General features: G+C 40.8%; 25 protein-coding genes and 2 long non-coding RNA genes across 47 annotated transcripts in view; 11 read left to right on the top strand and 16 right to left on the bottom strand.

Annotated features, from left to right (window-relative positions):
* Positions 1–2,909, top strand: part of LOC127375793 (uncharacterized) — a 5,957-nt gene extending 3,048 nt beyond the window's left edge. The window contains exons 2-4 of one of the 2 annotated variants that reach the window (XR_007887406.1): positions 2,035–2,125; positions 2,626–2,682; positions 2,815–2,909. This is a non-coding gene — a long non-coding RNA (uncharacterized LOC127375793). Of the gene's footprint in view, positions 1–2,012; positions 2,126–2,625; positions 2,683–2,814 lie in introns of both variants that reach the window. The other variant, XR_007887403.1, reaches the window with a different exon arrangement.
* Positions 2,910–9,291: 6,382 nt separating this feature from the next.
* Positions 9,292–22,805, bottom strand: sfrp5 (secreted frizzled-related protein 5). Its single transcript, XM_051422033.1, has 3 exons — positions 21,754–22,805; positions 14,426–14,503; positions 9,292–10,931 (listed from the first exon to the last, which is right to left on the bottom strand). The coding sequence occupies exons 1-3, from the start codon at positions 22,310–22,312 to the stop codon at positions 10,603–10,605; spliced, it is 966 nt and encodes a 321-aa protein (XP_051277993.1). The 5' UTR covers positions 22,313–22,805; the 3' UTR covers positions 9,292–10,602.
* Positions 22,806–44,223: 21,418 nt separating this feature from the next.
* Positions 44,224–62,283, top strand: golga7bb (golgin A7 family, member Bb). The gene is made up of 5 exons (XM_051377872.1): positions 44,224–44,344; positions 50,107–50,232; positions 51,164–51,316; positions 56,441–56,542; positions 57,932–62,283. The coding sequence occupies exons 1-5, from the start codon at positions 44,333–44,335 to the stop codon at positions 58,016–58,018; spliced, it is 480 nt and encodes a 159-aa protein (XP_051233832.1). The 5' UTR covers positions 44,224–44,332; the 3' UTR covers positions 58,019–62,283.
* Positions 62,284–69,817: 7,534 nt separating this feature from the next.
* LOC127351198 (uncharacterized) lies at positions 69,818–80,266 on the top strand. Its single transcript, XR_007880810.1, has 3 exons — positions 69,818–69,881; positions 73,790–73,924; positions 80,192–80,266. It is a non-coding gene; the product is annotated as an uncharacterized LOC127351198 (long non-coding RNA).
* On the bottom strand, positions 71,574–93,666 carry crtac1b (cartilage acidic protein 1b). 3 transcript variants are annotated; one of them, XM_051378476.1, is made up of 15 exons: positions 93,366–93,666; positions 90,078–90,268; positions 86,526–86,722; positions 86,007–86,143; positions 82,803–82,959; positions 80,433–80,567; positions 80,165–80,307; positions 77,584–77,720; positions 76,165–76,247; positions 75,786–75,886; positions 75,523–75,691; positions 73,776–73,921; positions 72,979–73,021; positions 72,733–72,876; positions 71,574–72,452 (listed from the first exon to the last, which is right to left on the bottom strand). In XM_051378476.1, the coding sequence occupies exons 2-15, from the start codon at positions 90,260–90,262 to the stop codon at positions 72,325–72,327; spliced, it is 1,905 nt and encodes a 634-aa protein (XP_051234436.1). In that variant the 5' UTR covers positions 90,263–90,268; positions 93,366–93,666; the 3' UTR covers positions 71,574–72,324. The 3 variants fall into 3 exon arrangements, with proteins under 3 accessions (XP_051234436.1, XP_051234445.1, XP_051234455.1); XM_051378485.1 differs by having other exon boundaries at positions 93,517–93,666; XM_051378495.1 differs by lacking the exon at positions 72,733–72,876.
* Positions 93,667–105,282: 11,616 nt separating this feature from the next.
* Positions 105,283–130,237, bottom strand: loxl4 (lysyl oxidase-like 4). The gene is made up of 15 exons (XM_051377554.1): positions 130,163–130,237; positions 128,651–128,985; positions 126,896–127,194; positions 126,595–126,809; positions 119,340–119,378; positions 118,798–119,011; positions 118,535–118,712; positions 113,510–113,664; positions 113,255–113,422; positions 112,636–112,798; positions 112,307–112,550; positions 111,152–111,267; positions 110,695–110,831; positions 108,211–108,322; positions 105,283–108,115 (listed from the first exon to the last, which is right to left on the bottom strand). Exons 2-15 carry the CDS (start codon positions 128,961–128,963, stop codon positions 108,045–108,047), a joined length of 2,424 nt encoding a protein of 807 aa, XP_051233514.1. The 5' UTR covers positions 128,964–128,985; positions 130,163–130,237; the 3' UTR covers positions 105,283–108,044.
* A 2,964-nt stretch (positions 130,238–133,201) lies between these two features.
* On the bottom strand, positions 133,202–143,111 carry zgc:123010 (uncharacterized protein LOC641500 homolog). Of its 2 annotated transcripts, none has more exons than XM_051426648.1 (16): positions 142,916–143,111; positions 140,006–140,088; positions 139,764–139,844; positions 139,575–139,631; positions 139,275–139,493; positions 138,964–139,077; positions 138,348–138,393; positions 138,056–138,149; positions 137,807–137,948; positions 137,580–137,684; positions 137,303–137,396; positions 137,111–137,144; positions 136,344–136,421; positions 136,065–136,167; positions 135,849–135,970; positions 133,202–135,705 (listed from the first exon to the last, which is right to left on the bottom strand). In XM_051426648.1, exons 1-16 carry the CDS (start codon positions 142,971–142,973, stop codon positions 135,570–135,572), a joined length of 1,566 nt encoding a protein of 521 aa, XP_051282608.1. In that variant the 5' UTR covers positions 142,974–143,111; the 3' UTR covers positions 133,202–135,569. The 2 variants fall into 2 exon arrangements, with proteins under 2 accessions (XP_051282608.1, XP_051282616.1); XM_051426656.1 differs by having other exon boundaries at positions 138,056–138,146; positions 142,916–143,110.
* An 832-nt stretch (positions 143,112–143,943) lies between these two features.
* On the bottom strand, positions 143,944–150,785 carry pyroxd2 (pyridine nucleotide-disulphide oxidoreductase domain 2). The gene is made up of 16 exons (XM_051426639.1): positions 150,621–150,785; positions 150,206–150,225; positions 149,868–149,961; positions 149,458–149,531; positions 149,194–149,349; positions 148,841–148,994; positions 148,642–148,703; positions 148,460–148,557; positions 148,235–148,376; positions 147,987–148,121; positions 147,833–147,905; positions 146,820–146,973; positions 146,020–146,171; positions 145,354–145,460; positions 144,852–144,972; positions 143,944–144,598 (listed from the first exon to the last, which is right to left on the bottom strand). The coding sequence occupies exons 1-16, from the start codon at positions 150,742–150,744 to the stop codon at positions 144,528–144,530; spliced, it is 1,737 nt and encodes a 578-aa protein (XP_051282599.1). The 5' UTR covers positions 150,745–150,785; the 3' UTR covers positions 143,944–144,527.
* Positions 150,786–153,703: 2,918 nt separating this feature from the next.
* slc25a28 (solute carrier family 25 member 28) lies at positions 153,704–160,536 on the top strand. The gene is made up of 4 exons (XM_051426669.1): positions 153,704–154,232; positions 156,797–157,025; positions 157,941–157,997; positions 158,455–160,536. Exons 1-4 carry the CDS (start codon positions 153,888–153,890, stop codon positions 159,018–159,020), a joined length of 1,197 nt encoding a protein of 398 aa, XP_051282629.1. The 5' UTR covers positions 153,704–153,887; the 3' UTR covers positions 159,021–160,536.
* Positions 160,537–174,722: 14,186 nt separating this feature from the next.
* nkx3.3 (NK3 homeobox 3) lies at positions 174,723–177,306 on the bottom strand. The gene is made up of 2 exons (XM_051426735.1): positions 176,819–177,306; positions 174,723–176,150 (listed from the first exon to the last, which is right to left on the bottom strand). The coding sequence occupies exons 1-2, from the start codon at positions 177,084–177,086 to the stop codon at positions 175,624–175,626; spliced, it is 795 nt and encodes a 264-aa protein (XP_051282695.1). The 5' UTR covers positions 177,087–177,306; the 3' UTR covers positions 174,723–175,623.
* A 2,614-nt stretch (positions 177,307–179,920) lies between these two features.
* nkx2.3 (NK2 homeobox 3) lies at positions 179,921–184,948 on the bottom strand. Of its 2 annotated transcripts, XM_051426719.1 has the most exons (3): positions 184,234–184,948; positions 182,560–183,152; positions 179,921–181,470 (listed from the first exon to the last, which is right to left on the bottom strand). In XM_051426719.1, exons 2-3 carry the CDS (start codon positions 182,948–182,950, stop codon positions 180,827–180,829), a joined length of 1,035 nt encoding a protein of 344 aa, XP_051282679.1. In that variant the 5' UTR covers positions 182,951–183,152; positions 184,234–184,948; the 3' UTR covers positions 179,921–180,826. The 2 variants fall into 2 exon arrangements, with proteins under 2 accessions (XP_051282679.1, XP_051282668.1); XM_051426708.1 differs by lacking the exon at positions 184,234–184,948 and having other exon boundaries at positions 182,560–183,923.
* A 6,574-nt stretch (positions 184,949–191,522) lies between these two features.
* Positions 191,523–196,885, top strand: got1 (glutamic-oxaloacetic transaminase 1, soluble). Its single transcript, XM_051426694.1, has 9 exons — positions 191,523–191,739; positions 192,803–192,984; positions 193,071–193,194; positions 193,505–193,617; positions 193,716–193,820; positions 193,988–194,138; positions 194,486–194,651; positions 194,746–194,888; positions 195,635–196,885. Exons 1-9 carry the CDS (start codon positions 191,631–191,633, stop codon positions 195,772–195,774), a joined length of 1,233 nt encoding a protein of 410 aa, XP_051282654.1. The 5' UTR covers positions 191,523–191,630; the 3' UTR covers positions 195,775–196,885.
* Positions 196,886–197,025: 140 nt separating this feature from the next.
* LOC127378103 (metal transporter CNNM1) lies at positions 197,026–212,370 on the bottom strand. The gene is made up of 10 exons (XM_051426674.1): positions 210,843–212,370; positions 207,158–207,301; positions 205,866–206,006; positions 205,510–205,679; positions 205,182–205,281; positions 203,534–203,679; positions 202,809–203,052; positions 200,248–200,352; positions 199,878–199,979; positions 197,026–199,489 (listed from the first exon to the last, which is right to left on the bottom strand). Exons 1-10 carry the CDS (start codon positions 212,302–212,304, stop codon positions 199,410–199,412), a joined length of 2,694 nt encoding a protein of 897 aa, XP_051282634.1. The 5' UTR covers positions 212,305–212,370; the 3' UTR covers positions 197,026–199,409.
* Positions 212,312–271,649, top strand: hpse2 (heparanase 2). Its single transcript, XM_051426681.1, has 13 exons — positions 212,312–212,381; positions 216,624–216,947; positions 219,054–219,208; positions 220,136–220,297; positions 247,952–248,125; positions 249,566–249,737; positions 253,905–253,952; positions 260,019–260,112; positions 260,859–260,965; positions 261,221–261,335; positions 264,597–264,742; positions 266,926–267,072; positions 269,625–271,649. Exons 1-13 carry the CDS (start codon positions 212,332–212,334, stop codon positions 269,785–269,787), a joined length of 1,857 nt encoding a protein of 618 aa, XP_051282641.1. The 5' UTR covers positions 212,312–212,331; the 3' UTR covers positions 269,788–271,649.
* Positions 271,650–275,775: 4,126 nt separating this feature from the next.
* On the top strand, positions 275,776–283,684 carry hps1 (HPS1 biogenesis of lysosomal organelles complex 3 subunit 1). 3 transcript variants are annotated; one of them, XM_051421334.1, is made up of 18 exons: positions 275,781–276,042; positions 277,365–277,558; positions 277,665–277,799; positions 278,284–278,426; positions 278,512–278,620; positions 279,398–279,558; positions 279,686–279,788; positions 279,894–279,978; positions 280,078–280,133; positions 280,227–280,394; positions 280,538–280,717; positions 280,993–281,069; positions 281,163–281,300; positions 281,510–281,575; positions 281,761–281,905; positions 282,643–282,756; positions 282,878–282,960; positions 283,041–283,684. In XM_051421334.1, exons 2-18 carry the CDS (start codon positions 277,373–277,375, stop codon positions 283,204–283,206), a joined length of 2,115 nt encoding a protein of 704 aa, XP_051277294.1. In that variant the 5' UTR covers positions 275,781–276,042; positions 277,365–277,372; the 3' UTR covers positions 283,207–283,684. The 3 variants fall into 3 exon arrangements, with proteins under 3 accessions (XP_051277313.1, XP_051277294.1, XP_051277303.1); XM_051421343.1 differs by having other exon boundaries at positions 275,782–276,042; positions 283,044–283,684; XM_051421353.1 differs by lacking the exons at positions 282,878–282,960; positions 283,041–283,684 and having other exon boundaries at positions 275,776–276,042; positions 281,163–281,295.
* Positions 283,685–286,535, bottom strand: st3gal7 (ST3 beta-galactoside alpha-2,3-sialyltransferase 7). Of its 2 annotated transcripts, none has more exons than XM_051421483.1 (8): positions 286,393–286,535; positions 286,048–286,213; positions 285,827–285,953; positions 285,406–285,743; positions 285,104–285,290; positions 284,814–284,954; positions 284,291–284,440; positions 283,685–284,191 (listed from the first exon to the last, which is right to left on the bottom strand). In XM_051421483.1, exons 2-8 carry the CDS (start codon positions 286,194–286,196, stop codon positions 284,105–284,107), a joined length of 1,179 nt encoding a protein of 392 aa, XP_051277443.1. In that variant the 5' UTR covers positions 286,197–286,213; positions 286,393–286,535; the 3' UTR covers positions 283,685–284,104. The 2 variants fall into 2 exon arrangements, with proteins under 2 accessions (XP_051277443.1, XP_051277452.1); XM_051421492.1 differs by having other exon boundaries at positions 286,048–286,209; positions 286,393–286,508.
* Positions 286,536–287,222: 687 nt separating this feature from the next.
* On the top strand, positions 287,223–290,433 carry ankrd2 (ankyrin repeat domain 2 (stretch responsive muscle)). Its single transcript, XM_051421501.1, has 9 exons — positions 287,223–287,270; positions 287,387–287,465; positions 288,185–288,313; positions 288,459–288,566; positions 288,643–288,741; positions 288,867–288,965; positions 289,131–289,229; positions 289,306–289,404; positions 290,080–290,433. The coding sequence occupies exons 2-9, from the start codon at positions 287,397–287,399 to the stop codon at positions 290,209–290,211; spliced, it is 834 nt and encodes a 277-aa protein (XP_051277461.1). The 5' UTR covers positions 287,223–287,270; positions 287,387–287,396; the 3' UTR covers positions 290,212–290,433.
* A 1,136-nt stretch (positions 290,434–291,569) lies between these two features.
* On the bottom strand, positions 291,570–297,438 carry morn4 (MORN repeat containing 4). Its single transcript, XM_051421615.1, has 5 exons — positions 297,330–297,438; positions 296,121–296,194; positions 294,554–294,668; positions 294,354–294,463; positions 291,570–294,259 (listed from the first exon to the last, which is right to left on the bottom strand). Exons 2-5 carry the CDS (start codon positions 296,185–296,187, stop codon positions 294,111–294,113), a joined length of 441 nt encoding a protein of 146 aa, XP_051277575.1. The 5' UTR covers positions 296,188–296,194; positions 297,330–297,438; the 3' UTR covers positions 291,570–294,110.
* Positions 297,439–300,739: 3,301 nt separating this feature from the next.
* LOC127375340 (ligand-dependent corepressor) lies at positions 300,740–325,112 on the top strand. 2 transcript variants are annotated; one of them, XM_051421324.1, is made up of 7 exons: positions 300,740–300,883; positions 310,593–310,658; positions 311,603–311,682; positions 312,528–312,660; positions 312,931–313,251; positions 313,377–313,473; positions 322,505–325,112. In XM_051421324.1, the coding sequence occupies exons 1-7, from the start codon at positions 300,787–300,789 to the stop codon at positions 325,104–325,106; spliced, it is 3,396 nt and encodes a 1,131-aa protein (XP_051277284.1). In that variant the 5' UTR covers positions 300,740–300,786; the 3' UTR covers positions 325,107–325,112. The 2 variants fall into 2 exon arrangements, with proteins under 2 accessions (XP_051277284.1, XP_051277285.1); XM_051421325.1 differs by lacking the exon at positions 322,505–325,112 and adding an exon at positions 315,434–322,304.
* wu:fc17b08 (nucleolar protein dao-5) lies at positions 325,112–329,225 on the top strand. The gene has a single exon (XM_051421365.1). The coding sequence runs from the start codon at positions 325,315–325,317 to the stop codon at positions 327,295–327,297; it is 1,983 nt and encodes a 660-aa protein (XP_051277325.1). The 5' UTR covers positions 325,112–325,314; the 3' UTR covers positions 327,298–329,225.
* Positions 329,226–330,886: 1,661 nt separating this feature from the next.
* On the bottom strand, positions 330,887–418,723 carry slit1a (slit homolog 1a (Drosophila)). Of its 6 annotated transcripts, XM_051421299.1 has the most exons (38): positions 418,706–418,723; positions 417,865–418,480; positions 406,969–407,040; positions 404,525–404,596; positions 402,968–403,039; positions 369,621–369,692; positions 368,709–368,780; positions 367,336–367,407; positions 366,380–366,543; positions 361,768–361,915; positions 357,143–357,214; positions 354,382–354,453; positions 354,199–354,270; positions 353,788–353,931; positions 352,324–352,487; positions 351,287–351,310; positions 348,191–348,335; positions 347,962–348,036; positions 347,739–347,882; positions 347,490–347,633; positions 347,234–347,400; positions 346,330–346,462; positions 344,890–344,958; positions 344,725–344,796; positions 344,546–344,617; positions 340,641–340,712; positions 339,284–339,447; positions 339,073–339,197; positions 338,880–338,977; positions 338,643–338,782; positions 337,799–337,892; positions 337,530–337,667; positions 337,188–337,416; positions 336,946–337,076; positions 336,635–336,828; positions 335,362–335,650; positions 334,372–334,583; positions 330,887–334,289 (listed from the first exon to the last, which is right to left on the bottom strand). In XM_051421299.1, exons 2-38 carry the CDS (start codon positions 418,083–418,085, stop codon positions 334,051–334,053), a joined length of 4,659 nt encoding a protein of 1,552 aa, XP_051277259.1. In that variant the 5' UTR covers positions 418,086–418,480; positions 418,706–418,723; the 3' UTR covers positions 330,887–334,050. The 6 variants fall into 6 exon arrangements, with proteins under 6 accessions (XP_051277259.1, XP_051277254.1, XP_051277271.1 ...); XM_051421294.1 differs by lacking the exon at positions 418,706–418,723 and having other exon boundaries at positions 417,865–418,538; XM_051421311.1 differs by lacking the exon at positions 418,706–418,723 and having other exon boundaries at positions 336,674–336,828; positions 417,865–418,538.
* A 3,548-nt stretch (positions 418,724–422,271) lies between these two features.
* On the bottom strand, positions 422,272–429,570 carry LOC127375479 (rho GTPase-activating protein 19-like). Its single transcript, XM_051421380.1, has 11 exons — positions 429,479–429,570; positions 428,916–429,169; positions 427,985–428,065; positions 427,234–427,443; positions 426,895–427,121; positions 426,671–426,757; positions 425,337–425,402; positions 424,702–424,923; positions 424,522–424,611; positions 424,138–424,250; positions 422,272–423,700 (listed from the first exon to the last, which is right to left on the bottom strand). Exons 1-10 carry the CDS (start codon positions 429,523–429,525, stop codon positions 424,164–424,166), a joined length of 1,371 nt encoding a protein of 456 aa, XP_051277340.1. The 5' UTR covers positions 429,526–429,570; the 3' UTR covers positions 422,272–423,700; positions 424,138–424,163.
* A 455-nt stretch (positions 429,571–430,025) lies between these two features.
* On the bottom strand, positions 430,026–435,093 carry LOC127375483 (pyrokinin-1 receptor-like). Its single transcript, XM_051421394.1, has 7 exons — positions 434,995–435,093; positions 434,171–434,330; positions 433,962–434,058; positions 432,950–433,155; positions 432,260–432,481; positions 432,003–432,180; positions 430,026–431,853 (listed from the first exon to the last, which is right to left on the bottom strand). The coding sequence occupies exons 2-7, from the start codon at positions 434,318–434,320 to the stop codon at positions 431,405–431,407; spliced, it is 1,302 nt and encodes a 433-aa protein (XP_051277354.1). The 5' UTR covers positions 434,321–434,330; positions 434,995–435,093; the 3' UTR covers positions 430,026–431,404.
* A 548-nt stretch (positions 435,094–435,641) lies between these two features.
* abcc2 (ATP-binding cassette, sub-family C (CFTR/MRP), member 2) lies at positions 435,642–459,338 on the bottom strand. The gene is made up of 32 exons (XM_051421284.1): positions 458,743–459,338; positions 454,687–454,860; positions 453,947–454,093; positions 452,790–452,930; positions 452,468–452,590; positions 452,280–452,335; positions 451,948–452,191; positions 451,658–451,839; positions 450,750–450,927; positions 450,092–450,346; positions 449,278–449,343; positions 448,814–448,951; positions 448,574–448,720; positions 448,407–448,491; positions 448,228–448,294; positions 447,975–448,101; positions 447,234–447,410; positions 446,453–446,620; positions 445,992–446,175; positions 444,617–444,761; positions 444,336–444,438; positions 444,016–444,235; positions 441,245–441,399; positions 440,653–440,808; positions 440,262–440,461; positions 440,030–440,156; positions 439,805–439,906; positions 439,471–439,614; positions 438,199–438,357; positions 437,949–438,115; positions 437,191–437,385; positions 435,642–435,953 (listed from the first exon to the last, which is right to left on the bottom strand). The coding sequence occupies exons 1-32, from the start codon at positions 458,785–458,787 to the stop codon at positions 435,824–435,826; spliced, it is 4,707 nt and encodes a 1,568-aa protein (XP_051277244.1). The 5' UTR covers positions 458,788–459,338; the 3' UTR covers positions 435,642–435,823.
* A 2,963-nt stretch (positions 459,339–462,301) lies between these two features.
* On the bottom strand, positions 462,302–467,051 carry cutc (cutC copper transporter homolog (E. coli)). Its single transcript, XM_051421589.1, has 9 exons — positions 466,891–467,051; positions 466,706–466,784; positions 466,395–466,454; positions 466,079–466,288; positions 464,040–464,075; positions 463,413–463,546; positions 463,290–463,317; positions 463,091–463,196; positions 462,302–462,988 (listed from the first exon to the last, which is right to left on the bottom strand). The coding sequence occupies exons 2-9, from the start codon at positions 466,773–466,775 to the stop codon at positions 462,877–462,879; spliced, it is 756 nt and encodes a 251-aa protein (XP_051277549.1). The 5' UTR covers positions 466,776–466,784; positions 466,891–467,051; the 3' UTR covers positions 462,302–462,876.
* Positions 467,052–467,315: 264 nt separating this feature from the next.
* Positions 467,316–471,521, top strand: LOC127375523 (cytochrome c oxidase assembly protein COX15 homolog). The gene is made up of 9 exons (XM_051421469.1): positions 467,316–467,528; positions 468,224–468,411; positions 468,501–468,623; positions 469,133–469,319; positions 469,481–469,648; positions 469,789–469,870; positions 470,153–470,307; positions 470,438–470,551; positions 470,635–471,521. The coding sequence occupies exons 1-9, from the start codon at positions 467,454–467,456 to the stop codon at positions 470,764–470,766; spliced, it is 1,224 nt and encodes a 407-aa protein (XP_051277429.1). The 5' UTR covers positions 467,316–467,453; the 3' UTR covers positions 470,767–471,521.
* A 1-nt stretch (position 471,522) lies between these two features.
* Positions 471,523–564,738, bottom strand: LOC127375554 (Kv channel-interacting protein 2-like). 7 transcript variants are annotated; one of them, XM_051421516.1, is made up of 9 exons: positions 564,418–564,738; positions 477,191–477,293; positions 476,086–476,206; positions 475,819–475,888; positions 475,326–475,396; positions 475,008–475,115; positions 474,336–474,440; positions 474,109–474,171; positions 471,523–473,727 (listed from the first exon to the last, which is right to left on the bottom strand). In XM_051421516.1, the coding sequence occupies exons 1-9, from the start codon at positions 564,488–564,490 to the stop codon at positions 473,680–473,682; spliced, it is 762 nt and encodes a 253-aa protein (XP_051277476.1). In that variant the 5' UTR covers positions 564,491–564,738; the 3' UTR covers positions 471,523–473,679. The 7 variants fall into 7 exon arrangements, with proteins under 7 accessions (XP_051277476.1, XP_051277534.1, XP_051277523.1 ...); XM_051421574.1 differs by lacking the exon at positions 477,191–477,293 and having other exon boundaries at positions 476,086–476,210; XM_051421563.1 differs by lacking the exons at positions 477,191–477,293; positions 564,418–564,738 and adding an exon at positions 520,890–521,227 and having other exon boundaries at positions 476,086–476,210.
* Positions 564,739–576,716: the final 11,978 nt, after the last annotated feature.

Raw genomic sequence — 576,716 nt, 5'->3', positions numbered from 1 at the left:
TTCTGTCTATTCCTACAAAGAAATATGGTTGCAAATAATAATTGTCATTATCGATTAATCTGTTCATTATGTTTTTAAGAATTTGATTCTAAAAATGTCAAAAAATGACAGCATGACGGTCACAATTTTCCAGGACCAAAGGTGAATTCTTCAAACTGTATCTTTTGTCCTACAGCTCTGAAGAGATCAAACTCAGAATGATACAGAGAAAAACAATGAATTCTCACATATGAGAAGAGACTTTGGAGCATTTTTGCTCAAGTAATAATGATTTAGCAAAATGGTTGATTTGTTTAATGTGATATGGTATTTTGCGTGTTTTGTTAATTATGTTTCACTGTATTAGAGCTGAAAAGATTAGCAGATTAATCAACAACAGATTTATTGGCAACTGTTTCATCATCAATTAATCCTCTCAGTCCTTTTTAAGCTAAATGTTTGCAGTTTCAATTTCTCACACTTTGTTCTGTTTTTTAAGTTGATTCACTTTGGGTTTTGGACTGTTAGTCACACAAAACAAGCAATTCAGAGATGTCACTTTAGGGCTCTGGGAAACGATCTGCATTTTCATACATGTCATAGACTAATCAATTTCAATCAATCAGGAAAACAGTGTAGTCGATAATGAAGATACAGTAACTGCACTGCACTATATATCACCTGAAAGAGCAAATTTGTGTCAAGCAGATCTGACAGGAGCACAGCATGACATCAGTATTCGCTACCAAGATGCTCTTACTTTCACTTAAACCACCTGTTTTGAATTGTATGTCTTAGATTTCCCTGTGGTCGGACAGATGATGTTTTGACATCCCAGGGGTACTCACCGGACCAAGACCACACAACCCTCACATCCCACACTATAGAACAACACAACTCTTCTGATGAAACATTTTCCATTGAAACATGCTTTCTCCTCTTGCCCAAGCACTCCGCTATGCCAAACATGTGCTGCTCTTTTGAAATGTTGGATCATTAATGTCCATAAACACTTCAAACGCTGAAGAGCGATCGCTCTGAAGCTGGCTTGGTGGAGCCGCATTTGGTGGGGTTATTGTTTTAGGCAACGGGGGAAAGTACAGACCGTTTTTTTGGGCGAGTAATCTGCTCATGGAAAGGAATCAGATAATTAAGCCTGTGCAGTCTGTATTCACACCAAGGACAAATACCAGTGGGGAACATTTAAGGACTTCGGTTATAGCAGATTTGTATAAATATTTATTGCAGTAAGCTTTATTGAAAATTTTGACTTTCTACTATAGTTAAATTCAGAGCGTCATTTGCAGACCTCCTACGTCTTCACTATAGATATGTTACTTACACCAAATCATTGAATTCTCATTCATTTCCCTTGTTTTGACAACCTGAAAGACAGAAGTAATCCCATCATTTCAGCCTCTGTGCCAACACAAGAATAATATTTTTCAAGTGGTTGCTAATTGAATGCTGTAGATGTATCCAGCTGTGAGGAGTATCTTCAGTCTTGTAGTTGCAGGACAAATGTGTGTTTTGTTATCTCAGTGGCATATGTGATGCTATTCTGGGATTTATTATAAGCAAGTCCTGGTCGAGGAGATGCAATGAGGTGCAGAAAGGGGTCAGTGATACTGAAACAATGAACGAAACTATTTTCCGAGAATGAGTAAAGTACGAGCAATGGATTGTCATCAAGGCAAAGAATAGTTTAGAAAAAGATGAGAAGAGCGAGAGGTCTGTTGGCCTGAGGCTAAAGACGTATAGGGGATTGAAAGGCAAAAACAGGAAAAGTAGAGCTTTAAGACTGCTTCAATAATGCCTAACAAAGCTAGATAAGATGAAACCACTTGTGATGTTAAAATGCTATATAGTACTTAAACGATAAGTGGATCAATTGATCAGGTGCTCAACAGAGGAACAATTTAAGGTCCAGTGTGTAACATTTAGGATCTGTTGGCAGAAATAAAATATTCATAGGCATGTTTTCATTGGTGTATAATCACCTGAATATAAGAATTGTTGTGTTTTTGTCTCAGAATGAGCTGTTTTTATCTACAGAGAGAGCAGGTCCTCTTCCTTGGAGGCCGTCATGTTTAACTGCCATGTTTCTACAGTAGCCCAGAATGGACAAACCAATCACTGGCTCTAGGTAAGGCATTTAACGGTTTTCTCAATTTTCACAGCCACCATAGTTTCTCATACACCTTTAGAAGGCTGAGCTGTGTACAAGTGGTTGCAATCTTCAACTTCTTTCACTTCTTTAACCACCTTCAACCACTAAATGCTACTGAATCCTACACACTGGTCATTTAAGAATAACAACTAGAAACCTTGTAGCTGTGTCGGCGTGCTGATATATCACATATGTTCTCAAAATTCAGAAGCAAGTAGTTTTTCAGCCATCTTTCAGTTCAAGCAGGGGTCAACAGCAATTGGCTGTGCTGCCTGAAATTTGAACTTTGGTGATAATGTGAACACACCCAGATTCTTACTTACTTCTCTAAATGTGACTACTCTAGACAGAAAAAGAGAGCCTTTTATCACAAGATTACTTATTAGTTAATTGCAAAGTTCCTTCAAATCAGATACAAAAGATTATTTCTTGCTTTTTTCATTTATTTTGATTTTAAAAATTGACTTCTCTTTCAGCTTCCTTCCTCTGAGCTATACCCTCATCAGTTTTTGCCAGCACACATTTCAGTTTTGGTAAGTCTTGGACTACAACGCACCACACAAGCCTACCAACAGTAAGAATAGATCCAACAAACATGTTTGCCAGTTCATCTAGAGTTCTTAAGGAGACCATAGTCTTTTGTTTTCTGCTTTTGTTCACTGCAGGTAAATCTACATTCACCATTGGTCCTGATTGCATCAAATATATCCTAACCAACAGATTCACCTCAATAAAAATCTGAGTGAAAATCTTTAAAGACCCTAAACAGTGGCTCTGTATGTCTTTTAAGAACCAATTGTGTGGTTTGTAAGAACCCTTGATGGCAAAGCTGAACAATGGCAGGGACTATTTCCACCTAACAATAGCCGAATGCCACCCAAACACACACTCCCTGAGCCACACAGATTATCCTGGTCTGTGTGAAAAGAGACTGACAAGTAGGAGATTGGAGATTATGTCAATTAGTGGCTACTGTCCCACCTGACGAGACCGCCTTGTCTCTCAGGGTCTGATGGGGTCGGAGGTCACGACCTGACTGCCAAAACATGGAGGCTGCTAACCCCCAACCACAGAGGTGGGCTTTAACTCTGTGCACAGTTTTATCAGCCTGCATGCCACACACACACAAATTCTAACACACTAACACACTTTCACCTCCTTCTGACCTTCCCCTCATCCCTGCCTGACCTTGACCTCTGCTGTTGTGTGTGTGTGACAGAAAGAGAAAGCGGGAGGTCAACAGGTCTCCAGGGGAACAGATTTATTTATTGGCTGATGCTTGTCTTTCCAAACGGGTGTAAATCTCCATGCCAGCCAAGTGTTTGTTCATGCACGTGGGTGTGTGAAGAGTATGAACTTTTGTTTCCGCTTATATGTTTGGGCCAATATTTGTTTTGTCTGTGCTTTTGCATCCTGGCACGCGTCTGTGTAAATACTTGTGGATGCGTTTTTGGCTGCACCTATGAGTATGTGTATATCCTCTTTGATGTCTCTGTGTGCAAGGGTGTGTGTGTGTGTGTGTGTGTGTGTGTGTGTGTGTGTGTGTGTGTGTGTGTGTGTGTGTGTGTGTGTGTGTGTGTGCTTTCCATCCAGCTGTAAATCTCCAGACTGACATGTTGGTTCAGTAGGGAAACAGCAGGTTTGGGACACACTGATGGCCTTCACAGATGGCTTCAGGACCCTGCCCATGGGAGGCCTTCTACTCCACCTATTAATTTATTCATTTTCCACTGCAGAGGAGACACTGAGGCCAGTGTGATTGTTTCCGAGAGCTTAAATCCCTTCAGAGCAGCTTGGGTGTTTTCTTATGCAGTCCCTTCTCCCCCCTCGTTCTTTCCCTTAGCCTCTTCTGTCCCCCTTGCTGTCTTTTCCCCAGGTTAGTGTTGGTGTGTGTGTGTGTGTGTGTGTGTGTGTGTGTGTGTGTGTGTGTGTGTGTGTGTGTGTGTGTGTGTGTGTGTGTGTGTGTGTGTGTGTGTGTGTCTCCAACCTTCTCACCCCAGTGCAACAGGCCAGCCTGACAGGCTTTGGATGTCATTGTCACAGAATCGTTGTGTGACTGAGTCAGTGTGGGACACAGATGAGGAAAGGCTACACTTTGACTGTCACTTATAACTCCCTTCACACTTTCGCCACTTCATGCGTCTTTGCCGGGTGGGAGAGCTGTCTAATCCCATAAAAGTGTAGATGCAGCCAAGAGGCATTAGAGTGGGAATGTAACTTGATTGCTCTAACCCTTGCTCATACTCCAACCTTTGCCAGTCATCCACATGTTTGTTTAGAATGATGGAATGTATTCTTATTTAATTTAATTTATACCAAACAGCTTCATGTGCGTTACCACCACCCTCCTGGAGTTGAGCCTACCCAGATTTGTATCTACAACAAGAAAAGCAAGACAGACACAATCAGATTAGTGATCTGGAGTGATAATAAAGGTGCATATCTGTGGCTAAATGTAAACAAGTGTATTAAATTGCACTTTGATTTTATCTTGATATGAGACAAGTTTAAATGTGAACACACGCTCATGAACACCTTGCTGTAATGACTACACTAGTTGTGAAATATACAGTCATTTTCCAATATGCCATTTGGTTTGAAGACTGTCACATAATTAATTCATAGACTGAATGCTTTCCATTTGGCTCACGTCTCGTCCTCTCATCTCAGCGGGGATACAGTGGAGAGATGCGAGGAAGATGGAGGAATTGTTGAGGTATTTGTTCACTCCAGCATCACTTTGAGGAGACAGAAACTGTCAAATGTGCAGAAGTCAACTATCAACTTTGCAGAAATAAGTAATAGTTTTAAATAAACACTTGGGGGTGATGACTACTGCTCCAATACTAAAATGATAGCTACATTGAGGTGTCAGGGTGTCACAGAATGTAACTAGTACAATAACACAAAAAGAGCTGAAGGGACATAAAAACTTTTTTGGCATTAGATACGCCTGTACACCTGTAGAGCGAGGACGGGAGCAATCATAATTAGCAGAAATCACTCACTCACTCGGACATTCCCCAGTCTGAAATAATTTAAGATGTAAAATGGCACATTAGTGTGAATGTGAGGGTGTCACAGAGAACAGAAAATTATCCCTCTGGCTCTGAAGAGCAGTGATTTCATATTCCACATGCATTGTAAAATGGTTCTGACTCCACGTTGCAGTGGTTTAGAAATGACATTACTGAAACAATCCTGCTTTATCATTCATATTCATCATGACTGAGAAAATTACTCTGGCTTTTTAGCTCGAGCAAGTATGCATGTAAATGAGAACAATGTTGTGGAAAGCAGCCTTTCTCGCTGTATGTGTGTGTGTGTGTGTGGGTGTGTGTGGGTGTGTGGGTGTGTGTGTGTGTGTGTGGTTGTGTGTGGTTGTGTGTGTGTGCCACATGTAGAACGTTTCTCTGACTTTATTATAGGGAGAAAATGATTCCCTGGCTTGCTCTAGGCCCTTTAAAGGGAGTCTACACGACACACTTATGCACATCAACAAACACAGACACAGACACACACACACACACACACACACACACACACACACACACACACACACACAACGAAACACAACATCTTTAATGCATTTTACTGAGCAAGGCAGGCCAAGGCTCAGAGCCAGTACAGTCCTCCTGTCCGTGTGCTGCTGTTTCCACCCTCTCTCACTCTCTTCTTCTAAATGAATGTACAACTCTCTCTGTCCTCCCTTCCTGCAGACAGGTGGTCTAGTGGTTCAGACCAGAAGGATGTCTGGCTTACAGTCTAATGCTGTTTTAATGGTACCTTATGTGGTGGGTAGAGAGAGGCATGCTGCAACTAATAGAAATTCTTCTGACTCTCCAGTATGTTATATAATGGTCTCTTTCTGTTGAGGTAGACTAGTCAAATCTGATTAACGTGTGTATGAGCATGTGTGTGTGTTTGTGTGCTCACTGGTGTGCAAGTGCAGTCATGTGTGCATTAATGTTTTAGTTAAAGAAGATAAAAAATAGGCCTGATAAAGTAACGTTATCTAGGAAGTAGTAAAATTATCTTTTTGAAGCTCCCTTTTTTCTATAAATGAACAAGTAACAATTTCAGCCTTTTTACTTGTTTAAAGAAAAATGTAATTTGCTGCCAAAGCAACACCTTGTCCAAAGACTATGAAGTTCAAAACATCAGCAGTAAATGCCTGCTTTTTTTTTTGTCAGTTGCCCAGAATCAAAGAGCGAGGGCTTCCTTCCAGACTCACAGTCTTTCTGTAATTCTTTCTCCACCCATTCCGAAAACTAGTTACAAAATCTAATATTGAATACTGGATCACTGGATATTTGTTCTTTCATTGTTCATAAGTCAAATAAAACATTAATTGATAAAGAAAGAAATAACTGGAAGCATATTACAATATAATAATAGAGTTTACACACATTCAAGTTTGATGAGCTAATTTTAAATGAACTTCATCACATGGAGATGGAAAACATTCTCTAATACTGAAAAAAGGGGTTGGAAGTCGATCACGCCCATCTCTCTGGGTTTAATTAAAATAAATTATGGGAAACATGGAAAATCACTAACCTAAGTTGAACAAGTAGGTGGGTAAGGGGATGTATGTTAAATGCTGCAGTAGGCAACGATTGAGCATACACAATGCAAAACCTTCTGCATCTCATTTTCTTTGCTCGTATTATTCGAGTTAAGCCCTTCCCAATGCGGCAGCAGAGGGAGCCGGTTGTCCTGTGAAAACTCATCCCTCGTAGGGCTCACTCCACGGTGAGAGAATCGCCAAGCCCCAGGGCCCCTCTTGCCACAACTCGCCATTTAAGAAATGCCCCTCCAGCCGTTTGTAACCCCAGGGTAGTGTGCCCCAGACTTCAGAGGTAGCTGTGATGATGCCATCTAACAGACAAGAAGCTATTACACCCCCCCCAAAAAAAAAGATTCCCCATTGTTTGTCTTCATGTCTCTTTGTCACTCATCGATACGAGCACCATGGCATCAAACTTTTGTACTGTACGGCATTGTAGGCAAAGGAGATGCTCCTCCTGAAGCTACACGCTGAAGATATTGTGCTTGACAGAGTGGGAGCATGTGCAGAGGAGGGTGGCACTGCAGAGTGCACACGAGCAGTGATTGACGCTGTGTTAGAGACTTCCCATGTTTGTCATTGGTTGTATTCATTGCCATTAGGAGCAAAAAAAAAAATATTTGAGTTTTTCCACAGATTATCTGTCACATGTTCTACTGTCAGGATACAGAGACAGTTTCAGCAAATATGCCGAAAAAGTTAATTCTACAAAAGTTACCGAACCTTTAGGATAAATATTTTCTATGTGAGTTACCATTAAGATTGACAGCCAGAAAGACAGCCCATATTCAACTGTGAAAAAGGTGCTGCTTATCAGCGCACTGCAATAAAAATGTGGCCATTATTGTACATTGTGTGTGTGTGTGTGTGTGTGTGTGTGTGTGTGTGTGTGTGTGTGTGTGTGTGTGTGTGTTGTATGTGTGTGTGTGCGTGCCCTTTCTGCACTACCTTTCTGTAACCAATCAGTGTTATAGTGCATGTGTGTTTGATGGAACTGTTTTTTTTTTTTTTTTTTTTTTTTATCGAGGTCTCATTGGAGGGAAGTGAGACAATGGAAGTCTGTACTCATATTTTCCCACCATGTGTGTCTTTTGAGTGTATGTGTGTGTTTCTTTGTGTGTCGCTGGTCCCTCATCAGGCCCTTATTAACTACGTACACTAAGTGACCTTTGAGGAGGTGCTGATGGTTGTCTGTGGGACCCAGCCAAGTTTCTCCTGTCTCCTTTTTCACCCTCCCTCTCTCTGTTTTATGAAAGCTGCTCATCTTTTCCTTCTAAAGCAGTAGACATGTAATCTACTAGCTCAGCTGTGAAGGAGAGGGTCTACACTTTCCAACAAAGGCTTCTCCACCTGTGTGGAATTTTCAGCTTGGTGTTTATCGTGTTTGATCACTCACAGAGAATTTGCTGGTTTTGAAGTCTCCCATAAAGGCAGTCCTGTCCAACACGTTCCTACCCATTATCCCTGACCCCTCCTGCTTCTGTCATTCCACAGTCTGGAGACTGGAGTGTGCACTATCTCCACAATCAACTGGAAATAGGTCATCACTCTACTGGCGTTCATGCTTCGAACAGTCTCCAAATGTCTCCACATTTCGGGGAATATGGGCGGAAGACAATAAGCATTGTACAGTGTCACAATTGATCCATCTTGCATTTTGGAGAACAAAGATGCCAAATTCTTTTTACTGCAGTGAATTAGTTATGTGTGCGTCCGGAGTGATTAAGCTCTGGATGGTTTTGATAAAGTTGGTCGGTTACACTGCAGCCTGCTGTCCGTCTGCGTCACCCTTTTACTCTTTAACATTAAATACTGGTGGTTTTGTAGCCCAGGCTTTGTGCAAAGCAACGAGCCCAGTGTGAATCTGGAAGATTTTGGCATTGCACAGAGCGTAATTAAGGTTTCAGACAATGTGCACTGTTACAATCCTCTATGTACCCTCATGTTTTTGGAGAATCTGCAACTTAGATCAGGTCCATGTATTGCTTTGCTCCATTTGATTTTCCACTTAAAGCTTACAAGGAGCTTTCGTTTTGTGTTGATTCTGGCGGCCCCTTTGGACAAAAGCAGGAGTGTTGCCACAGCTTCATTTCATTGATTTCAAAGGGATCTGACCAAATCCAACCCGGTGGCAGGCATTAATAATAAAAGAAATAGCCAATCTTCTTGGTCTTGTCTGTTTATGTAGATTATATAGAAGTGCATTAACAAGTTTAAAAACTCCTTGTGGTAAATTTAAATATCAGTGGTAGAAATCTTTCAAATAAATTAAATGGTATTATTAAAATTGTATTTACTAATCATTAGATCAATGTAAAAAAAAGATTGTGGACTTTAATGTTTGAACAGTTAAATTGATAAATAGGAAATAAAAAAAAGAAAACATGAGTTTCTTTTTCTATGCATGCCATGGATTGACGGCACTTTAAAAAAATTAAACCATGAAGCATTACACAGACCCAAGAGTGTACCTCGCTCTGTCTGGAAGCAAATACGTATGCACAAACTTATGTCTATGATAATATCAGAAAAACAATCACAACAAAGAGAAATGGCACATATCAAAGAAATATTCTTTATAAAAATTTCAAATATATTTTATTCATTTACTTTTTTTGTAAAACAAAGATGTATTTCAGTAACAGAACTACTTACAGGTTAACTGATTAGAAAATATTGTCAAAGTTAAATTTTCATCTTCATTGCTACAGCGACGGTGAATTCAGGTGCTATGTCTGTATGTATGATTTCTGCTTTCATACAATATAAGTTTAACTGAAGCAAATTCAAAAATTTAAGTACAAAAAAAGAAACATTTCAAGAGTGATAGTGAAAAATAGCGAGTACCAGAGACTTATCATCCCAACATTGTTGGTTCTGTCCAGAGTCTCTTTCTCTCTCTTTCTTTCTCTTTTATTCTCCACTTGTTTTCAGGAAGATGTCTTCTCTGCCTTAACCTCCTTTCTCTCTCCAATTGGAAAAAGCAAAAAATATTCAAGTTTCCCTCTTTCAGGCCACAAAAAAAACGGTGCTGTACAAAGTCAGTGGAAGCATTATCCAGTCTGTCTCGTTCCATCGGTCTTCTTTCCCAGCAGGGATAAAAGAAAAAAAGCTCAGTTCTAATCATCTAGTATTCATCTGAATTACCTACTTTTTACATTATTAAAACATACAGTTAAGTAGATCATCTACATTTCTGTGCTTTGATGTTGTTCCTGGGAGCTCTGTGCCAGTGTGTACACTGGCCCATTGCACAGCCCACATATTCTGTAGCGTACCATTTCTCTCAGCTCTTTTTACACAGAAACAAACTGTGCCTTCCCTCTCAGCTCCCTTTCCATTCTATCTGTCTATAATCATTACATTATCAAACATATTTTCCCTCCAATAGTTGCCTCACATCTTAATGCTACTGTGTAATTGATAAAGTTGCTGTAAGATATCATACAAATGATTGGTTCACTGTATCAGAAGAGGAAAGTAGAATTGTTAAGGAAGATCCTATCAGATTGCACGGGGAAGATCAAAATGTCTGTTTTTCTTTGAGAAATAAAATTATTTCACCTTAATTTTGATAGAAATCTGTGGTTTATTTGGGGCTTTTTATTATTCAGAGGGAGTGTGCAGTCTTTGCCCTTTCCAATACTAATATGCCTGATTCATCTAAGCAGATCAGCACAATCTGATTCATGTTAAAGCTGAGATTTAAAAAAAGCGTGACCACCCTGCGACCCCTTGTAGGACTATGTGGTGGGTTGGTAACAGATTTTGCTGGGATCTGGGGTTCAGGGATGCATTATTGAAATGAGAATTCGGATCTACGTAGAACAGGGTGGAATGTGGGGAGCGATTGTGGATTGTGCGAACAGTACAGTGAGCCGCGTCACTGGAAGACGGTGTGGTAGGTGGGACACTGATGGGACTTCATGTACTTGATGGCGAACTTGAGCTCCTTGCTCTTCTTGTCCCACTTGTGAATGGACATGAGTAGCAGTTGTTGGTCCACTTTACGGCCCATGATGAGGAAGTTGGAGCCCAGGCTGTCCAGCTGGGAGCACGGACAGTTGGCGCCATTCTTGATGTACAGGGTCAGTTTCTTCAGGTCCTTCTTCCTCAGCACACCCTGCTTCAGCACTTTCTTTTTCTTTTGTGCTGCAATTAGCTTCCGGTCACCCTTCTCCTTCTTTACCTCCTTGATTTTCATCTTGAGGACTGAGGGAGAAGAGAGGGAGAGATTTTAACTCAGCTCAACTTTTATTTTCTATAATACACAGATGTTTACAGCCAGAAGCTGTTTATGTGTCACGTCCCTTGTTCACTTCTTCTTTGAGCAGCTTTGACATTTCTTCTCTCTGCACTCAGTGCTGTGCTGTGCCAAAGGAGTAGCTATTTTACACCTCTCCTGAGTATCATCATTTAACCTCTCCTGTAGCGTATAAAAACTACATCCTGTGTGTATGTTTGTGTGTGTGACTTGGGGAAAACCCATAAACAAAAAGGAGAACATGTTTTTGAAGTTACAACCAAAGTGTTTTGAAGCAAGTTAAAGTCAAGTCCGAAGTTATTGAGGGTGAGTCAGAGTCAACAGCCAAGAAAATGATAGTTAAACATTTTCTTTTCACAACTGGTTGAACGTTGTTTTTTTTTTTTTTTTTTTTACTTTTCAGTGCTTTGGCCTGTATAATGCAGTATTATTATTTTTTATTATTTGGGGATTTTATGTCATGTCAAATCTTGGGACTTGTGATTGCCAGTCAAGTCAAGCTTTTAGGGAGTTACGTTTGAATAAGTCAAGTCCCAAGGGGATATTTTTCTGACCTAACTTTGATTTGAGTAAAAGTCTCGAGTCTTAAGTCTAAAGCTCTGGTCATAATGTTAGTAATGTTTCTACATGGGACCACATTCTTAGGCACTTTGTAGTCAGATGTAATCAGTGTTTATGTCTCATGCTCCTGTCGGGATATTGCGCTTACTTTGTGCTTAAAGTCCTGTATTTTTAAGACAAAAATACAGAATAGATGACCTCTGTACACCGTTACAGCATATGGGGAGTTTGGTTACAGCAAACTCCGGTTTATCAACCTAATGAAGTACTAACTTGTATCTCCCGTCGAGCCCCATGTTTATAAGTTCATATTTTAACATGTGAGAGATTAAAATTGAACTGCCAAGCATTTGAGAGAGGAATTCTCTGGGTGAACATTTTGACAGGTGAAATTAATCATGGGCTGGGCAAAGACGTGGAGTCGGTATGAAGCTTCGCTATGTACCCAAGCCTGTTGGAAGATCGCCATTTCACTTCTCGCCTGCTTGTCTACGGTTGCATAAACATCCCTGGGTACACTCTGATACGTATACAGTACATGCGAAGTGATAGCATGTTCAAGAAGGAATGTGTGTGTTGAGTTTTTATGTGCAGCATTTTGCGTTCCTACATGGTGCAGTGTGTGCGTATTATTTTTGTGAATGAATGCATTCAGGTGTATGTCTGCGTTCAGTAAAGATAGAAAGAATAAAATAATTTCCCTCCCTGCATCACTTTGAATGCCCACTCATGTTCAGTCATAAGTGATGCAGTGGGGGGCCCACTGTGCAGCCTGGCCAGTATCCTTGTGACAAGCTGTGCCCACGTCTTTATACAAACTGCAGAGGGGGTGTAGAGGTGTAGAAGCAGATGGAAAGAGAAGGAGTGAGAAGTGTGCCGTCATTTTGAGGAGAAACAGGTTTTCTTTAAGCTAAAGAAAGCAACCTCCCTCGCCAACCAGGTATTGGCTTCATGTCCGTACCCTGCCGGACTCACTTCCCTCCCCCTTTTCTTTCTACTCTTGTCACTTGCGCCGTGCTGCTGGATGATACGACGAGGAATGTGGAGAGATCAGACATCAAAAGTAGACTGTAATAAAACACGAAAGTACGAAATGCTCTGAGGGCGAATGATGTCTGAAGATGAATAGGTGACAACATTCATGAGGCGTGAGATCAAGCTGTAATCAACTATCGGCCTATAGAATAACATTGTGGAGTCATTCTGCCTTGATCTCTGAATCCATACGTCATGGTTATCTTGACTTCTCTACTCATCCTCATATCTCATCCAGTCACATACATTAATAACCGATAAAATGTATGCGTGTATGGCTGGCTATCTGCTTTCACATAATCATGTTTCATTCTAATGAACAGAAAGAATCTCTGTTTTGTTTTGTGATCCCTGAAACACCCTCATGTTGGAAGATTGAGAATATGTAATCCTGAAATTAATCAGACAAATAAATCTGTGATTTGGTAAAGATTAATTATAAGGATGAGTCTGTATTTTGACTGCAGCCCAAATGTGAGTAATATGCACAAAGATGTATTTTGTTGTTATTTTTGGAGATGATGTGTTGGGTGTTTATTAATTTATGATTTATAATGGGTCATGTCTGTATATTCAGGCCATTTTGTACGTGTGGGAAACGGCCAGAGGATACATTGCGAAACTTGGTCTCTTTTAAACTGCAGATATTTCCTCTGTGGGACGCTACAGCATAAAAATATGGTTTTCAGCACCAGTCTGGCCACATTTCATTTTCAATCACACTGTTCTCACTAATCTGTTCAGAAACATGTTCTTCACGGGTCTCCAAAAGGTTAGAGGGTTTTTTTGTCACCATTATAGTTCAGTGCTCAGAATATTATGACCAGAGAAAATAGAGAGCAGTATATCATTAACTCTAAAGACTGGGGCAATAGTCCATGCAAGCAGAAGTTCAGCTGCTGTGGAGTATGATGGGCCAACAGCCTCAATGAGCAGAAATAATGGAATAATTATATTCTGGCTTTGTGTGCAGGTCATTACTGTGGTGAAAGTGGAATACTGGAAAGTAGAAAGTTGAGTGTCAAATAGTGTTGAATGGACACTGGCTAATGAAAGCTGTTAAATTAATTTAGCAATGTATGAGAAGACAGGGGTTATCCTGGCAGAGGGAATAGTGCAAAATGAATGTGTGTTCTGCTTGTTCGTGCCGGTGCTCATTTTGACCTCATTGGTTTAACGGAACAGAAGAGAGAGAAGATCAAAACTGAAACGGTAATTAGGTCATGAAAAATATCATGTCAAATCAATTATTTTTATGTCCACCGATGAAGTACCCTTTAACTTAAAGTGAAAACCAACTTCAGTGTATAATACATTTTAAGTGTTAGCTGGTGTTACCGTCGTTTATGTCTTTTAAAACTAAGGGTTGATAAAGAACTGTGTGCATAATATTGACAATACTGTGTGTGTGCATGTGTATGAGGGTCCTGGTATTACTTTTTTTATCTTACATAGTGTGATATTATTAGAATAATGGTGATAGAAAGGTAGACTTGAACATAACGTAATTAGTCAAATTTAAAGCCAAAATTAATTTTCCAAAATTTGATTCATGATGGTGCATATCTGTGCATTTGAGCTGCTTCTACTCAAATTCCTTTTCATTCTCTTCATTTTATTTCGTTTATTAACTCGTGAAAAGTGCAAACCTATGCGACTTACTGTAGTTCAGCAGTTAACGTTGCCACCTGCAGGCAAAGAAGGCAAAGCTTCTGCAGTTTTAACTTTTATGCCACCTGTGGGCAATGAGCTGCCCTGCTGTGCATTAAACTGCCCCTCCTCACCTGTACTGTACTCTGTATGTGTCTATATGCAGGTCTAACTCTTTTTAATTGCTGGTACTTACCAAAGTCACTGGCGCAGTAATGCTCCATGATGTTGTCTGCTTTCAGCTCATTGTCACACGGAGGGCACACCTTCGACACTGAAGGGACAGAAAAATTATTTGCCATTAACAACTACATCTTTTATATTCTAGCCAGATTAGCTAATATCCAACGGCTGAGTTGAGGTAATTGTTAGTCAAGTGCAGTCAGCAAAACCAGAGCCTTGCCAGTATGAAATCGTTAAGCCCTGAGCACTTTTGAGGAACTTATTTGCAGCCCCCCTTCACTTGTCAGAGGCTATTTGCTGCGGTGTGAATATACAGTCCAGCAGGCTGACTGATATTTGCCCTGCAATTACCCTGGACAAAATGTTTTTATTCTGCCCCTTGTATATTTTGGTGGTGCAGGCGTGGTCTTGGCTTTGCAGAAAGGTAAACGCTGCAGCAGGAGCAGCTGAACATGGTGAAAAGTGATTCAGTACACAGACACGGCCAGCACTTAGGCCACACAGCAACCACACATTGTGAAACAGCAAGGGGAAACCAAAGCAACAAGTTCAGCTTATTTTTAACACAAAATTTATGGGCCTGCCTGCTTTGCTCAGAAGCACGTTAGCCTCACTAACTTTTGATTTGGGACTTTGTGATTGTTGTGATTGTTGTACCCACACACTGGAGAGATATAAGAGAGAAGTATAGGCCATAAATGAAATCCTTTTTTTTTTTTTACGTGTTTACTGCACTTTTACATTAAATACACAGCATAAAACTGACAAAATATGCCTGGAAAAGAATGGAAATTATGAATTTTCATACCATTTTAACTTAATGAAATATTCTCTCTCACTTCCATCACCCATGCCACTTACAAAACTTGTGTTCAGAGCCCTCAATCTGTTCTTTCTTAGACACACAAACACACACAGACATGCTTCATACTCCCTTGCAATTTTCTCCAAAGTCTCTTCAATATAAAACTTTATTATGACAATTACTAGATAAACTCCATGTAATTCCAGTGGGGCTGGTTGTAGCTGTACACATCAGTCCACTCATCCACAAAACAGAGCCTTGTGCCATTCAAGAGAACAAGGTATAATATTAGAAAGGGCAGGGAGAGAAGGATGTGGTATAGAAATCTTGCCCACAGCAAATATATATGTGTATACCTACAGGGCAAAGAAATATCATTAGAGAAAACTTGTCTGGCGGGACAACGGCGCTGACCTTCTGCTGAGTAAGCAGTTTTTTTCAGGATCACTGCTTATAGGGGAGCTAAATTTTTCTGTCATTCACTCACCACTCTATCCAAAATATGTTCAGATCTCTCCCCCCTCTCTTTTCCTGTGTGTCCCACACTTACAAACACACTCATGCCAACACACACAGGATTATTCTAGCACAGTCCAGCCCAGCCCCCTGGGTTAAAAGTCAGGGTTCAAAGGTTATCACCCAGGCACAAACCTCAGCGTCTGGGCAGATAATGAAAGGGGTCAAAGTTTAGCATGCTTCGCTGCTCGGGTCGCGAGGAGGTGAACCCCCTTACCACCGCTGAGTGCATGTATGTGTGTATGTGCTCCTACGTGTGTGTCGGTGTTGAACCATGTTCTTGTGGAGTAACTGCCAGTTTTTCCTCCACTGAGGGTTCCCATGCTTTCACAGGCGGGGAGACCTGCGAGGCCTTACAGGGTCAGGCTTGTAATTGTCTGGTGCTGACATGAAGACTGAGGACAAGAGCACGGAAACATGCGCACAGACACACACACACACACACACACACACACACACACACACACACACAGGTCAAGAGATGCCAAAACTCTGGATTTGTCTGTTTTGAATGATTCCCTTGAAGCTGTTACGTCTTATTCAGACTCTGTGGTAATTCATTCTGGTTTCACAGGGGTGGTATGTTGGCAGGAGTCCCAGTTGCCTGGATGCCAGAGCATGTGTCAGGAGAAAGCGGTTCCTCCATGAAACTTAGTTGAGCTTGGACCGAAAAACCACCATTTGGATGCCGCTGAGAAATCAATTAAGCGACGACTGCCCTCATCACGGTCTGGTCTCTGCTGGGGGAATCACCATCATGTTCTGATGGGAATCACTGCTGCGTGGCTTAGTGTGGTTTTTTTTTTTTTCCTGGACACATTTCTACTCAGCAAATATTTTGACATTAGGTCATTAATGTATTTTGCCATCATCTCAAAGCAGTTTAGGAATTTTTTATCATGCAGTGTGATTAAGTTGTTAGAATTATGTTCTCGCATTGGTTGACTTTGGACTTGACTAGCTCTTGTGTGCTGCTTCTCGTCATCTGCATGCTGGGTTATTACAGAAACTTTAATGTTCCCAATCACAGTGAAGAATGTTAAGATATTGTCCTCTCAGACCTGTTGTTGTGAAAGATGAAGAGGTCAGGAGTTGATGATTGAGGATAAGAGGAAAAAGATGACGGGAGCAGGGTTAGTAAGGAGGTGGTCTGTTGGAAAGCCCTGCTGTTAATCTTCAAACAGAAGGCCAGAGTGGAAATGACACACGGCCAGTAATTTAACTGCACAACTTCACTTAGTCATAGCTCTGAGGTTAATATCACTTTCTCCATTTCAGTCTCTCTCTACTGATGTCTCTCTATTCTTGTCCCCCTCTCTCACCCCTTTTTCCTCTCTTTCACATAACCTGAAACCATTGAGAACGTGGTTGATCTTATTGATGAAGATGTTAAAAAGTCATTTGTCAGATAAAGACTTTTGGAATAGAAGGCCCCATATAGAAATATCATTGTGCACGTATGTGATATGCTGTCTCCAAAATGAGTCAGCTGAGGCCTCCAAAACCATGACAACACAATGATGATATCATCGCTGTCATTTTGTCGTAATTAGTTGGTGCAGTAGGATATTGCTATGTGCATTTATTTAATTTTGTAGTTTCAGCAACATACATTTTAGTCATCACTAAGCGTCTTAAAGAGAGGAAACGCCTTGCCCAATCACGATCTATTCCTAAAAGCCTTCATTTGTGATTACATGACATTCAAGAATTCCTCTGAAGTCACTTTTAGAGTTGGGTTAAAACTTAGTTGCAGTATGTGTAAAAGTTACAGGCTTCTGCTCACTTTCTCTTTTTCTCTTTTTTTTCTCTCTCTCTCTCTCTCTCTCTCTCTCTCTCTCTCTCTCTCTCTCTCTCTCTCTCACACACACACACACACTCACACACACACACACACACACACACACACACACACACACACACACACACACACACACATATCTCCACACAAAAGATAACCAGATCTATATCAGCCATCCGATCCCCTGACGTGTCTTGTACCTCATCCCCAGCAGCCCGAGCATCACGGCAACTTTTATGGGAAGAACGTTCCATTTAAAGTATGTGCGGGTCACTATCTCATGCCTCATTTGGGCCCTTTAAGTTACGAGCAGCAACACTTATGACATAAAACGGTACTGTTCCTGAGATGAAATGCAGCGTGTGATTTATGTCGAAGGGCCTAACATCTGTTTTAATGCGGCATGTAGACAGACAGAGGAGGACTTAAATAGGGCCCACAGGCAGCCCCCGGGGCCCCTAAAACACAGCACGCTCCTTGCATCTGTAGGAATCCTATACAGAAGAGAAAATACATTCTCAAAAGGCCGAGGCAGTCGTCCATGCACAGAGCATTGGATCACATTTTCCCCTTTCATATAGCAGCCAGGGCCACATGAGTAGCGCCCATTGTGCTGCTGGGGACCTGACAGTGCTGCCTGTCTCCTTTGGCACGGTTGTAACTTACACTAGCCGCATCATTGAGTACGGCGAGGACAGACAATATCTTTCACACCATGCAATTCCAATGACTTTCACTGGACAACGTGCATATTGTCTTGAAGATTTTATGTGGAAACATGCAATTTAACCCAACTTAACTTAACAGACAGCTCAGAATCCTACCTACACCTGTCGATCTGCTGATGCTGACAGTAGCTAAAGGTAGTATCGTTAAATCCATAAGGTGGAGTGGATGGGTGGCATTAATTGTGCTCTGCCTGACAGCCTGAGCTCCGCTGGCCTTTTTCAATCCCTGGATGCCTGGGCTCTCTTTTGTCAGCAGCCTGCTTGTCTTCCCTGGTATAATACCTACAGACTTGTGTTTCACATAATCACACCCCATGGGCCCCTGTTACACATCACACAAAAAAAACACACACACACACACACACACACACACACACACACACACACACACACACACACACACACACACACACACATATGTACATACACACAGGTACAGATGCTCACACATGCCAAAAAAATCATCCACACAGAAGCTGAGCTCAGTTGATGGTGGTGTTCCTCTTAGTTTTGGCTATGACAGAGAGGTGGAAAGTGAATCTAACTCTGTACTGTTAGTTTCCACAGGAGCCCTCAAACCGTGCTATATCATGTAATTGCAGAATAGCTCAGATAGCATCGTGGCCTCCTGGACAGGGAAAGCAGCGGGTAGTACAGCACTTAATTCTTGTGATTAATCCAACTCCTGAGATTCACCTTGATCACCTTGATCAACTCAAGAGTCCTCATATGATCCTGTGTGAAGAAGATCCTTCATGTCCTTTGACACAGAGGATTCCCGGGAAACTCACTTCTAACAGTTCTTAGCTGAAATTCTTTTCCTTTTTATTATTTCTGGCTGTGTTTTGTGTGTGTGTGTCTGTGTGTGTGTGTGTGTGTGTGTGTGTGTGTGTGTGTGTGTGTGTGTGTGTGTGTGTGTGTGTGTGTGTGTGTGTGTGTGTGTTTTAGAGCCAAAAGATTGTCCTCGGGATGGCCTCATCGGCACATCTGAGAATCTCTGGTTCTTAACAAAATGTCAGTGACTGAGCCTTCGGGCCACAAGTGATATGGGTTCACTCTCAGTTTCAAAAGCACACGCACACACACACATACACACACTGACATATACAAGCACAAATTTAATTGTTAAACGAATTTCCTATTTTTGATTTATTCTTAAAACACTGAATTCAACATGTTTCGGCTTTATTCTCTCTACATAAAATTTCTTAATACCACAGATCCCTCTACATATTTGAATTGAACTAGCACCACTTTCTGTAATCTAGCCGCCTCTGATCATTATTTGATTAGATAGGACCAACAAACAGTTGCCTGTTTGAGGAGGTGACAGATGAAAGTTAAGCTGCCTGCCTCCTTCTCAGGGAGCATGTAAAAGAATGAGTTATGGCTCTGCAAAGCCAAAATGTCACATAGTTGATACCAGTCCTACAAAAACAGAACAGCCATTTTCCCTAATGGAATAAGTCAGCTCCACGGGAATTCACCAGAGAATCCTTCCCCGCTTTTATCAGGCTGGATAATTAGATATCAGTATGCTGTGAACATTATTGATAAAAGGGAAAGATATGTCACACAGCTTGTTATGACTGACGGGCCTAAAATTATGTTTCATTTTTTTCAAATTTTGCTTTCATTTTTAGTGCTTTAGTAAATCAGTATAGTATGTCAAAGAACAGCTCAAATTAAGGAAAACACATTTACTATATATATCAAGTGAAATATTAACATGCAGGAACATTTCACTCTAAGTAGATAAGAAACGGCAATAAACGGTTAAAGGCAAGAAGTGGAACAATGAGAATAATAAACCGTTTTCTTCAGGTCTTTATTGAAAGCAGAGAGCCAGACACTTTTTATACTGCAGGAAGCAGCTTTTCTCCTATTCTGTGCACTGTCTGCCTCTCTTTACTCTCTCGCTTCCCTCTCCTTTCACTCCTCTCCATTCGGCTCTCTCCGGGACAATCAGACTTTAGCCATTCCCATTCTCTGCCTGCCTCTCTTGTCCTGTCATGTCGACTAATTAGTGGGAGCTCAGTAATTGGCCTCCTAGCTAATTGGCCTGCTGGCTGCCAGACCCAACAAAGGCCTAGCAGGCTGGGACACAGTGGGGACTGTCCCCCCTTCACTGTCTAAAGACTCTCATCAACTCCTTCTCTCCCCCTCTCAGCACTGACTGCTTTTGTGAAGAGACTGCTTAAGTAGTCACAGTGCATACACACACACAGACACGCACGCACGCACGCACGCACGCACGCACGCGCACACACACACACACACACACACACACACACACACACACACACACACACACACACACACACACACCTATTTAGTTCCCACTCACACTCTCACAGCTCAGTATTGGCCCATCTGTCTGTCCTCTTACTCATTGCCTGTGAAAAATTATATAATATTTTAAATTTTTTTGTGAATCAAATCTCTCTCAGAAACCCTAGTGTAGTAATTTTCCTACTTATTTCCTCCATTTTCATCTTCATCTCTTTCATTTATTGACACTCTGCAGACCAGCTTGTGAGCTGCACGCATGCCAGCTTCAAATCAGACATTCACTCGGTTGTTAGATTGATTGATTAGCTGCTGATGGATGTCTGCTGATAAAGGTGTGTGTGTCTGAATGCGTGTGCATGTGTGTCACCTTTTCAGTTAAGTTGTGTTTAACATAACAGTCCATTAATCTTAACTCAGTGAGCGATCTGGCCACCGGAGTCTCTCAGTCTCCTGTGTGTGTCTCTCAGTCTCTCTCTGTCTCCCTGAGGCGTATGTAGATGACAGGGAGCCGTCCTGAACTGTCCACTTACTCAACAACTCTCCCCTGTAGCCTCTTCCTGCCTTTGTCCCTCTCGCTGACCTCCTCTGGATATTCTCTCAATTAAACCTTCATCCGTCACCATTGCATTTTCAGACTCTCACTGTTTCTGACACTGCAGGCTTTTGAATGCTCATCTGTCTTGGTAATGTTGTTAGATGAATCATTGTCCTGATATTTGCAATGCAGAGACATTCCTCATTTTATTTTCCTGTTAATAGTGTTTTATGTTTGTATTTTTCTGTCTGCACAAAACATAGTTTAGCAATAATTTCATCTTTTTTTATGACAATTATTACATTTTTTCACCCAATTTAGAATACTTGCTGTGTACTAAAATTGCACGTATTATACATCATCATTACAAACTTAAATTTGTACAATATAAACCACTTTTTTTAATGTATTAATTTACTCTATTTAAATTGATTGTAATGTGGTTACTGAACTTCTTTGAATTTTGAGAGGACACTGTGTGCAAATGTGAACATGTAATTTTACCTGCTGTAACCAGCCATAATTTAAACTTTTGACTGGTGACTTCTTTCAGACCCATACTTAAAATTGTTATTTACTATTGTGAACTTTTAACACGTCTGTGTGTGTAGATGCTTTTGTGTCTGAGAATGCTTCAGTGAGGTCGTGCACATAGCTGTCCTACCTGGTGGCTGGGTCGCGTGGTTCCCAGTGAACTGCATCGGGATGCAGAGGTCGTTATCAATGGGAAACTTATCACAGGTCAGCATCTCTGGCCAGGGGAAGCCGTAGGTCTCCATCACCGGAGCACAGCTGTCCCTGACGGCCTCACAAAGCGAGCGGCAGGGATAGATGGGCCTGTCCAGGCACACTGGTGCAAACAGCGAGCACAGGAAGACCTGAGTATCAGCGTGGCACCGTTTGGCCAGGAGGGGCACCCAGCTGCCCGCCTGCTGCTTGACTTCTGGCATGGTCTCGTGGTCCAGGAGGTTGGGCAGCCTCATCTTCTTGTAGCCCACATTGTGGCACAGGCGCAGGTCAGCTGGTATGTCCACACACTGGGGCTGCTTGGTGTAGAAGCGGCCATTGTGGAAGTTGTCCGACTGCCAGCTGTAGTAGTCGTACTCATCTGCAGCCGAGACGGTGAGGAGAAGGAGGAGGAGGGAGAAGAGCGACAGGCCCAGTGCCAAGCTGAAGGAGCCCTGGGTTAATGCCCACCTGGGGCTCTTTTGTCCGTGTGCCATGCCTCTCTGAGCTCGAACCAACAATTCAAGAAGGTTGTATCCAAAGTCTCCAAAGTAACTCAGTGAAGACAAAATGCGGAGAGAAGAGAGGAACAAGTGGGGCAGGCGTACAAGCTGTAATCCCTTTTTGTGTCCTGAGTGTGGACGCGGTGGATTGAAAACAAAAGTGTTTAATTCCCTTCTTCCCTGGAGAGTCAGCCCTCTACGCCTCCCTGAAACACCTCCCTGTGTGTGTGTGTATGTGTGCCTCAGGTAGTGGAGTGGGGAGGCAGCAATCAAGGAATGGTGAGCACACAAGTAGGACTGCTTATTTCCTAACTTTCCCTGTTCACAATTTCTCACTCTCTTTCCCTCTCCCTCTCTTTAGCACTGTCTCCAGCCCTCTCCTGCTCTCTGTCTATCAGTCTGTGGCTGTAATGAGGAGTACCTTAGGTTTTAAGAGGCAGTGGTAGCTGCTCTCTGTGGCTGCCTGCCCCCTAGCAGGCTCCCAGACCACTCACCTTCCTACTGGCCTCCCCTGCACTCACTCACATCAGCCTCAGCCAATCACAACATTGGGGGAGGCTCCCACCGGCCTTCAGGACACTCCTTCTACCCTTACAAAACCCCTCCTTTATAACAAGATAACATGAGAGAGAGAGAGAGAGAGAGAGAGAGAGAGAGAGAGAGAGAGAGAGAGAGAGAGAGAAGAAACTGGTAAGTTTCTCCAGCTGCATTTTTATGTTCATTTCTTTAATATTCACAAGATTCTCTGTTCACAACCACAAAGACATTATCACCCTCTTACTCATGATGTTTTCCTCAGACATTTGTAAACTTTCTACCCCTCTTACATGTACTCATCAGAGGCTCAACAAGCTTCCTGCACGTTGCTTCACACATAACAAATGATGTCTGCTTGCCATTCATTCCTGCTCACTTCATTAGCTCAAACTGTCTGGCATAAGTCGGGCTTTTGCTGACATCGGCAGTGAGAAAGCTTACTCACACACTCACCCACACACAAACAAAAATCTAAATGCAAGAAATCCAGGAGAAGAAAGTGAATGAAGTGGGTGGGAAAGAACTGCAAATTGCGGGCTGTGCAGCTACAGGTGGCTAGGTGGTTTACCCACCCTATGGGAGTTATGCTAATGTGTATGTTGGTTGTGAATAGAGGCACGCTGTCTCTCTGTCTCTTTCTATCAGCGCCACTGACACAGTGAGGGCCTTCGCCTTGGCAGCAAATTCACTAGAAGGGTCACATTCAGATTCAAAGGGCTGTAGCAATGGGAGCAGGATGTGGGATCAGTGGCTCGCATGGAGGGTGTTCTTGCATCTTACATTTGATCTGCGTCACGCATTAATGCTTGTCCTCATGTGAATGGGCTGTAAATGCAGGTTCACACAAATTTCAGCGAAGTATTCGTTTGCTGGTGCAAGCAGACATTTTATCATGATATATCAGGATTGTCAGGACATTGCCTGGATCATACTGCGGCCGGATACACTAGGATAAAGTAAAAAGACATGTGATTTTAGATTATTATTATTATCTGTATGTGGCAGTACAAACAAGGAGACTAGGAAAGCGTGTGAGTGTGTGTTTTGCAAACAGTTGGAGGTGTACTTGGATGGGAATCAGGGACAGTATTGTTCTTTGCCTGTAGCATAGAAGATAAAATTCCAGAAACAGCAGTCTATCCATAAAATTTAATTCAATAAGATGAAATCAAATAGATAAAAATGCAGTTCAATATCAGGCAACCAGGCACATCAATAAAACCCTCTAGTCCACATTATCCAAGCACCCATATAGTTTAATAGTCTCTTGACCACACTTTTTACTTATTTCCAAAGCCAAAGGACTGTGAATAAGATTACTGCACTACCTAATCATTTTTTACTTGAGAATGGAGTTGAGCGCGTTTCAAACTTATCTTCCCGAGCTACAGCTCAAATCCCTGTTGACTTATTGGTGCGCTCAGACACCGCGGAGTGATTTTTCTGGGAATCGAAGCGCTGCCAGCAGAACAAACAAGCTCAATCTTCTCTTGGAGAAGTTTTTGTAACCTGCAATGTGGAAAGATGAGATGGCGGCGAGCTGAAGTCACCCCCAAGTGTTGTCATCATTATTAAAAGCATTGTTGAGTGGATATAAAGTGCTGTTTTGGTTTGATAGGTTTATAGCCGAAGCTAATTGACCATATTTCCTCACCTCTTCTCTCCCATCACTCTGCTCCTGCTTTCATTCTCCAAAGTATTTTGCTATCCACAGATAGAAACAAGCTCTGCTAACCTTTGCACCGCAGCTAATCAATATTACTCACAGCTAATAATCTGTGGACCTTATTCTCTCATGAAGAGGTGGGGAGATTGTCTTGTGCACACCTCATTATCTCTGTGACGTATCTTGTATACATGTTAGTGCAGTGGTGACCTATTTTAAGACTGCTAGTGTTTCCTCTTGAAACAGGCACAGTGTACAGCCTTCAAGTTGGTAACAAAAGTGTCTTTCATGGTAATCAATCAACAATGGTTGTCTCCTCTTGTTCTCCTTCCCCTAACTGGCCCCTGTGGCCACCGGCCAATCAATTCCACTCTTCAGTTTCCTGCCCTCTGATTGGACGAGAGCTATAAGATTAGGTCCAGCCTGTATTGTTGAGCCTAAAGGTTTAGCATGGTTTTGAAAAGAGTGTCTCAGCAATTGTATGAGTGAGTGTGTGTGTGTTTGGACATGGTGGTGGTGGGTATGTGCGGTTTTCTGTCTGTGTGTGTGTGTGTGTGTGTGTGTGTGTGTGTGTGTGTGTGTGTGTGTGTGTGTGTGTGTGTGTGTGTGTGTGTGTGTGTGTGTGTGTGTGTGTGTGTGTGTGTGTCAAGCAGATTCTAAAGAGGAAAGGCTGGGGTGGGTGAGGTGGCCAGCCGCCCAGATATGCCCTCCAAGCAGAGTTTGAATTCCAAACCACACAAGAAGACGAGGGGATGATGTGAAAGAGGACAGACACATCTGCATGTCTTTCTCTCACTGAACCTGAACACAAACACCAGAAAGTACAGACAAATGTGTACCTCATTAATGACCTACTGTGTATTCCCAGTAGCTCAATAATCTATTACTTCCATTTTACTCAAGTCAGTTTAAATAAAAGCTTACGGACAGGCGTCTTAGATACGGTATACTGCAGTACAGTCTCTTTTAAAGGAACCCCTTAACAACCCTTCAAACATTTTTTTTTAGAAAGCAGACAGATTCAGAACAGAAGACGCATCTATGCAAAGTTATGTAACTGCAGTGGACAACAAGGACATGTAGCAGTTGTGGAGGAGGCTTTATCCATGCAGTAACAGGTTTTCTCCAAGAGTAAACCCCCACCTCTTCACCACACACACACACTCACACACACCTCCTAGCCTTGCAGTGCAACAATAGGGATTAGCTTGCAGAACTGTCAAAACATGTGTGAAACACACAGACCAATGTCTCCCACAAATAGTTTTTCTTACTTCTCTCTCTATCTGTCTCACACACACACACACACACACACACACACACACACACACACACACACACACACACAATGAGACTGGCATAACCACTGAAGAAGCCACTGCAATAATACCACAAGAATGAAATATTAATTAGTGTGAACAGTGAACATTGTACTTGCCATAGTGCTCCATTAGAGGATCATCAGTTCAGGATAAATACAAGGCGAAAGTACCTTCCACTGTTTGAGTCTTCCCCTTTTTGTATTTTTATTGAAAATTGTGTTGACCCTTCAAACTGAGGTGTATAATCTGTGAAATCTAGGATCTGAAATGTATCATGAGCAATTCAGTCTTGTTATGTAATCTGCCCCCTTATCCTGCTTGTTTGCAAACAACATTAGCAGGGTCAGTCAGTCCACAGACCACAGATCCATAATCTTACACATCCACAGACACACAAACAAACAAAATAAATCAGCATAAATCAGCTTTAGTTCTCCAAGAATGTCACAGACTTGCACAAAAACTGGCAGCTTGAGTGACACCAGGAAATATCGGGCTTGTACGGTATGACTGATTTCTGCCTCAGTTCAGCTTGTTCACAGAGCCTTAGGCCAGGACAGACTTCGTCAGAGGGGGACTATTGCACATAGTTGCTGAAATGTGATGAAATTATGTTGGAAGACTTTAGCACCACACAGTCACATAGTGCTACACCCGCAGATGCCCGTCACACCGGGCAGCGGTGAAGAGATATGCTGACGTGTTTGCTCTCTCATGCCTTTGGCTCTCTTGTGCACAAATTTGCTATCACCTCAAATATTTTTTGTCCTTTGATATCTTTTTCTCTGTCTGTCTGTTTTCCGTCTTCACTCCTGCTTCTGTCCCTGTTGTTCTTGTGCCAGCACTGGATGCTTCTCTAGACGTCAGGGCTAACACACGGGGTCAGAAGGTACATTTAGTCACACACAAACAGACAATGTGACAATCCTCCCTCTGCCTGCCCGCCACACACACACAATCAGGCACAGACACAGACACAGACACAACACACACACACACACACACACACACACACACACACACACACACACACCTCCCTTCACTATCAACTTAAACCCTTACAACTGGCTTCAGCTTCCCCCAATCGGAGTCTTTGTAAAGGTGCTTTGACCAGATCACCGTCATGGAAGCCAATGTAAAGGAGACAGAAAGGAGAAAGGGATACCAAAACAGGGGCGGAGGGATTTTTGTGTGTGTGCGTGTGTGTGTGTGTGTGTGTGTGTGTGTGTGTGTGTCCAACATCTAGTCAGCTTCCAGCAAAAACCTTTGAGTGATGGAAGACCTTCTCTGAATCTGGTGACACACATATACACACACACTTACAAACACAAGCAGCAGCCCAACACCTCCAACAGACTGTTATTGTAACAGGGCCAGAAATGATGGCTCTTGTCAGCATTTTGTGTAAAACTTCCTACCATGGTGCTAGAATTCACACAATTGGTACATGTGTCTAAACGTGAGCATGCAAACTGTGTTTCCTCCAACTGGGGTATGTAAGTGTCAGCTTCGGTCCCGTCAGTCAGCTCATTTCAAGCAGCGAAAATGTTGTGTGTTTGATCCTAGGATCTTGATTTGGTCCATGTGTTTCTACGGATGCATGAACCCACTATTTAACTGCGTAGTCAGCTAGTATGACAAGAGATGAGGTGGGAGAAGAAAGAGGGTGAAAAAGGTGAAGGAAACAATAGCCACAAGAGCCTCCTGACAAAGCACAGTCATGGAACATTTAATCGACTTTACTCGTCAAAAAACGGAAACCGTCATTGGTTGACTTCACTAACTTTATTACAAGCTGGACAAAGTTAAGAGTAACCTTTCCCCTGTGACGTTTTTACCACTTGATCTGTATATTTTTAAGTAAATGGGATCGAATCAGTTCAAAGTAGAGTTTTTATTAGTTTTGAAGATTCAACAGAGGCTCAGCAAAGTGCCAGGCAGTGAAACCTTACTGTACGGTAATGGAGTTTTTTGGAGGAGAGTTAAATGCTCAAACAAACCACAGGTCCGGCTGAGCCCCAGCAATTCCAGCTACATTCACATAATTGGATATGTAGAATAAATAAATGTGGGGCTTTTTGAAACGCTGATGTATTTAAAGAAAGGATGTTGACTCTTTTTGAAGCCATCAGGTTCCTCTTTGACCCCATCCATTTGACTCACAACCTCTATGTGAGCTACTGTATAGCTGAGTGTTTTGAGTGAGTCTTTGGTGTTGTTCCAAGTGTTGCTGTTCGTAATATGAACCCAAGTGTGAGCGAGTTGTGTGTTTAGGCTGTTACTGCAAGAGATTTATGAGCAGTAGACTTCATTGTTTAACACTTTTCTGTCACTTTATCCGTTTTGCCGCTTGTGTGCATCGATCCATCTGTTCTTTTTTCAACTTGTAATCTCAAATATGTCAGCGAGGACAGTGAGAACCCATTTTTCCTCTTCACACTATCTCTTCATCTTTTTGTTTATGTGTATGTGTATGTGATGTGTGTGTCCACATGCCCTCTCTGCTTGTCTCTGTTATAGCCGGGGTCATCAGTTAAGGATCAGACATTACCTCTGTTGAGAAATAGAGTGATAGGAGTTTCAGGGAAGGGAAGGATTTTCCCATATCTCAGTGAAAGATCGCATGATAACATTTTTGGCTGATGGGAGAAAAGGTCTTGGCATTTATGTCAGCCTTCAGCAGTCATTATTTTAAAACTTTTAGTTCCCACTTGCTGGCTTACAGCAAGCCAAACACTCTTTCACAGTTTTATAAAAATCAATTTGCTGAGATTTATAGTCTCGTCTGTGGGGCTAGAGCCTGTTGTACTACAGCAAGAAAGTCCATAAAGGGTCTCTTTCTTAAATTAGCTCCAACAATTGAGAGACCATCTAAATGCATCTGATATAACAAAGTTGATGGTTGAAATGAGTTTCATGTGGTTTAACAAAGTTGGCTCAAAAGAGACTTAAGCATCACTGAAACGAGTACAAGTAATGGATGCCTATGACAACATCATGTTGGAAATTGTCTGTTACATTATCCAGGCCAGTGATGGTGAGTAATTGCATATTTCTATTTTCCCCTTGCTCTGTTTTAAGAGTAGTTTATTATTTAAATTGTAAGTCCACTGCAGAGCAGCCCGCCCAAGGTTATTGTCACCACCTTCCACATTTATCAACAGGAACAATTCTGACACAAAGTTAAAAACAAGAGAGTAAGGGCTCTTTTTATGGTGCCATCGCAATAAAACATTCTGGATGTTCTCCAGTAATCAATTTTATGGACACAGTGACAGCACTTATTCTAGTTCAAGATAGAAAGCTCAATAAGATGAAAAGTATAAACCAACTCATCCAGTTTTATCTCAAACAAAACAGCAGGTTTATTTTTTCCTTCATATAAAACGGACTGAATTGTTTAACATTTTAAAGTATATATAAACCATTACATTACAATACTTTGGCAGACCCTTACAATAATAACTGTATTCAAACTCAAAAGCAGCAAGAGCTAGAACATCGATAAAGCGAAGCGTGACCCTCCCTAAACAGCTAAAAGTGTTTATTGTCTTTGTTAACAACTCCACATACTGTATGAAGCATTAATAATATATAATATATAGCTGTCATTATACAGTCATATACTTTTTTTGTATTGTTAAATAAATGTACAAACAATTTGAATGATTGGTACACACGTATAAACAGTTTTGTTACACATTTGTTATCAAAAGTGTTAATATAAATAATAATGTGTGGATAAAAATAACATGCACATTATTTATACATGGCGAAGAACCTAGGCTGGGATTAATACATTACTAATGTTCTTCCATAGCAACTACTGTATATTTAAGCTGTCCTTGAGCAAAGCACATAATTGGAGCCGTTAGTGGCCAGCAGCAGTAGACGACTGGGAGGTACCACTAATTGTGCATAACTGAAAGAATGTGACATATTGCATAAGACCAGAACAAACCCTGCCCAGATAAATGAAGGTAAGAACAAACTAGTTAATTGTTAAGTACAATGGTGCTTTTCACTAATCCAGTGGGCAGACATGCTACTGTACTGTACTGTGTTAATGGAAGAACAGCAGTCTCACATTGGCAGTGAGGCCACTGTTCCAAACCACTTCATCTGTCCTCTTGCAGTCTGGTTACCATACACCTATGCTAGTTTTGGACAACACAAACTTTGGAATAGGAAAAGCATAATTCTCTCCCCCCTCTCTCTCCCACTTACTCACTGTGTCTCTATGTGTCTCTCTCTCATGCACATTACCCCACACATACCAATATGCACAGATGAAAAATGTCAAGGGCAGACCACCTGGCTATTCCATGCCTGGTCAGAGGAAAATCTTCCCGTCTTCATCAATGAGGCGCAGTGTGCAGAGCGTGCTCTGTCCCACTCACATATCACAGCCATTAGACAGGCATGTGTTGGGCCGGCTCCAGGGCAGTGCCTGCTGCTCTGCTCACTGAAGTCCCATTCAAGGTAATCTACACCAACCCAACCAATTTCACAGGTGCAAAAATGTGTAACAAGGAGAACTTGAAACATTATTGCTCTGTTCAGATGATCCTTGGGTGAATTCAGCAGTGCAGAAAGGTCTGTTTTACACGCCCAAAAGCTGTTGTGTCAAGTATGAAAAAGCAATAACGTACAACAGGGTTCTTAAACTTTTCCATTCAATGATCTGGCAGCCAGCCTCATTCAGATATACCGGTACTTCTGTCATATAGTTACCTACAAGAAACAGTATAATAACAGAGAAGCAAAGTAGAAACAGAACGAAAACCAGCAATGTATTATCTTTCCGTCCAAATAACATTTAATTACATGATTGATGATTCAACATTTGATTTATTTTTGTCATCCTGGTCATCTAGAATTTCATTAAATTCACCACACAAAGAAAATAAAGAAAGAAAGAAAGAAAGAAAGAAAGAAAGAAAGAAAGAAAGAAAGAAAGAAAGAAAGAACAGTTGTAACCAGATGTTGGTGGGTGAGTAGATGCACCTGACAACAAGAATAAAGAAGTATAAAATCTAACTTGTAGCTGTACTTTTCCTTATTTTTACAAAAGATCGAAATCTTTCTGTAACCATAACTAAATTGTTATTATACATATTTGCTGATTTAAGTTAACATTTGGTAATGTTTTCAAAATTGTATTTATGTTGTTTAATGTTTTGGTAACAATGATTCTGTACAGTATTATGCCCTCTGACTCATACTGCCGTCTGTCAGGGTATGATACACACAGATACACCAACATGTTCTTTTCCTCCACTCATTTTGATCTACATCATGGGTGACCTGAATGAGTGGGGAACACAAAGAACAACCACCTTAAAAAAAAGTAATGAATTTAGCTTGGCAGGAAAGTGTGACATGACCCAAATGACGCATATTGCATGATGTTCGTATCCCTGAGCCTATACAGTCATGAACGTCACAGCAGTGTGTCCATAGAGTGTGTAGATGTAGAGAAAGAGCTGCAGGCCCAAATGTGTGTGAGCCAGAAATCCTGGTTGTAAACAGACCTGTCTGAGCAAGGTGAGAAAACAACCTGAGCAGCTGAGGTTCCCTCTACACTAGAAACAGACTCTCCCAAGCGCCAAAGATCATACAATATAAGCTGTTTTTGGATGGAATTACAATACAGCTTCTATTGTGGCACTGCTGGCATTTCCCAGACAAAAGTTTAAGAATTTCGGTCTCTCTCTTTCTGTCTCTCTATGCAGTGTCATTTTAGATTAGCAAGCTAAACTTGGTACTTACTGTAATTAATCTAAATCCATCCAGATGGGGAATGGTTTCAGTTTCATCCACTACAAGGAAGAGCTATTAGACGTTGTATCCTTTGGGTCTTTTGTCTCATTCTCTCTTTGGTGACAGTGCCCTTTTCATGACAGCAGATTTAAACAGTCATAAGGCAGCTTCTCTTCGCCTCTCTTCATTTGTTCAGGTCCAATCTGGGTGCTGACAGACACTCATTCTGTCCCCCTGCATATCTCCTTGGATCTTTCTCTTCACCTTTATCCCTGACCCCTTCTGTGATTGTCTCCGTCTCCATGTTGGTTTCCTGGGTCACTGTACTGATTATTGTTGCAGTATGGTTACACTTTGTGCCATTTGACAGTTATAATTTCCAAAAAACAGACTCCTCCCTTCCTGAACCTGACTGCTGTCATCCTGTATGTATGGCTTTTTTATTGCACTAATTGTTTCCATTGGATAAGGCGTATTATACATTAGCCATGGTACTGTGGAGCTATAAAACATACAGTAACCACTTTGTCCTGTCTTTACAAAATTTCATATGTACAGAACCAAACATACTCATTAATAAATGAAGGTTAAAATCCCTCTATAGAACCAGAAATAAATTCTTATTGGGGTTTAGTTCTTTTTCTTTCTTGTTTAGCCATTGGCCAAACTCAAACAGATGATCTTATTCTGACAACTGTCTGGAAAACTTAATCAATTAGATCGATCATCACTGCTGGAAACCAAGCCTTCCCCTCTTTCTCCTTCTTTCACTGTAGACCTTTCGAAGTGGAATCTTGGCAGAATGTGAACCCCTGCACAGCTACAGAACCACATTCAATAACGTCTTTTCATATTCTGCAAGATCCCAGACAAATCTATTAAGGTCTCCATATGCGTCTGTGCTTCCAGATGAAATGGTCTAAGTGTTGGCTCCTGCAGTCGAACCATCCCACTGTTTTCTGTACATTAAGCCTGCCACTCTTGTCCATAAAATGCAAACCAGCTTTTCTAACATGTGGACACTGACGCTGTGCTGCCAAAACATTATTGCACAAATCTGTCTCCTCCTCACTATAGTTCCCCTTCCTTTCTACTCTCACCCTCACACTCCCACTGTGGTCTCACAGCTCTTTTCCCTTTCCTTTACTCCCCAAAAATATCAAATGGATTTCTGCTCATGGCTGACGAGGGCGCTAGTTTGTCTCCATCACTGTTGGAGGTGATGGGACATTTGGAGGACAATTAGAGCTCATGTTCGTTTGAGTCAGAGAACAGAAGAAGGTGTAATTTCCTGAGTCTAAGACCCAGGTGGGCTCTAAAAATAATCTGGGCTCGCTGTTACAGTTTGGTTGATTAAAGCTACCTGAGCCAAGAAATTCTGTGATCTGGTCTGGGGCCACCCCGTGTAGCTTGGTGGGTAGACCACGGCTTTAAGACGGCCCAGGTTTATGTATCATCACACTAGAGGGAAAAAAACAGTATAAAAATACATTTCTAACCCAAGCATCAGAATAAGTGGGGACTGACAGGAGAAGACATGACATGCTGTAATTAAACATATAAAGACTGGGGATTTGATGATCATGTGCAGCTATACACGCAGGCATACATACACACTCTGCTGTAATTAGCAACATTTCTGCGTTTGGCTCTTCCGTGTCAGGCCCGGGCCAGAGCTCAGCACAGGGGAGCAAGGCTGTCTGAGTGTGGAAAGCACAAAGCACTTCAAAGCAACAGAAGACTGGCAAAGACAGAAAGATGGCTGGGGAGATAGAGAGGGAGAGGCAGCACATGTAGGGAAACAAGGAAAGAAGACATTCTCTCTAAATCACACTCCAGGGAGAGAAAGAAGGATAGACAGTCAGAAGAGGAGACAGAAGAGGGGAGGAAAATTGAATTCCACTGCATGCTGAAGTTATTATCTTATTTATTTTACCATTTTGTTCTTTCTCTCTGTATCACCACATTATGTTTCTTCAGAATTGATGTTCATATGATTAGGGGAAGCTTTCTGGTAAATCATTCTTGTCTGTAGAGAGTGTTAATGATAAAAAATGACTGAAATTACTGTAAATGTTAATCTGTCCTCCTGTCTGCCTCTGCTGTCTCTCTCTCACACACACACTCTCACACACACTTCAGCTCCTCTGATTAGGCTCAAATAAAGTAGCCAGCAATTCTGGGAAGAAGTGGGCAGGTTCTGCTGTGTGTGGCGGCTTCCAAGTACCTGTGATAATACAAACCCTGTGTGTATGTGAGTCTTTGAGGGTGTTCATGTGTGCACGTATTCATTCATTCACAAGCTTGTGAGTGTGTGTAATGAGGCCTGACATTCACTTCCCAATTGAGAGTGCAGCTAGTGTTCATTATTTTATTTTTAAAAGCCAGCAAGCTGTCAGGAGTTGCTGTTATTATGCTTGTCCTCTTTGGTTTCTTCTTGGATGAGTCTTTTATCTGTTGTTTTCTCCATTCTTTTTTCTGACGGGTTTTGAAAGAGCTTCTTCAGTAGTGCCAGCTATGTAGGTGTGCAACAGAACAAAAGTCAAAATGTCCCTGTCAGAATAAGTTTGATAACACAAACGTGCTGACTTGGTCAAAGAGTACTTGGCTCTCATGCTCCGGCGTTCTCCTCCTTTAATCGCTCAAAATGTATGTTTTGATTAATTCATTAAAACATTAATTGTGGCGCTGAAACAGAAGATGGCGGTTTATTAAAAACAGGCAAAAACAATCCTGTTGGATATATTAAGTTCCTTCTGCATTTTTGCCCAGATGATAGAATAATATGAGCCCTTCTGTTCTTTCCGTTATTAGTCTCAAGTTCTGCTCTTTTTATGTTGCTCATTTCCCAAATGCTGATGCATGGAAAAAGAATTACAGATATTGTGTATCAGATAATCAATCACTGATTATGTTTCTCTTTATCTTAACTGTTGTCTTAACAAACACCCAAACCACAGCTCTAAATATAAGTGTTGCTCTAAGGAAAGGGATAAACTTGCATGTATTGTATCCTCTTGGCCTCTTTTTCCAACTTTTGTCAATTTCATTACTGTGCCTTTATCTGTGAATGTCCACTAGAGGGGGCAGTGGACACAGTTGATCTTTGGCCTCTGGCTGACCTGTCCTGCTGAGAGGACCCTGGAGCTGAGGAGCTGCTCTCTCTAACAATGCGAGATTACCTTGATACCGTTGTAATAGTGGAAGGGATTTACCTAAACCCTCAAGAATTTAAGTTTACATGCCATGTGCTTTATGAAGTGAACAGACCTTGACTGGTATTGCATGTGTTTTTTTTTTTAGTATTTTAATCAGAAAACACACTGTATGCAAGCAGTGCTAAATCATACCTGCTACCAGTAAATGATGAGGAAGTGAGTGCTGTTGAGGAGAGTTGGATGAAAGTCTGTGGCATCGGCCCTCAGGACTCTGCCATCTGCTCTGCCATCTGAAGGCAGGAAACTGGCTGGCTGGCTTCATCTTACCTTCTACTATAGACTCCACCAGCCTGTTCTGTACTTCAGCCACAGCAAGAAATAAGCTTCCCAACAGCCTGAAATTCTGCTCTCTCTGTGGGCTACAACAAGGCACACTTGGCACACAGCCTGAACCCTCACTTTCATTTATGATTACAGTCATTTTCATATGGTAAGAGTGAGAGCGGTGTTACTGTCTGATTTAATGCAGGAGACGTGCATTAGTTTATTTCCCTGGAACCTGATTACTTGCAATTATGAGGCTCATTTTGTGAAAGTTAAGGAACATTACCGTGACAGTAATAAAAAATGTCTACCAGCTGCACACCTCGTGTTTCTTGTTGCATGCATGCCACAGCTCCTCACCAGCAGATCAGCACGGGCCTGCTCTCAGTCCTTATTCAGAGAGAGCTGGATCCTTCCACCCTGTAAACAAACAGCAGCCAGATAACTGGCAAGCTGCTTCGCTGGATGTTTGATGAAATAAGTGCATTTTAATCTGTGCAGAGAATTGGCTGCGAAAAGCAGATCTACAGCCAAACAGCTCATCAGAACTTTGAGGGGGGATTTTTATTTTCTCCTCTTCTTCTGTCTTTTTCTTTTCTATCCCCTGACAGGCTAATTTTTCTTCTCTCAGTAGGACGGCTGCTGGTGGTGGTATCATTACACTCCACTACATTACAGAGCACTCTATCATGGGGCTCAATCCAACAGCTTTCACGCTCGTTGCTGTCAGTATCACTGACAGGGCTTTACTGTGCAGTCCTGAAAGCTCATAAATTCTGTATGTTTAACAAGTCAACCTTTTGTGTCTGGTGTCTCGCTGTGTGCCGTGTGTGCTGCCAATATTTTCAGAGCACCATACCAGGACAGGAGCTCTATGTACACAAAATGCTTAAAAGCCACAACTGTCATCAACTGAGTGAGAACTCTTTTATTTCAAAAGTTTTTGGTGTCCTCTGCTCACCCTAGCATTCATTCAAGATGGAGAGGACATGAGAGTCTCAATACTCCTAAAATCACCTATTATGTAAGAAGAACAGAGTCCTCTCTCTTTTTCTACCCCATCCCTCCTTCCTGGCAGTGAAGACTAATGCAGCGTCATCTGCCTCCTGGCAGGACCCTCTCTCTTCATTATTAGAGTAAGGCATTTTTTTCCTGTCATGTTTTCACTTTACTGTGAGTGGAACTGTGTGTGTGTGTGTGTGTGTGTGTGTGTGTGTGTGTGTGTGTGTGTGTGTGTGTGTGTGTGTGTGTGTGTGTGTGCCTGCATGTGCGTGTGCATAATGTACTTACTTCCTCTCATCATAATCAATAGTGCTGAGCATTATCTGGGTTATTACCAGCAGGCAGAAAGAATTGTAGAGGTAGCTTTCAGAGAAACTCAGTTTAAGTCTCTGGTAATAATTCATGCTTTTAATCTGTAAAGTTGTAAAAAAAAAAAAAAAACTAACTGTGTAACAAGCTGTATTTTGTTGGGCTATGTGTCACAAATCTTTCAACACATACACTTTGTGTTTTGTTTCTTGAAACCAGCTATTTAAAATCTTAGTTTTGTAATCCAGAACAAACAGCACAGAAATTCAAAGCGATCCATTCTGACTAATTTCAATACAACGGCTTCTCCAGATTGCACAGCTTTGTAAATAACAAGCAAATTTAACCGACACCATCCGTGTTGAAAGCAAAAAGCAAATGTAGCTGAAGCCTCAATTAGCACTTACAAGCTTAAGGTTCCCCCAACCAAAGCATTAAATCACATCATTGCATTATAGCCGTTAATGTGGCTTTTTGTGAGCCCGAGGCTGCTGTTTAATAATCATGCATGGTAGCTTTGATGCTTGTCTCTGAGGGACATTGGTGTTGCTTTTGATCACACCGCTCTACACAAGCAAGGACAGCACAGACACAAAGCGTTTATTTTAGTTCTTATGGCTCAAATCCAACAGTGCTTAAAATAGTGTACCTTAATAAACCAAAAGACAGATGTCGCAGAGCAACAACGGAGTGAATGTTTTTCTGAAAAGTTAACTCATTGATTATTCATAAATACATTTCCACTGCAATAAGAACTATTTTTAAAAGGAAAAATTCACTCATGCCTCAGTAATAAGTTTTATTTTTGGGACTTTTTTACAAGACACAGTAGCAGGCGCTAAGGTGAGCGAAACCATGGCAACAAACCAGACATATACGTATGTAAGCGTGCTGTGAGTTCCACTAGCTCAGTGGGAAGATATGTGTTTCTCAGTGCACCAGCAGACTGGGATGTTTTCTCTGCTATAAAAGCCCTTCCACATGTGTCCATCTCAAACCTGCACAGAGCTGTTTTCTGAACAAAGTCACAGGAGGAAATAAAAGTCTGATCATCTCTGCATCTCTATAGCATAGCAGGGTCATCATTTAATTGGAACCTAAAGTAGGGAAACAAGCCTTGTGGGTTTGGGGTTTCACTGTACTGTAAGCTTGTTTATAAATCAAGCATCATGATTTTACAAAGCTCTAGATTAAAGCTGGATAAACACTGAATAACGATGAGCCAAGACTTGCATGTTGACATTGTGACTGTGTGTTTCAGCTGGGAGGAACAGCGATTCTCTGTCTTTGTCTCTTTTAAACAAAGCTGAATGTGTCTTTATATGGCAGTGCAGCAGTGCGCATATGAACGATCTAGGCAGGAATCTCTCATCCCCTTCCCTCTGGCAGTGGGTATACTGAAGGGCTACAGTTGTCAACACAACATACAGTAAGAATATTATTATTATTCAGTAGGACAGCGAAAACCCTGTGGACCATCAGTCTAATGGGTTTGCAAGAATACAAAGGGTGGCATTATAACGTGGGAACAAGATGAAGTGTTTGTGTCTGTCCCTATCAAAATATAGTGCCGTAACCATTGCTTGTCATTTGTCATTATTAAAGCGAGAATGCCAGGCTTATAAATCATGCCTTGATGGTGCAGTGTGCAACAGAAGTTTCAGTAATATTTCTATGCTTATTACTGGTAAGTTCATGACAAAAGCATTTAAATACGTCTTTTTTTATTCCTAATCTCTTTTGTTTATTCCTCCCAGATTTGCATAATGTCAGTCCCTCCTGGAGCCACAAACTACCTCAAACTGACAGGGGAATTTCATTTGTTGCACGTTATTATCTTCCTCGCCACTAAATTAACAATATTGTCAATCCCAAGGGATTTCATGGGCACAAATCACATCCTCTCTGTCTTTCTATATTCCTGTCTTTATCCCTCTTTCCCCCCCTCCCCCCTCATTTCTTCCTTTGCAACCCCTGTCTGTGATAGCTCACAGGAACTAAATCCTGCTGATGTCTCTCCCTTGATCTGAAATCTATTAGAGGAAGATCTGTTTTTGCCTCCAGCGCCATTCCAGCTGTCCCATTCGGTTGCATTGTAATATTTTTAGCCTGGCTTGGGATAAATGCATATTTCTATACAGCTGGATTAATACACAGTTCAATTGGTGTTGTGCCTTTCATGCCTGTGAGTTCCTTTTTTTCACTTTTAAGCTGTTATTGGAGAACGATCATAGCTCATATGTTGATTGTTACAAAGAGGAAGCTTTTCATTACTTCTGATTGTGTTTTGGCCCGTGTAAGACATAATAGGGAACATACAGAGATGGCGGCCTCTTTGGTTTATCTGTCTGCCTTGGCTGCAGCCAACTTCCCTGTTATTCCTCAGTAAGAACAAGAGCACTCAAATGCTCACTGTTCCACTTTTATGTAACTCTTAAACACAGGTCTTCCTCCGCTCTGCGGGTGTCCTACCCCCCTTTCTCTTTCAAATATCCTGTAATTAGCCACTTTCTTTCTTGCCTTTTATTTGGCCTTCATTAACTCTTTCCTTTAACTCTTCTTTTCAGCTGTTAATGTGGCTCTTCAGTGTGGTATGAGCAGATTATTTTCTTTCAAGTGTCTTCCTCTCATTTCTTCTTAGAGGTCTGTTCCTGTCATGACGTGTGAATCTAAATGACGCTTTGTGTCTTGCAAACTGAATCAATATTCAAGCTGGTATGCAACATCTGATATCAGATACAAGAACATCCACTGGCTCTAAAAGGAAAACTCTTCAACTCGGATTTGATTGCCAGCAAGAGGGACAGATCAACATTCCTGCAGGACCAGGCCAACTGTTGACAGGCCACACAGATGCACAAACAGACACCAAATAATCCTGCCTGTACCATATGCAGTATGTGTGGCAGACACTTCCAAATACAGACTCATTGAAAAAGATGACATGTGGAGTTTTATTTAGTGCGACTTTGGTATCCAAAATGTTGGAAGGCATTTGAGGAGATGTTTATTTGCTTTTAAAGATTCCAAGTTAATATATTTTATTTTGGTTTGAGAGTTCTCATTTCCTGTCATGTTGGAAGAGAACAAGATCTCTTTCAATGTGCTCCTCTGACAGTATCTGCGTATTTGTGTGTGTGAGAGATTCTCAACTTGTGGTTAAGTCAATAGGAGAAGGGTGTTTGCTATGGCACAATGCCCAGACGGCTTGGAGATATAAAACACGGTATGCATGAACACAAATCTCATGGATCACTCTTTTGTACAGGTAGCATGTGCATGCAAAAGTAGAAGCTGTTGACACTTTGTGACACTGCCCTACATAAACAAATCTGCTTCAGTGCTCAGATCTCACCAGCAGAGGATAATTTAGACTGTCTGCTTTAGGAATGCAAACCTCCCAGGAAATATAATCTGCTCTTTTCAGCTCTGATTTGATTGCCAAGAACGGGGTACAGGTCAAAATACCAGGACGGCACAGTCACACACATACACACAAAGCCACAAATGGAGACAAGACTTTTCATGACGGCAACCAAACATACAAACAAACAGATATGTGTTATTGTGGAGGAATGTGAGGTCACATTGCATTCATTTCTGAATATCTGATCCAAAACTTAACTCTCTTGCACGCTGTGAACAAAGACACACATACAGATACATACCGTAGGTGGAGGGTCATTTAGACTGTGGGTGACCACCAACCATCCCAGTGTCTCTATTCTTTATAAAGGGCCAAAATATCTGTTGTTCGGCATTGGTCACGAACGACTAGAACAAGACTGATACTGAACAGGAATATAATTGGGTGCCATGTGATTGTTCCGACGGACCATTATTCCAAAAACCCCAATAGTCCAATAAATGTCACAAAGGACAGAAAGCATATTTGTCCGACAGCCCCTTATTCCAAAAACAAACGCCCATTTCTCCAAAGACCTGTTGTTCTGAAAATACACAATCTGGTATGAACGTGCGTACTTAACTGACGTACTTATTTTAACCCAAACCGTGATCTTTTCCCTAACCTAACCAAGTAGCTTCGATGCCGAAGACCAAAAATGTTAATCACGTGTTTATTATTGTTACCATGACAATGAAGGTCACCATGCGTCCTTTCTTGCACGTACAAATCTCCAGGGAGTGTGTGTATTTTCAGAAAAACAGGCCTTCGGAGCAGTGGGCTTTTGTTTTTGGGATAATGGGCTGACAGACAAATGGGTTTTTGGTCCAATGGGACATTTTTCGGACTGTTGGGGTTTCGGAATAATGGGCTGTCAGAGCAATAATAGCCTCATATGTTCATGAGCTCGTGGATTTATTTCTAAACGTTTCCAGCTCCCAAAAACACGATAATATAACTATAAATAAAAACAAAATTTTATTGCATTTGTTGGTTATTTGTTTATTTTTCTGTTAGTATCGGTCTTCAATCATAAGCTAAGAAAAATGTGAATGCTGGTCAGGTGAATCCTCTTCCATAACACAGATGACGATTTAATTAACCTGACAAGTCAAAACCACATAAACCAAGAAACCCTAAAAAAAGTCCTTAATGCTACCTTAATGCTGCAAGTCTGAGGACATGAGAGCAGAGAAACCACAGTAATAGTTAGTGTTTTCTTTAGTTCTTTTTTTTCTTTTTCATTGCAGGGTCAGTATCACCATCTTCAACATTTCACAGCGCGGACTTCAAATAGAAACTGGCAGTTTTGGAGTGAAGCTAAAACCAAGAATGTTTTGCTGAAATAAATATTTCATGAAGTTTGAAATGTGAAAAAGGCAATATTTGTGTGTGTGTGTGTGTGTGTGTGTGTGTGTGTGTGTGTGTGTGTGTGTGTGTGTGTGTGTGTGTGTGTGTGTGTGTGTGTGTGTGTGTGTGTGTGTGTGTGTGAGTACAGTGCCATGGGTCATTATGATAATTTAAGGCTGCGGCAAAGTTATTATTTTCTGCTGAAGTGCAGATTCAGACACACTGTGAGACCAGAATGAGATGTAATATGAAGGCTTCTTCTTTCATTACGTTCTCAATATGAATAGGAATGCATATGTTTAACCATGATGGAGGTTTGAATGTAACAACCCAGTAATTTTCTTCAGTTTGCTTACATCCACTAGTAACCCAAAAGATAATCAACCCAAAACCCTGACCCAATATTTTTCCTTTTTCAGTCAACAAACTGTATGATTAAATATACATTTCTGTGTCAGTCTTGTGACCAAATATAAGTATCTGTGACACACATACACACTAACTATCTGACGTGTGTGCTATAACTTTACCACAGACCCCAGTTGCTCCTTTGTCATACCTGCAATATACCTCCTTCTTTGCCTTGTTAGCAGCATGGCTTTGGGTATAGTGATGTCAGTCGGTTAGTTCAACACTGTGGTCCAGAATGAAATATCTTTATATAAATCATTGGTGACTTCAGTTGATGACAGTGTAGCTCTAAAATTACAGATTACTGCTAACATAACGTAATGTGAACGTAAGCATAATAACATACATCAACAAATATACAACAAAGATAAAAGTTGTCACTAAGTACGAAAAGGCTGAATTTGATAAACCCTCCATCTTAAAATTTACACATTTTGTTGAGGCTGCCCTCAGAAAAAACGTACTATAAATACTTACCATATGTTTCTATTTACCTGATAAGAACCTCTAGTGGCCATATGCATTAGTATTCTCATTGGGGATGGATGTGTCAACAAAGTGTGGGACTTTGAAACACCACACTTTGCGTGTCTGACCAACAGTCAACGTGGATTTCTTTTACCCGTGACGATGAAGATTCCTCACTCCAACCAATTGTTTGTTGATTTTTTAAAACTTAAACCATGATCTTTTCCTCACCATAACTATATAGTTTTTGTGCCTGAACCCAACCAAACTTTAACTTTATCTCAGAAAACACTCATATTAAACATCTGTGACAGTAATGTTTTTGGAAGGTACTGGCATAAGTTGTTGTCCCGCTGATTTCACATCAGAAAACATTCATATTGGTCTTTTTGGAAGGAAATACCAAACAACAATTTTTATTATTTTGTTTTTAGGATTTGTTTTTGCAACACTGATGGTGAAAATCTAAGCTTACCGTTTAACATCTATCCGGTAGTTTTGTTTTGGCTTGTATGTAATGAAGTGGCCTCATATGATTGCTGGAGATTTTCAGTCTCATTGTATTGGGTTCCACTTTCTACACATTATGCACACATAATAAACACTGATAATGAGGTACATCCGCAAAATAGGTTCCTCTGGCTTAGGTTTATGTGATGCGGTGATTGTGTACTGTACGTGTGACTAAAAAGCCTTGAGGAAAAAATACACTGGAGAATGCCAAATGGAGAATATGCACACTCACATGCACAAACACTCATACATGTGAATATAAACACACACATCCCAAAGGAATTTTTGCCAGTGTGTGATTAGATACGCATCTTTTCAAGCAATCTGGAGCAAGCAGCAGAATCCTGGCAAATAATATCAGTTCTGCATAATTCTTATTTTGTTAAAGCGCTTGCATCTTATTTTTGGATTCTGTTTCCATTCATAAGAGTGAGATGCCGCCGTGTCTTTGTGGATTTGTGTTTATGAGCCTCTGTGTGCTCTTGAGTGTCTGTGCCAGAAATGTGATCTGAGCATACCTCAGGGAATGTGCATTGTAGTGATAGAGAAAGGGACTAATTTCAGCATATGTCATGACTCATGATGTCAGATGTTTTACCCAAAAATAGCTTCATCAAAGCGATTTCACTCACTATCTTTCTTCCAAGTCCTTTTTATCTAATCAAAACATTTTCCTGTCCTTGGGAGCGTCAAGAGCCCCAAAAAACGTGAGCTTTTATCTAGCTGCCACATTTTTAACCAACCTTGTAAAAAATTCAAACCAAGTGAGACCTTGATCTCTCTGTGAAAGAATGTGTAATTTTCTATTCTTGAAAGGGGGAAAAAGTGGCAATATGGTACACCCAAGAGGGGCTCTGATAAATGTTTAATATGAGCACTTTCTAATGGTGCATTAAACATATGGGGGTATGAGTCACCGCAGCATGACCACTTTGCACCAGAACCAACCTGCTTCTAAAGGATTGCAGAGCCGGTTACAGTAAACACCTACTGGATGACTGTACAGTGTTGCTTAAATATAAAAACTGGCTTCAATGTGAAAAAACTGAAGCCTTAAAGCATGCTGGCTGTAACAAGTGATTCATGCTTAACAATAAATTCACTGTAATATTTCCCAGGGGGACTCACTTTGTCACTCACTGGTGACTGAGTAATGATCTTATTTTTAGCTCATGGGTATCCGTGTAACATTATTCTTACAGTCATAGCAATATAGAGATTTGCTCTGATAACCTACCACTCTTACAAAAGTTATTATAGTAGTAATAAAGCTACTTTTCCTAAGGGAGCTCCACATACAGTGCAGACATTGTATGTAGGATTGCATTAGTGTATTATCAGATGAACATTTTAATCCTCTGGTATTATTCTCTTGCCTTTCAGTGTAGAAATGTGAGTTGTGCTTGGACTGGATTGTAAATATCAAACAGAAACCGTGGCACTCTACTGGAATGATTGATTATCAATGGAATTATTACCAGCTCACAAAAATGCGCCACAAAAACAAACAGTAACCTCGTTTTTTAAAGTCTGACCTTGAGGACTGAATTATTCTCCTTTTATGCATTAATAGAAATTCTTGTGTAATTAGCATATCCCCCCCCCCCGCATCCCGCGATAACACTCGCAGGCGCGCGCTTCAGCCACGCACTCGCACACGCACTGGAGCTCGTGCCTCCGGTCTTCCTGTCAAGCTCTATAGTCGCGTTGTCCCACACAGCACGAGCAGCAAACGGTTGTCGGTGATTTCAGCACGGGACAGATCCTGCACCTTCTTACTGCAATATGGCGACAGAGGTAAGGCGGCTCTTCTGCTGCCTTTTCTTTTTATATTTTCTTATTAAATAAACAAAAGCCGGGAAAATATTCCGTCCCTCCGTTTGTTATTATTATTATTATTATTATTATCATTTAAAAAAAAAAAAAGAAATGCAGGTTGAGAAATGCAGTCTTGTAAACTGAAATGTCTTGCTTGTTGTGCCTCCCATTTCTGTGGCTTATCGTGGTTCGACTGCCTTAATTCAGTCAAATGGCTGGCTTATTGTGAATTTGAAGTCGAGTCATGTAACCTTATCTTCACGAAAGAAATCATTTTTCATCCAGGAGGTTAGATTTCACATACTTTGATCACTGTTTATGAGCCCTGTAATTACAGACAGATATGAACTGACAGTTTTTTCATTTTCTTTTTAGCATAGCCTACATAGTTTTCTTTTTTTTATACATTGTCAAGTCAGAAACAGAAACCAATGTCACTCAGGTGGAGGATATCCAGTAGGCTCAAAGCTTAGGAGACTGATGAGAGTGATGATGATGGAGCAGTCAGCACCATGGACAGGGACAGTCTCTCTCTCTCTCTGTCTTTCCCTCTGTCATACTTTTAAATCAGCTTGACAAGGCTTTGTCCTTGCATTTTAAATGAGCCCACATATTGAAACAGCTTTCCACGCTTGGCTCTCTGGTGTCATACTCTCTCCATGCCTGGAATAGTTAACATGGCCGGCAACTCTACACAGCACTGAGCAGAAGATGCCATGACATAAATAGTATTCCTCAGGCAGTGTCACATAGTACAACTAGTTACTCCAGACAGCATCAACAGAATTTGTGGGTGTATTTTTAGCCTCAGTAATGCCTGGTAGCTCTCAGGCCAGCAGCGCATCTCCCCCCTCCCTTTTATGTCCTTGGTGATGTCGCCATAATGCTGAAGACATTGCCTTAGTTATCATAATAATGATCCCACTAGAGGAGTCATTACTGCATACAGTATGTGTATAGTATATGTATGTGTGTGCTAGATACACCTGAAACATCCAATTTATGAGTGAGTGAAGCTGTAATTCAAGCATGATAGTGCAGGTAAAGGTGCAGTGGACACTAAGCTGGGCAGGATTCATGTTTTGTTTTTGTTTTTTCATCTTCCTGAGCCTGCAAGACATTGCCAGAGTGGCCCTGATTTCCTCTGGTGGTCTGCCAGTATCCCTGTCCAAGCCCCATCAATTGCACACACCACACACACAGACACACATGCATGCACACAAACACATACAGTGTGTGGAACCAGGACAGATTTTATGTCCAAGGTCCATCAATTATCCATGGCATATTTAATGTGAACAGGCTGCTGCAGTTTGTATCCATCAGTGATTGGAGTTTGAGATGAGCAGCACAGTTTAAAGTACTTCATAGCCATGCTTTTACCCACCCATCTCTCTCTCTCTCTCTCTCTCTCTCTCTCTCTCTCTCTCTCTCTCTCTCTCTCTCTCTCTCTCCCGCTCCCCCTCCCTCACTGTGTCACTTTATATTACAACTCATTCTTTGACATTTATAGTATGCCAAGTCAGCAAATGACCACGTTAAGTGACTGAGTAACAATCAGCTCATACCGCAGACTGTTTGTGCTGCATGGACGGTCTTTGGATTCATTAAGTCCACTACTGCCAGATCCTCCTCTCAGCCTGCAGACTAGCCCTGGCTCGAGGATTACGCTGTTGACGAATAATGTGTCGGAGCACAGTAATCATCTCAGAGGTTGGCAAAAAGCTCAGCTCTCTGTTGAAACAATGCTCCACCTTTATCCAAAAAAAGATTTCCTCTTCCAGCTTTGGTCCCACAGTCGCTGATCTTCCACCTAGATGTCATGGAAATTTGACTGTTTTGTCAACACTGTCTAAACTTTAATGATTTATAGACCTCTGGTTAGCCCAGCTTGGCAGTAAACCTGAAAAATTCTGCTCCCAATGGCAGAAAACCGGTTATATTACGAAGAGATGAAAAGGGAGAGCTGACAGTAAGAAAAATGCTGAAAGAGCTGTGAGATGAGAATGAAATGTCTAACCCTGAGTGCATTTACTGTGCGCGCTGTAATCGTGTGTGCCCTTTGCAATGTCTGCCCACTGGCAGCACTCACCCATGCTGTCGCTGTGTGTTTCTTGAGTCGGAGTGACTAAACTAGGAAACGTTATGACCATGAGAGTCACACAGTCCCACAGATTCAAGCTGGAGCAAATAAATAGGTGAGGGGGGGGTATCAGAGTTGGAATAAAATGAAATGATAAAGAAAGTACATTAAAAGTTGTTATATTTTACTTTTGATTTAGACTGACGTAGAATAGACCGTGGCTATTTCTGCTTATACAATATGAAATTTATATTTTTTTGTGCACCAGTGAAATTTCCCTAGAAAATCCTTTGTCATAAAACTTTGAACTGTGTAGAGTTTAAATCCCTATTATGTCATACTATGAGCAGTTTTCCTCTACTGATAAGTCCTCCCTTTGTAGCTTATTTTCACTTTGTTTATTTCACCTCTGCATTTAATGAATGTGCAAACAAATGTAAACTAGACTAAAAGTAATAGTTGTGTTGGTGGAAGAAGAGGTCAGGCAGTGCAATGCGATGCAGAGCTCCTTAATAGAATCCTGTGTGATCAGTATGACATTTTAACATTGCTCTCTGCTTGTGTACTATATTTAGACACAGTAATAGACTGGATTTGAACCCGGATCACCCACGCAGGAAAGTAAATATCAGCACTCTGCCAACAGAAAACATTTATCTTAAATGCATAAATGGGCACAGCCAAGGCCACTTTGTCAGTAACATCAACACCATGTGACCAAAGAAATATTTCATGAAGTCCTTTAGTATCAATGCAGTATAGCTGTTGTAGCACATTGTACGTTTTCATAATATTTACATATAACACATAACAATGAACGGGATATTAAGACAAGCCCTGGTCAATATTTAAACGTGGGTTGCATGTTGTGTGTGTGAGAGAGAGTTTATGTTTTTGTAGGTGTGATTGTGTCAGGATAAGGGCAATATTAGGCTGTCTGAGACAAAAGTTGACAATTGTGAGAGCAATGTGGTAAAATCTTTGTTGTCAAAACAGAGAAAACACAGAACACACTGGGGATCTATTTAAGTGACCAAAAATTCTGACTACGGACCAAACCGCGACACTTAGTAAGCAACATTTTGTGATAAAGTTTAGGAATAATACACACAAACCAAAACGATGGAGGCAAAATTTTTTTTAAAAGTTTGTGGGAAGGGAAAACCTTTGCCGATCTCCATTTTCAAAAACATAAAAGAGGCTCGGATTGGTTGACGCAAGCTGGTGACATGTCTTTGTTCTCATATACTTCTTCCATTTACATCATAGCACTACAATTCAGCACACATTCATTACACAATTAAACTGAGATTGTACAGTCTGACAGAAATTGTGACCAAAGATTTTAATAAAGCTATCTCGCACAGTGTGACATGCGAAACATTTACTCAGTTTTGTTTTCAGGAAATCTAGGAGGCCTTAACACTGATGTTAAAAAAGGAAACATATTGCCTCTCATTTCAAATGCTGGAACAGGGTGTCACAATATGTAAGCACTACAGTGTTTTGGACCACTTTTGTCAGATGTATCCTTTTTGACCTTTAACCACAAGATCCCCATCAGGCTAATCAGTTTAAAACTCTGGAACACATGTTTCCACGTTCATTAAAATCATCCTCCGAGATCCTGTGTCAGGACAAATAAATGTACTCAGTGTTTTAATTGATGGCCTCAGAGACACATGACTCCTGCCTGCTTTGCTCAGCTGCGAGCTACATGTAGCACAGAGATGTAAGGCGGAGGTCAGTAGGTCAACAATGACAGGCCAAAACACACTGTGACGTCCCACTGGCCTGAACACAGCGCATGTGAATCATTTCACTCAGATGCCTCTGGACTAGACTCCTGTCGACTAAAACATCTGCATCCTTTCTTCTTTCTTTACCTCTTTCCTTCTTGTTTTCTTCTCTTTCCTTCTCTCCTTTATTTTACTTTTTTCCATCTCTTTTTCCATCTGCCTTCCCTTCAGTATTCCCATGTCTATCTCATTTATCTTCCTCTTTCCTTCCATATTTCCTCTTTCTTCTAATGTTTTTAATTCCTTCTTTCTTCCTTTCTGTCTCTCCTCCTTTACCATTCTTCTTTCCCTTTCTCCCCTCTTCCTTTTTTTAACAAATCTGAAAGCATGAAAATACAGAAAGCTGGACATATTAGGGTTTACATTTGGCAGCGAACTCTTACTTTGGATACTTGAGAACATTTTACTGCTAATATCTGTTTGAAGTAAACAAGTTTAACCTACAAGTTTAACCCTAACCCTACCTCTACTTTTAATACAGCATGTTCCATTTGTGTACATGCACATACACATACACATACACATACACATAGCATACACATACACGTACACATACACATTCTCACACTCACAAGCAAAGGACGTGTATAATCTTAATGAACCTGACTCTCGGCCAGCTGATTCTAACTTGGATAAATGATGCTCAATCTTGTGCTGATAATTGCTTCTATTAATAGAGTGACTTGTTGTTCATCATGATGGCCTGAAGATAGCGCGGGAGGAGGAGGAGGATGAGGAGGGGGGGGCAGTGTTAGAAAGACTGAGAAGGGAAAAAGACAGATATTAAAAGCTCTGGCAGACAGAAAGATCTAGTGGCTGTGAGATGATTTTGGCTTTTAGCTGACAAAAATAGCAGCTTGGATGCTATTCCTAGTTGTGAGTGATACACCCTATATAGAGATGAAAGGCTGGCACTGTACTATGTCTGCTTACATGGCAATGACTCTAGGGTTTATACATGCAGGTAAAATCATAAACAGAGGCTCTGCTTGCTTTTATTGATAACAACACTGCAGTAGCTAGCCAGACTTTGGATGTGATAGCCAAAGAATAAAATTTTGAAAATATTGTATTTGAAATGAAAACAGATTTTTCATAAAATATGGAGTTCCTTAAATTATTTGAGGCTCTGAAGTTAATAAAAAACTCATACCTCTCTTTAAGTTTCTCACTATTTTCTCACCCCCTTTTTGTTCATCCCTCCCTCTCCCTCCCTCCACACACCCACTATATCTATAATTACCATCCTTTTGAGGGGAGTAATTTAGATCAGCAGGGGACAAGTTACACTGGCCCACTTGGTCGCTGCTGTATGCTTCTCAGGGAATGACTGTTTGGGTGTAAAACACACCACTCAGCACCAAAGTGCTCTAAAGGGGAGTCTTTTAGAGTGTTTCGTTATTACTGCAATTGGGCCTATTGATGTTAGAGGATTGCAGTGAGAGTGCTAACTAAGCCTGCACTGCTGTTGATGTAGTGACATAGTACCATTCCCTCATTGTGTAGCCCTCTTTCGCCCATGTTGTCAGGCAAAAATACAATTAAAAACTGTCTGGAAATATTGGATAACTTTATGTTAATATTGTAAAGGCCTTGTTACTGAGAACCGCTGTGAAGAAGTGGATTTGTAGATAATGAGATAGGTCTAACTTAAGTTTGACTGTTCATCCCTTTTATGCATATTACTTTATATACTGTACTGTAAATCTCCAGATTGGTCGGACTGGAATTTTCTGTTTCTGATCTAGCACTAGAAACACTCAAGCAAAAAGAGACCTGCTACTCTTTTACATACATGAAGATAAATGTATTTTCGGAACACAAATTTAACACATGCTTTTCCCTTGTTGTGTGCTTAGTTCCATAACCTTCAGGAGTTGAGGCACAGTGCATCGCTGGTAACAAAGGTGTTTATACAGAGAGACTACAGCGAAGGTACTGTCTGCCGCTTCCAGTCCAAGTTCCCCTCAGAGCTTGACAACAGGGTGAGTGAAATACAAACACACACTCACAGATATATATACACACACAGGCAAATGTAATATGTTGGCAAAATCCCAATTTACCTAAAACAACATCCACATTCTCCAAGACAGGAAGAGGGATGGCACAATATAGCTTAACAAGATCACTACAGTGGTGCATCCTGGATAACAGAGCACATGTGAACGGTGGATATTGGTCTGTGTTCACACAGTCATACACTAACACGTATACATGCTGTAAAGGAGACTTTCTAAATGGAGCATAGCTACTAATAGCATAATGAAAAAATATGATAACTTTGAAGATGCACTTTCCACCCCATCCATAGATGGATATAAACTTTTGCAGCATGACCTCTAATATCCTGCAGTTCAAACTCAAAGACATAACCAGAATAGAAGTGTCACAACTATATTAAAACTCTTCTGTGTGTCCTTAGAAGAAGGTAACGCTGAAGAAGAAGAAGCCTTGTGTTTATTTTCTCACTTAACACTTTCTTTGAGGTGCAAATTAGCTCTTTTTAGCTTGAGCATTTGTGAATGGTGTTATGTAGGGGTATTATTGTAGGTTTGTCTAGCAATTAGCATCTGAAGCAGACAGTCCACACACACACGCAAAGCAAGAAACACAAAAGGAGTCAAAGTAAAGGGACCATCAGAAAAAAATTAAAATCTGTATCCCTTCACTGTAAATGCTCTCTTTCAGATGCTCAAACCACTACGCATTCAAGCAATTTTTCACCTTAGCTGTTTCTTCATATTCTGAAAGTGAGGTGTGTTTTTTGGTTGAGAAGAATGCTGCTGGTATGTTTGGCAGCTGAACAGCTTGCTCCCACAATAATGCCAGAACACTTTTCACTTTCGCAGTCTTTATGATGTGTGCAGGCCTCCATATACCTCTACCTGGATGCTTGTTTGTGTTTGTAAGTAGATTGAGCGAACCTTGCTTGAGGAGACGGTGAAGACCCTGAACTCTTACTATGTGGAGGCAGAAAAAATTGGAGGTCAGTCGTACCTGGAGGGATGTCTGGCTTGTGCAACAGCTTATATCATCTTCCTCTGCATGGAGACACGCTATGAGAAGGTAATAAACCTGTGCACACGTAAATGCTAGCACACAAAATGACCACATTACCACCTGTGGACTAGAAAGAGCATTTACCTAAAGAGGTTTTATCTATGCAAAGAGGAGTGCGAAAAATAAGAATTAAACACAGATAGTTTTAGGAAACACTTGTATTTGCTCTGTCTCTGAGAGTTAGATGAGATCATACCACTCTGATGTTTGTGTGTTTATAGAGAGCCAGTAGGCAATTAACAATAAACTTAAAGCATGGGGAAGCAGCTAGCCTTGCTCTCTCCAAAGTTCAAAATCTCTAAAGCTTTCTTATCAATACTTTGTATCTCATTTGTTTAGTCTGTAAACAAACGACAATTGGTGATTTAGTGTTATGTTCTGTAACGATGGACAGATAGACAGTTAGTGAGCTTGGAGGTGTTGGGAGGCATATGTTTTTTCTTTTACTCTGGACAGGGTAGCCGTTTACCCCTGCTTCCATCCTTTATGCTAACATAGGCCAACAGGTCTCAAAAGCACAGGTGTAAATAATAAAATCATTGATGGCTGAATTTCATGTAGCTGCTTCAGTTTCAGGGTCTTGGTATTGTACATGACTTACTGGCACACTTGAATAGAACTGAGCCATCGTTGATTTTAGTAAAACCTGTGTTTTCAACAACGACAAGTCAAAATTTTAGCTCAATACTTAACGCAAGGACACGGGAGTGGTATCAACCTTTTCATCTTCTCTCGGAATAAAAACAAACATTCCCAAAATGTTTAATTACTCCTTAAAGCCCCCACAGCTTTAATAACTTAAATATTTCCTTAGAGCACAGTAAGCTGGACTTTTTATAGAGCTTTTTTGGGTATGGTTACTCAGTGTTTTATCTTTCTGCAGCTAAAATAGACCCTCTATAGAAACTTCAAACATTATTTCAGAAGCCACAATCTCATAACACAGTCTGTTATATTTTGGATCACAGAGAAAACTGATGAAGCCTTATGGGAAAAAACACAGCTTGTCTCAGTGGTCTTGTGCTGTACATAGATAAATAGTCATTTATCCATTTTCTAACCCGCGTATCCTGTTGAGGGTTGCAGTAGGGCTATAGAGTCTATCTTAGCTTATATTTGATAAGAGGGAGAGTACACTTTGGACAGGTCTTTCACACAACTAATACATATAGACAAACAACCATTCACACCCACAGGCAATTTAGCAATCCTACCCTATTATATATCCTGCAAATATCCTGCAAGTCTTCTGCACCTGGAAGAAAGCCATGCAAGCCCTGTGAGAACATACAAACTCCACACAGAATGGCCCCAGCGGGCAGCAGGTTCAAACCCAGGACCGTCTTAGAAATATTCAAGCATTAAATAATTTTAATATTAAAATATTAAAGGTATGAAGATTATTGAATGGATCTGGGTCCTATTAGTGTGCAGTAGAATATTAATGCCATCGTAGGAATATTTCAGCTCCACCATAAATCATTTACAGCTGGTTATTATAAACTCCACCGTCTATCCAAAATACTCATTTACTGTCGTATTTGTCCATTTTTATGGAAGCCACCTCTCTCTCACTCACAACAGCATTCAAATGTGTGTTTGAGTGAACTATGACTCTCTGAGGTCAGAACACACAAGGCAGCAGAGCCAAAAAAAAAGGAGATAAGATCTGATTCTGTTTTGCACAATGTTCCCTTCAGAAGTCCGTCCACTATTAAAACCCGCTCCAAAGGCTACACCTGTGTACCAGTGGGCAAGGCATGGCACGCCAGCTGTGACATGACATTTACCTTCAACGCAACCAAGATGTCCATCTTGAGAAAAGGGCGGGTGATTAAACCTCTGTTGCCGCTTGTCGCTCCATGAGATGGAACAAGAACACACGCATGCATAACACAGACACATACACAGTGAGTTTGATTAATCCTCTTGTGACTGTATCAGTACCTGCCGGTGTTTTAGAAGAAACTGGAGTGGCGTGAAGTCCCAGCATGCCTCTCTGTTCTGATCTCTGTCACCCACAACATTCATCTCCCTAGTCTTGTTGCGTTTTGTAAACATTTCTTTATCAAAGCGGTACAGAGGGACTGGGAGCTTGACCAAGTAGCACAAAAGGACTTATTGCTGTGTTGAAGCCATGCAGAAATAGTCTGTTCTGGGGCTCCTTTCATCTCCCTGTCAGCTGGGTGCCGCTCCATTGAGACACTGAGATACTATCAGCCCAACAGGAGAGTTGTTTATTTACTTGTTTAACTTAATCATCTTGGCTGAATGACGTTATGACTGACGATGATCAAATATACCCACCCAAGTAGATGCTGTGTGTGTGCGCGTGTGTGTGTGCTGATAAAGAGGCCACACACCACTGAGCATGGATCAGTGTTCAGATTCATTGGAGCACCCAGAGCCCTTGAAGCTTATATCTCACCCCATCAAAAGACACTGATTGCTCCCAGCATGTCAGAACAGATACATGTGCACACAAGCATTCATAAAGCTTCCCTTACGCATAGTATGTGCCCTCCATCTCCTATTTTTCATCCTGTGTTATTCACAAGAATGTGGCTGCACATTTTGGACTCTCTCAGACACATGAATACACACATCAGTCCCTTTATATTGCACTTGTGACATAAACAGCTTTCATTCTGGCGGAGGAATACACACTCATAACATGCATGAAACTGCAATTTCAATGAGACTGTGACACCTTTGCTTCTTATAGGCAATATAAACACACACACACACACACACACACACACACACACACACACACACACACAAAAAACACACACACACACACACACACAGAGCTTTTCCCAGAAGGGCTGTCACACACACATGCCAGTACAACAGAGGCACAGCTTGTACACTTGACCGTCATATTGTTACGCTGAAGACGATTGAGCTGCCCCGAGAACTCTCTAGCAGTGAAAGGACTGGCCTTTTCCCTGCACCACAATAAACCTATTAGTCAGGGCTCTCCTCCGTGTGTTTCTGCTTCCTCTCCATGATGTTTGATTCGCTTTGATCGGAGTTTTAACAAAAGACACAGTTGTGTTAAGACTTTTGAGAATATATTGTCATTGTTCCAAGCCAAATACTGATGCTTTCTGCTTAGGTATACTCGACATAGATCTGACTGATTTAAAGCAGCGCGATGGAGCAAACCACTGCCTTTTGATGGCTTCTTAAATGGCTTTTCACTAAGGAGTTTCATTTCTTGTTTACTCCCCGGTTGTAACATTATCCAGACATTACACAGCAAAAGTCTCTTCTTCCTCTTCCAATGGGAGACAGAAAGAAGTATTCTTCTGTGGTTTAGTCTTCACTAGCAGGGGTCACTATATTAGCAGCTGTGCCTGCAGCTGTAACAGGCCTTTGACATCCCAGAGGAGCACTGCTCAGTGTGTTGCTCAGTCTCTATTGTTTTAATCTCTCAAGGCTGAGAGTGCTGCAGTGACCTTTAGTTAACTTACAAAAGAGGATGTGAATCTGTCATGTTGAATGAGTCTGTTAAGGAATGCACACTAAAGTTACATCGAAATACAGCGTACTTTCAAGGATGATTGTAGCTTGTGACTTGAATGCTGTTTTTGTAGTTTTAACATTGTGCTAAAAGAAGTCTGACTGGGAAAGAAACACAAATGTTCAGACAATCATACATGTTCTAAACAAACCCCTAGGTTAATCAAACTTTCAAGTGCAGTCAGTTTCGGTTTTACGTCCTAATAAAGTTGTAGATAATATGGCTAAACCGTTTGCTTGTTTACAACTTATCTGATCATCTGACTGCTCATGTTTCTTGCCCAATTGGACTTAATTTTAGCAATGTGTTCCCAGATCTCAGCCGTTAACTTGGTGAGTAGAAACTGATGCTAAAGCTATGAAAAGACCAGTGTTTTCCTTTAACATACAGTACATACTCATACAATATGTCATGCTGTCATTTTTCTTGAAGTGATACAAATTTGTATTGTTTCAGCATGGACACGCAGATGTGCTAAAGACTGCAAAATCCTTTTTAGGAGTCGTGGCAGCTTTCTCATTGCACATAAGGCCCAGCAAAGCATGGTTTAGCTGATTGATATGGTTAGGCAGAGTTCAGGGGAGGCATGGCACATCAGCATTGTTGCTGTCCACATTGGCATATCTGAGGCTGAATAAGCTGCTCTAATGATGCCACTTTAGCTAATATCTGTGCATTTAGCATCCCTGGCCATCAGTCAGCAGTCATTTGGTTGCTATCAGCAGCAACCTGGGACTACATCACAGCTAGGTTTTCTTAAACAGTCTTCTAGTCTCCAGGGCAAACTGTGTGTGTAGTTGTAATGCGTAGGAGATGTATACAGGCATGCTTCTTTGAATTTGTGTGCCAAGGCATGGTCTGAACTTAGTGCTTAGCTTCACTCCACTGCTGCTCTGTGGTTTTTGCACAGTTGATGCAATACTCACTTCCAAAACTGAGAAATAAGACCACTGCCAATGCAATCTAAATAAACTGTCCACCTCACATTTTAGAGTGTTTCCAAATTGCCCCGACAGTTAACCAAGGCATGACATTTAGCCTGAGAGAGCCATCTTTGGAATTAGGAACTAAAGCTTCCAAATGGAAAACTTCAAAAAGAAAAAAGCTCAGGCTCGTCAATTTTAGTAATTCAATTCATGCAGCCTTGCTTGACATGAGTGGCTTGGAACTATGTATAAAAATAACTGCCGTACTTAGAGCATAATGGAATTACTTTGAGTTTAGATTATAATGTTAAGGAAAAATAAAGACGGCCAATGACTCGCGAGAGTCAGTATCATATGCCGTATGCTAACTATGCACAGAAGGACTGCAAACTAATTTCTTCCATTTTTCATTTTTTCCACCCAAGACAGCACAGAAGGAGGTTAAAGTTGTTGCAGCCCTGCCCATGTTTAGCTTCTTGTAGGTACCCTTAGGTGCACTTTGAATAGTAATATGCAGGTAATGGATCCTCAGTTGTAATGTCTGTTCAGATTATTTTCTGCCAGACCACATGTAGGTTTTCATCTTGCCTCCAATTGTTCTAATCAAATCTGGATTTTCTCCAAATGTACCTCTGTCCTCCTCTAACCCCTCTCCACACCCCTGTTTTATACCAGGTGCTGAAGAAGATATCAGGCTACATCCAGGAGCAGAATGAGAAGATCTATGCTCCCAGAGGTCTGCTGCTCACAGACCCCATAGAGAGAGGAATGCGGGTTGTATCCTTCACTCACGCTAAAGTATGATAAATGCCCAGACAGGACAGGCAGGCATATAGAAGACTGATAGGAGGTGGCATTAGTTTAGAGGTTTTAATTAGGCATCATAAGTAGAAGGTCACCAGTTAGAAGCACTGCTAGAAACATCTGGGTTGGATATATCTTCCTCATATATTACCATCAAGGTGTCCTTGAACAAGGCACTTAAACTCCAGCTGCTGTAGAGGAGCTGTTCAATGACCAACTATCCTTCCCAGGAGTACATTTGAAGCAGGGCAGGGCTGAAAAAAGCATGCATGCTCTGTCGAATGTCCTTTGAAAACAAAAGGTGAAAAATACAAGGTGATGTGATGAATCAGCAGCCTAAGGTGTGTATGCACTTATGATAATGAGGTTTTTTTTGCTCAAGCCATCCTCTTCTGTTTTATCACCCCAAAATAAGATATTGTATCAGAATCTTTTTTTAAATGCTTCTAACTATTCACTTCATTCGTCGTATATATTCTTTTATAGTTTAGATTTTCAGCAGTGTCTCTCTTTGTCAGTCGGAGTGATCCCAGCACAGTTTCCCATGTAGTTAAAAGGCAGAAGGAGAGAAAGAATGTGTCCAGTAGACCATCACACAGGCCTGGCTCAAGGAACAGACTTCAAGTCATGGGGCCAACCTATTACCAATACTTATTAGTCAATACAGTCCTATACAATATGGCCTCTGTTTGTGAAGGCTAGTTAGAGAAATCATTCTCCCAGGGAGGAGAAGCATGTGTCTCATTTGTATCTCTTGTTTAGATGATAAATATTTTTTTTATTATTAAGGACCAATTTAAGTAAATGAATTCTTGCTTTGATACTGGTCTTGTTGCCCATCATATTGGGACCATTAGGGCTAGAGCCAAGCCATATTGGGTGCAATAAAAGCCTAATGAAGACAAAATGACTTTTGCCTTGAATTGCCAGCCCCAGGCTATTTTTTGAGATGCAAGTCAAAAACCCTTGAGTGGGCCAATCCGCACATCTAATTTGAGCAATATTGAGACATATCTCGACCTTGTCATGAGTTCCAGATGTTACACGCTTCCTTTTTAAACATGATTTTATCATAGCCAAAAACAAGATGCGATGGTATTTGGAGTACCTTGGAGACGAGGCTGAGATGGGAAATAAGCAGTATCCAATGGGAGAGCAACAGGAAACATTCAGTCACTGATCTCTCCAAGTAACATCTCATGAGTTCACCTCATCTGGGTTGTGCACCCCCATATAACATTACAACACTCCGGAATGAAAAATGTGGTGTAAGCAGTGCAGAAACTTGTCGATTTTGAAGTCCGCCCTGTATTTTAATACTCTCTCCATCATGATGATCCTTGACATTCTTCGTGTCCTCAGCTAGAGATCAGCGTGTTTGAAGACCGGGGGTCGGGCAGCTCCAGTCCCAGCAGCAGCATGTCATCGGCAGGCAGCAGCGCTCGGTGACTGGAGGGGCAGCGCCAGGCTTACGGGTACCACCACAGGGGCAGCGGGACGCTTACCAACATCCGCATGCTGAAACATGAGAGCACCAGGTTCTAAGACAAGTGGAGAGAAAAAGGCGAGGAGGTGATCCACAGCATTCACGCATCTCCCTGTTTGGGTCTACGATGTACCACCTCGAGAATAAGAGCTGGCTCACACAAACACACTGAATACGCAACAGAATAAACACAAGTGCAACAGAACCCACACAAAGGCAGTAGACAGATGTAAAAGCCAACATCCAGAGTGTCTGTGAGGGAATATCATTCACTCTCCAACAGCTATCCAAACCAAAATAATCATAATTTCTTTTGTTCCAATTTTTCCATTCACATTTACTCTCATTCCATCACGTCTGTTTCCATGAGTCACACCATCTCTGTCGTATAGATGAATCACCAGGCTTATTCCTTGATTAGATTGGACGTCAATGCTTAATTGTTTCAGTGTCACTGTGTCGATCTGCTGACACATTGGCAGTGCAGTCTTAGGTCTGTGCAGCAGCCCTGAAATCTGGAAGGAGGAAAACTACCAGCCTCCTGGGACACTCAATGTTCTCCGTTCTCGCTCAATGATTGCATTCATGTCAGGTGGGTTGGGGTCAAGCTGCTTTGAATGCTGGCAAATTGGGCCTGCTGTGGGACTGCTTGGTTCTATGCTCTGTTCACATGCATTTGGCCTTAGTATCAAACAGCTAACAGAGAGCACCTTGGATTATTTATCCTTCTCATTCACAACAGTGGATACTGGTGATCCATATCACAGCTGTAGGTCACCACACTTTTACGCATACACACACACACACACTCTCTCTCTTTTACTCACACACACGCATTACAACCTTGCCCAAGTCGTCATACAGACACATACTAGTGAGAGACATACACGCACTTATGGCTAGTGGCCATGCGTTCCTGCACTCACACAGATTCTGGCAGACGTGGAGTTGTGGAGTCAACCCAGACAGGCAATATTCTCTGTGGTCTCTGCTCATTGGGAACGAAAGCAAACCCAGGCCCTGTAAGACCATGCTAGTCTCCCTGATAGTGTGCACATGTGTCTGGTGTGTTGTGGTTGTGTATGCGCCATCAGTCCCAGCCTTACCTGGTGTGAGATGAAAGCTTGCTGATCATTGAGGAGACGTCAAAGAACAAGTATCTGTGCCCTTATAGGAGAACCGAACACACACTGACTGATTCTGAGAAAACTGAGACAGTGTGGGTTGTTATCTCTGCAGCTGTTTGATGTATGTGGCAGTATGGGTGTTGGTTACAAGTGTGTGTAGGAGACCCGAATCCCTTTCAATCTATCTGCAGATTATTTTTAATTAAGCAAAATGCAGAATCAAAACAGCAATGATCAAAAAGTAGGCATCTAGATTGTATTGTACCTGACATACACACAACATTAAAAAAATAAGAGAGATGTTGATGCAGATAAAATGTCTCTCTCTTATCATTGAAGTTTTCAGTTCATTAGTGCTATCTGTCCTTTGTATTATCCTTTAGGAATTAGTTTATATGTCATTTTGTCAGTGAAACACTGTTGTAGCTCCCTCTAGGGTCAGACAGAGGAAGTTCTAAACTTCTGAAAGAAAAGTCACTAAAAAGATAGTATGACATTCATCAAGCTATTACTCAACAGTACTGCACTTCTCTGCAGGTACCTTTCTAATCTTCAGTACACACAAGACAATGCAGCCCGAGGAGCATAAATTCTGTCTCTCGTTATGGAAAATGGTGCGTCCTGTCTGACTAACGTGTGTATGTGTGGAGGCTGATGAGACAAAAGATGATCATTATGTAGCAAAGATGTTGATGCCAGTAGACAGCACACCCACGCAATGTCTAACAAAAGACAAGACCTCCTGAAAAAGCTCAAGCCCTGTTTCAGTGTCTGCATATTTTTTCTGTTGCCACAGTTTTGGTCTTCTTTCTTTTGCCATTTTCAGTTTGTTTTCTTTAAACTCGCCTCATAACATGATCTCTTAATTAACTCTGGGAGTGTAGCCCTTTGCCTCTTCTTTAGCTACATACAGTTAGCTGTGAGCAAAACCCTCAGCAGAGCCTCTGCTTTACCACCAGCCTTGTGTACTTAAACCAGAGCAGTGTCCCTTTGAAGTTAAACTACTCACTGGAACGTTATTGCAGAATTGAAGATGTTTTGCTTCAGTCCAGTGGATAGTTTAATTTCAACTCGATATTCGAATACCTGAATTAATGAGACCTACAAAGATATTTTACCACAGCAGTTGAGTTCAGTTGTGCTTGTGTTCAGCCTCCTGTGCTTTTTGATGCCTTCATGTTTCATCCCAGTGGAATGGATACCCAACCTGGGGCTGATGGACTGACCAATTTAAAAAATTACTCAACACTGCCAATAAGCAAATAAAGGAGCTCATTGGACAATGTATAAAGAAAAAACAATGAGTGTGTATGAACTATACAGAAGAAGAACTGTACATGCTTGTCAATGATTATTCATGCTGAGTTTGTGAAGTGTAAAGATGTGGATGGAAATGCCATAATGCTATTTAATTCCAAAACTTCACTGATGCCCAGTATTATTACCTAAATACATTTTTAATGTTTTGATAACTCCAATTTGGGCATCAAGTGACGGAGCAGCTATGAAAGCATATCGTCTGTACAGCTGTGAGCTGCACAGCAGCTTCTGTAGTATCTTCTGTAAAATGAAGATAATGTTGTTGTTTTTTTCAAAATAGTATTTAAAGTGTTAATAATGTAGCTTTTGATATTGTTAATAACAATAACAATGTCCATTATTAAATTGAGATAACTAGAAGGGTGATGATGATCCTCAGGGGAAAGTGTAAAATGTGCCAAATTTCAAAGGTAAAAGATAGGTTCATGTTTATCCATGCTAGCAGCTTTAGGGATGACAATGTTGGTGGTTGGTCCACCACTTTCCAGACTGAAATATCTTAACTGTTGGATGGATTGACATGAAACTTGCTTCAGATGTCCATGGTGCCCAATGGATGAATACCTGACCTTTTCTCTAGTGCCACCATGAGGTTAACATTTATGGTTTTGAATAAAATGTCCCAGCAACCATTGGATGCCATGGAATCTGGTCCAGACATTCATATTGTCTCGGGATGAACTGAAATAACTTTGGTGAGCCCCAAACATTTCATCATCAGGTCAAAATTTCAATTTGTCCAATAGTTAGGTGACCTGAAAAACTAACATTGCCATCATCCTTAGCTGTACTTTGGGTTGACTGCTGAAATAGCGTATTGTCATTGCGAGTGTGTTAGCATGCTAACATTAGCATTTAACTCAAAGTACCACTGTGCAAAGTACAGCCTCTCGGAGCCGCTAGCATGACTGTAGACTCTTAGTCTTGTTTTAAGTACATCTTAAAACAATGTCCCCGTGCCAAATAATGTGAACCTATCCTTTAAGACTGAGGTGAAAAAGAAGCACTGTGTGCCATATTATAAGGCGTCATGTAGCTTGTTCTTTCTTTCCTTGAAGGAAGAATATGGTATTAAATGTATTCTTGTAAAAAGATGTGCATCAAGATTTATCACGGAGCAAATTAAACTTTGGGTCCTTGAACCTCTGTCATGCTGACTATCAAGATAACCTCTGTGCCAACACATGTCTTTGGAAGAGACGTGGAGATATGAAACTTGTGGACCAAGTGATGATGTATAGTCCATTTCAGTATGTAAATTCTCACATGTCAAATATTTATCCTGTACTGTATTTGAAAGTGCAGCAAGTCCGTTCAGACACATGGAGACATCAGTAAGTCCAGATACTGTATGTATGTTATGCTGTTACAAGTGAAAGGTTATACATAGTGCAATATGATGTCTTCCTAAAAATGTAAAAGTTGACGTGTAGAGTCTTGGTACTGGCTTCTTTGAGTTGGTTTGATTTTTGAGCCGTTCTGCCTGGGGGAGACAAAAAGTGCATTGATGTTTAATGCTGCATGATGTTTGTGTAAACAAAGCGAGTTCCAGATGACAAGAACTGAAATCCCTGATCAACAAAGTCCCTCAGTTGTGCTGCTACAAGAGAGGAATTTATATCTTATCTTGGTGTTATCTATGTATGTTTACATCAGATTATTTACATATTTATTGAAATGGATTCATGTATTTTTTTTCTCAAAGCTGATTATTATTCAGAGCCTGGGGAGAAGAGTTTCAACTGTCTCCAAAAGATGAATAAAGTGTTTGATGAAGTTGATGGAAATAGAATTATTGTGACTGCAGGCTGCTGTTTGTATCCAACAAGGTTCGATTCATGCTGTTGTTTAGTAACTCGACCCATGCTGTGTCTCTGCTCTGAGTTCATGTGAGGTAGAGCCTGAGATCTCTTTCTCTCTCTTACACACATTTCTCAGGATATCCACGGAAAGAAACTGAGACAGAGAAGAGTCACCTGAGGGCAGGATCTCCAGGTTGTCGGTACTGGACGATAAACTCTTGGGTTCTCAGCTGCCTCAGACTTTGGTTGTTTTGTTCCGTACATATCACTCTTGGTTAAATATTACAACATGTGATTGGATGCAAAGTAATTTGCTACAAAATATGCATGTTAAGTAATTTAATCTAGTTAATTGGTCTTACTGCTAATAAGCAACTGAAGAAAGTCTGCGTGTGGGATAAAATAATAAGGTGTTGTGGTCACTTTGGGCCAGCGGAACAAGCTATAAACATAACAGACTTTTCACCATTTTATGTTTATATTGTAACATGTCAAATATATCTTTTTTTACATTGAGCAGACATGGAGCAAACATTAATTTCCACTTTTTGCTGTCTGGCCACCTGACAAATTTAAGTCCAAACGCTCACTGTCCTTTGAGCTCCGGGAAAATATTTGCTTCACTATTCGCCAGCTAATTTCTATCTTTGCCTGTCTGACATTTAGTGCTGGGAAGGTAGCATACAGTGGGTTTAGCAGAACTTTTTTTTGTGAAAACAACTTCCTGCCTCTGATTAAAGTGTTGAGACTGAACTAAAACAGCAAAGTTGCCCAAAAGCTGTTAAAACCAAAACACTGACCTGAGAGATGTCGAAATTCTCTATAGAGTTTAGAGGAATGAGGAACGATGCGTGTCATGTAACTTGGTGCACATGTTCCAGTTTAGATGCCCCTCAAGGTTTAAGTTGTTTTTTTTTTCAGTTTTGTGTCACAAAAACCGGAACCCAACTACACAAATGGATCTATTACTATAAACAGTATGACTTCCACTAACCAAAGAGTTTTGCAAAGGCTGTGTGACTAATACATAATTATCCATAACTAATGGAGCCATCTTCATCACAGCAATTGTTTTGTAAGTTTAGTATGGGGACAGTGCAATGTCAGCAGAACGTTTAAAGAACCCAATGGAGAGCAAAAAATGTGCATAATGACTATTTCTCCTTGTGAAACAGTGACTGATGGTTTTAATTATATTTTAGGGAACTAAAGGTCAACATCATTAGTACACACCAGAGTTTGGTGCTTGATGGACCACCAAAAATATTATATTGCTAATAATACTTATCCTTTTTAAATTTTTATTTTATTTAAGATGTTTTAAATTAACTGGTCCTTTGGAGTAAAAACAACATAACTGTTTTATGATCTACTGTACATTATTTTTCAAAGACACTCACATCAATATTTTTATGTTAGCAATGGATCAAACAACTGTGTGTAATTTGAAAAGTTACTCATAGCTGTAGGGAGCATTCATGTTGTGTATTGTTTTTTTGGTCCATATTGATTGTTTTTATTCACCCTCACTGCTCTCATCAATCTTTTTTATTTATATATTTATTTTTATTTGACCTTTATTTTATGAGGAATATGTCCACTGAGTTTCATCTATTTTACAAGGGAGTCCTGGCCAAAGCAGCAGAATAAAGCTTCACATAAAAGAACAAACAACAGACTTAAAACAAAACAGTAAAACGTTACAAAAATTCACATGAACAACACAAGCAGGACACCTAAACAGGAAAATACATCAAACAATGAGTTGGTGGTATTCGGTAACAGGATATGTGCAGTCAGTGGTCGAATACATTTATTTATCCTGTTTGTGTAATCTTCCATGCTTATAAAATTATCTAGTTTATAAGATGAGGCTGTAAAAACACTTTCACCAAAGACAGTGCAGGTTTTAGGAATGATGTACATAATTTGTCCACTTGGCTGAAGGTTATAAATACTGATTTTTGGATTCAGTAGAGAACATAAATAAGAAAGCAATTTGTGCTACATGGCCTTTTAAAGAAAAATTTACCATTGCTCCATTTTACGATTGTATAAGCAAGACAAACCAACTTTAAACTGTTATGATGTTTGTGGAAACCCAAATCAGAAACCAAACGTAATGCAGCATGGTACAGTGAACCTGACATTTTTAACAAAGAGGAATTTGCACACATATATAAAAAATATTGACATAATCAATTGCTGATTTAAAAAAAAAAGTTGCTTGATATTTTTTCCTTGCCCCGGCAGAAAAAATGGTTTACATTATCATCATCATCAGCAGTCTCAATTCACAAATATTCCTCTTTGCTCAGATACTGTACCAGTCTGACACTATAGGCCCCCCAATTTCTCGAGTTTGACACAATTTGTTTACATTTTGGCAAATTGGCACTATTAAAAGTATGCTGAATTAGCTATTAGCCGTTCATGTTTGTAATTTACTAATAGATTTACAGTACATCACTAAAATTTGCTACTGAAGAAAACTTCATGCTGATTCTCAGGCATGTTCTGGAGTTACAAAGATCTTTTTTCAATTATTTCTAAGCTAATCTTTTGGACATTATTAATGTTATCCTCGGAAGGGGTAAGCCTAAGGGAAGTACATATTTGAGTCTGTGTTCTAGATGTGTTTCAGTGAACTTTTTTTGCAGCAGTGACAGCTTTTTGTACCTGTGTGTATGTGTTAGCATGTGTGTATAAGAGGTATACAGTAGATCCATCATAGCCTGCTCATAAGGCAAAAAATTAGTGATAACGTTCTGGCAGATATTAAGGCTTAGTGAAGATCACAGGAGTAAAGACATAGGAGGAGCAATGAGAGTGAACTGATATTTTCTCAAAGACAGCAGATGAGTAAAGAAACATCTCAACACCTGTGGGGAAAGGTCACTCTTACGCTAACAAGCTACTCTCTCCCTCTACACAGACCTCATTGTTCCTTCAAATAATTTTTCCCCCTTCCTTCTGCTACAGGTTGTTGCAATTGTTTTGAGTTTCCAAGTTTTAAAATTCCTGGTTCTTTGGCTGCACGACACTTTCTCTGTTCGTTCTACTTCCTCCACGCCCTTCCTGCTCTTTCATTCCTTGTTCTCTAAACAGGAAAAAAGTGGCCCGCTTTTACCTTTTCCACAATTTCTTTTCTGTCTGAGTCACGGATGGCCAGAGGGGGGAAAAAAGTCACTTTCTGGTACTGATTGGTTAAAATGTTTATTCCTACAAATGACAGAAAAATCAGTATCCCACCACTGCCTCTGTGTTCTAAAAATATTTTGACTGGCAGCGGTGCCTGGCAAACGCAGAGCAGTCATTATAGTGAAGTTTACAATTGTGTGCTTGCATGTAATGCATCAAACATTGAGTCCCTCAGGAGGAGCTCTTGGCATCAGAGAAAAATCAGTCCTGTAGTGACATTAAGAGGAGGATGTTCACTCCTATATTTTGCTCCTATATTTGACACTTATCTGTGACTGAATTAACATTTATTTCAGTTCCCTGAACAAAAACTACCAAGGAACAACAGGAATTCAGTCAAATGAAATAATTTGTTTACTCTGGAAGTCAGCCAAAGCATCTCATGAGGCATCGGAACTCTGGCTGTGTTCATTCAAGCCCACCAAACATTTATCCACATATGCCCAAATTCAAGGTTTAATCACGGTGAGTTGTGATTGTGCATTAAACCTCTGCGTTGCAACAAACAGAAAGATTCGGTGCTACTGGTCCTTTCAAAACACAGACATCCTGTATACAAAACCCCACTCACACACAGACCCTTTTAGCTTATGTATATGGATGCCGTATCAGATTTTTAACATTTGTTTTGAAATTCTGCCGTGGAAACCACAATGTTGAGGCACTCTTGGAAGATGTAAAACATGGTGGAAACGACAGGATTTGTCTCTCTCTGTTTTGGCCCCACTTCATTTATTGTGCTTAGCCCGATTTTGTAGACTCTCCTTTAAATCGATTTTTTCCCCATTACACCGCTGCCCTGCCTGTTGGCTTTGGCATAAATATCTGCTCAGTTTATTTAACCTCAGTGTGATTGACAGCCCTTGTGTTGTGTTTGCCACTGGACCTCCCCCAAGTGCAGCCTAGAATGCTACATAAAAACACAATGTTAAATGTCCCATGCTGGAAACGTGTGGTTCCAGTTAAAATGTCACTTCTGATCACCTGGTTAATTGTGAGACAGAGGTTATTGTGTGTCGTACTCCTTAGATCTGTTGCTAAAGGCAAATAAATGGTGCTGTGTCAGTCACTGCCCTGAACTACTCTTAAATGTTGAAAAGAAGAAGGGATAAAGGCTGACAGAGGAAAAATCTTTTAAACATTGTCTCCGTTTTCTACATTTGTTGTCAAAGCCAAAAGTAGGGATAAACAAAAAAAGATTATTAGAGAATACACCTCATTGACATGTGCTATTTGGATGAATGGTGGAAGATTCAAACAAGCTAAATCGATTATTTGCATAGCTCTACATGTGCATGTGTATGATACATATGTGTACAAGTTTCGTGTGTGTGCGTGTTCCCGTACAAGGTGTGTGTTCAACATTACACAAAGCAAGGAGCATGTTAAATAGGCTGTTGCACTTTTGGCCACGTGAAGTCTCATGAAGTCATCACAGTGTAAATTGATCATCATTTTGTCTGAAAGCAACACTGACTATAGTAGGTCTAAGTTCACTTCTTCTGATACAACTTTATCTATTTTTTTAGGTTAAAATAAGTAAAAAAGTGGCCCAGTGGTTTGCTCTGCTGCCTGACCCAAGTGCTCCAGCTGCAGTTTGTCTATGCAGAGTTTGCATGTTCATGTCTCTGTAAGTAAGGTGGATGGTAGACTGCTTAAAGTGTAACTACACTCTCTTTAGTTCTGCTAGCTCCGTCCCTCTCTGTAAATTTGAAAAATGCATCAGAAACCCGCAAAGGACAGTGACTTTAGGGGGCGTGGCCTCAACACCAACCAGAGTTATTGACAGATTGACCACAGCAGTGTAGCCATTGACAGTATATATAATGGACAGAGCTTCCAGGTCTGCAAAGTGAAGCCAATGTAGAAGTGTCTTAAACCTGCATTCTATGTAAAGGCAGACAGGGGGAGCTCCATTTACTGCAATAAAAAAACAATACCATTCACTCTATGGAGAAATGACCTGACTTCTCACTTGATTTATTAACTCAGTAAACAGTTTCCTAATGAGTTTATGGCCTCAATCTGTAGTGTCAAGTCTTCTTTCATACATTATGATGTTCATTTGGTGAATTATGGTCCAGTTTAGAGTAAAATAGACGATAAAGCAGGGTTTGCTTTTGGGCGTGGCTAGAATCAGAATCTTCTCCTTTCCTGCACTTGTGCTAGGCTCGTCTATGTTGAAAGGACAACCAAGTTTTGATGATGGTTAAAAGTTTAAAAGCTATATAAATATGTAGTCACATCTAACTGATAGCTAACAAGCTAGTTGTTCTACCTAAATCATTAGCTAACTAGTTAGCGATTGATTTGCTCTTATTAGCAAGCTAGTTACATCTGATAGCAAACTAATTTACATCAATAGCATTTTGCTAACTTAAGATGTGACCATATAGCCTTTGTTGCATTTATCTTTAAACAATCAAAATATGGTTGTCTTTTCAACATAGATAAGCCTAGCACATAGCATATATAGGTACAGGAAAAGAGAAAGTTGACCCAGAATCTGACCTACTGTTCAACTGTTGCCATTCACACTTAAGTGGGTGTCGAAGTAGCGTAATCTGTAATGTCACTGACTTGTTTTAGTGTTTGGGCACAGTGAAGTTAGTCAAATAAACTGAAATCAACTGACGTGTGTGTGTGTGGTGGTGTGTGTGGGCAATTATAAGCAGGGATGACAAAGCATTCATTTTTATCTCAGGCTGCAACAAACCCCAATGCACTCTTACTGGAATTAGGCCTGCATTGGCCCGAAGACACAGGAGAGCGCGCACACAGCCCTACTCTGCTTATGAAGCTCTGAAAAGCTGCTCAGTTATTTGCATCAGGGACAAGCTCGTTTTCAGAGAACTAAAGAGAAAATAAACATACAGTGTATACATCCACATTTAAGCAGCTTTTTCTTCACGTCTCCTTCCGCTCCTTTTATCCTGGTCATTTCCGTACAGTACAAATATTTTCCTAACGTATGCGTCTATATCTGATCTTCTGTCATTTTCTGTGAATGCTTCATGGCGTGTGTACATTGTGCAACTGCTGTTTGTGGGACATTTTCTGATTAGTGGTCTGAAGCACAAAAAAAGGCATTTGAATAATTTTTCCACATGAAGCAGATGCCCACACGCACAAACACACACACACACACACAGAGACACACACACACACACACACACACACACACACACACACACTTACACTCACTCACTCACTCACTCACTCACTCACTGGTCCAAACTCCCCTGAAACACACACACACTGAGCATTGTGTTCCAGGTTTTATTTTTCACAGGGACTTCTCCACTTGCAGTTCATTTCAGCAGAGAGAAACACAGCTGGAGCTTCTGGGACGCAAACAATGCCGTGGCAATGACCATGCCAGACACATACAAATACAGAACATCCTTCTTGCATTTCATTGGCCATCATTGAATGACACTGTTCAGCTACATTACACAGTTTCTTTACTTTTAAAGCTTAGTTTGTCCTCAGTGTAGTCTGTTCTGTTTTTGTAATTACTGTAATTAATTTAATTTCTGTACCTTTCTGTAGTCAGGTACTTAGACTCTATCCAAAAAATATGTAATTCTACTTCCAGGTATGTCTAAAGTGGTTGAGCAAAGTGATCCATCACTGTGAATACTGTGTATTCATTTATTTTCTTCAGCATTTCCTAACACATTAAATAAACTCCAGTTTCACTGGACACAGAAAAACTTCATATGTGAATTGAGTCTTGAATAATCCGACAACCCCCTGCATGTTTGAATCAATTGAATTTGAACACATCTGTACACATCATGTTTGGTTGCATATTGCATGTACATGTAGTTGACAAATGGCCAACAATCTTCAGTGTTTTCCTCCTTTCTCTGTTTACAAACTTCAGAATTAGCTGAAATGGCACATCCCAACACATTTATAGGAAAATATACAAACTGGATTCACACAACCATGTCTTTGACAATAGATGACTACGATATTAGGATTGTGGAGATTAAGAAGGAGATTGTGAGCAATAGGGTTAAAAACAACTGTATGTCCTCTTAAAGCGTGCAATTTTGATAAACACTGTATTTTATTGTTCATGCAAACTGTGAGCTTACATATCAATCCTTTGTGATACAGTTCAGGTTCAACCCAAGAGTGTGATTCAAACTGCAAAAGAAGCATTATTTTACTTATAATAACATCGGTACAGCAACCTTAGTTGAACCTCTTTAACATTTCTGTTGGTGAAAATTTCTGAACAAACATATTCAGATATTTGACTTGAGTGTACATGATCTTGCTGAACCCTCTCACTCTCCACAGATTCTTTGGCTTACACAGAGAGCATGACAACATTGTCAGCGTAGATCCAACAGTGATCCATGGTGAGTAATTTTAATTGCTTTAACACATCCATCATCGTTTGTTTATTGGTTTTTCATGCTCCGATGCCTCTTAGTTTTCATTAAAAATGTATCCGAGAAATAAGTTCAGTCTCTAAATCTCAGCTGAAATGTTTGATATTTACAGGTGGCATCTGTGGTTTGGGTCCAACTCATTTGCAGGCTCAGGGACTGATGTCAAGGGAATTTGGTGCTCTATCTTAAATGGAATGTGTGAGGTTTTTGGCTAAAAATTTCCAAAATATATAACACTTGCCTCAGCGAGTGAATAGGGAGAAATCTACACACACACAGTCACTACTCTGGAGGACCATACAGGCCAACACTTGATGAATCTATCCCCTGCTATGACAGTGATTGGGGTCTAAAACTGAATACGTTTCTGTGAGTTTCTGCTGTGGGATTTGTGAGAGGAGAACTGCAGAATAATGTGGAAGCAAAAATCTGTCAGTCAACATGCTGTCAACATCTTGTGGAGGAGAATGTTTTCATTTTTTTCTTTTCTGACAAAATATTTAATAATTTCCAAGGAGTGTTAAATTAAAAAAATGAAGGGTTCCATGTGCTTTATGCATTTTACTGCAGGGCTTCAGCATGAACACTAGCCTATCTTTATTTGATTTAAATTGTATGTGGGGAGTATGGATCATTAGTATTAAGTATTATAAGTTGATATTCATTTAAATCTACCACATGGAGTTTTTAAATGGATATGATACGGGCTCAATTTAATACCTATACCTCTGTTTGACCTACATAAACACACAAGATCATCAGTGAGAAGATTGGATATTTTTATGTCGTTATTCTTAATGCCTGCCACCAGGTTGGATTCAGTTGGATTCCCCTTGAAATTAATGAAACAAGGTAGTAGAAACACTACCACTTTTGTCCACAGGGGCAGCCAGAATCAACAAAACATTAAATGTTCTTTGCTGCTGCTTTAAATATTCACATTCATAAGTCTGGTGATATTTTAGATTTTTCTTACTATCAACAAATTCCTTAAAAAGACTTCAATCAACGATAAACATTATTAAAAACACATCAGTGAGCCACACAGTTACATACAGTACCCAGCTGTTTTAGGAAATTATTTATTAATACATTTATTTAAAAATGCTGTAAATGTTTTAACATTTCAGTCAGAATGACACAGGGTAGGGAAGTTAGAAAGTATTAAGAGACGCATCGTTGATTTTTTATTTTTTCCATGCAATTTGTTGAAAATAAGAAAAATATAGAACATCACCAGCCTTATCCTTTCATTATTTGGCAAATGATATAAAACATCAACAATCAAGTACACTTTCCAGCTACTGTGCTTAAAACTTTTGCAGATTTTAAATTGTAAGGAAATGATTGTACATTTTACTGCACTATATCGAGCTTAGTGTGACACCAGTGCTACATTAAATGGCCTGGAGAGTTTTGTTTTAGGTATTTTTCAAGAACATTCATTTACTTCAGAAAAATCATGGCCCATGAAAATCCAAATAATTTTCCTTTTGTCTTCATGTACTTGTCACCTCATTTCTTAGTAAATTATCACAGGTTAAAGAACACCTTCCAGCTACTGTAAAAATTAAATTAGCTCCTGCCCGTTCCTGCACACACACACACACACACACACACACACACACACACACACACACAGACACACACACACACACACACACACACACACACACACACACACACACACACACACACACACACACACACACACACACACACACACGCGTGTGTTTATATTCTCCACTGTGCTGTTGTATTATTCATAGGTAACAAAATGTAACCTACCATTTGAGACAGATGGTCTGGCATATGTTCCTCTACCCGACTTTGGACGCAGTACACACTCGCGTACACGCACGCACGTACACACAGAACCTAAAGCTTGGAGACCTGGTGCTCCTCAGCATCCCAGTAAGCCCATAATAAGAATGAGAGTGACACTGTAAGGATTAACATAGTGGCACTGTGGATATACAGATGGGGCCTCAGCGTGTCTCTAATGAATGTGGTCTGTGGAGCCAGTAGATCTGTCTGCTGTATGTGCAGTGGTTTATATGCTGCAGCTCCACTTATTGACTTGGCCTCAGTTCAGGTCCCACTAAGATAAGTGCCAGGTGATGACGTGAGGGCTCTGCGGGTGTGACACAGTTAGTTCTGAACCCCGTAGCTCCCAGCGAGCATGCTCCCTTTGTGTTTCTTTATAGTCCAGAGGGGGCCGGGAGCCAAGAGGTGACAAAAAGCAGCGGTGAGGAAGGGGCGAGACTGTAAATAACTGGTGGAAAAAGATAGCAGAGATCCACAGAGGAGAGGAAGGAGTAGATGTTTCAGTGAAAAGTTTGCTCCGAGAGTTTCTGTACATCCCCATTTAGCAGTGGAGAGAGTTAGGAAGGGGAGAGGAGAGTGACAGCTACAGTAGTCCAGTGTGGAGATGACTAGAGATGAGAGGTAGCACAGTGACGGACAGCAGCCACAAAGAAAGACCCGACCACTTGCGCTCCCCAGAGGACCGCGTCCCCCCAAAGTAAGCTACCTGGGCTGCAGAGAGAGAGGCAAAACAGAGGGCAAGGAAAAGTTAGCCAACATCTGTGTCTTTATGGCTGAAAGAGAGCTCATTCTCATGGGGGGGTTAGTCATGCAAGACAGCGGGGTGCAGAGAGGGGACACAGCCAGTGGAATGTTAGCACCTCTAAGCCTTTACTCAAAACTAGAGTAATTAAGGCAGCTTAAAGCATCTCGTTCTCTGGCAGTGCTTCCTTTGTTCTCCTGATCTTGGTAATCCAGCTAAGTCTACCCTGACTCTGCCAGGACCACTCACCCACACAGGCTGACCCATCGTCGTTGGGCTCAAAGCCCTGGTTGCATCTCCTCTTGGCGCGGCACTTATAGCTGCCATAGGTGTTGGTGCAGACAGGGCGGTCAGAGGGGCACACAGAGGGAAACTGGGTACACTCATCTTCATCTGAGAAAAGGGGGAGGCGAGGGAAGGAAAGACACTTTTTGTCTTGATTTTAAACAGGGACACAAGCAGAAAATAGGTAACAGATACATCTTTACAACTTACCGGTGCAACGGCCATTCTCATTCAGAGCAAACCCATGACCACACTGCAAGACACAGTTTAATTAGGAACAACAACATATTTGTAGGAAAATACATGTGTAGATTTTTTATGTGATTATTCAGACAGGTGACACATAAAGGAAAAATATGATAAAACATGTGGAGAAACTGTTGCAGATTCCCACAATGCCCTCATCCACAGGGCAGGAGGGGTCACTGAATGGTTTGATGAGAGATCTCAACAAAACTTAACACTTTTTTTTTTTAGAAGAGGTGTGAACCAGCTCTCTCCACCACATCATCAAAACACAAAATGAGGGAATTCTTCTGCCATTCATCTGTCCGGTAGACTTCCTGACACTTGGATAATCTATACCAATGAAGCTGTTCTGTAGGCTTATAGAGACCCAACATCTTACTGACTTTATGTTGGTGTTTCCTGTAATTTGTCACCCATCTGTAGTATCTTTAAGTTATAGTGAGGGTATCAGTTTTTTTTTTTTTTTTGTTTGTAGAAAGATTATACAGTCCCAGTGAACATTTGTGAGGTCTATTGACCTGGTAGAGGCCCCCCATTAACCCCATGTTCTTCCCATTTTCTTTGCAATGTCTGCACTTTTTCTATGCTGGAATACTACCTGACCTCAAGTCTGCTATGTTGTAATTTGACTAAACACAAATACAGAAATATTTGCAATAAAAAAAGCACAAAACTTTTATAATCAAGGCCTAGAGTTTCTTTCTAGTCTGTGTTCGTCTGAGCCCCTTCATCTGAAGAAAAGTTTCACAGTGCTGTACCTCTATTTCCACAGTAGGAGTGATTTCCTCCTCATCTCTTGGATAGTGGATCTCCAGCACCGTGTTGACATCTGAAGGTTCCAGGGGTCGGGCCACTGAACGACCATCCGGCCAGTACACCTCGACATTGGTGGCCACATCCTTACCTGGTTAGACATACAGCACAACACACACATTCATATGTCCTTTAGAGATTCTTGAGGGCTCACACAGTTCAGTACATACTGTAGGTTATCATGGGTTGTCTCATGAAGCTTTCTCCTTTTCTCTCTTTCTCACTGCTACAGTGAGAGAGAGAGTGGCACTCTCCTCTTCTCTCTCCATTAACTATTTTAATCAGGCATAGAAAAAGCCCCTCTCCAGAGGGCCTCTGCAGCCCTTAATTAAAGTGGCATTTCTACTGTAAACAGATCTTGAGTTATCTTGCCAGACAGTGATCTACTCAGCAGGTGTGCTGCCTGAGAGCCAAAGAATATTTCACCTGTTCTGCACCCGCATGACACCCGCTCATTTAGTGGAGGGGAGTCACATGTCCACCAGTTTGCAAGTGTGGAGGTTTGTTTTGAAGCTACAACAGTGTGGAAAGTTTGCTCTTAAGCCGGGCTCAGAATACAGGAGTTTAGAAATCTGAACTGATTTTGAAATGTGGTTGCATCTCATACATAAGGAGAAACTTCACAAATGTTCTTCTCTCGAATCTCAAACATGTACACGCTGAAAATATTGATGCATCACAGAATCCTATGCCAGAGGGACCAATGCACAACCTCACGTGATCTCATAAGGAACTAATGTAAACATAATGGAGACAAACGTGGTGCAACAACTTGCTATAGAAATGCTTTGGAGTGATAAAAAGCAGAAGGCTAGACGAGTCTGGATGAGAAAATTGACAAGGACACAGTCAGTCAGTTTTAATATCTGTCAACAGTAGAATGCTAGCTAACGTTAGCCTCAAGGGCTAGAATGTTTACTATTGCTTGGCATCACCGTCAGCTGCCCCGGGACTTGTAGATTCGCTTCTCTCTTTGGCTATTGTGGTCCCGCTCAGAAAGTACTGACATAATCATCCACATTTTTACTCCACTTCACTACTACTTCAGGAGGTTTAAAACCAGATCTGTAAACCACTCACATTACCAGATAATCTTGGCCAAACTTTGGTGCCGACCAGATTTTTCCTCCAATTGTCAGTAGGGGCTCCTGTAGTCTGAGCCCTGGCTTTAGAGTGTGTTATGAGTAATCAAGCATTAAAATTGAGGGCCTCCAGAGATGATCTGTGCTTGGACCAGATCCCAGGTACCAGGCCTGGATGACCACCAGCTGACAGTCCTATGGGGGCAGAAGGAGCTGGTTCCAGCCAGCTGTAGCACCTGTCCTCCATCTCTCTCTACTTTGTCCACTCAGCTCCCAGCCACAGACAACTTAGTCTCCCATGGGTGTCTAATCAGCCTGGAGGCATTAAAACAATGCTTTCCACATGGAGTTTTCATTTCCCTTCTCACAGCTTCTTTCACTGTCCATTTCTCTTTATATGTCTATCCCTTACCCAGCTATAGTAAAGAGTAGTGCTGACATGGTAGTCAGTTAATCAATTAATCAGTCAACAGACTAAATCAACACCAACAAATCTGTTATCAAGAAAAAATGCCAAACATCTGCTGGTTTCAGTAATACTTCCAGTGAACTAAGAGGTTCAATCACTGTTACAACTTTGTGTCCTTCAAGTGTTGAAATCCAAACTTACCAAGGCCAAAGTGGGCGACAGGCTCCATCTCACACAGGTACCCTGAGCCACCATCAATGATCCGTGTGTGTGGGCCACTCTTTTTAGTGTACACCACCACTTTAGCTCCTCTGGCGAAAGCACCAAACTTGGTCCGGGGAATCACTCTCAGCCAGGAGTTGGTGGTGCCCTGACACAGACAGAATGAGAAACGGGAGGGTTGGGGTTAAGATTACACTGTCAAACGGATTTCTAGGCTTTTAAGATGTCTCCCAAACACTCACCTGGATGACTTTGTAGACAGAGAGCGGCTGTGCTGCACTTTCACCATGAGACACCAGCAGTTCCAAACGCCCGTCGCCATCAAAGTCTGTGGCTACAGCTCCTGGAGAGCCATCACAGTAATGATACAACTAAACACTCTGAGAAACCGCCTAGATAACATTTATTATCCTCATGCAGGCAGGAAATCATGGACATAATGTTTCAACAGTCATGGAACTAATTATGTCTAACAAGTCCTTTTTCTTTTATGAAGCGCATGAGGAAACTCACATCACTAGTGGAGCTCTGGTGCCACCTAATGGTGAGATGTTGGAGTGGCAGATAATTATCATCGATCATGCTGAGTTATAAGACAGACTGCTGTTCTTCCACACTCACCGGTTCCTCGTCCTTCAGGCTCTGATGCCTCCCCTACATTCAGCTCTTCTATCTGAGGGTCTCCATGCTCTCTCCTGCTCACCCTATCAAATCAACATCACAGCAGCTACCCATCAAATCACTGTAAACATTAATACATTAACCACTATAAATATTAGCAGTATTATAATGCAACATTTTATTTACTCAAGTATTGTACTAAAATTGTGAGGTACTTGTACTTTACTTGAGTATTATCATTTCATTCTACTTTATACTAGAAAAACAGCTATTAGTTAGATTGTATATCTCTATATATCACATAGCATACAGACCCAAAACGGAAATATTTATTATTATTATTTGTTGACACATACTTATTCAGTATGCCTTCTAAAAATTTAATAATAATTAATATTATAAATATTATTATTATTTATTTTTCAGTATCTTTTTTGTGGTTTTATCTGATTGTAATTGTCATCTTTCTGTAAAGCCCTTCAGTCAAAATGTGTTGTCTTTAAATGTGCCCTATAAATACACTGCATTGACTTGATTTGAATGTCTGCTGAAACACATTTTTTGGAAGAAATCATACATATTTCCAGCCCCCAAGTACCTTTAGTGACAAAGAATTTCTTTATCCAAGTTTCTTTAATTCATAATGCCATTTTACAGTGCACTAATGTGCTGATCCTGGCTGTTAAACTCCTCAGCTCAGCTAAATATTGATTAGTTGCATTAAATTAATTAGCTAGGGCACAATAGTTTGAGCTTGTTTTTTTTTCAGTGCCAGACAGCAGAGTTAAATTAGCTGATTCATCTTCATACTAGACAATGGCAGCGCCACGGGCTGTGGAGCAGTGACCCCTGTCAAACCTTCATCGTGTCCAGAAAGACAAATTCTCCTCCAATGACCTGGCGTGCAGGAAAATTCTGATCCAGGAAATCTCTGGGGCTTACACTGATTATTGATATTCAGTATGAATTGACCCACCAGCTCATGGCAACATTCATCATGAATTCTGCATCCTGTTCAGAAAAATATGCCAGATCAGATTTTTATTTAGACTGGATGGGTTTATTCTACTACTAAGTCTTAACAATTGATATGTATCATATATTGCATTTTGAGAGCTGAGTTCATTAATATTATCTAGAGAGGAAGCCAAACCGTGAGCCAAAAGGAGACCTAAAACTGTCTTAATGAAAGATTCATTCATGTGTGGAGGAGGAGGCGGGATGCCAGACAAGATAAGTATCCTTGGCTGGGAATTTTAAATTCTTCTCAGCTTCCAAGCCCAGTTTTAGAATATTAAATCAAGACACAAGAGTAGTTCATAAAGCTCATCACCAAAGTGCTATTAAAACTTACTGTCATACTTACATATATATATTGACATACAACATGTGTGTACGTATGTGTGAGTGTGTGCATACCTAAAGAGCCTGTTGGCGGAGGGGCCCCTGTAGGCGATGTTATTGAAGAAGACCTCCAGCTCGTTGTCATTGTCAAAGTCTGCAGCGATAACTGTGCGAACCGGGGATGGCATGGAAAACTTTTGGGATGCTATGTCCTGAGAAAAAAGCAAACATGGTATTAGTGACACACACACACACACACACACACACACACACACACACACACACACACACACACACACACACACACACACACACACACACACACACACACACACACACACACACACACACACACACACACACACACACACACACACACACACACACACACACACACACACACACACACACACTTTAAGTAGTTGAAAGCAAAGAAAAATCAGCATAACCAAATTCATTATAACCAAATTTTGATCAATCACAGTTTAAGAACATTGTCATTGTTATGTTGTTGTGTACAAAAAGGATTTTCACCAGAACCTGTTGTTATTACAGCTTGCATCCTACATGTGTTCACTCCAGCATGCAAGGTGGTGCAGGCTGAGCCAATGAATGGCTAGAGAGACTGTTCCATAACCTGAAGGTCACAAGTTAAATCTCCACAACAGACAATATGTCCATCAATAATCAAGTCCTTCAGTTAGACACTGATCTGTCATCCCACTGTAAGGCTCTCTGACCAAGAGTTTCATATAAAGACAAGAACAAAGACCTGCTTTACATCCTCTGGCTTCAGAAAAGTAGGCTGCAGCTCTCCTGCACAAAAAAAAGTCTCCTCAGCAAAGGGGTTTTTGCACGAGAAAGTAACAGATATCTCCTCGCTTCAGTGACACGGTGATAAGTCGGGGAAAGAGTTATAGAGCGGCCCTTCACTCCCTCCAGTATTTACTCCCTGTTTTAATTATAAGGCTCATAAAGCCGGTGGGGGGAGGGCGAACAGTGACCTTCTGCTTCTCAGGTGAAGGAGAGGGGATGGCCAACTGAGGCCATGAGGGACAGAGGGACACTTCTACATTATTACTAGGTGGATGAATAGATGTGCCATAAAGAAAAAGAAAGGGACTCTCACCAAAACAAATATGGAGCACAGAAACATGAGATTTAGAGGAAAAGAGGAGAGAAAGTTTCAGAAAAATTGTTGTATTTATAATATAGCACTGTTTTATGGCAAAAATTTGATTAGTTTAAATAATGGTGTAAATAATAGACTACTACTATAATGACATTTTTCTTCTAAACTCCACCTCCTTATAGGGTATGTATATAAATAATATATTAATTTCTTATGGGTGTGTGTGTGTGTGTGTGTTTGTGTGTGTTAAACCTATTGCTAGAAAACCTGGGTAATAGATTTTAATTAAAGCACAAACAGGCCTAATCGGCACTTTCCACTACCCAGGCAAGCTGCTGTTTCAGCCCAATTTAATTAGCGGTTTACTGGAGTGATACAACAGCTTCATTATGCATGCCAAAGGTCAACACGGCTAGGAGGAGTGTCAGCTTGTGTGGGGGGAAAGGGGTCTTAAATGTGTTGTGGGCTTGTGATTTAACAATCTTGGTTTAAAAAACATCAGCTAGCTAATTCAATTTGTCTTCTGTGTTTGTGTGTGTATTAAAGTGCAGTGCATGTGCACACGTGTGTGTGTGTGTGTGTGTGTGTGTGTGTCACGCTGATGGAATTGTCTCTGGGCTAAGCATCACACATTAACCCCTTATGTGACCCCTATAAAGATGTCTCCTGTGACGTTTATCTCTCTGGTAAAAGATGCAGCCGCAGGTGCTGACAGATAGATCACCAAACACAGAACCTGAGCAGATTTACACGCAGCAGAGCTCGTGTCTGTCTGTGATGCTCTAAACTGTACAGCACAACTACATTACACTGCTAGCTGTCTCACAGGACCTGTCTTTAGTCGTTGATTCAGTAAATCAGCGCACGTCTGTCTTTAAATCCCACTCAGTCCCAAAGTGGGCCAGCGCTGGCAAGTGCTAATTCACTAGCCGTCCGTTAGCGTAGATAACTCTGATTCACAGAGTTAATGGATGAGATTTGCTGTCTTTGTGCTGCTTGTTCATTAGTCATTGATTCTGGAGAGAGAAGAAGAGGAGAGAACCGCAACCTCGCTCTAAAACTCTCCTACATCATTTGCTGTGCCTGATTTTCTGATGTGGGAATCATTCGACACAAAGACTGTATAGATTATCATTGAGTGCTGGTTACTGTGGACTATCCACAGACATACCTGTGAACACTTTGGAACGACTAGAAACCCATTCCAAAAGCGACTGACCAGGTGAGCAGAGTTGTGAAGCTCCCCCTTTTTCACTATTCAAACAACAACTTCCGTCACTTTTTTGTGTGTACAACCAAAAGTGTGTTCCCAATAATTCCCATCCATTTTGTCTTTTCACCTTACCTTCAAGCATGAACATTTGGAGCAGGTATACACACTTTTGAAATGTCAAACCACCCTTTTGGTTTGAAGCATACTGAGACTTTAAAGCCAGTATTCATACAAGATGCTGTTGTGTAACTCTTGGCATTTTTGTGCATTAGTTGTTGAGTTTAATACCCAGGAAACACATTTGGACCCACCTTGAACTTCTGTTTGCGGTTATTCAGCTGTATGTACAGGCGATGAGGTCCATTCCAGTTCCCGTAGACGATGTCTGTCTTGCCGTCACGGTTGAAGTCTGCCAGAGCAACCCCTCTGCCATGCTGCATGGGGTCCTCCACACCTACAGGTATATGGTAATATACTCTATTATACAAGAAAGCCTACATTGTGTATTGTTTTTGCATCAGATTCACATGAACCGATCTTCAAGGTTATGATTTGTAAAACTGTACTTGGTCCTCTTACCAGCCTGCTGTGCCACATCAGTGAAAGTTCCATCTCCGTTGTTTCTGAACAGGAAGTTGGGTCCATATTCGTTGTCGCAAAACACATCAGACAGGGTTTGACTGACAATGGGCCCCACCACCACACCTCGCCCTCCTGCACAAACAGTCAGAGAAACGAGGCTCAGAGGTAAGAGAGAATTAGGCTGTTAAAACGAGGGTGAACAGAGAATTTTAGGAAGAAAAAATGAAGCATAATAGCCAGAACAACAGAGCGAACAGAGGGAGAGAGATCAGCTCCATCACAAAAGTGAACGGTGAGAGATCATTACTGTCTTTCCAGGCCATTTCCTCTAAGCAGGGCAGGTCTTTCTGCTGACACAGACACTGACTCTGATAGGGTACACACACATAAACACACCTAGGCACAAGCGCAGACAAATACAAAAACACAAAGACGCGACACGCTGACAATCTTTTGCATTAACCAAAAACTAACAGTAGTTTTCTCCTTCTGAAAAGATCTTCGTGACCCCGGGATTTTCCAATGACATTCTATAAAGTGAAGTGCCTCACTAAAGTGTCTCATCTGAGACCAGCGGAGTCTAATTATTTAGTTGAAAGGGCTTTGATTGCCCTTCCAGTATGCACTCAGTGCTGTGAGTCAGGACTCGCTCCTGATTTAGTGGCCCGCTCCATCAGCCCAGACAAATATCACTCGCCCCCTATGGCCATAAACCACTAATGTCTCTCCAGAGATTTGTAACCATTAGATATACAACTTCACTGACTGTCCCTCTGCTCTGATTAACGGCAGTTTGATGACAAAGCCATCTACCCTACATCATTCACAGCGATTCTGGGCCAACCCACTCTGCCCCTCCGGTGGACGTAGATGACATCCTGCATGCAAAAAGATCCACAGATGATGAAGATTGATTCTGTTACGCTCAAATACAAAGTCGTGTCCCATTTCAAAAACTTGCTTGGACATCAGCTTCAAGGACTTTTCAGTGGTAACAATAAAGTATCACAGAGGCAGCATTTTTTACTCATGATGGTCTCTATTATCAAAGAAACAGATCACGGTGAAATCGTTCATTTTGGCATTTATTGTTCTCCTCTTCTATGCCGAAGCAGGTATCCATCACAGGGTTAAGTGAAGTGTTGATCCAAACATGGGAAATGAGCTGAGGTGTGGCACTGAATTTCAGTGTTATTTTTTAGGTTAAAAAATACATCTCAAGGACATACATTTCAAAAAAGCATTTAAATAAAAAAAAGTAGGCTTTGTGGAAAGGCAGCTTAAAAAACAATAAGAGCACAATAAAATTCCAGACAAGAGGCATTCAAATTGTGAACAGTGCACACGAAAAAAATACAAATAATGGAGATAGAAACTGGAGCAAATAAGGCTTTGGTGGGAACTGAGTGGCAGTATTGCACATTGAATAAATGAAAATTCAACTCTGTTACACCTAATGTTCAGAAGCCTGTATCTTCCTGAAGGAGAGGATGATGTGAAATTGTTGAAATGCTTTTTGGGTGACTTGTCAACTAAAAATGTCTGATAAATAAAGCTACTTCTCTGCATGGATTTTAAAGGCCACTTTGACAATGTTACCTTGTTGCTCCCTGTTTTGCACACTTACATCCTCTTACAGACCGATCAGTAGTAAGGTCAGTGTTCTATGACCTGTAAAATAACACCACAAAAACACCAACGTCTTGTCAACATTAACAACATTTAACTTCTGCAGGAAATACAGTCTTTCTATAGCTTTCCGGCATGTACAGTAACACTTTGATCAGACTTTGACTGAACTGGTTGCACATAAAATACACTGTGCTGTAAAGGCATCCACATATTTATATTAACAACATCAGATGTCTGGGAGAACCACACCAGGCTGTGATAGATGCCATCTCTGGTCGTTGAGCCGGTCTGATGTATGTGCGTGTCGCCCTTTGCTTCCCTGTGACTTTGGCTGGAGTAAACAGCTGACAGGGCCAAAAGAGCCCACTAACACTCAAACCCTCTCTCCCTCCAGTCCTCCCTTTCTTCTCTCAAGCTTACGCTCGTCATGTTCTCTTTCTTTCTTTCGCCTTTCATTTTTTTCTTGCCTGGCATCCCTCCAACTCTCCCTTACTCGCCATCCTCCCCCGCTCAGTACTAAAGTCCTATATTTCAGACTCTATGGGTACAACAAGCACATGCCCCTCTGCAGATGTCTGTATAAATCAGACTGAAGGTCCAGTGGTGCTGGATGATCTTGAAGCTGGTCTCTCACACACACTGGGCTGCAGCCTACTTTTCTCACACTGTGCGCAACCACACACACACACACACACACACACACGCACGCACGCACACTAATTTCTTCAGACCTACCAGTGAACTTGTTGACTCCGGCCTGCTCTGCCACGCTGGAGAGGGCAATGACACCCTGTGAAAGGTCACTCGCTGCCTCATCCATTTCTATCAGAGCATGAGGACCCACGTTGCCGCTGGCGTAGTTAGCTATGTAGATAGCATAACGGCCTGTACCCTGGGAAGAAGAACAAATACGGTTTACAGTTATTCATATATTTATTTATAAGTTGTCCTTATATGTTCAAACTTAGCATAATAAGAAACCAGAACTGGCATGCGTAACTAGATGTGAGTTGATAAATCTTTCGATGATTTTCAGTTCAACTGATTTACAAAAAATATATTTTTTACTTTCCTTTTGTGGTGTGTAGCCACTTGCACAGGTTTCTTTTTTAAATATATCTATCTCTTAAGTTTCTACTGCCAGCCAGGTTCAAAGTTAATAGAATTTAATTTCTGGTGCCCACAACAGAACCATAGGTCAGTTTACTAGAGTAATGAGGACAGTTTCTGGTGAGACACATTGCTGCTGATTGAAAAAAAAAGATTGAATTGCTGTCAGTACCACCAACAAAATTTCATTCACCTCCTTTGTACTGATGTGGATGCAGAAATCTTAGAGACTAATGACAAAACATGTTTTTATAGGAAAGGGCTCATTGTATTTTTTATCTTTCTACTTCTTCAAAGACAAAAATATAACAATGTGTTTGTCTGTCTGTCTCTCAATACTACAAATTACCTACCCTGTCTGTGGCTCTCACGGCCATTAGTTGAATATGTAAATCGTTAAAACTGGTCAAGAGTATATTTTTTCATTTAAACCTTTAATAAATGATTTTTTGGCCACGCAAAACACACTGTCAACACCTTTTAAGTTGATATGGCGAATATGTTAGCAAACAGTTGCTTATTTACTCATCCAGCTGTCACGGAACACATTATCATTCATTTGGAGTTGTATTTCTGGCCATCTGATAAATGTTCACTCTCTTTTAGCTTTTGTTTTTTTCTCCACCAACCCCACGTTGTTTGTTGCTAACTGTGTCTCTCTGCCGCTCAGTGCCGACCGTGTATGGTACAGAGAGTTTTAGAGCTTTTTAGCTAAAAAAAAAGTTGCTTGCAGTAGTCAAAAACAACATTATGAAAGTGGTGAAAGTAAATTAAAACAGTAAATTTATGGACTGTACAGCAAAAAAAAAAGAGCTGAAACTTGTTATAAAGCTCTGTAAAGCTGATTTGAGCTGCAGACTAATCATGTGTAGGTTAATATATGAGCAACCCCTTTCACATTGTTACATTCACATTTTCACAGTTTTAATGGGATTAAATATGTTACTGATAAACATCGTTTTTTAATCTTTGCTATCTTTGTGAATATTATGCCAAGTTTCACCTCCTAATCAAACCTTTTCTTTCCTCTTTGTCTCCCTTTACCCCGTTTCATATCCTTTACCCTCTTTTCCTCAGCCTCTCTCCTTATTCCTTCCTCTGCCTCCCTTTGGAGATTAATTTCACACTCCATTATCAGTCAGAGTCCCTGCAGACACGAACTCACAGACGGAACCACACTAATAGACTACACACTCGATTCCAATGAGCTTTCCCACCAGGCCTAACATATTTCAATCAATACAAACACATGCACACATGCAAACGCACACACATATGCGCCATTTCACCATTGGTGTTAACTTTACTGTATTTTCACAAGACAAGAAAAGTAAATGAGTGTAGTTGATGTAAATGTCATGAAGCATCACATTATGGCCTGCTGAGGTGGCAGCAGAGGGTTGCACTTACACACATACACACTCAGGCAAAATGAGAATGAACTACAATGAAAGACCTGAAGGCCACTGGCAGTTTCTTAACAAACTTAAAAGTCAACGATTTTTCAATAAGTCTTCACCCAAGGCTAATTTCTGTCACTGGGATTGGCACTGTGAATAGTGTGACATGCATGCCTGCAAAAAGAGCATGTTGGTGCACGGATATGTGACTGCCTGCCCTTTACATCAGTCCTCACAGCTATCACTGAGACGCCTGAATAAGCTACCACCTGTAATCAAATTTCTTTAATTTTTTTCAAATGTATATTGTGCTTTTTATCAGACTTATTTCAATTATTCTGGCTTTTAAAATCAACTTATTCTCAGAGACTCCATCCTGCCTGCCAGTGCAAAGTGAACCGATCCATCAGTTCACATGAGACCCATCAATATGTCACCTTCATCAGTTTGTGTAAGACTAATGATGGGACGTCACTTTCAAGGAGACTGGGAGGGATGAAACAGTTGGATGACTAATTATGCCTCTTTTTTTCTGAACGATAACACTTTCTTTATGAGTAAACAAGACCAAACGCATTAGCTACCTAGACGACTATACAACATGCTTTGATTTTGGCCCATGTAACCTTCTGCCATTGTTCCATATCTGTTTTAATAAAACTTGCTCAGCAATAGGAAAATGTATTCTCACTCCCTGTCAGTCTGCTGGAACTACCATGGAAGAACACGCATCAGGGCTTTGGCTTCCTCTAAAAGCATTATGCCATTAAAAGCAGATATCTTTCCAATCGGTTTGGCAGCTGCACAACCTATCAGTGCTCAGTGAGATGGGACTGTGGTTAAAAAATCTATTGTAATCCCTACTGTCCTCTTCCCACTATTACTTTCTTTATCCCATCCCCTGATTGGAAGTGAGCACTGTACGCATGTGTGTGAGATAAGAGACAAAGAAAGAGTGTGAGCGTGTCAATCAGAGAGAGAAAAAAAGGGAGTAAAGGTGGTAGAAAGAGGGGAGAAAACAATGGGAAAGGGACTGAGAGAAAGGGAGAAAATGCTACCGGCAGAAAGCAGTAGTGTGCAGTCATCACTCCTCCCCTCGTACGATGTTCTATAAAACAAACGAGCCCTGGCTTCTGTAATTACACTGGTGCGATGGACAGAAGAGAGAAAATGGCACACCATTCCCCCAAATGAACTGTCATAGCACATGCTGAGAAGGGCGGCGTAGGCAGGGCATGAGTTATCACTAGTAAACAAACAGAAGCACCCATGCATGTACGCAGAAGACACTCTGGGGAGTGTGTGTGTGTGTGTGTGTGTGTATGGGTGGTGTGGATCTGCATATACTGAGTGAGTGTGTGTGTGTGTGTGTGTGTGTGTGTGTGTGTGTGTGTGTGTGTGTGTGTGTGTGTGTGTGTGTGTGTAGTACCTTTCTGTCCACACAGGCCACTGAGCGTCCAGCCATACGGTTGGCTACATCTCTGTGTTCGTTAATGTCATCGTTCAGCAGATCTTCAAAGCGTCCATTACGGAACTTAAACAGCTTGTCAGAATATGTTGCCCGACCTTGATGCGGAGAGACGCAGAGTTCAGGAGAGGCAAAGACTGTGCAGAGAGTGAAGAGGTGTTATGCAATTCAAGAACCGTGGGTGATTGGAAACAGAAGAGCAGGCGGCTGTGGCTGCAAGTGACCTCTATCATTTTTGTAAAAAAAATTATAGAAGTGAGGTGTTGCACTTTTGGCAGTCTGTGCTCTGTAGCTCTCAGATTGATTAATAGCAGCACAAAGCTTGTCTGTTATCTGATGAACACTCAGATGAGATAAGCTTAATATCTGCATACTGATTCTCCTGCTTTGTCTCTGTACAAAAAAAAAGAGATACAACCTTTGTGTGAGTGTGTGCACATTTGTCAGTGTGTTTTTGTGTGTAAAAAGAATGTACTGTACCAGAGAAGGCGTTATTGGTGTTAAGGACATAAATCTCCTCCCGACCGTCTCCATCGATGTCGCACGCTGTCACTCCGATGGCGTTGCCTTGACGGTCCCTCAGGGCGTAGAACGGGGAGCTACGGTTGTCAACAGCGATGTTGACAAGCCTTTTCTTCTCGTTGTCGTACTTTAGCACCAGGTTTGGGCCATTGTAGCTGTCAACAGGCACCAATGGAAAGCTGTTATATCTTCATTTCATAAGACTGTCAGCAGGAATTTTGAAGCCTAAATCAAAGTGTCATTTTATTCTACAATTCATGAGTAATAACTACTGATGCTGCCTAAAAATCCCCAAAACAATGTTAATGTTGCTTAATTTTAAAATGAACTTACATTTATGTTATGCAGAATATTGTAAAACTGTATTTCTAAATCCCCTGTGAACTTAAAGGGGAACTCCACTGAGTCAGTCAAGTCTTGGGAAGTACTACTGCATGTGTGAATAATAATAATAATGTATAAAGCCTTTTGTGACAGTCTGTTAAATCGCCTCAAGTGATGTCACTTAAGGCCGTTGGTTGGGGCTGAAGACTACAACTTTCAAAATTAAAAACAAAAGTCCGGGGGTGTGGAGTTAGAAAGACGAGAGCTTACCAGACCTCCTCATTTCTGTAAATATACATGAGCCACTACTAGAAAAACAACCCCGGAAGTCTTTGAACAAACTGTCAGCAGTTGAGCATTGTGGGTAATGTAGTAATCAGGTTTTAACAAGGAAGAATAATGCATAGAATAAAAAGAATGATATCTCTGGTTCTGCAGCATCAATTTTAATGGTTCAACTTTTTTTTTAACCATCCAATTATTTTTTCTAGTATTTCAGTAACTTAAATATTCATGACTAAATATATAACAATCAAAGTATTATTTATTTAAAGGTTGAGTGTGTAACATTTTAGGAGGATCTCTTGGCAGAAATTGAATACTTATGGGTGTGTTTTCAATAGTGTGCCATCACATGAAAATAAGAAGTGTGTGTCATTATCATAGAATAAAGCCACTTTTATCTGCCTACCTCTATCTCTATTCTGACATGTTGAACCACCATGATTCTTCAGCTGTCCAGAAAGGACTTAAAGGGGACCTATTGTACTCAGCAGTTCTATATTTTTATTCTGAAACTCAACTAAAGTAGCTTCACATGATGAGGAGCAGTTAACAGCAGCTAGCAGTTAAGGCCATTGCATACCAAGTCTGTTTTTTTTTCATCCCAAACTCCAATCCCACATTTAAAAATGATTAAGACCTCACGTTGTGTCAATCATATTTACACACCGACTCCAATAGCACAGCTCGCTACCATTGCCCAGTGTTTCTTGGGGCCCGCTAACATCCGCTGTAGCTGCTGTACCTGTCGTTACCATGCAACCGAACGGGGCTCAGCAGCCTCCCAGTGAACACAACCTCCAATACAGATAGAGGCCAGTTGGACGACAGCGGTACCAAGGTGATATATGGAGTTTCCAGATGGACTGGAGCTGTCGCCAAAAGTAATGCCAGATGCCATTAGCTAGTAAGTTTGTGCAGCTAATGTTAGCAAACTTAGCCCTGGGATTCTGTATTTGGTCCCAGTTTGGCTGTGCTTTTCACTGGGTGCTCCCAGTTCTGACTGAATACGCTAATGTGTCCGCTACAGCTGCTTGACTGGGAGCATAAAACACAGCACTATTGGTTACTGCAACAAGTCCCTCCCTAGCTACTTGTTTTTACAGGAAATATGTTAATGTGCGGAAGCAGATAGCACTCAGATTTCTGTTTCACCTGGACTTTTTTTTTCGGAACAGATTTAGATGAGATCTTTTTGATTTTTTCGCACCCATCATATGAGAAAAGCACACATAACAGGGAGAGCAAGGGGACGGATCAGGCTCTTCTAGCCGCAGTGCCAAGTGCAAGATGCAGACAGAGAGCAGCGTTGAGGAACCTCCAGTAAACAGAAGCAAGAAGGAAAAAAGACAAATGGAGTGAGAGACAGAGCGACAGCAGCAAGCAGACACCTACTTTATCAGTAGGTTTTTGACACCTTGGACCTAATTATTTTCTCTTCTCATACTTTTAAGTGAGCAGACCACAGAATCATCCTCACTGCTCAATGACTCGGCCTTGCATTATGAATTTTGCAACTTTAATCTGATGAGGGATTAAAGAAACATAAGCAAAAAAATCTGACTTGATGTGCAAAGGCCTTTACTCCTGAGCAGAGCAGTCAGTTTACTTAAAGACTGAGCAGGTCCCTGTAGTTTGTGGGTGTGTTCAGCCTTGCTCTGTCTCCAGCAAATAACCATATAAAGAAACGTTGCATTCAGAGAAGTCTGAATTCTGAGCTTTTTCCTCACCAGGAATACTTATTTACCTAATTTTACGACTCTTTTTACGGTCCCATTTAATATCACCATCCGACATTATAATTACATATATGACAGAAACCTGTCATCAGATTTTGATTTAAATGTTGTTAAATACTGATTGTTTGATGATGCCCAGAATAAGATGGGATCACCCTTTGGTGAGTCAGAAACCTGGGAAAGGAGCACAGACAAAAACAAAAGTATTCATTTGACAAAATATGTTTTTAGGCCCTTTAAGATCAACTATTATTATAATCAGTACCGTTTTTTCTAATTGGTTTAGCTATGACCTGGAATTGACTACAGCTTCTACATTTTCTTCACGGTACCAATTAATTAAATTGTCCCTTTATTGCACCAGGAGAGCATGAAGCAACAGATTGTGGTAAAAATATAATTTTGGCCGAATATTAAGGTTCCAAAAACCTCTTAAATGTTGTACACATTTAGATATACATTACAAAAGCTGTTAAAACTCTGCTCTAGGAGATATTCTTAACATCGTCTGTTAATGGCAGTAAGAGTAACACAGAAAAGAGGCCACAGGGAGGATAAAAATCTGGTCTATCAAAACTTTAAACACTCTGCTGTGACTGTTAACATGGCCAAACATAAACAACGTCAGTATAATACAACACATCATTCTTCTGATGCCATCCTCTGTGATGTTTTGTGATGCCCACCTGTCCAGTGTACCTGCTGAATAGGATATCTTGGCCAAATGACATTTATTAAGCGGGTCATTTTCTTCCATCTATATTCTGTTAAGCACTGGGAAATTCATTACTGCTTCACTGGATATAGACAGGCTTGCCAAACTGTTCCCATCAATGACGCTCTATCCAATCACATCCATTTTCATCAGCTGAGTGAGCCTCAGGGCACCCTTACTATCTCTCGTCTTTTTAGTCTTTTGCCTTTGTATTCAACCTTTAGCTTGGAAAATGACACTGCACTTTTATTTTAGCCTCCCATTTAGAGTTAGATATCACTCAGCAGTTAATTAATTGCTCTAATTGTGCATAATAAAAAAAAAATTAGAGTGCTTGTAACACTGTGAAAAGAGTAAGTGGACATTAAGGATTTAAGATTCATGAAGCTTGAATTAAACTAACTGAGTAACAAAAGGCTGTTTTATACAACCGGCCTTCCCCTTTCTCACCCAGCTACAAATATCTCCAGGTCTCCGTCCCCATCCACATCAGTGACGGCCATGCCGTAGTTGAGTTGGGTGGGGTTGTTGTCATAGTCGGGTGGAAGGACGGTCTTGGTTATAGCTGAGAACATGGGCTCCGATCGCTGAGCCGAGGAAAGGGCAGGCAGGAACACAACCAGCCACAACAACATCCTCACCTAAAGGGAAAAACACAGGGTTTGCAACAGCCTGAATTGAAGAAGGCTACCATCATGCCATTTTTCAGCTTCAAAAACCTCTCCCACTTTATCTTTCTCAAATGAATTTTCCAAAGATTTCATTGCAGCAATTGTATAAACATGAACAGCTGCAGAAAAAACACACACTGTACACTCGTGAGAACATAAAAATTCCCATCAAACAAATTCACACGCAACACTCTTTGAATGAACTACAGCACACATTTGTCCAGGCGGTAGAGGCAAATGAGAATCAAATAAAAACTGTAAGTCATACACTTGCAAACTGCAACACATGCCCTTGTTGCTAATTCTCCGAATCCATCGCGAGGCAAACATCAGCAGATCGTTGGCAGAGCTTTCTGCTATACTCAGACATAAAGATGAAGATATACCACTGCAATCAGCAGCGTTCTGCAGGGTTAGATCTGAACAACCCATCACAGGCAGACAGGCTGAGGAAATACAGGACAGAAAATCCATACATGGAGCAGGGCATTAGCCAGAGGCCAAGTGAGCACAGAGGAAGCCAATATGACCCGATATAACAGACCTGAGTCGCTGTTTCCTCAGAGACAGTGACCAACTCTAAATTGGGAAAGCTTTTTTGGGATTAAAGGCCTGTGTGATGTGTAGGTGTCCTTTTTAGTGATCAGTAGATTAAAGGTGAACATAGAGGAATTGATCCAATCGACCTGTGAAGTGCAGGCAGGTAGAGGTGTGGTTTCTGATGCTCAAACTGAAAAGAGAGAAGAGAAACATGACTGAGGCGGTAAAAGAAAGGGAAGAGGAAGGTCACCTCCTTAAGGCTAAAACAAAACACTCATCATCAACGGCGCTGCAAAAATGTACACACACAACACACACACACACACACACACACACACACACACACACTAAATGATGTTTACAAGCTGACAACTTGATTTGCTCTGCCCGTAGATTTATGAACGCAGCCTTCGTCATAGAGCTCATTCCACCTGTAATGCCATCGAGCCGTTCCCATCCCTGCTTCCATACTGCTGCAGATTCTCCCTTACTGCTGCGAGTGTCCAGGTGATATATGGCTCTTTAACATCTCCTGCAACAATTCAATTTAAGATAAAACCACATTGCTGTTTGAGTAATACTCTCAAAAGCACATCCGCAGGGAGAGGAAGCACCTCCACTGACACCTGCAGAAAGATGGCCCGGGCTAATGCTAGCTCTCCTGGCAGGCGGCGCAGTGATAACACCGTAGCGATGTAGACTGTGGCTGTTAGCAAGAAGGGTTAATTAACAACACTGGGAGCTCAAGATGAGGCAGTTTCTCCCTATTAGGGCAGGATGTAATGACAAATGAGCTGTGCAGTTCCAGACTACACAAGGCAGCTTTACAGACTTCTATACAGTCTCCATATAGCCCATGGTAGATAGGGGCTGAGAGCTATAAATTAAAAAGAGGAGGATAAGGAAACTTGAAAAGTAAGTAAGGGGTACACTCTTTGGAAGTATATTTTTTGTGTGAAAATGCACTTAGGGAACAATTAGAGGACAAAACAACTACTTTTAGATGATACAGTCTCCACAGCAAACTCACAGGTAGGCAGCATAACTTTAATGTCCATACAAATGAGGATAAAGTATAAGATAGGGCTTTGTTCCCATGGTACTGCACCAGGGCAACGGGCATATTTCAGTTCATCACCAGTCTGAAAACGAAAAGAGTCAAGTATTCCCATTAATTCAGCCATACTAAGTAATAACTAGATAGAAGAGGGATGTAGAAAAAAGGACAAATGAGTGCTTGAAACCATTGGGGACCGGCCTGATAAAATGGTGGGGGTTCTACATTATCCAGTCAAGGACATACAGTCGCTTTGCCCCGCATTCACTGCAGTAAAAATCAAGACACCCCACTTGAGTCGACAAGTAAAGTTGCAATGTGACTTTCTGACCAGCGAGGATTCACAAAACAATTGATGCACTCTTTGGGGTTTTAGGATGCAACATCTGCAGGGTCGACAACAAGCCGTCCCGCTATCAGAACAGGAAGCGTCAAATGAAGTAATTTGTAATAAAACAGTCAAAGACCATGAAATAGCCCCGGAAAAAAAAAAAAAAATAGTTGTTTGAAGCAGGGAAATGTTTTCGATTTGGTTATTTATGTTGGCATTAAGAGGCCATTACCACAGCGTGCAACATCAGCATGTGCTTCCTGGAGCGTTCAAGCCCAGCTCTGATCCTGATAACACTGCGACAAAGAGCCAGCAACATCTTCAAACACACGCTTCCAGAAGCTCTTCCCTGTGAAGGACACCCTCACTGCAGAACACACACACACACACACACACACACACACACACACACACACACACACACACACACACACACACACACACACACACAAAGAGCTGTACTCCACTGGGTCCCAGTGAATTACACATAGCAGTCACTCTGAACAATCAACAATTGCCATTAATGTTAAGCTCCAATTCATTCTCATTTACCACAGTGACAATAAAACACCTCATTCCAGCAAAGACACAGTGTACCAACTCACAATAACCCCTCATCTGCTTCACAACAAAACACTCATCCTATCAATACATTCAAACTTTATATGTCATAAACAAAACTTCATGATCAAAATAATTTTGACAGCTTTTGTAGAAAGTTACACTCTTGTATTTATCACCTATATGATACTGAATAACTTTTAAATATATGATAATATATAATAATAGTATCCATTTATAGTGTTCTATTGTTAAAACATGAAATTAGATCAAATACATTTAAATGAATATACCAAGCACAAAAGCAACTAATTAAAAAATAAGAAACTGTGGAAGAAATGACCAGAGAGAATGTGCAAACATGACAAAAAATATTCTTAAAACAGGAATAATAATAAACAGCCTATGTTCAAAAATAAATCTGCGGTCGTTTTTTTTCTTTCTGCTCATCGGCAGTTTAGTTTTTTAGGGAATCCACTTAGTGTGAAGCAGCACTTAATCCGTGGCAATTACTGCAGGTGATGATAAAAACAGAACCACGAGCTATCTGACTCAAACATGATAAGCAAGCGTCTTACTCGGGACTTATGATTTGCTCTGGCAAGAAAAAGTTGCGCTCAAACCGGGACGGAGATCAACTTTTTTTCAATCGGCTCTCTCTGCAGCAGATCCCAGCGGAGCGCTTACAGTCATCCTGAACCCGGAGGAAGCCACAAAGCAGGTACTCACAGATGCGGAGACGCTCGGAAAACTCCCAACAAAAAATCCTCCAGCGATTGACAAGCGAGGGGAGAGAGGGGAGAGAAAGAGAGAGAGGAAGAGAGGGAGAGACGACTAATTGTGCTCTGGATGCCGCAGTTATCTCAAGGGTTTTTCCCACTTATCCCCTTTACACAACTTCCAAAAGATTTGCTTTATGAAATCATTGTGTGATGTTTGAGCCAATCGCCGGACAGTTTGCGAGATGTTTAAACCCGTAACCAATAGCGGGGCTGGGAAGCGGAGGGTGGGCGTGTCCCCAGGTGTTCATTATGATGTGGTAGTGGGGCGCAGCTGGGGTGAGGATGCTGAGCTTCCTCGGTCCAGTTGGGATGCTCTGACTCCTGCCCCCATCCACGTGTGATCATATGTTTTGTTTTGTCTTGATTTATTCAGTCTTTTAAAGAAGTATAAGGAGTAATGGCCGGTTTAAATAAAAAGTATCAGAGTGCTAAATGACAGAGGTGTGAGAAATAATGTATTTCTACAATTATAGAAGTTGATAATGTACACAGGATTCTCACTTCTGGGGGTAAAATCTTGAAAGGTGTGCAGTTCTGTGGTCTAAACATGGATTTAGAGGGTCAGGAAAAATACATAAAAATGTGTTGTTTATATCATCAATAATAGTCGGGTCACTCCATACTCGTACTCATATCTGTTGACTTCTGGCTTCACCCTACAAACGCTGCAGTTTGTAAACAAAGCATTAAACAGAGCAATTTTATCAGTGACAATTCATACAACACAAAATTCAAATTCAATTTTATACATGATTAAAACTCTTAAAGGGTCTCTTTAAGGTTTTACCTTTGGAGGAAGTAATTAAAGAAATTAAATGCACACTTGCCTCTGACTTTATTTAAGAAAAATCCTCAGAGAGCAGTGTCAGCTCTTTGAGGAACGCAAGGAATAAAACAAGAGCATCGAATTTGCATGGAGCAGAGATCCAAGCATCAATAGCAATGATCCTCAGAAATAATAATTTTTTCCCAGAGTGATGAGCAAAAAGTTAGTGTACTGTCTCATAACAGTCACAAGTGTGTGTGTGTGTGTGTGTGTGTGTGTGTGTGTGTGTGTGTGTGTGTGTGTTTTGAGAGAGAGAGAGAGAGAGAGAGTTTGCAGGTTTACTACTGCCAGATGTATAATTCTTATGTCATGCTCCACTGAGTCCAGCCTCCCAGGGACCCCCAATGAAATGAGTTGTGTGTGTATGTGTGTGTGTGTGTGTGTGTGTGTGTGTGTGTGTGTGTGGTTGCGCACAGCCTGGTGAAATGAGATGTTCACATCCCAAGGACGTCTCCCACCATAATTTAAACTCACTGGTGCTGGAAGACTTCAAACTGAAAGTGCTGAAGTCATAAACCAGTGCACTTCTGTCTTTACTGTTATTGTCTGTGATCTGCTGGTGTAAATCTGCAGGCAGGTGGCTGTGACTCAAACAATGCAAATACCAGGACAGAAACGTTAAGATTTTCCATGCTGTGATTACTGCATATTGGCTCCAGGCTATAAAATCAAGTTAAAGACCCAAAGTCAACAATGCTTTTACGTATTTTGATTGCACTTGTGTTGCAGTTTATCTGCCCCATTTGATTTACAGGTTGCAGAGATTCTCTGACACGGTCACAAAAGGGTTAGAAGAAAAAGAAATTCCTTCAGGCTTGACGTACTGCAGTGCATGATACCTTCAGCTATTTACTCCCTGATCTACAGTCTCTCACAGCAGAAACCAGAGTGTTTTTATTTATGACGGGACAAAGAGACATCTATCAGAACTCAGCTGAAGCCAGTGACAGTGTATAGTGTGACTTTGAGGCAGAGGGTGAATTGTATTCCTTCCCCTGGGGCACACTGGGACAAATCCCAGACAAGATGTTGTGGTTTGTGACTCTTTCCATCGGCTACACACACTCATCCAGCGCTTCCCACCACCTTACTTCACCCTCACTCGTCGCCAAGGTCGCCGCCCCCCCCAGACGCAATGATCTTAAAATAGAGCTTCTTTAAGAGAAGATGAGGAGTGTAGAAAGCTCAGGGGAAGATTGAAGAAGGGAGGGACTTTTACTACAGCATGAAGAAATGTCCCTGTTCCTCTTTAAGAGCTGTTGAAAGATGTATAGTGCTACAGCATCATGATGAATCCCCTCCGTGGTAGATAGGAGAACACTTCTCATATCATTAAGCTTTAGTAATGGTCCCAATGCCATGTCCCCTCTGGCAGGGTTGCCTGGCATTCACTCCTCCAGCTAACAGGCCTGCTGGCTACCTACAGATTCCCACTGCTTCGCTGCTGCTGCCTACTTCGCAATGTTTAGTGAAGCTACAAGATCCAATATGTATTCTCATCAATTTTATATTAAATATGGAGGTTTAATTTAAAAATGTTAGTTTTTGTTATTTTGAGAATACATACTTCTACATTATCCTCTCAAAAATAAAACATTTTACTATTATAATTAGTAGCTCAAACATTTGGAGTTTGTACAGATATGATCCTTTGAAGATACAGTAGTTAATGACATACTAAAAGTGTATTCAAGCATTTTAGTGTTGCACTTGCTCAAACATCCTGTAGTCTTTAATCTTGATTGTACCACCAGGGAAATTTGTTCTCAAAGCCTGCTTGTGTCGCACTACATATGGATGAAGTACATATGGTGGACATATACTTCCATATATCCCCACATATACTTACAGTATGTACACACACACATACTCACATTTATTTCAAGTGAAGTATCTTATTTTGGGCGCTTTTGTAAAAGGGACAAAACTCCTGCTGGGCTCTCTTTTATTTTAGACCCCTGTATCTGTGTAAAATGTGAAAAACGCTTGAAACACTTTCAAGAAGTGGTATTCCTCTTTCTAGCTATTGAGGCTGGCAGATGGAAAAAAATATTCTGGAGGAAAATAGATTGTGTGAGCTGTTTGCTGTGGGAGCAGTTGAAAATGAAGTGCAGTTTCTGTCTCAACCATTTATTGGTTTATTAGTATTTTATTTGTAGACACAAATGTCTTTTTCTGTAAATTTCAGTAATATACAGCATGGTATGTAATTGATATGCTTGAACTGATAACCCATGAACTTCTTGTGGTGTCATTTGGAAATGTATGTGCTCTGTGTCTGGTTTATTATTATTTAGTTTAATATTATCTCATGCCTACTTGCCTTTACTGTACAGCGCAATAATGATAATAATAACTTTAAACTAAACTGCAGCTTTTTTATTACATATGCATTTTTTTTTTTTTGCAGTTGAATGGTTTCTCTCTTGCTCTTCACCTTTCTATTGTGTTTTATTCTCCATTTCATTTCATGTGCAGAATGAAAACATTTGATTTTCTGTGTGGATGAGCTCCAGCTCTGATCTTTGAACCTGTGCACTGGGACTACTCTACTGTACTTCAGCCTCCAGGGTGTGAGTGCATGTGTTACTGTGTGCGTTGGTGTGCACTTATGTCTTTGACACACACACACACACACACATGCTGGGATATAGGTTTAGCCAACAGGGTCCTTCATAGATCAGCCTCCCTTGACAGCTCTCTTAAATGTCCTTGGCAGCCCCCCAATCCCCAGCTCTCGTTCCCTCTCTGTTCCTGCACCTTTTTCTCTCTGGCCGAGCTGTTGATGGATGCTGCCATATTTCTCTGCCTCTATCCTCTGGAATGCTCCCATAACCACTGGGCCCGTAATGCATGACACAATCTGTATATATCCCATTAAGTGTCACTTTGTGAATGAACCTGTTTCTCTACACACAGTTCGCCTTGCAGAATGACATGCAGAGACTGGAGGCTACAGGCTGACCAGTTCCTTTAAAGCCAAGATAAATGTATCCTGAACCCTGAGGTAGACATTCTTATAACTAGTGTTTCTATTGTGAGAACTGTAACACTGAGTTTATTCTCAGTTCAGATGCTGATAATTATTTACATGATCTGCTTCTGTAGCTACAGTTTTACCAAGTGTCAGTGTTTCTTTTCCTAAAGCAGCATCTCATCTCCTGAACTTGGACATTCTCACAAGACTGTGAAGAATTACACTTGAAAAACAATGTTTGTTTTTTCTTCACCCTCCGCAGTTCCCAGCTAATATTTGTTTTTTTACATCATGAGGTTTTGTACACACTCTCTGCGTTGCTATCAATCACATTTTTTAATTTAATGTATGAATATGTGATTTATGTTGCTCAGGCAGAAGATATAAATCTATTTTGCTGAGAGAGTGAGAGGGGGGATAACAGCGCTGATGTTCCCTTATTGATTGGCTGGCTTAATAGTGTTTGTTCTTTATAGCTGATCTCAGGAAATAAACCAAATAAATAGTTGAGAATGAGTTCAGTCACTGCGATGCTCACGAGCTAACTGGAGAGAGACAGCGTGAGGAGGAAAGATCAGGAATAGCAAGTAGTAGAAAAAGAATGATACAGCAGCTGAGTGGTAATATACATATTGTCAAATCTGAGGTGATACAGACTGTTAATTCAGTTAATGTGAATTAATTAGAAATCACTTTCACTTTTTTATTCTTTTTATACTCTGAAATCAGGGCACAAGTCACATGATATTTCCATCACTTTTAAATGAAGCTTGGTGGCTGCATTGAACTATAATACACATTGCTTCCAGGAATCGCTGTACTTTGTGCATTCAAAATGCTAACCTTTATTGACATCTTACCACAATGCCATAAGTGACAGAACATGATGTTTTTTTGTAAACCCAGAAGCTACATGGTTAGACGTCAGTCATTTCTGCTAATGTAGAGTGTCAGGCCATTATTTGCTCTAAGACTGTTTTACAATTCTCAGAGGATTTGTCAAATCGATTTGAGAACCAAACTGTGGTTACTGCCCAGCACTCGGCTTCTTGGAGTGATGAATGAAATGTGTCTTGACATGTCAAGTTAGAGGAAAGGAAATAAATGACTTTAGGTTAAGTACTTGAACATGTTATAAAAATGCATTAAAGTCATAAGCGTGCTTGAATTTACGCTCAGATTTCACAGCTTATCATAGCAGCAACCTTAGTCCTAACCTATGGAAGAAAACACTAAAAAGACTTCAGATCAGTGACTTCAGCTTCTTCCAACTTGGTCCACACTGAGAGGAGGAGAGGAGCGCATAAATCCAGCCCATTAGCCCTGAGGTCTCCTGATGACAGTTCCCGCCCCATGGCTGATGTAAACCAAACTTCCTGTTCGGAGATGAAGAAGCCTGTCAAGCAGCTGCAGCCACCTCGACCCCTTGTCACCCTCCCTTTTTGATGCTCTGGCATTAATAGCAAATCGATTCTAAATGAGGGACAAGGGAAACAAGTGAGAAACAAAAGGATGCGTCCATCTCCGGTGGAAGGATGTGCAGAGGCGAAGATGCTGGAAGGCAGACTGGTTTAAGAAAGTGGCACAAGGTATTTTAAAAGCGAGAAAACATTCTCCCTGACATCCCTGTCTTCTCTTTCTGGCTCCATGTCAGTTGTTAATGATAAATAGCATTTGCTACTGTGGACAGTCCAAGATAGCCATGTGAAGGTGGGTGTAGTGACTGCAACTGTCAAACCATTTGGTGTATAAACTGACCATAACATAACTTCACAGAATACACATCTTTACTGCACCTTTCTAACAAACTTGCACTGTTTTCTACAACACTCTTCCTTCTAGGGTTCTTATGAGTTTTTTCCTAAACCTCACATTTTTATTTCATTATTGTATGTGAGGTCTTGCCGTTTCACCAAAGTCTCCTGGTCTACAGGCTTCTCCAAATTACCTTATGATGGGAGTAATGAGCATTTTTTTTCATCTCATCATGCCTAATAGTGTATTGATCTCAGTCTGGAAGAAATGACTACATCATCTCCTTAGTTGGCCCGTGTCATCATGAACAACCTGGACTGGTTATATTACACTTAGTATTAAATGCTACACAGAATCTCTTGGCAGGATATCAAGTATCCTTCAAGACACATCGGTTTCTATCTATTAGATCCAAGGTCCTCGTAGGTCAACGTATCCCAATGAATTCTGATGTTTAGTTGAATAACATTTGGTGTTTTTGGGGTTTGTTAAGCAAAAATTCCAACATATATGCCAACTGTTCTGTGATCTGTAGCTGTAAAAAAAAAAAACAAAACCAAAAAACCCAGTAAAACTGTCCTTGCACTGTGTCACTGCGACCAGTCTCAGTCAAGCACTAACTCTCCTCCTGTGTTTCTGCTGCTGTCTCCTCAGTGGGATAATCAGCCGTTCTCCTGCAAGGTAATTCCTGCTCAGGAGTGCATGTGGCCGACACTGCGGAAATTCATTTTTTGGTTTAATTTCAGGCTTATTGATCGTGGAGCGCTTTACGGCTGCATGACATCCATAATCACAACAATGGTGTGACAGCGGAGATAAATAATGTGGCAAAGGCACGGAGAGAAGGAGGGATGTAGGGATGAAAGGGACACAGAATTGAAAAAAAGGAAGAGCCAGGTTCCATCTCTTACTGCATTCTGTATTAATTACTGAACCCCACCCTATTACACCCTCCCAACCCCAACCCCATCACCTGATTGATCTCCCCTCAGAGGCCATAAATTAGTTTTCTTCCCAAACTTATCTGAAATCTGTTTGTTTAAGCATCCATTAAAGGATAGGAGCCAGTGCTCTACAGTAATTACCAAGGCCACTGTAATATCTATAATTATTATGATTAGTGGAGCAGAATTAAGTCACTGCTATAGAAACCACAAGGGACCAAAGCCACAGCATGATTATGAGGTTTTGCATATACTAATACTGTAGTCGAGTGCATGCCGGAGCGATGTTGCTGAAATGAATACAAGTTGATTCAGGCAACATTGGATGCATACTGAAAAGCAAAAAGTATCAGATCAAATATTTAAATTGTAAACTTAGGAGCATGAAATGAATTTGTCCTGGTGGAGCATGTTGACCAATATACAACATACCACTCTCTATTTATTTTTAAATGAAATACTTTCACATTATTTTACACTTTTATTTAGATATTTGTGGAAATATGTACGCATTCCCGGCACACTGTTGAGTCATTTCTCCTCAGTAAGCATAAACGCCTATTTCTAAAACAGCGAGGGCCAGTGCGGTCACTGTTTGTGTGGGCAGGAACTATGAGACAGTCCAGAGAGCTGGTTTAAGCCGGCAGCAGAGGCCACAGGAGGTCTTTTGCCTCAACTGGGTGTGTACACATAGCTGTGTTGATGAACTTCACCACAACTTTGCTCAGTTTTACCTGCCCCAAGCTCAGGAGCAGCTTAAAAGCTACATTATATATATCATATAATGAGATGTGATAAATTGAAGTCTAAAATGTGACCTTTCGTATTGTACATGCAGTTAAATGATAATGGTGTCTAGTAAACAGTGGTGACGGTGATGCAGCAGTGCATAAAGCATGCCTCTTCTTGTTGTTGGAGTCTTAGGGGGGCTGACAACTCCCGCTCATAAAATGTCTCAAGTCAGAATGGCGATAAGGATGCAGGGTTAATGCGGCTTGGCACACAGTTTTATTTGTGCGGAGGCAGCAAAGTCCCGCTCTTCTACCCCTTCTGGAGTCGAGCAGAGTGGATACTGTTGCAGGACCAGAAGCAATGGTGCGATGGGGGATGCTTAGTTGAGATAGAATGTGTAGGCAGGAGAAAGAGGAACTCACGACCAAATGACAAGTATAATTCAGAACTGAATTGATGTACGACTTAGAGCTGGTCAAAATTACAATGTTATATTATTTGCTGGACTTTCACACACAATAAATTGTCATTAAAAGCCAACAAACTGGGTTATTGAAGTGTTATGTTTGAAAGTGTGTGACCCGGCAAGCATGAACCAATGGGTGACGTGACGGTAATAAGTTTACACTTTCTCATGACCTATCAAGCAGGAACTAAATTTAGTCTGTGGTTCTTGCAGTGGAAATGTTGTATGAAATGCTGTAATGCAATGACATTACAAAGCAAATTACTGTTCATAAGAATTGATTTTCAGTCATGTTGCATGTAGTCTCTGTAAAAATCATATCACTTGGCTTCTTAAACCTGAGCTGCAAGGATTCTCTGCTGCTATACATGAAAACATAATGAGACAAGGCTCGGTAACAAAACAGTTTCTTGTTGGTGTTAGGGATGAGCACCAGTGGGAGCAAAACTGTACTACAAGGCTCCACACCACTGCTCACCTATAGCTATTTGTATGTGAGTCAACACCAAGCCTTCTGTCTTTTTAGGGAGGGCCAGTGACCCTATCATGGACACGGCCTGTTAAGAGAAGCAGCCTTTTCTTATCTGCATGCCCTTGGAGTACGCGCCCATTGATATGCCACCTTGACTCTATCTTCATGCCAAGATGCTTCCAATTATGCGAGCCGCTGGAGTGAGGCAGAGCGTGGGTTTCTGTACGATGAAAACTGGTCCATGGGTAATGTGATCCTGCTGATTTTCCCCCCACAGGGATGGTTTCCACTTATGGAAGGAGGAGTCAAAGAACAGCCATCTCTCTACTCAACACTTCCCAGTTCACTACTTTCCCCACATCGTCTCATGACCCCATAAGGTAGACTGATCCATTCAGTAAATGGTTAATCACCGGGGCCTGAGCTCTGCATGCAATGTGCATCTATTACATCCAGCAGTTCAATACATCATGTGTGGGGATTTTTGCTGTGACATCAGTTCCCGTGTTATCAATCTTTCTTTAGATGCCTCTTTTTAGGCAGCCTGATGTTGCCTGGCAGAGGTGACGCCACAGTCAGGGCAGCCCTGTGACTGACAACAGGCTGTCACTCATCTGAAGTGACAAGCTCTGTGTTAGACAGCCACTGGGAAAGTGAGAGATGGGTGGAGAAGAAGTATGGAGAATGACTGTTTATAGCCAGTGGAAGCTTCTGTACCTACCAGGATGGTTGTGTCAAACATCATTCTCTTCTATTATGTCTATTTTATTGTCAGGCTTCCAGAAATCTCTCTCTATTTGCACTGTGGACAATTTATACAAGCAAATTATCTGCACAGTGATTTAAATCTTAACTCATTCAGTGAGGAAATGCTCTTCTCCTTACTTTTCAAGTTCTCATACGTATTCCATTTATTTGGTTTCCCTCACTTCCAGAAGAGGGCAGCACTTCTTTACCAAATGTTATTGTAACCTCTGCCATATACAGTATTCCTTCACTTCAAGCTCTGCTCTGTGTAATTTATTGAGAAGTGTGTAGACAGAGGCCATCATCTTGACTTTTTCCACACAAAAAAAGTCCAGAAGATGCTGTTCATTCCCTGCATGCTTCTCACCCCTTTAATTTCATCTTCACTATTTTGAAAAGGAAGCTTTTCAGACTAAAACACATCTTGTCACATACACTGTGATTTATGAAAATGCACGATACAATTTACACAGCAGACCTCAGTCACTTCCACTTGTATTGCCTGTCGCCCTTCTTCTCCCTTTTCTTTTTCCCTCTCTCTCCCCTTCTGTCACATCTCGCCTCACTCTTATGTTTCCCCCCTCTCCCTCTTTGCTTCTGCTCCACCCTATAATCACGCCGGTTCATGGCTCTCATTTGGAGTGGTATATATAGCAGTAATTGTCAGGGTGCAGTACGGAGACTGGGCAGAGCATGTGTACTCTCTCACAGGGCTGTTTTGCAATAAATCTGGTAGTGGAGAAGAGAGGATTGGGATGGGGAGGTGAGGGGGGGGGGGATATGTACGTGCATGCAAGCACTTGCATACACATAAAGATACATTCACTTATACACAATGCTCAAACAATACAATGAGCACACAGAGAAGTAGATAACATTTTCCAAGCACCTAAGAAAAGACATTGTAGTAATTTGCAAGCGCTCTCTTTGCATCTGTAAGTCATTATATCTCACTGACTATTCATTTACTCTCTCAATGGGCCAGACATGGAAATTGAATGTCTCTCATAATGTGTTTTTCACTCAACAGGATGGGACAATTATGCAAATGCATCATTATTCAGGAACGCATAATCCTTATCGGTAAATATTAACAACCCCAGGTGATGAGTTGGGGCCTTGTGTGTCAGGTGGTCTGCTTATGATCCATGAGCACATGGAAACACACTCAAGTAACACTGTGTATACATACAAAATAATGAAAACAGGTAAATCAATTACAAGTGGAAGAAAACACTAATGAGCCTTCTCATCAGCTTCTTAGATAATACAGAAGCAGCTCATCACCCATGAACGTGATAAAAAGCAAGTCATCATGAGGGCCGCACAAAACCAGACACTTCCCATTATCAAAGCTGCCACGTGGCTTTCAGTGAAGACATTCCTGAACAATAATCTAAAGTTTGATCACTAAAATCCTTCATAATGTCTGTCTGCCGTATAAACCATGGAACACTGCTTCCAAAAGAGAAAACCTGTTATGCAGTCCAGTTGTTTGTATGTGTGTGTGACAGGGTGGGGGTGGGGGGTTCCTTGTAGCTTGTAGGGACAGGTCTGTCATTCAGAGAGTGCACACAGTCTCCATTGTAGAGCCGCCTGTGGTCCCCACCGGGTCAGGGTGGGGTGGCAAGGGGGCCTCCCGAATAAAAACACTTGCTGCAAACAGGAAGTGGACCTGTAAGGATAAAACAAGAACTGCGTGGCCGAGGGGGTTAATGAATAGAGTTGGTAATATTTCCTCAACTCTTTGTTTCTCTTTCTTTCTCTTATTCTGATTCATCTTGATGGGGTGATTGAGCTTGCTTGGGTTTAACTTTGGAAGTACGTCCACACATGTCCTCGCTGGACAAGACCGGGCCTTCCTGGAGATGTAATCAAGTTCTCTTAAAGCAAGTTCCAGACACTAGTATCTAACGTCTGTTACTATGATGAGATAATTTGAGTTCTTTCCATGGTAGTGACATGTTTCTGTGAAACTGTACAGATAGCAAGTGGATAACCTGCACTTTCAAATTTAAAAAGTTAAACAGAATAAAAATAAAACATTTTAAGACCTACTATAAGATAATCTGTGAAGTCCACTATACTTGTTTACAGTATATGTGCATTGCCTATGTGTTTATAGGAATGAAGTTTGCTTAAAGTGCATGAAAGGATGCTGAATGTGTGAGTACACTCCATGAACCCAGGTGCTCTGCTTTCAAGTATTGCTTTCCTGTTTGCCCAGCAGCTGTTTCATCCCAGCGAGAAACCACTTCACAGCTCCGCTGTTTTCTTTCTGGGTGGACTTGTCAGCTCTGATCAAATCAGACTTTTGTTAAGAGTAAATTTCCTTTCCAGACATAGCTGATTACTCCACCCACTTCTACCAGATTTGATATGCTTGAATTTAGTCATTAATTCCTGGACACTTGTGTATTTTTGTTACTGAAATGGTAAGGCAATTTCTCGGTTCTCATGAGGGGCAGTGTTTGCAAAGGATTAAGTCACAGAAAATCTAACAGCTTGAAAGGGTTGTCTTTGGGCAGCCAAGTCATTTTAGGGGAAACCTTGTAAAATAAAGTTCCAGTATTACACCGGCCTTTAAGTATCTAAAAACCAAGAACCCAGAGTGCTTGAGTAACCAGTTTGGACAGATCAGATCTCCACACAAAATAACACATGTATCAGAGCAGGTGGAAGAAAAATGCTGCTTCTTGACGCAGAGCAAACATACAATTGAAGCCACTTTGTCATCAACAAATATTCTGCAGGATCATGAATTAACAGCAAGAAGGAGGCAGGAAGCAGAGGACAGCTTTGTATGTGATGAAGTTTTATTGATTCACAGTAATGATGAATGAATGGATTGTTCTGTAACTGAAATTTGCTTCTGACTCAGCCAGTGTCTATCCATAGTTATCCTAACTTTCCTCAAGGAAAAACATAACAAAACGTATCACCTTTATACCTTAATTTTTTACCTGCAAAATAAACATGTGGGTACAGATTACTTTTTGTAAGAGTACTGACAAAAAACATTTCCAGTTCATTTGGTGTCATCGTGTATGCATCACAGCTAAAAGCAACCTAAATCACATCAAAATGGCATGTTATTTTTACTCTTTAGATGAGGTCAAAGTCCCTGAGAGCACAGCGTTCTATGAATGTGATTGTAGATAAGCACCACGTAGCTCACACTCTCAGCTTTAAAGACAAAATAAAAGCATAACTGGCCATGGGAAAAAAAAGTCCCAGTGCTATGTCTACACCATGGGTACAAATACAGTAATATAATGAGAGTGGTAAATGTGAACCAACTTAAGCTATGGAATGATATATAATTTTAAATAACACACAGAACAGACCATAGTAATATGTCAATAGCAACTGTACACAAGCACAAAACAACAGACAAGCACATCAGCAATCACTCATTTTGTCCTAACATTTGTTTCTCCAACAGTTTTTAGTAATAGGGCTGACTGTGTTTGGCAAGGTGTGCCTGACTATAAAAGGTTATTCTAAAAAGCTACAAATTCTTCCTGAGCCTTATTCATGGAGTCATAAAGGCCCAGTGAGGAGGAAGATAATCCGTTAAAGAAATTAATGAAGTCTACAGTTGTCTTTATGAGTGACGTGTCCTTTCCACAATGTGTCCTGGAAACTGTTCATTAGAAAAACCACCTTAACAAGTTTAACCACTCAGACAATAAGCCAAACACATCAAACCCATCAATGGAGTCCAACAACACAATTAACAGATTAACACAAGTTCCAAGTTGTAAAGAAAATGGAGTTGCATCATTGTTTGGTGTGGAGCTACAAGGTTAGCAAAGAAAGTGTAGAAAGACACAGTATATTTTAGCGGGCCCAGCTTTAGTAAAATAAGGCCACTGTTTACTGTGTTGATGCATGAATTCAGGAGTTTATTTTTTCTCCCAGACAAACATGTTGTTCTCGTTGGGGAGCTGAAAATGCCAACTTGTGGTCTCTGTATGGCTGCCTACAAAAAGGCTGGTAGTAAAAACTGTATGTCTGCGTAAGTCCTTCTCCAAACTTAATCCCTTTCTCTCTTTCTGTCTTACTTTCTCGTTCTTTCTTTAAATCATCGTCTCCCTCGCTAAATCTCTCAGAAAGTCAGAATCTGTGTAAAGATGGAACTCCAGATTCTTGCTCTTTCCCTGATTCCATAAGAAACAATTCCATAGTGTTTCTTTATAAAGCACATGCTATATCCCTAACCTTAACCGTAACCTTAAGTCTAACCCAAACAGACATAATTAAAAGGCTTTTTATATGCTCTCAAAACCCAGCCTGCCTGCCTACCACAATACTGTGGTTTTGTCAGGCCGGTTCTCCCGCCCAGCAGAGAGGCTGGAAGAGAAAACTGTACAGTTACAGTTGTTTTAATAACTAAAATAAAATAAATCCACTATTATTTATTTGCATCATGGGAACTTACTAATACTATATCCTGCAACTACTGTATAAAATCAGTTTTTCCACCCTGGTTAATTACGTCAGAAAAATAAAAAATATATTCAGTACTGTTAAATAAAAGCTTGCTAACAAACTCTTTACTGAGCATGCTGTATATGTGTGAAGTCCATGAATAAATAAAGTAACAGCATAAATAGTACATTGTATATGAAAATTAAACACAAATCTTATATTTCACTTTCTGAAAATTAAAACACAACTGAGTATTTTTTCAGATAAACACCTTAAAAAGTCAATTTGGTGGCTAATTTAAAAAGTATGGGGGCAAAACTAGAATACTGATGTTTAAAAGATAAAGTGCTTTATTCCATAAAAATAATTTGACCATTTCTTACCTACTCTAGATGAGAAGCAAAACTTCGTAGCACAACTAGACTTTTATAAAACAATGATTTTGTTAAAAACCAAAGCAAAAATAAAATACCTAAATAACTGTAAAAGAAAACTACCCAAAATGCATTGTACAACACTCTTCACCTGAAATGTAGTGAGGTTAATATAACGACATACAGTATTGTTAAAGAGCACCAATATTGAAGTAATGTAAAAGCGCAACAATTACAAATGATTCAATAAGTAAAGAATTTGGTTGAAATAATGTCAACATCTTCTTCAAAGATTTTCATATCTTCTAGCTTGGGAATGAGATTTCCCAACAGCACCAGCTTCCCCGTTGTCTTTGTGACAGATTAGTTATAGCGACATTAAGGTCTTTCATGTGTGTACATTTTGAATAACTAACTTAAGTTACTAGTCGTCCACAATCACAAAAATCAGTATAATTTGAATCAATATCCAATATCTTCTTACTTAACTAGTAAAAAACATGTTGAGCTGTCTGGCACCTGTTCCACTCTTGTTGTCAATGGAGTCCCTGCAATGGTTGCTGCTGTGTTATGATGATCTTATGAATATTGTATCCACATCTGCCAAGGAGATGAACAGGTGCCGTTCTGTGTGTTCTCTGTTATTGTGGGTCCTAAGGTCCCAAGGGCCTGGGGCCATCGACCTCAGCCCATCCTGAGTAGTCTCTGGGCCCCACTGGAAGGTCTTCGTACTGGACCCTGGGATGGGCTACACAAAGTTGTTGGTGATTTGCCTCTGGTGCTCAAACAGGTCTTCAATCTCTGCACTGTATGCATCACCTATAAGGAAAAAAAAGACCATAGCTATCAGTGACAGAAGAGGGAAGGAACTGATGATGAGGATGAGAAAGAAGAAAAGGGTTTTCTGTGCTCACCTGCGTGACATCCATACATGTAAGCTCTGTGGCCATCATATTTGCACCGACATCTCATGACATTGTTCATAAAGTCAGACTCAGCCATGTCCATTGAGGGGTTGACTTCCACCTGCAAAAGACACAATCATACACAACCTCTGTTGACAACAAGCATGGATCCAATATCACAACAGCAGTTGTTTCTGACCTTATGACTTACAGCTGCGTATTTCATCATCACAACAAACATTTATTAGGAAACAGCGAGAGTTAATCACTTTGTTGTTCTCACTTTCATCTAATACTGTATCTCCAGCTGGTCAGGCACATGGTCAAACAAAGAACAAGTCTCCTCTCTCTACACACTGAAAAAGCCATTTCAATAAAGGGCAGTTGGATGTAAAATTGTTAGAGGGCCTGTTATTAAACAGCACTCGTGGCTGGTATTGTTTTTATAGTCTATCCCTTTCTCATCTATAAAAAGCTGGATGACTTTTCCATACAGTATTCCTATTTGGAAAGATAAATACACTGTAGACACAAGGTTCTCATGGACTTAATGTTGGAATGATGTTCACTTGGTAGTGTACAGCTAGGCATATGGACTGAATAACATGTGGCAGTAAAACACTTGCTTTTAACATGTTCTGCAAAGCACGAAACACACTGGTAGATCTTTAAGGAAAGCGTATCGTAAAATACTTTATAACTTGTATGAAAACATGTAACAAAGAGAGTCCTGCCCACACATAACATGACAACTGGCTGCATAAGAAATTACGCAACTTTACAGCTCAAGTTCATACCGCAGTGTAGCCCCCAGCTCCTGCAGAGGCTCTGCTCCTCATACCAACATAGGTATGCAATAATAAAGACTGAATTAGCCTGAAATTGAAGTCTGTTGCAATACAGTAGTTATGCATAGGCATGTTTATGTTTATGAAATCTGTCTTATTCTGAGTGTTACCATACGCTGTACTAATAGTCTGTCATTTGCAGAGCAGCTCTATAACTGCTGATATAACCAATTCTCTTAATCCGGTCTGGTGATAATACTGAGAAGCCATTTACTCTAATAGCTGCTCTGTAAACTGCTACACCCACTTTAAGTACATGTTACAAACAGCTACAGGGAGAAAGAAGGCAAACTACACAAAAACTTAAAAAACTTAGTGAATGCACAAAAACTCTTCTCTCTTAATTTCTCAGGGTAAATTACAGTGTTGGACCGGTGTGTACGAGGCTTTTGCAGAGGGCTGGTTCAGTGGCAGAATGTGTTACTCAGTGAGAAAGTGGCAATAAAAATAAAAACAGGGCAGAAGGAATTCCTTGGTGGCAAATTAGCCGTTCCTAATGGAAAGGGGGACTAGCTGCTGTTGGCTACAGGGAGGCAATAGTTAATTTGGGTAATTGGTGTGTTTCATTAGCAGTGGGTGGTTCAAGGGGAGGCCTGCTCAACCTTTCTGTAAAGCCCAGGATCAGAAAAGTCAGGCATCATCTGCACTTTACTAGATAAATGAAAGAACACAGAGCAGAGAAGCAGAGCTGCTGTAAAAGATGTTTGTATTTTTTCAATTCTGCAGCCTTGGTGAAAAACTAACTCTCAGCTTGGCTTACTTTGCAATTTCTCTTTTTTTCCCCCTCTCTTATTCTTCTCAGTTAAATTTGGCTATGTCCCCTTAGTGCTGGTCTCCTCAAGTGACCCTGACCGTTTTTCGAATTCTCCATTTCTGGCCTCTATCATTCATTCCTTCTTTCCGCCTCCACATTGTGCTGTAGCAATGTACTACTTTATAATTATACATGCTTAAAATACATCCAGTCGGCACATATATGTTTGTGTCGAGTCTATTATGAGTAAATTAAATAAATCTATTTTCCATAGAAGAGAAGTGTAATTACAACCTGTGACCTCTCAGACAAACTGGGTTAACAGCAGTAATTATCAGTCAGTCAGTCACACTGTAACCAGTCTTCAACAGCTGGAAGGTAATTTGCAGCACAAGATCTGAAGACTACTGCATACCATGGTCAGATCAGTAGTCTAAACTGGAAATGGAGGATAATGGGATATAGAGTCCTTGATGTGTTTTAGTGTAGTAGCCACAATGACTCGACTGATTGACCCTGGTCAAAGTAATAACAGACAGAGGAATGGTTGAGGTGATGACTGGGATGAAGTAGGTCAGGAGGGTTTACTGAAATAGATGGAAAACCCCAACGAATCGTGAAGAAGTCCCCCTGAAGAGCCTGTGAACCTCTTTCTTATTGTCTATGCCTTAGGAATAGGATTAGTTAAACATTTTTTTTATTAGATTTCTACTGCTCTCATACCTGTACACTAAATGTTATCTGTTAGCTTAGATTAGCAGAAAGACTGGATATGGGGAAACAGTAAGCCTGGCTCTGTCCAAGGGTAACACAATCCACATATCAGCTCCTCTAAAGCTGACTATGTGTTGCGAAAGGGGGAGATGTGAAAAACATAAAATGACTTCTGACCTGGAAGATGTAGTCTCCTGGCCGTACATCTGTCACGTCAATCCACTGGCAGTCGATATCATGGCGATATGTATCCCAACAGCCCACAGAGATGCCCTGATCACCCATGTTATAGCAGGAGAATCGCTTCTGGAGTCCTAACACACATACAAACACACCAACAACATTATCAATCACAGCATCAAAGCTCATTTGATGCTTGGCACTCCCTGTTATTTTTAAGAGCCTTTAGCTTCCTGAATTGTGTTAGACCACATATGAACTCTGCTTCTTCATGAGTTATTTCATCCATGATATAATAAGTAAATGGAGAGTGAACAAACAACAACAGCAGTGATCTAATACATTAACCACAAAGTAAAAATCTAAATAACTGTAGCTGAAATATTGATATTAATTTCCTGTCACTAATAGGAAAGACTATTTACTGGGACTCATGAATAGTGGTGAACATTACCATCGGGGCAGTACGTGTCCTCCAGACAGAAACTGGCCTTGTGTCCCTCTGCAATCCTCGTGCCATTCAGAGTCAGCAGGTCGTAATGTGTGAACACCTCGATGCTGTGATAGTGCCTAGGACGACAGAAGGGAAAGTCCAGGTGAGAGTGTGTACGTCTGTGTGCATTTACACTAACTGAACACTGGCTCCCTATGGCCTGTAGCCTAATGACCTCACTGCTTGAACATGAGCGTGGGTGTCACCGTAACACCTCTCATAGAAGCTTGTTTTAGGGCCAGCTTGGTTGAGATGTTTACTCACTCTGAGTGAAAGGAGGGCTTTGAAACTCACATCCATAGCTCTGATGTGTTGTTGTAACAAACTGAGGCAGACCTGATCATGCGTGAGCTACCCTGTCCTTTGTATAACATCCGAACTGTGGTAACTGGATTGGTTCAACCGTCATTTCCACAGACACGTGCTGCAGGGCGGCTAATGAATCTGGAGAGATGACAACACTGTTTCAGGCCACCCGTAATTTACTGGGACACATCTCACACAGCCAATACTGTGGCCTTCAAGTGGCTCCTTCTTCTCTCATGACGACAGGCCGGAAAGTGCTCTCGTCATTTGACAAGAAACCAACTGACTGAGGTGAGCAAACTAAGAGGTAGAGTGGAATGTGTTAAGAGTAGACCTGAGGACAATATTTCATCTATTTACAACTAATGGACAAAATGCTGCTAAGGCCTGGTGGCAGACAAAGGCTCTTATGTTTAATGCCTATGTTGCACGCTACCTGCACACCCCTCGTCAAACCATATGTGCACTGGCACAGGGATCACACGTCAGCATGTTTTCTTTCCAGTTAGCAATTGAACGCAATTAAATTAAATATAACTCAAATAACTCAGTGTGGAGGGAGATATGTCATTAATGCACGTACAAGCAACCTTGTGCGAGAAACAGGTGTTTGTCAGCCTCTAAAAACCACAGCTCACCCGTTTTCAGGACACTCTAAACCACAGTTTTCCTAAAAAACACTTAGAATAATCATAAGGGCAACCACAACATCCCAAAAATAGTAAGTATTTAAACAGTTCTTTCCATTGCAACAACCTACACACCACACAGTGATGTAACACCTTCATAAACTCCTCAGGGATGCTCTACCTGTGACACTGGTGCCATGTCCAGCTCTCTCTTGTTGCTTTGGGTCTGAAATCTGACCGACCCAGGTTCATAATGCGGGAGGAGAAGCGCAGCAGGCGTCGGTGGCCATAAGGCCAGTTCATCCTGGCAGCAGACGAGGACAGACAGTTCTCCTCATTGGCACAAGTCAGCAAGTGGAGGGGTCGGTCTTCTAGGTAGGCTGTTTCCTGGACCAGCTGGGCATCCAGAACGAGGTCAGGTGCCGCTAAAGTAGGTCAGATGTGAGAGGTTATGTGAGGATTCAAAGAAATTTAAAAGCAGAGGAGCTACAGGAAGATGGCTCCACTTACTGTCTGAACAGCTGACCCCCGCAGCCTTATTTCCACCTCCCCGAGGACAATGGACATGGTTGTTGCGACGACACTGTTGAATTGAAAGCTCTGTGCCCACACAGTGAGTGCCACTGAGAATCACATCAGCTGCATTTGGGTCACCCGACCAGTACCAGGTCTCCTGTGAAAGGGAGGGCGTGGGGTGGGGTGACAGGACATCAGGTATTCTATCAATGAGCAGTATCATAGCTCATTGTCCACCAAAGTGGATAGGGGCTGCGACTATGGATTGGCCTCCATGTGTTCATTTGTTTAAACATCTGTTTGTTTGTTCTGTCATCAATAACTCAGACACTGCTGATAGGATTTTGACAAATCTTAGAGGAATGATGCCTCAAACCACTCTAGTCTGACATTTTCAAATTTACACTTATTGGTTTAGAGGTGGGAGTGCCACATTGTTTGTTCCATCAGGACATAATGCCTGAAATTGCAGACACGGATGATCTGAAAAGTTGCCGGTTGGACGTTGTGGAATTGTCAAAATGACCCAGGTTAAGGGGTGGCACTACAATCAGAGATCAAACTGACATGCTTCCTCAGTTATAGATGTGCTGTTGGTCAGAGGGACTGTTACCTGATGAGCACTGGCAGCGAAGCCCAGGCCGAGCTGTCTGCATACCACCATGGCCTCGTTGATGCCCCAGTTCTCACTACAGACAGAGCCCCAGCGCTTACGACCCCCAACCTCAATCAACACCTCCACACGGCCTTCTGACGGGACTCTACCACCAGCAAGCCGCACCTGGAAATCCATTAGATCAAAGGGATTAAATGGGTGATGAGCTATCAGTGAAAGCTGATAAGTGTATGTTTTGTGTAGTTTTCATACCGCGTTCTCTATGCCAGTCTTAGGGACGTTACAGCGTACTGAGGCATCCTGGCTGTGTTTGAATGTCCACGGTTGAACTTCCTGGAAGTAGCAGTCTAGGATGGAGCGCTCTGACCCCATACACTGGACACTGTTCATATGAATAGGTCCTGTACCTGCAGCGGGAAGAGGAGATTTAAGGACTACCCTGACAAATAGAAAACAGGGACAATACAGAAATCAAAAGAGCTTGGAGATAACTGCAGGACAACATTTCTTGTGCACTGCTTGGGGCCACCCAACATAGACCCAACATAATGAGATTAACAGGCTTTATCACGCAAAGGAACACAAAGGCACACTCTGTATTTCCTTTCAAGTGTGCTTTCTTTACTTTATCGTCAAACCAAGAATGAAAAGTTGCCACGACAAAAGGCTCCGGCAAGCCAAGCAGAAGAGCCACCAACATCAACTTTGAGGATCTGTCATGCCTCATTACCACCATTCTGTTGCTTTAGGCACAACAACAACGAAATTGTGTGTAGTCCACCACCCTGGGTGAGCAAACAAGACCAAATCTGTGTCAACAAAATAAAAGACTTTCACTAGTATTCGTTTGACGTTTAAAACCAGATAATTTCCAAACATACAAGATGGTGGAAAAAAACCTTAAAATGGTGTGAAAGCAAACAGCTCCTGCCATAATGACTGCAGCATATGAAAACAGAACAAACTATGGCTTCTGTATTTTCTTAAAACAAAAGGCACAAAATGCAAACTTGGAGATGAGGTTGAAATGAACATAGCCAAAACCACATAAACTGGGGGAAAGAGAGAAAAACCAAGAAAGAAGGGTGAAAAAGAAGATGACTGAAATGGTAGGGACCAGATTGCAGCCAAACCCAATCTGTCTCTGTGTTGGTTTGGTAGATTGCAGGCTTGCTTCCATACTGGTCACCATGCGTGGGTTCACACGTATGAAAAAGACACATCTAAACCACTTCCGCCTCTATCTGTATGGTAAAGGCCATAAACTAGATCTAAACTCCCACTGTTTAAGTTATCAAGACAAACACGAGGCCCACTTGAGGGATCCTCAAAATGAACAGTGACATGTTGTATTTAAAGAGTTTTGGAAATCCACGAAAACCCGAAATAAAATCCAAGAACTGGCCACACACATTTAACATGCACACAACACGAGCAATCAGGGTGTTTTACTCCCTTATGTACGTATAGTACACTAAATGTATATGTACTTCACAGGCCAAATTACACAGTGAAATAACAATGTTAGCCAAGAAAGGAAATAGAAACATCGTCCCTGTAATTTAAATCACTGATGGTGATGATAAATGAAATGATGATGGGTGTTAGAGGGTTGGCAGATGGAGTCTGAACTGATCTTATAAAATTTTCTTCACTTTCATTCCTCCTGACATTAGTTTCCATAAACTTCAACATAAAATGTCAAAGATTGACAGCAGATACAGCTATGCAAGCAACACTGAGGCATAATATAAATGTGGTAGCTTAAATTCAGAATTTACAAGAAAAAGGTTGAGCTTGATTGCCATATAATTAGAATTGGCAGATGCCACAGATCATTTGGACAGATTAGAAAATTGACTTTAGGGGATGGAAATAGGGTAACATCGGTCACATTCTTGTTGAGAATAGCACAAATAGTTGGTTAGTGGTTACAAGGGAAACCCTGTTCTTTTCTTCTCTGAAATTACACTCCGTTTTAGGCACATTAATGTAGTGTGTGTAGTGTTTTTCTTTCCATGGAACGTCTCTTTCTATGCCTCTTTCTAACAAAAACCTTCTGTCATCAGACAGATCTGTTTCTTAGCCAAGTGCTAAAATCATTTAAATTTGTAAATAGGTCTGTCTGCCTGTGGGCTTTAGATGGCAGAAGCCAACCACCATCAAAGTAATGTTTCCTTTGACAAATGTATTTCAAAGCTGTCTAACAAGTTATGAGGTGACACTTCACTTATCTCAGTGGGGGATACTGTGTGTGTGTGTATGTGTGTGTGTGTGTGTGTGTGTGTGTGTGTGTGTGTGTGTGTGTGTGTGTGTGTGTGTGTGTGTGTGTGTGTGTGTGTGTGTGTGTGTGTGTGTGTGTGTGTGTGTGTGACGAGTGTCTTTGTATACCTCCCTCGCAGATAACTTTATATGTGCAAGCAAGTGTTTTAACAAATCTGATGGGTGAGACCACACTCAAAGCCAGAACCTCTGATTGGCAGACTGTCTACCACCCTCTCGGGCCAACCTGCCAGTCGACCACAACCTTTATCACATTATCACATTTAATCATCATAAATAATTCAACACTCTCCTGTGGGGTCCTGATGCTACAGACTGCTGACTGAAAGATTTGAAAGTAATCATGAGAACTTTTTTTTCTCACATGCTGTCAGAGGGCAAATGTAATGCAGTGTGATGTGAATAGTGTATTACCATCTATCTCAATATGTTTATGATATAATGATAAAAAAAATAAATTATCATAAATAATAAAAACAAATGAACTGTATGCACAACCCAAACATTTGTATTACATTTTAAAAAATTCATGTTCAGGATTTCTTCTTTCTCAGTGATGGATCTAAGAGTCTAATTTAGGCGTTTTCTAACAACATATACCCCTGTGTTTATGTGGCCTTCGAGCACGTGGAAAATTATATGTCACAGTAAAATGTCTAACAGGCTCCATGCTATAGAAAGGAAGCTGTGAGAGGACTTTGTAGTCCAATCATCCTGCAATGGCAGCGTATATGTAAGTGTAAGACAGAGACAGACAAAAAGTGAGAGTACTGTACAGACAGTATGTATATTTATGTGTGTTTAAGTTAGTTTATAGCTCCCTTTTTTAATTGTGTGCAAGTGCAACAACAAACACAAAGTCTTGTGCACTGTGGGTGAAGTTGAATAAAGATCTGGAGGTTGTGGCGATTAATAAATAGACTCAGCCAGTCACATCACTGGTTGCTCTGAAACAGCTGTGCAAATCAAAGTAACACATGAACAGAATAACCACTTCTCCAGAAGGCCAGAGCCAGAAGTCAGATGCTGTGGTATTTTTTAACGGTTATTTAGTACAATGATGACAGAAGCGAAAATTGTTTTGGTGAAGCAATTTATATGATCGAATCAATCTAACATAATTTCACAAGTCATATTTCTACAGTTTTTCACATTGTAAATGGTTACAAAATGCAGCGTTTGCTTTGTAATGCATTTCAAGAATTAGAGACAAATGGCTGATTTTCTTTTAATAACTTGGAAACGCAGTGACATACAGGATTAATAAACTCCAGTAATCCGATGTCTGTTGCATAAACAGGTAGAATACCGAGTTGTAGCCGACCAGTTTAATGTGTGTAGAGGTGTGTGCTTATTTTGGAGCAGCCTTGTGTCATTTGCATTTATTTGTTCAACAAGCATTATTGCCTTATTTCTGCACATTTTCTCCAAGTATTTACTGTGCTACTTTTAATAAAATCATCAAAGTGGCAGCTGAGTCAAACAGAGAGCCAAAAACAGACGTGGTTCTGAGACGTCTACCCTCAGTGCAAGGCCTAAGACACATTTCAACCAAAATACTAACAAATTACTTTGCACTGCCTCATTTGAATGAATATCCCATCTGTTTGCGACTCTCCTCCCACCTGTGCACCAATATACCAAATAGATGGGCAAAGCCAATTTCAAGGTCAGACAAATACCAATTGGTTGGAGTGTTGCCTGCGCCGCCACAAGAATAAAGCTCTATGTGTGTGAGTGAGTGAATCACCAGCTCAGGAAACATGCTATAGGAAACCTGCATTTCTAGGAGTGAGACAGCAGTGATATGAGGTAAAAGTGGAGGGTGAACCTGCTATTTGTCAAACCAATTATTACACACACACACACACACACACACACACACACACACACACACACACACACACAATCATGCAATATATACATGCTAGCAATTGCACACTTGCACATACACAAATGTGGCTTTGTGGTTAGATCGAGGAAAACCTATTTTTGGTAGAAAATTGGAAGCTTTTTGGCCCCTCCTGACAATTAAACACCTCTGCTTCAGACTGCTGGAACCTTGATGAACCTGAACACCGACACAACGACTGAAGGTGGTGATTGAAACCAGACGACAAGAGCTGTGAAGCCTGGTGCAATGTAAATCCCCTTAGAGCAGCCAACTGAACTTAAGATCTGCTAGATTCATCAAAAAGAAAGGTAGTATAAATGACATCATCTACAGAAAACCCAATTTATGAGGTTAAAAAGTAAAAGGGACTAATCCAACACATACAAAAATATCCTTTCTCTGATTAACTAAACCTGGAGACTGTCATCCCACATTTCATCTCGATCAGCATGATTAGAGACTACACCCTAGCCTGAGGCATGGGGAAGCCGTTCTCACATCTCGTAAGGGTGGGGACACCACTGGCGCAGCTGGATGCTGACTGAATCTGTGCATCACCAAAGCTGGAAATTTAAAATCGAAGTTAAAAGACCACAGCATTCACACAGTGAGTGAATGAAAAGCTTGCTTGAAGATTGCAAGATTATGTCTGTGGATTTAGTTACCAAATGCCAATGTTAACCACCGTGGCTTATGGTATTACATTTTGAGTGTGTGTGTGAGTGTGTGTGTGCACATGTGCATGATGTTTAGGCAGCTGGAAGCCCTGGCACAGGACTCATGTAATCACAGCTGGAAATACTGCAATCAACACATTTGGAGCTTCACAAGGTAACATACACAGACAGACAAACACACGAGCCCATACATTATCTGATCAGTCAGGGCAGACGGGTGCGGCGTCTAAGATAAGCAAAAGATAAGCAAAAGATTTGAAAACTCTCCCAGTCTTCTCTGGAATACCATGACGCATGATAAACACATTCAAACATCCAAATTGCAGACTCAAAACAACCAGATCAAATGTTGAGTTCTCCAGAAAATCATCAGTCTAGGGTGTGAAAGTCTTTGCTCTGATCAACAGCACTTCTCTCTCTTACCTTGACCCATAAAGGCGCCGTGCAGGGCATCCTTGGCAGTACCAAAGCCCAGTTCTCTGCACACCACGGTGGCTGCAGTTCTTTCCCACATGTGGTCTACGATGGTCCCCCATTTTCCGTCTCGGAGCACCTCCACACGACCCTCACCCAGCCTGGGGCCAGCCTTCAGACGCACAGGCTGTACAGGGCAGCAAAGGGAATATAACTCAGCTTACACTTACATGCACACACTGTATAACTGTGCCTAACTGTGTTAATCTTACCACAACTGGATGAGGGGCCTGGGGTCTTCCTGAGGAGATGCGAGCAAACTGAGGTCCTGGTACACACTTGACTACTGCATGTCTCCCATTCTTACACGGGGTGGGACTACGGGGGATTGACAGCTGAGCAAGGCACTCAGACAGGGTATTCTCATTGCCCAGACAGTGAACTTTTTCTACCCAGAATCCCTTCTTCTTTGACATGACACTCAATCTAGAAAGAAGAGAAAGTTTTTGTTAATATATTCTTAAAGCCCCTGAAAAGTTGGTTTAAAATCCTTAGTATTTCTCAGTAACATTAAATATGTATCAACAATCAAGAAAAACCTCCTTAGCTACTGTATATTATATTGAGTTCAACACTCAAAAACTAACTGTTACTTTAAGATTGCGTGGGTTTGGTTTGATCAGATTTGACTAACCATGCTGGAAACATAAGCAAACAACCCCACATTTTTGATCATATTTTGATTCAAATGTTGCTAAACTCTGATGGGTGCATGGAAATATGTGATATATGCAGATACTTGTCTTTTTATTACCTTGTTGAAGGATCTGCAACCTTGGTATCCCATATTTTCCTGTAAAAGAAGCAAAGAGCAGAGATGGATGTTAGTTCTATCAGATCTGTATATCTGTTGAGGTTACCAACACACACATATCACCCAATGGGGTGACCTGGGTGACCGGTTTGTCATGCAAAGAGTTAGTGACTGTAGGATATACTGTAGCATCTGCTGTTTGTTTTATATGTGACCTGGCCACACAGGAGGGATTTCTGCCACAGCGAGTAGCAGCAGAAACACATAAAGAAAAGTAGTCTTACAGGGCTACTTGGTGATGACTTAAAATAGTTACAGCTCAGACGCTGACTTTATCGAAAAAAATTAATCATACAGCTCCAAATAGAGCTTCTGTATATAAAACCAGAATGACTTGTGCATGTGGCTTTGTGGTGAGTGTAAAGTTAGGTATATTGATGGCAATGACTGGTAAAGTTTCAGGAAAATGCACTGTTCTTGTTCTCTTTCAGCAACTTCACTTTCCTTCTCTCTTTTTTGCTTTGTAAGTTCAGTAGCATATATTTCCATCTGGAATGTGGGCTGCTTGCTATTTACCATGTTTATGTTTAGAGTGGCCAGTGTATCATATGTTCCTGAGCAACAGTACTTCCTGTCACCAACAGGAATGTGCTGCTGGGTAATTTTTATCCAAGTCACCCACCTTCCTGCATTAATTCAGATGTACTTGCCCTTTAAACTAACATAGTTTAACATACCCTTTGAATATAAGACTTTAGCATTTGTTATTGCGATGTAACAGAGCTTTGTACATAACTACAGGATGTAAGCACTATAAAAGGCTAAAAAAAACAAACAATATATTTTGAACTATATTTTTAACCTCCAAGCCACATGCCATCTCAAAAAATCATGACATTCAACATCAATGATGTACAACATTTCTGGGAAAACAGGGTTTGACCAAGCACGATATACAAACAAAAACTCTGGCATCGCGCCGTGGTGCACGTCCGAGAAATGCCAGAATCAAAAAAAGATTTATGCAGCAAGTAGGCTGGCTGACTCGGGAGAGCGGTGGAGAGGAAAGCCTTCTGTTCTCTTGGCAGACACGCAAAGCAGACATGCCACACAGACCATGCCAGGACATCCTCAAACCACTGCAAAGTGCATCCACCATCACCGACATTCACATCAATTACACCAAAACACTCAGAGATACACACGCTACAGCCTGACTGATGTTTCAAAGGTCCCTTAGCACAGCTGTTCTTTATACAACAAGTGCTGCTGGAATTTTGACCTCTTCAGTCTTTTACGCTTCTCCATGTACACTGGAAGTAGGTGAAGTTGCCTACTCTGATATTTCACAGAGCTCATTATCAGCCAATGTTGGTATATAACAGATATTCTGGTGGTGCTATATAAGCTTGTTGAAAAAGTTCTTTACAATATTCATTGTCCATTCACACCCTGATGCAAGGTGAACTGACCATCAGAAGCTATTTGGGGTTCAGTGTCTTTCACTGTTTCAATGTCCACAATATATTTATTGAGCTCTAAAATGTACAGCTGGCAGTCCTCAAAATGAAATGGTGAGGTGTAGTTTCCATTAAAATACCTTTGAAATCACCTTGTACATTACACATCAGCATGGCATCACAGGTCTTCTTTAAAGAAACAAACATGTCTAAGGATATTTTCATGAAAGTACAGGCAGGTCAATATTTGAATTTCTGTCATGAACTCTAGACATTCCTCTTAAGGTAAAGTTAAAAAAATAAAAAACTCTTTGCAAAACAAACTGAGGATGTTGGAATCAATAGAAGCATTGTCACAACATGATGTTATGTAGATGGCTGTGTGAAGTCATGGACTGCTGAGAGAACACTTTCCAAAATCACATAACAACTTGTTTCCTGATTCTGTAAGTCAATGAGCCAGAAGAGACCTCTCATCAAAAATATTTTAGAAGTATTTGGTAAGGAAAACAAGCATACTTTCATTTCAGCAACCATTTACTGTAGTAAATAGAGGCCTTTTACAATTGAAGCTCCTATTTTTAGCTGAAACACTTCAAATGGACTTCAGGTTGTTCCTCAGGCCCATTTGAAGCACAGATGTAGTTCTGAAGAGCTCAAGGAAGTTCTTAAAAGCTAAAACAGACTTCTTGCTATCTTTCAAAGTTATATCAAACATTTGACTTGATGAGGCAGAAAAAGCCCATAACTTTAAATCACGTGCATGGCTCTAAATAAAGCATGGCTCTCTGTAAATGGCAACTGACATATTGTATGGAATCTACCACTTATTCTTTACAGTGTCTTGAAGTACACTTGTAAAATATCTTAAATGTGTCTACCATGTGGCTCTGCATGTCATCGAGGATAGACAGTGAGGAGCATACACATACACACACATTTTCCCATGAGGCAAACATGTCTGTGACTTGTTTGTGACCTCACCACAGACCAATCAGCTAACCATTTTCCCTCTTCAGAAACCAACAGGACTACTACACAGACTATAAATGATCCCTTCAGGTCTTTCATTTGACCGAACTACAGCACTGTCTGTTAATGCTGAACTTCATTCAAGGAAAATAATATGCATACATGACACTTTTCGAATATATATCATCAAATACTTAACAATTAGGTCTTTCTCTAAGTTATGAAAGGTTTAATTAATTCTATATAAATGCATGTGACTGTAATAGGTAGTATGGCCTGTATGTGAGTACTTCTCCGCAAGCTATGTGCTGAACAGACAGCTTCAGAATTAGTTTGTTTTCCACCTCCATAGCATTCATCAGCTTTGCTTAACCAAACAGTGTATCCAGCACTTGTTGTGGAGCCAAGAGAACAGAAGGTAATGATAGGGAGTCCCACCCGCCTGTTAAAAGACAAGCCTCACACCACCGTTTGGGTTTCATCACCCTCACACTGCTCCAATGTATCTTTTGTTCATTTAAAAATGCTAAAAATGTATCTTAAATTAAAAAATCAGTAATAGAAAAGTCAGGGTGCCTATCAGATTTAAATAATACCATGTGCATTGCAATGTCAACTTTTCCTATTTGTACTACCAAATGCATATTCTGAGCTGAAAACACAACACATTTTAGGTGCTTGGGAACATTTTATCAGGGTTTAAACTTTATGCTCCTTTAAAAACTTTGAACCTTTTATAACCTATGCTAGGGGTACCAAGGATGCTATAATATATTACCATTACCACCTGGTTTACGAAATGCTTATTCTGCTCATTAGGTGGCATTAGGGTGCTTGAAACTATTTTTTGCAATACAAGAAGTTATCTTAATGGTACACCTCACGCTCAGCTGAAGAAAAATGAAAAAAAAGGCCAAAATGAAACATTAGTTCTCAAAGCCAACATTAAATATTTTAGAAGATTTAATTACCCTGCTTTGAGTATCTATGAAAAAGATCTTGCATGTCAAATAGTTGCTAAATAGTTCCATACCAACCAGAGTGAGCTGATAAAAATCAACACGCTTCAACTCAGTTTTTAAAATAATTAATGCTTCCACAGTCTGTTCCGGGCCACAGAAATAACCACCGGTAAGCATACAGAAATTAAAAGATGGTGAAATAAATTAGAGAGAAGGTCATTGAGGAAGGTCACACACACATCAGACAGGAAAACCAGACTCGGTCACCCAAAATGTCACCCAAAAGCCTAAAAATGATACCCTTATCGTAAGAAAATTTCATCTAAAACATAATTAAACATAAAATACCAGTTAAGTCCCCAAATCACTATGGTGACAGAGGAAGACAGACAGCTGCTGACACAGCGGGCCGCGCTTCAAACTGCAGCTGTAATTGGACATATTTCACACGAGCAAGCGAAAATCTGGCTCGTCTGCCTGCAGCTCTTGTTCGTTCTCTCCATCTCCTCTTTATCCTGTTACTCTCTTCCTCCTCCTTTGCCATCTCCGTCTTACTCTCTCTCACACACACAGCTATAATTGGGGGTGTTTTTTTCACTCTCAGCAGAAACCCCGGAGAGCCTCGGTCCTGACCAACCTGTAATTACAGCATCTTCAGAGTCTCATCCAAGAGACACAGGAAGCCGAGAGACATGGCATGATCCAGGATTTCTAAGAATGGACTGAGAGACTTGGAGCAAGGTGGGGAAACAGGGGGGAGTGTCACAGGCTAAATATGGACAAACCATGCAACACAATCCTAAGCTTTTCTGGCATCCATTAAAGTGGAAGATGTTACATGAAAACTGAACATCATATTGTCACAAACCCGATTGTTTTTTGTTTTGTAATTATAATGACGGTGGCAATTTCAGTCAGAGTGAAATCCTTACAATTACGCCTAAGTTAAGGCCTGAAACAGCATTACCTTTATTTCAAGTATTCCTCTGTTTATAACTGCCAGTTATATATAAACATCCAAATACAATAACAAATATAGGGTTTCATCCTGATTTTAGAAACCAAATATGGTAAAAGAACTCGAGTATAACACTGGCAGCTAAGTCACTGAGGCATGTGTACACCTAGAACCACTTTGAAGTCAAAAACATATGTGAGGGAGAGGGAACAAATATGCATTTGTGGAGATAGAAAACAGGTACAGATTTGGAAACAAACACATCATCGTGGTTCGGACCAGTATAGCTTCTGAGGCTACAGCAAAACACCAGGTCATACCCCGGACAGGCAGACCAAAATGTATCATGTCACAACTGCTTCCATGCCAGAGCCTTATAATTTACACACACAATAAAACTAAAATCAACATATTTCTCCAAACTTCATTTAGAAGCGGATATGTTGGATAAACATACTTATACATATGCTATTGTTCAAGTTCATTTTCCTTGACCTTAGAGGAAGACTAAAAAACAAATCCTGAAACAGGCAGTGAGCAGATTCCCTGCAGGCTTCACTCCAAGCCCTTCAAGCTACAGAAGCCCTGTCCTCCTCTGTCATATCTCTCTTCTTGGTGAGCAGCCAAATCTCTTATGTTGCAGTCACGCAAATCTACCCATCTAATTCCTCAACTATTACTTGTAATTCTCATCTCCCATTCTTTGCATCAAGCGTCGAATCTGCGTTGCGATAGAAAATCAAAGAGAGGCATGAAAAGCATCAGACCTGCAATGCGGGGAAGTCGTGCTCTAATAAATGATCCTGTACAGATCGTGTACAGAGTCAGGCCGGGGCTGTTCAACGACACCTCATTCTGAGGACCTTTTATTACTGAAGATATGATGCCTGATGATGCCCTCCTCCAACAATAGAATCCAGTTATAGCGTCACTGTGTTCCCAATAACACAGAGTTCAGGGGAGATAGCTAAATTCAAGGACAATGGAGAAATACTTTCAGTGAGTGAGCCAGTGCACCAATAGGGGCAGTTTGTAAAGTCAATAAAAAGTTAGAAAAGTCTATAAAACAAATAAGTTACCCCCTCAACAGTTACAGCCTTTCAGTAGCAAGAGGAATCTAGCACCTACAGTACAGAGCAGATGTTGCGGTCTGTCGCCAGTTGAGTCAGAATAACACCAGCCAAGAGAGGGAAGGAATACCTAAAATGTGAATCACCTAGAGCCGGCAGCTCTCCAGAAGCAAGATCCAACTGGGTCCCCCTTCTACTGAGGACAGCGAATGGTCAGACACTATTCATTCTTATAATAGCAATGGAGTAATTCTCTGCTAATGTGTGGTCCCGCAGCGGTTTAAGAGCAGAGCCTTCCCAAAAACCACTGTCAATGTTTTTTCTTTCAGTGGGAGGGGAGGAAGTGTAAATCTGTGTCAAAGGGGGAGAAGGAGACACCTAAATATAATGCATTTAAGCATTGGTCTCATTGGGACAGTGCTTGCATGAGAGTATGTAGGTGTACATGCTTGGACAGGGAATTGAACCTCAACACTTTTAAAAAGGAACAGCTTGACATTTTGGAAAATATGTTTATTCACTTTCTTGTCAACACTTAAATGAGAAGATTGATACTCTTATGTCTGTCAGTTGATATGTAGCTTTAAACAGCAGCTGGTTAGCTTAGCATAAAGACTGGAAATAGGGGGAAATGGCTATCCTGGCTCTGTCCAAAGGTAACAAAATCCACCAACCAAAACTCCTTGTAAAATGGCAAATGTAATTCTTTTGTTTGATTTGGACAGAGCAATGCTAACCCTTGTTTCAAGTCTTTATGCTAAGCTAGGCTTACCGCTGCTGGCTCGAGCTATACATTTTTACCGTACAGATATCAGGGTGCCAAAAGTACCAACACCAAGGATTGAATGCTTGGTCATTCTTGTTTACTTATCATTTAATAAGTTATTGATTTTAGTCATATTTTTCCTAATTTGTGTGTGTTTCATTTAGGAAAGTTCTGTTTTGGTTTCTCTGTCTCAAGACAAAATTAAACACTGATGAATTTGTGAAGTTTCTTTTATTTTGTTAAATCCTTATTGAACACAATTCTGTTTCCTGAAGTAATATATTGAAAGTTGTGTTGTACCAAGACAAAGTATTGTATTGGCAACTGTATCAGAAAAACTTCAAATGATGCCCAGTGCTAGTACACACACACACACACACACACACACACACACACACACACACACACAGTTGGAGTGGGATGTAATAGTGAAGAAGAGATGCATGGCTGACTCAAGCCTGCAGACGCTGCACTGCCAATAAGACGAGTCGCTTCACAAAGACCCACATCCCCCAATAGCTACCCCTGTCTCACACATGGTATCAATGGGAGAGTTAAAGCACAATCAGCAGTGATATTACACCTCGGCATGGGAATCTAAAAGTTAAAGTGGGGCTGTTTGTCTGAGAGCTGCAAGCTGAAGATAGCATCAGAGAGAGACAGGGAGAGAGAGAGTGAGAGAGAGGTAATGAGGTGAGCAGAGGTGATTTGCCTAGCGAGGGGTGTAGAGAAAGGGCAGTAGAGAGGGGACAGGGATCCCTTTATCATCATCGTGAGGCTGAGGGAGGGAGGGGGGAGTAAAGGGGGACACGGGGGGAGAAGTAGCTGGGGGAGGAAGATAAGCCCAAAAAAAAGGCCTTTACTCAAAGTGGCTTTAAACAGGATGCCACTGTTGTTTCTTTATTCTTCAGGATGTGTTTTTATTTACTTAACAATGGGATGAATGGCATAGCATGTTGGCCTTCTGAACTACAGTCAGCAGCCCACTGTTAGCTAATCTAATAATGTGAGTTCATAAAGGTGGATTGTGATTCTCAGTGCAGCTAGCAGAAAAAAATCATACTCACTTGTATGTTTTGACATTGTGCTTAGTAGCCTCTGGGAAGCCGAGCATCCCACACACGACCCGGCTGCTGTTGAGACTCCAACCCAGGTCACAAACCTGCCTCCATCTACCAGCATGCTTCACTTCCACCACACCCTCTGTGATCAGGCTCTTTCTCTTGGTAGCCATGAGGATGGGACGAAGACGGACCTCTTCGATTTGCACCTTAGTCCGACCCTTGAGGTAGAATATGTATATCACATCTACAGTTACATGTCTTTTTAAGGAAAACAGAGAAATGTATCAAAAGTAAAGTAATGTACCTGGTAGTGGTGTCTTTGGAACCTTGGGATCTCTTGTGGGTGTCCGTTTCCATAATACCCGTATCCTTGATGCCCGCGGGAGACCACGGGACCTTGCCACTGAGGTGCGGGGCTGCCATTGGGTCTGGCGGCGGTGGTGTGGCCTCTGCTGGCTGACAGATCCAGCCTGCGCTCAGGAGTGCACACCACCCCCAAGTCTTCAGAGTGTTTACAGTCATTCACCCCCCAACCGTTGTGTTTGCAGTCCGTCAAGGACTTCTCTGAGCCATCACAACGTACATTATCCATCCATATTGGACCTTGTGAAAGGATAAACAATCAATTACTTCATTCATTGTGATTTTCATTGATTGTTCAATGGACAGACTGGGCAATGCATCTACACAAGGGCCCGAATCAGTCCCTAAACACCTTACACTTGACTTTTACTGGCATGCTGATTTAGGGTTGCACCTTAGCGGCGTGTTAAGCAGTAGATACACAGTATTTTACAAGGCAGGGTGCTGTAGATCCTGCTCCTTGAATCCACTCAACCTTCTCTTTAATTTGGATTTAAAAGCAGCAGTAAAGAATGTACATAAACCACAGCAAGTGTTGCACAACTCTGGCAAGCGAATGCTGTCATTATTCTGAAACAAATGCCCCTTTTGGGCCATATATTTGCTCCTGTAGCCTGCCAGGAGACCTTAACGAGATGTAGACTCCAATCCCACAACAAGTTATCTTTGTCACTTTATGATGTTAGTTATTTTGGATGTCTTAATTGGTGGACCTTTCATGAAGCCACACACAAGCATACTATAGTATGGATGTTTTGGTAAAGACAGGTTGGTATAAAGTGGCCCAAAAGGGCTGCCTGCCATTGAGTCTGAAACATCTATAATTTAATAAATGTATCAGAATAATAGAAAAAACCTCAGGTGAAATTAATATAATTAATAATAGCTCTGTTCCAATCAGAGCAACATTATGCAAGAATTGGTATTGGTAACTTGGCGCTCCAATTTCAGAGTGCAGTTCACTATTACACCACTGTGCAACAGTGAATCACTGAGGTGATTTACCACGGCTCTGACCAGGACTTATGGATAATATTCTATGAAAAAAATGATTTCTGGTTTTCCTTCTCAGGTCCTTCATTCCCAAAGCTCCTGTGCTAGCGGTGTAAACACCAACACTAAACTCTACTGTCCATCACGAAACTCTGTAAATCAAAGAGTTATTTGTGTTATTTGTATCAGTGGTGCCTGGCTCCAAGAAACACTCTGGTCTGCTGTCTATCATTTTTCCAACCTAATTCTTGTCTAATTTGTGGCCTGATAAAGTTAATTCATGAAATGCAGGAGATTGTACCTGGCAACCCAAGTTACATAGTGCAAGAACAGGCGTTCTGGGTGCTGAGAAGGAATTACAGAGGCAATATTCTCCCTATTACAAGTCAGTTTATCATCAACATGATTTTGAAGATGTTATTTTGAGGTAAAGTAATTGCATAATGTTGCTTTAAGTGCATCAGTAAGCCACCAGGGAGCCAGCATGCACACTGGCAAACAGTTAGGCCTAAAGCTAAATGGACTGCAGCCCTTATTGATATGAATTACATTGTGGTTTTCCTGCTATGTGAAAAATGTGTAGGCCTATCACAGTCAGTTTGTCTTAAGCCTACAAAGAAATGGGGATATTTGACCTTTCTTCAGTGACATTCAGACTACTAAAAATGGCTTCAGTGTAATTAGATACGGGAAGTGCTCTCACCCTCTCCCTCTCCATACTTGGCGCTGTGTGCCCACGTTATACCACCCTGGAAGCCCAGCTCTCGGCACACCACGTTGGCCATTTTGATGTCCACTTCATCATCGCAGACGGTCCCCCAGGTGTTGTTGTGCAGCACCTCCACGCGCCCTTCGTTCGGTCCTCGCGCATAGTTGCCCGCCAAACGCACCTTGGCGGCCGGTGCGCGAGCCGCCCTGCGCTGAGAGGACGCGCTCCTCCGTGGTTCGGCGTGAGCGGGACAGGAGGAGAGGGACAGCAGGAGGAGGAGGAAGCTCAAGCAGAGGGTGCGGGTCATCGTGACTGAGAGGAGGGGGGGTCTGCAGGTAAACGTTGAAACACTCAGGAATCAAGTTTGTTCCACTTTTGTTGAATTTTATGGTTTTGCAGGTTGTTTCATTCATTTTTGTTCAATTGACCAGTGGAGTTATTTAACTTTAACATTGTCAATTAAGCAGCCAGTTTAGAGCTGCAGGCTAATTCCTCTGTAATGAGAAATATCCAGCATCACTTTTAGATTAATGCTGAGACTTAAACTACAGTGCATTAAAAATGAGTAGGTGTTAAACAGACAGCCACCGGGGTGTTTGGTTATTAAACGGAACAACGGTGACATCCTCTGGACAAAATAGTTCAGGTAGTCATGGCAGAGTACAGGCACCAGGAAGGACTCCACTCTTATCAATAAATGAATGGCGCACTGAGACAGTTACCGTTGCAGCGGTAGTTTATCTGTCCACAATCAGAGGGTTAAAACTTGATTTATAGTCCCATATTTGATGTGAGTCACTGCTGCAGCATCAATCTGGCATTGATGCATTGGAAGCTAAAACGCATAAAATGAATGCTTCTCACTCATGGCAAAACATAGGCATATAATTAAAGATACACCAACGCACTTTTGTAATGCAATTCACGGGAATTAACATTCCTCAAGGCTAACTAACCAGACAGGAACACGAGGCAGGTTTTAACTGGAGGTTAACAAGTGACAAACAAGAACGCAGTAGTGGAGACAGACGCTGAAACACTAAATCACTGCAGGCCACAGGACAACACTTTGTTTACGTTTGTTTACTGTGATGATAAAATTACAAAGGGAACAAACCAGCAACAAGCAAAAAGAGACTGGCTTCAGTAAATCATAGTGAGAAAAATGTAGCCTGTGTTGCGTAAAGCCTTATTCTGTGTATGTGTTGTTAGAGCTTAATTCAGTGTAAGAGCAAACTATAAAACTTCTAGTATTTCATCTAAATGCCTGAACTAAAGCAGCTTTACAGCTAACAGTTTGTTTTTTGAAAATTAATTTAATTAAATAAAACTAAAGAATCCAAAGTGGAGAAAAGCATCTGAACCCTTAATACACCTGTTACACATACACTCAGATGCTGTATAAATACAAATTAAAATAACTGTAAAATGTGAAAATGTGAAAAATAAGAATATTATTTTCCAAGAAAAATGTGAAAGTAGAAGGGAAGGTGAAAGTTCACTCACCTGGCAGGCAGCAAATGTTTACAGTGGTGGACGTCACTGGTTAGGGGAGAGTGACTGAGTGAAGGAGTGTGTCTACTAAATGCTCTCCTTAGTCAATCCTCCCTTCTTCCCTCCTTCTCTCTATATCCCTGCCTCCCTCCCTCCCTCCCTCCTCCTCCTCCTCCTGTGCTCTCTTTGCCTCTAGGTATCTTTCTTTCATATATAAGTGTTGACTTAATTGAAATGCTAAAATCTGAAGCCTTGTTTATTAGACTGCAAACTAAATGCCTGTATAATGCTGTTGCTATAAAATCTAAATATATTGAAGTATTGGGTTCCCTCCACTGATGAAGGGTTTGTCATTTTAACGTATTCTGTGTTTCTTTATTTGCTGACATATGTATAAATGTGGATGAATACCTTTAAGCACTGCTGAATGAGCTCCAAGATGAAACATGGGGCCTCACTGATAAATGAATCTGTTTGAGAAATTAGTCTCCAGAAAGCACAGGAATCAGTTTCAGGATGGGATGTTTCATACCCTTAGCAGAAATGGACGTCATACATTGTGAAACCCATTTTCATTATTATATTCTGATTGGGCCTCTTTGCACCATTCTTCTGTGATAGGCTAAGGATGCTTTTCATAACTCAGAGCGTTGCACAACCTCAGGGTGAACGTGTGTAAATGTAACCAACAGGAAGGACTCTGCTTCCAGAATAGTTTCAAACATCAAGTTCCAAGTGTCTTAAAGAAGCTCTCTATACCACAGGGTAGATATTTCCTTGTTGAGATGGCCGCAAACCACCAACTCTAAAATAGGCCCAGCCTCACCGTAGCCATGGTGAACGTGACTGATGAGAATATGCCGTACCACCCTGCCCAGGAGTATGTTACTATAGTCTAACCTGTCATCATGGTATAGGAAGTTTGAAGATTTAACAAATCAGTGTAGATCCAGATGAAAAAAACGAGCACAAAGTCCTGTTTATGGCTTCCTAGCCGGGGTCACTCCAGTGCTCAGTCCTGATGCGACTTAGGTTTCCTCCAGATGTCTGCTGAGGCCTTTCTACATGTTTAAAACTTGTTTATTTATTTTCTGAGGCATTTCGGGAGGATTTTGGTACAAATTTAGCAACATGAACATTTTTGGGCTCGGGGTGTTGTGTTGATAAACTGTATTTGAGTTTTCAAGTAAACCTCAGTGGGCACCTTTTTGAGGCAGTGAGGTTTATTCATAGGCATGAAAAATTACAATCATGACAGGGGAGGTAGGAACTGAAACATCAACCACAACCGTAAAAACACTTACTCGTATGCAGAGTGAAAAAGAAAAAAAAAAAAAATCATATGTTACATATGTGCGTATTTGTGTGCACACGTGTAAACTTTGAAGCTGTAATTGAGATGTTTGTGTGTGCCAGTGATGGTGCGACTGGGTGGCAGGATGGTGGTCCCTCCCTGACTGCTAAACCCGAACAGGAAGACCAGACCCCCTATTAGCGGGGCCAAATCAGAGGGATCACCAAGGCCGACAGAGAGAGGAATAAGAGATGTAAAAAGCAAAAAAAAATAAAAAAGGGGGAGGGGGGGTTAAAAATATAACCATCATTGCTGTGTGTGACTTCCATTATAACTTGTGATGCGCTGTTGCATATCAGACTAATTAAACTAGACTAGACAGGTGTCCCTGCCTGTGTGCCAATACTTAACAGCTCAGTGGGTGTGTGTGCTAGTGAGAGTGCGTTACAAGGTCTCAGAGGGCTCACAAGGCTAAGAGTATCTGAGCGAGGCAGCTCTCTGTGGCAGAGCTCTCTCTCTCTCTCCTTCTCTCTCTGTCTCTCCACCTCTCTAATTACGCCGACCGAGCCGGCTCTGCCCTTACCCACAATCTGTGGAGGCATGAAATAAATACATGCTCTCCAACAATAAACAAGTGCCTTTTCAAACGACAGCACCTCCTCTCTTACTCACCCCCACTGCTGTCTCTCCAGGCTTTCATAGCGCATTAACTTTCAAACTGGCCATAGGAGCATGTAGGCACCTACTGTACAGAGGATGTGCTGTATAAGTTATAGGGCTGAGAGTGGGGCGAGCTGTACATAGCCGTTGACATCATTAGATCCAGCATCAAAGGCCATCTTTGCCTCAAGCACAAGGTGGGCAAAAGTTTGATTATGAGGTCAAAAATATTTAAAATAAGGTTAAAATTCAGAGTCTTAGCAGTGTATGCCTTAACACACCTACTTTTATCTGAAATATAATCGTAGAAAATCCTTAATATTCATACAGCCTAAAATCAATATTTACTCCACCAATTCAATAATGTACTTTAACATAGTTAGGGTAATTTAAAATTCAAAAACAAAGACAAAGTCAAGATATCCTGATTCTAATCCCTAATATGAGTCAAGCTCCAGGTTTTCTGTTACTGGGTTATTTTTTAAACTTTGGAAGGCATTATACAAGTTTTCACACTCGTTTTGATGAGTAAATTGAATTTTATGTGTAAATCAGTGCCCCTTTAATTTTGCAGCATGATATACTCTCACACTTTTATGGAGTACACGTGCATGTGCAGGTGGCATCAGGCTTCAGTTCCTCTCTATTCAAAATGTCATCTGTGGCATAATGGTTGCTTTTCCCACACGTTCTCAGTACTGTTAGTCATGTCTCCATCTCCCACTGGTCTGGGTGGTTACAGAGGCCCTAATGCATCTTTCATGCTGGCCACACAAGTGTCTTCTACTAGTGATGATAGGGTTACCATATTCCCTCCACACCAGTATGGTCTTCTTTGATTTACTTCTTCAGGGTTTTGAGCATCAGGATTTACTTAGAGCAACGTCTTGGTTCCTGGAGATTAAAAAAGATGATTGTATATGTGTTGTGTAGGCTGGTTAAGTTGGTGATATATTTCAAAGCAAACCTTTCATGTACAACCCTGCCACCTTGTGGCCAGAAGGAAAATCACATCCTAGTGCAGGAAAATTACAACATACCTCAGATATTTTTTCCCCCAGTTCCCCCATCACTCATGTAGAGAGACATATGTGGTATAGGTGGTTCAAATACATTTATTAAATATAAAAGACTCTTTTGCAGTGCAGTAACGATAATACAAAATATTTGGAAGATTAACAGGATTGCAGTGCTCTGGTTATCAATGTGTACATTATAATTAAAAATGCATGTTCCTGAAATAGTTTGAAACAAGGTAAAAAGACTAAAAACAGACCGAATGCATAAAATTTAACTCAGGGAATTATCAAATTTTGAAATATCTATAAGATGAAATCAAAATATACTATGGTATTAGTCTGCAAAATTATTTGTCGCTAACAGCACCAGTCAAATAAGGAACAAGCACTATTTCTTTTAAACAACAAGTGCAGTCTTGAGGTTTGGTGTCCAATTCCTTTTTCACAAGTTTTAACCATTAGACAGAAACTAATAAGAAAAGTAGAAGTGCAGCATGTGACAGTGTTTGCACCAAAGTATTCTCAATGTTTTTTTCCTCAAATCAGAAATAAACATAGGAGGGGACATTTATTTAACCTACCATAAAGTAAATAGACAAAAGAATTGAAAACTGTATTCAGCTCCCAAAGTATGTTGTAAAAAAGAAATGGAAAAAAAACGTAGGTATAAATAGGAAAATAAATACTCTGACTATGCTGTGCATAGTTTACTAGTGAACGTAGTGTGGACATAAGCCAGGTGTTGTAGCTGTGATTGTTATCTAGTGGATGATACAGACACATGCCAATGGATTTTAATGCACTGTCTAGTGTTGAAACTCATAAAACAAAGTTGCTTTCAGTGCAGAGCCGTTAGATGAAGCATTCTTTGGTTCACTGAAATACTGAAATGGAGACACCCCTAAGGTCAGAAACACTGCTTTTCAAGGTTCACAAGTTCTTTGTTGTGTTACACACGTTGCCATGAATGTGACTGAGCATGAATTCTTATAAGGCACTGTCTTGTAGTATGAACTAGTTTATAAATGACATCACCATGTCTGTCATAGAGATCAACAGACTACTTGTGCCAGAGGTGGCAGGTGTGTATGTCTGACACAGAAGTTACAATTAAGTAGCCACTTCTTCTTTTGCATAGACATAAAGCACTGTCATGTTTACTATGCAAATGTACCTGGAAAGCATATTTCATATTCTAATGCAGAGATAAAAACTTATGAAGGCTATTCATTTGCATTGGGTATGCAGATCAGTGCCGCAACTAGTTCTCCTATAGTCTGCGAGAACAAGAAGTCTGCACACCTGACATTTCATGCAATCCAATACAACAAAACCAAAAACTATCTCAACCTCAAAATTGCCATAGAGAAAAGGTAGTATTTATTCTACTGAATTGCATGAGATCGACAGGTGTTTCTGTTACTTCTTCCATACCCTACAAGTATGGTTATGAAGCACAATGAGCCCTCCAAGATAACAGAACGGGCATGCAATGTGCGGACTCACTCACAGCCAATAGGCACACCTAATCCACATTAATACATACAATTCTGCAATGTCGCAAGTCTATTTACCCATGTATGATCATCTTAACTAAGGCTACACAGCACAGTATAAAGGCACCTATCTGGGTCTCTGTAGCTTATTGGCTAAAGGAAAACCCTCATCTGCATAGGGGAGGTACTGAAATGTCAAGTACGTCTGTTGGTAAGTCTTTGGTCTGGTGGACAATATGCTGATACTGGCAGAGTGGGAATGGAGCCCCAGTATGATCCGCAGACTGGTGTGAGCAATTAAAAAGTGGTCTGAGAAGCTGTTAGAAATCAGCTTCACAAACTGCATGTTAAAGTATTGGTCAAGTGACTTTAAAAATGGGGAGAAACAATTCTTTGTGATAGAATTTCTAAAGAAGAAAGGTCACCAGGATCGTCACTGAGGAACCTTGTGTTACCTTTCATTACTGCTGTACATGACGGAGCCATTACTTCTTTTTTTTCCCCAATTGTGTACCAAGGCAGTTTCACTTCCTCGTTATGTTGTACGCCAATGAGGTTAGGTTGTATCCCTTAAAGCGAGAATAGGTCACCATGTGCCATGAAGCACTGCGGTTATGAGGGTTTTCATTCAAAACAAAGACTACACCAGGTGAATTTGTTGCTCACCTCTGGTTAATGTTGTACTACTGAGTAATATCGTTCAGTTTAGTCTTGGGTTGAAATAAAAAATTAAAAAAAACCTTCGTACTCCCAGTCTTTTGTGGCACATGTGTGACGATCCCGGCCTTAAAGCCTGAGTGTTGGCTAAGATCCATTGACTATTCTGGTCCATTCTGCTACAGTAAATATTTTTAGCCCTTAGAACCTGGTCCAGTAAGTGCCAGCTCCTTTTGGCTCAGTCTGTGCGTCCCAGTGTCCTGCATACTACTGGGGCAGAGAGTAGGCTAAGTTCAAGGCTGCCAGGGCTTCCTGTCCTTGCCTTTCTGATCAGGAATGTGTTTGTAGCGACATTTGTCCCCAAAGTGGCAACCGGTGGTTCTCCAGAAGTAACACTCGTCTCCGTTTACTGGGCCACGTCGTCGTGGTCTGGGCAGAGAGGAGGATGACATAAAGAGAGACAAAAGACACAGGGAAGGCATATTAAGTATAAAAGCAATAAAAACTGCAGTTCTATCGTATGATTTCGGTGATCTAGAGAGTTTCTAAAGTGAGGCTGAAGTGTGTCTTACCCAGCAGCTGCCCCTGCCTGCTGTGTGACAGGGAGACAGGTCTTAAGTGGAATAGGAAGGACCCTCTGAGTGCGGCGGTCAGGATAACGCACTACTAGACGTGTGTTCTCAATACAATAACCCTGAGAGAGGAAGCATATATCCAACTGTTAGTCTACAAAAATGTTCTTTAAAAACAGACACAAGATTGAGAGAGGAGAACAAGCAAGTACTCACATTAAGTTTCTCCATGGCACGGGCGGCCATGTTTGCATTCTTGAAGTTGACGAAGGCACAGAATCTCTCATGCAGCACACGGATACTCTCTATCTCACCATACCTACAACGCAAAGCAAACAACTTAACTGACAAGTAAATGTCTAAATATTGGACTTTCATGTTTCTGTTCAAAGAGGTACAAACGCAAATGCCTTTCCAGTTTTTTTTATTAGGAATAGGAACATTTAAGTCATATATAAGGTTAGTCTCAAATATTTTAATAGACTAGGGTCATACATTTTAAAAAGGTCCCATAGGTGTTTCTCAGTTAGCTCAGTCGTCACATTTCCCACCCACAGAGATGGACATGGGCTTCTGAAGGAAAGAGAAAGAATGTGATTGAAAGCAATAATATCACAGTTGAAATGAATCATTTGTTGGAACTTCACCAAAGATGTGACAACCTATAAAGACAAATGTTGTACACCCCTGACAATATATAAAAAGCTTTCAGGTTTATGAAGTGAAGCCAATGCGGAGGTGTCTTTAACTTGTATTCTATGTAATGGCCAGGAGGGGGCAGCTCCTGGAGTCTTGTGGGGAAAGGACCCTACTTCTCAGTTTCCCAATGAGATTATGGTCACAATCACTAGTTTCACGTCTTCTTCCATAGAGTATGATGTTCATTTAATAAATTATGGGCGTGGCTACCATGTGATTGACAAGTCATTCTTATTGAGTCTGTCCACCGCAACGCACAAAACTCAGATCAAACTGTCAAACAAGGCAGTGCAGATCAAGTATGAATCAAGATTATGTTACTGCATTGCATGTTTAATGCTCAAAATCTTTAAGAAACATCTGGAATACGAGAATGTTACGAAATTTGGCGATAGCCATAATGCCGAACTCAAGGCTTTAAAATAGTACTCCACACAGAAACTGGTGACGTCAAGATTTATACTTGGTGTAAACTAAAGTGAACAAAATCAATTTTAGCCTCAGGAGAGGCTACGTACCCCTCTGGCCCCTCACTTTGATTAAACAAACAAGTGGTAACCTACCCTGGTTGCATAACTGATGGATCTTGGCTCCCAGCTGCAGAACAAAAAGAGCTTGATCAATAGAATGTAAGAGGATAAAGGCTCATTTCATACAGTCTATTCTATACATTACTGCTTTCCAATCTTACAAAGAGAAAATGCAGGCCCATTTTTTTCAATATAAAATATGAAAATATGTACATGTGATCTTACCCCTGGCAACATCAGAACAAGATGCAAGAACAGCCTGCACAGTTGAAAATCTTTCCAGCAGCATGACGCTTTGCCCTTCCTCAAAACCAAGATCCTGAGGAAAGAATAGAGAAAAAAGAATAATCAGTCCTGAAAATCAAAAGGAATTAAGTTTTAAGTCAAGATGGCTAGCTTAATAAAATGTTGTTTCTAAAATGGAAAGTCCAGCGGAAGCTGTGGTCATTTTCATTCACAGCTACCAAGCTTTACACTGTGTTTGCAAGTGCACTGTATTTACCATTAACTGCAGCACTCTGCAGTTAAAAAGGTCAATGACAGCCTCCTCACAGTCTTTGTCCAGTTTGAGCACCTGCTCCATAGCCTTCTCTGCCTCACTGTACCGCTACAACACACACAAAGACCCACATAATGAGTTAGCAAAGACTAATTTTAACACAAAGGCTCTTCAGCAGATATTTCTTTGATTACATGCTGTATCCCATTACCACAGTATCCTGTACCCACCTTCATGCCCATGAGAGCACTGCCCTGGCGGAAGTGTCCTTTGGGCCAGTCTGGGGCCAGCTGAATGGAGCGTTCAGCATCTGCCAGGGCTTGAGGGTACTGCTCCAAGCAGTAATAGCAATAGGAACGATTCCCAAAAAACCTGCAGGATGCAATTTAAAAAAGGAAAAAGGAATATGTTACACATGTCTAAAATGTATGTAGTCCATTATAGTAAACTAGTAATGATGAGTACAGATGATGATGTACCTGTTATCCTTTGGATCACATTTAATGGCTTCTGTAAACATACTGACTGCTTGTGGGTACTGCCCCTCTTGCACCAGCTTTATCCCTTTTTCTGCTAGAAAGAAAACATGCTTGTAAATAATCCTCTGGTGAGCCAGTAGCCTGAGGACTGAACTGACAGTGCTGCATGCTGATACACTTGTACAAAGTTATGTGTAATCAATAATTTCCTCTATGGTTTGGTTTCTTTTTCAATGAATAAACTAATAAAAAGGGTAATTATGTACTCTGATGTGCAGAAATCATTCCTCACCTGTCAGTGATGCGCTTTTCTTAGTCATGGTGTCAGTTCCGTTTGTCTGTAAGAAAAAAAATCAGTTCATATTCACAGCTGTGAAAATGTACTTGATAATGAAGTTCAAGACATTCAACAGAAAATGCTCTGATTTACATAAAATATTAATATAAATAAATTTATCGCTAACAAAACCATAAATATGTACATATGTCATTTTTGTAACTACAGAAACAAAAACAGCTTTTAGAAGTATCTAGCAGCTGGTTGAGTGTTTTAGTTTATGCATCTACTTTTTGTCTACTTTCATCAACAAATGCTATTATATGGTAGTAAGACATATGTATTTCAACAACTAAAGCAATGCACACAAATGACCACGGTAAGCTTCATCCTACAGCTGAGTTATAGGACACACACACACACACACACACACACACACACACACACACAGACACACACAGACACACACAGACACACACACACACTTGAACAACTGTTGTAAAGGAATTCATGGTCCAGAGTCCACAACTCCACAGATCAGACTTTGGAACTGCTGCAGTAACAGCAGTAATGACAGCGGGAGCTCTTGCTATACCTACTCATCTTACATTATCTATGAGCGTTCATTCACCTCTCTCCTGGCTTCATTCTCCTTGTTTTCTTTGGACTTGCGACTTGTTCCTTTGGGTTTGATATGGCTAGCAGCATTAGCAAAGAAGGCACTGCTCACATCCCACTCTGGCTCCTGCGGGACACAAAGACACTGGTATTCAATCATGTGTCATTCAGTTCTACAAGCATGCAGGTTTTTATTTCAAGTACTACACCGAGTGACTCATTGACTTAATCTAGAGATGGTGATGATGATTAATGGTGATATTTTCTATTGAAGTTGTGGCTACAGTTTCACACATGCATAATACTCTAGTATAGTTCCCCTACCTCTTCAGTGGATCTAGCTGGGTTCTTCTGATGTCCTTTGATTCCTGAAGGAGCCATGACTGGAGTGGGGGTGCGATTGTGTGAAGCAGCTGCATCCTCCTCCTCCTCCTCCTCCTCCTCTTTTTGCACCCTCACTTTCTCCTCTTCAGCATCAACTTCTGCTTCTGACTCGCTGTCATCCAGTTCAGACTCTGCACCTCCATCCTCGTCTTCATCATCCTAATGTGCAGGACCACACAGTTATTCACAGTAAAAGGCAAATGTAGAGTGCATTCCTAGAGGGAATAATGTGATCATTACCCGTTCAGCACTCTCATTTTGCTTAACCTGCTCCTGCTTCTTACGTTTTCGACGGCGCTGAAACAGATTCAGTACTTGGCACATCAGAAAATGCATGACTTTACCCATCATTCATAGTGTAATAGACTGTATTATATTATATGTATTTAAAGTGCATCAAGAAGGATCTTTAAGGGTTGGCATGCTCACCTTTCTCTTGGCTTTACGTCGCTCTGCCCTCTGTCTGACCTTCTCCTCCTCACTCAAATCCTCTTCTCCATTTAATGCATCCTAAAGACACACACACACGCACGCACACACACACACACACACACACACACACACACACACACACACACACACACACACACACAGAGTTGAACATTACACATTGTACCTTCACCTCTTTGCTATACTGACAATGCCCTGTCGGTCTGACACCATTTGTTTACCTGTGACAAAGTGGCATCATTGCTTGGGTCAGAGTTTGCGGCACCACAGTCCATCTGCTCCTCCTGCTGCTGGACAGCGGGGCCTGTTGGGAAACACACAGCACATCAGCTCTAGGACCTGGTTACACAGTGTTCTGCTGTCTTCATTCTTGTCAATGTTTGGGAACCAGATATGTTGTCAGTTGAAACAGCTCTAAATGAAAAAATGTTTCCTTTCTCCTGCAATTTCATTGAAAAACAAACCTAAAAACATTGGAACATATGTCAAATCACATGTGACATCAGGCAATTTATCCCACAACAATCCCATCAAAGCTTGTGAATTATTTACGCACATTATGTTCTATCAGATGATTAATGTATAGCTATGTAAGGATATTTCACATGCCATCAGCTATACAGACTGAACATAAAGGAGTAAGCATCCATTAGAAAGAAAGGTGAAGCCACAAAATGATTTCCGGTTTGGCTCTATAATAACAATGATACCGAAAGAAACATTGGTTGACTGGATTGCAATTAAAAACACTACTCCTTCCTCATTCACAATCAAGTCTTACTGCTATGAACTTACATAACAAAGAAATCTCAATAACATTGGGTGGGGACAGGAAAGATGAGCATTGTTGCTTTAAAAAAGCCAAAATGTACACACAACAGAAAACTGATCAGTGAGATTGATTCAAGTTGATGCTCTACGGTTTTATGAGAAATGTGTTTACTCAAACTTTTTCACTGCCATGCGCCCAACATGGAACACACAGCTGCCTCGGGCACTGCTGTTTGAGAACACAGAATCTTTTCTCAGAGACTAGGGTGAAAAATCAAGACATAGAAAAAACAATTACTGCCCTGAATGCGGCGTGTGTGTGTGTGTGTGTGTGTGTGTGTGTGTGTGTGTGTGTGTGTGTACACGGGGGGAACAGATCGGATCAAAACCGAACCCTGTCACTGATCTGGGCAGCAGACAAATGGAAAGACAAAAGGAAGCAAAACACTGGACCATGCAGGAATCTGTGCGGTGTCAGATTTCCATTTGTTCAGCAAAGAACTCCAGAGTAGTGACAAATTCATACTTGGTCTGTGACTCATGCTGTGACGTGTGAGGAATAGATGCAAGGGTAACTTGCTTTGCTCCATTAGTGCAAGCTCTATGTGTTGCATACTACATTGCTTGTGGAAAAAAAAGGAAGACAAGCTGCAACTGGGCTTCCTCATTCTCTCTGTATGTATATGATACAGGGCACTGGGGCTCTGGGCAACATTTTGGGCAGTGCTGAGAAATATATGATTAGAAAGTGGAACATAAGTCACTATCTAATTTAGTTGCCTAAACCATCCATCCGTGTACATTCAAGCAGGGTTTTTTTTTTTTTTGCCTCATTGGCTTTGGTACAGTAAAGACTCTACCATTATACCATCGCAAGGAGTTAAGAAAGTGGAAGGAATTTCAGCTGTCCGTGTCTGGTTCACTACTCAAATGTCAAGAAACAACCACTGCTAAAGCACAGCTCCATCCCATTAGCTGAATCAGGCTTTTTGTTAAATCTTAACTATAATGGAATGCCCTCCCAACAAATAAATGATCCAAGATCCACAGACAAAAGCAACAAAAGACTCTCTGTTTCTCCCCTTCAAGGAGACTGCCTAAATTTGTGTCGAGTTGAAAGGTGAGCTCTTTCCACAGGAATGCAAAATAACTGTATCACCGTGGACCGGAGCTTTAACCAAGAAATCTGCTCTTTTTCTTTACTGATCTTCAACATGGCATTACAGAGAGAAATTAATATTATTATTAATATTATTATAAATAATAATAAATCTACTTATTAAGCACCAGTGGCATTAGGTGATTTTGGAACATGACTAGGACAGGAGTGTGTACACAGCAATAAAAATAGTAACACACTCACAGTGAATCATCAGTCTTTCTACCACAAAGTGCGTGGTTGCAAGGTACAACAGTGGATGGAGTCTTTACAACGTTAACACTGGATCATTTGTGACATGACAGCTCTTTATCAAAGAACCACAAAACAGAAGAAACGTGCAGCTCTGAGTTACCCCTGCCACATTAATGTGTCTCAAAGTGTGACATATATAAAAAAAAAAACACACAAAAGTAAAACAGGAGATCATAGCATTATTATTATTATTATCTACTTTCTGATCAGAGGCGATTAAATGAGGCATTCCTGGATGCTCCTCATCCGCCTCTGATGAAGGTTTTTAACAGTAAGTAAACCGACCTGCTCTACAAGCACACCAAACACACATGGAGAAGCGAGAAGAGGAACAAAGTGAGGACACATGACATGTTTTAAACACACATAACACAAATGCCTTGCTCGTGTAACTCTGAATGTACTCCACTACACGGCTTTTTGCCACCCTATTTGAAGGCATTGTTACCATACCAACATGCAGCAGGGAATGAACTCCTAATCCGTGTTAGTTTGAGCCTTTTTAATCTACATCTCCTGCTATATATATATATATAAAAACAGGCCAACCAAGGCGTGTAAAGTTCTGTTATTGCGGGCTTTTGCGGATATAAAATAAAAGTCTGTTAAAGTGTGTTTTAGATTATAACAACCGTCTTGGAACCGAAAGCGCAAAAAAAAAAAATAACTTGGAAGTGGTGCAAGCAAGGGTGGAACTGGTAAAGAGGGGAACTTTCATTGTTCAGCCAAGAACTCAGCAACAAGTTCACGACGAAGACAACTTCAAAATACAACCACAAAACTCAGCGTATCAAACAAACGAACAAAACACGTGTTAAGATATAATCCACGATTTCGCTGTCACACGCGTTTCATTGTCGTTTACGGGATCCGTTGAACTTGTGGTTGGAGTTTTTTTTTTTTTTTTTTTTTTTAGAAAGTTTTGAAAACCGGGAGTGTTTCTTACCGCTCCCGAGTCCCAACAGCCTGCATATATCTCTGGTGAATTTCATGAGCGCAACCATCCAGCATTATCGTCTCGGATATCCCACAAAAAATATTTAATCAAAGGTTTACGTCAGTGTGAACACGTTTGTAACATTGGGACAATCGATATCGAATCTGCGGGAATCTTTGGTGGTTAGTCCACTTCCTGAGCGTCAAACGCCGACGCAGGGTCCTCCCTGAGCGGCGTCTTAAAGGCACAGGACACCGTTATGATCGATTATTGAACGGTTTCAGATCTTATCACATCCAGGGAGTACCAATAAAAGAATGACGTCTGTGTATGCCTCTTATGGCTGGTAATTAATTATTTAACACGATTAATTCCTTTTGTATAGATTGTTATTGTCATATTATATGTGTAATGTACTAGCCTATACTTAATGCACCCTTTATGATTCTGGATATTTATTACAATTAATACAATACACAAGAATATAGGAATTCCACACACACTTGAACATAACAAGGTACACTTTCTACAATTTGTGCATCAAGATCCACTAACTAGATTTCTCATGGAGCTTTCAGTCAAACCTAAATTTAAAAATTATTATAAACAAGGACCGCAACGAAGCTTGTAAATAATTCTGAGTCTTTTTGGTTTGTAAGGTATTTTCTGTCATGCTAGATAGATGCACAATTATGTTAGTCCTTGAACTAGCCTTCTCAATAAAATAGATATTAAAGTAATGGTTGTCTATCAAAGTACTGATCTTGTAGAAAACCCATTAAGCTACAGTCATTTAACATTAACTTCATTCTAACAGTAATTTACACTGAATAGTCAAAAGTGTCCTGTGGATAAATAGGTCACAGTAACAAAAGCACAGGTGTAAATAATAAAATGAATGACTGGATTCCATGTAGCTGCTTTAGTTTCAGGGTCCTGATACTAACTGGGACACTTGAATCAAACACAGCCTGTCCCTAAAATGTCACATTAATCCCACACCAACAATCAGTTTGAACAAAATAAAACACAACTGCTTAAATTAATTTGAATTTATTCATACAAAGTTGTAAAAAGTACCACTCTGCATCATTTCCATCATTACAGTTTGAGTTCATTTCTGACTCCATCAGACACGCCCACAATGTTTCAGAGCAGAGAACAATGTTCATTTTTTTTCCAATTTTTGAAACTTAATTTCATATACTTGGTGATTTTCAGTTATTATAAAATGCATTTGTTTACAATGTTAATGACGTGTTGTGACTTAAAAAGTGGGGTCACAACAGGGTTTTTTGTGGCAGTATTGCACTAGTGTTTAAAATCAGGAGTGATATCCAGTTTTTCCACATGGAGGGCCTATTAAGAGCCCGGAAGACTCTTTTATTGAGTCTCTCCTTGTCTCTTATATCACATGTAAATTGTATTATTAAAATTAACCCCCCTTTTTTTCCTTTTCAGATCTTTTCAGAACAAACAGGATGACTACATAATATAGAGACACAGCTGATCAGACAGATAGTTGGAGTGAGTTTAGTGTTATGGCTCAAATCAGTTAAATTCACATAAATCAAACAAAAGAGACTGATGAGCGGACCACACACTGTTGCTGTCAGATGTTTCAGTGACGTTTCAGGTCAGCCATGACAGTGAGCGCTGCGTTCCAGCCGGGAGAACCCATCACACCACCACCTAAAAAAACCAAACATTAAAGATTACAAACGAAAGATAGTGTGTCAGTTTGTTCTTATCATCAGCAGCAAGGATAATAATTCATTCAAAGGTCCAAAGGTTTATTGACTGTGCTCTTCTAAAATTAGACAATGTAACATAATGATTCTACTTGTACTACACTATACACAACAAGCAGCCACGCCACATTTGCAATTTAATATCCTGCTGAGCAATTCAATATTCAGCTGAAAGTTTATCAGTAAAAGCAAACCTGGATGACAGCCACTGCCACACAGATATAGCCCTTTAATTGGTGAGCGGTAGTCTGAGAGCGAGGGCAAAGGTCGTGCCAGGTAGAGCTGGTCCAGTGACATTGATCCATGGAAGATATTCTGTAAAAAACGAGAACAAAATGTTTACTTTACTTTTTGTTTCTTGATAGAATTGTGTTATTATGTGAATAGTTGCCTGCCTGTTTAAGGACTCCCTTTTAAAGTCCTATGCAGAAACAGAAGCAGATATCCTTCAGTGAGTTGGTGTCACTTTACACTGTTAATATAAACTTTGATTCTGACTCATGGGTTGTGGTAAAACTGTCTGTAACCATTAACTGCTTGTATAACAAGTCTGTCCCTGTGAAACAACAGAACACTGAAGCAGTCACAAATTACTTCCTCGTTCAGTGAAAAGTTGATTGTTTCAAGCAAATCAGATGTGAATCAATATTCAAATTGCTGCTCAGCTCTACAGTGTCTACAGCGTGCAGTATATACCCCTCCAGTGAGCCCAAAGATCCTCTCCAAGTCAGGCGGTGTCAGGATGTCTCTGCCCACCACCGACTTTTTGAAACCAGGGGCGTATTGTTCCACCCAGGCAAATGCTAAAAAGACACACAAATGCATGCTTTATCACTGAAAAGGGTTTATCAGTATACATTTAAAGGGTGGCATTCCTTAAAACTCTGTATTGGTCCCAAATTCACTTGTTACTGTAGCTCAAGATACAGCACAACACAATAGATAATAAAATAATTAAATAAAAATAAAATACAAGATATAATAGCAATTAACTATTTTACTTATTTTTCGTCATCTACGTAAAGTTACAATGTTGGATGTTTATATTAAATGTGGCCAAAGTTTCAAATAATGAGGTAAATGCGTGCAAAAGTTGGCCAATCAGAAGAAAGTTGGAGGGGGGCCTTAAAAGACAGGAGACATGAACTGACGGGCTACACATAAGGATGTTTTTGAACGGTGAATCACGTAAAGATACACTAGTGGAGTTCCAGAATAGATATATCATATATTAAAAAGGACAAATTAAAATTAAACATTTTCCATAATAACTAAGCAATGCTAGAAGTTGTGTGCCTGAGGATAAATGTACCAGCAATGCATACTTGGAACTATAAGAAGTCCTGGATCAGTGTGTGTTACCATTGTCTGCAAAGGCCTCTCTGTCCTGGTCAGTCCACTCCCTGCCTTCTATGTGGTAGGGGGTGAATTGAGTGAACAGTGACACCACGTGACAGCCAGGGGGAGCAAGAGTAGGATCCAACACAGATGGGATGGTCATCTCCAGCATGGGTCTACAGGAATGCACAGGCATGATGAGACAAAATGGTGGGGAGTGAAGGGTGGCTGAGTTGTTGATGAAAACTGGAGATAAAATTATGTAAGATTAACCTTTTTTTTTAAGGAGACATTTTAGGGGGTTAAGGAAACAACCGTTGAATATTCATAATTGTATACAAGTGATTTCTGATATTTATTTTGGTTAAAGGTTACATGGTCAGTGGTCAAAACTTTAACTGATATTCAGAAGTCTATTCATTCAAGGCCAAGTGTTATCTACAAGATGAGAATATGTGGACATCCTAACCCAGTCTGTTTGAGCATCATATTGACATAACTGTGTGGAGAAAACATCTAATAAAAGGCACATTGTATTATAGTTTTAAGACATATACATTATAATAATACACATACAAGTGGACTAAAGGTGTATATGAGGAACCACCATATACTAAATACTACTTTTTGAAGCTGCAAGGTTGATCTTAATCTGGCATACTGCCCACTTTGTCCTGTATTCTCTACAGTGAGGAATGCACTGTATGACTAGCTCTTATATACTTTTAATATTAGTTGCTTAGTGCAAATTGTTGAATCTTACTGTATACGAGGAATTAAGAGAAAGCGTTATGTGTGTCTCAGGAGTGTAAAAATGTATGTACTTTGCTGAGGGACGTCCATTCATGGCCTCTTTGTATGCTGTCTCCAGTACCTCCACGCTTTCACAGTTGAGGTGAATGGAGCACTGGTGGTGGGGTCCAGGTTTATCGTCTGGTGTCGGAGATGCTAGGAAGTTTGGTAGCTTGTCCACAGCCACTGTAAAAACAAAGAAAATGACATGGAATCCGCGTCTGCTCTAAGATTGTGTTTCGTTTAAATGTCAGTTTCAGTTTTCTAAATATTTCAATTAGGGCAACTCTCAGTGCATGCACCATAAAGCTAAGGCTAAAATAAATTCTACAAAACAGAGTAAGTTAAATCTAAGAAGCGATGCACTGTAAAGGATCATTTGGGAGGAACCACTCCTGAGTAATAAAGCCCTACAGCTCAGACTGACTGTAATTAACAAGCAGGAGCTACAAGCTGCACCGCACAGGAAGCTGAATAACTCTAAACATCTTTTTAGTTGCATTACATAGTTTTATAATACCCATAACATTGAAACTTGTGTTTACAGTTCCAACAACTTAGGCAGTGACATAATCTTACACTGTAATAATAATAATAGTGGAGGAGTAAGAGCTGATCCCTCCTGATACACTACATCTGTTTATGTCTTATTGCCAAGTCTCCGTTGTCATCTTCCCACTTCCTTGCAGCGTGTACAAAGTGTGTAAGTAATTGTTTAGTCATAATTAGACCGTAAGTATGACTACAGAGTGCAGGGTTTCTAAACATCTTAAATATATGGCTGGAGAAACAAGGCTCACACTGAAATAAGTCCTGTGACTAGTCATATGTCAGGCTTACTGTGACACTACTACAAATTCTTATTCTCTAAGGCAGCTTTTTAGGAGAAAAGGGTCTTCACTGTATCTGAGCAGTGGAAAGATTTTTTTTTTTTTGTTCTTAATACAATTAATAAAAGCATCCCTTATCTTCAGCCGTCAAAACACAACTAAAAAACAGCTTATGAAAGATTATGATTTGTGGTTCAGAAACACAACAGATTTACCATTGATCTTGGTAACAGGTGAGGTGTAGTCAATCTGATCTACGGCCTTGATGAACTCTGGAGAAAGGGCAGCCTTTAATGAAAACAGGAAGCCAGAATAAATCATATTGTATAGTGCCATGGTTACATGTGGTGTCCATTTTTTCTTAATTACCTGTGGCGTGAGTTTCTTGAAGGTAACATATGGGGTGGCGTTTGATAAAACAACTTTACTGTGGATCTCTGTGCCATCCTTTAGCACCACTCCCTTGGCAGCACCATCTGAACCAACCAAGACCTGTTCCACATCCTGCCAAGGATAAACATTGTGTTTGCAAAAGAGCAAATCACAGATCCTAGAATAGAGTTGCTATTAAACTTCCAAATAAACTGCATCAACATAATGAATCAAAACCACATTACCTTCTCAGTGAAAATGTCTACACCATAGGATCGTGCAGAACTAGCAATAGCCTTAGACACGCCTCCCATGCCTCCCTCCACATAACCCCATGCTCCCTTCTCCTTATCCAACTCTCCCATCACATGATGCAAGAGCACATACCTTCAAGGGAAGACCATAAAATCAGTGTTTTTGAGAGGTCAGTGTATCATTCATTGCAATTAAACCTAAAATATGTCTCTCACCCACTACCAGGGTTACTTGGACTGGTCATGGCTCCTATCACAGCATCAGTAGCCAGTGTTGCTCTCAGTGGCTCCGACTCAAACCACCGATTGAGGATCTACGACATAAAACACAAGTTGGTCACGATGCGGTCAACAGAAAACAGCAATTAATGCCAAACTTTGTGTTAGCTATGACAAACCTTCATTATTGGCGCAGTAATGATCTCGTAAAAGTCTGGAATGTTTTTGCCCAGTTTCAGACCTTGAAATTCAAAAACAACTCATCACTAACTAAGTTATTGCTGAAAACAAAATGGGAACATGGTGAATTATTTGTTATTCTGACATCAAAAATATAAAAGTTTATTTCTCAAGCATGCAGCCATCTACCAAACGCACCACATTTGACAATAGGCATCAGGGTTTTAGCTGCAGCCAGCCTCTTCCTCAGTGATCCAGCTGTAACACCTGGAATGTCTACAGGAGGAGCATCCAGGAGAGGGTGGATAGCTCCTGCTAGCTTATCAAGGTGTGCAACAAAATCTGGAAAAGCCTGGGTACATGTTAAAAAATGGGTGAGTGTGAGGATGAATGTAGAGATGTGGGACTGTATAAGAAAGAGGACAGAATAACTTAACATAGGTGGAGAAATAAATGTCTAAAGAGTTGGTGAAAGGTTTTTTTCATTTCATACTTCTTGTACTGGAGTGTAAATGCACAATTTACTATGTCTATCATAATGCTAAAATCACCTTAGCATCCTTCTGTGAGAACTTGCCAATCTCCTTCAGGTTCATGGCCAGATCTGAGCCCAGGGTGAGAGACCTCGGTGGGGCACCTTTTACTCCCTCCTCCAACATGGGGGTGAAAGCATGGGGGTCCCTCATGTACACCTTCAGCCCATGTTTCTGAAGAAATATGCACATTAAAAATGACGAGCAGCAAACAGGAGCAGTCGCCTTAAGGCTCCTCAAAATGAGCTGAATTCATTTATTTTACCACTTTGCTATGTTTACCTTGAGCTCCAAGTCTGCATATATGTGGGGTCTTAATAAACTGAGCAGGTAGGAACACCTGGAGAAGTGGAAACCTGCACACAGTATTGTATTGAGTATTGTTACTCCAACAGGGACAAAATGTGAAGTACATTTCTTTCTGATCATGTTAATTTAGCATTCATTCATTACCCAGATTGCATAAAAAAGGTATCAAACCATTCAGATTTTTCTGTGATTTTTCTGCAGTTTTAGTAGTTTTCTATTTGTTAGTTGGACAATGATTCCAGTTTACCAGTGTCCGTACACTGGGATACTGTAAGGGGTAAGCAAGATTCTGTGTTTGTTTTTTTGCAGTGAAACTTTGGTGGACCAATCCTTTATGACCTGGGTTGAGCCAGGATTGTATGCCCAGCCAGAGGCCACCCTACCTGGAAAGATTTCCTCTGAAACAGCTGCTCCTCCCAGCACATGTCTGCGTTCCAGCACTGCTGTCTTAAGTCCTCCCTTCTGAAGATAGGCAGCCTACACACACCAAACACACAACACCTTACATCACCTTTACCCTGTTGAGTGTCACAATACAAAATTGCAACAGTAAGTCAAGCAAATAGCAGTGCCAAAGTGCAAAAACACCCATAAAATGCATAGTCCAATGATGTTAAAGTGCTATCAGTTCATGAGTTCAATATGTTGCATGGAAGGCCCTGCTGAACCATATAATGTATACACTGTATGTAGGTGTTGGGAAACAAATGCATGAACTTACTGCCACCAGTCCATTGTGTCCTGCAATGACAAATAAAACGTGTCAGACAGTTGCCCTAAAAATGTAAATTCCTCATAGAAATGACTTTAAATTCTAGAATTCAGCTTCACTGTAACAAGTCCAGCTGCTCTCTAGTATTTTTTACAGCCAAAGTCTGAGACCAAAGATGAAACGTGTAAACTCTCTCCTGCAAAACAATTGCACACACAGCAAAGAGAAAGAGTCGAATCATTTTTCCCAGGAGTCTTAAAAAAGTGAGTGAGTGCAAGAAACTCTCACTAATGACTTATGCAAAACCTTTTTTTTTTTTTAAACATTGTTTCAATGTTGCAAAGTATGGCGCGGGTTGTTACACTGTAGCACAGCTCCTGTGTTTTTCTGCACTTTTTTCCCCCCTACACTCCACAGATCTCACCTCCACCGATGACCAGTGCGTCATACTGGGATTTTAACGCGGAGTGACTGGATGTGGATCTAGTCACTGTCCCCAGAATAGTCACAGCCCTCCGTCCTCGATCAGTCCACGTCGCTGCAGCCATGGTAGGAGTTTGAGGCAGGAGCCCACATCAGTCCCTCCCCTCTCCCCCCTAGAACCGCCTAAGGTAGATCCGGGCTTCCTGTGAGATCAACGACTGTAATAACACCATTATAATACAATTCTGCTATTATTGTAGTGCCAATGTTTTTCTGCTTTTTGTTAGTAGAGACAACTTGTACAACAAAAGTTTTTTTTTATTGTCTGTATTTATTGTCTCTTCTTTTATTGTAATTTTCCTTGGGGAATGAAAAAGTTACAAACCTACTCATGCATTTAATGGTAGGAAAAAATACCTAACTATCAATCTTTTTATCTATCTATCTATCTATCTATCTATCTATCTATCTATCTATCTATCTATCTATCTATCTATCTATCTATCTATCTATCAGCCTGTCGTTTTCCAGATGTCCACTGGGTGGCGCAGTTGTTCCATTTAATCCAGTTGCAATCACTGGCATGGTTTTCCACAAACTGTTCATAACAACTTCAAATTTGCATCATAAACAGTGAGGTCAGTCAAAACCTATTTACCCATTTCACACCATATTTGCACAGTGTGTTTGTGTGTGTGTGTGTGTGTGTGTGTGTGTGTGTGTGTGTGTGTGTGTGTGTGTGTGTGTGTGTGTGTGTGTAGTGTCAAATGTTTCGATATTGCAGCTCAGAGATGGCCCAACCAGGTTCTGAATAAATTCCTTCACTGACTGTATTAATTGAAGAGTTTCTGACACAGACTCTGTCCAGATCTTGAGATGTCACAATACAATGTGACCAAAATGTTTGTGTTTGAAATACATTAACCCCACAGAGCACATATGGCTTGTTTGCAAGGGCGTTTTCACACAAAATCTATGAAAAAATATAATAATCAGAAAAAGGCAGTTCAAGACATCCTTTCTTAGTTGGTTTGGGAGTTTGTGCTCAAGTAATTTCACAGTAAGGGCCCACCTTAAGAGTTTTAAGATGAGCTCTTAAAACAGAATTGTTTCTTAGTGTTGCTGTTGAAGATGTCATATTGGCCTAGTGGTTCACTTACCATGCATTAATAAGATAAGAGGCCATAGATCATATGTGGTCCAGAGAGTAGACAGAGCCAGAGAAGGAGATTGTCTATTGGGATCTAAGGAAGGAAGGGTGTTAATTGGTATAAAAACAACCAAACACAGCAGAAAATAACCAAGTTATCTTCTCATCTTGTCTATATAATGCGGATTTTTGACTATGTTTTGCTTAGACAGTGTAAAATAATTCCTGAGGCTTATATAGATTGTGCACTCTCTGGGCAGAGGGAATGAAATGAGGTGCTATGGCGATCTAGAGTTTCCCGTTAGACCTAACATGCCTCTCCCTCGGTGTATTAGAGTAGCATTAGTTTCAGGGAAGAGAAATGATCCTTATTTGCTGTCTGCTTGGTTTTCCTTTAAGGAACGTCTGCGGACAACAGCCAATCAACCATAACTAGATCAGAAGTAGGAGATTTTGTTCTTGTAAGCAGAAATTAACACTTCATTCCCCTTTGTCGGCAGAAATTCAACACTGCGGCCCTTGAAGGCTCTCCCTGGCAATAAAGGATAAAATTCAATTATGTTATAACAGTGCCGCACCAAAACACGATTACCTCATTTTCTGGGGGGAAAAATGTGCTCCTTTTCCTCTAAGGCAGAGAGGTTCACTGGTGTAGATGATAGGCCTGGAGACGTTCCTGACAGCTCCAAGCATTCATAATTATGAAATATAAGCTACTGTCTTAGCAGATCAAAAAAGGTGTCACAGTAAAGAAAAGAAAAAACATTTGTGAGCGTCTTAAGAGGTTTACTTTACTGTCTACTGAATGTTTACCCATGATGAGTAAGTACGTTGTTATTCAAAGGGGGGTGCCATTTGGCTGAAGGGGAAAACAAAATGAATAGAGAGACACGTACAGACTTTGAAGCATTGAATTGACTACGTCGTGTTTCCTGAATAAAAAGTTCAGTGACAATAAATAAAAATGATTTGAGGTGTAATGTGTTATACTTGGGTAGCCTGTGTGGATTAATGAATGAACAGATGAATGTATTTGAATGCCTGCAGCACAAGAAAGAGCCTAAACACTGTGATGTGGAGAAATGTCTGTTTAAGGAGTGTGACGAGCAATCTACTACTGAAACAACTTCTAGAAATCTATTACTTGATCAACATAAAAAACATGTTTTCTGGATACCGTGAAGGGAAATTTTAGAACATATTCTTTCTTCTTCTTTTTTAGATTCATAGATTAAACTCTTCAAAGTATAATTGATAGTGCAAACATGATGTGCTGTTTGCTTATTAACATAAAATGTTTTTATTTAAATCTAATTTATTTTAACCTGCTGTGGCACGTTACTAGTTATAATTTAGAATTCTGGTTTAAAATGTAAATTAAGCCTTTTTTGCACAAGTTTACCAGGTTAATGGGATCTACAAGACTACTTTTTAAATAAAATGCACACAGAATACTACAGCACATTTTAACTTATGTGGTGCCAAGATAAGCAAATAAGCTAACCACTTAACGAGACCATTGGTATGAAAATCAGTGGGCTGAATCACAGGTGGACATTTACATAAACTTTTATGTTTATGTAACACAGTTGTTGTTATTCAACATTGAACATACATAACCCTGATTTCACCCATGGCTGACTACACATGAATTAGTTGATGAATTCATTTATTAGCTTAGATCTGTAGCTCAACAAATTAAACTGAACACATACAGTGTGCATACAAGATCAATATGCTCTTAAGCAGTGTCTTTTACAGATGCACTTAACGTGTTGCGATACTCCATGTCAAGTGCCACATGACGGGGTTTGCAGTCTTCACCAAAATGCAGCAATGAGTGACACGTCCATCGACCAATGACGCGAGAAGACTTGGCTCCAGCGACCAATCAGAGATGACTTCCTCATCGCGGCCCTGTGGTGGGGGCTCGGTGTGTGTTATTTGTCCGCCACGGCCTCCCGTGCTTGGCTCTGCCTGGGAAGCATAGAGGCGGGGAGGGAATGGTGTAGCAGGCAAGAGGCTGTGAAACTACCCCAGGGGAATGTGAAAACTTAAAAAGACTGAAGTCACCTACAAGACGCCGTGTCTGCGTGCCCCAACACTACCTGGTTTCTCATGGAAGCAGATGGATTTGTAAGGAGGCGTCGGATGACAGCGGAGACTACAGGCAATGATCCCGGAGTTGCTGGTGCATCTGCCGGGGCAGAAGTTCGATGGCTGGGGGGCAGATTCTGGGGAGTTTCGGAAACTATCGTGGGGAGCCTGTCGCCCCGGATCGGAGGGGAAACGGAGCTACAGACTGTTGAATGTATCCGCAGTGCACAGGATGCACAAACAGAGGACTCTGAACCAGACTATGAGGGTTTGCCACAGGGAGCCTCCACTAGCACCCACATGTTGGCCGGAGCCGTGGCCGGGATCATGGAGCACTGCCTCATGTTCCCCATCGACTGTGTCAAGGTAGCATAGCTCAGTGGCTAACCAGCCGAACACCACCACTTTTATTACTGAATGTTTGGTGCCTCCGCTTATGTTCCGCGGATATTATTATTATTATTATTATTATTATTAGTGTGGTCAACGTGTTTGTTAGCATAGCCTATTAGCTCCACACGCTGCAGGGCTGACTGCTGTGAGGACAAGGTCAGTCGGCTCGGTTAGCTGCAGCCCCCCCCCTACGAGCTAACTCGTTAGCATGCTAGTATAGTATAGTAGTTAAGCGCGACTAACGTTAGCTGCTGGCTAGTTGTTATGACAACCTTTAGGCAGGGTCACACACACACACACACACACACACACACACACTGGGGTCCATTTGGTCGTTTTGCGCAAAACTGTTCAAACATCATCAAATCCGCTGTGCTGTCAGAGTCTCAGGGGGGTGTAATGTTACGTAATGTGTACGGTTTATGTGTGTTAAGTACATCGGAAACACGTTATTAGTGAAGTCATTCAGTAAGTAGCGTTAGCTAACGAGAGGAAGCTGTTATTAAATCCTGCAACAACAGTTGAGTGAGAGCAAAGCTGTTCTCTGTTTACATAAACAACGGGTTGGTTGGTTGGTGTTGTTTCTAGGAGCTTACGTCCTGTGTGCCACTTTTATTATGAGGCACATATAAATTCACTACACTGCAGTTTTGAGGCAATTTGTCCCTTCCGGGCCGCAGTAGGGCGTCTGTTACTCTTGCAGCACACGGTTTCATACAGTCTGACAGCAGGCCTGCTGCTTCAGCTTCACACACCGTTAAGTAACTGTTTGCAAAGGTCTTTTGATCACATGTTGAGTCATGTAACTTCACAGGGCCAGCTCTTATCATGTGGTCTTCTTTTGTTACATACCAGTTAAGTTTTATTGTGTGTGTTTTTTTTTTTAACTTAATCATAGCTGCAGGACCTATTGCTCCAAGAGGTCAGCTAGTTGTGGTCCTGCAGTTGTGATCATTGTGTAACACAGGCGCAGGGTTAGAGAGATGGGCCGAGGGACAATGAGCTTAGTATAGTCAGCTGTCCGTGTCAGAAAAGCTGTTCATAGGCCCATGCTTCATCCATGTCTCTTCCACCTGTAGTCTAACTCTGGTGCATCCCTGAACCTCGACAAGACCAGTGTTTACAGAGCCTTCTCGTGTGCGACACCACTACACCGCTATTGGATGTCAACGTCTTTCTAAACAAGCCGCAGGAGATTTGGGTCACTGTGACTCAGCATAACGTCTACAAGAGTCTGCTGCACAGAAAAAGCCACACATTTATGCAGATGAATGAATATTTGCACGAAACAGAAAAAAAATATATTTGAGAAGCCTCCAACATGTATCTTTTTTTTTTTTATTGAGAGGTTTTCCTCTACGCTAAATAAAGACTTTTCCTCCCGTACGATAAGCTCCTCACTTAAGAGATTGTAGAGTAATTATAGTGTAGAAGACTGCCGCTCGCCTGCAATGTATCCCAAATCCCAGTAATTGGTTGTGGATTTAAAGAAAGCGTGTTGCATTTGGAAGTCTGTCAGATACTGCACAGCGAACACGAATGGAATTTGTCATTGAAAGAAACCCATGTTAGTCTGTGGTCTGTTTAGTGATTGCATTAAGTACAAAGGTCACTGCTTTCAAGGTGTGCAAACAAACTATAGATGAACACACCAGACACATAGCTGTTACATGCAAGACGTCCATGCATGCGTTTGTATGGGGGCATCCATGAACGAGGAACCAGTATTCAGATTACACTCTTTCACTTTCATACCAAGAGCTGTGCAGTTGGGTTGGGTGCCAGGTGTGAAGTAATTTGACACATATACTCGTATTTTAGCTAGCTCTTTTTTGGAGCCCTGCATTCCACAGCTGCAGTATAGACTGACATCCGGCCATGTTTATGCTTTGCTGGAGCACTACATGCACATACACACAGTGGGGAGTAAGTTTGTCCATTCAGCTGGAAGTTTGGTATTCAGGGATTATGTCGATGTTGGTTCCTCAGAGGCAGACCCACTCACCCAGTCTGTCCCCAGGCAACCCTCTCTAATACCCAATCGCAGGGGACTGGAGGCTCGATTCTTTGCACTTGTCCTTTTTAGATATTGTTTATATAATCTGTCGTTTATCTCTGTGCATGTGTGTGTGTTGAGAGGAAGAGAAGAGAAAGGTGTGCTTCAGGGTCAGTGGGAAAAGAGGCTTACAGGAAGTCAGCTTATGTCCCCTTGTGACCTTGGTGCTTGTAACTCCATACTTCCTTCTATTCAACTATGCATGTAGACCAACACACCCCACATACAATGTCAAACACCTCATTTCCCCTATTTGACCCTTTATTCACACTGCAGTCTATTCAGGGCTCTCTTCGCTGCTGTGCTATTCTTTACTGTATTAGGCAGACATATGGTGAGATTTAAATTATGCATTGCATTCTGTTTTTATATCAAATTCAGGTCAAATACATCGAATACATTTGTAAACTTAATACCTAGCCCTGGTGGGTGAGAAGGGACACTGTTGACTTGGAACTTTGCACTTCTTCCTCTTTTCCAGACACGAATGCAGAGCCTCCAGCCCGACCCCGCAGCCCGCTACAGGAACGTGATGGATGCCCTTCGCCGGATCGTAGCCACAGAGGGAGTCTGGCGGCCAATGAGAGGGCTGAATGCAACAGCAATTGGGGCGGGACCTGCCCATGCCCTCTATTTTGCCTGCTATGAGAAACTCAAAAAGACTCTAAGTGATGTCATTCACCCAGGGGCTAACAGTCATTTGGCTAATGGTACCATAAAACATACATATACACTAATTAACAGTGACATATACCGTAAATGTGCAGATCGTGTGTGGCTACCTTGACTTTGAGATCGCCATAATATAGGTTCATATGTAGAACTCGTCCAACTCGTCCGACTCTAATGCCAAGCTACATCAGGGGGATTTCTATGAAGCTGCTGACTCAGCCTCATCCGGGTATAGAGTAGACAAGCCCTGACCAGACCTAAAATGGTAGGCCATCAAATTGGCTTTTCATAGCCACAGTCACACACTGTAAGGAAGCGTCAGGGTCAGTTGTCGATCTTTTGCTCGTTTGTCGGACAGTTAAACAGTTTGTCTTATTTGGGTCAAGTTCAGCAAAGTCACCTCGCCGACAGGATAGAAAGAGATTAATTTTAGAAACCTTGCTCTGAATGTCAACCATTTCCTTATTCCTTGTTCTCCCTACTCTCTCTCTCCTCCTTCTTTTCCAGTTTAGTGGGAGGCTTGGTAAGTCATCTTTCTCCCATCTTATCAGCTCTCTCCTCTGTTCATCCTGTCTTTTCAAGTTAATGGTTTGGTTTAAATGTCCTTTGAAAGGCGCAGTGAACCACCTTGTCCACTAGGTGTCTGTCTTTGCTCAGGTTTGGCCTTCCTGAATTCGGCCAGCGTGATCTCTAGGTTACACCTGTGCAATTTGCTGAATATGCGCCAATTCTGCTATGATTTATTATTTTGAGCATTGGACATGTGCTTTTACGAGAAGTGCACTGAAGGCTGTGACAAGATCCAAATGGTTCTTACTGCTGCAAGTGAAAAGGCTTTTTCCTTCCCATTATATCCCTCTTTGCCGCAATCTCTTCATCTCTTCTATTTTCCTTGTGTTATCTTCATGATTTATTTCAATGTGTAAGTGATTTCTGAGGTGTGTTTGTTGCAGGAACAGCTGGGTGTGTGGCCACTCTGCTTCATGATGCAGTCATGAACCCAGCTGAAGGTAAGGGCAACATTTTACAGTAAAATACCATTTGACCACAGAATTGGGTATTAAGATATTTTGTCGCTCATAACAAAGGTTTACCATACAGACATTTCAGTGAAGAAACTTACAGGTGCCACGCCTGGGCCAGCCATCTTCACATGTTGGCCTTAAGCCTGCAGTCTCACATATTGGCTTTCACAGCTGCCTCTAGTCCACCTGCCCAAACTTGTCAGTAGAAGGACACTGGTCAGAGTCCCCATGTGCAGCTGTTAGATGGGGTGCAGCTGCCTCAGCAAATGCTCTCAACATGACGCACTACATCTTTATGTGTGTTTATTAGAAATAAATGTCTGCTCTACTGCAGGTAATAGCTCACTTTTTTCTTCTTTTCAATCTTTGTCCCCTTTCCACTGCCAACCCTGGACACATTTGGCCTTCTCTTCCATCAATACATCCACCCACGTCTTCCTAGTTGTGAAGCAGCGCATGCAGATGTATAATTCACCCTACCGCGGCGTGTTGGACTGTGTACGCGCCGTGTGGCAGAAAGAGGGCCCTGCTGCGTTCTACCGCAGCTACACCACCCAGCTCACCATGAACGTGCCCTTCCAGGCGCTGCACTTCATGACCTACGAGTACCTTCAGGAGCTGCTCAACCCCCACAGACAGTACAATCCATCATCCCACATGTTGTCCGGAGCTTTGGCTGGAGCCATTGCGGCTGCGGCCACCACACCTCTGGACGTCTGCAAGACCCTGCTCAACACCCAGGAGTCTCTAACCCTCGGCTCCCTGTCTTCCGGCCAAGGCCCCGGCAAGGGCCAAGGTCAAGCCCACAGACAAATATCAGGCCTGGCCCATGCCTTCCGGACAGTGTACAGGCTGGGCGGCCTGCAGGGCTTCTTCAAGGGAGCCCAGGCGAGGGTCATCTACCAGATGCCCTCCACAGCCATCAGCTGGTCGGTCTATGAGTTCTTCAAGTATGGACTCACCAAGCACCAGCACAACAAGAGGAGAGCACAGCACATGGAGGTTTAGATGTAGATGTCTCCTTGGTTTAATCTCGTCTAATATTGCTCTGCCCTCCCTGTGAGGAGAAGATGAAGTCAATACGCACATAGAATCTGATTTAAAATCCGCCTCAATGGTCCCATCCCTTTCAGACATAGCAAACAAGAAAGACATCTTTGAAGACAGTTCAAGTACAGTAGTTACATTTCAGCTACACTATTTCAAGACTAGTTATGGTTTGAGTTATATTCTTTCTCTCTTCTAGGAGAAAACATTTACACAGTATTATAGAACTAGTTCATCTGGAATTTTTTTTAAAGCCATTCTTGTGACCACTATGTTTCTCCAAGCTGAGGATAAATGTGAAGAATGCACAAGTTTGGAAGTGGGAAGTTAGTCAGCAGAGGGCAGTAGTGTTACTTTGTTAACTTTCTTGTAGTTTCATAAGCTTCGCTATCCTAGGACCAGATTTGTATTTTCACCCATCCAAATCTTGAGTTTGAAAACAAAACTTTTACTGACTCCTGATTCGGACCCCTTTCTGGATTTATGAATAAAACTTTTTTTTTAATCTCATAACAGACTATTCTCACAGTAGTAGTACGCACAGGCATTCAGTCCTTAACCCAAAATATATGAATTTGATCTAATTTAAAAGTATTTCGGCCATTCAGAATCAAAAGCAAATTACCCTTTCTGACAACGTTTTGTTGTTAACCTTATCCACGTTCATTTCCTGGCATGGATCAGTACTCTGATACCTTAACCTTCCAATGTGGCCGTTCAAATAGTCAAGACCAACTTTTATATCTTGATTAATTGAACTGTGTCTTTTGAAATGTAGTCCAATAGTATTTGGTGATTTCACCGGTCAACAAAAAAGACCATAAATCAGGTTTGGGGATCCCTTTATGTTTTGCTATTGACTGTTAACAGTATAAATATGATGGGTCAAATATTTCCCCCCCCCCTTTTTCAAATGTCGATGTTTAAGATTGTTCCCTATAATGCAATTGGACAGAAAAATACCAATTTACAGGAGCTCTGAGGTATCTGAAGTGGTGTTTACATTTATTTTAAATAATTTTGATTCCTTAAATGGTATTTTATTTCCAGCAAATATATTACTTTAAACGTTCCCTTTTGAACTTTTCCCCCATTTATGTGTTAAACCAACCCTCGGATCCTCCAAATACTCACCATTAATGCCTTGTGTAGATTGACAGAGCAGACCAGGGCAGCGTAAGATTGCCATTTCTGTGCATTAACTGTAGCCATCAGCCTGTTTTCAGCTTGTGAACTTAGTTTCAATATCTGTGATCAAGAGCAAAAGTTGTGTACAATATACTGTGCCCAAAAGAAGAATTTAACTTATCAAGGAGTTCAGTATCCCACAAGATATGTGTCTGTTCCCCCATTGAGTACACCTAAATGGAAGCTGTCATTCTTACTGATTGATGTCTGATTGTTTCCGACACTGAATTGCACTCGTTGAATAAAGACTGAGCGGTGGGAATCTACTCACTGCTCATAAATGATGGGAGCCCTGTTTTGATTTCTTTAAAAAGCTTCTGAATGCAGATGACTTAAAAGAAAGTTCTTGCCTATTCAGCGGTAATTGTAAAAACAACAAGTCCATGTTGCCATTTTAATCTGGGTGTGTATAAAAGATTTTAAGTCTTTGTTTCTCTGTGAATGGAAACCAAACAATAGGATGAATGAAAAGGAGGCAATGCCCTAAGCCACATCTGTACTGCCAGAAACACATGGAGAGTTTGTGTGTGTGCTTTCAGGTATTTTTAGTTTGAGGCAGGTACAGTTGTTTAGCCTTGAGCACAGGTGCAGATTTCAACTTTGACCCTCAAGACTGAAGAACAATTTGAACTTGAGACTCGTAGCCTGCGTACAAACAGCTGGAGTGAAGCTTTTGGTATTCAGCAAATGATGCATGATAAAGTAAACTTTGATAACGTTAGAAAGAAAAATTGCCAGATGGTGTGGAACAAAGATTTTGATTGTGATGTTGAACAAACCATTAGTGCCTAAAAAGATGAAACCATTGCAGGTCAATAACATAAACTTATATCAGCACAAATGTAGAGCGATGTGTAACTTGGAAAATACAATTCAAACATAGACCTCATTCTACCATGACATCTGGATCTAGCAGGTCTCTATGGATGTAGCACTTGTGATTATATCTTTGGTCATAATTACAGAACCTCTTTTTCCATTAGAAAGAAGAGCCAGTTCTACAAAAGATCCCGGAAACATAAATTCCCAATTAAGTGTGAGAGATCTGTGTGATTAGAGCAGCATCAGAGGCAATAGTTATAAGAGAGTTTGATAGGTCATAGTATGTGTGTACACAGGAATATAATGATCAGACCTATGTATGTGTAAGTTACTTACGTTTTCTGAATTTCCTTCCATCACCAGTCACTGTAGTGAGTCCACGACATAATATTTGAATTTATAATGTGGGAGAAAATCTTACTAACTACAAGTATATCAAAAGCAATCAATGGTTTTATTAATATTTTGTGTACAACATGTTATTGCATTAACAGGACTCCTGCAACAATGTCTGCAAATCAACTGCAGAGGTTGTGAATCAATGAACTGATACATTTTTGGGCATGGAAAATGAGTTTTTAAATAATAAAAAAGGGTTACCATCACTTAAAGTATTCCTGTGGGTTGGAATAGTGGTGGCCAGTCTTTTGACATAATGTCATTTGACACGCTCACATCATCGCTCTGTCTGGGGGAAATATGAAACAGTCTACACAAACACTAAAATCCTTCAGTTAGAATCTGTGGACACATCAGTTTCAGAGAAGCAGGTTTAACATTTTTACAGGTTGTGGTGAGGAGTGACGGCTACCACAGAATCAGACACAGACACACACACACACACACACACACAGACACACACACACCCATGCTTGTCAGACACCTGTTCAAACAGGGAGTGTTAATGAACCGTCTCTGCCACTCTCTCTCCCACTATCTCTGCATACATGTATACAGTATGTGTGGCCTATCATACTTCATGCTGTTCTGCTCTTACATCTGCTGCTGCTAAGCCAGCTAGAGCTTGCCCGCTGTGATGAATCTCATGAGAGACTGACAGACAGACTTTACACGAGTAAGAAGGTTATGGATTGAATTGGCACGTGTTTAGAAATACTGTGGTGAAAATACAGAGGGACATTAACCAGTAGAAACTGGATGTCTTTCAAAGGTGAGTTTCTTGTGCCCTGATGTTTCTGCTTCTGATTTGTGTGTCTGTTTGTGTGTGTGTGTGTGTGTGTGTGTGTGTGTATCTGTCAGCAACAGTCTGAGAGGAGTAAACTGTTTAGTCTAGTCATTCGCTCCTTTCTTTCTCACTCTGTTTGTGTAAGAGTATGTGTGTGTGTAGGCTGAGTAATATGCAGAGGCAAGCAGTGTCAGAAATACTCAGAGACACATCTCGGTGGTTTGAGGTCAGACTTTCTCTCCTCTTCTATGAATGAAAATAATAATGGCTTCTCGCCCATCTGGACCCGCTGCACAGCCCTCTCTCTGTCCTCGTCTTCATTGATTAGAGACTCTGCTTTGAGGCTTGCTGGGATTTTATTTGGTGGTTAGAGTTCAAATTGAGATGTTACGGCGTATACTGTGGTTGATATTGTTCCTGTGTTGCGTCAAACTTTCGATCTTATGGTGCTCTTTGTTGATAGCGTCGCCTACCAGATATCTGGTAGGGTAGAGCCATTGTCAGGACAATCGAACATACCTGTTCTCTTTGTTTGTTTGTAAAAATTCCCTTTGTATTGATATAAGAGGTGTAGAGGCACAACTCCAGTAGTTAACTGTGCCTCTCCTTTCTGTCACACAGACAAAAGCACTTCCCCTTGGCAGGTGTTGCCTTAGTTTCTGTGAATGTCAACACATTTTTTGTTTCTGCTGTCATTAGTTCCCATAGATGTTTTAACATGTCATAGCAGGAAAAGCACCATAATTAATAACACTAATAAAGACCGCTTTCCATTTAAGTGTGCCAATTCAAGAGTGCTGATATAAGTGGGCTGGGACTCATTGTAACTGAGCCATCATTGATGTTATTAGTAACGCCTGTGCTTGTCCTGCTAATAGAAGTCAAAATGTCTCATGTGTTCTGTTTGAATCACACTGCCAATGATTTTAATGCAGTTTTTTTATTATTGTTATCAAATTTAGAGAGAGTTGGTAAACTGACCACAGGCCTATAGATATAAAGGTATTTCTAAATTTGTTTAACGATTGTGAAGATGATTTGTGTTTTTTGCAGATGTCACGGGTATGTTCGAGCCAATTAAAAGTCTGGAAAATCAATGTGGGCGGGGTTTGACCTTTGACTGTGAAAAGTTTGTATGCCCTGTGTGGGCGCTGCTATGAAGTTCGCGGTTAAATAAAACAAATGGCTGCTATTACGTTATAGAATAAATATGTCAAAATAAATATAGGAAGCCAAACTTCCAATTACATCTTCCTGTGTGGAGAGACTTTCTGAGCTGGCACATTCATTGGACTGAAATTATATTCAACTGTAAGACACCTGGCCTGCACCTTGAGATGTAAGATGGCAGCGTTCCCCCCCACCCCTCACCCACCACCCATGGTAAGATTAAACGCTCCTTTTATTCCTGCCATGGCCTTTGAACGGCAATTAATCATAGTAGGTGCACTCAGGTCTTGACATTGTTGTGTTGTCTTTGCGTTTGGAGCGTTTCAGTTTTGTGCTTGTAGGAGGACGTGAGATTGTAAACTGCTTGATGGTGTGTTTTGTTCCTTTTTTATAGTTTGTAGTTTGTTGTGTGCATATCTCAGCTGTCATTGTTTACTCTGAGAGCTTATCAAAATTAAGCCCGACAGGGGCATGTTGGTGCCAGGAAGAAGTTTCTTTTGGGTTGTTTTTTTGGTATGACCTTGGGATAGCAGGATGATCTTGGAAAATGTAGACTGTGAATAACAAAACTTATTCAGTCTTTCATGGGGCATGTTATTTTTCTGCCTACTCCATGGATGCATAGACAAATCATCAATCAAGCAAATAACCTCCATAAAGCAACATATTCAATCCTATTACTAAAATACACAGATACCAGAACAATAACAGAACAAAATATGTCTTGAAAAAGATCATTTAAAAAAATGCTTATGTTATATTTTGTTTAAAAAAAGAGGGAGAAAGAGGGGTGGACATTAAAAATATTTCCTGGTAAACAGACTATTATTCCTCTTATACTTTGACCGTGCTACTGTACATTTTACTATTCTATCAATTAATTCAGCTGTCTGCATTGGAGATATATCTTGGGCTCATTGTTTCCTGCAAGCGTTTTTGTTTCTCTTATGTAAAGTTCATGGTGGCAGTTGACTTCAAGATATAAAGAATGCACTGTTGTTTTGTGAATAAGTGTTGATAAGTTATTTATGTTACTTATGTTGTCACTACATACTTCTGTACCCCTAATCTCTCTTTAAAGTCCTACTGTATGTGCAGTAAATGCATCACTTTGACTTAAATTACTGGTTTGATGATTGATAAACATCGAACATTAAACCACTTCAAACCCTCATGACTTTTAATAGAGGTCTGCCATTGTGATAACATCGTGTACCATTACAACAATGAGTATGATCTTGTCACAGCAATTACACCCTTTAACCATCATTAACTTTAAATAGTTTGACATGCATGAAAGAGACGTTATTGCTCTCCGAGTGGCACACTTTGTCAGTCATAATTACTTTGTGTTTATCCAGTGGGTGCAGCCACCGATCTACACTCATGTAGATCGGTGGCTGCATGCCCTCTAAACCAACCTGGAACACTTCCTCTTCTCAGCTGAATATTATCGCTACTTCAAGGCCATCTTCTCTGACTTTATTTGGACAATAACGCATGCACACACACACACACACACTGCAGACATCTTTTCTGTTGGAAAAGACCCTTACTCATTGATGAAGGGCTGGCAGACACACATGCATACACTCCCTTGTGTATTGCTGTAAGCCCATGTTTTGGAAACTCAAGCCTCCGTTCCAAGCCCCTTACAGCAAGCACCTGTGGAAGAGTGTATTTCACACACACACACACACAGACACAGGCTCACAAACACACACTCCAAGGGTACTTAGGAATGTGAACGCCTGAAGGACTCAGGTCCTCTACAACAACTCTCCTTCAGTCTCTCGCCTTCTCTTACTCTACATATTTATGGCTCTTTTGTTGCTTCTTTTGTCAGATCTCTCTCCATATATTAAGCCAAATCTGACTGGACCACTCAGCATGAATTACAGAGTGATACAGGATTACGCCATAATGTCCACTTTATTCCATCCTTGCCAGCAGCTAATGGATGAGGTGTGATCGCAGGCTCTTCATCTGACTCACTGGGATACACACAGACACATACAGGTTGTGATCTCACGCTCCTTGGGGGTGCTGCTGGATAAAGGAGCTGTTGTTGTACTCCCTTTGGCTGCAGTCTCTCCCACTCTGGGCAGATACAGCGGGTTTGAGGGAAAGAGAGGAGCGAAGCCAAGAGAAGAGGAAAAGCCAGAAAGCATAGAGGTTCTAATAGAGAGCAGTAGAGCAAATAAGCATAAATTGGTGCATACATTTAGCAAATAAAAGAACATGTGATACACATTTCTAGCTGGTTTAATTTGTTTAGATTTTGTTCTTTACTGGCATCCTGTAAAACATGATCCCATGCAACAATCTGCAGACAAGATAAACATAATTGAGATGTTATCTCTGATTTTCATCATGTTTCATGTTTCCATTATTGACCACAAGCGTAGTGTCTAATTGGATTTATGCAATCTGATATACATTTTATTTCTGAGAAAATGGGCTTTTCTTTAGCTGAAGTGATGCTGAAATTTTATCTTGGAGCCACGCCCTTCCTCGGGGCCGGATTAACCCACTAGGGGGCCTCTGGGTTAAAATGGGTTGTAGGCGCCTGACATCCCAGGTTCCCCTACTTAGTTTGGCTATAATTTGATTAAACACAAATGTATTTACGAATACGCACTGTGTATACATAATTTCAACTGGAATATTCAAAGAAGGCCTACTAAAGCTGAATAATATAGGTGCCCAAGATAAAGGTTAATATGCAGTAGCAACACAATTTCAGATTTAATCTATTGAGTAGTTTATGTTACTGAACATGAATCATATCATCATAAACTAATTGTCCCATGGTTGACTTGGACACCTTAAGGATCTCAGCTTAGGTTGCTGCATCTATTCTTAAATCTATATCATTGCTACGTTTGTGTGAGTTCTTAGTAATTACTAGCTAGTTTCAAAGCAGTGATTTACTATTTACCATTAAGTATTAGGAACTTAGACTTTTGTTGTGAGTGAATTTGTTGCTGAAACATCTGGAGGGCCTAAATCGACTAAACAGGAAGTTTCAGTTGCATGACAATTTCTCAATCTGCCCAAAATAACAGTTTTACAGGGCTAAGCATATATTAAACTTAACTGCCAATCCTTTGTAAATGCAGGTGTTACTGTGGTTTATTGGTGTATGCATACATTGAAAACTATGTGTTTAGGTTATTAGAAGCCATGCAGTTTAGCATTAGTCAGAAATATCTGATTATGCAAACATTGTCTATTTACTCAGTGTTAAGTGTTATGTCAAAGCTTATTTGATTCTGTCTTTTACTCTTCACTCTAAAGAGGTCACAGGTTAACAAGCTAACCTTAGCTTAGTCAGTTGGTTCAGTTAGCTACATATCCAACAGTTAACATCTGACAGTTACTGGATGTAAATATTTTAGAGCTGCATAAGTCGATAAGTCAATCAGTTTTCGGCAACTATTTTGATAATCTATTCATCGTTCGTATCATAATGAGGCTCTGGTTTCAGCTTCTCAAAATAATTGCCTGGTTTTTACGGTCCTCTATGACAGTAGACTGAATATCCTTCGGTTGTGGACAAAACAAGACATTTGAGGACGTCGCCTTGTGTTTTTGGAGACAACCTTTTCACACAGTTTTACTTTAGGGATGTGTATATTTGCAATTTACTGAGTGGGGATTTACGCACTGAATTTCCTGGTGCAACCAGGTCCTGGGGCAGTTGCCCATTTTGCCTAGTCAGTAATCCAGCTGTGACTCACTGTCTACGCATACCCACTGCAATGGATCTTCTCAAAAAGGTGTGTGAAAAATGATTCCTGGCTCTATTTATGGTCTGTTTATTCATCGTTAACTCTGACATGACTGCAGAGATGGCAGCACCAGGCTGACTTATGAAGCGTAGCAAAATGTGAATTCCAGATGAGGGTCAATCCAAATAACTGAAAGATTATCAACCTACTGTGCCAGTTGTGGCTTGAATGTCTCCCATAGTGCTGTGCTGTGGAGAATTAGGATGCGGGGGAGATACGAGTCCTGTCATCACTTAAAAGAACAAGTTGGGGAGGAGAAATTCTTCCTACCACCACCAAGGATACAAGATGATCATTAACAAACACACAAAAACATACACACGCTGATGCACACAGCAATTCCTCTGTGGGAAAAAGCTGCAACAGAAGAGAAAAAACAGCTGTTTTGATTCTGATTATGTTATGTGAAGCCTGCAGAGGACGCTGGACAACATGGAAATGTAGCACGTGGCTATGGCGTGAGTATCGGTTTGAAACAGGATCCTTCTCAATTCTTGTGCAATAAAAGAATAACATGCAAGACTTGCCATGAATAGAAAGCTTCTCGATAAATCCAAGTGTTTATGGTAAAATGCCATTGCTAATGGGCCAGAATATGGAGAAGGGGAGCGAGGGGGAATAATGCTCCTACGGCAAGGAAATTTATATTTTTTTCAGACAAACCAAAGTGTGATGATAAAAACTAGCTGGAAAAGAGTTAGGGAGGCTTTGTGCAAAAGACTCTCTGTATGTGTGAAGAGGGAATATTTCAACTGCCTTTGTTGCCCAAAGAGGGATCCCCAATTGGAAACTTACTTTGCCATGCCACTTTCATGATCAAAGCACAAGGCACATACACATCTGCACGCACACACACACGCTTATCATCCCTTGGGCCTTTGGGAGTGAAGCCTTGGCAGGGTCTGATGAACTGCAGCATTGTTACGGGTGATTGCAGGTGTCCAGTACTTTCTCTCCTCTTCCCTTCCCTCTGTCTCAAATGTTGTGACAAATTCCTTTTTAAAAGCTAAGCGAGGTCATAAAATCTTCTTACAAATACTTCAGAGAGAACTTAAGACGCACACACACCCCCTCAGTGCACATGTGCAAGTGCAAAGACACCCTCGCAGTTCACACAGGGCCTGAGACCAAAACTAAACTTGTCTGTCAGTGGTGTGGACAAGATTCCGTGTGTGTGTGTGTGTGTGTGTGTGTGTGTGTGTGTGTGTGTGTGTGTGTGTGTGTGTGTGTGTGTGTGTGTGTGTGTGTGTGTGTGTGTGTGTGTGTGTGTGTGTGTGTGTGTGTGTGTGTGTGTGTGTGTGTGTGTGTGTGTGTGTGTGTGCGCGCCGAACACAGGTGCAGTCAGGGACACTGAGGAAGAAACAGGCCTCCTGCCCTTTGAACTTGATCTTGAAAAGAAAGCTGTCTTCTCTTCCTGTCAAATAAGCTTAACTGTTATGCCTTCGAGCTCTAGTCAGCACAAACTGGTCTGGTGAAAACCGCGAGCCATTCATTTATTCACCGTAAGCTTTCATTCCAATTCAGGAGTTTTCATTACACACTCGTCTGAAATAACTTCAGTGACAGGTATCATGTGTGATTTATATTGAAGCTATTCTTTTTATTAATGCTGCTGTGTTGATTTTCTTTATGTTAATGTTTACTTTTAAAATTTGTTTTGGTTTAAAGATCTTGTGTGTAACATTTAGGAGGCTTAACTGGAATATTAGGTATAGTGTAATCAACTGAATATAGGAATTGTGTTTTTATTACCTTAGAATGAGCCCTTTATATCTATCCAACCCAAACACTGGCTCTAGATAGGGGTGTCTGCATGTTTTGTGGCCACCGTTGTTTTGAAGGGGAGGGTGAAACAAGGAAGCTGAAATCTGCAACTACACCGTTTGCCATTCAATCCTATGCACTTGACCTCTAATCTTTTTTTTTTTGGGATGATCCACATAAAACTTGCTAAATTGTTATCAAAACACATGTACAAAAATATTGTTCCCTGGAAGACAGATTCGGGAGAGATCTGACCAATTTACATTGTATCCGTCAATGTGTATCAGGTGGACTGGGCTTGTGCGTGTGTGTGTGTGTGTGTGTGTGTGTGTGTGTGTGTGTGTGTGTGTGTGTGTGTGTGTGTGTGTGTGTGTGTGTGTTTGTGTGTGTGTGTTTGTGTGTGTGTGTGTGTCCAGTTCAAGGTTAGGACATATTTTTTTGTTGCGTCCTAACCCTGTAGCCTCTGGAAATATATTCCTCTTGCTAAAGTAAAACTTCTGTGTGGAAGAGAGAAAACAAAACAGCTCCAAGTAAGGTTTCATTTAAAGTGCAACAAAGTGTGAGGAAGGAAGCGTTAAGGAAGGACATGCTGGCCTCAGAAAGGTTTTAAGATACTTGGATATTCTCTGTTTCAAACAGCAGGGATGAGAGTCCCTTTCATTGGAGGTGTGGAGAGAGACGAGGAAGAGGAGAGGGAGGAGGGGTGTTTGAGAGGCTGTAAGTGGGCCTGAGTAGTTCCTTTATCAGCCCACTGATAGGAGACGTCTGTGTGTCAGAGCTGCTCAATGCTTTCCTTGTCTCTGCTTATCACTGCTAATTAAAACATTTGGATTCCTTCGGCCGGCTCTGGAGGAGTGTCTGTCTGTCTGAGCATGTGTGTGGGAGACATGAGGAGAGCGGAGAAGAGTCAGAGGAAGGAAATGTAGCAGCCTGGAAATCTTTCTGTCCATCTATGGACAGGGCAGCTCATCACATACTCACCCTCAACAACTGATAGACACACTGTTTCTACAGATGCATGCAGACACATAACAATTAATGCAACCTTTTGTTTCCAGTTTTGTTTCCTGTCCCATGTTGCCCCCCCAAGTATATTCAATTGAATATTCATTGTATATGTTATAGGAATACCTTTCAAAACTGGGCATTCAAACATGTGATGTAGAAATATAGATAAGAGATGTTTAGCAAAAGGATGTGTGCTGTCTTTTTTGTCTTATTTTCCACTCCTCTGTGAGTTTTACCTTACTGCTTTGGCTCAATCTGCCTCCAGATATATTCAGACTCTGAGCCCTGAACATCCTGGATCTGCTCCTAATGGACCCACACAACACACACATACACACACACACACGCACACACCATGGACCTATGCTACTTACTCAAAACGTGACTGTTCTTTATAAGTTCTGGGTGGGCTCATCTCTCTGTCCTTTTCTAATCCTCTCCATGACCCCTGCTCCTGCTCTGACAAACACCGAGCTGGGATCACTGCATTTCTTTATTTCTTTACATGCACAATATTATGACCGCTGGGCCACAGTAACTGCTAGGGTGCTACAGTATTCTCTGCTTAGCCTCAAAACAATAGCATTTGTTAAAAGATGTTTGAATTGTAAACCAGTTAAATAAAATAAAATGATTCAACTTTGGTAACAGACGATTTTATGGAAATCAACTGTAGCTTTGATCACTTAGCTGTGAACTTACCGGCATTGGCTAACAGAACAACACGGGCTGATTAAAATCGGTTCAAATTGTCCAAAGGTGTGATGTCTAATTCATTTAGAAACCAGGGGGACTTCTGAGTGCTGATGCAGTTGGAGTGATGGATGTGTCTTCCCCAGGGGCAAGTTGATGTCTTATGGCTTTACTGTAAATGTTTACATTCCTACATGCACTGATGCTATCTGCTAATAGTTTCTGGAACAAGCCTGAAGAGTCCTCTGGGTGGGATTATTTGCGCTGTGTGTGTGTGTGTGTGTGTGTGGGTGTGTGTATGTGTGTGTGTGTGTGTGAGAGAGAGAGAGAGAGAGACCAGGTCAAAGGGAAGCAGATTTGTCTTTAAACAGAGGTATTAACCATGACCCCTCTCCTTCCTGAGTCCTGCCCCGTGTCTGCCGAGGGCCAACGCATTAACAGCACCAAAACACACACTGCTGCTCTGTCTTTTTCCCAAAGCAAAACATTTGGCCGTTGTTATAATTGTTTCTGATAATTCATTCAACAATTGGCAGGGTGTGAATCATTTTCAGAGGGAAGCCTCTCCCTGTCCCGCTTTTGTGTGGGCTCTAAATCTGTTCATATTACCCATCAGTCTCAGTGCCAGCAGCAGAAGATGATATTGTTTAAATCAACTAGGCCCTTGAGAAAATGATTCCTGTTACAATAGGGCCATCGGAAATGCATGTGTAATTGCCGCTCAGTAGCCCTGTGAGAATTCTTCGTCAATAGATCTGTATCTTGAAAGTGCAGCCAAGCACGGATTAGGTGAAGACTGTCATTCCTGTGTTGCTCACTTAAGCTCAGCCTCACCCTCAATGCATTCCTCCCGGCTGAAAACTCTGCAGTGACATAAAAGACAACAGGAAATTACCTGTTTCCACTGGCATTAATAAGGCCTATTTAAATCTGCTCCTTAATTCTTTGTTAAGTTGTAGAAACTGGTGCTGATGATTGTTTGTAGAGGCAGAGGAACGTGTTCTTCTGCACTACTGTCTGGCTCCTGTCATTCTCTGTGTCTGCTTTATGAGCCTATTCACGGGGAGGCACGCTAATAAAGCACAACTCAAAATGTTTACATACTTGAGAATTACAAATCTATGCTTGATGGCTCACTCTATTGCTGAGATCTGGGAATGTGGTGACATCTGATAGGCGAAGAAACACGAGAATTTAGACAATCACACAAGTTGTAAACTAACCCCAAAGTTAGCCAAATGTGTTTGAAAGAGCAAATAAAGGCAAACAAAGGAAGGATTACCACCCAAATTGTCTGTTGCAAACATCCTGGTTCACACTTGCCATAGTTACATGGCAAGTGTGCAATTTTTTTATGTATTAAGGGACAATATTATAATGAGATAATATGGCTAAAATGTTGACTCATTGTGTAACCTCTGTGGTTGTCTGACTACTTGTTTTTTTCCCCCTTAGTCTTTGCCGTAGCAATGTTGCCATGCTCCCAGATTTTAGCAATTAACTTATAGTATAATTATAATTAGTTTAAGTAGTAGTAGTTTAAGTATAATTGTATTTTAACTGAGAAAAATAATGGTCAAAACACATGGAAATAACACAGAATTTGTAACAAACCAGAATTATTCTTTAAGTGAGGACAAGGGCAACTCCTTCTGTCAGATGAAAGCCAAGTGACATTCCAGAAAATTAACATTCAACTTCACTTACAGATGAGTCATTAAAATCATCCTGGCTTGTGTCACTCTTTTCAGTGCCTTGCTTGTTCTCTATGGAAATTTACATCAGCGTGACATCACAGACTGTGTGCAGATATAGACAAAATCTTATCTAGTCACGGTAGACAGCAATGACTAAAGCAACTATTCACCAGCACAATGTGAATAATCAGAGCACATACAAAGTGGCATACCTTGGAGCCACAATGCAATACCATGACCATTTATGTTGCATATAGTTTTGGTCGGCTAAGTCTTGAATAGCAAATATTCCTTGTGTAAATGAAAATAATTAAACTGAATGGTGCCCTGGTAAATTACAGTCGGACAGTCAAAAGATGTGCTATTCCTCCCTCACAGAAACCTGTTGTGTCAACCACTTAGGACAGCTTGAAGTGGTGTTTTGATATAAGAGATAAATGAGGTTTGGGCTGGTGCCAGATGGCACAAGGTGATCCTCTGTGCCAAAAGCAGATTGTTGTGGGAAAAGAGAAGTTGAAGTGCCTATTTTACATTGACGCCACGGCCTCTTTAATGTCGTAATACTGTAGTAATAATATTATAGATAGACAGGACACTCCCTTGCTGTACTTGCAATAACTGTGTACATGAGCACACAGTTTGTAGCCTCCACATAGAGAACTTATTTTATGTGTTTATATGAGGTACATCAGTCAGGGCCTTATCACTGGTGAGTAATCAGTTATTCAGGACTGAGCCAAAGCACCAGTCGCCTCATTTAGGAATCATGTTATTTTTCTATGGAGTGTGGCTGTTGTGTATAGTCATTGGGATGAGGGTGCAGTCTTTTGAGTAAGGCATGATTAATGTGTGCTGTCTTCTGCAGCCTGGCAGGATGGTGCAACATCTCCATGGTCTATTGACCTTCTCTGACTCATGCAGCACATAGTAGAACAGAGTAGGCTTTCGCATGACTCTTTACACACACATAACCATCTGGTCGGTAAAATCTGTAAAAAAAAAGGAAAGTAAACTCAATTTGATGTCTTCATTTCTTCGCATGGATGGGTATTACATATCGCTTTCCACACACACACACACACACACACACACACACACACACACACACACACACACACACACACACACTTTTTAAAAAGCATACAGTAAGTTAGTGCTGTTTGTGTCCAACCTGACTGGTTCTTAATCTATTGCTTTAGTACTGTTTAAAAAAATAACAAGACCCAAATACACACAGACACGATCTCTATAAGATTACTAAAGGTCCATAAACCTCATATGTGAGAATTTGTTCTTGCAGGTGTTATGTTGAGTTCCCTGACCAATAAAGATGTCCCATAAATAAAATAAATACCTACTAAAAATGTCAGTCTCAGTCACACTACTCGCATGCTGAGGTAAGCTACTTTCTCTCTTTGGGTTTGTATAAATTCAGGATTCCTTTCTGCTCTGTCTGGTTGCTTAAAATGGACTGTTCCTGGCAGTCATTAAGGAGGGGAAAAGCAACAGATCATCCTATGGGTTCTTGTGGAACCCAGTCAGGAGTCCGTACTGCGAAAGTAAATCACTACCTGATTTAGTATAATTAATAACGTACAGCTAGGTCCTTTCATTCCCACTGAAGTTAATTCACGTGTTAATGGAAAATGACAAATTTATTTAATTGCACTGATGAATAAAAAGCATACAGTTTGCTTAATTGTAGGATACCGTGTAGTTTACACACTAAAGGCCACTTTTGTCTCAGTATTGTGATACTGTTATGGAATTACTGGGGTGGAGAGGGGGATTAAATCTTAAATATCCGTTGCAACACCCTCCCCGGCATTGTTAATATTTTATTTGGGACCTGCCCATGACTTAAACCTGCAATAACCTCCTGCTGTATCTCAAAATGTAGCACTGTGTTGGTACAACTTGTCCCACTATTAAAAGTCCAGTGTGTAACAATTAGGAGGATCTTTTGGCAGAATTGGAATAGAATATTCATAGGTATGTTTTCATTAGTGTATAGTCACACAGTCTGAATATATCATTAGGTTTTGTTACCTAAGAATGATTTATTTATCTACAGACGCCACAGGCTGTCTTCCATGGAGTCCGCCATGTTTAACCGTCATGTTTCTATAGTAGCCCAAAAGGCACAAACCAAACAGTGGCTCTAGATTACCCTGTAGTGTCTGTAGTGCGTTTTGCAGCCACCATAGTTTCTAAGTGTTTGTAAGGGGAGGGTGAAGGTGACGGCGAGGTAGTTGCAATCTGCAACTACACTGCTAACTGCCACTAAATAGCACACACTGGACCTTTATGAATCTGAAGGAAAACCATAAAGAATTTAAGATGGAGTGATCAATATTTATGGAATACAATGATTAGAGGCAGAATAAGTGATCTCCAAATTTATGGCAAACATAACTTTCTTTTTGTTATGATGCAGAAGAAAGTGAAGGAGGAAATTACATTTGGCAGATAATATTAAGTGTGGTAAATGCCTGAAACAGAGACAAGATCATTGTCTTCTGTATAGGCTACAGCAAAACACACCTTTATGACCCACTGCCACACTATATGGCCATCATTTGCAACTATTTGCACCTTTTTGTTTTTTAATAATCTTGCAAGGGAATGTGAAAATGTAAAATCTGGTTGTTAAAATATAAAAAGACCCTCGTCTGCTCTCCCAAGTCAGACTACCCTCGCCTTAGTTAACAAAAGAAATAAACAAACCTCCCATTTTCTGTACAGTCACGTAGAAGTTTTTTCTTAAAAAGATACATATATTATTAAATAAAATAGATAGAAAATAAGATTAAGAGAAACCTACACAGCATTTGGTGGATGAAAAATACAGCAGAACCGTTTTTGTCAACATTATCCTTTAAAATATATTTTCTTCTTGTAAATCATCGCAAAATAATAACCACACTCAAATCTTGGTCTTAAATTCCAAAGATTTCTAACTTTAAAATGGTTTATTATTTTTTCTTTCCTCTCTAAATGTTGAATGACATTTGCATTCTATGAACTCTAACTAGCAGGTCAAATTCTGATATTGTTTTGCATTAAAAAGAAAAAGCATGCTAAACTGGCTTAGTTAAAAAAAAAAAAAAAAACATAATAGAAAAAAACTGTACAAACTCAGTCAGTTTGACAGAGAAGATCCACTGACTGTACAGACAGCTAACACCTTGAGTTGGAGGAGACACTTCAAGTCATGTATTCTCTGGAGTAAAGAGAGGGCTTCAGAGCATCCCTCCACAAGACATGCTGTTCATGGTCCAGGGCTGGCAGCAGTAGTGCAGGTAGGGGTACTGGTAGGCGTGGTACAGTGGCACAGACACTGGGATGTGTACTCCATTCGCCTGATGGTACGGACTGTCCCTCATCAGCACTTTAACTGCTACTTTCTTTGGCGAGCCGCTGCACGCCGCCAGCTCGGCGGCCATCTGGCGCCGTTTGGTTTTATATCTCCGGTTCTGGAACCAGATTTTCACCTGGGTCTCTGTGAGTTTCAGAGCTTCCGCCAGATCTGCCCGTTCAGGTCCTGAAAGGTACCGCTGCGCGTTAAAGCGGCGCTCCAGCTCGTAGACCTGTGCGTGAGAGAAGGCCGCCCTGGAGCGCTTCTTGGTACCGGACCTGGACTGCCGCTCCTCGGGGGAACAGCTGACCGTCTCCCCGCTGTGGTGATATTCCTCCTCCATATCCTCCTCTGCCTCCTTCTTCTGCCATCTACCCCGCTCCTCGCTGTGTGGTTGCTGGTCTGCGGCGCCTAGGAAAGATAATAAAATATGTCAAAAAAGGTTTTCTCTGTCAAGGTAGTCAAAAAGCTGTTGGAGCTGCTGACTGGGAGGTCACTTCAACAAGGGGCCGATGCTGGCCAAAATGAGGTTTTCCTCTTAACATCCTTTCAAAAAGTAAGGTGATATTATTAAATAAATAAAGCTTTTTAGATGAGGCCAGGCGAACATGTTTACAGTCAAAACTACACAACACACCTTATGGTTTTATGTTTTGGGTTTCCAGCACTGCCCCATAGCTTCAATACTTTTCTTAAAGTCTGACTTAAAGGGGGAAAAAATTATTATTGTGAAATTAAATGGCTTCTTCGTGACACACAGATGTCACTGGCCTTCAGGCTTACAGATGCAGATATAAAATAATTTCCCCCTGGGATTATTAAAGTATTTCTGATGCTGATATCTGTGCCAAATATGTCCTTAAGAGCTTTGTATTTATTCAAAGAAATTTTAATTTTGTTACTGGGAAAACTAAATATAAAACTAACTAAGACTAAATAATGCAGCAAATATCTCACCTAACAATTTGTATGTTGTGAATTAAAACCAAGAAATTGTGAAAATATTGTCATATTTGTTGCACTGTAACACCACTGAGTCTTTACCATTCCTTACTACCGACTAGAATAAAGCTGCTCACCTTCTTTGTGCTCAGTCTCCTCTCCTGTGGACTCCTCGCTGTAGGTATCAGATCGGGCAGACAGACTGAGATCAGCGCTAAGTCTCTCCGAGTGGATGCGGTTCTCATCCGCGTCTTGATGAGACAGATCAGGGGCTCCAGCGTGCCCGGTGCAGATGTTGTGCTTTGGTCCGCACAGCCCCTCTGTACACCTCGCGACAGGCTTCCTCCTGGCATCACTAATGGTGAGGATGTCCTTAATGGAGAAGGACGAAAAACTTAATGTCATGATTAAAATATACGCACGGTTGGTTCCTGCACTCTGGCGTGCGATTTATTTGGAGGCATCAAGAGATCATCCACTCGAAAGCAAAAGTCCTTACTGATTCGATCTTTTCACCGCTCTCTTTAATTGCTCTAATTTAATTGTGGTGAGCTAAGTCCGGTCTGCTAATGAACAGCCTACATCAGGACCTGTCAAGTCTATTACAGTATTCCCAGCAGCAGCGGCAGCAGCAGCAGCTCCAGTTAACCTCTGATAGGCTGTTTTCTTGGACTGGTCCCTCCTTCGCACCGCCCAGATCCAAGCTGGGTGACTGAGCTCTAATTGAGAACGTCGGACACTGATTTTGCAGAGGAGGTATTTCTGGTGAGGTGTGTTTTATAGCTTACGTTACAAACGCAAGGAATTATTTTTTAAAAAGTGAATAGTTGTGTAGCTCACTGTGTCAGAGCCTGTCTAATTATTAGGAGACCAGGAGAGAAATTAGACCCTGTTGAGCATTTTTTCAAACAATACCGTGAATATTAGACGTGAGGTAGAGACTCAAAGTGGATGTTGTCAACTATTCTTGCAAAATGGAGCAGTTTCAACCACTGTGTGTTTATAAAGTATTAATTATATGTCAATTGTTGCAAGAAAATCTGATGCGTAAAGTTCGCCAAGCGTGCGTAAAAGAGGCTCAGTGCAGGCTTTTACATGTGAGAACGTGGTTTTAAATCCTTCAATAATACTGCAACCCACTTTTGCATATGTGGCACAACTGTTAATATAAAACTTTGATTTTAGTATAACTGAGTTTGATCAAAGACAGAGTAGTTTATTGTGAAGAGGGACTGTTGCTAAAACTGGCCAGTAGCGCCGCCGTGTGGTCTTGATGCATAGTTTTCAAAGTTAAGAGGCGCGAAAAAAAAAAAGAGCAACTATCCATGTGCCTCTCTCTCTCTCTCTCTCGCTCTCTCTCTCTCTCTCTCTCTCTCTCTCTCTCTCTCTCTCTCTCACACTCACACACACACACACACACACACACACACACTCAACACATGCGTTGCACAATCATCAGGCCTACCTTTCAGTGAGAAGACGTGATGACAGATGCAGTGATCTACCTCCTCTCTGTTGTTTTGTGTTCTTCCTCTGACTAAACAGAAAAATCTCTCTCTGTGCCACAGAGCGCAAATCAGCTCCAGGGTGTCAAAACATGTCCGAATGGAAAACATGGAAGTTCTGGCACGCTTACATGTGTTCAAACCACGGGATGTCATCACCACAATTACAAAATGTAGCGTTTTAATTCAGCAAAACCATGTGGGAACATAGGCACATTACTGGTATACTAGTATTTTCTGCGTAAAACCAGCCTTTTCATTCATTCACTCATAGTTATCAGGAACATGTCTGCGCCCAGATACACTCGTATTTTAAACCTCCCTGTCATTTGCCTGCTAAGTAGTTTCCTCCCGAACACGCACGAACAGCTTCTGTATCAGTCCTCTTAACCGACTGAAACGCTGCATGTGCATCCACTAGATCTGAAAATATATTGCGATTTGGATCATGAGAGGAAATCTTTTCTGTTGCATACGAAAGAAAAATCATGTTTAAATCTTTGTGTGAAAGTGATGCATCAACTGGCAAGTCAAGTCAAGTCGAGCTAATTTCATGTATACAGCGCAAAACCACAAGTCTCAGAGGTTTTGTTGTCATAATTAAAATTGCCTTTTGCCTAACGTTACACTGAATTATACTGTGATTATATAGAAGCTACATTTTCAGATAATTTGACAATAGGCCTGACAAACCTTTCCATATCCATTTGATGGCATGCTGGCTGCCTGGGCGTCACTTGAAGGGCCACCTAATGGGAAAGCTTTTACTCCAGCTTCTCCGCGCACTTTTTCGTCTCTATATTTGGGCCCTGGAGCTTTTGTGAGCTCCTTGAGTAGTTGCCATTGGAGACTTTGTTTTGGGAAACTCCACGCCTTGCGCAGCGATGAGCCGAGCTGCTATCTTTGGAAGCGCAAGATAGCGATCGCTGCGCCTGTCAGAGCAGCCGTGGCCAGGGCCGCGTCCTCAGGCATCGCCGCTCTGTCGCCAGCTCTATTTACACTAGTGACTCTGCAGCACTTAGAGCTGACACCAGGTATGTCCTACCGGCAGTGCAGTAGCCAGGGGAAGTGGCCAGTGAGGCTATCAGAGGAGACAAACACTCTGTTTACGTTGCCATTCATCTCCATTAATAGTGTCTGCCTATTCGACCATGCCTGGGAGGTGAAGGTGTTTGTTTAAGTCCAATCAACGGTGTGTGTGTGTGTGTGTGTGTGTGTGTGTGTGTGTGTGTGTGTGTGTGTGTGTGTGTGTGTGTGTGAGAGAGAGAGAGAGATGGAGAGAAAATATGGGTAATTATTACATGATTAGGAGATAATATAATCATTATAAAATTACTGACAGGCTAAAGTCCCGATTGTTAAAAAAAAAACATTGTTATTAATATTTATTATCATAATAATAATGATATTATTATTTGTAGCATAGCTTTTTTTAAATATATAATTTGGGGAATTATATTTCAGTGTCATGCATCAACCAAGAGAAACTTCCAACAATATTTATCATCCAAAGCTGTGTGAGTTTATTCGCTCTGTGGGTCCCGAGGATGCTGGCTGTCTGGTTAATGTCCATCTCTGAATCCTGACCGGACATTAGCTCGCCTCTAAATTCTCTCTCGTTTCTGGTTCTTGTCTCAGACCAAAGTCTAACCATAAGCTTTCTCACAGGAAGAAAAATGCTTGCTTGCCTTGAGAAAAACGACTTGAGACGATGAGAAACTACACGTATATGAATAGACTTAACATTCATTTATTTGAGCTTCCTGTCCAGATTTATATGAATGCTGAGATACATTAACACGTGCTTCCAAACAAGGGCAGAAACGTCCCACTGGGCATAACAACGTACATTTTTACATTAATGTATACTGTATTTGTTTAAGTTCCCGTATGTGATTCAGTAAACCCACACACACACACACACACACACGCACGCACGCACGCACGCACGCACGCGCACACGCGCGCACACACACACAGAACTGTCATTTGTGTCATTCAGATTTTTTTATATCATTTAATTTCATGATCAGTGATCATTTTCATCCATATTGTAACTAAAAACAGCCCTATTACTCAAAAGCGCCCGTTTTATTCATTTCATATAGGCTGCTATTCAATCTGCTAGTTAATTTTAAAGTAATAAAAACAAAGGTTACTGGCCACAGGTCACACTGTTAAAAAGAAAACAAAGCATAATACTTTATAAAATTGCATTATCTAGCAATTGTGGTCCATGTTGTTATTTTCTAATTCAGGGGGTTATCCCTTCAGCACAGAAATGTTCATACAAATTCCCTTTATTTTTCTCGCGCATTACATCCATTTTGAACCACAATAGGCCACATTACGCACAGTCTTTAATCGGCGACATTCAATCCAATAATCCAACATCCAACAGCAGGTTTAATACGTTTCTAGACAATGTGGCTCAGAGAAAAATGCGCATACATATGGTTTGTTTATCAGTCAACGGGTTAGGGTTTCCTCATAGGCCTGCCTTGAGTTACAGGAAACTGGCCTACACGTGTTACAGAGTTTTAAATTGTGCTTTCGCTGCATTAGTAGATCAGGTTACATGCTTGATTCATCCATTCCAAAGAAGTCTCTCCCAGCTGTGTTTGTGCGTGAAGACTATCGCTACCATGCCCGGATGCCCTGCAGAGTTCCTTGGCACGGTGTGACGACTGGGCCTTGGGCTGCCTGGTTTTGCGTCTGTGCACCAAGGTTTCCCAAATTCATGTTCATAAAAGCGTTGGCAGCGGTGCTGCTGGGCGTAAGAGCAGGTAAACTAGAATAAGTACAAGAGTAAGTGTTACTGTACACAGAGTTGTTGTAGCTGTAGGCCGGATAGCCATTGTAGCTGTACGGGTTTGGAGCTCCGACTGTGTAAGAGGTGTTATAGTTCTGGGATCCACTCAGACAAGGCCTCCCATCCCGTACCAGCACCGGCACAGCCACCCTCCTGGGCGGCGGTGGGTGGTGGTGGTGGTGATGGTGATGACCTGCCATTTCAAGAGTCTTGTCCTGCCGCTGCCTCTTGCATTTGTACCTCCTGTTCTGGAACCAGATCTTGACCTGGGTGGAGGTGAGTTTCAGGGAGCTGGCCAGGTGCTCTCTCTCCGGGGCGGAAAGGTAACGCTGCTGCTTGAAGCGCCGCTCCAGCTCAAACACCTGAGCCTGGGAGAAGAGGACGCGGGGTTTCCTCCTGGTCCTCTGCTGCTTGGTGGCGGGTTTCTCCGAGTCTGGATCCTCACAGTCACCGCGTAAAGCGCCGCAGCTCTCTGCATAGAGGACAAACGTTTAACTGTACATCAAAACTGAAACAAGACGTCTTAATTATGTAATATTTTGTAGTATTGATCCCACACTCCACGATTTCCGAATCTCATCACACACACATTCATTTATTATTTTTTATTATTTAAAAAATTCGAATTTCCTTAAAAAGTTGTATTAAACAGTATTTCCATAGAAAATATTTTTTTTGCGGATGTTTTAAAAAATATCTCTATAATTTACATTACCTTTAAATATTATATAATATAATATTTTAAAAACCTTTAAAAGGCGAAAAGGAGAAGGTTTACTGGATTGGAAATTGCTTCATCTGTATTTTTACCAGTGTTTATTGGGAAATAAACCAAAAGCTTGTTTCAAAGAGGAATGAATGAAAATAAGGAGAACTTATTCATTAATAATTTGTCAATTAATCTGCGAATTTAAACTAACCAATGCTTAGATCTTGGAAAGTAAAGTCGAAGGTAAATATATTTTCTATTAAAATATCTACCGATTTCTGGGATCATTAAATGCACATTCATTTAGCTAAATCCAAGAAATAAATCATTAAAAGTGTTGTGCTTTTGTACATTTCTATTCAGTGATTTTTGTGCCTTGTTCGAAATACATAAAGCAGCTGTAAACAACACTTAAATGTCTGCAAGCTTCATGCACAGGAATTAAGTAGCTGCCAACTAAGGAATAGAGCAATACTCATTTTTTTGTGAGCATTCATTGTGCAAGGTTTGGTACTTATTATCGTGCCTTAGTTCTAAATTATAGTATCATTACATTTATATATATTATATTTTATATTATTAGCAAAAATCATTCCAGCATAGCGTTGAGGATCTGTGTGTATTAAGTGATAGTCTCTATAGTCATTTATACATCAATCAACACATGATATGTTGTCAGTTTGGAGTAATTATTTCTCCAGAAATATTGATCAAAGCCAGCTTAGCAAATGTGATTTATTTTTTTAGGCAAATAATAATTGACTCATCTAATGTCTCTCCCTATTATACAATTACCAATAAAAACGACAGCTATCATCACTTTTCCATAAGCATGTTAGACTGAGTACTCACTGCTATCTTGGTCCTCCTGCTCGGTCTCCAGCCGGAGGTCTGCAGAGTGGTTCTGCGCCGGGTTGCCAAACATCTCCATCGGCAGGCCGGACTCCGCCAGCCGGTCCTGTACCGTCAGCGTGTTGAGGTACGACATCCTCTCCTCGCTCTCCGAGACGCCGGAGCTGATGGGACTTGGACTGTCCCGACCGGCCAACATGCAGGAGGGCGGAGAATGCGAACGGAAGGGTTTATTTGGGAATGCTCCCGGCTGTGACAGCCCGCCAGACAAACCGAAGCAGGAGATAAACTGGAGCTGGTGCTGCTGAGATTGTTGCTGCAACTCTAACTTCAGAATGTCCTTCACAGAAAAAGGCGTGGTGGAAGAAGTTATGAGCGGGCTGGGAAGCATTATTACCACCAACGGAGAGGTGACAGATAACGAATAGTCAACAGGCCCAAAACTGGATAAATTTCTCTCCAGACGGCGCGTAAAAGAAGTAAATACCCGGTGCGTAAGCGTGAAGACTGGTCGCGCACTGCTTGTTTTTCATGCAGACCGAGGAGGACTGGCTTTCTTTCAGCTGTGACATCCCTCTCCTTTGGCTGGAGGGCTGAGAGAGAAAGAGAGAGGTCGATCCTGTTTGGTTGGCTGAATTCAGTTATCTAGAGAAAGAGCTGGGTCAGCCAAGACCCTGTCCTCTCCCTTTCAGTGACGTCCCGTGGCGGGGGAGGGACTGATAGAGCCAGCCTCTCCCTCTGTAGGTGTGTGTGTATGTATCAGGAAGACATATAGGCATAATTTATGAAATTATATTAGCACCACCGACTCCCCTCAGTCTGTTAAAGGTAAGGCAGCTTTTATGACATTTTTTTTCTCTCTTCCCAAGACGGAAAAAAAAGCAGAAAGACTTTTCATTTTGTATAATTAAAAAGTTTATACAGCAAAACCCTTAATTGGGTGCTGCGCCTGAGTAATTGGTTGAGTTTATCCGGTAATTTGAATAGCATTTATTATCGTCTTGTCTCTGCTGAATACTTCACAGTTCTTCCCATCATCACTAGTGGTTTGAAGATTAGGCATATCTTCGTTTCCTGTCAAGGCAATCCATGGATAAGATAATATGTCGCAACTGTGGGAAATGAGATTAAAAAAAAAATTGGCAACCCAAGGAGGCATGAAGAATATAAATTTAGAGCTTTGTTGTTTATTTATGTCTCCTTAATTTGAGAAAGTTGTATTTTTTCCACTAAAATTTGGCCAAGATTGTGCTTTCCCTTGACATTAGGCCAGTATTTCCGAAAAAAAAAAAACTATTAAAAAATATTTAAAAACTGTTTGCTCAGTTGAGATTATCCGTTTAATGTGCAGCAATTAATACAAGTAACACATTTTTATGTCCCTACAAAATTGTTTTAATTCTATATTTTTTTTAGAAACCCTGTTGAATACTACTACTACTACTACTACTACTACTCAATAATACTCAATAATAATAATAATAATGTTGAAAAAAGTTATGTTAAGTTAGCAGAAAAAGGTTTTAACGTATGACTCCGGCAAAAGGCGCAGCAGATTTAATGTTAGCAGATTCTCAGTATTTCCAACATGTTTTATGTTGTTTAATAAATAATAAACAAAAATGAACAAACACCAAAAAAAAAAAAAAAAAAATACATGTGAAATTTCTCTACCTTTGTATCGAAGGGCAGACATGCTGAAACGGGACACCTCTGTCCTGGTCGCCTATCTGTGGCCAAGTGCAGGCGCCAGGGTCTGAAGGCCCATTGCTTCTAAACCGTGTGGAAAGAAAAGAAGGGCCCGCCGACATAATCTCATCCGCACACCATCAACAAGGCGCTGTTTAGATTAGGGCAGCGCCTTCCCCTCTTCTGGAGATCTATGTCTTTAAAATTGGCCGTTTAAGTGGAGTGGAAAGCAGGGAAAAGTGTACACAAGGCTTTAGCAATTCCAAATGTGCTCCCCCTTAAAATGATTTTAAACGGTCAGTTGAGCAACACCGCTGACACAGCCGTAGTGTTTCTCAAGATTTACTTATAAGGACAACCGCTGGTCATTTTCATACTGTGGAAGGTAATTTTTTTTGGTGCAAGAGTTAGGTGGAATGTATTGTCTCGTAAAAATCCTCCAAAAGCATGTACATCTGCTCAATTTGTTCCCCAAATATTTACCCATTCCTGTTTATTGAGCGCAGTGATTCAGAGACAACAGACCAAACAGAAATGAGCGTGCCTTGCATAATGAGAAGACCTTGAGGTGCAAATTCAAGTCATTAGTTAATAAGACTGAACTATGAATGTATGAATATGAATGAATCTGCCAGCAGCCTGCGGTCTCTAAACCCGGTCCCTGCATGGCACCGCAGTCCCACTTGCGTGAATTCAAAACGTCACGGGTCATAGACGCAGGTTAGCACGCTAATGGCGCAATTAGCTTTTTCAACCCTAAACACGCACACACGCGCGCGCGCGCGCGCGCAACCTCGCTGACCATCACCAGTGGTCCTCGCGTGCCACCGGCAGTCCAAAAGTGGCCACGCAGAGGAGCGTGTTTACGAAGCGGAAGAGTCTGTTTCCTGCCTGTAACAAAACCCAGACTCCCAGAGAAGTGTCAAGGAGCTGCTCGGTGCTGAATGGGAGTCTCCAATACATCATCTTCATTTCAGAATCTCCGTGATAAGCTGGGTAAGGTCAGGCCCAACGGCAGAGGTCAGCACGGATGCGCTGCACAGCTCTAAACATTTGTGCTGGACACAAAACAAAGAGAATTTTTAGAAGAAGCAACCAACTCAATAGAAGTCTACTTTATAGTAAAGATTTTCAACCTTTCCTCTCAGTTCACTTTCTGGCGAGTTCTTTAAAGTCGGTGTCTTGCCAGGCAGTGCTGAACATGTTTCTTCTTGTTCCCTTCCTTCTCCCCATATCACTGGCAGGCTAACCTGTCGAAGCAGTGTCTTCTCTGCAGAGTGGCAGGTGTATACTCATATCAGTGGTCTGAAGGCCCGTAAAAACCAATCCACTGGCAGGGTTTCTCTAAAGAGAGAAGATCCCTGAGCCCAAAATGGAAGTTTGATGACTTGGTAATGACTGCAATTATCTTTCCCCCTGTGGTCCCTGCTCCTGTAAAGCCGAGAGGCGATTGGTATCTGATGGTTTTACCGCAGTAGTAAACCGTGTAAAGAAAGCATCAACACCTCCAGTGTGTGTGGGTGCACTGTACAGGCCTCAAGTAGCATATATGTGTGTGTGTGTGTGTGTGTGTGTGTGTGTGTGTGTATTGAAAGAGAGGATGTGTGTTATTATGACTTGACAGAGCTTTGCAGAGGGGCACTTAACATCTTTCTACAAAGGAGCTGGTTGTTTACAGGCGTTACTATAACAGCCTAGATGTGTGATGAGGAAACTGAAGTTTGGCTATCCATTTGTATTACAGTGGTCATGATGAGCCAGTAACAACAATAGATTGTAACATTAGGAAAATAGATTAGGTCAAGTGTGTCTGCGCGGTTTTCCATGTTGTGTGTGAGTCCAAATTAGAGATCTATTAGGATTGGATAGCCTTTCCCCTCAGCATCTTTCATTAGGAGAGCACATTGGGACATGGAAGTGATGAGGGCACAAAGATTAAAAGTTCTTGGAAACGTAGAAGAAAGCGAGGCTACACACAGATTGTGCTCGCCTCATGCAGATCATAATGCACTTTCCTTTTTTCCTTTTATTTCATGGTCATATGAATGGCATAGGACCAAACTGTTGTGTGTCAGTAACGGCTCAGCTCCTCTGTGTCCCGGAAGGTGAGTCTTATCAGCAGCCCATGTGATGGTGTCAGTAGCCAGGACCCAGACTGTGCTATTGTGCCCCTGCCTGGGCCCGAGTGACGGATGACAGCGCCTTCTCGCTGGAGGAAATGAGGAGGCCAGAGGCGAGCCCAGGGGCCAGATTTTCAGCAAAACCCAGTTCTCACCCACTTACCTTTGGCTACAAAAGTGCCAAATATTCCACAATGGTGGGTCTAAGGTGATGGCTAACTTGCATGTTGCAACAGTCCCTCGGGACTCATTGTGTTAACCAGGTTAGGAAAAGGTACACTAATTAGGTAGTTTGTTTGAAAGAGTGTGAGAGGGTGGTGTGTTTGAGAACCAAACTCCTGTTCTGTGTATCAACGGTTTAACTTGGAGACCATGAAAGGAGGAAGTGAGGTCAGACCAGTCTGGGTCTGGGTGCCCTTTGCCCTCCCTTGGGTCTCATAAATTAGCTCGCAGTAATTCTCTCCCAGACGGCCTTGCCCGAGCAGGTGTGTGTTTGTATATATGAGCGCTAACAGGGGGATGTAAGGGCTGTAATGTCTATGATCTACGGTGTTGGGAATGTAGTTTAGGAGGAAACATGCAACCTAAATATGCTTATCCTCTCGGCTCCCACACGGGCCATGTAGATAAAGACACTGCAGGGAGGCGGGCCTTCCAGTGAATAGGATGTGTGGGCCTTGAACGTTCCCTCTGTTCCCTCGCTGCTCGTATGTTCTGTTTTACTTGGCCAGAGCTGGTGAAAGAATATCAAAAATATCAAAAGGTTGAATCAAGTTCATCTCGCTATTAGAGGGGCTTTCTCTGTCTTGCGCAGGCAGTAACGTCTCTCTTGGGAAAGACAATGTTGCTGTAAAATAAAAGCTTGCATGCATCCTGGCTTCAAGAGGTAAACATCCTTGAGAGAAAATGCTACTGTCTCTCCAGCAACTATGGTGGTATCCTCGTCAAAGTGACAGTTTGTTTTGGCAAAACTCCAGACTACTCGTGAAAAAAGTTAATTTTTTGTAAATAATTACTGTAAAAAATGCTGAGTGATGCAGTTTCAGAGCCCTGTCTTGCTTTTGATGACGGTGGCTGTTGGTAGCAGCTGTAGCTCAGATTGAACGTACAGAACATGGAGACTCTCCTTTAACCAAATTACTTTGATCCGAGTCCCGGTGTTAGCAGGCATCCGCCCCCATAGAAATATTGAGTCCCTGTGCTGTAGCTGAACCTGACCTCTGACCTCTTTGTAAATGCCAGAATGAAATCAGATGTTGTCCCCGTGTGGATTAATAAAATATCATCATCATCATCATTATTAGAGATTATGACAGACCTAGTCAGGTTTCTCATCACTTATTATTTTTGTGGCAGTTTGCTTTATGCGGGCAAAATAAGCAGTCAGGGTAAAAATTCAGACATGAGTCTTCCACTTCCTGTCTTTGTTTCTTTGCATGCATATTTGTATAAAGCTGAGGTCTGGAGAGCCTGAGCTGGCCAAAAGACAACATCAATCAATTAGAAAAAGCACACTGTAGACCTTGTGTATGAGGTTCCACCCAGCCGTTTGGGTTAAAGGCCATATCGGTGAAAAGCAGTGAGTGATAAGCATATTAGCAGACCTTTATAGATATTACAATACATGTCAAAAATTATGATCAAAGTCAAATCTTATATCAAAGATGTGATTTGTGTGTTAGTCGGCAAGATGAAGCAGACATTTCACAGTTTATTTCTGTTCTGTAGTTTTACTTTGTAACAAGATAGATGCTATAAATTGAGTTTATGATTACTATTTAAAGGAATTGTTCAACATTTTGGGGAATATGCTGATTCGCTCTTGTGCCAAAAGTTAGATGAGAAGATTGTTACTTTGTTTTATGTCTGTATGATAAACACAAATCTACCTGTACAGCCAGCTTAGCACAGAGACTGAAGAAAACTGTGGGAACAATGTGACATTCATGTATTTACACTTCTAAAACGTAAATAGCCAAGGATGTATTACTGATGGGATGTATAAGAATTTGCATTTTCCAAAGTAATTATGGTTATTAAAGGGTAAATATAATTTGCATTTCATTTGAATACACTAAACAAAACAACTGTCACGTTGTTATCTTTGCCCATACAGGTTCCAACAGTTTAACCTCAGGTGTACATGCTGTACGTCTTTCTGTCAGATGCACATAGAGAGCAAAGTGTAAATGTTGGCATACACGAGAGAAAAACCCAAAACAGATTTCATGTCATGATATCAAATGAAGCACACGAAGGCATGCACACACAGACACAAACCTGCACAGACATACACACAAATACACAAGTCGGAATGTAGTCCGACGCACGGAGTACTGATGTGTGTTATTGCATGCATGCTCCATCAGTCATTGGACTACACAGGCAGCAACAGGGAGGTCCTGTGCTCTCTGTTGTTGCTGTGTCTAGTCCCTTGTTAGAGAATTGATGACACTGTCTTTAGAAAACAAACAAGGCGGGAAGCTAAAAAGGTGGTCACTCACCACGGCTCTCTGACCCAGAGACACAGAGGCCATCGCAACATGTGAGCAACGCCGCAACGTCCCCCTTGGAATGCGCTGCAGTGTGTGTGTGCACACGCTCCTGTTTGTGTTTCAGTGATACCACAGCTGGAATGTGACTGTCTTGTGCCTGAATGTGTGCCTTTGTGTGTTGTAGTGTCAACGTACAGCAACAATGTTAACCTGCACGCAAAATGAAAACACTGTGATAAAAGAAACCTTGTTGGCACTACTCTTTTTTTTTTTTTTTTTTTTGGGTCATATTTGCATTACACTGCTAGATGCCAAAATAAATGTTCTACATATCAATGTCAAAGAATTGCACAGAAGGGTGTCTGTGAATGTTTGGCTGAGTAACTCATTGATCTGGATGTGACACACTCCCCCCTGTGGGCACTGTCTTGCCAGAGGCTACTCCTGTCACTCTTTACTCTGACTCAAACTTCACATCACAGCCCAGACCATTGTCCCGGGGCCTCCCTGGTACGTACACACCAAACCCTGCCCTGGGCCCCCGAGCCTTGTTCAGGGAGCTCAAATCCCATAATTGCAGGGCTGACAGTGATAGCTAACATAGGAGACACCCTCACCTGGTCGGAAAGAATGAAAACATCTACTGTCAAAGTGAAGCGTGGAGATGGGTGGGGGTGATACCAGGTATGGGGAAAGTGAGTAACATCTGGGACAAAACAGCAGGGGAAAATAGTAACTCAGTGTTCTGTGATAGCTGCTATTAGGACACATATACCACTTTTGTAAATTATACTTTTTTAGGGGGTTATAAGGCGTAACTGATGCTTTATTAATAGTTAATAAATAATTTATTCATGGTTTTTGAAGGACAACTTGTGAAAATACATTTGGCCAGTTTATCCTCCAAAAGCAGACTTGTTTTATCTTGTTAGCTTGCTCTTTAATTCATCAGGAAGACCACACCATTGGACTGTCCTGATAGTTTTCTGTAAGCTTCAGAGCATCAGGATCAAAAACTGTTTATTAACACCTTATCATTGCAGCTGCAGAATTGAGGCCAAATGGATTTCTCACAACTTAAAAAGTTGTCTGTGTTAATGGTTCGGGGGGGCAATAGAACAAGATTTAAACACAACATTGATATAGTATAACCTTTACACTTCCAGCAGACACATTCACATTCATTTGAAGTTGTATTTTTTGCTCACCTGACAACTGCAAATCCAGTATTTACTTTATTTTTTGCTCTGTTGATTTCCACCAATTGCTGAGAAAAAAATGTCTTAATTTTTAGCTACTAAATCTACTACGCTCACCTTTTTTTCTTTTTTTTTGACTGAAAAGAGCTTCCTGATGATAGTGTTGAGACTGAACCAAGACAGTATGGTTGCAGGCCATATAATGCAAAAAACACCCTGTACATGTGAGGGGGAACTCCAGAGCTGAGTGACCTGTTTCACATTACATGTAGTCATTTGACCCATTGTTATTATAGAAATCTTGATTAGTGCAGCTTTAACTACACAAACTTGGTTGGTCCGCGCCTCTTTTTTATCTGCTGCACACAAAATGTCTCTTACTTCACTTCACTTTTTTGTTAGTGTGAGGCTTCAAGTTTCCACATCACACTTCACAGTCATAATCAGCTTTAATGGCTTCATTGCTCTCAATGTGCTTTGCATATTTATCGCATACGGGGCCTCGCCCGGCTTCCAAGCTAGTTGTGGTGTAACAAAATCCTGCTCATACTGTCACATGTTGAGCTGGGATCAAAGTAAGCACCCTTCAGCCTTCTAGTGTGAAGCTATATTCGCTTTATAAGGTATGACTTATTTTAGGCTGGTACTGGCTTAATGCATTTTCACCATCACTTTTTTTTGGTTTAACCACACAAACCATACAACAGCCCTTTCTTTCCGAGATAGAAACATTCACATCCTCAAACTGTCCTGCCTCCAGTGTGGCCCGAAAAAAGCTTTCCAACAAAATCACGCTCCCTGCAGGGGAGAGCAGGGCTGGAGTGGCCCTCATTTATCAACCACTTCAGCTCCTGCAGACAGCTGTGGGGAGAGCACAGAGGAGCCAGCGTGTTTACACCACAGCTCAGCCGAGGCCTTCGGGACAGAACAGATGGAAATCCTTGTACATACTCATTTACACAGACTAACATGCACTCACTCAAACAGTGTGGAGCCCGAGCCCGCTCAGTTGGGGGTTCAAGTTAACATTTATAATGGGATATATCTAGCCTGGCCTTCTGAATCAGAGCTTGTACTGTTAAAGATTCAATTAAATCTTCCCGGTGAGTTATTGTATTCCCTATGTATGTGTTTTTAATGGAAGAGCAGAAACAATTTATGAATCAACTGGTCAGTGCCTACTAGGAAGCTCCTGATACAATCTTTAACAAGGTTGTGGCTCCACCTTGTGGCACAATGTTGTATTGCAACACACTGGTAAACCACCCTCTTTTCAACGCTACACATTTGTTGTGACATTTGTCAGTCATGTTTACAGAGGCATTCATTGGTCAACAGCCCCTGTGCGTGTGTTTTCTTGAACTTTGACCTGGCCAGGATCGGGGCTGGGATTGGTTTGGCAAATAGGACTAGATTTCTATTGGTAAAATCCGCTCACTCCCACTTTAACGTTACATCCCCCCAAATCCAAGTGGAAGGTGAAGGTCTTGTATAGTCCCGTTAGCTGTCTCGGTAAACCGCTTGTCGCATATTGTCGCCACAGTCTCCGGTTCAAATAAACAGCAGCTATGTCGGTGTTCAGTGAGGTCCCACAAGCAGCCCCTGTAGCTGTCTTCAAGCTATCGCAAGATTTCAGTAACGACCAGTTCCCCCAGAAGGTGAACCTCGGAGTGGGAGGTAAGTCTGAGCGACAGTCACACTGTTGGCCATGGTAACGGTATCCTGGAGCAACCAGTGCCAGCTCATGGGGCTTAGCTAACAAAGCCGGCTGCAAAATATTCAAAATGTGACACAAATTCTGCTAAACAAATGATACAATATCCACATATACATTTATATACGTGTTACAATGAAATGTGGATGTAATAGTATTTAAATACCGTCACACATTTAAATAAATGAGCAAACTAAACCAGTCTTTTTTTTCCCTGTAATGTCACAGAATCTGACGGGTCACTCATTTCGTCGTAACACCTGTAATGTATTGTTATGTGGTTATTGTGGGTATCTCTAAAATGTCTTGTTTTGTGTCATTTTTAACGTCACTTTCTGACTGACATTAACAGTGTGACTCCGTTTCAGCACACGCTATTGAGAGTAAATACAATTGATCCATTATCCATGCTCTGGTTAGTCCTTTCACACCAATTACTGATTACAGCTCTGTTGATATGTATCCTTGTTATATAATAGCTGGTTTCCTATCTGTCTCATTCTTGCTGCATAATAACCTCTCACTGTGTGTGTGTGTGTGGGGGGGGGGGGATTGGATTACTGTTCCCTCATGCTACAAGAACAAGCTATTTGCAGGAGTTTAAATATGTATGGCTTAGTCCTGCTTCTTTCCTAGAACGAGCAAATGGCACATTTCAGTTTTCAGTGTTAATCTTATTAAACGTAGTAATCCTTGCTGCTTACATTGCGAAGGAAGAGTATGAGAGACATTGCTTGGCTCTGTTGTGGCAGTGTGTTTAGTGGCACTGCACGACAACACGAAGCTACCTCGGTCCCATGATTAGTACAGGAGGCTGAGGCCGCTTAATCCCCTTCTCTCTGCAAGACACAGTGCTACAGATGGCCATCAGCCACCGGGCAGCTGGGAAATGTAGGCCACGCAATGTCATGTATATTAAAAGATTAATTCAGGGGTTATTAACATTGCTTAAAACTCATACTTAATTATATCTCTTTCCTCCAGTGTTTTTTAATAATATTTGTTTCCTTAAATTGTTCCTTGTAGCCTACCGTACAGATGAAGGCCAGCCATGGGTTTTGCCAGTGGTGAAAAAGGTGGAAAAGATCATTGTGCATGATGACAGGCTAAACCATGAGTACCTGCCCATTCTGGGCCTGCCTGAGTTCAGATCCTCAGCTTCCAAGATTGCACTGGGAGACGACAGTCCTGCCATCCAGGAGGACAGGGTGTGTGTAGTAAGAGACTGTAATATGTTTCAGTTTTTAATCTATTTACATTTAAACTAACTAACATCTGTTTCTGTCACTGACAGGTGGGGGCTGTCCAGTGTCTGGGTGGTACAGGTGCTTTGAAGATGGGCGCAGAGTTTCTCAGGCGTTTCTACAATGGAAACAACAACACCAAAACACCCGTCTATGTGTCCGCACCTACTTGGGGTACACCCACGCATGCACGCAAAAAAACAGTGGAACAGCACATAGTGAAACTGAACACGCTCCCTTAAGAAAGTTGCTCCACATTCAAGAACTTTGATCTTTGAGTCCTTTACAGAGAGGTCTATAGATTCACCCTAGACTTTAGACTTAGGATGTCAGTTATATTAATAACTGTCGCATTTTATCAGTGATCTTGATTTGTTATCAGTTTGTATGTGAGAGGCGTTAACAAAACAGTATTCACCCTTTTATCTAGTGGAAATATAAGCAATAAATGAGAACACAGAGTTTTTCTTGCTGTTTGTTTCAGAAAATCACAACGCTGTATTTGCCAATGCTGGCTTTGACGATGTCCGTCCATACAAGTACTGGGACGCAGAGAACAGAGGCCTCGATTTGGCTGGTTTCCTTGGAGACCTGGAGGTGAGCAATGTGTGACAGGGGTCTGGCACTGCTTAATTCTTGTCATCAGTCATTTTCATTAGGAGTTTACACTACTTCCTCTTCTCTGTTTCCCCCAGAGTTGTCCAGAGCACTCCATCTTTGTCCTGCATGCCTGTGCCCACAATCCAACTGGCACAGACCCCACACAGGAGCAATGGATGCAGATCGCTGACATTATGATGGTAATATAAACGTACATGGACACAATCAAACAAACACGTTGTCTGAACTGTTGTCTCAACTATCTCCACCAACATTTAGTGTCTAGTTTAAACAGGACATGGTTTTGCATGTTTAATGTTTATCATATTGTGCTGGTTGTTTGATCTTTTATCCTGTTCTTTTCCAGAGGAGGAAGCTATTTGTGTTCTTTGACTCGGCTTATCAGGGATTCGCCTCGGGCAGTCTGGAGAAAGATGCCTGGGCGGTCCGCTACTTTGTCTCCATGGGCTTTGAAATGTTCTGCGCCCAGTCGTTCTCCAAGAACTTTGGCCTCTACAGTGAGTGACCCCTGGGTGTATTGAGGTGTACATCACTTCAGTGATACAGTGACATTCTTTGTATTGTCTTTAATCACTATGACAGTTTAAAAAATAAATGATTGAACTTATACAGTGAAAGCACAAGATATAAGTATTCATACATACTTACTGAAGAGTGGAAATAAAGGAATAATCTGAATCCACACCTGTCGTATTTTCGAGCATGAAAAAATACTGTATACGAACATATACAGCACATAGCTAAAACTCAGTTTGGTAAAAGGTAGCAGCAGCAGTTTAGACTGGTACTGTAAATAAAGTAGCAAATATATTGTTTTATATTTGACACGTATTCGTCCCATCAGATGAGCGTGTTGGCAACCTGACCATTGTGGCTCAAGATGCAGACAACCTGAAGCGAATTCTGTCCCAGATGGAGAAGATTGTCAGGACCACTTGGTCCAACCCACCATCTCAGGGAGCTCGCATTGTCGCCATCACTCTGAACTCACCTGAACTCTTTAGTGAATGGTCAGCACAAAATATCTCTAACACTCAAAGCATTGCATGAGGTATAACAGTAATAAATGTATTTACTGACTCTTTTCTATGTCTTTGACTCTAGGAAGGACAACGTGAAGACCATGGCTGACAGGGTCTTGTTGATGAGGGCTCAGCTGAAAGCTAAGCTCCAAGCTCTGGGGACACCAGGGACCTGGGACCACATCACAGAGCAGATTGGCATGTTCAGCTTCACAGGCCTAAACTGTGAGTACAAAGACCATATTCAGAGTTGTTACAGTTCATTTATTTTTCATTTTATTTTGTTTTTAGTTTTAGTTTTCAACTCAGTTTAGTTTCAGTTAGTTTCCAGAGTGGGTTTGCTCATTTCAGTTTACTTTTTGTTGTTTAAAAATGTTTAGTTTTTATTAGTTTCAGTATTAGTTTGAGTATGTTTATCATAATATAGAGGGTGTTTGTCAGTGGAAAGATGTAAGAAGTTCAGAATAGGTATTAAAATACAATACAGTACCCAATATCATTTCATCTAGTTTTTATTTTGATTAACTAGAATGTTTTTTCACACCTAGTTTTAGTGAACTATAATAACCTACTGGCACATACACAGCTCAGCACAACCACCACACACACACATCCCAATAGAAACCAGTATATTTAGCATCGCAATTGGACAGAAAATGCTTAACTGAACTGTATCACTTTGGGGGGAAAACCCCAGTGCCTTTAAACACTATTTCAAATCTGGTGAAACATTGTAAAACAAAAAGCTAATGCTAAGATCACCACAGCTATGAAAGTCAAACCCATAAAATAACCAAACTCATCTAGATTCTACAAATCTCAGAATTACAAATTAGGTGTGCACTACTTTCAGGATTCAGGTAATTTAGCATTTGTTCACAATACTGCATGATATATTTCCCTTTGACACTCACAAAGATCTTTACATCTTCACTGAATATTTAAATCTGGTTCTGCTGTATTTCCTGCAGCCAAACAAGTGGAATATATGGTGAAGGAGAAACACATCTACTTAATGGCCAGTGGTCGCATCAACATGTGCGGTTTGACCACCAAGAACATAGACTACGTGGCTGAGTCCATCCACGAGACTGTCACCATGGTCCAGTAGAAGACTACACTACCCATAGTTCACAGCTCTTCCTCCAGCCTGGCCCTGAACCAACTGATTCCAGGGAAAGTGTTTGTATCCAGCAGATTTCCTGGAGCAAACATAAACTCTCATTTCCACAAATGTACAGACAGCCCTCGGCACACTGGCTCCTGTTTACCCCTCCTTTCAGTGTTTGTGCTAAGCTAGGTTAGCATCTTGGACCGATTTCTATCTGAACGCACAAAAAGACGCACAGATATTCATCCTTTCATCTAATCCCTGGTAGAACAGCAAATACAGTAACTGTGTTTATAATTTGTACCTCTGTTTACTTTGTGTTGGTCTCCTACTTGTGTTTGTACATGCAGTGCATTAGTTTATATATCATTACCGGGACATTTGAGAGGGTTATTTGTGACTGTGTTACAATGACCTCAGCAGTGCTGACTCCCTCTGTCCCGCTGTAATGATTCATCCATTCCAAGTGTTAATGACACATTTCCAATTTTATTTAGCCTGCATTAATTAGCATGTGTGATTAACCGATGTTAAGAACACTTGAAAAACAGAATAATATTAACATGACCAAACTGACTTAGTGTAGCTTTAATTGGAGGTAGTAGGAAATGTTTACCACCTCTTATCATGAATGAAGTAGCGGTATTGCACTGATTGCTGGGTGCAATGTGAACAAGAGCTGAGTGTTATCAGGAAGATATTTTTAACTTGAACTATGTAATTTATTAATGATACTGTCTTATGCCCAAAGGTGTAATACTAATTACCTCACTTTTAATCTGTATTAGTGGAGCACAAATGGTACTGAATGAACAGGTTTTGTGGCTCTGAGTGTACTCTGTTTTGTGCAGTCTTGTCGGGCACCTCTCAAGTGAAGGTTAAGTTTGCACAATGATTGTCTGTTCGTAGTACTAGTGCACTATTATGCAAGGTCCTCATGTAAGTGGCACAAACACACTAATGATCAACCAGTTTGATATCATATCACTGTGCACAGTACACCAATAAAGTTTAGTCATAATGTTTAGAAAATGGATTCAAGCTGAAAATGTCCTCACCAGACAGTCTAATGAGATGAATGAACTCCTCTAATAAATAACTTTAAACAGTATGTTTGTATTGTTGTCACATACGTTGAAGCTGATTTTTCATGATAAGGTTTGCATTCATGACCATAGAGTAAAACAATGCAGGTGCACACTTTATAGTAGACAAATATAAATGGTGGAGAAAAAACAATGTAGACAAGAATAATATTTCAGTAATTTAATTATCCTTTGTGTAGATCATATGGCCTGTCTCTTGATCTTTGGGTAACTTATATAATCATCTGAATTTTACAATACAAAATGTACCTTTTAGTCCCGAAACAAACAATAAACCAAGCCTTACAAATATAAATCGGTGTTAACTGCAAAATCTCTCAGCTGAGAGCTTCACACCCAGTCCTCTTGTCTGAGTTGGTTGTCAGATCAAAAGACTTCCTGCTGCATGTTCTGTGTACATAGAGGGGTCAATGTGAATAGCTTAGCAGGGCAGTATCCTTTGTACTTCCATAGCCTTACCAAGCAGAATGAATTATATCACTGAGTGTCCCCAAACACCACCTGTGTGTGTCTGTGTGTGTTTGAAGGGAGGTGGTGGCTTGACGTCAGCGTGCGTCATATTGCTTTCCTCTATCATATCTCTATCTCTCTCTGTTCTGTTGAGCAGTGTACCTGCCCAGATTTCACAATGCAGATCAGCTTAGTCCATCCTGAGCTGCAGCTGCCACTAAAAAGGATCAAATCATTTCATTATTGCAGTAAATAGCTGATTTCTAGAACAATGGCTTAAACGTTTCCTTCGGCGAGCAGCATTCTATGGCCTCCTCCTCCTCCTCCCTCTTCAGTAGATACACTTGGACGTTTTTTTTTTTTGTCGCCTTGTGTCTTAATAGCAACAGTTAAAACATAAAAATGGCCTTTAATGAAAATCGCAGGCTTGTTGTTTTGTGTTTCTTTGTTATCCTGCAGTATTTATCGTACCTATCACTTTTCACCCAGCTTTAGCAGTCAACACTTCAGATGGCTGGTTCATTTTATAATCTACACTCACTTTAGAGCTCAGTAAGTCGCACACTGCACCTCTGTGGGGAGAAGTTACTGCAGACTGGTATCATCCTATTCATGCATCACTCTACTTAAGCATGCATATGGAAACACAGGGCTTCTTTCTACAGAGGATAATTCTACAGCAAAAGCAGCATAAACAAACATGCAGGTAGCAACTACTCCTTGTCAATAATACTCCTAATTTGGATTCAGAGACCCAAAGATTTCCCCCCCCCCCCCAACCCCTAGCTTATTTTTAAATGGTGTATGCAGCTTAGTGACCGACCTTGTGAGAGATGAACCGTACATAGAAAAGTGGCTAATATGGTAGCTAATGGTATGAAGTTGATCGCTCCTACGTCTTCTAGTGAATGCAATCAAACAAGGGTTTGATGATTTTTTTTTAAAGGTGGTAATATCAAGAGAAAAGGTGGATAAGTGAGAGTGTTCGAGAGAAACACTAAAACTGTGTCCATACGGCTACATATGCAGAGAGAAGGGGATGTTCTAATGGAAAGAGACATACCAAACTGACTGTATGAAAGACACATGCATTCATGTAGGAAGGATGTGTTTACTGAATGTATGCAGGTGTGGGGTTGTGTGGTGATAAATTCAAGCCATTTACAGTTTGTAAGATGACTTATATTGCTATCTTTAAATCACTTTTAGTAATTCAGACACTTTTATATAAAAATCAGGTAAGAAATTGTTATTTTCTAGTATGGGTATTTTCAAAATCGTGCATACCCCTCTAGACTTGCTGAGAGGTCAGTGTGTACAATAAGTAGTCATTCAAGCTGAGAATTAATTTATGGCTTTTTCATAAACGTGTTCTTTTAATCCGGTGTAAAAGTTGTGCTCTTGTCTGGTGGCCTTTTCTTCTTAGCCAAGGGCTAGTGTGTCATGTTGTGTTGGCAGTAGGCGGCACCCTTATGGCAACATTAGGACAGTTCCCTGTGCAAACAACATTTTCAGTATGTCGGAACTGCCTCATAATAACAAATAAATAATAAATACTATTTGTTTGATCAAGTAAAAGCTGGCTCAGATATTATCTAAGGACCTTGTTGAGAGATTTTGTAAGTTCCATATGAAGTGCAGGCAGAGTCTGTTATTAAATTAGAAGCTATGCTGCTGTTTTAGTTCACATTATGGCTTAAATGACATGATTAAATGTTAACATTATGGATAGAGCTACTATAAAAGGGTGGACAAGCTTTGCCCTGTTTACTACAAAACCTGCTGAGATCAATACAGTCCAGTGTAAGGCTGGATAAATCCAATACTATATTGTTTAGATTTGTCCAATGAGTTTTTGTTTTTCTACAGATCCGTCCCACTTTAAGGGTGTGAAGTCAGGCAGAGGTGGGACATTGTGCCAGTGGGGACCTGAGTATTACTGGTGGCTACAACAGATAAGATGGCTCAGTCTCCTGTGAGAGATTCTGTGAAGGGATGGTTGTGTTTAGTTAGGAAAACCAGTGAACGATAAAGAGGAAGAAGGTGTGCGCTTCACCCCTCTTCCTCTGTGTCACTGTGCTAGCTCATCACTGGCAGCTGCTCTGAACCTTCCTCCAAACTTTTGTCTCCATCCCGAGACTTTTTCCTCCTCTTGTTACCTAGAAAAAGAGGAGAACATGCTGAAATTCAGGTAAGTCATTACTGGTTTAAATACCTGGCTGAAACTGTTTCATCTTCCACAAAACTGTTGTTAAACCTTACATTTACCATTAACTGAAATAACGTCAGCTGCACTAGGCAACACAGCTACTGCCTCAAATGAATAAATAAAAGTAAATGAGTCATATTGTATCCAAGCCAACAGGGACAATTGCATCTGGAGAATCTGCTCTGCCGGAAGGAGTAGGTTGCAGCGAGGGACACGTTACCTGTTGCTAAGATACACCAGGCACTGTTCCTGCGTCTGACAGAAAAGTTTGCGCACATCTGACGGTATGTGTGGGTGTAGTGTCGCATCGTGTTCGGTGTGACAAATGGCTCACTCACTCAATTTACGCAATAGCTTCTTTCCAATGTTCTCATCAGAGCTGGACAGAGACAGAGAGCTGATGAAGGGAGAGGTGGATGGCTGAGACTCTGTAGGCACATCTGAGGGAGGAAGTTTAAGAGACGAGAGAGTAAGTTGGAGGTGATACAGCAGAAACAGATGGAGTGGATGAGGCTAAAAAACCTCCAGACCTACAGTGATATGTAGATGTTTTAGTCAATGTATCGTGACTACTTATGACTAAAATCTTGTGGAACAAACAAACAAATTAAACAGAGGATCAAACTAAAAGGTCACTTTTGAGTTTTAACTGAGAAAAGAATTCAAGATTCATGAGCCTGTTTTCGGGGTGGGTGGAGCAGCACTCACCATCCTCTCCATGATTTTCCGGTCGGTCCTCATGGATGTAGGGAATCTCATCCATACGGAGGAACACAGTATCGTTGGGACTCCTCTGCCCATCAGATTTACTGCCTGTAAAGACAGAATTAGACCAATCAGTCCAAGTGGCCACATAACAGCAGCTGGTTTGAGGCTCTGCCTATAGAGGGAGGTAGAGAACTTGGTTTTTATCAGTCAGTGCTTTTTTTAGTGTCCGGTTAGAAGTTAAATATGAGTGGTGACCAAGATTAAAAGCATGAGGTTTAAATTCCAACCAAAGATGCAACTTGGGGGGGGGGGGCTTAATTGCTAAAATATGTGGCGTTGTGTTTGAATATAAAAACTGGCGGTATTTAAACTGGATGCTTCTCTTTTATTGACAACCAACAGAACCATCTGTGCAGTAATTTTTCTTAATGACAGTAACGCAAACACACACAAACTGGGTGGCGTGTTACACACAGCGTAAGACAGATGGTATGTGGGAAATCCTTTAAGCCTTGAAACCAATACAGATTGGTTGATGCCACGTTTGCACCACTTCTGTGAGTGAGTCACTATGGAACTTTTATGGATTTATTTATTTACTGATAAATGTCTTTGGGACTTTTTACAGGATTTATTATCATTGGACCCGCCAGTCATCAGATAATGAATTTTCAGGTTGCCCCTGACCAGTCAGAGTATCCAATGGTTACATTTATCATGTATGTCTTCTGTCAGACAGGGTTTGGCCCTTTGCCCACAAAAGCACTCCAATCAGTGCGTTTGATCCTTTGATTCCCCCCCCCACCTTTCATCCTCTTCAAAGAAGTCTCTACCAGTACGATGAATCGTGAAATTCTCACTGAGGCTCATGGAGCCAGATCATCATTTACATTTCAGGGAGTTGGTGTTGCTCTTATCCATAGAAACTAACAGTGAGTACAAAAGTAGAAACCACAACTGAGAAATGCTGCCTGAGCAAAGGGCTTATAGAGAAACTCACAGAGCTCAGAAGGGAAATAAATGTGTTTGAGAGGGAATGGAGGATCACTGTGTGAGGAGATGGTGATGTCGGGTACTAAGAGATTTTTATCCCACATGTTGACATCAAACCATGGTGAGAAGGACATGGGAATTAAGACAGAAACAATCACCAATATTACCATAAATCAGTTTGTACATCAAACTAAATTCATGTTGTACAGCAGAGTCAAGATAATCTCATCATCACTGCTAAGAATTGTGCAAATACTAAAGTCTCAACTTTCCTTACGATGACATTTCATACATGCATGTTTCAGCTGCAACTCTGAAGTCATTGGATGCTGTCAATCATTCTGCACTAAGATTTATTTGTGCAGAATTACTGGTGATAATTAATACTAATCACTGACCTGTATGCTAAGGTTGGGCGGCACTATTTCTCTCGATTTATAAGGCCCTGATTATTAACCCCTTTGTATTACTTTGATGTTGTCTTTTAATGTCGGCCCTTATTGAACATGCTCAAAAGAGTTATATATATATATAGATATATATATATTTTTACTGAGCTTGGAATATCCATTCTTTCTCTCTGTGCACCTTCAACCTGGAATAACATGCAAAACAATCTTACCTCCTTTCCTTAGGGCAATTGAAATTTTTAATCTCATTTTATTAGACTTCCACTTGTTTTAGTTGATTCATTTGCACATTTTAATTGCTTTACTTCAAGGTTTATTACTGTACTTTTATTACCATTTATTTTTTATCTAATTTTCTTGTTTGTGTTTCTTGGTACCTAGGATCTTTTGTGTAATTTAATTTAGTTAATTCATTTTTTCATAATTTTTTCAGGATTTTGTGCCTTTGGATAGGGACAGCTGAATGTAGACAATAAATAAAAGAGGGATGACCTCCCACAAAGGGCCACAGACTGGAAGCAAACCCAGACTGCTGCGGTAAGGACTCAGCCTTAGTGCATGGGGTGTGAGCTCTACCAGATGAGCCAGTGTGCTGCCCTAGTATTTATTTATTTATTTGTTACTATATTGTAAATGTGGTCTCTGACTCAATGTATTCGAGTTAAAGTAAAGGTTGAATGAATAAATGAATATGTAGATTAGGGTTAAGCTGTCTATAAAGTATATTTGTGTCAGCTAAACTGAAGTCGACCAACATTGCTCGGTTTCCATCAGCATTTTATTCTTGTGTCAAACAACCTCTGAAAACAGTGTTTAGACCTTGGAACTCAAATATTCTGCACTGAAATTCACACAAAGGAAATTATTTCAGAGTTAGACACTGGCCAAACCTCCTAAACCTCAAAATCAAAAAAATATTTTTCCAGTTGGAGAGAAAAGCAGCAAACAGTCACATTGTGAAAGGTGGAATTGATAAATGTTTGGCATACTTGCTTGAAAAATAAATAATTGATTGATCAAAATTGTAGTAGATGCAATTTTATTTGGATTGATTGATTAATTGACTAATAATTTTACCAAGTTCTATCAACCCACCATAATAATATAAACATAATTTGAGCAGTCAATATATTATTAAGAAGCATCTACACTACTTACGAACGATGCGGTTTCTTTCATTGAGCTGCGAGGTGTTGCGAAGGCCACCGTGGGGATGGAGATGTGCAAGGCGTGCCAGCCCCAGTCGAGTGTGTGTGTGTGTGAGGGGGAGGGCGATGCTGTGTGAGCGGGCCTCTGGGACTGGAGGCCTCCCTTTAGCATCAGGATCCACTGGGTCTGGTGTCTGTGGGGAGCTGTCCATTCTTGTGGCCGTGAGGGCGTTCTGGTAGTGGTTCCTGGTGATCTGTTTGGATATAGAAAGCAGGTATTATCATCAGCATTAGATCTAAATAACCGTACATGTGGACAGGATGGAACATGGACTGTACTGTAAAAAGTGGAGGAGGGTGAAGTGAAAGGGCACATCCATCATTTAGGGCTAAAATATTCATGGTTGAAACGGAACTCAATTATCCTCAGTGATTAAAGGAAAGAGGGTGAATGCAGGGGAGAGCGAGAGACAGGATGTCTGTGTTCAGTCAGAATCAGGGATTAGGACATATCAAAGGCAAACGCAGCAGCAGAGGAAGAGTTCACATTTTCTGGGAATTTCAAAGATTAAATGGAGGGGGCTTAAAAGTATAGTTGCTTGCTTGTGCTCCCAATTTTTTTTTTTAACCTCAAGTGTGCAGGGAATTTTACATTTAATTGAGTTTATAATAACAGTGGCTGATGTTTTTTTCATAAGTTTTTGTGTGGTGTGTGGAAGCGTTTATGTTTGTAACCTTGATAATCTGCAGGTCCGTGAGCTGTCGGACTGAGTAGTCGGGTAAGTAGACCCCTCCTCCTGTAGTGAGCTGACCCACACTGCCTCCACTCAGTAATAAATCTGATTGGTTCAGACCGCTGCTACGGGAACTATACCTCGGACCTAAACAGAACAGAAGAAGAAAACATGTTAGTTGTGTATTTCATACAAACATCATCACTAATGGAGCCTGTGAGTTAGTTCAGGCAGTCAATCCGAGCTGCACTGCTATACACACGACACCCTTCCAATCTGGCGGTCTATTTAAGCTGCAAAATTTCCCAGCTCTCCCTCTGCTCTGTCAAATGCCGCTGCTGCCCTGTATCAGTATTGCTGCCTTCTGCTCTGTAAGCTCCACCACCTACCCAGCATCCACCTGTAGGCTCCGGCCTGGGGGTTTAAGGTATTTGCTCATGAGGTCGGAGCCTAGATGCCAAAATCTAACTATGCTATACTGCTGTAATAAACATTTCAAACGTGAGTTGTCTGACTGAACTGGGTGTCTATCCGAAAGTATTAAAAGAGTTCATGCACCCAAATCTATCAAAATGCTATTTAATTATATTTTTCCAGTTTCTATGTTCGGCACATGAGAAGAAAATATTTAATTTATTTATTTATATAAAAAAAGCTTAATTATTATGATTTCTGAGTTCAGTAGGCTACAAGTCCATCAAAATAAACAAGTCTCACAACTCTCCTCCAGTACACCATGCTTCATTAATTTTGATGGTATTGTAGCTAACTGTAGTCTTTACTCTGTGTGTGTGTGTGTGTGTGTGTGTGTGTGTGTGTGTGTGTGTGTGTGTGTGCGTGCGTGCGTGCGTGCGTTCTCAGAATTACACACTATTTTTAGTCTATAAAATCAGCATGAACATGTTTCCAAAGCTGTTCAACCCACTGAGAAATGTGTTGTTACATAGTCAAGGTCAAGTGTCAGCCACCACTACTGACAACACTACACCTTTTATTTAGATTTATTTACATATATATATATATACATATATATATATATATTGTTAGGAAGCAGCTACACTACCACCCTTGTCAAGCCCATTGGAGAGCATAGCTCACACAGAAAGCAAGTAAAAAAAACAGATTTTTTTTTAGATGTGATACTTCTGTAGCTGCTTAAGAGAACATGCTGGATTCTGTAATGTCCTAAGAAGGGATTTTCAAATATTTAATAGGGTTTTCCAAATTGCTTTAAGCTTACCCTGAAAATCACACATGCAAAACATGCACACAACCACATGAAACAGTGAGAGAGAGAGAGTGGGAGCGAGAGTGACAGACAGGCTTTTATGCTTGCTCTGCAGTCTTAGCTGGATTTCATATAATCCTGTGCAGGTCATGATCTTCCACTGGGAAATTCTCTGAAATCACTTCTTTTAATTACTTACTTCCCACGGCTGCTGCTGCTGCTGCTGCTGCTGCTCTTGCAGGCTGACTATACAGACGCTGGGCGGGATTCAGACAGCAAAAACACCACTTCCACCACCGGCACTGCACTAATTGTCTCATTATTATTGCTGAACTCTCTTCTCTGCTGTCATCACCATCACCCTCATTGTGAGTCCCCTAGAAGTATTGATCTACATTGCTTCATGTGTGCACTTACTTACCAATAGGCAGTGGCGGGATGAGTGCTGGCATGCCATAATAGGAAAACGCTCCATTTTCAAAGCGGAGAGCCTCCTTTCCGATCTCTACCTCCACCCGTCCCTGCAGTGTCAACACAGCCATTTACATGCATTAGATCTGTGCTCTATGCTTGTGGTGTGACACTGAATTGATTACTCATCTAATGGAGCCTCCCATACAGGAAATATGCAGAAAAACACTGTAACAATATCAAGCATGTAAGTGACTATTGTTTCATGATTCATATACATTAGTGTTAATTAAAATAAGTATTTGGCTTAAAAAGCAGCAGCAGAGTTTGGGATTTACCTGCAGAATGAGGACAAAGTAGTCGACAGGTTTGTTTCTCTGGAAGAGGTAGTGTTGAGGAGCGTGTTTGTTCTTGGGGTTGAACTTGAGCTCCTGCACAACGCTGGGATGTTTGATGAGACGCAGCAAGATCTTCTCCGACAGGTGACAGGGCCTGAAAGGCTCCACCTCTACAAGATAGATGCATATAGACACACACGCACAAGGACACACCAAAACAAGAGTCAAAGGAAGAACACAGTGTTCCCTGTCACATGTCCTTTTCCTCATTTTATCCTGTCATCCACTGTGTGCACCTCCAAATACTCTGCATACAGTACATACACACATGAAGGAACACAAACATCCAATGCTACCTGTAGCCAAGAAGCGGTGTGTTGCGAGCAAAAGCTGGGGTGAGATCTTCACCTTCAGCTCATTTTCAGACAGTTTGAAGATAGAGAAATCCTGCTGTTTCCTCTCATGGTTGGATACTCGCCTTTTGTTCCGATTATCAGCTATGAACACACACAGATTGCAAATCATATAAAGTGCACGGAAGGTATACAATTCAGATTTCACATTTTATATGTGCTCTGATATCAGCTGAGGGAGGGGAAAGGTGTTGCTAGATATCCCACATAAGTACAGTTTTCTTGTTGGCACTGTAAGGAATTAGCAACTATTTAGAGGTGCAACTGACCTAATTAGTTGATGCAACTTTATATGCTGCATGGTAACAAACACTACAGATTTATAGACATGATTTCTCTTAGTCAGTGTATCTACAGTTGCAAATAGCTTAAGATTATCCAGTACTGTGTAAACACACCTCTGATTGATAAAACGACTTATCCTCTGCTCTGCAGATGTATTAAATATTATATTCCATTAAATACAGCAAGAACAGCTGGTGCTATAAATGCCTGAAGTGCTAAGTCTGGAGAGATTAGCTCCCCTGTGCTATCTATACACACACACATAATTATGCACAAGCAGACACACAAAAAAACACACAAAAAAGTGCACCCATGACATACTGCTTCACATACTCTGCATGTAATTAAAATTGTAGCACACTTGAAATGTTTATGTTCATTTCTTCTGGGAGGAGGAATTTTTGTGTGTAATAAAAAGTTATTTTTCCCTAATTGTAGCATGCAAATAGTACAATTCAGTGAGTGAAAAGATTAGATTAGATATGAAATGAAGGGAGTTTGGCATTTGAATGCCTTTCTGTGGAGAGCCTTTCCAGCCAATTAAAGATGAGCGGATTATGGTGATTATCTGTGAGACTGGGCTATTTATTCACATTATTTAATTATGCATCAGCAAGGAGCTGCGAACAACAGGGGAGAGAAGGTGGGATCAATAGTTTAATGAGTATATAAGGAGGGGAGATGGTAGAAGAAAGGAAATAACAATGTAATATTAATGCAAAAATGCTATCCCTAAATATTGATATGTACTATGTTGTTCAAAATGAGCATTTTCTAGTGATGTTGTGAACCACAGAGCTGAACAAACTCTGTCAGCTGCTGTGACAAACTGAGAGAAAATCTATTCAGGGTGGGAGCTGGAAATATAATAAAATTGATTCACAGCTAATGCAACAGTGACTTTGAAAACTCAGACCTTTATAATCAGTGTTTTTATGCATCATACGTACTATACAGGTCTGTCTCATCCACAATCTCAGACTTGATGATTTCTTCTATGACATCCTCCAGGGTGACGATGCCCATCACTTCATAGAAGGGGTCTCCCTCCCCTTCGCTGTTCACCCTCTGCACCACAGCCAGGTGGGACTTACCTGCATTCATCAGAAAGGAAAAGGGGTGAGTTAAAATGTGAGTTTACCCTAAAAACCGCTCATGCAATGAGTTGAGAGGCAACGTCACAGGATAAAAATAACACGAGTCAACAGCCTCCAACAGCATCTGTCCAGTAAAGAATCAAGAAAATCAGCATTAAAACACCAACTGGGGCTGAGAGAGCTCTAACTTAGTATAAAATTATTTCAATGTCAGGTCTGCCCTTGTGTGTGTGTGTGTGTGTGTGTGTGTGTGTGTGTGTGTGTGTGTGTGTGTGTGTGTGTGTGTGTGTGTGTGTGTGTGTGTGTGTGACTCAGACGATGAGGCAAGTGGACACTGGGGGATTAGTCTGGAGACTTTGACAGTTAGGAAGACTTGGTCCTTACGTAAACACTGAGATTACGCAATCAGTCTGGGGATGCCTGCATCTGCTGACAAAACTGCCCATGCTGCTGCCATCTCTGTAAAAAAACAACAACACGCAGACACACACGCAGACACCACACACACAGACACAACACATACACACTTTACACATCACATGAGCAGACCCAGAGCTCCCACTCAGGAATGGTTTGGCTGAACATGACAAGCCTGCTAGATACAATGACACAGCTCGCCAACAGCATCTCCAGAGTGAGTCAATAAAGCTGATGTGACAAGCAGTTAAAGTTACCACCAAACTCGAACAACACAAGGAGAAGAACAGGAAAAAAAACCATGAACAGCACAAACTAGTTGTTACATATTGTTTTGTTATTTTCCTTTAACCACCAAAAACGCAGATATTTTAGAAATCAGTTACTATTCTGTATTTTGGCTTAAACATCATAACCACCACTGCCATGGTTCGTCTTACATCAACACGTAAGTCTGTTGGTGACCAAATAAGTTATCTAACCAAATTTATGATGTCACTAGAACACAGCTTTCAACATAAAAAACTCAAACCTCGCTTCGATCAAAATCAGTGGCGAGTGAGATGGGCCGATTTAGGGCATCACTGCCAAGGGATAAAATGGATCAAATGCTTTAATCCACTGCAACAAGAGAAAAAAAATCCTGATTGACTGACAGGCAGCCATCTCCAAACACGAGACTCACGTCTGTGTGAGATTGGCTGAAATGGCGAGGTTGTACTCGGTGCTGAGGTCAACTTGTCTGAAGAGCTCAGGTGAGTCAGAGGTGGATTTTGCCATCAGCTGCTTATGTGCCCGGGCACTGCATTACATCATTCATATGTTACATAATACTCTTGCAGAATAAAACACACACACACACACAGACACACATGCCTGAGGCAAAACTGGGTCTACCATGGATGTCCCTTTTGCAAATGTTTCTGCTCCACCAGTTTCCCAGGCTCCTCCAGTCTCTGTTTGAACTCCATGTGTTGTTTTAGTTCATGCATAATGTGTTGGCATTATGATTGTGCATTATGTGTATATTTGCTGTCTGTGTTTTATGCAAACATTATAGCCATACAGTACTACAGAAATAATGCATTGTTTAGTTCTCTGCAGCATGTTTTCTCTGTTTTACACACACGCACACATTTAGTATATAAAAACCATAATGGCTATTTTGTATACTGTTTATTGTATTAAATTTGTTTCTTTAGTAGAATTGTATGCAGTGGTAGACAGTAACTAAATAGATTTACTCAAATACTGTACTTAAGAAATTTTTTTTAGGTACTTGCACTTGTAATCATATACTTCTACTCCACTACATTTCAGGGAGAAATGTTGTACTTTTTACTCCACTATATATAATGAACTCCTGTAGCTACTAGTTTCTGTTCAGATTAATATTTTACATGCGAAACATATCAGTGTATAATATAATGCTGACATGGGTCATTCTGCAAAATGTCAAGTATTTTAAGTATGTTTTGTAGATAATACTTCAGTTTACTTGTAGTTATTTCTACTTTTCTACTTTTAATTACCTGAATACTTCTTTCACCACTGATGAAATAACTCACCCAGTAAATTAAAAGATTTAAAGCAGGGTTTGCGTTGCTCATTAACATTTCATGCCATGAAAGCATAAATGCATAAAGTAAAGAGCAAAGCTTGTTTTATGAAAGCTAAAATAAATATTTTTGCATATGTTTTTCAACTGCACAGTATTTCTGCAGTTCAAACATTACTGGTGACATTTCCCTCTTTTCCTCCAACATAGACCTCACCCCAGCCCATCACCCTTCTCAGTGAGACATCCTCACAGCTTCCAGCCAGGCTTCCTGAACAGTAGGAGCCTTTAATCCATGAGAGTAAAGAAGGAAGGAGGCGAGAGAGAGAGAGGAAGGGAAAGGTTGGAGCTGAATTTTTCATGGTTGCTCTGCAGGCTTGGATGGCGACGACCTACAGAGTGGAGGAAGCTTCAAAGCGGGCTGACAATTAGATGCACACAAATAATCTAAAGGTGAAGTTCACATTTTCACCTAACCTTATTTATAGATAACACACAATAAAGAAATACACACAGACACAGGGTCAGACCTGAGCCCATGGATCACTTGTGTCAGACCAAAGCTATCCTTCATAATCCTGCACAAAATAAAGCAGTGGACCTCTTGACCTATAAGTGGCAATCTAATTTAGTCACCACTGTGTCCCCTTTCACATTCTGATCGGACAACTGCTGCTGACATCTATCAAGCTCTCTTTGTCAATGAAACAGTATTACATCTTAATCCCCACAACATAAGCCAATGCCAATAAAATCCTTACATAACAGCCGTTCCAGTAACATCTCATATGTCTCCATTTTAACTTGTGACACTGTCAGGGGGAGCAGTATGGACTGCTACACAGCATCGATTCACTGTCACACTCAATGCTATCATCAAGACTCCCCGGAGAGAGGCGACACACTTTTGCTTGGTAGTGGAGAGATGCTATCGCTGCATGTGTATGAGAGACTGAGTGCTGTGATACTGTGAATGCACTTATCAGCAAAGATGCTTATCAGACAAAAGAGGTGTGAGTCAGAGAGATATTCACTGCCTCCACTGCCATTGCAGTGGCGGTAAATGCCTCTACTCTGGCTAAATTCCTTTTTAAACAGTTCAACACTTGTGTACATCTGATAACTGACACACATGGCATGATGGAGAGAGGGGAAACAAGCAGGGGTGGTGGGGGCAGATAAAGTTCACAGTGCTGTTGTCATGGGAAAATGACTTTCACTACATAAATTCTTAAGATAACCCCCATTCTGGTTCTGTAGCCTCTAACCTCTGGCTGAACCACACTCACTGTGTGACACTGTATCAGATTTCACATATGGCTCTCACTTCTCTGGGGATCAAAGGGCTTTACTGGCAGGCCCACTGTGAGCCAATGGACTGATGTATAGACTGACTTCTGCACTGAAAACTTTTTTAAGTGCACAGTCACTTCAAAGGACATTTAGCTGCTAGGTGGCAGGAGGTAGCCTTGACACTGTTCAAAAACATTTAATGGCGCCTCACACGCTCAACATGGGCTTCTCACTCATAAGTTACTTATAAGTTCTGGACATGGTGGTTACCTCTCTTAAATTCTTCCAGCATCACATCCAGCTTGGTGTCATTGAACACGCAGTGCATGGGATGCTTGTAAAACTGAGTAATTGTTTTCAGAGGAGTGCAATCGTCAGGATCCACGAAGGCCAAGTCTTTGACAAACAGGATGTCCACAATATTGGATCTCTCGTTCTCGTACACCGGGATCCGGGTGAAACCGCTCTGCATCACGTCGGACATGGTGCAGAAATCCAGCACAGCGTCTGAGGACAGCATGTAGCAGTCTGACAGCGGGGTCAGCACGTCCTCTACGGTCTTGGTCCTCAGCTCCAGGGCTCCCTGGATGATGTTGAGCTCCTCTTTGACCAGGTCGTGGTACGGGTCGGTGACGCGAAGCATGGCCACCAACTTCTCCCTGGTGTAAAAGTTGCTGATCTCTTGGTGCAGCATTATGTCCAGAATCTTGGAGACTGGGTAGGCGATGGGGAAAAACACCAGCATCAGCAGGCGGGTCGCGCAGAGGGTCTTTGAAGCGATGGCTAAACTGTGCCTGGACGCCACGGAATGAGGTAAAATCTCGCCAATAAAGAATATCCCCAAAGTACACGAGGCAGTTGAGAGAGCAGTCATGCCTAAAATCTGGCACATCCACACCACAAAGCAGGTATTTGTAAGCACATTCCCCAGCACCACAGTGCAAAGGATGTAGTTTCCATGTTTACGCACTGACTCTATTTTCCGTGCGTATTTCTGCTCCTTCTCTGTGCCACTGTTCTGCAGGACCCGCAGCTCCACGGGGTCCAGAGCCAGCATGCTGATGTTCAGACCGCTGCAGAGCGCGGACAGCCCCAACAAGAGCACCGAGACACCCGCCTGGAGCCAAACATCTGCCTCTGGAGGTCTCTCCACCACCGCCAACCAGAAGTCTTTGGTGCTAAAATGCTCCCATTTTACTCCATCGAACGCGCACATGGAGTAGTATTTGATCACCTCGCCTCTGCGCAGGTCTTTTGCGAGCAGCTCCACCAAAACTGAGTTCTGACTTGAGGTGGATCTGAAAGAGCCCAGCAGCTCGATGTCAGAGCTCCGGGCATTTTCCTCTTCACACAGATTCCCTGTGGACCGGAGCCGCCTCTCCGCCTCCCCGCTGTCCTCACCTGGTTCCTCTATAAACGCGATCCACGGAGCGGCGTCAGGTCTGCCGCTGATGTTCAGGCTGTTGGGATGCTCTGTAGCTGGAGATGCGGAGTAGTAAACTCTCAGCATGAAGCGGGTCCCCTCGGTCGCCCTCAGTATCCCATCCTGCACGGACAGCTCTCCGCTCTGGGTGTCTTCTGGCCGGACGCCGAGCAGCGCTGCTGTCGGGGCCGGCAGAGAGGAGAGTGTGACGGTGAGAAAGAGGAGAGAGAACCGGCGCGGATGCAAGATGCAGCAGAGAGCATCCGCAGCATCCGCAGCCATCATGCTGAATGAACTACTGAAGGACATGGGAGAACTGGGTCACGTGGTTTGCGGATGGGATGGATGGAGCAGCTGGGTGGCCATATCCACGAAGAAGAGGATGGGTATGTTAGAGAGAGAGAGAGAGAGAGAGAGAGAGAGAGAGAGAGAGTGTGTGTGAGAGAGAGAGAGAGAGAGAGAGAGAGAGAGAGAGAGAGAGGAGGGGGCACCAGAGTCCTTAAATATACATGACAAACCGTGACGTAGGCCTGTCTTATTTGCTTTCTGCCAGTTTCTAAAAATAGACAGGCAGGAAATGCCCAATCATGAATGATTAATGTGATACACACGGGCTCAAACAAGACCTACAACTACAGAAAACCCTTAATAGGCTAAATGATGGACGGATATGCTACTAATATCAAACCTAAAGGGACAGAATACACTATACATTATTTAAAACTCACCATAAACATAATTTAGGTCATTTATCGCCGAGCTTTAAGTGTATAAAGGCAATATGAGATAGGGAGTCGCAAACATTACACTCAGTTAAGACGTATTATGTTTTAGCTGTTTGGCTGTTTCCACTAGATGGCAGCATTATCAGCTGTTTCGGTGCAGCCTGTTCTGAAAAGTACATGTAGTATACATCAAACTTAAGTAATGCACGGGATCATGTTTGTGGATTTATTTCTTTATAAAAAAACCCCTTTTGTTTTCAGGATTTGCATCCCTTAAGAAACAGAACAATTGTTGTAATCTCTCGGCGCATTTTAGAAGAATACACGTTAATCCTTTAAAAAATGGGCTATCACATAAAACCTTTATATCTCACGGAATATATTATGCATAAAGACCGACTTATTAGTAGTGCCACCACTGATGGAGTATAAATGTTAATATTCAGAAAATGAAATACTAATTCAGTAATATAAGATATAAGAAGTATTTTCTGTTACAAACACAATGAAGTACCAACAGGGAAATAGGTTTGTTACTATAATTGTTATTATTATTATTTATGTTGCTGTTATGATTATTACCGCACATTGTTCAGCTGCTCTTGAATATACAGGGAAGCTTTAGTGCAGCACAGTTCGATGACCACAAATCTGCCGGATTTACGAGGTAGGAAACTGAAGGTGAGAACAGAGTCCTGCCAAGTCTTAAACACTCTCTCTGCTCTGCGTCAGTCACACATCCACCATAACATTTGGAGGAAAAAAGACTTTGAACAAAAAACAGAACAACCTGGGTCCCGAGCACCACCAGTGAAATGAGGATTGGCCTTCTTTAATTTTTATCCGATCCATCCGATTTTTAACACATCAGTTAACTTTAATTCGGACAATATCCTGAATGTTCTCGTGAATTTGTTTGCCGGTTGAAAGTCTGAAAATCTAACTTAAAAACGTTGCCAGAGAATTTATTCTTTAAAAATAAAATCCGCACCTTCCCTCTTACATTATTCCTGTCGATATACAAAGTTTTTCGATGGTAATATTACTAACTGAAACACGCAGGAGGCGGTCAAATAAAACTTAAATAGTTAATTTCCCAACGAAAATCACTCGCGAAGCTCTACAGAAACTTTCTTATTTCCCTTTAGGGAGTTTTTAAAAACTCCTATATGACAATTAATCATGTATTATAATCTCTTACTGATAGTGGATCGATATATGTGAGATAATGGATGTCCCTATACACGACTCCACAATTATATTATTAGTAAAGTGTCCGAATTCTATAATATATTTACAAAAAAATATGCGTATCTATCTTTAACAATAATCTCATGCTGAACAAAACGTTTTTAAGTTCACACACAATGAAGCAGCTGAGCCCAATAGTTCCCATAGATTGAGGAATTTTCTTGTATATTACTGCTCAAAGTCCAACTTAACCTATACATTTATAGATACATACACATACATAATTATGCTTGTTTGAGGAACTGGTTTATTTAGACCATCGGTGTTAGGAACTGATTATGTCCTGTTTCATATGAATAAGAAGATTTTCGTTCAGTTGAAGGATTTTATTCAAACTCGGCTGTTAGCAGTCATTGCCTGAACATGAAGTTATACCTTTAAAGCCACGATTTTTTAAAAAATATTTAATGCAATTCATTCATATTTTCTGCTGGGCAGCAGTGAGTCGTGGTGCTGCTTTGATTTAGTTTTAATCTGAGTCTCAGGTCTGTCAAAAAAACAATTAACCACTTTCATTTCAAGAGCTCCTCCAGTGCAGTCGATCACTAGAAGAGGTCATAAAGCCGGTGCCACTTCACAGCAAAACAGTGTAAAGAATGTTATACAATAGTGAATAGAAATACACTAACACACTTACACACCACAATCGCACAGACACATATGTAATTTCCTTTTGAAATATTATACAATCATATTGATGTTTCGTTAGGGTAAAGTTTCTTTTTACTTTTCTTAGAAAAACATCCCCAAAACTGTGGGTGAGTGACATGCCAGATATCCCATAGCACAGTTTAATATTAAAAAGCTAATTCGAGAACTCGTAGCTTATGTAAATAAATAAAAGTTAAATACTTTTCTACTGAAAACAAAAAACTTGGGTTATATTGAAACCACATGTTAACTATGATTTCTAGCTGAGCCAAAATGACAACATGAAGAAGGAGTCTCATGGTTTTCTGCTAAAAGGCTGTGTGGATCTCTGCTTAATAGGGCGTATATGAAGAAAAGATACTGCTGGATGACTGGAGTCTCGGATACGGTACAGGCCGGTTTCATCTTTGTGTTTCCGAAGAGTATCTGGCACTCGGGAGTGGCCCTAAGCTGCCTTTACACGTTTAGTTGAAGAATTACCAGGATAATTTTTACAGATGCGTCATTACAAAATACTGCCTGCTGGATGCTTTAATGCGTTTAATGGGAACTTTCGTGCGTAAAACCTGAAACGTTAACACCTTGGATAATTTTGCGGTTTAACGTATTCGTGAGTAGGTGTTGTAGGCCGGGATAAGAAGATTAAACAGGCCTTTACGCGGAACATTTTCTTCTCATGTAGTTTGCTGCTCATCTGTGAGACAGCAGTGACCTTAAACGACCACTTCTCGCTACACTGACCGCCTGATGGGACGTTGGCGCGCTGCGCCCTGGAGAATCACAATAGACTGTACTTTGTTTGTGTGTTTCTTGCTCACCACTGCCCCAAGAACATCTGGAAAGAAAAGTCACATAAAGAGTTTATAGGTGAGTTCCATGTGTAGAAACTTAAAAACCCAAATTGGTTTTGAATGTTTTTGAAAAGGGGCCAAACTGCTCATGTTGCCATCTCCAAATGTCATTGCTCTTAAAAAATGTGCAATCAATCAGTTGTTTGTCAAAACAAACTGAAGCCTCCACAGTACCCAGAAACATGAAATATTCTGCTGACAAGATTATATCTTTTCTTGTTTTGAAGCAGGTCTTCTTTTGTTCCCTCGGACTGTGTAGCCTGGAGATTGTTGCACTGTAGGTCTTACATCAATTTGATTTAAAATGTGTAGCCAGCGATGTGGGTTTGCAATGGGAATTGATGACATTTAGTCAAACAAAAAGTCAGTAATCCATCAAAATGAATGTATGGTGGGTAAATCTGAGTTGGAGTGAGTTTAACCTCAATTACATACCCGGATAGGCCTTTGCGCAGCCTTTAACTGCTCCACAAACAGATTGCGGTGTTCATTTTTTCATATGAGAGAATACATTTTACTCCCAGTCATGTTTTTCTAGAACTGAATAGGCTTAACTTTTCATAAATTACAGATTCTTATTATCACGAAATGAGTCGGTGCATCAGCCAACACAGCTTACTCATTTTATAGTTAGAAAGCATTTTCATCATCATCACAATAACCTAATAACATGTAAATATGCGCAGCTACTTGTTGCACTCTTTGGGTTTAACTTTATTGCTGGATTCAACTTTGGTTTTCGATCAAATTATATTGTTGTTGTTTTACTGTTGTGCTATTTTACACATAATATGAGAAAACTATTATAAGACAATGCGTCCCCACCTCCTCAGACTAAACTACAGTTGGTTATATGAGCTGAGAAAACTACTTTTGAGCAGTTTGTACTCATACCTCAGAGAACCTTAGAGGGGCGGTGCTGCCTCCTCTCCTCCTCCCAGCTTCTGGCTCTCACAACCGGGAAGGCTGGCTCGGGGCGTGCGCTCTTGTGAGCAGCTCCCAAAATACTCGGAGGGGCGGGGGGCAGAGGGGGTGAGACAACTAGACAGGAAGACAGATCCAGATCGATGAGACCGAGGTAAAGAACCACCATCGAACTTCGCGGCAGCAGAGTTTGTTTAGTTGATGTTTTTTTCTTCTCACCTTTAAGCCTCATTACGCGCACGGATCCCACTGCTCTCCAAACCAAGAAGATGCCCAAATCCTCACCTTGCGTATTCCCATGGTCCTCCCTGTGGCTGGCATCTTTGGCTACTTTGGTGGTGCAGTCGGTTCTCTCTTCCTCCTACTCTTCTTCTTCCTCCTCTACATATCAGAGACCTGCAGCCGGTGGGAAGCGACCGGGCTTCATGGAGAGGACGCTGATTCTCCTGGATGTCAACACCCGCAGTCCGATCAGAGTCCTCAACGACAACTTCCTTTCTTTGCAGCTGGACCCCTCGATCATCAAAGACGGCTGGCTGGACTTTCTGAGGTACCAAAGAGCTTTCTTGCTAACCAACAACACCGATCTCTATCGATGTCCACCTCCAAAATGTTTGGTGGAACTTTTATTCATTACGCACGCAGCCACGTTGTCTGAATTGTCATGGAGTGAGCCAGCACGTTTCTTACTCACTCAGGGCACTGAGTGGTCCAATGCTCCACAATACTGAATGAGTTTCATCGAGGCTTGCGAAGTCCAAATCAGATAATTTAATAAGGCGACGCTGAGAGTAAACGATTGTTGAGCTTATAGCTGTTACACTGTAATGTACACATCATATGCAGATAGTATACGGCGTGACCTTTACCCGCCTACAAGGCAAAATGTCCATTTCACTTTACTAGTAAAGAGATCTAGTTTGGAGGTTTTATTTATATTTTCTTAAAACGGCTAAATATCCAATTTCACTTGGGTCCAATGACACCAATGTTTTTTGTAATAATTTTTAAATTGCATGGTGAATTTAACTGACCGAGTTTCATTCAGTTTTGTGACTTTTCACATCAAAAGGTCACCAGAGACGCACATTGTGAAAACCATCGCCACTGGCCATGCATTATGAATCAGGATATTTTAAAATTCAAAACAATGCAAAATAACTAATCAAGGATTCCAATTTATACTAAACTTTTCAGCTCATAATACAAACAAAACTAAGGACTCAACATGTTCTTGATTAGATTTAAAAGTGTATTATTCAGTCCCACTGTAGTTGTACTATTGTCAGAGATTTGCTAAATATGATCTACAGAAAGTGATCTATATGTGAAAACATTACATCATTTTGTGCAGTAAATTTCATGAAACTGGAAACTATTTACTGACAAAATGGTTAACCTTAGGCCTGTATGTACACCATTCATCCCCTAATAATACAAGAAGGAAAATGCAAAACTGTTTTATTATTTTACTATAAATGCATGGGGACATTTTTAATTTACCATTATATACTTTACCACATACCATTCATATTCATATTCACAATTTTCCTCTTTCATAACCTCCTTCACAATTGTGTTAGTTGTTTCGTGCCCAGTCTTTTCATAATGAATATAGACTACTGTATACATTTACTTTAAACAAGCAGCCTGGAATTTGAGTAATGATTGATTAAGCTGAAATAACCTAAACAAGCTGTACTGTAATCTGCAGGTCTGTCGGGCGTCACTTTATGCATCTTCCGTCATTTTATTGTGTAGAGTTTAAGCCGACTGCATGCCACGTAGGCTGTAATGAAAAATCCAGTGATTTAGAACAAAATAAAAGACCCTCGTGTGCTTTTATTCGTTTTTCAAAACATTAAAACTGCATATACACTAGATATTAACTTTTTAAACATCACACAGAACTAAATTGCTATTTTCATGCTGCATCCAGTTTCTAGATATAATAATAGTAACATGTTATTTTAAATAGCCTATTATATTTGTTATCAATGATAATTAACTATATGTGTTCACTTGCACCCAAAAATAAGAACAGGACACTTTGTTTTTAGTAGTCTGTGACAGCTGAAAATAAAAGTAGCAGCTACAGATTATTTGGAAAAACTCCTTCATTTCATATCTTCATGAATAGTAAACTCCTTAGAATTTAAAACAGTGGGGAATAAAGTCGTTCATCCTCTAAATATTACATAGGCTCGCCTCTGTGTGTTGTTTTAACCGGTCGCTCCTCAAGTTCTACTGTACCTGCTGAAGGTTTTGTGCAGCGGATGACAGATGATGTTGAAGTAGCTGCCTGTTTCTGGGCCCAGTGCTGTCAAAGAAAAAAACAGGGCAGAAGTTAAGCAACAGGCCTGCGGTTCTCTGAGAGCAACAGCAACGTGAAATGACTTATTTGTATCTGTCTTTTTTCCTATTTGAACTACAAGTCTGAGCTAAAGTAAACTGCACGTAATTGAGATTATAACAGCTGAGAAGTTTTGTCGCTTTTCCAAACTGGTTTCTTCCCCTTCCTAAATTTAACCGTGGTTATATTGAAGCTACAGACACATATAACATTTTAATTACGCACAGCTGTGACTCTTAATACTTAATATTAATTACGCGAGTGTCATTCTGTCTGTCTGTCTGTCTGTCTGTGTGTCCGCAGCTCCAAGCGGCTCGTGACCCTGGCGCGCGGCCTGTCGCCTGCCTTTCTGCGTTTCGGCGGAAAGCGGACCGACTTCCTGCAGTTCAACAACCAGAAGAACCTCGCCAAGTTCAGGGGACCAGGACCAGACTACTATCTGAAGAACTACGAAGACGGTGAATAGACACGACATTTCTCTTCTCTTCTTCCTCTGCGTGCCCGAAATGTGTATTGTCGACGGGCTTTTACAGGCTGCGTAGGCGTCGGTTCCTCGTCTGTCCATGTTTCCCCTCCTTGTGTGAACTGTCAGACGCACTCAATAATTTTTTGGTGCAGAGTTATTCTTTCTTCCAGAGATTACGCCGTTTATTTATTTGACACGGCGTCTATTTCCCTGTAAAATACAGTAAGCTGACAGTTATTGTGGGCACATAGCTAAAACTAACACCGGCCTTACAATGAATCCTACCTCGACGAAGGTTGCAACGTTCAGAGCTTCATAAGGGAGGTGGCTAATATTTGGTCTACCCTCACTAAATGGGGTGGACAAAATATTAGAAACTCCTCTCAGTATTACAATAGGCTACAACTTAACTGCGCCTCCAATTACAGCCTCCGAAGTCACCATGAAGTTGAATTAACACATCAAATAGTTTCAACAAAACCTGAAAATTATAACCTTAATGAAGTTCTGGTAGGGTTCTTATAGGATTGCATTAGTTTTAGTTAGATGCTCAACTAAGTGGACACTACAGATGTGTTTGTAACATGATATATAGCTTAGTAGGCTTATAACATGCGTTTGTGTTACTTTTCAATACCATATATATTTTTTTTTTTAAAAAAAAAAAGAAAGATCTGTTACAACCATTGAGATATTATGTTTTTCAAAAGAACTGTGTGTGACTTCACCTTTCAACAAGTGGTCCAGGCTTTACTTACAAATCAATTTCTAAAACAAACCGAAGAAGCAAAACAAATTTTAACTTGCTATACTTTATCATTTTGGATGAAAAGAGCAACAAAAGAATGATATTGTTCAAATCTACAATAACAATAATACTAAAGCAGCCTTCATTTCTTCCATCTATGCTGCTTTGCAGATATAGTGCGCAGTGACATTGCACTGGACAAACAGAAGGGCTGCAAACTGGCGAACCATCCTGACATAATGCTGGAGCTGCAGCGGGAGAAAGCAGCTACCACGCAGCTCGTCCTGCTGAAAGAGCAACTGTCCAACATCTACAGCAACATCACAATAACAGGTAGGAGATCACACACACAAAAATAGGTGTTTCTTTGGCGCATGCTCATTTCCTATTAACTATGTTGTCCTTGTTCCCATAGCGTAGTCTGAACTTGTAGGTCCTGTAGGTCATGCACATTCATGCATGCGCATATGTGCACACACTCACGCAAGGTTCAAAGCATGCCAATGAAAACCATCAGCTTTCAGAATGACAAATGTAATTTGTAAAGGAGGAATGTGGAGATGGATAGAAGGGTGCAGCAACAGAGGCTAGTAAACAGAGCACTGACGCTTTCACTGGTTAACTAAACCTGACCGCAGAAAGATCTCTGGAGTCCTGATTTTGGGTGGGCTGCATTTCTTATCTTATATGATTGACTAGGATGGAAATGAGGAACTGCAGGAGAAGAGAGTAAATGAGGGATTTGTCTGTTAAAATTACTGCTGTTTTTGGAATCGTCCATAAACCTGCGCTTGGCAGTGAGCTGCCTAAGTCTGTGTCAGAAAGAATCAGTTTAACGCTCTTTGTGTGGTTTCACACAGCGGAGAAGTCCAAATTAAAAGTTATTTGGTTGGTGAAAATACTTTTGAAGGTAGGACAGTAAAATAGAGATGTAAGAAAATAAAGGAAGCAATAGGAAAGTACAAAAAAGAACATTTTAATGCCTGAGCAATGTAAAATAGAACATCAATAGAACAATAATGATTTTCCAAGTGTTTACTGCTCTGTTGCTCACTCATACAGAACACATATACTTCCTATCCTCTTCAGCATCTTGAAAAGCCAGTGGGTGGGCAGTGTTTTTTGGGTGGGCAGGGTGTTTATTCCAAAACAGAGAACCACCCAGAAAGTGAGTCTTGAAAGCCAAAGAGCTCCTGGAAAGCTCTGTGGACTTGGGAATTGACCAACAACCCAACAACCCAATTAAAGAGAATACATTAATTCTGTGTTTATGTGGGTGTAAAGTCACAAGTTACAAAGCCTTTAAACAGTTAAAAGTTTAGATAAGGTACATCCAGGGAAACATGAAATATTTGGCCATGCATTTTTAAAAGACATTGATAAATGATGTAAAAGAAAGAATCCAAATCTACCTCAAGTGAACTCAGTTAAATGTGTCACCAATATGATCGGTCATCATACACACAGAACCAGCAGCCTCGCATGAGTGGGTCTGCAATGTGTTTTCCATGTTTTCAGCTCCCCTGGAACAAAGTGACCCTCTGTGTTTTGCTGTATGAGTGATAGAGGTGGATATGAACAACATGTATCAGCTGCGTATTTTCAAATAGTCTCAAGTGCATCAGTCAAAACATAGCCTTGTTGCATTTGTCAAAGTAGGCAAATTCTTAGAAGAAGAATTTGGACCTGCTCGTGTGAAGTTCACAAGTTCAGTTCAGGAGTCATGTAGTGTAGCACCCTGTCATTAATTTTGTAGTGTTGCAACTGTGCTGAAACGTGTCTTGCAGTCTTTCATTTTGTCGTCACAGTTAGGGATTTTCCATCTTCAGACTTTTGCAGTTTTCATCAGTCAAATATATTTTTGATACCTGATTATATTTTTGGGTTCAGAATAAGTTTACAAATTGTTTTGAGAAACAGCACAGTAATGTGGTTATGATGTCCAGCCTGGTAGAGCAGAGGTAGCTTCAACAGTGACAGTCACAAAAGTATAGACAATGCTATCATGTGAGTAAACTACCTTTAAGACCAGCAAAACACAGTATGGAGACTGCTGTTCAATAATTCAGTCAATAACCAAAGTCCCAGACAATATGTAGTCTTATAATAATACTACTATATGGTCTTGATATATTGTCCAGACCTGCCATACCATTATTATCTGAATGGTTGTATCTTAGTAAAAATAATTGTAAACTAATAAAACCATGTTTGAGACAACTAGCCTCTGTCTCACACATGTGGTGTAGTGCTAATGTTTCTCAAAATTGTGACCACATTTCCCATAAACCCTCCTGCTTCCTGTCACAAAAGGGATGTTGCCACTGCTCACTTTGCTCAGCTGCAGCATGGAGGCCTACAGAGGCTGCAAGCCTTCTCTGTGATAGTCAAGTAAAAATAAACATGGTAATGATTTACTGATTATAACATGTGCATAGCTCCTTTAAGCTTATTCTAGTTGTACAGACTGTTGGTTAAATGCCTGAAATTCAAATGTAAATATTAACTCTGATTTTATAGGTGGACATATGATGAAATAAAAGTGGAAAATATTGATGCAGTAAAACTTATGGTGATAATGAATCACCGCTGAATGTTAGCTTCGCAAATACCAGACCTTCTTTCATCATTTTACTGACTGATTAGGGTCCTATGGAGGATTTTGTCATTTTAAATGTGAATTCCTGATGTGATGGTTCCTATTAAGGGATAGAATTGAAGTTGAGAGACAGAGAGCGGCGCCATGCTGTTTTTGAGCAGGTGCCATAGTTGCTATCAGACTGGTTGGCGGCGAGGGGTGGAAGAAGCCAAGCAGAAGGACTTTATTTACCCAAAGTCGATTTACTGTGAAGTGTTCTCACAGAAACTCTCTTTCTTCCAAGCACACACACCGGCTGCAGGTCTGCCCCTGGGAAATGTTGTACAAAAGTCTAAAGGATATCTCCTGCTGTTTTCTTTTTTCATTTGTTGTCTATAGTGTAATTTAACGTACACAGTTTTCTTCTTTTTTTTAAAGTATATTTTTGGGATTTTATTGCCTTTATGATAGTGACAGCTGAAGATAGACAGTAAAGGGGAGCGGAGAGAGGGAATGACACACAGCAAAGGGCTGCAGGTCAGATTCGAACCCTCGGCCGCCGCAGCAAGGACTCAGCCTCGGTACATGGGTCGCCAGCTCTACCCACTGAGCTATCCGGGCGCTCCCACAATACACAGTTTTCAAGAAGAAATAACTCACTAGAATAAGCACTGATAACGCGGAAAAAGTCCTCAAAGTGTGAACTTGTTTACGCTCTGGTCTCATTATTACAGTCAGCTGAACTCATGTTGTGTAAACTAGAATCTGTGCACAGACCTCTCATCTCTGTGGTGGAGAGTAACAGTGGAGGCACTAGGGATGTGTTTAAATATGGTCTGGTAACAATCAGCCAGGGTTCTCTATGTGTGTGTATGTGTGTGTGTGTGTGTGTGTGTGTGTGTGTGTGTGTGTGTGTGTGTGTGTGTGTGTGTGTGTGACGGCAGGTGGTGTTTAAAGGACCTTTAACAGTCTTGCTCCATCCTTTTCCACTCACCACTGTCTGACCTTTGACCTAGGCTTGTTAGAGCTATCAATAATGGGGCCACTCCGAGCTAACACGCACACATGCATGCACCCACACATCCAGCGGGGGAATCAAGTTAAGAAAATACCACAAGCTCAGACAAGGTCACAGTCAGCGTCATCTCATGTCTCTCTCCAGGAGTATATGCCTCCATCAAGGATCACGTCTTCAATTCTCTCCACTCTTCCTCTGCCGCCGTCAGTTCCTTCATCTCCACCACTTAACACCTCTCCCTCATTTTCTCTCTCATGTTTACTGTTAGTTTAGCTGTGTATATTGTGACTTCATGTGAAAGTCCGATGTTTATTTGACACCTCCAAGAATGAGGCAGTCTGTCCGTTCAACTTGTAACCTCGAAGGCCTCATCCGTGTGTTTAAGGTTCAAAAGATAAACACAACTCAATTTAGGAATTCCTATACTGTGTTATTCTTGTCGTCTAAGGCCAGCCGATCAATATTTGCGAACACGGACAAGAAGAAAATCTTCCCAAAACAGAGAAACTGGAGAAGCAAGAGTCAAACATAGGATGTTTTCAGTTATAAGGTCTGCAGCTGCTCGTGAGACAGCGGATAGGAAACTTGTTTTGCTATTTCTGTTGGAAGTATCAAGGATTTCTCTTTCAGTGTTTTCTTTGATTTTAAAGTGATAGGAAACACCATGCATAATTGAGAAGGATAAATGATTTAATCAGCTGGAGCAAAAGACTCTTTTCTGTGTCTGTTTCTGTGTCTAACTTCTGCACTACAGAAAGAGCTGCATCATTGCGTCAACACAGTGTTATATTGTAGATAAAGGCTGAAATGTCTAGATGCGTACATCACATTTAACATTTGGAGTTCCTTTGCAGATGCACAGTAAGAAAAAAAAGTCATACTTGCAGTAAGTATTAGTACAGGGAACTATAAATAAGAAAATATATAGATATATAAAATATTAAAATATAAAATCTTTATATCATGAATAACTGCAAAGAAGAAGAATTGGTAAGTGTCATATAGCTGCAAGGCTTTATTTGGGTTGAATCACAACTTGGACACTGAGGTAATGTTGCTGTTGGGACAGTTATTTTAGCCATCTGGATGAGATGGAGGGGCTAAGTAGGACATCTTCTCTGGAAGGCAGTAACCTAGTTGGGATACAAACAGGATTTTAACATAGGACAGAGCCAGGTTTGTGGAGAGAAAACACACATTTTGTGATAAAGTACAAGGGCCCAGTAACAGTCTGAACTTAAAATAGCTGGTTGTTATGGATCGTCCTGATATTTCTGGCTTTCTGTATGAGGGTTGTGATGATGGGACTATTGTAAACCTCGCTATGGTCTACAGCTGCTCAGTGGAGAATGAAGATCACTGCAAAAGGTGAAAACATTTTGAGACTTTGACATGCATGACTTCTCATTTCACAAATCTTAATGGATTGCCCTATACATTATGCATGTGAGAGTTAATGGAGCAGTACTTTTAACGAATGGATTCCTCTGCAGAAACTAGAGCACAGAATAGCCATTGTGGCTGTGTGTTTCAAGGAGACTTTTAAGTTTTTATAGAATGTAGAGAAACAAATCTAACAAAGGAATGCAGGAGGCTGGTTTGATACCACATTATCCACTAGGCTATACTTTTATTGATATCCTAAGTTTTGGTTAGAGGCATCACAATAAAGAGCATTATTTTAATGCAAGGTGAGTCAAAGGTTGGCTACATGATCAGGCAGATGGCATGCAGCCTGACATCATGATTTGCACTCTCCTCTTTCTCTCTTTCCTAGTCTGATCTCATGTGTGTAGTATCAAGTGACACAAATGATTAAAGTGTCTAATCAGTTGTTGGGTTAAAGTAAACATTGATGAGAGTACATCAGACACTAATACCTGAGCCCCTCTCTTTGAACTGACACAGAGGTTCAGTGGTCACAGCCAGAAGCCTCTCATGGAGAGCTGCAGGGCTCCATTGAAAGGAAACATGAGAAGAACGACAATATAGAAATGTGTGAAGCAATACTAATGTAACCCTGCTTTCACAACAAACGCGCAAGTGCAACAGAGCAAGGCCATTATTTTCAACTGAGGTAGTGGCTACACGCCCCTGAGCAGCTGCAGAAGTGCCTGAACGCAGAGTGGTCTGCACTGTCCTGATTTTCCACCAGGTTTTGCGGCCAAAGTTTTGCCTGTTTTGGCTTTGACAGGACGCGGTACCTCCATGTTGGACAAATCTGCAGCTCACAATGGACGGTGGATGGGCGTGTATCATGTCTGACCTTCATGCAGGCGACTGCAGTTTGCATCACAGACCTGCACCTTTCCCTAACCTTAATCAACTTTTGCAGTTGACTAACCCTAACCAGTTTTTAAGCTCTCCCTGACTTAACCGTACCTCGGTTGCCATGTGCAGATCTTGTAGAAAACAAGAATTTTTAAAATGTTTTCACTGGACATTGTCACTGAATGTAGACTTTGCAGAATTGGCAGTGTTGATGTTCTTCAGTTACTGCTTAATGGAGAATGCGGGAAAAGTTAAATTTGTGCATCTCTGAACTATTGTTTTCCAAGACTTTGAATAAAAATTTTACTCACCATGGCAGAAAATATCAAATAGGATATGGATGCCAAGTGTGAATATTAATACGCCGATTGTTACCATTCCTGTGTAGTTTTTAGAATTGTAGTTAGCTGCTTTGTTAGATGGATCATGGTTTTTGGGCTCTCACCCTACCTTGTGAAACTACAGTATGTGCACTTACACGTGATGTGAGGCCGTTGTAATGAAAGAGCACACGTTTCAATATTTTACAGTTGCTTTGGCTCAGTTATCACATCAGAATTTGAATGGGCAAAAATCTGTAATAGAAAAATAGAGAAGACTGAAGTATAATTCATGTCCTTGACAAAAAGCGTAATGAGTCATTAAACAGGACATTCAGGGAGGCAGAAGGTTAAAAATCTGGAAAGACAAATATTAGGAGCAGGCACAGAAAGGGGAATTTACTAAACATCTGTGAATGGCTTGAAAGTGTTTTCATCAAAACAAACTGGCACAGCTGTCTATAGTCAGAGGGCCTCTAGTTATAACTTTCTGTTTTTACTCATTTGAAAATCAAAACATATTTTCTTGCAACAGTGGGAAACATGCTCCATCCTTCCTATTAGTTCTGCTATATGACTCCTCCCAGCCTTTTATCCACTCTTTCCTTAATCTTTAAAGGACAAAGCAGAATTGTTTCTACCACGTCTGCCTTATCTCTTTGTTTAAAATTCCCTCAGTGAATATACGCACACACTCACACACAAGACGTAAATTGTGATGGATTCAGTTTTTGGTGTTGGAGCAGCTGCCTCAGTACCAGGTCCATCTCCAGCCCACTGCTGAATGCAGATTTATAGAGTTTCTCCTGCCAAGTTTCACACTGTAACACCGCAGTGACGGCCGGAGAATGAATATAATCTGCTTTGATTTGTTGATATCCATAATGATATTATTGGATATGAGCAGTCATTGTGGATCTTGGAAAGCGCAGGGGTAAAACAAAGAACATTAAAGGTTGTGTGTATGTTTTCACACATTACAATTTGCCCGACTGTTTGCTTTACTGTACTATTAAAAGAGGATCTGGAACCCTGCTGTGCTGTACTGCCAACAAGTGAGAGGAGTCCAAGCTCATAAACGCTGTAAGCAGAGAACCCACAGCCTTTATACAAATACATTAAGCTTTGGAACATCATCAGATATACTGGTTACATCCTATGAGCTACTTAACACAGATTTCTCTGTCTCTGACTCATCCACACACTTAGTGAAGTAAAATTAATATTCTTCTCCTTTAAGAAGGAATATTTACCATAACCATATTGAATTTTAAAGGTTTGTTTTGAGGAGAGAGGTTTTGTATTAATCTCTCACCTCACAAATTAATTTTAAATTCTCTTTACCTCTATGATTTATTGATAAATTAAATCTATTTTAATGGAACAATTCTGTATGGATTAAGCCAGTGCTTTTTGAATTTGTTAAATAAAACAAAGCTACTGGTTTTTACACTTTAGATGAAAGAGGCACGTATTGGGGTGGAACCGTTCACAAAATTCACAGCTCGGTTCATATCACTGTTTTTGGTTCAATTTGATATGTTTTTTTTTAATTCTGTCTAATAACAAGGAAGATAAACACTTTTTCATTGTCAAATCTTAATTGAAAGTATAGGTGGTCTTATTAGTGTAAATGCTGCTTTGTCATTTTTATTTTATATCCTGACACCCTGCACTCCCTATGACATAGGGCATAAATACTACAGAGAGAAGGAGGTCTTTCTCCTCCTTGCGCTGTCTACAGACACACTCGGTGGATCCACAACATCCGTCATTGTCATAGGTAACATCCGTACAGCTCCCATACAGCAGACCGAAAAAGATGCTGGTGGATCTTCTAACTGTAGGCTACTCTGTCTTGTCCAGAAGTTTCACTGAGTTATCGGCACAAGCCTCCCCAATAACTTTATTTGATGTTTTTTTCTGCACATGCCTTTTTGACAGCATAGCCTATTTCAAACGAACCGAGCAATACATACACACCATGACACATGACTAGCGAACCGAATGGTTCAGATTTTACTTGAACTGTTCCATTCCTAGTCACGTACATTCTTGATGGTTTTTATTATATATTTTTTATGTTTCATCTTATTCATTATTGACAAAGAGAGGAGGAGCAGGAGATATGATAATGGCCTGTGGTAAGATTAGAACAGAGATTGCTGATGCAAATGGAATCTTTGCAAACTAAAACAAATATTACTATAAAGGAATTCATGAAAATACCAACTTAAAGTCTGAGTGACCTTTAAATGAGCTTCCTATTGCAAATTGGATTTTGATGTGGCTCAGTTTGGTTTTAGGGTTTCATGGCAAATTGTTTATGGTATTAGATTAAATGATGCCAACAATCGACACACTGATGATGATGTATTAAAACCAGACCAGGGCGTGCCGTGAAAGTTGCCAACAATGCTGCTGGCATGAACCAGGCACAGCAAATTGAAATCTTGGCATGTGTTGGTTGTATGGAACACCAAAGACTGTCTCAGTCTGGCTGTTAGAGCCAAACTAGCCTGGCAGCTACTGAACAAAGTAAAATAAAAATTGTATCACCAACGTAGCTAATACACTTGAACATTGAATCACGAAGAGCTTCTTCATTTCAACAGCATAGTGAATATTCTGCACTATATCAACTTATGACCTAAACGTTCTCATCTACTGATATCTGTCTGTGTGAAACAAGACCTGCTCATTTGTTTGGTGTTTTTTCTTAAAACCATCTCTGCAACAAAACTTCCCTGCAGTAAAGTTTTAGTATCAGATGTTTGTGGTTTTCAAGGATTTAGTTTGCTGCATTTGTCCTCTTGGCCACCATGTGCATCTTTTTAGCACAGTTGTGTTTAAAGTCATGTTCTTTTTTAAGTGTACCTCTAATAAGAATCATTCTTTAAATAACTTGTATGATTTGATTACTCATGTTCATGAACACAGGGGAAAGGGTTGGACCTAGAATTAAGCCCTGCGGCATGGCATTGTAACCACTACAGTTTCACACGTGGAGGCTTTTTACACTCTGACACAGAGTGGTAACTTCAGACAAAGGAGCTCTGTCAGAATGTGAATACATAGAAAATTACATGACCTTTTATATTTGATGTAAGTTTGGCTGAATTTATTACAGGCTATTTTTTCAGCCTTACCTGTCAGTTTCAAATTATCAGCAGCGATGTAAGCTCAGCGTGACAAACTCTTGATTGCCATATTGCCTGCTTTTTTTCTTTACTCTTTCCACATGGCCTGCAGAGATCCAGAAGTGTCTGTTTTTCCTTGATCGAAAGAATACCTAGAGTGTTTAAATCATGGATGGACATAACATGTAATTCCATGTGTTTGCAATATGCCCCGAGACAAGTGCCAGCAACCTGCAAACGAATGTCATTTTAATAGCCTGATGCATGGGAAATGTTTGAAAGCAGTCCTTCCTCTCCTATGATTGTTTGGCATGACATCCAACCTCCACATTTTTCCCCAGAACTCTAGAAAACATACGTTTTGTGTCAGATTTCACATCATGGCATGTTCTTGACTGCTCTGAGCCAGTTTGTACCAATGGGATGGACATATAGCAGGAATGCTGGTACCTCTTGACTGTGTGTATGTACGAACCGTATGTGTGTGTCTATGTGTGTATGTCTATGTGTGTGTGTGTGTGTGTGTGTCAGTCCAGATGAAGTTGTTATCCTGAGGGGAAACATGCCTCCTTCATTACCAGCGAGACACATTTTATTTCCTTAATTTGACTCTCAGGCTGTCCTCCGTTATTTATGAGATTGCCCTATGTGTGTGTGTTTGTGTGTGTATGTCCATATGTATTCATTGTGTGTAAAGTTTGTACTGGAACTAGAGGGTAGTAAGGGTCTACGAAGCTGTAAACACTGTTTAGAGAGGTGATTCAACCTGGTGTGTTATGCTGATGTTTCTTCTTTCAACTACTTACACTCGGATTTAACACAGTCATTAGTGTCACACAAATGTTTGTGGCATTTCTGCATGTGTGTGTGGGCGTGTGTGTTCAAGGAAAGAGCCTCCTACTTCGTAGTGAGAGACTACAGTGTAGTCGAGAGATAGACATAATCAGTAAGGTTCAGAGAAGTTCATTACATTTTTAGCGTGAATAGAATAAAAAAACAACAACTTTGTTATTACACAATCTTTATATAACTACAAACTGAAAATATCATCATCACTTTGTGTAGGATACACTCAGGGATTTTTTTCACTGTACTCCTAACACAATGTAATCACGTTACCTAGAGATGACGTTTATATAATACTAATTTGCAACAGTAAATTTGCTGTCGCTCAAATAAGCTTCCAAGCTTAACATTATCGAGCTGTATACTTCCTCTTTTCTTCACTATAGTCTGTTCCTCATCTAGATTATATCCAACATGGTAGCTTTGCTTAAGTTTCCTATCATAGTTTGAATTATTTGTGTCTTTCTTTTCTTTTAAATCATTTCCCTGAAAGTGAGTTTGCCTACTTAACTGAGGAAATGCCAGCCAGTGTTCATACTCCAGCACCAGAGACATTAATCTCGCTGTGTCAAAGCCCCCCATATATTACTGTAAACTCCAGAAAATTTTGCTTGCATAAGAGTTTGGCATGTTTCTCTTCTGGCCACTTGTGAATCCTCTTTAATTCTTCTTTTTTTTCACTCGGAGCATATGGCTGGTTGGATTGTGTTGGACCTTGTCAGGGGCCATCTATCACTCCATGGTGTCCTGCTGAGTTGGAGATTCACAGCGCAGCTCTCAGCCCTCAAAATGAGAAAACAAGAGCCGGAGGGAACAAAGTTCGATTAAGAGAGAGGGAGGGACAGGGGGATGGAAGGAGTGAGAAATTAAATAACAGCAACAGATGGAAAAAAAGAATAAGGGGTAAAAAGAGCAAAGAAAGAACAAAATATAAAGATGAATAAAACATTTTTTCTTTGTATGAGATCAACAAAGAGTGTTTTCATTTCTCTGAACCAATCTTTCTACCATCCCAGCCAGCTCTGGCAGTTTGGACCCTCCAACCCAGCCGACACCTGTGGCGTAAAACTGTGCCTTCAAGGTTGAGCAAACCCGTAAGTGCTCAGGGTTCAGTAGCTTCAAACTTGTTAGATTTCCCAACAGCCTCAGAGCACAAATAACATCTTCAGAGCTCTCTTAAGAAAACATCTTTAATAAAAAAGGGTGTTTCCAAAGAACTTTCACAAGCCACTGACTTCAAAATTTGCGTCAATTTCTGGTTACCTCTGACACTTACAGATGAAAAACAGAAGTATATGTTTCATATTATTTCAGTGGCTTTCTAATGTAACTGGCTATACTTGTTCTGGTGTATTTATATATCAGTAACTAAATGGATTCTCAGATGGATATATATGTCAAATCTACATTCGGATTTTGTCCATAAAACTGTTCTCTGTGTAAAATCGACAAAGAAAAAAACAGTAATTGAGAAAACGTGTCCTTCCTTGTTGAAGGGTTGAAAAAGAGAGTAAAGCGCTACCTGCTCTAGAGGCATTGCTCCTGGCTGTGACTGACCTCTGACCCTCACATGAAACGAGAACATGCATGTGCCTCAAAGGGATATGTGAAGAAGCTACTTCCTAATTATTCTGTGTGTAAGATGGTGTCTGAACAGCTCCGAAAACATCTGTCTGTTACTTGTTAAAAAATAAACGAGAGTAAAAAATGATAAAATTATATTCATAAGCATGTAACACATAATTACTGAGAGGTGGTTTTATCCTCATGTATCTGCTGTGTCACCTTAGGGTCTTCAAATATCCCCAAATAATCCCTGATATTTATAGATACCATAAATTTGGAGGTGACGATGGATGACAGATGGGAAAAAGTGGCCTCTATGATGCCGTAGTAACTTGAATGCTACATTCAAATGTACAATATGTGACTTCTACCGTTAGGGAGTCTCTCACATCAAAACAATAACCAAAGACAAAGTTTGATGACGTAGTGAAGTAGCTCAGGGATCGTGGGAGTTATCTTCACCACCATTGCTGTCATTGCAGTCAGCTTCTCCCGGTTAGGATTCCTTCAGTGTTCATCGTTGAGGAGATTTTTACCGGAAGCCAAAATATCCACAGCTTCCTCCTCTCCAAACAAAAAGATCCCCTGATTAAAACCGGTAAAAACTCTGACTGAAGCAGTTCCACCTTTAAAAATCTGCATTTCTCTGATGCTGCTCGGCAGACGAGGGACATCCTCCAGGGGCTGTGAGTTGAGCTGCTGCTAAAGTTAGCTCAGCTTGTTTCTCTGATAACTTAAAATCCAGATGTCTGATGACTTAAATCCTTCATCTGGTTAAAATATATAGTTAAAAAGTGAAGCAGTGAAACGCATCATTACCTGACTGAAATGATTTCTCTGCTTTTAACATTGTTGGAAACATTTGGGATTATATACACAACTGAACAAAATACATCACATAGATCTAGTGTTTATAGACATTTTAATGTGGAAATCTTACGTATTAAATCTTTAAATTCAAAGGAAGGACCAGAATAAATATATATATATATATATATATATATATATATATAACTAAAATCTGTGCCTCAAAGTAAGAGTGAAATGATGAGTTGCTGTATTGAAGCAACATAACTTGACCTGCGGTGTTTCTATGTTGACACTGGCTGATCCATTGAAGCGCTGACATGGCTCAGTGTTAACAAGAGGTTCTAAATTTAAATGTTAAATGTTGCTGCTTATAGTAAAGTTCTTCTGCATTTGAATAGATCATGCACAACACACATTATTCATTCTGGCAAAATTACCTTTTGGCAGTTTGAGCAAAATTATTCTCTCACATTCCTGCCATGCAACTTGAATATGCAACATCATGCACAACTGTAGAGGAAGCACATCGCTAAATGGTGCAAAAAACTGCGTGTCTGCAGCAGGGTGGAGATTAGGGATGCACCGAAATGAAAATTCTTGGCCAAAACCAAGGCCGAAAACCGAAACACCGAAATAAATGATCATGCCAATTATTAGTACCATTGCATTTATGGCTATGACTGTGTACTAACCTCACTAAAATCAAGGCATTGCAATTCAAAGAATAAATCAATTACAAAAATATGAAAATATGAATCCCACATCCTCTACGACAGAGAATGGCTGATCATCTAGGGCAATGAATTCCATAATTTTTTGTGTAATGCCCTTTGTCTTGGCACCATCACTGGAAAACTTTCTTGCCTTTTCAAAAACGTCGTGCTCGGATTGATTTTCCTTTTCTCTGCCACATTCTTCTCATATTCAGAATGGCAATAGGATTTCAGCATTACATGTTTTGCAAATCGCTATCCATGGGTCTTTCTCAGATATATTGAAATACGTCCACACCGCAGACATGTTGGCGCCTATCCAGACAAGTGTGCGCTGGCCACGGTTTTTGTTTACGTAATCACAACTTTCTGTTTCGGCCATGTTGTTTCAGTGATAAAAGTATTTCGGCCGAAAATGCACCGAAAATTTTCGGTGGCCGAATATTCGGTGCATCGCTAGTGGAGATACTGTGAGTCTAATTACCTGTAAGCTTTATCACTAGGTATTTGGCTTATGAATTGTCTTTCTTGCTTACTCCCAACATCAAACTCTAACGCATCTGTGAAAAAATCCAGGCGAGGGCCTGATATCCTGTTTCCTTTTAGAAACTTCAATCCTACAGGTGCCCAACTACCTCCCAAAACAATGATTCAGTGCAGACCTTGTCAAAAAAACAGCCAAATAACAAACAACCCTGGTATCCTAACAACATAATCCAGAGTTCCAGGAAACAGCTGAAATGTAAAATGGACTTCATAGCAGAATGGTCTCCTTGAACTTTTTTGCATTTCTGTTTGTTGTGAAAGAAACTGATTACTGAACAGCTTTTGGTAGTAATGGATTACAATGTGGCTTTTTGTTTACACTTGTTTTTAGTTGAAACAATGTTGTAAACTGAAGTGAGAGAAGCATGATGGGCTGTGTGTTTTTTGGTCAGATAGAGCTTTGAATAAGTCTTTAAGTCGGAACCCACATCTCTGTCGGAGCCTGGAAATTTGTTTGTTTGTAAATCTTAAAAAGTATGCTAGAAACTTAGATGGACACATATGGAAGCCAGTTAAGGCTTGGCTTGGGATGGTAACCTACTTTTACTGAGACCAACAACAGATAGCGGTTTGGCTACATTTTAAGATCGGTCACCTCCGAAAAGTTTATTGGCTCATTAGAGGAGTAATGGAAGCTTAATGTTAGATGTGTGACCAAATTGTTTTCTTTCTCATTTGCCAAAGTCTCTCTTTGTTTCTGTTTTTGTTAATTGGCTTAAGTATCCAATAATTGGTGCTTTGGGTTTTTATTTGGAGATTTTATTAGATGCCGGCTGATGTATGGTTACAAGATGACAGAGAAAATATGTAAACTATTTTATGGGCTTTCATCACTTAAGCAGTGCAACACATTTAAAGCATATTTAATTTATGTCTTAACTGTTATATACAGCTGTTTATGTGCCATAAAGAAATAAAGAAAGAAGGAAAAAACAAAGGCAAAGCATTGAAGAAAGAAAGAACTGGACTAGACGCATGCCTGGGTCTCATGGGTTGAGGCACCTCTTACAGCTGGTTGCCCTCCAAGCCCATTTACTCCGAAGCCGTTTGATTCTGAAGGAACTCTGCTCTGCAAAACATGGCGCTATGTTATTGAAGGAGTTTTATGAGTCCATAAGTGTGTAATGAAATTTGCCTCGGTCAGAGGAGTGAAGCACGGAAAGGAAAAGTGGAATTGAATTTTCGGTGGTATTTTCCTCAGACCTGCATTCCCTCAGGGAGCGTACAGGACTGCTCGCAGTGGCCCAGGCAAGAAGAGGCCAAGTGAAACCTTTCCCTGAGGTTTTGAACCTCTGCTGTGAATGGCAGGAGCCGACACCTCTAACCAGGAGCAGATGTTTGGCTGGCTTTGCTTGGCCTGGTCCTTTCCCTGGCAGAGTAGGAAACCCGGGGTCTGATGCAGCCAGCATGCCCTACTCGCAACGCTAATAGCCTGGCTGTACGTCCCTTGTTCTCTCCTTGGTGAACTCTGCTGCCTTCAAAATCCTCCACTGTAGAAGAAAAGACATGGGAACAGAGCCCAGCCAAGGAGAACTTCTGCACATTTACACCAACATTCGCATTTCAACACTAACGTGATGCTGCAGGTGATTCTTGTGTAATGTTGAACAACTGATATTCCTTTTTTTTCCAGATTTACCATAATTTACACCATACGTCTACTGTGAGCTACTGTTGTGCAGCTTTCAGGTAAATTCAACCAGGAGTTTCAAAATGAGAGAGATGTTTTGCACCAGGCATACACTGGCAAAAGTTGAAAATTTCCATTTGTTATCATTACATATATAATACATTTTACAAGTAAACCATTCGACAGTAAGAACTGGAAATTTAGTAACAAGGCAGTGTTGTATAATTTAAGGTCTTTATACACATTTATTTAAAAAATGATAATAAAACATAGAGTTTATTATAAAATCGAGAACATTATTAGTATAGAAATATTGAATAATCTGCTGGATTCAGGTGATTCAGGTGTTGTGATGTAAACAAGTAGAGCACAGTTGTGTCCTGTGTTTAACAGTATTCAAGTGTAAACATTGAAGACATTACAGGACACTTTGCCTTTTCATCTTCTAAAGCCTCTCCTGAGGTTCTTATCCTTCCAACATGAAACATTTCTGAAATCCTCCAGATGTAACCTAAACATCTTACTCTCACCAGATGTGAACCATTCTCTGTACTGACTTAAAACCCTTTAAAACGCATCTTACTCTTAAAGAGAAACTGACTCGTATTCCAGGTGTCACTTCTTTAATATACTTGTTAAATGTCCATGTTTCGCTTCTAGTCTGTGGATTTTGCTTCAGTCAAATAGCTAATTATTAGCTCCTTTCTTTACAAATTAAAATACACTTTACCTTTGTTAATGTTTAAGCATATCCAAGTCAACACAAACATCCTAAGGCGATGTTTGAAATATTTACCACCCTCAATGCAGATGTGTCTATTCTAGTGTAGAATAGACCACCATAATCCTTTTGTTTTATATATATAACTTATTTAGTGATTTTTTAAATAAGTACTCTTTGTAATGGTTCTGTCACTGTTGTTGGTAATTCTCAATAACTGTATTTTGTAATGTTTGATGGAGACTTGAAATAACATAAAAGCATTATTGGTTTGAAGTAGTGCTGTCAAACGATTACAATATTCAATCGCATTAATGTCATAGTTAACTCGCAATTAATCGCACATTTTTATCTATTCTAAATGTCCCTTGATTGATATCCCTTTTTGTCCCATTATTTTTTCTCATTTTAATGCTCTTATCAACATGGAAAAGTGGATCGGCTTGCTTTGTGCAAATGTTGTTTTTATTGAAAAATCATCCATTGTGGCCTGACTTTGACAAGGGGGCGGAGAATTCGCATCAGCTGTGTGCTTGGCCATCAAGTGGTATTTCATACTGGACGTGCTGATAGCTCAGTTCACAACGACAAAACACAGAGATCACTTTGGTCTTGTCAATGGAACCATTTGGCAACTTTTTAAAAGTAAACTTTCCATTCAGAATATTATTGGCATCCATAACGTAACGTCTACTACTCTTAAACAAGTGTGTGCGGCGTGCCTGTTGTTTTGTTTCCGGTCTAGCTAGATCTGGTGTGGTGTTGTAGTTTTTCTAACGTTACTAGTTGTTGCAACAGCATGTGAAAAAAACTACAAAATGCTAGGCCAAAAAGAACATTAATCTCATGCTAGTTTGCGTTAACGCTGTTAATAATGCGTTTAACTGACAGCAATAGTTTGAAGTGTTAAGAACTACAACTTTTTGCTTTACTTGGATTGGTTTCTCATGGATACAGTACAGTCTAAATAGTGCAAATCAAATAAATGAAACAAATAAATACTGAAAGTGTTTATTCAGATGTTCTTATTGAGCTTGCACTAATGATTTGACAGATCAGTGTTTTTTTGTGGTTTTTTCACAGTGGGTGTCAATGAATTGGTATTTATTTGTAAAACTGAAAAAAGATCTGTGTGTTGATTTCAAACCTTTTAGTATACAGTATGTTTTTTTCATCAGTTGAAAGCGCCACCACAAGCGTTAAAGCACTAAAGCAGAATGTCATTTTTCCAAACCTCAAACATCAAACGTCTAAACAGACTAATTGACCAAAACATAGTAAAAAATCTAAGCAAAATCCAACATGCATGCAAGCCTCAGCCAACATGTCTTTGTAAGGAGGGAAAGCCCAAATGAGGTTAAAAAAAAAAAAATGCAAATGGGGTCAGATTCTTCTAATTCACCTTTAGGTGCTCAACAGACTGATGAGAAGACAGTTTTGAGACTTTGGGACATATTTGTTAAGGTGAATGTTTGGACAAAGTCCCATTTTCTTTCTCCATAAACATCTGGCAGGAAAATCCATCACAGTGCTGGGATCAAGTCCCAACTTTGTCATAACTGGTTGCCACAGAAACTCAACTGGGACTTAAAAGTTAAGAATTATGGGAAGAGGGACTGGCCTCCTGGCTGAGGCAGGTGCCCCCTGTAGTGTTTATCCTACACTGGCCAGCAGGAACTATGATGACTTTCTTTTCTGTCTTTTTGCATGAGAGGCATTGCCTTGAAAATTGTTCTTTGATCATCTTAAACTGTACTAAATTGTTGGCTTTGCATTGATAGTTCAAGCTTTTACAGTGATTTATTACATACAGATGCAGCACAAAAATGTGAATACTAATGAATGTTATACATTGGGAAACTTAACTATGAAAATCTGTCCATTTTACATGTGAAGGGACCATGTATAAAAACGATTTCCTTGGCGTAAAGTCATTGGCAAACGTTAAGTCACATTAGTATAGGTATTATCCAAGAATAATTATGAAATTATGACATAAATTTATAAAACATTAATCTATCACTCATTCAATTATATTTAATTAGGTTAATTATCAGTCATTATATTTAAATTACAAAATAACACATAGCTTACGTAGTCAGTGTCCCCAAGACACTACATAGTAGCATTGTTAAAAACTTTTCCCAGCATCTGATATTATATATTTATAATTACCTTTAAAACTGTTGTAATGAAAGCTGGTGGTTCTGTAACTGTTTAATCTGGCTCTGCTCATTCAACTGAAGACTGAACCTCCAGTTTAACTGAAGCATAAGTAATGTGTGTGGATATAGTTTGAGAGTGGAAGATGATTGCAGCGATTATGGTGATTATTCTAGCAGTGAAAGGGAGTCTGGGATACCCTCTGTTTGCTTTGCTGCCCTGCTTGGGATCTGGTCTTCATAACCCTCATCCATCACACAGCCTGGGATCAAAGATACCCTTCTCAAGCTGGGAATGTAGCAGATGTCCTAAATACCCCAAAACAAATGTTTTGTTTGCCATTGGTTTGCCAGTCTTACGATTTTTTAACATGATGAATTTTAAGGTGTTAAAAGAGGCATTTGTTAAGAACCTAAAAATGTTCCTCCAGCAGATGAGGAATCAGTGATCTGCACTGGGTTTGCAGCCTAAGCAGGTGTTTTGTGGGAAGGGCTGCAGACATTGTTTTAAGTCCAAACTCTTTGATGGTTCAGGGGCAGTAAAGCCCTGGGCTAGTCTCCCTCTAGTTTCACTCTACCTGCCTGCAGGAGTCTTGTTTCTCTGCAATTACAGAGCAATCAGAGTGCAATTACAGCATCAGCAGAGGTGTGTGACGAGATGGTTAACCGGATAAGAAGTGGAAGCTTTACAACCAGCCTCTTTGGAGGTGACAGTGTTACTAATCTCTGGCAGTAAAAATGTCAGGTGTGGCTCTCTGTCTTTAACAGCTTTACCTTAACAAAGCAACATTACCACAGTAACAGATTTTATGTGTTCAAAGAGATGCTGCAAACACAGAACTGCCAAAAATATTCTGTTCAAACCCAGTCTGCTGGACCGTTTTGGTTATATATGGCCTACAATTATTTCCTTTTACTTTTGTTTACATTAAGTTTAGTGTCCAACTAAAATTAAACAAAAAGTTTGTTATGCTACAGCACACAGAGGTTTGCTTTATAGATGTACATGTCCTGAGTTTTTTTTTTTTTTTTTTTGTTTCCTGACCTGTAAGTGTGTCAGACAGCAGCAGGTGAGATGACACAAAAAGAGCCATAGAGCAGAAACCCACATTCGGTTTGCAGCTGCAAGTGTGGACCATGTGGTGTTAGACCGGAGCTCCCTGAAGAAGCTACCAAACAAATACCCACCATGGAAAATTGTACTGCAAATGTCATTTTTCAGAAAGGATAGCTATTTAGCTAGTCACATTTATCACACTGAAACTCTAAAAACTTACCTGCATTCATTTATGTTTTTGTTTTGTGTTTTTGGTCAATTGGGTGTGTTCAAACAAGTTAAAAACATAACATTGATACCACCTTGGTATATTATTAATATTATTATTATTATTATTAAGTCCAATATTTGCTAAATGCTCCCCTTTGTTTACTATGTCTGTTTGGTGCTGAGCAGGTAGTGTACAGTGCAACACTTGTCGGCTATGGCTGGTAATGACGCTGATGTGAGAGTGGACCACAGGACTAAAGTTGTGCACCGTAAAACAAAAACAATGAGCTAAAAGATAGTATGACTGCAGAGTTGTTGAGAATTCTCTGTTGGATTTGTGCTAAGGAGTGATTAATGACTTCACATTACACATAGCCATGTGATTCATTGTTGATATAAAATATTAGTTATTATTCAAGCTTTAATATTGTTCAGTTTAAATAGTGAATTGTGTAGTCCTTATTCTTCATCACCACAAAAAACTGTCTGTCATTAGCTTGTAAGCTACAGTTACACAAGTTTGTTTACGTTTTGTATGTGCGCCCCCTGCCAGCTTAACTGTCAATCAAACACTGGACCGCCTGCTCAAAGGCTTGAACGCTAAAGGAGCATTTCTAATGTATCTACCTTTTTTCCTTTCAATAATAATACGATATTAACATTCACTTCCAAAATCACTTTGTCTGCCTTCGATTCACGAGTTACAGCCTGTCAGTTTACAATAACAGGATGATTCATAAACAGTTTTGGCTCATGGTAATGGCTGTTAAATTCATTCTCCTTTGGTCGTGTTTGGTTATGTTTTGTAGGTAGCTCCACAATGCAAACAAAGAGAAGGGACATGGTGATGTTTTTCTCCTGGGAAACAAATACTTCCACACACCTTGTTTCTTTACAAGCCAAACACAGTGAGGTCATTAGTATCTAAAAAGCGTACTTTTCCCATTAGGGAGTGATAGACAGCGGCCATTGCCAAACAGATGTGAAAACCACTCACACCCCGTACGCATTTCCCTCACACCCTGTTCCCCTAACAAGTGGTTTGAGTTACATGGCCCAAAGCCAATGAAAGGCAGTTGATGTTATTTTGTCCACTTCTCTGTCTTTGATTTGTTGTCTGCTGCTGCCTGTTGCCTAGGCTGGAGCACACACACACACACACAGAGCAGCAGAGAGTGGATGTACTTTACATGGAGAACAGTGTATGTTAACATACCACTCATCTTACTCACCAGCTCTGTCGACTTGCTCTACATCTCCTTACACTGGGTACACAGAAGAAGGCCACACGCAAGTCTAGTCACAGCAAATTCACAGATTGAGGTAATCTCTCTCTCACACTCTTGTTTCCACAAACACGCGCGTGCACACACACATCGGTCCCCCTCTACTAACAGAATTGAAAACAGGTGCCCACCACATATCTTGCATTCTTCCAAAATACAAAAGTGGTTTGACCTGAATGGTTTCGCTGGAGTGGAGCCACCCTGTATGAAAGAAGAGTCCATGTGGAGATGTGTGTGTGTAAACATGGAGGCGTTGGGTTCTGTGCAACACGCTGGTGGAGCAGCACAGACTCACACTATATTGGAACCACATTTCTCCCTCTGCGCAACCCTAACATGCAGTGTCAAGTTAACGTCAGGATAAGTCGCAGATACACCATGCGAACATAGCAAACCACCGCATTTAATAGCCTTTGATACAGGGACCGTAACAGTATACTGGTCTGGCTTTGACCGATATGGATGAATGATCAAACTGCATCGATAGTTGCTCTTAAACTTTTGACTATCTTTTTAAAAAATTGCAAATTGGAAACGTCAGTCTTGAGATGACCTTGCTTCAGTCACAGTGTCTTTTTCTGCAGCCACAGAGGATCTGGTTAGTGAAGGAACTGGTCCAATGAGAAACAGAAGGCAGAGAGTTGCTAGACGAATCAGTGGAGCTGGTGGAGAAAAGAGATTGAAGCCATGATGGAGGAGCTGATGATAAATGTGCTGCCCTTGGGTTTTCCTAGATATTTTAGCAGTTTACTTCCAAATCTTTCAGGACTAGTCATGCCGTTTGTCTGTGACTGCATGTGTGCACGTGGAGTGTGTTAAGTATAAATGTTAAATTACTTTTAAATCCATCTGGTAAAACCTTAAACACTGTCATCAACAATTGTCTCCACGTTAAGAACAATTTGATGGATGCACAGTCTGAGAGTTGCCGTTTCCACCATGCTTTCCCCACTGAGTTCACAATGGCAATTTAATGTGTGTGGGGGGTGTGTGTGTGTTTCACTGCACACTTCAAGCCGATGTAATGTGTGTTGTTACAGCTGACAGAGAAAATTACAAGCATCTCTGCTCTTACATATGGGAACAGTGATGTCCATTACACTGCACATGTCAACATTTCATGCACATGTCTTTTTGCCTCAAAATCAATTATTTTAATCCACAAATAATGAAATTGTCTCCTAAGTCTGTAGTTTGAGGTGGGTTTTGGGATTACGTTCATGAGCAGTGTGGACACTTGAGTATGCATTTTGAAGCGCTCTGGAAGCTTGAATGCCACATGTGCATCTTTAGATATGGAAAAACACATTGTATCCATAAACAGGAAAAAAGGCTCAGAATTAATTTCTCTAAACAGCCTTCTCCCCTGTCTGCACATGTCTCTTGAGAATTCGGTTTTGATTTGGCTTTTAAAGCAAGCCAGAACTCAGCCCAAGTTTCATTGTGTGTGTGTGTGTGTGTCTGTGTCTGTGTCTGTGTGATTGTGCGTCTGTGTGATTGTGTGTGTGCTTGTACGTTCCAGTCTGACTTTGATGGTACTAAACATCCAAATTGACATTTGCTGTGGCAGTAAGCTGTGTTTGGCAGTAAGTCATTATATTTCTGTATTGAATGGAACCAGAGACAGAAAACTGTTTTTGCTATGTCCCTAATTTTCTCTCTCAAAGCAAAAATGATAAGGATTGTAGGAATATATCAGCATTTCCAAACTGAGATTTTGGGGCCCATGGAAACAATTGTTTTCACTAATTATCTAAATTTGATTTTGAGGGAGGAAGTGTAAGATCATGATGTCAGTTCCTTCTGGATAGCTACAGGCTGCGTTCACTTTCCTCTCAGTGCACAAAGGGATATTTTACAACAAAAACTTGATTGTATGCCAGTTAAATGATTAATGTAAACCCGGTCAAGAGCAGGTTTACGCTCACTAAGCCGACTTATTTCCTCTCATGAATAAAGAACTGTACTCTATTCTCTCTACTGACAAACTCAAAATACTGAAGCATTTAAATATGTAATTTCTAAATGTGTATATTTTAATGTATTTGTCTTTAATAAAAATAATTACTTTTATTTCTGTCATAAAAAGAAAATCTTGAACCCTTACATTTTAGTTCACATTTACAGTTGACTGACACTTTTGTCCAAAGCAATGTTCAAATGAAGTAGGGATGCACGATGATTATTAGGACAGATAAATTATCGTCCGATAATGGGAAATTTATATTATTTTTAATTATCGGGATAATTGAGTTACAGCTGATAAATTAGCAGTTGATATTAATAATCATTTATTTGGAATTCTTATGCAAAACGATTGATAGACTTTATGGTCAATCAAACCCAAAGTATGTTTGTGAAGTTTTTTTATTACACTTAACTAAAAAATATAAAAGAACATTTGAAGAGTCAGAACTGTTTTTTGTTGTGTTAACAATAGTGATGTCCGTTAGATTTGGTTAGAACGGAGCTATGAATAATGAGTAATAGTATGAGTAGCTATGAGTAATGTTAAATCATCTATCTTTACTCGCTATATCTCAGCCTTTATTACTGTCAGGTGTGAGGGGTACTACAGGTTATGAATTTTAAATTAAAAAAAGAAAAATGATCTGTTATCTTGTTGGTATCGGCCACAAGAAGCAGGTAATTATCGTCTTTTCATATATTTGGCCTGCCACTGTTTTTAAAGCTATATTGTGAAATGAAAGGTGAATGTGTGAAATGTTGGTTAACTGATGTAGGTTACAGCCTTAGCTTTGTTTATTAATCTACCTACTGTTTTATTATTATTTTATTGTTATTGAGATATTTATAACACAGCATTTCTCATGAAGGGCATAGGGTCTATTTTTGTAGTTTCATGTCAGTAACAATTTTAAAATGTGTCTTCCTCCTCTTCATAACTTAGTTAAGTTAAGCTGTTTTTCAATCTGAAGCCTATTTATTGATCTAAAATAGTCGATTTATTCTATTTAGTGAGGATATATGATACAGTTAAAGTGATTCTTGCAGCATTAAAAGTAAAAAAAACAACCACATGTAAAGCTGCAGTGGGAGAGACTAGTAAAAATACACCTGTTTTGTCAGCCGACATTAACTCAAGGTGCAGCAACCAAGAAAAGTGTTATTTCATTGGAAACTTCAGGTCAGTGTCTGGTTCATATGGGTGGTATACAATCCAGTAAACACTGTTTGTGTGAGTGCGTACAAGCCCAGTGTACATAGACCTGTGTGTACCTCAGAGGGAATATGCAGAGCTGCAGAAATGAGGCATAGCACTGACTGATGCTGCCGGCCTCTCTGCTTCACAGAACTGGCTTTTCTATCAGATAGACAGCTTGACAATATCCAGACCCCACTCTTTCCGCTACACACAAACACACAAAGGCACGCCAACGCACGCACACACACAGGCACATACATACACACTCATGCACACACAGTTTTCTGGGTTTGTTCTGCTTGTTTCTGGCTGGACTGTTTGTAAGATAAAAGAGAAGTTTGTAGCTGAGTGAGTACAGTAAAGTCTGACCTCTCACACAGGCCTTCATTGTGTTATGTGTAATTGAGAATTTTAGTCCCATTTTCAACTATTTTACAACATAAGAAACTTTCACAGCAAACTCAGTAATAATGTTGAGATTATTCAATGTCATATGGACGAGCATCATTTGTTACTGGCTTCATACTTCTAACAGAAGTAAAGGCAATTTCATGTTCACTTGATTGATTGTCTATGTCTGTTTGTGAAACAGTAGATCATTTGTATTGTTCCCATTTGGGAGAGTTAACGTCCAATAACAATAAGTGCTGCTATTTCACCCTAAATTTGCCATTTATCTCCATATTTTATTGAGTCCTGCCACATCTCTCCTCTTCAGCATTACACAGATGTGATAGTGAGCTCACATACACAAACACACATATGGTATGTCTGCATGTGCATACACACACAGATTCACGGTGTCTTGGTAATGTCATTACTTTCGTCTGACTGAGATCACAGATTTGTAGCTTCAGGGCTTTCTAGTGTCTGTATAGAAGCTCTTTCATGTTTGGCCTTAGTGATCTGCAGCTTTCCTGACACCAGGAGGGTGGATATACCCAGCATCCTTTTCTCTTTGGTAGAAAGCATATGATGCCCTACTCTTGTCAGGCGATAAAGGAGAGCTTAGCTATGCTGGCCAGTAATGCTATACTTCCTCCCCGGGCTAGTAGCTGTTGTTAGTGTGTGCAACAGAAACAGAAACTTTTGTAACTGCTCACCAGCAGGCTAACTGAGGATTAACCACCATTCAAAGGATAGGCTGTTCCCAGGGAATAAGACAAACTCATGGCTAACCATAGCTTAGCTAAAGTAGTAAGTACTAGCTCCTCTTAATAACAGGTAAATACACCAATAAAAGTGTCTACTGCCAGGGCTGGAACTAATGATTATTTTCATGTCATTGATTTATCTGCTGATTACTTTTTTCAATTAATGGTTAAATGTTTTAGTCTATGAAAAGTTGAAAAAAAAAAAGTGAAACTACGCAGAGCCCGAAGGGACCTCTTCCAAAAGTTAAAACCCAAAGATATTTAATTTACTGTTATAAAATGGCTAAAAGAAGCGTTTTGGCTTAATGATTACTAACAATTAATCAGCAAAAGATTTACTAATTAGTTTTCTGTGGATCGACTAATCAATGAATTGACTGATTTTAGCTCCATATACTACATTGAGTATAATGTATAATATAATAATTGATGTATTTAAAGCCATTGATTTAAATGATCTAACAAATAAATGCACTTATTCCCTACATGCACTCACAGCTGTGCTGGAAGAATATGAATATTTCGAAACAAGATTCCAAACTATGTTGTTTTTTTTATTTTGTCTGAACTTTTAAACAATATTTGTTAAAGCAAAAAAAAAAAAAGACGACCCCAATAAACAAGGTAATGAGTGTGTATTAAATTCTCAGCAGTTTAAAATGTGTTTTGTAACCCCAACATACCTTTGACACAAGTTTGTCTGTCGCTGGTTAAGTAGAATCAGTAGTAAAATTCCCCAGGAACCAAACTGACACATAAACATGTAGCATTTATTTGATTGTACATGCTGCTCATAGACCTGCCAGCAGTGAAACTATATTTTTAGCAGCTTGATGCATCTCATGGTGCCTTTATGATGTGTGTGCAGGGCTGCTAGCTGTGTCTTGGAGCAAGGCTGGTCGCCTGCTGCTCAGATCTCAGGTGAGGAAAGGCCTGGAATCACTCATCCTGACAGCCACATCTGGCGCTACTTTCTCTGTCCTGTTGCCCTTAACTCTGCTCCTGAAAACAGATACCACTCTGATTTAACCACAGAGGGAAGGAGTTATGATAATAGCAGTTATGATAATAACGTTATTGGTGGTTATTAATGAGATGGAGAACAGACAGTTTACTCAGGAGAAATGCACTCCCGAAGAGTGCTGTGTGTAATAAAACCATTGTTACTGCTAGCATTTTTTTGTTTTCAGGCTTTGTCCTGCCGTTGCTGGAAAGCGAATTAATGCCAGGTGCAACAAGCAATCTTTCTGTTCTCTGTATTTACTCTGTGGATTATACATAACCACTGCTCTATTGGAAATAAAGGCTTACAGTAAATGCAGAAGAAAAAAACCACATTTTAGCTGAAGCATGACTTCATAAGCATTGTTCAGTGTTCAAATGTATTTTGACACTGACTCAAGGCCAGACATTTGTAGCTCTCACGTCCATTTATTAAATATTAGAATATTAGTGAACCTCACACCTTAATATGACCGTAACAGCTCAACATGTATCCAGAAGAATAACCTCACATGCACCCTCGTCTACTCTGCTTTTGTCTTCATTCCACATTGGACGGAGCAATCAGTTGGCAAGCTCAGCTGGTTCCAGACCCACATTTAAGGGCAAATTCTAGCCAGAACCAGACCGGCACACAGTTTTCATCTGTTTCCTGTTGAACCTATGAAGTAAGGGTCAGAGTTCAGGGTAATATTTACGTTAATGGAATGACTCCAAACTGATTAAATTTCAAAACAAGAGCCTGAGGTATCTAGGAGCAGCCTGCACTTGCACATTAGATATAAACAAACACTTTTGGTACTCACCATATGCCATCATTTGTTGTAGGCCCTCAGTCTTTACTGCCTATTGAGAATAAAGTTTTTTGATGGAGACAGCAGACATAATAGTGAGTGAGCAGTCAGCTGCAGAAGAACAGAGCAATTCTGCGCTCACTGCTTTGAGGAGCGCATCACCACAGGAGTCCATGATGGGAAAATCAGTCAGCCTGGATTCTCACTGAATGTTGTTAAATACGAGACTGCTGTCATGTGTACAAATGGACACGCATGCACAAACACAAAGTTTAGTACCTGGCACACAACAACTGATTTCAGAATAAATTCCAGCTGTAGCTTGCAGTTTATCCAAAATACAGTGCACGCAAAATTTCCATACACATTACTGCTGAGAAATGTAATCTTCTTTTGATACATGTATATGTTATAATTTACTGAGGTTGAAGAATTTAGAAGAAGCCACCCTTTTTTAAAGAGTCACATGGGAAAGAGCTTGTTTGTTTAAATGGAAAAACCCAATGTTTTTCCAATAACATTTCTTTTTTTATTTGGTGACTTTTTTACTGTTTCTCAGTAGTGAGAACTTGTTTTAGGGTTTTATAACACAATGTACCCCATATTGTATATTAGTTTTAGCCATATATGTTGCATATGAACTTAATGACCGAACTGTGTGAAAATAATAAATGTTAAGATCTACAGTAATCGTGATGAATAAAAACATGACTTTTAGTTTCATAAGTGAAAACAGCACTTTGCCATATCTGTTTATATTCTCTTCAGTTTCACAAGAAAACAGACATAGCTGCAAATATAGGTGGTTATGGTACAGAACCAAACATTGACTTCCACATACGGTTGTAGAACCATATAAGGAGATTCCTACAGTACACAGACATGAGAATCAGTAGATCAATGAGTACCACATGGTGTCCATCATGTTCATATGGTCGTGTGATTCCAGGTGCATAAAAAGAATCAAAGTTACAACTGCTTTGTGGGTTTCTCCCAGCCAGGTCTTTAGACAAACTGTACAACTTTGCCGACTGTGCTGGTCTGCACCTGATCCTGGGGCTGAACGCACTGCACAGAAACCCAGACAACTCCTGGAACACCTCTTCCACCCTGAGCCTCCTGAAATACAGTGCTGGCAAGAAGTACAACATCTCCTGGGAGCTGGGTAACGGTCAGTATAGCTACACACCACAAACTGTCTATAAAATCTAATATGCTTTTACTCATCTACTGTACATAAGTGTGGCTGATGCTGAGGCACAGTTAGGTACCTCCATGGTGGGACGTTCTTACTTCACTACACTACGAGAGTTTGCACTTTTTATTGCATTTGTACTTTTTATTGAATAACTTTGTCTGCAACTTGACATCTTGCATATATATATATATATATATATATATATATATATATATGTATGCAAGATGTCAATAATAACCAAACTAAACAAATGTCAACACTTTACAAACTGTAACGTCATCCCTAAACAATGTCAAGCATTAAACAGAACATTGTAACCTAACCAGTCAAAAACTGGTTGAGGTTCCTGCAGCTTACTGGAAACCTTGACCCTCGGAAACACTGAATGAACACTTTAATAATTTATGCATGTACATGTCACCTCTAATACATAATTAACAAAATTTCAGCTGACTTTCACTTTTAATGAAGGATTAGTCCAATAAAACTTCCAGCGTTCAAGTTTTTTCTCCACTAACACTGTGCTGAGAAAGCAGTTACACATTTAGTTTATTTAACATTTACAGGCTATAACAGCTTGGATAGAGACATTATTCAGATTGTGAGCTGTAAGGTGGAGTCAAGCAGTTTAAGGGTTAAGGCGAGGGTTCATTCAGGGATGAAAGGAACTGCTAGTCCTCATGTCATCCTAACCATCTGTGTTCCTGGGGAGCTGCAGTGCACACAGAGAGCCCTGTGTTTCCCACATCAGTTCATATTTTCATTTCATTTCATCTGTAATAAGCCCACAATAGAAACTTTTATTTTAGCCTAAGCTTAAGCCTAAGTACCATGCAAAATCCATTGATTGGACCATGTGAAAAATTTAGTGAGGACTTGAACTGTAGCAAAAGTAATAATTTCAAGTAAATCACCCAGACAGTGCAGAGACAGAGCAAATTTGTAGATGTTGAATTAAAAGGTGATCCTTTGAAATTTTTGACTAATATTCTCATTATGGTTTTCAGGAAGACAGCACACACACACACAAAACAGGCATTTTACAAGTTTTATTTTACAGCTCAAATAACCTGGTACAGATATGGTCACAATGCTCTTTAGGAGAATGGTTAAACAGCAGTGGGCCTGCAAAAGTTTAGTTATCCTCCTTTTGGGGAAACTAGCTCCCTCAGTCTCTTTGTTTTACTGATTCTGCAAGGCCACCCTGTGTGCTTGGACCATTCCCCTGACACTGAGTCCATCTGTCTGTATTACTGCGAATTGCCCAATTATCCCGTTTTCTACTGGCTGTTGGATACTCTCTAGGAGAGCAAGATCAGACTACAACAACAACAATATTCTCAGCCTCCTCCCCACTGTTGCTTGTATAAACTCTATCTCTCTGGCTCAGTGTACTACATCTCCTCTTCCCAGAGCCTAATGCCTACCGCAGCATGGTGGGTCGTGCGGTCAACAGCACCCAGTTAGCTCAGGACTACACCAAGCTGCGGACCCTGCTGCAGTCTGTGCGCTACTACCACCGAGCTCACCTCTATGGCCCCAATGCAGGACGACCCCGAAAAAACGCCATCCTGCTGCTGGATGGGTGAGTCAGCAAGTAAAACATTGATTGGGCAGGATTCCTGTCCTTGTTAGGCTATCCTGCTGGGAAAAAAAGGGGGGAAGGTAGTGGAAAGTATGCTGCTGCAGTTTGATACTTTTACTGAGCTTTACTGTGTTTAATGCACACACGTACACACACATTGTAGTAGTGTTCAGTGTTTATGGATTTCCACTCTGCAGGTTTCAGGGTCTCAGCTCCAGTTATACCATGTCAGCCTAAATAAAGTGTCATCTGATTGATAACGTGACGGCACAACGTCCCACCTGCTGGTTTTACCCAGAAGCTTCAGTTTGACTCAGCTTATCTAACAGTCCTCTCTCAACTGCAGCCTTTCCCCTCCTGAGATTGTAATGTCATACCTTTACTGCACAAAAATACCATATAGACTGTTTTCTATTCTGCTTGATACCCACAAGTCATTAATACTACTACTTAATACTTTTTGCTATTTTCTAAGGTGAACATACATCTTCAGATTAACTTCCTATCTTCTACAAAGTTACTGTTTCCATTTAGGTCAATTTGAATATTGAGCCTAAGTTTTGTTTGTCTTGACTTACTCACGAGCACATGAACAAATGAACAAGGAAGAATTTTGAAAAACTATTTATAACACCACAATAACATAACTGATAAAAAGCTGTAATGGCTTTACAGATCTCAAGAAAGTTTAAAGTCTGTGTAAATATATTTTCTAAACCTGATTTAAAAACGTTGGCTGTCTGAAAGGTATTGAATCATTGGTATGATGAATAAACTTCCCTCTTACTTCTCCATCACAAATTTAAGATCTTCTTAAGACTGGTCATCTGCCTAATCCACAAAATGTGCTCTAATTGCAAATATGTGTTCTCCCAAAATCCAAAATGTGAATTACTGGTGCACTGAAAGTAAAATGAGAAACTGACTCACAAACACAGGAGAAAAAATATTATATTGTATGGGATAAGATCTCAAAAATGTTTAATTTGGACACTGACGCTTCATGACACATTCATTCTACAAAATGTCATTTGGCTGACTCTTAATGTACCACAAGCACTGATTCTACCCTGATTATATTAACCACAACCCTCAGATTGGATATAGGTATTCAGGCTACTTTTGGGTGTTACTCCCTGTCTTAGTTTGTTGAGACTCCTTTTAGGCAAAAAATGCTTTCTCAGTTCTATTAACCAAATAGATGACGGCACCCCTCAAACATATTCATCACTTCCAAAAAAGTTAAGCCTTTCTGAGCTTTTCTGTCTGTTGAAATGGAAACAAACTTGACTAAAATGGATGCACCAGTGGCCCGGTACAACAAACACAGATTGAAAATCAAACATCGATGGATATACACAACTGTGTCAGTGTTTGACGATCCAAATAAAGTGTGACCTTATGGAAAGATGTTTTCTTTTTCCTCAGTATAAAAAAAACACCTCAATACTATCAAAAACAGAATTAGAATTATATTTAAACAATTGGTAACACTTCAAATAAAACTTACTTTAGCCCCCCCTATCTGGCATTTATAAGCAGTATATAAACATTTAGTAAATGGTTTATAACACACCAGTTGTAAACAGATATAAGAATTTATAAATGTGTTTGTCAACAATTAAAACTCCTCCTGTCTGTGGGCACTCATAAATGGAGGCTGACAATATAGTAAAATGCAGTTGAAGGAGAAGTTATACACTTAGAAAATGTGCTTACATCTGCTTTAAACTACATTATAGTGTGTTTATTTTATTATAATGTTTTTAAAAGCTATATAGTTGCCACACGAGCTAATTTAAAGATCAAATACCTCATTCAGATGTTCAGTGTGTAATGTGTGTAAATGAAAATTTCACACACAACAATTTTGATAAAATGATGTCCACAGGAAGGTTTTTTTCTCGTCGCCACTGGTGAATAAACAGATGAAACACTGTTATACATGTCATGATTTGTGAGTAGACAGGTTAGAGTTGGTCCTTGGCAATAACCATAAACATCCAACATTCACTCTCTGTTGTGGGTGGCTAAAGGGAACCTGTAATCAATGTTTCTGTAGTCCGTCACCACATATTTAGCAGATTTTCTTTTACTCAGTTAACAATACAATTAGAAGTGACAGAGGTGGACTATATAACTCTGACTTTGTTAAGTAAACAGGGAACAGCATTCCCTTGAACCAAAACAGAGTCCATAAAGTTAATAATGTGTGCTAAAATTATGTGTGTGTAGGTACATGCACAGGAACAGTTTAATGTCTGAGTGTCCCACACACATTTTGACAGGAAGTTGGAAGACAGAGGAGAAAGAGTAGTTTTATATGCGTCTCCATTCACTATGTACTTGAGCTACTTACATCAGTGAAACCATTAGGAACTCACTGTTTATCTCACTGAGTACTGACAGCTCAAATTTACTCATAAGTAAAAGGTGTGTTTGCATGCACCACTGACTGATGAGTAGTGGACTCAGAGGAAAGGACTCAGAGGATGTAGTGGATGAGTTGTGAGGAGGAGGAGGAAGAGGAGTGAGAGGATGAAGAGGAGAGAGAGAGAGAGAGAGAGCTGGAGTATCCGCAGGTCACGGGTGACACATTTAACGACGGGCTGATTCTTGTGTGTTTGACACTGTTACGAGGGGGTGGCTCTTGTGTTTGACAGCCCGACTACTCTGCTGCTCTCAGGAAATAAGATGAATTAGACACTGAGTTACTCAACAGTCCAAATATCAGAGCTGGACAGACTAAACAAGCCAGAGCGGTGAAAGTTTAGAGACACACATTTGGGCATGTCTGACAAGCTGTTACCCCCAAATATGGAGCGATTTGGGTCAGGTAGACTAGGGCACACACACACACACACACACACACACACACACACACACACACACACACACACACACACACACATAGATGCAACAGCTCAGGAGGAAGAGGTTAGACAGGAGGAGGGACTGTGTACATGTTGAGTTTGTGTTTGTGTACAGGATCAGTCCGTTAAAAGGTACATTGGGTTCACAACATTTTATGTGTATTCGAGGGATGTTTGGAGTTTGTATTTAACTCACTGAAAGTTACACGACATGCTGCAGGAACAGCTCTAGAAAAAAAGGGCTGTTTACTGCTTTACAAAATTAGTGTTTCCTTCATTTGTGTAGTATATATTATATATATGAAAATAGTTGAGTAAACACAGGTGTTTTCAATAGTGTATAATCAACTGAATAGGTTCTGTTCCATTCAGGTCACAAACAGAGTCATGGTGCTGCTATTGAGCATGTTGTCTCACTGGAGAAAGACTCTGCTATGTTAAATGAAACAGAACCTTACTTATCAGTATCATCAGGAGTACCTGTGTTTACCCTACTATTTCGAGTCAAGATGGCTGCTGTGATTTTTGAATCTGCCAGCCTTAATAGCCAGAGGAAGAATGTCAGTGCTCAGCTGTGCAACTGTAAATCTTTGGTTTCTAGATAAGCAAAATGTAACATATGAATCACGCCCAGATTTTTGACTTGGTCCAATCCACTTTGTTTGCCATTTACAGAGCACACACACAGTAGAAAGCTACTGGACCATAAGGGGATATGAACTGACTTTGAAAAAGTATATTTTATTAATAATATTAACTCACCTTTTAATTTTAGGTTGACAAGATATTCCCAAACTATTTGACTTAAAAGTAAGCTTTTAATTAATAAAACTAACACGATTTATTCCTGTAGATGTACATATCAACCAAAGATTGAGTAGTTATTTTGCCCATAGAAAACTGCCATTTACTCCACATAAACCAGATATATTCTGCACTTCCAGGTTCAACATAAAGCTACCATACTTAGCACAGTGGTGCTCACGTGTAGTCTTTTTTGTAGTGCGATGGGTGGTTAAAATTGACATTTTTAGTGAATTCACCTTTGTTTTCACTCTCCAAATAATTTTGGAATGTGAAGGATATGTTGTCAACCTAAATTGCACCATATCTGCCCGCCTGCCCTAAAGGTTCTTGTAAAACTTCCACATCTCTAGTTAGGTTGTTGGGTAAAATGCTACATTGATGGCCACGACAGTGAAAATAAGACCCAGGTTGTAAAAACAATTTTTTTTTCATGTTTGAAGAAAAAGTGCCACTCAGGTAAAGGTGACTCTGTTTATCTGACTTTCAGGTTCATGAAGAATGCTGGCTCTGTTGTAGATGCAGTTACGTGGCAACAGTAGGTATTTTACCCTTTTTTTCTACTTTATTATTTTGTCTGTATCGATCTGCAGTCTTCTTAACCGTAGGCTGCTCACATAACTGACCATATATCTAACAGCACAGGCCATGTTTTAATGGTTTTAATACCATTATCACCACATTCCATATACCGGTATATATATTACACACAGTTACTGAGAGACACTGATGCTTAATGTGGTAAAATGTGTTTATCCCGTAAATGGAACAACAGGAAAAGGATCCTGAGAGAGTGTGTGTGTTAAATTAGTAACACCTGCGATTTGTCTATTGCACATCTTGTAGGAATGCATACAGACATATCAATGGTTTGATCTTTTTTGTTTTATCTGTATCTCTTTTCACACACATATGTTGAGTGTGTACAAAAAGACACACCCACTGTAAGCTCAGACAAACCCTGTGTGACTGAGTGAGTGGTCATTAAGGTAAAGGTCAGGTCTAATTAGGAGAAATTAGAAGAAACGGAAGGAGGCAGGGCTGTCAGTAAGGCTTAGAAAAACACCACCCACACTGTTAAAATCAAACCATATGCTCTGGCTCATTCCCTTTGTCAATTAGCCCGTTTTACACTAGAGATCCAGATTCCAGTCTAACCAGGCTGCGTGACAGAAACTCTGACCTCTACAAAACAAGCCAAACCAATAAAAGTGGAGACCACTCATTAACACGTCTACGACACAGGTTTTCCTCTGCTGCATCTGGCTTGAGTTGTTTCAAATCAAACGTAGTAGGTTGGAAACAGCATTCATTATAAAACTGGTTTAGAGAATCATATGGATTTGTTAGAGTTTGTCTGTCTGTGGCTTATGGTCAGAGGTGTTCTGTTATAGCTTGCGGTGATGAAACGTGTTGGTTATGTAGTGAAATATTTGTGTACCTCCAGATCACAAAACATTGATATATTGTTTGCATTATGTTATGACATTTTTTTCCACAACACGTGTAGTTTCATATTTGCTGCATCTTGTCCCGGTTAGTGCTTATACGTTTTTGGATTCGTCGAACAAAACATGGTCTGTATGTTTGGTCATTCTCTTTTAATCATCCTCTCTTTCTTTCCATCGTTTTGCAGTGTTAGCTTTTCTTTCAAGTTATAGAGAGAGGGTTCCCATTTTTCTAAAGATACTTGCCTGTATGTCTGGATGCACACATTTAATTTTTTCTGTTTTCTTTTCAGAGCACTTTCACCCTAACCCAGTTATTTTTTAAAGTAAATTAAAGGGCAAGTGCACAAAAATGTTGAGAAAATGTTTTCTCTGAATGTTTTTGGATTTATTTATTTGTTTATTTGTTCAGGTTTTGAAATATACATTTCTTAGATTTTATTTATGGTGCTCAAACAAACCAAATAAAAAATAAAATAAATCAATAAGGACATATGTCCCTCTTACTCTGAATAATCCACAGAACACATTGTTTTCATAGAGACAGTTTCTATGGTGGAAAGCAGTCACAGTGAAAACAGTGAGTTCTATGAATTATCACAAGTAACCAGGACATTGTTTCTGGAAAGACATGTTCCTGTTAAATTTTTCAAATGTAATTTTTTAGTGCATGAATGGCATTGGCAGTCAGTCCACCTCTTTGGTCCTGGCTGACAAAATCTGAAGAACTAGTAGACAGATTGCCATGAAACTTTTTACAGACATTTATGGGCCCCTGAGGATGAATTTTCACCACTTTGGCTATTCCCTGAATTTTCCCCGAGCGGCACCATGAGGTTGAAATCTGTGGTTTTAAATGAAATGTCTCGACAGCTATTGGATGGATGCCCATAAAATTTGCTACAGACATACCCCGCTCAGGATCAATTGGAAATTGGTGGGCCCTTAAATTGTTTCTGCTGTAATTTCTCACGGCATTGTAGGTCAAAATGTCATTTGTCCAATACTTTGGTTTATGACCAAATACCTACAAAACTAGGGACATTCAAAGCAGCCTAAGCTGTACTTTCTGTTTAGTTAGCATGCTAATATGCTGAACTAAAATGGTCAACATGGTAAAAGTTAAGTGCAAAACAACTAGCTGGCCTTTAGCATTTAGTTCAAAGCACCACAGTGCCAACTACAGTACAGCGTCACAGAGCTGCTAGGATGGCTGTAGACTTTTAGTCTTATTTCAGGGTTGTGAGCAACACAAATACAATTCCATTCAACTCTATTGCATCTGGGTGTTGGCAAAAAATCTCAGATATGGATATCTGAAACCTGGGCAAATAAAACTAGAAGCATTTACTATATTAGCATACCATAGAAGTGCGTGAGAAAATATATATATTTTTTGTAAATTAGGTGAACTCATTTTTTGATCTAACACCATCCTATTACACCTGCACCCTCTAACCTTAACTATAGTGAACATGCTCTGTCTTACCTAACTGGAGCTGCCTCATGGTGAGAGAATTAAACCAGTCAAAAGTGTGTGACCAGACGGCTGCCACTTCTAGCTGTGAAAATATGAGCAACAAAATTTACGATTTGCTGTTTAGATGCCCCATTGCAACACACTTAATGTGAACCCTAATTGTTCCAGCAGTGGGGTATTAGTGGTGTGAACATTTGAGTTTGATGCAAGCAAGCAAACCCCTGCCCCTGCTAAACTTGTTTTAATAATGAAGTGATGAAAGGTACACTTAAATGACCCTTGCTTTTGAAAAAGAGCACTTCTTGTGCTATGCACTGTAGCCTGAAAGTGAATCAGAAACATACATGTTGATCAGTTTGACTCTTTGCAGCTACACGGTCACATTTTGAATGGGCTAGGATGACACATTATACCCACATCTTTCTTGCTCCTTGTCAGATTAACAGTGGTACTGCATGCCAGAGAGCATGGTGTGCTGGTTATTTATGATGAGTGGAGAAAAAAAGAGATGCTAAAGATTTGTGATCTCCTCCTTTCTAGTCTGAAAATCACAGAGGGACTGTAAATTTACTGATGGCATTCCTGAGGGAAGCTACATATCCTTGACTGTTATATAATGATTGATCTGATCATAACCTGCTGGTCCACATCAAGGAACACATCCTCTTCTTACTTTGCTACCCCTCTGCTCACCCCAAATCTCTTACTACACCAGATGGCCATTCCTTGACACTTATTATTACAAGTCAACTGTTATACACTATACTCATGCATTACTTGAATTCCATTTTACTTCACTACACATTTACAGTACTTACTAATTTTACTAGTCAAATTAATTCAATTAATGTGAATGGAACCATAACTTTTGAGTACTTAAGTAAGTAAGTAAAAATGTAAAATGTAGGGCTCCAGTTGAGTATTTTTGAAACTCTTCTGGCTCTGCTTCCATCCATGCTTGTCTGATTTGATCACATCTATTGCTTTAGTCTGTACCATGATTTTCTATTAATAAAGTGTTAGATAGTTTTATTGAGCTGTCTTTGATGCGGTTCTGGCACTCAGTGAGAGCTGTGTAATACAAGCTGACTAAGTGGATCTTTGTCTGAAAACATTCAGACACAGTGTTGTTTACTTTAGCATTTTATTGAATTCTGGTCAGAATGGCAGCTAAAGTATCACGCCAAATTTTGGAGGAACAAAGGAAAAGTTCTTGGTTCTGTTTAGAAGTTTAAACTTGAGCCATTCTTTGAATACCAAGCTATAACCTCCTCCTGGTCAAAATACTTGAATAGTTTTCTTTCTTTAATTTCTTTTTGGGGCTTTTGCTTCTAATGAACCACCAAAATTGACTGTTTAATAAATAAAGTTAATCTTGCCTTGTTACCTGATGTTTTTATAAACTGTACCCAAAAATCCAAGTAGCCCTTATTTGCAGTGCAAGATATTGCTATAATAACTTGCACTGTCCTTTATTCTGTTTCCATATATGAGCTGGAATTTCTTTGCCTGGGATCTGGACCGAAGAATTATTGTGAGCTCCCTGGAAAGATGACAGGATAACCAAATAATTTGTGTAAAGCTATGACTTAATCTGTGCGTTGTTTACAGTTTGAGGCCAGGAGCTTGGGACTTTTCCAACACTGTGACGAAAATTTCAACGATGTTAAGCTCAGATTGCAACACTGCTTCAACAACAAAATTCAGCTCTGTTCTCAGCAGTTTTGTTGACATATCTGTCATCTCCACAGACCTTTCCAAAACGGGTTCAATAGAGGTTTGACCCTTGTTTTGGAATATTTTTGATCCCGCGGTTGTTATGATTATATGGTCTTCTTGTCTACTGGCCTCCTTGGCATTGTCCCCCATTTAATTTGTTGCACCTTTGCTGGAAAAATGTAATGCTGACTAGCATTCTCTAAGTAACTTGATTGCCTCAATTGTAAATTGCCTATCATAGTTTTCCTGGAGTGTTCTCTGGTTTTGGAAAACAAAAAAAAAACTAAATTGGCACAAAACATTTGGAGCTTTGAGCAGGACTGAACTGAGCTGATCTGGTATTTTATTGATAACATTTGTTGCTTTAGAAGACTGAGAAAAGAAATCTGCTTTGCAATGAGGCACAGATTTTTTTAAATCTCTAATTAACAGGTGTTACAGCTGTTTCTTTTATTCATTTTATTATGTCATGGTGCTTTAAAAAGTACAAATAGTGTGAATGAATCCAAGTGGCTTGAAATACTAATTACTTTTTCTCATTTCATTACACAAAATATGTGGTGGGTTTTGTGCCAAATAATGCCTCTACATGAGTAGTTTAACCCTTATGCACGTAATGTTTTCTGTTGCTTATGTGCAGTGAATGATATGGAAATGTTGAAGTCTAATGACTAATGAATGAAGTTTATTTTAGGCCAGTATTGTTGCCCTTATATGACATCACAGAGAATTTGCAAACATAATTTCCCACCATTATAATAATGATGATGATGATGACGATGTAAATCCAGGTGACGTGAAGCTAAAGAGTATCATCGGCATTCAAATCTTGCTGTCTACTCAAGACAAAATGATACATATTTAGTGAGGCAGGTATAATCTGTGTATGTGTAGACATATATATATATATATATATATATATATATATACACAGTATATATATGTATCAATGGTACAGCCAGACTACTGAGAGAAGATAAAAAGACAGTATGTTTTAATTTCAACGTTGTTATTAGATTGGTTATTAGACTTGTGTAACAAATGTTTTTTTGTTTTTTTTCCTTCTGCAGTGCAAATAAGATGTGTTTTAATGGCACCTGAAACATGAACTAGAGTATGTGGTTGTTGCTCGCTTGTTTTCCTCTCTTGGACTCTTGCAGAGGATCTTGGAGAGGCTTTCTGTCTGCCCACAGGCTGATTTTCCTCAGGACTTTGGCTCTAACTACCAATAAATTCTTCTCTCATCATGCTCTCTTAACATCATCTCTCATTATCATCTTTCTTTGTGTCTTTATCGCTCACACACACACAGAATCACCACAGATGGATGTCTGCATTGTTCAGTCTGAGTTCTACATCTCAGTGCTTCCAATTCCTCTCTTATGCAATCCCACATTTTGACATAGAATTGGATTGTCAGTACGCTAAAGTGTAATTGAATATGTCAGTCCCTCTTCATCATAGCTGTTTTAGTAAAATGATGCATTGTGTACTACATCTATGAGACCAATGAAAACTATACTTAAGTGGTTTGGATTTTAAACCTGCAGTCCATAATAAGCTATATCAACGCTGATGGCCAAACATATGTCGCTGTTGTTCTTGTGACCTACCTGCTAGTGTAATAAGTTATTATAGTATATCACAGGATATATTAAACCAAAAGTTATGGAGGTAGAAGATGCACTGGGATTGTACACCTTCATGTCTGTCCAACAGGGAGAAGGATATAATGACATCAAATAATATAGAGTTTATAAAAAGGTTATACAGAATGAAACTTTGAACAGGTGGGTGAATTCTTGGATCGATAGATGGAGAATCAGAATGAAGCTTGTACAGTTCAGTTTATTTTTTACAATCTGTGCTGTAATAAAAATCATATGTTTGTTACTCACATTGTAAAGTGTGTACAGAGTGTTTCTCTCACAGCTTTTTTCTTGCATTTGCTTTACAGTTACTACATGGATGGCAGAGTGAACAAAGTGGAGGACTTCCTAAAAACTCGTCTGTTGGACACACTGACAGAGCAGATCAGTAAGGTCACCAAGGTACTTAAAGTTTCCCACTGAAATTTAAGCTACAGTTTATATATACTGCATGTACAATATACTGTTTATATCCATGAACTATTTCTGAAGTGGCTGCTCGATTCATACCGTCAGTTCAACATCTGTACTGTAGGTACAAAATTAGGTTAATATCTAGTGTATTTTTCAGAGGTCATATCTCAAGTCTTTTCCCAGTAACTTTAAATTTGATGAATTTAGACTTTTAGACCACCCTGAGGGAGGATATGAAGAAACCCCTCATTTGAATCATGAAATATATTTGCATTTCTTTTGAGTTTGCCAAGTTATGGATCAGCCCTCAGCTAGTTTTTGTGATGATAAAGCCACATGTGCAAACCACAAGAGTGAGCTGGTCATGAGGTAATGTTATCAACATTACGCTGACTTGTAAGAGATGAACAGTGCCAAAGTGCCTCAGGGAAAAAGAAGAATTCATTCCCAAGAACAAAAACATTCAATGAAATGTAATGGGAGTGGGATTCTCCTCCGAATTACTACTCAGCCAAAGTCAGTGAGATCAGTTTTTTGTGTTTTTATTTATTTGCATACAGTATGTAGAAATGTTTTGTTCCCAACTGTCATGACTTTCCATCAGCATGCAGAGTCACAAAAATTCACTTTATCTGATTTAGTTTGAATTAAAAATATGATTCTATTGTTAAGGTCCTTTCATTGATTCAAATTTCCCAAAAGTGATATTTATGTATTTCCATCACTTATGGCAGGTTGTGAACACACATGCTCCTGGTAAGAAGGTGTGGCTAGGTGGACTGGGCCCGGCGTGGGCAGGAGGCATCAGTAATCTTTCTGACACATATGCTGCTGGCTTTCTGTAAGTACTGTTATCATGCTGTATATATATATATGTATATATATATATATATATATATATTATATATATACATAATAATAGCTTGATAATAATGAACTGAACCAGCTGCATTAGATAACTTTAATTTTTTTTAAGAGAAAAGTATTTATCCCCAATGCATTATGTATTTTATTGGCAGTATGTGTCACAGTCAAAAGCATCTACTGTTGGATTTCCTGATATTTTGCTTTCTGTGTGTATGTGTTCATATTCCAGGTGGGTGAACACGCTGGGTATGGCTGCTATGCAGGGGATTGATGTTGTCTTGCGTCACTCATTCTTTGACTACGGATACACGCACCTTGTGGACCAGCACTTTAACCCTTTACCTGTAAGTCTCTCAATTTCAGTTCAGCAAGGGTTAGAATTGCTATTAGTTCACATTGTCAGAACCTAAATTTACCCTTCTTCATCATAATAACAAGGATCTGACCTGAGCAGTCCTATTACGCTCTGGACCTTTTCTGTAGCAGACCCAGTGCCTCGATGGCACCTCTTGCTCTTTCCCGTGGGAGCTATTAGGTGAGATGAAAGGCGTTTAGTGGTGATGAGTGGTTAGACGCGGGGGCGAAATGCCATGTAACCTTAGCCTTTTGTCAGTAGCCCAGGACAGTGTCACTGCTCCCCTCAACCCCCATCACAACTGTGTGCTTCTCTGTGCGGGACAGTCGGCCGGTGAGAGATCTGCAACCTGAGATGCTGACGCACAGACATGTTAGTAAAAAAAGCCTACAACACTGTGTGAAATGGAACTGCCCAATCCCAAGTTCCTCCGTGGTTTTGTCTGAATCATGCAGGGAGTGAAATACAACAAGCTTAGTCCACAACATTATATTAATTATCTGAAATAAGTATAATAATAATAAGTAGAATAAGTAGAACGGGAGATGTTCCTTGGTATTTTTAAGAAGGGGACATTTAAGTCTTTTCATAGTGATAAACTGATCTCATTTCACTAGGAAAAAAAATCAATTAGAAGTGTGAAGGAGTGATAAAATGCTAACATGAGCCAAGTTCATAAAAAAGATTTATTAAGTTCATAAAAAGGGTTTATATTAAGCTGAGGCAGAGTGGGGGTTGGAGGCTTACATTAAGGACATGTATAGTAAATCATCGTTTCTACAATAAAAGAAAAAGATGATGGAATCAAGGCATTAATCAAACATTTGTTATTATTCAAGATTCTTTTATTATTGGTCAGAAATAGCTTCTAGAGTGAGTATTGGAAATCCCAAAATACCATTTTAACCGCAAATGTTATTGGGCTTATGAACTAATCACTTCTGCAAAACCTGACAATATATTTTTTTGTACTAAATCCCTCGTTAGACCTCTCTAGCCAGGCATGCATTTTCTTCTGCCTCTCTTCAAATATATGAGATATAAAACAATTGGGATGGCTTCATTTTTCCCGCTCTTTGTATTATTTTTCTGGGAATGATGGTCTCCCGCTAGGTTCACAATGCTTTAAACATGGCTGGATGTCTAAAGGCTGCACTGGCCTACCTGCTGTGAGAATTCACTGCAGGGCCAACCTGTCCTCTGCATGGGAAATTTATGACCTGGCCCCTTCCCCTATAGGATAACTCCCCCTTTGGTAGAATCCAGTCAAAGCCCCCCACCGCCGCCCATTGAATGACTCAACCACATCACCTTTTTCTACACTGATCCCCTCCCTTTCTCTTTCTCGCTCTTCTGTCCCAATTACCCCCTCTTTTCCTGTTTTGTTTTGTTTAAACTCTACACGTGCCTGTTGTCTCCCTCCAGAGGGAATACTTATTCATCAGATACCAAACAGGGAGATGAGGCAGTAGATTGCACTCACTAACTGCCCCTTCTCCCCATGTTTCAACCCTAGGACTTTCAAACCTTCATGACTCTGCAGATTGTGCATATACTTGCACTCATGTGTTTTTCTGTTCATTTTTAACAGCTGTTATCTTTTTATTTTTATATGGGTAACCCAATTAGAGCTTGATGAAGATTGTTAACTTCTTTTGGAGCTAGTTAAATTAAAAACACTAAAATGTTGAACTTCCCTCTAGATACAGGGTAATAGAATAACCTCATACTTTGATCTTTGGATTCTTGGAGATTAACAGGGTCTCAACCAGGCAGTCTGACTCTCATTTGCCCCATTTAGCTAAACACTAAAGGTTAATTGTTATTCTCCTTGTTATTGTCCTCTTAGTCCCTTGACTGTGCAGCTGAGCTTTGATTGGTCTCTGGTAAATGGTTTTACTTTTCTGGAGTTCTTGACATGTTACTGGTTTACTTGTGCCTGCTTTTCTTTCTACCTATTTATTGGTCTACATGCTATTTTGACCGGTTGTCAAAGTGATGGTTGTTCCTCCAATTGACGTCTGTATTTCAAGAGATTTGGGAGTGAGAAAGACAGGGAGACAGAGAAGGCAGTTAGACAGGAAAACAGGCAGACAGACAGACTGCTGATGATTTAAGACCTCAGCTGATATTTCCCAAAAAATTTCAGTATTATGTCCCGCCAATTCCTGTTCTGGTCTGGGATTTTAACACACCCATAGTTTCAAATATATGAATTTATTGATGTTTTCTTTTTCTTGAGTTTTGAAATTTAAACACAAAGCAAGAGTATGGCATCGCTTCGGCCATCTTGCACAAATAAAACTCCAGACTCATAACTGTTCTATGTTTTATACACTATGTTTTAATCATAGATCACAGTTCTTGCCATACGTTCATCCACCCATCCCTCTGCCTGTGGCCAACACTATACAGCTCCATAATGTGCGTACTCTGCTTCTTCGATGCCTTGGCAGCAAATTAAGTTAAAGCCTGCATGGAAAAAAGAAGCCCTTAAATGTTGCCATATGCAGGATTGCATGGGAACTTCCTGAGGAACACATGTTGTTCTGGGTCTCTTGGAGAGGTGTTGAGTCTGTGTAGTCTATAGAGTGAGACACAGTATGGTGGACCACTCAACAATGATAACAGAAAACAGCAATTCATGATGGAACATAATATTTTGTAAAAATGTCATATTTAAGACCTGTCAATTCTTAACGGGTCAGCGGTTGTTAGATACAATGTGGCATGTTACATGGGACAATCAGCTCCAACTAAACGTTGTGTGTGCTGACATATTTGGACTCGATATTTTTGTGGAATACGGTATATCTCTTTTTTCACTCTGTCACAGACTAGCTGCTTTTCTGGTAACTTCTTAATTCTCACAATTTGGGAAACTTAATCTGTCTCTACAATCACCAGGACATTTCATGGAGGAATAAACAAAATGGATATTTTAGCAATATTTACTTTCAGGGGAATCTAGAATCTAAAAAAAAAAAAAAAAGGGTAATAAAATTCCTTATTTTAAATCTACCCTTACATTTAATTAGAGTGGAGTTTGTGATGCAGTTAAACGGTTTCCCTTCTATTAGTCTTATCAGATCTTTAAAACTTCCTTTCCACACCTGCATGTTTTTGCATTGTATGTCTAAACAGGAACCAGCTGAATTCTGTCCTCAGTATTATGATGATACAATTAACCCATACGGTCATAAAAGTGATGACAAATGTGTGTCTGTGTGTTGTGGTGCTGCCCTTACAGGATTACTGGTTCTCTCTGGTCTTTAAGCGTCTGGTTGGTCCAAGGGTTTTAGCTGTGCGGGTGGCTGGACTGCAGAGGAAACCACAACCAGGACGAGTCATACGAGACAAGCTACGTATCTACGCCCATTGTACCAGCTACTACAAGTACGTGCTACAGCTGAACCACATTAGTTTGTATCCAGCAATCAAACACAGCAAGAGTGTTAAATTATCCTTATATGCTATGATTTTGGTAATTTTTTTAACTTAAAGCTGACAGGTGACAGAGCACACATCCTCTTAGTCTTTCGGTGATTCAGTGTAGCAATACTTTGGGAATGTCCTTGAAGATTTAGATGGAAAACAGACTGCTTAACTTTTGTACTCCCTGTGTCCTCCTGCAAACACCTAAGGCTCAGTGTCTGGTGGGGAAGAACAAAATCCCTTACCGGCCCATTCAGCTTCCCATAAATAAGCAGACGGCAGACACCCGCTCATTCACAGCTCAGAGCCTATAAAACTTAACGGGTATCACTTATCAGGTGTGTGGGTTCTGTCTCCCTGCCGTCAAAGAGCCGCTGAAAGGTGTGCAAGGCCTTTATCCCATCTCGGATTGGCTGGAGGGGGGTATTTGAGGGGGAGGGGGAGGGACAATAAGGCGGTCTGTGCCGGGAGCAGATAAAGAGTGCCACCATGGCCTGTTCAAGGTTATCATTTAACCCAGGCCAGTGGCTGTCAGCACCAGGCTAGACTTACGGCCTTACTCTAGACAGGGCTCGTTTACAGGTGGAGCATCTCTTAGAAAAATAGTAGCACTACACAGATAGATGTCGATGGTTGGGCAGGAGTTGTATAACGGCATGCACGCAAATATTTGAAATAGTTTACAACAAGTGTGCTCACTTACTCCCAAATTCACCATGCCACCTGGCATGGTGAATTTGGGAGTAAGTTCCACTCATACCAATCAACCTGGCTTCATATGATCAGACAGTGAGGCACTAAAGCAGTCCCTCTTGAATCCAATCCATCTTGCCATTATTTCTGCCACTTTGTGGTTTTGCACAGTCCGCCCTTAAGTGGACGAACCATTGTAGTCTTAGTGGTTTGACTGTACTGTGTAAGACAGCAAAGACTCTGAATGTGCTGAGGCAGTCAGTGGTTTGAAAAGTCTTTGCAGATTAGATATTTGACTTTCACTGCCCTTTTACCCCTTTTAGTGGTTTGCATGAATTTTTTTTCACTCTCCAGCGATGCTCCAACATCAAACAGCATCAACACATGTTTATGTTCCTGGTTTGGATCTCTAAGAACCTCATCATTTGAAAAAGGCCTTAGAGGTCATTATCTCGCTCTCCATCTAACCATCTGATCTATCACTTGGAGCCAAGGTCCACGTTTCTCAGAAACAAACCTCAAACAAACCAAGTTTAACGCAGAGCCAGACACACAGCGTTCCCATCAACTGTACATGACTTTATTTCTCTTGGTAAATATATTGAATATGGCTCACCCTGTGCGCAAAAGAACAAAGATAAACATCAAACCAAAAACCAAGATTGCTTTAAAGATATGAAATTTTAAAGATGGCAACTGGGAGAGATGTCTACCGGACCATTTAGCTAAAGCACAGCCCTGACCCTGAACACCAAGGCTGACATGTGTTATTCACTACAGCTGTCTCCTTATATCTGGACCCTTATTAGATTTTATCAGGTTTGTCTTATCTGTCTCACTTAGTTATTTACCTCTGGCCAGTATCCCTCTCAGGTTGTGTCCCCAGTGCTTTGCTCTCAGGAGAGGGACTCAAACACTGTTGTCTGTGTAGCTCAAGTAGTGTTGCCCGTTGCGTTCACACCCTTCATTAGACCCTGGACTATAGAGCAACAGGTTTTAATATTGGATACTGTAAAAGAGAAGCTGATTTTGCATCAGATAGCCTCTATAGGGATGATAAATGCTTCAAAAATGAAATGTGGTTTATTATGGTTCATACTAAATATAGATGATAGGTCTTAGGCCATGATAAAGGACAACTTGCTGCGTAATGGAATTCCATTCTTGAGCAGGCTTTATCTTACTTTATTATTTTTCTGCTAGCCTTTTGATCCAGATTAGATCAAGGAGTTGTGGTTTGATCCTATTACTATATGTGATGAAAATACAGTATCAAAGACTTGCCTCTCTTTGTAGTCATCTTTAATTATAGAGAATTTTATTCAACATGCCAATGTAATATATAATCCCTATTAACAGATGTGGAGAGGAGCCTTTTTTTTCTGGTTGTGTCATGATTGTTCCTAAAGGTAAAGGAAAATTAATGTTGTGTTTTTCATTATTTTCTTTAGTCATAACTATGTGAAAGGGTCCATAACAATCTACATCATCAACCTGCATCGGTCGCGAAAGAAAATTAAGTTGGCGGGGACGTTACGGAACAATACTGTCCATCAGTACCTCCTGCAACCCTACGGCAGTGACGGACTCAGAGCCAAGTTAGTATCTCTCTTTCTGTCTCTCTGTCTCATACACCTGCACCTAGACACGCATGCCGGCATTGAATAATTGTTTTCTATCCAAACAACAGTGTGGACCTCATATAGAGTATCCAGTTCCATTCATTCATGCTGATCAAACAAGACAAATGCACTGGTGAGAGACTCAGCTTACCAAAACAGCTTTCCAGTCCCATCACTGCTTGTGTAAAAAAATAAAACACTTTTATAATAAAAGTAAAAAACCCTAATAATAAAAACGTTGGTTGAAGCAGTTTTCAAAAAAGTTAATTTTTTTGCAAAGGTCTGAAAGTCAGGGATAATGAGAATTTAATGAACAACTTTATGGGTGTTTAGTTATTTGATTTTTTCCAACCGTAATGGGGTGTTAAACACTGGCCCTTCAAATGCTGCAGTGAATCAATTTTAAGACAGCAGTGGGTGTTGGACTTCAGCTGTGTAAATCACGCTGAGTCGGCATGTTGTGTATGCAGTAACTTCCTGTCTTTATCTATATTGTAGATAGCTTAAGACAACAAACAAAACTCAACAAAAAACAACAAATAAAAGCTAGAAAGGAATAAACCTTTTTTTTAATTTCTGTTAAATCAGAATAATATATTGCACTGCTTTAATGAAACTTAGTTTTAAAAGGAAACATTGACTGAGCCCAGTCTTTCACAGAGTTCCAATGTGTTTACGCCCTTTTGTTTGAATCTGTTTTTATAGCCTACAACAGATGTTTTATCAATGGATTCTTACATCCTTTTATATTTATGCCATTTTAACTCTAAATTCAGTTTGACTATGATATATTGCACTTTATGTAACAAGGTAATATAATTCATATTGCCTTACAACATCGCTTAAAATTAAAGGTTTATGCTCTGTCTCTTCCACTCTCCTTTAAGCCCCTGGCCTGTTATTCTGACTCAGACTTAAGCCTCAAATCCTGGAATAACAGCCTAATGACCCAAGACTGTGTGTGTCTTTGTGTTATACGATACCTACATACGGCCTTAATTGAGTCTCAGGCATGATCCTTCAATAACAGCATAATGATGGAGGATGTTTTAGGTGTTAGAACAGGATTGCAAGGCAATTAATAGGAGAGCGAGCTAACGATGGGCCTTTTTCAGGCCTTAAGTGCCTTCCTTTACCACCGGCAGCGCAAGGAGACTTTTATGAAGAATTTAGCAACACCAGATGTCTATAAATTTGTCTGAGTAGTGGGACTTTTTAACGTTGGCCAACTATCGAGGTACATGCATGTTGTAGTAGAGCTTTGAGTAATTCAGAACTTTTAATTTGATATTTTATTGAATTTGAGGTTCATGTAAAAAAATATGCAGACCAGCGGCCATAATCTCTATAGTACTGTGAAATTTACAGTTTAACAATAAAAAATGGTTATAATAAAAGCAGCACTTAAAAGTTTAAAAGTTGTGTGTTTAAAAGAAACCCTACAGTACAAAAACAGTATAAGGAAACCATTTCTCTTTTGAACATGATTTATTATGTTATGTATCATCATATTTATAGATAATATCTTGTATGGATAAAGAGAAACAATGCATTTTTAAATAAACTATATGTGAAATTCATACTCAAACTGTGTAAGTTATGCAGGAAGGTTCATAATATTTTCCTACTGTATTTAAAAAATCTTATTAATTACTATACAATCTTTCTGTGATAATTATCCTGCTATCTGGCCCATAATCCATTTGTAAAAGTGTTAACCCTTAACTTACAAATGTGACATGTTATAGCTACTTTATAATAACATTTCATATTGTTTTAAATTGTTATGGTAAAACTATTAGTGAATAATAAAAGAATCAATGAATCAGCTATTAATAGCCTCTATAAAAACACAGACAGGAGGCAACTATTTCTGTTTTATGTGCAAAGAAAATAGAGGAATGTGAAATGTTTTGCATCTTGTAACAGGGCAAGGCTGCATGGCAGCCTAACAGGCATTTCTCGATTACTTAACTGTACATCTAGTTTAGTTAGTAACTAATCTTCCCTCACAAGAACACAAAACAAAAGAAACCTAGTTTAGTTGTACCTTATTTCACTTTTACACTATGAACTGTTGTTGTTGAATAGACAGTATTATAGCAAAGGTATTTTTGGAGAACATGACCAATTAAATTTATATCAAAATAATATTTTGAACAATTTTTCTTTGAAAACCTTATTTTAAATATTCTTATTGGTTTTAGTAGTTGATGTAGTTCACACTGCAAATGTACTATTTCAGTGTTTACTCGAAACTGTTAGTAGAGAAATAGGTTAGGATTTTCTCTGTGAAGGATCCACTAAAAAAGTCAGGTTGTACCTCTGTGCAGTCATGAAACTGCAATTTTGTAACAACAGCACCCCCAAGTGTCCAACTGATAGAATCATTACCCTTAAACACTGGAGGTCCAGTCTTGTGTTGATGTAAAAAGCCTCATTAACTGCCTCGTGTTTTCTCCACATATTTTTGTACAACTAGCAGTTTTATGTTGCAGTCTGCATTTCCCCCCCTTTTTTTCTTGCAGACATGTCCAGCTGAACGGGGAGAAGCTGCTCATGGTGGACAATGAGACATTCCCGGAGTTGAAGCCTAAGACATTGAGGGCTGGACGGACAATAGCCATGCCTCCCATGACCATAGGCTTTTATGTCATCAAAAACATTAACGCGTATGCCTGCCGAAGATAACATTGACCCTTCATCCCTGAGATGTGGGCGTGATGCTCAGAAGTCTACCAAACCAACCCTCTGCAAGCTTGACCCAAAGCTTAAAAACAGTGTGGCTCTTCTTTTTTCACCTTTCCAGGGACAACAGGGAGGTCAGAACACCACTTTATTTGGATTTTTGTCACTTCAGTAGAGTGGACATGTGGCTTGAATGCAGTACAGTCTTCTGGTTTAACAACAGCCTCTTTGACTGTTATTTCAATTGTAATATTTAAACCACACTACCAAATTACAAATAAACCCAGCCCTTTCCTTGTTCTCTTCTCTGGTCCAACAAAGAAAGACTTGCCCAAGACACATAAAAGGGCTGCACTGAACACTTTTAAATTCTTTTCACCAGGAATTCCTCAAATGCTACAAGTGATTGTTTTGTGCCAGTTTATGTATTTTTGTAGTTACAAAAAAGTCCACATTCTTTGACTTGATTAAGCTATTTTTTTTTTTTAGGATTGTCAAACCGAGGGTTTGTTTTCTGCCAAAAGAGTTCTTTTTTTCTAATTTTACACTGACTGGCAGTCAAAAAAGTATGAGAGAAAACTCTGAACAGGCAGCGTTTCTGAAGCATACACAAGTCAACTTCAGTTTGACTTGATCCTTTCCACAAAGAGAAAATGCTGCGGTGTGTGCAAGGTCATGCCTGGACTAACTAAGTGCTGTGTGTGTGTGTGTATGTGTGTGTGTGTATGCATATGTTTTATTGATAAAGCTACTGATGTGTCTGTCCAGTCTGTTTGAGAACATGTTTCTTCCCTTGCCGTATCAATTGGCTTAAAGGGAAAATCTGTTTCTTCTAAAGGCTGTTTTTGTATGTTTTGTGTATCATTGCTTTTCTGCCGCAGGTTTTCATCAGTTTAAACTGCAGAGTACGATAGCCAGGACGTGTTGCTGGTGCTGTTTTGCAGCGATGAAGAACAATGTGAACCCATCCCTAACATCTGTCCTCACATAGCCTGTATCCACACAAAATCTGGGTCTTGCTTTAGATTTAGAAATTCTGAAATACCAGTTTTTTTTATGTGTATTTGAACCTATACCTACATACCTTCAGTGTGATCTCACGTTTTATAATCCTCTTATGCTGCTAGGGTTTTTTGTACTAAATATACATTATATATTTTACATAATTTTGTACAGATTTACTGTCATATATTATTAGATAATGTATTGTACATAAAAAAGAGTGATGAAAATAAGTGATAAGCTTGATATGTTTACTTACATAAAGTATACACCTAATTTATATGATTAAATACTTTGTTTTGGGTTTCTCTTTTTTGGTTTTTATAGTTTACTGGTACAAATGCCCCAACTCTAAAGAAAAATCAAAAATAATTTAAAGAATGTTTTCATTGACTGTGTTAAGATGCAAATATCAGAGGCACAAACAATTTATTTGCAAGAGAAGGAATTGCCTGAAGATGGTTCATAACCTATGTTTCACAATTTTCACATCATTTATGTTAATTTTATTTCATAATATTTTAATCATTTTATTTAAAAATGGGATTGTTATTCTCTATACTAAAACCACAGAGTGAGTCAAAGCGTTGCCTGGAGAGATTTGGTCATGTTGCTTATTAGGTGCTTTGAACTCACACGACTAAGAACAACGATAACATTTCTTGATTCTTAACATGGTGGAAGACACAGGAGTAGGTTCAGTGCCTGAACATATTAAATATAAAGAAGTTTTCATCTGAATTTGTTTATAGTTAATGTAGAGATGTTCATATTTCTTTTGGAGAGCATTATTTTAATATGTAAAGTGTGCCTATATATTATTTTTTGTAAAAAAAAAAAAGTTTACATTGATAATAAACACCTACAAATACCTAAGAAGTTGTATTTTTTTCTGTATATATGTCAGGAAAAATGGCAAATCCCTCATGCCACAACCTGCACTAACACACAGAATTCATTCCTACTCAGATTTCAGTTTGTCAACAGGTCAGTCTACATTAAACTTTGCTTGTAAACTTGCTATGCTGTGCACAAGAGAGAATCTGGGAGTACATTCTACTTCTGTATACACAGCTAAGTCTCATCATGTGAATTAAATTGAGCAATGCAACCAAACTTCACAGCAGTTCTCAGGATATAACGGATCTGCAGAAGCACATGGTCGAAAGGAGAAAACAAAGAGATGAGAAGCTATGATTTATACCTGCACAGGAGCATAAAGATGAACAGAAATACCCTCATACAGACAGAACCTATCAATAAAAACTGTCAAATTATAGCAGCAACCTTAAACAAAGTTCCCATAGCATTAGAGTCAGCGTTGTTGGTGCACTCACTCACTCTTACACACACATACACATACTGTTACACTCTGTGGCCCCATATGTGGAAGCAGCTGGAGCGGGTCTTTGTAGTGGGAAAAGTGCTGTCTTGTCATTGCACGAGGCAGCTGCTGATGGGAAACATGAAGCCAGGATGGGATAAACCTCCAGACCTCAGCTTTGGTCCAGACAGGCCAAACCTGGGCCAGACCTGGCTCAGTGTCTGTTGATGCATAGACAACTGGGATCTGCTTGGTATGATCATGTAAGAAGTTAGATGAAGGGTTAGAGCCTGTGTGCCCTTTAAACAAAATGCTTGTCATTGAAGTGCCCTCAGTATCTCCCTGACAAGAATGGCACGCAAAGAAACGGCGCTGCGCTGATTTCTATAGAAAGCAAGACAGGCTTGAACTCTACTGAAGTTTCATGACAGTGAGTCATTAAACTTGGCAGCCCTTCAAGAGCTGTGATCCAAAGCATGTACCTTTAATTATATTTTTGTTTTAAGTTCCATTCATGGGAAATGGGCTTTTGCTTTTATGTAAGTAGCAGAAATGTTTGGTCACAGAAATGAAATTCAGGAACAATCTCCTTTCACATGTGGTTAATTTCAAACAGGCTGACATTGTTGACATGTAAGAATCAAACCAGACTCGTTAACACCTGGTCCATTTTAATTGGGGCTTTTGTGAATAGAAAAATATTATTCATTATACATACCATATTTATGACATTTTAATCCAAATGTGCATATATGTGCATATGTGTATACACTTATGCACATTTAGATGAATATACAGACATGCTTTGTTTTTAAAGCACGTGCAAACCTGGGAGAACAGTGAGCTAAACATGCTAAAGTACAGAAAGATAAGTAACTTAGATTGATCCTGATCTAAACTGTAACTTACTCAAAATCAAAAGTATGTTTGTTGAATAAATACCTCTGACCTGTGAGTGATGGGTTAACAATAACTGACCAAAGCAGTATTGAACAGTGAGGCCTTAGTGAACTTCCTGACATTCAGACCAGGATCTTATCAAGCCAATCCATGGACATGGTTTTGTTTGGCAAAATGTTGCTTCACATAAACCTGTACCTTGTGATAACAACTGCTCAGCGTCACTTCCTCTGACAAAATCTAATTGTGTTGTGATTTAGGAGGACTGCGCCGTGTCTGGCCACTTCTGCGTGACAGTGCCTCCTTAGTGGAGGTAACTGTTACCCAGGCCTGCCTAACACTGTTTATACTCAGTGATCCATTTTGAGACATGCAAGGCCCCCTTTTGCCCTGTTAGCATACACTGAGGATTTCATGATGTTTACTCTGTATATACAGGAGTCAGCTTAAATAAGACTTCCATGAATGCCGGATCCCCAGAAAACTGATGGACTAGATTAGACTTTGGCCCACAAAGTACAACTCTTGGCATTTTGGACCATTTTGACCCAAGCAAGGTTAATACAACATAAATATTTACCTTACTATGAGGTTCTTTGCTCTGCTCAGAAGCCAAGCATACAATCTGTGCTGAATATTATGATAGGCCTAGATTTGCTGTAGCCATCAAAACATTCTCTGAGAAACAGCCTGGTGTTTGGCGAGTGTGTATTTGTGTATATGCAGCATATATGTAATGTAAGTTGTTCACTTGATGAAAAATCTGTTATATTTATAGTCTATAGGAACAAATATGGGAAGCTACTTAATATTGAATTTATTGTTAAATGTCAATTTCTTATGTCTCTGATATAATAATAATGCTGTTTGTTGTGTTTAGCTTTGTTTACTTGAAAAACACCAGATCTATCTATCTATCTATCTATCTATCTATCTATCTATCTATCTATCTATCTATCTATCTATCTATCTATCTATCTATCTATCTATCTATCTATCTATTAAATCTATTTCATAACTTCTCATAACTTGTTGCCCAGGTTTAGAGGTGCTCACAAGCCCTCCATCGGAACGAGAGGGTTGCTTCTATGTGAGTACAAGTCACTCTGAGAGGAAGGCTCTGACTGCTGTGTGCGTTTATGCAAGCATAAAGCATAGAGTATCCGGCCTTCTTGGAGTGTCTGGGTGGTGTTCTGGAAATGATTCTGTCTAAGGAGTCTATACGTCTACTGGGAGACTTCCAAGCTCATATGGGCAATAATGGAGAAACCTGGATGGGGTTGACTGGGAGGAATGGTCTGCCAGATCTGAACTGGAGTGGTGTTTTGTTATTGGACTTCTGGTCGTGGATTGGACATAACAACCGTTGTTCCCCGGTAATGTTGTTACCCTGAGATGCAGAATAGGCTGTCTTGGCTGACATGCCTCTTCAGTGTCTCACTAAAGTCGGGGACAGTACCTGTGGAGTGGCAGACCAGGGTACTGGTTCTTATTTTCAAAAAGGAGGGACCAGAGGTGTGCCTCGAGTTATCAGGATATCACATTGCTTAGCCTCCCCGGGATAGTTCATTCCAGGGGGCTGGAAAGGAGAATCCAACTCATCCGCAGATTCAGGAGTAGCAATGCGGGTTCCGTCCTGGCCGTGGAACAGTGGACCAGCTCTTTACCTTTGCAGGGTTGTTGGAGCGGTCATGGGAGTTTGCCCTTCCAGTCGACATATATTTTGTGGACATGGAGAAGGCTTACGACCATGTCCCCTAGGGAAACCTGTGGGGCTGTGTGATGGAGTATGGGCAAGTGCTATGAGCCATCCCATCCTTGTATAACTGAAGTGAGAGCTATGTCCTTATTCTCATCACAAAGTCAAATAAGTTTCCAGTGACTATTGGACTCCTCCAAGATTGCCCCATGTCACTTATGCTGTTTGTGACATTGATGGACAGGATCTCAGAAGTGAGGAGAGTGTCCAGTTTGGAGACCTCAGAATTTTCCTTTTTGCAGACGATGTGGCCCTTTTGACTTCATCAGACCTTTGTGGTTTGCAGCTGAGTGTGAAGCGGCCTCTGGTGGAAAATGGTGGAGTTGCTGTTCCAAGTGAAGGATTTCGATTATCTTAAAGATACCGCCGATCCTTCGTATCAAAAGGAACCAGTTGAGGTGGTTCAGGCTTCTGATGCGTCCTGGGCGCATTCCTTTGGAGGTCTTCAGGGCACGTCCAACTGGGAGGAGACCCTGAGATAGATCCTGAACTCGCTGGAGGGATTATGTATCTCTGGTCGAAACACCTCAGGATCCCCTGAGTAGAAGCTGACAAACATTGCTGGTAAGAGCCACCACGACCCCACCCCGGATAAATGGACGATAATAGATTGATGGATCAAAACTCCTTATCAATCAGAACTGTATTTAATATTTAATTAAATTAGAGGTTTATGTAAAAAAAATCTCCTTTCCACAGGTCTCATTCTCTGTATTATGTATTTCTGTATTGTTTCTCTGTATAATTACTACAAAATATATTATTAATCTAAATATTTAAATATCAGCACTAGTGCACAGTGCTGTGTTTTTTGTGTACTTTTCCTACAACTTTTACTAAAAGATTACTTTATTAAGCTTATTTTCTCTTACAGAGCACTACACCCTAACTAAGCTGCATTCCACAAATACCAAACTATTGTCTACAGCACAGGCTCTCAGTCATGCGCCCTACTTTAGGCACCAGCACATGACTTTCTCCTGCCTCACTGATCACCAGGCTCCTCGAGGGACAGCCCATTGACAAGAACCAGCCACTTATCCAGGAGCAGTCTTACAGAGGGATCCTCAACAGCTTGACAGCTCTATCTGTTTTCAGATCAGCACAAAACTTCCTGTTCGCAAAGCCCCGCTGATGTCACATGACTCGGCGGCTGTGTTGCGGAAGGAAAGCTGCTGGATTGAGAGAGCAGCAGCGAGAAACAACCGAGGAGATCCTGCAGGTCTGGGCAGCAGAGACAGAGATGCTGGAATCATCCGGCGCAGGAAACACAGTGAGTTTTTTGTTGTTGTTGTAAAATAACCTATAAGTGTTGCGTTCATGGACAGTCAGGAGCCTATGCATGAGGGAAGTTGAACGTTTGGTAAGGGGAAATAACTTCAGGCTGTAGGTAAAACGCGGGGTGAAGTTTACGGATCGGATTTGTTGAGCTTTGGAATGAACTGAAATAGATACAACATGTAGAGTTATAGAATATGGGTTTACATGGGCTGTGTGTCTGGCTGCACAGGTGGCCTATAGTTTGTAGACACAAGAAACAGCTGATATCAGATGATCAGAACTGGGTTCATTTCAACAGCATGTCATGTCATGATGGTTAATAATATTAGGGAAGTGTTGCAATCACATGGTTCTGCCTGTCTGTGATCGTAAAATTAGATCAAAAACATTTCACAATTTGTATTTCCTGATGATGATTGTATGTCAATATAAAGAGTTGCAAAGAACTGAATCTAAAAGCCTCAGATATGCCAAGATTAACACTAAATGAAGGACTCTATCCAGATTCAGTAACTGAGGTTTTTTTTTTGAGTAAGCCGATTTCAGGGGGCAATAAGTTTACAAAGCACAGTCATGCATTTATCAACAGATTAAGGCTGATCTCTAAAGATGACCCGTACCACACGGTCATCATCAGTCAGCAGCTCATTTTTAAAAATATTTTCTTGAGGACAGTGAGAATATATCTGGCAATTGCAAATCACCTTCTGCAAATGGGAGTACAGAGAGCTCTTAAATCTCCTTTGACTGATGGTGTTCTGGCATCTCTGACCGTTGGCATTTTTGGCCTCGCTTTCATTTGTATCTGTGCTCTCACCAGAGGCTGTCACTGATAAAATATCAGCTCCTGGAGACTGTTTATTTTAGGCCAGAAGACAGCAGTGTGGGAAAAACCTTCCCCATGCTTTCAGTTTCTCCAGTGTCTAATGCTCCTATGTGAGGACAATATTCCACTGATTCAGTGAAAATTAACTCATGACTAATATTTTGTAGTTTACATTAAATTAATGATGATATAAGCAGGTAGGATTGTTTTCATGGCTATTAGCCATCTTTAAAGAAATATCTCTGGTGAAATATTCAATATGAAAATACACTGGCTGTGAAATATACTGAAAATCAGATTGATATTTACCTTCGAGCTGAATGCCATGTTAAATGATAAATCAAATTGTTAAATGTGTAACTAGTAATGTGTAATCTGGACATGTCCCAGCTGTAAAATAATAACATGCCAGACCTCTGTGCTTTGTAAAATCCCTCCCCAGACTCTGTTCTCTGTTTCCTCAATATTTTAAACCTATTTCTTTACAGCATAATGCATGTGGAGTGGTTGGAGTAAAACAGGAACTACAGTGAAGCAGGACAGGAGTTGTGTGTCCGTGGTCCAGATGAAGTGCTTGCTGATAGCCAGTGAGAGCGCAGAGGTCCTTTTCCACTGGACTGACCCCGAATTTCAGCAGAATATCCAGGAGCAGTATGGGGCGTCTCAAGAGGAGGGCCAGGGGGTAAGGAGGAAGAAACTCAACAGATGAACTCTGCACATGCTTTTTAACTGACTTCCTGTAGCTGTTGGAATAACTCTTCATTTTTTCCCTTTGTTTTAATGTTTAGCTTCCAGCTTTTGAGGACAGCATCAGCACCCTGTTTGCCCCCATCATCATCTCCTGCAGCACCATGGTGGACAGGCTGGGTGACAACTACACCTCCTTCACCACAGAAAACAACCATATCTACGTCCTACACCAGGTAGTGCCCGTCTACCAAAATAAAAGCTGTCCCCTGCACAAATCCCCAGATTAGCTCTCTTCATGATGATAAAAATGTTTTCCTGACACAAAAGATAAAAAGGATGTGATTTTGTTTTCTATCTCTTTTGATCCTATTTTGAAATGCCTTCACATATACAGCAGATTCCTGCATTCTTGAACTTCCCTTTGCTAACATCAATAGCACTGTGACCTAAATGCAGGCCTCTCTTACAGTGAAGCGTCATGTTTGTCATGTGAGTCTTGTTAAGGAATCAAACTAAGCTTTGTCCTCATGCAGCGCATGATACAAGTATCAAGTCCGAACACTTATTTAAGGTCTTTTCAGTGTCAAGAGCCTCTTAGATCTTTCATGTGCAGATATTCATTCCCTAGTGAATAGTTTCATACAACCATCTTCCCTTCCACTTTATTCACATGCTTGGGTTATACAAGCTAATTAGGTCATTTTGTATCCTCCTCAGTTCGATGAGTGTCTCTACATCGCTGTGAATGGAGATGGCGAGGAGGGAGAGGATGATCTGAGGAGGAAGATCTATGTGATGAAGAAGATGATTGAGGTCATGTTTGGCATGGTCACCCTCAGCAGCAACCTCCTCAGGAAAGAGTAAGACATTTTGTGCTTCCGCTTGATGCTGCACGGTTTTAAGGTGGCGTCCGGTTGATAAATGAACTGTGCTTTTTGTCACTAGGCTGCGTCCTCAGGACACTGACCAAAGAGCGAGGCTGTGGAAGCATCTCCAGAGCCTGCTGGAGACCTACAGCCACCTCCGAGAGAATGACCAGAGCTTCTTAGTGGAGGTGCAGTGCGTCAGTGCTTTATACAGCAGGCCTTACATGCTTTTTTGAGCAGCACAATTTTCTTCTTGTTTTATGTTGGTTCGGACAATTTAGGTATAGATTCTGCAAAATGTTCACTCAGCAGCTTGGTTGTTGATACCAAACACAGCTTTACAGTGGAGTGCAGACTTTTGCCACCTTGATACAGATTCAAGCTGATATCTTTGTCCCCGCAGGATTCCTGTATGCAATAAAGCAAAGCCAGAGTTTTATTGAGCTGTCAGTGTTATGATAATGCACAAACTACCATTGTTTGTTTGTTGTTTCATGATGTGTCTGTGAGTTATTGCGTTATTTTATATATATATATATATATATATTTGAAGTGTGTTTTGGATTTTGATTCACATTATTTGTTAGTGAAGCCCTGACTATCTATGGTGCATTGCTACATCATATTAGACCATTTTAACCACTAGATGGCAGAAACAGCCAGAAGGCCAATTGTCCTATTGTTAAAAGCCTCCCTTTCATTGGGTGTTTATGTTAGTAATTCTGCTACCTATAATTTTTAATCACTTTTTTTAACCCCTTTAAGGGGAGGTAGTCATTTTTATGTTACATTAATGAATCATACCCCTTCAGCTATCCTTCAGTCCTCTTTCTCATTTGGGACACTAGTCAATTCATAGTCTGAAACACTGAAGTACAAACGTTTAAGTACAAATGCTAGGATGCAACAGTGGTTAAAAAGTCATTTATCACCTACACTCTCATGTGGTCTCCTCCCTCTCTCAGGCAGTGGAGAGGCTGATCCACCCCACACTGTGTGAGCAGTGCATCGAATTCCTCGAGCGGCGTTTGGTTCAGCAGCTCAACAGCAGTGTAGAGAGAGCAGGAGAGGAGGTGCTGCACGCCTTCATTCTGGTTCACACCAAACTGCTCGCCTTCTACTCCAGGTTCAGATGTTTCATTAAACTCACATTTATCCCACAACTTGCTCTATTTCTTTGTTTCTATGTCAGTGAAGAAATCTTTATTTAAATTCATTGAAGATTTTCCTTGTTTCTCCTCCGTTCATTCTAGCCGCAATGCGAGCACGCTCCCCACCTCAGACCTCCTGGCCCTCATCATCATGGCACAGAATATGTATCCTAGCAACGTAGACCTGGAAGACTCAGGTCCTGAGGTAGAACATGCTGACGGTCACACGCACAGCATCACCGCAAAATGTTGTCCACTTGGTTTCTAATTGTTTATTGTCTCTTTCTGTGCGTTTTGTGTGTCTGTGAAGGATGTTGAGAGTACATCCGGTTCTGGTCCTGAAAGTTTTTACACCCCAGAGCCCTCCCCTACAGACAGAGACTCAAGCAGCTCAGGTGGGTTGTGTATTGAGCTCCTATCTCCTTCCCCATAGCAATATGACAGTTTCTAAACAACAATATGTTCGGATGTTGTCTTCATTTTTGTGTCACCAGACAAGCCAGTGAGGGGAAGTACTCCTGTGTTTGAGTTTGTGGACCCAGACATCCAGGTGAGAGTATATTTCAGTGTCTATTACTTTGCAAAATAAACTGATTTGGTTGGAGTGAAACCTCACGAGTGGATAAAAATACAATGTCTTCAGATGGCAGAAGACAGCTTGCGGACTCTGGAGGTTCCTCCACCTGACCCTTCAACCCCGCGCAGAGTCTTCTTAGAAGTCTCACTCAAAGAGGGGCTATATCCCATGATGCCTCACTCCATGTACTGTCTGCCACTGTGGCCTGGCATCACGCTGGTGCTGCTAACTAAGGTTTGTCATTTCCTCCCTGCCTCCCACTGTCAGTCTTAACATGTTGTGGTTTTGTAGCCAGCAGGGGGCACACGGAAGTGAGTGTTGAAAACATATTTGCTCTCTTGTTGAATCACGTAAGCATCTATATTTTTCTGTGTTAGATTCCCACCACTGCAGTGGCCATGTCAGTGTATACATTTTTGGAGGCCTTCGCCAACCTGGAAAAGCGTTTAAGTCAAGGCCAAGAAGGTTCTGCTGCTACTAGAGGACCACCGACTATACACGACATCCGCAGTAAACTGGATAAATTCATTAAAGCACTGGGGCCCAGTGAGATACAGGTTTGTGTTTTTATGTGTGTTCTATATCAACATCCTTTGTCTCGGCAGAGTACCTTCCTGAAAGAATGATACTGTATTATAATATAAAATCTTTTGCTGGAAGATTTGTTTTGTTACCACCACATGAACTTCAACTAGTTAATCCAGTAAAAGAGAAGCACCTCATAGAAATAATTACTTGGCCAAAATGCTCAGTTTTTGTCTGAAACTATTTTTAGTTTTTGGACCTGGACAAATAACAAAAATCTGCTTTTGTGCCTTCATTTTCTATCCAGTCTGCACAGTTACAGAATGTCTGGACCGAGTTCAAGAACCGAGCCTTCACCAGAGGAGGACCTGGGTTCAATAAACAGTAAGTCTGCTGCTGCACTCTGCTGGCCAAAATGCATCATAGCAAAGCGTTTGGTCGGCCCTTTGAATGATTACACTGATGTTTTTGTTTTAGTCTTATCCCGTGGTGTAAGCATATGAAGACCCAGCTGTGTGGAATATACCGACAGTGTTTTCTTATTGACTCTGGACCGGCCGACATTCCTCGACGTCTCTCCCCCAGTCTGCAGGAACGAGCCCAGACCATGGTGCAGTGTGTATCATTCAGCTGACTTACTAACACTACTTTTTACCTATTTGTTAAATTTGTTAAATTTTCAAATCTCAATCATCTTTTTTAGGACATACAAACCAAGCAAGATAGTGCCCTTAATTGTTCATATCTTCTTTCTCTCTCTGTCTTTTTCTTTGTCAATGCCTTTCTGTTCTACCCTTTCCTGTCAACCTCTCTGTCCCTCCCAGAGAGAAACTGATGGACTGGAAGGACTTCCTGTTGGTGAAAAGCAAGCGGAATATCACCATGGTGTCATATCCTGTCAGCAAAATAATTTCACTCACTGTGATGCCATGTTGTCTCTGATCTAAATTAGTAATAATTCTGGAAGTGCATGCATATTTTAGGGCTTTTATCAACATGCATATGCCTAGAAATCCTTTTGAAATATAACACACTGTTATCCTGAGTGTATTGACCTTGACCTAATTAATCTCACTTACCTGGAGGATTTCCCAGGCCTCATCCATTTTATCTGTGTGGACCGATCCACCGGCCAAATGATTGCGCCGTCGCTCAACATCACGGAACGCACCACGTCTGAGCTGGGGAAGGGACCAGTGGCTCGGTTCATCAAAAGCAAGGTCAATCATAATAGAAGTGCAATTAGTGTGCCATTAACTTGCTGATTGATAAGTCAAGAGGGCACCAGAAACTGTTCATCTTATCAAGTCATTTAAGATTCATTTTAATCTATTGCTGCTTTCAGCAATAGAACCAGTCAGATTTAATAGTTTAATGCTCTTGATGTGATTGGTTAGGTTTCAACATATTGTCAGGATGACCAAATACAAGACTACATTTTTTTTCTTAAAGGAATAGTTCAACATTTTGGGAAATATGCTTATTTATTTTCTTAAAGGTAATGAGAAGGTTGTTACCACTCTCCCTTCTGTGCGCTAAATATGTAGTGGGAGCCAACTGCCTGTTAGTTTAGCTTAACATAAAACCTGGAAATGGGGAAACAGTTGGCAGGCAATCTGGACTCCTGGAAGTTACTGCTCACAGCCAAGAAATAATCTAACACATGAAATATATATATATATATATATATATATATATATATATATATATATATATATTACAATTCTTAACATGCATGCAATGCCTTTTTTCAGCCGGACTTGCTGCCATTCCCTCCCTTCTTTTTCCAGTCTTTTTGCTTTTTGTGTCTCTAGCTTTTTATTTCCTATACAAATAACGTAGAACTGAGAGAAAAAAAGCATATTTCCCCAAAATGTAACTGTTCCTATAGTATACTCACTATAGTTTTGTCCTTCTTTGTCTTAAATTAATTTCTCTTCACAAATCCATACTGAAGGTGTGGAATCTGGTCAGCACAACTCGGCGCTATCTCCAGAAGGGTTATTCCACTGTCACATTGCGCGATGGAGACTTCTACTTCTGCTACTTCCTCTGGTTTGAAAATGAAACAGTAAGTTGCTAGTTTGTCGTTATTTAGTATCCAGTAATAAAAATAAATCAATTTAGTACTCTGGCATACTATACAAGTTTAAAAACAGCATCTTATAATGCCTTTATATCTGATTAATCAGGGCTACAAGTTAGAGGCAGGGGACATACCCATCCTGCCTGATGACTCTGCCCCAATTGGGATGCTTGCCTGGGACTACTACAGGTAAACAACTGTGGATGACAAAAATAGGTGTGATTAATCTAAAAGAGAGTGCTGCTGACTATAGAATGTAATTTGTCCAGCAGGAAGCTGCTGCGGTACTACAGTAAGAATCACCAGGGTGAGGTGGTGAAGTGCTACGAGCTGCTGACAGTTCACCTGGGGGTCATCCCCACCGAGATCATCCTCCAGCACTGCAGACAGCTGGCAAGCAAACTGTGGGAGCCTTCGCGCAATCCACTGCTGTAGACTCACCCACACACTTGAACTGAGTAACAATAGCCAACGTAAACATTAATTGTATTTCCATGAACTGAAAAAAACAAAAAAAACAGATATCCGTAGATATATAATGTGTCCAGTGCCTGTGTTTCATGTTACCACCATTTTCATTGAGTATGAGGTTATTTATCCTGTGATAAGTTGACCTCAAATTATTTATTAGAAGCACTTACATTTATGATTAGCACAATCCAACACCATTGTGCACTGGTATGTGTCTTATATGAAGCATATTGACAATATCTTTAATTTTTGTAATAAATTGTAATATATTTTTGAACTCATTTTTGAACTGTTTCCTATTTATTAGTTATACTATATATGTTTTTTCACATTTAAAAATTTGCAGCTGATAGATTTTTATAAATGCACATACTGTCCATTTTCCTTTACTACTGCTAGATGCTCGTGAGTGAACTTGTATGAATAAAACATGCAACAGTAATTACTGTATGTCTCTCTTTAATATAGATATTTTTACAATAAGTATCAGTAGTCTCACATTCACTCGTTTATTGAGTTGTAAACAGAATTGAAATAGCACTATTTGAACCACTCATCATTGCATTCATTTTACAAAGTTAATCGTTGAGCAAGTTATTCATCCATATGACTAATAACAGCTGCTGATGTAATAAAATAATTTAAATTGGATATGTATAGGTTAGTTTGTACAATCATGAGCTTGTTTAACCTTTAGAGTTTAATCAGTCAACCCTGGACACACTGGTGAGCATTTTAAAGGTCATTCCACGCTGTGTAGGATTCTTCCAGCCGGGGACAGTTATGAATGACCCCATACCAGCTCACAGTGAGAGGGAGAGGTGGTGGAGTTCAGTATATTATCGGTCCTTTCCCCGCTGACTCACAGAGCTCCTGTGAGGTCAGTCACAGCTCCTGAAGCCACCAGGTCTCTCAAGAAGAGTTTCTCAGCACTGACATCATGCACCACCTGAATGGAAATAAAAATGAGCCATAAATACATCACTGGAGTCCAAACAGGAGGCTTATGAGTCCTAAAATGTGTACCACTGTTTTAATACAAACCTACCTGAGACTTCATTGCGCTCATGCGTATGGCCTCATAGTAGTGAAGCCTGGCCTCGGGGTGCTGCATATCGTACCCAAACCCTGCCAGGCTCACCTGGTCACACAGCTGTAAAGCCATCACCACTGCACTGGCACCTAGTGTTGGCAGCATCTACTTGAGGAAAGAAAATACTTTTGATCCATTTCTTCCAGCAGTATATTCTTTAAGAAATATCTAACATAACATCATTAATCGCTTATAAAGGGCAGTGGGTACTAAAATCAGCATGTGAGCATCTTGAATTGAAGGTTATGTTTTCATCTTTCACTCTCTTAATTGCTAGCAAAGTCAATATATGCCTCAGCCTGGTATGTCCATATATTATTCAGGACAGGTTAGGCTTCACAGACGTGTTATAGTATCCTTTTTTCTTTTTACATGCAGCCTTGTTTGAAAGCATACAATAACACATGAACGGAATATAAAGGTGTATCACAACTTGTGAACAGGGAATTAAATATAGAATATGCGTGTTAGAACTCACATTTCCCTGTTTCTGAGTATATTTTTGTAGGGCCTGTCCTGTCTTGTGAATAATCTCCGGGTGGAGGATCCTGAAGTTCTCCGGCCTCAGGGGAATCTCATCCACCACCTCCCTCCAGAACCATAATTTGGACCAGAAGCTCTTTGGAAAAACAACACAAGAGGGTATACAGCATGTGAGGCTGTGAGTGTGATGATGCGATTGATGTGTGGCTGCATGAGATGCAGTGACACTGTGGCTTATGTAATACACCATTTCTGTGTGCAATGGTTCCTGTGTTGTCGACTTACCAGCCGCTGTTTGGTGATGACAGCAGTGAGCCAGTCCAGGTCCAGGCTCTTAAAGACCACCAGAGCAACCATGGTGGTCTTTCTGTACTCATTTGCAGAGTGAGGCGCTGCCTCTGGGTAAATCAGACGGATGGTGGTGTGGGAACCAGCATCTCTCTCAAAGCCAGGAACTGGAGCATTATTCAGCCTGGTAACAGAGATAAAAATACAGAGATAAATAAATCTCTGAAATTGATTATATTTATTGATGCAATATTTTCTTCATGTGTTTTTCCCCATCTGCCTGACACTGGCACACATACCTGATAATGATGTCATACTGATCTATATGGGATCCAAGATGACTCCCATGAAGAACCCCTCCGTTTCCCACCACCACACATCGCCTGCATCTGCCTTCGCCTCTTAGGGATAGAGGCAGGCCAGGCTGAGGCAGGGAGGCAAGAGCCAGGGCCAGATGCTCTTCACTGCCCTGAAGTCCCAGAGGAGGGGACAGATCCCAGGGCACATGCCTGTCCTGCTGCACAAACACGGGGATGTCTAGGAGGCCTGCAGAACAGGACAGGGGCTTGAGGTGGTTCAGACACCAATGAGGCAGACAGGGCCCTGACAGAAGGGAGGCTGACCTATTTAGTAAGACCTAAAGATAGGGGCAAACGTAGAGAGAAGTGTGGTAAGAGTGAAGACATGATCCAAAATGATTTCTAAGGTGTGTATCCATACCAGATCTTTGGGATATTGGTAGTCATCGCTATGAGTTGCCACTTTATCCGAGGGTAAGTAGGCAGGGATCAAAATAGCTGAGTAGCATCCGATCAGCAGCACCAGACTGAAGGCAAGGTTCTCACTCCTGTACAGCAGAGAAAAAGGACAACAGAACTTGTTTCATAGCATAAAATAACAGCTCCACCAAATAAATATAGTACCTCCAGAGAGCAATGTACCTGCTGAGGAAATATTCCCTGGACTCAGTCTTTGTGAGCGCTCGCTGTCTGTGAAAGTCAGGTGTTGGCGTTGCCTCCTCCGCAGCCTCAGGCAGCAGTGGAGAGCCATCGTCTGGGTCCTCTACACTCAAGTGATTCATAGTCACCATGGTACCTGTTCTTCTACCTAAGACACACACACATTACTGCTTCTCTTTCTTTCTTAATAACAACATGAACACATGAACCACAGTACCATGTTACCATTTCACAACCAAATGTGAACAAACTCTGTCTTTTGAAATTGTTTCTACGCACTAAAGCAATAGTAACACAGATTTGTTAAATATGAACGATACAACTCACAGCCAGCCTGGTAGGGAAGTAAGCTGACAGTTAACTGTCTGTTTGCCTGTGCTCCATAGTTGTGTGGTTGTGTGTCCTGTGCAGCTAAAATGGCAGCTGCAATTTCCTACTCAAATGAACTCTGTCACTTCCCTCAATAACACTGGTTAACCATTAACACGCCCACCAGTCACACACTGGCAGGAGTGCCTGTAAAGGGAGGGAGAGAGAGAGAGAGAGAGAGAGAGAGAGAGAGAGAGAGAGAGAGAGAGAGACTAACTGTCATTCTAATACAAATTTGCATAAAAACATGATAATGAAGCACTGGATGCATGTTAGGTTTCATGCACAAAAAAACAAATTGGTGTACACCCACTGTATATCCACTGTATGTGTGTTTACTTTGATATACCTATAAAATGGTTTACTTTAATGGAAAAAGTACCACAGCTGAGGCTAGACAGTGATTGATTGTTGTTGTGCTATCAAACAGATATTTACAAGGTATCACTTGACAGTAATGAAACCTTTATAAATAACATAATCCCCCAAAACAGTGTGTTTATGAGGGTTGTACCCCTGTAAATAAGAAGTACACACTGCTGCAGCAACAGGAGTGAGTAAATCCAGGCGCTTGTGGAATGAATGTACCCTATACTTGTATATGAATGTGTGTGTGTGTGTGTGTGTGTGTGTGTGTGTACATGCGTGTGTGTGCATGACAGAGGGGGAAAGAGGTAGAGGGAAGGAGAGAGGGAGAGAGTATGTTTGGCAAGTACGCTAAAGTGCACACACCTGTTTGTTGGGGTAACACAATGTCCCACCATGAACCCAGCATTCCTGCCAGGAAGCCACTGGGCTTGCAGCACTGCAGTGTAAAGTGACACACAGTTAGCTAGGTTATCCGCCACTTTTATTTTATTAAAGAGATTATTAGTTAATGTTAAAAAGCTTAAGCTGTCAAAATTACTTTATTGACTGTGATTTTTATTTTTGTATCTTTGTAAACTTTAAGCAAACAAGAGATGGAAGAGGCTGTGCAGTGGGCAGCCAACGTGATGGATCATAAAACAGGAATAGAAAAGAAAGCTCAGGTAGGTGAGAGAAATGTTTGCAAAGTGGCATTTATGATGATTTTCAATTTATATCACAGTATCTTACATTAAATATGGTTCCTAGATGGATAATCATTAGACACTCACCACTAGGGAGAGTTTGTTTCCAAGCACAGCATACTGTATATAATATTCACTGTTATGACAATATCACAATTTGAAAATTAATCAAACAAAACATGTGAATAATTATTTTATGTGAAGGCATGTGTATTAATGAACTGTTATTTCCCAGAAAACATGTCAGCATTGCAGTTACGCTCTGAACGTGATGATAGATTCTGACAATTAAAGGATTTGTATGCACAATAGACAAAAGAACGCACCAACCAAGATCTTATCATCAAAAGAATAAATAATAATGTCTTTTACTTTTATAAAATATATAAAATAAAACAAGATTAAAGCAGATGAAAAGTTACATGCACACACATACAAGTTCCTTTGAACTCTGTCTCGTTGATAAATTATGTAAAAACATATTAAAAGCATATCAGAGTCAGTTTATAGTTTTATTGCCTGCACTATGCTGTGAATTTATTTTGACATTAACACTACCACTACCATTCCCAGCTCTCAACACCCCTTAGCCAACTTGGCATATCTGCTTTACAAGCCAATAATACCTCTCTCTCTAGGTTTTCTAATCGTGTCACATCATTTAATGTCACATTATTACTGTTTCTGTCATTTTCCAGGAAGAGGAGAGAGCGGGGAAGTGTGAGATTTTGGATCTGAGTGGAGGAGAGAACATCACAGAGCTGTGCAAAAGGAAAAAGAAGATCAAGAAAGCATGCTCACCCCAGGCATTTGTGGAAAACCCTGTGGTGAGCCACAATTTTCAAAAACATATATTATAAAAAATGTATCTCTGTGTCTTTCCTGTCCTCCAATGTTTCTCTGTGTGTGTGTGTGTGTGTGTGTGTGTGTGTGTGTGTGTGTGTGTGTGTGTGTGTGTTTCTGTGTGGAAAGGTACGGCTTGAGGATACTGCAGAATTCATGAATGCAGCCGGTCAAGGCAAGCTGAATGTAATATTCAAGTATCTGGCTGATGGTGGGAACCCTAATGTCCATGATGAGGTATGCTTTCTCAGTGTGGCAGTAAAACAGATACATTTACAACAGTTTCTTTTTATAATACATTTAAACTTTCCAGTTGAAAAGGACGGCACTACATCGCGCCTCCCTGGAAGGACACACTGCAGTTGTCCAAATGCTTTTAGAAAAAGGAGCCGATATCAACTTTAAAGATCAAGTAAGGCACAGTGCTTGTTTGTAAAGATGATGATGAGATTGGGTGAGATTATCTTCACTGCTCCAGCCTCTTGTGGCCTGAAGTCAGCACTATTAATAGGATAGGGCCCTCCTACTGTGTTTCAGCTGGGCTCCAGGGCCATACACTGGGCATGCAGAGGGGGAAGCCTGGAAGTTGTCAAAGCCCTTAAGAGCCATGGGGCTGACCTGAACGTTAGAGATAAGGTGAATGTGCATTTTATTTGTGCCTGAGTATGTACCAGGACTTATGACTGTGTATCTATGAACATAATGTTATATTATACTAATACAGTTGGTCCTATATGTGTTTGTATGTGTATTTTCATACAAATAACCCAGTCACAATGTATGCCAATGTGTACATTGCAGTTGTACAGCACTCCTCTTCATGTGGCCACAAGAACAGGCCACACCGCCATTGTGGAGTACCTGCTGTCCTGTTGTGCCAAAATCAACTCCAGGGACAGGGTAGGGAGCAGCTCAACAGTCTGTTTCATCTCCATAATTCATTTTTGTCATTAATACATGTTTTTCCTACCCTTAGGAAGGGGACACAGCCCTGCATGATGCTGTACGCCTCAACAGATACAAGATAGTGAAGCTGCTCGTAGTTGCAGGGGCTGACACAAAAATAAAAAACCATGTGAGTTTTTCTACCTGTTGTGCTTTGGTGGTTGAAGATGATTTTAAAGGACTAGTTTGACATTTTGGGGACATATGCTTACATTTTTTCCCTGAGAGTTAGATTTGAAGATAAATATGACCCTAATTTCTGTATGTTAAGTATGATGCTGCAGACAGTTAGGTTAGTTTAGCATAATGACTGGAATCAGATAGAAACAGCTAAAGCTCAGTAATGTGCACAGTAACTTCTTGGAGTCTCTGCTTGTTGGTGGCAACTGGTCCCAGCCAAGAAATTGTCCAGCATGTGGTGGTAAAATGGCGAATTGACATTTTTAAACCTGGTTTACAATTCTTTTTTAATTAAACGAGATAAAAGTTGACAGTTACTGAGCTTTTCAGGTGCTGGTAGGTTTATGTTATTTACTTTTGGACAGATGAAGGAATACTGTTTCCAGATAAACTGCTGCCTGCTGACTATTGCCTCACATTTAACATATACACACAAGGTGAGTATTGATCTCCTCATCTAAGTCTCAGCAGGAAATCAAATAAGGCGTATCCCAGAATATTGAACTATTCATTTAAAGGATGCTGATTGATTCCATATAAAAAGCTAACATGCTGTGGCTCATATCTCAACAAATATACCATATGACCCCATGCTAACACACTGAAAGTATGAACTGTGTTACAGGAGGGAGTAACAGCGCTGCAGCAGGTAAAACAATGGCAGTTTGACATCATGGAGACCATGCAGAGACTGGAGAAGCTGAGGGAGGTGGGACTGGTGGCACCTGAAAACACATCCAGAGAGAGGAGTGAATAGTGCAAGAAACTGCACATCTACTCATGCAGTATATTCTTTATAATGTCAGTTACTATGACTATCTGTCTCAGGTTCAAAATACATTCTGTAGTTCCACGGTAGGACTTTGTACATCATACAAATATGCATTATATGTGCTTACCAAGAAAATCTGCCTTCCCAGGGCAATGCTGCTAAACCTCTGGGATTAGTCTGAACTCTGACACTATAAAATGTCAGCTTGGATGTGACGGATTCCAAATGATCTGCTTATCTCCAGAAGGAGACAAAATATATGGATAAGGAAACAAAGCTGAATTTTCTGTTTATTTGCTTCCAAAGAGCTTTATGTTTTAGGAGCACTCTCACAGATGTCTCATATCTGATTTATAATGCATCTGGACGATGAATAATATTAATGTATAGTGCTGTACAGAGGCTGTGTTGGAATATACATCAAGAGGTCCTTGTTTTATCAAGGCGACAGACACAGCCAGAGTACACAGTAGCACTGTGTGTGAGGCGTCAGCTGACGATAGCAGAGATGGCTGGTATGCCCCCGCTAAAGTCAGGGATTCAAGGGGAGCTCAGTGGACATATTTTCCTTCTACCATCAGTGGCTCAAATGTTCCTGAGGGCGGTTGGCTATTCACACTGCTGAGTGCGGACACCAACAGCTTGCCCCCCCATCCCTGCTTACAATGTAGTTATTTATGTACAGTAAGTCATTATACATACAGCCATTCATTTTGTGAGCACATAGTATTGAAAAAAATACTGTGTTACTATTTTTCATAATGTAAAATGCTGTTTTAAAAAGCATGCATGTGTTGATGCATCAGATATATTATCAGCCAGACACAATATGTCCTGTTCCAAGCAAGGTAGTGTAACTGTCAGGGACTTTAGCATAGACACATAACATGCACAATACAAGGTTATACACACTACGTGACGGTGTTATTTATTTTGTCAACCTGACCCTAACAGAGATATTACAGCATCTGTAGGACTCAGTCGGACCGAATCCAGCAATCTGTTGGATTCATACATGTTTTACAGCTTTAGTTCTGTTTTCAATTCTATGTTCAACTACAAGCAGTATGCTGTTGTGTTGTGCTGTTGCTGTTGCTGAGGGCTGGAGTGATGTAGAATGAGAAGGGGGATGGGTAAACTGGAGGCTTTATGCTGTGTAGCAGCCAAAAAACCAGAGGAACCTGTTTACCCATGAAACGGTTAAACTTCTTCCTACAGCTGCGAATGTCGCACATTTCAGCCTCTGTGATCAGAAATGGCTGCATAATCATCTAAAAATTAAATATTCTCACTTCACGTTACTGTGTCCAAGTGCAATGCAGTGCTACCCAATGAAAAAAACATTTTCAACACAAGGCTTTAATAAACACATCAACCGATTACCACCTATGTGATACCTATTCCAGGAAAATGAGAGGATACTGTGCAGACATTTCTTTAAGAGCACTCAAAGCAACATTATATTGTTACAGAAAGAAGGTAACCATGGCAATGATATTCTCCAGGCAGGTGAAAAGTCTGGACAGACACGCTTTTAAAGCACCATTTGTTTCCAGTTGGAAATGGATGTGGGATTCAACTGAATTCAGTTCCACTCAGGCAGGGGGCGTTTAGGCAAATAAGGCTTGAGCGGGCGTAGTCTCTATCATAGCAGAAAGAGAAAAATAGTATTACATGATCTGAAATACAGGACATTACACACTTTGCACATAACAACAAACATTAAAGTATAATTGTGTGCTTGTAGATCGCGGAACTGATGCATGCACTGCTCTGCTTTTGTGTGTCTACTGTTATCTTCAATCTTTCTGATTGTACTTTGCAGCACACTGCTGTACTAAAGGGGGTATTCAAAGCAAGAAACAATATAGGCTCACAATATTAAATATTGATTTTTTCCCCCTCAAAGAATCTGACAACATTGAAAATCTGTAACTGCAATAATCCAGGCTAGAGATTTTTTATTTACAATAGAACCTAATATCAATTCCCTGTTTAATCTTCGGTCCTTTTGTTTTTCTTGCACACTAAAGCCCCAGGAGAAATTGTCCTTATTGATTTGTCTTTAATGTTCAGCTGTAAGAAATAACACATGTAACTCTTGTTGACTGTTTCAGGCATCCTTACCAATAATATCATTTGATTGTCTTTGGTTGAAGTTCTATGTAGGCAACCCTAGACATGCCATGTCTACAAATGCTTTGTAAGGCCTATTAACTGTTCAAGTACACTGAATTCATATGTAATCACAGAATAACTGTGATTGGCTGTAATGGTTAATACATTTTTACACCTCAAAATACTCAAACACACTGTCTTAAATAACTCAGTAACACAATTTACTACTTGACCAAGCAAGCAATTATCTCTTAACTCATTTGCAAGGTCAGAACAAACACAATGACAATGAATATCTATACACCTTACAGAAAAACACATACATGAGAATTACATACTGTTAAATATATATATGATTTATAAACTTTCATTCAGCTGCCTCATTTAAGATCTACGTACCTAATTCAATACATTTAATTAGGATTTATTATCAACTTTGAGGATGTCCAGTCATCCAAGTCTTTCAGGTTATACAGGGGAAAGCATGAGAGAATCATCCAGCAGAGTTAAATCTCCTCTCCATTGATTTCCACTGAGAGACGGATGTTTATTGGAAAGAGAGCTGCTGGACTTGTGAGTGATGGGAACTGGAACTCAGCACCAGCTTAGCAACGTTGGTCTTCTGGCAGACCTCAAATTCATTAGGATGACAGACACCTTAGGGAAAATGATGCAGAGGACAACGGAACGAGAGGGCACTGTGCATCATCTAATTTTCAGACGGAAACCCTTGTACTACATTCTTGTACCAAAATGTCTTTAAGGCATACGTGAATACTGATCCTCTGAAAGGAGAAACATCAGTGAATGCATTCCTTGAAAGATAAAGTTTGCAGCAGCACTGTTAATTGAGATGAGATTTTAAAGGTGCCCTGTGGAGTGTTTTTGTAAACAAACAAAACTTATGCTTACATTCACTGTGTTCATCTTTGAGGCCTGACACATGTGCATTTCCATCCTCATGGAATATTTGTATAGCCAATGTTTTGAGTATTTTACTTTATGCATTGTTAAGATCTATGTTTGCTAGCTTGCAGACTTCTTCAGTGGCTTTGTGGGCGCATTGATTATTTCTTTATGCATTACCACCACCAACTGTCCAGCAGTGTGAAACCATCTGCAAGAATCTGTGTCATGTCGCCCACATGCCTTGTGCATAATAAAAACAAACAGGGACCCACTTTTAAAAAAACATTTCTCCATAGCAATACCAGTGGTGAAAAACTCCACATGGTACCTTTAAGTATCACTCTATTGTAATGGATTGCAGCATTTTTAAAGGTGAATTTATCTCATTGGTGGCTAAAGTCTTCAGCATACAGACTTACTTTACACCTCCTCCTAATGCAGGACAAAATGTACCAGATGTGCAATAACATGGTAAGAAGAGATCTCCCATATTCAGTTGTTTGATGTATGAAAGCTAACTATTCTAGAGAAAAACACTAAGACACTCTTTATGTGTACAAGAATCAGAACAAGGGAAAACCAGCAGCCTTTGGTGTTAAAGGTGTGCTTAATGGTGTTGTGCATTTCAAGTCAGTCATACAGAAAGCCTGTTTGGTCAAATTGCATGTGCATTCCAAGCCACTGTGAAGGCTAAGCAAGGAAGATGCCAAAAAAAAAAAAAAAATGAAAGTGATGTTGAAAAAAAGAGAGAAAGACACAGAGAGAAGAGCTGGAGGGGAGTATACGAGTACACATCCCTGAGGTCCTCCTGGAAGGTGCTGGAACCCTGACCGTGTCTCCAGCAGGGTCTGTGACAGTCAAAGTGCCAGACTGCGAGCGCTGGAGGCTGAAGCCTGTGCACGCTGCACCACTGCCAGACACTTCTCTCTCTTCTGTAGCTTGTGGTTTTGAAACAAGCCCTCGTTTCGTGGGACACCATGAGCTCCATCTGGGAAAGTCAATAACCCTGGAGGCACAGAGACAGGACACTATGACCAACCACAGAAAGACAATATCGACATGCTCATGGACAAACTGTTCCAGTGGTGTAACAGACATACCGTATCCCTCAACACGTCCATCTTTGAATTCTCCTTCAAACTTCATGCCATCATATCGGCTGAAGACACCAGTACCTTGAAACTTCCCATGTGCAAATTCTCCTTCGTATCTGGTATGGGAAAAAGAGAGCAGTGTGTCATTTGTAACTTATAATGAGGGCAAAACTTGCTGTCTTTTTGTCTCACTCTTGCTCACACACCTGGATCCATCTGTAAAGAACAGTACACCAAAGCCATGGAAGAGTCCATTCTCAAATTGGCCGGTGTAGCATGTTCCATCCTGAAACTTGAGCTGGCCAACACCATGCCTCCGACCTGGAAAGTCGCACACCATCAGAGTGAGTAATGGCTCAAACTTCAAATAGATGATGGAAACACAAGAAAGCCACATTTTATCTACATGGGTGTCATCATGCCTCATCTAACCACTTAGGCTCCAATGGATTACTCTTTCGTAATAGTGTGTAACACTTAAACTTGCAATGCGGCTCAGGCTTTAAATGCACTTGGTGTTGTAGAGTTGTAGAGCCACTACATATGTCACATGAGTTAGTACGTGCTTGGATTTAAGTACACCCCTCACCCCCCTCTGTCAGCTAAAGGTTTACTACTGAATTAGGAGTCCCATCTGCCTCCTGTGGTGTGGGAATTACAGCACTCTAATCCAGCAGATTTTTTAGCAGGGATTTCTACTTTAGGATCCAGACTGTGAAAACAGTCAAGGAATATACTTGCATTCCCCTCCTAGTAGCCTATGATCCACTACTGAAGCTTGTAATCATGTCAGAGGGCCCACACCTTCAAGTTTCTGGAAAACTGCTACAACTGGCTTACACTCACAATTGCCACACTGAAAAAGCCAGCGAAGGTGCCTTTGAAGGGTGAAGGATGGATAGACTTGTTCCTGGTAATTTTCGATTGATTTGGTTTCTCAACCGCAGCTGACAAAGGACTCGCTGAGATTGCCCAAACTGGTCCAAAGTCTAATCCAGAAGATTTGACAAAGCCAGAGCTGGTAAATCTGGCTCTGTTCGTCATGGGCTGCCAATGCTAGCTAATTGGGATTTGATTAAATAGCTTGAGCTTGCGTGTCACCAGCATCATTGTATGTGTGTGTGGGAGAGAGTTAAAGCAATGCAAACATCCTCATAATCATTGCCACAGGTGGAAGAGTAATTTCCCCTTCACAGAAAAATCTTACTTTTCAGTAGGCAAAAATAAACAGAAAAAATATTTGCTGCCAGATTCTTGCATATTTCCTGCTAATGTCTTCATAACATAATAACATTAATTATCAAATGACTATAGACGTGGAATAAAAATATAGCAACAATATCAATACTTAATGTGTAGCCTGGAGTTTCCACACAAAGAAAACTGTAAACACTTTCTCTTATCCAGCACTGATGCTTTCAAGCCCATGCTGAGGCAGAGAGTGCTGTTATCTTAGCTAATGACAGATGTAGTCAGAGGATAACCAACACCTCTGTTTCAGTATATTTGCATATACTATATATGTTATAGCTTCATTATATATGGTCAAAATTGTCTGCATGTGTGCACGGGACCATGTTTAAATACTAGAAATATACTGTATTGCATCTGAACTCATGTACAGGTATGTGTGGAAAGGATTTTGCTTTAGAAAAGTAAAAAAGGTGCCAGGAAAGCAGGCCAAGATAGCGTTCACCTGCAACTATTAATATCCATCTCTGTAAATAAGCTGGCGACGCTTGCACACAAACTGTACAAAATGACTTGTCTTGCCTTCTTTCCACTCGCCGTGGTATTCTTCCCCACTGGCATAGATGAAAGATCCTCTGGTCAGAGTCATGACACCCCTGTTATCGACACACAAACACACTCATTGGCAACAGAGCTGTGGAGCACACCTTTATTGGTGACCTGCAATTTAATGTTTAAAAGAAAAGCACTTGAAAGGTTTTCAGAGTGAGAGGGGCATCTGTGGATCTCTTCCAGCTCTGAGATGCCGTTCTTTAGCTGACCATGATCTACTGACTACTTACTTGGAGGGAAGCGTTATTACTCGTTCTGCCCATGAAACAGAGGAAGCAACTTTTCTCTTTAGGACATATTGTTACAGTTTTTGTCTTTTTCTCATGTAACTTTCAGGTCCAGCTCCACAGTGGTAACTAAAGCAGCAACTCCAAGCCTCTTATGGTGTTTAGAATACAAATGCACTGTAATTTGGCATTACCTTAAATCGCTTACATGAGTAAAGACAGAAAATCATGCATCAGGCTCAGTACTGTACAGCCTCATGTGACCAGTATTTGAGTACCATGAATACATGAGTTTGAGGATTATTTTCAGCACATGCAGCTTTCATATTTAAACAGCTGAAGCAGTTTTTTTTGTCTTGAGGTTTTTTTTAATAGGGATAAAATGACTGTGTGTGTGTGTGGGAAAAGCCCTTAAGTGTAAATGCATGTCACTGTAGTTGAACTTTAGGTGTAGGTCGGATCAAAGGATAAAGACAAGTTACACCAGATCCTATAACTGTCAACCCAAGAAGTCTGTTCAGTGTCCAGTATATGTACTGGTGGTGAGCCCAGTTTAAAAGCACACATTGGTGAAACGCCTTCTAGGAATAGACTGGAAAGCGTGACTGTAGCCTGACTGCAGATATAAAGAAAAGCTTATCCTATGGTGACCATTTAAAAATACTGTTCAGGGGTTCTCTAGTAACAGTATGCAGCCTACAGAATGGCAGTCAGGTGTAGTTTTACCCATGCGGTCGCCATTGAATGAATAATTCATCAGCTCACACTGAGACACAAACACTCGTTATTGTAAATATCCAATTTAGGCTGTCAATATGTCTCGATCAATGTAGCCTTCACATAGATGTTGCTATCGCTTTTAGTGACTAGTCTATGTAAATCGACAGTAATCTATGGCAACACAACTATAGATAAGCGAAAAGCGACAACACCTATTAACGCTATCATTTACCTGTACGCTACGTTTGTCGTCTCTGAAGCATGGAAACCACCATACAACAGCGGAGGGGCGTAAAAATATGAAAACACCGGCTGGGAAACGTATGCCGCGTTCAAGTGCTGCTCGTAAGCGCCTACATCCGAGTTTAAGAGTCTTAACAAACCCTCACATAGGCTTCAGGTGCGCTTGGTTGATTACAAATGATGAGAAAAATCTGCGGCAAAACGCATTTTAGTGACCGTTGTTTTGTTGTAGAACTTGAGAGAAACAGCAGCTTCATAAAAATTGGGAAATGTCTTCCTTTAGGCTACAATAAAACTAATACATCACATTATTTTCTTTTCTTATTATAATATTTGACTTATAGAGACTCGACATAGAAACTTATAGAAACCAATTCCCTCTCTACGAGCCGTGTTTACGTTTGCTGTCGTGTTTGTGGTGCTTCGTCTAAGGATTACTAAGGAAACTTCCGACAGAACTTAAAGGCAGCATTATAACAGCATCATTGCAGCCTGATCGCCGCGCTGTTTCATTGCATGACTGTTGTTGGCTCTTATTGAAAACTTTCTCTGATTGGCCTAGTGTGCTACAGCTTAGAGACTGCGGCAGAGGTATTTATAAAAAAGACTGGCATTCTTTTGAAAGTGCTTAAAGCACTCAACACTACAGTTGAAAGGAAAGCCCACCGTTTTACTGGCTGTAGTACAGACTTAAGTGAAGGATACAGGGACGGATCTAGATATATATTCATAGGGTGGCAAAGAGGGTGGCATGGAGACTTTACTAGTGCTGTTTTAATTGTAAGCAATCACATACGATATCAATATTTGCCTGGAAAAGCCCACAAATTAAGATATTTTAACTAATAGCCTAAGCAATTTAATGAATAAGGTAAGAGGTGCCATATGCACCTCCTGGGCCCTGCCGCGGTGCCCTTGAGCAAAGCACTGAACCCCTAATTGCTCCCAGGGTGATGCTACGTGGCAGCCTATCACTCCACCATATTTGCATGTCTATATGCCCTTTGAGTGTGATTGTATTGGGCCCATGTGTGAAAAACATTGAGTGAAAAAATATTTTTCCCATTGGGGATTAATAAAGGATAACCCACATACAACACAATAGACTTATGCAGTCTGTGGTGTAGGGATTCAGCTAATGTTTCTTACAGGGCAAGTGCATAGGTGGCACTATTAAGAGGCCGAGGAGAAGAGTTCAGTAGCAGATCTGCCATTCAGTACCCATACATATATAATTATTGTCATTTTAAACTCGCTATGAATTATGTCTATATGTTGGTGAAATATGATTATGGGGTTGAGATCCTGTGTCTATCTCTGCCACAACTTATAGACACATGCAAACACCTTTTTCATTCATATGAGATGTATGTCTGTGATCACCTGTGAGCTCTGGATAAATTAATGCTAATTTGTGTGAAGAATGATAATAAGAAATGTAATTGTAACTTAGAACTTAAGGTGAAATGCTCACAGTTGAGGTTCATGATTAAATGTATTTATTTGTCATTGGGAGCATTTGTCATAATAATATTGTCATAATAATTTAGCTTCCCCATATCTGATTCCCTAGCGCCACCTATGGTTTACTTCCACTTTCCAACACCAGAGACCGGCTAAGACTGGTTTATTATACTGTAAAATAAATTGATTTTACAGTTTAATAGTGCATACTACTATAAAAACTGTTTTTTGTTGGTAGTATGTTGTAGGTGGTTCTGAATACAGCCTATGTTTACAATATAGGTCTCAGAGGCAACAAAGAACATCGTTATAATAGAGCTGACCGTGCCCTGGCCTGTCGGAAGCAGGGCTGGAAGGCAAGGTGTATGCCTATGGAGGTGGGCTGCAGAGGTTTTACAGGGCAATCACTCCACAAAACCTGGATAGAACTGGGCATCACTGGGAAGGAGAGGATAAGAGCCATCAAGAACATCACAGAGGCGGCAGAGAAAGCCTTAAGATGGGTTAGGAAAGGGGGTTCATGGGGAGGAGCAAATGCATGAACACAAGTTGTGATCTAATCAACCATGTCTGGGTCACCTGGTCCATCACCCCAATAATAAAAGTCTGCTGTCACCTGAGCCTCTCATCTCCCACCAACTCTCATCTTTGTATGGTAGGCTCAGTCTGTAGTAGTTTGGAGTGGTAGAATTCAGACAAGTGGGAGTCAGTAGAAGAAGGGCTTGGGCTGTTCCCACTTTGCGAATCACATCGTATCTGTGGGTCACAAGAGAAACTTGGAACAGCGCTCCCGTCTACAGATGACAATAAACGTACATAAATTAGTCAATCTGGCTAGTTTCCTATTAATGCTCTGCCCGCCATTCTGGTCTGCAACATAGACAATACACATACATATGTCCTTAGGATTTCCACTTTTACTGCTCGTGGCTTCCTTTCCCGTACCATCCTGGGCAACTAGTATCATCAGGTTCCCTGAACATCAAGGAGATTTAATAAAACCTCTGTGGTGCACCGAACATGCTTTGGCCAACTTCCTGGCCAAGATGCTCGAGAGGGCTGAGCCTAATGTCCTTTTGGGATATAATTTTTTCCACTCCCCCTTTAGACACTTTCAGAATTTACTACACAACAGGACTGCCTTCAATAGGTCAGTCATCTTTTTTCCATTAATGCATCAAATGCCATCGGGACTGGGTGAAATTGTTTGGTCCATCTTACAGACTGCTCTCAGGATTCAGGCTGGCAAGAGGGGTCATTACAATGGAATAATCGTAGAATAACTGCTGGTGGTACTGTTGCGTTAATTACTATGGGTTAAGTTTTTGATTTACTCCATTTTTTTTAACAACTTACTTGCATTGAGACCGTTTTTACAAATGGAACCGTTTACAAATTAAACCATTGTAACGATGTAAAAACCTGTGTTTCTTCTGTCTATCCATGCAGCCATTATTCAGCCTGCAGCCATAACTACAGTGGCAATTCTAAAATGCAAGCCCAATTTATTAAGTGTATAAATTACCTAAGAATTGACTAGAAATTCATCAAAATTGGCACACGGGGAGTTAAAATATGTCCACTTCCGGTTTAAACAGCCATTTTGTGTTTTGAAAATGTCAGAAATGTATTCAGCACCCCTAATAACCCCTAAAACAACTCATATATTGTCCAAATAGGCCAAGCAGTTGCTGAAATATTGGCCATATAGGCGATAATGCTATTTCATGCTAATAATGCTAATTGACCAACATTATGCAAGTTAGCATCCGGCCGTTTCTATATGCTGGGGACCCATACTCTACATTTCTAACATAAAACTTTTCATGTTTCACAACATTTCTGGGTTCATGTTTTTGGAAAGTAGACTTAAAGACGCCGGTGAAAAAAAAAAAAATCGAGCCGAATTGTGACCCATTCGGCTCTCCATACAAGCCGCTTCCTCTTTCGAGCTGCTGCGCGAAGAGAACCAGAAACACAAAATGGCTACTAGGTGTAAAAGGCAGCAATGCACGATCGACAGACACGGATTTCGGCAGGAACTTGATTCGTGGCGGCACAAACTCATTCACTGTGTAGGTAAGGATAATGTCAGTTACACACTGTACACTTTTACGGGTTGAATTTGGCCGTTATCGACATAAATAACCACATATTACTGGAGCTCAACTGTTTCCTTCTCTCGACGCAGCTAGTTGTAGTTAGTTCAACGCTTCATTCCTCCTTGGATTTCGCTTACTGCTTTATAGTTTGTAAAAAATAAATAATTAAAAATAAACGAGCTGTAGACTTCAGTTACCGAAGCTTGTGGCGTAGTTTGTTTAAAGGGCACCGTGCTTGTTTTTAAAGGGAGTGTGTCGCCCCGTTTGCTAATGCGCGTTCCCGTGTGACTGTATTTTGGATGGGGGGAGGGCGAAAGAAAAATACCGTAGTGGATGTTTTCATTTAACATTTAGCTTACTTTGCCTCTCTCAAAGTCCTGCAGGCGCGCACTGCTGCATTCAGGAAGTGACGGAGACTACCCACTATTGTTGGGTAGTTTAAACATACAAATAAACGTCTCTAACGCTGGTTTCTGCGCTAGTAATTTATCTAATGGTAACTAAAGCGATGTCATCAGTATGTAGCATAAAGGCTATAACCTGCAATAAGGGTGTGCGCACGAAGGTTTATTCTAGTTGTTGGCCCAAACGGAAATATCTTCCTCTAGCGCCACCAGCAGGGCAGAGTTTTCACTATTCCTGTGAAATATCTAACATATGACATATATATATTGGACACATTTGGATAAAGCTACAAATATTTACTGTTCCCAGGTGGTAGCGTATATTCTTTGGGTGAGCCCAACCAAGATGTTGACACCTTTTTTTATTGGGGGGGTTTGTGGTGGGTTTCAGTGAAATTTGGTGCAATTTTATCCCCTGGGCTTTAATCGAGCACCAATTTGACCTGATGATGCCGTGCTAAACTAAGGTGGTGACCATGGTAAACATACTTACTGCTTAACATCAGCATGTTAACACTGTGAGCATCAGAGCACCACAGCCCAACTACAACCACATAGTAATAGCATGTAGTAATAGCAATAGTAGTTACATTGTAAACCAGTGACAGTAGCGATTGATTCCACATTTATTCTTATAAAGTTGCATTTGAGATTTTTAATTCCTGCAGCACTTGATTAATAAACCAACCAAGTTTTCTAATTCACCTCCTAATTCAGTTTTACACATATTGATGGATGGATTACATGCACATTAGCAGCTTTACACTGTTTGACAGAAGGGCTTGAAGAAGAGGGAGAGGCCATTTTTAAATCCATGCATTGCCAACCTCCTTCTTGTGACTTTGTAACATAGCAACAGCCAGTGTGGACACTCGGCACCACCACACACAGATTGATCACACAAATGAGGAGCAGAGAGTTGCTTGGTGACCCCACTGTTTACTAACGATTTAGCTCATAACTTGTTGTGTTTTATTGGTTTAATCCTTTTTCATATTCACTTTTAAACAAATTACAAACAAATTATTTCCTGTCTTGACTCATTAAGGAATGTAGCATGCTTCATTAAGAGACCATTTCCATATTACGCGGGACTGGCAGCTTTCGGCTGGATAGAAAAGAACCTCGCTGAAACTTGAATCATGAGGAGAAAAATCTGCCGTGAGATAAATTTAGCAGTTCATGTTTTTAATAAGGGTCTATGTGATATTTTATACATTATATTTTACAATTTTAATGACCAAACATGCATGTATGCAGTGTTTATTCTCATGATTTTTGGCAGAATGTAAGACAGAATTTGATCTAGCGTTAAAACCTAGAACACTCTTACTGACGCTGCTGATCTCAAAATGTCACATTAAATCAAGCTCACTTAAGGGGGTCGTCATGTAGGACTTATTGAAATGTGTAATGTATGTACAAGGCACATACTATGCGTGCACAAAAATCTTTATGAGTTAAAGGAGTAGTTATCTGAATTTTTGTGAAGTAGTAGGACTAAATCTTTGCTCAGACTACATGAGTTTACTGATTTTAAAATTGGATTGGATTCAATTCTCCATCATGCACATATGGAGAAAATTTACAGATTTTCTTCTCTCTAACCTCCAACATGCACATACCACAAGATTTTATAATTGTTGTGCAGCACACACTACAGGATATTAAGATTATCGTGCTAGAGGTGCCAGGGAAGTAGATGTAAACAGAATTGAGGCCGTGGAAAACAACTTGCTATGGTAACGTTAATGCCGTTCAGTGAGAAAAATAAAAAGCAGAGGGCTAAACAAGTCTAGTTGTAGATGTTTTTCAGAGAGAACTGGAGGATAGATTTCAACCCCTCTGTTATTTCTGCACCAACGTAATCATTCAGATTTTAATATCAAGTTTGACAATTATCATGGCGGCCCTGATAAGATCAGAGCCAAACATTGGTACTGATCAAGGTCCCACAACAGATTTCTTTGAGGTAAATTGGGCCAAAACTCGTGTAGCCTGAGCCCGGCTTAAATGTGACAGTAATGCTTATTACATTTCCTGTCATGTCAGAGTTATGTGGTGTTGTGTGTGTTCTTGTCTCATTTAGGGCAGGTTAGAGTTCATAAAAATAAAGAGCAAGTTCAGCAAAACAATTTACACAGCCTGTTGCTGTCAGTCATAGACCACTTTAACTTAAGTTTAGGTTCAGAATTGTATTGAGTTTTAGCATAATTTTTGAATGAACGTCACATTCTTTGTTGTAATAGTAGGGATATAACTGCACTACCACTTACATAGTATTCTTAGTGGGGACTATCAGTTTTAATAATGACGTAGTTCAGTGACATGTTTGGACTGATCCAGAAAAAAGTTATTCCAGCTAAGAGGCTACAATATTAGACAGCTGTGTGCTCATTATTGAAAAGAAAATGGAGAGAGAATAATAGATTTCTGACTAGTTGCTAGCTCCAGGCCCAGGACTGCTCAGTTAGTCAGTCCTTTATGATTGACAAATGTCCCTTCTGTTTGGGCTATAATTGTAAAGTACATGACAACACCATCGGTCTGCTGGTAGAATGGCATATTCTGTCCATGGTAACAAGGACGTACTTTTGTTTGGCTTTTTGGTGGAGAGGGCTGCACGCCACCACCACCCTGCTGAAGCTGAAATGAACATTTTGTCTTTGTGTGTTTTAATGTGAGCAATAAAGCTGCAGGGCAGAGACAAGGGCAATTGTCCCATAGAACAGCAGCAACAATTGTTTGTATGTTTGCCCATACATGTGTTCATGGTCCATCAGCCCCCACATGCATACAGTGTGGTTGAAAATGTGTATTCTGTCTGGATTTGGGAAAATTTGGACTGGAACAGCACAAGCTAACATTTGAAAATGCCTGGAATGTCAATTATTCATGCTTTTGGCATGTGGGTGAGTGGGATTAGGGATTTCCTCAAACAAAAAACAAGCAAATAATGACATCAGGCAGATTGCCTTGTTTATAATTTAAACTTTAGCATTGACCCATATTCCATTCCAGCATGCCTCCTCTGATGGGCTTTTGGCCTACATTTTCCTAATTTGAAAAAGAAACTGGCTGAGGTTTGTTAACATTTTGTGAAACATGACTAACAGCTTTAAAGGTTTCATATGAAATGCATTGCCTGTCTGTGTGTGTGTGTGTGCGCTTGGGTGTACATGTGTGCATGCGCTCTTTTTTCATATTTGCTTAAAATCATGACGGTCTCATGTTTGTTATTCAAAGTTATGCTTTGTGCAGGATTACACCATTTGACTGTCTGTTTGCATCATATCATGTTGTCAAGTATTCATGGAGTGTGTTTTCCGCTGTAGGATGTTGCTCAAAGCTGCCACCTCACTGCCCACTATATAGCCTCATCCAACTGCTGCATATTGCTTATAATGAACACAATGTGTAGCCAAATGGTGTTTCAAGCACTGTTTTCTCATGCCCATGTAATGTCTAAGCTTGTCTTTTGACCTACAGTGAGTGACTTTTCTTGTGGATACCATAGCAGGCAACAGTAAATTGCCTTTTAGATGGCTAGGCATTAGGGTTGGTCTCTGTGTGATGGGTTGACTTGAATTGAATATAGTCTTGTACTGTAGCTCGACTAATGTGTGCAACTTTGTCATCTCTGATTTCATCCTAGGCCCCACCTTACATCTGCATAGGGGTTCCCAAATCTTTTCATTTCAAGGGCCCCCACCACAATAGATAGGAGGATTTAGTGGCATGTAATGGTGAAGTTGTAGATTGCACCCCCTTGCCTCACCCTCCCCTTCCAACTACTGTTTGGGGCTACTGTAGAAACATGGCAGATTCTGTAGAAGAGGACCCACTCCCACTGTAGATAAAGAGAAGAAGAGGGTCTGGTCCTTATGAAGATAAAAACAGCTCTTTCTAAGGAGACGACGACATAAGGATTATTATTTTCACATGATTATACACTAATAAAAACATAGCTATGACTATTATATTCAATTTCTGCCAATAGATCCTTTCTAAATGTTACACATAGGACCACTATCATAGAGCATTGCTTAGGGATATCAGTGACCCTCTTCATACATAATTATACTCTCGTGAGCACACAATCTGAACATTGCTATGGTTTTAAAACATGATGCCGTCTGAAAAGATAGAAATTTATTGACGACCAATCCCTCTAGTCTTTCTAAAGGCTGTAGCCATAGATGCCAGATTTAGCAAGGTTTATTTTGACGGAACACTGATTTGAGCTTAGGGAAGCTCCTGTTCTGCAAGCTTGTGGTCACTCCTTCTGAGATTGCATGTGTACAGTAGTTACAGAGGGGGGATGGGCTGAGTGGGGGTTGATGCAGCACTGTACACCCTCAGCACTAGAGCGGCACAGGGAAAGGTGGTCCATCAAATAGAAAGAGCACTGCAGTTCCATGATGAGTCAAAATGTTTGCATTAGCATTTTATTGAAAAAGATTGAATATATAAATCATAGAATAAGTAGATTCAGAATTTAAAGGTCCAGTGTGTAACGTTCAGGAGGCTCTATTGGGAGAAGATATTCATTTGTTGTTTTCATTAGTGTATAATCACCTGAAAAAGGGAATCGTTATGTTTTTGTTACCTTAGAATGAGCTGTTTATATCTACAGACGCTATGGGTCCTCTTCCATGTTCCATGTTTCTGTAATAGCCCAAAAGGGACAAACCAAACACTGGCTCTAGATAGGGGCATTTGCGTTTTTCACACGTTTCACAGCTACCACAGTTTCTCCATCATCCTTGGAAAGGGCGAGTGAGATTATGGGGTTGCAGTCGGTTACTACATTGATGGTCGGTTGTAGCAATAATAGACACTCATGTTCAGGTTCCTCTTATTTAGACAGGGTTTGTACATATTGTCTCCCAGCTGCCCACCAGGTATATAGGTTTCCTATTCTCAGAAAATATCAAACACTACTAGTAAACCTGAAAAACAGGTGCAACATGGGTAGCAGAAAAGTGGACAGGTCCATTCATTTTGTCCACAGACAATGCTACATGGCTCATTGCTGGAAGGGACCTGGAGAACTGCAGTAACAAACATGCATTTCTATTTAACAATTAAGAGATTTTTAACCAAAGATCACCCAGCAAACGTAAAGCATTGTATCTGGAAGGATCCTCTTTGTAAAAGTAATTAAAAGTTACATTGAGGTTACCATAAAAAATATATGTTCACCGCAAATGTACTATGTGAAGACAATACTTCTTGAACCATGTAGAGATGTGAGCTGACAGCGATTTGTAGTGTACTTTTACAACCAGTGTCTCTGTCCACTTTCTCCACAATGTAGTATCCTCCTACTCTCACTTTAGATATGGCATTAAATTCCTATAACTAAAGTGGTGGCACAATGGTTGCAAGCAGTATCAACAGTCAAATATAGTCGAGCAGGACACTGGAAAATTAGGTGACTTGTTTACGAATGTAAAACTAGAATTGGAGTTTGTTTTGAATCACATATTTGTCCGTTTCATTTGTCTCACGATATTCAATTTAACACATTGTACTGTGTCATGTCCTTGCACTGCAAAAATGTCAAGGGGGTTAGCCAGTGCTGATAAGAGAATTTACCTTTTGGCTACACCACCAACCCACATAGCACCTGCAATAAGCAGTAAAGACGGGTTTATCATGCATTATGTTCAATTCACAGTGACGTACAGCATAGGTGTTAGGATTTAGGGAGGTTAAGCTGATCCTAGATCTGTGGGATTTCTCCGACGTGCTGGTAGGAAGGACAAGGATGACACACTTCTTTCCTCTCTGACTGTCTCGGATTGGCTAGCGATGGAGGTCAAAAGAAGGGTTAGAGCCAGATTCTGGTGTCCGTGGCCGTGTGACATACATTTTGTCATCTGCCCAAGTACAAGAGGGTTTGTGCAATTAATTTATATGGTTACAAATCCAAACAATGCTGCTCACAGTTTCACAAAAGTTAAGATTTACCTACTTGCCTCCTTTTTATGTGGTTTTGCTGATGCTTAGTAGTATTAAGGTTCTTTACTACTGACAAAACGATCACTTAAATGTATTAGATGTACATTAACTAGTACTACTACTATTGTACATTGCAGCCCTAATGGACACCTTTTATTAACCAAATGTACACATCAAGGTCCTTTTTAAAGAGGGCATTTAAGTGTCCTAAGTTTATCAAATACCAAGCCTCAAAATTTGTTGAATTGTCCAGAATTTGAAAATTAATTTAATTTAATCAGATTTTACATTGTCATTTATTCTTTTTGTTGGAGTGTAACGGCATCTGAAGTTTTGATGGTCTCTAAGATCAAACCAAACCTAAATCTAAATTTAGGTTGTCTAAAAATCTCTCTTGGCCAAGAGGAATTTCTCTCCTGTTGACAATTTTCCTGCCTGGAAAAGCTTGGTTGAAAGCAGGTTTCTCAGGTGCATAAGCATAGTATTATGTGAGTTTACCTGTAGCCAAGCCTGCCTCAGACAAATTAGATAGTAGTAGAGTAGATATATATACATTAAAAATACACTTCAGTACAGTAAAATATCTTAATAATGGTCCCTATTCGTGGTGTTGTTGTATGAATGAAAAGACTGCATTGAACTGCAGCTTTATATTAATACTGTACTTTAAATCTATGGTTATCAGTGATAATTTGGTTTTCAACATTTCTATACTATATAAAGTTGTGACCTAATACTTTTGTATAAGTATAATGTTTTATTTTCTTATATAAAATGGACCAATTACAATGGGCATGATGTCGGCTTCAGCGATGTAAGACAAACAGAGCCATACATCTTTTGTTAGATCATAATTATTATTCCTTATTTCATGGTTGAAAGGAGAAACTTTGTTTTGAATAATTTGTAGTTTGTATCTAAAAAGTAGATGCTCTCCAGAACAAAGTTGATTTATTTTTCCATTTCAGCTTAGACTCTTGGTATGTTGTTTCATTTTGAATTTCAGCATACCTCTGTGAGAACTGAGAGATGCCTTCACTCTAAATTGCCTAGAGGCAAGCCACAGTATGTATTTGGAGTAAACAAAAAACAAACCAACAAGGGCTGAAAATAGCAAAATGGTCTTGAATCATCATTCTCCTCAATTAGAGCAACATGATTGACATTAATGACTGACTCTACTCCAGTTTGAAGAAAAAAAAAAAAAAAAGATCAGGGAAAAAAAGATATGCACTTACAGTTATAGGATAAAAGACAAAGTCTTCTAATGAGGTTCAATGACATGTTGTCTATGCAATTAGGCCTGTAGGTGTGTTTTTACTCCCATTTTTAGGGGATTGTCAGCCTCATTAACCTGATATCTTTGTCCGGACTGTCTTTTCATTATTTCTTGCTAAGTTTTGATATAATTAGGTGTTAAGCCCGGTGGCACATAATACCAGGCTCCTTTTTTTCTCTTTCTCATTATCACTTTGTACCTCTATACTCTTTTTATTGTATCTTGAGGCCGATCACTATATATCAAACCAGATGGCCTAATTCACTCTTCAGCATAATTAATTGGTGAATGTTCCTTTTAAAGTTAACATTAAGGTGTTATTCCTGCAACAAAAAGTGCAAAAATATGGGAACTGTAGTTTAGTGTAGGGTCCTCAATACAGTGAAATGTTGGTGTTTTTATTCCATTCATTGTGAATTTTAATTGTGGCCATTATTCGCTGTTTTTCACGCTCATTTATTTTGTAGAGCTTGCATATTTTATTTATTGCACATATAGGCAGCTTTCTCTTTTTTAAATTTAAGTTGCTAGTCCCAAAATGGTTTTGTTTTAAAGAGGCTTTTGTGAAGAAGTTCTTTTCATCAGCCACTATACAATGCTCTGTCAGTAGGAATGTGTTAATGTTGCCTCAAAGTCATGGTTGACAGTATGACACATTTTTAAATGCCCTAAACTGAATTCCTGAAGAGTAGTTTGATGTCATGGTGCTGCTCTGTCAAACGAAAGTGGATGACCTACTTTTCTCCCCTGCCTCTGAAATATTTCAGAAATAGGATTGGATAGCTCCAGCTGAAGTCCTGTGCACTAACCCAGAAACAGGCTCGCGCTGCAGCTATAGGCAAGGCAGTGTTTCACCCATTGCCACCCCCCACCCCTCTTCATGTTTGGCTGTTGAAAAGTGGGTGGGAATTTGTAGGGAAGCAGAGCGAGGGCATTTTAACAGATGACAGCTTTTACTGAATTCACTGAGTTTAGGAACAGAGTGGATGCTATGGGCTGATAATTTTCTCACTTGTTATCTGTGAAGACATACTGTGAGTAGGCCTTTACTATGTTGTGTAGTTAGATGACCCATTAAACACATTTGACTAACTTCATATTTAAAATTTTAAATTCTACTTATGTATATGTGTTTTGCGTTGCTTTTTAACTGCCATCTGTTATGGGTTTTTTTTGTGTCAGAAGGCTTTGATTCATGAGATTTTAGCATTTTTGTGTCTAACACATTGGAATTGGTGCACTGTTTCATTTAAGATCCAGTTCAGTAGACAGATGTTACCTCTGACCTCTTTAGCGCCTGATTTAATGCATGTAGGGCTTTTGGATTGGTTAAACTGACCCTGCGGCAGTAAGCAGACATTGCATATTGTGTTAATGCACTGTTGAGCGAAGTCCTATGCAGCTGCATAACGTACTGTATCTTTGAAACAGCTGGGACTGTAAGATATCACCATCTTGTTGGTAATGCATGAGATTTTTCTTCAGCTTGCATATGTAATGTAGGGTATTTTGCTATTTCTTAACAGTAAACTGTAATTTTAGTGGACTGTAATGATTTGGTTTCGGCTGAATTCCTGGTCTCCAAAATTGTATAGGATACTTTAACGGCATCACCTAGCAGTCTTGTTTCTGCCTGTTTCCTTTTTAATATTACAACATGCAGTCACTCCCAACTCTGTAGGTGCTTTAGTTGCTTGGCAACAGGAAGATGGAGTGCATGCATTTACTGTTGAAGTAAAAACCTAGGGTGAAAACTGATATGTGTTTTAACAGAAGCGTATGGTGTTTTACAAGGATTGTCTAGATGAAATAGACTGCCAAAGACGTGCCTGCATGAATAGAAGAAAGACATTATCACATGAAATGTCAGTGATGAATAGTAGACCAGCCTCTAACTTTTTTTTTTAATACAAAAAATTAATTTGGTCCCTCCGCCTTAATTGGGGTAAAACAAATGTTACGTCAAAATATGTTTGCTTTTGTATGATACCACTGACCACTGCATATTTATTTATTTATTTCATGTCTTTCCTCAGGTTTTGAGAGCATTCTCGAAGGTCTCTCTGGTCCGGAGCTGGTAGAAGACCTAAAATTATTTAAAGGTAAGCATTTCAGACTATTTTAATTTTCATAATAGTGGTCATGATCAAACATATGAATGTCAATTTTCTGGTTTGAGCATAATCTGTTATCTGCTCATTATGACAATGCTGCTGCGTTGTACCATCTGGTACCCCTCTACATTCACTCTACAAGACAGCCTCTGGCTGCAGAAGAGAAGATGCCTTGTGTTCCTACAAAGTTGGTGTTTTGGATGGCGTGGGGCCAGTGTAGAAGTCTACAGTGTCCTACAGACATTTTTACAATGCATGATGTTAGGGAGTCAATAGTGGGCATTATTTGAGTTTTCATTACATTTGCAGTGAGTGTACTGTGAAAGTTTAAGTGGTATTTAATACAATAGCAATTGGTGACGATGGTAATTTGAGTCAGTCTCAGTACAACAAATCAAAGCACTTTCATTATGGCCCGCTCATTCATTTCATTCATACATTTTTTTCATAATTGAGTTGTTTTCTGAAGAATATTAGATTGAAATTGAACATAGGACACTGCAGGTTTCAAACAGAACCATTTGCATGATGCTTCCTACTTGCGCTGTCTAGACAATATGGTTGTTGTGTTGGTGATAATGCAGGAAGAGACAGAACAGTGATGAACAAAACCAAATATATGATATGTTGATCAGTCAGGCAGTGGAACGTTTTATTATTCCTGTGCTTTGAGGGAGACAGCAATTAGCTGGGTTCAAGCATTATGGTGGTCTACACCACCACTGCCCCAAGACATGTTTTATGTCGGAACAATAGTTGCTATAACTGTGTGATAGATGTTATCTATCCAGACCCTGCCCCAGTTGTCCTGTCTGTTGAGGCACTGGTTTGAGAGTCTTTCACATAAAATATACATTGTTTAGAAAAACTAAAGAAAAAAGATTTGTCACACAATTGTATCTCATTGCCTGCTGTCTATTTTGTCTCCACAGACCTTGAGCCTACAGCAGTGTCTGACTGGTCATTTGATGAAAACTGTCTATTCTGCTGTTTTAGACGGGACAAAGTAAAGGTAAGATTTCTTGTTTTCTCTATTTCTTTCTTTACATTTAAAATTTTCTCATTTAGGAATAATAAAGTTCTTCCTCTTCTTCTGCTTCATCTTGCCCCAGGAGTTTTTAGCCTTGGTGCTCAATTCTGATATGAATGTTTTTTTGTTTGGTTATTCACATTATAAATGTGGCCAATATCAGATTCCAGTGTGAACAGGTCACAGTCCTGAATTACCATGCATGTACCAAAGAACAACAAACACGACATCACACACACCACGCTGTTGTACGGAAATAAACATGGATGCCCCTGAAGTTAGCGTTTGCGGTTTAATTTATATTTAGAATTTATATTTTAAGTTATTTGCAGTGGAAGCCAGCTAATTTGTGAGTAGATGGCAATAAGGACGAGGATGTGGAGAAAGGGAGCCAAATTTTAATTATGGCTTTTTGTGGAGGAAAAACTGCTACTTCTGTATGGAGGTTTGTGTGAATGCTGAACCAGGAGTGCTGGAAATGTGATGTGAATGGCCTCACAGAAACAAATTTCATCCAAAATCGTCAAGACTCTCGTACAAGACACTTCAGGCAAATATGACTGTTCAGCCTGAGGTCGGATTGCAAAAAATCTGAGTTGTACCTGATTTAGGCCACTTTTAGATGTGGTCCCAAATCAGGTACAGTCCAGATTTTTTTAAAATTGTATTTTAAAGATCAGATTTTACGTGATTTGTGCTGTTCACACTGGTAAGAAAAAATCAGATCTGAGTGACATAAGAGAAAAATAAATCAGATTTGGGTCGCTTGTACCTGCAGTCTGAACATAGCTAATGTAACAGGACTTAACAGTTTTGTCATTTGACAGGAACACTTAATTGGTTTAAGCGACACAGGGCTTGAAGATCCACCCAAACCTCTCCTGGTTAAAGATCAGACCACAATCAGCCGACTAGAAAAACAAGCAGAGGAATTTCTCAATGCAGTCCTCTCCAGAAAAGGTGAGCAGCCTATGCAAAATGGCATGGCATTTATATGAATTTATATATATATTTTTTGTATTTTTTCTGACAAGGAACTAAACTTACCCTTAACATATATAAATAATGTAGTTTTAATTTAGTTTTTTGAATTATTTGATTTTAATAAATACAACACATACTATACCTTTGCACTCATTGTTGTGAATGTTTATTAATGATGACTTATCACTTTGTAAAGGAATGCAAACTTAACCTTTTCTTATCTCCGTATTTTTTTTCCCCTTTCAGATGTGCCAAATTTCTCGGACCCACACATTCCAGTAGTGGCTCGAGAGATCCTTCACAGAATGATCCGACAGTTTGCTGCCGAATATACCTCAAAAACCAGCTCCCCTCAGGACAGTTGCTCAGATTCCCAGCCTCACTCTGACCAAAGCCTGCCGACCCCACCCTTGCTCTCAGGGGCTCCTCCTTCTACCAGCCCTGCCGCCACTGTGGCTGGGCCTGCACACAACCAGAACCCCGTCCTCAGCAAGCTCCTCATGGCTGACCAGGATGCTCCTCTTGACCTCACCATCAAGAAGCCCCTGGTTGTGCCTAGTGACCAAGGTAGTGTGAACTTAAACATCTGTAACAGAGCAGCTAATACAGGACAGAACTAGTGCACTGGTGATAGGCCAGTCTGAACTGAACATTTATTCTTAATTGAGTTTTTCTTGCCTTTTTGTTAACAGATGGAGTTCTTGACTTATCTCTCAAAAAGAATCGCTATAGCAGCAGCCTGCCTGTTCATAGTCCCTGCCTTTCTCCAGCTACAGCCGCACTCAAGGGGTAAGATGAGTTTCTTTCTCTTTGTCTCTTTAGTCTCCAGTCCTTAGGTAATGTTTTTGAGGATATGTTGCATTGTAGTCTAGAATAACCTCAAAATCTATTTGGACTCAATTGGATTACTGCACACAGGTTATGTGTAGTGGCATTGGTGCCCAGGCATTAGCTGAGGCCTGAAATTTGAGGCCTGAAATTGGAGATCACTCAGCCAGTTGGTGACTTGATAAAAACGTGAACAGCAACAAACAGGGTTGTGCTAACAGAAAAGTTTCCTGCCACAAAGAAACATGAAAAGGAGTTTTACCAACTGCAACAGAGGGAAATCTTCCATGTGCTTCTGCTGCTCCAGCGTATCTGAGTGGATGCGGTTTGTATCATGCTGTCATTCAGAATTAATCACCTTGCAGACTTTAAGAAGTTAATGCAGCTGCCTGCTCCTCATTTCTTCACTGAATGGACAGCATTTTTTATTGTGGCTTAAAAGGATTCTGTTAGCATGGCTTTGATCATCTGATGATGATGATGATGATGACGACGACGACAACAACACCTCGTCAAAAGATCACCATAGACCACTGGAACAGATTCCAGGATAAATAACACCATGAAAAACTGCTTCTTGAGGACTGAAGCCCTGAACAAATGCAGTGGAGAGTAGATCCACTTTTTCATTTTAACAGAATGCTCAGAAACTCTCAAGGAAGTAACATAGTAGTAATTTAAATAATTTCACATTTTCACGCCATGTTCCTCTCCCAAGGAAACTTAGCATTCAGTTGTTGTTATAGCAACTATTGTAATGCTGGAAACACGTTTTTAAATCATACATGCTTCCAATAAATACATTTTGATGTCGTTCATCCAAATAATAGGTCTGTATGTCCAATTTTATTTATATTCTCTGAAGACAAATTTTGTTTCATTCTTAAATGAATCAAACATTTTAGTCAATCTTTATTTAAACTTGATTGAATATTCTATTTTGTTGTTTGGTTCTGTTTTGTTTTCCATCAGAGGAAAGCCTCTTGATACTCATCTGGACATGAATGTGCCTATAATTAAAAATGTATTTAGATTATACATCAGTGGCTTTGCATTCTCCTCTTGTGCTCATTTGAGAGCAGATGAGTTTGATAAAAATTGTTAGTAGCTATATGAACTATATCCACCTTTAAAGTCTATGTAGTAATAATAATAATAATAATAATAATAATAATAATAATAATAATAATAAATTACTTTAAAATATACAAGAAAAATGAAGCAATTTAGATTCTAATAATGAATTGGGCCATTTGACACCCTAGTCTATGCAATTACTGAAGATTCATTTATAATTTTGCATTTGAAAAAAACACTCTCCCCCCACCCCCCCACCCCATTTGTTTTCCTTTATGTGATCACACATAGGTTTGATACACAACACCCTCTACTGGCTTACTCTTTTATTGCTGTGCTTGTTCAGTGGTAACGTCACACACAAAATGTCAAGAGCTTTATTTGCATTAGTCATTTTGTATGGCGTAGCTATTGTGCCCTGCTTAACAGCTACTTGCCAAGCTGCCTTACTACAATGACAAATAATCCCTCCTTCTGGCTAAGCTTTTTGAGCCACAAGAAGACCTTTATGTACTTCAATAAATGCCCTTTTCTTTGCTTTTATTTCCACTGTTTTTTTGCCCTTTCTTTCTGTTTCTTATTTTTTATGTTGATGCAAATTTTGTAAACAATCATCACAGCAAGCAAATAAAAAAATTGTCAAACTTGAGCCTTTTTTGTTCTTAAAAGTCACACACACTGCCACACAGTCAGTTATTTTAAAAGATAGTGATGTTACCAAAGCAAGGTCATATAATAAAGGAGTGGCCAACATCCTCCCCTCCCCAACCCATCCTCCTTTAGAAAAGAGAAAAAAGGCACTGTGCAAGCTCTGCTTACACCCAATTTCCTTCCATCCAATCAGGCGATCCTTGAGAGCGGACGGACAAGTCGGGCTGTTTATGAAGAGCCTACAGGATGGGAGGAGGGAGAATATCGGCCACTCCAACCGTTATAAGCCTTCCTCATCTCTTGCATACTCGCTGCACATCAAAGAGGAGGCCGATCTGGAGAGCGACCCAGAGTCACCTCTCAGCCATAACCACAGCTTCAGACCCACTAACCTTTTCAGAAATGGATCTGCTTCCTGGAATTCCAAAATACATTTTGGGGCCCTCCTCAAACTCAAAACCAACAGTGAGGCTAGTGAGCGCCTTAAAGACATACCTAGGTTGTTGGAAGCTGCGGGACTTCTGACAAAGTCACTTGCCTATGAGAAAGGAAACCTCCAGGTGGCCTGCAGCGACCAAAGCCTCTCCCTTTCTCAGTCACCATCTTTTGACCTCAAGATTCCCCAGGTGCGGGTTTTGGCCACAGGAACAGACCCATCTTTGGATTCCCTGTCCGCTGAGTATTCAGGTTTGCTTTGTGAGAACGGTCTGGGAAAGACTCTTCGTTCCATTCTACCTGGGCAGTTCCAGAAAAAGAGCAGTATCTCAGGTTCAGAGAAGGAATACTGGCCTTATGACACTGACCGCCAGGCCTTGGGGGGAAACTATCCTTTGGATTCAGAGTCAGACCTAGGTAACAAGCAGCCAAGGAAGAAACGTGGGCGATATCGACAGTACAACACTGACCTGCTTGAAGAGGCTATTGTGGTAGTGATGGGTGGAAAAATGAGTGTGTCTAAAGCCCAATCGATCTATGGCATTCCACACAGCACACTGGAATACAAAGTTAAAGAGCGACTGGGGACCTTGAAACATCCCCCCAAAAAGAAACTGAAGCTGTTAAGTCAGGTAGAGGAACAGCATGTTTCACAGCCCCCCGAGAGGAATGACTTCCGAAACTCCCAGCCCACTGTTTCTGAGAAAGGAAAGTGTACATCTGAAGAGAATGGGAATGATTTCCATGATGGAAGCCTCTCATCAAATGAGTGATATAACCGTTAAACACTAATAATGATGTACTTTTTGACCAGACAGATGTTGCATTTGCCAGACAGTGGTTGTAGCTGACTTGTTTTTCCATAAAACTTTAATACATGTGTGTAACATTTAAATCAAAAACACCCATATTTATTTTTAACTTATTCAATTGTGCCCCTTACTTTTGATCATTAATATGTTTGTGTATGGCCATTTATCTGAAACACTCAAAGTGTCCCCCTGACCTACTTGTTGTGCCTGGAAGGCATACTTGCTATTTGTTAAGAATTTTCATATACTACAGTATATTGATCATTAATTTAGTTTATTTATTTAGGTTATGTTTTAAAAACGGCCATTCCTATCTCTATAAATGTAGTCTTTACACACAGCCAAACTGAATCATGTCTAAGGAGGTGGCGCCCCTCAGTGACCTCTCTCAGTACTGTTCAGAGCACTTAATTCTGCTGTGTGAATATAGACCCTCCAATTATAGGTGAAAGCATATTAAGCACCCATTATTATAACGTGTTTAAAGATGACAGTGAAAGTCTCCGTCACTGTTTTGCAAATGCACTTCTATAACTCAAATGGACAAAAATCAGCATGTCCAAACACTATTATACTCAAAGTATCTATTATTTCAGCTTGTTGGAATAGCATGTGTTGTCCAGAAGTTCACTTTCCTATTGAATCAAAATTAAGCTTATCTTCACAAGCATGACACGTCTTGTCACATAATATATATATAATTTTTTTTTTATGTTTTACTTTGCTTTATGAATGGTTTTATTTTTATTTTTTCATTGCCTTCACTGCACTCAGGATACATTCAGATTGGGATGCAGTACTTGTCAGTCAAAAGCTCACTGTACACACACAAATATACCTCAGATACAGATATGCTAAATTAAATAATTTCCTTGTGTTAGCGTCACCTCTAATGGGGAGGGTTAACATACCCAAATACTCCCTTTTTTGAGGTAATATTTCAGGATGTCGTACTGACAAGTATGTATGCCCTACTCTCAGATGTCTTCACAACCTTCCTTAACTAGTTACCAGTAGCATTTCAGTGCCAGTGTAAGCCTTCAGAGCATTTCAGTTCTGTGTGATTTAGGGCTTGTCTTTTTCAGATTGCAGGTATTATCTCTGGGATATCTTTCTGTAAGACCATGAGAAAGGCAGAATTTTCATTTTTCTTTTGATCATCAAAATAATGCAAAAACATTGTCAGTATTTTCCTACATATGTACAACGTATTGTACAAAGACATTTTGCTTGCCTATGGCACATGATAATGAATTCACTCTTCAGCTTAAACACTTGTATGGTTTGTGAGGATGATGCTACGTTCCATCCCTAATTATTCACAGTCACAAACAGTGCTTTAGCTAAACTCTTGGTATCAGATAAATCCTAACGCCTACCTAAAGTTCATTCAGGTATTTTTAAAAGTTCAGGTAAACAAGAAAATAAGATCAGTCCTGTCCTCATGTCAGTCAAAAAAATCTAGGTGCAGCATTGTCAGTTTTAGAAGCTCTCATAAAGTCATTATTTATTGTTTATTTTAAAAAACAGAACTTTATCAAGCAATATCAGCATACAGAGCCTACAGAGTGGCTGACTGCTAGCTTGCTGACATTTGCTAGCTAGTCAGGTTAGTTAACTTGTGAGCTACTGTTACAATCATGCCTCCATCCACCCCTACCTATTTCTCAAGTTACTAAGGCAGAAATTCAGTGAAAATATTTTTTTCATCCCTGTCGAGAGGAAAAGTGATAATTAATGGAAATAAAATATTATCTCAGGCTGCAGTGCATTTGAAAGTCCACTTATATTAACTGTTTATTGCTTGTGATTACCTTTTGTGCAGTTACAGGCAACTACAGACTTTCTGTGATTATTTTTTTTAGTAACTTTGTTGATCATAGTTTGCAGTTAATATGAATTTATTTATTTTTCACTGGAGAAAATAATTGTCTTAAAGCCAACCACATGATCATGTGGGTTAAGACTTGCCTTTCCTTCCACCATATCCTTGAGATGTTTCTGTGTAAAGTGGCTATACCAAAACTCAGGTCGATTGCCATTTCGTTGAAATCAATACTGCTACTACTAACAAGCCATTTTCATTTAATTTTTGCCTGGTGGACTAGGAAGAGGATTGACTCTGTCTCGTCCATTATTTTACCACCACACCTCATTCTGCATTATCACTTATACCTCAGGACATTCCAGAATATGGGACCATGGCCCATTATTCTTGTATCAGGTTGATAAACAGATCTAGCAAATCTTGGTAATTATTTTTTGCAAATCTTGCAACCGTTTTAGATGTGTACAATGTTGCTTAGATAAACATGAATAGTTTGATTAAAAAAAGGATTCCTTAACTGCAAGCATTTAACACGGATATTATATTGGCAGTCATATATTACACAAAATTACCTAGATTGTAAACATTTTTGGGTAAGAGTTGGTTCAGAAGTAAAATATAGTTCAGGGACTTTTATGTTGATAGCACTGTAACAATAGTATAAGTTATGTCACTCTGTCACTTCTTGCTCTAAATGCAGATTTTTTTTAGTATTGGTTTGGTTTTTTCATGTTTGCATTTCTGCTCCATTTTAAGTGAAAAATCGTCATTTTTTTGTAACCGATTAACCACTCTAAATTGCATATAATGGTTACACATATTCACAAAATGACGGAGTAATTTGGCTTCAGTTGAAAAAAATTAAACTAAGCAATTACTTCTAGTACACAATGTACAATTAAGTAAAATCTAGTCACTAATTTGCTGTCATTAATTTAATTATTCACGCATTGACAATCATCCAGCATTACTCAAGTCACACCTTTTCTCATTCAAAGTGTTAAATGCATTTTAAGTGATATATTAAAAACATACAAGCACTTTGGCTTTATTGACAGGTAAAACACATTTTTGCTCTCCTCATTGTCTATTGTAGCAAATCTAATGGTTGACTACCTCATCTAGAAAACCCACATCTACTACGACTACTACTGTTTTCATAGCTGTTTTATGTAGCAATTTCTCATGTACACAACACACAGTCTATTGTAGATTTTGTTTTGAGTAAGGCAAATAGCTTGAGCTGTCATAAAGTTGATATAAGACAGTAGAATATCTATCTAAAGTTTGACCATATGTAAATATTTCAGTGTATCTTTGTAGTTAATTGCACCGTGATCTACTTAATGTTTGCTTCGTCTAAATTCTTTTTTCTTTTTGGGGTGGGGATGAAGCGATGTAGGGGGCTTGTTCAGACAGTTCACAAAAGCATTTTTGATGATCTTCTGCTTTGGAGAAAAAACGTTTAGTTTCTTTTTGTGGGGGAAGAGTTAATTTCCCCTTACATACGGACTCAACCTAATATGCTTTGGAGTAATTTCTTAATGCAGTATTTATTAATCGATATTTATTAATTAATGGTTTTTTCATCGCTTAAGTAACCATGAATGTAAATGGCTTTAATGAAACAAAAAGTTCCTCATATTGATGTTTTATAGACATAAGTAGATAATGCTTAAAATGTATATTTAATGTGATAGATGTGATGGGATAACATTTAAGATCCCTCTTCACACCAAAAGTTGGGTATCTTTTGCGTGGTAAATATAATGTATGAGGAAAAAAGTCTTTACACAACTGCAAATGGTGTGGCTCTTCAAATGACTAAAGAGTATCCATGTCCATAAAAAAGTATATATAGATTTTGTATATTTGATTGTACATTTACAATGTACAAAGGAATGACACTGGGTATATTTTGCATGATTGGACTGAATCATATGTGTCAGTGGGAAGTTAGTTGTATATGGTTGTATAAGTTGAAAATACTGGAGTGTTGTTGTATCTTCCACCAAGGCAACAATGTATTTAAGAGATTAAGTGTGAACCTGAAATACTGCTGAACCTGAAATAGCTAAACCCATTCAAAATCTGTTTAAGGGTTCATTAAAGATGTATGATTAAGTCCCCCATACAGTGGTTCGTAATTACCAGATTTATATCCCTACTGTACAGTATATGAACATTGCAGATGGGTTAAAACATCCGTGTTTGTGTGCTTGTGAAATATTGTGGAATTGAGTTGTAATTTGGTTTGCTTCCGCTTGTTAGATTTGTTATTTTATTCCTCTGGAAGAAAAAGGCATGTACATTGTGTCAGTTCCTTACTGCAATGCAAAATGAAACAGAGAACAAACCCTCAGGGATGAAACACTTACCACTTATTATTCAGGTACTCCACTATACTCCTTAGACCTTGCAAGCAGGGATGTGAAGCTATTGAGCTTAGCAAAAACATTTGTCAGTTTCCAGTTGCAACAAATGTTATTTTTTTAGTCTCTAAAATGTATATTTTAATCTAAAATTTCCATTTGAGATATTTTGGTGTGCTGTAAAAAGTTTGGTTGGAGCCACAAAAAAAAAAACCTTAGTACATCTTTTCACTGTTTTATTATTTTTATACTTTGTTACACTATGAATGTCAGTATAGCCTCAGTGCAGGTAAGATGTTGACTAATGGGTATTTAATTAACAAGTTTCTTTCCAGGTCAGTGCATCCAAACGGCACATAATTAATTTAAAGCACAGTGTAACATCCTAAAACTTACTGTACGTTCATTATAGCATGCAGGCCTCCCATCTCAAAGGCTGTATTGTAACCTTGGAGATTTAAAGCTGAAACCCGTAACGTAACACTATTCTGTTTTGTCCATGCATCTGTTGGAGTATACTAACACTATAACAGACAAATTTGCCTATATTGAAAAGTTCAACAAAGAAAAAATAAATAAATCTGCATTCACATTTCACTTTTCTACATAACTGTAAACTAACACTGAGTAGAGGCTATGCAGCAAGCCTGATAATTCCACTTCCACTATAATATGCCACTATCTTTGCTATAGCTTAAAGGTGGCAACATGGGAAAAGTATCAGATTTCAACTTTACTATGTTAAAATAAAACTATTTGTAGCATACGATTTGGCAAAGTAGTATTATTTATAGTTGTAATAATAATGTTGGTTTGCAGTTATCTGGTTTGAACAAACATGAGTCAATAGAGCTTTTTTTTATAACTGTGTTCATCTTACAGTTGCCAGCAGTTCTTGCTCTGCAGTACACGCTGTACGCAAAGATATTAGTCTTTTTCATTACACATCATACCCTTGTGACATGTCACCTCAGGAATTGAGATGTGGTTTCATTTGTCTGTTCATTTTCTTGTTAAAAGACCACAGTGTAGCTAGGCAAGGCTTAGAGTTGTAAGATAAATATATTTTTGGCATAATGTGATGGTATTAATGCTCCAAGGTTATCGGAGGATTTTGTAATAGACCTACCTCACTGACAAAACTTAAGCCAAAAATACAACCCATGGCCCCAGTTGACTTTAGATTTGCATTGGCAAAAACAAAGCCTCACAGGTATTAGACTAAATAGAATTAGAGTGACTGTTCAGTCACGTTTCATTTTTCTTTTACTGGTTAATGTGTCTCAAGTTGTTGAGCACTTGTATCTAAATGTCACCCTTTGCACTAGTCATTAAATACATGAAAACTTGACAAAAATAATGTTCTCTATATTTCCCCCTAATGTATTTGGTCTTTTAAGTAATAAATATGTGATTGACTTGTTTTAATCAAAGTGGGCCACCATTACTAAATGTGTTGTGCATGTGCAAAATTTTCTTGACGTATACTGTAACAAAAAGAACCACTGTTCAAAGAAGAAAAATGTAATAGCTGTAACAATGTAATTGGTAATGTTCACTGGATGAAATATTCACTTTTAAAATCACCTATTCTTCTAATAAATATGCAATGATAAACATTGTAATTTGTGAATTATTTCACACGATTATTTCAACATTCTGCTCCACCACGTCTTGACAATTTTATTAAGGGCTTGTACCAATGAAGAATTTTTTTGCATGAATATAATAATCACATTACAATCAATACTATGAATCAACATTGCCCATTTTTTTTTATGTGCAATTACATCCATTTTGTTCTTTTTTTCCTCCAGGGAGTCTCCAGACATGGGTGTTACAAAGGCAAAAGACCTGCAGTCCACCTCCACACTGGAACAGTTCATGGCCAAACTCTGCCCCCACCACCAGAGACAAATAGTAGATGCCATAGGTTTTCTACAGACAGAGGTCAAAGCACTCACTTCTTCCAATACACAACAAGACTCTTACTCTACCTCTGGGATCCAGGGAACCACTTGTTCCACTGTAAAATCCAGTGTAGTCACTCCTGAAAAGTCTGAGCGTGGGTTTCCCAGTGAATCCACTCCCAAGTCAGAAGTCCAGGATATGTTCCATTCTATCCCAAGCAGCCGTGCAATGAATAAAGTTCCAGAGAATGCAGTGTCACTGAAAACATCTGTTACTACTAGCGCTGTTTTGGATCTTCGCAGCCCTGGGTCAGGGAATAACCAGGCTTCGGTCACCCCCGCCGCTAACCCAGTGGATGTAGACAATAACCTTCATGGTGATCATGCACCCCTTAAGATGAAAATCATGACCAGCAACGTTAGTAAGAAGTTCTCATGTGTGCTCAACACCTCTATTTCATGTCACTCTGATACTTTGGAGGACAGAGAGGGAAACTCAAATTCATCCAACAGAACAGAGACTCATACTGCTAGACTCAGTTCCTCTGCGAAAAGACACAATCAGTCTAGTCACACACATCAAGCTAGGCAGAGAGAGACTCTCGGACATGCCAAAGATACACCAGCAAAAGTGTCATGTTCCGTCCACATGACAATTCCTTCGGACTCTCCACGAACTGCCAGGAAGACCATCAGGGCATCCTCTGATCATCGGATCAGGGACACACCTTGTAGGGGGCTGGTTGACCCTGATCTTGGCCATTGTGACATTGTTTTTATTGATAAACCAATTACAGCGCGTATAAATGATCAGCAGTGCAGCAAGATCCCACGCCGCAATGCCAGAAAAAGCACCAGAGGACACTTGTATTCAGATGAAATCTGGGAGGTAAAAACTGTCCGTACATTGGCTGGAAGGGGCAACTGTCCTAATCCAATGCCAGAGTTGATGACATTGGTCACCCCAAAACAAATACTTTCAAAGCCTGAAGGTGTACCACCTGTGGATATGCCTTTTGCTGGAGCATGCAGGGAGTCAATGAGTCAACAGATGTCCACAGAAGAATCAGATGAGAGTGTGATACCAGGAACAGGAGATATGGTGGAAGCAGCAGCCAGTGAAGTAGATGTTATAGTTGAAACTAGTCAGACAGATCAGGGTCAGAGCAAGGGGCAGTCTCTTCCATCATCTCCGATAAGATCCCCAACAGAGAACAAAGAAACCAGTATGAACACAAATGTAGAACAGGATACTACTGTAGATTCAGGGATGACCAAAGGAAGTGAAGAAAGTGTTGCCCAGGCTCCATTTGAAGCAGAAAACAAAAACAAGCCTGGGTCTCAAGAGGAAATGTGTGAAAGTACTGAGCAAATAGTGACAGAAACAGGGTTTGAACCGTTAGAGAATATTACCACTGAGGAAGCTGAGCCCCAGCTTTCATCAGATGAAATGCTCAACAGTGATCCTGTTCTCCAGCAGAATTGTGTCCCATCACCGGTGAATCAAGTTGAGGCACAAATTGAGGAAAATAAAAGGGAGGAAATACAAGATGAGCAACCTCAGGAACTTCAGCCAGAGACTCAGATACACTATGACGACTTTGAATTGACAGAAGACTCTAACATCACAGGTTCAGAAGAGGAGATGATGGTGAAAGATCCAGAAATGAAAGCATCTGAAGCAGTTGACAGTGTAATGGTTTCTGAAGATGGTAATGATAACAACTATGACTTGTCTTCAAAGACACTGGACGTGCTCTTGAAGGAATTACCCCCTTGGCGTAGAAAAAGAGGTGCTGTAACTACGTCGCCAAAGCATTTGAAACAAACAGGTGAAATGGTAGTGGGTTATGTTAACGGTAGACCCGTATCGGCTTCTGACAGAAGTCTGCGTCCTAGATCAAGTAATAGCAGCACATCACCTAATAAAACCCAAGTGAAATCTAGTCCGAACGTACCCAACAAGACTTCTCTTGATTTAGCTATTGACTCAGATGTTCAAGACGAAAATCTGGACAAACATCAACCTGAAACAAATATACCTGTAGAATCGATTGAGACAAATCCGGTGAAAGAACCATCTTCTGCCACACCATCTTCTGCCACACCACCAAGCCCAACATCTAAATTTCCCTCAAGGACCAAACAAATCCAGAAACAAAAGAGAGTTCAGAGAGATCAGGATAGTTTGCCTGTTCTCTCTGATCAGCCTTGTGATCGTCCACAGAGCACTGAGTCCAGACGGCAGCTTAGATCTGCTGGCCAGAGACCTACTGAAATCCCAGTGTCACCGCCCATTTCAAGTGCTGTCACTTTCATTTCATCTCCAAAACCTAGTGCTACCCATGCCCTTCCAAAACCTACTGCTACCCACGACCTTCCATCTACAGAGCACCTCCCCTCCCCCCTCCCCGTCCCTCCCCCTTCCATCTCCGCTTCCTGTTGCTTCTCCAATCAGCTCATCTTCCCCTGTAGCCCCCGAACAGTCCCAACAGAACACTGTCCCTGAGACAACTGTGGAATTAAACATAGAGAAAACTGTGCCAGTAGAGACCACGTCTGAAGAAACACAAAAAAACGAAGGTGAAAGTAGATTGCAGGCCAAACAAAAACTAAGGTCTGCAAAGGCTGTAGTAGACGATAGTAAGAATGAGAAACAGCAACTTAGCTGTGAGGTATCAAGTCCATTAGAAACTCAAAGTGCTGTAAAGACTGACATGCAAACACAGATTATGCCATTAAGAAGTAAACAGGTTCTCCGGAAGAAGGCAGAAGGAAGTGATGAGTCCGGGCCACAGAAACCAAATGTAGCATCTTTAGGAGACAGGTCTGCAAGTGGAGATGATAGCAGTTCTTCCATGTCAGAGAAACCCACAAGAATGCCATTAAGGAGTGAGAGTAGTAAGCCTGAAATGTCAAACCAGTCTGTTACTCAGTCACCACAAATGGACAACAAGAAATTAGCTTTGAGATCACAAAGACTGGCTGCACCTTCTACCAGTGCTGAGGCTGGAAGACAGAGTGACGTAGCCTCCCCTATCAAAAAAATGCCAGAAAGAATAACTAAAGCTCAGCTGAAGGCCCCTACAGTGTCATCTGTTGCATCTGGGTTGCCACACAGCTCAGCTCTCCCTATCATTACGCCAAGACACGAGCCCCCAAAACAAACTAACACATTCTTTGAGACTCTGACAGGAGAAGAAAACCAACATCTCATTTCAAATCTGAACATTAAGTATGATAAAATGCAAAAAGGTTGGGTGCAAATGGACAAAGAGGGTCAGCCAACGACAAAATACAAAAACAAAGCAGACAGACAGGCAGCTATATGGAAAAGTAAACGCAGGGCACGAAAAACGAAGTCTTTAGAGCACCAGAAATACTCGCCAGTCCAAATGCTCTTCATGAAAGGTTTTAATCTCACCAGTATTTGTCGTTGGTTCCTAGAATCAACAGAAACAAAGTCCCTTGTCATTGTCAAAAAGGTGAATACACGTCTTCCATCAGAAACTCAGCTCTGCTTCCACAGCTCGTCTAGTGCTTCAGGAACCTCTCAGGGGGTATTTCCAAGCCTGCAGGCAGAGCGCCTAAAGAAACATTTGAAAAAATTTGCCATTGCCTCCCCTGTAAAGAGCAACCCTAAGAGTCAGAAACTGATTGCTAAAGCACTGGAGCAAGAAGCATATGCAGTCAAAGGGAAAGAGAGAAGAGAACTTCCAAGTACTACTCAGACTTTGAGTAAGTCACGGTCCTCCAAAGCCCGTGTACAGATAGGCGAATCCCAGAAATCCTCTGGTAAATCAAAGAATCCAGCTAGTGCAAGGATATTGAGGAAATATTCTAATATTCGAGAGAAGATGCAGGTTCAGCAAACCAATGTTAGACGGAAAGAGGCCTCAAAAACCTTAAGAACAAACAGTATGAAAAGACTGGCCACCACAAAGTCTGCCGCTAAGTCAAATCTAAAATCATCTCTGAAGGCACACAAATCACCCATCCCTGTCAGTAGACAAATGAAAGCTGCAAAAATGGAAGGAAGGAAAACATTGGCCGGTAGAAAAACTACAAAGCATCCTGTTCAAGGGAAGGCAGTCAAGGCTCAGGGTAGTAGCAGAGCTTCAAGAGATGCAATTAAAAAAGAATTGCCAAAGAGATGTTCTGAGCGACTAGGGTCTCCCAAAACATCTGAACACAAACCCATTGACGCATCTAAAAGCAAGGCCGATTATAAAAAGCAAACTGAAGCAGAGAAAGTAGAGGCGGATAAACCTGCTTTGAATAAAGTGAATGCTGCAAAAATCCAAACAAAGGAATCATTACAAACTACAGTCGCTGATATCAAAGGTACCGAGAATGTTGTTGAAACCCCACAGCAGAGCATGGAGGTCAAGGTTCCCACCTCACCTGACCAGGTACTAACAAGATCCCAGAGAAAAATGGAGGCGGCAGTCCCTTTGACTGGGAGCCCTAGTAATGCTTCAAAGAGGGCCACAAAGTACATGAAAACAAAAACTGCATCTCCTAAATCAGGCAGGAAAGCTGAAGAACCTGCGCTGACAAGAAGCGGGGCATTAAAGAGTCCTGCAAAGAGAAGTCAGGCAGCCTTGCTGCCACGCAGTGCATCAAAATCAGCTACCAAGAGAGCTCGGGAGCTTTTAGAGACCCCAGCTAAGCGCACCAGGACATCACTCTCAAAGTAAAATGGACCTGTAGAGAGAGATCAGGTCTATTTAGAAGAGTTTTGTGATTTTCTTTTATCTGGAATGTATTCAGAAGGACCAGAAGTATCTATTTTCTACTCTCACCAAACTCTGCAGAAGATACCTTTTTCAGTAGGCAAATATGTGAAGAAGGAACAGATTTTGAAAGTCATTTATGCTTTTGTAAAGCTTCCGTGTGAACATGCAAATGTGATGGATTATTTGTGAGCATTTGCTCTTTGTTCAGGGACTACACACGAGTCCTACATGATGTCTAGCAGATGTAGTTGCTGTTTGGCTTTATGTTTCAGCACTCTATGACACGGCTGGAGATAACAATAGCCTATCAAACCTCATTTTAATAGGATAAACATCAAGCTTTGAATCAGTTATCAAGGTGACATTAAATCCATTCACGTTTCCTTTTTTTTGCCATTTTGTATATAGTTATTGTTTTAGATGATGGCATGCATTTAAATTTACTGTTCTAAGAGCTTGCTATGAGAAGGGAGATTAGCTGTTGAATAAAATTTTTACTTACAGTAAGTAGGCAGCTTGTATCTCCAGCCTGTCTTCCAATCGCAACATTGTGAATATGTGACTGTTGTGACCAGGTGCCTTATTTATGAAATGTAAAGTAATAGAATGAGTAAAATGTGAAAATTCCTGTCCTTTAGTTATAACAGCTTTCAATTGCTGGAGAGGCAGTCAATGTTTATTTGCTTCACAAAGTGTGTGCGCAAATAGTTTCCGTTCCATACAGTATGTGCATTGTGCTTCATCTGTAACTTCTTATGTTGACTGAGGCATTCAGATGTTCTGATTTACTTACTTACCTGACAGGTGTATTTTCATATTCCCATTTACCCAGACCATTAACTTAAAATTGTTCTTATTATAGTTGTATTAGACGTTAAAACAAATACGTGTCTGAACTGTTAAAACAGACAAGCGTGCTCTGTATGTGACAAGTTTGTAAGTTTTATGTTGTTTTAGGTCAGTTTTCATCACTGTGTACCCCTGCAGTCACTTCTGACCATTGCATCCATTGTTCTCTGCTCATAATAGTGACTTCACTTTGAGTATTTTACCTGCTTCTGCATGTGTTAAGTCTTGTTAATGTGGAGACAGTTTCTGAAACTCTAACATTAGCGCTGCTGCCTTCCAAGAACTGAAACACAGAACTATATTTATGCCCTTGATTTTTGGATATACTAATCCCATTCAGTGCCCGTCAAAAAGCTGTACTGACTGAGATGACTGATGGAAATATTGTTGACAAAGTGATACACAAGCCAGTATCCCCAACGACAAAGGCCTGAAAAGAATGTATATTTGGTTGGTTAATATGAATGAAGTTTATGGCCTCTTTAAGCATTAATGGCTCATTACAGGGTGATAAATCCTTTCCTGATTATTCACAAGTTGGATACAACGTTTTGGGGGTAGTCTAGTCAGAGTTGTGTATCCAAGTATGTTGCAGTTTTATTATGTTGTTATTTTTTATTGTCATTGACTGTCAGGCAGATGTTCTCATAATGTGAAGTTTCGTTACTTCCACAGTAGTAACTTACATTAGTGTGTTGTCAAAACAAAAATACATTTTTTAGCACAGTGTTATTTTTTTTTTTTTTTTTATGGTTATTTCTCTTTAGAGGATAAATCATCTTTAAATGCAAAACATGTCTGTCATGTTTTTATTGTTATTTAAGAACTCTGTGTAGGCTAATGAATTTCACAAATCTAAAACAGCCCACCAAATATCAGACTTGAACATGTTTATTCTTTACAGTTGCTATTTAAAGATTTTGATTTTGTATATTAGAAAGAAATAACTGCTTTATTTGTGGTAATCCCAAGAATGATACATCTTTATGTTAAGAACTTTGTATTTTTGCTGGAGTTGATATAAAGATGTTCGAATTTTATGTTTGGCTTCTTGGCTCATTTGTGTCAGTGTTTTAATGTTATTTAACCAGACAAGTTGAACTACATTTATTTTGGAAGTACAAAAATAAGTTAAAGTGGTAAGGCGGAAACCAAAGGGTTTCATATGCTTGAAACAGACTAGGTACATATACATTTTGTCTTCTGTCTTCCTAATCTTTTCCAAGAGGTCTGTCTTTATAGTCTCCACCCAATGAATTAACCCCTTAATAATTTTTACTGCTGTTCATGAAAATTGAGCAGTTGAAGCACTTCTACTTCTGGTGAACTGAGGCCTCATGGCAAGTGTGACAGCTTTATGAAATACCTTGGTGTAGCCAATGAAGGCATTTCACATGGAAGGGACCTGCCATGACTTACCATACGGCTCACGGGCAAGAGTCCCGAACACCACAGGAAGCTCCCGCTGTGGGACAGATTGGTTAACAGTTGGCCTCCGTCACCTCAGTCCTTGTAGAAAACGGAAGGTGAACGAACACCAACTTCTCACCAAAACCAACATGGCATGAGGAAATTGATAACTTCATTCACCTCAATGGTGAAATACAAAGTTCTCTCTCCAACTGAAGCTGGAAAGATGACAAAAAAACAAAACAGCACAGGCACATACCCCTTTACTGTTTACTTTTTCTTATCTAGTGAAGATGATGGACTGAATTTGAACTCTGAATGGGTCCAACCCGGTTAGTGTTACCATCCTGGACACCAGGGAAGTTTCTGTTTCACAGACATCCCTGGTGTACATGGTGGTAAGAGCCCTACTGAGACAGATTGTTGTTCGTAGTCACTGGGTTGTTAGAATAAGAACTGATTTTCACTTGAGGCACTCACTGTTCGGTGACCATTTGTCAGATATTACCTAATTAGTTACTTACTCAGTTATTTCATTTATTTAGCTCCTGGCTACAGAGAGAAGTATCACTGGGTGCTGAACTTGAAACCTCGGGCAGCTGCAGTAAGGGCTTAGCCTTGACATGAGAGACACCTGAAAATTATATTCTGCTGGGTGTGTCAACAAGTAGCTGTCCAGGCAATACGAAACCTCTGAAAATGGACCACAGGGAATATTTTTCCTACTCCAATCATACTCATGGACGGAGTGACAACAGATGAGTGATTACTCAACACGCCAATGTTGTGAACTAGACTTGGACTCAGTTTTGGCTGGGTGAAGTCTGTTTGCCTCATGGCAGAATGACCGTGGTTCTCCCTGAATTAGCATCCAACCCTTTGGGCTTGATATGCTTTCACACAGTCAAGGCCAAGAAAACAGCGTTACTAATTTCCTTTACTGCACTGAATTCCTTCTGTGTTGATAAAAATCAGTCAGGACTCAGGAGTGGTGTGCCATAAATTCCCAGTTGACCGCCAATTCTTCAGTTTTGGCAGGATTGCGTGTTTCTGATAAACTCCAAAGACACAAAACAAAAAAATCATCTCACACAAAGTCCTTTTAGTAGCTGTTCTGGAGCTTTTGATCATATCACATGATGAAGTTTTCCCAGTTAGCACGGAATTGTAGATTTGTACATTTTCTCTGAGAACTTTAAGGACTTCTCATCTGTGTGGCTTAAAGGTTTTAGGCTTTTAAATTTTGTCAAATAACGGAGAAGAAATGAAGTAAATGAAAAAAGACAACACATTCTTAAAAGCACACACATTTAAGTTTAATTAATGAAAAAGAGTGGAGGTTTGGTAAACATTTTGTCGGTGGCACTACATACATTCAGCATTATTGGGAGTTTTTCAGTTTAATCCCACCATCAATCCTGTAACAAAAAAAAAGCAAAACAGACAGAACCCAACCAGGGATATTTCTTAAGTTTTTGCACCAGTTCAATACAACAGAGACATTGTGTCGTTTACAATAACATATTTATGTATATAGTTCATAGGATGGAAAATCTGTTTCCGGTCACGTGACCAGATAACTGAATTACATCTCAATATAGCACAAGCACCACTAAGATGTCTACCAGGAAGCTGAATGCACCAGTCCAGTACAGATCAGTGCAGAGGAAGGAAAGGAGACATGAAAAGAAAGCCACATTCGACTAAAGATGCACCTTTATGAGGCACACAGCCTAACAATTACAGTGACTGTTCATCAGTATCCTTTATGAGATCTTCTTTTAATGTTATTGTACACCACTGGGATCACAACAACAGCATGTAAAACAAAGTCAACATGGGTAGCAATATGAATAGGAGCTCTGTGTGCATTGTACCAAGCTGAGATTTGGGTCTGCAGCCTTTCACACTATAAAGAGACTTTTAACATTTAGATCAGCAAAATGGATAAACACAATCCCAATCTGCAGGGAGAACAATGCCTTAAGCCATCCTGATGGACTGTCACTTATTGAACAGTATGTGATTTCTATATCTTACATTGGAAACTAAATAACAGCTAAAGGTTACCACTTCATGAATAAGCATAGGTCATATTTATCTATACACATTTATACATTCAGGTATGACTGTTGTGTTCACTGTAATTGGCACCATTTCTTCTTTTTTTTTTTGTGTGGATAGCCAGTCAGAACTGACAGATATTAAAATGTCCAGACCTTTCTCATTTATTATCTGTCAGTAGTAGGCATGTAATGCTTCACACAGTTGCCTATTCAAACAGATCAAGGATGATATATCTTAACATGATCATTGTCCACAGAAACAACTTCATCCTATTTCTTCTGGCTTGACAGCAGCTTATGATCAGTTGAGCTTGACTACTTTAACTCTGTTGAACTAAAAACACCTTCTTTCTATGGCAAACATCTCTCAAATCAAAAAATGATAGAAATACAACCCAGCACTTAAACAAAATGAACATGAAAATAATCAGAAGCATTTAAGTGTGGTATGGTAATTACAAGGTAAATTTGAGGGGGACATCTCTTAATCCCAGCTCTGACCTCTCCAGCCCCTGCAGCAAACGAGGAATGTCTGAGCCAGAGAGGAGGAAAACACTGCCGTAACTCGCTATTAAGTGATGTTACAAATACCTTACAGATTTTTATGCTATTTTTATTTATTATTTTACCTTTTTTCATCTTTTTGAAATTTTTGAAAATATTTGAAAGTCAGCAACATTTATGCCTTTCACTTTCTACAGGAAAACGCCTTTAGATAAAATAAATAAAAACAAGCACAGACTCTCATGAATTAGATGTAATATTCACATGGAAGACAACATATACAATATTAAACATTTCTAGACCAATACTGCCTCCCATACAACAAGGCCAACCAGCTGCTGTATTTTTGGCCAATTAACGTAATTAATTACCTTGTTGGTGCAAGTGAGATCAACAAATAAAAACACCTAGGGAACCAACTGAATGCCTTTCCACCAGTCCCAAAGCTTCCAGAAACAGACTTACTCTTTAACATAGAAAAATACTATACCAAAATGAAATACAAATATATATATATTAGAATCTGTTAGGCATTTCTATATAAAGGGTTGTAGGGGAGGGTTGGGGGGCGGCTAAAGGAGTTAGGTTACATCATGAGACAAAATATAACAAAATATAACAAAAATAAAAACAAATCAATATGAGAAATTAGACAGAACAAAACAAAAATCAGAAGATGATTCTGCAACCTTTTTGTTTTGTAATAACATTTATAATGATATTAAGAAGCTCTACATATTTGTTGGCAAACTCTTCTCCACACATGCAATAGTTTGCACAAGTTTAATACTGCAGGCATCAAGAGGAGCAGGGCTTAACAGCCTCCTGCTCAAAGGGGGTGGGATTATGCAAATCATCCTAACCCTGAGGCAATGTATGCTGGGGGACTGATAACCACTGGGCACTGCCAGTGTCAGATCGGTTTGCTGTACGAACAGAATAGTTAGTTGCACCACACAAGCTCTCACAAGACTGTGTGTAAATGTATGTATGTCATGCATGTGTGATCATGAACTTCAGAGAGGTGTATGACTGTCGTTTTTCAGTGCTGCTAGTCAGTGCAGTCTCTATTTTCATGGAGTTTCTATGTTACGGTACCTCACAGCAAACAACTGTGACATCAGACCACCTGGCCTCAAAGCCACGACATCCGCACTGGATTATGTGCCACTCTAACCCTACCTTTTCTTTGTTCGCTTCTACATGTGCATGTGTGGATGGATGACTGTATCCTGGCAGAGAAATTGCTACACCAAACCAACACCAACTTCAACTCAACCCAAACCATATCCAGCCCAGTCCATGTAACCCAGCCAAGCTCAACTCAAGATAGCTTTGCCAAGTCGAACGGTCCAGCTCTCTTCTTATCTCTCTGTTTCTCTCTTTTTGTCTTTCTCTGCCTCGCTTCTGCCATTCTTAGCCAGGCTGGACCCCACTGTCCTCACTGCCTCCACGAAGTAAAGATGGTAGATGGTGGCTAGGCTGTCAGAGGCCTCGCAGATGGATGGGGAATTCACACTGGGTAATTTGGGTTGGAGGGATGCCTCACTCTGAATGCAACACCTTTGAAATCTCTGGACCCCTTGGAACAATGTTGCAGATACAATGGTTTTTGTTGCTGTTGTTGTCACTTCTACATTGTTGCTCATGATGTTGGTTTCTCTGTGTTACTGTAGGTCACACACCCGTGGAAGGGCAAGAAATGTCCTATTTTACAAACATTGTTGTCCATAATATATAGATAGAGGTTTTATATATACTCTTTATACTCTCTCTTTCTTTCTTTCCCTCCCTCGTCTTCCTCCAGTCCTCTCTCTTCCTTCTTTCCTTCCTTTCTTTCTATCTTCTGCTCAGCGGCAGCAGCAGGAAATGTGAGTGAATGGTGCTACATGCAGCCCACACAGCCGCACTTGATGGTCTTTTCCACTTCCTCACTGAAGGAGGTTCCATCGCTGCATTCAAAGGTGTATTTCCGGCGTTTCATTCGCTGGCTGGCACAGCAGGCCCCCGTGTCACAAGCTCCGGTGCACTCCACCCAAGAGACCATGCGTGTTGTCTGGCAGATGGCGTAGCCTCGCTGTACCTGGTAGAAGTCTCGCACAGGCTCCCCTCGACACTCAGACTCTGGAAAGCAGGAGCACAGATATAAGTATGATCACCGAATCATTTCACCAATTTTTTTTTGTCAACATAGAGCAAAACCAACCTGCATCACAAAGTTCCCCAGTGTAGCCACTTTCACAGTGACAGTAGGCGTCTCCTGTGTCTGAGATCTGGCAGCGACCGTGTTTGCAGGACAGGCGACGGCACGGGTTGAACAGCTCTCCCTGTTGGTTACACAGGGCACCTCGGTAACCCTCCACACACTCGCAGCGGTACGACTGACTGTCCAATGGGATGCACTTTCCATGGACGCACCTAGTAAGAGACAATCACCTGGATCAGATTTCCTGCTCAGTATATAAATCAATTAAGTTGATATTGTAAGAGCAGTATCATGGATTTACAGCACTGAAAACAGTTCCCAATTATAATATTATATTATATTATTATATAAGTATTTGTACCATTTTAAGGAACTTGTATGTGTACTCCACTACATTTATCTGACAGATAATAGTTACTGGTTCCTTTTTATATTACATAAAAAAGAGCTTTTAAAGACACATTACACCAGTGGTTCCCAAACCTTTTTGCCCTGTGACCCTCACAAAATAGCAGTATGTATTTGGGGCCCCGTGTCATGTTTTGGATGTCTATGAGTTGTTAGCTGCCACTAAAGAGACTTTTTCCAAATGAAAATGTAGAAAATAGGAAGAAAAAAAAAGAAATAGGCAGAGAAAAATCTTTTTTTTTTCTTTTTTCCTATCCCATTGATCATTTCATTAATCTTAGGACCACTTTGAGGGGGCCCAAACCTTATGTTGGGAACCAGAATGGACTAAGGTATAGCCAGCCTTACACATTGTTGCATCGGTTTTTTAATATCAGTTACAGGTACCATCAACTTTTCTGATCTTGATCTTTGCAGGACTCTTACTTATTTTAGAGTATCTTCACATAGTGTTGTTGTATTGGTACTTTTACTTAAGAAAGAATTTGAGTATTTCTTCCACCACTGCCAATTTTATGGGAGAACAAGGGGCAATAAGATATTTGCTGTACAATATAAATTCTGTCCCTTTTGCTAACATACTTGCTGCCCTGGCAGGGGTTGGTAGCAGGCTGGTCACAATGCGGCCCGCTCCACCCTGGCTGGCAATGGCACACTGGTCCCTGGACCCCATCAGGCTGGCAGATGCCATGTACACAGTAGATCTTCTTGCAGGGCTCGCAGCCTGGTACCACACCGGGCTTCATCTGGGTCTTGGTGAAGTCCTGGAGCTCGTTGTTAATGTACAGGTTCTGGATACAACCATGGAAACTAGAGCCGTTCTGGATCTGCCAGAGACGGAAAGCACCTGAGTGTACATCCACTGGCATACCTGGAGGAGGAATGAGAATAAAGAGATGATGTTTATAGGTGTGAAGACTTGCTTACTTGGTCACAAACAGACAACTAACACAGGGCTGGTATGAGTGTAATGGAGGAAGGCATTTTCAAACATGTGTGTCTTAAAAGTGAATGTACAATTTGTCCAATTAATATATGCAGCTGTTTTTCAAACTGACTTTGATATTTTGCATTTGCACTAGTAGACACATCATCCTTGAAACAGAGGACAACAAAAGGCAAATAGGTATGGGAATCTGCTTCCTGTAGTGTTGTATGAATGAAGGACAGTACAGCACAACACAGAACAGCACTGAAATGAAATGTACAAATTCTGAGCCACTCCTGAGCAAACTGCCACGACAACCCCGAAACTGGTGCTGCATGGCAACAAATGTTAGAAAGGCATTTTTAATGGTCTTTAATCAGATAAATTATTTGAATTTTGACTGTCAAATTTTGTCAATGTCAAGAGTGGCTAATTCATCACACATTAGAAATAAATACAGCTGCATTTTGTGCAAGCAATCCATGCAAATCCAAATCAAAAGTAAAGACTGTGTCTGGTAGTTCTTATAGTAATCACTAGAGGGTGTACTTTACACACTGTAAAAAATGTGCTGAAATAACAATAGATCTATTGGATTATAAAGTGGTGTATTGTATGTTCACTACAGGTTTTGATTTGTCATTTTTTATAGAATTGATTTTTATCTGTCAAGTTGAAATGGGTTATTTGTTCTTTACAAATGTGTGCATATTTCATATTCGGAGGTCTAATTAATGTGTGGCCCCTAGCAAACACAGTCATGACTGAAGGAGGGGATGGTGTGGGTGGGTTTGGGTAAGGTTTGGGTTTGGGTGGAGGTAGGACGGGGTTGAAGGGTTGCATGGTTGAGGGGAGGGGTTGGTTGCGGTGGTGACAAAGCGAGGGGGGAGGGGTGGTGATTGACAGTAGTGTAGTAGTTAAGAGTGCCTGCAGAGGAGGGAGGTGTGTTCTGGAGAGGGCCCCTACCCCCCACGTATAGCGGAGCCTCCCCGTTGAGGGGCCGCACCGCCCCAAAGCTGTCCATTGTGGTAGGGAGACCCCCATCAATGGACAGGTTCACCATCTGGTCAAAGGTCACTAGCTCCACCGTGTGGAACTGGCCATCGTTGATAGTCTCAGTACTGACAAAGGAAAACGGAGATTGGACGTAAGATATCAAAACACAAATGCCTTTTCATCAGAATTCAGCCAACAATGACCGTAAACCTAAGCCTTTCAAAAGGTACATGGCACCTTACCTGTAGATGGCATGTCCTGGCTGGCTGCCGGGGTCGTAGCTGACCTTGACATGACCTTGGTAGAGCTCCACAGCAATATGATCATTGTCTCCATTGTACAGAAGGATGCCATTATCCTCAGCTGTTGACACCTACAGGGAAAAAAAGTTTGCATTGGGTGTTTGAATTATTCAGGTCTCAGAAAGGCAGCATCAACACTCAGTAATCATATAAATGTTCACACATTAACACATTCTGAATACCTGCAGGGTGATGTTAGCTTGAGGCCAGTTCTTGAGGTCAGAGAGCAGCAGGTAGGAATCTCTGTCAACAAAGTTGACACTGACCAGCTTCTCACAGCGTGGCCCCCCGAACTCCGGAGGACACTGGCAGAGGGCACGTCCTCCTCGCTCCACACATGGGGCGTTGTTCTGACAGTCTGCCAGCTCACACAGGGAGAGTGGAGATGGGGGAACCTCACACAGTTGACCACTATAGAGAGAAAGAGAGAGAAAGATTATTTTGGGAAGGATAATATTAGTAAATCAAAGTAAACTAATTAGCCAATATAAATCCTGTACATGTTAAATTTGTGCTTATCTCACCTGTATCCTTCAGGACAGACACAGGAGTATCCATTCAGCTCATCCATACACTGAGCTCCATTCTGACAGCGATGCTCTTCACAGTCATTGTAGTCTAAACTGCAGTCGTCACCAACATAACCAGGAGAGCACACACACCTGCAATACACACAATACTGTAATCGAGCTGAGCTACAACAAAGCTACCTCCTAGTCTGTATGTAACATTTTATTTTTACATTTTTCAATCTGTATTGATTGTACTGATGTTGCTGGCAGCAAACACTTACTTGGGTCCAGTGGAGGTGATGAGGCAGGTAGACTGATGTTGGCAGGGGCTCCGTCCTGGGGCACACACATCTTCAATTTCTTCGCACATCTCCCCTACACAGAAAAAAAAGTATTTTAAAAAACATATTAACAGCAAGAACCACAACAACAACGACAGCAAAACAAGAATGTCATACAGTAATTACAGCATGAACAATTACATTTCTATGTAACCAAGAAAAATAATCACTTCAGGCACTGTTTGCATTATTTTATTCAGTCCCTCCAGGAAGTTGTGGTTGCAACAATTAACGCAGTTTCAACCAATCCCTGTGAATCCTGCGTGACCGTGCAGTTTTGTCCAAACATAGTTTCCAGTAAAAAACATTGAGCCTTATAACACATCCTTGTTTCTAGTGGTGAAGATGCAGACATGTGCGAAGAGAACTTCTTACGTTGACCCTGTCCAACAATGTGATTCTATTCTCACTGGAACAAGTTGCTGTTGCAATTTAATTGCAAAAAATGCCTCAAAATGTCACGACATACAATGCAATTTTTTAGAACAGCTGCCATGAAATCAGGAATTTTAGATCCTCCTAAAAAAGCCAGCGAAATCCTGGAGGACTGATTATTAAACCTTAAACAAAAAACAAAAAAAATTATTAAACCTTAAAAAAAAAAACAATATCAGGCTCTGTTATTCTAAGTAAGATAATAAATCAATTAAATGTATCAGCTACACAAGAATCAAAGCTGAAATCTAGATATTACCGAATTTCTCTAGAAAATGTTTTGCTTATTTGTACAAGATGATTTACAATGCAGTTGCTACTTAGGTCAAACTGTGTTGTATGCACTAACCTGTGTAGTAGGGGGGACAAAAACAAGTGTAATTGTTGACTCCATCAATGCAGGTTGCTCCATTCTCACAGTCGTTGTCTTCACAGTCGTCAATGTTGGTTTGGCAAGTGGGGCCCTCAAGGCCCAGTGGACATGTGCAGCTGTAAAAACATACACAGTCATTACGTCATCATGCCAAGTTCCTTATAAAAGATTTAATTCCTTTGTGGCACTGATTCTAAAGCTTGTCTTCCTCACCTGTATTCTCCCTCCGCCTCCTCATTCACTTGGCAGGTTCCTCCGTTGGCACATGGGTTACTCACGCAGGCATTTAGAGCTGTCTCACAGTTCTTGCCCTGAGACAGAGAACAGAAACCATGTTAATTTTTTGCTATAAATCATACATACTTCAAGACCAACTTTAAGTGGATATTCACAAATAAGCTCTGACCTTGAATCCTGGAGGACAGCTGCACCTGTAGATCTCCATCAGGTCGCTGTGACAGATGCCTTGGTTCAGACAGGGACTGGACAGACAGGGGTTACACTTGGCCAGCACTGCAGCGTCCACATCTCCTAGGGCAATGCCAGACCAATATGAATGACTTGCATTTAGATAATGATCCTACTTAATACTTACTATATTTCTGTGTCAAACTCACCTGTACATTCAAACTTCTTTGCAGGTGTGGTGAGCAGCAGTTTGCCCTCCATGCCCTGTGGGCCAGCACAGCGGGCAATGCCAGGCTCTTTGTAGCCGGTCTTCACCCAGTCTGATAGCCAGCGCAGGCGACAGTCACAGTACAAGGGGTTGGCACCAATTGCCCTGATATGATAAACACATCAGTGATTTGATGAGTTAAGGTGGCTGTGTTAAACTTTCAACCTCACTTAGTTCAGTAACAAACACAGGCTCTGACACTGTAGTACACTCTACCACCAGCAGGTGTCTCTACACCCTTACATAAAATATGCAAAACTCAACTTTGTGTACTATACAACTAAAACCCTCCCTCTCTGAGAGTAAAACAGATCAGAAGTTGAATGCTCAATGCCACTTTGTGCCATACATCATCTGGAGGAGGGATTCTCAATTATAAGCAAAGGTGTGAACAGAAGGTACTCTTAACCACTTCTGTCATGGTGGTCGTGAATCAATGCCGCTCTGTCCTCCCGCTGGATGCACAAACACTCCTGAATCGATGCTGTTCCATTACGGTGGAACACAGGCTCATCTTTCAGGCCGGGCCAATAGCTGACACCTGACATCTGCTAACATGAAAGCCACTTGACTGTGACTGTGGATCAATGCGCGTCCCCCCCCACCTTCCCTTCTATCATCCCGTTTGTATGCAGCCTTGACTCCTGTACAGCTCTCTAAATAATGTCTTTGTTTAGCTCTCTCTATCCTCCCTTCTTCCTCTCCAACTCTGACACTGATAGGTCTATTGATCAGTGGCTGTCGAGGGATGATGTGAATATCGAGGCCGGAATGGCAGAGGGCACACTGCAAAGATACTTCTGGGTAGTTTTACATATGTCCACAACCACACAACGGCTACACAACACACACCCGATGGTCACACACAAAATTACAGACATATATCAACAAACCAAAACAAACACTAAAGTCCGCAGACCGTGGAGAATCTGCGTGTGTGCTCGTGAACGTGTGTGTGTTTCGAAGATGTGACAGGGAGATGAGACAGTAGAGGGGTCTGTGTGTTGCCTTAACCACAGGACTGTGGCTGATTAAGGGAGGGCTTGGCTCATGTGGAGCCCACCAAAGAGGACTACAGACAGGCCACTGTGAGCCACACTCTCCTGCTGTCTGACCAGAACCCCTCTGTGCCTGAAAGTGTGTATGTGTATGTGTGTAGACTTCACAAACTCAGCGGTAAGCACAGTCGGTATCACATAGCCTGCCATTGGGGTATACAGTTGTGTGTGTGTGTGTGTGTGTGTGTGTGTGTGTGTGTGTGTGTGTGTGTGTGTGTGTGTGTGTGTCTCACTACTTACAAGTGGGAAAGTGAGGCCACATCGTTGAAGATGCCATCAGGAAGCTCTGAGATTTCGTTGCCATGGAGAGACCTTAGGGTTGTTGGAGGAAGGAAAGAGAAACTTTATTACCATGAACATATTTCATCATTGGGAAAAAAAAGATCTTTAGTTGGACTTTTTTTTATCATACTGTTAGAGCTGAGTGATTAGATTAGTCGATCAGAAAATTAATTGGCAACTATTTTAATAATTCATTAATCACTTGGTTCCTATCTAAAGCAAACAAGTAAAAAGCAAATATTTGCTCATTAAAGCTTCTCAAGCGTGAGGATTTGCTGTTTTTTCTAGTCTTCTATGATAGAATACAAAATATATTTGGGTTTTGAACTATTGGTGAGACAAAAAGAATAGGATAATAACAGACATATTAATCAGTAATGAGAATAAAAGTTAGTTAAAGTTCTGCATACTACTTCTTTGTTTTCAGACAACTAAAACCAGAAATAGCAGGAGAAATGTTGAGGGATATTTCAGTATTGTGTGGGGTGGTAGGTGGTTTGTATTTTTTGGTTGAGCCTTGTACAGCTGGCAAAGATGTGAGGCTCTGTAAGTCTGGAAAAGACCGGTGTCAAGTTTCTATGTGCGTCTGGCTGGCAGGGCCAACAAGTGTACAGAGGGAGGGGGGGGGGGGGTAACGGAGTTGCAACACACAGAGGACAGAGAAAAAGATTTGTGTTTTAATTGTGTGTGTGCAGATTAAGGTATATGTATATGCTTTCATATTTGGTCACATGTAAATTAATGTTTGTGTGTTTCTACACTGCTTTGTATATACTGTTCTTTTCCTCACTGTACTCTGAGTACTATCCAGGGTGACAAGCCAACATGGCTTAATGGCTAGATGACTGATGGCTGCTGTAATCCGCCAGGTCATTACCACCTCCAACCCCTTAGCTGACCGCACGCTAATGTTACCACAGCTCAGTCCACAGTACCAACACATGACACATCTGCTCTCTATGCCTGGATGAAGAGAACTGAAGTATAAACAGACTTTGAAACCCTACTTCCTCCTTTGTTTGATCTGTGAATTACTGCTAAGTTGCGGAAGAGTCAGGTGAAAGCATACAGACAGTGCAGCTGGTCAATGTAAGGATACAGAGCCGTTGCTCGAGTACGAAAGGAAAAATATACAATGTAACCATCTGAGACAACAAGTTAATTGGCCTGTGTGCAGGGGAGAATGCTTATTAGTGTGGAGTGAGTAGTTGGGTTGTGGGAGTCGGAGACCAGTTAGGATACTGAGGGCATGAAGCCAGCAGCAGTGTGCCAGCCAGGCAGAGACCTCATGGGAGAAAGGAGCCAGGGAGTCTCCAGGAAGAAACCTGATCCGCTCTCGTACTAACGTTTTCTCTGTCTGTCTCTGTGTCTTTTTACTTTTCTTTTCTACAGCTGTATGTCATTACATCACTCAATCTCACCAATGCAACTTATCTCTTATTGCATTTGATGTTTCTGGACAGGCAAAATTATGGTTTATTCTAAAAAGTAGTTCTGCACTGTGTGCACAGGCTGTCCAACTGAACTGGACAGCCTGAACTGTTCAAAATCTTCACACAGACTCGTTCACCTGCAACCAGTTGATAATGTTTTCTTATTCTGTGAGTCCTCTGAGCTACACGTTTGGTTTAGCTCTTGTTGTTGAAGATCATGTGATACTGGCATTTGCTCACAGCACTGTATCAGCAGTGAGAATATGTTGGTTTTGATTTCACTTGTTGCAGACTTTACTTTCTTTACCTCTATCACCCTCTTTCATATCGCTTTCTTTTCTCACAGCTTCCCACCCAACCGTGGTGTGCCACGCCCTATCGCTCTCTCAGCTCACTCACACCTAATACCCAGCAGGCCAATTAGCAGCTTATTAATCTGCAGCTCAAACCACAACCATCACACACACACACACACACACACACACACACACACACACACACACACACACACACACACACACACACACACACACACACACACCAAACTGCACCACATCCATGCCAGGCTTAGACCCCTGGTCTGTTTGAAGCCCTGAGCGTTAATGATTCTTCTCCTCTTTACTGCTCTGTAAAGCCAAAGGTGCAGCTTTATAAAGGCTTTGGCACCTCAGTCTGTGAGTACGCATGAGCGTGTCCCGCTTTTGCATTTGGCATCTCACTGTGGTTCCTATGAAGCTTCCAAAGTTGAACTTTGAACCCGGTGTGAGGTCTTGAAGTTGAAAGTATTAAAAGGAGCTCATTCTCACGTCGGTTTTGTTGCACCCCCACAGCATTGCTTAGTTAAAAAAAAAAAAAAAAAGCCATGGCACCAATTGACATTTAATGGGAGACTTATGATTGATCACACCAGCAGTAAAGACATCAAAGTTTTCTGCTTCATTTGGACTCCCGTCTGACTGAGACAATAAGGTAGGCCAGACAGTCTGTGAGAATATGTGTGTGTGTGTGTCTGAGATTGTATATAGGTCTGAGCCTGTATGGTGTGTGTGTGTGTGTGTGTGTGTGTGTGTGTTTGGGGAGGGCCTCACATGGCGTCTAGCACACTCGCACAGGGAATATTTTAAAAGTGAAGGTGGCGTGAGTGAGCAAGAGCAGAAATAACGGACGCAGCTTCATTAGAGATCAAAGCAATGCACCCGAGCTAGCAAGGCGGCATCAGCTAATGATGACCAAGCTTCACTCTCATTCCACGCTAAAAGGGCTCTTACGCTTTGTGCCTCGTAATGATCGGGACTTTAGTCGAATCCCGCCGTAAAAAGAGGCTTTGTTGAAGCTTTGTTGTCAGTAGTAAAAAGTGTGCCTGCTATGAGCACACATGGAAGTCCAATATGTCTACTCCCACACACATACTAACGGGCACCAAGCCAGTAGATGACAAACATGTAAGCTATGCATACAGGCCAACACACACACACACATACACAGATGCATACATAATCTCATAAGGAGTGCTGCTGGGCCTGGTCTCTGTTTCTGCCTCACAGAACTAAACTGTACGTTTGAGTTAAAGTGTGGGGCATCCAGCTGCTGTATCTTTGGATGCAGGTCCAAAGATTGGTTTGGTTTCGTCATCTGTCTGTCGGAGGCATTTAAATTCTACATCTCAGTTATTTAGCAGACCAATTCATCCACAGGGAGCCCATGGTCACTGAGAGAGCACAATCAAAGACTTCATAACTTCATAAAAGCCCAGAGGCAGAGTCAAAACCATTACGGTTAGCGGGGCAAACATTCTCTGGTAATCAGTGTCAGAGTGATTTTGTACAGCGGATTGTGGGGGCGCGTGTTTGGCCCTGATGGCGAGGCGGTGATGAGCTCGGGGCGTTTAGAGGTGAACAGGCAGACTGGGCAGATGTCTGAAGACGAGGTGTGGGCAGGAGTAGCAGCCGGAACAACATTGCTGCTGTTGGCCCCGTGGCTGCCATTTAAACAGAGAAAATAAGTTGTAGGTTGTGCGTGTGTCTGTGTCTGTGCGTGTGTGTGTGTGTGTGTGTGTGTGAATGCATAAGCTGTCATAACTGTTTAGACTGTTTCAGTCCTCTGGAGTCAATCAAAGATTCTCAGCATCTGCTGCAGCGTCTCTGTAGTCAGTGCAAGCTGTAAAAATATCCTCCTTAATAACTCATTTAGTCTGAAAGTGAGTCTTCTTTCTTCTTTCAAAATAACTTCAATTGTTTTAAATGAAGTTGCTGTTTTGAGCATTGTCTCAAAATTCTGACAACAAAGTAACATTTGATTCTCATGGGAAAGAACAGAACTCTCACTGGCACGATACAATTGTATTAAAAATAGGATTTTAAGACCCAGTCCTAGGCCGACATACTAAGATGAACACACACACTATATATATGTATATATTGATAAACTCACAGCAGTCGGAGAGAGTGGAGTCCACTGAAAGCCATTTTGGGGATACAACGCAGGGAGTTGTAGCTCAGGATTCTGAAATTTAAAAATAATTACATATGTGTATACAAAATACAGTTTCCATCCTACTGTCAGTACTAGAATGAAATACTAGCTCTTGGCTGAGGCTGATCAGGACTTACAGAGTGGTGAGTTGGCTCATGTTAGAGAAGGATGAGTTGGTCAGAGAGTTGATCTTGTTGTTGCTCAGGTCTCTGAAAGGACATTTTGGCATAAGTTCACTATATTGATGCGCACAGTGAAATGGGGGGGTGCGGGGGCAGGGGTGCAGACAGACAAAAACTTACACCAGTTGTAGGTATTTGAAAGCTGACAGTTCCTTTGGCACAATACTGAACTGGTTTCCATCCAGATACCTGAACAAAAAGACACAAACAGCTCATTAATGAGTCAGTCCATACAATATATATCCTGAAACAGAACACTTCTTCCCGTGCTGTTCACACTCCAAACCGCAGATTTAAAGTTTTGACACAATGTTGTGTCTCATGTCAAGAAATCAGGCTTAGTAAGCATCCCTGTTCCAGACACATACTGGGCAATATATCACTTCTATTAGGACTGAATAACTGGGCAAAGACCTCAAACTAGAATTAGAATCAGTAATAAAATTTAAAATTTATTTTTAGCAGCAATTCCTGAATGTGCCCCAGCAGTAGCCCACTTTTTGAAGTGACTAAGGTACAAACACTTATGTGTGTGTTCATATGTGTGTGCTAACATACTGATCTTAAAGCCACCATAGTTGACATGATGCCTGCAGGGATGCAACTATCCTGTTGACTGCCAACACAAAGTGCTATCAGAGGGCTGTCACCTCGATAAATGGTTGATTTAGGGCCTGGGCCCTCTGAGCGCAGCTGCAGGGGCTTTCTCCTGCTATTGTTGTTGACTGTACTCAAGGCGGGAAGGGTGGGGTGGGGGGGGGGTTCCTGGTTAGTAAAGGGGGCCTTTGGGTTCAGAGGTAATGATAGGTAATGACGGTGCAGAGGACACTTGGGATAATGATGGAGTAGCAAACTCTCCAGATGACTAGATGAAAGCTCAGAACAGTGGGGCACACCTGGTCACACCTGCTGGGACAATGACAGGCCTTAAGGCTTGCACAGCGTGTGTGTGCATCTGTGTGTGTGTGTGAGAGTTAGTCTGAACCACTTGAAGCAGTATTGGAAAGTTCCAGACCTATTCCATTCCCTCCCCTTTCCATTGAAAACTGCTCATTAAAATGTCCTCTTGCTCCCCTATGCTCCTGTGGACAGACTTTTGGTCCTCACACAAATATGCACACACACACACACACACACACACACACACACACACACACACACACACACACACACACACACACACACACACACACACACACACACACACACACACACACACACACACACACACACTCTGATCCTTGGCTCTGAGTGTGAGAGTGACATCAGTGCTAGCCCTGAGGGCTGCAGGGAACACAGAAGAAGAATGTCTGAGAGAATAACTACAGGGTTTATTGACTCCTTTTCCCTTCTCCAAATGATGAGATCTGTTTTCTTTGCTTTTCACTAATTCGTATCTCTCCCATAACTCCTAAGCTCCTCTCTACCGATTCATAGTGTCTCCTTTGGTTTCCTTCCAAGGGCCTGCCTCGATTAAAGCAAGACAAAGGAACAATAAAACCCAGAATTCAAACCGATAAGATACAAATGCAATTGGTATAATTAATGCCAGGAACTCACAGTTCAGTCACGTTCCTGGGAATGCCTTTGGGCAGTGAGTGGAGGTGCTTGTTACTGCAGCGCACCACAGTCTCCAGGCAAGTACATTCACTAGGACACTGAGGTCTGGGCACACAGCTTGACTCCTCTTGGCCTGGGAAAAAAAACAGAAAAGATACCAGAGAGGAAGACAGATGAGGAATGATCAGGATTGTAGGAAAAACATGGAGAACAGCCAAAAGAAGAAGCTGTCATCCCTGGTAATAAAAAAGAGGAGTAGAAAAGAAAATGTAGACAGAGTAGAAAGACAAAGCACACCTAAAACTAGACAGTGCCAAAGCAGCACAATCTTTCAAGCTGATGGTGAGGTATTGAGACAATGAAAAAAGAGGAAGTGAAAAATGTAAAAAGTAAAATAGGACAGCGAAAGAGAGAAGAGCCTCACTAATGTAATATCGACCAGCAAGAGCAAAGAATGGAAGGTGCCTGAGGCCCGAAGACAAGTCTAACATTCATTCAGGTGCAAATAGGCTGACTGGTCAATAAGGCAAACAGCTCAATAGCTCCACTCAGCCCAGCAATCGACCAGCAGCTTAGGAACTGCTGAGTAGCAATCTATTCGGTAAACAAAGAGTCGCACAATAGCGGTCATTATTTAAGATGATCTCAGACACTTTAAGCGGCCCTTGCTCATAACGTATTGCGGAGTAGAGTGCAGCTAAAATCTTCATCAGTCAGATCCTGACAGGTTAGTTACGCACATAGTGGAGGTCATCTACTATATAAAAGATGTTTATCTCCTTTCAAAAAGACAGATTACTTCATTTAAAGTGGAGAAGCTGCAACAAAACTTCTGATACGGTCTAAATAAGGACATATAGAAAGAGAATCTCAATAGGCAGCTGTGTGTCTTGGCATCACCTACCCTCCTCACAGCGGAAGTCAGGCAGAGCCACATCTTGTAGAGGGATCTCCTTCAGGAAGCCAGGACGCTGGCAGCGAGGGTTACCTGTCACAATCTTCCTACTCCTCAGCCAATCGCCGAGCCAGGCCAGCCGACAGTCACAGTTAAAGGAGTTGGCCAAGAGGTTACTGGGGAGATAGAGAACATAAGAGAGGTTATAAGAACATTGAAACTTGAAATGCTTGATTGAAGAGGCGTGTGTATGCCAGGGTCTCACAGGGTGGAGAGGGTCTGCAGAGTGTCAAAGGCCCCAGGAGTAATTGTGGTCAGCTGGTTGTCATACAGAGACAGCAGACGGACGTTGTGCAGCCCTGTGAAACTGTCATTGTGGACACAGCTAATCTTGTTGTTCCTCAGCATCCTGAAGAGGAAAGAAATGAAACACTTCAGCCGAATAATCTCAAACATCATCTTGCATTTTAGAAATATCAGCATGTCTGAGTGTGTGTGTTTGTGCATCACTCACAGCATACGCAGTCCCTCAAGGCCGCGGAACATCCCGCTTCGGACTGAGTCGACCTGATTGGCTGTGAGATGAAGCTCATTGACGGAAGATGCACCTTCAAATGCTCCATCTTCGATCTCTGTGATCTTGTTGTTGCTGAGGTTACTATGAGGAGAAAGAAAACACATGTCAGAAAAGAAAATGTAATACTATTTTGAAAATGTAAACTCAAAGTTTGACTTACATTTTCTTCAGCTGGGAAAGGCTCTTAAAAACTCCAGTTGCCTCCAGAGTGGTGATCTCATTGTTGTTAAGGCGACTAGAGAAAAAAAAGTTGCAAGTTTACCCACAAACAAACAAATAAATCCATAAAATTTGAGAGTCAATCTCATGACTCTCTCTCTCTTTCAGTTCTTTTCATGCTATCTCTCACTCCATCTATTCCTGTTAGTCATTTTTCCCTGATTCCTTACAGTTCACTGGTGGATGCAGGGATGTGCTCAGGGACCTTGGTGAGCTTCAGGTTGGAGCAGTCCACTACATTGGACTCACAGCGGCACTTGGGAGGACACACTGGATCACTGTTACAGGCATTATTCAGACGGGTGTCCTCTGTACCTAAAAGGGAGAAAATGCACATAACACATATACTCTTATAACCAATGACATCAGCCTCATTTCTCCCATGATGCTCTGGGCATCTGCTCCCTCCACAGCTGTGTGTCAGTAGTTTGTCCTGTTGTGACCTAAAAGGCAGCTTCCCTACGTAATCTTTAACCTTAGGCACCCTTAAGAACATCCTGCAGCTCTCCTACTATTCATAGGCGAGAGATGAATGGTTGAGGGCGAGGGGCGAGTTATTTCTAGAGAGGTGATAGAGTGGGAGCAGTGGGGTGAAAAGAACAGCAGAAGGAGAGATTGAGATAGGGATGCCAAAGAGGATTTGGGCTGCCAGCTTCAGTGAAGCAGAGCACCCAAGAGAGAGAGAGAGAGAGAGAGAGAGAGAGAGAGAGAGAGAGAGGATGGTGGGAATGAGGTGGTTGAAATGATTCACAGGAAGCATGCGTAGACAGGTGGAGTTGAAGGAGAAGAGAGGGAGGAAACAGGAAAAGGAGGGCACGAGGGACATACATGCATGCAAAGAACAAGAAGAAAGGAGTGAAAGAAGACAGACAAGAAATGAAAGGTGAGTGGCGGAGGTGCAGAAAGACGTCTGCCCCGATAGAGGAAGAGCAAGAATGAGGCAGCAAGGGGAGTGTGGGACGTTTTCCTGCACCTCCTCTGTCTATGAATAGACGTTACGTGCCAAAAAGCGTGCTGCCAGTTACATCATGGCTGCTCAATAATGGAACAGTACTTGGAGCCACTTAGAACAGTGTGTGTGTCTGTGAGTGTGTGTATTGTGTCTCAGTGTGTATATATATATATGTGTGTATATGTGCGTGTAGAGCTTATGTGTGTGCCTATGTTCCATTTAGAGGGTACAGCTCAGCATTTGATGTCAGGATATCGTTTTGTGTCCCATTCCCTTTTGCATGCTCATGTCGGTGCACCTCTCTGCCTCTAAGGTTTGGAGATTACGTCAGCAGGACACGGTGGGGCACCCAGACCACAATCATGAGCAGGAAAACCTCAAACAACCAGGACTAAATCCAACAGTTGAGTATCAAAAATCTGTCTAAATAAATGGAGCAGCATTTGAAACCATAACTTAAACCCCAAACCCTCATCGTTGACTTTATTAGAATATGGTTGGACAGTGAATGACTGAATTGCATTCACAGAAACAACTTCCTCTGGCTGCCTGTGCAAAGACTTTTTCTGAAGCTATGTCACTTCTGTGACTCAGTAGAGGGTGCAGATAGACACAGTAATGCAGGTCATTAAGGAACTTTCCCTCGCCAGGCCAGACAACAGGAAAAGGCATTTCCTGCTGCAGGGGAAGCAATGAAAGTACAGCACAGCGCTTTGATCTTGAGGATGTGGAGGAGCCAGGGGACGTTCGTGAGCCTGAGTCATCGTCATCGTCACAAGTGTGTGGTGGCGACACTTTTACTGCCAGACAATTTAAACAAAACTGGAGAAAACACATAGGAGAGGGATGAGGTTTTTCCCTCTCTGAGGCGCAAAATGACTCATCGCCGGAGTTGTAGAAGTTCTCATAATTCCCTGCAGCTTGGTTCCTCATTATCAATGTATTATGGAATTCCCGTGCTGTCAGCGATTGTGTGTGTTGAGTGCATGCATGTGTGTATTGTGGAGGCTTTTATTGTTATCATTCAGGGAGGGTGAAATTCTCATTAATCACATTTGGCTTTGATCTTCCTTCTGCTTACATAGTACTCCCATTTGTTCTCTAAGCCAGTGTAGAGCTTTATCTCAGCTTGGCACACAAAGACACATTAATTTACACACACACACACACACACACACACACACACACACACACACACACACACACACACACACACACACACACACACACACACACACACAACACACACACGGACACACACACGGACAGAGTTCGACACACATCACTGCTCCTCCTAGTTATTTTCTTGGAAGTGCTCTTGTTAAGAGGTCCGGAAACATCCGCTGATAGGAATCTGGGTCCTCTGGTGGGCTTTATTTTCTTTAGCTTTTACTGATAGAAAGGACACACTTTCCTTCCCCTTTGTCCTTCTCTCCCTCCCTCCTTTTCTGCCCCTCTCAGTCAGTGACTGTCTGTGCTCATGCCAAAGCAAAGAGCCACTTCCTTTTGACTCTATCTGCTGAGACTGTTAGGAAAACAGAGCTGAGGAGAAACAGACGCTCTCACACGTATATCACATTAAAATGCACACATTAGTACAGTCACTCATAGGCCCAATTAGCTGTTCTTACATATATAAATACCTACCTACTACCACCAGCACACAAATTTCAACACTTGTTACCTCTATATTCCAGCCTTAAATGTTATTTCTGTACACACCATTTCCTCTGAGGTTCATCCAATTCTCATTCCCATTAAAGGATTCCAGTTTATTGCAACTTTCATAGTTTTGGCCATTATTCCAAGAAATTATGGAGGTAAAAACAAAAGTGAAGTGTATAGGAAATGTTGGTAATAATCCCTCCTTGCACAAGGAAACTGTTTGGACATAACTATGGCAAGTACTACAGGCCAAAGTTGAACTAGGAAGAAAACAACAGGTAGTTCTCTTGTGTTTTCTCTGCTACATTAGTTCGCCTAACCTGTGGGTTTGTTTAAAATCTGAATGATGATCTAAGTGCCAGTGTTTATTGCCCTGTCTGACTTATTTTTAGCAGCAACGCCATGCTTCTAGCTCTCAGCAATTCACTTGTAAATAAAATGTTATTATTAGCGAATGATGGCGAAACTACAAAAACAAGAGCCAAGTTGTAATAAACTGAAATTATTACCTTTAACCTGTGGGAGAATTTAATTTAAATGACCAGTAAGTAAAGGAATTATGCAGCTACATTGCTGCATAATTAAAGAAATGGATAATTAAAGAAAGGAGGAAATCAATGATAGGTGTGAACATTCACAAGCCACTCACCTGGGATGAAGTACTGCTCTTTGGCTGTGATGGGGAAAAGAAAGAGGGACGGATGTCAGTGAGACAAGTCTGGCCTGCATAGCTGTGGTGACGCTATGCTTCAGAACAGTCATATATAGAGCTTATATATGAGGACACATGACTTAAGGTATATGACAGTTAAACAGAGAAGCCTAGGTCTATCTCTGTGTATGGCAATGTAGAGAAACAAGTAACGTAATGTTAAAAGGTGGTAAATATTTGGCTGTTGCTAAGGAAGAGTGACATGAGGAAAAGAGGGAGACAGTGAGAAAGAAGGAAAAAAGACCAAAAAAGAAAGAGAAAAGAAAGAGAAAAACACATGGACTCCCTTCTTCACTAGGTCTAGCCAAACAAATGAGGCTATAAAGAAGTGTGAAACCTCAGCAGTGCAGAGTGCCAGACGGCGTAGCACAGTGCATAAACACAATAGTGGGCACAGGGTGGAGGGAGTGCGGATGGTGGAGCCTGACTTGTGAAGTGCAGAGGAGTGAGGGGATGTGAAGGAAACCTGAGACTGCCAGGCAGAGAGTGATGAGTGGGCAAGGGGAGATGAAGGGGAGCATGAGATTAGCAGAGGGCAGAGGAATGGTGGGCATGTACAGAAACTCTAGCCCTTATACCAGCCTCGAATGGTGATCTCAGCCCACTGTGGTTTGAATGTGAAACCAGACTCACAATGTGGTAATATAGAGGGGAAATGGAGAAACAGCGAACGATCCCTCTCTCCTTGGCCCCAAGTTCATCTGGGGAGATATTGATTGAGGAGCACCGGCACAGCAAATGATAGGCCGAATAAAACCTTTTGCCAGGAATGATCACTCATTAAATGTGGTAAGAGGTAGGGGAACAGTGCAGAGATAATAGCCACTCCCAGCGGAGAGGAAGAGAGAAGGTAAGAGTAGAGCAGCGAGAGACAAGTGGAATAAAAACAACAAAGCCTGTCTGAGAGATAGAGAGCTCCAGATAGAAATAAGAGGGAGACATTTGAAGACAGTGACACTGAGCCACCGGCCTACCGGAGCAGCGGAATTTCTTGCTCTTGATCTGTCCAATGCGTTTGTTTGCAAGGCGGCGAGGGCTGGCGCAGCGGGCCCCACTGGTCTCGATGGGGTTGGAGCGCAGGTAGTCTGCCAGCCACTTCAGATTACAGTCACAAATAAATGGGTTCTGGGCCAGGTGACTAAAGAACAGAGAGAGAGAGGGAGGGAGGTGGATTGGAAATAAGGGAAAATGGTAAGAGAAGCAGATAGTAGAAGAAAAGGAAGAAAGAGGGAGAGGGGTAAACACATGAAAACTGATCAAGCCCAAGAATGAAAAGTTTGTGTAAATTTTGACGTGTAAAGATTGGTAACAGGAGGTAACAGCCAGCCTGGCTCTGTTGGTGCTATGCTAAGCTAATTGGCTTCCAGCTGTAGCTTCATATATACTGTACAGCCATGAGAGTTATACAGAGAACTATTTTACAAAATACCAAACTATTTCTTTAATGCTGTAAAAATGTGTTAATTAAAAATGAATGATGTGCCAACTACTCAAAAACCTTTGGTCACATATTAAGAGTATGAACAGTAGTAGAAAAAAGTAAATTGCTCTCAACATCAATTATATACACAGGGTGTAATTATTGCTGCTGGTGAATTGTACTGCATTATACAGAGAGATGTTTCTAATATTTGGTCTATAAAAGATTAGAAACAGCTCTCAGTGCAATTCAATACGAATCACCACAAACTACAGCATCAAGTTACCATAAAATTAGTTTCTAAAACATTATAACTTCATGAAGATGGGATTTATTGCAGGGTCATTTATTGTAGGCAGCTCTAATTTTAACTATAACTACCTAATAAACTGGCAATGAGTCTATATAGATATTGCTGAATATCGTCATACTGAATTTAACCATACCACCCGACATGTAGGCTCTACATGTATTTTTACCCCTTCCTCAGAATGCAGGCAAAACAAGAAGCTTGTTTTAGACTGTGATCCTTAAACCCAGTGCCCTCTATGTGTGTCTGTGTGTGTGTGGTGATCCAAGGGGCAACACTATCCATCATCTTCAACAGGTGTCTTATACGTCTTGTATTTGCATGTCATGCAGTGAGTTTCAGACGTAGTAGACGACACAGTGTGGGGTCTGTATTGATAACAGCGTGTGGTTTGCCTTGTTTATTGAAAAAGAAATAAAAAGGAGGCATTCATTCAGAAAGAATTGGGGCTGTCTGGGTAACAGTGGTGGAAGGAGTGGGTGCGGTGTGTGCTGTTTTTGATCTTGATCTGTCCGCAGAAGCTGTGTGTGTCCGTGTGTTTGTGAAGATGATAGATTTACTCTCCTCTCCACCTCATGATTCCATTCCTGTGTTATTACACAAACCTGCAAGTAAACAACTCCTGTGTTGGCTCATGTTTTATGGTGACGGTTCGGTATGTGTCAGAGCGTGTATGGCAGCATGTTTATGTGGGTGAGTTTGACTCACAGGGTCTGTATAGCCCGTAGTGAAGTGAAGGTGCCCTTGGCAACGGTTTGGATCTTGTTGTCGTAGAGCGACAGCAGCGAGAGATTCTGTAGGTCTTGGAAGGCGTTGGCACGAACACAGTGAATCTTATTGGCATTCAACAACCTAAGAGAGAGGGGAAGACAAGGGAAAAAGAGGGAGGGAGAAAGAAGGAGGGAAAGAGGGAGGGAAGTAGCTTGTCAGAGTATCTTTATGCATACATTCATTATGCATTCCATCAAGAAAACTATGCACAGGTACAAAGTTTATTTGAAGGTTATGACTCCCTCACTGAGTGGGATTAAAGCATGGCTGGTATTCAGTATATGTCTACACTGTATCTGCAGTGTGTGTGTGTGTGTGTGTGTGTGTGTGTGTGTGTATTCTGCTTACAGCAGTTGCAGGGCGTAGAGGCCGTCAAACACCCCCTTAGGCAGGTCGGTGATCTTATTTCCATACAGCACGCTGGGAAATCACAACACAGACTTGCTTTAGACACGGGAATTGACAACCGAGGGGATATTTATACTTTTACACGTACACATACACACAAACTCAGCTCAGGGGGCCACTTACAGGGAGTTGAGGGAGCGCAGGCCCTGGAAGGCATCAGGAGCTATCTCTGAGATCTGGTTGTTGCTCAGGTCTCTGTGTTGAAGAAGAAGGCCAAAGAATTAGTCACGGAAATGGAGATTTGGCAGAAAAAGTCCTTTTCCTGTGGGGAGGTTTGACCCAAATGTCACCTGGGTGTCACCCTCATAGAAAGGCGGGGTGGATGTAATGCCCCTGCTCGTCTCTGATGAGCATGGAGGAAGCAAATGTAGTGTAAGCTGGACGAAGATGAGTTCCAGCTCTCTCCCATATTTGATGGTGCGTCCCTTCAAGGGATTTGATGAAATGGAGCAGACTAGAGTCTCAAAGCCAATCAAAACATTTACTTTTGTTATTTGTGGCCTATCAACCGGCGCTGTGTTGTTTCATGGTGAGAGTGTGTGTAAGTAAAAATGGGGTGCAGGGCTGAAATCCAAAGCGAAATACAGTAGGCTGCCTCTGAACATTGCCGTTGTTAATAGGATCCACAGGCCTCTCCCCACAGGATAACCACTAAGCCTGTGTGTCTATGTGTTTATGTGTCTGTGTGTCTATGTGAGTAAATGCAACCGTAAATGAGGAACAGTGGGACAGAAAGAGAGAAAGACAGATGGAGAGAGAGAGTTAATGGAGTATGTGGACTGAACTCCAGTCGACTGGATACCTTTGAAGGAAAATCATCATGTGGTGAAGAAGAGGGATATTTTCTCATTTGGGGGTAACAGTTAAATAAGTACCCATTTGTCTTCTTGCAAACGACTGAGGTTTCCTGGAAATGAAAACGCGGCGAAGGAGCCAACATGTGCACTGATGTGTCTCTGTAAACTCAGACACTGGTGTGTTTGTGTATGTGCTGGTGTGTGAGGGCTGTTACTGCGTCCCTGTCTTAAGGAGTGGTTCACGTGTAGGTCATCCAAACCGGGACAAGGTGAAAGAGAATGTGTGCGGTTGGCATTTACTGAGAGGAGAGGACACGCAGGGTCAGGAGAGGCATTGCACACATAGCTGCGCACACTGCAAATAAACAAACACACACTCACAAAAGCCTATATATAACATCAACTTACCTAATCTCGCTTTATAATCAAATATTTAACTATGTCCCATACATAATATGCTAGAAAAACCTACCACTAAGTATAAAACATACATGTGAACATCTGCAGAGCATGACCCTGGAGAGAGACCATATTCATCATGATGTATCGACGCTGTCTACACACAGTGCGCACTGAGGGTGTTGGACACGAGACAGGCCTGGGCAGTGAGGGCACATAGCCAGCTGAATCAACAGAGGCCCTGAGGGTCAACACAGACATGCAGCCATGCATTGTTGTTGCTAAATGCAGAATCAGCAGCAGCAACAGTAGCAGGTCAGGTCATTTGGAAAACCAGATGGAGGAGAGCAACACATTCTTACTGCCATTAAGTCTGGTTTGCATATGGTCTATGAAAACCTAATTATTTCCTAAAAATACATTTCTGGATGTCTTTTAGACAGTTAAGCTTAGATATTTTTATAAAAGTTTTTTTAAATAAATGTGAAATCTTGAAGTGCCTAATTGACTGCAAAAGGTTCGCAATTAATTAATGCTGATTAAACACTACAGTAAAATAGCAGCTGCTCAATGTTGTTTCTGTTCAGAATACAGAGTACATATTCATTAGAGTTTTATTTAGTTTGAAACCCTGACCTTGTTGAGTCTCCATGATTCATAGTTTTTGCACACACAGTTTATTTTTGTAGAAATAAATAATAATTTCCTGTAAGTCCAGGGTCAGGGAAGCTAAAATAAGATTGCAGTTGCTAATTTTAGCTCCATTTCTGTTAACTAGAGTAACGTTCGTTAATCTGTCAAACTGCCACTCAATCTGGTTTCAATACATTCTATGAAAACCACAAACGTTTTTATAATCTTCAATGACAATTAATGACCCTTTTGTAAAAGTGTATTGTGTAACACTTGTTTAGTTAAAGGGTTTCCTTTACTCAAACATAGAAACCAGCCCTGAAAAAAATACTATACATATATGTTTTCTTTTAATATTTTCTACTATAAATATTAATTTCCATAGAGATTTCACAGTGAAACAGCAGCTGCCTCAGTGTGTCGGCTGCTCTGTATTCACCTCATGTGAACTTCAAACTGTCCCTGGAGTTGGATGATAAAACAATGAGGAATCCTTTAAGAAGGGCAGAGAAACTCCCTGACCTTCCGTTTCCTCCGTCTCCCTCCTGCTATGTCGGTCAGGTCTGGTGGTGTTGGTGTTATGGGCTTGGCCGACTGGTGTGTGCTGGCTTGGTGACCGGACAGCTGGTTCAGTGGGTGAAAAACCACTCAGTCTCAACTGCCAGCCTGTCACTGTTCACTCCCAGAGAGAGCGAAGCGTCTGCCCTCATTCCAGCACACTCTCTGTCCCCTCATCATCATCCCAGCCGCAGTTTACAGTTTGCCGACGCAGGCACAACACAGACTGGACACAGCACTAGCCAGGGGAATACCAGTGCGCAGCAATGAAAGACGAGAGCTGTTATTATGCTCATGTAGCCTCTGAGTGCTTGCTTTCCATGCCACCCCAAGCCTGAGAACAAGAATATGTTCTTTGGGCGCAGACAAAATAAATACTTCATGCTCCTTAGGAGTGGAATGAGAAGACTGCCAATTGTCGCTTCTTTTTCCAGCCCTCAACTTCTTGTTCTCATCTGTATTATTTAGCCCTGAGGTGAGTGTACTGCTGTACTTACATCCTACGCAGTTTTTTGTAGGGAGAGAAGGCTCCTGGAGGAACAGACTTAATCCCATTCTGCTCCAGACGTCTGGAGAAAAGAGGAGAAAAGAGGAGAAAAGAAAAGAGGAGAGCAGAGGAGATACCATCAGTTAAGCAAACAATAGACTTCTCCATGACAACAGAGCTGAGTAATCCTCCCATTACCTTTGACCCTTGGTGATTGGCCTGATTATATTAGCGGAGATCTATTCCCCAGCTGTAATAGGTCCAGGCATGTTGGAGTCATAACATCCTCAGAACCAATAAACAGTCTGAATACTAAAGTGCTGTGGAAAAGGACTGGAGGGGAAAAGGCTCTGTTTCAATTTGTGGGAGGGTGTTAAGGTCTTCAACTAAAAGTAATATTTCTTCTCAGTATAACATTTACAGTGTCCAGCACTTTCGTTCTCATATGAAATCCTGAAATCAATAATGATCTCACTTGTTCTTGTGAAATTTGTCTCTATCCTCTGGGTGTCTGCAAAGTGTCCACTGAAACCTTTGCACCCTAGTGAAATATTACTTCTTTTAGTTTACTTTTCCCTGTGAGCCTAAGAGCTGTTGAAGCAGAGCTGACAAGAAAAATGTCTGGCAAAATCTCACAATAAAACACTGTCAAAAGAATGAAATGAACATACAGACAAACATACACTTGGTCATTTAGTTCAGCACAGTCAGAAAGCCTAATCAGTCTCAGATGGTCCCAAGGAAACAGACATCACTAAACCCCATTAGTGTGGGCATGCATGTCTGTGTGTTTTCGGGCCGGCTGCTACTTAGGACCCAGCTCAGTCCCAGACCAATTCCCTGGTGTAGCTGGCAGAGGGCTGTTTATCTGCAGGTCACTTCACAGCTTTTAAAACTGTCCTTAACAAGGCTTAGCGGGGCCCGGAGGGAGCCAGCTGTGGGCCTGTCTGGTTGTCCTACTATGCTGCCTCCCAGCAGAGGAACTGGCTGCAGAACAGGAGGCATGGGCCTGTGCGAGGTGTGGTAGCCCAGTGGCTTACAACGGAATCTAAAGATCATTAAAAATGCTTTTTGTCACCACAGGAAAATTTGAAATATTTAAAATTCTGCAAACCTCTTTGGCGAACAGAACATTGTTGATAGATTTAACCATTACCCTCTTAAGTATGTGATTTCTTGGTGCAGAACCATTTCCACATTTCAGATTTACTACATGTCTCTGAGGCTTTCTGCATTGCTGTGTTTATGTCTGTTGGGGGTTGAATGGGGGGGTGAAAGTTTTGTTAGAAATTAGCCACAGCCACTTAACAGTTTTGAGTTTCCAAATTTTTCAATCAAGCATATTTCCCCTTCAAAAGGAGTGGCCTACATTTATGGAGCGAAATGGAAGCGCAATTGACATTCTTAGGATAGCAGTGATTCCAGACCACAGATTCCTGTGGTGTACATGCTCTCTCTGTCTGTTTTTGTCTGCCTGTCCCAATGTGTCCGTGGATTTACAGCAGAGTGACAGCTCTGTGGTTGCTCTGCCCTCACCATGCGGCAGAGTGGTGGGCCAAGTGGCTTTAGCGCCTTCTCTCATCCAGTCTGTCTGACTGGTCCAAACCAGTCTGGCACTCTACATGCTGTTTGCATGTGTTTCAGTGTTGGTTGTGTACGTGCATGCCTACGTGCTGCAGTACTCCGGTGTGTGTCAGCATATAACAAAACCCTCTGAGCCAGACATGGGCACACAATGCTTGTCTGACAACTTTTTAGCCTTTGTGTTGTCACTCCTCGCAGATCGATATGTGCAAGTGACTTAATCCCTTCAATCAACAAAGGGGCTGTTCTGTCCAATCAGTAGAGAAAAAAGAAACAATCTCTCATCTCTCTCCTTCGGACGGACAATCAATGGTTCCCATCCAATTTATCAGACTGAACATTTGTATGTGTGTGTCTGTGTGTGTCTGTGAGCTGGTGTTTGTGTCAGCCCAATCAATGGTCTTCATCCTTTTCATTAGGGTCTGAACATGGTTTTCATTAAGGGGAAACACATTACGCCTTTGGGTATTCACCCAGTGCGTGAGTCAGAAATGGATGGCAAGACCGCAGCAGCGGATGAAAGCCGAGGGATTTTATGGCAGAGTTCAGTCATTACAGACAGAGACTATGGTGCATAATAATCTGTTGTGGTAGTGTTTAGGCTAACTGGGCCTGGTCTTGCAAGAGGAGTACAGAAACCAGCTCACATCCCCATAGCCATAAACACAACACTGGCATTCATTAGGGGAGAGCAGGGCAGGGAGGTTGCAGGTCTCCGATTTGTACATAATGAGAGCAGCATGTGTGTGTTTGTGTGTGTATGAGTTTCCGAGTGCCTCATTAACAAGGCATTAGGCTGGCCTTGATACCCAGCAGCCCGCCTTGCTGTAATTGAAACTGATTTTATAATGAACTTCAAGCACAGATCAAACCTGCTGCATCAAATTACTGAGCAGTATCCCCCCCCTTTTCCCTTTTTTATTCCTTCACCGTTGATCTGCTTTCTCAAACCTGCCTGTGGTGATCTGGCGAGCCAGAAAAAAGAGGAAGAGAAGACGCAGAGAAATGTGGAGGAGGAAAAAAACAATCAAGAGAGGAGGAGAAAGAGTGAAGGAAAGAGCGTTGTGGGAATATAACCTTTAAGGTAAGGCTCTGATGGGCAGGACAGGAGGAATGTGCATGATGTAAGCCAGTGTTTCACCCTGGTCTTGTAAAAGATGAATCAGAACATAGTAGAGTTTATTAGCAGGACACGGTTAAGCACCAATTAGATGTGAAGGGCAGGGAGACTTTTAAAAAGTCTTTACTCATCTGCTGTGCAGAGAGAATCTGTTGTCTATAAAACCAGTGCATGGTAGAGCTATCTTTCAGCCGTCTCCCTCATCTCCCATTAGTGCTGCTTGCTGGTTATTGGGCTCATAGATCACACCAGTCTCTGAGAGATTCTCCACTTGTAGAACATTACAACTGGAGGGCATGCTGAAGAGGTCTACAAACCATAAAACATGGCAAAATGCACGGGTGAGGCTGAATTATTTACATCTCAAAAGTCAATACGCAGGATGTGTGAAGACTTTTAAATGATTTAAAATAACTCAATATTTCATGGGTGGTCATTCAATTAGACAGGAACACGCAGAAGTGTGAACTGCATGTCCAAATTTGGAAATTGAGCACACCACTGCACTAGAAATGGGTCAGGGTTGTTGGGGAACATGGGATCTGTGACTTCCATACTAGCTGGGTATTTATAAACAGACCCCATGGGGAGGAGGAGACCTAGAAACTTGCTGTGTCCTCCTAACTACACACATGCTCCTTGGAAGAACATGCAATGCGACCGCTGGCTTTCTCCCTTCATCCTCCCTTTTTCTCACCGTGCATAAATCACGGTGTTGCTCTACCATGTCATGCAGACTTCTGCCAGGGGCATTAAACCCCAGATAACGAGAGTAAAAGCACTACCTTGAAAAGTCTAGTCGTGCATTCCCGGGAATTACAGTACACTGATAGCATGTGGGCCGTAAACAGTTAATGCCCAGACAGATGTTAGAGGACTGATAAACTGAGGGAGGGATGTTAGCAAAGCGCTCGCACGCGGTTCACAGCCGTCTGAGCCGATAAGAGCATTCAGTCTCAGTCTAAAGTCTGCTCTAAGTCTGCATGTGTCTGTCAGTGTAAAGCAAATGGATGGATGTCTCCCTGCCGGGTGATGCATGGTGAGAAAAGCAAGCTAAAACAGCATATGTACATAAAACATGCATGCTGAAATCCTCTCAGCCTTGTTAAACCCCTTCATGAGCATATACACACAGACAGATACAGAACATATGGAAACACATTTGCATCTTTAATGCGCATACTCAAACAAATGCCCTGCGGTGCCATTCTTCAAAGAACAATGCAGCTGTGGATGTCCCTGCATTTCTCTGAGATTCACCTCTTCACTGTGGGTCTGCTGCTCAAGTTTCACTGTGCTGACGACCAAACTTCCTAACAGATTTGAGCAGTCCTTCAGCAAATCTACATAGGGCTGTGAATATGATGGCATTACATAAATATTGATTGATGTAAAAATCATGTATTCCTTTTGTAGCTAAATTTATCTGCAATTTTAATCTCACATTATCCTCTTGGGACTAATGTTGTTATATTGTTATATACTAAAAGTTGAGATCGTTACTGCAGAACCAAATATATACTGTCAGGCCAGACAATGTATTTTTATTGTCATTACGACATTAATTTAAACAATAAATACAAATCAGTAGCCCCTGCTTACTCTTTCCCTTCCACCTTGCTTTGTTGGAGCTGGAAGTGCACTTTGCATAGGTTTCAGTCTAATCTACATGTGCAAAGATGATGTTTTATTAAAGTGTTAAATTGGTTATAATTATAGCATTATCTAAATTATAATTCATGACACCATTACAGCCTTGAATGTGATGCAATGGTAGCTATAGTCTCTTGTTGGCTAATGATAAATGTTAATATTGTATATTTGCTAAGGGTTCAGTGGCTTATGTTCTCTACCATGCCAAGTAGGCCAATATGACAGCACTCCCTATGGAAAAGAAAAGATGCAGGAAACTGATTAAACAAGGTGCTTACATCTCTGCCATGCTGTCGGGCAGGTTGGCTGGGATGGCGGTGAGACCTTTCCCTCTACAGTCCACAATGTTGTTACTGCAGGTGCACATGGCTGGGCAAGAGCCTCCACCAATGCTGCACGGCTGCAGGCTGGAAGACTCCTGGTGACCTGCAGAGAAGAGTAGAAGATAGAAAAAAACTACATGAGCCACAAACAGAAAGAAAATACAACAAGAAGAGAGGAATATGCAGCTCCTACAGGTGTGTGAGTACAGGTGGATTTGGTTTTACTTCAATGAGAGCAGCACAAATCTAAGCAGGATTACAGAGTGAGATTGTTTGCCAGAAGGATTTGTGCGGTGACATGGAGCAGCTCTTGCAATCATGTGGAGCTCAAACTCTTCCGCTGCTGTTCATGTCATCAACCCTTTGCGCTTTATGGACTGAATTGCAAATGATTGCACATTCCCAGGGATGTTTTGACATTGAGAAAAAAAGAAATGAAACATCCTACTTTTGACTTTATTGTAAAGCCGTACATCCTTGAGAATCAATGGGCAAGAAACTAGGTTATCTATCAAAGGAGTGCCACAGTACATTGTGAGGAGAAGAAAGACATGAATAATAGAGTTGGAGTGGCGATTGAAGGCCTCCCAATAACATCCATTGATCTTGACGCAAATTTTCCTCCTGAGTCTGCGTTCTCTGGGTGGAATTGATGCCATTCTGCACATTCAGCTTTACACCCCCCACCTCTTCACTTCCATTTGTTCTAAAACACTTCAACTTTTCAATTTGCATACAGAGCACACAACCCATCCTGCTGTCTCTAGATACCTGTTCAAATAGCAGCGGCACTGTCAACGATATGGTGAAGAGCGGGGGCTTGCACTGCCAGCACACCCTGTTTGGTATATGCGGTGTGTGTGTGTGTGTGTGTGTGTGTGTGTGTGTGTGTGTGTGTGTGTGTGTGTGTGTACAAGATGTGTGTATGTAAGCCTAACCCAGATAAAATGAATAAAACAGACTTTTAAATGGCCTCATTTACACAGCATTACTAATCCAAGTTTCAAACCATGAATATTTGATTACCTTCCTATCTATCGCTCAGCTTGTGTGGAAAATGTTGGTGAGAGAGAGTGAAGGGAGGGTAGATTTAGGGAGAGGAAGACAGAGTGAGTGATGGTGAAAGTCAGTGACAGAGAAAGCACAGTTCTCAAAACTCCACTCCCTAAAACAGAGACAGGTCACTGCCAAACATTATGCTTTACTATGAAATTACTGGCTCTAGCTCTTGGACCATTTAGCCTGTAAGCAATATTTAAGGTCAGACTTCCAATCATACTCAATTACCTGAAGGGCCGAGACGCTTTGACAGATCTGGGAATCGTGTAAGCACAACAAATAGTATCAAGAGCGTGAAACAACACTTGAACAGTCGCTCAACCCACGTGATCTGAGGCCCTGTGATCTGGGATGGCAGAGCTTTGACAGATCTGGGATCAGGTGTAGGGCAGAGAAAAACTCCCTTCTGATCTAACATGGCATATTTGACAGGCCTGGGATCAGGGAGAGTGCAGAGCACAGCTGGAGCGGCCTTAACAATGACAGCTCACTGACAGGTATACTTGAGGTGAAGCTGTTTGATGTATGCTCGTCCCCTGTTCTTCCTAGCGCTGTTTTCCCCATTATCTCTTTCCCATCCGCTGTTTCTACCACTCTGCTCCCGTCTCATTTCCCTTGTTTTATTTGCTTTCACCTTTCTATCGCTCTCCCCTCCTCCAGCTGCTCTTTCTGCTCCCTCTCACTCCTCTTAGCGTCCTCATTTTCAGCCTCTTCACTCCCATATCTTTGCCAGTGACTGTCACTGCAGCCCATTACCTCCTGTCCATTTGCTCGCAAGTCTTTACATTTAACCTCACTCCACCTCATTTCTCTCATCATTTCCAAATGTTATCACTGGCTTCTTCCCATTTGTCTCTTTCCTCAAATTCTCTTTCAGCACCACAGTTCACCAGTTCTCTCCCCATTTTCCCTCTTTATATAGTCATTTCTTCCCTGCTTCCCACTACAGGAGTCGTATTTTATTCCACCCCTCAAGCAATTTATTACTCATTCCTCATTTCAAACATAATATTTTTACTTCATTTATTATTCCTCAGGAGCGGTCATTTAGTACAATAGTCATTAATTTTATGTCATATAACCCTAAATTGGCGCAAACAGCTTCTAACTTTTAGTTACTTCTCCTGTAAACGATCAAGGGGAGCAAAGAGGGTTTACGTGTTTTGCTCAATAAAATCACAGCGGAGGCCACTTACACAAACTAAGGTCAAAGAGAAAAATGGGCTGTCATTTTTTTACTGATCTTCTCAAAAGGAACTAAGAGATACTGATTTGCACCCAGATTTTATTTTTTTTTTAAACTTGTAGTTCCTGCTGTTCACATTTTCAAAATATACAGATAATTTTGTGGCGAGAGCTCAGAAACTGTATCCAGTGGTAGAAAGTTAAGAGAAAAATGGAGAGAAAAAGCAAATAAGCTGCTGGTTATACACCAGAGTAAGTAATTAAAGGTCCAGTGTGTAACATTTAGGAGGAACTATTTAGCAGACAAACCAAACACCGCATAGATATGGCTTAAGCGTTTTTCATGAGTTTTGCAGCCAATGTAGTTTCTTCAAAACACTTCAGTGGCTGAGCTGTATCCAAATGTTTGCAATCTGCAACTGCCACTAGATGCCACTGAATCCTAAACACTTGTCCTGTAAAAGTAAAAAGTAAGAAAGTAAGTGTTTGCTCTGCAAATGTTATTTGTAAAATGTAATTTTCACCAGTTTGTTTTCATAGATGCAAAGTAAAAATTCAGTTCCTTTTTAAAACAGAAATAATGAGCCTTAGATGGATTGTTCAGCTTTAATGTGATTTGACCAACAACTGCCTTGAAAGGGGGGGGGTATTTTTCTTCAAAGTGAAGCAGTAAATGTGTTACTCTGCTCATTACTGGCAAAATTTTACAATAGTGAGACGCTTTCCAGCCGAAATACTGGGAGTGATAGTCAGTGAGTCATGATACAGAGAGTGCTGCAGAATCTCATCATATTTTGAAACTAATAACACACTGTACCCCATTTTCCTTCTCCTGCCTCTCACAACAACATGCCTCTCTTTTCCCTCTTCCTCTCTTCCAACACAGCGCCACCCCGCCCCAAATCCCCCGCAGGTGGCCTGGCCTGGTCACAGCACAAACTAAGTGCACACACAATCACAGTGCTGAACATCGAAAATACCAACAAAAAAAAAAAGGAATATATGTGTGTGTGTGTGTGTGTGTGTGTGTGTGCCAGCGAACCAGTCCCTAATGAGTCCTTCACTGGGAGTTCAACTTGTGGTCACTCATCCACTCTAGAAGGAACTGGGGAGTGTGTGTTTGTATGTGTGCATGTGTTTGCGTGAATGCATGACTGTGTTTGTGCACAGAGAGGCAGAAATACAGAGCAATAGATTTTATTTGCATCTTGTGTGTATCTTGCCAAAATAGTGTGAATGACTTATTGAGAATCACAGAGAACCAATCAGTGTCAAACTGCCGTTCTCAAAACACCATTAAAATCTTTAACACAATGGAAGTTGTCAGCATGAACTGAAACTCCCCATCATGCAAAACCACAATTTCTGAATCTGTATCCTACCAGACCCCAAAGTTTCCCCAACACCCCCTGCTCCCCTTTCATAACTGGAATCGTTACACTCCCACGCTTTGAGTCTCTTTCCCTGGGCGATGAATAGTTAATGATCTGTGCTGTCACGCCGTATGGCTGCATAAAAATCACAACCCATGGAGAGAGAGGGACACACACCCACAAACACACACAAACATAGACACAAACACCCCTCGCAGCTGGTGTTGAGAGTGAGATGGCCTTGTGGGGAGTGGAGGTTCTCATGCTGTTTTTCCATTGTCCTGATATGATAACCCCAATGCACGGCATGCCACGCCCACATGCACATGCTTCTCTCTCTCTCTCTCTCTCACACACACACACACACACACACACACACACACACACACACACACACACACACACACACACACACACACACACACACAGTAAGAGAGAAACCTCAAGTTCAAAGCCACAATAATCCTTGTGTGAGGAGGTGAGAGGCCATGAATAATAATGACTGACGAGAGGGGTACTACTGTCAGTGGGGGAAGCCTTTGCTCTGGCAGTGTGTTTTATATATATATGTCATGGCATTTTGCTGGCACTGCTGCCAGCTCCTGAAAGCTGGAGACACATGAAAGGGCCAGAGGAGAGCCGTGGGGTTGCCCGGGGGCAGAGGAGCTGTCAGGTGGCTGCCAGGTGAATACACTGACACAAATACACGATGGGAGTAGAGGGAGGAGAATATCTTTTAGCAAGAACAGGAGTTTGTTTTTGGTATGAATGATTTGTTTAAAGTACCCATGTGCAACAAAAAGATTGCCATTTCATCCCTTTTTGAGATGCTATAAACTAGCCTGTACACTGAACATGTAAATGACAAAAGAAACAATACACAATATGATTTTCAATGTTCTTGTTTTATCTCTCTTTAAGTTTAATATAAGTAACTCCACAAGTCTTACCTGAGCAGCTGAATTCGTGTTTCTGTACTTCTGCCACATTGAGTCCTCTGAGCTCGGCAGGGGAAGTACATTGGGTGAATAGACCAATTGTAGGCCTCTGTCTGAGCCACTGGGCCAACCAGGCCAGGTGACAGTCACAGTTGAGATTGTTGGAGTGGAGACGGCTGTTAAAAGAGAGACAGAAATTCAGCATGGATGCAACAAAAGATCTACTCTGTCTACCCTCTCTTTGCAATCTAAACTAACACCAGCTAAAGACCAAAATAGCAGTAAAAGTGTCTATTCTTTCCTAGCACTCATCACATCCAATCTCTGTGGCGAAATGCACTAAATGATACGCTACATGGATGATTGTAAATGGCACATTCTAAAAAGGAGGAAAACTAAAGAGGACTTTTTTTCTAAACCCAACACTCCAAACACGGCATTCCTGGAATGCTGTGCCTGTCCAGAATAACTCTTGCTGTGGTGTGGTGTGGACCTCTGGAACACGTATGCTAACTTGCAAACCCATGTGCACAGACACACAGTGTTCACATAAACAGAAAAGCTATATAATATAACCCCACTGGGAGTGAGGAACCACTGCAAGAAGTGCGGCCACGGGGAGTCACGACTCTGAGAGTTTCAGCAGGCATAATTGTTTTAATTTGTACATAATTTCAGATTTAGTAATCATGTACAATGCACAATACACAATAGGCTTCTGGGGTTATTTGCGTCTATCTGGGCCAGTTGTTATGGTGTGTGCTTTAGATGGAGGGGATAATGGCCCCTGGCATTGCTACAGACCCTTCTGTGGTGCTCTGTGGCTATGGCTGCCCCCCAACACTGCCTGGAATGACATTTACTCCCATTGAGATCTATGGGACTTTCTCTACTGTGGAATATGGTTTTATTTTAAAGAATACTTCCAGAGAGAGAGAGAACATTGTGGTGGGTTAGGTGCGACTTACAAGGTTCGTAGTTTGGGCATGTGGTTGAAGCTGGAGACGGGGATGCTGCTGATGTTGTTGTTGTTCAGCGTTCTGTGAAAAGAAAAGAGCAAACAAAGTCACATCGTCAGCGCAGGGGAGAGGATCCATTAAAAATATACACTTCAAAAGGAGTTTTGTTGCGACCATCCTCTTCCTTTCCATCTTTTTAAATCCATCCCCCCTCTCTTTTCTCTTCGTCTCTCTTTGTGGCATCCCGCTGGGAATATAACACTTCATTCCACACAGATGGGAAGCCCTCGCACCTCCCACGCACACGTACAGTTGTGCATGCAAATATACACACGTGCACACACAGACAAGCATGATCACAAGCGCCCCCCAACTTGTAGTTTCAGAAACATACATTATACACACACACACACACACACACACACGCACACACACACACACACACACACACACACACACACACACACACACACACACACACTTCTCTCAAACCTTGGGCATCAGCTGCAGTGAGAGAGTCAGGTCATTTCAATCAGCCTAATAGCCCTTTACCATATTTCAACCAGCTCCCCCCTTTTAACACAACCTGTCCTCCTCCCCCATAAAACCCATACATACAGACCCCATCAAAACAACCCCCCCATCCACTCTTACACCATTATGACAACCATATCACTACATCTGCAATCCATCCACGCCATGAAAGCAGCCTTTAATGGCTTTTTTTTGTCTCCCCACCCCCTAAAAATACCCCACAAACACACATGCAGTCTTTCACCATAAAAATAACAAGGCTGTCAAAGTGCCTTTGTCCCTCGGCCTGCACTGTTAGTCTACATTGTTTCAGGTGGAGACATCTAATGGAGGCCTGTGATTATGAGTTTTGACAAGGGATGATTAATTGAATATTTAAAAAAAACTGCATAACATGGTCACCAATGCATCCAGGGTGGAATGCTCACTTGAATGGGATTTTTGATCAAGATGGTTGGATGTCCCCTGTCAGATGGCCCGCCCAGGGCTGGATGGGGTATAGATGGAGGTGGAGGATTGTTTGTGTGTGTGTGTGTGTGTGTGTGTGTGTGTGTGTGTGTGTGTGTGTGTGTGTGTGGGGGGGGTGTTAATGTGATGGAGGGGAACGCTGCTGTCAACTGTGTGGAACAATGAGTTAATGGAGCTTGGTTTCCATGATGCAGGCCCCCTCATGAGGCCCACTGGGGGTATTTTGGCATAACAACCAAGGCCATACAAATTAAAGGTCTGCGCTATGTGTGTATTAGTTATGGTTATTAGTAGGGCAAAAACAATCTTAATTTAACTAAGTGCTTTAATGGAATCATACAGGGCGGGGCTGGATGAATAGCAAAGCTTCAGATACTTACAGCACTTCCAAGCCTCTCAGCGCTCTGAAGGCTCCATCTTCGATGCAGCTGATGTGGTTTTTATCCAGCTGACTGCAAAACACACAGGAGACACAGAGGCTTTGTTACACAAGACATACACACACAATCTTTCTCCCAGTGGGGTAGTTGTAATTATCGATACAGTACACTGATGGACCATTGTAAATCGATACTGGTTTAGTCATCTCAGGTCATGTAACCACACGAGAAGCAAAGGGGGACTTTACTGATTGTTTATCTGCATCGATATACCTCATAAATCTGTGTGTGAATGTACATATGATCTGGTGAAGACGTAAATCACAGTTCCTACAAGCCATCTTTGGGGAGCTGCTTGTGTGTGAGTTGGTCTAATCAGAGTGATATAGAACACACTGGACATGCATACACATACGCATATAATGTTTTATTCTTACCGAGGGCCATTAACTCAGCCAGATAAAGAAAAAAAATGTTAACATGCTGGAATTATACTGAATGAAGTGTGGATGGATCACACTCTTCTGCTGTTCACTTACAGAAGCTTTCAGTGTGATTTACTTCAGTCTGGATAATCTTGATTAACTCTTCATTGACTTACCATCACTGATTTTTATTATCAACTAATAGTGCATCAGCATTCGCCATTAATTAATTAACAGATTAGTCATTTCACACTATCACTATTATTAGCATTTAAATGAGAATGTTTTCAGATTTGCCTCTATGATTGTAAATTGAATATCTTTGGATTTTAGTCCGTCAGACAAAACAACACACTTTGAGATATCATCATAGGCTCTGGGAACTTGTGATTGGCATAAATCATCATTTTCTAACCAATCATTCATTAGTAATGAAAATAAGTATCAGTTGCAGCACCATCCCTGCTGGAAAGGTTGAGCTACTCACAGATTTTTGATGTCTGTAGCTCCTCTGAATGCTTTTCTGGGGATGGACTGGATGAAGTTCTCGCTCAGATCTCTGTGGAGACAAAAAGTAGGCATTAGTTACACATAACGTTTCCTTGGTTTGGTTTGTTTAGTTCAGGCAGGGTGTGTGTTCATTAGAAAAGCACTCTTTTCTAGAAGCAATATTAACATGTTCCAACAATTTCCTATGTAAACTATGATTTCCAGTGTTTAAAGCTTGCTTTTCAACCAGCAGAATTCACACTCTATTCAGAGTCACTCCCTCTTTTACCACAGTCAACGGTGCAGAACAGAAAGCTAAGGGTAACTGTGTTCTCTCTCCAGTGTGTGCCAAAACCCTGAGGTGCATGGTACTGCATGGAGAGCTCTACCCACAGTGGAGTGGTTATTTTATAGTGGCTGTATTATCCAGTGTTCACTCATGCTATAATTTGTTCTCTGTGCCTTAACCATGCTCTGGTGTGAGGTTCCCAACTCGCTGCCTGCACACAGACAAACAAACAGGCAGTGGGGCAGCAACCAATGAGGGGTTCTCGCTGTCCCTGTGGGGTGGATTCATTAGGACACTGCAGCACAAAGCACATTATCTTTTAGTAGGCTGTGTGTGTGTGTGTGTGTGTGTGTGTGTGTGTGTGCAACATTTAACGGTGGGTACAAATTAGGTATTTGAAAAGTGCATGTGTGTGGAAAGTAAGAGTGAGAGAGGGGAGGGTCAGAGAGGAGAAAGGGGAAGGAGAGTGAGTGAAACACAAGTAGCCATAGTTTTAATTAGCAGAGTCTTTTGTCTGTCATTTAAATGGTGAGCTAACCTCATTCAGAAAGGCTCTGCCCCTCTTCTACACACACACACACACACACACACACACACACACACACACACACACACACACACACACCACACACAGGGAAACTGTAGGGCGCTGCCAGAGAGGCTTCTGTCTTGAAACACACACACAAGCGTGGAGGGCTCCCATAGCTCGGACAAACGTAAACAGAGTACTTATGGCCGCCCATAGAGAGGCTGAAGCCACCACAGTCTATAAAACACAAAACACAACTACTTACTATAACACTTTGATGACTTCTACTAGCTAATGTTAATGTACACCACAGCATGCATTCCCATGATGCACACAACAAGTATCCACGCTTAGAAAACCCCATGGGGTAATGTTAAAATGAGTTCCCGATATTGGTCTCACATAGTATCCCCATTGGGTTGTCCTCTCCAGAATTTTCCTTGGAATGAGTATTACACACACATTGTTTCAACGGGGAATACAAAAGAGGGGAGCAAAACACACCACAGTGGTTGTGTTGTGCAATCTATCTAATGAATGGGTGGTTGTGCCTTTATGGTGCAGAAGAAATTAAAACAGCGCTCTGCAGGCCACTGCAAATACACCACAATTAGAAATGGAATTTGCGTGTTAGCTTTTTTGTTGTTTGAATATATTAAAACGCAAAGCAACTGTTAACAAAATAAAATGATCTGTTTTGCTTGAAAATACACAGTTCGGTATTTCGTGGGACATGAATGCATGTGCACAGTGGGGTCTTACCCAATCCTTACAGTCTCACCCCATTAGAAGATGGTTGTGAATTTAACATGACATGACACTACACAGGAATGGCCATAAAATGAGCACCTTTATACCTTGGATAAATGAACAAATAAGAAATCCAATTATCTTAACTGCATCACATTTCAACACTAAAGCCTTTATCTGGCTGTTATCTTCAACTCACAAAAATGCGACTTGCATGTACAGATGTGCAAATGAAACACACACATCGTTGGCTCGTGTTCAAAGAGAACATAAATATTCCATCTAATGGCGCATTCTAATTTTACCATCTGAGGTTTCTGAGTTTTATTTCCTCAGCAGATCTGCATAGCATCTGCTATCACCGAGATATTCAACGCAACACAGTTAACAGGCAATTTAGGCAATTATACAACAATAATCTATCTATTCTGTCAGTCTGCCACATATCCCAAACATCAAACCGTGCTTCATGTCTCCTCAACAAGAAGCATGGGAGCCAGAACAGTTGTGCTCCCTCCAGCTCCTTTGTTGTTCTCTTGGCAAAACAGCGTAAGTGCAGAGTTGAAAGCTGAGTCAGTCTGGCACCCAGGCTATATTTGTGCCTCTTATCAAGGTGGCTCCATGCAAGAAGAATGCTTTTGGTCTACCTGGCCAAGCGCTCTATCTGATGGTGAATTAGACCTCTTACCTTCTCCTAACCTTCCTGCAACAAACACACTAACACATACATTACACACACACACACACACACACACACACACACACAAAGACACCATAGTGCTGTACTGCAGACACACTGTTATTACTTCTCCCCCTGTACATCTGTGTCTGTCTGCATGTGTGTGTTCGATCCCGGGTTACAATAAGAACTGATAACAGATTGCTGTGCTAGGACAGCATTGTCAGAGTGCCAGAGGCTACAGTAGCAGGCCCAGGGAGAGGAAGAAAGACAGCGAAACAGAGAGATGGAGACAGGCATGAGAAGCTGGAATGCAAGACGGGGCAGGACGGCTCTGACAATATGAATACAATGCTATGTGTGTAAGTAGTAAAATGAAAGCTCTAGGGTGGAATCCACACACTAAAACCCCTATAATCCTATTAGCACGCTATAACACGATTGGCTGGAGTGATCTATATTCTCCCACTTATGGTGCTGTTTGATTGGATTAGGTGCCGAGGTCGTGGGAGGTCGCTTTGTAACTGTAGGTCTTTTCTGGGACAATGTGTGCCCAAAAAAAGCCCCATGACAACCCTAAATGATGCTATCATTCGTGCCAAAAAGTCTGCCTTTCTCTCATTTACTTATATTGCCTTTCTCCCTCTGCCTGGTTTGTTCTCTCCTCTGTCACGTATAACAGAATAATCACAGTGGTCATGGTTTGGAGTCTGCAGTCTTCTGTGTCCTTTAAGGATTTATCGACGGGTTCAACTCCTACGGGAGCCAAAGCGATATTAAATTTAGCAACGCTACATTTCTACATTTACACATTCTCAAAACGGCAAACAGGACATTTCTGTGGGAGACCATGCTGTATTTTACATAGTCTGTGGTTGCCCCTTACTGGTATTTTCTAAGCTCAGCCTCGACTGTGTTGGCTCCGAGATATTTGACATTTCTGATTAGTTTAGAAGCAGATTTTCAGGGCAGCACTGATCCCTTCAAAAACAGACATGATTATGTGAGAACAGTCACCACAAAGAGGGATATTGGCCACCATGGTCTCCATCGCTAACTCATGACAGTAAATCTAATGTTACAGCCCTTCAGCAAATACCACCACAGTGCATCACTTGAGAAGCAGCCCAAACAAGGTTAACAACCAAACTGGCATGGAGAGAAATGACAAAACGTTGAAAACAGTTTCCTTCCTCCTTGTCTTTTGTTCCTCCATCAAATCATTCTGCCTTTGAGTGTCAGGCTAATACACTTTCCAAAATGTGACTTTGACTTAGCTAACCTCAGAGTCATCAGATTGTGAAGTACTGGAGGAGCGGAAAGCAGACAAAGTTAACTATCAGAAGCAGCAGCGCAGGTCATAACCTCCAGACTTCAAGCCACTTGCAAAAGGATTCGTGGAAACCGTCAGCGTCAAGCCGCACTCTCCAGACTATCCTGAGGCATGGCAGCAACCTCCAGCCCCACTCTAGGGCCTCAGGCATCTCACACAGTGCTGTAATGATGTCAAACCTGCAACTTTTTGTTTCCTTATTTCCTGCACACAGCATGCCTACCAGTCCCTTTTCATTACAGGTGTGTGAACCAATGCCCGAGTGAGCGAGAGTGAGTGTGGCTAGACCTGGTATAGATTTACCTTAATGCACTACATACCTCAAAGTGGGCAGTTAGTTCATAATGGTAGCCTGGCTCTCTTTAGGTGACGTTGCTCACAGTTCATTCCCATTGTAGCTCTAATGATGAGGTAACACACATGTTTTCAGGTGTGTCCTCGCAGTATGAGCTTCAGCCCCTAACACGCTGCGGTCAGGACTTTTTAAGATTTTACTTATACAAGACCTCAAACATTGGTATCGTTTAGTCAGCGTAAAGTGCTGTGATAATAAACTAGCTACTGATATCCCTATTTACAAGAATCCCTGCAGAGTGTATATCTAGAATAATTAGCAATGTTATCAGACATAGCTGAAGGCGCCTGGTCTGGAGATTAGCCGCACGTTGAAGGTAATGTCTGGTTCCTGTCTGATTCACATCATTAACCTCTGATCTCTATCTCAGTACATTGCACTAATACTGTACACAACTCTCTTCTGCATTGCACAAATACCTACTGTGGCTGCATAACCAATTAGATGTTAATCCTACCAATCGAAAAAGCAGTGTAAAGAGATTAGTGTAGTTTTTTAAGCCTATGTTGATCATACTTTTAATTCTTTAATCTTTATTTCTGACAGCAAAAGGAGTTGCTGGGGATGCTGAGCCACCTCAGCCACCTCAGGGACAGATCTTTTTCTGGTTTAAACCCTCAGGGCTTCTGGCTCCACAGTGTGGTTCTCTGTGGGTAAGTAATATATAACTTCTAATGCACAAATGAAAACATGCATATGGACACATGTGCACACATGCCTATTTGACAAACGCAAACAATTGCCTCTTTCATATCCTAAAGATTTCATAACCTCTGACTACACAGTTGGCTGACAACAGCGGTTGACATAGGGGATCATAAATCAGATGGGATGATCTGATGTTCTGATGTCTTGGTTTTAAAGGTTTCATTGACGGGAAATACACACTGCCATTTAAGGACTTATGTGGAAGTCTTGCGCTGTGCAATACAGACTCTCCATCAATGACTCCATTCACACCACTTTCTTTCTCCTCCTCTCTGTCTTTGTTTGCACTTTTCTGGCAAAGTAACTGTGGTATTAGTTATGTACATTTAGAAAGGCTTTTTTACTTTCACTTTTTCATTGTTTTTAAGGTAAACCAAGACAGATTTTAAATCAGTTCTCAAAACCACTCATTAAAGTGAATAAATGTAAATGTAAAGTTTCATACTGTAGCATGGATTGGGAAAGCTGAGTTGTGGCACGACTGTCATGTGATCTAGCATAAAACCACTGGTAATGCTTAAGAGAAGGAATTGTATGATGATTTTATGGTTCTTTTGCATTTCAAAGGCAAAGAAAATGACCTGAAAGCCCTGGAATCTTTCAACTTGTAAATGATGCTTTAACCACAGCAGTGTGGACTTTCCTCTCACACTTATGTCATCATCTTTGTCTCTTCAGTCCATCTCTCATTGCATTACACTATTACATTTTAGAGATATATTTATAGTCAGGCTGGGAAACCTTTAAAAAAGCCAGTAGAGCCATATCCAGCAAAAAAAACAAAACAAAACAAACAAAAAAAAAAACTCTATTTGTGACTGATTAGATCCTGAAAAGAGGTTTCTGTATGGTGCTTGCATATGTGCCAGTGTAAGTGCATTTATTTTAGTGTGTGTGCATCTAAAATAGAGTGTTTGTTTTCTTGATTTTTTTTACTCGATTGCATGATAAGAAAATGTTTATCCTTGCCAAATGCTCTTAATTTTATTTGTCCATTTAAGATGGAGAAAAGGACAGAAAGACAGAGGGGGAATGTGTCTGATTACTTACTCATTAAGAGAGTTAATGAGGTGTGTGAGGGCTGTTAAAAGAATGGCAGTGTGCTGCCACTAACTGCTAACTACTTTCTTCCTCCCTGCACGGTAAAAACCCACAAGTAGACACACACATAAACAACCACACACATAAACTTTGGGCTTTCAGAATGAAGTGGCACAACTTGGAAATGTACCAACAAACAACTCAAGATACTGCAAAGAAAGGAGAAATACATTCAAATAAATAAATCACACCCAACATGCGCAAATTGTTTATGTCCACATCCACATTTTGTCTTAATCTGTGTCAGAGGCATGAAAACTGTTCATATAAGTGCTCATTTATGGTACAGCAGCAGCAGCTCTCCTGAAATCTCAATGTGCAGAGTTAAGAGAAAAAGCAGGAGCAGAGCTGCAGTGCCGAGACTTGGAGTTGAGTCAGACTTGTCATAAAAATGAGACATTTAAGTCCTGATTGGGAATTGTTGGGTAAAAGGTTTCATCTGACTTGACCTGGACAAAGCCAGAAAAATTAAAAAAATAAAGACAACAGCAACAGGCAGGCCCTGAATAGCCATGAGCCTTCAATATTTAATTAGTTATACCTAATTAGGTCTCGTTTATGCAATAAAAAAAAAAAAACACAACACAGGTTTGAAAGCAAAATGTTCAAATGTAATGCGATTTCAATTGTCAGAGATGAAACACTATTAACTTGCAATTACTTGACTTGGACTAACTTCAACTGACTCAAGACTTGAGTTGCACTTTCCCCAAAAAACTTCCAACTCTCGCTGTCACCAATGTAAACACCAGTAGGTAGGAGCAATAGGGAGTGAATAATAGCTCCATAGTGTACAAATGGAGCCATTAAACCTGTCACTAGAGAAGCTACAGCTGAAGCAGCCAACCGAGGGAAGGCTCCAACAAACCACGAGAACCATGAGTCAAGGTTGGAAAGAACGAGTCAGGAGGTATAGTATATGTTATACCTCGATTAAGGCCATTTCTGAGCTACAAAAAGGTATTGAATGCATGAACTTGAAAGGCCCCCCTCAAAAAAAAAAAAAAAACTGGCTATGTTAACATGCTGCATTTATGTGTGGATATATCTTTGGTTGAGGTGCAGAGAACTGTGGAAGACAACAAACCCGCCATGTCAGGCAGATGAAAAACGAGGGAAGGTGTTAAGAGTGGAGGATAACATAAAGAGAATGAGGTGAGAAGGAGTATGGATCGAGGCTGCAGGGCCTTTGGGTGCTTGCCAAAACACAGGCATGTATGTGTGTGTATTTGTGTGGCCTGGAGAGAGTGACTGAGTGTTTCTGTGTGCGGTCAAGAGTATCTGCGCCTTCCTTCTCACCCTCATGCCCCCCCCTTCTCATCCTTCTCTCTCCACACCTTCACATTATGCTCTCTTTCTCGCTAAAATAAATGATAAACATGCCTCCTAGCTGCATCCTCATTCCACTTTCTCTCTCCTGTCTACCCTCAGTGTTTTGTACCTCTCACAGCAGTACGTGCAATCGGGACAAGGGAGCCAGACACCAACACCACTATCATCATCATGATTACCATTATCATCCGGAGGTCAAAACACAGTCTTAAAAATAAAATCCCTCATTCAGGTTCACACAAATTATCATGCAAAGACACACAGATATAGTGCAAGCACGCAGTGTGTAAGGTGTTTCTCTACTCCCTTTGTGGTGGAGATGAGAGGAGGAGAGAGCTGGATGGCGCTCACTGGGAGGAGGACTTGAAAAGCTGGGAAGGAAAAACTGCTCCTTTTATAAAGAAAGGAATAAATAGGCTGCTTTAGGAATACTCACACAAAAACCCAGGAGAGAAAGTCTCTCTTTCCCACTCTGTCTCCGCTTCTATGACTAAATATAGGCTCTACAAAGAACCGTAATGAAAAACAAACACTGTACTGATACCAAATGCAGCATAATTTAATAGCATCTATTTGTCTTTGTAGATTATTTTGCCTTTTGAAAGCTAATGTCAACACCAGTCCACAAAAACTAGTACAGCATCCAGGGAAAATGATCGAGCAGGGCTGCATGTCGCTTCACTATAGTCTCTCTTTCCTCATCGCCTTCTCTATTTATTTATGTGGACTTTCAGGAAATAAGTCATCAAGTAGCATTATCTCATTCCCAACAGACCCCACGGCCTGTCATTGCAGAGTGCTCATTTATATATTTAACCCTTTAACTTACGCTTTCTATACATGCTGAAAGAGGAAAAAGGAGGCCATGTGGACGCATCTGGAGAGGGTTTGTGATTTATCCCGATGTTGAAAAATACAGCTAGCATAACACCCACTGTCTCTCGCTCTCACAATACACACACACGCGTTCACAAACGGTCTCTTTTTCGATGGGACCTAAAAGGGATTTCATGGATGGACTCCACTCTAATCATCTACAGCTCACCAACCAATGAGAAACACACAGAGCTCCCAGACTGGAACACTCAACAACCACCAAGAGAAAACACAATGTCAGTGGAACTTATCAAGCCCATATGAGGGCTGACAGACGGACACACACACACACACACACACACACACACACACACACACACACACACACACACACACACACAATCAAGACAGAGCTAGTTTAACTGTTGCCCACATCTCTTCTTTCACTGTAAATGATTCATGATGTCTGTGTGTGTTTGTAAGCTTAAAAATCCCATATGAGCACATGCATTTGGCTGTGTGCTTTGCTGCCACCCGTGAAGCAAATGAAAGAGTTAACATGGTGAAGAAAGAAGGGAGAAAATCCATCCTTTCTCCCAGCTCTCAATTCACCCTAATTTCCCCCTACCCATTATGTCTACTTGTGTTTCTGAGTGTGTCCAAGCCTTTCATAGGCAGTCAAGCTGAGTGATGGAACAGGGCTGAGCAGCATCGATCATGACAAACGCTTACAGGCGCTATCAACTAACGGCAGGGTGTACGATAGCGGCGCTTTGCACAGGGACACGGCCGAGCCCCGTCCATCCATCATGCTGTCTACCTGCTGGACAATAGAAGAAAAGTGTGAGAAGAACGGAGAGGAATGGAGGGAGGGTGAGGGAAAACATGCCTCTCAACAGGTCCATTATCACTGCCATTACCTATCTGTACATTAGCCAGAGGGCTCATGCCAAGCCAGAAATAATGATCTCCATCTCTGACAATAGCCTGGAAATCATTTTGCGAGATTGGTCTAATGTTTTACACTGAGTCGGAACAGGAGTAAAAGGGAAGGAGACAGGCATTTAGAAAGACAACAAAGCCAATCTGGGTGGCTCCTCTTACTCTCGCACACACATACACACTGTGTGGTCTTACTAAACCAGTTAAAGATGCTTCTTTGTGAACGCTGGCTACCTAGAAAGTGGAAAACTGATCCTGAAGATCGGATGACAGCTTTTCCTGGAAGAAAAGTGCTGGTCTGAGGTCAGTGTTATTGAGCCGCTATGATGACAGATCCACCACACCTAACCGCAGGCGGCTGATACCAGATCAGAAGACTGTCACTAAGACACACACAGTCAGGAGCTATTTCAATCAACACATAAACCAAGCACACATCAAGACACTTAATCGACTCCATCCACTTCGCAGAGGTGCAGAGTTGCAGAGTTGCATTGAGACGCAAAGTGAGCAAAAGCTCAAGGGAGAAAGAGGGTAAAAAACTAAATATGAAACACAGGGAGTGGGAGTTTTGAGGAATGCTGATGATGAACCCCTACATAGATCATCTTCTTGCTTCCTCTGCCTTCCTCTCTCTGAGGAGCTCGTACACAGCCTCCTCTATTCTCTAGACTCAATGTAATCAAGAGAGAAAACTCTCAGTCCTTACTATAAGCTCTTGCAGTCACACATGGAAAGTATCAGGCGAGAGGAGAGGAAAGGAGAAGAGAGAAGAGAGAAGAGAGGAGATAGGAGAGGAGAGGAGAGGACTAAGCCAGAGGGAAGGTGAGCAGAGTAGCTACCTTTATATCGTGCCTGTTCTCTGTTCAAATCCCTCTGAAAGCAGAACTTAAAAACAGCCAAAAGGTATCTGCCTAGATATACACAGTCAAGGACACCTAGTCCAAACAGGAGAACTCATTAGAAGGAAAAATGTATGATTTCCCTTCAACTCATCTTGTTTTTTGTTGGATGTACTATTACTCTAAACTTTTAACCAGTTTATCTTTTGTTTTCCCATTACATGTTTAAATGTGTACAATTTCAGGGTGTGCATTGACATAAATATGTAGTACATATGCATCATTTTGCTGAAGGCAGAATAAGGCTGCATTGCACCGAGTGGGAGATTTAGGTGTCCCATGGCGCAGAAGAGAGAGGTGAAGTGATGGAACAATAAGGGCTGCAGGCTCTTCCCTCAGTTACCCACACTCATGCTTACCATGATGTATGAGACAGGTGCATTGTGGCTGACGTCAAGTCAACAATTCACCCCGGGCATGTATCACCTTATCTTTAACAGGACACGCTCACATGCACACAAACACACCCTCCAAGGCATGCATGCACATACATACAGTGCTTTCACTCCCACACACACATCTTAATGCAGCGAGACAGCAGTGTAATCAGCATTAAGTCAGGCGTCTCATCCCCGTATCTCTGCACTCAGTGCTTCACAAAATACACAGTATTGGTGACTAGTGTTTAGCTGAAGACAAGAGCAGCTGTTAAACAACAGAAGGTGGAATTAGACTTGTGTGTCACATATACAGCAGTCTTTAGTTTGTAGGTTCCTCTAGCGTAGGAATTGATTTATAGCCGAGCTTCGGATTTCAGCTGTTGATAGCACCACTGCAATACTGCATGAATACGTCATATATTACTATACTATATATTGCTTTTTATTGCCTTTAGGACCAAATCTAACAATTATTTTTATTATCTAGTCCCGAATATTTTTTGAGCAACAGTACAAAACCCAAAGATATCCAGTTTACTATCATAGACCACTTAGAAATCATCAAATATTCACATTTGAGAAGCAATTGACTAGTCATTTCAGCTGTAACTAATTTTGTGATAGTAAATAAAGCAAAAGAAGGGAAAAGAGTAGATGTGTGTTACTGAAAAGAAAAAAGGCAACTGAGGCTTTCTTCACGTTGTCTCTTCACTCTCAATATTCTCCTGCAGCTTCAAACTTGAGTGACTAAGCGGACTGATCACAGTTCTTATGGTCACAGCACTGCATCTCTGTAGCTGCCATTTTGAGGGGTTGAACATAGCATTACCAATGGCGTAACTACAACAGCTACTTGTGTCAGCTTCATCGCAACCTGTTTTTCAGATGGGAAAAATGTTTAAAGCGGCTGGGGGTGTGAGCATACACTGATTCACCAGAGAACAAGGCTGTCTTGAGGGAAAACATCACTGATGCCCAGAACATGTACAGTGGACGCACACAAAACAAAAGCACCTGGATGAGAACTAAATACTATGTTGTTATTCATCCTCAGGAGTATTCAGGGACTTTGCCATCTGCTCAACCAGACTGCGCTGCTCATCCCAGACAGCCTATTACATAAATAAAGAGGTAAAGGTTAACCACTGGTCAGCTGGTACCATGTGTTTGTGTTTGTGTGTGTGAACAAGCTTGAGGAGGCAACATTTCCTTCCTGTGACAGGTGTGTGTACATGTCAGGGGTCAGTAAAGGCATTCATGAAGCTATGAATAAATAACTGCGGGGTCTCTGAGACTATGGAAATCTTTCATAAATATTACATGAGGCTGTCAGGAAGGCAAATGGCTATACTCACTCTGGCGTCAGTCCTTACAAACAACAACACAAACACATACAAACTTCCAAACTATGTTCTAAACTTCTTCATTTCACTTCAGCCTCCACATGATGATGCTTCTTTCTCTGTTTAATGCTGTCTATCTTTTAATTATTGTTCTCTTTATCTCTATCTCTAAATTCTATGTGTTCTTTTTATAAATTTATCTTTTTCACAATTCATCTTTGGTTTCAACCACTTATACCTCCTCTGGTCTGGCAATATTTGCATATGGTAAGCCTACTGTTTTCTTACAGGTAAGTTTTTTTTAATAAATGCAATTATTTGCCCATTCGTATTGATGCTTACTTTTTAGTGGGCTCACTACAATTTCATAGATAAAATGGGGACTTAAAGTAAAAAATGCAAAAAAGACCCTGGGCTTTCATTTTCTGCCTCTCTTTCTATCAGCACTCTTAATTAACTTCATTGCATAAAAAAGTAATTCCACAAGAGCTAACGGCCCAATACTTTTCAGATTCAATTTCACTCAGGCAGCGAGTCAAAACCCAACTCCAGTCAGTGCATGTGTGTGTGTGTGTGTGTGTGTGTGTGTGTGTGTGTGTGTGTGTGTGTGTGTGTGTGTGTGTGTGTGTGCAATCCTAATGTTGGGATGGGTTCTCAGTCCAAACTAGAGGTGCAAGGCCAGAAATTTGCAGAGGTGCTGGTTGCTAGGATACAAAAGGTACCCAGCTGGAATTGTGACTAAGCCTTGAGGGTAGTGTGTGTGTGTGTGTGTGTGTGTGTGTGTGTGTGTGTGTGTGTGTGTGTGTGTGTGTGTCTGTCTGTCTGTGTGTCTGTGTGTGTCTCTGTGTGAGTGTGTGTGAGTGAGTGTGTGTGTGGTTGCAAACATGCACATTTGTATGTGTGTGTTCTGTTTGTGAGCAAAAGACTGAGGATGGCAGAGGAAGGAGAAGACAATGGAGTTGGTCCCAGCTGTGCTGCAGTGGGTGGGAGTTGTCCTGAGAAAAAGAGCTGAACAATGGACATCAGTGACTGCTCTGGATGTTTACTCTGTCCTCCACACTGCTCTGGAATACCCTCATCCTCCCACACTGACAGCCCACATACAATGTAGGCAGGGGAGTGAGTGAAGCGAACCTTGCAACTACCACAAAATGACAGACAAAGACAACTATTTCAGCTTGTGGATATAGATGATCTGCTACTTTGACCAACAAGACGTTTACGATTATTCCTTATAGTCTTATGGCAGACCTCAATGTGAACAGTTTTCCTTGGAACTATTTCTTTGGTTAAAAAAAGTAGTTCCAATGAAATTTGTTCACAGTGAAGTCTGTGGATTATCCAGCAAAACCGTGACACTGTTTCTGGTAAGACACAAGGCTCTTATGTAATTTCTCAATGCTTTGACTTGCACAAATGAAATTCCATTCACCTCATTTGAATTTGGTTGGAAGCACAAGTCTAAGCGAAGACCACTGTAAGTAAAACCAAAACTATAGAGATGATTTGATGCCATAAAGGGTAAGTGTGAATATATGTTTTGGGAATTTGATTCAACTGCCCTTAAAGACAAAAACTTTCACCAAATGGTTGACAGAGGGACTACCTGCCTCTTCTATTCATTACCGGCTTGCATTCCTTAAAATATTTTAGAAGTGTCACATATGGCCTTGAGGTGTATTCATTAATGAGTGACCAGCCTGGAGCAGCAGATGTGATCTGCAATGCTCAGGAGATAAAGATGAGCCCTGAGAAGACTGAGCTTTCAGGGTTAATGAACCCTTGCAGAGGTGCAGCCGTAGGAATGGATTATTACCACAATGGGCCAAACACACACACACACACACACACACACACACACACACACACACACACACACACACACACACACACACACACACACACACACACACACACCCACACCCACACCCACACACAAACAGACAGACTTATGCTGAAGCGTCTCTTTGTCTACCTCCAACATTACTACGATTTGAATCAATAAAAAATCTCAAGCACTTCAAACGTGTATTTCAGCCTAATCTTTATGAGTCATCTTGATAAAAGCATCTAAAGATAAATATATCCCTGAGTGAAGGAAACAGTCTTTCCTTTTTCTAATGGATCAGGTCCAACACAATGGAGGCTGAAGCACATCCATCATCATCCACAAGCATTAGCATAAAGACTGATTACTCCCCAGGGCTGTGAGTCGTCTGTGTGGAGTAATGAATGCATGCCAGGACAGTTAGCATTCTGTCGCTAGCCAGATGAGGCCAATAGCTTTAGATAAATTACTGAAACAATGACAGCAATGATTGATAAGTGGGAACACAGTGGCTTTTTGTTCCATATGTGTGAACACTGAATCAAGTCCATTCGTTTGAGCTGAACTAACATGCCACTGCACTTGCTTGTATAATCATGTCTCTCACAGCATGTGTCTTTGTGCGTTCTTGAAGGCAACCTCTGGATCATTTTATTGCCATAAGTTCTACATGGATGCCGATGCATAGCCCAGGGCTGAGAGCATGCATATTTGCGGCTGTGTGTGTGTGTGTGTGTGTGTGTGTGTGTGTGAGAGAGAGAGAGGCTTGTAGCCCCTGAGGAAGCTGAGTGTCACAAAGCCAGCCTGGCACTCACTAGAGGACCAACTGCCAGAGCAGGGGGCATGAAATTAAAACTCACCACCCAGGAAAAAAGGGAGAGAAAAAGTCAAAGGGAGGAGGAGGAGGAGGAGGAGGAGGAGGAGAGAAAGATGGTGGAGGAGAAACAAAGGATAATAAAGATGCAGGGGAGGACAGGACATAATAGAATGGTAGTAGAAAAAGTCAAATAGGAAACAAAAGAATTTTGCAGCCACACAGTAGAAATGTGCTCTGCATTAATGACGAATGCAGAGATTCCTCTATCTTATACCTGCATCAAGGGGAAAAAAGCATCTGACTAAAAGAAAATGCTGCAACTCTCAAAAAAACCCACAAGAAAGAGCATCAACTGTGCGGAGATAAAAGTGCTGCTGACCTTCAGAACTTCAAGCCATATATCATCATATGTGTTGACTTGCCATGTTGCCAGACATACATTTGGTTTGTGTTTCTTGTGATAGGCAATAGATCACCCAACTGGTCTAGACCTAATCAACACTGAGACTGTGGCACCTACAAACACACACACACTCTACGCTGTATGTCTATGTGAGCTCTCTACCATTTTCAACTCTGACCTCCAGAAAGAACAGGAGGCCCCGAGAGGCTGTGATGGATATGCCAGACACAGGGATTGTGTGTGTGTGTGTGTGTGTGTGTGTGTGTGTGTGTGTGTGTGTGTGTGTGTGTGTGTGTTTGAGTGCGCATCAATACACATTTGCATGCTTACCTACTACATCCTGTGGCTGAACTTTGGTATTTATTTTCTTTGGTGTATTTTACTGCTCTGTGCAAATCGCCCTCTGTTTACTGAGAAAATAATACTCGAGCACACAAATGCACCCAACTGAAGACACACTCGTGGCTGGGAACAGCCAAGCGGATGTCCTCTCTCCAAGGTTCCTATCTCACCCCAGCCGTGACCTTTCACCCCAGCTCTGTGAGTCAGGCTGGGAGGGCCCTGAGCGTGACCGATCCATTAGACTCCTCTGACAAGGATGAGGATGACATCTGAACCCCCAGAGGCAGGGGAGGGAGGAAGATGACGAACAGGAGGAGGAGGAATACTAAAAAGCTGGCAGAACACGGGCAGTGGGGAAGGTGCCCCCTAAAGTTTGAGCAATCACTTTTAAGTAAATGCCTTATTCCCCAAGTAACTATGTAAATTTTTGAAGCAAAAAGTTAGTGTCAATCTCTGTCCTTTCCTCAGTTTACTTATTTTAGCTTTCACCTTGAATGATGGATTCTTGGGCTACTATTTTTTTTTAGCTGACTGTATTAGGTTGCAGTGATTATATTTACAGAACAAGGTGTGGAAGAGAACATGTAAGCCAGCCTAAGTAAAACAAAAATGGAGATGAGGTGTGACATTTGTTAAGCAGTAAAAAAAAGCAGGAGTGTTTATTCTCTGTGTCTCAGTGTTTGATGAAACACAATTTTACAGTATTTCAATGGTTTTACCAGTAAAAATATGTGTGACTGATACTATTCCAAGCAGTAACCATTATGGACTGGTTGCGCAAGTTGACTTAGTTTTTAGGTTTACTGCAAAGGTTAGATATGTACAATAAAGTATTTTTTCTGATTCTGAAATGACAGCCGGACAATTGAATCAAATCTGCACACAAACATACTCATATACTGTACACATACAAAAATACACAGATGCATTCTGCAGTAAGTCTGAGTAAGATAGAATTTCAACAACGTGTCACCGATAGCGGAGATGCCTCGCTCCGAGCTGAAAAGAGAGACCTTGGGAGGAAATAAAGGAAGGAACAGGAGTGGCTGTGTGAGGGTGGGAGCTGGGGACGGGGGAGGTTGGGAGATGGAGGGAAGGAGGAGGATGGGACTTAAAGGATGAGCGAGTGAGAGTGACAACCCTGTCTGGAATGCCTTTGTCTGCATAGGCTAATATTTGCTCTTGGATTTTGCTTTTTCCCCTTCTCTTATTTGCTTGTTGACAGAGAGGAATGAAAAGGCAGATAGCCAACGGGTTACCTAGTAGCAAGACTTGTGTGTGTGTGTGTGTGTGCGTGTGTGTATGTGTGTGTGTGTGTGTGTGTGTATAGCCAGCAGGTTCCCAAGCAGCAGGTGGTGAGCAGAGGCACAAGTATTGAGCTTAGGAATCTTGTCTGCTGCTCAAAAGTTGCAGCTACTTTGCCATTAACTCTGCTTAGAACCACAAACACATGCCAAACATGCACCAGAAACATGTGTGAGAGGGACGGAAAGGACAGGAAGAAAAGGATGAAGACATACAAACTCCTCCACACATGGTGCCAAGATCCCCTCCACTCACTCTTCTCCTCTCCCCTCCCCTCCCCTCCTGGGGAGTCAGGGGTTGTGGCAGCCAGGGTGTCTGCCTGAAGGCCAGTCTCACAGCGGGCCAGTCATAGCGGCGGCACTTTGATGTCTTTGTGGCGAGACTCTGTGCCTCATGTCCACGCTCATTAACTTTGTCAATGACAGATCAATGTGAGCCTGCAGAACGCTGCGCTGCTTCAAAATTACAGCCTATTTACCATTCTAGGTCTGAGACTGGACTGGCCTTGGCATCGCTCCGAACAAACACACAATACAGCAAGAGACGGAGAGACTGTTTGCTCATGATAGCACCCATTTAACAAGAATAGCCCCCTCACACATGGAAGGAGGATATTGCGCCACTTAACTCCGGCATCCCAACTTCCTCTGGCTTAGTGCAGTCAGATCTCTTTACATCCTGTAGTTCCCTGTTTAATGATTAGGAGATTACGGCCCCTCTATCTTCTTGCACCCTAACGTCAGTCAGACAGATGCAGCCGACCAGAGTGCTAAAACAGTGAGAGCAGTTCAGGCTTGTCTCTCACAACATGACCCACATTGTCAAGATCTAGCACTTAACACTTTTAGACCACTTCTCTTATGTCTGTCTACTGTGTCTTGTTTTATTTCCCACTCCAGCTCATTTAGAGGCGCTTTTCCCTGCTTTTTGATGGCCTGCTTGTTTTAGTCAGGTGGGGTAAATGAGGAGTTCTTTTGCAATCACATTTTATGATGTTAAGAGCGAATAAACAGTCAGTCCTGTGATTCTTTGTCACTCCCTCTGCCTATCGTTGGGTGCCGAACTCTAAGACCAAAGTGACGATTCTTTCAGGAGTTTGGTAGGAGAAACGTAAACGTGTTTTTCTGCACAATTTTTTCATTTAACAAAATGCAAAACCTCTCAGTGCGTCAGTCTTTCATGTCTTAACACAAGCAGTCTTACAAGAACTTAAAACAAGTTCTGATTTAGATCAAAGAATAAATCTGATCAAGGGATATATGTAAACCAGAGAATTTGTTGACAACTTTTAATTTTTGAAAGTTTTCAGTACTTTCTGCATTGGACACATTTTGGTCGGTCTGTATTTTCAGGATCTAACAACAGCCTTGTTTTATCTGGAGGATAAATTAATAATATTATTTTAGTTTTGAAAATTTTCTATGAAACATGGGACATTTTTTAAACTTATCTGAAAGCACAAAAATCACATTAATTTAACAGGGTTTTACCTCAGAAGTGCAGTTAATGAGAAGTTGCCTGCCAATATCTCTTCTACATACATCCACATTTACTGCTGCATCCACATGAAGTTCCACATGCTCATCACATACCCAACACATGTAAAGCCCCCCCCACAAAACACACACTCACATAAACATGCTCTTAGTAACTCACATGACTGCATATTCACAACATATGCACACACAAACAAGTTCTCACATGGCAATGCACACACACGCACGCACAAACACACACACAGCCGGAGAGATCATCTGTACTCTAAATATTTAAAAAGACTATTCCTCTGTCTGTAATTAAAACCACTGCAGCATTCCAAAGCTGTATCCCCTACCATCAACCCATTTCTCCCTCTCTCTCGCCATCTCATTGTAGTCTGTTGTTCTCTTCCTCCATTCTGACCTTTGCTTCAGTTGCCTAGAAATGGGTTGTTTGAAAATCTTCCAAAAACAATAAAACTGTGGGAATCCTGTGTGCAAAAACTGCCCTCTCCTTGACACCCATGAATCTCTCTCTCTCTCTCTTTCCCTCATGAGCACCTCACTACCACTGCCACCACCTCTCACTTTCACTCACAGCTCATCTAGAATGGCATCGCTTCATTTACCGGTGGGAGAAGGTAAAAGGTCAGATTTTGTCTGGAAGCTAGGCAGCCGTCTCTCCTGAGGAGAAGGTTGCCTTTCTTGAGAGAAATAATGATATGTTAGGACAGCCCGCAGAGCAAACACAGGAACCGTGAGTCAGCGCCACACACTGTTTGGTTACAAACTTCTGTCGTGCCTGGGCTTGCGGGGATACCGGGGGTAAATCCTCTCCCTGCTCTACCGCTTCCTCCCATTAGAATCTGCCCAAATCCTGCCTTTATCACCATGTTTGCTCTGCTGATCTCACTAGTGCTCTCCAGCCTCTCTCACAAGGTAGGTGTTTATATGCATGTGTGTGTGTATGTGTGTGTGTGTGTTTGCTTTGGCCTGCACGGTAATGCTTCCCATCCCTTCACCATCAACATGGATGGAATGCGGAGCGCAATGTGACGAAGGCCTGTGAGTGGGAACACACACTTAGATGCTCACAGGACAGACATGTTCCTGGAAAGGAGAGCAACAGTATACTCCTCAGCTCTAGTATCCATAGATGAAGTGCATGCACGTGTACATGTGTGTGTGTGTGTGTGTGTGTGTGTGTGTGTGTGTGTGTGTGTGTGTGCGCGCGCAGAGTTGTAAACAAGCACTTCTCATGAAGTGGAGATGGTCTACGGAGAGCTGCTCTCATTTCAAACATCATTTATTTATTAGCCCCCAGTGTGGGACATAGACTGTCACACGCGCGCACACAGTGACAGAAATTCTGCGGTTTATTCCATCACGCACCAGCGATCAACCTCATTCCCTCATCCTTTTATTTCCGCCCCCTCCCTCAATCCCTCCCTCCTTCCTTCCTTTAAATCGATGGAGTGTTTTGTCACCCAACGCTGCGCATAGTGCAATATTCATCTGAAGAAAAAAGCTCATCTCACACTCAATGACTTTTCATAAAATCTGGCGACTGGTAAATGAAGGGCTACAGGCTTGACACACATGCACGTACGACCACGCATGCATACACACACACACACACCAACAACCCCATTATCTAAGCTTCAGGCGAGGGCTTTGTTTCGTACCATTGGAATCTGACAGTGATTTATGGAGAAGGGGAGTCACACTACACCCTGATACACACAGCAATACAAAGCAAGGTTACTGGCCCAAACATGGGTACAAAGAAAGGTTATTGCTCCACCAACAAAGCCACACTGACAGCGGTGCACGCTGTGGTGTGGGGTCAACACTACATCAATGCAGTCCAATGGATGAATTCAGCCGACCCAGTAAATGAATGCATTGGCCGCTTTCAATAACTTGTTTTGATGAATTCCATGAATTTGAATCTCTCTGCTTCCTCACTCAATGATTCCTTAATGACTCTTCCGGAAACTCTCGATGTCATACTGAGTCAAAGTTAATATGCCAGCTTCTGTAGTCATTTTCTGCTGCATTACCACTGCGGTTTTGTCGGAACGCTGAACCCTGAGAGGCCAGACACACCCTGCCTCTGAGCGCAGGTATGCCCTTCGCAGTGCCAGGGTTTCTTCCCTTCCTTCTGTGTGGGCATGTTAAATCCTCTTTATATCTGCTATCAGTTACAGCTCAGGTGAGGACAACACATTCCTTCTGACTCATTATGAGTGTAGAGAACACAAGGCAGTAGTTTAGCTGGTAATGTGCAACAATTTTAGCTGCAAGGTTGGTTGTGGAACACACACATGCAGACACTGCAGGGGGAAAACTGATTCCCGAGGGAATACTTTTTCTACACAGCAACCACAGAGCTTTTCTGCAGCGCATTGCAAAATCCATTCTGGGTGCTAGTTTGTTGTTACTCACATTCTTGCCAGGACACAACAGAAAGCTGTGATACACTGGCTTGTAATGTCAGCAGGCCCAGAAAAAAAGAAGGAGGAGACAAGGGGAGTGGGACAGACAGATGAGGGGCAGAAGGAAAAGTTTGCCAGTCTTATGTACTGAAAAGTCGGATAAAGGACACAAAACACTGATGACTCACCGACACATAACACTGACAGTGAGTCATCCTTAATGAACCTTAATTGGGGGTGAAACGCTCATTGCTGGTTTTGCTCTAAGGGCTCAGGGATGCGCCGCAGAACCTAATGATATCAGAAGAAGAACAGTCCTCTGCAGCTAATCACGCAGTCACATGAACAATATAGACTGTACTGAAGAAGCACAAAAAAAGAGAGAGAGAGAGAGAGAAAGAGGGGGAGAGAGGAATAGGGGCAGGGATGGGCCTCATTTGAATAAGAGTTGATTTTCTAAAAATGTTCCTCTCCGTTTTGCTCATTTCCCCACTCGTACTCTCTTGATGAGTGCTTCAGCTTTGGCAACAATAGTATAGGTTTTGTGTGTGTGTGTGTGTGTGTGTGTGTGTGTGTGTTTGTGTGTGTGTGTGTGTGTGTGTGTTTGGTAGAGGTTTATGAAAGCCACTCCAGGGCTCTCCAAGGCCGGCCAGCCACGGCCAGCTTGACGATTGAGGATCGGAATTCAGGAGGGCGGTTGACAAAGAGGCTCTCCCTTGGTGTGTGTTTTACAGAATGAGAGAAACACAAAGTGTAGATGGAGAGAAAGAACGAGGGAACGAGAGAAAGAGAGAGAGAGAGAGAGGGGGAGAGAGGGGGGGGGGAGAGAGAGAGAGAGAGAGAGAGAGAGAGAGAGAGGGAGAGAGAGAGAGATGAAAGAGAGAGCAGGTGTGAGTGCTTGAAACAGCATTGACAACTGAAAGACAGTGGTCCATTCAGTGCTGCGTAATTGCCGTACAGTGGCTGCTTGTTTCTTTAATTTCCTCTTTAGAGCGATACGGCAGCTCTTGTGTTACACATTAATTATGTTTTCTGGGATCCTCTCACTGCCCCTCCCCCTCCCTGTTGACTGACAGCTCGGCTGCCTCCTGGCCCAGCCTGGCTCGGAGCAGGGGAGTGGGTGACTGAATAGGCTAATAAATGGCGAAGGAGGGGTTGGTCACACCCCACCCTATTGTACCAGCGCTGTCACGCCTGACCCTTAACCAAACACACACACACACACGCACCCACACACGCACACACACACACACACTTTGATGGCTAACAATGTGTGCATACAACCTAGTACGTAGTCACACATACACACGCACACACACCTTCACATCACCTCTGTCAGCTCTGACCCCATACCAAATACCCAGGCTCCCCCCTGTATCCAAGGTGACCAAATGAGGCCCCAGCTATCGCCTAGCAACCAGGGAACAATGAGCTCCAAGGAGACGGAATGGCTTGAGCAAAGGGCAGGCTATTCTCTGGAGATGGAGGGAGGGATGGAGGGATGGGAGCCGTGGTGGGGAGAGGAGGGGACGAGGGGTGATGGGAATGGTGTTAGGACACATCTTTAACCGTGTCACAAAGAGGGTGCCTGCCTGGGAAACAAGGCTGTGCTTCTCTAACCCCACTGGACGTCTCCGTTCAACTCTGCTCCAGCTCAGCTCACGCTCACAACTTGAAGGAAAAAAAACAATCTGACTTCTACCTTTTTTCTACCCCAAACTCCTCTCCACATCCGCACAAAGTATGAGGGGAGGCCGGGAGTAAAGCCAGAAAGGCAATAAGCAGGGGAAAATAAAACATTATGTAATCTGCTGTTCCGTTCTCTACAATGGAGACATCTGTCAAACATAGAAAATATCTTCGTTACGCTATGCAGACTGACTCAGGACTGACGGCATTCTGAAAACTTCCACATTCAATCAGCAGAGGAAACTTTTAACTATTTCCATTGTTGACATCGACATCCGGAAGCTTTGACTTTACTTGTACTGTGAAAGAAACTTTTATCAGTCTTCCATCTCTCTGCCCTTGGAGGAGCGAGGGTGTTAACACAGATGTATCACCATCTATCAGCTTTCTATATCCAGAAACACTGGTAGGAAGGTGAATGAGGGTGAGATTGCCGAGGGGCCAAACGCAGCACAACAACACTTTGCCAATTCAGTCTCCATAGAAACTATTAGAAGCTACTCTATAAAAAGCAAAAAGGATTGAGTGAAAAGTCAAACCCGCCCAGATAACTGGTTTACACTGTAATCATTTCACTGAGGTATTTATCACATATCCATGTTTGATTATACTTCTGCCATTATCTCCTGCCAAAGTTTCTGGCGGTAAAAACAAATCCTTTAAGAAGTCTCTTGTGTTCCTAAATTGACACTCCAGCACGCTCCACAAACCAAATATCAAAGATGTTTTACCAATTAACTCATGAGAGAGAGCTGAGCGAGGGGGAGGAGAGGAAAGAGAGAGGATATAAAATGGGTAAAATGAGTGTTGAGGAAGTGTGAAGGGCTGTTGGGCACCACTCTGTTAGCTTGTTCATGTGAACACTCTTTGTTAGCCATGAATGGCCTCCTCTTTTTTACAACAGCTTTATGAAGTGGGACCTGGGCATATCCCCTCTGATCCCAGTCCACTGCACACACAAACACAGACTGTACCTGTCTTTATTTTGCCCAAATGTACACTAATCAGTACAAGAATGTGCTACTTTTCTCTGGTTTATACCATTGTAAACTGGATTTAGAACTGTTGGTGAGACAAAAGATGCTATTTGAAGCCGTTGCTCATTGTGATGTGCCTTTCTCACTATGACATGTAACAGACTTAATACTAAATCAATAAACAATTAAAATAATAATTAGTTGCAACCCCAGCAGCGTAGCAGGCGTGTTCAAATGTGGCCAGGAAAGTGGCCTAATCTACAAGTCAGAAGTAATCCCTGTCTGTGGGCTTAATGAAGGTGTCAGGGGGAGGGAGCAATAATAGTGTGTGGCTATGCATTACGGATTAATAGACACACACACATATGCATAGATTGGTTTTGGAGGATTTAACAGGGGTAGGGAAGGAGGATTTAAGGAGTGGCGATGCTGCTTCAGGGCAAAGTCAAATCAAAGAGCATCAGCTGTTGTTCAAATATCCCTCTGTCGCGCTTCCTTTGTCCCTGGACTTATTCAGATGGCAATTTTATGAAGTGTTGACACTCTCAGAGTGCAAGCAGAGAGTAGTTATAGGAAATGTTGTATGAGTTTGTGTGTCTGCCATTGATTTCTGGCCTACACCGTTGTCCTGCTTAAAGCATCTGACCTTCTGTGGCCTGTAAATATCGGGAAAGGTCTCTGGGATAATGTATTGGACAGAGGAATGCTATAACTTACACAGACCATAATGATTTGCCCTGTGCTTTGACGGTATTGTGTGTCTCTGTGTCTGGCTGGGACACTCTTGACTTCATGGGAACTGCCTACATCTCCAGGTCTGGGGTTGACCTACTACTTTTCTATTCTACAGGCCACAATCCAATGCTAGTAATATCCACTCCACTAACCAGCACCAACAACACCCCCTCCAGCCATCGGCTTGATCTCCACATGAAAGGGCCTGCAAGCTCATTACCACAGCCTGGGGCTCATCGGGGCCTGCAGGTCCCAGGCCTTTTATAAGCCTGAGAGGATGGAAAAATTCAGCCAGGAGGGAAGAGGAACAGAGAAAGAGAGCTCATATAGGGCTTGCCATCCAGACAGCCAGGTGTTAAAGGTACAGATAAGACGCAGGGAGGAAGCAATAGAGGGGGAGGAAAGGGAAGCGATAAGGAAGGTAGGACAAGGTAGATGACAGAGAGGAAGTGAGGTCCAGTAAAAGGGAGCTCACAGAGGGACGAGGCTTTCTACTCCTATCTCTGTGCGGTGTTTCATCCTCCATAGGGCCCCAGTGTCACTCAGGACTCCTCCAGCAGAGTCCAGCTTTGAAGTGATAATAGGGCTTTTGGCTAATGCTCCACTGCAGGTGCCCCTGGCTCCCTTCTCCTTCTCTCTCTCCCAGCACGGTCACATAGATGAGAAGAGATGAGAATCCTTTCAAAGTCTACAGATGAGGCCAATCTTTCTTCTCTTTGCCTCTTTTTCTTTCTTTCGCTTTATCTGCCAACCCCACTTACTCAATCCCCACACTATTTATTGCTTCGCAGGCACTGTCTGTCACTTTCAGATCTTTCTATTGTCCTCTAACTCATTTTACCCTCTTTCCACTCCTCTCATTCTCTGTCTATTTACTTGATTGAATTGCAGGGCTACAATGGATTTGGGAGGAAGTATTTTTAATCTACCTGAAAAAACAATTTAATGTTCATGAGAGAAAAATGAGCTGTATGAATAATAAATACAATGTTTTATATTCCTCTCCTGCCCCACCTTCATTTCTCTTTCACGGCTCTCCTCCCTTTCATCCTTTCTGCTTTCCAACTGTGCCTTCTATCTCTCTGTGACTCCCCCTTCCTCAATCAATATCCAGTGCCTCTCTCCTCCTCTTTGGTCCCTCGGAGGTGTCAGGTTGGTGGGACTGCAGGCCCAGCTCCAGTTACAATGCACAACAGGTAAACACACACACACGGATCTGGCAGCATCTCAGATGTAACACTCATTTCTGAAAGCTTTGTTTGGGTGGGGCAGGTGGGTGTGCATGTGTGTGTATACTGCTAGTTGAAACAGCGGGGAATGGGAATCGATTCCATCCCCCAGCGATTTCCTGTTATACTGTACAAAGCTAAGAAGGAAAGACACCCCCTGCACAGAACAGCATACTGTTTCTCATCAAAAAATGCCTCCACAGTTGGCGTACACATACACTCTGGGCTAATGAGATCACTGCTTCCTGCTGTGATACCAGCAGGAGAGTATTGGGAGAGGGAGCCTATATTGGAAACAGATAGGCATTTGTAGTGGAATTCAGTTTTTCCTTTTTGCTGTGCGGCTCAATATGTATTTTTACTGGAATGTGGGCAGTCCACTTACCTAAGCAGACAAGTGTCTTTTGTTTACTGAGAAACTAGGATGGCTGAGGAGAGAGTGCAGAGCACAGAGGCTCAGGATCGAAGGTTCTGGTTGGAGTCAACATTTAAAACAGTTCAAATAGAAGAGTGTTTATACTTTATTTAAATGTGCTGTGCCTGTTTTTCACTAGTTTCCATGCACACATATCTCATTACTGTGAATAACCAGATATGGGTAAACATGATTTAAGTGTTTACATGACTTAGAGTAACAGTTGTTAGTCTCAAGTCTGTCTGACAGGGTGTCTGGTGGTGAAAAGAAATGTGCCACAAAGTAAAAAAAAGGGTAAACAGATGGATTTTGTTGGTGCTAATTGTTTAAAGAACCTTAATGCATTTTTCTACCTTAAATTGGATCTACTGTGAACAGCTGATTTAGAGGTTGATCCTATTTTAGTATATATTTTATATCACCGGCAGTGAATTGTTTATAAAAACTATGAAAACCTGCACATAGTAGTGCTTAAGAGTAGCATTTTGTAGTAGTAGTAGTACTCAAGGAAACAATAGATTATGATTATTATAAGTAACATTAAATATTTGCATTCAGTTCACTGTGGCACACACACAAAATCAAATGCCAAACATACCCGGAGTAATCTGTATGATTGCCAGGAGTAAGTAATCAAGGTTAGTTAAAAATGCCAAATGAATTTCATATCCAATAATATAAGGATTACATACATGCAAATATTATCGTGATTTTGTCATGCATCTAAACGCATCTAAACACACAGCTTCTTAGCACAACCATAGTCTACAACTGCCAATTAGAATGGTAGGAAGGAGGAAGTGTGCTAAAGGGAAACTCAGCAGCAGTTGCAGAAATACAAAAGTTGCCACATTCACTTTGCCAACCTGCATTTGCTTAGCAGAGATTCAAACCAGCAAAACTTGTTGTCACAAGTTTTCTTCTTTCACTATTAGCATGCACCATCTTAACCTCATTAACCCCGAGGCACATACGGCGTCGTCTTTATACGGTGAAACATTCAGTCACCAGGTTTTCAAGTTCAGCTGCTGCTATGTGGCAGCAGCTCTGCAGCCTGTGGAGTCTCATGAACCAAAGGCCTGGAGGTGTGCTAAGTATAAAGCCTGAAGAATGGACCTGCTCACCACAGACAGAGAGGAGACAGAGTCCAGAGTTCACATACATATACACCAACATGCCGAAATACAGCCACAGGGAAAAGGAAGGAGTTCAACCAAAGACTCTCCTTCCAGAGGATAAAGGGATGCATCTTAAAGCCTATAATTACATACACACACACACTAAAAATCCAAAAATCTCTTTCCAGCCATTACACCACACTTTTCCCAAGCAACTGGATCAGATCTCGTTCAGAAAGTATGAGGTGCCTCTTGAACAATTTAACCTCCCAACTCTTTTGTGTCTTCCGCTCGCTCGGAAAAGGTAAACAGCCTGAGTCCGAGCTCCACAGAGCATTGGCTGATCAGCAGGAGTGGGCAAAGTATCTGTGCATTTGTGTGATTGCATGTGTGAGTGTTGTGTGTGTGTGTGTGTGTGTGTGTGTGTGTGTTTGTGAAGGCATAATTTGCCTTGCAGTTTGTTTGTTTGGTCTTTTTAAATCTCAGAATCAGAGACAGAGCCTGAGGCCTCACGATAGGGCTGGAACAATCATTTACTGTACGCGTGTGGGTTTGCAGGGCATGTGTGCTGGGCAACACATGCGCATGTGTGGGTAGTTTCATGCTTCTTCCTGCTTCGGAGGATGTTGGGAAGGGTTTCAATTCCCCCCCCTCTCACTCTCCCCTCCCGGCCCCAAGGGAGGAGAGGCTGTGTTTGGGTCTGCTTGGGATACTTCCAACACTGAGCTTCATAGTCTCAAGTCCAGACCCTAACAGCTCATAACTAGAGATTACACACAGACACTGTAGTCTTCCTGCTAAGCTCCTCACACACGACACTTCCACATGATGATCCAGAGCAGATAGTGCTGATCGAAACCCCAGATCTTGAACCAAGCCGTAACGAGATGGACAGATGCACTGAGTGAGGGAAACACCTATCGCAGGGAGATTGCACTCTATTAAGCCTGTGATGAATGAACTGGAGTTTTCATTCTGATGGCTGGATTCATACTCCATGCTGCTCAACTGTACAGATCCATTATGCACACACACACACACACACACACACACACACACACACACACACACACACACACACACACACACACACGCACACAAACGTCCACTAAGCATGTGTTCATACACACACAAGCAGGACAACCCAGCTAGCACTATATGGGTTGTTATTCCTGGCCGGAATTACAGCATTCCACAAGACCCTGCTTGGAGATTCCAAGGAGTGAGTGAGTGTGTGTGTGTGTGTGTGTGTGTGTGTGTGTGTGTGTGTGTGTGTGTGTGTGTGTGTGTGTGTGTGTGTGTGTGTGTGCACGTGCGTTGTGAGGACACGAGGCCAGCCTTTTCTCCCCTGTGTGTCAGTTCCAATCTGGACCAGGCAAAGTCAGCCGTCACAGAAGCAAACTCGGCAGCGGCACAGAGAGAAGAGAAGGAGGAGGAGGAGGCCTCCTCCGGCAGCTCCACGAGTGAAATCCCTGTGTGTGTATACTTATGACGGATCTAGACCACACTGTGATGTCTTATTCATGCCGTATCAATTCATAATGACCAGTCCCCAATGTGAAGATGTACGTGCACACACACGTACACATTCACACACACACAAACAAACATGCACATATGGATGATTGGGATGGTCATCGAAGGAGAACCTCTGTGTGTACGGCATGTTAAGAATATTTAGAGCATCCAGGGCTCGAGTATGTAGAGCAGTGTGTACCAGACGCTGGACACACACACACACGCACAACAGCACTGATGTCCCAGCGCTTTAGTGTGAATATTTAACAAGCCTCAATCCATCTGTTCAATTATTCATGAGGAAGGACACAGAATCGTTAGTAAATATAAACACCGCTGGTTCTCTCCTGCTTTTGCCACATCTTTGCTCCTCTTGCACCTCTGACCGTCTCACTCTCTCTTCCTTCACTTTCTTCTTCGTCTGTTTTTTCCCCCTCTCTTTTCTCTCTCTCGCTCCCCTTGTGCTGCGGTTGTGAATATTTCAGATGGCAGAGTGGTTTTTAAATTACCCCCTTTTGGCTTCCGCTCTCCTCACATGGTTTGGTCTGCATTTCTCTCTCACACACGGTCCGACTCGTAAAGAAAACAACGACAAGCCATAAAAGCCACTTTTACCAGCTGACAAGGACAGGGGCAGGAAGAGGGGCAGGGGCAAGGAGTTAAGGCCTGCTTGCTTTTCTTTGGTTGGCTGCCCGGTCAGGTATTTCATATCCCTGCAACAATCTAAACTCTAGCCGTGCGTCTTAAAAAGTCAGTTCACCCAAATTAGGGATTTTTTAAAAAACTACATATTCTCTAACTAAATCCAGCAACTGCAAAAAAAAAAGCAGTGTCCCTGTTATTAGACAATCATCAGCCATCAGTGGTGACAGGTTTCAGTTCTACCAAAGAAAAGAGACACTGCTGTTAAATCTTTCAGCGTTATGAGCACCACAACACTCAGAGACGGACATTTAAAAAATATATTATGGTATTAACTAAACCAAAACTATCTGTAAGGGTAGATACTGGTGGCAAGGACAAAAATGCATCATTTTGGGTGAGCCCTTTTTAAAGTAGCCAGTTTCTCTGATGCTTGCAGGTATTTTGCTTTCACTGTGTCTAAAGTTAACTTTACTCACTAAAATATTTGCTTTAGTCTTTGCTAAAGTGTTTTCTTAGTGTCAGACAATCTGTAGTCAAGAAATCAGGATGTCTGCCATCGATGGCACAGAAAGCTTCTGATGAGGACAGGTTGCCATGGGGACTGCTGCCAAGCGGGGGCCCAAACGGTCCTCTGAGGGAGAGAGAGAGAGAGAGAGAGAGAGAGAGAGAGAGAGAGAGAGAGAGAGACCTAGCACGTCGAGGCAGGTCATTCATAAGCAGAGACAAAGAGAAGGAAACGACAAGACCAGCTTAGACCATTAACTGCCTGCCAGACACACATGCATGCACAGGCACACACACAGAGCACAGTATTATACAAACACTTAAAAACAGTCATGAGGAGAGAAAAAAAAAAGTCTTTCAACCAGTCATACGCAGTCAAAAAAGTCAAAAGTTGAAAGAGTTAATTTGCTTGCTTTGTGGCACAAACAGTCTTGGAACACCAGAGCGAGTTTACCAACCAATCAATCTGCAGCAAATGAGAAGGGGAAAATACTGTATATCAAATGGTAACAAAGTCAAAAACAAGTGGGAATACTGTGACAGAGAGATGATTTATAGGTTTAATGATAGTGCACATTATTTATTCTAGATCTGCTTCCCCCAAACAATTCTTTCTTCTCACTCTGAGCTACCGTTCCCTAAGCATCAAGCCATCAACAAACAGAAAACACAGCATCCCTCCAACACAAACACAGAACAGGCAGCTCCGCATCAACACATAGTTGGAGCCGCTCTTTTATCTACAGTCAAAGCCATATAAAGAACGTAATCCCTCGTGTATGCCTGCCATCCACACATTAGCACACAGAGACGTAATTATAGTGTTATTCTGTGTGTGTTTGTGTCTAATTAGTGTTATTTACATTTTCCCTCTTTTTTTCCCCCTCTCTTGTGTGTGCGCGCATTCGCATGTGTGTCACCCAGCCAGTATTTCAGCGTGTGTGTTTTGTGTTTTTGTATATCAGGATACCCGTCGTCAAGCATTAACACGAAAATTAAAGATCTTAAAGAAAGATGACACATCCCCTTCTCCAGTCCTTTGCCAGGGTTTCCTCTGCTCCCCTGTATTGCAGGTACTACCACACCCTTCCCTCCTCCCTCCTCCTCCTCCATACCTCCCGGGGAGATACACAAGGGAAAACCTCTCCTAACCGTCCCCTCACCCCACCATGTCAGACCGCACGTTAGCCATTAATGAAAGCAACACCCCTTCAAACAAGCCTGTGTTGTTGCCGGCATTTGTTTGTGGCAGCAACAAGCAACACGGTAATCAAAAACCGCAAAATACCCCTTCGCCTCCTCCTCCCACAAGCCCCTATCCTGAGCCCAAACCAGATGCTTTTCCCCGGGGCCTGCTATCATGCTAACTACTCTGCACTCCTCCAGCTCCGCTCACCTATCCCTCTTTTTTCCTCCATCCCGCGGTCCTTCCTTCCTCCTGCTCTCCCACTGTGAAAAGACACTAATTACAGACATGGATGAGTAGATTATAGATCTGAAGTGCAGTGGAAGTGGGATGAGGAGAAGTCAGGGGTGGTGGGCTGGGGGCAACAGGTCGTTAACAGTGATGAATGCAACTCTATTTTCACTGTTATTGTTCACTGATGTTCTGTGCAGCGCCTCTCACCTCTGCGCCGCCGTTCCCATGCCTTCTCGTCAGTGCCATCCATCACAGGCGGCTTTAACTAACTCTAACTATCTCTAATCATCTCTAATCAATTTCAATTATCTCTGCTCTGCCTCTCATGCATCAGTGTCTCTGGTATCTCTCAGGCATGGGAAGAGACAGAGGAGCGGGGGTGTAGATAAAGAGGTAGGCTCTCAAAACAGAAAGCAGAACACGCGGCTCAGTAAAATATATGTGCACTACCTCACTTCCCTGTTGTGTAAATGAAAGAAGACGTACTGCACATTTTCACCCAACTATGCTTCAAACTTTTGCAGAATTATTGCAAAGATACAAAGAAATTATTTCTAAATATGAATTTGTTCTTCTTTCCCAGAGCCCATGCCATTTTTCAAAAATCTGTGTTCTAGCAAGAACACTTTCATTATATCTCCATCTTCCCTTTGTAGTGAAAACTCATTACCCCGTTAGCTTAATGACTGCATGGGAGTCAAGTGTGTAAAAACTCCCCACAAATCAACAGCCCTCTGCTCATTTAACCGACAGCCTTTTATTAACCCGGCTAGCTTTTCCTCAAAAGTTTAATGAGAGCAACGATCTCATCTGCAAGCCCTCCCTCCTCCATCCCCTACGTCCTTCTTTCTGTTTGTCCTCTCAGCAGGATGCCTAAGACAAATAGCCACTTTGTTAAACAAGAGTTTCCTCAAACCCTCACTCCAGAATGAGCAGAAAGAGAGAAAAAGAGGGGAGTAGAAGAGACTGAGAGGAAGGGTGTAAAAAGTACAGAAAAAGGAAAGGGGGCAATTAATCCTGCGTCCAAGAAACCATCTGGGTTAGTGCTCCACCTGAGGGCAGCGGGCTTTCACATTAACCTCTCTTGTTAGGAACATAAAGACAGACCCTAACAAGCCCTGGTGAGCACTTTGAGCAAGTGCAAAGACACACATAAATACATATGCAAGCATAGACTCTCTGTCTCTCTCTATCTCTCTCTGTCATCAGACACACACACACACACACACACACACACACACACACACAAATGCACACATGAAATAGCAGCGAAAGTCTTCCCCTGGGAGCTGAGAACCTTTTAAGTCCATTAAAAGCTGCTGGCGGGAGCGAGACAAGGCTGTAACCTAACCGCATCAGACTGGAACCAGAACCCACGGTGTGGCCCAGACACACCTCTCAGGAGTTAAGAAACACATTAGGAAAAACCTTTGTCTTCTACTGCTGTTCCTGATCCCACGCTACTAGACCTAATTTTTAACAAGCTGAAGAAGTCTTTCATAAAGTAGCAACTGTCAATCATACACAGGCACCATAAAGATTACATTATTTTCAATTCCATGGCCCTGGATTGTACATTTGTTTTAACTGTTAAAGAATGTAGGCACTTCCACACCTGAAAAGCTTCAAGGTCCATTATGGTTCTCTTTTATCCAGCCAAGGATAAAGAACAAATGAGTGTATACACAGACACATAGCGAATCGATTAAGCAATGTTAAACAAAGTCTCATTCTGCACAATGTGGCAGAAAAGCCAGCGCTTGGTTTAGAATAATGAGCGTGAAGTTAGATTGGATGAAACAGGGGAGCTGTGTTAGCACAATCCTCTGGCTGTTGGCAGAGCCTGCTGCTCCAGATGGACTAATCACGCTTGTTCAAGGCCATCCGCTGGTCTGGAAGGCCTTGGTCTGCTCTACGTCTGTTCCAGCTAGACAGACATCTCAGTGCTGCTCAGTGTTAGCAAGCCACAAGCAGGCCAGTCTTGCCCCCAAAGGATGAGGCTTTGCCCTAAAGCCCTATAGGCTGGTTTTGGCATAATGATAGGTGACATGACGAGATAGTTGCGAGGAAGTGACAGATAGATTCAAGATGGTGTTAAACATCAAACGCAAGATAAACATATGGAGGGCTGAGGCCTGGGATCATGGGTGAGTAGTACCACTGTGTGGATTGAAGGGAGGGAAATGATTTTTCCATGTCCCACTGTTTCATTATTCCCAGATGCTCCAGGTAATCTGAACTGGAATAATGGGAGTTGGAATGATCAGCTATAGCAAGAGGGACACTGATTATCCCAAAGAAAGAAAAAAACAAAAAAAACATTGAGCCTTGTTGCAGATGGGAATAAAAGTTTAGCATTAGTGTGGGATTGTCTCACTCCATGGGGCGCATGAGTGTAAGGATGTGTGGGTGTGTGACAGTATGGGATTGGCATTAACAAGTGGAAACTGAAGGAAAGCTGTGATGACACATTTCATTCATACGATGGAGGTATATGAGTCCACTGGCAGAGTGAGCTATGGGGACTTCTCCTGTGACATAAAATGACCTCATTAAGCAACACAGACATCCTTTCACCTTGAACAGAGTTCAAAGTCTAATGTGTCCCTTGGTTCAAGACCCAATGTCACACCAACTCCCTGTCACCAGTGGCTTCTCTCGCAGACAGACTAGCACAGAGAAACTGCAGATGACTTGGCATGACGGCCCAATGATGTGATGAAGAACTTGAATTTCCACTTATCCAGTTACAGACAGTAAGTACAGGGGAAATCACAGGGTACACTTAACATACACCTAATAAGTCAGAATGTTAATGAGAACTGATAGCATTCTAGCAAGTGCAGCTAAATCTCCTTGTCCTTTAATTGCGTTTAAACCAAACCCAAGCCAAAATTCATCAGACCTATTAAAACCATGCTGTGCAGTATATTGTACATTGGTGGCTAAAGAAAATCCGAAGAGAGATGGCGTGTGCAAAATGTGAGGGTATGCTGAACTGAAATAAAAAAGTGAATGTACTTACAGTCGAGACAGGGCAGGGTTCTTCTGAAACAGCAACTCAGGAAGCTGCTGCAGTTGATTACGGTTCAGCCGCCTGCGGCAGGGAAAACATGTGATCAACCAGTGAGTTTGTATGTTTGTGTCTATGCATGTGTGCCCTTGTGTAGGCTGTGAATAATTTCTGCTAGCTGCTGTAGAATCGGCTTAGCCACAGGCTATTGTGTTTCAGTGTGCTCTGAATGTCACATAAATATCCAACTGAAAGTTCAGGGGAATTAAACTTCTAGTCAGAGACAGCGCCGTAAATTACAACGCTGCGCCTGGTAGAATTCAGTGCTCTGCTGACTTTCCCAGAGTAACAAAATAGCAACATTCCCATTTAAACAAGTGAATTACATCCACCAGTTATTTGAACATGAACAGATTTTATCTGGGCCGAACTATCGAAACAAGATGTTTCTAAATAAAATGAAGAGAAATGGATGAGCCTATTCAAGCCCAAGGAAGCACTGACAGGAATGGTGGTTGGCAACAGAGTCCATGTCAAACAACTAACGTCCAAGACTGGCAGGCTTTATGCAAATACAACAATTAAGTCAATGAGGAACAGACTGTTGCTAATCTGTTGGAAACCACAACTCTCTTCTCCCTGAATGGCCCATTGGAGGCACATGGGAGTGAATGTAATGGCTGTGGCACTGGGAGGCTGCAAATCTGAAAGGCAGGCCGCTGCCATTCCTTCAGACACATTCAGACAGATGTTGGGATCTGTGCCACTCACTGTATACACTGAGAAGAGTGCTTGGCCAGCTGAGGTGGAGATTTAGTGCGCAATGGGCATTAATGGTCTTCTGCTGCTCCGTTCACACTGAACTGTACCTGCTGGTGGGTTAGTGGCTTTTAAACATTGGAGAAACGAGCCGCTTAATTTCCACATTGGTCTGGCACATGAATATGTCTACCCAATGTTTGGATCACTTGAATATGGAGGAGGAGGGAAGGCAAGCTGTACATGGCCTCAAGTTTGGTAATGTAAACTGTTAATGTGGGTTTCAGATCAGGGAAAAGTCTTTCAAACGTTAACCACTATGTGTGCATGACGGCATGTGTTCATAAACTCATCTGCTGTGCAGGTTTCCATGTGGGTAGCACTATTGATTTGCTAATTAGCTGGTCGAGGTGTGGTTGACTGTGTTTGTCTGTGTGTTTTCCCAGACGGTTTACAAGCTGTTGAGGAGTCCTGGTGCTGTCCAGATGAGCCGGGGGCTGCGGTGGGGGAGGCCTCTTAAGCCCACATATCCCACTGAGGGCATTCCTGTCAGGCAGAGCTAATAAAAAATACTCCCAACCCACGCTGTACCCTCTCAGCACCCTCTGACCACAATGCAATGACAGGGAAGTGCCTCACACTTGATACACCATTTACGGCTGATACCTCCTGTTAGTCTCATTACACTCAACTAATTTACGTACTGAATACAGATTAGTAGAAGGGTGGGATTTCATTTGAAGTTCAACTTTAAAAAAGACATGTTATTTCTGGTCAAGCTATCTACAGACAACCCTGGGTGGTACTCACAGTCTCTCCAGCTCCTTCATGTCATCAAAAGCCCCACGCTCGATCACAGTAATCTGATTCTCCATCAGCTGCCTGCAGAAAGAGGACAGAAAGAAAGCCTTAGAAACTATGTGATACAGTGTGGCTTTGACTTTTTTATGAGTCTGTAGACCATCACTCAGGCTCTAACAAAGTATAGGGGGCTTTGGGGTTTGGGTGGCGAGTCTGCAGTATGTATACTGAAGCTGGGCGCAGTATATTCAACACCTCTCTCTCTCTCACACACACACACACACACACACAGGGCAGTGGTGTGGACGGGGGGCACAGTGTGGAATCTTGGCAAAAGCAACAGGAATCGCAGCCAGGAAAGTTTCTAAGGTGGCTCAGAAAGTGTGGGTCTGGCCTCTGGTGTGGTCCACTGGGTGTAGCAGCTGGGTGGAGACGAGACGAAAGGTAGGCAGGGGGTCAAAAAGTGTGAGAGGGGAAACTGAGGTGGGCTCCAAGGTTTTTACAATTGGCACAATCAAGGGAAAGTAGACTGTGGCTGTGTATGAGTGCCTGTTGGATAGTATCAGAGTTGCAGGCAGTACATCAAGGAGATTAGTCATATACAAACAAACAGGGATGCACACAAACTTACCTTACACGCACGCAAGCAGGAACACATCCTTTCCTCACCTACACTGCCAAAGCTAACGCACAAAAAAGAGGCTTGGATGGTTTTGGAAGTGTTACAATAACACAAGGCCAGGAGGGAGAGAAAAGCGTCCAGCAGCTTTAGAAGCAACAAGAGCTTTCCTTCATTACGTATACAACTGTTCTGTGTTGAAGGCAACCTCTCATGTCTCCTGTGAGGCCACGCCACGCTGCAACTCAGCAGTCTGGGCTTCCTCCCCATCGAATATAAATGCTAATCACTGTTCGCACTCCATAAACATAGAGAGAAAAGTGCAATTCACCTCCGATCTCTTTCTCATGAATTTAGATGGAAGTAAAAAAATCGTGATGAGTACTTTTGAATTGAGAAAACTTTTTTTTTTTTTTTACAGATAGTCTGAGGGCATGTAGGCTTCAATTTTTCTGATCTCTTTCTTTCTACTTTTCCCCAATTGTTCCTCTGTTCACATGCACACACACACACACGCACACACACACACACACACACACACACACACACACACACACACACACACACACACACACACACACACACTGCTGATTCAGACCAGCCAAGCACCCAGAGCCAGACGAATGGAGGTATATCAGCTGTGTTGATTTTAGACTGACAGGATAGATGGCAGCTGACTGTAAAGATAAACCTCTGTTCCTGTTTGGCTCCTTCTGAGGGTTGCCCAGGGGTCAGCAGGATCAGAGGTCAACCCGCTGTTAGTCCTAATGCTGTTGCCCTACAGAGGTCACTCACAATACACAGACACAGACTTTTTTCTGGTTGCACTCACAGACATGCCATGCACCACCATGTTAATCATACATCATGTATATGGTTGGCTGACATTTCAGAAAGCATGCAGTGTGTGTGTGTGTGTGTGTGTGTGTGTGTGTTTTACATGTAGCACAGTGGTGGCTGTGAGAGAATCAGAGGCTTCACAGCAAAGGAAGTCCTGTCTTTAGTACTCCTGCAAGGAGTTGTTTCCTTCATACTCGCTAGTGACAAGCTGCTGACATGGAGGCATTTAACCTCCGTGGGGGTAGAAGGTGGTGCAGAAAAGGAGCCATGCATAGGAAGACTAGAGGGGACAAGGAGCAGTGGCAACAAGCAAGCTGAAGCTGAGAAAAGAAGGGAGAGACAGGGGGATGGGCGAGTAACGATGAGGCTCGAAAATAGTTAAGGCTTTGCTGGGTAGCAGGAATTATGTGCAGCTCGTGTTACATCAAATACATGTTCAGGTCTACACGGTTTCCCCTCTGGCAGTGTTTTTAACACCTATGGCACTACTAACGAGTGTGTGTGCAGATATAATCACACATGTAGACACTTTTACAACTACTTTAATACCTGAAGTCACAAGTGCTGTTTAATTTCAACACAGAGGGAGTCAATGACTTCACCTGAATGTGTTAACTGTGTTGAGAGCCTATTTAGGACTGGCGCTTGTGTACACATTACATGTTGATGTGTGGGAACAGAGGGCAAGTGAGTGTGTGTGTGTCTAAGGGACAATAAGTGCTACTACAACAGACAGAATACAGTGAGAGAAAAGTCCATTACTTCACTTGCTGCAGTCACTCAGTAGCTTAATGTACTCTGGAGTAGGACTCTTGACAGAAGCATCTCCACTTCACTGGGTTTATGCTAATTTGAGCAGCAAGTCTGTATAACTTGTGAGCTGCAAGGTTAGATACAGCTCAGGTATGCATGAATAGATAAACTCAGACTCCACACCACGGGTACACATAGAAACATCTCATCATCACACATGAACATGAAGACAAGTACTTACAGAACTCGGATGTATTTGAGTCCAGCAAAGTCACTCTTGGTGATGCGTGTGAGGTTATTCCCATTCAGCTCCCTGCAAAGACAGACACGCAAACATGTGAATAATGCATCTTTATTCTCCCTCGGAACCTAATAAGCTTTATAACTATAGGAGCAGACAGTGGCATAGAGGCATCTTTGTCTACTGATACCTGAGGCTTTGCTTCACACAACCACACACATCAGGCACACATAGTTCTCACACACACACACACACACACACACACACACACACACACACACACACACACACACACACACACACACACACACACACACACACACACAGAGACACACACACAGCTGTTTGCTAAAGGATCTAAAGCATGGCACTGATGTAATATATGCTGAGAATGTCTTTAATTGCCTTAGATGTGATGTGAAATGTAACATATATTGACAGGTAGAATCAGAAAGGTTGCGTTAAAGGGAAGTTCACGCTCGCTCCTAATTCCACTGGGAGATATTAAGAGGTCATATTAAAATGGAAGCCACATTTGAGCTGCCTGTTTGTCTTTCTATTCCAGCCCTCTCTCACCAATACCCACAACCCCCTCTCTCCCTGTCTGCCCTGTTCTTTTGCTATTGGTGGGGATTAGCAGGAGCCAGCGGAGGGGATTTGGGTAGGGCCACAAGGCCAGAAAGCTAAGTGCTGTGGGTATAATGGGAGCAGCCTCCCTGCTGAGAGCTGGCCATTGCTACAAAAGAAGGGGAAGACAAAATCGTTGAAAAATAGAGGTTTTTAATGTACTGTTGGTTTCTTAACTATTATCTAATGGCTGACAATAACTCGTTCCAAAGTGTTGGGTGTTTGATAACTTTATTTGTAGCATGCTAAACTTGACTGTGGCCCCCTCAGTGGTTTGGTGGATTCAGTTACTTCTACAAGAGAACACTGAAAGATTCACATTTAACCTCAGTAGCAGAATGTATTCTCTTGACAGAGAGAAAAGAAAGCAGGCAAAGCATGCAGACGTTTCTCTGTGCTACTGCACTTTTTAAACATTATGGGCCCAACCCTACCCTGACCCCCCAACCCCCACCCCAAAGCACAACCAAAAAACTGGTTCCAAATCTACGCTGAAAGTGCTGGTCTCTCTCCCTCAGTCACTCTCTCCTTCTCCCGTCTAATGACCACTCCAGGGACTGTAGCGCTATGCAGTACGAAAGAGAACGGTCATTATAGACAGATGGTGTGTGTGTGCGTGCGTGCGTGCGTGTGTGTACACAGGTGCATCGACAGGCCAAGCGACAGGGCCACGGGAAATAAATAATGGACTGGGCTTCATTAGCCTGGGCTCTGATACACACATGTGGTCCTCATTACAGGTGCTTACGCAGATAGGCACACACACACATACACACACCCACACACACTTCTGGATTGTCTTATCTTCAGGGTGGTCATTGCTGATGATACCCGGAGGACATTAAAAAGGAGAACGATATAAGAGGAGAAAGGAGAGAGAGGTGGTTAAAGTGAGGGGTGGCAAGGGGAATATGTGGAAAAATGGCTCACATGTAAACAAGTGAAACCACAGTTTTCTCCCCCAGTACTGAGGTCTAGCTTTAACCTGTAATAAGAGACAAGCCATAGTTTTGGCGTGCTGACTAATCGAAGAAGTTATGCAACAACATCTCGAAGTGTTTTGTTAGTTCTGGTGACTGAACTAAATTTACTGTTCCTGGAAACGTCTTTAGACGATGCTGTGTTATCCTGCTGAAAGCGTCCATCTTAAAAAGCATATGCACCTGTTCAGCAATGCTGTGACATTTAGGCAATGCTCAAATGCCACCAGCAGCCTATGATGCCTTAACTAGTCAAGATCCCCACTGTTTATGACAGACTCTGACCTTTTCCATTGGCATTTTACAACTGTAACCATGCAATGTTTTCAAGTTTTTGAAATTACCAGGTGATAATCAGGTCTTTGAAAATTGCACAGGTAATAATGTTTCTAGTGTTGCTCATCTGCAACAAGGAATGGTGACTTGAGCATGTTGACATGACCTTCTGAAGTTAATTTATACTTAGCTGTAAATGGCACATTTATGGAATTCACTGTCCCAACCATTTCCCAAAAAAAGGAAATCTAAACTCCAAACTAAAAAAGTGCAAATGGCCCATATATAGTGCTGCAGCTCCTGGTGTTTGACCCATCTGATGTCTGCTGACCCAAGGGAGAATTCTGTCTTTGGGGAAACTTGCCAACTTACTCTCATCTGTGAGGATGCTTGGTTGCTCTGGCTGATGGAAAGTACCTGGGATTCACATCAGCTTTAGACTGGGAAGTAATTTTTGTATGTGCATGCACACACACACACAGTAGTGGTATGCACATGGTCAGTGAACTTTGGTGCTTCATGGATGAACAAATCTAGGTGAACCCACAGCTTAAGCACAGAAAGGTAAGAGAATATGGACTCTAGACGTGCATACGTTCTGGAGTCTGGAGTCAGCGATGCTTGTCTCTGTGATGATTCCACGTCTGTGGCACTGTATGCCAAATGTAATATATGGTGTCAATGCCTCAAAGAAAAATCTGCTGTTTATTAGCTATACAATATCAGTCACTGCTATTTTCTTTGTTTTACAATCAAAGGAGGCAAACCAATGGCTTTTGGCACAGCAGCAAAGGCACGTTCACTCCTTTCATAGACAGATGTTTTGTAGTACCGACTTTGTGCGGGTTTTCCCATTACAGTACTGCAGTATTTCTGTAGAGGCAGAAAATTATTAGGTATCATTCCCAGTTCCTACAGCGAAGGATTTCCACCTCCAACTGCTTCAGTCAAATCCATTCCATCCTTTGGAAACTCTGTAAGGATTTCCAGTGCTGACACACTTCCTGCAGAGCAAGTGGATTTATGACATCACTATCTAATCCCTCTTCATCTTCCGTCCCAGGTTGATTGATGCCTGGGAGTACATCCTGGTGCACCTCCCCTCAAGTGGACATGCGGCAGCTATGCTCCACCGCTCCACATCTCTATAATTCAAAGGGTCTCAGAGCACTGCTACAATGCTGAAAAACTCATTATGTTTATTTCTGCCAGCTGCTAGGGTCTCTCGGCTGAGGGGGACCTGGTTCGAATTGAGCAACATTACATGAAATGAAACCCCAACACTAGAGGGAGGATAAGCAAACACGCTGCCTTGCTAAGGCCTGAGTACAGATACACTCACGCAGATACAAATATCCACATATTCTCTGTTTCTTAAACACATACACAAAGACCATATAAATATACTGTAACAAGGAATGCACACAAGCACACCAACTGGCATGAACACAAACAGTGCCTGTGGGAATGGCAATTGTGCTCTGTTGGGAGCTGGCCAGAACAAAAGAACATAAGAGTCACAGAAGAAACTACTGTTGGCTGTACAGCTTTTCACCAAACATTATTAACACACAATAATTACAACAATTTACACAGAAACACTGCAGAACTGAAATGAATACAGACGCAAAGGGATTGCGGGCTAGCAAACAAATCAGTTACTTAAAACAAGGCAAAATAAAGCAGATTACTGTATTTAATGATCAAACATCTCACCTGTCCATTTTCAATCAATCAGCTAAATTGCTGCCACACTTTGGACTCTAGGGTTGGGGGAGCAGTACTGGGATTAGATGTGACTCTTGTGGGTACTAAGCTGATGTGGGTAACATTCTTCAATAGTCTTATACTTGCAGCCACAAAACAATTAGCAATGCAAAACTTACTCACTGGCTGGATCAAAATGTAGGCAGGACAAGACTAAATGTAGCCAGGGTTGCAAGCTTACAAACATGTCTCACAGTGTAACAAAAGCATTTCACAAGTTGAAAATAGCACACCTTTTATCGTACACTTAATTCCATTCACCCTCTATTCCTATCTTAACACTCACGGCCATGCAGTCCCCCCTATACTAGCTGCTGGTTTTGTTACAGCGCATAGTTATAGAAGCAAGGACAAGCTAAAACAGCAGTAAGGTAATCCTTCCTCTAGAGGTCAAACTGGACGTTGGTAAGTCTTGCTATTTTGCAGGTCCAATTTAATTCAGAGTAAACTCTCCAACAAATCCGGAATTGACTGGAAGTAAATTAGTGAAAGTAAATTCATGTTGCATCCTTCCTCCTTGAAATTAGACTTAAATGATTTATGAAGGTGTTTTTTGCAGTACAGTCATTCTGATTTGCTGCTGTGAGCGCCACAGGACCATTTGTCCTGAACAGCTTTTGCCTGGCAGGGAAGACAGAAGCCAGTTGATTGAGGATAGGTGGCATTGTACTGTCCAAACTCCTCACTGTGGAAACAATCTGATGATCAGAAGCCTGAGGTCCTGTATAGCCCAAGCATGGATGCTCATTAACCACCGTCACACATTGATAATGCTATTTGACCAGACCAGCAAGTGCTCTCTTTAATGAATGAGCCGAAAAGGTTGAGAAGCTGCGGAAGAGTGAAGCATTCCTCCTCCTCCAGACTGTATAACATATGGACGTGACAGCCGTGAAACATGCAGGAGGAAAGAGGGGGGGGGAGATAGAGTCACAGAGAGACAGAAAGAAGACAGTGTTGTTAGCTGCCTAAAAGCGACGGTGTGGAGCAGTGTGGTGGAGTGTTGCGAGTAGACGAGGAGCTGTAAAGAACTTGACGGGCTGTCTGTGAGACGTCAGTGGAGAGATGAGGCCTGGTAGAGTATGAGGAGAAAATGTCCTATATACTAGTTGGTCCAACAGAACCAGGCAGGACCATCTGGGCTCACAACAGCCTCCTACTTAAAGATAGAGAGACTAAGGAAGTGAAAGAAGAGAAAGAAAGAGAGAAAGAGAAAGCAGACCACCATGACCAAAATAACACAGTCTTAAACCCAACTGGAACACTTCTATCCACACTAAGAGGTCAGATTTCTGCTCAGCTTGAACAAAACATTCCCTCCTATTGAAATGTGGCTTTCAGACGAGCAGTTAAGGCCCTCAACTGTACATTTTTAGTGTGTGTGTGCGTCAGCGAGTGCCTAAGTGTGTGTGTGTGTGTGTGTGTGTGTGCATAGACGTCTGAGAGTGTTTTCCCAGCTCCCGGGCTCCTCAAGGGCTATTTACAGTTTTCATTCTGCTCAGTCAGGCCTCAGGAGCAACATTACTGATAGGAAAGGTAAACATCAAGCAGATCCTACACATGCATTGCACACAGACAGACAGACAGACAGACAGACAGACAGACAGACGCACAAGCACACACACACACACACACACACACACACACACACACACACACACACACACACACACACACACACACACACACACAACTCCTTCTTGGAGCCATGACCCGTTGCAAAGTCTCCTGCATCTAGCAGAGCCTCTCTCATTATATAAATGGCTACAGGTAAAAGTCAGGGACCAAAACCCAAGCATCTGTCTTGTGCAGTTCTTACCTGGCCTTCACACTACAACAACCTTGAGAAGGAGACTCAGAGCTTTTTTCATGGAGCAGATGCTGCTGTAAGCAAAAACTAGACAGATAGCTAGAAAGACGGGGGTGATGGGAAAAAGAAGCCAGGAAAAATACATGGGAGGAAAGTAGCACACAGCCACTTTCTGATCAAACATAGATAACTTATGACACTCTCTAGGCCGAAGTGAATCAATTAAACATCTGTTCCAACGTGTGTTACTGCCACAGGCTGAAAAAGAACACACACAGGGCTGTAGTAGAAGCAGAGACTGTAGGGTCTTTCATGGTTTATAATGTATCTGTAGTTTGTTCAGTGACAGACGCTGAGGTTCTGTTGTGGCTTTGAGTCCTGCATGAAGGCATTTAGGCTGTATGAATGCGTACTTTGACTGTAAAGTGTATCATGTGGACAAAACATCTGCTCTGCCACATCTATTATGTTTCGGTTATTCCGCACAGAAGACTGAGACAACGTTTGCCTGACAGATGTGCACTGACGACCGGTAATTTGATGGATGCTGCATGTGTGCTTGAATCTGTCTGTTGATCCCCAAGAATAAAGAGTTGTTCTATGTTCAGCTCTCCCCCCCACTGAGCTCACTAATACCTGCATTCCTCCCGCTCTGTACAAAGATTAACTCATCTGCTAGCTGATGACCCCGCTGCAAAAAGCTGCAACAATAACTCAATTAAGGGATTAGTCAATCAAAAGAAAATTTATTTGCAAATGTTTTAGCCATATTTCTGGCAAAATGCCAAACATTCACTGGTTTCAGCTGCTAAAAGGTGAGAATTTGTTGCTAGTCTTTGTATGGAAAACAGACCTTGGATTCTTTCTTTTAGTAGATTATCGTTTTTTGGAGAATTAGGAATGACTTAAGTAGAGTACATTAAAAGCCTCTAATGTTGCACTGAACACAGCACTGATATAATAAGTGTGCAGACAGATGAAGATTTCAAGCATCCCTTTGCATCTGGCTTGCTGCCCATCATTTCCTCTCAAACTTGCATCACATCAAAAGCATCTTGACTAGCGTGAAATGTGGATTATGAAGGCATATCTAAAATGTCAAGAAAGTGTTCACTGATGTTCATTTTAACACACACACACACACACACACACGCACACAACACACACACACACACACACACACACACACACACACACACACACACACACACACACACACACACACACACACACACACACACACACACACACACACACATCACCCACCCCCTTCACTCTCCATAGCCAGCTTCTAACTTAGCCGGGAGGGTTAAAAGGAAAGATGGACTTCACAGAGATGAAAGGTGATCTAGGTGGATTCGCCAAATTCGATTTTCATGGTCTGCTGAGATACAGCCACTCTTAGATAGGCGTGCAATCATGCATGTACACTCATATATGCACATGCACCCACACATTATATATAAGCTTGACACACACAAGTAAAACACACACGCGTGCCACTGATGATGATGTGTGTGTGTGTGTGTCTCTCATGAGTGCAATCAAATACTTCCACAAAGTGGCTGTGCTCATCAGGAGAGCAGGCCAGTAGGTCTGGGGTGAGTTCAGACACACAGCAGCTGACTTTGATGCTCAGCAGTCTGTCATGACACTGCTTAGACAAGCAATATGCTTAGTACATTTATGTAAAATGTAAAAAATGTACTAAATGCTGAAAAAAAAAATCACAAAAAGCGCCACAGGAGGAACTACTTTGGCCTACAATACCTATATTACCACATACCTTGTCTGGCAGAGACAAGCTCACAAAATACTGAACTCCAAAGATGAAGCTATAGCAATGGTGTCCACCTCAGTGCAAGAGAAAAGACCACAGCTGTGTAGAGCAGGCAGTAAATTGAACTGACTCAGTCCCAGGCCTGTAATTTCACAATCCTCCCTGAGTATAAACATTCTCTGAATGATCTTCATTCCAGGCATTATCACTCCTCACGGGATTACCGGCTGTGAGGATGGATATATTGGACTGTAAAAAAGGACCTGAATGAAATCTCAGTCTCAGGGCTAGACCAATTTTGCCCTTTATAATAAATAACATAATCTTGTTTATTCATTCATTATCTTTGTGGTGAAGTTACACGTCTCTTCACTCCTCTGGTCCCTTCAGTAGTGATTAACAACCTCGGTTACTGTGCCAGCCTCGCCTTGAAGGATCTTCACATCCTGCTCTCGACCCCCGCAACTCTACCCCTCACCCCACCTCTTTGTCTTTTTCACGTCTCGCTCTTTCTACTTTAGTCACATAGCCAGAGTTGGCAGGTAGTGGCCAGGCTGTGTTCAGTCTTGTCAGGGTAAATTATGGATCAGGTGGCTGGTGAGCTGTCAGTTGTACCAGCAATGTACTGGTGCCAAAAACACCGCAGGCATTCCCTGGCACATGCACACACACACACACACACACACACACACATACACACCTCCCACCTCCGACCCCCAAATACATAAACATGGTTATCGAAGCAAGGGAGCCCCTCATCTCCAACCACCACCAAACCTCATGTGTTTTCATCTAACATTACTTATTCACTGCACGAATACACATGTAGAGGCACATGCACAAGTTTATGAACACAAGTGAACATCGGATTTATGCAGGCAGGCATGCACAAAACACACACACACAAACACACACACACACACATATGGTGTCCAGCCTCCACCTTCCCTATTCTTAAAAATCTCAGTACAGGGTATTTTCTGGCACAGAAAATACATCATCAATACACTTGCTTTAGCTTGCTTTTTGTAATTAGACACACACACATATATATATATAAATATACAAAGCTCCCCCCTTCTGCAAATAAACTCATTCACAGATGAGGCACGCACTTAATCTAAGCAGCAGGGCTGTTAGAAAGATAAAGCAAGGAGAGAAAAGGGCTGAAGGTTTGGTCAATACCTGTCCAACTTAAAGTTTAACTATCAATCAACCTTTATTGTATATGCAGAGTCACTCACTAATCACTAATCACTAATCAGCCTTACAGATGCTGGTTTTCTCTCAGCATAGCTTGATATCAATGTTTTTTCCACATGCTATTTTGCCACAGCAGATGAATATAGACAAGGTCCGGAGACAAGGGAAAGAGATGGGGAGAGAGGATGGATGCAGAGAGGGAGCAGAGGGGGAGGGAGCGGCCGGTGGCCCGTACGAGGCAGGGTGTGATTTTAATACATGAAGCTCACAGTCTCATTACAGGCTTCAGTCTGAGGAGCACAGGGGTCAGACCTGATCCAAACCCACACTGACAAGTGCAAATGGGATTCTGCTGTCTGTCTCAACACCCTCCATACACACCCCGCCCTACAAATGCGCACACACACACACTTTCTCCCAAAAACAACCCCCTCCTTCTCTAACACACACACATTTCCCAAAAGCATCACCCTGTATACATTAGCAAACACATGCACATGTGCATTCACACTTATCCATAAACATACAGCAAAGCAGACTGGCAGAATAAAGTGCAGCTTTTTCTACTTTGTTAGCGTTCTCTAGTCTGCGTCTCCTTTCCATCCCAACGCTAATGCTTACGCCTCCTCCTTCCATTAAAGATAAAGTATGCAACATTACACATTTGAAAGCTTTATAATTTAAATACATCTCTATAAAGCAAAAGCTTCTGCTGACATTTTATCCTAAAGCCAAGTGCCACCAACCCCTGGGACAATTCTATAAAAACTTCACTGACTCACTACTCATATTTGACCCCAGTAGCGGTTGCACAATTTTATTCACATAAACACACGTTTTCCAAATACATACACATAAATCTAGTTATACACATGGGGATATTATGTGAGGCATGGTGGGCTGCGTTGACTTGCACAATCACCTTGATGAATCACCCTATGTAACAGCCTGCAGAAGAGGACAGTCTCTAGTGTTAAGTAGTTCCTCTCCATGGAGACAAGCTATCTTCTACATGACCTACACACACAGCTAATACATGCACCACCACACATACTCCCCCCCAAAAAACGAAAAGGCAACGACTCAGGGAATAAATTGACCTTTATATGCATCATGTTGAAAATGCAGTGTTGTGTGTTGAGTGTGCAAGACGTGCTTGAAAACATCCAGAGATGTTACAATGATAAAATCCCCTGCTGTACATGACCTATGAATGCACAAACATCTTTTAACACAAAAATGCTCTTGAGTGGAGGGGCAGGGTATTTTTCCAGTGTGAATGGCCATTCATGTAAAAGGAAACCACAAAATGACCATGTTTCCTCTCTGCTCCAATGTTGAAGCAGCGTGTGCACATAAGCAACCCGGAAACATGCAGACCGCTAGGCGAAAAAAAAAAGAAGGTGTTCTTAGAAATTAAATATGAAAAGCATAAAATATGCAGCTAACTCCCACTATGCCAACGCTGCCTCTGACACGGCTTTCTCTCCTCCGTTCCCACTACATGTTTTATTCAGGGTTGATATTCTAAAAACTGAACTAGAACAATCTATTTCCCCTTGCACTCCTCACTTCTGATTTACTGATGAATATTTCAGAGACATGTCAGAAAAGACAGAGAGAAACTCCACTCTGCAAGCAGGCGTCTGCCTCACCTCTCCCTCCGTCTCCCATCCTCCCCCTGTTTTACAAGACAGCTACGTGATCCTCTTGCAAGACTCACTTAAGTAGCAGATTTGCTTAATTTTCTACATGATTTAACAATTTGTGGAGTGAGCGTTCAGGGGCATGAGAAGGGGGGAGAGGGGAGTCTTTGGCCCAGAAGTGGAAGAAAGCGAAAAGGAAGAGAGGGGGGAAAAAGAGATAAAGAGAGGCACAGACAGGACACATGATATGAGTGGGGTAAACATATTCCCAAATTTAACAGAATCTAAGCTGATCACAGACCAGACAGCAAATCTGATTCTGACTCACAATAATTTAAACTTTAAGTCAAACTTTACTTTCTAATCTCAAAATGTATGCCAAATTAAAAAGTGGATCACAAATAAGACTTCTTATATTTGCTTTTAGAAAAGATATATACAAAATACATGCAGCAACCATAAACAAGCAGGTAAGTAAATTATGGACACATGTGAAAGGCACACATCTGCTCCTGCTCTTTCCAGTCCCTCATGCCTATTTATACCTGACTGGAATGCCAGTGACTGACTGACTGACACACATACACATATACACACACAGCTTTACAGGCAAGGCTATTGTTCTCTTTCAGTCTAAGCAAAGTCGTGTGCACCAAGCATTACAATACAATACAATATAGCAAGGAAACAGAAGTGAAACAGTGACAAAAGAAGACAGAGGGACACCATCAGGGAGTTTCTCTATCACACACACACACACACACACACACACACACACAGAGGAGCTAGAGTACAGATGGTACTCACAGTCGTTCAGTGTTGCGGGGAATATTCCTTGGCATGGTTCTGAGACCCAGTCCATGGCAGTCTACTGTGGTGCCACTGCAGGTACACAGGGCTGGGCAGGCACTGGCATTGCCCATGAGCAGGGCAGAGAGCATCACCACCCACATCCAGAGTGGCTGCCCGGCCAGCCTGCCCATGCCTGCCCCAAAACAGCTACCTCTAACGGGCATATTCACCACCATTGCAGCCAGCTCCTCTTCAACAAACCCCTACTTCTCTGTCTGTCCACCTTTGTCTCTCTGCTTCTCTGCAAAAACCAAGAGACCTGCTATACCTCACAAGTCCTCTAGAATAATTCAATATTTGTGGTGAATATGAATAAAAAACAAAACTATAACAAATGCTAATATTTTCCTCTTAGCTGTGAAGCAAAGCAAATCCTTTTTGTTCCTCTAGATTTCTTTTGATGTAGGTATGATATCCACCACAGTTTGCTGATGTAAAAAAAGCTGTTTTCTTTCTCTTATTATCTCCTTGCAAACTCTTCTCTCTTGTCTTTGTGGAGTTGCTGTGCTCTGGTCTGCACACGTCTGCGTCTCTGTCCTCCTCTTACTCAGTCCCGCTCTGCTCTGCTTGCCTGAGGAGAGAGGGAATAGGGAAAGGAAAAAAAGCCAGTCTCTTTCTCTCTCTCTCTCTCTCTCTTACATCACACACACACACACACACACACACACACACACCAGTCATCCATCACAAGGATCTACAAATAGCAGAGCCCCCGACTCCACCCCTACCCCTCCTCTCCTCCCCCACCCCTCTCCCTCCTCACACAACACCCCCCCAGAACCCTGCCTGAACTCACACTCATTCTCGAGATCCTTCTTTCATTCCCTTGATTCTATTCAAAATACAAAAATCTAATCCAAGTATCTTTCTTTTTCACTCACTCCACTCCTTCTTTTCTCTCAGGTTTGCCTCCAGGCGAACCCCCAGAGAGAGACCTAACCTGCATGACACTGCATAACCCCTGCCCGAAGGGAGAGGCTGTGGGGAGACAGGGCGGGTGTGTGTGTGGTGTGTGTGTGTGTGTGTGTGTGTGTGTGTGTGTGTGTGTGTGTGTGTGTGTGTGTGTGTGTGTGTGAATGAGTATGTAATGAAGGAGAATCCACCGGGGAAGAGAGGAATCAACACCTCAGTCCTTGGAGGCGAAAAGCCGGAATAAATAATCTGTAAATGTGGGTTTTAACATGTAGATCAAGTGTGACCACACAGACAGAAGCTACAGCAGGAAACTGGGGTTGAAAAGCACACATACACAAATATTCATGATCTGTTGGGAAGACAGACCACAGCCATAAAAAGCAAGTCAACACTATATTTTAAGTTCAGCATAGGCACAGGAACAGAGATTATATTCTAATATATACAAATGAAAAGACAAACAGCTACACTCACAACCATACCTGCTCTGTTATTTGGATTTATGGAAGTAACTGGCACACAATCCCTCTCTTAATGCCAGGATCATGCATTCCCTGAAGCATAAAGACATAAACTGGACGAGTGTGTTGAGAAAGGAAAATTGAATGATAAGCAGCATCTGCGAGCCATTATTTACTTTAAAGGAATTTTTTGTAAATATTATTTCGCTAAGGTTGACATTTAGTTAAAACAGTGGATATATTAGAGTCCAGCCGCCGTTGACAGTGTAATTGTAGCCTTCAGGAAACTTTTCCAAATCCATATTGATTTGCAGTTTGTGGAATTGCAAATTTGTATTCTGGATGTGGGCAGAAATGGACCTCTTGCTTTTATGAGTTCAATCCAAAGTGCAATTTTCACAGTTATCCACACAATAAAAGAAATGGTGAAAATAAGGAAGAGAAAATTGAGGGAAGTTTGCAAGGAAAAAGAGCAACAATCAGCACTTCTTGTATAACTCTGTCCCTGGAGCAGACTTTTTTTATTGAACCAGTGGGTAATGATTAGATCCTGGATATCTGTGAATCTGCATACTGATCACCTACTTAACAAGCACTTTTTATTAACGCTGAATCCGCTGTTAAGTGGCACAAAATCAATAACTAATATTTGGGCCGCTTTCCTATTATACATAAATATTAGTTTAAGTTGAGTTGCAACTTGTTAGTTTGGTGGGGTAATGCTTTGACATGATGGGGCACAAAAATGGCAAGTTATGAAACATTATTGGTTTACTTAGTACATAATTCAGCATTAATCAAGAATGGCACATTAGGCTCTCCTGTAGAGATTCACAAGTTTGATAGATAGATATTGATAGATTGATTTGGAGTGCATCTGTCTTGATTTGTACCACTTTATATATCATTCTTGAGTCTGCCAGGAACTACTACTACTATTCATTAATTAGTTATTTCCTTACTTACTGTTTAGTAACAAAAAGTTACCAAACAAACACCTCAGCTACCCCCAGCCATGTCTGTGCTTAGCTCAGCTCGAGCCACCTGGTGTAGCTCTACAGAGGGCTTTTCTACGGAGTGGATCCCTCCCAGTATAAACATCAGCACAGTCACATATTCCTAAGAACCCCATTCACTTTAACTAACAAAGGCACAAAGAGAAAAAAGAAACAGGGCAGGGAGATGCAAGTAGAAAACCATTTGAGTTTGTGTGCATCTGTCTGCTTTGTTGCTTGACCAGCTCGGCACACACGCACACGCATGCATGCGTACATGCAGGTGTACACACACATAAACACCTCAGAAAAAAAGCCCCATCTGTCCCAGTAAAAGCATCAGTGTAGTGTCAACCTTCCCTCTATGAATGGCTAATTAAAGAGGAGACAGTGGTGTTTAGTGGTAATGGGGGGTGGTGGTAACGTCCCTCTGCTCTCACAGTCGTGATAGGAATGCACACAAATACACAACAGGAATTATTCTGCTGCTCTCAAAGCCGTGGGAGGACATGGCAACAATTTACAATTAGTCTGGGAGAGAAGAGTTTGGAAAACACAACTTTACCAGAAAAGGATGAGAAACTAACTGCAATTAAGGTGAAATGGCACCCAATTTAAAAATTCATAGTATTCTTGAAGCCTGTGGAGGTTCAGTTAATATTTTCCTACAGCTTGTACGCAGTTAGAAATCAAGGATCCAAACTTTCATCAGCGCGAAGCAGACAGCTGCCTGTGGCTGAATAGAGGACTGAATCTGTTAGCTTCTGCATGCTTGACTCACAAAACCAAAATGTGCTTGATAGTGAGAGAGAAAGCAGGAAGAAACCAAATTTAGAATCCAGAAAAATCCACAGCATGCTTCAGACCAAAGTTATTTGTATTTTACTCTGAGAAGAGCTTTGCCTCGACGAGAAAAAATCCTCTACTGTCCTTTGTTGAAAAACACAAAACAAAACTATGCAGGATTCTACAAAAGTATTTTAATCTTGATCTGATTTTCTTCTTTTCTTTTTACACAAATGATCCGTTTGGTATTTTACTGCAGTTCTATACAGAATTAGCTCCCTCTGAGAGGCATCTGTGTGCATACATTTAAAGTACAATCACATCCACTCATCATATATGTATGCATGTGGGTTTGTGTGCACACCAGATAATGTAAAGTTGATTACAGTATGTCCGACTCATTTTACAGTCATCATACTCATTCGGGAGAAGGAACGCTAAATAAAACCCCTCTGGAGTTTTGGCTGTAAAGCAATACTATTCCTATTATGGAAGATGTCTGTCATATATTTACAGAACATGAGAAAAAGCCGGCCCATTCTCACAGATGTTTACAACATATACTTACAATACCAAACATGCATTGACATGGACACCATAATGACACACTGAGACATTCCTCCTATTGTGGAGAGCTGCCTCCTCCGCTCTTACTATCCACCCACTCACCTTCCAACTCCATAAAATGTTTAATATGTGCAAATAATTTACTGTGAGCACCCATATTTAGCCTACAACACATTTAAATGTGTTTAATTTTATTTGGCATCTCTGTAAATTTCTTTATTCTTATTTGCTGCAATTGAAACAGCCAACTAAAAGTTTAAAAGCAATTTGTTGACCCTCTGGCTAGAGGACACTGGGGCATGTACTGTTAAAGCTGGGTGAGGTCAATGCAAGGGAGACAGAGAAGCATAAAGTAACAGTCTTTAAGGGAAATACTATATATATTTATTGTGTACAGTTTTGTTATATTACTATACTATACCGCTAACTAATTTATTTTCAGCTAAACAGCATCACCTTGTGGCTGCAAGTGAAACAGCATCATACAGCTTCAGACTGCGACATTACTCAAATTCCAGGGGAAAAAATGGGAAAATACTATATAATTTAGGAAAAACAAGAAGTAGCTCATTATTATGTCTATGTCTCATTAAGGCACATATTCTGACATTTCAAATAAAGAAAGACAACCACAGAAGGCAGCTTGTTGTCTTTTAATTACAGTGAGTTGCATAGCTTCACAGTAGCATGAATTTCATCAGTTTACATTTTGGACGTCACATTATAGTTCATTTGTAACAGCTTTTCAAAGTGACTCTTGACCTGGAAACTGCTACTAAAGAGTAAGACAACAAGGAGGTTTTAAAAGTGGCAGTGGCTCAAACTCTCCCAGAAAGCACCTGTTTCAGAACCACAATAGAAGGCAAACAACAGATTCATCTTCATTCAACTAACAAAAAAAAAGATAAAAATTGACAATAAAATGTTTAAAATACCAAAAATTCTTGCACTAAATAGCTGAATAACTGTAAAAACACAAATGCATATAAAGCTATAAAACTGTATACAATGTTGCATAAGAATCAAAACTGGCCTGAGAAACACTAAAAAGTAAAGTACAAAACCAAGTTGTAGTTTAAAGTAGCAGTAGTTTAAAGTATCACAGTATTGACACCCAAGAAGTGGAAACAAAGAAAAAATATATAATGCACATGAGTTGGTCCTTTGGCCTTCCACTTAGTCTCTCCCATCTTCTATTAGACTTCACTCCCTCATTTTACTGACACTTGAAAGTATTCTTTCATCAATTTCAGCATGCTCTTAAAGCCATCGGGAATTTAAAGGAAAACAAAAAGGAAACTCTTAAGGTTAAATAAAGATTGCATTAAACAGAAAATTTAGATATATTCACTTTAAGGCACATCTCCAAATTCACCACTTTTCTAATAAACGTCTTGAATGGTCTGCACTGACGGCATTCAGTTGAACTAAACTTATAACAACTTTCAACACATGTCATATTTAAATAGAAAAGCATTTTCAATGCATGTGACACACTGGATTCCAGGACTTGAAACATCCAGATGATTAATAAAAAATAAATACAAATAGGTTTGCAAATTAAATAAAACACGTTTCAGTCGATAGTAAAGCTAAATAAAATCACAAATTAATTTGTGTAAATACATGTTACTTGCATGCTGCAGAAAACTGTGAATTGACAAGAAATAAGGAAATTGAGATGGAGCTTCTGCAGACTGGGTACAAAGACCGGTAAATTGCATTGACTTAAAATAAAGCACGTAACCTCCTCATTGATGTCCATTAATCCCCATTAACCCCCATTAACCCCATGTATACCCCTTAGATAAAGAACATTTTTTGATGATTTCTCTGCTATCTTAATAACCCAAGTAAGACTTAAACTTCACTTTGAGAAAAATATAAAAAAAACAGCTGAGTACAGACCTAAACATGGTGTTGAAACAAAACTGTACAGTGCATTAACTGTTCAGTTTGTGTCGATGCCTCAAGAAGATCCTTTAATACCCCTGACATAAAAGTCAGACTGATGTTACCTTAGTTGTGAAGAGCACATTCTTTTAAAGACAATTATTCCTGGATGAGCTGAAGAGGGAGAGAGACAGAAAAGAAAACATCATTGTTAATAATTTCAGCAGAGTACATCATTAGCAATGGAAGTGTTGTTGAGTCAAAGTAAGGCCAGGTTTGCATGTGGTGAATCACAGACAGATGGCTGCAGGTGCCAGAAAACTCCTTTAGCACAGTCATGAGGAAATGTACTTGTCACCAGTCGATGACAGTTTTAGGAATGGTTTGGTTTAAAATAAAAGAGAATTACTACCTGGGCTTTTCTCCATACATATACATCCATAACATCATTGGGGGAAATTACAAACTATTTCAGTTTTCTAAAATTTTCAGTTTTATTCACACACTCACACACACGTAGGTGATGTTTTCTCATTTTAATATTTATATTAATATTTAATATTATTTATTCATAAAATGTTTGCTTTGTGGTGTAACAATGCAATACTCACTCCTCCACAGCTGGTGTTTCTCTTCCTTAGCAATCAGTTGAACTACTGGGTCGAGGACTCTGCAGTCTGCTGTTTTCTTTCTCTGTTAATACTTGGCTTCCCAACACCTTCCTCTGTTTTAATAAACACAAAATCATTAAACAGGATGTGGATAATATTTTAGAAGGTTGGGATGTATTAAAGATAATTGATAGATCTGACATGTATCTGTGAAATATTACCAACATGTTAAATGAATTTCCTTTCCAATAAAACTTTTAATACTTTCAAACTCTTAGCAAAATATATATTAATATTTTTAAATTAATAAATATTTTCTCAAAAATCCAAATAAAAAAGTATGAAAGCGGAAAATTGCTGTACACAAGATTACTGTCAACAAACCTTGATGATTCCACCTAGAGAGCGTGAACGCCAATGTTTCCTGCTAAATGGTGTTCGAGAGTCAGTCGAAGGTGTCTGCTGCTTCTCAAACTGCACACAAAAACACAACACTTGTAGGTGTTGGATAGCAAATACTTGTATGTTGTTTCTCCTCCTGATGTGTTCGCTGACCTGGCGTACCTGTCTGATGAGTTTCTTCTTTTTGGCAGACTCGGGCAGGTTGCTGACTTGCTGGTACAGCTCTCTGAGGGCAGATTCAGTATAACTCTGAGTCTCAGATGGCCTGATGGTGCAGGTGCTGCTAACCTCATCTCCGACTGTTCGCATGGAGGGAGAAGGGGAGGATGCTGTTACCACAGACACAGGCCCATCTTTAGTGCCAGAACAGAGTGTCAAGTCATCCTAGAAAGGTTGGAGATGACATGTGACAATGTTATCTCAATGAAACGAGACATAAGACGTGACAAGAAAATGTGTACAGCTGAGTCACACTGCACAAACATATGAAAAACAAATAACTTTATAATCAAAATGATATATTCAAGAAGTTTTATTTAAAAGGTGGTTTTAAAATCATTCTATTACTTGCCCAGTAGCAGATATTAGCTAGCTTAGCTAGATAGCTCTAGGTTCTGTTATAAGACTTGATTCATGAAGGAGCTTAAAATAACTAGACAATGAAGTTACTGGATTTAAAAGTTAGCAAATAAAAAATTAACAGGGCCAGCTTTGAAAATGGCTGTTAGATAGATAAATGCATTAAGTGTTAACACGTTTCATTAAGATGAAATAGAAGAAAGGACAAAAACACTCACCTTTGATTGAAGACTTTTAGATCCTGTGAAGTATAAGCGGGTATAGTCTTTGATATACGCAGGCGCCTTCAATAAAAGCAAACATGTACATTAAACCCTCTGATGAATAACCATTGTGGAGAATTGATCTAGTATTACCATAAATTAATACAATTGGGACAATTCATGGCCTCACTCTCATCATTACGCATGCACAGGTAAACTGTGTGCAATCTAGCATGTAAACAATGCCTGCTGAATGTGAATGAAGTAATATAAGCCACTCATCTGGATATAAAGGGCTGCTGCTCAGGGACACCTTAAAAAACAAATAGCCTTTATTGATGTTCCTTTCACATGTAAATCCTCCTTAGCTTGTTTGCATTTCTTGTAGCCCTGGCAACAACGCCACACTTGTCATGAAGCAAAGAGAGTGCACATAATGAAATTACAGAAGAAACCTCACTACCACATGGTTGTGATGTACACTGTATGTATCCATTAAATGGTATCTGTTTAGAAAGACGTGCCTGTTATTTGTTTTGACGAAGTACAGAATAAAAAAAATCACACTTCATGTTGCTCTTATGGGGCGTTCTTTTTGTCTTGTAATCGCGACTTGCAGCTTGAGAGTGACGTCACATCTGTGTTGGAAAACGAATAACCGTGGGTTTTTGCGTTCTGTTTGGCTATTGCTTGGATGAAATAGGCAGTTTGGACATTTCGTAACGTTTATAGTGATTATCTCGTTTACGGTGCACTCACCGCGGATTTCACATGTTCATTACATATTACACAATCATATTTCACAGTTTGATATCTGAATATTACGTTTTGATTAACGTTAACGTTACTGCTTTGCTTTCTGCTCAAGACTTGGCATTGTTGTCATAGCAACATGGAGCGTCTCTAGCCAATTTCAGCTGCACAAGCTACAAAATAACTAATTAGGCAGTATTTAACACATAAGACTGTAGCGACATGCGTATAGGTAACAGTACACAGTGCTGTGTGTACAACTTCTTCATTTGGTTACAACAAAGACAAATGTGCTTAAAATAGTAGAAAACCACAATGTTTTCTAACGTGTGATGCTCGGAGTAGCCATCTTGGTAACTGAACTCTTGAGTCCTCTGAGTTCAGAAGACTTGACAAGTCGTTTATACGACCTCGGGGGCGTTCTGTTTGCAACTTCCGGTTCGTAACTCAGGAAACCGACTCACAGATCGAGTTTGGGGGACAAACAGAACACCCCATTACTATACAGACAGAGAAAAGTGAAACATGCTGCATTTATTGCTTTGCTTACACAATAAGAAGTCAACTCCAGGAAAACATTCTCTAAAGCTACTTACCTTAAACAGTTTTTGTGAGTGCCTGATGAGGAACGCAATGGCATTATTCAGTTTCTCAATGTCCCCCTGGAGATCACTTGCCATCACCTGTAATAAAAACAAATTAAACTAATTAAATATATTTATATAACTAACAAATTCAAGAAAGCTGTGATAGACTGCAAACAGAGGGGATAGCTGTAACAGGTGTGACAGGTAGAACAAAATGAACCTATGGTCCTTACATTTTTAGGCCATAGAATGTGTGGAGCAAACATTGTGGCTAGATTGATGGCAGACATCTTGTTGATGTGCTGATTGCGAGCAGTGTGGTACAGCAAGTCCAGCAGCAGCTTCAACAGGCTGCGGTTGGCTGGAGGGAGCAGCATGAAAAGCAGCTGAAATGCCTCAATCTGGCGTTCCTTGTCAGGCACGTTCGTCTTATCCCCCTTCTCATCAAAGCGAGTCAGCTCTGGACACAACAGATAAGAGAATTAATTCAAAAGTTCAAGGGGGGGGGTCGACATTATTTTCTTTACATTGATCTGAATATGGTATGGATCTGTGCATTTGTCAACCATCACCTCCAATCTTCAGATGAGCATGATAGTGTCTGTGCGTGAGCAGAGGCTCTGGCAGCTCTCCCAGGTAGGCTTTAAGCAATGTGGCCGCATCATTGGGGTGGAAGTCGCCTGTCTCTAGATCTATCTCTGCCCCAGCATTCAGCATTTCCCTCAGGGCTGCCTGCCTCAGGCTGTGGCCTGGCACGCGGAACAACCCCTCCACATGAAGGTCTGAGGGGTGGGAGAGAAACATGGAGAGAGACAGCCAAAGAGGAAGGTGAAAAAAAGACATGGTGTGTGTGTGTGGGCATGTAGACACAGAGTGAAGGAGACATAGGGAGACAAAGACACATAAATGAGATGAGAGAGTGAATGAAATGGAAGGAGGGAGACAGCAGGAGCAAAGTGCTTTCAGATAAATTATTGACCCAAGCGTTTGCTCCCAGTGTCCACTTTCAGTGAATGACATCATCACTTCCTAGAAATAAACCATGACCTCATGCGAATTCACTGCGTTCCAACTAAGTTAGAGAACAAGAATAGGAGTTAGGACGCACCCTTGATTCTTAACAAATCCAATTCTTGAAGTTAAAGAGATTATTAAATCAAGTAATTATTAATGGTGTTTGTCTGACACAAATACTGTCAAGTTATGGATTTGTTTCCTTCTGAGATCACACATGCAAAAGGTATGTAGTCACAGAATCACAAACTGCTTTGGATGAAAGTGTCCACAACATGGCAAAAATTATGTATGTATATTTATACTCACTTTTACTCAGGTATTCAATGAGCTGATAGATCTGTGCTATTCCTTCTTCAGTTAACGGTGCACCGAAAACCACTCCTTTATCTGAAAGGCATCAAACGGCACAGTAAGAATCATTGTACTCTTTGTGTGTACAGCTAGATTTATACCATTACACCAGTCACTAGATTCATTAGATCTATGTAATAATTTCCATCTGTCACATAGATCTGCTCCTACCGGTTACATAATATACGAAAGCAGAAAGCAACATAAATTACATTCGCAATTAAAACACACAAACAAAACAGATGTAGTCTGCAGATAATTTGTGTGGAGACTGAAACAAACCATTACTTCAATCATCAATTAATCTTAATCCAAACGATTAACTGATTTCAATCAATAGAAGATTAATTGCCACGTTCCTGCCACTAAACTTGGAGGATTTGCTGATTTTCTTTGTCTAATGTAATAATAAACAGAATGTCTTTATATCTTAGACGGTTGTTCAGGCAGAACAAGAAATGTGGGTTTTGGAAATTAACTTGACACATACCAAATTTGAATAAACCGCGTTTCAAAGACTGTAAGCCCTCTAATGGCACAGTTGGCCTAACCTCAAAGCGCTTCGGAGGCTCATGTGTACCATCAAATCATCAGACTCCACAACACCACAGCAGCCAGTACGTCCAACCTCCACTGATTAAAGCTGTGTAACTCTAATATATAATGTAATAATTGCACATATACAGTTAGTTATACACCGTTTAAAATATTTTTTGCACACCTTATTCCTTTATTGCATACTGCATATATAGTGTAAATATTTCCACATTTTCTATGTTTATTTCATTATTCTTTATAGTATTTTTTTTACTCTGTGCTGCTGTGCCAAACTTGGATTCCTCCCACTGGGGGATCAGTAAAGTAAACATCTTATCTTTATCTTAACCTTTCCGTTTCAGGAAGTTGAAGGAGCGTAGAAAGCCGCTGCTGGGGGGCACTCTGGGCTCAGACTCCCCGGTGAGCTGGGCAAACTCGGTCCCTGGAAGGTCGATGAGTCGGGTGATATTGCTAAGAACCAAATCCGAGAAGATCTGTGGATGCTCATGTCTCAGCCTCTCCACAAAGAAGTCCGGGTTAAAGATCACAGGCTGGCTTGTGTTTGGCTTTTCCTGGCTGATAAACACACTGCATGTTGTCCCCCTGTTGAAGAAAAAGACAGATGGTGGGTTGGTTTTCATCTTGAGGCACGAACGGTACTTAAAATGTAGCAGTAAATTGAAAAGGGGACGATATGTAAATAGCTGTAAACATTACTTACTATAAGTTAATGTTATCATAACAAGTTGTTGCTAGTTTAGCTACATTAGCTAAAGCTAACAAGTCTGATACAATCAGTTACAATACTAAATACTAGTATTAAACATCCGAGAGAACTACACTTTACAGCTCATCAATTTACATTTTTAAAAACGTGTTTATTTGACGACATACTAAACGAAAAGTTGGTACCTTCTGTCCAATTTGGGATCGTTACGGGGATCGTTTTCAGCCGCCATCTTAGTTTTGAATCTTCCGCTGTTTTATTTTAGTCCCGCCCACAGCGCTGTCATTGGCTAAAATATACTTACGTCACATGCAGGGCGGGGCTATATTTATTGTGTACCATACGGACACCTGTACTAATACCTGTGTGTACTAATAAAGGGGAAATGTTAGTAACCGGAAAACAAAACAAATGTAATTGAAAGTACAAATTAGTTCTAACCTTTTCAACAACAGCAGATTTATTTAGCATACACCTTTTCAGGAGTTAATTACAAAGGCCAGTGGAATTCAAACTTGCATTCACTTAATTTTTTAAAAATGTATACAAAAGTCAGGGAAAAGTCAAATATCCAAGAGGCACACACACATTTAAAGTCTTGGTGCTGGGAAGTAATTGTACTGAAAGGTGAAAAACACGCATACACTGACAAGCCTCTCACTCCAGGAATCTGGTGTCACAGTCTGGTCATAGGGAGAGTCAGCTCAAATCTAGAGGCAAGACTGAGCTGCAGACAGTCCTTCTCTCTGCCCTGGCCTGCACCCTGTTTGGTGTTGTCATGTTTATTGGCATTTTACCTTAATTTCCCTTTGAGATATGTAAAATAAACTGGTTTTTCATTGCAACTTAAGTGTTTTCTCCCATCCTTCGTCCAGTCTTAGTTACCAGTTCTTCTTTTTTTAGTTTTGTCTTGTATAGACATAACCCACATAATTTCAGCCACACTTTGTCAGTCATATCTTCTCTCAGTCTCCACAGGTAATGGTGAGAATGTGAGCAAAGAAATAATAATGAGAAAGAAGTCACATTTTGCCCAGTTAGAATTAGTTCTATAGATAGATTGATTGATAGATAGATAGACAGAATTAGAGAGAAGAGAAGAGACATTATGTTCCATACAGAGAAAGATAATTTATTCATGTTGAAATAAGAGACATAGGCTACTGTGGTGTGCACTGGACACAGTGGCAATCAGGCTGTGCTCATAAATGGAGAATCTACACTGTACACCATCAGGGGGTATAGTAGCAGAATATTTATAATGGACTGATATTTTTGACTCTTACGGCTAAGTAATCATGTTCTCTGCTGTTGGTCGTCATGACAACACAAAGACTTTTGTACTCCACTCCACTCCCTACAAAATCCAGACATTTGACAAAAGTATATGTAAAACATGCAAAATACAAGATTCACAAAGTTACAAAAACATATTTTCTGAAACTTACTGTGTATCACGAAACCTACATGCACAATTAATTGTGTTCAAAATTGTTATGTAAGGTTTTTAAAAAGATAAAATAAAATAAAGATTGTGAAAAACACTGTAGCAAACAACAATCTGTGACTCATTCAGGGCGCTGACCCAGCATTTAACAAACACAGGCTAATGTAAGGATCAGAAATGTACAAAGTCTCATTCTACTCTAATCTGACCATATTGTCCCTTAATTAATGGGTATGTCACATGCACGGTTGTGACATGAGCTATGCACATTGTGATACACACTACCACATCTCGTCCAGTAATCTTTTGGTACATTTTAGAAATGTGCTATCATACTTTATATGACAAAAATGCAATTCCTACATTGAATATCTTCATGTCTATCCCAATTGTGAAAGCTTTAAAACACTTAACACATTTCTAGCTAGACAAACATGTTTTTGAAAGAGCAGGAATGTTACTTGACAGCACAATACAGGTAAAATCCACGCGTTCTGTAGACAGTAAATATTTGTACAATATTTTCAAAAAAACATTTCTTAAAACGTTTAAGAAACTCTTACAGAAACAAAAGAAATAACTTTTTGGGGGAAAAAATATGTTGTTTTTATATCCCAAGGAGATGCTTTTGTACAGTCTTGAACAGTGTCAAAGAGTAAAACACTTACATTTCAGAGTGCTTGTTGTTGCAGCTTGTGTTCAAAGGGACTTTCATGGCTCCATCCCTCTGATCTGATTTGTGAGGGACTGTATTTCTCTTTTTGTCCATCATCTCCCTATAGCATTTACCATCAATCATCTCTCTTGCTGTTGTGCTTGCTTCCTCACTGGAACTTCTCTGCCGCAGCCAAGAAATGCTCCCATACTTCCAGTAGCAGTGAGGCCTGAGCCGACCCAGAGTTCTCCAGCATGCCCTGCGAAATGTGTTGGAGGAAATACAGAAGAGCAGCGGGTCCAGAGCACCATTGATATACCACAGTGGAAGTGACAAGTACGATTTCAGGATTGTGTAGACAGAAAGGACGGTGTCGGACCACACAACCACATAGACCTGCATCAGTGAGGATGCAATGTCGGGAAAGTTGCAAACAAAAAAGGCCACCACGACTGCACCTGGAAGACAAAATATACATTAACAGCTCAGTTGTCGCCAACATTATTTACTTTGCAAGGACATGTGAACAAAATTTGGTGTAACCCTTTCTGGGCCAAATGCCAGAACCTCAACATAGAAACAGGTTTTATAATTTCCCATGACTCACCCATTAGTTTTAGAGCTCTCTTTTCATTTAAAAGTAGCTTTCCATTCTGATGGCACTGGATGTCTCGTCTTCCTTCTGGATCCGGCCGGGTGAGACCCATGTTTCTCCTTTGACGTCCATTCCTCCTCAGGTAGAGCAGGATGAGCAGATAGAGTGTAAAGATGGAGACCAGTGGGATCTGTAGTTGACATGGTATATTGGGTCTGATGTCTGATCCAGATAAGCAAATACAATCTATTGAACAGCCCTTATCTCACCAGAAAGAAGAACACCGCTCTCAGGAGTAAAGCCCCTTTGTAGATGTGTGCAGGATCAGGCTCTATCATCTCACACATGGTGGAGACATGGAAGGCGTCTTTTCGTGTGGTGGCCGTGTAGTCCAGGATGCAGGCACGAGCTTGGTCATAGACCAGAGCAAAGGGTACTGCTGACGCGAGAGAAATTATCCATACTGAAAGAAGGCATGGCAGCCGAGACTTCTGTTGGAAAGGAAAGGGAGAGGGAAGAAAATTCCATTTGTAAGACCATTTGGAAGTTTTATGAAATGAAAATATGGGCTGCAGTTATGTGCTTATTTCATGTCAAGTGTCTTCAGCAATTTGGGAAGATTGCATCTTCTGCATATGGCCCATTTCCCTTCTTATTTCTTTTACATTTCATTCTGCGATACAAATATTGCACAGGTAAGAAAAATCCATTGTAGACTGGCTTGGTTCAACTCTATATTTTCATCTTAAAAATGTCTGTTGTATGTGTATATTTTGAATATGAATATGCCCTGTACTTGGATACAGGCTTTCCTTTTCTGGTGTATGCAGTATCTTCTGCAGTTTGTCTTGATACAATTCTTTGAGTATGAACATATTTGAATGTGGGGAATTAAACCATTTTATGTTATTATCACTATCGCAGAACACTATCATGAGGTGTTTGTGCAAGTTCTCAACCTTCAGGCTGGAGACAGACCACATGGTGTGGCAAATGGCTGCATAGCGCTCGGTGGTGAAGGTCATGATAACCCAGCTTGTGGTGGCACAGTACACTTGGCGGACCATGAAGTACACCTTGCATACCACTTGGCCCAGACGCCACGGGTAGCTCTCCCAGTAGTAGCGATACAAAGTCACAGGGATGGTCAACAGCTGCAGAATGTCTATAGTTTAAAGAGAGAAGATGGTCATTTCACAAGTTTAACAAGAACTGCCAAAGCCCACAACTTACAAAATTAAATTGAAATAATTTATTCAAATTGAAATTATATAGTCAATGTTTTAATTTAAATTAAAAGTTCTTCAGTTTCAGGTTTGAAATAAATTACTACATGCCAAAAAAGAAATGCATATGAATTATCTTTAGTGTACTCCAAAGTATAACCTGGCCATATTTTTAATGAAATGGAAGGTGAAACGCCAAAAGCACTTGCCATGATTAGGTCATCCATTCTATGACTTTAAAGATCCCCTCCAGACATGTATTATGAGACATATATGTAAAAAAAAAATGGTCTGCTTGGAACAATAACATGTATCTGATACAGCTTTTCCACAAAAGAGAGTTAAAATAATTAAAAAGGCATCTTTTTAATATTTATCATCCTGCTGGACACAAGATGAATCATACCTCAGTGTGAAGTCCATTCTCAGTGTATTTGCACTGGCGACTTAAAATTTCTGCATTATACTTGCAGGTTGCAAGTTAAGTTGCATACTAGACCAGGATGAAACAAAAAATTTGGCAGCAAAATCTTTTCTTTTCACAGATGAAAAAAGTGTTTCCCCCATGTGTTACAGATGAAATAAAAAAATGAAGGCCCTTAGTGTGGAGTTAATTTGGCAGGAAATATTTGTTAATTCAGACGTAACAATTTAATTAAATTTTAAAAATGTAAAATTAAATTTCATTTGAATGATTTCAGTTTTGGAAGTACTGGTCTTCCATAAGATACATATTAGTGTGTACCTGATATGACTAAGCTGAGGAGGTAGAAACGAATGGCACTGACTCTCATGTGAGCATCCATGAGGAGGGTCAGTATGCTCACACCATTGAATAAGACCTGTAGGGCATTAGGGGGCAGCATTTAGTGACAGAGTGACAAAAAATATTATTTGCTGTCAGCATATCACTAACTGTATGACTGTTGTTGCTGTAGTATTAAATGATCATACTCCACAGAAGAAGATGATGCTGTAGAAGATGGTCATGGGGACAGCAATTGCCAGCGGCTCACTTTTAGTGACACTAATGTCGAGCTGTGGCGTCTCACTTGGGCTGACATTACAGCTGAAGAGGAATGAAATCTGCTCTGAGAGGTTCATGGTGAGGCAGCTGGATGAGAATGGGAAAGATATTATTGAGAAATGGATCTATAAATTCCATTAAAATAATAAGCAAGCATTATTCATTGCAAATGTTACTGTTTTAAATTATTCAGTTTTTAAATAAATGCTGCAATAGACACTTTTCCCATGGTAAATTTGGTGTGTATGATTCAGGTTCATCCTTTTTTGGTGTATTGAAAATGTTTATGTGCTATTTTACTAAATGTCTCATAATAAACATATGGTCCATATAATAAATATATTTCTATACACAAATACAGTGATTTTCAACTTCAGTTGTCAAAAAATTATCCATTCAAGGACACAAACTAAATCCTTCGGTGACGAACATATACAGAAATAAAGATAAAGGGAAGCTTAACATTAGAGATCAGTGTGCACACAAATGATCAATGAAAGTCGTTTTTCCCAAATTAACATAATTAATCAGAAACCTGCTGCATTTACAGAGCAAAACATGCCACCTTCAGTGAGCAAATCATCACGTTTATCATCACTTTAATTAAGTAGGAGTCTGACAAGTCTAATTAAAATCTGCACACACTGTACAACCTGTTACACTGCCAGTATAGCCGGTGTCTTTTAAAGCTATTAATACTACCTATATAAAGATACTGGAAACATTTTGGATCAGTAATGTAAAGACTTACCTTCCAGAAGCAAAAATGCAGGATGAAGCCTAGCAGCTTCACAAGCAAGATACACCTCTTTGATTGTCCTTCCCCCTCTGACTCTCTCTCTGCCTCTGTGTCTCTCCGTTGCCTCCTCCATCTCCCTCTCTCCCCACACACACTCATCCAAATAAAATGTTCAGTACAGTAATAGTAGCTTAAGGAGGAAATGCAGCTGCTTTAAAATGCACGGGCAGTCTGACCGTGTGTAGAAAATGTAAATTAGCAATGAAATTACTGAGGGAAACAGTGACCTGTTCAACCATCAACATTGTTTCTGCAGAGACAATGATTCTGGATATTTCATGCAGACGTTAAACAGTGTAAGCATGCACCTGATCTTACATAGATAAGTAAGGGAATTAGAAGTGCACTGCTGCCGTGGAGAAACACACATTTATGAGCCAAAATTAGCAGAGAGTCCATAAGTAACTACCACCCCAAGAAATAATGAATTTGTTGTAACCTTTGGACACCTTTGTTTTCAGCATTTATGCTTCATATTTACTACAGACATGAGAGTAATATTAATCTTCTCATATAACTCTCCAACATGTGTTCAATATGGCAAGGGTGTAAAATCTAAACAATGGAGGTTATTTTCTTTTAAAAACAATTAGGCAGGATTTGAGAAATAACATTTATTGTTCAGATAGAAAAATTATTTACATACAGAATATGATTTCTTTATATTGTTTCCTATAAATAAAAATATTGCATTATGTCTTTATATCAAAGCACAATCCAGCTTTTTAAATCACCAACAAAAATGAATTTATGGAATTAAATCAAAAGTACAAGTGCAAAATCAGAGAGCTGTGACGTCTTCTCGCGTTATTCCAGCATCCTTCGCCATGGCATAGAAATGGCCTTGTTTTTCAAGCAGGTTGCTCGGAGAATCAAATTCCACTATTTTACCAGCATCAAGTACCATTACCCTGTAGAGGAGGAACACAGGCAAAAATAGTTACCCGCTGAGCAGTGTCAACATCATTACTGTCAAGCACAGGAGAATCTGACAAAGATGAACTTCCTGCTCAAGTGTCATGAAGTGTGAATACGCAGTTGCAGAGGAATGATTGATGGATGGATGCTTTAATGGAAAAACAGATGGATTTCAAAATAATTTTATGGAATTGTCAAAATAGGTGCAACCTGTCCGACCTTTTATTCATTTTTATAATCTTATTTCTTATTCTCACTAGAGTTGCACAGTTTTTTTTCCAGCCTGTACGATAACCGATAATTAATTAGCTATTAGATAACCGATCATTTCTCATTTTTATATTTTAAAAATAAGTTCACAGTCTGTATAGTATGCACACCTAGGGGTAATAAGATGTAGTGAGCAAAGATGGATGATTTATCTTTCACAGTTCTGAACTATCCAGATCTAACTGATATCCCTATTGTACAAACATACCTTGGCTTTCATAGAACATAAAACCAAATGTTTTGCAGAAGAATTCCGCATAAATTATTATTATTATCAACTGATCATTTATTGGCTACAATTGAATGATTAAAATAATACATAATAACATAAATGTCCCATTATCTGCTGATGTATGAATCGGCTCCGATTATCATGCATCCATAATTCCCATTTATGACGCAACATAAATTTAAGTAGCTTGCTAAAAAAGGAAATTTTTATTATTCATTTCCAGGTGGCATGAAGGAGAGTACAAAGCTCTAAATGGTAGATACAGGACATAATGAATACATTTATACATCCTCCACCACCTGCCACCACCACTCCTAGTCTATGGTGGTGCTTGCACATCCGGCAGAATGGAGACTTTGAAGTCTTGCAGATCTTTTCATGTCTGACTGTCTGTACAGATGTGCATGTAGAGGCTGACTTGGGCGTCGCAGCTGTGGCCCTCAATCTTTTGTTACAACAGAGGATGCACTCTAACAGTTGAAGCAGCTTGCCCATGAAACTCGATGAGTTTAGTGAGAGCAAAGGAGAGATAACATGGTGTTTTCAGTTTGTTTGCTCTAAAATATTTGTTATTTTTTGTACCGTGGGAAGAAATAAATTAAAACTTGGAGTAATTACCACATGTGACAACTGCATAAATAATTAGTGGGGTGGAGAAATAAAAATAATTGGCTATTGACAGGAGTGAAATGAGTGACACCTGGAGATTTAAAGGGACACTAACTCACCTGGAGCTGTCCATAATGCTGTGCAGGCGGTGAGCAATGGTGAGGACAGTGCAGTGGGAAAACTCTTTACGGATGGTATTTTGAATCAGGTCGTCTGTTTCCAGGTCAACAGCTGCTGTGGCCTCATCAAGGATTAAGATACGAGACTTCCTCAGCAGTGCTCGGGCCAGACACAGCAGCTGCCTCTGTCCAACACTGGGAAGAGAGGGACATGCTCAAAAGAGGGTTTTTGGAGCATACAAAAATATTCAAAATGGAAATGGATTAGTCATTTCTTTAAATATACTGAAGTGTTTTGTACTGACAGAGGATATTTGAGGACCTGTTGGCGAAAACACCTGTGCTGTGTGGATGACACTTCGACTGTATAACACCACAAGTTTAATGACTTATTATTATCTAAGATTGGTGGAGATAACCCCACTGGCATGTACTAATTATTGTTTTTAATTTGTCTCGATGCATATGCTTAGGTGCACTTGGCCAATCAGATTTGATTTAATTTAAAATGATTCACATAAGTCATAAGGGGCAACAGTTAACTACAGAACTAATGAGTCTATTAGAGAAGATATTTACAATGTATTTAGCAGGAATTGTTGAGGTTTACAAATTATTAGATGTTTGCAGGTTTCAAATCAAAATTTACAGCTGCAGGTAAATTGGTCCGCACTCAGAACAAAAAATAGTTTTCAGAAATTCTGATTTACTGTATATTTATTCTTTTGTAATGTGTAAGATTTATTTTAATGGCCCACCTTAGATTCTCTCCCCCTTCTGCGACTTCATGTTGTAATCCTTCCTGCAGTCCCGCTACATAGTCCTTCAGATGGGAGAGCTCCAATACTCTCCAGATGTCCTCATCACTGAATCTGTCAAATGGATCCAGGTTCATCCTCAAGGACCCCGAAAACAACACTGGATCCTGCATCCACAGGGTTGGATAGGTCAGTGTACCATTTTAATCTGAATGCTGTGAGGTTAGAGTGTTTATGTTTATGTGCATACCTGTGGTATGATCGTGAGCCTGTTCCTGAGGTCGTGCAGGCCTATTGTGGAAATATCTATATCATCAATGAGGATTCGGCCTTCGGCAGCTTCAATAATTCTAAACAGGCAGTTTGTAAGACTTGATTTCCCAGCTCCTGTGCGGCCCACTATACCAATCTGGATGCAGTGAGAGACAGCAGCAGAGTAAATGACTGACACATCTTTTAATCTTTGTTTTATAACCTACAATCACTGACATTCTGTTTCTGGATGTAAAAACAAAGTGTGGATTAAATAAATAAATAAAATAAAATACCACAATCATTTGAGCCAGCCTTGACTAAGTTTGTGAAAGCTGTTAAACCAGCTGTCAAAACACAATTCAGTGTTTTGAAATGAGATTCATTTAGTGTTGGAGCAACAGCATTTTTTTTGGAGTGTGACTAACTGTAGCTTGCAGACTCTCTTATCAAGTATGTCCATCAGTCCAAGACAAGCCAGAGATTGAAAGATCAAAGGTACAAGAGGAAAAAACATCTGAGGGATTACTATTTTATAAAGCTTATAGTCATCTTTGCTTTGTCGCAGGCAATTCCATTGTTGCTATCTGTGTATGCCTTGTAACCGTGTACTGGAGTGTACATACACACATATATACACATATTGTAGTAAAACCCTGACTGATGAGAGATTCAAGATTCATCAACAGAAAATCCAGGGGAAAATAAACAGGTCACTTCAGTCAAGCATTCTGCAAAGAACAGCAACTGAGACCAGACTAGACTAAATCCAACATATTGACATGCGAAGATGAAAGGCACAAAATGAGAGGGCACTAAAAAGAAAGTCTGATTTTCTTTTAAATTGTTGGTTTCACCAGTTTAAAGAAGCCACAATTAAATCTGCCCTTTTTTATTAGCTGAAACTGACTTCAAAGTCACACATTTGCCACTGTTTCGAATCCTTTTATATCTAATTCTCAAGATGTCAAACCTGTTTCAAACACGTTGATTTGATAGGTTGTGTTGATCGGAAGTTACTAGTTATTTACAGTATGCACATGTGACAAGTGACTGTAAAATATAAACAGCAACTACATAACTAAACATAATTGTTTGGTTTATATTATTGTTTTAAAGACATATTTGATATTTTTAGCTGCATACTGGCACAATAATATTGATATAGGGGTTTTATCTATTCAGAAGTCCAATTAAGATTCACACTTTGAAGAATCCTACAGGCTTGTTATACACACATTGACAGGTATACAGACACAAACACACAGACCTTCTCAGTGCTGCTGATGTTACAGGTGACTCCATGCAGCACCAGCTCTAATCCTGGTCTGTAACGGACCTTGTAGTTGTCAAACTGTAGCCTTCCTTCCTCAGGCCACTTCTCTGTAGGTCGAGTTTCAGTTACCCATTTAGCCTGTAGCAACAAAGATGTGTAGCGTAGATGAGAAACAGTGGAGCAGTTGTCAAAGTAACCTATTACAAAATATGTCTGAGAAAATGGTGGGAATTTGAAACAGTGGTCTGGTCTTTGGTAACTAGTGCAAATGAAGTTATGTTCCAAGAGTGGTTTGTGAATATAAAGAAAAGCACTACATTCAACATACCTCGTTCTCAAGCTCGCTGTATTCACTCACTCTCTCCACGGCTACAATATTGGTCTCCAGCTCTGAGGTCATCCTCACCAGCCAGTTTAGTGTCTGGGTTACCTGCAAAGCCCCAAAAGGAGAGGTTATTACAGCTAATCAATCACCACAGAATCATTAAAACTGTAATCATTATTGCCATTAACATTATCTGCAGTGTGTGTGATTAGTGTGAGAGTCACTGACATTCAGGGCGTAGGATATAGACAAGCCAACCAGGCCACTGTCCAAAGAATCTCTAGAAATGACTGCAAACAGAGCAGCAAAAAACACCACCAGGTTTCCAAGGAACTCTAGACGGATGGCCAGCCATCTGCAAAGTGAACAAACACACACTGAAAATCCCATTAAAGAAATAATGTGTTTGGATTTGTTGATGCTTTGTGTTTGAAGGTGCACTTGGAGTTAAATATCTGACCTGTTTGACACTATCCACGGGTAGACGCTCTTCAGGTTTCCATCAATAGTGATTTCATTGTGCTTAAGAAACCTGTCTTGATGGCCGTAGGCTCTTATCACTGACAGACCCGACACAGTCTCACTAAAGTGTGAGTAAATGGGAGAGCGAGACACTGAGTCCAGCCGTCGCAGCTGTCTTGAAGTCGCCACATAGAAGCGCTAGGTGTAGAGAGAAGGCAAGAGAAATTAACAGAAAACAGTGGAAGGTTTAATTGGATTGTCTTTACAATAGGAACACCCTTCTCTCTTATAAATTGTCATTCATTTCTGTTAGTTTTCAAAAAATAGGCTACATATTTTCTTTTCTCTTCCCTAGGCATGTTTTTCTGGTGCTGTTTTTGTCAGCCTACCTGTACAAAGTAGTAGACCAGGGCTAAAGGAATGATGATTATGGTGAAGAAAGGAGTGGCCAGACAGATGACAAACAGTGTCCCCAGAACACCTAGCAGACACAGGAGCCAGGAGCGGAAGGACTGTGGAATGGCCTCATCCACTGTGAAAATGTCCTTTAGAACCAGTTAAGAGAAAAGTTGGTCTCAATGGTAACTTATTACAGTGCAGAATAATCCAATCTCAATGAATCCCTCTACATTACATTGACACCTGTGGAAATTCTGTGATTGCTGGTGGTCAAAAACATATTTGAGTACACCTGAGGGGGCATCACATGGAGATATCACATTAAGCTTAAAGGGCTTCAAAATTTGAATGCCCCTGTATATAATACATTTTGCAGGAAGAATTATTCATTTTAACTGAGTAATGAAATTGCTCTCCACAGTCCAGCAGATCGTTCTAATATATCCTGGCATCCAACTGAGATGACTTTATGCAGACAAGAATATATATGTATCAAAACCAGAAAGCAACAACAAAAGACAGAAAAAGAGTAAGAGGACAATGGTAAACATTATGAACAAATATGATGATGATAAATCCTACCTTTGCAAAGCGGTTGACCACCCTTCCAATGGGTGTGGTGTCAAAGAACACCATGGGAACTCGCAGAATGTTGTCAAGCAGCCTCGAATGCAGGATACGAGATGCATTGACCGAAGCATTGGCCATTAGCAGGGTACCGAGGAATACAAACAGGCCTGCCAATAAAAGGAGAAAGTTTCAAAAATATAGAATTATACCTTCACACAGTGAAAGCCATGTTGCACCAAAGCATGAAGGAGGTTCGTGAAGAACTAAACTTGCAGTTTTTTCTACTCATATATAAAAATGTATGAGTAGTTGCTACTTTCATCTGCATATATTCAAGCTCCGAACGTCATGTTAAAGTTAAATGGAGACAAGCTTAGGTTAGGTAGGTTCACTAATCCTAAAAGCCACAATTGTGCTTGTGTTGTAAATATGGGACAAATGTGAAGAATCAGGCCAAAAATCCCTGTCAGCATACTTACTGGACCTCACAATACAGTATGTAAAACAACATTTTACCATATTAAAAACATTACCATGGTGCATTCTAATAATAGTCAGGAAAGTGCTAAAATATGTGCCTCTATTACATTAATGTAATAGTGTTGTTCCTCATTAGAACACAAGCCCCCACAATTAAGCCTCAAGTGCTCTTTACTCTAATCTCTCTCTACTAATGACCTGTCTGCTAATCAGTTACAGTTGTTAAAATGGAGCACAACATTAGTTCAGGCAACATTTTGAAAACACTACATCTTATCTGGTGTGTCATTCATGCTTCTGTGGCTGATAAGCAATTGTGGTTTCATCACCAATTTCCAAAAGAGGTACTTAACACTGATGTCAAGAGCAACCTGCTGAATAAACTTGAGCAGCTATTTGGAGAGGACTTCAAGTATGACAGACAATTCTAGTGTGGCAGGTTCCAAAATATATCATCAAACATTTTAGGAGTGGGGGACCAATGTTTGCTTATAAACTTTACTTTTAAGAAAGAAGACCGTTATACTACAACTAGAAATACTTTAAGTAGACAATGCACCAACAACACTTCAATAGAATGCAGCAGTAAAAAGAAAGCAAACATTGCTTGTGTACTTCCACATTGTAATGCTCTATTGTTATCATTGCAATGAAAAGGCCAACTCTCTGTAGTTATCAGAATGTCTTTTGGTACCCCAATAAAGATGTTGAACCAAGTTTCATTCTGTTGTCAGAAAAGTAATTTCATTGAAGGTCACTTTACACTACAGCCAAGAAAAGACAGTTTGCCAGTTATGGTTCTGTGACCTTCAGTGGTTCATATTTTCATTCCCTCAACTGACAAGAGGATGGATGAAACAAAACCACATCTCAAATCTAAATACAGGAGCAAAAACCAATCCACATTCGACTCAAACATCAGCCTGTTGTATGTAGAGTACATTCTGTATTCATGAAATAAAGAGAGCACATATAAATCAACTCCCCTCAACACCCCTGACAGAAAAGAAAAAAATATTTGGTCCGCTGTAGACAAAGTCGCACTAGTCTATCTGTCCTGAAATTGAAACAGCAGGTTTGTCTCTCCAGTTACAATAAAACAGAGCTGTGGCAATATTTCATTATTATGCCTGTCGGCAGGGACGATTCAATCATGACTTCAACATGAACCTACAATCTTGGAGGAAAACGACACAAGTAGTAACTGACAGCCGCACTTCCTCATTTCCCTGTGGTTTAGTGCAATCATCCATTCTTATTTTGTCCTGTTTAGCTTTATATAAACTCCTCTGCACTTCGACGAAAAAGAGTTCTGCTTTTTTTTTAAACATCCTGACAATTAATTCTGTCTCTGATGAAAATTAGATTCAAATGGTATGAAAATGACTGTTAAGTGCAAAAAACAAAAACAACAAGCATTAGCATGAAAGCATTAGATGTCAAAAAGGATCCTAAGCAAATGCTTTTATCTTTCAAAGCAACTAGATGAAAAGAAGGGTTGACATTTTGAGAAACACACTTTAAATTAGGAACTGATACCACTCTCAATGTAGGTGTGATAATCAAGAGACAACTAGCATAGTTTAGCATAAAGACTAGAAGCAGGGGGAAACAGTTGGCCTGGCTCTGTCCAGGTTTAAAGGACCATTGTGTAGTATTTAGTGGCATCTAGTGGTGAAGTTTCAGACTGCGACTAACTGAGTACTGCTGTCGTCTGTCTACTGTCACTTCAGCTTTGAAGCTAACTTACATGAATTTGTAAATATTTGCAACATACAAAAAGTAATGACCTCAAATATCATCTTCAGTGACCTTTGTTTCATCTTCCTTAGTCTTCTCTTTAGACGTTAAAAGCAAATATTGGTCATAGCATCCACTTTTCTTCATAGATCATTTATAGTTTTACACTGTGATTTTTCATTAACACACCTGTAGACAATTATATACTGTGAAATCCCCTTAGCGTTATACTATTACCACAATCCCATAATATATGAATGATTTTAACAGATAATGATGACTATCGGATAATTGTAGTGATAAGTAACAAGGTTATTTTACAGTATATGATCATCTCATAGCAATATTACAGGTTAATAAATGAAAAGTCATAGTGTAAAAATATAGAATAATTGATACTATGACTGGTATTTAAAAGTAATTTTACATATTTGATGCTTTTATTATCTAAAGAGAAGACAGAAAATAAAAGGAGAGATGAAAGAACGGTCACTGATACAAGATAATAACTTGTTTGCACAATATTGAAAATATCCCCTTACAGGACTTAAGGGGCTCCATACCTTGAGCAACTCCCAGAGCACCAAACACTCCCACCCTGGTGTCCCTCTTCCAGTTAGGGTATGTCATGTTGTAGTAATCCACTGCATCATTGGTCCAGTCACTTAGCCACAGGTTCTGACCGATGAAAGCAATGTTCTGGATGAAGTAAACCACGAAGACCATAACAGTATATCCCCAGCCCATGGCACGCAAGTACTGGAGGTACACTGAGAACTTCACCTGGATAGAAGAAAGAAAAATGGCTCAGGAAAAACTTCAGATTTTCTTATTATGTGTCATTGTGGAAAAAATATTTTGGTAGACAAAAAATGGAGATTACCTGTCCTGTTTCCATAGTTTCCTTCTCTATTAGCTTCTGACCTTGCTTTGATTCATCAGCATCTTCTGATTTTTTTATGGAACTATTTTTTCTTAGTCTGACACTAGAAAAAAGCACAGAATAGACAAAATAAACAAAAACAGGATGAAACGATATTGGTGGTGGAAAATAAAACATTGTTCTTGTATGCTGTGCATAAAAAAAAGAGATACTATGAGGCAGTATTTTGGACATGAGCTGTTTTTTTTTATGTTGTTGCCACCACTTCAGTGTGCTCTAACCTGCCCATGCGCTGGCTGCGGCGGATGCTGTTTTCCCTCTTGAGTGTAACAGAAACCGTGTCCTCCAAAGGAGAGTCAGGTTGAGTGTCCTCTCTTTCAGGGATGAGCTCTACATCTGCAGTGTCCTGGCAACGATCTGAGCGATCTGAATAAATATGGTTACAGATCATACGTGTTACATTACAAAACTGTAGAAATAGTAGGGGAGACCGGGGCTTGTTGTCACACTTTTTACACTCTTATATATTTCTTGGAATCAATACGTCATATAAAAAAAAAAATGTGTACCAGAGGAAAGACCAAAGTCTCAGGTATATATTTTGTATTCAAATAGAAAGTGTGAACATGTGACATGTTGCCCCACCATCGGGTTAGTTGTCTTACTATATGGGGTAAGATGTCTCGCTGGATTTTGCAACTAATAAAACAAGGACAAAATTATTGTTGTTGTTCTTTTTTACTTGAAAGTGAACATTGAAGTCAGGCACAGAAAATGTTTATCATTGAGCTTGAAAAAGCCATTGAACAAACGTTAACATAAAATATTATGCAACATGCACTCGATTAAAGTCCTTAGGAACTGCTGAGGCGTAGGCTGTGGCTCTCAGACTCAAATGCCTGTTTTACCTTTCTTAAGCTCAAAATTCCAGATTGAATTGAATTACAAAAAAAGAAAGCATTGGTTCATTAGTATTTAGTTCATTATATAATAATGCACTATAATAATAGTGTTAAAAAATTGCAAGTCAATATATGCAGTGCATTTTCATCAAAATATGGGTGTGACAACTAACCCCAAAATGACTGAGACATGTTGCCCCAAACTACCATGTTTGCTAACACTAGCTCTAGCTTAAACTTAGCTTAAAACAGAACACTGACTGAGGTATGACAGGATGCCTTAATCTCTACTCTAACAAGTCCACATATATCACTGTAAGGATTTTTATCTGAATGAAGCTTATTTATATATAAGGTTGATATCTTTTACTTTGGGTTGTGCAAAATGGTTACTTGGTGCTCATCTCAGCTCACAATGTGCTATCCTCTTCTCAGACAGGACATGACACCTGACCATGTAAAGGAAGAAAACTAGTATTTCACTTTTTAGTTGCGCCCCTTGGTGGAGAAGATAATTGCAATGTGACAACTTACCCGTGTGACAACAAGCCCCGGTCTCCCCTACATTTCACAAGATTGACTGTGCTCTTTTGAGTGAATCATTTCAATTTAAAGTATTGATACAAATATGAAGAAATGTCACTGGAGCACGCTTTATATAGTTTATAATCGCATATGCAAATGTCACCCACAGTAAAAGTGCAGTATTTTGTACATCTTCCATCCATAATGCATTGAGGAAAAAGGTAATTACCAGACTGTAAATCGGCCTGATTACTTTGCTCTTTGGCATAAGTGTCTAGAAACTCAGAAAAGGCTCCTTTGCTGGCACGAAGGCTGCTGTAGGATCCAACTTCAGAAACCACACCATCCACCAAGACCACTATTTCATCTACGTATGGCAGGAAGCTTACTCCGTGAGTCACCAAGATACGAGTCTGTAAAGACAAAGATACAGTGGGACACAGCTGTAAAATCGTAATCTTTTTTAGGCAGTAAAAAATGTAATCATATACTGCGCTGCTTATATACCAGGATAAATATGGAATTACTGTAAATACACCTGTGGTTTAAAAAAAGAATCATATCCTGAACTGCCTGCTACTAATGCTACCAACATTGAACATGTTACTGTGAATAGTAGTTCAGATAGTAGTTATTCTGAACTGAAACATCGAACACTGATTAATGTACGAATGTAGGCTCAACACAAACCTTGTTTTTGAGTATTCCATTGGGTCCAATCACTTTCTCAAAGAGATGCTTTCCTACGTGAGAGTCCACAGCAGACAAGGGGTCATCTAAGAGATAAATATCAGCCTGACTGTAAGCTGCCCGGGCCAAGCTCACACGTTGCTTCTGACCCCCTGAGAGGTTGATGCCCTGAGGACAGAGGAGAGGCGAGGAAAGAAACAGCACAAGTTAATATTGGGTCTGAAGGAGCATACTGAGCTTCTCATAAATCCAAGAACATCTATGTTCATCTGTGTTTTCTTGTTATTTCTCTCTGTGGTTTCACTTTTGGACAGCACTTCTCAGGGGCTGAATCTTTGCACAACACCATGGCTATTAAACAATAACACAACCTTGAGAAGAAAAAAAACCAGACATGATGTTTTTCATCTAAAAGTTGGTTTTATAATTGAAAAAAAAGAATGGAATTCATGACAATAGGAAAAAAAAATTTAATGTGAAGTAAACCTGATTTAGAGTGAATGGGCTAAAGAAAGCAAAAGCAGTGGTAGTGAAGGATGATTTGATCACTAATCAAAACCATAATGATTTCACATATATTCATATTTTAAAATACATTAATAACTCATCAGTATTTTCATTTAAGTTTTATTTTGTGTGCTTTGGGGTCATCTGAGACAAATGTTCAGTTATGACTGTGCTTGTGTTCTCACTGAACATCGAGATGTGTTTACACAGGATGAGATGTACTCCAATGACTATCATATTCAAATCCTTGGGTGGGCAAATCTTTAAGTCTTACTTTCTCTCCAATCTCAGTGAGGTCACCCCCAGGCAGCAGCTTCAGGTCAGGGGCCAGGGCACAGGCCTGTATCACCTCCTGGAACCTCCTTTCTTTATGGGGAGAGCCAAACAGGATATTATCCCTCACAGTGGCATTTTGGATCCAGGCTTGTTGCGGAACAAATGCAAGGGAACCCTGGACAGGAAAAAGAGCAAACCCATTATGATACGAGCCTGAAACATGTAGATTGTGCCACTCTGTCATTGTATACATGTTTTGTCTTTGATTTATTTTTTTGTTGTGTGGTTTGTTTTATGTTGAAGGACCACAAAGGAAACACACATTATGTAATAACTCGAAAAAAACGCCCACATTTTGTAATACAGAGCATGGACACAATATGTAATACATAGATTGTAACAAAATGAGGGTGTTATAATGTAGTGAAGTGAAAATGTATTATGTTTTGTTGGATTTTTACATGGTAATAATCTGCAGTGGTATTACATAATGTGTTGTTCAAAGGCTTCATTGCATTTTAATCCTGTATGACTATAACTACTGCTGTTTAAAGTTATTTTGTATTTTAAACCTGCTGAAGATTCTGCCTTTAAATAAAAAGAGAGGGGACTCTTGAATCACTTTTGCGCTAAGTCATTCAGTCATTCAGTGTTCAACAGAATGTTGTGCACACGATATGTCCTTGGCTGAACACACCATTAGTGTTAGACAGACATAAAGTCAGAAATAAGGTGTCACCTGAATGTTGATAAAGCCTTTGGTGCTGTGCATCTCTCCAAGGAGGGCTGACATAAGAGAAGACTTTCCTGAGCCCACAGCTCCCACTACTGCTACCAAACGGCCTGGCTTAATATCCAAGGACACACTAGAAAACTCACACAGAATAAATATGTTCAATATTTTAAAGTGCAGTAGGGACAAATATAATGTTTTGCAGTCATACGACACAACATCCAAATGTGTAGTTTTGGTTTTGACTCAATAAACATACTTTTTCAGCAGAGGATCAGCTTCTTTTTCCCAAGCGAATGAGCCGTCACTTATGCTAACAGCAGTGTCTAACAGAAGAGAACAGATGCACAGAGAAGTAAGAACAGATATACAGAGACTGATTCACAGTATGTGTACCAACAACTGGTAAACACAATTAAATGCTGATGGTGAACGTACTGAAACTGGGGTCATGGCGCACAATGTCACTGTCCAGGTCTTCACCTCCCAGAAACTTCTCCAAGCGCTTCCTAGACACTGTCGTCTGAAGTGTCAAAGAAAAGGTTAATGGGATTTTAGCACAGGTTTGATATGTGTTTAAGTGCCGTGTTCTGTTGTTCCCTTACTTGCACCATGGCAGCAATGAGCATGGGCAGCATGGCCAGGGGAAATCGGAGGATGTTGAAAAGAGAGATGGAAGTGAAAGCTTTCTCAGCAGTCAACACATTGTCTGAGCTCACCCCTACAAACACTGCAAATGTTGCAAGAGAAACCTGCGGAAAAAAGACAACGTGAGGAAAATAAAAAAAAGACCAGTCCTGCTTCTCTTCTCTGTCTATTTTGTGAGACTCCTTCACAGGACTCACCAGAGCAGGAGCACAGCTGAAGATGAAGGTCGAGACAGACGTCAGGTAGGCAAATTTCCTCATGACCTTTAGTTCCTGCCCCCTAATGTCTTCTACCTGTGTTTGGAAGGATGGCTCCCATGCATACAGCTTCAGAATCTGATAGGAGGCGAGAGATGAAGAGGGAGACAAGAGGGGGGCACATTGTGGAGGACAAGGAAAGGGAAGGGTGGGGGAACATAGGGATAGCATTCATACCTTATGTGATAAACCACAGGTGGTGGATACAGTATAATAGAAAGCACTATGACTAACATTTCAGCTTTTTCCTGAGAAATAAAAGCCTTTCATCTGAGGAAGGCCTCACACGGAGTCCCCCATTTCAACCAATCCACCAAACTATTTATACACAAAAGAAAGAGCAGAGGTGGTGACATTACACTTATTATCGGTGATTGTTGAAATAACTGAATAAGGGAACTCACCTTAATGCCATTGAGTATTTCATTCATGATTTTCAGTCTCTTGTCTTTGAACTTCATATTCTCTATCTGAAACCCGAAAAAATCATGTAAATAATTTGGGACATGCAGCTCACTGTTCATGTTCAACAGATAATGAAACAAATAACAAGAAACATTTGATATGAGCTAATAACAAGAAAATAACAAGAAACATTTGATATGAGCTTATAAATGTATGTACAGTACAAAACATTTGTTTTGTATTTTCTATAATTTTTGTTATCTAATACAACTAGGTATATATAACTAAGCAGCACAAGATGTTATAAAACCATTCCCTAATGATGCATGCTTCATTATTTTTGTATGTGTTGCTGTTCTTAGAAAAATACTATTGTCTCTATGCTTCTGTCTGCTTGCACTTTATGTTTGCAGAGGGGGATGTAATTAGTATCTAGTGTTTATATGGTTTCAGTAATTTTCTGTATTATTTAAATAATCAGGTAAATAAAAAGGGAAAAAAGAAGCTGAAAAAGCTTCACTCCCTCTGCTGTTTTTTCAAGTGGAGTGGAACATTTCAGCCAGTGGAATAAAGAAGATTACTCACGGTGCAATTAAGATTTAAAAGTAAAATTAAGGGACTCTTTTTTGGTGTACTTGGTGGGGCTTTTATTTTTGGATAGTGACAGCTTAAAAGTTGGGAGAGAGAAAGAGAGGGGAATGACATGCAGCAAAGGTTGTAATCATACTCGGGCCACTACCAGGTGAGCTTCTGAGTGCACCAGTGCTCTACATTTTCAAAGGTGTAACAACTGTACTGTGTATTTCTGCTGACCTGGATATTTCTGGCCTTGGTGGCTAGAAATCCATTGATCGGCACCATTAGCACCATGACTGCCAGTCCCGCCAACACAGATGGTCCTAACTCCAGCCACAGGAAAACAATGGACAGGGTGATCTGCAGAGGGCAGGACCACAGCAGGTGGATGAAGTTTGTCACATCGTTGAAACGCTGGGCGTCTGCTGACATCAGGTTCACCGTTTCTCCAACCGTTGACTCTTTACGAGCTTCATTGGACACCACCAATGCCTTGGAAAAGGGATGAAGAAGGGATTGTAGGGAGAGAGGGAAATGGGAAGGAAGTAAGAGGCCAATTTAATGGATGGATTTAATGATACAGAGACAACAAAAAACAAATCTTTGGAAAACATGCTCTTGCTGAACACAGCAGAAGGGGCCTGTGGAGGCACAGCTACAGTTACCACTCTATCCAAACATATGAGATATTGAATAGCACAGGAAAGAGCAAATTTATCTTGTAAGATACAAAAGCGACTGAGGCATGAAGCCCACAAAGGCAAGGTGACAATGTTCCTTTTTTTGGTGACAATTATGTGGTCAAAATCTGAGCACTAATTTATTTCTTATGATGTGAATGGGAACAGTCATTTGTTAAAAGTAAATGTCATTGTGATGTCACTCGTGTTTTTACCTTTTTGTACACGCTAGCCATGATGGCAGTGCGAACCTTCATCCCCAGCACAAAGCAGCGCTGGAAGTACTGCTGCAGGAACAGAGACTGCAGAACGGCTACCACCAGCAGCAGTACTGCATACAGATACCCTTCCCAGGTGTACCTGGATTTGTCCTGAGTGAAGGAGATCATCAGTCTTGGAAAAGAAAAAAATTAGTTAATGTGGATCAACATTTGCTGCTATTTCCAGCATCTAATTGGATATATTTTTCAGTAATGCAATTATTCTCCTTTCCCTCATTATTTTTCTTCTTTCTCACCTTTATCCCTAACCTGTCAGACCCTGGTGTTATCAGTTGATGTTTGAACTAACCAGTGAGTAGTGAATAGTTAAACTATAATGGTTAGAATATTCACAAGGCCATTGAATGTTATGTTTACAGCTTTAAAGGGAAATGCAGTCAAAGTCTGTTTACAGATCTTGGGGAGCACTACGGCAAATGTAAAAATAGATGTATAAAGCATTTTTCTCGCTCAAAATTTTCCTCAAATGAATGTCACATAATGTGCACTGATAAAAGCTGAAGACTACAAGTTGGAAAATGAAAGCAATCTGCTGCTGTGAGTTATTTGACCCTGAGTTAATGATTGTAGTGAATCCTGACAGAGTGAAGGTGCAAACAGCAGTAAAAAATGCTTTGTTGACAGTGATGCAGAGTGACTTAGGAATTTCAGGGTTTGTGTTCTGTCTGTTTATCAATGAAATAGCAATAAGATAATTTAATTAAACTATTTAAAATCACAAGCAATAAAAAATATTAACACATTAATCTACATGAAAAATGTGCTGCTTACAAGACAACTGCATTAAATCACAACATCTTGGTGCCAGTGAAAAGTTTTTGTGTGTTTCAGACTTGACTCACTTTAGGAGTTGAGGACTGGCAAAAGCCAGCAGGTCCTGCAGAAGTTTGAAGAAAGCAGATTCAAGCAGAATCCCTCTAAAAGTCTTGTAAATTGTGGTAATCAGCCATGAGTTTGGATAGTCATTGTCCTTCTCCTTCTTCTTTTTCTTCTTCTTTTCATCTGCTTTCTTTCCCCTTTCCTCCTAAAGAAAAATATTGTTTGGACATTACCTTTGAGCTCCATGGCTTGATTCTATAAATAGATAGAATAAATAGTTATAAATTTAGTTATAAATCATTCATATTTTTACCATCATCAGCACATCCTGACTGACACCTTTCCCCAGACCATTTTGAAAGGCCTCTCCCTGGGCTTTGTCTCTGTTCTCATTCTGTTTCTTCTTCAACTTGTTTTGATAACGGACCCGAGCTGCGCCCAACTCCGACTGCATGACATGCTGGAAGCATTGGTTGATGTATGAAGTGCTATCTATTTCGTTTAGGTCCCACATGTCCTCCTGAACCAGGGGCCGCTTGTACCCCTTCAGCACCATGCTAGGGAGACAAGGAGAAGTTGAAAGTTGTGTGTGTTTGCTGGGATTCTTACTGTCTTACTTAATAAAGCTACCAACTTTTAATTTACCTGTTAAACCAGTTGAAAGTGATTCTGCTCAAAAATGTTGCACCTGCCTCAGGATTCTGTGGATAAAAGCGATAAAAGCCAAAAGGTGGATTACGTTCACATCAGGCTGAGGGAATGAAGATTCAGTGTGTTATGAATTTTTGCAGCATTAAAACACAAAGATAAAACAAAGATTGTTGCTTTGGTACATTTTTTACACGCTCCTTGGCTTCCGATGGGATATCAGCCACAGCAGAGAGAATAAGTGCAATCAATTCCAGCCCAAAAGAGATGTAGAAAAGGCAGAACCGAGGGACATCACTGATCTCTCCCTGATGATCAAAGATGAGAGTAAGGAATATATTTAAGAAACACAGAGATACAACAGTGAATGGTGTTTGACTGATACTACATATGGACAGCTGAAGGACATTATATGAAGTAACTGCATTCTGCTAAATCAGTGCTAAAGTGATACCACTTTTCTTCTAGCGTAACACCTGGTATCACTTCTAATGTCGCAGCTCATACCAGCTTCAGTGCCTCTCGTAAGAGGGTCTGGAAAGGGAAGACGTCGCACAGGACAAGGAGAAACCAGAAGACGAAGAGAGTGGCGGAGTCTACTGCTCCTTTCCTCCGCCTAACTCCTTCCTGACACAGCAGCAGAAGGATCTAACAAAGGAGGCAAGTCAGAACATAAATAAACATGTCATCTTTCATCCTTGAGCACCAAAAGGTTAGAATTACCACCCCGCAGTTGTATGCCTCCGCTAACCTGTCCAGACTAACTGTATATAATATAGGCTATGTTGTGACTTTGATGGAACTAAATAAAAGTGCGCTATTATGTTTTCAAGTTACAAGGAATCATTATTATCTCTTTAATGTATGATTTCAGTGAATATAGCTTTTTGAATTGTTAAATGAAGGATTATCATTAAGTGTATTGGCTAATCACGTATCTGTGTACTTGATCGCTATGTAAAGATGGATTCTTATAGTATAGCCATACAAAATGCGGTGCTTTTGTTTTCTCTTAGGATTTTTAGATGCAAAGCTTCACTATAACCTGTAGTTGAAACGCACTCATGGGATCAGGATTAGCTCCAATAGCGTGCTCCAATATGTTGTTTGCAGTCATGTGATTCTGATGACAGCAGAATAGATGAGACGTTTACTCACTGTGTCGTCCCAGGCAAGATGTGCATTGCCCAAGTAATTCGTATGGCTAAAAACTTATTTTGAGGTCACAATGACCTTTGAACTTGATTACTTTTTGTCACTGCATTATGGTATTGACTAATGGATGAAAAATAGTATAGGACGTTAGGGTGTTGACTAATGAACAAAAGATAGGACAGGAGGTTATGGTGTTGACTAATGGACAAAAGATAGGACAGGAGGTTATGGTGTTGACTAATGGACAAAAGATAGGACAGGAGGTTATGGTGTTGACTAATGGACAAAAGATAGGACAGGACATTATAATGACACAAAGAAATTGACGTTTGACCTTTTGGGTAAAATAAATTTCATCAGTTCATATTCATGACATTAGTACAGTATTTGAAGAAATTCCCATAAGGTGCTCTGGAAATGCCATGTGCACAAGAACTGGATGAACAACCTGAAAACATAATGCCTCCAGCTACGGCTACCATTATAAATGGAAAACCAGCTATATTTACCCATGTGACAGCGTACAGGACAGGGTTTGCGTAGTATACGCCAGCATTTTTCACTGTTGAAGGTGGGTCTTTGCTTGGACCAAAATCCTCTCCTAATGTGACAGCCAGGGCTGCTATGGCCGTCAGGAACAACAGAGACACCACAAGCTGAAGAGAAGAAAGACAGACAAGACTGGCATATAAATCACATTAAAGCCTGAAACCACTCAAAAGTGTGTTCTGCTTATTGTTGCTTCACCTGGATGTTTGACTTTCAATGTGCAGTTTGATACTGAAAGAACAGAGATTTTGTCACATCTCAACTAGTTTAAGAGGCATGGTCCAATATGCAACCCCCAATAAGTGGAATGTAGAAACTAGAAACCTTCAGTGTAGGTAAAGAAGCCATCTTGTGTCTAGTTAAACTAAAAACATTTGCATATTCATAGATTCTGGATTTTTTTTTTAATGAGGGTGGAAGAGTAGAGCTACATAATTGAATGTTTTTGTGAAAGAATATAATAATGACATACCAGACACAAATTATTACTCTAAGCAGAGTATTGTTATACTTGTCTGTAGATCTTAAAATAAAAAATAAGACAGGAAATCTAATAATTGTACCCCTTGGACCAAGATTTCTTAATCATGGGGTACTTGCTGCTGTTGTTACTGTAAAATCAGTTTCCTCCTCTTCCCTCTCAGCATCACATTATGAATGGAACAATGTGTCTGTTTCTTTTTATTGCTGTGTGCATTACCTGTTTGCAGAGGTAGAGCTTGGACAGGTGTTTTGTATTCACTGTCTTCCTGCAGAGAGACACCAGGTGCCACGGGGCACAGAGCCATAGGAACCCCAGAGGGATCCAGACCAGAATCGTCTGCTCTACACATACCGGGAGGTCTGGATCTTCTCTATTCAAATACGAGGCATTCTGATGTGCACACAAACACACACACACACACACACACACACACACACACACACACACACACACACACACACACACACACACACACACACACACATAATAAACACACATCACACAAGAATAAAACCATAATTTACAAAATAAGGCTGCTGCCCTCCTAGGTCAATCAATAAGTCAATCTCAGAGAAAGGTAAACCCAAATACACTTCCTTCTGTGTACCCCTTGAGCTCACTCTATATTACACCACAGGGACACACCACACCTCCCTAAATAGAAATTTAATCAACAGTGACTCACATGTAATTAAACCCTAAGTCCCTGCTTACTGCTGTAAGTGCAGCTGCATTTGTAATGTGCACTTCTGGAGAGCAGAGAGCAATGGAGAGATGGATGCAAACAGACAAGGATGTGAAGTGAAAGAACACTTAGGATATGTTATCTGAACAAAAGACCCTGAAACTGTGGTGTTTCCAGCTTTTGACGTGCTTTGAAAGTATTCATTAGTGTGTCGATAAAGTAGTTGAAGTTATTGCCACCTGCTGTATGAGCAACCTGTTATTAGGAGAAGCCAAGATCTATTTCACAGTCTCCAGAAGCAAATGTAGGGTCTGGGAATACAGTCAGATGTGTGTATGTGTTTATGGTTGCTGGACTGCTTGTTTTAAGTGATTAGTTAAAAGCTAAGTCTATAAAATGTCAAAAGAAGGGGAAAAAATCACATCTTCCCAGAGCCCTAGGTCACATCTTAGGTCAAGTATTTTGTCTGAAAAATCTTTCTGCTTTTCCTTGTGGGTTTTTTCTAGAAACTGCTCTTCTACTGAAGAGAAAAAATCATCCAAAAAATAATTGAATAATGGACAAAATATTCATATTTCAAGTACTTCTATAATCATACAGTTACAACTCATAAACATGTGCTTCAGTTGTAGGACATGCTGAGTTATGTCATTATTGTTCAGTCACATGTTCACTGAGCTCACTGTGTACAGAGGTGAAAACATATCAAATGACTTCCCCTAAAAGATCAATATAAATTAAAGCTGCAAGCAGCGTTGGGGCGGGACCTCGCACCCGGCGCTCGTCGGGGCGCGCCGCAAACGCGTCACGTGCGGTCGGGGTTCGCCGAGGCCACGCCACGTGCCGTCGTAACAAGCGCGGACGGCAACGGGAATACGTCACGTAAAACTGCTCCAAATCAGCTCCGTATGCCACGCAGCGCTTCCTTCCTGTTGCCAGTATGCTGTGCTTTCACTTTTCTGAATCTTGTCACGTAGACAAGTTCATGGCGGGACAGTGTACGTAGGCTGATGTTATGAGGACGCGTTCAGGGGCGAGACTGTTACAGAATATATGAAGTTTATTGGAAATTGGACATTGCACACTGAAGTTATGAGTACCGTTTAATGGAAAATGGTCTGAATTCGACAAGGGGGTCAGCGGCACGCAGTTTGGGTACAGTCACAAATAGCTCAATTCTTCATGTACACTTTGTTTTTATAAGACTGTCCAATTTTGAAGACGATTTGATAAGTCCCCTATTTATCTTGCACTTTAATAAGTGACTTCCAGCGGTTTCACACTATGCTCCACGAACAATAGTCCCTTGGAAATATGGTTTGTAGATGTGGCTAGTGGGAGTGGAGGGGTGATGGTGTTTCATCACTTTGAAAAAAAGACCACAGAATTCAAAATGTCCAACTTTGACGAGACACTTGGGACACGTCCTTCAACGTACAGTCATAAATAGCACAACTTGTAATCAGCAAGATTATTCAGAGTCCCGTCAAGTTTTGAAGCCGATCTGATAAATTCTCTAGGAGTTTGTTTGTTCAAATACAAGACCACAGACTTCAAAATGGCCAAATTTGAGGGCACGCCACGGACACGCCGTTCAACGTACAGTCACAAAATGAAATGCGTTCATTCAGCACCATGTTGTGACTGTACTGCCAATTTTGAAGAAGATCCGTTAGAACGTGTCAGAGGAAATCATTCAAATAGAAGCCCTGAAAGGCCAAAATGACATCACAGTGTGACATTTGTTCTAAATGGCCAACTTTGAGGGCACGGCACGGACACGCCCTTCAACGTACAGTCACCAAATATAAGGCGTTCATTCAGCACCATGTTTTGACTGTACTGACCAATTTTGAGGCAGATCCAATAGAACCTGTAGGAGAACATCATTCAAATAGAAGCCCTGAAATGCAAAAATGACATCACAGTGACATTTGTTCTAAATGGCCAACTTTGAGGGCACGCCACGGACGCGCCCTTCAACGTACAGTCACAAAATGAAATGCGTTCATTCAGCACCATGTTGTGACTGTACTGACCAATTTGAAGCAGATCTGATAAATTCCCTAGGAGCAGTTAGTTCTAAACAAGCCCAAGAGTCAAATGACCACAAATGGCCGCCAAAGTGCAAATTTTAAATGAAAATAGCCGACTTCCTGTGGGATTTGAGGTATGGGTCCAGAGGCTTTTTGTCGCCCGGCACATTTACATGCCTATTGAGTTTCGTACATGTCGGTGAACGTGGCGCCGGGGCTGATGTTTTTATCCTGTAGGGGGCGCTACAAGCAGGACAAACAGGATTTTTGGTATGTGAGCTTCAGGCACCACTCTACACGTACCCTGTGAATTTCATATTCATAACTATTACAGTGATTTATCATGCCAAAGAGCACCACCTAGTGGCGTTTTTTTTGTTTTTAGGTGAGCCTCAGGGAGCCATGGGGAGGCATACCAGTTTCATCTTAATCACACTTGCCGATGCAGAGATATAAACTCCTTCATTTTAAGAGCGCCACCTAGTGGTGATGACCTGAAATTGTGCACGATACATAATGAAGACATGGGGAACTATTGACCCAAGGTTGGTGTAAATCGGACATACCAACGTGGAGAAATACCCCACTTCCTTTTTTGACGAAAAATCAACAGGAAGTGCTAATTGTATAACTTCCTTATGTTTTATAATATCAAAATTCTTCAAATTACTTTTGTTGTCAGGACGGTCCACAGATGAAACGTGCAAGTTTCGTGCGCATCGGACAAAGTGTGTGGAGGTTCCCCGGACAGACATTTATGGACATTTTGCGCTCTAGAAAAAAATCTAGGCGGAAGTGGGCGTGGCCTATATGGGGAGGTTCAGCTCGTTCCCGAACGCGTGGATATAAGGTTTTTGAATGTGAGACAAACTATGCGGGAGTTATTAGCATCGATTTGCCTACAAATAGCGCCACCTAGTGGCCTTCCTAGTGGCTGACCTGCATGTGCGCATAGAATCTCCAATTTAAATGAGGCTTGACAAATGTGCCAAATAAATGCGAATATTTTAATCGTTAAGGGGGTGAAAATGCGAGCAAAGCCGCTAAAAAATAATAATAATAATAAACGAAGGAAAACAATAGAGACCTTCCGTTATCGTCGCCCTAAATATTGTTTGGACACAATATACCTTTTCAAACATTTCTTAGTTCAGTTTTTAGAAATAACTTTCATAGCTACAGCATGTCCTTCATATTTATATTGTCACATACCAAGGGGATCAACAAGTCTTGAAGTGAAGAAGCTTACAGCACATTTTTTTTTGAGCCTGTGGTATTTTGTAATAACAAAAAAGTTTGTTCTTACTAGAGATAATGTTTTGTATTTCTGTGTAGGTTTTATTGTGTCCAACCTCTGTAATTCTCTACTTCCATTTAATTGAATTGATTGTGTAACTTATTGATCACATGTGTGCATGTCTAAAGTTAGTTCTTCATCTTGAGAGTGTAAAAAACTGTCAACTGATATCAGCTTGAGGCCACAATGAAGCCAATTCCCTCATTCCCACTGTGTCTACCATCGGCTACATTAACCCTGGCTGTTGAACTCACCCAGAAGATGGACCCACAGTACTCGTCCAGAGCTGCGACACTCATGGTCCACACTGATGGCTTCAGTTGCCTTTAGATGACTGGACAACCAGGCGCCCTCTCACCCTCTGCTTCACTGCTGTCAAGGCTGACTTAAATGCTCCTTCTATCCGTCCTGTTCAACCACACTCCAGAGACAATTGCAGGACGTCACTCTGAGGGACTTTGAGCCATAAGGCTCTCAAGCAGAAACCCAACCTTGCAACCCCTTTGTGCAGAGAAAAGACATTAATATGTCAGAGATATGGATCGATGAGAAGAGCAGAGGGGTTAATACTTAAGCTGAGTCCTGATTGCTTTTGTATTAGGCAGAAGATCTTATGGGTTGTCCTCTAGCAGTCGTCTTGATTTGTTTGGTGTCAGAAGAAGCACACGCAGGCAGCCCTCCCGATGGTTAAATGAGGAAACACAACAAATGTAGGCAAAGTCATTGAGAAGATCCAGCCTTGGACATACCCACTGACACTCAAGTGTGTCTAAAGTTCTTTTCCGGCAGATGACTGCATGTAACAGAAAAAAGAGAAGCAGAAGGACGATCAGTATTCCTCTGCTGTTTTTCTTTCTGTTATGGGGACAGCCAACCAAAATAGGGAAAGGAAGGGGAGGGAGTGGGCAAATTAGACCCCCTTTTTCCTGTTGTGTTTCCACTTCTCCTCTGCATGCCTTCACTCTCTCTGGCCAGAGACCCATTTTCGCAACTCAAGTCACATCAGATTAGTTTCATGGAGTCAGGCATTCGAACGAGGGTGTTAAAGCTGCTGAAGTGTTATTTGAAAGAGTTGCAGAGTATTTTTTAAATTTTCTAAATAAATGTTGGCTGGAGGGAATTGTGGGAGAGGAAAGGGTGGTGACTGCTTTTCTTCTCTCTTTTTGTTTCCTATTCTGAGGAAGGGGGCTGGACTCCGAAAATACACACTGTATACAATAGACTCAAATCAAAGAGAGATTTAGAAAAGATGAGCTTCCTTGGTCTGTACTTTCAAGGAATTCAAACAAAGGATAAGATCACTTTAACCTGGAGCCACCAGGTGGTAAACTACATGGCCAAAAAACACATTTTTGTGCTAGTATGCAAAGTGCTGGGCTTTCTTTTCTGTGCCGTGTTGATGTTGGACTACTAATTGCTACCAGACGATAGTTCAACACAAACCAGAGAAACAAAGAGGACTTCTGCTTGCGTGTATGTGTGAGTTTGTTTGAGAGAGGAACACTTTTGTTTAAGTTATGCTCCATGTGTGCGTGTCATCCAGCCTCATATCAAACACAGCAGCTTTTTTTCAGCTTTATACTGTCTCAAGTTTCAATTTCAAAACTTTTAACTTTTAACAAAGCTGATAAATAAGATTGGGCAAACATAAAACTTGTTCAAACTGCAATAGAGTAAAACGAATACATGACTCATGCAGACTTGTGTGTGAAAAGTCTTTCACTGACTGTGATATTCATAAAACAGATTACTTTGACTGTGTGACGGTTAATCATTACATATTGGATAACACCACATGGGCGTAAACTTGCTGACTCATGAGTGTGTGTATAGCCCCAAGGACAACCACACAAATGTCTAATTTGCAACTATGCATAAAGGTGAGCCTCGTGCTCTATCATAATGCTAGTATTAACTGCTGAAATGTTGTATTTTATAACAGCAAAATAAATATTTGCTGCCTACAAAGGACTACAACTGGGAGAAATTTAAAACCAGAGATGTATTTAAATATTTGAGTGAACATTTTTATTAAGGTATGGAAGAGGCAAAGGTCCCTTAAAGAAAAATGCCACACAAAAAGGAAATACTACAGCTAGAGATTAAACAGCTAGTGGAAAATAAACATTGACCTAAATGAATAATAGTTGTTTTAACTTGTTCTATTTCTGCAGGTTTTAACAGGTTAAACTTAAGACCTTTTAAGACCATTATGAATGCAATTTAAGACATATTTCTATACTGGCAAAAACAGTATGAAGGAAATGAAGGAATAAGTCGGTATAAGTTCCATGTCGGTTTCATTTTGTAGTTGTTAAAAAAATGCAATAAACTTTCCCAAAAACACATGTAAAATTGAGACTTCATACAATCAATGAATGAATATTAATGTAGTTAACCCAATAGATTTTTAAGACCAGGTAAACACCATAATTAATTAATTTTAAGACCTAAAATTCTAATTATGAGGGGTGCTTGGATAGCTCACCTGGTAGAGCTGGCACCCCATGTACCAAGGCTGAGTCCTTGCTGCTGGGTGTCATTCTTGCTGTCACTATTAATTAAAGGCAATTCAAATCCCCAAAACAGATTTAAAAAAAGTAAGACTATTAGATTTCATACTTTTTAACACCCTGCGGACACCCCATTTTAAGCAAAAATTTAAAACATTGTCTGGTTCCAGTTTCTCAGTAGTGAACATCTGCTTGTTTTCTCCGTCTCAGATACAGAACGTCTTTGGGTTTTGTACTGTTTCCCTAACAATACAAGCAATTAGGATAATAGAAGAAATAGGTGATCAAATTTACCTGTTGTCTTCCAGTATATACTATAGGGCTATATTCATTCTTCTTTACAAATCCAACTGTCTGTGAATTGGGTAAACTCTCTGTGCTTACATGAACTTCAGCTCAAATATTAAACATCCAACTCAACTGTATCTGCTTCTTTCTCCTCTCTGACCATACACCAGTAGTTAATACACACTGCACCTTAGTGAGAAACCATGTTTTAAGTTAAGTCAAGTAGATTTATTCTATAGTGAATATTTAGGCAACTGTTATGTGCACTTAGAAGAGAATAAAACCTATTAATGAAGCCAGTTGTCAACACAACGTGACATCCATTACATCAGCGACAGTTCATCATTTATATTGAACCACCATGATGTCATACATACATAGTCAAGTACTTGACAGAATGTGTAATACAAAAACATGCAACAGCTGACCGACAGGGCCTTTTAAAGTAAGTTTATTGAAGTAACTGAATTACTTTGCTCAGTAAAACAGATCATCAGTCCAAGTTCCAGTTTTGATGTGGGTTCTGGGTTTTTCATCCGCATGACTCAGTAAACCTGCTTCTTGAACTTCATACATACTCTTCATAGTGTGTCTTATTCTTAACATGTTACTGTTAAGGTTTAGTGAAGGCACCAAAAACATCTTGGTTTGACTATGTTCATCCGTTTTTATACTCCAGGATGATGCAGTCAAGACAAACAAGGTGAATTGACCCTTGAGATGTAAAAATTATAAATTTGAATAATAATTTAAATCTTGGCATACAACTATTTACAGGCACCATTAACAGTCTGCTGATACGCCCCTTTGTTTAATATCACAGGTTCTCTGACTCTCTCACTTCTGTACAGCCAGAAGGTTCCTTATAAGGTCAATTTTCACCATTTCATAGACTTGAATCAACTATTTGAGAATCAATTCAGTCTGGTTACATATCAACATGAAGAACGTAACATGACTCTCCAACCCCAAATAAAATGAAGTGTAAATGAAGCATGATTCTACAGAAGTGTAACAATTTGTTAATTTAATGAGAGACTTGGAGGTGACATTTAAAAACAATAACAATAAAAGAAAGTACACTTAAATGTTGATTTTTTTTCATTTAATTCTAAACAAACTGAATCAAGTTACAATGTTCTTGTAAAAACTAGTACGGGAGGTCACAGCTTTGCGTTATCTTCCACTGTAAAGAGGGAGTGCTGTAAATGAATATAGGTAAACTATATGGCAACTGGAAAGAATAATGTATAAGTAACAGCACTGATTAGTCATTTTCCTATGGTATTATTTGGAAGACAATAACTTTTAATTTAGCAATCTAGTGAGTATTTTAGGCCACATACAGTACAGAAATAATTGTTGAGTATTGATCACTCTGCACTTTGTGATACTTCGATAGACTACATATCCCAGAAGGTTGTGGGGCTGTCCCTGAGCTCTAACTTTACAAGGACTGTTTGATTATTAACAAAACAAAAAACACATTTCTATGGCTATTCTGAAATGTATAATTATTTTCAGCTTCAGTGAACTGAAGTACTGAGGTATCTGTTTTGTTGTCTGTCATGATTGTCCAGTACCCATTCACAAGGTATTTCTGGCTATTGCATTAAGAGTGCGGACTTTGCTCACATCTGCCACCTTCAGGCCGTACTCGGGTGCTGAGAAAGCAGCTCCCATCATCACACAGGTGTTCCTGAACATGGAAACATCATTGTTGTTATTTAGTTATAGTATATAGTTGCAAGAAATTGTGCACTATTTTGAAGCATGGGCAAAATTGCCCATTTTAACATACCTGAACTTCATGGCAGAGTCCTTACCGGAGCGGGCTGAGCAGTGAAACTCCTGAGCCCCTGACCCCTCTAAAATTCTCTGCAGGTTCCTCTCTGTAATACCCCCTCCTGTGTTAAAAAAAAAAAAAAAAAAGATAAATAAACTATCAAGAAAAACAACCCACATGTAAATTGCATGCAAAAGAAATCAAAAGTACTAACCTGGCATGATTGAAATTCTCCCTTTAGCCTGTTGAGTAACAGGTGGAGATAACAGATAAATAGCTATGCTGGTTCCATATGTTTGCATGCCAACATGTGTGAATACGTATAATTTATACATACTTGATCAATGAGCCGTTTAATGAGAGGGAGTCCCTCCAAAGCAGTGGAGTCACAGCCACTTGTCAATACACGCTGGAACCCTAATGATACCAATGTCTCCAGGGCAACCGCTGGGTCATGAACCATGTCAAAAGCTGCAGTCAGATCAATATTAGTTTAATAACATGAGTTCAGACTCAATAATACATATTATTACGTCCTTTTAGGCACCATACTAGCACTGATGAAAACATTCTAAAGGGCTTTTAGTCCATCGAGGGTTTGTGACATTAAGTCTAATTGCTGGCAAGCTGCAAATTATTTTAAAAGCTGTAAAGGACCAGTGTGTATGATTAAGTGGCATTTAGCAGTATAGCTCAGATCGCAACTCCCTTGCTTCACCCTCTCCCTTCATGCATGAAAGGAGAAAATATGGTGCAAAAAAACATGAACAGTCCTTGCTGACGGACTGCAGCGTCTGTAGGTATAAAAGACTCATTCTAAGATAATGAAAACACGATTCTTATTTTCAGGTGAACATAAACTATGGAAACCTGCATATTATATTCCATGTCTGCCAAAGGATCCTCCTAAATGTTACACACTGGACCTTTAAGTGTACATGTAATTCAAAGAAGAAAATGTTACCTCTGTGGAAGGTGACAGGCAAAGGTCGCGCAGCAGCTAGTGGGAAAGAAAAAAAAAAAAAAGAGACAAATAATTGTAACAATACGAGACATCGAACAAAAAATAAAGCTGCGTTATATAACAATTGTACATTCTGAACATTGTTCCTCTCTTGTGATGGCCTATTATCCACTCAGGGACACACACTGCACAGATTCATTTAAAGACTGAAACACTGACTTTATTTTATACTTTGTATTATGAGTGACTGTCAACACAAAGCCATGGATGGTGGATGCATACAGTATTTACACTTTTACCTTTCAGATTTCAAGAAAATATGACTAATATAAATATGATTTCTCACCACAAACACTGTGAACCAAGACTCCTGGGATAAACTTTAGCATACTGAAAGCTGAATAATTATATTAAGTTAGATTATCAATGCAATGTAGCAATGTCAGATATTTGAAACTTGTATTTTAAAACAGAAAAAGTTAAAACAGTTAAGAGGGAAAAGACATTTTTACACTTCAGAAAGCGAACGGAGCAAACATATGATTAAGTTTGGACCTATGGCTTTGAACTAAATCAGATTTTAGAAATGTATTGGTTTTATATGTAATGGAAATATGTGATTCACCGAGTACAAAGGTATTGAGTCAGCAGGAGTACTAGGCTCTAATGAATAAAATTCAGTTCTCAACCTTCATAATTCAATAGCAGGTACAATCTCGCTTGATGCTGCAGAGAAGTATGAACCTTTAAATATAGCCTAAGGTGGGATATTAAAAGGTGGGAGCCATGTCTTGTTGTGCAGATATATGAAAAGTTATGGAGCTGTCTATCTCAACTATCAGAGAAAAGGCTGTCGAAAAATCTTGAGATTGAGCACACAATTATCTTTGTTATGGATTATTTCTACAACCTGTTCTCTTTCTGACCTGGAGGATCTGTAATAAACCACATACTACATAGAGAATATTGATTGATTCTTGATTTAGAAAGAAGACAGTGGTCCTTGTGTACCTTTCCCCTGGCAATCAGGGTGGGCAGATTAAAAAAGGTGCAGACCCCTTTCGCTGAAAACATTTTTAGTTTTCATCACAGGTTACTAATAACATTAAAGCATAAATTCAATTGTGGTGTCCCAGTATGACAATTTGTATAAATCTAAACGTCTGGGACTGGAACACTTAAATGAAACACAGCCAGTATTAATCACACTTGTGCGTTCCTACTATGACATCTGAAAATGTCTGCAGTGAAAAAAATATATTCCCAAAAAGGAGTGTAATGTAGATGTAAACGTAATTGTGCATATCATTGCTACATGAACAGTACAATGCCCAAAGGATTCCACTATTTGAATCCTGATTTGTTTTGGTTGTGTGAAGGTAACATTTTTGAGGATGATACCGATACTTGAAGGGAAAAATTCACTGATTATTTCACCAATATGGTGGCCGATATAGGTCATTTTTGTGCTGAAATGAAAATTTACCTTTTGTATGTGGAAAGTGCACCACTTTGCCCCTGTATGACTGTGCAAAGTTACTCGGAAGGCTGCTTTCTTAACAGTAACTTAAAGAATATAAATATATAATATAGATAATTTACATATACATTGTCAACCAATTCTGAGAGCTGCTTCTTCTCTCTTACTCTGCACTGCTTGCCACAGTATTGTAAATCACAGTGCTCTCTGCTGGATAAACTTTGCAGTGACAGCACAAACATTTTTCTCTGCCTTATACACCGGAAATAAACAGTTTTCATATCTGCGCTTATCAGATAACATATATGCTGACACCACAAGGATACAGATATGTCTGTGACTCGCTAATGTTGGCCTACTGATTCATATCGGTTGGGCTCTAGTGAGGAGTTTCTGTTTTGGCAGCTCAGACAGAGTACAGAGTACCCTGTAATCTCATTTCTGTTATAAAAACTGGATCTTTTGAAATGTTTTCTTTATGATTTTGTGGAACTGTACATCATGAACGGTTGCTTCTCAAGCCCATACAGATAAGATCATATATACAGGCAGACATTACCCAGTAACTCCATACAGAGCTCTGCGTCCACTCGTCCGTCCTCTGTAAGGGCTCCCAGCACTAGTCCATCGGCCCCGTGGCTCTTCATCAGCTCTATGTCCTTCCTCATCACCTCCACTTCCTGGTCTGAATACAGAAAGTCGCCCCCACGAGGCCGTATCATCGCGTAGATTGGGATTTTGACATACTGCTTCACTACCTGCAGCAGACCTGTGGCAAAGCAAATAATAGTAGGACACCTGTTACTCTATGTGCTTGTCTGATCTCAGCAGATACTCTACGCATGAATATCTGTACAGAACTGAACTGTGCTCACCTAGACTGGGTGTGAGCCCTCCCTCCAGAAGACTAGAACACAGTTCAAGTCGACCTGCACCTGTCAGGGGAGACGAACACTCAGACTACACATTCATGGTGAATGACCTTTGAGAAATGAAATAACACTGCAGGTCCATTTAATACTCTGCCTGAGACAGCGCTTTAATTGTATCTGATTGGCTGCAACCTTTGTCCCCTTATTTTGAAGCTGAACTGCCTCTTATCACCTCTTTAGCAGGTAGTTCAGAGTGGGTTTAATAGCAAACCCCCCCCCCCCCAAAAACCCCCACAGGTGTTCACATTACCAACCTCCTCGTTCAGCATTAACAGCAGACTCCACGGAGTCCACACACACCTCCATCAAAAAGCCCTCTGCCATACTGACAGTCTAGCAGTGACAGAAAGACAAGACAGGCAGAGACAGAACGAGATTCAATGTGAATTTGTTAGTCAACACGTCCACAATTAATTTCACCAACAATTACAACTACTACCTGTCAAATCCACTTCCTATCGATTCATGGGACCCTATCAGCCGACTGGAATCGATATAAAGTCAGTACATGGTGTCTGACTGACTGCTACAGCTCCAACAGACAGATTGTGGATCAGTGGTTTTTTTTTTCCGGATAGTTGAATTTCAAACGCGCGGTTTGGCGGGTGGACGGTGCTACACTGGTTACGCAGCACTATCGAGCCAAAGGGAGACGGGTGACCGCCCATACGGGATACGCTCAGACACAAAACATACACCAACCACCTGGACGTTCCGTCTCTTTATAGCAATTTCAAAAAAATAATATATATTTTTTACAATTTGTTCTGTGTGTTGGGCATCTTGTTTCTCGTCTCTACCAACAAAAAATAAATAAAAATAAATCTTGATTTGCGTTTGTCGGTTTGTTGTGACGTCGGGAGGTCAAAGTTGAGCCATCAGTTAGGAAACATGGTTGTGTAACAGCCCGGCTACAGCTTGTCTTTTTTTTTTTTACCTCAGTCTTTCACAACAGCACTGCTCAGGCTCCGGCTCGGCGCTAGCGGACATCAGGACACAAACATGTTACTCTCTTCAGCGCGGACGGCGATTTTTTACGGTTGCAGAAATTCTGGCAAAGGTTTTCAACACAGTGGTGTGAGTATGTAGCCAGCTGCTAACATTAGCTAAAAGGTCACACACTGCACGATATGTTAGACGATTCATTTCCTTTCGTTTCACTTTGTTGTGTTGTTGTTGTTGTTGTTGTTGTTGTTTTTGTTTTTTTTATTACAGTTTATTGAATTTATTCAGGGCAGTTAACGGCACCTGGCTGGTTGTACTCACGTCCGCATTCATCAGCAGCCTCAACCACCTCCCATCATCCCGATGCTTCGTTTCCTGTCGTTAGAGCTGGAAACCAAATGTATAAAAGAACCGATATAATGCATTTCTTAATTACCTACCTGTGACGTTACTCATATTGTAGTTTCCAATAACTACATTCCCCCCTCCAAAATCATAGACATTGAACCTACCAACCAGTAAACCTGCAATCTTAATGCTCATCAAGGTAAAGGAAGTATCATGTGTAACATGAGCATACATGTGATATTCGGGACATCCTCATATCACTCCAATAGTGATTGCTGTCTCCCTCTAATATCATGGATATAAGGCTCTGGCTCTGTGTACGGGGGACACAGAAAAGGGTCCTGTTGTCACAACGTTAAAGGCACACTTCAAGCATAGTTTAACATAAATGTGTGATAGTGAGGTTATCAGAGTTAGATTTAAAAGTTACGTTGTCATTTCAAGTCCCCTCTCTCTCTCTCCTTTATTTACAACTTCAGCGGAGTCCACAGCTACGACAATGGCTTGTGAAGAGAGGTCAGAGCACCATCACAGTAGAGGCGGTGGCCTCCTCTGCACGGGCAGCAGCTACTGTCCCCAACGCAGCCACAAATCGCATAGTAGGCCGCTGGTTACTCGGCTGTAGCGGACTTGTGGTCGGGGCTATTGTCTTGGGGGGTGTCACAAGGTAAAGGTGACTTTAAAGCTATATGTCTGTGAATATAATAGTCCTTCTTGTATTGGCACTTACTGTATAAGTGAATTTGTTTCAATCAGGCTCACAGAATCTGGGCTTTCCATGGTTGACTGGCATCTGGTGAGAGAGATGAAGCCACCTCAGTCACAAGCAGAGTGGGAGGCTGAGTTTTCCAAGTACCAGCAGTTTCCTGAATTTAAAATGTAAGGCAACATATTTACTGTTTACCTCATAAAGACACACATTTGCACAGTTTTAAAGGCCCCCCAAGTTTGGAAGTTTGAAAACCCTCTTGATACGTCTTTTAATTCATAAATCTTGTTCTCCAGATGTATGTATTGTTTGGTCAGATCACAACAACTCGACATGATTTTAATCGTTTTATGTGATAATGAAAATTGTGATGCAAAAATGATCATTCTCACTAATTGTGGATCATATTCCAATCACAATATCTGTCAAAATACTCGCAGTATTCATATTTTTTTCACCATATCGTGCAGCCCAGTCAAAGTCAGAAAGTCTGCAATGTTTTCAATGTTTTTTTCTCACATCAGCAGTGGTTCTAAGACTGAATACAAACCGCACAGTTTTACCATTCGAAAACACAGCTTTCACAGTTATGTAATTGAATATACCTCAGTGTTATGTAGTACACGAAACTGTGGGTTGGGTCTTTAATTTAAAGATGAATTATCCATTGTTTTCCCAGAATGAACCATGACATGACTCTACCAGAGTTTAAGTTTATCTTCTACATGGAGTGGGGCCATCGTATGTGGGGTAGGCTGGTTGGACTTGCGTACATCCTCCCCACCGTTTACTTCTGGAGGAAAGGATACTTTAATCGCTCCATGAAGGGAAAAGTGCTGGGGCTTTGCGGATTTGTCTTCTTCCAGGTAAAACTCAAGAAGGCTGTGGTGATGGGAGAGGACCATAGAAGTTAATCCTTGTTTAATTTGTCATTATTATTTTTATCAAGTTTGTAGTGAAGTTGTATGGATGTCAAATGAACGTAAAAAACACATGGATGACTGTATCATTGTGTGTGTCCTTCCAGGGCCTTCTGGGGTGGTACATGGTAAAGAGCGGTCTGGAGGAGAAGCCAGAGTCTCACGACATCCCGCGGGTCAGCCAGTATCGTCTGAGTGCTCACCTTGGTTCTGCCTTGTTGCTCTACTGCGCCAGTCTCTGGACGGGGCTTACTCTGCTGCTGCCTGCATACAAGGTACAGTCTCCACATCCATTATTGTTTCTATCTACATCAGAATTAATACAGCTTTATCCCTGGTCTGTGTGGGAAAATGTCACACAGTTTGTTTGTTGTGTTTTTGGGTTATTTTATTTACGGTCGCACCTCTTTCACAGCTGACAGAAACCAAACGTCTCCTGCAACTTAGGAGGTATGCCAAGGGTACCGGTGGACTCGTCTTCCTCACTGCTCTTTCAGGTAATGTTTGATCTTATGTGAATGTGATACGAGTGCTTTTAGTTTAAAGCCTCTTTGGGGATTCAAATAGATTCTTGGCTACAGTTTTCATATTTTAAGCTAAGGTAATACAGTACAGTTTACTGTAGAGCATATTTAAAAAGTCGAGGGGGATATTTTTAAAAAAACACGCCAAATTGAGGTAAATACGTGGACATTTAAATTTAATGTGTGAAATCTAATGTTGCAGACTGTTAAGATGAGGTGAATAAGAATGTGATCTATACATATGCTTTTACACAGGTGCTTTTGTTGCTGGTTTGGATGCTGGGCTGGTGTATAACTCCTTCCCTAAGATGGGAGAACGATGGATCCCTGATGACCTGTTGGCATTCTCGCCTACCCTTAAGAACTTCTTTGAAAATCCCACGACTGTGCAGTTCGACCATAGGATTTTGGTATGTTATTATTTCTAAACAGAATTAACCTTGTGGGCAACATTTCAACATTTTAATTGAAGTAAAAGATTATTTGAACCCCAGCAGCAGGTGAGTAGGTTGATGGTCTTCTGTAATTCTCTTTTTCCAGGCGATTTCCTCTTTGACTGCGATTACAGGCCTGTATCTGTTCTCAAGGAGGATGGTGCTGCCCAGGAGGGCTAAGATTGCAATCAGCCTCCTCGCAGCAATGGCCTATGGACAGGTAGGCTTTCAGTCAGCCCAGAAACGTGTAGACCCAGTCTATTACTCTTCGATGTAATTAAATTCTGTATTTGTGCTCTGCAGGTCGCCCTCGGTATCAGCACCCTGTTACTGTATGTCCCCACTCAACTGGCAGCAACTCACCAGTCTGGCTCTGTCGCTCTTCTGTCACTGGCCATTTGGGTTCTGGCAGAGCTCCGCAAGATGCCCAAGTAAATGCCTGCTACTTTTATGGACAAATCTAATCCCTACTAGCCACACCTCATGCCTCTAAGAGTCAGCAGTGTCATTGTGAACAAGGTCTTCAGAGAAGAAGAGTGAAAAAATTGAGGCGTTAAAAAATGAGAAATGTTGTTGATTTAACACTGGACTTTTATGCATATGCTGAAGCATCAGTCCTGTGGTGCTGCTAAGTAATCTTCATGTGGTGATACTGAATAATCGCATTATAGCAGGGTGCAGTGTTAAGAGTGGATGAATGTTGTCATAAGAAGGTGACAACATAGCGTGAGGTGTTTTGTTTTGGAAAGAATTTAATGAAGACATGCAAAAGCAAAAACAAGCAAATTTGAAGTTTCTATCCAGCTTTAATGTCACAGCAACAGGATTTCCAGTGAAGAGTACACATATTTGGTTTGCAGCCAGAATTCTGCAGGAATACATTAAATTAAGACATGAGACTGCATTACTGTTTTTGTTGATGTTCAAAATTTGCTTGCTAGCACAGGTGATTGCTGACCTGTAGCCTTATGACTATCCATACACTGCCTGCTAGTTGAATCAGATGTGGCTGTTGGGATTATATGTATAATTATGTATATTTAAGTTATTATCAATTTCTTGCTGACTTTGTGATTAATTATAAGGTAGAAAAATGTGGATTCTTGATTGTTGCTTTGTGCTGAATTTATAGAAATGTAAAACAAAGCACTGTCTTATTTTAATAAAGAAAATGTAAAATTCAAACTCAAGTCCATTTTGCATAGTAACCGTGATTTTTATTGTCTCTGTACAAAATATACATTTTGAATACGTAATGCAACCAGTTGAGGCTAGCTAACTAGACAGTCAGTACAACGGGTTAGTAGGTTTTCATTGTTCTAGACACAGTACATGCGGGTATAGACAGGTTTTACTTGTGGTCAGGAATGGAAGTAACAGACTGTTGGCAAGGAACAATCAGAGCCAAACCACTTTTTTCCCACAGAAAATAAAAAAATTGCAGAATAGAAAAAAACAAAAACAAATTGCAGGGTGGGTAAGTGCATATTTTCATCAGGGTCTTAGTGCACCCTTATACTGAGCTCTGAAATGAATGAGGGGTTGGATAAGTGGAAAGGTGCTGATAAGTGGTTGAGAACATTATTGCTATTCCATGTTAGTCTCTCTGCATTTAAAAGACACCACAGCCTATTTAATTGCAGCTTGAGGGCTTTTTCTACGTACACCATCTTATATTTAAGAGTAGGTTCACTTTGAAAAGAAGCAATTTAATAAGTGGTTGTAAATCCTCCTAAAAATAATTGATTCATCAGAGCCTAACATGTGGGTTAGCTACACTTTGGTCCTGACAGTGTGCAGGTGAACCACATTGCCATTTTACCTCTGATTGCCCCTTGCCTTTATTACTACACAGCATCTCCCTCTCTCTTCACCCACGGGTGGGCTTTTTGTCTTAACTTAGGGTGGCTTTATAAACCTCTAATTTATATCTTCTCTTTGGTGTTACAGAGAGAGGGAGAATATGGAATGGGGCTGGGGTGGGCTAGAATGGGGCTGGGATGAGCTGGGTTGGGTCTGGGGGAGGGATCATAAAAGAAACTGTTATTAAACCATGTCTCTCTCACTAACAGTACACACACATACTATGCCTCTTTGAAATTGAATGAGCCTAATTGAATGTAACAAGGGTTTTGATATCTTTTTTTTAAAGTGGTAGAACCTGCTACAACCACATGACAATTCAGATTACAAGAAGTTCACAAATACAATCTGCAATCTAATAAATTCCCCTTGGATGTGTACTGATAGACTAGTACGACTGTGGTATGCCAGTCCTGTGTTGAGGGAAGCTGGGATGGTCAAAACAGCTTGTCAATTATAGTGCCATCACCACGTTGTACCGCCTAGTATCACACCACTGGGAATGCTAGAAAATGTACAACAGTCATTAGACACCTACGACTAGGACTGTGATAGTTTGGAAGGCCGGGAATTATTCTACCAGAATCCCATAAATGGAGGTGGGTGTTGTCCCATTACAGTCTTACATAGGTAAGATGGATGACATCTCTTTCTGTTACACATGCACACACATACACAAAGGGTGAGGCACCTGTGAATGACTAGGAACAGCAGACAGACAAGCAGACTTTGGAGTATCTCTGTAAATACATAATTGGATATTAGTGACATCATCATGCGATATTGAAATCAGCTCCTCATGGAAAACAACACGTTTGAACCTCCATAAAACGTGATGACTTGGATCTCCAATTCGTCAGTTGTTTCCTCAGGAAGTGTCTTTCTCTCTCTCGTCCACTAGATGGTGGTAGACTCATTTCTATTTTTATGACCGGGGCATGAGCAGTCTATCGGCTTCAGGGAGGTGTTACCCACATGCACAAAGGCAGGATCAGATTCACAAATCCAAATCTCAGCCATCACAGGGAAAAGGGAAAAAGTGATCTTGGAACAAAGGTTTGGGGACAGCTTCGTCCCTCTGAGTTGAGCCATTACAGGCTGACATAGTTCCTCCATAAGTAATAGTAATAAATAAAGTTCAAATAAAAAAAGTGGTTGTGTGTGCCAGTGCCTGTGAGACCGCTGCTTGCCTTCTTTCTCTGTGTCTCTGGGGTATAACTAAGGTTCTGCATGATGAGGAAGGGAGTTGGGGCAACTCCACTGTTGCGTGGAGAAATGTCACTGGGTGTCCAGGACGAGGGAGAGGGCCTCTCAGTGCCCTCGGGAATCACAGCTCTCAACAGACACACAAGCACAAGCTTGCAAGTCAGAAGACGGCCACACGCACACACACATTCACAAACTCTGTCTCTCTTTTCAATCCCAATTCCTCTTACACACACACACTCCCCTCCCTGGTGCCAGCATACTTTCTGGTCCAGATTCTTAGATAACGTTGTCAAACAGCTGCATGGACTGCATGATGTTCTCATCCTAGACAGAGACAAGAGGTTTGGATAAGGAGGGAATGTCATTTCTCCTTCTTTGTTACCCAAATGATTCACACAAGGGAAAGTGAGGAATTAAATGAAAAGAATTGTCCTGTAATTTGTCAGGAATTACATGAGAAGATTTTAGCTAGAACCAGGAGACAATAAGCTTAGCTTAGCATCAAGGATCAGCTCTCTTGGCTTTGTCCAAAGTTAAAACATACAGCTACCAGCACCTCTAAAGCTCATTAATTATTAATTAATTAGATATTATATCTAATTTGTTTAATCCGTACATAAACAGACCCTGCAAAACGACAAGGTAAGGCTTTATGAGGAGTCACATGCTTCTTTTAAGACTTTAAAATCCACTTTTCTTCTGTACCTTTTTGCATGACTCGATGAACTCCTCTATGGTGACCACCCCGTCTTTATTCCGGTCCATTTTCTGAAAAAAGAAAGGAAAAAGGCAGCCAAAGATTTACTCACTGAATAACTATTGTATGTTCAAAAATGTAGCATTATCTTCTTTTAATATATCTCTATCAGTAATATTTATGTGGTCAAACAATCATAGAATGAGGGATTAACAGAAGGTAAAGGCTGTTTGACCTGGAAGAAGCTCTCCACATGTTCTCTTGGAGCATCGTCCTGCATAGTGGGGTATGTGTACTTCCCCATCATGTCATAGATCGACTTCATGATGTCCAACATCTCCTGGAAAGTAAAGTACAAAAGGGAGAAATATTATTGAAATTGTTGGACAACATAAAAAAAAAAAAAATCACTTCAAAGCTGGACTATGACCAGGTTTCCAAAAGTACAGCGAACAAGCAAACAATATTTTTTTGTATATTAAGTAGTTGTTATAGTTTATTGCCTTGTTTGATTAAAAAACGACCAACTAGAGTCATTTTCATTATACACTTAATTTTAAAATATTATATTAATTATTATATTGTGACAATTTTCTTTCAGTCACACCTGAAAAGAATTTGGCTTTATTATGGTTAAATGCGGCCAGATACACCACATGGTCTGACATACTAGAGTCAAGTTCTAAATTTAAAAATAAAAGTTGATGCAGTCAGTGATCAATATCCTGGCAGACAATGTCCACGCCTGATTTCCACTAAAATTGAAATGTACATATAACCACATCCCCCAAAATACAGAGGACATGACCTTGTAGTCCCCATTAGTATAGCTATAGCTCTGCTTAGGGGCCATGACAGCAAGTCATTTAAACCACCCAAAGAACAGGCTAACGTGTGCATGTATTACCTCTTTGGTGATGCAGCCGTCCTTGTTCAAGTCATAGAGGTTAAACGCCCAGTTTAACCGGTCATTAATGGTCCCTCTCAGGATGATAGATAGGCCAAATACAAAGTCCTGAGATAGAAGGGGAACAGTTTACTGTATTGTTTTGGCATTACTTAAATCTTGACACGGTAAATGAAGTCAAATCTTTATCACAGGACTAATCTCTGTGGGCAGGTATTTAGAGAGAATTTATGTGGCTACAGCCAGGGTGGCAAGTTTCACTGGGGCAATTATTTGCTTTTAACTCTAAAAGGAAACCGATATAAGAATAGAGCTCACCTCAAAACTAACTGAGCCGTTCTTGTTAGTGTCGAAAGCTTCAAACAGGAAGTGTGCATACATACTCGAATCTGCAAAGGTAGAGACTTACAGTAACTCCTGTGCCCTCAACACGTGAAACGAAGTCTTTGAACAGCTAGGATTAGCAGCAAGCTAAATATAGCCAAGATATAAGAATAATTTCAAATACAACTGGAGGCGGGTGGTTAACATTTCATCAACCTAAATATCATGAAATGAAAGATTACCTCGCCTCTTTGCAGTGCATGAACTATAGTTCAGCGGAGCAGATTTATAATGAGTTAATTAAGTAAATTTCTTTGTGATGATTAAAACACTCCATTTGTACCTCTACAGAATCAAATAAATTAGTTTATTTACACTTTTATCTGCAATTTATCAATTGAATGCAGATAGAAAGAATAGTGTAAATTAAAGTATTATGGACACAGTTGGAGCTCTTCAGGTTTAGAGGTGGGAGCTGACAACTCACCTCCCTGCGGAAAGAACTGGGAGTAAATGGTCTTAAAGTTCTCCTCATTCACCACACCACTTGGACACTCCTGGGATACAAATGTAAATTGAGAAAGCTCATTAGTTCCCATCTAACACAGAATATATAAAGAACTATGTGGTAACTTCAGCTCTCGCCAGACTGATACTGCTCTTAACTCCTAAAATGATGTAGCCAGAACCAGATTTTTTAGTTTATTTGCTGATTCCCCCCTGCCTTCTCACTCTCTTCTTCAGCCAGACCTACATTTTTGAAGCCCCTGTAGAGGACTTGCAGCTCCTTCTTGGTGAACTTAGTCTGCTCCTGCAGCTTGTCCATGCTTTCAGGGCGATGACACACAGTGGATAGCTCAAAGTCATCTTCCACGCTGTCTGTGTGAGGGAGAGACCAGTGTTGATCAGTATTTATTGTCACTACACCAACACCAACTTCCAGGCCAGCCATGGTCTGGCCAACATAATGTAATGAAGTCATCAAACTGATATTGAGCTCATCATACATAAGTCTTACACTTCAGAGCAAAATAATACTCTTTATTTACAACAGTGTTGATCATTATTTTATTATTTCACTCAATCAAAACATGAATGTGAATGCAATTTTCTATACATAATTGTGAGGTTACTATGTCAAGCAATTTCTAACATCTTTGTTCCAGCATAAGCTACAGTAATTCATATCACAAAGCAAAACATAGTCAGTAATAATTCTATAAAATGATTGAATTTCTTGTCTGTAAACTCAAGGTCAAGTACAGTAAAGAAGCTGGGGAGACCCATATACTGAAGAAGCAGGAGAAGATATTGAACAACATGAATAAAGAGGGTAGAAGAGAGGCAAAAAGGTATGAGACGCAGCCACTAACAGATATTCCTCACCTCATTCTCATTCCATCTGTTTCTCCACAAATAACTCATAGCATATGTCATTTATTATAAGTTCTTAGACCTCTAGAACCTACTAGCTTTTATCTAACTTAATCTCTATCTGCCTGGTGCTTTAACTGAGTAAAGTCCCCCACCCCACACACACACACACACACACACACACACACACACACACACACACACACACACACACACACACACACACTTTACATTGCCCACGAGAAAATAACTTGCTTCAAATCACAAAATGCGAGGTTTGACCCATTAGCAGCAACAATACCAGAGTGTTTTAGAGTTGAGTGAATTTCTGTGTAACTGTATGTAGGTTTATGTGTACACTGATTGTCTCTGTGGTTGTGTGTACATGACTGCATCCGCACAAGTGTCTGTATGAATCTTCTCAGTTCACTAAAGAGGCCGGACACATGGAAGGAGGTAGAGATGTATAGAGAGTAAGGTAGCACTTGCTTTGACTGATTGAGGGGGCAGCCGAGGGCTTGCAGCATGGCAACAGCTTGAGGAATCGCTGCTTTATGGTTTTTTTACTTTGGCTGTTGGAAGGATTACCTGCAATCACCAACCATAGCACAAAAGGTTAGATACGCACACACACACAAGTCTGCAAATTTAATTCTGTTTTCACACGCACACACACACACACACACACACACACACACACACACACACACACACACATGCACAAATTCCTGTAAAACCAAAAACAGGCTCCATGCAACGGACAGATGCAACAACAGACATGCCGTTAGTCAAATTGCTAATTGCCTGCTGACCTGGCTTAGTGATGGGAGACCACGAGTACCACAAACAGTAGATATTGCCACACTACAGCAACACAGCGTGACCCCTAGAAACACAGAGTTGCCCTCATCAGACTGGCTCTCATATCACAATGCTAAATTCAGCAAACTGTATGAAAAACCAGCAGAGAGTATAGATTCAAAGCACAAGTCAAACATCAACCGTTTTAATTCACAATCAGCTTAAACAAGAGCTTAATTTCACTTTCACGGCAGAATATAATTTGCCAGACAAATGCATAGCAAAACCGTTTCAACCAGAGCCCATCGTGTCTACCACCGCAGTGTCGGTTCATCTGAAAGCAAACACACTCGCCTGTTTTGTCGTGTTTAACAGAATGATAATGATAGTCGTATAGGAAGTAAAACACATTCGCACACATGAACCCACATACTTACTCTTGCCTCTTAGTTTCCATGGTAACAGTTCCTTCACCCCTTTCAGTAGGACCCCAGCGGTCTGAGGGATGAAGGCCATGATGGGGTGAAAAACAATAGAACCACAACAGCTCCAATGACTCTCTAGTGTCTGTGATGTGTCACCCTGTTGTCTCCCTGCTCCATGGAGCCTTAGGGACTCTGGCACCCCCTGACCCGTGGCTCTGGCGTCATTTGGAGCCAGAGCAGGCAGAGCACATTGTCCAATGGATACCAGATTAATACATCTAACCGTCAAGCGCAGGCCCAGCCCTCTGCCCCAGGGTCTCTCTATCTCTGTGGTTAAGTACATTATCTTTTTCCATGTGGACCCAACAATACTTTTACCACAACAGTCAAAGGTACAAAGATTAATCAGAGCGCTTCTGAAGTAGAACGCAGGAGACTAACTGTAGTGGGTAGAATTTGTAGACACACCTGAAATACATTTCCTTTCATTGTTCACCATTCCTGGTCTTTGCCTTAAAAAACAGTTAGTCCTTAAGTATGTCTGATAGCAAAGTAATCACAGTGCATTTCTGAGCAGTGGTGGATGCTGCATTTTAATGTTGTAACTGGTTGAGGTGAGGCTAATTGTTACTTAATGGACTAATCTACTAGATAGACCTTGATGTGACACTGTTTTGTCAATTACTGTTTCCAACGTCAAGACAAGGAGAGTAAACAATTTCATGACAGCTGGGTAACTCCATCTGCTGAGGAGGATCATGTGATAAGATCTAAAGCTCCAGAACAGCTACTGAATGGATTGTGAGGAGAGATTGCTTTGTCAAGTAATTGTAACTTATTTACATACTATTGTTAGTTTAATTTACTGTATAGCAATGTGTCATATTTTATCATTTCAATATATGTTTTGTAAATAGTCAATGTTACTACTGCTGTTTGTTAAATGTAGTGTCAATTTTCAATTCAAGATACAGTGATGAAGTATGATATAGCAAACACTAGTAAAGCCAAAGTAGCTCAAAACAGTACCTTCACGCAATACTTAAGATAAACATACTCATGTACTTATCATTGCTTATAGTTAGGGTAGGTAATGTTTTTCAGAATACTTGGCTTGGCTTTGGGGGAAGACCGAAAGGAACTGAGTGGGATGTTTTCAGTTGGATTCTTTCAAAAGCTAACCGTCTCTTACTAGTTTCTCCAACGTTACCTACCCTAGTTTTAAGGTATATCTCATGGGTATATGTAAAGTCTAGAAAGTATCTTGCATAGCATTAAAGATTACAGTTTTGATGAGGTCTCTCAAAGTAACTGCTGTCAAATATGTTTTTAAAGTAATCTTCACAGCTCTGGTGGTCATTGTGTTACAGATGCAGCTTGTTTCTGAGCAGACTAAATTTAATTTCTGCTGATTGTTTTTCAGAAGGCCTGGATGGATATAACAAAAAAAAAAAAAGGAAAAGGCAACAACAACAACAACAACAAAAGTCACAATTTCTACTTCCTCTTCTCTGCATGGAACACTGAGCTTGAAATACTTGTGAGAACAATGAAAGCTGAATCTACTGGAAACTGTCAATGCTTAGATATGAGACACTTTCTCCTTCCTTCCCCATCTCATCGCCCTCTCTCTATCTCCTCTCTTTCTTTCTCTGTATTTTTTTCCTTTGCTGGTGATGAAATTTCTTGCTTGTTGTGATGTCTTTGAGTAAATGTGCTCTGGCTGTCTTTGCCAAGTCTGTCTTGGAATAGAGATATTTGATCTCAGAGGGATTAACCTGATTTTAATGCACACATGCACACAAGCACGTCTCTTTAAGGTCCCCTTTATTTGATAGAGAAAACTACATATTATTATACTTAGACCCAGACTGTAATCATGTATATTATGCAGTGTCTATCCATCTATCCATCTATCTATCTATCCATCCATCACAGCTGTTTTTAAGCATACTATCAACTTAGTAAGACACAGCACTTGATATGGAAGTTGTATCTAATATTAACAAAATGCTGTGGTTGGAAACATTCTTTTGTTGAAAACAAGTAGGTTACTGCACTCACTACGCTATTGAAGTAACATGTGATCAATTTGTTCTCAAGCCTTTGAAGTGAAAATTGTTTTTTTGACTGGCACTGACAATGAGACCAGAAATTCTATAATTTTATCCTGAGTAGGCGAAAATGTACAAACTGTCTATTTCTCATCAGACAAGGGGAGAAAAGCAACTTTTTGCATTCTTCAGCTGTTGTGCAGCATTATAACACTCTTACCCAGTGCGCCCTGTAGTGATTGTGCAATTAGAGTTCAATAGTTTCCCCCAGGGTACACTGACAGACCATCACAACTCCTCAGGAAATAAGAAAAACAGCTATTTTTAGCTTGATGGCAACACAGTTTTGGCAATATCCAGGAAATTTTGAAGGAGCGTCGTATTTCATAAACCCAAGAGATCTGAGGATTTTCTCAAGGCAGAAAGAAACCAAGTAATCCCTCAACCGAAGTGAAGGCAGAAAACATATTACAGTTTAGAGGCACAGTGATACAGTACGCTGATGTAGATACAGTTTGGCTGTGCAAACAATTGAACATTGAACCTTTCGGCTAAGATTACAAATATTTCACAAATATTAGCATAAACTTAGAATTTATAGGCATCTTGCTATTCAGTTGCCTGTGTTTGCAAGTGAGGCCTGGGGCTTGCTGTAATATCAGTCATCTCCTCCCACTTCTCCTGCCTATCCTCACTCTTAACTACACTCCAGCTTTATGGTATTGCACTCCCCTAAAGTTGGGGGACTCACAAGGAGCAAAAGAGAAAATAATGTTCATAATCAGTGCAGCAGAGATCCTTTTAGCCCCTAACTGATTCCAGTCAGTACTTTTGTTGCATGACATACCCTCTTTTTCTCCCTCTCCATTTCCTCTTTACTATATGTAACCCTGATGGCATCACTAGGGTTATCATTTCAGACTTTGGAAAGCTCCCTCCAGAGACACAGAGGGCATTATACTGTACAACTGTTAATGACGAGGAAACCAAGGAACCTAAAATAGGCAGAGTGCCCCTTTAGGTAAAAACAATGAAACACAGTAAGAATGACAGTCCACCATTGATAAAATTGTTTATAGACAGAATCCCTTAGATGTAAGAAGTTAAGTATTGAATGATGAATTTCAGAGATGTCTTTTTCACAGTATGGATGGGCCTACATTAACATGTTTTGCACATTCAAATGTGTTTGTTTAGAAGTTTTAAATCTTCTTTGTGTCATAAACACAGCAAAATGATCCGTTCTGCATTTATATGTAAATTTAGAAAGGTATGAGTAGACACACACACAAGCGCACACACACACACAAGCACACACACGCTACAGAGGACCATAAATAGGTGTGACAAACATGACAGCTCTTTAGTGAAGAAATTAGGCCAAACTACTTTGTTATGTTTAACCCCAATAAACACTTCCGAAACACACGCAAACACACGTAGACACCCCCCTTTTCAGCTCCTCATATTGTCCCCTCACCATATTCATCATTTTGATGTCTCACTCGGCGTCTCTCTCTTGCTCTCTTACCATTTGTCTTACCTGCCGTGGAAAGGTCGATAAGCCCCAGAAAGTGCATCAGTTTGAGGGAGCTGCAGACCACCAGGAGGATGCCCACAGTCTGCAGCCCCTCCACCTCCCACTTGTCTTGGAAGAACAGATGCATCCTTTCCCCCTTCCGCTCTCCCTCTGTTTCTGCCAACAAAAATCTTTCTCTTGCCCCGGGGCAACCACGTTCCCCTCCTCAGCTCCAACCAGGAATGCACCGTCTTCGTCTCTTCAGCCTCTCCTCTCAGTCTCCCTCTATATTCCGGTATTTGGCCATCCCAACTCTGCACGGCTCCCCGCCCGCTTTCTTCACTGAAGGTAGATTGTTATTCTCCTCGTTTCTTCATCGAGAACGGTAAGTGCGTGGCAGCAGGACTGTCGACTTGCTGCTCCACCCCCGCCGCCTCCAAGGCTGTCAAAGGTTGTTTAAGTTACAGGTGAAGTTCGGACAATTCATGTGTGCCCTGGCAGGTTGGCAGGAATTGTTTCTGACTCTCTCTGCTTTTCCAGCTACTGATTCTCAAACTCTCTCTATACTCTCTGCCTTCTTTCCCTCTCCCTCTCTTTCTCGCCTTATCTCCGTCACTCTCCTCCTGCTGTGTCCCTCCCCATGTTTAATTGGGTCAGTGATGGGACTGAGTGAAGGGAGGAAAGAGGGGGGACAGGGGAAATGAAAGGAGGGAAAAGGATGGAGGAGTACTACTTGTAGTTTAAGAGGGGAAACAGAGAGGGGTGACACACAGAAGACAGATGAGAAGAATGAACTGGGAGATGAAATAGGAAGCGAGGCAGGGAAAGGAGGGGCAAGATGGAATGCTTAAGGCAGGAAATAATGGCAAACTGGGGTATAACAAGGACCAAAGCCAAAAACAAATTGTAAAAAGAGGTAGCAAGGGGGAAATGAAGGACAGAATTAGGAGAAGAAGAAGAAGCAGAAGGGAGAAGGGAGGCTGTGATGACAGAGAGGCGAAGCATCTGACCCAGCGGCAACTGTGGACAAACTCACAGATGTGGCAATCTCCCCTGAGTGTAAAACACACAAACACACAAACACACAGCCTGGAGGTGAAATCTGGCTATAACATGTATTTCATATGCAATCCAGCGCAGTGGGGAGTATTTCAGTTGGGTTGGGCTATATTGATGTCACATCTGGCACACTGACGTCCAATCACAGAGAGACGCAATCTCTAAAGAAGAACCCCCCAAAAAAATGCATGTAGAAGAATGGAATCATAATGATGGATTTTGGTTGTCATGTTGGGTTTTTTTTAGACTTCCCATATAGATTTAAATATACCAGAGGGAGTCACGTGTATGACTGATTTAGGCCTTTTATCCTTTGAATAGCTGCAAGTGCATCAGGAAACAAAGATGTCATTATAGTAAATACAACAGAATATACCCTTTTGAACTCTCTGAAACATAATGTTTAGGTGGGATTTGATCAAAGAATTGATTATTCTAGATAGGAAGGATGCGCAGATGTGATATACGGCACATCGGAATCAACCGCGACCAACCTTACAGCAATCTGGTTTCGGCCAGATGTGAATGACCCATGTTAAATACAGTCAGTGTGAGCCGCAGACTCAATTATTAGTGCCACAGCAACCCCTGACCTTACACAGAAATTATTCTAATGAGTTTCTTGCCAGGAAGTATACATTTAAATTAGGAAACAAGAACAACAACAATAGAACAATAGTATCGGATGAGTACACAGTTGTTGGTCCAGGCATCGGAATCGTAAAAAGTCTTCCAAATTAAATGACAAATACATTGTTTATAACTCCCCTCCAGAATGACACAGGTAAATATTTGATGGCCCTATACCTGCAGGATGACGTCATTTGTTTGTGCCCTCTCAATAGTTACAAATCGCCATTGCAAAAATAAAACCCATTTTCTGACCTGATACCATTATGGTTGAGGTTTGTTTAGCTTTAGGAACAAAAATGACTTGGTTAGGGTTAGGAAAGAGTATGGTTGGGTTCAGATTTAGTTAGATATGGCTCATGGTCATGATTAAAAGAAACCAACATTGACTTTTGGTAGGAAAAATGTGAAGAGAACATTGATCGCACATGTCACAGTCTCACAGACATCTTCTTCTGTGGGCTTTGTGGCTCTATATAAACGACTGAAGCTTCTGTTCTTCTTGGGAGGACAGCCTCTGGAATTGGTATTTGGAGAGGAAAAGTTAGATCAGTGCATCACTATATAAGAAATGACTAGACTTCAATAAAAGTGGAAAAGTGACACCCCTTGGCTTCAAAGTACTCCATCACTTTCATCCTCCACTTCCATGTTCAATAACACCCCCTGTCAAAAACTGGAAGTGAATACTCTACAGGAAACGGAGGCAGGAGAATTTTTAGTCCCTTAGCACTTTAAAGCATCATTTTGTCTTTCATGTTGTATATTGTATATATATACATATATGTGCATGTGTGTGTTTGTCTGTCTGTGCCTGCAAGCAGGTTGGCTGATTGCCAGACAGAAAGAAACCAGAAGATTGAAAAGGAAGCTGAGGGAGATAGAAAGGTTTACAGAGGGCTTGGTGTGTCTGTCGTGTGATTAATGATTTTGCAGAATCAAAATGAGACCTAGAGCTACAGTATAGCTGCTGCTCTGGGAGAACACATCTTAAAGCAGCCTTGTGAGACTGAACAACCACTTAATCAGAGCCAGACTCATGCTGTTTGGTAAACAAAGTGGGAACCAGCAAGAATTTTGCGGCCAGAGACCGAGTTCATGTCTAAAGTGAGAAACTGGGCCCATGAATGCTCAAAGTGTGCAACTGCCAATCACTGTAATCTAATGTGAGAGAGTCAGATGCAGCAGTGGAGTGCTTCAAATACCATAAGGGAAACCTCCTAGGGTTTCTAATGGCACTGAAGGATCAGATATTATCACAAAAGGGTCTTTATGATCATGTAAATTGAGATGACTAACATAATGGAGAATAGAGAAATGGTCATTAAATTGGAATTACTTCTAATCTACATAAAGCATTATATCACCCTATATTTTGCATGCATTTATGGGCATGATTATTTAGATGGGCTTCATAAATTCCTAAATACAGTGACATATTCAGGCCAGTAAATTCTCAAACACAGTCTGCAGTCGGAGAGTCAAATCAAGGATGAAAGTGTAAGAGATCAAGGCTGGTCGTGCCTATCTGTCATTATCTCATTACATAAAGCATTAAGATATCTGTCATAAACTAAGACAGAAATGTAAGATCAATATATTGCAAATAAACAAAACAATTCTGACAGCTCTGTGATTCCAGGAATATTGTAAGGATCTGACCTTTGAACTTGTAACTGCTGCTGTGGTTTCTTCTAATAATGGTAACCTATATTTAAGCTTACTTCTCTTAGAGTTTAACTCTGTATGTGCATTGTTTTGGTGACTTGGAGGTCAAAAGATGTCTAGACATCTAAGTTACTGTAAAAATGCAGCGGGCTAAATTTGGTTAAGAAGTGAGTTTTTTTATTACTCCTGTCCCATCACACAAAATACTCCTGTTCCGTCCAAATCCCATGCAAATTCCTTGTCTGTCCTAATGCCGTAAGAATGACTCCCGTCCATCTCATTCCTGTGTGTTTGGTTGTTTTTGTTTTTTGTGGTCAATCACACAGTCCACACATCATGCACTGGTCAGGTGGCTGCAACCAATTAGCAACCGTAGCAGACAGGATAGAATAAAAAATGAATATAAAAAGACAAGAGAACTCTTCTCCAGACTCGCTACTGGTCTGTTTATCTGATTGGTTTAAGTCAGCCTCTGATAGTGATAGATGGATGGTTCATCCAATCAATAGATCCATCAAATATTTTTCCAAACTGTTTCTGAGGACAACTTTTTTAGATGTCTAGATTACATATAAGCTTAAAGACTATATGTAAAATGTATTTAGGTGTTGCTTCAACTGAAATATGGTCATGGTTTTTTAAAATAAACATTGTGCAATCTAGATGTCTAAAACAAGACTCTATGAGTCTGTACTTGGCTCATCCGTGCTTTGAGATAAATGCTAATGTCTGTATACCAATGTGCTAGTAGTGACAAATAACATGGTGATGGTCATTATGTTGCCTATGTAGTTCAGCTTGTGAGCATGGTAACATTTGCTGATTTGCAATGAATATAAATTCAGCACAGGCTGACGGGAATGTCAGCCTCAAAGTAGTGGACTAATTACAATTTTAACCGAGTGATAGTACTACATGAAAAGTAAAGGGATAACCAAATTGTTTACTATTCATCCTGAAGGGAACACAACATTTAATGGCAATCCATTCAATAATTGTGGAGACATTTCACTCAAAACCCACCCAGATGAACCACATAGCAGCGCAAGAGAAAAATGTAGGGGCTGTCACAGTCATTAGGATACGTTCTCTGGGGATCAGCAACAGCAATCCATCCATTAGCCAACTACCAACAGACAAACTGACATTACCATCCCTATGCCATGCTGTAAATCAACCAAATTTAGCGTCTACGTGACTTTTGACCAAATCATCAAATGGATTTGATATTTGATATAAAAGTTAGGTTAACAACAAAAACACATCTTCAGCTGCAAAACACTGCACACACATCAAGCTCTTCTCATGACAGCTGTCACTTCAGTGCTAATCAGATATGAGCTCTGTGCAGTCTGTCTCCAACAGAGCGAAAGTGTCCATATGCTTGGAAATTGAGAGTGTGTGTGATATAATTAGCAGGCCTGTGGTGAGCGTATAAAACAGCTTCCAGAAAAAGTTGCCCCTTCCTCCTTGACCTCTACTCATCACCTCAAAAGGTCTGCTAAGGGCAGTGAGGTTCCTTCAGGGCAAGAAATCACAGATGAACCACAGGAGCTTATTTTAGCCTAAACTGTTTATGGCCCCTTTATGTGAGGAAAGGATGTCTGTAATCTATCCCTAGAGATGATCTGATCTTAATATAATGATGGACATTCACTTGCCTGAATGCTAATCTACGTTAGATGTTGACAGCCTCACACACGCACACACACGCACACACACACACACACACACACACACACACACACACACACACACACACACACACACACACACACACACACACACACAGACTGTAATAAAATGCTACGTTAATCAGTCTTAGTTGATTAGTCTCTGTGAGCCATATTTTGCCTGAAGCCAGACACACAGAGTAATTGAAATACCTCCATATTTAGATGTCTACCTGGGCAATTATTCCTCTCAAAACTGATTAAAATGTCTAAGAGAGAGAGGGGGGGAGAGGGGGGAGAGAGTGTGTGTATGTGTGTGTGTGTGTGTGTGTGTGTGTGTGTGTGTGTGTGTGTGTGAATGCATGCAGCGAAGGAGACGCAGAGGAAGTCATTGACAAATGGTGCTCAAAATTGGCTAGTGTGTTTCCAATTAGATAAGTGAAAGCAGAGAACCATTTGCATAGATCATTAGCTTTTGAGGATATTTTTAATACTGCGATGTGGGACAAAAACAGATTCATTCTACCGAGGCCGAGTCCTTTCAGCATAAACTACAGAGAGCTGCTAATGAACAGTTTCCTTAAGATAGTGCCCACAATCAGGTGAAACGGAGGGATCAGAGAGGTTTTCTCTTTTGAGCAAACAAGAGTAATCCATTATGGACATGAACAGCATCTGTACTGAAAATTTTGATTTAGACACTAGTTTTTAAGAATACACTAGAGTTGTTCTATATGGCCATGTGTCTTACAAGTTTATGTGACAGTAAAATTAATTATATTGACCCAAACAGAACACAATTTATCTTTTTTCTATTATAAATGAATAAATGTTGCCTTTTTCTCAGCGACTGAATGGCTTGTAACATCCCTGAAATCTAACATGTAATAGCCTACAAGGGGTTCTCAACCAGCTGAAACACAAGGCTGAAAACCTCTGACCTTCCCAAACACATATTTCAGTAATTGACTTTTACACCTGAAGAGGGCAGTGCAACGTAAGACATTTGGTTAGCAGCCCTGTATTCAACAGTGCTGCTCACCTCTAGCTATTCTCTCTTTCTCTTTGTTATTGTCCTTCATTTAAATTCTGCTCGAGAGACCAGACTAACCGTGGGAGGGTAATGAAAGATCCCAAGCCATTAACAATTTCCAACACACTCATGCACACACATTCACACAATACTGAAAGGGATAGGTTTGCTCATGTTTGCTAATATGACTATGTTTCAAAACTACAGCAGACCAAACAGGATTAAAACTGTTATACATTAATGCCTATATAACCTTCTTTTGTGGCACTCAACTGCATTAATGCTTTTCAAAACGCATCCTGTATTTTTGAGTGGTGTGAAGCAGTCAATAGAAATTGTGTTTGCATCGCTCACAACAATCCTCTAAACTTATTTCCATCAAATCATAAACACTCTGCTCTGTTTCCTGCCAGGAGCCAAATCAGGTAAACATCCTGAACGGGTCGATACTACAGAAAAAAACTTTCTAGCAGCTAACAGGGTTTGAATCTCAGCTCTCTGAAGGTTTAGTTTCAACTGTTGAAAGATTTGTTTCTAAAAGGACCACTACAACAAAAGTTAAAGTGAAAATTACTGTCATAGCAACTTTATTACTGAGCCATCTAACACCATTTTCCAGCCAAAAAAACATTACAATGTTGGAACAAAAGACCTTGAAACATTGAAAGTAGAGTAAAACTCAACCAGCTGGCAGCCACATGCAGGAAAGTTATCCTAAACGTTTATTCAGATTCAGCCATGAATGAAAATCTAATTGGCAGTTAAATCAATGGCAGAATGACAGAAGCCTGTAGCCTTCTTTTGTTGTTGTAAAACAGGGTGAATAAGAGCCAATGTCTGCCTAACATAAATGTTTTTCCCGCTGCAAGGCTTGGGTGCCCTTGTTAATACTGTATGTGTGTGGGTGAGAGAGAAAGAGAGAAAAGAGGAGAATAAACAGATTGAGAGTGAGGCGCATCGTCTTAATAAGCAGCAGAAACTTGTTTTCATTCACCTTCTGGAGTGAGTGACTGGGAGAAGTTTAGTTATTAGTCAGTTCATTTCAGGATTACTTTCTCAACTTACACACACAGTATACATTACTAAAACCACAATTGTTTGCTTGGGCCTTGTTACATCTTTATGGGCCTAAAGTGGTCATCATGATCTCCCTAAGACAGTGAATTCTTCCAAAGCAAGCTCCCGGACGACATAGAGGAAGAGAGAGAAAGAGACTGTATGACCAGCAACTGTAACATATGAAAGAAAAACAAAGGATAACACCATTGTAGTTTCTCTAGTGAAAGCATGACTTTTGTTTTGCTTTGTTGTACACATACTGCTTCATTGTTAAATGACGGTAGGCAATGCTTGTTCTTGACAGAAATATTCAGGTTTATTTATAGCTAAAGTTCCATTAATAGCACCAATAAACTGTCTTTTACTGGAGACCTCCCTTTAGGATCAAAGAAATGGCAAGGTTCAAGCTCAGACTATGACTTTGATAAGATTTTCTCTAAAAAGCATTATGACTATAGCTTATCATTCCTATAGTATGTTTATAAATAAAAGTCCTGTATTCAAAATTTTACTTAAAAGTAAAAAAGTACTCATTATGCAGAATGTCCTAGAATATATAGACTGTGTTATACTTAGTGATGCATTAATGAACAAGAATCACTTTAATGTTGGAGCTAGTAACAGTGGGGCTAATTGTAACTACTTTATATACTGCTAGATAGCTTATTCTATAAAAATATATCATAATGAATTTGGTAATTATATTTATGTATGAATAATCTGAATCTGCAAAGCAACTAGTGACTAAAAAGTACAATATTTCCCTCTGAAGTATAGTAGAGGAGAATAAAGTGGCTAAATTCCACCACTGATAAAGAGCATTAACTCTATTCAATTGTTGGTAATCCCTAATTGTTTAAAGCAGCAATGTTAGATAGACTTTTAAATAGATGCCAATCTGTTGCATACATATGTGACTGCAATAGCCTTGATAAATTATCAGCAGTAAGCTGCTATTTGACAGCCAACTCTGAAGTCTTGGATACTGGGGCTTCTCAACAGAACAATGATCCTTTTGGATTACTTGTAAATGGATTAAAACCATAAAAAAAATCTGAGTGCTTTGCATGGCCATGTTTCTGATCCTACTACAGCTATGGAAGAACAGGAATGTCCACGTCAATTTCAAATTGCTGGAGCATCTTACACAGAAACCCTAGTATCACATTAACTGCTGGAACATTTACGGGTTAAGCTGCATATAGGGTCCCTATAAAGGTCTCCAGACACAAAGCTAAGCTGTGTTAATGCAAATCTTCCAAACTCTAATAAGTAAGAAAATGATATTTTCAAGGACAGGTCTGTGTTTGTGTGTGTGTGTGTGTGTGCGCGCGCAGGCGTGTGTGAATTCATTAGTTTATTCTCAATGTTATCATCTTTCTGCAGACATGTGTCAGAAGAGGAGCAGCACAGCGTCAACAACTTCTGGTCTTTTATCCACAGAGCACCTGCCATACAAATACAGGTCTCATACACTCACTCACACGACACACATACACACACACACACACACACACACACACACACAAAACTATAATCAAATCAAGGAAAGGAGAGCCAGATGAAAAAAGAAGACAGACAGCGACAGAAGAGGGGGGAGAGAGACAAATAGGGAAAGAGAGGGAAGCGGCGAGAGAAGGATGGCGGTGGATTGAGAGAGTTGTGTATTAAATATCCCCTGTCTGATCCTCCTGTGTCCCAGGCTCTCATCTTCTTGCTGGCTAGCCATCAGAGGGGCAGAGAGAGAAAGCGTTTCAGACAAGGACAACAAGGACAGTCTACTCCACACTCACTGCAGTTTTATTACTGTTTATAAAGTTTGCCACAACCAGGATACTTGTTGTCCAAACTGCTGACAAAGGCTATATTTGCCTGCCCTTGTTTCAACTTTACCCAACAGAGTAAAATCATGACTCCTTGGCTGGAAATTGTAAACCTTCAACAAATAAATGTTTCTAAAAATCATAAGCCTCTAATCATATTTTTCCTTTGTAGTATAGGTGACTATATTATCATGACAGCTGTAATATCCTGAGACCCTTCAGGAGGGTGTGAAGCAATGCAGCTCACTCTAAATGGGCTGCAAACACACACACACACACACACACACACACACACACACACACACACACACACACACACACACACACACACACACACACTGCATTCCCCATTAGTGTGCCTATCTATTGAAGGGCAATTACAGTGAGAGTGTGTGTGCATGTGACTGGACACAAATGGGTCCTCTGTTGACCGCTAAGCAATTTACCTGCACTTATCCCCCTCCCTCATACTGTCTCATTCCCTCTCTCAAAGCACACACACACACACACACACACACACACACACACACACACACACACACACACTGTGCTGATCATAGCAAAATATTCTCTTAAGCAGTAAAAACTATTTACTGAGCTATGTGTTAGAGCTTTAAAACTATAGTGTTCACAAAAGACACACACACAGACATCAGAAAACTAAATACACTGTATATTTGGTATTCAAGATACTTCTCGGCCTTATTATTGCCTGGTGCTACAGTAATCCATCATCATAATGTGCTGCTCTGGAAGATGATCTGAGTTTTTATTAGATATTATTATGATGTAATGCTAAATAGCATAGCATTCACAAACTGATTTGCAATTAGGGGAATCATTTTTGCCCAATTAATGCAATTGCTCATGAATGAATTCAAGCAGAGATACACAATGCTAACATCAGAATACTAACACCCTCACAATGATAATGCATGCTGATGTTTAGCATGTATAATGTTCACGGTCTTAGTTTAGCACTAAACACAGAGTTCACAACACCCTCCCTAATCTCTCTCCCCCTTTTCCTGTCTCACCTGAGCTCCACTAAAGGTGTAAAAGCCCCCCAAAAAAGTAGTACTAAACACAGAACAGAACAAGTACAACTGAGGCTGCTAGGAAGGCCATTGATTTTGCAGGTATTTGGTCATAAAACAAGTATTGGACAAATTAAAAATTTGACTTGATGATGACAGGGGAAAGACCAGGGGATCACCAACGTTATTACAATTCATCCTGAGGGGAACATGATTATTTTCTCTGCAGTCCATCAAATAGTTCAGACATTTTAGTAAAAAACAAAAATGCCAACCTCATGTTGGCGCTTTGGGAAAGGTGGATCACCAGACTCATTAGGGTTCACCCACGTTAGATGTTGAGATATTTCACTGAATACATTCAAATGTGACCTGCTGGTGACACTACAAGTCAGTGGTTTTATTCTACCTGATAGTTGTGTATATATATTATAGTCTCAACCAAAATGCTGGACGGCCGACAGACTGACATTGCCATTCATAGACTCACACCAAATGTCCAGTGAACTAATGTGAATCAAACAGAAGGTGCAAAGTAAAAAAAACATCACTGTGGGAAGTAAAGGATTAGATTCTGCAGGTTGGTTTGACAAACGGATCTTAACCCACTGCTGAATCAGGTATAAGTTGATATGAAGGCAAAGAGAGACATGACAGTATCAGAGGCCTTTCAGAAGTGATGAAGCAGCACTGGAACATGTCCCTGACATCCGGGACCTCATCAAGCCCAGTGCCAGTTCAGTTTATACTAAAATCAAAGGGTGAAAGAGAATGTGGTGCATATGTCACAATGCCATAACTTTCATGCAAGTGAGTGACCAGGAGTATCACAGCTCACTACAGCACATATAGTAAACTTGAAGTTCCTAATTAAAAACATGCATCCAGTGAGAGACAGCAAGGAGTAAATGTCAGCAGTAGGAAAAGGTGGGAGAATATAACCTGATGTATTTATTATTTGCAAACAATCAGAGAGAGATTTTGTATCTTTAAGTTATCTATCTAAGTTAAAGTCAGTGTTTAAATTACACCATGGCTTTGAGGTAGCCCAATTTTTTGGGGGTGGGGGATTAGTATTGTATATATGCGACGGCATATGGCTCTAAAAAGTCAGATATGTTAGCTATATTCAGCTCCCTATAAATGTCTTAAATGAGGCTTTCTGGGGAGCTCATAGCTCTTTCAGTTTCCCCATATTTCAAACCCTGGTAACAGTAAAAAAAAACAATCCAAGGAATGTTTTTTAGAAGAAGAAAAGTGGAAGAAACCACTGTGCTGTTAGAAACTCTTTTCTCAGGCACGTTGCCATCCAGCTCAGGCCAGAACATCCTACTGTACAACTCTTTAATTTCCACCTCATAAACTTCTAAAGAACACGCTCCAGCCATTAGCCATTAGCTTTAAATCTGTCAGAGCCTTGTAAACTTCCAGAGAAGAGTGCACCTCACTCATACCACGTGTCCTCTTCACACACATGCAGCTCTTTCTCTTTTCCTCCCTCTTTCACTTTCTCTGGAGGACACACAAGTATGTGCATGCCGTGTATGTGTTTGTGTGTGTGTGTGTGTGTGTGTGTGTGTGTGTGTGTGTGTGTGTGTGTGTGTGTGTGTGTGTGTGTGTGTGTGTGTGTGTGTGTGTGCGTTTAATTATCAGAAGGTCAGCAACACAGCTCATTAAAGTAATGGGAGTTTCACAGTCTCTTTATTTTACTTGTCTCGCTCTGGCTTACCAAAAAATTACTCAGTATGAGTCTGGCAAGCTGAGTCTAGCAAGTGGAAGAGGAGAGGGTAATTTCAACCACAATTAATATCTTATATGTTTTTTTTTTTCTCTTCCAAAGTAAAACAGAGACACACATTTCATTAGCCATTACAAACTTTTTCAGTTTTCAGCTATTTTTGTCATGCCAAAGTAAAGTAGCAAAGAGCACTATAAAAGTACACACACACAACACCAGTGACTAACTACTAGCCGCTGTCAAACCAACTAACGTCAGCAGATCAATATCCTTAGAGGGAAGTAAATGAAAGACACACTGCCACACAAGCAGCCAACACAAGACTCCACCATTATAGTAGAAAGGTCAAGCAGAATGAAAGAATCTATGTCGAATAGAGGAATGAAGCAAGGGATTAATACGGAGGGGGACAGATTACAAATGATGTGAGATTCAGTTTTGCACAGGAACACTTGGCTAAAATAAATCAACTGTCACATAATGGTATCACTGTTATATTGTAAATGTGCAGGATATGCGTTTCTTTCCACATGAACATAGCACACATACTCAAGGAGGCATGTGTATATCAAGTGTATATCACATGCCCTTATATGGAGTGTGCATTGGCTCCAAGCCTTCTAGTCAGCACATGATTCTGAAGATAGTCCAGATGGCAGAACAACTGTATTACTCAGGCTAAGTTCTTCCATTAAAGATAAAATTCATTAGCCTAAGTACTCACAGAGGAGTTGGCACACACACACATGCACTTATTACTTCTGCCATTTTCCATAAAGAATGGTCAAAATATGCTGTAATAGTGTAATGAGAGCATAAATGGTGTGTGTGTGTGTGTGTGTGTGTGTGTGTGTGTGTGTGTGTGTGTGTGTGTGTGTATGTTTGTTTTCGTGTGCATGCACGTGTATGCAGAGCGCTGTAGCACTGACTACAGGTTTCCAAGGGGAACTTTTTGAGATGACGAAGCTGTTGGCACACCTTGACAACTGGGTGCAGTCCAGCAGGTGCATCAGGGATGGAGATTGTCTCTTATAGTGCAGCATCCATAATAAGTAAATTCTTAAACAATACAGTGTTTGTAATTCAACTACATGTTTGCTTTCCCTGTCCAAACCCTGTCTGAGAGCCACTGTTGCCACATGCCCAAAGTGTACAGGACACTCTGGCAACTGAGCAAAAAACACATTGGAGATAGGAATCCCATCATTCCTGTTGTCACTAAGAGAGAAGAGATAAACGAGTGTGAACAAGGTAAAGTAGATTGGACCAGCTCCTGGGGTGAGCCAGAGCAGGACAAGGACCTTTTCAATCAACCCTTCATTCACAGGCAGGCGCCATTTGAAGTGTTGTACAAGTATCATTCAGTAAATGTTTAATTTTGTTAAATTATAATCAAACATGACTTGAATGGAGAGTATGGTTGTACTACTGATTTACCACAAATGAATGAGTCTCTTTTACATAGTATTGATGTGACAAAATTCATGAAGTGAAACACTTAAGAACTGAATCATGTTTGGTAAATCACACTGGGCCATCTCAACCACAAAACATGTTGACCTATGATCTGCAGCATAAGAGAATGAGCCATATTCTCTCACTTGATACGGCTCCATACACAGGCTATAGGCTAATGAGTGTACTGAGAGGCTGACATTCCCTCAGTGCCTCCACACAGCACTCAGACCCACTCTGTCCATAGTGTTATCGATTAAAGGGTAAAAGCACACACCCCAGGGGCAGAGGGAGACCTCTCATACAGCTAAAGTTACTCTGTATATGTGTGTGTGTGTGTGTGTGTGTGTGTGTGAGTGAGTGAGTGAGTGAGAGAGAGAGAGAGACAGAGAGAGAGAGAGAGAGAGAGAGAGAGAGAGAGAGAGAGAGAGAGAGAGACGGAAAGAGTGTTGCATGTCCCACTGTTGCACTGGTAAACCAAAACCCTCAGACAGAACTGGAGCCCATTCAGGACCAGAGGGAATGGGCACTGCAGATGAAAGTCCCAGCTCATGCACACACTCGAACACCCGCGCCACCTTTAAAATCTTTTTACTGTACCACAATTGTCCCGTTATTAGAAAATCCATTACCTTCCCCTCCAACAGGCTCGAACATCCCAAACTGTTCCAGGACTTTGATGAAGAGACCCATGACCACCAGCACAGCAATCATCTCCAAGCCATCCAGACTCAACATCTTGGGAGACCACTGTCTGTCATCGCCCAGCACTGCTCCACCGAGCCAGGTCGGGTCAGGGTCGGGCCGAGTCCGGCCACCAACACAAGCCCTGTGCAACTGCACCCAACCTGAGCAGTTTGTCCAACTTTAGCCCAGCTGAGCCGTCCTTCGCCTACTTCCTTACTTTTATCTACTTCGATCCAATCTAGTTATCTAACTTGAGAGTGATGATTTTAAAAAATCAGTCAACCTACTTAACCCCTGGTGGAGGCCATGCTGCTGCTGCTACAGCCTGCGACACAGAGCTCCAGACTGTCATAACACCTGTGGTAAAGTTTATGTTTTTCTTCCCTTTCCTCTCCTCTCTCTTTCTTCTTCCAGGCCTCTGTCGAGTGAACTTGGGATGTGCTGCGCCTGCTAGTCCTCTGGCAGTGGTTGTCAGGGAGCGAGTGTTGTGAGGGGAAAAGAGGGAGTGAGTGAGGGAGAGGCAGCAGATAAAGAGAGGGGGAGAGGATGAGTGGGAGATGGCATAGAAAATGAGAGAGAGGGAGAAAGCCTAACCGAGAGAGAGTGAGTGGGCCAGACATACACACAAACACACACACACACACACACACACACACACACACACACACACATAGCAAGACAGAGATTGTTTGGTGGGGGGGGGGAGTTGAGGTATGCCCTCCCTCTCCAGTGACATTACCTCCTTTGATTTGCCTAATGTGGTTTCCTTGGTAACTGGAGGACAGTGTTTAAAGCCAGATTTAACTAATGGAAAGAAAATATATTTATGTTCATCTGAACTGAAGTCCCACTGCAAACGTGTGTTCTCACTGTATGGAGATAATTGCGTCTGTGTTGCAGCCTGTACGCCTCCCAATATCGATGCAATGGCTCAATTAACTTTTTAATGTGTTGATATTATGACTTGAAGGGCAAAGGATATTTGTCTTTGTTGCTGAAAACCTAATATTTGGGAGACAAACATCAGTAATGATAACAAAATTAGGAGTTGAATGCAATAATTTGAGTTACATACAGTAACTATTGATGTTGGTGTTGTGTTTGAGAGACTGTCAACTGTGATTTAAAGGTTCAGTGTGTAAGATTTATGGATCTATTGGCAGAAACTGAATATAATTATATTCTAATTATAATACATAGTTAATATACATTGGTGTATAATCACCTGAAAATAGGAAGTGTTTTCATTACTGAGCCCTTCATGTCTAGGGGGCGGGCTACAGAGGGCGTTTCTCGACGACTGTAGGTTCTCCTACACATTTGAAGGAGAGAGTGAGTCGAGTGGTACAGGTTTGGAGAGGTGCCCACACTGAACAGAACAGCAGTTGGGAGTAATTTCCAGAATATTTGGAGAAACCGAAACCAAATGGAGACAGTTTAGGGTCTTGCCTGGCTGTTTGCTTGTTGGTGATGGGAGAAATTTAAACTGTTCAAAAAACATTTTTAGTATACTTTTAACCTTATCTTTATATTTGTTTAGAAACTAAATAGCTGTAGTTTGATTCATTCATACCCTTATCATTTATCAGAGAAATTTGCTTTGTTCTTCGACTAAATGCCTGCTATTGATAATGCATTTAACGGTTAAAAAGTAACTCATAGTCTAAGTAGTTTTTGAGAAGAATACTTTGTACTTTTACTTACTTTTATGTATTTTTTTAACACTAGTAGTTTTACTTGTAGTTAAGTAATAATTAAGTAGTACTTCTACTTAAGTCAAATTTTCAGTATTGTTCAAACACTGAATCTTACACACTAATCCTATAATTCATACAGTAAAATCAAGTTGTGTTGTTACAAACCAAACCCTGGCTCCACATAGGGCATTTCACAAGGCCAGTTGGCTGCAGTCTGCAACTACACCACTAAATGCCACGAAATCCTACACACTGGATAACAAAAAACAACACCTTGATGTAACAGTAAAATGGCTGATTACTTGGTCATCCCTGACTTCTTTTACAAATAGTTGAGAAGAGTTTTTTCTAAATAAGGGACTGTGTGAAAATTAACTGTGTTCACTATTGCCTTAAAAAAACTGCAACACCATTCTAATATCATAAAACAATATACCACTATAGAATAGTTAAGATACTGAACTTGCGCTAAATTGTTGGTTTACTTTATATGACACATTTACTTCACTGTAGGTTTGCTTTCTGTTCTGATGAAGAAGAAAGTGAATCATTAGGTCCTGTTAGCCAATGAAAAAAACATCTTGCTAGAGACAACATTCAATCACTAATTTACACTGTGTTTCTCAAAACTGACATATTGGTCCTATTAGCAGCTATTATTTTGATAAAAACATGTAAGCCTACTGTAAAACAGAGACCGTATTGTTTTCCTCTACATATAAATGACAAAATGCAACTATATGATATATTGTAGCCATGTAGAACTGATGTTGTGGGGCAGTTGGTCTGACCGGACCTGTAGTTCAGGGTGGAGGATGGTGATTAGTAAATAAGGGCTGGGCTTCCACACGAAGAGCTGGCACGCTGCATGTTGAGCAGCTATCATGCCAAAATGTGAGTGAATTCAATTTGACCTGTTCAACATGGACTTCGAGCAGAGTTACCAGTGGCAGACATTCTTTCGTTTGTTGTGTAAAGTTACTTTGTGTGTGTGATGTTGTGGCATTCTGGTCAGCCGTTGTGAGAGTTAAATAAATAATTGTGTTTATAGGAGAGCCAAAGAGATGTCAAAGAAGCATCTTGTCATAGTGTAGCAGTTGGTGTTGGTGGGGTTTTTTGTGTTTGTATGAGGGTCGTTGGTTTTGAATAGGTTTTCTAATAAAAATAAAATTGTTGTGAGTTGTTGTACAGGGTTAATTATGTTTTGTTTTGTTTGGGTTGCCGTTAGTGAGCCACTGCCTCGATGGTTTTTCTTTTTCTTTTCTGTTTTGTTTTGATCTTATGGCCCAGTTTACTTGTACTGCAACCCTATACTTTTAATTAATTGGCACGCATCTTTTTGATGTACCTATTTTATATATTTTTATATAATAAATCATGGGCAGGCTAAAATAAAATGGAATACTGCATACAAAAAAAGGCAAACTTCCCTTTAGCAATTAATTTTTGTACAGTCCCTTACTGAAAGTACAATTGCTACTTTTACAGAAATATGTTACAGAAGCATTTTTTCTAATGAATTACTTTTTATCCTTATATAAACATTTTATCCTTAGTTCTCACCAATAAAGCTAGTCAGCTGTTGTGAGTCAAGGAGCCTAAGGCTTTCAGCTCATACCTGGTTTATTCCACACTTTCTAATACAAATAATGACTGCTAATACCAGCAGAACCACATTCACCTTCACATTCAAGGAGGCACTGAGTTGGTAATTTCCTGTCAAACATCCTTAATATCGTCTGTCAGTCATAGGAGGTAGGGATACTTATGGCATCGACAAGAATCAGTGCAGGCTGCTACCATCACTGGCCACCATCCGATGTTCTGCCCCTCCCAGCACCACTCCCAGTGAGGGTATCACGTCGCCTTGTGCTTCAAAAATAACAGAAATGGAAAAAGGTGTGATGTTCCCTCTTTGCCTTATTCTCCTGCTGTGTATCCCTTTCTGCTTCTTTCTTTGGAGAGAGGAAAGGTTGAGAGAGGCAAGACAGCAGGGGTTTGACAAATGTGCTGTGTCTGCATCCACTTCTGCTGTTGTTTCTCTTCGTTGACATTCCTGCTCCAGCATTTTCATCTGGGCTATACAGCAGCTTGCCTCATTACGGAGACGTCTGTCACATAAACAGCATCAGCGAGGACCATGTGGGTCACCCTAATGTCTACTCACACACATACACACAAAGACGAGTACACGCAAATGCGCTTACACACAAGTCAGACAAGGTGACAGGAAACCTAATATTATGTGACGTCATTCTGCTCATATGGTGGGAAAGCAAACAAACACCACACAACAGCAGACCCATTTTTCCTCACTCTATGGCAGTAATGTATACTGGCTGTATTGAAGCTGAGCTCAGATTGCAGACATGGCAAATGAAAACAGAGAAATATTGAACCACACACACTCACAAAAGAAACAGAGAGAGAGAGAGTGGGGGGAGAAAAGAAATCTGAGCCTGACTTGTTGGTTAAAAATGATTTCTCTGCCCACTTATTTATTGAAGAGTTGTCATTTGAGGGGAGCAACAGAGAGGAGGCAGGAAAGAAGGAGCGAGGCAGGTTGTTGCATGAGACATGGTGGCAGTGAGGAGGGGAGAGTAATGAGAAGTAAGAAAAGACAGACAGAAACAGAACATGAAGGAACAAAGGAAGGACAAACTGAAGAGGCTGAGCGACTAAGGTCAGATCCCTCTGTGTAGCGATCTGCAAAGCACAGAGGGAAGAGGCATCTATTCTTTATTACCCTCTAGCATCTCTCCCCTCCTGGAGGATTTTTCACCTCATTCTGGCTGTCACGACAGAAAATTGGACCTGCAGATGTGTCCTCTACTCCTTCGCTTTTTTCCTCCAATACTTTCTCCTCTATTCTCATCAAATTTACACAAACAAGAAGCAATTATTTACACTTTCAGAGTCAAGGTGGACAATACTAATATGACTTTAATTTCACAAGAAAGGATAACTTCAAAGTTCAATTAAGTTGAAAATCTCAGTGCAACAGGTCTGTTTACCATCTGACTCGGAGCTCTCCCCCAGCAACTGAGAGAAAATAGCTTTCTGACAAATTCTGTGTGGAGACAACTAATGAGCAGACACAGTTATCACTTCAGCCTTTTTCCTTCTGCAGTGCCACAGGACATTATTTCCTAGAAATACCTAGACAATAGTGCTTTTCAATCTTCAGAGTGTGTAGTAAGATGCTGCTCTGACATATACAAAAAGTATATTTCGTCAATTTCTTTTTTCTAATTTATTTAGATAGTCTTTGAAAACTCAAATACCTTTATGAGCATCTTAACTGGACTTTGTTTGTGTTATTTTGTGCAATGTGTGACAGTTTTCTTAAAGGAAAAGAAAGAAAAAGAAGAGCAAAGGGAAGTAAGCTTATAATATAATGCATGTTCTGCATCATACCATAACCACTATATGGTTATACTATTTTGGGGTAAGGTGTGCAGCTTTTTTTAATCATGGGAGGGTCCAAACAAAATATTAATAGCAATGAGGAGAACATTGCATTTTCAAAAAGTAGTCTTTAGTCCTTCTCCCCAACTAAATAATTTTCACACAGTCCCTTAAATACACAATAAATGAGGTTGCCTTGCTGAAATATATCAAACTAATGAAGTCCTTCAAAAGCAACAAATCTTTCCACACACACACTCAAGCTCTGTCTTTTGTGTCTAATATGACCTATAAAAGAAGATCATCAGAGTCACTCGGCTCTAAATACAAAACACATGTTACCTAACTTCCTTTCTCTTTCCCCTCAGGCTCCTATTGATTTTTCCAAATTTCTTCTGCAGCTAAATATACTGTAAGAGATGCTTTGAGACGTGAGCACTGAAGGAAAGCTAGTCAATTGATAGGTGCTAAACTGTGGAGAGTGTTGTTCACATTTGTGCTGATGGGTTCATGGGTTTTGTGATAAACCAAAGTGAATGGCTTTATTGACTCATACCTCAGTATTTATGGAGGCTACTGTGTGTATATGTCAAACTTGAGGCCTCATGGGAATAAATAAGGGATCTGACAATTGAGCTTCATCAGATTGTCTCAGATAGAATGTGACTTGAAAAAGGAAAAAAATGGATTTATGAGAGATTTCAGGCCTGAAACGTTTTTATCTTTCACATAACAACACATTTTCCACAGTACATGACAGTTAAGCTGCTATGTCTGTGTCTTGCTACATCGATCCATGCATGTTACATTCTCTAAATCACTGAACGTGCTAATTGGAGAACATGACTATTGATCTCTGCTTCAGTAAGGCCTGACCATCCATGCTTCCGAGAGAGCAACTCACAAATAGACACTCACAAAATCACAGAGAGAGGAACTAAAAAAAATTGGTATGACTGCAGACCACGCTCACTCTCCAGCCATCACTCGTAGTAATGTCCCCTGGCGCAATATGGCCTCATGTGAGGTATCGAATGAACATACGGAATACGTTTGAAATCAATAACAAAGATAGATTTTTTGCCAAACATGTCACTTTTAGATCCTATGTCCCACACTGTGAGCTGAGCCACACAGACGATCAATACAGATAATACAACAAGATGGAAGAGACTGGAAAACTAAAGGAGGTGGAGTTTTTTTTAATCCTGGGTCAGCTAGACTGGGACATCTAGTGGGCACAAAGGGCAAAGATCAGACACTGTAGCATCAAATAAGAGACACATTATAATGATTTAAACCTGAATTAGGAGAAACAGTCCTACTTTCATTATGCATTCATTTACATTGTATGTGGCACTGGCATGTAGTTATTTTTTGGGTGTTAATGGTAAATGCACTAATTCTTTGGTTTGTCTCCTATAATTTATTTTTATACACTCCTGTCTTCTTGTTCCTTTCTTGACGTTTCTGTTAATGTGATATTGATTTTATGTTATTCTTTTGAACTAAAAGTGGCATATGCATTAAAACAATCACTTGTCAGTGAACCAGACAAGCACTTAAATCCTGCTTTGAGAAAGTACCACTTACCTTTCTTCTTAAACAGCCAGTAAGACAGTGGGAAAAATGACATGAGGATGAGAGCATATAAACCTCCAACGCCCCCCTCAGAGTCACTCGGGATGACCACAGAGTTAAAAACCGACATACTGAACACAGGTGAGGGATCACGATCACTGCTCAGCATGTGTGCTATGAGAACGCTAAATTCAGTGGCAGAGCCGGATCGCCCCTCCTGTGGGCGTAATCACACACATAATTGTCTGTGCCTGTCACTTAAATGCAGTTTAGAGGTACTTGTACTTCTCCATTTTATGCTAATTTACACTTCAACTTCTACTCTACACAACAATTCAGAGGGAAATATTGAAGTTCTTACTTACATTTATTTTATATTTTTATTTATGACTTATTTTGGAGATTAAATAATAAATACTGTATAATAAATACACTATTGATTGTTGAAATTCACAAACTTCCCAGCAGTATTAATAGAAAAAATAAGCCCTAACTTTACCCGCTGCAATATTAAATTAATGTATTAATAACTATAATACAATAATGATATTCATTATTCTGAAATGGGCTGTTCTGCATAATGAGTACTTATATTTAGTACTATACTACTATATTACTATATCCTAATACTACTATAGTTCTAGGCTTTTTAACTTTTATTTATTTACTACTTTACTACTTCTACTTGAGTAAAAGGTCTGAGCACTTCTTCCACCACTGATATACACCCATACACATTAACAAACACATGTCGTCATCCACCACCTGTTTTGATAAGGCGTGTGTTGTTTTTCCCTCATGATCTAGCTGCTATTGTAAAGGTTTACCAAAAAGCCACCCACTATCAATTGACTATTCAGCCGGCATGAATGAGGCCCTTTATATCATTTGTTTATGTATAGTCTGTGGACTGACAGTATGTCTTATAAACTAGAGTTGTTGCATTAGTTTCTGTTATGCCCCACGGCAAGACACAATACACGTGGAACAGCAACATGCGTAGGTCAGTACAGCATACAAACAACATGTGTGGTTACAGTAAATAGCAACACCACTGTTTAAAGATACAGGGATAATAATGTAGGAAATTTCCAATTTTTGACTTGGCAAGCGAGAGTCAAAAACAATGCAAGTACAAAATCACTCTTGTATGCTGGGTTCGAAATAAACAATATATTATTTATACCATGAATCGAATACAGAATGAGTGAACTTTGAATTTCACAGTGCCAGCGAGCAGGTGCTGGATGGCTAGAAACCTACTGGGAGAGAAGAAAGAGAATGGGAAAGAAGGTTGTGAGGGAAGAAAGACAGACCAACAGACTGTAAGAGAGGAAAGAGAATTACAAAATAATACAGGAGGTCTGAATTTGGTAAGGGTGCATTAGGAAAACTCAGGCTTCAGAAAGGAATTACAAAATAGAAATGCATCGAGAAAGTCACCTTTCTCATGAACACACAATGGGTCACTGGACGCAAGTAAAGCAAGTGCAACTTCAATCAACCTCCACTAGAGGTCAGTGTAGATTAAAGTATTTACATATATTTCAAAGTGTTTCAAACTCATGCACACACACACTCTGGCTTTTTCTTTCACATACACACACAGTTGTTTTCACACACTTAAATGTGCAGAGAATGTTCTGGTGACTTTGAAATGTTCTTTATATATCCACTAAACTGATAACATCATGCAGCAGTTTTGAGTTTGTGCCAAGTCTGTAACACCATCTCATCAGCATTAAGTCCTCAACCGAACCTTTAAGAGAGCAGTTTATAAAGCCTGGCATGCAGCCGTATACTCTGGTGGTTGGTAAAAGGAGGTATTAACTGAAGAGTCACAGGTTCAATTTGCATCACAGGTAGAAGACCTGTAAAAAAAGGTCTTGAGCAGTACACTGACCTGACATGGCTGACCTGTTCTAGCAGTGCAGCAAAATGTCTGACTTCACACTCTGAAATGCGTGGACGTACAATACAAAACAAACTCCTAGTAGCAGCATGTGCAACATCTTCTCGGAAACCAACCGCCAACTGAATTTATCATTGATCATTTTGACTGACTCATGCCAGTCCAGTTGAGGACAAATGCTGTTGCTAGGCTCATCTGTTTTTGTGTCTCAGTGGACAACAGGACAACAGGCTGATGACGTGCAGTTGCCGCTACGCTGATTCAGCAGCTAATCAAAAGGCACAAAATGATCCAACCTATACCAAAGGACAAATCTTCCTGTACTGCACACACAAAACCCTGCAAGGTCACAGAGGATGGAAAGCACACTATTGTTAAACAAGCATAAAAATGCATTTAAAGCACACAATCACACGCAAATGAGACAAACATCAGGAATCTATACTGACACATAAGGTGTTTGTTTAGTCAATATGTGCCACCAAATGTTTACATTAGGGAATAAGATACAAAGTACATAACTGTGAGCGGTACAGAAAGACTGGAGATGCTTTTAAAATGGCTAATTAATTTTTAATTATAAGGGGACTAAATGGGAGAGGAGAGGAGAGGGGCTGAGAGTAAGGGGAGGAGAGGAGACAGGAAAGGAGTGAAAGCAGTGATTGTCTCTGACAGCCAGGCAGAGTCAAATGCTCTATTGTGTTAAACCTGTCAACTGTCACCAAAGAGAGCGAGCGAGGGAGAAATAGACTGACATAGGGAGACCGAGAGAGAGAGAGGCTGTCGTCATGGACACGACACATAGCATCAATTCCCCCCAGGTTTGGGTGCACATGAAGCCGCGCACACACGTTCCCCATCTATTTTCACTCAGCTTCATGTAAAGGTAAAAACGACACAGACAGGCATTCCCCTTTCATCTATTATATTGTGGGTGGTGAGCGCATTGATCCAGCATGCATATAACATGGTATCACACATTCAAACACACAGACACACACACACACACTTTACCACACAGTTAAGTTTCTACACTGCTGTCTTTCCGATATTACCACACCTTGTGGACATGACAAACCTCATTATCATGGCTGTGCAGGCTATGGCTCCCATTAGTATTCTGCACATTAGGCAAACAAACACACATATACAAATACATGCACACATGCAGAGTGAGGTTATTTTATAGATGCCTCCCAGAGGATAATTGCTTGTAATCCTTCTCCTGCTTCTCTCCCATCTTTGAAGTAAATATACTGTACTACATTTGTCTGAAGAGATTTATATTTCTCAGTTGGATAAATCAATCCTTGCCCGCAGGAATACGACCGGTCACAATCAGGATCAGCGATGGTTTTCTAGTTTTCTCATTATGTATACCACTCACTATTGACCTCATTGTTTGTCCACTTATGTAACCCATCAGCTGTCCTTTACAGAGCTTGTCTCAAGCTAATAAAACTGTGAAAGTGTATGCTAGTGTCCTCAGGCTTAAAGAGCTGGTTCATCTAAACTACATTAAACATATTTTTAAAATATTTAACCATGCAGCAATGTGTCTGCCACCATCCCAGTAAACTGCAGGTGAATGGAATTTTTTTTGTGGTGCTCACTAAAAAAATGCTGCATGCTTTCTATAAACAATGTCTCCATTACTATGAAAAATCCACAGACCTGGTTGTAAAGCGTCATTGGAGCTACTTTCTGCTGAACAAATACTGTAGCTGTTGACATTGAGCTCTGTTGATTATCCACACTAAGGAGGACACTGATTCTGTGACATGTTGTTGAATTTTTTTAAGCATTTTTCAATGTCGTGAGCACTGCAAACACAATTACATTCACATCCATTGTATTTGTATGTGTGATTAAAGGCAGAAGGTCCAGAAACAGATATCACAAAACCTGGGCAAATAAAGCCAAAGTGGGGCTTAAAATCACTTGTTCATTTACTATTCCCTATATACAGTAACATATACTCAATAGTTTATAGTGAGCAGTTAAGTGAGATTTTGGATACTTATGAATCACCGTTATTTTGGATCATCACTGATGGGTACGGTCACAGTAACATGATTTTTTCATTGCTTTCACACTTTGTTTCTGCCATAAGAGGCAATGTAACTATTTTGACAGTTTGTCTTGTGAGAATCAAGTTCATGTATTCTTTTTTCTCACTTTGCCCTAACTTTAACTGAAGTCACTATCATTGATTTTATTTTGTGTTTTATCTATACTGTTTTCAAAGTTTTACAATTCCTTTTGGTAAAAAACTTCAAAGGCCAACTCCTGTCTTCAACCTTTAATAGGTAGTGTGATTAGCTCACTGAATAGCTGTAACACTGCATGCTTATTGAGTGCAGAGTAATCTGCATCACTACCTGTTTTTTTCAGTAATTTGACTGATCCTTGGTGTATTTAGCCATCTCACTCATTATTTGAGCATCTTAGTCATGCACACCTGGATATGCTTGCATGTGTTTGTTAATGTGCGGGTGTTAACACAGAATGAGTGAACCTTAACTAAAATGCTCAACAACAAAAAGAAAACACTGTGAGTAAGAAAGTGCTTGAATCCTGGAAAACTGGAGAACACACACACACACACACACACACACACACACACACACAGGAACACACACCTGATAAAATTGCTTTAAAGTGTCACATGCTCTTTTTTCACCAAGGCAAGCTAGAACACAGGTCATGACGTGTCACACAGTGTGGAGTGGGCCTCCACAGCTATAAATAGCCCTGAGAGGAATCAGATTTGGAGAACCGGAGGTGGGAACTGATGAGATCACACATAACCGTATGTGTGTGAAAGTGTACATACACGTGCACACACACACACACACACACACACACACACACACACACACACACACACACACACACACACACAAAAGACTTGGATCTGAGGAAATGGAGTCAGACTGACATCATGCACACTTGGAGAAAGACGGGCTGACAAAACAGTGGGAAGGCAGCAGAACAGAGGGCGGGAACAGACTGAAAACACCACTACGACTGAGTGGAGGGTGCAGTCCCATCGAGGCGACTACGTGGTGAAAAAAACAGGGAGGAGCTAACTGCGGTGATGATGAGAAGGATGATGACAAGATGGTGGAACTGGTGCAATTATCAGTTGTGATGTGAATGATGACGACAAAGGGAACAAAAATAAACCAAAGATGTAACATACAATGTGTGTGTAGTACATCTAGTCCAATATTCATGTGTGCTCTGAGCATACAGCCTTTCAAGGACATCCCAATATTAATAACACATGAAATCAGACCACTTGTGTATTATAGATCACTGTAGTGTATATTCTATTGGTCCATATGAGAATGATTTGAATATGTTTGACTTTCACCAAGGCCATGAGGAGGATGGAGAAGATGCAGTGTATTCCCGAGTAAAGTAGCAGCTACTCAAACAAAATGGTATACTATTAAACTGCTTGACAACCAAGAGTGCTAAGCTAAAACATGTTGCTTATCCTTCATAGTTGGAGGTAAAGAAAATAATCACTGCTTCTGAAGTGGTGCCTACATGAAACACAAGCACATTATGAGAAAACGTATGTACATTTTTAAACATTTGTGGGAACCTTTGCATTTGTTTCCTACAAAACACAGAAATACGTATGATCTCTTTTTCTTTTTAAATAGTAAAATCTTTATAGAGAAATCTTTGGAATAAAATCCCTTTTTAGCAGAGTGAATGGTGTTACAATTACAACATACAAAACATCACGTAAGGTTCAAATGTCTGTTTCCTGCAATGATTTCAAGAGTGTGTTTGTGTGTCTGTCTGTGTGCACTGTGTGTGATCCAAGTGGTACAAAGTCTTTGTATGCCTCCTCATCTTGTCTGCTGTGTATGTTGAACTCTCTGTTTCCCAGACACATATAAAAGACATATCACTCACAAATGTGACACACAGACGGCCACCCAGAGGCATGGTTACACACACACACACACACACACACACACACACACACACACACACACACAGATGTAACTAGAGTACATAAACTGACTGACAGACATCAAGTTGATGGTGGAGCGAAAAAGATGACAGACGAGTGCCACTCACGAAATTGACAAGCAAGTGACACATTTACAGTAACAGAGAGACGTTGAGCATTGTTGTCAGTCAAGAGCAGCAGTGATGAAGTCTCTCAGTGGGGAAAGATATATTTATTCATTTATTTAGTTTTTTTTCCTTCAATAAGTTAGTTTTTTATAGCTTTTTCATTTTAATTTTGTACCTCATTTTAATTTTGTACCTTTATTCAGTCTGACAGTGACAGAATTAGGGGCCAGAAATAAAAGAGAAGCAGTGAGGAAGAGATGTGAGAAAAGAGACAAACATGCTGGTGTTTATGCTTGAAATATTTGTGTAGAAAAAATAGACAAAAAATATTATTTAGGGACTCTCTTTACCTTTGTAACCTTAGTAGGTTTGTAACTTCTTTCAACTTCCTCCTTTTCTCTGGTTTGGGCTTAACTGTACTTCCTTTTCCCTCTTTATGTATCACTTCACTGGCAGACACTCTTATCAACAATCCTTTTCCTCCCTCCTCCCCTCCATCTACCTCCCCTTCTACTTCCCCTTCATTTCCTCTCTCTCACCCTCTTCTCACTCTCCCCTGCTCCCCCTCTGTCATGTTGACTAGAGGTCAGTGGCACAGTCTCTGAAGGTCGTCTCTGTCCGAGGTCTGGCGTCCTCATGCCTGAACAGCTGAGTAGAACAGACAGCTCTGTCCCAGTTGGGGACCATCAGACTTTTAGTGACTCTGACCACAGGCCTCCCTGGTGACTAGGTCCAATGTGCATCCTTTCTTTGTTACCATCCATTGCCATCCATTACAAAGAGTGTGACACAGAGAGTGAGATAGAAGCAAGAGCATATAGGAGAAGCTGGAAGATGAATGGAATAAATGTAATTAAATGTTCCTTTAAATGAATCCAAAATTCCAATAGGCAGAGTTTGGAAATGGTTTTGTGGTGAGAAAACGACACGAACCAAATTCCTGATTATTGTTTGGATCATGGTAATAATAATAATAATAATAATAATAATAATAATAATAATAATAATGCATTTTATTTGTAACCGCTTTTCTGAATACTCAAAGACATTTAAAATAAAATCATAAAAGCAGCGAAAACAGCATCAAATAGTTAAAAACACTGGAAACACATCGGACTAAGCTAAACATTAAAAGAAATTTTAAAAAGGTGAGTTTTTGTCAATGATTTGAACGCTGTAAGGTCGGTGCAGTCACAGATTTGTTTGGGGAGAAAGTTCCAGAGGGAGGGGGCAGCAACGGAGAAGGCTCTGTCGCCCCAGGTTCGGTGCTTGGTCCTGGGTGGTGGAGACAGGAGGTTTGCGTCAGATGAGCGGAGGCTACGGGATGGGTTGTGGCGGTGGAGCAGGTCAGTGAGGTAGGAAGGGGCCTGGTTATGGAGGGCTTTGTGTGTGAGGAGGAGGATTTTGAATTGAATTCGTTGTGGGACCGGGAGCCAGTGGAGGTTCTGGAGGACAGGGGTGATGCGGTCACGGGTGCTGGTGAGCAGACGAGCAGCAGAGAAACTGTGAATGGTTTTAGTGATGGATTTGGGACCGATGATGATCATGTCTGTTTTGTTGCAGTTAAGTTTAAGGAAGTTGGTGTGCATCCAGGATTTAATGTCAGTGAGGCAGTTGGAGAGAGTGGAGTGAGTGGCAGAGGTGATGGATTTGGTGGAGATCATCGGCATAGCAGTGAAAGTTAAGACCATGGTGTCGAATGACGTTGCCAAGGGGAAGCAGGTAGAGTATGAAGAGGAGAGGACCAAGCACCGAGCCCTGGGGGACGCCTTGGGACAGTGGAGCGGTGGAGGAGGTGCAGTTGTTGATGTGGATGAACTGTTGTCTGTCGGTGAGATAAGATTGAAGCCAGGAGAGGGCGGTGCCGGTGATGCTGAGGGAAGATTCGAGGCGGGAGAGAAGAATGGTGTAGTTGATAGTGTCAAAAGCTGCAGTGAGGTCCAGGAGGATGAGGATGCTGAGGTGACCAGAGTCTGCGGAGAGGAGGATGTCGTTGGTGACTTTGAGGAGGGCTGTTCCAGTGCTGTGTTGTGAACGGAAGCCGGATTGAAATGGTTCGAATAGGTCATGTGAGCAGAGGTGGGTTTTGAGATGTTTGGCAGAAAGGGGAGATTGGAAATGGGCCTAAAAGTTTGACATGATGTCGGGGTTGAGTCCAGGTTTTTTGAGGATGGGGGTGACAGCAGCCAGTTTGAGTGAACGGGGGATTGAGACAGTAACAGCTTTCCAATCTTACTGAAGTACCAAATGAAGTAAAGTCTTCACTGATGTTCTATTTCTTTGTAAGCCTAGACCCATATTATAATACTGTATATTGTCCTGTGTCCGCGCTCAGTAGCTCTCGCTTACAGTATAGTTGCTTATCATCATAAGCATCATAAGAAAATCTACACTATCTGTTAGAACTGAAAGAAAAACTATTTTTATATGTTGTTGATTGATCATTTAAATTATTTTTCAAGCAAGAATGCAAAGGGAAACAAGTAAATTGACTCATATCACCCCAATGCCACTTCCAGCGAAACATGGGCTCTTTACAAGTAAAAGTATGGTCACAGTATGAATACTCACTCTGTTTCCCATTCACTTCTACTGAAGCTCTAAAGATGGACAAATTCAAGCCTGCATTTTCTATTCCACTGTGATCTCCAGCCTGCTCAAGCAGATTTGCAGGTCAGAGTTCACTTTTTTCAACTTTGACCAAACGGATGTGCTCGGTCAGCCAATAGAAATTCTGCTGCACAGTGTTTGGAAATGGCTAATGTCAGAGTCTGTCTTCTATGTCCCTTCTCTCCAGCCACATTCCCTATTCCCCAGATCCCTTCATTGCCATTTTCCATCCATCCACCAGATGCCCTGGAACTCCTTTCCCTGCTTTACCTTGCAAGCTACTATATCTGAACTTGACCCCTACTCGAACCCTGTAACTTCCTGTCTGCCTACTTGTACCTGTAGACATGTACCTAAGACAGGTAGGTGCCGGTCTACCTGTCTTTCTGTACCTGCCTGTAAGCCTATATATGCTTTCACTTTGGAAATAAATCACTGAACTGCTCCTGTCTGCCTGTTTCATCTGCATTTGGGTCCTTCCCCTGCTGCTTCACACTCACCCGCTGTGACAGATAAGTTATTATCCTAGCTTGTTTTTTCACTATTTTTAGTACATTATCACACTAACAGAATAAAAAGTGTAACATCACTCACATTGTTTATAGTTTTTCATCGCTTTAATGAATATTTATTTATTACCCACATCAGAGTACGGGGAAATATAGTTTAATGGAAACATAATGTGAACATAAATAAAACCCTACCCATAACTAGTTACATGCTCATACTGTTATGTGTATGTATATATAAGAAAGAATAAGACAGTTATATGTACACAACTCTATAATAATCAGTTTGTTATCACAGCACTACCTAAGGTGCTCGTCTATGTGTACAAGGCTGCAAAAACAAACATATAATTTACCCTCAAGAATGAACTTTGCATTGAAAGTAAAAAGTCAGGTTTACTGTGCTCAGATCCATACAGTAGTGGGAGTGTAACTGAGAGATCTCTGGGGCATTTAATAGCTATAGTTAGCTTAGATTTATTCACTGCTCTGATAGCTATAGTTAGCAGTAAATTTATCCACCTGCCAAGAGAACTTGTCAACCAAGGATGGAAAATACACTTCCATTGAGTTACTTAGGCTTTAATGACTGAGAGCCTGGCTGGAAAGAGCTGATTAGAAAATTAATTATTTATCAAAATACTACTAAAAATTTCCCCTGAAAACTGAAAAATTGAGAACAAGTCATTAAGGTGTAAATTGAATGTTCAGAATTCCAAATCAGGGCTATAAGTCTTTATGTATGAGTGCATCTGTGTGTGGGGGGGCTTCTTAGTGCATATGTACTGTATGTGTGGGCCGGGTTGAGTTAATACATGTCTGTCTGTGTGTTTAAATTTTGGTCTGGCAATGATGCAGATGCAGACAGAGGTGAGTATTTCCCTGTGCATACAAATATTGCACAGAACGTGCAGTTGGAGCACTATTATTATCATTAACAATATTGTGCAGTACATTAACTTTCTTTATGTATTTTACATTTATTATACATAATTAGCACATTCTGTATGGTAATGCATTATTGTTTCTGTGCCCCTGTGAGCTTAATGTACATTATAATGGATAATTTCTTAAAGTAATGGATGTTATAGTCTATTAACTACAAAAACTATATACTCAGCAAGTTTTAAATATGGAGGGAAAAAAATCTAATCACAGCAACACAATGTAACTGTTTAATATAGGGAAACTTTCCATTAAGCCTACTTGATAAGTTGAAGGTTAAAAGGAACAGATGGATGACAATTGAAGTCCCTGTGAGTGAAGCTGAGTTTCAGCACCATGGACAGAGACCCAGAGAGAAAGAGAGAATGAGAATTAACAACGTCAGCACGTTTATCTGACATTGCCAAAATAAACTGGTGAAACTGAGATTAGTCAACTTTGTCCTGGAAATCTGTGTGTTTGCTATCCTTTTATGCCTTTGGGTGTTCCTCCTTAATTAGTTCAACATTAGAATTAACTATCTTTTGTTAAACTGGTAAAACTTATGTATAAGGTTATATCCAGTGGCTTTGTATTGGTTATCCACACACACAGGAACAACAATAAATGAATGCAACCACTCTTCTTGAGAAAAAGATGTTTTATGTATACAAACTGACTTTTTCCGTTCCTTTGTTACAAGTAAAACAACCTTCACTTCTCATAAAACCAGAAACACTGCAAAACTGGCAAAACATCCAAATGTATTGTGTGTTAGTTTTCCAACATCTAAATAAATGTAATTGAACATTGTGTCAGAAGAAAGAGAGAAAACTCCAAAACAAAAACAAAAATGACATGTCTTTGAGAACAGAGGGCATACTGACTTTGGGATTCAGGACAGAGATGAAAGCAGCCAAAGCTTTACTCCTATGAGATATTCTACTGCAGCTTGTGACACAGTGACACACCAAGCTGCTGGTTGTTGCTCTACTGTATACACTGGGAGCTGCTACAAAGACCCACTCTGAATAGTTTAAGGTAAACAGAACAGAGGATTATGATTTTACAAATTTAACACTGGTTGATACAAAAGGTTTATTCACTTTCCTGTCTGTTATCAAGTAGCAGCTGCAGCATGTAAATGGAAAAAACAAGTTTTCCAACTAGAGGCTAATTATAAGATATCAGCCACACCCTCTATTTAACTACAAAGTCAATATTTTTGCCTCAATAGCTTATTTTAGTAGCTGATTGTATTTCTTCTTCTAATGTTGACATTTCCTATCCATTTAGAAGGTGTATTACCAACATATTTAGGATACTGTGTGCTACAATTGCAGTCAAGTCTTCTTTTAACACATTATTTTAGAAATAAAATAATGGTGCTAGAGTCAAAAACAGTTTTAAAAAATAAGATAGGAGGGATTGTGAGTCTGTTGCCAAGTGCTCAGCAATCGATACTCCTTTTTTCCTGAAATTGGTGTTTTCGGGGCTTCAGTACATCTATTGATGGCTGCTAAAAATCAACCAAAATTCAGGATTTACAACAACCTTCAGAAACCTGAGTGAAGTCATGTCTATATTCTGTGGACCTAACATATCAAAGCCATGTATATATTCACTCGTTGGAAAGCACAAGGGTGAAATGTATCAATCCCTTCTTGTCATAAAAGATGCCCTACAAAGACAAAATATCAAAAATAAAACCTTTTCCGTCAGTTTCTCCTCTTCTCTGCACGTCAAATTAATCTTTCCTTCTTTCTCCACCAGTCACACCTAGTTTTGCCCCCACCACCCTCCAAACTCAGACTGTTACTAATAGGGGTTTATTTTTAGCACATGTGAGGTGTGTGTATACACATGATGGATGAAGGTGATGTTTCACATCTCTCTTGTAAGGGGGAGAAAGGTGAGGAAGGGACGGATGGAGGTGACGGGAGCAGAGGTTGAAAGAGGGGGTGGGTCAAAATGCCGGTTTGTGAGCGAGGACACATGCTGGGAGAGCTGTTACTACACAGAAAGTGTGGAGCAGGAGGGTGTCGGGCTGCTAGAGGGACAAGGCTTCCACCTGAAATCCTCCCTGGAATAGAAAACTGACCTACAAGCAGCTGAAGATCAACAGGCCACTCTGCACCAAATGATAGTGCTCTTCTTCAGAGAGATGAGGGATGACAGAAACAGCTTGATGCACTGTACCATCCAATTACAATACAGCTTTGGGCGAAATAAGGAAATTTAATCACATATCATTTCCAGCTTCTTGTCTTTCCCCTGGTATCTCTTGAGAGTTGGTCAGAGGTGAGAAGCCTGTAACCTGCTTTAAATCATGTTGGAAGTGCATATATGGAGCAATTGCATATAGAGATATAGACAACAGAGCACCTGACGGGCAGAGCAAGCTAGAGCACTGACTCAATCAGCTTGGGACGGAGCGAAATGTGAACAGCATGGAGCAGATTAGGGCTAAAACAGTGGGATAGATGCCAGAGAAAACAAAGGATAAGAAAGCAAGCAACAGATACACAGAGGGATTATTCAGCATACAAGGAGTGCACAAATAACTACAAACCAACTGTCGCTTTTCCTTTAATAACTTGATCTGGAATGCCACTGCATGTGCATAAAATTGGCGGCACGTGGGGAACAGAATTTTTTAAATATAGATTTTTCAAAAAGGAGCTTTTTTCTGCACATGCTTTGACCTTGAACCTCCATGAGAAGTTTATTTTTAGGCCACTTTTTTATCTTGACTACGAACGTACGAGTCATGAGGTGTCAATAACAGACAGACACAGAGCGGATAATCAGTGCAAGCGAGATAATTTAAGTGAGAATCTTCACATGTCTGGTGACAAAACAAGTGTGTTCTTAAAATGGATATGAGCGCTCAGACGTGATAGGATTTGGCGTTTTTCTTTCTCCATCTATTCCCTTCCTGTCTTCTCACTCTGTCGCGTTCTATCCTTCCTTTCCTTCGCTTTAAGATTTTTTTCATCATGTCACAGAACAGATTATCAAATGACAAAACAGTTGTCACAACTTGGCACTGCAGCCAGGCAAAATAATAATCTCAAATGAAGTGGAACAAAATCTTGTAAATGAATCCAAATATATCTTTCCGCTCCTGTCCTTAAAGTCACGTCTACCAAAACCCGAGGCCTCAGCACTGCTTCCTGCTGGGTTTATATATTGCCTATTGTGCATTGATAACAGCCAACAGAGTGTGTCCTCTTCACCCCATTGTAAAGGGCAGGGGATTTTAGCTTGGAGTAAGTTATCTTTATGGTAATGAACAATTCCCCTCCCGCTGTGAGTACCATTACCACATGCTGTGATATAGCTTAGTACTCACCAAAGACATGCACACGCAGTAACCCCTGCAAGCACTTGTCAGAATTTGCCACCACAGGCAGCCCATGTTTTATTCATTAAGCCTAAAATTGACGTTTAATGTCAAATTTCGTCAAATGGCGAGGAAAGTGATGGACGGGTGTGTAATGACGTTTGTCAGAGTCAAGAGGGAGGGTACGGTTAAACTTGATCAACTCTACAGGTGCAAGAAGGAGATACATATACATACTTCTCACCTCAGCAACATGATGCAGCATCTGCTGGTTCAGCAAGAACAGACTCCCACACCAACAGCATTAGAAAGTTTTCATGATAAAATACAAAATGTAATAGCAGCACTATCTCATACACACAAATACACATACAACTCAGCATCTCTGTGCTGGGGCCGAGGCTCGGACCCAACATATTTTATTCATAGATGAAAGTTTGATAACAAAATCTCTTTGTTCATGGCCACGAGTGTGCTGCAAAGAGAATCAGCTTCAAGGTACAACAACTGAAAAACAGTCTGTGGAAATGTGTGTGTTTCTCTTTGTCAATCTGAGTCCATGAGTGCATTTCATGTGTATGGAAGTACACATGCCCATGCAACAAAGAGGTGAAATAGCATATGTGGGAGGTAATCGGAGGTTATTAATTAGAAAGTAGGAAGTTCTAACGACCACTGGTGGAAGACTAAACCCAGTTTCATTTAGAAAAATGTCAAAGTCCCTTACAAATTACTCCTGCTCTAAAGACGGAAATGAATGTGACTATTTCTCGGTACTCATATGTATACTGTGAAGTGAAGGTGAATGTTTCCTAAAGTAAAATATGGAGGTGCAGTCATGAGAGCGTGCATTTTATAAAACAAATAAGTCACAGGAAGCTTGTCTGTCTGTACAAAAGTCTAGATGAACACAGGATCTGTTTTACCTGAAGAGAATTCTTATATCATAATATATTATGTATTTCTGCTCATTACACAGCTGCCAGAGACATTAATCATCAGACATGAAATATTGATTTAACTATTACAAGCTAAAGCAATTTGCAAGCCAAAACAACGTGTTTGTGAACAGTTACTGAGGAGTAAAGTTGTTAGGGCACAAAGCATTGCACGTTCATTTGATTTAAAAACTTAAAAGTAAAATTACTGTGAAACAGTTCATTGTTATTTAGCACGAACAGGACTAGAAAGTATTCAGTGGTCAAAGCTTGTAAACATGTTTGAAGTACAGAGACAATTTGGATTGTTTGGGATTGATACAAATAAGGATAAAGATATTAACTTTTTGACTTGTCAAACACAGGTTAAACTGCTTCTTTTAGTCTTCTTTTAACTTATATCTATCTTGTTTTCATTATAATCACCTGAAAATAAGAATTGTTCTGTTTTTGTTACTTTAGAATGAGATGTTTTTATCTACAGCGGGAGCGGGTAGTCTTCTATGGAGTCCGATGGTAGCACATAACTGACAAACCAAACACCGGCTCTAGATAGGCGCCTTTGGTGTTTTTTGCAAGTTTTGTGTAAGAGGAGGGTGAGGTGAGGGTGTTGTTATATGCATTTACACTGCGAGAGCCAACTTAATCTTACTGTGTCAGCAACAGACCCAATGGCCATTTTTCACCGATTCAATATTTTGTACACATATTTAGTTTCTCCTATGTGAGGGTATTAGTACAAACTAATTCATGGGTGATAAAGAGCACATGTGGATTGGATAAACAATCAAATTATGTGGAAGTCTAAAAAAATTGACATATTTCATCTGTTTTCATGTGGTATGAAGAGATTAGTCGACATTTAAAAGCCCCAAACAGGTGCGCCGTTTGATTGACATCTGTCTTACGTTCCTGTTAGTTCGGTCGACCTGAACTACAACTTCTTCATCACCTTTTTCATGCTCATTTCACAAAACCCGATGACTGCATGCCTGCTAGTCTCCTTTACCTATTGTATGAGACACTATAATGACACAAAGCAGAGGTGTGACACCGATGGGAACAGAAGGTACCTCAGAAGAGAGGGTACTGAAAGAAGAAGGAGGCCTGTGCTGTCAGCTTGGACTGTTTATGTTAGATAAGAGCACAGCTAAAGGACAGATCAATAGGGCTCACAGCGATTCTATACAGCTGAAGCCTCAACATCTACAGACTAAGATAGTGTCATGCAACAGAGTGAAGTGGAAAGGGAAGATACAGTAGTGTGTGCACAGTTGATGTATGTGACTGGCAAACAAGTTGAACAGTATTTAATACATCTTAATTGCACTAAACAGAGCTAGTCCCACTATTAAGTAAATTGACACAAACAAAGCTCCAGGGCAGAGAGGGAGAGAGAAGAGGCACACCACACACACACACACACACACACACACACACACACACACACACACACACACACACACACACATACACACACACCAGCATGGTCTTGTTTCCCCTACAGAGGCTCATGAAACAAACTAATTAGTGGGCAAAGTATAGGGGCAAGAAGGAGGGTGACTACAAATGACAGTCATCAGTAATGCACTCGCACAAACGCACAAACACACACACACACACACACACACACTCATACACAGAAACACCAAAGAGCTATAACCAGACACAATCAGGCTCCTAACCATTGTGTAGGTATATGGTGGGATATGCAGGGGGTTGTGTTTATAGTTAGAATTGATAGAACAAATTATAGACATAAGAGCCTTTCTAGAAACAGTCACGGCTCAATGGGTGTGTAAAACCAAGAAAAAAAAAAGTGGAATTTTTCAAACATGGTCTACTTTATCCAGTGAGGTGGAATAAAAACACCAATTAACTGGGGACTTTTATTATTGTAATGTGTCCTTTTTTGCATAGGTTAAATCACTGTTAGATTCATACACAGTTTGACGGCAGAGGAAATTCTGTCTCTCCATGCCTGACTTAAATGGCACGTCCCTCAGCACCTTGGCTCAGCCAAAAATGCCACAATACCCAAATACCAAATTCTGAATGGCCTTGATGAAATCCCTATGTAGCACAGCCATTATACAGTTCTACCCTCACTGGCTCCCGTTGCACTGAAGCAGACATCTCTCTCTCTCTCTCTCTTTCTCTCTCCCCCATTGGAACAGACACACAGGAGCCAGTAGTCATGGTAACTCCATTCTGAGTAAACTTAAGGATGTGTATGTGCGCGCGCACACACACACACACACACACACACACACACACACACACACACACAGACAATGTTTTTAATAAATACTTCATGGATGGGCGCTGGTGAAGGGGCTTTGAGTCTGTGTAGCTAGTTAGCTGTCTAAACAGTGAGTAGTTTGTTTTGCAAGTAAATTGTCAAAATCCATGATTTACCAATGTTTCTATTTCCTTACAAGACTTTAGAGATGTGTGTGTATCTGCTTGTGTGTGGGCATGCAACAAGACACCCAACAGATGTCAGAAACATCAATTATTACAACCCTTTCATACATTTTAATGGGCCTGAATTAGCAAATTAGCCCAATCTAAATGAGCCAATTACTGATATTGATTCAGATACCCCTGCTTCATTGTTGAATGAAACAATCCATTCCAAAGTTTGATTATGTGACTTTGTACTGTAATATTTTTTTTGTTTAAAAAGGATAAGGCTGGGGTTATTCTGTATTTTCCTATTGTCAACAAATCCTGTGTAAATATCAAAACCAACAATGTGATAGTCTGTGTGTCAGTGCTTTCCAACTTCCCAACTCTGTCTGTGGCACTAAGGCCCATTGGATCTTGAAGAGCTTTAAAAAAAACTTATATTAAAAGAAGGAAAATATAGTTTCATTTAAAATAAAAAAGGCTCAGTAAAGTTGGGCACTTTTTAGCAAACATTCATCAAACAGGAGTAAATAGTGTATTTGTTGAGGACTATTTTCAGCAGTGGATCAATATGTATTTGGTGGAGTATTTACAACAGCTGTTTCTCTGAATACAAATATTTTAGTTTTAAATGCTTTGCTACTGAGATTTTGCTGTTTTAATGTGGTAATTGGTCATAGATTTGCTTCCTAAGACCAAAATGTAAAAAAAAAAAATTGGGTATATCCAATGTTATTGTTTTAGTCAAGACATAATGTTCATACATGTATGTGTGTGCCTCTCCACACATGCATACATGTCCAATTGCTGCTTTCAGTGCATGAACACGAAGCTCTGCAGATGTCAAAGTCTGAAGAGATAACACGGAGAAAAGCCAAGGTGGAGATGATCAGCGCAGTTGTCAAATTAGCATTCACACACTGCTCTATTGACAAGGTCATCTAAACACTGCTTTATCTCCACCTTCTAGCATGAACTGCTGGGATTCAATAGAAACACCATACTTTGTCATGTCTTCCCCAAGGCAATGTGAGCTCAATATCACTCACAATGAAGAAAAAGAGAAAAATGTGTGTAAAGCTTAGCAGCAGTCTGTCAATAGGCAACGTTATAGAGGGTGTTTCTGGCAAAGGACACTTTATTCAGCCAACACTAAGCTCAGTAGGACAAAGAGTGAGAGGACATAAAAGAAATAAGACCTTCAAGTAGAAAGGAAAGATTTTTACTGGGCTTAAACAACTTTTTTCTAATCTAAGTGCACAGATTAGCATTATAAAGTTGTGTGTAATTGTACAGTGGGAGCTAGGGAGGCGGATGGGTGAGTTGATGTCATACTGGGAGCTGGCTGAAGGGCTGGATAAAAGGCTGTGTGTGTCTTTCTCCCACTGAGAGATTCTCAATGGAGGTGGAATGCCACATGCTTCCAGAGGGCAATCTGTTTGACTGCCAGAGAGAGAGCAGAAGGAGAGAGAAGGACAGAGCTCTGAAAGAGGAGGAGGGAGTCAAAAGGCAGATAGAAAGAGGGAAGGAGTGACTTCATTAAACCCCAACAGCTTTCCTTCTAGCCATTCTCACTGTGCATGCTGATCATTAATTATATTATTTTGCATAAGCATACAGATATGTATAGTACATATGAACATACATTATGCAGAGAAAAATGACTGGAAAGATGTTTGATGTCTACACTTTGTATCGTCTCTCTGTCTGGAGATAAAACAGAGCTCTCAGACATACTGTATACACACACACACAAGATACACACCATGGACACACACACAGGCAAAACCTTCCAGTCCACTCACGATCTGAAAAAAATATGCTTGTTTTGAATCTATGCAAATCAGGAGTGCATCTGCTCTAGAATCATTCAAGTAGAAAATAAACTACAGCCAAAGATGCTGATTTAACCAAAAACAGAAACCATCAGAAAAAGATTAGAAAAAGATTAGAAACTACGCCGGGTCTATGAGCTGCACACCTCTGCTAAATACACAACAAACTCCACTGAAGACCACCTCCACTTGTAAAAGAAGTGGACCCACCAGCACCGGTGTGAAAGTGGAAGTTTTGGGTGCCTACCTTGGGTGAGCGTTCCCATGAGAAAGTGGTAGAAATAGCGAGCCACCTTGGTGAGCTGCCTCTTGCACCTTTTCCTGCACTGGCTCATCTTGGTGCAGCTGTGCTGGAGGTGGAGGTGATGATAGTGATGGTGGTTTTAGTCGGCTAGTCTGCCGGGGGAAGCAAGCTCTCAAGGTAGGAGGGGAGAAACAGAGCACTGTAAGTGTGTGTGAGTGTAGGTGTGTGTGTGTGTGTGTGTGTGTGTGTATGGAAGTCTGATTGCCGCTGCCTCTTTTTTTCCTCCTCACTCACCCCCTTCTCTTTTCGCTCTCAGTCGTCCTCCCCCCCTCTCTCCGTCTCTCCGCTCGTCTCTCTCCACCTGTAGGGCGCTGGCTGTCAATCAGCCAGCAGCACTCTGTCCCCTCCCCCTCACGTTCTGAGAAGCCCTGTTCTGGCCCATCATTGGTTAGGAGCAGAGCGTGCCGGAAAATTACGGACCAGCACGCATGTGAGTGTGTGTGTGTGTGTGTGTGTGTGTGTGTGTGTGTGTGTGTGTGTGTGTGTGTGTGTGTGTGAGCAGTATACTACGAGCAGTCTGGCTTGAGTGGCAGGTGGTGGTTTTTTCTAGCTGCACGGCACACTCCACACATCTTGTTGATGTTTTTTTTATATTTTTCCTCCACTCATTGCTCATAAAGAAGACAGCCTCTGAGAGTGTGTTTATCTGTGTATGTGTGTTTGAGCCGGCAGGAGGTTGAGTAAAGTGACAGAGGAAACAAACCAAACCCATTAATTAGCATCACACACCGTCCTTCTCTGTCTCTGACTTTCGCTTGCTCATTAATGGTATTCATAACACAGAGAGGAAAAGGAGGTGGAGAGAAGCAGCAAAAAGAAAAAAGTGAAGGTACACGAAGAGACAGATAGGGAGGTGGAGATGGGGCAAAAAGGGGAATGCATAATTAATACCTTTCCCTCCTTTCTCCAGTGTGGTAAAATTTAAAAAAGAGAGAAAAAGCTTGATAGGAGAAAGGGGTTTGTTGGACAAATACCAGCCCTCCCCAGCTGCTGATGAAGGGATTAGTATCTGCCAGCAGAGAGGGAGGAGCAGATAGAAGATTGAAAGTGAGGGGAGGAGCCATTAAATCCTGTTGGATTGAGAAAGAAAGGTATTTATGTAAAGTCTTCAGCCATATCATTCTGCCTGCACTCTCCACGCTTGCAGAGTCACTAAACAAGGAAACACACTCACCTCGTTTTACCTGTTGACACATTTTATTGTTCTTACCTCTACAACTCTCGCATTACCCTACTAAACTGCTGCCACTCCACCTTTATCCCCTCTCTTTCTCCCTGATGCTGAATTAAAAGTGATTACTGTTACCACGGCAACACCAGACTCCATAGATTTTTCTGGTAGTCTGAGTGGCAGACGCACATACACACACTTAAATACACATACACACCTTTCTTTTCTTTAGGTCAGAGAGAAAAATCAATCAAACGTCAGGCAGATGCTACCTCTAAATGCTCTTGTTCTCCTTCCACAGGCTCTCCACTCTCGTTCTCATTTAGAAGTCACAGAGAGGGGTCAAAGCACAGGTGAGTGTTTGACAGCAAGCTGTTCTGGACTCTTAAGAGTTGATGCAATGCTGCCAGACAAAGTAACAAGTCCTGACTTGATAGTTGGATTCTGAACAAAGGGACTTAAGAACATGTGAGGGATCAGATGGCAAAGAAAAAGGGTTTTCTGACTCAGTAGTAAAGATCGTATAAGGATTATTCACTTTGACTTTTGCCTTCTCGCTTCGGTGATCTCTAATGACTCCGGTTAGGATTAACTCCCCTGTTTTGGTGTGTGCCAATGCAGTGTTTCGTACATCACTGCAGGCAGGTTGCTTATTGTGGAGAACCCATAGAAAATGATCAGTATTAGTATTATTAATAATACTCACTGTCAAAATTACTGAATCAATTAGTTACAGTTACTAGTTACTTCTCTCAAAAGCAATTGAATCACCATTTACTGCATATGAAAGTAATTATTTGAGAAAGTAACTTAACTGTTATTGTGGTCAGATTTTATCTATCAGCATTCATACACTGATGCACAGCATCAGGAGCTATTTGGGGTTTAGTGCACTCTCACCTCTGTTGGCACTGGTTGTTCTACAGTACGAGTCACTCAGAATTGCCCGCCGCCAACTGGCTGCCAGCCGGATATATCCATTCATTCAAGTCAGATAAGGAAAGGCCTGTCATGGACCTGTCATGGACCAGCCGGCAAATCTAGGCGGCTACACCTGTATAGTTCAGGTCTGACGAAAGTTTGAGGAAAGCCCCCCGTTGCCACACAGTTGAGAACCAAATAAACCAGCCCACGGTGGATCTCGCCACAGCACAGAGACTACAGGTACATTTGTGATGACATTGGTGGGCAAGTGGACCAGACAGAAGTCAGCTGAGCTTGTCTGCTCCCTGCAGCCCCTGTATTCATCATCCTGCCAGTATACTGTATGTCTGACTCTGACAACAGGTTATGAAATATTAGGTAATCCATGCTGCATTGCTCAAGTCCAACAGCAGTTATAGCTATAAGAAATGCCACCTAGCAAAGAAGAAACAACAAAGCAACAAATTCTATACAGAAGTATATTTATAGCCAGACTAATTCATGTAAAAAATAAAACGGAAAAAAATTCTCATAAAAGTATGCAAGATAATCTTTGGAGAGTTTGCAGATGATCTGAGGCAGATGATGATCAGCAGGACTGTAATCAATCAATGAATAATCATCTCTTTGTTTCGGCTTTAACTCAGCAGGCAGTTTTTTGTAAAGAAATGTGAGTGAAGCAAACAAACTTATGATCAACACTGTTTACTTTCCTTTTCACAAACACAAAATAACCACACACTTTCCTGCACGCGGCTCATCTCCCTAAGCCTATGAATAATAGAGTCTCTGTAGCTCAAGAAAGACAGCACACAGATACACACACACACACACTTCCACATACACGTACTGAGGGGTAAAAACTTAAGAACTGAAGCAACAGATTGAGTGATCAGTGTAGCATTAAGGGTTACAGACTTGCAATGGCCACCATCTCCTACCACACACACACACACACACACACACACACACACACACACACACACCTCACACACCTCACACACATCCTTGTACGTAACTAAAATGTACAAGTAGAAAAAATTTAAATAAATAAAAACAGAAATAAACAGAGGAGAATCTGGATCACAGTGGAAGGCAGATCATGTGGGTGCAAGTCAAAAGTGTTGAAGAACATAAACATTTTTATTCTGGTTTAACCACCAGCTTCTCTCTCTCTGAGCATGCAATTATCAACTGATCTTGGATGAGGTCGACAGAGTCAGTCAGTTTTCATAATATTGGAATCTTTCCCTGCCCTCTTTGATATAAAAGAAAATGATTTTATGAAAAACAAGATCCAGCATGTCTTTGAGCTCTCCTATCCACAATACAGTTTTTAATCACAGTTTATGTATTTGCTGTTCCCACACAATCCCTAAAACTAAGCGTTGTGTTTGATCAGATCCTAATTTGGGCATCTGACAAAGCAGGACAGCTGGTAAATAGAGGGACAAGTTGGGAAGTATTGATTGTGGGTGTTTGCTTTACCAGTGTACAATAATATCACAGATGCTGACGCCTGATGCCAGATGTGGAATTTGTCAGATCAATGTTGTTCGACGATTGAAAATAAAACTAGATGTTACCTTGTTGCCTTTTAAAATGTTTTGTGCGTTTTTACATTTCTACATCATGTTTGGAGAAATATCAAAAAGCTAAAAGAAAAACACAAAAAAAACTCCTGTCACATACTGTAAAAAGTTATGAATGCATCTCTGGTTATTCAAATGGACTCTTCTTGAGAACGTGCTGAAAACAGCCCCATTTGAACACACCATGTGCTACTCTGTTGTCAAACATTGTGACCCTTTTAAGGCTAGATATTATTATTATTTACTATTATTAGTAAATGAGGTACAAAGTTGTGGTATGTCGTTGCCACTGCTAGACTAAAGGTTTTTGAAACAAAAAAAATAAAATTAAAATTAAAAAGCAACAAACTTGGTGTGAAATGTAATGTAATTGTACATATAATTGTGCATGTGACTCAGACTGGAAGTCAGAAGTATTTTTCCTTCTACCTGAATGTTAGCTGTCACTCAGGGATGTGCCTTCCGACCAGAAAAACTTTACATATTTAACCGCATAATCACTGACACTGTGGGTAGAGCATGTCAGAATCTTAGCAGTGATATGACAGGTTTATGGAGGATGTAGAGAAGCTTGTTTCCAGCACTGAGGCAACATCAGTTGAGCCAACCAGACCCAGACAAACAAAAATAGTAGGAAGCAGTGTCAAAATGACACAATGTCAGGATTAGCTGGCTGTTATCCAGCAGGAAGATGAAGATTTCCAACAGGGGGTATTGAAGAAGATGATTAGAAGAAGTGGAAGGAGGGGTGTGGCTGCTTCAGAACGAGAGATCTGTGTGTTGTTTTAAACACTGTGACACATGTCCAGGATTTGTGCCAAGACTCAGCTGCCTGTTCTCAGAGTATTTGTGTGTGTGTGTGTGTGTGTGTGTGTGTGTGTGTGTGTGTGTGTGTGTGTGTGTGTGTGTGTGTGTGTGTATGTTTTCTGTCCAGGAGTCTGAGTCACCAAGATGTCCAGGGTGTGAACCTAGCAAAGCCAAATCCAGTCTGCAGTCCATTTAGCAACTATTACCCAGAAAAACAACACAAACAAAGATCACCTCAGGCCCTTTTAGTACCAGTTATGTGCCAACAAAACCTTTTGTATTTAGCACTGAGGTATTAATTGACACTTTAATCAAATGCCAGCAACTCTTAATTGTATTCTTGAGCAGAGTGAAAAATGGTCTAACAATGTCTTACAAGTGAAATGATCAAAACATAAAAATGGACAGACAGAGAAGCAGGACAGAAAGAGGAACACACTGGCAGACAGACAGAGAGGTCAAACCGACAAGAAGAAAGACGAGTTAAGTAGTACGCAGACTTGCTGTACCTTTGACCTGATGGTGAGGCTCTAGATCTGCAGGCTGTCTGAATGATTGGAGCCATCATTAAGCTAGAGACCTTGGAGGCCTAAGACCTGCCCTGACCATGAAGTCACTGTCACAAACATCATCAAGCAGTCTGGAAATCTGGAGCTTTTTTGGCAGGTCAACAGGAGGATCAATGTGTTTGATTGACCTCACCTGCTTCCCCCTTGTCTTTTTTTTTTCTTTTCTTTTGTCTCTAAACTCAATTCAAGCCTTGATTAGTGAATGAGATTCGGATGCAGAGCAGAAATGTTGTGAAAGACACAAGTTTGTGTGTCTCTGTGCGTGTCTGTGTGTTTGCGAGGGACAACATAATGCTTTTCCTCAGATTTGGAATGGATGCAGCACTCTGTGTAAGCTGCCATATGAGCACAAAAGCACACAGGAATGTTGGAGGGCAGATGTGACACTGACACTCCACTCAAGTATCTGGCAAAGACACACGTGCATACACACACACACACACACACACACACACACACACACACACACACACACACACACACATACACACAGAGACATTTGTTTTTAACACTATTTATGTGGCAGGCAAAGGCACCAGCTGGTGAAACCCACTCAACACTCTATTCACTGAGAACATGTGACTGTGGATAGAAGGAGAGGAGAAAAGGGAGGAGGAGAGGGAGGAGCGAGAAAGAGGCACAGGTGGAAACACTCGTCTTCAGGGATGTGCGGTTCAGCCTTAAATACAAACATAAATGAAAAAAGGTTTTCACAGAGCTGAGACGGACACAGATTCTGGCCCCTACAAACTCTCCCGCTCCCTATCCACTCCTGCTCCTTTTGCACACTTTAATGGAAGATTTCCACCTTTCTAGGGCTGCAAACTGGCTTTGCAGCGACTGGAAGTGGACCATAAAACTCTTGAACAGGGAGTCTGCACTGGTGCAGAAGCCATATTCACATTATTGTAGAATCTCCATTTTGTAAGTGGTGTGTTGCAAAGGTCCTGCATTAATGTACTGTATGCATATGAAAGTTCAGACCAAACAAAGAACATTTGTGCTACAGTTAACCACCTTCACTTTGTAGCCTGTGGGATTTTGCTGAACTCATAACTTATAAAACTTGCAGTGGTTTTATAGTAATTTGCCAAGAGGTTACCTGACCTAACGGCCCCACTTCTGCAAAGAATCCTGCAGGGAGCAAAAGGGGTATTCACTGCACAAGAGTCATGTTTTCATACTTTTATATTAAAATTACTAAATCATTCTTGTTTGCCCCGCACTGTAGGCAGGAGTGACAGATACTGAAGTAAATATCATATACATTTTATAATATAAAGTTCCATTTTGCATTATTTTCTTCATGCACATTTCTTAATACTGCCTTTTTATCAATGGCTTCAGGCATAAATCACAACATATCAATTAGTCCCAAACTAAAATACATTTGATTACACATATGCATCATTTGATTAAAATGAACATAACTTGCAGACTGATTCAGGGATGTTACCCGTTTACAGTCTATAAAATAATGTAATGCAACAGCTGTACGAGCGAGGCAATCATCCATATCCATGGTGATGGACGTTTTGTGCTTATGGAGAGTGGCAAGTGCGTCCCACAATTTACCTGCTTATTTATACCCTCCCCTTTAATGTGCTGTGAGGGTCCTTCACAGCTGCAAGTATGACTTAATGCAGGATGACAGTCCATAGTGCAGTGCACGTCGGTAGAACTGGGTGAAAGTGGGTACAGCAGAAAAGTGGAATTTCTCCTGACAGAATAACTCCTGCAAACCTTCAAACATCACACACTTTTGATTTAAGTACCACTAGGCTGCCAGTAGTTTTTTTGATTTATTCTTCAAATTTGTTTTATTAGTAGAAAACAGATTTAACATTATCTGATTCATAAAATCGTAAGCTTTGTTAGCAGTAGATGTGGCCTACAAGTTTATCCGCATACTGTAGGACTGTAATCAACCATACAGTTTGCTGAGACTCTAACACACAATATATATTTTAATATCACAAACCCATTTCACAAACTTTCTCATTGGACATGACAATCGCTCTGGTATTCCACACAGTGATATCTAATAAAAAAGATGCAATATTATTAGAATTTAGCATCTGCATTTTAGAATAGTTGCCTACTGCCAGCCATACCCATGTCTGTGCCTGATATTGTCTGTGTGTTGATATTTAGCAGCAGCACACTGATAGACTGTTAGATTTCAAATGAGATTGTAATGATTTGTTATTAAACAGTGTAGCACTGTATCCATTGGCTGTCCAGTGGTGCAGACACCCAACACCAGAGCATAAGCTCCATGATGCTGCTGCCATCTGCAGGCAAAAACCTGCACAGCAACAACTCCAGGAGCAGTCATCTGGCAGGAGGGCAAACAGATGGACTGAGAAAAGGCACAGGCAAAAAGAAACTCATAAACTTCACACATACACACATGAAAGTCTAACTTTTATGAAGACCAGGGAGGAGGGGACATTAATGAAGTCGAAACACTGTAAGTAACTAATGATCCATGGCTCTTCCAGCTGGGAGACAAATATGACTATAGAGCACTTTAATTTGAATACTAATGAATATTCATTCAAAGCTGTTTTTAAGATAAGGAAATATGGATTGCAAAAATAATTATTTTTATATGTGTGTGTGATCAAATATGTGATGTCCGTCAGTATGCATCCTTACATGGTTCCTCCATACCTGGTCTGACCACTAATGGACAAGCTTTTGGGCATGAAGAGGGGACTTCAGAGTTAAAATAGAGACTAGTCAACTTAGGGAGACATACTGCATCATTTTTGGAATAGAGGATGTCTTAATAAACATATAAAAAAAGATAAAATGAGAGTATTAACATATTTAAATGTGTCAGTTGTCAAGTTTTATGTCAAATGTCGCACTGAAAAAATCAAGCAAAACGATCCATCTACAAATAAATACACTTAATATGCATTTAACGCTGAGAAACACAAACAGCACTGATTTCTACTGGTTCAGCCTAAGAGGTACAACTAACAGAACAACTTGATCTGATATGATTTAAGTACTGCTGCACAGTTCTGGCTACAGATATTTGACATCTGCAATATTTATACACATCCTTTAAATGATAGGGGCGGGGGGGTCAGAAATGACATCTGGTACTCCATAAATACAGTGTGTGGTGTTCACTGCTGGGTCCAACGTATTTAAAATAGCTGGCTGTACCAAACAGTGTACACCAGTAGAGGGCAGATACAGACCAGTAAAACCCCAGAAACTGTAGGTCTAAAAATATTGCATTAAAAACTCATAATTGTCCCTCATAGAAAGAAATCTTATATAATTTCTTTCTACGTTTCATTTTTGGGAATTATAATGCCCTGCAGGCAAACTAGATTCATTAAAAAAAACTGTGAAATACACATGAAATTATGCATTACAATGCAATACATTATGTATTTTACCAATGCATTACATCAACTCTGAATAACTAAGGTTGTGGAAAGGTTGGCACCCAGACCAAATTAATATTTAAATATATGAATAAAACCATTTTATATCTTGGTAATGCCTTCAGACAAATCAGCAAAGCAATTATTTGTGCTGACATTCCTTAGATGAATGTCTAGGACCAGTTTACTGCTGACTGCTTTTATATACAGTTAATCATCCCACTGGCAGAAAATATAGCAACAGTGACTGAACCATTAGAAGACAGAGTTGAATGGTAAATGCAGAGATATTTACTGGTCAGTTCCTTACAGCCAGTGGCACAGGCATGCAATTTTTAATGGGGTGGCCAAGATGGGACTATTATATGAACATAAAAAGGCCTCTAACTAGAAAATAACCAGCTATTTTAGGCACCTACAACACAAAACGCTACATTATTTGGAGTAGATCAAATAATATTCAGTGTATCCAACAGTTTTGTTGGACTAGTGGACAATATCAGAGAAGGTAACACCAGTGGGGTAGCCAGGTGTACGTGTTAAAGACTTGGTATACCTGGAGGTCCACTTGGGCCAGTGATCAGTGAGGGCTCCTCCCTTTCACTCTCTGAGTCTGTCTGTTCTTCCTCCATCTCACCCTGTCTGGCACTGCTGTGCAACAGCTGACTTCTTCTTGCTACTCCTATTGAAGGATGCTATATCGGCTGTGTTTCTCTTAATTTTTATTCCGCTGACACCGGCATCTTGCATGAACAAAAATGTTAACTTTACCTTGCATGATGCATAAAAAAGTTCGCTAATATTAGCTGTTCTGTTCTTTCTGATATTATTAGCTGCAATCATGTAATCATTTGTTAGTTTACCAGTCTTGTCAGCTGTAAAGTCAAGTCTCCAGAGTTACTCGCAGCTATATAGAAATGGTTCCACCTCTAAAAAAAACCCATTATTCTGCCCAAGAAAACATTTCTTGAAAGGCAAATTACTAGGGTGACCAACAGGGTGGGCAGGCTTCAGTCCACGGTGGCCACCTCCCAAATCCGTGGTTGTCTACAGCCCCATTGCTTGAGATTTCAGACTCGACTTTGACTTTCCTTGCTCTGGGCATCAGGGTTATCTGTCAGTGTGTATCAGTTCTGTGTTGTGATGGTAGGAAAAAGCTGAAAGGTCATGACAGGACATGGTGTGGTCAGGGATTTGTTCATAGCAGGAGACAGGCAGAGGAAAAAAAGAACTTGTCCAACTAGTCAAAATTATCTTTGGCTTTGCTGTGGTGAAGTTAAAAGAGAAACGAAACAATAAATATTAGACTCAAGCCATGATTCTCTTTTATTCTACATTCAAGCTACACAAACACACACTCTCCTCTACTGTTGTCAGCTTGTGGGCGCTCCTTACGTATTCCTTTAGATAAAGCCAGGGATGAAGCTGCTACTGTATGAATAGATGAAGAAGGAAAGGGGACAGACCCAAGGGAGGAAAGACTGACAAATAGAGTGAGAGATGAGAAATGGATCACCGGGCCACAAGGTCTACAAATAACCCACAGGGGAGATTCTGTGGCTTTCACATTGTTTTTATTGCCGAGTACCAACCAGCAGCAGATTCAGTCAAGCCTAATGCTGGAAAAAGCGGACCACCAGATCCCATGCTGCTCCAGTACATGCGCCTCCTTGAAGGCATCAAACACTCTGCAAGGGACGAAAAGGTCTCTGATACTTCTTAAGTGCCTGTTTTGACGTGAACTCATGCTATCACCTCGCCTTTGCTACATTTTGCTCCACTCCTGTTTTACATGTTATCATCTAACACAGGCACTCTGTATTTCCTCTGATGCCTGTGTCTCTCTTCCTCTCGCTGTCACACCCAACCTCTTGGCTGCTTGACTGCTGTTCTCCCCCCCACCCGCCTCTCTCTCTCCCTCTCCTTGCCTGTCTGAAGGCAGGCAGCAGGTGTTTTGTGACTCGGAGATCAGAGAGCCTCGGAGAGACGGAGCCCCTCTGAGCTCGGCTGCCTGTGTAGGAGGAGGAGAGAAAATCTACGCTTCCATTTTCAGAGTCTGTCCTCTCTTTGCAACAGGAAAGAGAGCTTATCCCACCCCCGGACCACAAGCACACTGGTTCAATACCAGTGCGTGTGTCTTATCCATGTTACATGCTCATGTAATATATGTCTCCTAGAGGCTGAGTGAGGAGCTTTTTTTATTAAAGAGCTTGTGAGCTACTTGCTGCTGAGTTGAGGTGTCACAAGGGAGAAAGGCAGTGTGGGTGCACACTAATATGGCAAGTGAGTAGGAGAAGGGAGAGAGGGATGGTGAGGTATAGGAAGAGAAATAGATACTGTTTTTTATCAGGTTCATTCTGTGCATGAAGCAGATGTAACTCTAAAATACAGCATGACTTTGCACTGATTAAATCAGACCTTTTTGAGGTAACCCAATTTCCCAGCACCCCACTCTCTGACCTAAAACTAGTTTCAGTGGTGCTGACTCAAACACTCCATTACCGTTCTCCTCTCTCTTCTCTCTCTTTCATTCTGAGAGCGGTTTTGTGAATTACACTTCATTAGTCTCTATGTAGCTGCAGTAACGAGTCCTGTGTTAATGACGGGAACATTCTTAATGCCAGAACTACATCATGCGTAGATCACTCTTTATACACTGTCCCCCTTTCTCTCTCTCACCTGCACACCGTTTCTCTAAGGTCAGCCTGCAAGAGTACTGTAAATCTCCAAAGAACATCCTCTATCTTACGTATTCTAAATATGAAACATTCACGGAAACGGCATAGCTTCCAACTTGTGGGTGGATGACTGTATGGAGTGCAACATTTATTTCTGTTTGACATAATTTTCTCTCCCTCTGGAAACATCTTGCCTGGCCTCCTCTGACTCGCTTCTATGTTTGTGGTTTGTTGTTTCAGGAATTTATCCGACACACAGCTCATGGTTGTTACAAACCATATCCACCATATGGTTTACAAACCGTATGCACCATATGGTTGGTAAGAACAAAAAGGAAAAGAAAAATACTGTATTGGCAGAAAGAAACTTTATTTCTGACCATTTTAAAGTCCTTTTCATGTAAAAAATCTACAAATGCTGGTCTCTGCCTGTTAAGTGAATGGATGTCTTTTATATAATTTTAATTCAGATGAAATGATACATTTGAAGAAGTCCCTTTGGGCTCTAAATCATGATGGCTACTTTTTCATATCAACAAAATAAATTAGAAAACTGCTTGAGTCAGGAAATAATTACAAAATTTATCAGAAAGAAAAGTTATTGTTGATTGCAGCCCTACTTAAGACTTCACAGCAGTCTAATTCTTTGCCCTCCAATTACCACAGTCTGAAATTATAGAGATGAAAAAAGCATCTCCACTTTCCTTTCCAGTTCACGGGCTTTGTTTACAATTTGTATATATATACGTCTCACTGTTAATTCTTTTGCAGCAAATACAAATAGATTTTAAAAAGTATACAAATCATCATATCCAGCAAGCTGCCTTAACCGAAACATACAGCTTTTATACTTGCACTGTACAGATAAATCAACTAAATCACTGTACACAAAACCAATGAGAGGTTTTGTGCTCCGACAATTCCAACAAAGTTTAAACAAGATGACAACATCCTCTGAAATGTTAGCAAAAGAAGAAAGAATCTTAACTTTCTGCAATTCTACTATGAACAGAAGACAAGAAGAAAATACTGTATAGCAGGACAACAGAGAATCTCTGTCTGCTCTGCAGCAAAGTTAAAACACAGCACGCTCTACAGTGGGCTACAGTAGCCAAAACAGGCAAAACACTAATCTAATATTTTTAAATTGTGCTCACAGTTTATGACTGATAATTTGACAGCAACCATGTGGTACTCTAAATTGGACAGTGGAACTGCTCAAACACAAAGACAGCTGATGTAAATGTCTGACTGCCCAGAAATCGATCTGACTGTCCGACAACTAGATCATTAATGGTTCGGGCAATTAATCGGGCAACATGTCCCCCTTCTTAAGAGCAGTTAGAGACGGGCACCCGGTTAGCTCAGTCGGTAGAGCTGACGACCACTGTACGGAGTTGCTACAGCGGCCCAGATTCGAATCCGACCTGTGGCCCTTTGCTGCATGTCATCCCCTCCCTCTCTGCCCACCTTTCCTGTCTCTCTTTGGCTGTCACTATCCAATAAAGGCAATAAAAGGCCAAAAAAATAACCCAAAAAAAAAAAAGATTAGTTAAAGACAACTGATTTAAAGGTTTAAGATCATAGCTGCCGTGCCCCTTGCTGGTGAGGACAAGTTTAACTTTGTTGCAAGAGTCATTGACTGCTGCAGTGAGCAAAATGGGTTCAGGACACTGCCGACATGGACCACACATCAATGGTTTTGGCAGGAAACGAGCTTGAGCACTTTTGGCAACAGGTTGGCTACTCCATCCACTCTGCCACCCTGGTGCCCATGTATTTAATTTGTGTGTTTCCTCTTCATTGCCAGCCTCTGTTCCCCTCATGGCTTCTCGTGAGCCATTAACCAGGGGGCTCAGTCTGGTGTGTCTGATGAGGACAGCTGCTGGGTTAAACGACCCATCTGTATCTAAATGATATAATCAGTCCTAATAGAACAGGGACAGATCAGTCCCATTGCTGTCAACCACCAGAGGACAAGAGGTCACCTTCACTGTGATTTAGGCACAATCCACATGATTGGGAACCCTCCGAGAGACTTGCCTGAAGTTGTGCAACTGTCTATTTGTGTATGGGCTGTGTGTGTTCATGGTATCGGCTATGCATAAAGTGTCAAGAGTGTCGTTTGTCTTTCAGAAAGCTTACAGCAAGTTTTTGCTCATGTTCTGTCGTACAGTGCAGAAATGTGGAGGCTGCCACAGGCGGGGCTCGGAAAATGAAGAGGTGGATGGGAATTATTGATGGGAAAGTATTTGCACCTTGCATCCCGAGGGGATAATTCATCAAAACGTGTCAGTGCAAAGGTTATAAGAGCATCCTGAGTCTAAGCAGGGTGGTTAGAGTAACTGCCCCAAGACAGATGGAGCCCACATTAATCCCAAAAGAGGCTCCTCGAGCTAGACCCCAAACCTAAACCTCCCACTCACTGACAAAAAACAACAAAACACATAAAAAAATGAACAAAAAATGTCAAATACCTCAGACATTTCTTACCCTCCTTTTTCTCTCCAACATGACAGCTTCTCCATTTGCGCTCATATTACATGTTTCATGAGCCCAATTTGATCCTCACTAAGAGCACTAATAGCAGCTTTGATCATGACAAGTGCAGCACTTAGACTACACCACTGTAATCACTAACTCTCTAATGTAATCCCTCACTTCTCTTGACATCATCTACAGCTTTCTTAAAGAGCTCTCCCCATCCGTCTATCCAGCAGGGCTGGCGCTGAACTTTCCACCTCTCTCTCAACTCAGTTTTCAGAGGTCACTCTGCTGCTCTTGCTGGTCTTCTTAAGTGCTTCCACTCTTTACTCTTCTGCTAAATGGGTGTGTACATGCACGGGTGCAGGAGACACCCCTGTGTAATGACAGTGGTATGATGGTGTGTGTGTGGGTGTGTGGAGGGGGGGGGGTCACAGGATCTAAAACATGGCGAATGAAGCAATGGAAAATAGTTTTTCTCTGTTTTCCGGTCTCTCTTTCTTTGTTTCTGTTTCTCTCACCATGTGGGCAAGGAGCCAGAGGTGAGCCAAGGTGAACTACATCCCACTATAACAACACAGTGATGAAAGACTAGACACTCAGCAGACTCTGTAGCATTTACACAGACCTGACAATGTAAACACAAATGCACACTACACAGACAAACATCTTTCAGAGCGTAAAAAATTATGTTGCATCCATTCCTAGAGGATGCAAAACTCGCTGCCTGTAAGTTTTCTCCTAACAAGCAGCTCATCTATCCTCCATCATTGTAAACACAACTGTTACGTAAGACACAGAGGACAGCGAGTATGTGCGTGCGTGTGGGAGTGCATCCTAATGTGAGCATTTGTGTACAGTACAAGTGTGTACTTGCCTGTGTGTTTGTGTAAATGAACAGTAATTCCATGGAAAGGGGCGCGACTTGGATGAATTCACACAATCACCCAAAGGCTCATGGGAAATCAGTGGGCGGACAGGTATGGATCGGTGACAGAAGGAGGAGGAGTGCGGCGGGTAGGCTGGATTGGGTTCAGTCTTTAACACACTTCAACGCTCCCGTTCTCTCAGTGTCTCTCTTAGGGATTCTTTCTCTGTTTCTCTTCAAAATAAATGTACCTGTTTTGAGTGGCTAACTTCTTTTGAGAGGGTTCACATTCAGCAGCTGCACATCTCTCTGAAAACGTTATTATCTGGATGAAAAACTGCTCTAGGTCATGAACAGTAACACCAATGTTTAGGAAAGGCTTATGAAGAAGGTTCTCTCAAATTCTCAGTATAAGTTTGTATTAGGTTTTTAAAAAATGACTGTATCAGCTGTCTTGAATTTAAATGTGTGCTTATAAGGATGCCTTTGCCCACTTCGCACCAGTTTGCCTCCATTTTCTAATGGTGGGAATGTGGGATTTTATTGTAAAAGAAAAAGCGTTTTCATTTTGGTGACTGTTGTGGCGGCCGACAAGTTAAGTTTGTTATAACTGTGGCAGTGCAATCTTTTGAATATGCCGGTAATAGACCCTGAAAACACGTAAACTGTCACAGAGAAATCTATGAGTGCACTCTGTCCTTCACACAAACTGAGAAGGAATATTTGTTGAATTGATTTATTTCTCTTGGCACTAATGTGTTAGGCCAAACTGTGTGTTATTAATGAGTTATCTATACCTCATTACACAAACTCTAAGAATATATTTAACTTTATTTACTGACTAATGTCAGTGACACAGACCAAATGATCAGCCAGGATACCTGTCGAGCAACACAATATTTTCAATGCAAATATCTCACTGGTGATACCCTGAGCAGTAAGAAAACATAAAAAGCTCAATTCCAAAACTACAAATAAGCACAGCTCTTTCTCCTTTCATCAGTCTCGGTGACAGGCTTGTGTATGTGATGTTTTACAGAGACAAATAAACAAACAAAGATAAAACAGCTCTATAAAGGTCTCGTCAAACTGTGCAGGAGGTAATGAAAAAATGTGTCCTTATGCGCGCGTGTCTGTGAGTGCGTCTATATATTTTATTCAAATATCGCAATGATTCCCACTATTGTTCCCGTCTCTTCTTTTTAACTTCTGTCCTCCTTCAAAATACACCCTCTGTGGCTGTGACCACTGGTCCTTATCATTATCTAACTAATGCATGACTCATGGCGATTTAATGCATTAATTAATGCAGGATGTATCATGAATCCCTTTTGCTCACCACTAACAAATGATCAAGAAATTAAATATAATATTCATATGTATGTTTTCATTAGTGTATAACCACTTTTATATAACGTAGAAAGGGGAAATTTGTGAGAATTATGACTCAATTAATGAATTAAAGCAGTTAACTGCTTTGTACTAAGTTTCCTCATAGAAATGGTGACTGTCGGACTTCTTTTAAAGCTGACACATATTGCTCATTGGTTTTCAAATTAATATGACACATGTGGCTAATTGTCTCAATCACTGCAGAATACTGAATGCTGAAGGGATAATACGATGAGTCATACATTGCAAAGTGGAACAGAAATAATAAGACTTGCATCTTCATTGACTAAAATGACATTCACCAAACTACGACTGATGATAGTGTCCAAAAAATTTAAACATTTGGAGTTTGACAAAAGGAGTTCTCCTATTTTCCTTTTCTGTCAGCATTGCCTTACATCTGCTTTCTGCATTACTCTTCTACAGTTTTTCTTTTGAAAAATATACTGTGTTACTCTCTCCTGCTGCTGCATCCTCTTTTATTCTGCATGGGTGACAGAGGTAGGGAAGCCGTACGAGGTAAGGCATGGCAGGGCAGCAGTGGAGAAAAAGAAACTCTCAAGGCTTCACAACTTTCCTTTATCTATAATATATAGTGTGGCTGATAATAAATGCAGCCGTACTGGCCCTTGTTCCCAAAACACTAAGTCTCCTGGCTTCACAGTGAAGCACTCTTCTGCAGAACCATTTCCATCCTGAAACTCTGCTAAAAGTACTTTTCCCTCTGAAAAGGCTGGGCTTCAACCCTGCAGCTCTAAAAGGATGCTTTGGGGTTTTTCCTCTCTTATGTTCATTTATCCATCCCCTTCTTATCGACCCATCTCTGCCGACCAATTTTGTCCATTACACCCACTATCTCTGAGTCAATCTTTTCTCTCCCATTGCTTTTCTCTCTGTTTCTTAAGTCCCGAAGCATAGTTTGGATAGATGGACAAGGACAAGAGAGGAGGAAGACAAAAAGGCAACAGAAAAAAAAAATGGAGAAGCAGTTAGGGAGAGTGTCTAATTGAGATGTGGCACAGAAAAACAAACTGAGATGAGTATTCACAAAGAGCTGCAAAGATGAATGATGCATTGAGTTACATGCACAATTTGAGCAGTCTGTTGCTCTCCTGCTGCCTCTTTTGTTCTTAAATTCTTCAACACATAAAAATACTCTGTCTGTTTCTCTCTGCAGAATCAGTCAATGACACATATTCATATTCAACCAGATCAGGAAAAACCATCCCGCTGATTCATGCACAAAGAGTGAGGGGCCAGGAGGTGGTGGGGAAAAAAAACTCACCCACTCATTCACGTACACACACAAACATCTTCAGAGGAGTTTTATATAATGGTCAATTTAACCGGCTTCTGTATTTGCATAGATAGAGGACAGTTAGTATCTTTGTTGTTTTTGTTGCAATATTGCGAAACCTGATAATCTGACAGTCTCCAAACAAAGATGGATAAGGAGAGCTGTCGCTGCAGGAACAACTGCTATTTCTATAGTGCTGAGGTGACATGTTTACTGTAAGGGATGGCCAAGGAAAAATTACCACAGCACCAAATCACTTCATGATACATATTGAGGAAACTAGATAACCTGTTATTCACCCTGGGATTGAGGGAAATGGTGGCATTGATAATGCTCAGAATGATGACAATCATCATCACATTGGATACCGGCCATGAAGACTTGTTGGAGATATAATCACAGGTAAACAGCTATATGATTATAAGATATGTCTGATTTGTTGGACTAATTTTGTAATAATAATTTATAGGGCCGCAACTATGGCAAGTCAGTTGGTCCAACATTAAAAAATCTGAACAATTATTGGCCACTGACATTCATAATCGCTGACTTTTCCTCTAGCGCTGCCATTTCTGGTTGTGAGTGAAACGTCTTAACAACTATTATATGGATTGCAGTGAAATCTTCTACACACATTCATATCCCAATTAAGTTGAACTGCAATAACTCTGATGATCCCTAAACTTTTAATCTAGCACCATTATTGGGGCGATATTTTAATTTGACCAATGCAAAACTAATGACGTTCCCATCAGCCTCAGCTGTACTTTGTATTTCATGTTAATTATCAAATGTTAGCATGCTAACACACTAAACAAAGATTGTCAACTTGAAAGACATAGCAATTCACTTCAAAATAAGTCAGAAAATAGTACTAAATGTGAATCTACGTGATAAAGATCAGCTTTTTAAGGATTTAAAAGGTCTAATAAGCTAATCAAAAGGAAGGTTCAAAGATTGGAGGTGTGTTTAATTTCCTCTACGCCTGTGTGAAGCAGCCTATCTACACGGAACTGGATGATTGTGTGTGTGTGTGTGTGTGTGTGTGTGTGTGTGTGTGTGTGTGTGTGTGTGTGTGTGTGTGATTTAAGTACAACATTCATTTCCAAAGACAGAAATAGACAGCCTCTGCAGTCCAGAGTAACGACACGCGACTCGGACACTGACCAGCTAACAGGATCAGACCACGTGTGTGTGTGTTTCTATCTGTAAATACGTGTTTATGTGTGTGTGAACTTGTGTTTGTGCGTTGCTCATAAATCCTGAATAAAGTTTCTATTATTTCCTATATCTCTCGGGAGAGATTAGTTCTATCCAAACAGGCATGCACCCAAGTCAATGCACTCAAATCACGCGCACACACACACACACACACACACACACACACACACACACACACACACACACACACACACACACAACAAACATTCAAACTAGACATAAAAATGAGTGGGCGAACGAGGAGAAATGACAGCAGTGAGATGCTCAGGGAGTGAGGAGAGGATGCAGTACAGAGGGAATAAGTGTCATGCTTCTGACAGCGAGCATTGCGCACTGTAAAAAATAATAGTCCTCTTGTAGGGAATGATTCTCTTCCATGCACACAGAAGCAGCCAATCACTTTTTAGAGGTCTTCCTATGGTTTTCCTAAGAGTCTAAAGAAGTCGTATTAACAAGCTGAAGTTGTAATAACAATGCTAAACTCATGTAAAAGACATACACTAATAGTCGCACTATAATAAAAGAAACAATGTGATACTTGACAAGTACAGAGCACAGATATCACAAAAGCTCTTTGTATGCAGCATGTAGGTGTGCGGTTCTCTCTATTTAGGTGTCACAAAGATTGTAATTTAAAAGGCAGGAAAGAAAGAGCAGAAGTGTGACATTTGAACACAAATGCCATCCTGCCACCTACTGTACTTTGTGTGTGGGACAGAGTTTCTCAGACTTTACCGTCGTTACTTTGGAGATCAACTCCCCGTGGAGCAGCTTCCTGCGCACTAACTGTACAGCAAAACATACTGTAGTGTGCTGTAGGAGGGAATGGAAGACACAAAGGGAATAGAGCTTCAACATGTGACAAAACACACCAGCTGTGTCTATCCATGTGCAGGCATGGCATTTTCAAAGCTTAGTACAGATTCATTTTTTTTTTTGCCTTTGCCAGGCTCAGAGCGCTGGACAACATTCAATACAATACAGCATATGATTAACTATCAAATCAGTAATTCTTCAAATATTCATTGAAACAGCCAGGGCAGATTTCCCCAACTGGAAAAAACTGTGACTTTAAAAAAAAAAATCAAGGATTGTGTTTTTTAGTGTTGTGTTTTTGTGTACTTTAGTTGTATATGACTGAAGAATTTAATCAATTAATCAGTCAAATCAATCAATTTGTCTCTTGCCAAAAGAATGCCTCACCCCTTCAGGGTTATAAGACAGCATTCAAGTAGCATTTATAGGGATGTATATGTGACATACAGTAGTGTACAGTATATGCACATGTAGATTGACTCACATATACATAATTTAGTCAGAGACACTTGCATCAAGTGGGATGGTGTGGGGATTTGCAATAGCGAATGGCATTGGCAGGAGCGAATCAGCAGAGGTGAGAAATGTGAGTTTATAAAGGCCGTACTACAGACTTGAATGATTAGGAGTTAGATGTTACGTGCCATACAACCATAAATGAGCTAGCCATTGTGCATTGTGCTCTGTCTAAACTAATGTCATACTTCATATGAAGCATTAACAGGCTGCCTTAATATGTCTGAGTCACGTTTTGCAGATTAAATCTGTAAATGCAAAATCTGAATTAACATTAGTAACTGATCTAAATAATTTCCACTAGTTCACTTCCCTTAAAAAATTCCACTTGCACATCTTGGTAAAAGGGACAATATAAGACACACTGAAAGTTTTATTGATTTATATGATAAGGGGTGCCATAAGGTTGTTCAACTGCCATTAAAATATGCATATATAAAGTGGCATCCTGAGTAAACCTGCATTCTGTTGTGTTATCTTAGAATAGTTATTGATGGGAAATGATGCATTTAGGTACAATGTGATTGCCTGTTACTGTAATGTTGTAGGTTCAGTGATATCAGTCAGCATTAGGTAGCATAGTTAAGATGTTAAACCTGCCAGTTACCTTAAGTCACTGGTGCGCACTCAGTTTTTATCAGCGTGGTTTGTGGTTGGTAGATAGTTTAGGAGGAGGCACTTCTTTCCATGTTTTGGGTAAAAAAAAGTGACTTGAGGAAATGCCATAAGTCAGAGAAGGTGTTACATTATATGTCTGTCTTGGCCAGGACCCCCTTGTAAAAGAGATTTTAATATATATAATAATATTCCTTAAAAATTCCCTGGAAATTAAATGTGAAGAGACTTTGCAACCTATGAATAAGATTCAAAGTGATTATCATCACGTGAAGCTTTCATGCAAACTCTACATCCTGTTTGGGCTGATGCTGGAGCCGATACTTACAAAGCACTCTGCAGGAGAGAATCTGAGTCTTAGCTGCAGTGGGGTGTCTAGAGACATGGGGTGGCACTGTGGTGCCTCACAGGGGTGCAGCAAAGAGAGTGGGGGCAGGGGTGGTTTGTGGATGGAAACATGGTCGTTGCCTCAACTCAGTGTTTCCATTTAACTGCAGCAAACTTCCATTAAGGTTCCAGCATGTAGGATTAAGTGGCATCTAGCAGTGTAGTTGCAGATTGCAATTCCCTCACTTCACCCCCTCACTTCAAGCGCGAAGGAGAAACTACGATTTGTCCCTTTCTGGGCTAATGTAGAAATGTGGCAGTTCAACATGGTAGACTCCATGGTAGGCAACCCACAGCTGTTATCCATATAAAAGGCTTATTCTTAGGTAACAAAAATATAATGATTCCTATATTTAAATGATTATTCACTAATGAAAACATATTTATGAATATTATATTCCATTTACGCCAATAGATCCTCCTAAATGTTACACACTGGACCTTAAAAAGTAATTTTTTTGAGATATGAGGAAATAAAAGAAAAAGACATAATTAAACAGGTGCGTATCCTGATAATGAATTGCAATTGGCTAATGTGATTTTTTTTTAAATTTTATCTCATTATGACATAAACAGTTGATAAACCCCTAGCCAGCTCTATCTGTATCTATAAAACTTTGTATTAATTTCAATAAAATCACCTCCAGGTGTTTTCATTTTCACAACCCATTTTTCCCTTAACTAACTCCAGACAGACTTCACCTCTCAGATACCCCAGAGAACTGGAAGCCAGAGCTCTGTAACAGCCCAGCAGGTGTTCAATAACAAAGCTAACTTGCCTCCAAGCTGTTGGCTGCAGGTGTATTGTCCTTTCTCAAGGGCTCGAAGTGGGTACAGCTCTTCTGTTGTGTTGGTTTTCTGCTGGATTGAGTCTGCTGTTCAGACGGGCATTAAGGATATGATGAACTGGGTCACACACCTCAGCCCTCATAGCTATCGGCCAGCTGAAATCAAAGCCCAGGTGACTGTGTGCCAAGCGTATAGGTACATATGTCTATGTTTGTTTAGGCGCAAGCTGTCTGCCTGTTACTGAGAGGCTTCAGTCCTGCTGTTTATATTGCTCCTGCACTCGTCACACAAGGTTAATTGTTGAGATGACCTTTATCCAAGCAAACACCTCAGAGACATAACAAGCCGGCAATACCCTCAGTATGGGTGCGTTTGTTTAGAGAACTGACACCGTCCTAATCTCAGAGTTCGTTATGGAGTCATGAAACAGTCCAAGAGATGGAATTAGATTGTGTGATGTTTCGGCCAATCAGAGTATTAAACACTGCTGGATTTTTGCCAGCTGATGGGATTGTGTGCGTCGTTGCTTTGATGGCTCTCTTAATATAAGGCTGCATAAAGCAATTATTGAAGAAAGCATTAACACCATGTGCCCATGTGAACATATTTGCATGTCAAAGAAATTACCTGAATAATAAAACAAAAGATAACCACTTGACATTCAAATGTAGAGAAAACACACACACACACACACAAAAAAAAGTCCATTTGATTTTAGGAGGAATATAACAAGCTGGGACACTACAACCATTTTATTGTGCGTTCAACAACACAGCACAACACAGTCCACACCTGTGGCAATGCTGAGAGACAGAGCTGTTTATCAAACAGAGATTCCAGTGGATTGGAGCCGCTGCACATGGTGTTCTGGTAATTTGAAAGTGACGTGGAGAGCAGCATAAACAAATGCATTATTGTCAGCTACACCACCACCGCTACCTGTTTAGACCTCAGTATTATTAGAAAAGGCCAGAGTACAGCCAAAGTGATGAGAAACTGTCAGAGGTTTGCGCGGGCTTAATTAGGCAGGTCTGGGCAAGCGTGTCTGAAAAAAATCTTGAGAGACAGTCCAATTACTGACTTCAGTTGAGGCTAAAAGTTGGGCTTTTTTTAAAAAGCCAATCTGTTCCATCCTGTTGAACACACTGAAGCTGAAAATTAAAGTTGCATTAAGCAATATTTTTGCTACTAGGGGGTAGTAAACCTCCCCCAAAAGCCCTGACTTAACACATCCAGCACCTGTGTTGACAAAGAACACTCTCATCAATGTCATTTTCAGACTCGGCAGGTTTTTAGCGAAAATGCTCTAAAAGCCATCTGTACGCTACAGATGTAGCAACAAATGGCAGACTGACAAAAATTAGTGATTAACTGGATCATTTGGCAGCTAAAGACCCAGATATCTCTCTCAGGAGTTGGTGGAGACCAAACCAGAGCTTGTAGGAGCAGAATACTGAACCTACATTCACCAACTCCAAATGAATGATATGTGCCATATTAGGGGATGATATGTCAATGTTGTGTTTACAGTTTGTTTTGCTGCCCCCCTCGAGGCAAAAGTAAATTGATGCAAATTAAAACATCTGGGTGTGTCAGCTAATAGCTCGTCACCAATTTTGCTGTCTGCCACAGCTCGAAAGAGCTCAATAAAGCTGTTGATTTGGGAGATAATTCTCTATGGTTCTGTCATTATGCACTACCACTTTCAATTTACACACTGTTTTATGATTGATGAATGCATTATGATGTTGGTTCTGGTAGAGCAGTTCATCCCCTAATCGGCATCAGCTGACTTTTATATTCACAAACACATTCAAATAAATCAGCAGTCAAGTTCAAGAACCCCAATTCTTCTGACAAGTGTCCCAATAAATACAGGGAAGAGATTCATGATATCAAAGCTCAGGAAGGATAGGTATGTTTCATGTCTGCACTTCTTGGTACTACTGTATGCTTTGTCTTTGAGGTACAGCAGGATCACAGATGGCTGTTTCACAACCTGATAACCTGTGTAATTCTTTTTAAAATTTAAATATGTTTACTGTTTTAAAGTATGACAATGAATTGAGATTCCAGTGTGGAAATAAAAGGGAGAAACTGGGATTTATGCGAAATGTCAGGGAGTGCTATCTTTTTGTGAAACCATGACTGGACATGGGCATGTAAAAAAGGAAATGAGAAATGATTTAAATAAATAAGACCCATAATAAGGCAAATTGTCCGTTGCAGTAGCTGCGATCCAAATAATTAAACTATCCAGATTTCTTTGCCAGAGTCATCTCAATGATTGGCTCCAACCTCTGGCCTCTCGCACAAACACACCAGCACATGTGCCAGAGTTATCTCTATTCCACCTCCTCTGTGCTCATTTCAAAGTAGTCGTTAGGAAAAAAGTAAGTAAAGATAATTGGCTCATATACACAGGGGGCAACCCTTCGGCAGTTTGGTACCTCATACACACACACACACACACACACACACACACAACACACAACCATGCATACACATACACAGACAAACACACACACGCTGTACAGGTGGTTCATTAAGGTGCTTAAGTGAGTGAGGAGAATGGGGGAATAGAGAGTGGCTGTAGTCATTAACAGCCACAGGCAGGTGGCATTACAGACTCTAGCAAACGGAGCATCTAATGACAGTAAAGGGGAAAGCGCCAACTGAAAGGAGTCAGAAAATATTCCTTCTTCAATATTACTATTTTGCCTCTAAGGTCCACATAACTTGCAGCCATGAAATTTGGATGAGCTCCGCAAGTGTGTGTTTGTGTGTCTTTGTGTGCCCCTCATGCGTGCTATAATTGTTTATGAGTGTGTGTGAAGCATGCCAAATCATTGTCCCCTCTCTTTTAGTGTGGGGAGAGCTGAGGGAAGGAGAGACCCCTAGATCCCCAATCCGAACCCCAGCTGGCGGGCGGCGATAAGACAAACAGGCTCCCCCATCAGGACGCAGCTGAATAGGAGCAGAGGAGGAGAAGATGAGTAGAGAGGAGAGAAGAGGGGGAGGTGAACGGCAGGGAAATGTCACAGTTTTATAAAACCTACACAGGGACAGTGCCTATGTGTGTGTATGTGTGCGTGTGGGTGTGTGTTTGAAATCATACTTTCATATTGGGCCATTAACCACTGTCATTACCCAGCCTTATTTCCCATCCATCTATAACTTTTTCAAAGTGCTATACACAAAATGCCAAACTTCAACAAGGTCAGAAAGACACAACAAAAGAAAAAAGAAGAAGTCTGGCAAGAAAAATCCTCACATTTGTAAGTCTAACAATTCAAATATGACTCACACCTAGAAGGAGTCGATAACGAGAACTGGCCTATTATGTACTGAACAGCGCATCCTAAGAAAAACAGCTTTGGCTGCAAAAAGGTAGGAAGAAAGTACAATGCATAAAGTTCATTTGAAGTTCAGCCTGGCAGTCTGACAGAAATTTCCAACAGAATGAAAAACTCCGCTTCACTCGTTTCACATAATTTCCTCAAGCAGGTGGTTATTAAAGCTGTGACGGATGTGCATGCATTATCGCTGCCAAACAAGCATCTTAAAAGGTGATTTCAAATTGTGTGTGTGTGTGTGTGTGTGTGTGTGTGTGTGTGTGTGTTTTCACAATGACAAAGGTGAACTGTCTGGCTGAGTAGAGAGTAAGGGATGATGGATGGTATTAAGAAATATTTCTAAAGAGACCCTAAAAATAAGTAGCAAAAATATGCTCTGTTAAAGTATTTGTGCATGTGTTTGCTTGCGCGTACAACCCAGAATCTGTGACTGCACTAGAGCATATCACTCCCATCCATAACGCAATGTGAAAAGTGCTCCCACTTGAGTGAGTTGAGTGGAAACCTATACTTTGACACTCCAACACAGCAGCTGTCTTCTTGTGACAGAAAACAGTCTTTGTTGTGCTGACGGAGGGTGAGGGACTGATAAAGGGGGTGAGGAGGAGAACAGAGGCGAGGGGATTATTGCCATAGCTTTCCTGTCATCACTGCCTCCATGCAGGTCGCAAATTCAGCAGAGAAGAGAGGGGTGTTAGAGGAGAAGGAGGGGAGAGGGGAGGAGGATTTCCTTCTGGTCCAAGATGGCCTGCACTTTGAATAACAAATGAGAGACAAAAGGTATCATCAGCATTACCACTCAAATCCTTTAGACACACAATTTCATTTTTGTGCCAAGAGAGAGCACTGACCAGCATTTCTCTACCTTCTCAATCTCAATCTTTCTTTCACGCACACCACCAGGACAGTAGGAGCAGCTGCCAAAGCCTTTCATCAGTTTCCTACTGTATGCGAACACACCCACACACTTAAAGTGGCAATTTATGAGATCTTGCCTTTCATTGCTAAAGGTGTTTTTGCATTTTCCAAAGGCTGCCTCATGATAACACCCAATTTTTTTTGTCTGGTCAAGCATGATGACTATCACTGCTCATGCTAACTACACAATTTTTCTCTTGTATTTATTGCTGAAAACTCTGTTGGTGCTGCAAGATGCATAAAAGGGATTGGCGCCAATGTGCCACATATATTTTCCTTGGAGAGATACCAGGAAAATGGATGTTTTAATCCTATTAAGAATGTCACAAATTATTGTGGTAAATCATATGATATTAATTATCAAACTGTACTACAATACAACACTTATATATTACACGATAACTGATGATAATAAGTGATGATACGCAGTGTGAATAATAAATAATCAGCAGTGGGAGGAGTGCCTATCAACAGGATTGGTTACAGCTCTTCCTATTTCAAAGTTTGAGCCATTAAAAAAACACAAAGTACCAATCATTGCTTATTAGAGCAGAGCGGTAGCGCAGTCCTCATTGTTCCATTCTATCTTTAGACCGCCTGTCTAACTCAAAGCTAAGTGAAGAGCAGCGCAGAGGATTGTTTAAGGAGCTGCTAAGAAAAGGAGACATAGAGGGACCAATTCATCTCTGCTGCTGTAAAGTAGGAGAAGCAGACTTGGAGAAGGAGGAACACACACCTGTCTGTTTTTCTCTCTCCGTCTCTGTTGAAAGCAAACCACACACAAATATATACACACAATCTGTCTCAGGCATTCCTTATTGTGTGTTTCCCCTCTGTCACTGTCACCCTTAAAACACAAAGGAAAGCAAGAGATGGAGAACAGAGGAACGGGAAGGCTCACAGTTTCCCTACAGGTATAACACAGTCTCTGTCACTGACTCAAGAGCACAAACACACACAGCACTCACACATATAACACACGCAGTCACTCATGAGACCGGAAGCGGGTGCACATATCGATGTTATTCGTATCTAATGTAAGCACCTCATAAAGATTTTACATAACACATTCCTCCAAAGACCAAAGTAGTGGGGATAAAATTGGGAGTGAGACATCCAGTGCTGACAGTATCCTGTACTGTCCACCCAAAACCCAGAGACACTTAAATTCACTGCTTCACTCTATATTTGGGCAACCAAACCAGTATATCAGCAGCTTCCTAAGTACATTTCGACCCACTTTAACAATGGCAGAGGTTCATAAACCCCAAAAACAATCTGAAGAACTGCAGTCATACATGTTATTGTTGTTATTGTTTGCGTTCAATTAAAATGGTCTAAAACAAACAGTGCTTCACGAAGCGGAGGTCAACTCTAGTTTTATTGAAGAACTGTAATATATTAAAGCCTATGGTACCAAACCGGAGCTAATAAGTCTGCAACCTAATGATACAGATGAAGTGGAAATCACCTTTATTTTAGCTTGTTAACTCCAGAATCTACTCCTCTGCTGAATATTTTACTGATGGAAACAAATTGGGAGACTGAACCTGAATTCCAATAAAAATATAATATCATAACCAGAATTAATGACTCAGTAAGTATATCTACTGAGGATGATATGTTGAAATATTTCAACAACATGACATGTTATCATTAGCATTCAGATGCATATAGGCGCGGTGAATCCTCCTTTACTGAGTTATTGAGCTGCAAGTTAGCAGAGTAGACATGATTAGATCATCAGATTTTTGACAATAAACTGGTCGAAGTTACTATTGGTGTGTTGCACACATGACATCAGACTGTGAAATTCTGCCATTTTTTTGACAAATACATTATACAAAATAAATGGTTTATGAGGAACACCTGTACACTTCCATGCAAGAACTAACCCAATACCCTCCTTCCAGCCTTGGTAATACTGCATTGCACTCAAGGACAAAATGAGAGAGGTGCTAAAAATATTTCCCATAAGCATTAGGCTGACATAAAGCCAGACTAAGAGGCAGGCGAGTGGTGACAGAGGTTCTTTTCTAGCTGCTTGGAGGTGCTGACAGAGAGCAGCTGTGGTATTATAGTTCTGAATCAACAGATCAACGGGCATCAGACTCACCTCCAGTGTGTGTGTGTGTGTGTGTGTGTGTGTGTTTGCCTTGTGTGTGTCTGCTGTGTCTCAATTGACTGATAGCCTGAAACTCTTCTACTCAGTAAATGGATGCTGCATTAGTCCATAAAACTTTGATTTGGTTTCACTGCGTGGAAAGCCTGTTAAATAATAAAAAAAAAAACAGGAGATAAAAGACGAGATGATATCGGTGGCTGCCAAGTTTGAAGTTATTTCATTTTCGTCAAAGAACTGACCTTCAGGGTCGTCTCTGAGTTTATTAAATTGCTTCTGCCCATAGCCTATGCATGTTTGTGTGGCAGTGTGTGTTTTTTTTTGGCTGCTTGCCCCTTATCACATTTAACTGCATGTTAGAGTCTTTGATAGAAATGCGTGAGGTTCGGAGAAAAATAGATCTGAGGCCAGGCAACCAGTCTGTTTCAGTTGTTATACCACAATCAGTATCACAGAAAGGGACGACTGAGAGGGCCTCTAGAGATGACTTCCATCGTCCTCTCTCTTTTTCTCTCTCTCTCTCCACACACACACACACACACACACACACACACACACACACACACACACACACATACACACACTCATAAACCATGAATCTTTGATCTGCTCCACACTAAGCTCAAAGATTTTTTTATTTATGTATTTTAAGATTAGAAAAATCAGTTCCCCTTAAAGTCCAAATTAAATCACATTTAATCATCCATTTCTGTAGTCAAAAATATCAATGTGTTTTTTAAATGTATTGTTAATAGTTTTTTTTATTCTTAAACGAAGAAAAAAGATCTTAGGGGAAAAATCTGAATTGTTCCTTTTCGTCTCGGCTGGCTGTAGGCGCATAGCAGAGGTTGTGTGAGATTGACAGGAGCTGGCAGGCTGCCAGTGTGCCAATGTTACACCACAGGGAACAAGAGACAAAGTAAAAAGTCTACAGGTCATGGGCAGACAGTGTCTTAGTGGTATTGAAGAGTAAGGAGCACGCCACCATCTAGCCGGACCAAAGAGACATTTGCAGGTATGTTTAAATGTTACTTTCACCCAGTGAATGTTTGTTCGGTCACTTCTTCAACAAGCTAAGGTTAAGGATAAGATGCATGCAAAATAAGGTCTCTATCTACGAACGGATACTAGAACAGTATTTCATTGAATTAAAGCAAAACTAGGGGGCGCCATCTTGAAACCATCTTTTTTTTTTGACACACATTGCATGTGATTTACCAAGCATTTATCTACTGTATGATGTGGCAGACAAAGAAAAAAATGTATTCAGTTGGACACAATGTGCAGACATTTTGTCTATACTGCGACAGATACTAGAATTGGAGAGTTTAAAACAATTTGATTAGTACATATTGGCCGATTCATTCGAAGAAATACATAAATAAAATATTTAAAACTTTTAAATGTTTTGAAAGAAGACACAATATGAACTTAAAAGGACATTTTATGGTTGAAAAATAAACGTATCAGTTCTCTCTGGTGGACAAACTATGTCATGATGCACTGTTTGTGCAGATTTATCTCCAATAAGATTAATATCAACTCATATAAAGGCCTGGCATATTTATCAGTCCCGCTCTTACTTTGTCCACTGAAGATTTGATCTCTTAAAATAAACAGGATTCAGATGTTCCACATACGTTTAATAATCCTTTCATTCAAGGAACCTAAAATAAAAAGTAGAAAACAGGAACAATTTGCTTTCATAAAAATGTGAGAAATATGAGTGTGTGTGTGTGTGTGTGTGTGTGTGTGTGTGTGTATGTTAATGATGCAGTTTCCTCTGTGGGTGGTCGTTACAAGTTTATCTCAGGCCTGAGAACACCTCCTGTTTCCTTGTCAACTCAAATTTAGCACAGTTTAGAAACTGAAAGCAACGAGGACAAAGTATGATATTTGTAACTTTGAACAGAAAACATAACACAAACAGCAGACTGGTAATTACTGGTGTCTGCTCTTACAAAACAATACTTCAAGCAGGTTGGATTCACAAACAACTTGGTGATGCAAAGAGCTACAACAGTTCAACTGCATACAGAGAGGTAGGATTAACAGGGCATGAAAAATTAAAGAGAAATTAAAAAATAATTAATAACATACAACCTGATTAGGAGTTAACATATGTGTGCGTAACATCATATTAGCATGTAATCTCAGTGATGTAGATCTGTGATTATTGTTGCAGATTCTTCATATTGCGGTCTCTACTATTAACAGACTAAAATGTTAAAAATTCATAACTTTGGAATAATAATAAAGGGTGGCTTGTTGCATTAGAAATGATTCATACCCCAAATGGCCTGTCTATACTCTATGTCACTTCAAAGCACAATGTATGAAGGGTAACATTTTTTTTGTCCATTATTTATTAAGTTGTTATTTTCTCTCATGTTCTTGAAGACTGACTCATCTCTTGCAGGAAGAGGTCTGTGTTTCGCCTCTTTAACTACACGACCTTAATCTGACTTCACCCTGCCGCCCTCACTGAACTGGGCTAATATGAATAAATCTCCCTTGGTGACAAACAACCCCTACACATATACACACGCACACAATATTTTCCATTACAGTGTCCAGTGCACTCACGACTTGTGCCCACCCAGGCATGAGAGCTGGAGCTGAAACCATTAATTTTACATTCAGTTTAATCACCTTATCCACCTTTGAGAGGAAGAGGAGAGGTGAGGGTTAAGTTGGAAAACATCATTACTGATACTGCCTCTCGTTCATAAAAGCACAGCCTACAGAGTAGGAAGACTTAGAAGGACAGATGAAGGAGGGTGAAAAGTGAAGGTGAGAACAATCTGGAATAGACCTCCACCGCTATCTTGTCAAACTCTAATGACTCTCTAATGTCAAGATCTACTCAGGAATATCAATGAGATAGTACTGTACTCACAAACACTCCCACAAACTCCCCCCTGAAGAGATTCACCCACAACAACCAAGATGTTTCCCTGTACTGCTTACTAATTGCCTGACCTCTGAATGCAACTACTGCCACAAGAAAAACTTAATCACAACTTAAATACAGTAAGGTATTATATAATTCTGGATGTTCAATAGCATTTTATTGACTCTTTATCCAGTACCAAATTCAGGCATAATAAAATCTTTTTTAATTATTTATTGACTTCACTTAGGTTACTTTTTCAGATATTTAATAACCTTTTGTTGGCTGAGGAACACTGTAGTTTTCAATGGTAGCCTAATTAATGTTCAAAACCTGTAGCTATAACTTACTAAATATGTAGTTTCTCCTTCACACTTGGAAGGCTGAGCTGTATTCAAATGTTTGAACTCTTCAACCTCAAGAACTCTGCAACCGCTACCACTAAATCCTACACACTGGACATTTAACAGAGATTCTGACGATTGGAAATGAAATATAGCCATCAGGTACATTGTTTCACCAGAGGTTGTTTCATAAAACACTTGTGTTACAGAATGGGAACCCTAACAGAAAATCTTTGGCAGAGTGCAGACACCAGCTTATAGAGAGCACAACAACTAGACCTCATAGTCAATGATCATTTTGGCCTTTTTGGCCAAAGTTACTTACACAATTATAGCTACGGCTGATATAATCTGCCACTGAATGTTTTGTACATTACTCTTTAGTAATAATGAAATAGAGAGGAGAGATAGAAGATTTGTAAAGACATTCGTTAGCCTCAGAGTTTAAAAAATACAGGTATCTTTCAAGCTAGAAATCCTTTCAAATCACTTAGATTTAGCTTTCAACATTATATGTTGCAAGTAACAAAAATTTTTTTATCCTTTTACTTTTATCCTAAGCAAGAGAGATAGAAGATTCAATAAGAGCTTTGTTAGTTTACCAAATCAAGGTGTTTTATCAACCTGGAACAGGATTTAAAACAGAACTGGCTATTGGAACCCAATTCTCCTCATGTTGGAGGATTAGGCCATTACTGTACCTCTGAAAGGAATGTCAGGGATTTCACCATCACAGCCTTGATAGTTAAACACATATGTATTCCACCATGAAGTCAGATTAATAACAGGGACAAAAGGTAATTAGAGAGGCAGGAGAGGAATAAGGAGTCAAGGAGAGAGGAAGGAAAGAAGGGATGGATGATCTTGAGAACCAGACTTCCTACACACACACACACACACACACACACATACACACTACAGTAAATAAGAACATGATTGGCATCTTAAAGCTTCGGGAGAACTTTCCAGGCATATTAACGCACATAAAAATGAAACTTTAATTAACTGCTTCAATCCCCAAACGTTGCTCATCCTGCTCAGTGAGTCAGGAGAGCCCTTAAACACCGTCAGTAATGTCTCCTTTGATGCCAAAATCCAGCAGAGCCTCTCTCAGTCATGAGCATGCAGGAAGGAAACAACAGGGCCATATTTCAGCGCACAAATTTCATACTGGCCTCATTAATAATCGTTACCCCTCTTAATGACTTTCTCTGAGTGTGCACCAGAACGTGCGCACCGCGTCTCTAAAATCGCCCTCATTAGAAGCAAACATCTTGTGGTTGTAAAAAATAAAGGAGACGGTGACCGAAAAAACAACCTTCAAACAGATGCTACTCTATGACTTTCTTCAAGTAGACTTTTCATTGTGGCGTTTATAATTAAAAGTAGAGTTTGTTTAAAATTGGGTATTGCTGCTGAGTAAGCTGTGGATATATGAGTCACAGTTCAATATCACGCTTGGTCATGCATGTAAAATTTGATATTGGCACGTCATCAGTATTGGCCACTAAAGGCTTTAAAAAGAAACAAAAAAATGTCTTCCGATATGATGGTTTGATAAGATGACGCTTAAATTGTACCATTAACAAGGCTAAATATTTGACGTTGTGTCACCCAGTGCAAAGGTGTGTGAGCCACAGATCCCGTTACCACATAGGACAAGTATGTCTCTGCAGTGTGGAGGCCTTTTAAACTTCTGAAATGGATAGCAAACTTGGTATTTGCAATGATTGCTCAGCGTCGGTCATTCCTTCAATACTACAAATGTAATTATCCAGGTGTCATCCCGATAATTGCAACTAATTTGCAATAAAGAGAAACAGGCACCAGCGAAAAACACCTGTCAGTAGCCCCACGCCTTAAACAAAGCCAAAAAATATGATCACAAACCCCCCAGGGCCAAATGCACCAATCAGAAACTGACTGACGTAGAGTATATTTCTCTGGACAACCAGCTGTTGGTGGTGGTGACTTGTGGTTTTATGTTCAGCTGCACACTACATGATGCCCAGTTGCAGGTATTTTTCAGGTTTCAGGCCTTACCTGAGTTGCAAGCTGTCATCCTATCTTTGAGTTTGTTAAGCACATGTAGCCTGCTAATATAGGCTAATTTATTCAACAGCGTAAAAAAAAAAAAAGAGTACAGTATGTATATCAATGTTCTCTCAGTTGGCTTTAACTGCTCTACAGTTACAGAATGCACTTACTTGCCCTAGATGTTGTCAGGATTGTCTCAGGGAGAGCATTATCCAAGCAAACTAGGATGAATTTTACAGTTTAAATGGGATGTACATTTATTTTATGTCTGCATCTGCCAATAGGCCATCATGATAAGAGTAGGCATAATAATGTGTTCATTCCACTACAGGAGAGACTTGATGTTCTCTGCAATTAAGTTGAAAATATATGTGCATATATCGACATTGACAATCGGCCAAAATAGGCTGGAAAATATTGGCACATCACATCATCCAATATTGTGCATCTGTAATACATCAAATACAAAGCATTTTCAATCAGCTTTTAACTTTTATATGTTTCATGAATATAAAGTATTGAATAGCTCATTTACTTTATCATATTGTGTGTTTTTACCTCTACCTGTCCACCTTAAGCATCAGAAAATTACCTAAAATGCCAAGAAAGAAAATAAAATTACCTGAAGCTGGTTGAGAATTTGGCTGATTTGAGGGGGAGAAATGAAGACCAAGCTGTCTGGAAGTGTCCCTTCTGACAACCCGGGCCCCAGCAGGACAGCCCTGAACTGTGCGACGAGTTTGGTGGCAACCCAGTTGCCCAGTCCCAGAGAGACATTGCCATATTGCAAAAAAAATAACTAAGACTAGTGCTAACTATCCTAAACTTTCCAAAAATACCTATTATTTTAGTGCAGCCCTCCCCTTTAGAGTTGTATGATAGCAAATTGGTCATGGGAGGGGATGTACACATCAAAAAACCAATAAATGAGTGTCGACAGAAATTTGCTGGCATGAGGATTATTTTTAAGACCCATTTGTTTAATATGATATCAAACTGAGGAATGTGATAATGGCAGGGTTTAAAAATTGAATCTGATACAATTACTAATAACCTGTTAAAAAAAAAAGTAGTCAGTAACCCAATCCAACTATCACAAATACTATAACTTGATAACCTTCCATTACTTTTGTATTATTACCTCAAGACAAAATATGGAAATAATTGACCCTGGATCTGCCATAATTGATCTAATTACATTTCAGCTGATATTTGAGTGAGACAGCCGCTGTCTATAATATGTACATTGTATGTATATTGTATCAGAGCAGACTTTCAAATAGAACACGTTGACTTCTACCTGTTTCACTCTCTTTCTTTATTCTTCGCCCTCATCACCTTCCTCTCTCTTTCTCAGTGCTTCCCCTCTCGCTGCTCCGTCTACAACATTAGGTTTGGGTCCACCTTTGATGGTAATGTCAGTGGCTGTTGCCCTGATCCAGGTCGGTAATGATCCCATTGCTGTCCAGGCTGTCACACCACCAATCAATCAAACCTGCCTGTGTGTGAGTTTGTGTGCATCTGTGTGTGTTGATTAGTAGACTCCATTTACTCTTATGAAATCCTGGTGCCAGGGCATGGTGCCTGGGGAGAAGCACTTATGGAACGTCAGTTTGCTGTGTGAGTAATCGGTTTACCAGTGCCAGAGGGAGATAGCGGGGGGGAAAATAGGATTTTCAAGCCCCACAGCCAACAAGCAAACACCCAGAGCAAGCAGTGTGCAATGGAGATGATTAAAGCAAATGGATTTTCGAGTACACAAATATGTTGTTGGACTTCTAAAGTCTGCGTCTTTAGAATTTACAAGTGTGTAGTTTGGCGTGGCTGCCTGAGAGTGAGTACCGGCTCATTCAACAGTTGAGTCAGGACACGGTGACACAGCTCTGTGAGGCTGAACGCAAAATTCCCAGCTCAGCATTTTCAACATCTCTCAATAACCTTCTCTCACACAATTGTAATACCTTGAACCATATCGTAGCCTCCGAAATGCAATTGGTCTTGTTTCCGTATACCTTGTCACACTGTGCATATTTAACTGGTTGAGGATTTGGCTGACCTCAGCATCTCTCCTGGGAGAGATAAAGACCAAGCTGTCAGGAGGTGTCCTCTCTGACAACCTGGCCCCAGGCTGAGAGAGGAGCAATGATGGCAGCCATTTTGGGGCCAGAGCAAGGGCAGCTAAGCCTGCCAGCAAGGTAATGATGCTGGACAATATCATATTGTCTGAGAGATGTTTTGTAATAAAAGCTGGTTTAACTGTTATTTCTGCTCTCTGCTCAGATGACAACACCACACAATGTAACAAGCATAGATATTAAGATTCTTCCAAATTCTAATTGGATTCTGTCCATCTAGTATTTTACCAAACTTTTTTCTCAATTCAAAATATCTTAAGGTCTCTTACCAACTTTAGGAAAGTTTTTTGAGTGGGAAGCATTTTACTAAACTTCAAAATCGTAAGTAAAAGCTTACTTTACTTAGTTTACCATTAAACTTTGATGTATTCCTCAAATCACAACAGAATAATGTATACCTTTTATCCTCGATAACTGTTCCAAGATGCCGTTGAGGTTAAACTATCCTGACTGTATTCAATGATATGGCAAGGAAACAGTATCACTTTTCATCACTACAGACTGGAAACTGCAGACAGCATTCTCCATTAAACTTGGCTTGATTGGGCTATCAGTTAGACACTGTGTACATTGGGAGACATTGAGTTTATTCTGACTGGTAGGCTAACTGACAGATATTGACCAGGCTTTGCCCACTGACTGTTTCACAGCTGTGCACGCGCACATGTGTGTATATGTACGTGTCTGTGTTTGTGTGTGTTATTGACTACTTCTTGTCCAAACTTCTGTCAGAACTAACTGATTGACTGTAAGACCAGCTGCAGTGTTCTCCCGCGCTGCCATCCCTCAGGCCAAAACCCTGTCTCTCTCTGTGTGTGTGTGTGTGTGTGTGTGTGTGTGTGTGTGTGTGTGTGTGTGCACGCCTGTATGCCTGTATGTGTGTTGTGTGAGTGGATGAGAGATTTTGCTTTTGACAAGAGCAAACCCCAGGCTTCCTCTAATCACCTCCACCTCTCTCCTTATCACTCTCTGCTGTGCTGTCAATCACACTGAAGTTGTTACAGAAGAACCTTCAGTGAATAGAGTAAACGTCCTCAGCAGGCCTGTTCACAACCAAATTAAACTCACTTATCATCTACTTTATTGTGCCATCTCTTCTTTTCTCACACACGCACAAAAGGAAGGGGAAGTTAACCTATTCTTACAATCACACAGCATCGTCTACAAACATTTCACTTTTTTCCCATGTGCAACACCTGAATAAGTCACCAAATTGTACTGTAGTAAGGGGTCGTTCAGTTTAGTGTGTGACTTCCTCGGTTCAGAACGCTGCGTGTCCCAAACAACTACTGTCAGAATAGTCTATTTAGATCTACATACTTGCAAACTAGAACAGAATTTCTAGAGTTTTGTGCACCAGTTGTGGCCAGGTTGGTCAAGCTTTCCCAGTTAGTTACAGCAAAACTTATTCGTGGATCAGATGAAAACTGCTGACACTGAAGTCAGGCATGTATGTGGATAAACTTTAAACATGCTGAAGTCATTCACAATGGCATCACCCAAATATGTCGATTAGGATAAGCAGAACAAGACAAAAACAGACTGGAAGGCAAGTCCTGCTCTCCACAGCGTTTACGCAGCCTCTCACTGCCAAAGCAATAACTAATGCTAAAGGAGTGTTTATCTCTACAGATATGCAACCATACTCGGTCATAGAGAATACAGGATTTAAGCATATGGTCAAAGTGCATTTTAGTCAGTCTCTTCTGCCTGCCCTGTATAAACAAGCCTAATCTGCAGTTGTTCAGGAGGAATTATAAACAAATCAGAGTATTAAAGGAGCATTACTGACATTTATGACATATCATCTGACATATCAGTGGATTATTTTGTTTGGTTTTTCCTGCTTTATCAAAAACATACCAAACTGTACCCCCAAAACCGAGTTACATACCGAACTCTGAATTCTATGTACTGTTACACCCCTAGTAGAAAAATAGAAAGGGGGAAGATAGCAGCACACACCCACACACTCCTCTAGAAACTCCCAAATCGCTCAGTCGATGGCAGTCACGCGTGCCCTTCAGACTTCCTCTAAACATATGTTTACAGCTCCACACACAACACGACATACCCACAGCTAGTCCGTATCTTCAATCCAAGACTTATAAGCTGATAACCTCTAATCACAAATGCGATTCTTATTAAATATATATACATACACACACAGAATTAATAAAAAGGCACAGAGAAAAGGGGAACAGGGTTGCGACCTATATACAGCAGTGCTACACAGTGACATTGTTTACCTGACTGGTGGCTTTTCCTCCTCCCCATACTGATGAGCTACTATCAGTCTAATGGAGAATGGCTGAGCTAATGGACAGAAAATCATCCTCTAATGCACATCAGATGTTATGAGTGACAGTACAGCGACGCAAGAGAGAGAGAGAGAGAGAGAGAGAGAGAGAGAGAGAGAGAGAGAGAGAGAAACAAGGAATGACATGGGGCTCAGTCACATGTCAGTCAATCAATCAGTCGCCCGTTGATAAACATCTCTGACAAGGAAACAGTGTCAGACTCATTTTGAGAAGAAAAAAAGGATGACTTCTCGTACATTTGTAATGCATAGAATGAAACATATCTTTCAATTTTCCCTCCCGGCTGCACCTTACTTCCTTTATCCTCAATATGAGACGTACATTGATTTTTCCCAGCCAAATTCTGCTCCTCCTTCCCATCTTCCCATCTCCCGGTGCTTTGTTCTCTATCTTTTCACTTCACCTCCTCTCCTCTTGTCCCTGTAGGCATTTATAAATGAATGTGTTTACAGAAAAGGGGAGAAGAGGTGGGGAGGGGAGGCAAGGGAGAGGTGAGCAGGGCTTATTTTAATTAACGATCGCCCGGCCCTCCGTAGATTCGGTCAATGATTAAAACTTGTTAGGATTGACTCTGGCTTCCAGGCCTATTCAGCTGCTAAACTGGAGGAGTTGGATAGGACGGAGTCAGGAGAGGGGTCAGGGAGGGAGTTGGAGATGGACGATAGGAAAAAGAGGTAATAGTATGGGAGTAGACACTGACAAACGAGAGAGCATGGATGAATCAGGACACTGAAGACACTGTGTTAGAGACAGATATATATATATGATATTATTATATAATCTGATTTGTGAGAGTGGAGACAGAGTGAGGGGGAGGAGTGTGATAGAGTTGGAGAAAAAGAGAGAATGAGAGGGCATCTTAAGTGGGGACTGTCAGTCAGATTATTTAGAAATATAGTGGGGTCATTAGGAAGAGGACAGGGAAGAATGGATGGGCAATTACGTGAACTTCTTCAGTTCTACAAGCAAAAATCCAATCCACTTTACCTTAAGAGGCACAAATTTGAACGTCAAAACAAACACAGGTCTCAGGTGGGCAGCTGCCATATCAGTACAGGACTATACGGACAGATAGGAGTTTGCATTAGCAGGATACGATTGGCAGGAGGAGCTTTTATAATGGGGCAAACAACACCTACAGACTACGAAAGAGCATTTCAGGGATTTGCCAGGCAAATGCAATACCGTCTGCAACCTAATTCATCTTATTGCATTTTGCTTCTGTCCTTCCTTTGCCCCTTTCCTTTCCGTCCTGTCTTTCATTATTCCTCACTTCTTTTCTTCCCTCAATGATGTAACCAATGTGACAGATAAGCCTAAGTGAACCACTCCAAGCATTTCTCCATGTAGGAATCTAGTCATTTCACATCAGCAATTCTGGCACTTCCAGGAGGAACCCGGGCCCGGGAACTCAGAGAGGATCCTTGATGAGGCAACGTGTGTCACACTCATCAGATGACACATTAAATGAAGGCTTTTAATTATTGCCAGTGGCCATTACAATTCTAGCTACAGCAAAAACTGTCATGCCATGAAGGTGACTCTAGGCTAAACTCCCTCTGACAGGCTCAATTATAAAGGCAATCTTAGGCCTGGAATTGGTTTGGTCCAGCAGTTGTAAAATTATTATTTTCACCATGGGGGCTCTGCAACAGTCAGCAGGTTGGGGTATGTGTCATGTGGCTCCCAGAACAGCTAATACCCTTCACCCCAAACCTCTACCTTCTCTCTTGGCTATCTTTCTTAGCTGAAAGAGAGGACTATCCTGACAGCAAGTCTGGCACTGCTCTGGCATGCCAGTGCTTTTAACATTGCTCATTAAGAGCTGCGTGTGTGTGAGAAATAAACTGTCCAAACCTATCAAACACAAAACATCTCTCCTAGAGCTGAGAACTTAACTGCTGTATGAGACAACTGTAGAGGAAGTTTTACATATTTGTTCAGTTAGGTCAAGTAAAAAAGACCTCACCTCAAACAACCTCCTGAGTTTGTGTCTGTGCAACTTCAAATTACCACAACAGCAACAATAGCCTGAATGTTTGCAACATTTGTCTATGATTATGTGTTTGTGTGTGTGTGTGTGTGTGTGTGTGTGTGTGTGTGTGTGTGTGTGTGTGTGTGTGTGTGTGTGTGTGTGTGTGTGCATATGTGTGTGTATGAGCAGCGCATCCATAGAATAGTGCTGACTGTTGGGAAGTGGGCGATCAGACTTGACATCACACTTTGCCAAGAACGGTATCCAGTTAATCTGAGAGACGGACATAATTGCCTAACCTATCCTACACATACTGCACATACACACACACTCTAAACACAAAGACAGTGTTTGTACATAATAATATTTTATGTACAACCACGTTCACATATTTACAAACTCTTTCATACGGATTTATGAGCTACTTTGACTACACCTCAGAATAAACACAGACCCTGTGAGTGGGGGAAAAGACATCAAACATAGTAGGGCTCAATTATTTTCATAATCAATCTGAAGATTATTTTATCAATTAATCAATTAATTGTTTTGTCCATAAAATGTTAGAAAATGGTCCATCGCAGTTTCTCAGAGCCCAAGGTGACCTCTACAAATGTATCCATCCAATAATCTAAAAACCAATGGGAGTTTCTCAAATACAGTATATATATATGTAATCGGAGATAACTAATTACTACATGTATGATTAAACTATTGACCACTGATAAAAAATGATAAAATAAAAGAGTTTGATCTGAGCATGATAAAGCAAAGGAGCAGAAAAACAAGGTAGAGCACAATGCAAACTTAACACATCTAAAAAGTTTGGATGAATTATTTAAAACATGAACTCCTCTTCTTCACCAGTACTATTAGTATCAGACAGAACAAAGGGATGATTGGCAGACTGGCTGTGCAACCACTACTGATTTAACCTTTAGATAATATTCTAGATATTCTGGCGAGGAAAAGTAAGCATGACAAGGTTGAGATAATAGCTGCATATGCATATGTAGAAAGAAGCCAGTGTGTGTGTGTGTGTGTGTGTGTGTGTGTGTGTGTGTGTGTGTGTGTTTGTGTGTGTATAGGTGATATGATTCCTCTTGAGTGTGGCTTCTGAGGTGGAAGAGGAGATTACTGCACCACGCTTCTATAATTACCTCTCATCTCTCAGCCGGTGCTCTTAAACACAACGGGGAATGCCAGGCTACTGCACATACACTACAACACATGCACACACACAGTGGGGTGCACTTCAGCACAATGTAGCAGCCTGAGAGGGAGTTATTTCTAGAGGGTTACATTTCACTCAAATGGTGATTGGAGAACACCCACACTACCTTTAAGCAGCACAGGTCAGCTAAGCACACACTCTCTCTATCTCTCTCTCTCTCTCTCTCTCTCTCTCTCTCTCTCTCTCTCTCTCTCTCTCTATCTCTCTCATCTTACTCACTTGCACACACAAGTTGCTTGTAAGTAAGAAGAATGACTCACCTGTAGCTGTCCTTCCCACACAAAAAACCCACTTAAGAATCCATTCTCACAAGTCATGCCCTCATATCACACTGTATACTTTTTCAGTTTAGTGGAGATTATACAGTCACCTGTTCTCTCTCTGTCACACACACATTCACACACGGTATACACTGAGCTACTTTGAGGTCAGCCGATTCTATAATATGTAAAATGCCATAAACAAGAGACCGGGAGTATTACTCCACAGCTTTAGCTGCATCACATCTTCATTACACTGACTCTTATTAGCAATAGGCATCTTTAATAACCATGCAAACTATCAGGGCTAAGTATGTTTTAGAGTTGATTAATTCATCTTTGTAAGATGAATTAATCACACAATTTACAGCTTTGAAAAAGTCATTAAAAACTATGCCAGTAGTAAATTGCTCCGACACACTGAGTGACTTGCCCCCCCCTTGGTCAACTACTACAAAAGCCATATGACTTCTTGGACAGTCAGACACAGGGTACCATTTCAACAAGCTGGACTGAAAAGAGGGGCGGGAATGGAAGAGAAAAGACAGAAGACAAAAACGCTGATTCTTTAGAATTTTAGCAAATTTACATTACAGAAAGTTTCATCTCCTCCACTGTCACATTTACTAATCATGAGTCATGTATTGCATACTAATCTGCAACTAATTACAGGGCCAAAGGTAAAGTTGCAAAGCGAAGACACACTGATGAGAGCCACCAGGAAAAAAACAGTCAAGCGGCTGAAGTGTGACTCTGAGAATCTCTGCAGAGCTCAGTGTTTGTCCAAGCATGACGGTCAGCACACTATGCGGGTTGCTTGACATGACCTACAATACATATGTTGAGATGTAAAGCCTGATGGATGTTCAGCCGAACAAATTCTTCTTTTTTTTTACTTTCAACAGTGGATTGTAAAAGTGAAACTGCTTCTTAACTCACCCACACACACATACCCACACACAAGCTTTGATATTCACAGATAAACCCAGATGCCAACATAACTGCATGTCTGTTACATGCACATCTGCACACATGGTTTCACTGAGACTCATTGCAATCTTTTCTTAATTTAGGATGCATTAAATTTGTGACAAAGAAACTGCTTAGATGCTAATGTGTGGACTACAGTGCAAATGAGATTATAGTCTCCCCATCGAGCACAAGGCACACAGCTGTCTGGACAGGCGCAGTTTCCCTCTGCAGGCCTGAGATGTGTTCAGGCATAAAAGCAAGCATTTTATTTAGGCAGCTGGCACTTAACAGGCAAAGGGTGCTCACATTAGCAGGGAGAGCTGAGAGCTATAATGTGACAATGTGAGGCTGTGGTGACAGGAAAACACCCTGGGAGAGTGCTCAGCTCACAGAGGAGCACATACAAGGCACAGGTATGTGCAGGGAAGCTCTCTGCCAATCAATGAACTGCTTCATTTCACTGATGTGTGTCAACTCTCATCTGCACTGATAAAGATAAAGTACAGTCATTAGAAAGAAAGCACAATAAAGGATCAAGTTTTTTTTTTATTGTTCGAATCACAGAGCAGACACTCACCAACGACATTAATCCACATGGCATTAAGTGTCGCTCAGAGTCTGTTGTGCTTGCAGAGAATATCAACCCCCCTTTTCCAAACTAGACCCAGACTTCGGCAGATAAAGCTCGCTGCCATATGAGAGATTTCTGTCTAAAGCAGAGGAATCTGCTCTAGTCACAATTTATCTGGCATCAGATCGGTCAGACAGGTGTTATGTACCCCGCAGCGCTTTCCACAACAGCCAAAACAGCGACAGTAAGGTGGTCTCCCGTAGCTGAGCCAGGCCAGCAAAATCACACTGTTGTCTTGAAATTGTTGGACAGAAACCAACCATCATTCACTAACATTACGCACGACATTATGCAACCACACTGACATGCAACACTGACATTAAAAGATTCAATATGTGTATTTTTTCCAATCGAATATTGTTTTCTCTTTAATCCCTTAGGAAAAAGAACTATGAATGTTCCACTACTGTAGTGGGGTAACACGGCAACTACAGGTATAAAACATAAGAATTGTGTTACCATGGAAGCTGAAAAAATTAAAGTATGATAAAGATGATATAAACTTAAATACAAACTTGCGGTGGCGCACAAGCAAACTGTCAATATCTTAAAATAGCCTATTTAGTTATTTTTCCTTGGGTGATGAGACGAATGGCAGACAGGTTGTGACATTACAAAGCACCTGAAGTTAGGTGGACCGGGCTCCTTTCAGATAATCAGCTTTGCATATTGAATCTTTTTTCTTCTGCAGGCGGTCATACAACATCCACCTGTGTTATTTAGACGCGCTCACTCACCCGTTAGCTGGTCATAGGATCCGTCCAGCTCTCTGGAGTCCGACAGGCTTTGGTCACGGTTCTTCGCCTTCATTTTCACCGTGTGCGCTGGAATGTGGAACTGTGAGAAACAGCTGATATGTTGGCGATTCTCTTTGTGAAAACCAACAGTGGTGGTTTTGTTGTTCGCCTTCACGGAGGATGGCTACAAGTACACTAACGTTAACAAGTCATTATTAATTTGCCATTAATACAAAGGAGAGAGAGAGAGAGAGAGAGAGAGAGAGAGAGAGCCATCTAAGTTGTTATTTCCCGTGTCTGTTTCTGTGTGCGCTCTCGGCATCCAGGAGCTGAGTGAGCCAAGCGCGCTTCTGGTCGGCAGCCTCTCACATGGGCTGCCACGCGCGCACGAACTCACGCACCTAAGTGTGTGCGTGTGCGTGTGCGTGTGTGTGTGTGTGTGTGTGTGTGTGTGCTTAAGCCCGTGAGAAAGACAGAGAGAGACAGAAAAACAGATATGGAGATGATCAAAGTATTTAAAATAAATTACTATTGGATACTTTTGGAGCTCATAACAGATGTACGCATGGCCAAACAGTAAAAATAAAAAGGTCATGTGAATATGACAATGATAAGTTTCACCCCAGTGACATTAAGCAATAGGGTCGCACTTTACAAAAAATCATAACACCTCCCGATCTGTTTTCTAATAACTCATCATTATCCACTGTAGTCCTCAAATCAGGGATATCCAGGAACCACTTATTAGCAATTAATTCATTATCAGGTCGTTCCTCACTTGTTCCTTATTGACTGCTCACATTTTTTTGTGCACCGTATCGTAAAGTGTGACCATCAATATATCTGGCTCCATTCATGCAGTATCTCACTTAGTGAGTTGGTCGTCAGCCTGCCTCTCCTGCCATTAATATCACCATCACATTCTCTCCTAATGTTCTCCACTGAGTCAGAGCCGTGTCGGATGTGTACAGAGACATCAACAAGGAGCACAGTGCCGCTGCCAGGCAGAGGTTCTGACTATATCTGATCTATAAATACTCACTGGCTCTGGGAAGCCTTGTGTCTTTCCCTTTTCTTCCTCTCTCCTCTCCTTCTCAGTGTCTTCGCCTCCTTTTGCCTCAATCCTGCATGCTTACTACAGTATGACATTTGGTCACAATCTGTCAAGCAATCTGTATTTGATGCCATATTTTTCCTACATTATGTCAGAGTTTGCATTGATACCACTCTCCATCCCTCTATCCAGCCGTTCATTCATTAATTTCAGGCATGAACGCTTGCAATATCTGTCTGTTACTGCGTTGTGAAGTTATTCTTTTATTTAGATGTTCATGCCCTTTGCCCCTGCTGAAGGAAGGGTGTAAAATGTAGTGTGCTGGATGGAAGATTCATCCATCCTGATCCCTCGGGAATCAATTGGTATATGAATCAGACACATCACTAAAAGGTTGGCCAGAAGACCTTGTCTTCAGACCTTATATCTGTCACTAAAATTACCATTCAAGCATGCATTTGTCTCATGTAGCAGTCCCATAATGTCTACATGCAAATGCACATGGCATGTAGTCCTGTTATCACGTGAGCACACAGTGCAGAGTGACAGTTATGTAGTTCAGAGGGACAGTGATGCTGATGGTAAAATGCTTTAATCATATTAGTTGATTTTGTTCTACATGAGAGGTCTCAGAGGGACACCCCACCAAAATTGTTTTTACTGTCAATCTGTAAAGATTGCTGTTGAAAGTTGTTGGTTTTGTCTTTCACAGAGAACAGACATAAGACTTAAGATTGCTTCGGATACTGCTTGTGTGATCATCCACCAGGGTCAGAAACCCCTTCCCAGCACACTGGACTAGGGGAGGATGGCAAGGAGTGCAGATGTCTAAATTCAAGAGAGGATTTTAACTTTTTTAACAAGCTCTCTTTCATCATTTTGCCAAAAAAAAAAAAAGACTTCTGTATCTGTTCATGTGAACCACAGAGTGTAACTCATATCCCCGTTTGAACAATTCCTTACGTCGAGACTACTTTAACACCTTTTCCAAACATGGTTAAAAGACACATTGTATGAACTAGTTTGGGTTAAGTGTATTGAAGCCCAAATGCACATTTTCAAGATGGAATAAAAGACCAAAATCAGAATGTCTAAATAACTTATCAAAGAACTCCTACAGTGCAACCAACTTCTTCTCTTTCCTGCTTTTTATCCACTGTAACCAACATGAATTAAAGCTGAACATAGCAGATCTTTTCCATCAGGGACGAGATTCACTTTAAAGTCACTCCTCTGATTGACATTGCCATTATGTAATTATACAGCACATTTAGAATTTACTTGTTCTTGAGTGTTTGCTTTTCACGCTGGTAGATCACAAGACATGTGGGTATGACTCGCTAGGATTCCTCCTGGGTGAAAATTGCTGTGTTTGCAAGCATTAATGAGTCTGACACACTGGGGAACATACACAAATGACTTTGGCCTCAGTACATTAAGCCAACTCTGTTTGGCCAGATCTCTGATTATTGCCATCACACAACAACAAGAAGCCTTAATGTCGCCTGTCTTGGCATGGCTTATTTGATTGATCTTTAGGAGCAGCAGGTGGATGACCACATCCTGATATATAGTGCCCTGGCTACTGGGCTCATCACCATATAAATGTCTACATGGTTAGTTTGTCTGCGATAATTTACAATTTTGAGCGTAAAGTATGACTGAATGACACCAAAACACCCTAGAAAAAAGGTGATTTAAGGTCACGAGGAGTTGGATGTTCCCCCCGCTAAGCCTCATTTGAACCCTGCGTGCTGCCAATAAACAGGGAGGCCCACAATAAACACAAGCCCTGCTTTTTCTGTCATCTAATACCAACAAAATATTTCACAGATATGGACAATTGGATAGTGATTGGATTTCTGTGTGTGGTAAATGAAAGGAGACAAGGAGAGGTGGATTCTAAATGAAGGCGAGGAGGAGTGTGCAAGAATGAAGAATAGGGGAAGTGGAGAGATCGATTCTTGGTGAGTTAGAGGGGATTTAGTGAGTCAGAGCCAAAATAAAGAGAACCAGCGAGTCATTGTTGAAGAGGCTGTCTGTGACTGCGGGGGTTAGTGGTGGGGTCGGGACTTTTAGACAAACCTAGATGTGGACATGCACACTTCATAGCTGTGCAGTGACCCAAAGACACCCTTGTTGTATCACAGAACAGAATAGCAGATACCTGGCATGATGCCAGCTTGGTACGGAGGTCTGCTGTTGTTTTGTTAGAAAGGTGTTGTTTTTATCCATATTTTCAACAGCAGGAAACATCAAGGACAAGAGAAGGGTCTTTTCATGCTTCTGGTTCAAGATAATTTCCTACAGTTGACCTACTCTATCAACAATAAAGAGACTATTATGTGGCAGATATCTGAACTCACTCTCATTGATTTGACAGTGTTAGCTATTTAGCAATAGGTCATCACAAATTTTCTCTCATAACCATAACTCGATGCACAAACTACTACTATCAGTGTACATGTGAGTGTAGCCGCACGTTGCAAGTTAGAAAATTCAAATCAAGCCTGAATTATCCGTTTAATCCCAGTCTACCCATGAACCTCCAACACCTTGTAACCGGATTATTCACACTCGCTCAAAAGCTCAAACAGAAACTCAGACATGCAGGTTCTGTTGTTGATGTCTGCAAGTAATTGATAAAAACATAAGAGTTGGGAAAGCGGGAGAGGAGAAGAATGGAGAGGAAAAGGAAGGGGGAGGAACACTCATCAAACTATTGAGATGCACCGTCTGGCTCTCACTGCAACCCCAAGGTTAGTCCCCTGTCCTTGGCAACTCTCTCATGAGCCAAATTGTGCTGTGAATATTAATGGCACAAAACTCTGGGATTCCCAAACCAAGGTGTGTGTGTGTGTGTGTGTGTGTGTGTGTGTGTGTGTGTGTGTGTGTGTGTGTGTGTGTGTGTGTGAGTGTGTTTGTGAGCAAATCAAAGGTACAGTGATGCCAACCAGAATCAAATAAAAGTCACATATTGCACTGTAACAGCAAAGGAATGCATTTTTTTTCTAAAGCTTTTACATTTTTCCTCACAATATTCAATATTTTCAGTTTCTATGGAATCATGGGAGGGAAGGGAAAAGATTCTCTGCCAGAACAATTCTGCTCCTCAGCAGAAAAGAAGGAATAAGAAGGATTAACTTAGAAAAACCTGTCACCGATGGTATTTTGAAGCCTCGAGCTTCCCAAAGTTGAAAGAAAACTCTCCTTGTTAACCAGTATCAAAAAGCACTTGAAACGTCTAAATGACACTTCCTTTCATTATTCACCAGAGCCCGCGACCTCCAGCACAGAGCTGTCAGCTTGGCCTCAGTCAAACAGCCAATACTGCCGGAGTGACTGATTGATGATGTCCGTCGAGACTCAGACGTGCATACATCAAACATACATACACACACACACACACACACACACACACACACACACACAAACACACCAAAGCATACAGGCACATACACAATTGCACAAAAACATGAACAAATGCAGTCACGAACAATAAATGATCTCTTCCCATGTCAGTTTTAATACATTTGACAGTTTGTCCTTCAGTAGATCTGAGTTGTACTAAACATTTTATGGTGTGTGTGTGTGGTATGGCCTTTAATTTTTGTTTAATAGACGCTAATAATGTATATAGTATTCTATTTTAAGGCTATTATGTAATCTATGCAGGAAGGATCTGTCCTAGGTTTCTGCCTTTTAACAGGCAGTTTTTCCTTGCCCTTGTCGCCAAGTGCTTGCTCATGGTGGTACTGTTGGGTCTCTGAAAATAATGTTATAAGGAGTTCGATCTACACCTGCTCTATTTGGAAAGTGTCCTGAGATAACTTCTGTTATGAATTGGTGCTATACAAATAAAATTGAATTGACTTGAATTTAATGCATCTTCTCTTGTAGTTGTTTTGTACCACTATACCACCAATATGAATGCATTAATGAAAACATTAGATTTTCTTATTTGTGTGTCAAACTATTGAAATGGCCAGTTGTACGTGGAATATTAAACAAAATATCATCACTAAGAGCCTACAGTTTATCTTCATGTTTAAAAGAAGAACAAATGATTGCTGCATTGCACATAAAACGCAGAAACTTACAACTGAAAAGCCTCCTATATTTTTCGGCTTCATGACAATCTGATTCACTGCATTTTTTCATTGTTTCCGGGTTTAATCATCTGGTTTCATCTGGAAATTCCGGCTGTAATGGCAAAATACTGTATCTGTATAAGTTGGGCATTTCCTCCTGGAAAGATAACATTTCCCTGAATTCTCTATATAGCTTTCATTTGATTAAACCATATATTGTAAGTATTGGCTAAAAGAGAAGTGATGAAAAGGTACATGACATCATTTGACCATAAAACCTCAAAACTGCCCCAAACTACAGTGTATCTGCAGTTTGCTGTTTTCCTTTAGATCCATAAGCGTCACTTTTTTATATACAGTTTTAATAAAGACAGCTGTAGTCTGGCTCCAAACCACATGCTGTCATCTAAACTTCAAAAGAATTATAGTTTCTCTCTGTCTCCCCATCCTCCCCTCCAGTGGTGGATTCAGGCTGTTAGAGGGGGAGGGGCAAAAGAAATGAAAAAGTCACCAGTGCGTAGAAAGTTGTGATGCATTTATGGTGAAACAGCTTAGTCCTGGTTAGGATTAGCTCCCTAGAGGGAACTTCATCACATGTCTTCCACCAGAAGGGCCCCCTAGAGGGCACTTTATCTTAATATTCTTTTACAGAGACTTGAGCATCAAATTGGCATTAAAGGAACCGCACTAAGCTGGTTTAAGTCATATTTATCAGATCGTTCGCAGTTTGTACATGTTAACGATGAATCTTCAGTAAATACTACAGTGAGTCATGGAGTTCCACAAGGTTCTGTACTTGGACCAATACTATTTACTTTATATATGCTCCCTTTAGGCAAAATTATTAGGAATCACTCCATTAACTTTCACTGTTATGCAGATGATACGCAGTTATATCTATCAATCAAGCCCGATGAAATTAATCAATTATCTAAATTACAAACATGTCTTAAGGACATAAAATCCTGGATGAGCTGCAATTTTCTGATGTTAAACTCAGAAAAAAACTAAATTCTTGTTCTTGGCCCCAAAAACCTTAAAGACTCACTGTCTAAAGATATAGTTACTATAGATGGCATTACCTTGGCCTCTAGCACCACTGTCAGGAATCTTGGAGTTATCTTTGATCAGAATTTGTCATTTAATTCCCACATAAAGCAAACCTCCAGGACTGCCATCTTTCATTTACGTAATATTACAAAAATTAGACACATCCTATCACAGACAGATGCAGAAAAACTAATCCATGCATTTGTTACTTCTAGGCTGGATTACAGCAACTCTTTATTATCAGGTTGCCCCAATAAGTCCATTAAAACGCTCCAATTAATTCAAAACGCTGCAGCACGAATACTGACAGGAACTAGAAAAAGATATCACATCTCTCCTGTACTAGCTTCTCTGCACTGGCTCCCTGTAAAATTTAGAATAGAATTTAAAATTCTCCTCCTCACCTATAAAGCTCTTCATAGTCAGGCCCCTTCATATCTTAAAGAGCTTATAGTACCCTATTACCCCCCAAAAACAACCACTTTCCTAAAATGGGGGTTTTTTGGGGTTCTTATTTTTTTAAAAAAAAAAAAAAGAAATTTATTTACCAAGCCCTTCCTGTGGAACCAGCTTCCAGTTGTGGTTCGGGAGGCAGACACCCACACCACATTCAAGAGTAGGCTTAAGACATTCCTCTTTGATAAAGCTTATAGTTAGGGCTGGATCAGGTGAGTCCTGAACCATCCTTTAGTTATGCTGCTATAGGCCTAGACTATGGGGGATTTCCCATGGTGGACTGAGCTCTCTCTTCCTCTCTCTTTCTGCACTTTCCCATTAATGCATGTTTTTCTCTCAGGTTCTTATTGATCCTGGTGGAGCCTCTCTCTCTCTCTCTCTCTCTCTCTCTCTCTCTCTCTCTCTCTCTCTCTCTCACACACACACACACACACAAACCCAAAAAACAAAAAAAAAAAAAACCCAAAAAAAAATCTCGGTTCTGCCTTTTAGGTTCTTGAGTGCTTGCTCTGATGGTACTGTTTGATCTCTGTAAATAATGTTATAAAGAGTTCGGTCTAGACAAATAAAATTGAATTGAATTGAATTGAATTGAATTTATCGTGTTTTGTGCTCCCCCTCTTTAAGCTGTTTATTCCAATCTTAACCTATACTCAGTAGTCAGTTCATCCTGTTTTCATCAATCACGCTGCAATCCTAATCCAAATTGACTGTCCTCTCTCAATCTCCACCCACTGTCCTCTGATTCTCTTTTCTCTCTGTATCACCATCTTTATGAAGCCTCTATCCCCTCCTCTAAGCCAGAGATATGGGATGATGCCATCCAGCACAGGACAAGTGTGTGACCTTCAGAAAACATGAAAAGATTCCCTCTCCATGTCTGCCAGATTTTTTCCCCTGCACTTGACTGTAATTGTTTTTATTTTGTTTTGCCGTGCTGTCTCAGGAAAAGAAAAATAACCTCTGACCCCTCAAGTACGTTTGCTGTCTCAGCGAGCATTTAAAACCTGTGATAGCTTTTGACAGATGTCAGCTGGTCTACTGCTACCGATGTCACCTTTTGCCTGAGGGATGACACCCTCTGAGACAGAGTGGCACACACTATGACAGTGTGGGTGTCTCCGTTTTTCTCGTTCTGCTTCACTATAATGTCTATACAGCTTGTGTTTAGGTCTAGTCTAGTAGAGAGCAGTTGAATAATGTTGCATCTCTTTATGTTTACTGGCCTGGAGGAAAGAAAACCAGGCAGAAAGAAACCTGTATGAATTACTCATGAGTGTAAAGTGCATGCTTTCTATTTCTCCCTGACTGACTCGCCTCACTCTTCATTTTCATTTCCTTTTACTCTGTTTGGTTTTGTTTTTTTTGCCTCGATTTTTGCCACCTTCTTTATTCCTGCCATGTGTCCTTGCGGTGTCTGTCCTAGACATGTCCTCTCTGTCCAGACAGTGGAGTCAGCTCTGTGGAAAGGTAGACAAACAGACTCACCCACACACATTCAAATTGGAGCATATTATCCAGAGGTGCCCTCTATGATGGTTAATCAACAGACAATTTGTGTTGACACAAATCATCCATCTGCTATGTGCCACATCCCTCATTCAAATACAGTCTGACGGTGAAAAGCTCAAAGTCAGTTTAGTTTAGTTTTACAAAAGCCTTTTATGTCCTGGCAGTAAGTTTATAGAAGGACTTCACAGTAACAGTAACAGTAACAGTAACATAAAACTGTGTTATCGCCTCTTCATCTTATGTTGCAAACCTGTCTCCTAAAAATTTTGTTTATAAATTGTTGAATGTTTTTGTAAAGGCTGTGTGTTTTGGAGGTCACCTACAGTAATTGCTGCCTGGATTATGTTCACTGGTAGCATTTTTTACAGTCCAGTAAGTGTGACATTCTTTTACACAGCGGCCCTTGACTACAGATGGGCTCTACATGCTACTGTGTGATTAGGTTTAGGTTTTTGGAAGAACTGGGTTTTGTCCTCCATGTGTCCTGTCTGTTGACCATGCACATAACAGTCTTTCCCTAACCTTGACCAAGTGCTTTATGTTGCCATACCAAAAACATAACACTAGATATTGTAGGAAAACCAAATTAAATATGTTGTCACTCACTGTTTTATAGATACATTCAGTATGAACAACTTTGCAGATATAGTCATTAAAAAAATGTTCCTCATGATTTTGATAAAAACTGAATTTACATTAAATTTCATCCAAAAGGTATTTGGTGATTGGGTGTCTTGCAGCCCTATAGGAGTTAGGATGCTGACCATGACCCCAGTTCACATACTGCACAGCTAGGGACATGTGTTGCATGTAATTTCCCATGTCTGTCTTCCCTTGTTTCCCATCATCTCTCTACTGTGCTCTAATTAATGCAAAGTATGCACCAAAGGTATGCTTATCCTGTGTATGTAAGCATTCACACACTGTACACACACACACACACCTCCTGCACTACCTCAGAGTAATAAAAAGTTGTGTTAAGTGGACTAAGAGGTATGCTACAAACCACAAACCACAAACCTTAAATTGATTTACTTATTGTAAACCTGATTGTACTCTTCTCAGTTCCATTGTGCCATATGAGAACACAGTTGAAATTCAAAGCTAATATACATGATTGGAAACACATAAACCTCACTTCATAATCACCTACCAATGTTTCTCAGCTGATTTTCAAAGTAATTGTTCATTGGCGTTTAAGAGGCATTGGCTGAGAGGTAACACAGCCTCTCATGTTCTTCTAGAAGTGTTAGTGTGTGTATGTCCGATTCCATCAGGGCAATGCAACCTGAGCTTGTGTACTGAAGCAGTGACAGCAACCAAGCGCACAGAATCCAGTCAAAGTCCTCCACGCACCCATGAAAGCCAATATGGTCAACAACAGAGGGGGAAAAAAGGGGTGGGATAAAAGTCTGGAGACATTTTTCAAGATATCATTGATTAGAATCTAGAAATGTGTTGGCAAATCCCATTTATTTCAACATCTCATCACATCCCTCATCTTGATCTGTTATGTATTCAGTATGCTCTAACAACAATCTCATTATCACTTCCTATTTCCCTCATGTGTCATTGATCTGTCGGCGCACTGAATTGTCATAACTTTCCATAAACAGATCTCGTTTTTTATTAGTGTGCCGTCAGAGCAAATAGCCTAAATGTGTTGGACAAACACTTAGAATAACAAATCGTCCTGCGTTGGGTGAGGACAGCTAAATAGCCATCCGTATGGGGGAAAGCCCATAAAATCATTCTCTGATAAATCACTAGGGTGTGCTTGGCGCACAGGTTTTTATAGGTGCGGGTGTGTGGGGTGGGGGGAAACTGCCAAAGAGATGAATGGAAAGCAGAGACTGGTGGGTAGATGCAGGATATGATGGAGAGAGTAAACAGGAAAAGTGTCGATGTGCTGAGCAGACAGATGGATGGAGTCTGGCGGGCCGGAAACTGCCCCAGCCTCTACCCTGAAATGTTTTGTCCCATTAATGTCGCCAGAGGGCTGTTTTCATGCTGCAACAAAAGTTGTGCTGGTATCACGGGGGGGGGCCTCGCATTGCTGGCGTTTTAGCTCAGCCCCTCCACTTGTCTCTGCTCTGAGAGACAGGAGCAGCAGGCATCTGAATTACCACTACATGATGCGATTTCCTCTCTCACGGTGCTCTTAAGAGCGTCCCTCTTTTTATCAGGATGCTCTTTACAACTCTGCCTGCTCTTCTCTTGTAAAACCCATTGTCAATCTAATTACTCTGACCATCTGTAAAGTGGTTGTGTGATCATTGTGCTATGATACCGTTGGGGAATGAATCGGATGACTGGGAGCTGCAGAAATTAGATTTGAGTGTATAACATATTTGATAAGTCTAACCACAGCAAGCTGCATGAAGACTTTTATCAACGGTCAGATATATATTTCTAGGAAGTGTCAAATCCAGCGACACAGATAATGTTCTGAGTGCATTGTTTTAATGCATTGTTTCAAATGTACTGTAATGATTTAGCTGTGTTTGTAGTGCTTGTAGTTGTGAATGTGCATGTGTGTCTTAGGGGTGTTGAATAAGTAATGCAGAGGCGCCTAATGAAAGATAATGTCTAGTTAATGATCTGTCAAAATGAAGTGTTTGCTCATTGAAGAAGGGATCATCCCAGGCTTTAATTTCCACCCTATGACTCATACTGGAGGATATTACTTCTTTGTACACAAGTATATACACACACACATTCATGTGCACATATAGTACACCCATATACAAACACAGGCACACAGACACAAACAAAAAATACAAAAGCATTTCAATGCAGTATGCATTATGCTCAGGCTGAGCTTGGGTGCCAGTGAATGTGCCGGTTTGTTAGTGTATAAACTGAGAAGTGCTGAAGCGTCTCATCAACCACTTCAACTGCCTGCGGATTAACAGAGGAGATGGAAACAGAACACAACAGCCAAACCACCCATAAATGGCCATCTAGCCAACAGCCATGGAGGGAGGATTAGCCTCTGCTTTATTCACCACACATCGTTGTCAGGAAGAGCTCTTAACCGCTAATCTTGGCAACAGTTTTCCTCCTCAGTGGGGTCGAGCCGCTACAGAATTCTGAATACTTGAAGTAATGAGTGTTGATGTTGCTGTGATTCACTGTATAGAGATGTGGTTTAAACTTGAACCAAAACAAATCAGGCAAGAGAAATGAATGGGTCTTTGAATGAAAGTTGAGTAAGTCAGGGAGCACACACGCACTGAAGTCTCCTTGGTTCAAGCTGAGATGTGCTAGCAGATAAGCACTGATGAGACTAACCCACACACATATATATATACATACAGACACACACTGCTCCAAGCAGAAACAAGAATTGCAGAGACAGTAAGGAGGTCAGACACAGGACGCCATTTAATGGTAGACAGAAACAGAAATGGAATATTTTTAAATATGGAACCACGTGGGAAGAGAGATTGGCTGAGCTTGTCCGTCTGTTTGTGCATGTGTGTTTGTCATGATGTGGTTGAAGATGAGTTGTCTACATTTACAATTATTGATTAGTTGATGCATCTATTTTGAAATCAATTCATCATTTCAGTTTTAATCAAGCCGAAATGGCAAATATTAGCTGGTTATAGATTTTCAAATATGAAGCAGCTTTTGTGTGATTTACAGTGTTTCAAAATAAACATTTTTACTTTTGGACTTTTGGTCAGACAACACAGGACATTTGAAGATGTTGTCTTGGTCCCTCTGAGCTTGTTTCACTTTCACTCAAACATTTTATAGATTTAAAAATGAATCAAAAATAAATCAAAGCTCTTGGCTAAAAAGTACACAAGGGGTCAAGACCTAGAAGAGACTGAATCATTACAGAAATAAGAGGCGGTAATTGCATTTAACAGTCTTTAGTGATGTCCAAGTGACAGTTAGAAACCCAAAAGTTAACACAAGTGTGAGAGCTAATAAACAAGATCATGAGACTAATTGCAAGGACACACATGAGAATCACAAGACAATGTTGTATGTTGGATGCTGGATAGACAGGGCAACACACTGGGGTAGAATCTGCATAAACTGGAGGGCAAGAGGGAAAACACAGCATTCTTTTATTTATTGGTAATGAATATAAAACGGAGGCTTAAACACAATAATGGAAA

The sequence above is a fragment of the Dicentrarchus labrax genome, unplaced genomic scaffold, assembly GCF_905237075.1.
Source record: "Dicentrarchus labrax unplaced genomic scaffold, dlabrax2021, whole genome shotgun sequence".
Taxonomy (NCBI): Eukaryota; Metazoa; Chordata; class Actinopteri; family Moronidae; genus Dicentrarchus; species Dicentrarchus labrax.
The sequence above is the reverse complement of the archived record's forward strand: the minus strand, read 5'-3'. Positions and strand labels throughout refer to the sequence as shown.

Coding starts and splice junctions, on each gene's coding strand:
- loxl4 (XM_051377554.1), bottom strand. CDS start 128,963: ATGACCCGCACCCTCTGCTTGAGCTTCCTCCTCCTCCTGCTGTCCCTC. Junction 111,268..112,306: donor ACATGGCACCAGTGTCACAG/GTAGAGCATCCC, acceptor CTGTCGTCCTAG/GCACTATCACAGCATCGAGG. Junction 108,116..108,210: donor CATGTATGGATGTCACGCAG/GTGAGCACAGAA, acceptor TTTTCCTTATAG/GTGATGCATACAGTGCAGAG.
- morn4 (XM_051421615.1), bottom strand. CDS start 296,187: ATGACTCTGACCAGAGGATCTTTCATCTATGCCAGTGGGGAAGAATAC. Junction 294,669..296,120: donor CCACGGCGAGTGGAAAGAAG/GCAAGACAAGTC, acceptor GCGACTTTCCAG/GTCGGAGGCATGGTGTTGGC. Junction 294,464..294,553: donor TTCTTTACAGATGGATCCAG/GTGTGTGAGCAA, acceptor TTCCCATACCAG/ATACGAAGGAGAATTTGCAC.
- LOC127375479 (XM_051421380.1), bottom strand. CDS start 429,525: ATGGCGGCTGAAAACGATCCCCGTAACGATCCCAAATTGGACAGAAG. Junction 427,122..427,233: donor TGCTCATCTGAAGATTGGAG/GTGATGGTTGAC, acceptor TGTTGTGTCCAG/AGCTGACTCGCTTTGATGAG. Junction 425,403..426,670: donor ACTCACAAAAACTGTTTAAG/GTAAGTAGCTTT, acceptor CTTTTATTGAAG/GCGCCTGCGTATATCAAAGA.
- LOC127375483 (XM_051421394.1), bottom strand. CDS start 434,320: ATGAACCTCTCAGAGCAGATTTCATTCCTCTTCAGCTGTAATGTCAGC. Junction 434,059..434,170: donor GCATCATCTTCTTCTGTGGA/GTATGATCATTT, acceptor AATGCCCTACAG/GTCTTATTCAATGGTGTGAG. Junction 432,482..432,949: donor GGTCTGTCTCCAGCCTGAAG/GTTGAGAACTTG, acceptor CCTTTCCAACAG/AAGTCTCGGCTGCCATGCCT.
- slit1a (XM_051421299.1), bottom strand. CDS start 418,085: ATGGTGGTGAATATGCCCGTTAGAGGTAGCTGTTTTGGGGCAGGCATG. Junction 348,336..351,286: donor AGAGCAGTACTTCATCCCAG/GTGAGTGGCTTG, acceptor TCTCCCTTTTAG/GTACAGAGGACACCCGTCTG. Junction 335,651..336,634: donor CACACCTCCCTCCTCTGCAG/GCACTCTTAACT, acceptor TTCCTCCTCCAG/GTATGCCAGTGGATGTACAC.
- sfrp5 (XM_051422033.1), bottom strand. CDS start 22,312: ATGGCACACGGACAAAAGAGCCCCAGGTGGGCATTAACCCAGGGCTCC. Junction 14,504..21,753: donor CCACGCGACCCAGCCACCAG/GTAGGACAGCTA, acceptor CTGTCCCTTCAG/TGTCGAAGGTGTGCCCTCCG. Junction 10,932..14,425: donor TTACTGCGCCAGTGACTTTG/GTAAGTACCAGC, acceptor CTTCTCCCTCAG/TCCTCAAGATGAAAATCAAG.
- wu:fc17b08 (XM_051421365.1), top strand. CDS start 325,315: ATGCAAACACAGATTATGCCATTAAGAAGTAAACAGGTTCTCCGGAAG.
- zgc:123010 (XM_051426648.1), bottom strand. CDS start 142,973: ATGGTTGCGCTCATGAAATTCACCAGAGATATATGCAGGCTGTTGGGA. Junction 139,632..139,763: donor GACGTAAAGCCAAGAGAAAG/GTGAGCATGCCA, acceptor AATCTGTTTCAG/CGCCGTCGAAAACGTAAGAA. Junction 137,397..137,579: donor GCAGAGTGCTGCAGTTAATG/GTAAATACAGTG, acceptor TTCTTTCCTCAG/GATCTTGGTTTTGAGGAAGG.
- LOC127375340 (XM_051421324.1), top strand. CDS start 300,787: ATGGCTACTAGGTGTAAAAGGCAGCAATGCACGATCGACAGACACGGA. Junction 310,659..311,602: donor AGACCTAAAATTATTTAAAG/GTAAGCATTTCA, acceptor TTGTCTCCACAG/ACCTTGAGCCTACAGCAGTG. Junction 311,683..312,527: donor TTAGACGGGACAAAGTAAAG/GTAAGATTTCTT, acceptor GTCATTTGACAG/GAACACTTAATTGGTTTAAG.
- slc25a28 (XM_051426669.1), top strand. CDS start 153,888: ATGGAAGCAGATGGATTTGTAAGGAGGCGTCGGATGACAGCGGAGACT. Junction 154,233..156,796: donor TCCCCATCGACTGTGTCAAG/GTAGCATAGCTC, acceptor CCTCTTTTCCAG/ACACGAATGCAGAGCCTCCA. Junction 157,998..158,454: donor AGTCATGAACCCAGCTGAAG/GTAAGGGCAACA, acceptor ACGTCTTCCTAG/TTGTGAAGCAGCGCATGCAG.
- ankrd2 (XM_051421501.1), top strand. CDS start 287,397: ATGGAAGAGGCTGTGCAGTGGGCAGCCAACGTGATGGATCATAAAACA. Junction 288,966..289,130: donor ACCTGAACGTTAGAGATAAG/GTGAATGTGCAT, acceptor TGTACATTGCAG/TTGTACAGCACTCCTCTTCA. Junction 289,405..290,079: donor ACACAAAAATAAAAAACCAT/GTGAGTTTTTCT, acceptor ACTGTGTTACAG/GAGGGAGTAACAGCGCTGCA.
- nkx2.3 (XM_051426719.1), bottom strand. CDS start 182,950: ATGCTTCCCAGCCCGCTCATAACTTCTTCCACCACGCCTTTTTCTGTG. Junction 181,471..182,559: donor GCAGGAGGACCAAGATAGCA/GTGAGTACTCAG, acceptor TCCTCTATGCAG/AGAGCTGCGGCGCTTTACGC.
- pyroxd2 (XM_051426639.1), bottom strand. CDS start 150,744: ATGGCTGCAGCGACGTGGACTGATCGAGGACGGAGGGCTGTGACTATT. Junction 149,350..149,457: donor ATGCAGACTTGGAGCTCAAG/GTAAACATAGCA, acceptor ATATTTCTTCAG/AAACATGGGCTGAAGGTGTA. Junction 148,995..149,193: donor TCTCACAGAAGGATGCTAAG/GTGATTTTAGCA, acceptor ACATGTACCCAG/GCTTTTCCAGATTTTGTTGC.
- st3gal7 (XM_051421483.1), bottom strand. CDS start 286,196: ATGGTGACTATGAATCACTTGAGTGTAGAGGACCCAGACGATGGCTCT. Junction 285,954..286,047: donor AGGGAATATTTCCTCAGCAG/GTACATTGCTCT, acceptor TCTGCTGTACAG/GAGTGAGAACCTTGCCTTCA. Junction 284,192..284,290: donor TGAGCGCAATGAAGTCTCAG/GTAGGTTTGTAT, acceptor ATTTCCATTCAG/GTGGTGCATGATGTCAGTGC.
- LOC127375554 (XM_051421516.1), bottom strand. CDS start 564,490: ATGAAGGCGAAGAACCGTGACCAAAGCCTGTCGGACTCCAGAGAGCTG. Junction 475,116..475,325: donor ACGGCTCAGTTAGTTTTGAG/GTGAGCTCTATT, acceptor CTTCTATCTCAG/GACTTTGTATTTGGCCTATC. Junction 473,728..474,108: donor TCATCGAGTCATGCAAAAAG/GTACAGAAGAAA, acceptor GTCTCTGTCTAG/GATGAGAACATCATGCAGTC.
- abcc2 (XM_051421284.1), bottom strand. CDS start 458,787: ATGAGTGTCGCAGCTCTGGACGAGTACTGTGGGTCCATCTTCTGG. Junction 452,591..452,789: donor TACGAGAGGCACTGAAGCTG/GTATGAGCTGCG, acceptor TTTGATCATCAG/GGAGAGATCAGTGATGTCCC. Junction 450,347..450,749: donor TGGCTAGCGTGTACAAAAAG/GTAAAAACACGA, acceptor CCCTTTTCCAAG/GCATTGGTGGTGTCCAATGA.
- crtac1b (XM_051378476.1), bottom strand. CDS start 90,262: ATGTTGTTGTGGCTGGTTGTGTTCCTGCCTGCCCTTTCCTCGGCTCAG. Junction 73,922..75,522: donor TGTCGCCCACTTTGGCCTTG/GTAAGTTTGGAT, acceptor ATGTCTAACCAG/GTAAGGATGTGGCCACCAAT. Junction 72,453..72,732: donor CGATGGGTCAGCCTGTGTGG/GTGAGTGGTCCT, acceptor CTCTCTCTGCAG/CCCAGGTAGCTTACTTTGGG.
- hpse2 (XM_051426681.1), top strand. CDS start 212,332: ATGGGATGGATGGAGCAGCTGGGTGGCCATATCCACGAAGAAGAGGAT. Junction 253,953..260,018: donor GATGCAGTTACGTGGCAACA/GTAGGTATTTTA, acceptor TTTGCTTTACAG/TTACTACATGGATGGCAGAG. Junction 260,966..261,220: donor ACATATGCTGCTGGCTTTCT/GTAAGTACTGTT, acceptor TTCATATTCCAG/GTGGGTGAACACGCTGGGTA.
- hps1 (XM_051421334.1), top strand. CDS start 277,373: ATGTGGAGTGGTTGGAGTAAAACAGGAACTACAGTGAAGCAGGACAGG. Junction 280,134..280,226: donor TTGTGGACCCAGACATCCAG/GTGAGAGTATAT, acceptor CAATGTCTTCAG/ATGGCAGAAGACAGCTTGCG. Junction 280,395..280,537: donor CGCTGGTGCTGCTAACTAAG/GTTTGTCATTTC, acceptor TTTCTGTGTTAG/ATTCCCACCACTGCAGTGGC.
- got1 (XM_051426694.1), top strand. CDS start 191,631: ATGTCGGTGTTCAGTGAGGTCCCACAAGCAGCCCCTGTAGCTGTCTTC. Junction 194,652..194,745: donor CCTGAACTCTTTAGTGAATG/GTCAGCACAAAA, acceptor CTTTGACTCTAG/GAAGGACAACGTGAAGACCA. Junction 194,889..195,634: donor CAGCTTCACAGGCCTAAACT/GTGAGTACAAAG, acceptor TATTTCCTGCAG/CCAAACAAGTGGAATATATG.
- LOC127378103 (XM_051426674.1), bottom strand. CDS start 212,304: ATGTCCTTCAGTAGTTCATTCAGCATGATGGCTGCGGATGCTGCGGAT. Junction 207,302..210,842: donor GCTGGAAGAATTTAAGAGAG/GTAACCACCATG, acceptor TGATGAATGCAG/GTAAGTCCCACCTGGCTGTG. Junction 206,007..207,157: donor GGATGAGACAGACCTGTATA/GTACGTATGATG, acceptor GTGTGTTCATAG/CTGATAATCGGAACAAAAGG.
- nkx3.3 (XM_051426735.1), bottom strand. CDS start 177,086: ATGACATTAAGTTTTTCGTCCTTCTCCATTAAGGACATCCTCACCATT. Junction 176,151..176,818: donor GGAGACTGAGCACAAAGAAG/GTGAGCAGCTTT, acceptor TATCTTTCCTAG/GCGCCGCAGACCAGCAACCA.
- LOC127375523 (XM_051421469.1), top strand. CDS start 467,454: ATGTTACTCTCTTCAGCGCGGACGGCGATTTTTTACGGTTGCAGAAAT. Junction 468,412..468,500: donor GTCTTGGGGGGTGTCACAAG/GTAAAGGTGACT, acceptor TGTTTCAATCAG/GCTCACAGAATCTGGGCTTT. Junction 469,871..470,152: donor CTTCCTCACTGCTCTTTCAG/GTAATGTTTGAT, acceptor GCTTTTACACAG/GTGCTTTTGTTGCTGGTTTG.
- golga7bb (XM_051377872.1), top strand. Junction 51,317..56,440: donor TGGAGACACGCTATGAGAAG/GTAATAAACCTG, acceptor GTTTTATACCAG/GTGCTGAAGAAGATATCAGG. Junction 56,543..57,931: donor TAGAGAGAGGAATGCGGGTT/GTATCCTTCACT, acceptor TCGTGTCCTCAG/CTAGAGATCAGCGTGTTTGA.
- cutc (XM_051421589.1), bottom strand. CDS start 466,775: ATGGCAGAGGGCTTTTTGATGGAGGTGTGTGTGGACTCCGTGGAGTCT. Junction 466,289..466,394: donor AGGGCTCACACCCAGTCTAG/GTGAGCACAGTT, acceptor GCTTTGCCACAG/GTCTGCTGCAGGTAGTGAAG. Junction 463,197..463,289: donor GAGAATTTCAATCATGCCAG/GTTAGTACTTTT, acceptor TTTTTAACACAG/GAGGGGGTATTACAGAGAGG.